The sequence below is a fragment of the Gamsiella multidivaricata genome (assembly GCF_025024155.1).
Source record: "Gamsiella multidivaricata strain RSA 2152 chromosome Unknown BC939scaffold_7, whole genome shotgun sequence".
NCBI lineage: Eukaryota > Fungi > Mortierellomycota > Mortierellomycetes > Mortierellales > Mortierellaceae > Gamsiella > Gamsiella multidivaricata.
Window position 1 is genome coordinate 189251 of NW_026251715.1, and position 493488 is coordinate 682738.

Below are 493488 nucleotides of genomic sequence, written 5' to 3' on the forward strand. Positions count from 1 at the left end.
TGGGACAAGCGCGTCCTCATCGCTGATCAGCAGCTTGGCACCAGTATCGGACGCGATAAACGCCTGTCGTTCGACTGGAGCCGTAGTGTCGATCGGCACGAATGCAGCTCCAACTTTGAGAATGGCAATCTGAGCAGCAACAAGGTCGATCGAGCGATTCAGCAGTATCAGAACATTATCGCCGGGTTTGACACCAGCCATAACGAGCTCATGAGCGATGCCATTGGCACGGGAATTCAACTCGCGGTAAGTCAATTCACGATCGTCTTGCACAATGGCAATGGCCTCTGGTGACAACTTCACCTGGTCCTCGAAAAGCTGGTGAATGCATCGGTCACTCGGGTAAAGAGCATCGGTCCTGTTCCACGAACGAAACAATTCGTGTTCGTCTGCGGGCAATATCTCAAGTGCCTGAACTGGAGTCTCTGGGGCGTACTCGAGCGCCTCGACAAGATTTTGCAGTGCCTGTTGCGTGTATCCACAGATCCTGGAAGGGTCGCAAGGTTGTACAACTTGCGCAGTCAAACCGAGAGAAGACCCGAAGTCTTCAACAGACATCATAAACGGATAGTTGGTACGTTCATGACACTCAATGACCTCAATGCCGGTGCCCGCTGTTGTCTCCTGGTCTGAAGCTGCATTGTGGCGGTAGTTCAATAGAGCGCTGAACAAGGGCATTCCTGAGGGCACACTACTACAGCGCTGGGCAAGAGCCAACGAAGCATGCTCGTGCTCCAACAACGCTGCCAGGTCGGCATGGACTCGACGGAGAGAATCAACGACATTGATTTCCTCCACATCAACTCGGAGGGGCAGGGTGTTGATGAACAGTCCCATGGCACGATCGGATCCTGATCCCGCTTGCATCCGTCCAAAGAGAACTGTACCAAACACAACTTGTGCTTGTCCACTGGTGCCTGCAATCACTCGTGCCCAGGCGAGATGACACAAGCTCGCAAGACTCACTCCAAGGCGCTTGGCATGACCACGCAGCTTGTTGTTTAGATCCTGTGGCAACAAACGATGGGATTTAGTGACAACGCCACTGTCGTTGTAGACATCCGACAGTCCATAAGGCAGAGAAGGAGTATCGATATCTTGAAGTGTCTTGCGGAAGAATGCCTCGTGCTCCTCCACACTGATCCCCAGACGAGCCTGTGCAATGAGATTGCGGAACGGTTGTGGAGCTGGGAGACTTTCGGCTCTACCATCAAGGATTGCTTCGATCTCTTCTTGCATGACGTCCATGGTTGAATGGTCGCCTATGATGTGGTGGCGCACCTGAATCAATATCCACCTACCGTCCGTATCCTGCGCGAACGCGAATCGAGTCAGTGGGGCTGAGGTCAACTCAATGCGGTACTTGCGAGGGTCGTAGCGCTGCATGAGCTGGTCGGTAATTGGTCCATCGGCTGGATCCAGCGAGTGCTCAGTGATGGACACCGCAGCCTGGCGCAAGACAACCTGGGCCGGTGTAGACAGATTCTCCCATACAATGGCCGTGCGAAGAATGTCGTGGCGATCAACAACCTTCTGGAAGGCTTGCAGGTAGCGGTCCAGCAACTCTCTGTCGCAGAAGGCAGTGCAGACCATGAGCAGGTAAGGGTCACCCTCGGCTGCCATCATGTGGTGGAACAAGATGCCGTCTTGTAATGGTGAGAGGGCATAGATATCCTGGATGTTGGTTACACCGCCAGGGACTTGGCGAACGACAAGGTCGATATCATCCTGAGTGAGGCTGATCAGCGGGAGCAAGTCCGGTGTCAATGTCGTAGCTGCAGCTGTAATGAGGTTTGGAGGAGTCTCTGGACCGGCCTGGTGCTGACGGAGCGATGCCGCCAGTGTATGGAGAACAGGGTTATCAAACAAGGCACGCACTGACAAGGCGTATCCAAGTCGTCGCAGTTGCTCGATCATTCTGACTGCCAACAGAGAATGGCCTCCCAGCATGAAGAAGTTATCGTGGCGACCAACCCTGTCGATCTTGAGCAGACTGGCCCAAACGTTAGCAAGCTCAGTCTCCACCTTGCCTTGAGGCTCCTCGTAGTCCCGGCCGACAAATGAGGATGCATCCGGTGTTGGAAGAGCGCGCTTATCAACCTTGCCGTTATTTGTCAATGGGAAGGCGTCCAGACGCACAAATGCCGAGGGGATCATGTATTCGGGCAACGCGGCTGCAAGATGCTCGCGCAGGGAATGGGCGAGGTTCTCGTGAGGAGGAGATGCCACATAGGCCACCAGTCGCTTCTCGCTGCTGCTCTCACCAGTGGCGAGCACAACAACTTCTCGTACCTCAGGGTGCTCAGCAAGGCGCTCTTCGATCTCGCCAAGCTCGATACGGAATCCACGAATCTTGACTTGATCGTCGTTGCGACCCATGAACACAAGGTTTCCATCGGGAAGGTAGCGGACCAAATCGCCAGACTTGTACATGCGAGCGCCAGGCACATTGCTGAATGGGTCGGGGAGGAACCGCTCGGCAGTGAGGTCTGGACGGTTGAGATATCCAATAGCAACGCCAGGACCGCCAATGTACAGCTCACCGACAACACCGATAGGGACTGGGTTGCGATGCTTGTCCAGCACATATGCCTGAGTATTGCCGATAGGTCGCCCAATGGGCAAACGATCCAACTGGCTAACGGTACTGGTAACCTCATAAGTTGTGGCGTTAACAGTTGCCTCCGTAGGACCGTACGCATTGAAAAGACGAGCAGGCCCGCCAAACCCAAGCACTTCAGAGAACGCTTCGATCAATCCTTGTTCACCTCCGCACACAATATACTTCAGCTTTGACAAGGTAGGTCCGATAATAAAGGCATACTGATGGAAGAGAGCCGTGGTCAAGTTGAGCAAAGTGATTTGATAGCGGTCTAGTACCGCCGCTAGGCGATGTGCATCCAAATAGATGTCGTTGTCAATGATGACAATGCGTGCGCCATGTAGCAATGGCCCCCAGACAGCCTTCACACTTGTGTCAAAGGCCGGATTTGCTACAAAGGCGACGCGATCATCCGGACAAATGTCTGCAAATCCGTGGTTGAATATCAACCGGGCAGTTCCCCGATGGGAAACCATGACGCCCTTGGGACGGCCAGTCGATCCGGACGTGTACATGACATAGGCTGCGTCAAGACTGGAGCATGAAGAGTGCAGAGAGCTTTCCAGCGGATCTGGAGTTGGCATACAGGTAAAAGTAGGATTAGAGATCATTCTGTATAATCATGCAAACCAAAGCAGTCCTTTACACCTGGTATTCGTGTCATCTGGTTATCACATACCTTGCAGGTCTTCGGTATTCTCTAGGTTCGCACTGAAACGAAGCAATGGTACTTGAATCTGGACTGGGACATCCGTGCTCTCATCGGTGATGAGCAGCTTGGCTCCGCTGTCAGACGCAATATAAGCTTGTCGGTCCACTGGCGCCTTGGCATCGATCGGCACATATGCAGCACCGACTTTGAGAATGGCGAGTTGAGCAACGACCAGCTCGAACGAGCGATTCAGCATGGTTGCAACGTTGTCACCGCGCTTGACTCCCAAATTAACAAGCTTTTGGGCGAAGCGGATAGCATTGCTGTTCAACGTACGATAGGTCATCGAACGATCATCATGCACAACAGCGACTGCCTCCGGCGCCTTGTCCACTTGGTCCTCGAACAGATGGTGAATGCATTGGTCGCTGGGATAAGGCGCATTGGTTCTGTTCCACGAGTGAACAACCAAGTTGTGCTCCTCTGCGGGCAAAATCTCAAGTGCCTGAACTGGAATCTTTGGAGCGCACTCGAGAGCCTCCACAAGACTCTGCAGTGCTTGTTGCATATATCCACAGATTCTGGAAGACTCGTAAGGTTGAATAACCTTAGCTGTCAGGCCGAGAGCAGATCCATAGTCTTCGACAGACAGCACTAGGGGATAGTTGGTACGTTCACGTCCCTCAATGACCTCAATGCCGGTGCCCGCTGTTGTCTCCTGGTCTGAAGCTGCATTGTGGCGGTAGTTCAATAGAGCGCTGAACAAGGGCATTCCTGAGGGCACACTACTACAGCGCTGGGCAAGAGCCAACGAAGCATGCTCGTGCTCCAACAACGCTGCCAGGTCGGCATGGACTCGACGGAGAGAATCAACGACATTGATTTCCTCCACATCAACTCGGAGGGGCAGGGTGTTGATGAACAGTCCCATGGCACGATCGGATCCTGATCCCGCTTGCATCCGTCCAAAGAGAACTGTACCAAACACAACTTGTGCTTGTCCACTGGTGCCTGCAATCACTCGTGCCCAGGCGAGATGACACAAGCTCGCAAGACTCACTCCAAGGCGCTTGGCATGACCACGCAGCTTGTTGTTTAGATCCTGTGGCAACAAACGATGGGATTTAGTGACAACGCCACTGTCGTTGTAGACATCCGACAGTCCATAAGGCAGAGAAGGAGTATCGATATCTTGAAGTGTCTTGCGGAAGAATGCCTCGTGCTCCTCCACACTGATCCCCAGACGAGCCTGTGCAATGAGATTGCGGAACGGTTGTGGAGCTGGAAGACTTTCGGCTCTACCATCAAGAATCGCCTCGATCTCTTCTTGCACGACTTCCAAGGTGGAATGGTCGCCAATGAGATGATGGAGTGACTGGATCATAATCCACCTACCATCCGTATCCCGCGCGAATGCAAATCGAGTCAGTGGGGCTGAGGTCAACTCAATGCGGTACTTGCGAGGGTCGTAGCGCTGCATGAGCTGGTCGGTAATTGGTCCATCGGCTGGATCCAGCGAGTGCTCAGTGATGGACACCGCAGCCTGGCGCAAGACAACCTGGGCCGGTGTAGACAGATTCTCCCATACAATGGCCGTGCGAAGAATGTCGTGGCGATCAACAACCTTCTGGAAGGCTTGCAGGTAGCGGTCCAGCAACTCTCTGTCGCAGAAGGCAGTGCAGACCATGAGCAGGTAAGGGTCACCCTCGGCTGCCATCATGTGGTGGAACAAGATGCCGTCTTGTAATGGTGAGAGGGCATAGATATCCTGGATGTTGGTTACACCGCCAGGGACTTGGCGAACGACAAGGTCGATATCATCCTGAGTGAGGCTGATCAGCGGGAGCAAGTCCGGTGTCAATGTCGTAGCTGCAGCTGTAATGAGGTTTGGAGGAGTCTCTGGACCGGCCTGGTGCTGACGGAGCGATGCCGCCAGTGTATGGAGAACAGGGTTATCAAACAAGGCACGCACTGACAAGGCGTATCCAAGTCGTCGCAGTTGCTCGATCATTCTGACTGCCAACAGAGAATGGCCTCCCAGCATGAAGAAGTTATCGTGGCGACCAACCCTGTCGATCTTGAGCAGACTGGCCCAAACGTTAGCAAGCTCAGTCTCCACCTTGCCTTGAGGCTCCTCGTAGTCCCGGCCGACAAATGAGGATGCATCCGGTGTTGGAAGAGCGCGCTTATCAACCTTGCCGTTATTTGTCAATGGGAAGGCGTCCAGACGCACAAATGCCGAGGGGATCATGTATTCGGGCAACGCGGCTGCAAGATGCTCGCGCAGGGAATGGGCGAGGTTCTCGTGAGGAGGAGATGCCACATAGGCCACCAGTCGCTTCTCGCTGCTGCTCTCACCAGTGGCGAGCACAACAACTTCTCGTACCTCAGGGTGCTCAGCAAGGCGCTCTTCGATCTCGCCAAGCTCGATACGGAATCCACGAATCTTGACTTGATCGTCGTTGCGACCCATGAACACAAGGTTTCCATCGGGAAGGTAGCGGACCAAATCGCCAGACTTGTACATGCGAGCGCCAGGCACATTGCTGAATGGGTCGGGGAGGAACCGCTCGGCAGTGAGGTCTGGACGGTTGAGATATCCAATAGCAACGCCAGGACCGCCAATGTACAGCTCACCGACAACACCGATAGGGACTGGGTTGCGATGCTTGTCCAGCACATATGCCTGAGTATTGCCGATAGGTCGCCCAATGGGCAAACGATCCAACTGGTTGATGGTACTGGTAGCCTCGTACGTTGTGACAATCACAGTTGCCTCCGTAGGACCGTACGCATTGATAAGACGAACAGGCCCGCCAAACCCAAGCACTTCAGAGAACGCCTCCATCAGTCCTTGTTCACCTCCGCACACAATGTACTTCAGCTTTGACAGGGTAGGTCCAATGATGAAGGCATACTGGTGGATAAGAGCAGTGGTCAAAAGGACTGAGGTGACTTGGTGGCGGTGGAGGGCTGCCGCGAAATGATGTGCATCCATGTAAGTATCATTGTCGATAATGATTATGCAGGCACCGTTCATTAGCGGTGTCCAGACATCGAATGTGCTTGCGTCGAATGCTGGATTAGCTACAAAGGCGACTCGGTCCTCGGGGCCGATGTCCATGTAGCCGCTGTTAATGACGAGGCGAGCGATGCCACAATGGGGTACCATGACACCTTTGGGACGACCAGTCGATCCAGATGTGTACATGACATAGGCCGTGTTAAGACTGGGTATTGATGGGTTTACGGAGCTCTCAAACAGACCTGGAGTAAACGAATGAAGAATGAATTAGCAGATATTCTGTATAATATATTCATCCTGACCATCACAGTTCTTCATCTCAGTGTCCCTCGCATTTAGATACCACATACCTTGGACATCTTTGGTGGTCTCTTGATGTATGCTAAGACGAAGTAGAGGCACCTGAATCTCGACAGGGACATCTGTGTTCTTGTCTGTGACCAGCAGTGTGGCACCACTGTCCGACGCGATATATGCCTGTCGATCTACTGGCGCCTTGACATCGATCGGCACATACGCAGCACCGACTTTGAGAATGGCAATCTGAGCAGCAACAAGGTCGATCGAGCGATTCAGCAGTATCAGAACATTATCGCCGGGTTTGACACCAGCCATAACGAGCTCATGAGCGATGCCATTGGCACGGGAATTCAACTCGCGGTAAGTCAATTCACGATCGTCTTGCACAATGGCAATGGCCTCTGGTGACAACTTCACCTGGTCCTCGAAAAGCTGGTGAATGCATCGGTCACTCGGGTAAAGAGCATCGGTCCTGTTCCACGAACGAAACAATTCGTGTTCGTCTGCGGGCAATATCTCAAGTGCCTGAACTGGAGTCTCTGGGGCGCACTCGAGTGCCTCGACAAGATTTTGCAGTGCTTGTTGCATATATCCACAGATTCTGGAAGACTCGTAAGGTTGAATAACCTTAGCTGTCAGGCCGAGAGCAGATCCATAGTCTTCGACAGACAGCACTAGGGGATAATTGGTACGTTCATGACCCTCAATGACCTCAATGCCGGTGCCCGCTGTTGTCTCCTGGTCTGAAGCTGCATTGTGGCGGTAGTTCAATAGAGCGCTGAACAAGGGCATTCCTGAGGGCACACTACTACAGCGCTGGGCAAGAGCTAACGAAGCATGCTCGTGCTCCAACAACGCTGCCAGGTCGGCATGGACTCGACGGAGAGAATCAACGACATTGATTTCCTCCACATCAACTCGGAGGGGCAGGGTGTTGATGAACAGTCCCATGGCACGATCGGATCCTGATCCCGCTTGCATCCGTCCAAAGAGAACTGTACCAAACACAACTTGTGCTTGTCCACTGGTGCCTGCAATCACTCGTGCCCAGGCGAGATGACACAAACTCGCAAGACTCACTCCAAGGCGCTTGGCATGACCACGCAGCTTGTTGTTTAGATCCTGTGGCAACATCCGGCGGGATTCAGTAATATCGACGCCTTCGTTGTAGACATCCGACAGTCCATAAGGCAGAGAAGGAGTATCGATATCTTGAAGTGTCTTGCGGAAGAATGCCTCGTGCTCCTCCACACTGATCCCCAGACGAGCCTGTGCAATGAGATTGCGGAACGGTTGTGGAGCTGGGAGACTTTCGGCTCTACCATCAAGGATTGCTTCGATCTCTTCTTGCATGACGTCCAAGGTGGAATGGTCGCCAATGAGATGATGGAGTGACTGGATCATAATCCACCTACCATCCGTATCCCGCGCGAATGCAAATCGAGTCAGTGGGGCTGAGGTCAACTCAATGCGGTACTTGCGAGGGTCGTAGCGCTGCATGAGCTGGTCGGTAATTGGTCCATCGGCTGGATCCAGCGAGTGCTCAGTGATGGACACCGCAGCCTGGCGCAAGACAACCTGGGCCGGTGTAGACAGATTCTCCCATACAATGGCCGTGCGAAGAATGTCGTGGCGATCAACAACCTTCTGGAAGGCTTGCAGGTAGCGGTCCAGCAACTCTCTGTCGCAGAAGGCAGTGCAGACCATGAGCAGGTAAGGGTCACCCTCGGCTGCCATCATGTGGTGGAACAAGATGCCGTCTTGTAATGGTGAGAGGGCATAGATATCCTGGATGTTGGTTACACCGCCAGGGACTTGGCGAACGACAAGGTCGATATCATCCTGAGTGAGGCTGATCAGCGGGAGCAAGTCCGGTGTCAATGTCGTAGCTGCAGCTGTAATGAGGTTTGGAGGAGTCTCTGGACCGGCCTGGTGCTGACGGAGCGATGCCGCCAGTGTATGGAGAACAGGGTTATCAAACAAGGCACGCACTGACAAGGCGTATCCAAGTCGTCGCAGTTGCTCGATCATTCTGACTGCCAACAGAGAATGGCCTCCCAGCATGAAGAAGTTATCGTGGCGACCAACCCTGTCGATCTTGAGCAGACTGGCCCAAACGTTAGCAAGCTCAGTCTCCACCTTGCCTTGAGGCTCCTCGTAGTCCCGGCCGACAAATGAGGATGCATCCGGTGTTGGAAGAGCGCGCTTATCAACCTTGCCGTTATTTGTCAATGGGAAGGCGTCCAGACGCACAAATGCCGAGGGGATCATGTATTCGGGCAACGCGGCTGCAAGATGCTCGCGCAGGGAATGGGCGAGGTTCTCGTGAGGAGGAGATGCCACATAGGCCACCAGTCGCTTCTCGCTGCTGCTCTCACCAGTGGCGAGCACAACAACTTCTCGTACCTCAGGGTGCTCAGCAAGGCGCTCTTCGATCTCGCCAAGCTCGATACGGAATCCACGAATCTTGACTTGATCGTCGTTGCGACCCATGAACACAAGGTTTCCATCGGGAAGGTAGCGGACCAAATCGCCAGACTTGTACATGCGAGCGCCAGGCACATTGCTGAATGGGTCGGGGAGGAACCGCTCGGCAGTGAGGTCTGGACGGTTGAGATATCCAATAGCAACGCCAGGACCGCCAATGTACAGCTCACCGACAACACCGATAGGGACTGGGTTGCGATGCTTGTCCAGCACATATTGCGGAGTGTTGGATATAGGCCGTCCGATGGGTAGGCGGTTCTGTCGACTGGTGCTGTTGGTGACTTCGTACGTTGTGGAAATCACAGTCGTCTCCGTGGGGCCGTACGTATTGATCACGCGAACAGGCCCTCCATGCTCAAGCACTTCAGCGAAAGCCTCGACTAACCCTTGTTCGCCAATGGCCATAAGGTACTTCAGCTTAGACAGGGCCGGTCCAATGACAAAGACATGCTGGTGGAAGAGGCCTGTGGTTAAGAGGAGCGAAGTGATTTGATGACGGTCAAGAGCCGCCGCTAGACGAGGTGCATCCAAGACAGTGTCGTGATCGATGATGACAATGCAAGCGCCGTGAACTAGCGGCATCCAGACATCAAATGTGCTGGCGTCGAACGAAGGATTGGCGGCAAAGGCAACGCGGTCATCGGAGTCAATGTCGGCAAATCCGTTATTTATGACTAGACGAGCGATGCCACAATGGGGTACCATGACACCCTTGGGACGACCAGTCGATCCAGATGTGTACATGACATAGGCCGTGTCAAGACTGGACGTTGACCAGTGCAGAGAGCTACCAGGCGTATCTGGAAGTTGTGAAGAACAAAGCGAAGGATTAGCAGGCACTCTGTAGGCATTCAAGCCAAGAAAGCTCATTATGTCTAGTATTCGTAACATGCGAATACCACATACCTTGCAGGTCTTCGGTATTCTCTAGGTTCGCACTGAAACGAAGCAATGGTACTTGAATCTGGACTGGGACATCCGTGCTCTCATCGGTGATGAGCAGCTTGGCTCCGCTGTCGGACGCAATATAAGCTTGTCGGTCCACTGGCGCCTTGGCATCGATCGGCACATATGCAGCACCGACTTTGAGAATGGCGAGTTGAGCAACGACCAGCTCGAACGAGCGATTCAGCATGGTTGCAACGTTGTCACCGCGCTTGACTCCCAAATTAACAAGCTTTTGGGCGAAGCGGATAGCATTGCTGTTCAACGTACGATAGGTCATCGAACGATCATCATGCACAACAGCGACTGCCTCCGGCGCCTTGTCCACTTGGTCCTCGAACAGATGGTGAATGCATTGGTCGCTGGGATAAGGCGCATTGGTTCTGTTCCACGAGTGAACAACCAAGTTGTGCTCCTCTGCGGGCAAAATCTCAAGTGCCTGAACTGGAATCTTTGGAGCGCACTCGAGAGCCTCCACAAGACTCTGCAGTGCTTGTTGCATATATCCACAGATTCTGGAAGACTCGTGAGGTTGTACAACTTGCGCAGTCAAACCGAGAGAAGACCCAAAGTCTTCGACTGACATCACGCAGGGATAGTTGGTGCGTTCATGTGCCTCGATGACCTCTATGCCGATGTCCGTTTTCGCGCCCTGGTCTGGAGCTCCATTGTGGCGGTAGTTCAATAGAGCGCTGAACAAGGGCATTCCTGAGGACACACTACTGCAACGCTGAGCAAGAGCCAACGAAGCATGCTCATGCTCCAACAACGCTGCCAGGTCGGCGTGGACTCGACGGACAGAGTCCACGACACCGATGTCTTCCACATGAACTCGAAGAGGCAAGGTGTTCATGTACAGTCCCATGGCGCGGTCAGATCCTGATCCCGCTTGCATCCGTCCAAAGAGAACTGTACCAAACACAACTTGTGTTTGTCCACTAGTGCCTGCAATCACATGTGCCCAGGCGAGATGACACAAGCTCGCAAGACTCACTCCAAGGCGCTTGGCATGACCACGCAGCTTGTTGTTTAGATCCTGTGGCAACATCCTATGGAACTCAGTGGCATTGCCACCCTCATTGTGGATATCGGACAGTCCATATGGCAGAGAAGGAGTATCGATATCTTGAAGTGTCTTGCGGAAGAATGCCTCGTGCTCCTCCACACTGATCCCCAGACGAGCCTGTGCAATGAGATTGCGGAACGGTTGTGGAGCTGGAAGACTTTCGGCTCTACCATCAAGAATCGCCTCGATCTCTTCTTGCATGAATTCCAGCGTAGAGTGATCGCCAATGATGTGATGGAACAATTGAATCAGGGTCCACCGGCCATCCTTATCCTGCGCGAACGCAAATCGAGTCAGTGGGGCTGAGGTCAACTCAATGCGGTACTTGCGAGGGTCGTAGCGCTGCATGAGCTGGTCGGTAATTGGTCCATCGGCTGGATCCAGCGAGTGCTCAGTGATGGACACCGCAGCCTGGCGCAAGACAACCTGGGCCGGTGTAGACAGATTCTCCCATACAATGGCCGTGCGAAGAATGTCGTGGCGATCAACAACCTTCTGGAAGGCTTGCAGGTAGCGGTCCAGCAACTCTCTGTCGCGGAAGGCAGTGCAGACCATGAGCAGGTAAGGGTCACCCTCGGCTGCCATCATGTGGTGGAACAAGATGCCGTCTTGTAATGGTGAGAGGGCATAGATATCCTGGATGTTGGTTACACCGCCAGGGACTTGGCGAACGACAAGGTCGATATCATCCTGAGTGAGGCTGATCAGCGGGAGCAAGTCCGGTGTCAATGTCGTAGCTGCAGCTGTAATGAGGTTTGGAGGAGTCTCTGGACCGGCCTGGTGCTGACGGAGCGATGCCGCCAGTGTATGGAGAACAGGGTTATCAAACAAGGCACGCACTGACAAGGCGTATCCAAGTCGTCGCAGTTGCTCGATCATTCTGACTGCCAACAGAGAATGGCCTCCCAGCATGAAGAAGTTATCGTGGCGACCAACCCTGTCGATCTTGAGCAGACTGGCCCAAACGTTAGCAAGCTCAGTCTCCACCTTGCCTTGAGGCTCCTCGTAGTCCCGGCCGACAAATGAGGATGCATCCGGTGTTGGAAGAGCGCGCTTATCAACCTTGCCGTTATTTGTCAATGGGAAGGCGTCCAGACGCACAAATGCCGAGGGGATCATGTATTCGGGCAACGCGGCTGCAAGATGCTCGCGCAGGGAATGGGCGAGGTTCTCGTGAGGAGGAGATGCCACATAGGCCACCAGTCGCTTCTCGCTGCTGCTCTCACCAGTGGCGAGCACAACAACTTCTCGTACCTCAGGGTGCTCAGCAAGGCGCTCTTCGATCTCGCCAAGCTCGATACGGAATCCACGAATCTTGACTTGATCGTCGTTGCGACCCATGAACACAAGGTTTCCATCGGGAAGGTAGCGGACCAAATCGCCAGACTTGTACATGCGAGCGCCAGGCACATTGCTGAATGGGTCGGGGAGGAACCGCTCGGCAGTGAGGTCTGGACGGTTGAGATATCCAATAGCAACGCCAGGACCGCCAATGTACAGCTCACCGACAACACCGATAGGGACTGGGTTGCGATGCTTGTCCAGCACATATGCCTGAGTATTGCCGATAGGTCGCCCAATGGGCAAACGATCCAACTGGTTGATGGTACTAGTAACCTCGTACGTTGTGGCGAACACAGTTGCCTCCGTAGGACCGTACGCATTGATAAGACGAACAGGCCCGCCAAACCCAAGCACTTCAGAGAACGCTTCTATCAATCCTTGTTCGCCTGCGCACATGACGTACTTCAGCTTTGACAAGGTAGGTCCGATAATAAAGGCATACTGATGGAAGAGAGCCGTGGCCAAGAGGAGCGAAGTGACTTGATGGCGTTCAAGAGCTGCCGCCAGACGATGTGCATCGATGTAGGTATTGTTGTCGATGATGACAATACGGGCACCGTTAATCAGAGGCGCCCAGACATCGAATGTGCTTAGATCAAAGGAAGGGTTGCTTGCAAATGCTACACAATCTTTAGGGCCAATGTCCGCAAATGAGTTGTTGATGACTAGACGAGCGATGCCACAATGGGGTACCATGACACCCTTGGGACGACCAGTCGATCCAGATGTGTACATGACATAGGCCGTGTCAAGACTGGACGTTGACCAGCGCAGAGAGCTACCAGGCGTATCTGGAAGTTGTGAAGAACAAAGCGAAGGATTAGCAGGCACTCTGTAGGCATTCAAGCCAAGAAAGCTCATTATGTCTAGTATTCGTAACATGCGAATACCACATACCTTGCAGGTCTTCGGTATTCTCTAGGTTCGCACTGAAACGAAGCAATGGTACCTGAATCTGGACTGGGACATCCGTGCTCTCATCGGTGATGAGCAGCTTGGCTCCGCTGTCGGACGCAATATAAGCTTGTCGGTCCACTGGCGCCTTGGCATCGATCGGCACATATGCAGCACCGACTTTGAGAATGGCGAGTTGAGCAACGACCAGCTCGAACGAGCGATTCAGCATGGTTGCAACGTTGTCACCGCGCTTGACTCCCAAATTAACAAGCTTTTGGGCGAAGCGGATAGCATTGCTGTTCAACGTACGATAGGTCATCGAACGATCATCATGCACAACAGCGACTGCCTCCGGCGCCTTGTCCACTTGGTCCTCGAACAGATGGTGAATGCATTGGTCGCTGGGATAAGGCGCATTGGTTCTGTTCCACGAGTGAACAACCAAGTTGTGCTCCTCTGCGGGCAAAATCTCAAGTGCCTGAACTGGAATCTTTGGAGCGCACTCGAGAGCCTCCACAAGACTCTGCAGTGCTTGTTGCATATATCCACAGATTCTGGAAGACTCGTAAGGTTGTACAACTTGCGCATTTAAAACAATGGAAGATCCAAAATCATCGATAGACATCACAAAGGGATAGTTGGTACGTTCATGTGCCTCGATGACCTCTATGCCGATGTCTGTCCTCGCGTTCTGGGCGGGAGCTGCATTGTGGCGGAAGTTCAAAAGAGCGCTGAACAATGGCATCCCGGAAGGCACACTGCTGCAACGCTGAGCAAGAGCCAACGAAGCATGCTCATGCTCCAACAACGCCGCTAGATCAGCCTGAACTCGGCGGACGGAATCTACGACGCTGATGCCTTCCACATCAACTCGGAGAGGCAAGGTGTTGACGAAGAGCCCCATGGCGCGGTCAGATCCTGATCCCGCTTGCATCCGTCCAAAGAGAACTGTACCAAACACAATCTGCGTCTGTCCACTGGTACCTGCAATCACATGTGCCCAGGCTAGATGGCACAGGGTAGCAAGGCTCACTCCAAGGCGCTTGGCATGACCACGCAGCTTGTTGATTAAATCTTGCGGTAACGTGCGGTAGGATTCAGTAGCATTGCCGCCGTCATGGTAGATATTGGTTTCCCGATATGGAAGTGAAGGAGCATCGATATCCTGAAGTGTCTTGCGGAAGAATGCCTCTTGTTCTTCAACGCTGACACCCAGACGTGCCTGCGCGACGATATTACGGTATGGCTGTGAGGCTGGGAGACTTTCGGTTTGGCCGTCGAGGATTGTTTCAATCTCCTCCTGCATGGCCTCCAAGGTGGAGTGATCGTCAATCAGGTGATGGAGCAAGTGAATTAGTATGCACCGACCATCCGTATCCTGCGCGAACGCAAATCGAGTCAGTGGGGCTGAGGTCAACTCAATGCGGTACTTGCGAGGGTCATAGCGCTGCTTGAGCTGGTCGATAATTGGTCCATCGGCTGGATCCAGCGAGTGCTCAGTGATGGACACCGCAGCCTGGCGCAAGACAACCTGGGCCGGTGTAGACAGATTCTCCCATACAATGGCCGTGCGAAGAATGTCGTGGCGATCAACAACCTTCTGGAAGGCTTGCAGGTAGCGGTCCAGCAACTCTCTGTCGCGGAAGGAAGTGCAGATCATGGTCAGATATGGATCACCCTCGGCTGCCATTATGTGGTGGAACAAGATGCCGTCTTGTAATGGTGAGAGGGCATAGATATCCTGGATGTTGGTTACACCGCCAGGGACTTGGCGAACGACAAGGTCGATATCATCCTGAGTGAGGCTGATCAGCGGGAGCAAGTCCGGTGTCAATGTCGTAGTTGCAGCTGTAATGAGGTTTGGAGGAGTCTCTGGACCGGTCTGTTGCTGACGGAGCAAAGTAGCCAACGTATGGAGAACAGGGTTGCCAAACAAGGCACGCACTGACAAGGCATATCCAAGTCGTCGCAGTTGCTCGATCATTCTGACTGCCAACAGAGAATGGCCTCCCAGCATGAAGAAGTTATCGTGGCGACCAACCCTGTCGATCTTGAGCAGACTGGCCCAAACGTTAGCAAGCTCAGTCTCCACCTTGCCTTGAGGCTCCTCGTAGTCCCGGCCGACAAATGAGGATGCATCCGGTGTTGGAAGAGCGCGCTTATCAACCTTGCCGTTATTTGTCAATGGGAAGGCGTCCAGACGCACAAATGCCGAGGGGATCATGTATTCAGGCAACGTGGCTGCAAGATGCTCGCGCAGGGAATGGGCGAGGTTCTCGTGAGGAGGAGATACCACATAGGCCACCAGTCGCTTCTCGCTGCTGCTCTCACCAGTGGCGAGCACAACAACTTCTCGTACCTCAGGGTGCTCAGCAAGGCGTACCTCGATCTCGCCAAGCTCGATACGGAATCCACGAATCTTGACTTGATCGTCATTGCGACCCAGGTACACAATGTTTCTGTCAGGAAGGTAGCGGACCAAATCGCCAGACTTGTACATGCGAGCACCAGGCACATTGCTGAATGGGTCGGGGAGGAACCGCTCGGCAGTGAGGTCTGGACGGTTGAGGTAGCCATTGGAAACTCCTGGGCCGCCAATATAGAGTTCGCCAATAACACCGATGGGAACAAGGTTTAGATGCTTGTCCAGTACGTACATCCGGGTGTTGGATATAGGCCGACCGATAGGCAAGCGGTCCAATTGGTCGATGATGTTGGTTGCCGTATATATCGTGACGTCCACGGTTGTTTCCGTGGTGCCATACGAATTGATAAGACAAACAGGTCCGCCGTGCTGTACCACAGCGGAATATCCTTTGATTGACCCCTGTTCACCTGCGCCGATGAGGTACCCCAGCTTTGACAAGGTGCGGCCAATGATACCGGCATACTGGTGGATGACGGCATTGGTCAAGCGGAGAAATGTGACCTGATAACGGATAAGTGCCTCCTCCAGACGGTGTGGATCCAAGAAGGTATCATGGTCGATGACGACAATTCGAGCGCCGTTCAGTAGCGGCGCCCAAACCTCATACGTGCTTTGATCGAAGGCAGGGTTGGATGCGAATGCCATACAATCACCAGGGCCAATGTCTGCTAATTCGTTATTAATGAACAAACGAACGATGCCGCGATGGTGTACCATGACACCCTTGGGAAGACCAGTCGAACCGGAGGTGTACATCACATAGGCCGTGTTGAGACTGGAGCCTGAAGAGTGCGCAGAGCTATCGAACGGATCTGGAGTTAACAAACAAAACGGTGGGGTCAGTCAGTAGTCTGTATAATCATACAACCAAGCCAGCTCTTGGTTCCTGATATTCATTGCATTGTCGATGCCGCATACCTTGCCATCCCCTTGTATTCTCTTGCTGCACGCCGAGACGAAGCAGTGGCACTTGAATCTGGACAGGGACTTTTGAATCCTCATTGGTGATAAGCAGTTTGGCATTAGTGTCGGATGCAATATAGGCTTGTCGATCCGCAGGAGCCTTGGTGTCGATCGGCACATACGCCGCCCCAACCTTGAGGATCGCAATCTGAGCGGCGACAAGGTCGATCGAGCGATCCAGCAGAATCAGGACAAAATCACCAGGTTTAACGCCAGCTGCAACAAGCCGACGGGCGAGCACATTGGCACGGGAATTCAGCTCGCTGTAAGTCAGCGTCTGGTCGTCATGCACAATGGCAATAGCCTCCGGCGACGACTTCACCTGGCTCTCGAAAAGATGATGGATGCAAGTGTTGTCTGGATAGGGCCGATCGGTTGCGTTCCATGTGTGCAGCAAAAACTCCTGCTCCGATGATCCAAGTATCGGCGCTTCACCTAAGGACCGTTCCACAGCGACGGTCATCCATCTCAGCATAGCCTCCAGGTATCCGACGTGCCGCTCAATGGTCTGGCGATCAAAGAGAGCCGTCGAATAATTGAGGCATCCATTGACCTCGCCATTTTCCTCATTCATTTGGAGATCCAGATCAAACTTGACGACATCGTAGTGCACGTTTTCAAACACAGCCTTCACATTCTGATGCTGCAGTGTGCCGACATCGTTGTTTTGCCATGCGAACAGCACTTGAAATAGCGGAGTCTGGTCCATCCGTCGAGGTGGCTGAGCAATCTCCACCACCTGCTCAAAAGGCAAGTCCTGATGTGCCTGGGCTGCGACTGTGGTCTTGCGGACCCGCTCCAATAGCTGTTCTGCACTTGGCTCTCCAGATAAGTCGATACGAAGCGCAAGAGTGTTGACAAAGAATCCGAGCAGCTGCTCAACTTGAGGATGGCTGCGGTTCGCGGTCGGAGTGCCGATGACAAGATCCTCCTGTCCGGACAGACGAGAGAGAACAGCACTCCATGCTGCCAGCACTGTCGTAAACATTGTGACACCATGCTTCTGGCACAGTGCCTTGAGAGCGCGGGTGAGCTGTGCATCCAAGCGGATAGGAACAGAGGCACCAGCGAAGGACTGTTGAGGAGGACGAAGTCTATCAGTAGGTAGCTCAATCGACACCGGAGCGCCAGCCAGGGTCTCGCGCCAGTATGTAGCCTGTTCCTCGAGTCTTCCCTCAGTGAGCCATTGTCGCTGCCAGGCAGCATAATCGGGATACTGAACAGAGAGTGGTGCCAGGGGGTTAGGCTGACCAGCGGAGTAAGCCGCATAGAGCTCGTTGAGTTCGCCGAACATCACACCCATGGACCAGCCGTCTGTGACGATGTGGTGCTGGTTCATGAGGAAGATGTGCTCATCTTCAGCGAGTTGGAAGAGTTGAGCCCGAACTAAAGGGCCATTCTCCAGGTCAAAACGCGTGGCGGCATCCAGAGCAGCCTGTTGCTTGACCACAGTCTCCTTGTTCTCCTCATTTCGTAGATCATGGACGACCATAGATAATCCGCTGTCGGCAGGCAAGAGCTTAACCTTGGGCTGGCCGTTGACTGTGACAAAGACCGTGCGAAGCGACTCGTGTCTGGCGAACAGGGTGTTTAATGACTTCTCCAGGGAGACATAGTTCAGAGCACCACGGAGACGAAGAGCCACAGGAACGTGATAGGTCTCGCTCACTCCTTCCATCTGAGCAAGGAACCACAGGCGCTGTTGGGCAAACGACAGCTCCAGCGGGCCGTCTCTTGAGACAGGGGTAATGAAGGACTGCGGCAGAACTTCCTGGGCGATCTTGCCGCTCACTACCTCTGCAAAGGCGGAGAGAGTAGGAGTGGCAAACAACGTGGACAGAGACAACTGCGCTCCAAGAGTCGAGACACGATTCACGAGGCGCACGGCGAGAATAGAGTGTCCCCCCAACATGAAGAAGTTGTCATGCCGACCAACTCTCTCGACCTTGAGCAGCTCAGCCCACATTTCAGCCAATGCGATCTCGATTTCGCCTTGAGGTACAACATAGTCCCGAGTGACAAAAGAAACGCTGTCGGGCTCAGGGAGGGCACGGCGATCAACCTTGCCGTTGTTGGTCATTGGGAATACGTCCAGACGCACAAATGCCGAGGGGATCATGTACTCGGGTAGGAGTTCGGCAAGATGCTTGCGCAGTGTATGAGCCAACTGCTCCTGGACTCCAGCGACGATGTAGGCTACGAGACGCTTCTCCTCTCCTTCACCAAGAATAACAACGACAGCCTCCTTGACCAGATCGTGCTCCACAAGACGAGCCTCAATCTCGCCGAGCTCGATTCGGAAACCACGAATCTTGACTTGATCGTCGTTGCGGCCCATGAAGACCAGGTTTCCATCGGGAAGATAGCGGACCAAATCCCCAGTCCTGTACATGCGAGCACCCTCGCTCTTGCTGAAGGGATCGGGGAGGAATCGCTCGGCCGTGAGGTCCGGTCGGTTCAGGTAGCCGCTGGCAACACCATCGCCGCCAATGTACAGCTCGCCCACCACACCAATTGGCACCAGCCTGCTTTGCTTGTTCAGTACATACACACGAGTGTTGCCGACAGGTCGTCCGATTGGCAGGCGCTCAGGCTGGTCGTCTGTTTCCAAGGCTTCGAATGTTGTAGCGAACGTGGTCGTCTCTGTTGGTCCGTAGCCGTTGATAAGATGCTGTGGTCCACCATGCTTCAGCAGGGCAGCGAACGTCTCCAGGTTGCCTTGCTCTCCACCGCAGAGAAGGTACTTCAGCTTGGCCAGGGCAGGACCCATGGTATAGACATAGTGATTGAAGAGAGCCATGGTGAGCCAAAGCGTGTTGATCTGATGCCTACTCAATGCTTCAGCGAGGAGCTGCGGGTTGGCAAATGTGTCGGAATCAATAACGACAAGACGACCACCGTTGAGCAATGGTGCCCATATCTCAAAGGTGCTTGCATCGAAGGCAGGATTGGCTGCAAAAGCAACGCGGTCATCGGAACCGATGTCTGCGTAACCGCTGTTCATGACAAGACGAGCAATAGCGCGGTGGGGAACCATTACACCTTTAGGAATACCAGTCGAACCGGATGTGTACATGATATAGGCAGTGTCCAAGCTGGATTCTGCTATGTTGACTTTGGACCCATCTGCCTCCGCGCTGAGCAACGCGAATGTGTCTGCAGTTGCGAAGAATGAAGGTCGTAGTTAGAATTCAGTTACATCAAAACGAGATTAACCATGGTGACCTCCTCACATCCCAACCCCATGCGACATACCAAAACGAAGTAATGGAAGCTTCAGCGCAAAAGGGCTCTCAGCTTTGGTATTGGTGACCAGCAGGACTGCAGCGCTATCCTTGGCGATAAACGCCTGCCGATCCACGGGGGCCTTGGAATCTATCGGCACGTAAGCTGCTCCGACCTTGAGCACCGCTAGCTGGGTAGCGACCAGTTCGATAGATCTCGGGAGTAGAATGGCGACAAAGTCCCCACGTTTGACTCCAGCATTGACAAGGTGACAGGCGAAACGATGGGCAATCGTATTCAGCTCAAGGTAGGTGAGTGCCTGCTCGTCATGGACAATAGCAATGGTCTCGGGTGACTTGTCCACCTGGTCCTCAAACAGGCGTTGAATGCAGCGGTCTGCAGGGTATTCTGCGGCTGACTCGTTCCACGTCTCAAGGAGCAGTTTTTTCTCAGTTGGAGATATGATGTCGAAAGAGGCAACTGGATGGCCGCTGTTGACAACCATGTTCATCAAGACCGCCTTGAGGTAGCCGGCATACCTCTCGATGGTGCCTTTATTGTAGAGATCGGTGGCATAGTGGATTCTTGCAGCGGCATCCTCCTTGTCTTGAAGCAGATGCAGCTCGAGCTCACACTGGACGGAAACATAGTCGGTCAGTGGTTGAGCAGACTGTTCAACGTGCGAGTAGAACGCAACCTGGAATGAGGGGAGGTCGTTCTCTTGCCTTGGAATGGTGACAAGTGCGTGCTTCACACGCTCGAGCAGTTGCAATGTGTTTGGCTCTCCCGAGAGATCAACAAGCATAGGCAGTGCGTTGATGGACAGGCCCTTCTCGTCGGCACCACCCGTGCCAATGACAAAGGAGTCTTCGCCAGAAAGTCGAGACAAAATAATGCTCCAGGCGGCCAGCACGACGGCGCTAAGGTCCGAGCCGTTATCGTGCCCGAGGCTTGTAAGCAGCTGCTTCAATGGCGCCTCGAGGTGGACGGAGCACTCTGCTCCAGCAAATGAAGGCTCGATAGGACTATGACGGTCCGTGGGAAGATCGAGCGCTCTAGAGACACCAGCGAGAGTCTTTTGCTGGTAACCTGGTTGGGCCTTGAGGTTTTCAATAGGAGTGATCTTGTCTTCCCATCCGCCCACCGTGAGAGTACTAAGCGAAGAGGCCTCCGATGGCTGTCGGGTCATAGGCGTGGCACAGTCGCTGTTTAACGTTTTAGAGATCGCAAGCGTCAGCATTGCCCTCGTGAACTTTTGACGATGTATGGACCATGAAGGGAGCATTTGGTACAAGTGTGGTATACCTTCTTACGCCTGCTGCCGTTTGCGTCGCCGACATACCCGAAATGTCTGGAAGCCTTTCATGGCTAGTCAGTCCTGAGATGAAACCAACAGTCTACTCCAAAGATGATAGCAGAGGGTCAGTGTCCTGCTTTTGTTTCTCCATTCTACACTGCAGTTTCCCTCTCCCTTCCCAAAACCCTTTTTTTTGCACACCGTGCATTGCCACTTACAGATAATGCCTCTGCCAGTTCCTGAGCGTTAGGCAGGCGATTCGCGATTGTACCTGGAACATAATTATTCGCTTGGCTGTTTGATTGGGACAGGGCGTATTGTCAACATCCTGTCGGATCTACATATTTCCCAATGCGGCTCGTGCAATGTCTTAATGTTTGTCTGGGGCTTACCTGTCCTTCGAAGAGCTTGGGGAGTTGGTCATTTTGTTTTCCATCAAGAGTACGGAAACTTCGGATAGCAACGAGAAGTAGAGGTGTCAAGAAGCCGACCTTTCGCTTTTTATTACAGCAGGCAGAGCATGCATTCCGATGGCATAGCCAATTGAATAGCATCGTGCTTGGCGTCTTCAAACTTCCAAACTTTCGCTTCGAAAACTTCTATGTTGTGAGCTGCAATGTGCTGTAGGTACAGTACACCCTAAAGAATACATGGCTCAATTGGGGGAAAATTGAGCAGGTGTCGACTTTTAGGTAGCAAATTGTAACTATCGTTCGGTGTCAATGCCGTAACAAGATTTGTTTTCGGTATGGATTCCGGCTGGCTTCAGCCGTTAGGAAATTGAATTCGGCAAAGTGGTACACGTTGATTCTCAGGGTGCAGTAGGCGAGGAGATGAGGTTGGTGATATCATGTGTGACTAGGATGGTGAGATTGGGATGCTGGAAGAAGAACACCTGTCACCATCTAGCCAAGAAAAAGAAAAGGTGAGAGAAAAGTATTGCCTCAGGATAGTTGTCCAACCTTGTCGCACGGGTGGCACAGGTACACATAGTGGTTTCTGCTCTGTCTGGACTCTTGACATCCGGGCATCTCAACACTTGAAGTTATGGTGCCTTAGGCTCGCTCGCAAGTTTCCGTAGGAAAGTCTATCCTGCTTGAATCACTACCAAAGTTGCGCGCGTGGTAAAGAATAGAGCCTTTCTAGAACCCGCGCCATTGAACATTGGTGCCACTCTTTGGATGGATGAGGGTGTATTGCCGTGAAGGCCCTCCCCTTTCTTCCGTCCTTCCCTGTCCTCTCGCCTGTTCCTTTCCCCCGCCTCATGCCCGTCCGCGTGCATTCCCACCTTCACCTCGCCACCTGTTGCGTGCCAACACTCTTTTCAACACAAATAAAGAAAAGAGGGAGAAAGGCTCTAAGAACCCACTGCCTGGCCCTTTTTATCTAGCTTCACTTGGTTGAAAAGGTGAATACGGTCCGCAAAGGAAGACATGATCTGGGCGAGGGTCCTTGGGTGCAAGGAAGCTTGCTCGAGATAGAGTATGCGAATGAATCTGGCGATACCTGCGATGCGGCAGCCGACGAGTTCCAGACGGGAGAGACAAAGACCCTTTTGCGGGGTCGGGGATTCCTTTGGAGCATCGAAGAGACAGAATCTCGAGCAGTTCCTGGTCTGACCATGTGTTGCACGTGGTGTAATGGGATAGGAAGGAGACCCACGCATGGCGCTTAGCGGGGCACAAAGCGATATAGTGCTGGAGGTCCTCCTCCGGTGCCTAGCACGCACATCTCTCTTCTACTGCCCATTGCACCCGTCGTCCCTCCGAGCAAAAGCGGCTCTTTAAAAGTTTTGGGAAGATATGACGGAGTCAAAATGGATTAAACAATATCACCAATGACAACTTGAGCAATATGTTACACAGGGCTGAATGTTACACAGGGCTAAATGTTACACAGGGCTGAATTTAAATGCCGCGAGAGTTTGCGCTAAGGATGCATGAGCAGGCGGAAAAGACGGAGCGCAAAGTTTTGCCGAAGTTCAAGCTGTGGACATCGTTCAAAGCGTTCTATCGAACAAAGGTGCGCCAAAAGATTGGGCTTGCTCCCGTGCTCATGAGAAGAATGCTGCTTGGGGCCAATCGGCGTTGACTGGTGCAAACCTTGGGCGAATTTCGGTATCACGCTCCGTCCGTATGGCATACTTTCTCCTTATTTGGTGCTCTTCTACGCTGCATGCCAAGCCCAGGTTCCCCCTCCCCTTCTCCCCGGCCTCCCTCCCCGTGTCCTTCCTTTTCTATTCCTTCCTTCCTTCCTCTCTCTCTCTTTCTCTCTGCCTATCCTTAAAACCATAGTTAATCTTCGTCCTCAACCCTGGTGCCAGAAATGCCGTTCTGTGACGCTGAGGAATGGGGCCCTCTTTCCAATAGACGGTCTTTGGATTTTACAACATGCTTTCAGGACAGGTACAGTCACGGAGAAGTAAATATGTCGCTTCCGTCGCCGTCATATCATATTACCGCTATTACTAACCAAGAACAGCATGGCTCTGCCAGCCTTCTCACTATCCTTCCGAGCGTCCTTTTGCTGGTTGGCACAACTCCTCGACTTTTCAAGCTCCTCTGTAAGGGCCGTCTGGAGGGAGTGAGGGCCAGTCCGTGGTTTCTCGTCAAGATCACCGGCGTCACTACGACTCTTGCCCTGCAGATCGCGCTCCTTGCCATTATTGCTCAGAGGGGCTACCCTTCGTCTGCTATCCTCAACTCTGTGCTGTACATTGTCTCGATTGTAAGTGCATTGATTGTTTGCGTTATATGTTTATGCGTCCCAAGAGGGAAGTTGTTGCTCATGTACGCTTCATATTGTATCGCACTGATAGCTAGCTGCACTCCTCCTGCACTACTTTGAGCACTTCAACATGCCTAACCCTTCGAGCACGCTGCTTGTCTACTGGCTGTTCACGGCTTTGATCTCAATCTTCCCAACCCGCTCGCGGATCGAGGAGTCGAGCAACGGTCTTGCAGACTCGCTGCCTTTGCTCAAGCTCCTCTTCACCATTGTAGCGTTCATTGTGTTTGGTCTTGAGAACATCCCCAAGGCCAACCGTCACTCACTGACCCGCCCCAATGTCGAGAAGATGGTACAAGCGAACCCTTCACCAGAACCTTACTCCAATCTTTTCTCCCGCTTCACTTTCTTCTGGGTTGCTCCTCTTCTGAATAAGGGCAAAAAAAAGACTCTCCGAATGGATGACATTTGGAACCTGCACCCCAAGATGCTGTCATACCCTGTTCTTCTGTCCACCCAGGCCCGTATGGATGCCGACGAGGCAATTGCTCGCCAAAAAGCTCAACAGCTGGCCGACAAGACTGGAGCCCCTGGAAAGGCGATAACCGTCCAGCCTCACAAGGCTCGATTGTTCTCAGTTCTTGTGTACACCGTTGGTTGGGCGTACATGAGTGCCGTGATCCCTTGTCTGATGTACACTGCTGCAACATACGTCCGCCCTGTCCTCTTTTCGAACTTGATCGCCTTCATGGCCAGCTACACCCAAGCGTCCAAGGAGAGGGGTCTCGAGCCTGAACCAGCGTGGAAGGGCTACGGGCTGATGCTTGGTGTACTGACGTCAAGTGTGCTTGGTGGCTTGTTCAATGCCCAATACCAAAACGTTTGCTTTCAGTGCTCGATTCGCGCTCGTGGCGTGTTCAACAGCCTCATCTACCGCAAAGCCCTGCGCTTGAGCTCGACAAATAAGCAAGAGGGCATGGGATCGATTGTCAACCACATGAGCAGCGATGTCGACAACGTCTTAAAGCTGTTTATGATCATACACTTGCTCTGGAGCAGCATTATTGGAGTCGCTATTGCCTTGGCTCTTCTCTATCAGCAAGTAAAGTATGCCATGTTTGCCAGCCTTGGAGTCACCGTTGGCATCGCGATTCTCAGCGGCTTCATCTCTTCCAAGACTGGCACGGCGTACAAACAAATGGCAGCCAAGAATGACCTGCGTATGAAACTCGTCAACGAGTTGGTCAATCACATCAAGTCGATCAAGCTGTATGCCTGGGAGCGTTATTTTGTCCACCAAGTCTCGGAGGCCCGTTTGAAGCAGCTCAACGCCCTGCGTTGGTTCAACATCATTATCACCATCGGGGTTGCCTTGTTCAACGTCACAGTGCCACTATCGTCGTTCGCCGCATTGACAGTCTACAGCACCGTTGCCACGCCTGACGCTCCCTTGGATATTCAGAGGATATTCACCTGCATTACTTTGCTCAACATGTTGGGGACTCCCGTGAATAATATTACAAGTTCTATCAACAGCATCATCAGTGGCCATGTGTCGTATGTTCGTTTACGCGACTTCTTTGATTCTGAGGAGATCAACGCTGCCAATGTCGAACGCCATCCCGATGCCAGCAAGTTCGAGATTGCATACGAGGTCACGAACGGCACGTTTGGTTGGTACAGCCCCGAAGCGATCAAGGCAATGGAAGCGAAGCGCGAGAAAGAAGCCAAGGAGGCGAAAAAGAACGCAAACCTGGCTACCAAAGTTGATCCTACACAGGATGAGAAGATGACTCTTGATGAGAAATCGGCTGGTGGTGGCCATGAGACTTCTACAATGGAGTCCACAGCATCCGATGAGAAGGTTGACGAGTCCAAGAAGGGCGACAAGGCTACTCGTGACACTCTCGGTCCCGTCCTGCGCAATATCTCTTTCATCATCAAACGCGGATCTCTGACTGCTGTTATTGGTCGCGTTGGCGAGGGCAAATCGTCGTTGGTTGGGGCTCTTCTTGGCGAGATGCACAAGTACAGCGGCTCGGTGCGTGCCTATGGCTCGCTTGCCTATGTTGCCCAGTCTGCTTGGATCCTCAATGACACGGTCCGCAACAACATTCTGTTTGGTCGCGAGTACAAAAAGGAGCGATACCTTCAAGTCGTCAAAGCCTGTGCCTTGGTCCCTGACCTCAAGATGCTCGTCAACGGCGACAAAACTCTGATTGGTGAAAAGGCAAGGAGATGCAAACAACTTTGGGCGACGACCACACACGACTCAAAGCTCGATATCTGACACTTTGTATGTGGTTGAAATTCTGTACATTAGGGCATCAATCTATCAGGTGGTCAGAAGCAGCGCATTTCGATTGCTCGTGCAGTCTATGCTAATGCCGATGTGTACATCTTTGACGATCCGCTCTCTGCTGTCGATGCCCATGTCGATCGCCACATCTTTGAGGAAGCTATTACCAAGATTCTCGCCCACAAGACGCGCATTCTCGTCACCAATGGAGCTATCCACCTGAAGCAGGTCAACCAGATTATCGTGGTCAAGCAGGGCAGGATTTCGCAGGATGGATCCTACGATGACTTGATCCAAGACACTGAAGGTGACCTGCACCGCATGATCGCTGAGAGCAAGATTGTCGTCTCCAAAGAGTACGACGATGAAGCTGAAGACGATCAGGCATCTGGCGCTGACGAAGAGGTTATTGCGGAGATCGTCGAAGGAGGACAAAAGCGACCTGTGGAGCTTACTAAACGAACAACATTCCGGAAACAAAAGTCAACCAAGATGGAGGAGGATCTCGACTTGGAGGAACATAACGAAGTGGACGCCGAGGTCAAGAGCGAGGGTCGGGTCGACTGGTCTGTGTACAAGTACTATTTCCACTCGATGGGCCTCCCTGTGTTCTTCTTGTTCGTGTTTGTCTGCCTCGCCTACTTGGGCACCAGCGTTGGCACCCAGATCTGGCTTCAGATCTGGGGTAACGAGAACTACAAGGTCACTCCCTCTCACAGCAACCAGTACTGGATCTTGGCCTACTTGGCATGGATCTTTGCAACCGCATTCGCCCTGGTATTGGCCATCGTCACCTTTTTTCTGGTTCTCGCCCGAAAGGCTTCCAAGTCTCTCCACGCCAGCATGGTCGCTCCTTTGATCCGTTCGCCCATGTCTTTCTTCGAAACCACATCGTCTGGCAAGATCATCAACCGCTTCGCTCACGATTTCGCGACCATCGATGTGACGATCCCGTTTTCCCTGCTCACCATCTTCCTCAATTTCATGGTGAACCTCATGCAGGTTGGTTTCTGCATTGCGGCAACCTCATACTTCTTGATACTCATGGTCCCTCTTTGCGCCTGCTACTATTACCTCGGAGCATACTACCTTGTCTCGTCCCGCGAGATCAAGCGTCTCGACTCGGCTGCTCGCTCGCCAATGTATGCCCACTTTGGTGAGACTCTCAACGGCCTGGTGACTATCCGCGGATATGGTGACGCGGATCGATTTGCTACGCGAGCAACCAAGCTGCTCGACCAGTCGCAGCAAGTGTACTATCTCACCAACACGACCCAGCGCTGGCTGCAGGTCATGCTTGAGATCCTCAATGACGTTGTGATGGCATTCATTGCTCTGATGGCTGTCGTCCTGCGCAACTCGGCCATTGCAGGTGTCTTTGCTATTGTCCTCAGTGAGATCAGTTATTTCACGACGAATGTCCAGGCAGTGATGACCAGCGTCTGCAACCTTGAGACCACCATAGTTTCTGTCGAGCGCGTCAAGGAATACAGTGAGCTTCCGTCTGAGGCCCTCGATGTGATCCCAGACTCCAAGACGGACAAGAACTGGCCACAGCAGGGCAAGCTCGAGTTCCAAAACTTCTCAACCCGCTACCGTGAGGGCCTAGATCTGGTGCTCAGTAACGTCGATTTGACTGTCCGCGCTGGCGAACGTGTTGGTGTTGTTGGCCGCACTGGCGCGGGCAAGTCATCTGTGACCATGGCCCTGTTCCGCATTATTGAAGCTGCCGAGGGCAAGATCCTGATCGATGGTGTTGACACGTCGACCGTGGGCTTGCATGAGCTGCGATCTCGGCTGACTATCATCCCGCAAGATCCTTTCCTGTTTGGCGGCACGATCCGCGTCAACCTCGATCCATTTGACCAACATCAAGATGCGGATCTTTGGGCTGCTCTCGAGGCAGCCTCACTCAAGCCCTATATCTCATCTTTGCCAGAGGGCCTCCACACGGTGATTGAGAATGGTGGCGAAAACATGTCGCTTGGCCAGCGACAGTTGATGAATCTGGCACGCGCCATGCTCAACAAGAACACCAAGGTGCTTTGTCTCGACGAAGCAACCGCTGCAATCGATATCGAGACCGACAACGCCATCCAGCGAGCGCTCCGCAGGTCGTTCCAAGGGTGCACGGTGCTGACGATTGCTCACCGCATTAATACAATCATGGACAGCGACCGCATCCTTGTCCTTGAGCGAGGAAAAGTTGCTGAATACGACAAGCCCGCCACCCTGCTAGCCAACCCCAATAGCATTTTCTATAGCCTTGTTAATAGCCACGACAAGCAGGAAAGGAAGTAGTTCTCAGTATTTGGACAATAATAATGAACTATTTCTGCGTGTCGTACGTACCGAGCCGCGCTAGATTGTTGGATCTTCAGCTTCCTTCCTTCCCACTTCATCCACCACGCTCCATCCAAGTGTCTGTAGTAGATGGGGCGGCGTATTTATAAAGGCGTGCTAATTTCAAAGTCTGGCCCGACACAGACCAAAGAGTACGACAACTCCAGTGTTTCCAGGGCTTCCTATTCTGACTCAGATGATACCAGGGAAGAGTTTAAATGAGTCAGCACGCACCATGACTAGTGGCCATCATCAACGCAAGAAGGTCAGGTGAGTGTTCCTTGCAGCTTTCATCGTCAGCATTCTTTAATGTTACAAAGGACTTGCTGCAAAAGGAGAGTACAGAATGCCAGAATGCAAAGGAGGGGCACAGAGGTCAGCGAGAGGTCGATCCATAGGCCCGTCTACGTGAAAGCCAGATGAATCGTCGTTCTTCTTCCCTGTCGCCCACACGGCCTCGCACACTGCTGACGCCGCCAATTGCACCTCCCAAATTACTATCACCACAACCTCCAGCTGTTGCACGGCCGTCCCCAGTAGTTGTTCTGGTAGTGTTCACTAAGCATGTTGCTCTTGGCGGAAGAGGTGCTCAAGCTTATCGTCTGAGGGCCGCATCACAAACAGGGTGTAAGTCAAATCGAGGATCAGCGCTGTCAATACGACCGACGCGATCATGATACTCAAGCTGACTTTTTTTTGTTCGTGAGTCTCACAGTCAATCTGTCTTCACAAGACTTTGAGAATCCAAAGTCCGGAGAGTCATGGCAGATTGAAGGATAATCCTTGGGGATGGCGCGGTCCAAGACGTCGTGGAATCCACAGCACTGGAACTGGAGTTGGATATCTCGCAATAGGTCGGGGCTATTGCCATAAGTTTCTGCCAGGCGTGATCCAGTATAGTGAAGATGTAGAGACCGAAGGGGCTTAGTCTGGTTGAAAGAGCCCAGATTCGGGACCAGAGTTTATTGTTGTTCCCGATCGCGTTTACGGCTCGATTTCGCAAAAGAGCGGCCCATACTATCAGCGATGCCTCCTTTGTTACGATGGTCGTCGGAGGGATCATTGTAGATCAGCGGCTGCCCATCGTTTCTACGACGGAGAGTGTTGGCAGGCCTGTATTGATTAATCTCTGGCCTATTTTTGCTGCATTCCAAGCAAACACGGACGCCTAAGCATGACGGGCAGGATTCAGAACTCTGGGGATTCATCATCATATCAACCCAGGTCATTCCATGCGAACGCTCAAGACATCGTCCACAGAACTTGTAATGGCAACGTTTGACGCCCTTTTTCGCTGGTCTCGACAGCCAGTTGATCGGGCGAAGATTACAGCACTTGAAAACCACTGTGTTCGGCCTCTTTGCACGGGATTGATTGCACTGATGGCAGGATGACTGGTGTGGAAATAATTAGCTGTAGCATCCGCGATGCAAATGCGACTTCAACTCATAGATAAATAAACCAGAGTTACCTTGCTTAGCGCCGTCCGTAATCGCAACTGCCTCACATATGCCAAGGACGTGAAGGAGTAGCTCCTTCCAGGAATGGGTGTCAGAGATTTGTATCTCTGTGATTGGACGATGGTCACATGTACGTGATCAGAGGGCTTCAGGCTCCTCTAGAAAAGCTTAGGAGTCCCGTTATCCTAGGTGGATACCTACCTACAGCCAGATCCATCCAGAACACTCTCTTTATTAGTAATACCCAGCTTAGTAATACTCAGCTGTAGACAACTGTAAAAGGACGCGCCTAGTCTAGCTGGTTGGTCAGCCTTGTCTAGTCCTAGTTCCTGTCATAAAGTTCCCGGTCTCCAGTATCCTCTTGTCTTTAGACTCACCTTGTCAAGCTCTTCCATACAAAGCTTTTACAATGGGTACGATTCTAAAGGTGGGAAGTGTATACTGATGAGTGTTTGGTTACTTTGGAACCTGAAGAAAGAGCGCCTAGCAACAAATACTTACCCATTAGACCACTCATCGACGATGGGACTGTACGCGTCGCAGTTGAGAAGATCACATGCTGCGTTCCATGACTCCACTGCTCGTGAATACATCTTCCACAAAGACGGCATGGAAACATGCTCCATGAAAGTCATTGAAGTTGCTCGGTGTGAGCAACCGCGACCCCTTGCAAAGCATACGGTCCAGATATTGTAACTGCTGCCTGTGTCGGTGCATTCCTCGCAGTGGAAATATCTGTTCCATACGTCGCATCGGCAGAAATCACAGCTGATTGAGGTGTTGTCATCCGCTCTTACTGGGGAAACTGAGGCAAAGGCGTCCTCCGACAGCAGCGTCCAATGTTCATTCTTTAAGGCGGTTGTATCGACCCAATCCTCGTGAACAATGTCCCGGAAGAGAATTAGAAGTTAATTGAAAGACCGACAGAATACCTCCTTCGAGAGAGGAAGGTTCTCTGATTGTCTCCAGGAGAGTGGTCCATTTTTCCAGATGTGCTCTGACGATCGTTTTGGTTTTGTAGGCCTCTGGATTAAACATCCTACGTTTCCAATAAAAACGAATGAGTGAAAGAATGGACGTAGGATAACACACATCTTTCAAAAGAAAATCGAATTTTGTTGCGCGGTTGATCACATTACCAGCTATCACTAAACAGGCCGTTACTGCTCTTGATGGCAATGTCCTCGTTTGGCTGTGTGCCATCCCCGCGTGGCCGTGTGTAACCGACATGACTCTCCGTACTGTCGATGCTGGGTATGGTCTCAAGGGGATATCGCTTCATGCTGAGGGAGCTGGAGTTGCCGGAGATGTTGGAGGACTTTGGCTCATTGATAAGATGATGGGATGTTTCTTCGCGTGCTGGATCTTGACCTCAACCGCAGTTGTCGCAACTGTTGGCGCAATCAACAGATGAAAAGGTTTCATTGAAATAGCTCAGTAGCTGGACGCGACGGCAGTCCTCATGGCTCTCACAGTATCTGACCATGTGTTGAAGGTTGTCGCGCTGTATCCGCATCTGACAGGCATCGCCTGCACCAATTCTGATCATATACTCAATCGGGGTTCTGTCCAGAGGCGAGTAAAACAGCAGGCAATGTGCACTGTTATCATCACGTCCAGCCCGGCCTGTCTCTTGATAGTAACCCTCAACTGACTGAGGAAGAGAGTAGTGGATGACGAACCGCACATTTGATTTCTCAATCCCCATTCCAAAGGCCGCTGTCTGTAGCAAGACGAGAGGGAGTGGAGAAATGAACTACTTTTAATAATATTTGCAGCGCACGGATATATATATTATATGACTATTGTTGCATTTCTCCCCGCTTCTTCCAAAAGTCTGCTACCAGCTCTGGGGCGTTTTTGCAATTCGTAATTGGTTCCCATGAGTTGTCCTCCATTGAGTATCTTTTCCACTTCATACTCGGGTTCCTCCTCAACTATGACAGGTGGGGGTCGTGGCGGATTTCTGTCGCCGAACTCAGCAGGGGACTGGATGACCAGCTTCAATAGAAAAATGTGAAAAACAGGATGTATACGCATTGTCTCTGGTAGTTGCAGTCGGAAGGCAGCCGGCGAGATTTGTTCCACAATTTTAAAAGAGCCGGTAAATTGGGGCTGTAGCTTCCTTGCTGGTCGCAGTCGTTGTTGCTCCAAAGAAATGTGTGCCAAATCAAGAAAAACCTCATCGCCAACATGGTAATCAACGTGTCGTCGATGTTTGTTCGCGTGCTTTTCCTGGTTTAACTGAGCATTGAGAAATGCGTCGTGGGCCATTGCCAACGCCTGGGACTGGTATTCCAGAAATGCATTGACCGACGGAAAGTCGATTTTAGGCGGTGTGAGAAGTGCCGAGAGCACCAGAGGTTCCGATCCGGTGTTGAGGAAAAATGGTGAAAATCCTGTGGAGGCATTCTTGGTGTTGTTGAATGCAAACTCGAGTGCCGGTAAGTACTGGTCCCAATCGTCCTGTCTGTATCCGACATAGGCTCTTAGTATTTCTTCCAGAGTGCGATTTGCTTGTTCGGTCTGGCCATCGGTTTGCGGATGGAAGGCTGTAGACATAGCGAGTCGTGTTCCCATGGCGTCGTGCAAGGATTTCAAAAAGCGGCTTGTAAATCGGGAGTCCCTGTCCGAGACTATGACGCGAGGCAGGCCATGTAACTTGAAGATGTTGTTGAAGAATAGCATGGCGACATCACTGGCTGAGTCCACGGTATGACTTGGGCAAAAGTAAGCCTGTTTGGTGAACTTATCCACGAAGACAGTGATAGCGTCGAAACCCGTATTTGTTTTTGACAGTTGTGTAATGAAGTCCATCGTGACCGTAGACCACCGCTCGGTAGGAATATCGAGGGGCTGCAGAAGTCCAGCTGGGCTTTAGTGGTCTTTTGTTGCGTTGACAATCCGGACAAGAATTGATGTACTGTCTGGTATCCTTTGATATTTGTAGCCAGTAGAATGTTTTGCGTAAACTGGCATACGTCTTATCGAAGCCGAGATGACCTACTATGGTTGAACCGTGATAGTCATGCAACAAAGTGGATATTATTCCGGCTGTCCGTGGCACTGTGGTAGCCTCTTTGTCCCCTTGGCGGATCCATAGAAAATCGTCGCGGATAAAATATCGTTGATCCTGGTCACCGTTGGTACAGCGATTGTAGGTTGGCTGCAGTCATTTGTCCGTCTGGTAGCCGTCGATAATGGATTTCCTGATTTCTGGGTCGACGTCAATTTGGAGGCTGTTGATGTGATAATCTGGCCGACGAGACAGGGCGTCTGGCACAATATTGTCCTTTTCAGGTCGGTAGCGGAACTCGAATTCGTATTCTTGTAGGAGTTCCATCCAATGGGCTTGGCGCCTAGTCAATTTAGGTTGAATTGGGAAGTGTTGGAGGGTAGCATGATCAGTGTAAACCACAAAACGAGTGCCGTCCAAGTAGCAGCGCCAATGCTGTAATGCGTTAACGACCGCGGGTAGCTCCTGCTCGTGCGTGGGGTAATTCCGCTCAGCTTCAGTCATCTGGTGTGAGGTAAAAGCAACAGGTCTGGTGACGCCGTCATGGTCCGTCTGTAGTAGAACTGCTTCAACCGCATACCCAGAAGCATCGGTTTCCACCGCCATCGGTAGTGTGGGATCGAAGATTTGTAGGACAGATGCAGAGCAGATGCGATCTTTAATTGTTTGGATCGCTTGTTGGTGACTTGGTGTCCATGTAAAAGGTGTATCTTTTCGTGTGAGGTTGAAGAGTGGTTGAGCTACGTTCGCAAAATGGTGGATAAATTGGTGGTAGTATTGAGAAAGTCCAAGGAATTGCTGAAGTTGTCGTAATGAGATCGGTGTTGGCCATTCGCGAATACTCCTGACGAGTGCCTCGTTGGTCTTGATAGTCATCTTGGACCCGGAACTACAAGCATCAAAACGGCGGTGCCAGGGCCCTCAAAATCATCGGAGCCCGTGGTCGTGTTTCTAGTGCATGGAACCACTTCATGACTACCCGCGGCTAGAGTGTGCGAGAGGCTTTGTTGTCCAACATATATCCACACCAGTATGCAACCCGCGAGCAAGGCAGGCAGTTCGCACTAAAAATTGCAGTTGCGATCACTCAAGGGAAGACGAATCAAGACCACACGATATATTCGTCTTGCGTTCGCAACAAGGACGTGGAAATATGTCCTGTGGGCTGTCTCGCGTTCTATTTGCTCGAGCTGTGGACAGTATGTGTCATGTGTATTATATATCATTTAATAAGTGGCATATACACCTTGACGCTTTTTAATAGCAACAGCTCATTTTACGCCCAATAGGATCCGCGCTGCGTACCAAACTTCTATGCAGAAGCATGGAAAGTCATGTATCTCATATTTGGTTCCTCAAAGACAAATCCGATGGCGGCCACTACGCTTTACAGGTAGTCAAAACTGGGTGATCATGAAGGAAGCACATCGTGATTCGTTATTAGTTTTTCCTAATCATCGGTTATGACACTATAGGTCGCAGAAGAACTTGATGGTTAAGGTCAATCACAAGTCGAACAAGGTCACACACGGAGGTCGGAAAGCTGGAGCACAGCATGCGCATGCCAATGGGGCCGATATTAAGGATATTGCCCATCATGGCAACTGGAATCATCGTCGTCTTGTTACACATTACTTGAGCTCAGTCCCAAAGGAGGCTCCGTATAGGATGGTGGGGTTTGCCCTTCCAAACGAAGAGTTTTGGCTGAAACGCAACACCATCATCCCTAAAGTCGGACTCCAGAGGATGATCTTTCCCTTCATTGAGAACCTGTTTCCAAGAAACAGCGATTGGGCTAGATGGATCGACAACATTATGCTGGATAATCCTGAAGAGTTCAACAGGCCAGAGTCTCACCGAATCGACCGTCTTACTGCGTATTTCCCCGCCATGCGATTCATGCTTATCTGGCTCACTTGCGCAAGGTTACTCTGCGGGATGCAGTTGCTCTGGTGTGTATTACAGACGATCGATCCATTATGTCTGTACGGTCAACACAATGTCTTCACCAATTTGCCGGTTTTCGCATCCACGTTGTTCCAGGAATTCAGCTTGCAGTTACAGGAGAGCATGCGAACGGCAAAATCACCTCTGTCTGACAGTCTAGCCGCTAATGCGCTAGCTATCCAGCAAGAGTTTCGCTCCATAAAAACCTCCCTGGCATCACTAGAGGTACATATTCGAATGGGACTCGACCAGTCAAACGCCAAATATAAAGACTCGGCCACCAGATTATATCCATAACACACGCGCTCCACGATATCGCAAAGAATGCCAGCCTGATATTTGGCAATACGACTACTCAGACGTCACTCGAACATTGACGACAGGAGCAGCAAATGCAGCGTTATCGGCGAGATCAGCAGCGACAGCAGCAGCAGGAGGAGCAGCAGCAGCAGGAGGAGCAGCAGCAGCAGGAGTAACAGCAGTGGCAGCAACAGCAACAGCAGCAGACGAATTGGCAGCAGCAGATATTCCTACAAATGCAGCAGCAGTCGTTGCATCTAGGGCAGCCGCAAATGAGTCGGCAGTCGTCACCCCTGCTGAAACCTCAAATGCTACAGACACCGTTTCCGTCGCAATCCCAAATACCAGTGCTACTGCCCCAAGGTCCGCCGATGCAACTCTTACCGCCCATGCCACTACCGTGATCAAAGTGCGCGCTCAACTTTGGCGCTCAAGGAAAGCGAGCCTACCACATGGACGCCTTATGAGCCAAAACATTAAGGACTAGCGTCATTTATTCATCAATAAAGTGATGTTTTACAAGCGTGAACAGATGTGAAGAAATGTGCAGACCCGTGTGAGGCATAAGAAAAAAAAGGAAAGAAAGAAAGAAAGAAAGAAAGAAAGAAAGAAAGAAAGAGAGAAAAAGTATAGCAGCTAGAACAGACAAAGCGGGGAGCAATGAAGGGATGAAAAGAAGCATTTACAGTCAATGGTACCTCAAAATGCCAACTAAAGTCGCCAGCTTTTTCATGCACGTGCAATACAACTACCAACTAGCCATAACTACTGCTCTTTATTTTGCCAGAATGTGTCTTCTTTACGGGTCACTGGGGCGTAGGCTGACGCGAGCATGATCCTCGTCTTGGTGAGGGGGAATGCGCTTGTCCGGAAGCCATTGACACCCCAATTTCTTCTCTCAGCTCGACAGAGGTCACAGACCTTGTACTCATTGACCAACTTTGTAAGGGCGTGAGTTCCGATATTATCGCACCATGTCTACTCAAAGTGCCCATAATCGCTTGATTCATGTTCAGCAGCATGGACACATTGTTGTCTATACGACTTAACATAGACATGAGCGACCGATACTCCTCTGCCGAACTGCTCTCTCGAGGCTCTTGATCTGAAACTGGAGTTCTCCTGCTTGGTGTACAAGAAGTCTCAGAGGATGCGATTTCAATGGTTTGATTTGAAGGGACGATGCGTGGCACATCCACCGACGATGAAATAGAGGATATGGTGAGGAACTGAGGAGAGAGGGGTGGAGATTAGCTTGGTATACTGCCACCTTGGTTTGTGGCCTATGGAGAAATACATCGTTAATTGCGCACATTACCTCGCCTATGATATCTTGAGTAGAGAAACGAGATAATCCTTACTTCGTTTTGAGGACTTGGGTCAGACATGGCAGTGTTATTGGCCATGAAATGAGACCCTGAAAACTCATAAGTTGCCTTGAGCTCCTTGTCGAGAAGCTCCTTGGCATTCGCACATAACGGCCTTGCTTTGTCCTTCGAGCCCTCGAAGTACCGCTTTAGAGCATACTTGTCCTTTAGCGACCTTCCACAGATACAATGATACCGGGATTGCGCGTCGATCATGAGGTGCACCTTGTAGGGTTCCAGAAAAAGCACGACAGAAGGAGTGTCCATGGTCTTGCAAAAGGTAGCTTGGGAAGTGCGAGAAAGAGAAAGTGTATAATGTTGAAAAATGATATTGGTTGTCATTTTTAAGTCTTTGCGAACGCTTTTTGTTAGGCTCTGGATATGGGCAAATCCTCCCAGCCAGACTCTGGCAAATTTGCCAAAGAACATAGACATCGACAATCATTTTTGCAGATGCCGGCAATTGTAATAATCTCTGTAATCTTGTTTGGTCCACTATCCACTAGGTACATGTATAACCGTTTGACTTACGGCACATTATCATTCGTTGTTGCCGTACCAGCTAAATTCAATACATTAAAAAAATCTGCATGTGCAATACTGCATGAAACCAGAGGGGGCCGGCAGGGATAGCTGGCTTGTGGCAGCCAAGCATCCATAGCAACGCTGCTTTTTGACCTTCCTATGTCCGCTCTTCCTCTCATACCGAAGCAGAATCCAACAGGCATTAGATTGTTCCACCCACTAATAGGGACCGCGAGCTGGGTTTAGACCGTCGTGGGATAGGTTGGCGTTTGGAATTGCATAAGCAGGCAATGGCCCGAAGTTGAATTGTGACTGAACACCTCCAAGTCAGGATCCATGCTAGAACGTGACGATTACCGCCTCTTCCGATTTTTAGTTGAATACAAATAGACCCTTGGGTCCTGTCGTCCTGTGGCGCGGAAAGGCTTCATGAGACGCCTGTTGATATTGATTTCAAAGAGTGGGAGAGACAAGCCCATTGCAGACGACCTTTATTGAGTAGCCTTGTTGCTCCGATCTGCTGAGATTAAGCCCGTTGCTCTACGTATTTGTTTGACTATAAACAATTTCTTTTACTTCACGTCCTGAAGAATTGATGACTCTCCTAAAAAAAAAAATGGAATTGCCGCAGTAGATGAAATTTAAAACGACCGCGGTTCTGCGGCATCCCACTGCAATCCCATAATTCCTCCCACTTCCCTTCCAACAATAATGCACCAAGACCACAACATCCCCTGGAAAACCCTCGCTACCCACTTCCTCATTGCTCCACGCTCCGATCCACGTTATACCAACAAACCCCTCAACTTCTATCCTCGCGAACGGCCGGACCAAGCGAGGATATTCACCCACTTTTCCCATGTCCTCATAAAGACCATCCACGAGTTCGCCACGACGGAGCGTCAGAAATATCCACCAACACTCCTAGTAGAAAAGACTGGAGACCTGTTCACAGATGAGGATATCCAAACATTCCAAAAGAAATATAATTCCCATAGTCAAAACGACTGCCTGAACAAGAACAATCAAAAAGTCGAGTACTGGATCGGCCGCGGAACAGACCTGGGCCTCGCGAGCGCGGTCTCAGCTTTGCTCATCGAGAATCAAATGTCGGTCGTCCTCACGCTTGCCTGTCACCCGTCCATACCCCTGGCGACCCTCTATCGTCCATATCCTCCAGAGCATTGTAGAAATCCTGGATGGAATGTACTACCCGAGTATGCCCTTCATGCCTACGTATTCATCAACATTCTCGCCGAATTCCCAGAGTACTGCCAAGGACGAAAATACAAGGGTCTGTCGTGTTACAGGGACATTATGAATAAGTTATCGCGCCATCGCTTTCACAGCGTAGAGGAAGCCTTCCACTGTCGGTTTTTGGACCCGCTTGGCGATGAAGGTCGTAGGGGGCTGGAGGGTTATTGGTATACACATGAAGACGAGGAGTTTGGGAACTTCTTTGAGGACATGGGGAGGCTTAAGGAGTACCTGAAGGCATGTTTCGCGGTGATGTATCGGAGTGAGGTGCTGGCAAGGGAATGCGGGATTACAATCCCATGGGAGATGCATGTCGCTACCATATTAAAGTGGTTAAACGTGAGACTTGACTGCCGTTGGGTACGCGGTGACCTGGAGGAGAAATGGGAACCCGGTAACAAGAAGGGGGGCGGGAAATGGGTGATCGAATATATATGACAGAGGCGGCGGTCATATCGCCGTAGGACTCTTAGATAGCAGTGGGAGGACGAGTGAGCGAGAAAGAGAGTTTGCCGCAGTGGCTAAGCGAGAAATACAACTGAGGATCTATCTACGCTAGCTATCGCTCTGTTATAGCTATGAATAAAGGCCATCAAAGTGTTCATGGCGGCGTTACTTATTTGAACCCTCGATGTCGGCTTCTTCTTTTCCTTGCAGGGGAGCCTAGTATTTAAGCGTTGAAGCTCACAGCAGATGCGGCGGAGATTTCCAAGTCTTAAGGAACGTGCACATCGTGTCATGGACAGCAAAATCGTACGTAACCTTGGACGCGTTGATTTCAATTTAATAGCACTATGACTAATAAACCCTGTTTATCTCTCACTCCATTGGCGCGCTTGTTCCTATCGCTAGACGCGTCTTTTTCTGTGCTTTTGTCAAGGATTATTATTGTTCTACTGCTACCTGTCATCTGTCGTCGTCTCCCTTCATAGCACATCCCTACTTTTCTTGCAAAGCCTTGGATTCGTCCTCTGTCTTACTGTTAGTTCTGATGTCAGAATGGTTGCAACCCTTCTGGCCGTAGTCAAGCTTGAGAGGGCCTATTCATGAGTCATTGATGACTTGAGGAACAATAGCTCTGGGTACAAGAGAGGTGCAAGGAGCCAAAGTAGACTTCGCACCCACAACAGACTCAGCATCCAAGGCAGGCGCAGTAACCACCCCGAGACAGGCACAAGATCCAAGACACATTCGTGTCTTTCAAGACTCTTTGACTACCGCAAGAACTGGGTCTAGAATACAGTCAGCTCATAGAGAGTTGAATAGATTTACAGAGGCGTGAAGTCGTTATTGGGTCCGACATATTCTCTAGTACAGGTGTTCGAGGTAGTTGTAGTGACGGTATTATAGGGGGCGATGACCACGAGGTACTTCAAGCTCAGGCTTGCCAAGGCAAACAGTAGATAAATGTCGTAGTGCAAAGCTCTGTTCGAATAAAAGCCCACGGCACAGATCAGCATTGGATTGGCTGCTTTGGCCCTGCATCGGGTGGGAACCGAAATAGGAGAGTAAGGGTGCGCTATGAAGGAGGGCGACGACAGATGACAGGTAGCAGTAGAACAATAATAATCCTTGACAAAAGCACAGAAAAAGACGCGTCTAGCGATAGGAACAAGCGCGCCAATGGAGTGAGAGATAAACAGGGTTTATTAGCCATGCTATAAGCAGTGCTGAAGGTTATCTGACATGTAAAGATCGGAGTTACGGCGCTACATGTGCTGCAGCCTTGTAGTGACATACCGATCGACAAGCACCGGCCGACAGATACCGAAGCGTGCCATATCATATAGAAAACGGCTCGTTCGACAAATAGTAACTTCATATAATTATTTACCGAGATGTATCTATTAACTATGGCCGCGCACTTGGCTCGCCTGGTATATTTGGTCTGGTTATGTCGTTACGCGATTGTGGTCATCGAGCCCTGCAGCTGCTTCACCATGCTCTCCAGCTGTTGATTCTCGCCCTTTAAAAGCTCGTTTTGTTTCTAAGGAAAAGAAGCCAAGAGACGCTTGTTAATACCAGGATTCATAACGACTTCCGAGTGCATCATTCAGCATGCTTTGTCTCTCATTACCTTGAGTTCCGCGAGTTTCTGCAAGGACACCATTGTTTCAGACCCACCAGCCTTGATGCTCAACGCCTCAATAGATTGCTGTAGAGCCTTGACACGACCCTGGTTCGTCTGTTCCTGGACTTTCAACACCGCCTGGTGCTGGTCGTTCATGGTCTGCAGTTTCTGGTGATGCGAGGTCAACAGATCCGCCAGCTTGCTTTCGTGTACGTCTGCATTGTCTGAGTGCGGCTTCATCAGCCTATCCGCGCGCGCGTGTGCTGCTTGTTGACGCTGCTCTACCCGTGAACTGTGGTCCCTGTTCAATCCTTCCAAGGCCGCTCCATACTCCTACGATATTTCATTGAGTGTGTTTTTTGTGTTAGTGGAGACGCCTTACTGGTGTTTAAAGCCATCGTGAACATCGATCAGCTCTCAGTAAATGACAAACCTCTTTTAGGCGGATTTCCATGGCCTTCATGGCGGACTGGGCCTTATCGCGCTCCGATTGGGTATCTTGAAGTCGCTCACGCATAATCTCGATTTCCCTAAGCAAAGGCTCGGTCTTGGTTCTCCACGCCGTTTCTTTCATGGTGAGTGCCTCGTTCAAGTTCATCTCATGCACCGATTTCTTGGCGCTGATGACCGTAGCATGTCCAGCCTCCAATGTCTATCCAAGGACCGTATAGTGAAGTTAGCAACGAATACGTCGATATCCTCTTCAGAATTCGAAAACATAAACAAGAACAGATAATTACCTCTGCTCTACCCTTATCGTCCTGCTGTTTAGAAATAACCAGTGCTTCGATCGAGATCTCAACAGCACTCAGCTGTGCCTCCAGGTCAGCTTTGACTTCACTCATCTCCATCTCATGCGTCTGTCTCGTCCGCTTAATCGTCGCAATCAACTCCTTGGCACGGTCCTCTGCCTTGGTGAGCTGATCCTCCAACTGTTCCAAGGTAACCTCATGTGCCGCCTTCAGCTCCGCAATCTTCTTTGCCTGCTCCTCTGCAAGACGCTCGCGATCAATCTCAAACTCCATTTCGACCCTCTCAAGCTCCTGCTGAACCTGCTCATTGGCCTCGTTCTCCAGTTCACGGACTCGGTTCTCATGCCCGACAATCAGCTCTGCGATCCGGGTCTCGTATCCATTCTCCAGACTCCTCATGGCGTTATCCTGAGTACCCTGGATATCTGCAACGAACGAAGCAAAGTTCTTTTGAACCGCATCTAATTCTGACTGCATATTGTCCTATATTATTTGCAGAGACATCGCGTTAGCCTTCTTGGTTCATCAAATGTACTAGAGAACTTGATTCCAACGATTATTAAACGAGATACGAACCTTGGTGGATAACTCCATTGCAACCAGCTCTGCTGCGTGCTTTTCAGCACACGCCTTGATTTCGTTCTCATGTTTGTTCTTGAGCTCCTCAACACTCGTGTCCGCTTTAGAACGGATGGACATCATGTCGGTATCGTACTTCTGCTGAAGCTTGGCGACCTTCTTCTCGAGTTCGGTGGTGCTTGCAGCATGCTTAACCTCCAATCGTGAGAGTTCACTCTGGTGCTTATTCTGGACCGCGCTCAGGTAATGCGCATGCTCCTTCGCGGTCTTGACCTTCAGATCCTCCCAGGCTCGGTCATGCCTTTCCTGCAAGACTTCAGACATGTTGGATTCGGTACCGAGGCGGTCGTTGAGAAGAGACGCTTGGGAGGCCTTGATTTGCTCTAACTCTGAATCGAGACGCTCTTTCACTTCCGTCTAGGTTGTGCGGAAATAATAATAGCAATGATTGTCAGTTGACGCGAACACTCCATAGCCATTTTTGAGAATATCACGAGTCCATACCTCGTATTCTTCCACCTCCTGCTTCTTTTGATTGTCGAAATCAGCATTGACTGCATCAATCTCTTGCTGGTGCTCTTTCAGCAACCTCGTCAGTTCCTGTTCGTGAGTCTCCATGATCTCCTCCAAATCTTGGACATGGCCACTCAAATTCGAGCCTCTGAGCCGTTGCTGCTTCGCCATTTGCAGTTCCGATTCCAAACTCTGCAACTTATCATCATGAATCCTGTTGAGCTCTTCAATAGTCGTAGCATGCAAGGCCTTGGTCTCTTCTAGCTTCTCACGGAGAACGATCACATCGTTATGTTTCTCAACAGCGGCGACGAGTTGCTGCTGAAGAGATGCGAGCTCGGCATCATTCGCCGCTTTGTTTTCAGCGCCCTTCTTGATCAATTCCTGGGCTTTCAGCTCGTGTTCAAAACGCATGCGCTGCAGGATTCATTATTATACAAGATGATAAAGGGCATAAGGTCAGTTTACTGCCAAAGATTTCAGGTTCTCTTTTTTGCGCATGAATAGCACAGACATGCATAAACCACTCACCTCAGTTCGACCCCTTAAAGTCCTGACCTGGTGTTTCTTTCTTGCCACCTCCTTTTCCTTGGCAGCAATGGCAGACACGACTACATCCTTATCCTAAGAATAAAATGAGTAGCAATAAAATGATACACATCTGAATTAATCAAAATGACATTTGTTGAATAAAATGAAAACAAGAGATGTGTATGCTCGTTGAAACTGAGACGATACCTGGGCTGCCAACTTTGACAGGTCAATTTCGGGTACGAGGGTCTCCCCACCATCGCTTGAAGCAGAATCTGCAAAAGTGTCGATTTCCAAAAGTCTTCGAAGCGATACCAATTCATCATCTTTGGCCTGAAGGCGCCCAGAGGTTTCCTCAAGCTAGACAAGCATAGAGAAAAGTGTGAGAATAGGGCATATTATGAAATCTAACGTGCATATCTGAGCAATTACTGCTCTCTTTTTACCTTCGCCTGTACACTGGCAATGGCCTTCTTCAATTCCATAAGACTTGAGGGTGCTACCGGAGCGGTTGTTGTTCTAATAGGCCTTGCACTTGAGCTTGTTGAAGACGCGCTCTGGGCAGTGCTAGCGTTGCTGCTCATGCTCGCTCTCTTGGCTAAAGGCGTGGTGGGGGCCACAGCTGAATTTCTGGTTCGCGTTGCTGTGGGAGTCGCAGTTCCTGGTCTAGAAGCAGAAGTCGATGCCGTCTTCTTCACTTGTGCAGCAGGCGTTGTCACAGTCGATGGTGTACGCGCCGGTGAGCGGATGGTGGTCGGAGTCATGTTGACGGGCGGACGTCCTCCCACTGCAGGCGGCTTCGTGGCCTGCCCTGCAGAGCCTGGTGGGACTCTGATGGAGGTGGTCGTCCGTGCAGTCGCTGTCGCTGGGACCCTGCGCGAGGCAGCGGCGTTAGCGGTAGTCGAGGCAGGAGTTTTGGAGGGAGCAGACGACGATGCCGCATTCGATGTCAACGGCTTCTTTGCTCCTGCTCCTACTGCCGGCTTAGCATTTGATGCGACAGTTGTGGTTCGACTCGGGGAAACGGGCTTTGCTGTGGTACCATTAGGCTTTGCTGTCGCACTGACCGAGGCGGTGGGTTTGGCGGCAGTCTTGGTGACCGTCGTCGACGTTGGGTTAGTGCTTTTGATCGGCGCTTTCGCTGTTGTTGCTGGGGTCGAGGGTGCTTTTGCCGCCGGCTTGGTCACTGGCGCTTTGGCTGTCAATGTTGCTGGCGTTGTAGGTTTAGCAGCAGTAGATTTCGCTGCTGGTGGTTTTGCAGTTGAGGCCGTGGCTGGTGTTGTGCGTATGGAGGTCGTTGTCCTGGCGGTCGCACTATTGGCGGCTGGTGCTTTGGGGGCGCCAGGAACAGGCTTGGATTTGTTCGGTGCACCGACCGCGGTGGTAGCAGGCTGTTTTGCAGCCGCTTTAGAGGGCGTTGAAGCTTCCCGGGTGGCAGCCATAGAGTTCCTTCTTGCTTCGTTTGTCCTCAGAAATGGGGATGAAGAGAACGAATGGGATCACGGACGGGGATGAAATGGGGAGGGGAATGGAGGAAGGTCTGAATCGGGATGCGGGGGGAGGAGGAAAGGATGAGCGGAGGAAGCATTTACACACACATCTTCTGTTCATGTCTCCATGGGACGGAAAGGTCCTTTTGGCTGATAACCATTCCTCTTGCCTGTTTGCTATCCATCTACAGACATCATTGCAACATTCACCAAAATAGCCAGCAGCATGCGTCTATTCCATCGCCAATACATATCCGTTTGTCAATGGATGGGAGGGTATGCACCATTGCTGCTGCATGCACCCACTATCGCTTTTATTTTATTTACACGAGTCAAGACCAGAGATTTTAATACATATGCGAATGTATTATTTTCTTCCTTTACGCATCCGGTGCGTTCACCTTAGCATCGGCGACCTCAAAGACGGATGCGAGCATGGCCTTGGTCGACGCACTCAATTGCCCAAAGTCATAGCCCTCCCTGTAGACCAGATCGCCCGAGTTGTGGTATTTAGGGTCCGCAATCGGTCCGTTTCTCTCAAAGAACGCCGTTGCCGGGAAGCCATTCTCCCAGAAAGACTACGCGTAGAGACCCACAAAAAAAAAAATCACAGTTCAGACATCTACATTGATGCATCGCTTGCATCCCAGGGACATTATTGTTTGGTAACACAGAAACGTAAAAAAAAACATAGTGGCCCTACCTGGTGGTCAGAGCAGCATGCGCCGGTTGTGCCAACCACTGCATCGGGCACATACAGCTCCGTCACGTTGCGCAACAGCGAGCTGAGCTCGGGAGTGTGGTAGCGGGCAGGGAATGCGACCTGGATAGGCTCACCCGGCTTTCTGTACGCCAACATGTCCTATTTTTTTTTTTTTAAACAATAAAGCATTCAGTTGATCTGCAAATGTGTAACCCATCTGTTGCAAACAGCCGACTGTTGCTTTCGAAAATAACAACGCCGGACTTACTCCCTGGATCATCATCGTGATCGTTGTTCTTGCCTCCTTCAGCTTCTTGGCCAAAGCAGCAGAGCCAAACAATCCTTGTTCTGCATAAACACCCAAAAGATTCCAGCGTTAACCATGTATGCATTGAAAAAGACAGAGTGGCGTATTTGCGGAAGTGATAAAAGGAGAGAGTCTACGACATGCACTAACCTTCTCCTGAGAATGCGGCAATAACAAAGGTACGGCCGAACGAGACGTTGTTGGCCTTGATAATGCGCGCCACCTGAAGCAGCATACTCGAACCCGAGCCATCGTCATCTGCTCCAGGAGCCCTGGGATTCAAGAAAGAGCCACGACTGTCGTGATGTGCTCCAATAATGACATGCTCGTCGGGGTGCTCAGTTCCCTTGAAGGTGCTACAGAGGGATAGCAACATGGATGATAAAAAAGGTTCATTACAATCCCTTCCTTTTCTGGCCCCCTGTTGCAGAACCAAAACAAATGCATCAAAGAAAAAGATGACAAGCAACAGGTCCACTTCACTTACCAGATAACATTGGGCCCAAAGCGAGATTGGTACAGCATCAGCTCAACGGTGTGGCAGCCATAGCTCTCGAATTGCGACTTGAGCCACGCAGCCACCTCATGGCTCTGCTTGGAGGTAGAGCTACGGGTGATAAAGGGACTACCGGGAGCCTCACCTGACAACCAGGTTACGTCCTTCTCAAGGGTCTTGACGTCGACCTGGTCAACAAGCGACTGAAGCGCCTTGCGATGTTTCAGATTCTTGGACTTGACCACAATGGGGTGATCCGCTGGAAGTCTCGCCAATGGCGCAACAAAGCCTTGGGTCCTGACAGGCAGAATCTCCGTGTTGGATGGTAGGATGTCCATGAGGTACGGGGTCTCATTTACGGCGCAATTGGAGCCCACCAGGACGCGGTACTTGGGATGACTCTCTGGGAGATCAATAATGGCGAAGCGGCAGAAGTTGCGACGACCACGAGGGATGGCGTAGGGGAGCTGGGCGCCAGAGTTTCCGTCTGCAAAGTCGGTGTAAGGATGCATGGCAAAATCGGCAACGGCGTCCTGGACAGCGTTGTTCCAGTCCTGGACATCCTGGGCAGTGTCACCCTCAAGCTCCTGTCGCTCGAGAACGATCAGTTGCGAGTAGATGTGCTCGGCAGGGAGCATACTGGAAGTGACTCTGCAGGATTCTGGAACGGCGTAGATAGACAGATCCTCGTAGATGCCGCGCAGTTCCTTCTCGCAGCCAACCTGGAACTCCAAAGTTCGGGGCTGATTTACATCGACAAACTCCCAATGGGTCGCGGAGGCGGTCGTTGCGCCAGCGGCAGCAGAGGCGGCGAGCAGCAAGGCGGCCGACACGGACAAGAGGGTTGAGCGAACCATAATTTGCGAGTACTTTCTTTTAGTGAACTGGAGAAGGGTAAACAAGGAACGAGCGAATAATAAGAAGCGATAAATAATAAATAAGAAACGAGAGCAAAATACGAGTGAGCTGATGAGGATGAGTGCTGAATGGAGAGGGGGGATGAAGGAAGGAAGGAGTTATGGAAGAGATGAGGGCGGTATTCCAAGGAGGCCGCGCCAGGCACGCTTCTCCTGCGGAAGACGCCAGTCTCATTCGCCCATAGACAAGTGCTCACAACGGGTCACACGCACACCGTGTATACGACTGTGTCTACTATAGACTAATGCAATCCTGGGAATGATGCCTTCTTTTATTTTCAGAACCAAAAGCTGACCGAGAAGCTTGTCGACAGCGACCGGATGTAGTGCCACCACTTGAACGGAATATAAAGCACCTCACCCGGTTCAAGAATCGTCTCCACATATCTCGCCTCTGCAAAGAGCGGATGTCGCTCCAGATCAGGATTCTCCACCTCCACCTGGCTTGTGTTGCCCAACATCGTAGTCTCCTGCTCCTGCTCCTGCTCCTGCTCCTGAGTGCCGTCTTCAGAATCTGATCCAAAGCAGTACAGCTTAGAAGTTTCCTTAGGCGCATATAACCGGATATATTTCCTGCCCACAACCTGAGCCAGCAAGTTATGGTACGGATCTGTGTGCATCGGCGAGACCGTACCCCGTGGACCGAACCATGCATTCAGCAGCACATCGTCTGGTGGATCGTAGCCCCCCTGATCCCTGGGTCCGATCAGGCAGTAATCTGGGATATCAATGTCCCTGCGAAGCCGAGGGATCTGATCAAACAGATCGTGCTGTGCCAGATATCCGATCGGCTTTTCCTTCTTATCGCAACCATCTTTCTTGTCTTGTCCATGATTCCCTGTCTCATCCTCCAATGGGTCCCGAACAATGTACTGCTCAATAAACTCACGTACAGTCACCAGCTTTTGAGTCCACTGCTCATCCGTGTACTGGCTGCCGATCTCAATTGGAACTAGCCGATCGGGTCCTGCTGTCTGACAAATGGTATCCAAATCTGTCCACCGTTCCCTCGCAGGCCAATGATCAATAGAGTCAGTGATGATGATGGGTGTTGCTCCAGATGGTCCGTTGACGTGCTGCTGAAACGCATCCATTGAAGGCAGATGCAATCGAGGAATCGGATATCGGATTTCAGGTACTGGTCCTTGATGTGCCTCCTCGCCCAGTTTGGCGGGCGCTCCTGTCCTTGCCCGCTTCTTTGGAGGCTGCGTAGTCTCCTCAAGACCCTCCACCATGCCTTCTAGTAAGTCGATTAACTCGTACACAAGTTGCTTCCTTTCATGACCGGCTGCTCCCGCCATAACGAGAACCTTATCGCAAGCCAGAATGGCCGGTTTAAGAGGTATTCTGTGCTTCGCTTCCATGATCGATACTGTGGATGAGGCGATAAACCCAAGAGCTAGCGCTTTGAGGATCCCTGAATCCGTGTAGAGTTCTCGCCAGCATACCGGCACTTCTCGATACGGGTATGCATGCAGCATCCCGTGCGCAAAGTCCATGAGTGCGTCGATCTGAAGAACGAGTTCTTCGGCAGCTGAGAGCGAGGCTCTTGATTGCCGGTTATCGGATTCATCCAAAAGTGCTGTCAATAGCGCCCTTGCATCCTGCAACTCTTTGAAAGGCGCGTATCCGCAGTTTTCCTCAGTGATCTCTGCGATTCCATAAACGAAGAGAGAATGTCAGAATGACGCGGATCGTTTTTATTCTTACCAGCTTACCAGTGTTTTGCGAATTAACACCTACCAGAGTCATGGCTAGACCAGAGTGAATGGAACTTGGCCGCGATTGAGTTGAGCATAGAAAACTAAACAAAAAGAGCAGAGCGTTTTGTTATACAGTACAAAGTTTTATTCAGGTAAAAATATGCTATGCCGAAGAGAAGAGGAGGTCGCGCTCCACTCCCTCGAGACCATTGCGCTCCCCTGAAGCCTCAACTACAAGCACCTGGCTGACGTGGTTCCGTGTCTGCTGCGTATCCTCGAGCTCCTTGTGTGCCATGTTCAGGACCAAGCCCGCCTGCTGCTCCACGTGTTGCTTGACCGCAGTCAGCTGTCCCAGCATCGTTTTGACCCCTCGCGTGTAGGTCTCTCGATTTTGGCCAGCCTGGCGCTCCAGAAAGATGTTCTCCTGTTCGATCCGCTCATCCTCGGCCTGGTTTTGAATTGTCTCCTGGATCATCGCCTGGATTTGCTCCTGCTGACTCTCTGCGAATACCTGGCGGTTCATAAGCTCCGCCCTTGCCGCCTATAGATAGAAAAGGATCACAAAAGACGCCGTCAGTCCCATGCTTCTCACAAGTTCAGTAACAAAGCGCGAATTGTCCCGCACGTATTGCCTTACCTCCTTATCGTCCTGATACTTTTTAGCCTGTAAATTAAGCTGGTATTCCTTACTGTTCAGCTCCTCGACAGATTCTTCGACCTGATCCTTTAGTCGGTCCAGTTCTTCCTTCAGAACAAAGAGCTCGTTACTTGTTTCGTTCGTAGAATTCACAAGTTGCGTCCTCAGGGCGCTGATGGTCCGCTCAGTCTTGCCCTTGATGTCGACAGAGTACAATTTTCCAGAAGTCACATTGTCCAAGTCCAGCCTGAGCTCATAATCCTGTCCGTTTGCATGCTTTGCGGACCGCGGAACAATTCCAATCTTCACCGCCAGTTCGTTGTACTCCTTAGCCAATCTCTCTGCCTCAATCTCGCCGTCCTGACGTCGCTTGTCGAGGGTCCGGAGTTCATTCTCGAGATCCTGCAGCTGCTGATTCAAACTGTCCTCTCTACGTCTCAGTCGGTTGCGCTCCTCCAACTTGTTGTCCAGGCCAGCCCGCGTTGTCGTTTGTGTCCTCACAATCTCCTGCAGTTCGGCTTTTGCGTTGGCAAGATCTCCAAGCTTTATTTGCCTGCTGGATATCGTTCTCCTCGTGTCTTCGTTTGCCCTTCGAATTTCCTCGATCCTCGGCTCTGCGTGGTCAATGGCCTTCTTGAACCGCTCAATGTCACTCAAAAGAACCTGCTGTTCCCTCTCCAGAGCAATCAGTGGTGACTAATAAGTATCAAAGAGGACGAAATTCTGTTAGGCTGGCGATGTATACCTTACGCAAATATATGTCCAAAGATAAAAGGCGTGGATTTACCACTTCGGCTTGTGCAACTTCGAGTTCCTGCCGGAGGGCATCATTGATTTCTGCTTGCCTCTTTGCTTCATCCTCCGCAAACTCTCCTCTTATCTGGAAACTCGCTGCCAACTGTGCCTCAAGGTCTAGATCCTGCAGATTGCCTGTCACCATCCAGACCCTGTATGTCTTTATGAGGTAGTAATAGAGTGCATCGTCCGCGCTGACCAAAGTCATGTCCAGTTTCGGGTCCAGGTCTCGGCCATGCCTGCTATTGTACTGCGGCATATCCATGATCTCTTTGTAGCTATCCAGTGCCTAGAGTATGATCATAAGGGAGGGTGCTGTTAGTACATTTGTTATACCACTTTAAGACAGCTCTCCGTGTCCATGAACGAATTATGGCACTTACGAGAATGGATTCCATCATCCATCCGAGCAATGCCAGCATATTCGGCCATGAATGGGGTGTTCCAACAGTGTATAATGATGTCTTGGAGATAGTGTCTGCGGCAGGGTATCTATCCAAAACCAAAATAGACTGTCAGGCGTCGTTCCATGATCCCTGGTAATTTTTCAGAGTCCAAGAGCGCATTCAATGTCCCTGGACAAGATCGTTCAATCCAGTGCGCCCTACCTCATTGACTTCAGGAGAACCGGTACCTCGTCCTCAAACTTTTTCTGAAAGTCGTAACCGGGCTCCATTTTGGAATACAAAAACTTGAATGTGTCCTGAAAGTCCTTGTTTGTTGGCTGCAACAGATTCTTTGTCGTGATCGGATGCGGGTATCCAGTTTCGGTCAAGAAGTTGACAAGGTTGTTGATCAAATTTCGCATGTACGTCTTGTCCTTGATCGGCCGTGGTTCCTTGAGGTTGACGTTAGTTGTTAACGTCGGGAACCCTCCACTGCCCGTTCCATTGAAAGACTGTCTGAATCCGAAGCTACTCTCTCGCCTGATGCAAAAACCAAAAAAGAAAAAAAGCGCGGTGATATATATTGATGAGCAACCCAAGTTGCACCATTGGCGCGTCAAGTATGATGTCCTACCCAGTTGGCACGTCTTACCGGTTGTCATTCATCTTTTCCAGTGTTGTCCCTGAAAGACGTTATGTGGATGCGGCGTTGCATATTGATGATCACACTTTTTTTTTTGTTGTCCGCGAGTTGTGCTTCGCCTGCCGTCACGTGGAAGACGCTCTGCCTTTAACCAATGCCAACATTGTTATTTTTGCACCCCTCTCCAACCTTTTTAACCCTTCCATTACTCACTCCACCATGCCAGACGAATATGCCGTCAAGAAGAAAAAACTCACCTTCAAGGGCGAAAGCACAAAGACGTAAATCGACTTTACTCCGAGTGTTGCAATGCACTCCGTGCTGAAGAAAATAGGCAAACTAACTCTGTCCTGTGCCTCCACAATATCTACAATGTCCTTCTAATAGCAAGAAGAAGAAAAGAAAGGCCGAGGATGACGCAAAGGACGATGACAGCAGTACTAACCTCGAAGGTGAGCAACAGGTCCTCAGCCAAGCAAGAAAAGACACTCAGCAATACCATCGTCACGAAGCTGACACTCAAAATATTTTATGCACTTACTAGGCTGGGTCCCCATCAAATCCTTGAGCGACCTCGGTGGCCCAATCTTCCTCACATTCTCGTCCGATCCACCCTCTTGTTTGGCAATCGACGACAAATCCAGAGTCGTCATGAGACCTCTGGAATCATCACTAGTTTCCGCAGATGATCAATCCACCAGTTCTGCACCCGTCTCCATTGAATCATCAGAACCCACAGCTGTCAACCAAGTCTTTGTCGCAACCATGATCCCCGACTCGGATCGCCTGGCGCTTAAGACCTTCAATGACCGGTACCTCAGCTCTGACAAGTTTGGTATTGTGTCAGCGGATTCAGAGGCGATTGGAATGCAGGAAGAATGGACAGCCATCATTAAACCAGAGGAAGAGGGTGGGATCTGTTTTCAGAACCATTACGGAAAGTTCCTGAGCATAGATGAGGTCGCCGCAATGGACAACAGAGGCGGAGCATCATTATCAGCAACAGCAGGATTCCAGATCCGGGCAGATTCAGACGTGATTGGGTTCTGTGAACTCTTTCAGGCAAAGATCCAGGCAAAATACCGAAAGAAGATCAAGAAGTCGGATGAGGTCAAGATTGTCACTGAAGACTATGAGGCCCAACAGAACCGCAAGTTTCAGACCTGGAATCACGGTCGTGTAATAGTCTCGAAAGATGATGTGGGTGAACTCAAAACAGCCAGGAAAGAAGGTCGCTTCTCAGAGGCACTTCTGGACCGCAGAGAAAAACTAAAGTCGGATCGTTACTGCAAGTGAAGACAATGCTACGCATTCGTTCGTATGAGAAATAAACAAAAGCGAAAACCCCTTGCCGACTTCATACTGGATATAGTTTATTGCGAAATCATTTTCCTTTTCTTGTGGGAACCAGGTGCTGAGGGGCTGGTATCTGATTCAAAGTTCGTCCTTAGCACCCTTGCCGTTGATCTTCAAAAGCTCAACCTCGAACACAAGAGCAGCGTTGGGAGGGATTGAAGCACCCGCACCACGTTCACCGTATCCCAAGTGTGCGGGGATGGACAACTTTCTCTTATCGCCAACGCACATGCCACGCAATCCCAGGTCCCAGCCTACATAGAAGAGGACGAGCGAAAGATAACGCTGAGAGTCAGACATCTAGGGAAAGAAGGCAGCGAGTTTATCTTTGCATTCGACAAGTTGAATTTACCTTTAATGACCATGCCCTCGCCAAGGGTGAAATCAAAGGGACCACGGCCGACGGAGCTATCAAACTGTGCGCCCGTGGCCCAGAGAGTACCAGTGTACTCCATGGACAATTTGTCACCGTCCTTGCTCTTGACGCAGTTGGGATCAGGGTTCCTTGCCTTGACACCTATCGAGATGCAACAATCAGAGAGTAAGCGACACAGCTAAATAATAATAGCAGTAATAATAGTAATAATATAGATATGAGCGGACCAAGCGACAAAGAAAAGGTTGCTTGTACCAATTTGAAGCGTCTTAGGCTCGGTCTTGCCGGCAGAGATGTGCGAGGCCAGAAGAAGTGCAGAGATGACAGCGAATGAGAAGCGCATTTTAGCAAATGGAATGAGAGGTAGGATGTGGATGGGAAGTGTGATGTGAAGAGATGCAAGGGCTCGCGCCGCAGGATATGTCCAAGCTAATGAATTTAGAACATTGATATGACTTGTGCGCTTTTGATTTGTGGAGCATCGAATGCTGCTGTCTCCGGTTTCTCAGGGGCATTGGGGCTGTAGACATTACAGGCTAACAAAGGGGGACAAAGAAAAGCTTTGATTTATTGACGCGTGGCCTTAAGGTATCCAGTTACTGCTTGACTTTGCTAAAGACGGTGGGTGAACGTGCTGCATCGATCGGATCCTTATCTTTGAACTTCTCTTTGATTGGGTCCATGATTTCCTTGATGCTCGACCGATCCAGATCATCCCTCCGTCCCAAAATATCTTCCACGAGAGTCAGCGGCAGATCGTGATAAATGCGCTTCATCGAATAAAAGTTGAGATAGGCCGCCATCTTGGTGCTACAAGTAAACTTGTGCAGCTTTTCGATCGCATCAAAGTCTTGCTCCAGATCGTTGATTGGCTTGTATTGCACAAAAAAGTTGAATACAGCAGCGCGGTCCTGCTGCAGACGATCCTCGCAGATCGGGAACTTGAGTTTTGCGCCCTTATTACGAAGTGCATCAATCTGGGCAATCATCAGTCGCTCCAGCATCCAGTCTACCAGCTTGTTAAACATGTAGTCGTTCAAATGTATCCTGAAATCGTCATTGTAGTCCTTGAGTGTCGCAATAATGAGTCCCATAGGATCATCGTCGTACCATGAGGACGTGTGCAGTTTGCTGAGGGGCTCCTTGACATCATTGAAGGCGAGGTCCAAGAGCGCGTTGGCGCCGTGTGTTGCCACGTCAAAGAAATCGTCCATGGTCTCGTTCAACAGATCTCTGGCCGCCTCAAAGTTCTTGCGGTTCTTAATCATGTTGTCCTTCTCTATCCTGATCAACAATGCGTCTGCAAACTCGGCGCATTTGATTTGGTCGTTGGTCGCAGCCATGATGTACTCTGCCAACCCAGCCGGAGCGGTCCCTGGCGAGTCCATCTGCTTTCTCATCTCTGCCGTAGTCAGTTCCTTCCATTTCTTTTGGTAGTCCTTGATGACCTGTATGCACTCCCGGACTACCTGTTCCATCACTGTGCTCTGCTGAGAATCTGCTGCCAACGTAACCTGTTGATTCACCATCTCGAAGAGCAGGTTGGCAGTCTGCATGTGGTATAGTTTGTCAGAGTCCTTTTCGGGTGCAGTCTGTCGCTCGACAAATTCGGCTGTTGCAGTAGCCATCATGTTGTTGGTCCACTTGATGAGATTGGTCCGGACAAGTTTGAGGTATTCATCCAGCAACCCCTGTTCGTTACCATCCAGCAGCTGAGGCTCCAACAACTCCTCGGTCACGCCCAATTGGTGGTTCATGCTGGCATAGTATTCTCGGACCCATCTCAGAAGATGAAGAATACGGCCGCCGTCTAGATCTGGTGAATTCACGATCTTGTTGACGAGCTCATATACATGGCGGTGATATTCAATAACGAGGAATGGGAAGATCTTGTAGTTGGAGGGTGACCGAGGAACCAGATCATCGTATACAAGCGCCAAGTCCGGGAAGACAAAATCGGTGGCTTCGAGACACTCCAACGGCTCGCTATCGACTCTCTCGAGCAAGATATTGAACTTGCGAGAGACCTCGTCGTGAAGGATATCAAGGAACTTGCTTCGCAGCGATTTGACCGTCCGTGGTGCTTTGTCCGTCTTTTTGCCCCCGAGTCCCTGGCGAGATCCACGGTGCTCGGATTTGGTGGTAAGGGTGACGGCTTTGGCGTCGGCACTCTCCTCACTCTCGATAATCTTGATGAGACGGACGATAACTGATCCTTGCTTGCTCTTGATGAGGTCAATCATATTGCGCGTCAATTCCCATAGATACTCCTCGAACTCCTGGATGACCTGGTCTAGTCGGCCAAAGTACTCCTTGAGTGTGACCTTGACGTCCAGTGGCTCGTCCCTAGCCATGTAAAGGGTTTTGTCGCGGAGCTGCTCCAGTTTGTACAATTGGTAATGAACCATGAGCAAGTTTGGCGCGGGTCCAAGGATGTTCCTCTTATCCTCTTTCATCATTGACTTGATCCTGTCTAGATCCTGATGCAGCTCCTGGAAGTTGTTGACCAATGACTGTGTTGCAACAAAGTTCTGGTGCGTTTGGGAAATCTAGCCGTATTCGAAATGCAATAAGCAAGCAAGCAAGCAATAGGCATCTGAGCGATTACGGAAAGTACGGTGATATGACCCTATTCTTCAAAAGAACCCCATGCACCGCCACTAACCTTGCGGATACGCGGATAGTCCTTGATCAAACCCTGGGCGTCCTTACAAAGCGAGTCGATATTTTTCATGTTGGCGCGAATTCCCAACACTTGTTCCTTTGTCGTCCCAAGAATATCCAGGGCTTCCTTAGTTTCCTCCATCTGGTTCTGGACACCAATTTTGAGCTGCTGGTCGACAATGGCCTTCTCGCGGATGAGCTTTTGGCGAATCGAGCTCAGGTTGGACAGGTCGTCAGGATGCTTAAGTAAGGCGGAGATGATGGCGACCTTGGCGTCGGGCGCAATCGAAATGATCGACTTTCCGTCCACCATGCTGGGCTGCTTTAAGGAGAGTGTTGCTGGATGTCTTCGTCCTGAGTGTTGATGAGAACGCGTGCAGAGAGGTAAGGCGGCGAACCAATGTGATAGGGTCAACTCTTTCTATAATGTGAAACCCAGTCATGTCCATTTATGAAGGTCGAATAAATTGCCTGTCTCAAAAATAGTAGCCAGACTACAGGAGCGTTGCTCTCAACGATGGGAACAGTATAACTGTTCATCCTCCACACCTCAAGCATACCAACAAAGCCGAAGCAATCATCATCTCCATCCACGGCTGATCGACATTCATCCACTCATACCTCTCGTACAATACCTACATTGAATTGCAGGGTCTCCGCTGCCGCTCCGTCTTCTGTCTCGGCTTATCATATTACATCTACCATGGTACAACCAAACCTCTAGTTGATGACATACAGGCAGGATCAGATGGGAACTCCAAGAGTCTTTCAGTTTTTTTTTTTCTCACCAAGTTGCTTTTATCGCATCCACTAGATTCGCTTTATTCTAGTTCAGAATCGCCAGGGCAAGACGCGATTGTCAAAGTGGTATTCGCCCTATGAGGACGACGAGAAGCTGAAGCTCAAGGGCGAAGTTCACCGTCTTGTGGCACCCAGGGACCAGAAATATCAATCCAACTTTGTCGAGGTAACATTGCATTTCCAGAAACAGAAACAGGGATATCGAACCCAGTAACTATTGACGGGATCTCAATGTTGCTAAGTATCCGTTATCTGTCCCTTGTTCCTAAATAGTTCCGTAACTTCAAGATTGTGTATCGCCGCTATGCCGGCCTTTTCTTTTGTCTGTGCGTCGATGCAAACGACAACGAGCTCGCATACTTGGAGGCAATTCATTTCTTTGTCGAGGTCCTCGACGCCTTCTTTGGCAACGTTTGCGAGCTAGATCTCGTCTTCAACTTTTACAAGGTAATAAAAAACAACATGGACGACGGCATTTTGGCATTGTTCTTGCTGGCTTTCAAAATGAACCCTGTTTATTGACTTTGATGCCGATTCGCTGGGATATTTAGGTCTACTCGATCCTTGATGAAGTCTTTCTCGCGGGCGAGATTGAAGAAACGAGCAAAAATGTGGTCCTGACACGGCTGGATCACCTCGACAAGCTGTGAAAGAGAAAACCTAAGGACAAGCAGATGTTGTTTTTTCCTCCTACACCAATATCATGAAGGATTAAGCGTAGATCTAACAATACGATACCATCAATAAAGTAAATCATTTTGCACTCGCACATGTCGATGAACTGGCGAAGCAATATAAAGTACATGCTTTGAGAACAGTTTTATTATACAAAAAGAAGGAGGTCAAGGTGATCATGAGTAAAAGTCGATGAGCCTCAACTTTTGGGAGTCACGAGAATGTCGCACAGCAATTCCTGCGTTGATGAGCTGCTCGATATGAGGCGGATAGTATTCGCCATGCACCAAGACTAGATAAGGATCGGCAGGTTGACTGACCGACAAATTCATAATGTCTTCCAATATGTCCTTCAACTGGAAAACATTCGGGTTATCGTCCTAAGATAGACAAAAGGAAAATAGTCATCTTCAGTATCTGTGTCTTGACATTGGAAGATCGTAGTCAAGTTGATCATGCGATGGCGCCTTACATCCGGTTGAATTGGAGGATAATGTTTGCTGAGAAACCTGGTCAACTCCCGCATCAATTCCTGTACTTGAACTCTGGTCTCCAACATCCTTTGCCGATCCTGGCTACTTTCCTGACTCATACCTGACTCGACCAAGTTTGCCAAGTCCTTCCGCCTCGCCTGCAAGGCTTGATTTATCTCCTTCAATTCCTTCAGCAGCTGTCGCTCGGACGCCAGCTCTGTCTTTGTCTCTTCGAGCTCCTTCCTCAGTTGCGAAATCATAATCCCGTAGTCGCGAATTGAGTCCCGCACCATCTGACGCACTTGAATCTTTGACAACTCCGGTATCACTTCAGGAAAAACGTTTTGATCTAGAAAAATGTGCATTTCAAGGATTAACAAGCTTATCGGTATCGATGCATAGTATCCAAAGCTCTCAATAGAAACTTACTGGCCTGTATCTTCTCGTACTCTGCCTGCAAACGTGCTTCCTCTAGCCGAAGGATAGCCAATGACTAAATGCAAACGGACCATAGATATATGGTCAGTACATGTGGCGGCCGAAGACGTCCCTTACTTAGCATCGTCAGCATATCCTGTTTCACTACCTTGTCCTGCATTAATTCGGCATCAATGAAAGGTCGAGGATTCCTTTGTGCATATTTCTGCTTCAGCTATTTGCGAGTGCACCGTCGAGCAACTATGAGTTATCGGATTAAACTTTCAGACACCAATTGAGCAACATGGCGGTGAATATAGGTACCTGCTGCAAACGCTCCATCTTTTTGACACATCGCTGATGCAGTATCTCTCCTGTGGTGCGCAAGGCATGCTCACGTTTGCGAACATATGCAGGGTCCAGTTCCATTGGTGCAGGTTGCACTGAGAGTTGTGCTGATGGTGAATTCGTTAAATCACCATCCTGTGCAGCCGAGAGAGCTATTTCATTCTGTCCGTGAATCTCGTTGGTTGTTGGTTGTCCGTTCACGAGATTCTCATCGTCCTGTAATCTCCTCTTGGGCGGGTCGATCGTGCTCATCGTTGACTCATCAGTCCTGTTCTTCTACCCTTCCTGTGTCTCCTCTGTCGGCTTGGTTAATTATATTTGATCTGCAAATACGTCATCGGTCGAAAAAAAAAAAAAGCAGAACGCGTTAAGACAGATCGTGTGCGCCTTTCATTCGCTCAGTTCTCCATCACACACCCTCACCTCATTCCACATACGATTATGATCGACCCCAACTCTCTCAAGGTCACGGAGCTCAAGGCAGAGTTGACCACCCGCGGTCTGTCGACCAAGGGTTTGAAGAAGGAGCTTGTAGCGCGTCTAGAGGAGGCATTGGCAGCAGAGAGAACCACCCCAGCGCCTGCAGAGTCGGTCACAGAGCCCGACGTCGCACCCAAGGAAGTGGAGACAAATCAAGGCGATAATTCGACAGATATGGATACAAATGCGCCATCCAAATCACCAACGACTACAGCATCAGAGGTGCAGGAGATAACACAGATCGTCAAGCCCGTGACAGAACCCAAAACCGATGCAGATGAAGCAGTTGTCAATACACCGCTACCACCAGTACCAGCCGTCGCAGAGGAGAAGGGAGAGCAACAGGATGAGCTAATGGAGGGATCAATGATCTTGGAGCCAGTGGTCGGCACACCAACGCTTACGCAGGAGGGCCTTGTGGATACGACCACAACCTCGGCCACCGGCAACACAATTGTCGCCGCCTCTACCGAATCGAAGAAGCGTTCTCTGGATACAGCGGACGCATCTAGTCAACAAGGACTAGCTACCGGGAATGCTTCACAGCCCAAGGAAATACCAGCAAAGAGGCTGAAGGCAATCGAAATCAAGCGGGATCAATTCGAGGCAATGGCAGCAGCCGCAAAGGATGCAGTCGAGGCCGCTGCACGCCGTCGTAGCATGGCACCCTCTCCATCGCCAGCACCGGGGCGTCCAATTCTAACAACAACGACAACAACATCCTCAACAGCCACTGTGGCCGAGGACAACTCTTCACAGTCATCAACACCTTCAGCACCAAGATCACCCACTGAGGATCGGAAGGGTGGACGGAGATTTGATGCAAGATCCATGATGGAGAAACAGATCAAACTGGCGGCGAAGGATCGTCAGCCCGAGGTGAGTTCAAAAAATTCAGGACCGTCGCAGTCAGCACCCTCACCACCCTCAGCATCCATTGAAGCCTTAAAAGAGATATCAGAAGGTATGATACTTTCGATTACCGATTAATCTCGTATTGTCATCGCTGTATATGCTGATTACAGAAAGCAAACAAAATTTGAAATGAAATAGAGCCGGGTGCGACACTCCCTTCAGAGACAACACGCGCTCTTGCGATCACAAACTTTCTCCGTCCTTTGACAGTGAACCAGGTCAAGAGGATGCTTTCAGAGTTTGGCGAGATCGAAGTTTTGTGGATGGACAGCATCAGGACACATTGCTATGTCATTGTAAGTCACTGAAAAATACAGCATCGGAACGCATTCTAGCATCGAACCAGGAAACAAAATGCTAACTTAAAAATACGCTTTGTTTCCCTACAAAAAAGTACAAGGAAGCGGCGTCAGCAGAGAAGGCATACAGTCAAGTGAAGGGACAAGTGTTCCCAAAAGAGACAGGCAAACCATTAGAACCTCACTTCATCGCACCTGAGGCAGCAGCAGCGAGCATAGACGCAGCAGAAAAGGCTCAAAAGAGCGGAAATCGACCTGTGATCTACACTGGTCAGGGTGAACCGGCTGCTGTATCAAAACCTGCAGTTGCACCGCACCTGGATGATGTTGAAGGTTTGTTGTCGCTTTTCATCAAACTGCTGACAGATACAACATAATGAACCTCCTCTAACCTCGCCCCCCTTTTTTTCCTTTTATCGCATTTCATAACCACAGTTGTTGTGTTCAAACGCGAGAAAGTGGAGCAGAAGCAGGAGACACAGGTTGTCCAGCCGACTGAGCTGTTCAAGATGACAAAGGCTCAGCCCGCATTGTATTACAAGCCCGTCAAGGAGCCCCCAACGGCCACCACAGACGCAAGTGAATCGCTATCTGAGGCAACTCTATTGTCAGTTCCCATGGCAGCAACGGGAGCCAACTAGTGAATGTCCTGCACTTCTTTTTTTACCTTCCATTCCTAATAGATATGTGCTTTCAAGACACCACTAGAAAACCACCAATCCTTCATCAAGGAAAATAATAAACGAGATGAAAAAAAAAAAAAAAAAAAAAAAAAAAACTGTCCATGTATTCACGTTCCAAGAACGACAAAAAACGGGACCTTGATGTGTGAAGAAAGAGACAGCACCATCTTTTCTTTTCCTTTTTTATTTCGCATCATTTCGCTTCTGTTGTGTTTCGTGCTCGGATAGGTCCAGATGAACATGAAAAAATATGAGAAAGTCCTGATTTTTGTCCAAAAGTCCCGAGTATCCGAGTAGCCCGACCTGAAACGACTTTTTTTTGTTGGTGAAAAATAAAAAAAGAGAGAATTTAAGCCTCGGTTCTGACGCGAGCGTTGGCGTTGGTGACCTTGATGTTGAGCTGCTGGGCACGCTCGACAATGGCGATGCGGTTGCGGGACGAGACGTTGTGGGCGATCTCGGCGGCGAAGGTGCGGTTGTGCATCAACAAGAGGTTCAACTCGGCAATGTTCGAGACAACAAACTTCTTGAAGCCCGAGGGCATCAAGTGACGGGTGAGCTTGTTGTTGCCGTAACCGATCTTGGGCATGACGATCTGGCCCTTGAAACGGCGACGGACGCGGTTATCAATACCCTTGGGCTTTCTCCATGACTCCTGCAGGTCGCAAATTTCATGAAAAAGGGAGTCGATAAGAGAGAGATGTTAAATTCCGTGGAATAGAGATACAATAATACTTCGATAGCCGTTCTTTGTGTTCTTTTCTTATGTCCGTGCTGCTATCCAAAAAAGGATAGGTTTGCCGCATAATATCAACGCTGAAAAGCTGCGCCCATCGTCTTTCTGTAATATTAATCGTCCTGAATTTTGGATCTCCTTTGAGTCTCCTTTACTGTCGCTAATATGTAATATGCTGTGCGATCTCGATTCAATGCCAATTGAGACAATATGCACTTGAGGCACAACAATGGCTGGTCAATATAAAAAGCCCATAGTCATGTTTGGTCGATAGCTCAAAGCAATTCCTGAGGTCAAATTGCCATCCCTCTTCACACATATTCCTGCCGATTTTCGCCTCCTGGTCCAGCGTGCGTATCAATTGAAGCCGGTCCCGTCATCGTACCTTAACGGTCTTGTAGCGGTCAGACTGGTGACGCTTGAAGGTAGCGGTGTGCTTCTTCACGATGGTGTGCTTCTTAAGAGGAGTGACCATTTTCTAATAGAAAAACGCAGCACATAAAATCCAGACAGTTTGAAATCAGTTTTAGTTGATTTGGTCCAAGGCTCCATGAAAACACAGTAGATTGTGTTTGGACCCGATCCATCATAGTTCCGGTCCTGTCAACTGAAGTATGTTGCGATCGCCAGCTGAGAAAGGCCTCTCTGAGCGATGTGCGATCAGGTGTCTGTGATAAGAAAGTTGTCGCACACTCCATCGTGAGTTAGGTTGTTCCACGTCGATAAGAGAACTTCTGTTGCTTTGTTGTGGATACTTCTAGTGCGTTGCAGCCTGCACTCAAATCGTGGCGGAGGTCATCCTTCATTCAATCATAGTTTCGCCATCGGTCCAGGTCAAAGGTTTAGGCTCGGACTATTGGTATCATGACACGCGAATTCGCCGTACTTCTGACTAGTTGAATGATAGATACGCCCTTCCTGCATGGTGTCATGTTGATCCCGCTGCCGTGTGGGATCGATTAATGGATCGATGGTATGATGGTGGCGACGGGTGGATCCATCCATGGATATGGATGATGCCTCTCGCAACAGTCACTGAATCACATACAGAAAAATAGATTTCAAAGAGGGAGAGCAATTCACTCTGCAGCAGCTCAGGACATAAACGGGCGATGCACCTCTGGCTAAGCCATGTGTGCGAGTCCTCTCAATTGCTCCGCCAAGACTACACCCACCTAGGTTCCACTCAACTCATGTATGAAATATCATCCTCCAACTGCTCCAGTCTATCGTTGTACCTCTATGTATTCGCAATTGCTTCACAGCTGCATTCTTTTTATTAGACGGTGTCTACTGATCTTATCAGAGACGTGAGGCACCATGTCTAGTAATACACAGAGCGCGTTCTATGCACTTTGACCGGTCTCTCCCCCAATGTCAGCTCCAGCTGTGCAGCTTTAGCAAAGTCCCAGATAAAGAAATCGATCAAAATGGCGTTCACTGTCATCATCTTTGGCGGTTCCGCCTCCAAGTCAGTCTTGGTAGCATGGGCCTGTCGCTCCACGAGTTCCTCACCGATCAAGTCTAGAATCCTGCGCCGAATCAGCTCGACTGCCCAAATAGAATTGCCTCGAATCTCTACTTCGAGCTGCGATCCGCTGGGGAGCATCTCGCCGCGGTTCAGGATCTCGAGCAGCTCAGATGAGTATTGAAGACAACGGAAGTGGTACAGCGTCTGTGGGACACGATAATCCGCAAACATGGTGATCTCGTCAATATCCTTGAACTCTCCATAGTCCTGGTTCTGGAAGCATGCCCTAGGGTCAGTAAGGATGTGAGGAAAGGTGGTGTAAACAGTGTGCAGCTATGCAATCAACATGGTACAGAACCTGGAACGTGGGATGATCGCTTACCAGAGATCAGCGACCAATATTTGAGCGCGCTTGAAGAATTGAACTATTCAGCATGGCATAAAGATTGTTAGATTTCAAACGAATAAATACCAACAATCGAGCATGCGATCTCTTTATACCTTTTCGTCCGTAGAACTCTGCCTCGTCGCGGAAGGATGAAAGGTTGGAGGTAACAATCTCGACCAGCTTCAAGGCTGATTTGTCTGCCTGTGCAATACAGTTTGTAAAGCTGCCATCGAATTTCTGTCATAAAGAGTTGTTAGAAGGGAGAGGTCAACTCTATGACAAACACTGCGAGGCAACAGCACTGCTAGCGCGTTTAGTACCTCAACAAGGACTTTTCCGGCTTCGCGCATGACGCGAATTCTATCCTGCAGCAATGGGATCTGCTCTTGTGTGTCGGATCGAAAGATTCTCTCGATGTCGCTGTCGGGTAACCGCTCCTCTGATGCAAAGAATTCGGGTGTAGTAATAGGGATCCCTTCCTCAAGCGCTAATAACGACATGCATAAGGAATATTAGGAAGGTGAACTTTCAATTAGCATAGAGAAGGGAGAGAAACAGCCGTTCTCTCCTATACCTCTGTTGATGGCAGCGACCATGGACCAGTAGCCGGTGTACCCAACGCCATGGAATGTTACGCGGTAGCGATCTGGGTGAGGTACACCCGTGTCATCTATGTCGATCTCGGACCAGAAGGAAAAATTAAGCAGATCGACTAGGAAGATCCTACAAGCAGTAAATTCAGAGGGTTAAAGAGAAGAAAGGATGTTGTTCGATGCAGGGGCTAAGCAGCTGATAGACAGTGTTCTGACCAATCTACAGTGCTGGCATTGCACTCCTTGGGATTCAGAGGATGCTCTTTCCACTATCATTGTATCATTGTTGCATTGAGAGAGACGAAGAGCTGATTAGCTGAATGCTGTATTGATAGGTTGTCAGACTGCTCTTTCAAGAGATCAATTGATGCATTTGTCAACCTTGCTTGTGTCGTAATGGGTCTTTTTCATCGCCTCAAAGATCTGTGATATTAACAAAACAAAAACACGGCATAAGTGCCGGACTTCAAGGCAGATGAACATTGCATAGTCTGTGCATGCAAATGTATCCTATGATTTAACTGAGCTACCATTGCTGCACCATGGTTGACACTATCCTTGGGTATCGACACATGCCTGCTATGCTGGTTTGTTGGTACCACCAACAATAACAAAAGGGCGCGAGATGTCAGTATATAATAGCGTATCACTAGACAGAATAGTACTGCATTGCCCTGCACAACACTGCGACTCCGAATATAATATAGGCATGGCAATATACATTGTGGATAAACTCTGCACTCTCGAGTACTGGGTTGATGATCATTGAGAAGTGATTGCAGGCGGATGTGTGTTTGTGATGGGAAGGGGAGGAATGAGATTCAGCGATGCGGGACAAGATAGAATAAAGTTCAGTTATCCAGTTGGACCTTAATCAAGGGTCTACCCAACGTGTGTAGTGTTCTGACCAAAACTAACACTGCCCTATACCCATCTGTCTATCTTCATCGTTCAAAAGGAAAGAAAGCGAGAGATAGATAGGATGAACAGGCGTTAGGAGGGATACGGCTACTGAGAGCATCGATGTGCTCGTTAGTTTTATCATGCTGACTATATCCGACCGCCTAGCAGGGCGAAGAAGAGCGAGTTTCTAAAGGCTCGACGGTTTAGCCGCTCTTCTTTTTTTCCTCCTCTATCATTCTCTCGTGATTCATTCCTCATTCTTCATCTCTCTCCTCCTGATCCATCCCATACTCATCATGGTAGTCAAACGAACCTCGTCGGTGATATGGTATACATGTGCATATGGCAACTCAAAACTCATTGTGCGTGTCTTCTTCATCCTCCTCTTCGGACATGCTTCCTACCTTCTAGGCTGACCAATTCACAGACTCAGAACTCGTTGACCTCAGGGAGAGCTTCGAAGCCTTTGATCGCAATAGCGACGGCACCATCTCCCGCCGCGAGCTCCACTCTCTCCTCCACACAGTCGGACACAAGGTCAATGCCCGCGGTCTCGAGGATCTCCTCACACAGTACGATGCTGACCAGTCAGGCGCCATCGATTTTAACGAATTCGTCAAGCTGACCGGTATCTTGATTAAGAACAAGCTGGACAAGAAATAAGCCAGGGAGCAATACATGGAGTTATGGACCATTCAATTGCGAACAGCCCTTTTATCCGCTCCACTTTATCCTATTATCTATTTCTACATACCATACGCGCTGTAATAAAGAATGTATGTACGCCGACTTTTTGCGCCCGTTTGATCCGAGATCGCTCTTTCTCTTTGTTCTCTATCTTCTTCTTTTCCAATGATGCCTCGGGGCTGTTGGACATCGCGCAAAAGGCGACAGACCATCAAGAAAATGGCAGTGCAAAAATTGGCCCATACCGGGTATACGCGCAGAAATAAACAAGAGAATATTGCTGATAGATATAATAGGAAGAGGGTGTTGGTTTGGATACTCGTGCGAGGCATTATTGCCCGGACCTGGGACCTCATTAGACAGACCACTCAACGGCCGCCTTAGTATTACTGAGACCCGCAACGGTGCGCAGGATGTTGGCTTGTTTTGTATTAGCAACTCTAAAAAGTTCGACTAATACGGAATGAAGGTGGGCCATTGGGGGTGGGCCATTAGGGGTGAGTGGGCCATTGGAGGTGAGCCCGAGGGGTTTGCTCAGCACGTTCCCTTCTTCCGTTTCCATTCATTCTTTTTTTCCTATCTCCCTCTCTCTCTTCCTCTTTCCTTCTTTTCTTGCTCATTCTCGCTCATCGATTCATTGCCCTCTTCCTCATCTTCCTCATCCATCTCTTTTTTCAGCCAAGTCACCATGGTATGTGTACCCAAGCGACCGTTCGTGTTCGGAGAAGCAACGAGGGGGAGGGGCTTATATTAAGCTAAAACTAACTTTGCCCTCGCCTTGTTTTTGATTACTGCAACCTGCAAGTCCTCCTCCACTACCTTCACAGCCGAGGAGATCGCCGGCTTCAAGGAGAGCTTCAATGTCTTTGACCGCGACGGAAATGGAGCCATCAATGCCTCAGAGCTGCGTTCCTTGTTAAAGCTCGTCGGCGAAAAGTTCCACACCACCTCGGTTGCACACACTCTCAAAGAGTTTGACACAAACAACGACCAGCACATTGATTTCGACGAGTTCTTGGTCATGGCCGACAAGTTGATCAAAAACAAATCGCCCTAGAAAAACCAAAAAAGGGTGTTGGTCGCCGCATTTCGCACATCCTTCACTGTACACACGGTACACATATGCACAGCAACGACGGCTAATTGACTCACGCCTTCAGGAACTGATCGCGGAGAACCACGGGGGAAGCAATTGCTGGCTCGTGTATATGTCTACCCAGTTTTTTTCTTAATTTACTTATGCAATAAAAAAGTGATATAGCATTCAAAATCAACATTCTACTGGTACCTGTCTCCTGAATGGACGATGATATCAAGTAACAGAATAGGATAGCAAGAATAAGGAGGCGGGTCCAGATGTATGATGGCCGTTGTTCGTTTTTCTCTCCTTGATAGATGTATGTGATAGGATCCGCGGAAACCTCAAGGCACATGAGCATTTTTAGCATAGGAGCCAAAAAATAAAAAAAAAGAACAAGGCGAGGGCTCTTGGTTTCTGGTGGCCATCTGGGAGCCAAGGTGGCGCGTATATCAGCGCATGCTATAAAAACGAGGATGTGGTCGCAACAAACCAAAAAAATAAGAGAAACCCCTCCATTATACTCCCCATGAAGTCCTCCATCATTACCCTTGCCTGTCTGTCGCTTCTTGTCGCTATCCAGGAGGCAACCGCAAAGCCTTCAACACCCATTGCAGGATGCCTCCGCAAGGAAGTCGTTCCAGGTAGGCAGTTACACTTCCTCAAACACCTTGGACGATATATACGAACAAGATAAAAACCACGTTCTGACGGTCCCTTTCTCTCAAACTTGATTAGCGGATGGCAGCGTTGAGTCATGTTACGACTTTGCGCTCAAGCACGGTACAACTTTTGAAAAGCTCCTGCTCTGGAACACGGGCCTTCACAAGAACTGCGACAACCTCGATACTGACAACGAAATCTGTGTCCTCGGTCCAGCTGTCGCCCCCAAGACTACCATCACTCCTACTAAAACTCCTGCTGCTGTTCCTGCTGCTCCAGCCGCTTCTATGGTCTCATCTGCTGCCACTCGTACAGCGAACTTACCTGTAAAGACGATTGTGCAACCAAAGACCAGTGCTCCCTCGAACGCGAATGTGTCCCAGACGGCTAAGGTTTCCAAGACCACAGCGGCTAAGGCTGCGAAACCCACCCTAGCAGTGCATACAACGACCACGACGGGTGCTCGCACATTGTATCCGAACCTTGCAAAAACCATTGCTCAAAAGACAGGGACAGTCCGGCCAACGACAGCGGATCCGACGGTTAGGACTTCTGCTGGTACTTTAAACGCTTCTCTTTGGGCTATGGCTTAATGCTCAGATCACTCAGACAAGAATACCTGGAAGACCTTTTTCTCTTTTCCTTTTTCCCTTTTTTGCCAGCAATGCCAGCTTTTTTCTTTATGTAAAGAGCAAATTAATAATGAAAGAGTCTTAGGGCAACCGAGTGAGAAAAAAAAGTAAAAGATGAATGTTCTATGTGTAGCTTCTGTTGTTGTACCCTTTCGTCCTTCGTCCTTTCTTGTAAAGAGGAAAAAAAGAAAAGAAAAAAAGACATGTATCCAGGACTACGCAAGAAGGACAACGCTGAACATGATAACAACCATCACCTTGGCTGCGAGGCCTGCAATCTGAAAGGTGCTACTGTCACGGATACCAGCGCTCGTCTGTTTGCCCTCGCTGCTGTTCTCATCCTTGCTATCGCTGCTGCCGGCCTTTCGAATCTCGTCTGATGGACCTGTAAGACTGCTATAAACCGACGTCGTCAGCTCGTGGTTGGCCATATCCGAGTCCATCGACCAGATACTCACGCCTCCAAAGCCGGCCTTCTTCAGGTAATCAATCTTAGCCGCAAAGGTCTCCGGCGTGTCATAACCGATCCACTGGTCTTCATTCACGACCATGTACATGCAAGAGCCAACCTCATCCCTCCTCGGCTCCTGCGTGACCTGACGTTGGAAGTGATCAATCGGCTTCTTCGTGTCAGCGACTTGTGCGAGGCTGGACAGTCTCATGACCTCAAAGTAAGACATGGCTCCTTTCTCCTGGCAGCCCTGTTTACCAGGACCGATGGCGGGTGAACCCGGTGCGGTCTTGGCTTTGTCCTTGAGTGTAAACGTGACACCGGAGAAGGAAAGGCCCAGGTTAAACTTTTTGGGATCCACGGACTTAGGAGCCATGGATTTAACTGCATCGTCGACAGAATAGCCGAAATACTTTGTGCTCTTGGCAGTGTCGTACAGAGGAGCCGCGCAAAAGGCCATATCCTCCCATTGACTAGAAGTTAATGTTAATTTTAAAAACGCGACGCGATATTAGCTAACTGTGTATTGCATTGCAAAGACGACATTAATCCTCAAAATGCGCGCTCTTAACATACTTACCCGTGAAGATTGTACGCCATGATGTTGAGCCAGTCAGCTGCCAGAAGTGCGAGAAGAAAAGGTGCAAAGTTAGCGTGCGATGCTTCATTGGTGGTGGGCTGCAAAACAAAAAAAAAAAAGGTGTATGAGCCTACCATACTGCGCAAGCTGAGGGATATGGAAGTACTGTCCGTGGAAGGGTCCTCCAGGCAAAGCAATGCTCAGAATCAAACGCTCACGACCTTCAGTAAGCACCTCCGCATCCGCTGCGTCGCGCATTTCCTTCATGAACAAGACAAAGTTTTTAGGGTCCTCTGGATGTCCCCCACGTAAGTCGTCTGAAGGACTATTTTGTTGCACACGTCCACGACCCCCCGATTAAGATGTTAGAGCGCTTAAAAGAGCACGAAGGAAATGCAATTGCAACCGTTTGGACAAGCATAATGAGAGAGAATGAGAGAGAGAATGAGAGAAAGAATGAGGACCACGTACTATTCCCAATCAAAGTCAATTCCATCAAAACCATGCTGGCGGACAAAAATCATGGCTGACTTGATAAACTTTTGACGTTTGGCTTGGGTGGAGACCATCGTGGAGTAGTATGCCATATCCATGTTCCATCCACCTATCACAGAAGCAAAGGAAGAAAAAAAAGCGTATCTCCCATAGACGCGTCAGATTATTCTCGAGTGTTTGTACTATCTTACATTTCAGACAATATATGACATCTAGTTTTGGCCGCCTTACCGATGGTGATTGCAGTCCTTAGGCTGGGTTTCTTCAGCTTGAGATCGTTAAAATGTTTATAGCCCTCTAAATCTTCAGCGTGTTGCGTTTGAATGACACCATCGTCATTGATCGACGCGAACGCGAAGTTGAGGTGCGTGTAGAGATTGTAGGGTAGATCCTCAGGCTCGAACGATGGGTAGTCCGGACACTGTCCTGCCGTCTGTAAGAAAAGAAAAAAAGAAAAAAAGGGGAGGGGGGGAGAGAGAGGTGTTAGTGGGCTGCAGTGGACCTTGAATAGATCATGATTCCACATTCCTTCTATGTTCTCCATCCTGTCCAGGGATAAAATTAACGGTACAGAATAGACGATACATATCGCACAGGAAGGATACATAAACATTGGTCCAGATCCCGCCAAGTCTTGGTGTGGTGAAAATGGTCGATTTCATTTTGTTTCCAGCAATGGCTAGTTAATAATGTAGATCGAAGAAGGAGAAGAACAGAGAGGCAGTACTTAAAGTCTTCATTACCTTTCCATAATACCCTACGATGCGTTGCGCCCGCACCATTGCGGCGAGAACAACGAGCGCTAGACCCGCAAGCACAGTCGTTAATCTCATACCAGGCTGTGATATTTTTTGGGTGCACGTGTATGAACGTCTGTAGCGTATGTTTGAGGCCGGTGCGAAGGTTAGGAGGGCTATCGATCTGATTTTATGCCTGAGCTCTCCTTTTCCGGCAAGGAATCGTGGATAAACGTCTAGGGAGGATAGAGCAATGTTCAGAGTTGCTAGGCGCGATAATGGAAGTCGATAAGAAGAAATGGAAGTCGACGAGAAGAAGAGGAAGTCGATGAGAAGAAGAAAAAGCAGACAAAGGGTGCGGGTGCGAACACATTTGTATGGATCTTCAACAACCACGCCCAATCCGAGTGAGCCAAAGGGACAGATTTTGGCTCTTCCACCTCTCTTCCGCGTGGTATTCGTGTATTCTTGTTCTCTCTCGCCAGGACGCGCGATCCTTAGCTGTAGTTGCCGATACCTATTTTCGGCTGAGGACTGAATCATCATTCATGCTGAATCCATACCCTCGGCATGAAGAAACAAAAGTATTCCAGCTTGAACGCGTCCGTTTTTAAACGTACAAAACTCAGATTTCTTCCTCTCATTTAGGGACAACAAGTGTTGCACATAATTAATCTGCGTAGTCGCGCATCAAACTGCTCTCTTCAGGGCCCATAGCTAAAAAATTCGTTTGTGGCAGTGCGCAACGCACTGCCACCCGATTCAATTGGACTTTGTCTCAGATACAGTGCCCCAGAGGACACCGATGACCCAGCATAGTGGGAACCCAGGGATCAGGAGCGTGTCCCAATGACCCAGCTCTTTCGTGTCCACGAAGATCCCTTTCCTATCCTTTCTAACCGTTTCCTTGCATACTGATTCTGACATTGAATAATCACGGAGTTGTCTCCTGACTGGTGCCCGTTTGCCCGTTTGTATCAAGCTAATAGCTACACTGATACCTTACTGTGGATGCAAGGACATATACCCTGCAGATACACAGATGCAGGCCATTGGTTCGTCTGGTATGAAACGACTCAGTCTACCAAGGGCTTTGGGAGGGTCGATAACGGGTGCACGTACACAGCATCGATGGACCCTTTTTCCGGAGGCCAGTAATGGACTACCCTGTGTACGTGTGTTTATGTGCCTGACGTATAACAAGATGTGCCCTGTTGCCGATTGAGTTTTCTGCGAGGCCACTAGACCCGCAAGACTGAGTGACACCATCGTCCCTGCAGTCTACCAACCGTCCCTGGACGAGCGTAAAAGTCTGACATCGACTTCATTTCCATCTTTTTCTTCATCACTCCATCACATCCTCATCCCTTCTGTCTCCCTACTCTCTTACCCTGACTCTTGTCTACCGTCTCAACGTTTTATTGTCGCTTGTTCATTCAAGGCCCCTTCCTCTTCTCGTTTAATTTCTGATCAGTCCACGCCGTATCGTACCTGTGCACCTGAGAGCACGCTGATCAGTCTCTACCCCATCCTACACCTCCAACGCTCGTTCCTCAAGCTATGCACCATTCCCAGGCCAACGTCAGGAAGAGACTTGACCACTACTATCGCTGTGTCAATGCCGTCATCCTCAACCGCCAGAACCCTACCACAGGCCTGATCCCAGCCTCAGTTGCAGTGACGACTCATGGCGACTATCGCGATGCCTGGGTTCGGTAGGGATCATTCTGTCATACAACCATTGCCTCCATCTTCAATTTCAAGCTGCATCGATCAATTGATGGACTTACTAAACCCGTTTACGTGCTTTGTTCTGCTTTAATTGTTCGATCTATCCCGTAGTGATAACGTGTATTCTATCATGGCAGTCTTCGGTCTTGCGCTCGCGTACCGCCGAGTCGATGATGACGAAGGCCGAGCCTGTAAGTTCCTTTTATCCTTTCATCTTTCTTGTTGTGTCCTTTATCTGGTAGTGAGTAGGATAGGCAGCCTGCTTTGGACATTCTTTCTTTCCGCTGGGGCGAAAAAAAAAAAAAAAAGGATCGAACTCTATGGGAGCCAGTGGCCAAAGTCGTGACATGTCCCGTCGTCGCCAGCTATTTCCCGCTTATCCCACAGTTCTGATTTCAACATTGGGCAGCTGAAGGAGTTCAAACCTTGCCTTGCAGATAAGGAAGCACAAACCAACGAGCGGCTGGTTGGCTATCGCCCTCCTTCAAAGTTTTTTTTTGTCTTGCTTTATTCGCCGTTTGAGTTGGTGTCCTTGATCCATACGGCCATCATTGCATCACTGCTCAACAAACATCAAACCAAGGTTGCTGGTAAACATCTGTGTGCGTGTGGATGTATGCGTGCGGGTATGTTTCTTTCCCGAGCAGCACGCGACTCCGGTGGGGTTGCATGGCGGTTGGGGCTATGGCACTCCCAAAAAGAAAAAAAAATTGTACCTGCATACGGATTGTCGTACCGCAAATTCGCGCAATAGACAATCCTCGCACGCAGAACACATACCGTGGGGAGGAATCCAAGTCACTGCTGCCCGACCCTTCTCTTCCCCCCGAATCTTCACATTGCCCTCCTTTGTATCAGGATCTGATGGGGGACCTGGAAGCTGAAGGCTGACTTGATCCATTTGCTGAAAATCGATAGATGAACTTGAGCATGCTGTCATCAAGCTGATGCGCGGTCTGTTGTTCAGTATGATGCGACAGTCGCACAAGGTTGAGGAGTTCAAGAAGACGCAGGCACTCAAGGATTGCCTTCACGCAAAGTACAACACTGCCACCGGAGACACGGTCGTCGGTGACTCGGAGTGGGGTCACTTGCAGATCGATGCCACCTCCATCTTCCTGCTGGCATTGGCGCAGATGACTGCCTCAGGAATACTGATCGTCTACACAGCAGACGAGGTCGACTTTGTGCAGAACTTGGTCTTTTACATTGAACGCGCATACCGCACCCCTGACTACGGTATCTGGGAAAGAGGCAACAAGATCAACCATGGAGAGCCCGAACTGAACTCGTCCTCGATTGGTATGGCCGTTGCAGCCCTGCAGGCGATCAACGGTATCAATCTCTTTGGATCTCGAGGCGGACCCAGCTCGGTAAGTCTTTGCCTGCATGCTGCAGTCATCCATGGGGGATTTACAAAGTAGATAATTACGCTAACGTGCCTCACTTCACGCTGCGAATGAGAATAGGTGATCCATGTCCTGCCCGATGAAATCACACGCAACTATACAACTCTTCACTCCGCACTGCCAAGAGAGTCCAATTCCAAGGAAATCGATGCTGCCCTGCTCTCTGTTATCGGATTCCCTGCCTTTGCCGTGGGCGATGCTAAGCTGGTAGAGCGCACCAGGAACGAGATTATTGAAAAGCTCGGTGGCAAATATGGATGCAAGCGCTTCTTACGTGATGGTCATCAGACTGTTCTTGAGAGTAAGTCGGATGGCAGTCTTTCTACTGGTTGCAGCTGTTTATGTAAAAGTATTTCAGTAGACTGACGCGACTCTTCATTTAGATACAACCCGTCTGCATTATGATGCCCATGAGCTCAAGATTTTCGAGGGTATCGAGTGCGAGTGGCCCCTGTTCTTCACCTACTTTATTCTGGATGGTCTCTTCAGCGAGAACGAAGAGCAAGTGGAGGAATACCGTGCCAAGCTGGAGCCATTGATTATCGATTCGGCAACGCTTGTTGACTTCGGCCAGTTTATCACAGACTCCATTTCGGATAGCGAGGACGGCCGAGGACTGAAAACACCTACCTCACCTGGAATTGCCACTCCTGGAAGCGACGGGAAGCTGCCTGAGCACATGCCACTTATTCCCGAGTTGTATTACGTTCCTAACCACCTCGTCGAGGCCGAAAAGAAGGACAACCATTCCCAGGCTCGTATCGCCAACGATAACCTCCCTCTTGTCTGGGCCAACTCACTCCATACACTCGGCAGCTTAATCTACGAGAACCTGCTAAGCGTAGCCGAAATCGATCCTCTCGGAAGACGTTTCAACGCCCGCAAGACTCACGCCAATGACACTGTGGTTCAAGTCGTGCTCCTTGCCGAGGACACCAATCTGCAGAGCATGCTAAACATGTATGGACTCGAGACCCAGACGATGGACCAGGTTCACCCCATCACGGTCAGTCATCCTCAGGGACTCAAGGAGGTTTATGGAGCACTCGGAAGGAACGCCAAGCTGGGTCTGTCTGGAAGACCTAAGCGTCCCATCGGATCTCTTGGAACATCTCGCCTGTATCGCGTCGAGGGTCACCTTTATGCATTCACACCCCACTTCATGGATAACGAGGAGTTCTACCTCACGAGCGACAATGACTACCTGATCTCGATCTTTGAGCAGGAATTGGCCTTTGTTCGCCAGTACTGGCATTATCCTGGACGCCCCACGATGACGATCTTGCTGACCCATGCTATGTTGGGCGGATTGTCGAAATCCCGCAGCTTCGCCTCGCAGACAGCAATTGATGCCCAGCGCTTGACCACCTGGAGAAAGGCTGGGCTGGGCTCGGCTCCACAAAAGGACAACAAACGCAACCTTCTCAACTTCTTCATGACCCTCCGCAGCGGCGTTTGCAACGGTGTCCGCGTTCGTCTAGGACGTTTGAGTGAAATGGTCAACACGTCGTGCATCGAATCCTTGGACTTCTTGGTTACTAAGAAAGATATTGACTGGATGGGTATTCTTCGGGGCGCCGCCAACCGTCGCAAGGGCCGCAATGCCAGGAAACTGGGACTTAACGAGAAGAAGACACAGGCAGCGACACCAGGAGGCAGCCGGACACCTAGCCATCGCTGGTCGATGCACCGACGATCGTCATCCTTCGGTCCTGGCTTCAATCCCGTATCTTTGACGACACCTGCGGTCAACACCGATTTGGACGGAGATAGCTACTTTGAATCACTTTCGCAGGCTCCGACGCCCTCTGAGTCCAACTTCCCCGGATCGCCCTTTGGCATGACCCCCGTGCCCACCGCAGCTCAAGAGCCGTACAGCTCCAAGAAGAGCAAGAAAGATGAAGCCAAGGTGTTCAAGCTAAAGGACCACGAGGAGCCTCGACCGAAGGCCAGGAACGGTGCCACAGGTTCCGGTATCCTGACGCCCGACCTGGCCAACCTCGAAATTTCTGAGGCACTCGCTAACGGGGCTGCCTTGGAGGAAGATGAGGAATCGGACGGGTCTGCCGACGCCATGGACAACTTGGGCCTCACTCTTGGAGACCCATCTCAAATGGATGCGGCTATGAATATGCTGGCCACCTCTGTCAACCTTTACGATCAAATTGGTATGCGCGACTGCCATCCCCTTGTTTATTGTGTTTGGTATTAGAGAATGTCAACTAACACACACTTTTCTCTGTTTACTTCTACATTCCAGATTTGCTCCAGTACCTTTTGTCATGCCAGGGAATGGAATTTTATGTCAGTAACTTGGATGCAACGGTGCAATCGATGCTGGAGGAGGTCTACTTCAAGTCCCTGCAGCTCAAACTCTGGTCCATTGTCCGTCAGGCTGCCGGATTGCTCCACAAGGTTGTCAACTCGCTCACCATCAACATCACCGACTTGGTTATTCGTCAGAAGCAGATCACCATCGGATCCGGACCCACTGAGCACAAGATTACGACGCCCTTGGGTCCTGACGTGCTCAGTCGCATGATCTACGACGGCAACTTTGACGACGTTCGAGAGGGTCCTGTTGTTCAGGAGGTCCTGATCTACCTGGGATCCCTCATCAGAGCCGACCCCACCATGTTCGAGGGTATCATGCGTCTTCGCACACACTTCCTGATTATTGCTCTACGCGAGGAGATTTCGCGTCTCAACAGTTGCGATGAGACGGATGCTGTCGAGCACTTGATGCAGATGTCGCCTTTCGAGCTCAAGTCGCTGTTAGGAACGGTGTTGTCTGGCCCCACTCTCAGTGCGAACGCCGCCAATACGCTTCTTCGCAACCAGTCTCCTGGTCGTCGTCAAGCCGGCAACGTCTCTTTGACGGGTGAGGCTACCAGCAGCAACGCGCCCCCGAGTATTGCTTCATCTGGTTCCTCATTGTCCATGGGCGCTGTTCCCATCCCTAATATGACCAAGGGCTCAACCACATTCACAATCAAGGTCCAGTCGGGTGGATACCACTCGGGCAATTTCTCAAAGATTCTTATCAACGACAGCACGATGTCTGTGTCGTCGCGTGGAATCAACATAGTGGTAATCGACCCTGCGCAGGGCGTGCTCATCGAGTCGGTCGCGTTTGACACCCATATCTCTGAGGACGAGAGCGACGACTTGGCACGTCTGGTGGACTGGCTTCATTCTGGCATGATTGTCGTGTGCGCGAGCAAGGACGACTGTTTTGAGCACCTGACCGCGGCTGCTCGACTTGCGCTGAAGCAACTCGGAAGCGGACATGTCAACGAGATCAAGTATCGTGATTCATGGTGCATGATTGGCGAGAAGGGTAAGTTGATTAAGCGTACCTGCGTTTTTATTTAGAACGCTGGTGGTACAGAGCACTGCCTAGTTCAAAATCAAAAAATCTGAAAAATCGCAAATGAAAAATCACGCAATAGGAATTGACGCTGGCACGGCATCTGAAGCCCACAAGTCATTTATGGATGGACCCACCGATGTTTTGGAAAAGACATTCGACCTGGCCCTCTACAAGGCCAAGGCAGCCGATAGTCAAGAAGCCTTTCCGTCACCATCGGCCATTGCAGCATTTGTGCCAAACTCCTCGGGTCGTTGGCTGCGGCGCCGCAAGAACGACGGTGCGCTAAACCGCGTCCCCAATAAATTTTACCCGCGTGTCTGGCGAATTCTCTCCCACGCTGCTGGCATTCGTATTGGGGCACACTTCATGCCACGCGATCCTATCGTTTCCGAAAAGACGCCTGAGGAGTTCAACTTTGCATTGGCAGTCGAGAACTTTTTGGGCGTGATCCTGGATCCGGCCGAGCGACAGATCGCCATAGAGACACTAATGGTGGTTGCCAAGATCGAGGACCGTAACCCGGGTATGGAGGTGCAGCCTGAAGTGATCGATCTGCCCGTGATCATGAAGGAGGCCATGGATAACTTCTGGTCAAAGTGGGTCGTGAATGGATCGGATGTTGCGGTGACTGGCCTTGGAGATGTCAGCTTTGAGCACCACGAGCATCTCGCCCGTAGGATGTTCTACGATCTGCCTCAGGAGGGCAAGGAGGGTACGTTCGCGTATCTAGCACGTGCCGTGTTGAAGCTTTTGCCTTATTCCATCGACTTTGAGTGAACTCGTTTGTTAGATTAGCAATAAAGTAGAAGAAAAAGAAGACAGGATGTACGATACCACAATACAGCTATAGCTATCGCTACAATGCAAATTTCTGCGGCTTATTTGCCACCAAAATGCCAATGACTCCATCCTTGTTTACCGCTGCAGCATCCTGCATCCTTACCAAGGTCGAGGATGCAAATGTCTTAGCCTTCGTTTTTTAGCCCATGCGGGAGCGAGCGCACTGCCGTAAATCTCACTGCGCCCTCGTTGCTTTTACTTCAAAATGGCCATCCTTTAATTTTAGAATTACGGAGGTTGTTCTACATGGGGCATCATCTTCTCGTCCCTCTCTATCTCTCCCGACTGCCACGTCGTTATCAACTGTGCAAGATCGCAAAGTCCTGCAGCGCGACTCCAATGACAGTGACAATGTGGCGAACGAAAATTGGAATTTTGGGAGACGTGGCAAATACAGTCGTCACTGCATAATACCCCTTGCCGCAAACGACGTGACAATGCTTCGCCATTTTTTTTTTCTTTTCTCCCTGCTGCCACATTGATCTTTATTCAAATAGATACAGCGACTCTCCGCGGAAGGTAGAAGAGCCGAAAGGGCAGGTCAACTGGTGTCGAATGGGCTGTCTACTGAGTAGTGGGGCAAAGGACGCTTCCCCGGCCCATTTGCCTTCCACATAGCCCTACCTTTGATGGAAGGAGAAACTAGCTATTTCTTAGACGAGTTATCCTTCTATATGGAATGTAGATGATGGACACTGCATGAGCAGGCTGAGAGCAGGCTGAGGACCGACTTTTTTTTTGTTTTATTTTTTATGTCGCTCAGGACAATGTCAGTGCATGAGTGCATGTTTACATTCTGCAGATCCGTTGCTCTTTACCGCGCGTTCAATCAAAAAGTTGTTCTTAAAGTACTGCGATGGTGGCGAATTCCTGCCATGGGATATCAAGGGAAAAAATCAAGCATCCTTTGGGGAAAATTTAGTTGAAGAATCCTCGCCTGACAGTTGCCGCCAGTTTTTTAGGTTGTCCTTTGATTAGACGACCTTTCGTGGACTAATGCAGCGAAGAAGAGCCTCGCATGTCTTGAGTGCATGTCGGATTGTGTTTTGCAGCACAGCAGCTTTTTTTTTTTACTGGCTCTCTATTTTCTGTAACGGCGTGTAGTCTTTTGTGGCCGGTAGGTTCCCACACGGGACCGGCACCCGCCTTTTATTTTATTTTAAGCATATCGCAAGTGGAACAACCGTGAGCCCGCATGAGTGCAATCGGACTTTGGCCGGACTAGTCGGTTGACGATCTGGTGCGGTCGAGAATTACCATAAAAGGAAATACGTCAAATACCCAAAGGGCTCCGCCCAGAGACCCGGGGAGAGATCGATTGACCAGCCATCCTCGTATAAAACGATCCAATTCCCCCCTCCTTTTGACCTGCATCAAACCAAAAAAAAAATTCCGAGGCACAAACAGCAGCGAATATAAAAACGCGTCTCTCGCTTCTTCTCCTTTCCTCACCTACCCCAACAACCCCGCACACTGCAAACTGCACCCTCAAAAAGAAACAAAAGCAAAAGAAAATGCACTCTACAAACGCATACCCTTCAGAAGGCCAGCAAGGCATCCAGTCGTCTCTGAAACGCGAAACCACCGACGACCTGAGCAAGATGTACACAACCCTCTACGATGCTGAGGATCAATTGCAGCAGCAGGAATACGCCCTTTACCAGCAGCAGCGCCAGGAGGTCCAGGCATCAGCCAATGCGCTCCCGGATGTGCTGCTGAACGCGCCCTCCTCGCCCTGGAACGAACACTACCAGCCAGCTTCGCCCACCTCGTCATGCTACTCAGGCTCCTCCTCTTCTTCGGACTCAGCCCATTCAAGCCCCGCAGTGGATCTCCTCAAGACAATAGATCAGGAAGAGGCTGACGAGTTGGCTGGCCTCTTCAACATCACGATCGAGGATCTTCTTTCAGGGAACCCACTCTCGTTCAACTACCTCGACGCAGATGTCTCTGATTCCATTTCGAACTTCTCATTGTTTGCGCCCCAGCAACCGCAGCCGATGACCGTGGCGGCGCTGCACTTTGACAGCATGGACCAACAGCAGCAGCAGATGCAGATGCAATATCAACAGCAATTGCTCCAGCACAATCAGCAGCAACAGCAACACTACCAAAACTTGCACAGCCAACAGCAGCAGCAACAACAACAGCACCATCACGCGGGACCTCACCGCTCAAGGTCCCTCTCGCCCGTTATCTCCAGCGCACCTTATCCTGCGACGCAGCAGTCTTCTCATTCTCCCTTCCTCCCTCACTCTCCCGAACAACGTTATTCAGAAATGACGCCCCCATCTCCCGCAGCCACGTATGCACCATCGCCATCGCCATGCCCACCCTCACCCGCAGCACCCTCGACACCTTGCATGTCCCCAATCTCACCGATTCCCACTACTGCGGCGATCACGACGCTCTCCAACGCCGAGGGCATGACGATGATCAAGAATGAGGATGGCTCCATTATGGTGTATAACCCCCAGACGGAATCGATGACCTTCCGATGCGAACTCTGCCCTAGCGAATCCTTTGGACGGATCCATGACCTGAAGCGGCATCAGACATCAAAACATCAGGCGATGACCTGGCCATGCGAGTTCTGCAACCGGCCGTTTGCAAGACGCGATGCGCTGTTGAGACACTATACTGTCAAGTCTGCAAGAGAGGATGGTGTCCATCCCGCGAGTCATGAGACCGAAAAGTTGTTGGCAGCTCGTTCGCGAGCAAAGCTGATCTGCTAGGGGCGTACAATAGGGTTCTTTTCTTTTCTTTTTTATCATTATTATTCGTTTTACTTTTCCTGCATTTCAGCTTTTTAACAACAGAAAAAAGAGAAAAAACCTTTCCCCACCCCCCTCCTCTTCCCTTCCACACTTTGTACATAGTCTCGTCGCATACATAGAGTTATTTCCATTTTCTTAGGTAGTCAGTCAGATGCTATATTGCACACATCAAAATCATTGACAAAACCAAGAAAGGACCCAGCGCGATTTATTAAACATCGTTATAACATATGACACATTCTTCGCAACTTGCTTTTGGGTGATTTGGCTCATTGTCGATCATTCCGGTTGAGGCGCAATACATTTCTGAGCCCGACGTGTGAGTATCGAGGTGAGGGGCTGAGGGCGGCAGTGCTTCATGACAAGGGATTGCAATTGACTTTCTGGAAATTCCCATTTTTGTCCGCTTCTGTTGTGCCCACACAACGACCCGATCGGAATGGTTATTTTGCCACCAAAGACTAGTGATTCGATCTGTGGAACATGAGCTTTCCCGAGGCGGCAAGGAGTCAAAATAGGGACAGCACAAGGCAATCGACTTGTTTGTGCAAGACAAACACATAAGTAAATAACACAAAGGGTGTTCATCATCGAATGACAACAAAAAAAAAAAAACAAGGCGAATGGGCGGATGCGTCCCTGGTAACCGTCATGGTACTTCTCTTGGGGCGTTCATTCCGCGCCGTGTCATTGCGGCGTCTGGTCTAGGCACGATTATGCCCAAAAGTTGATCTCCCGCCCTGCGCCTTCATCACGATCTATATCTGCCGTGCTTTTGCATCTTTCGTTGTGTTGAGTCCTCGTAGATGGAGACTATCAGACGCGTTACGTAACAAGTCCCTTCTCGAATTTCTCGAATAATGAATATTTGTCAATTCGAAAAAAAAAAAAAAAAAAAAAACGCGGATCGTTTGCAGACGCATTGATGTCTTGTCGGTCAATGTGCTTGGCCACAATTGCCTCTCAAATTATTTATGTCCTAGCACAGCATAGCCTCGAATTAATATCGTAAGCCCATCCTTTTATTAAATCCTCCTAGCAGAGGAATAAAGATGATGGCGATGTTGTACTATAACGGCAACAATCCAAGAAACCGAAGGAGTTTGGGGTCCCCTAGACCATATTAGATTCGTCGTCTTCCTGAAGGATGTTGTTGACATCAAGCTGGCTTTTGTTACCCTGCTCTCGTTGGAGGATCTTCTCGAACTTGGGCTCGGGCGCCGGATAGATGTTGTAGACAATGATACCAACAATGATCAGTACGTACGCGATGGGGTACAGGCGGTTGATCTGCATGAGAAGAAAAAAAAAAAGATACATGCGTTAACGAAGTTTTTGCAAACGATGCAGATCATATACAACAGATCGGCAAAGCGTTTGCTTCGTACCTTGGCACCAAAGAGGAAGAGTCCAAAGATCAGTCCATAAAAGTCGCTCGTCAGCAAACTCAAGTTAAAGAAGGTCGCAGACGAGAGCCGGAACAAGATCGGTGAGGCCGAGTACATGATGAACAGCGCAATATCGAATCCAATGATATATCCGACCACCTGCGGCGTCCACTCCACAGATCGGATCTCGTTCCTCTCCAGAACAGCCAATTGAATGCCATTCAGGATCGTGGCCCAAAATCCCATCTGACCCACGACCTCGTACATGGGTCTCTGTCGGACCAAGAACTCTTGGTAGACATTCGAGACCCCATAGAGGGTTGCGCCAAGGAGACAGAAGAGGTCGCCCTTGACATAATCCGATCCTGGAAAGTCCTTGCCAGCCTCCATGTCGGACCAGATCAAGAAACCCATCCCGGCCATGGCCAGAAAGACACCAAGGTAGTGGAACCGGATGAAACGCATCTTGAGGAAGAAGACCGAGAGCACGACGACACATGGGATGGTCCAGGCGTCGAGCAGCATGGCGGAAAGTAGTGATGTATAGTTGTAGGCCTTAACCACAAAGTAATTACCCTCTACATCAACTATCGCAAACAACATGTCTAACGAATTCGTCCCAGGAATACATTTTTAATTGAGTAGACAGAGGAGGCGAGGCTCTTTGACGTCCATGGATCAATTGAGAGCGGGATCAAAGAAAAAAGAAAAAGAAAATGAGCACTTACAATAAAAAGCCCTGCGGCGGATAATCTCAAGCCATCCTCGGAAGCCCTCCTTATAGATCGTAATGGATGTATAAACGATTCCAAGTACAAGGTAGTTCAGAAACGACTGTGTGGTCGGGATCGAGACCGGGTTGTCGCCCTGCGCCAGCTTGGTCGTGAAGATGGTCGTTGCAGTGATACAGAGCGAAAGCAATTGTCCCAACAACAGGATGGTCAAAAACTTCTTAGACATAAGATTAGCCATCCTCTCCTTCCAGGTCGGCCTCACAAGCGGCGTGAGGCTATCGACATTCGAGGATACGCTCAGGGATGGGTCTGAGGACTGTGCATCATCCTGGTAGTTTTGTCGTTGCTGAACAAAGTCCTGTTCCTGCTGCAACTTGGGCGGTAGGACCGAATCGTTGGCGATACTAGGCATGATTTTTCTTGTTCTGAGTCTGAAACTGATTCTTAGAATGAACGGAATCGAATGCTGGCACTTGAGGGTGATGCAACAGCGGGTTTCGTCTTTTAGGTATGGGAGGGGTGAAAAGACGATGAAAGCGGCCCACCGATCATCCCTGGCGGATCCCCCTCCCTCTTATACAGCTCTGCTCCCCTGCCTCCCTGAACTCAGCTCAGCGAAACATACTAGAAGAAAAACCTTTTATTTTACAAAGTCACACAGGAATGTCTGGCTAATGGTATCGGGGCCGATTGGTGTAGTTGTCTGGGTCGCGTCCTGCAAGTGCCTGGCTCCAGCGTGAGGATGTGTCTCCGCGTGAGAGCGACAGGATTGACCGGTATCCCGTTGTTGCCTGATATTCCTCCCTTGCATTCGATGTCCGTAGCGATGGCCGTGATGTGTTCCTATATTGTGAACTCCGTCGCTCATTTCCACCGTCGCTTGTGTTATAAAGCGAAGTCCTCCTTGACTGCGACGATAACCGGTACGTGTGCGATTGTGGCAATTGTTGTTCTTGTTGTTGGCCTTGGTACTCTTGATAAGACTCCTGCTGCTGTTGTTGTTGCTGGCCCTGACCATGTGCCTGATCCTGCAGGTGATACTGGTCTCGTTCCTGGTGGTATTCTACATTGTTGTTGATTTGCTCCTGCTCCTGCTCATACTCCTCCAATTGATCTTGCGCCTGTTCCTGCTCCTGATGCTGCACTGTTACAGTGTATACCGACGACTATTACAATCCAATTGGGCGTGTCAGTGAAAGGTCATTGGGCGTGTCAACGACCATAGGACAAGCACTCGAGGGAGCACACATACCTTGAAGAGCGTATAGACGAGACCCATTTTTCGCTCTACGATCCGAATCTTGTCGATCAGCTGTGCAATGTCAACCGCATTCATCTCCTGCAGCGTCTCGTTGATCTGTGGTAGTGAATCACCAAAGGCAGATAAAAGTCAGTTTCCTGATCGTTCGCCGCTTTCTGTCGCCAACTTCTTGCTCGCTGTGTTCCTGGCTCCCTTACATGCTCCAACTTCGTAGCGAGTTTTGCATACTCTCCAAGCAGTTCCTTTGACGACATGACTGGCAGTAGAGTAAAGACGCGACAGTTTGCATGGGCTGAGTCCTTGGTCGTGTTCCTGAGATATGGACAAGCCACTGCTGCCATGCGAGCTACATTGGACGCTCAACTCCACTTGGCTCCATTCCTTTTTCATCAAAAACATACACCCTCCTCATCACCCACGCGACTCCATAGAAACGAGGGATGCAGACCTCGTTGCTCATCATCAGTATCGCCCTCAAGGTGCTGCTGTTCCCTACATAGTGAGTCGCATCGACCCTGAACACCAAAAAAAAAAAAAAAGGAACAGCAGGACATCAGGAGCAACTCAAGGACGACGACTTCTGACATCCTTATCCCATCAATGCAACTAGCCACTCCACAGACTTTGAAGTCCACCGCAACTGGCTCGCCATCACCCACTCCTTGCCTATCTCGCAATGGTACCATGAGGTAACTCTCCTTGCACATGCCAATCGATAACACTACGCCATATCATGCAGGATCGTATTATTGTGGGAACCCTCTTATCCTGACCATATCTCTTTCAATCGCTTCTAAACCTGCTAGAAAACAAGCGAGTGGACACTGGACTACCCACCATTCTTCGCCTGGTTCGAAAAGTTCCTCTCCATTTTCGCTGCCCAGATCGATCCCAAGATTGTCCAGGTCGATAACCTCAACTACGACACCCTCACGACCATCTACTTTCAACGGACAACCGTGATCGTCAGCGAACTGGTGCTTTTCTGGGCACTGCAGCGGATGCTGACCGTCATGGGAAACCGCCCGCTCCAGAAAATCATCAATTGGTCGTTGATGCTCAACCCGGGCCTAATCATGGTCGATAACATGCACTTTCAATACAACGGGTTCTTGTACGGGATCATGATCCATTCCCTGGTCGACGCAAAGCAGGTATAGAAAAGTGCTACAGGTCGGAACAGTTGTTGTCTTGCAAATGGCATTGGATAGGTTGCACATGGTTACTAATGAAACTGATGTTCTGTGTATGATAGGGAAAATTGCTGCGATCTGGCATCCTGTTTGCAGCACTGTTGAACTTTAAGCACATTTATCTCTACATCGCACCGTCGTACTTCGCGTTTCTGCTTCGTGCGTACTGCTTCGAGAATTCTGGAAACAGCATCCGAGGTATTTCACTATACAACATTTTCATCGGCCGCGGTTGGACTTCAAATCGATCAGGAACATGGAACTTAGCGTCGTACAACTTCTCTTTGTACTTCATTAGCAAAATCATGGACTTCAGCCTTCAGACCCCTTCACTTCCTCGCATTGGGCTTTAGTGTCATTGCCGTATTCGCAGCTTCACTCGGCCCCTTTGCTGCCATGAACCAGCTGCCTCAATTGGCCTCACGCCTGTTCCCCTTTAAGCGAGGACTTTGTCACTCGTATTGGGCCGCCAACTTCTGGGCCTTGTACACCTTTGTCGACAGGGTTATGATCGTGCTCGTCTCCAAGACACCTCTCGGACAATATCTCAACCTCACCCTCGATCCCTCGGCTCTCGCTGCAACTACCCGCGGACTCGTCGGCGACACTGCGTTTGGCATCCTACCAACCGTGACAGCACAGCACACCCTCATCTTGACAGTCCTCTTGCAGATCCCTAGTCTAATTGCCGTCTTCCGAAAGCCGACATTCGATCGATTTATTGGATCAGTAGCCTTGTCCGCCTTTGCGTCATTCCTGGCTGGTTGGCATGTGCACGAGAAGGCCATCTTGCTGTGCACGATCACTATGAGTGTTGCGATCGCAAACTTGGTAGGAACGAGCCCCAACTCTGGAGCAGGAGCTGGCGCACTGGCGGATCAGAAGGGGGGAGCGCTGACACCCCGGGATGTTCGCTCATTTATGATCGTTAGCTTGGCTGGTTATATCGGACTCTGGCCTCTTTTCTTTTCTCGCGAAGGTACAAAATCCCCAACATTCGTACACCTTGTCTCTATCATGTCGCACACATTCATCTAATGCGCATCCTGCATGATCTCTCTCTCTCTCTCTCTTTTTTCTCTCTTTCTGCACGCATAGAAACGCCAATCAAGGTACTGATCACCGTTATCTGGTTCGTCGTGGTCGGCACAGGACTGGACCAATGTATACCCAAGCAACCCAAAGGGTCGTCGTCATCGATCGAGGCTGGACCTTCATCGACCATCAACCGTTCCATGCTTCGGTACTTCACCACTCTTGAGCGCCTTTACGTGTTTGGATGTGTACCCGTACAGCTCTACACCAACGTGATCCATGAGGCTGTCTTTGGCCAGAATAAGCTGGCGTTCCTGCCACTCATGATCACCTCGGTCTATGCTGCCGTGGGTGTCGTCTATGGCTGGCTGCTGTACTCGACCGCGTATTTCTCCTCAAGCAAGGCACTCGACAAAAAGAAGACACGATAGCAATAAAAATGTAATGAGATGCGTTTCTTTGTTATATTCAAAAATAAAGTTGCTGGTTCGCCCTAAGAATCTCTCCACCTGGTCTATCCCTGTCCTCAGTCCGCGATCTGTAAGCTATTGCCTTATCCAGCTCAGACCGCTTCTTCGTTCCAAAGCACCGCTTATTGCTCAGGCTGCATGTCTCCCTCACCCATCTCCTGCTGCTCAGGTGCAGGACCGCTCTGCTGAGCTCTCTGTCCAGACAATCCGGAAATAATATCGTCAACACGGAGCAACAAGCACGACGACTCGATCGCCGTCTTGACTGTCTGCACCTTCACTGCGTTGGGCTCCCAGATGCCGTACTCGTGCATGTCCACAATCTTGCCTGCATGTCCATCAACACCCCACGAATGGTTGCCGGTTGCGTGCTTGGCACGGAGAGACGTCAAGATCTTGATCGCATTGCCGCCGCAGTTCTGAATCAGAGTACGGGGGATCACTTCCATGGCCTCAGCAACAGCCTTGTAGGGCCACTGGACTGAACCCTCCAGCGTCTTGCTCTTTTCCATCAAGCCAACAGAAATGGCCATCTCGGTCGCTCCTCCTCCAGGTGAGAGTTTGGGATTGAAGTAGACATTGCGGGCAACGCACATGGCGTCCATCAGGTTGCGCTCAACCTCGTTCAAAATATCCTTGGAAGGTCCACGCAAGACAATTGTGCACGCCTTGGGGTTCTTGCATCCAGTGAGAAAGGTGAAGTATCTATTTGATTGGACAAAAAGAGTACCATCATGTCAGTTCCTGGTCTTTGATCCATGGTAGCGCTTAAAACGACAGTTTCGGTCGATATGGGCACATACTCGTCGCCAATCTTCTCGACAGAGAACAATCCACAGTCATTTCCGACGTCCGACTCCTTCAAGTCATCGACACGGTTGACGATCGTGGCACCAACAGCACGGGCAATACGGTTGTTGTCGGTCTTGCGGACGCGACGGATGGCAGTGATGTTGGCCTTGACAAAGTAGTGCTGCGCCAGATCAGAAACACCCTTCTCCGTGAAAACAATGTCGGGCTTCAACTCGATGATCTTGTCGCACATGGCTTTGATCTGCTCCTCCTCAATCTGCAGGATTCTTGCCCAGTCAGACTCCTTAGTGACCTCAATGTTGGTTTGAGACTCTCCCTTCTTGTACTCCAGAGGGCAATCCAGCAAGATGATGCGGGGGTTCTCAATGCGACGGCGCATCTTGGGGTGGGTGACGTCCTTGTTGACCATGACTCCGTCCAAAACTCTTGACTCTTCAATCTCTCCACCGGGAATCTGTGTAAGATGAAGGTGTAACAGAGATGATTTATAGATCAGTATCATTGTTACCGTACTTTGAATAAAGGAAACCGAACCGATGCTTAAACACATTTCGCATGAAAGCACTGCAACCATACCTTCTCAACTCTGGCATAGCGTTTGATGTCAACCTCCCGACGACCATCATTCTCAACAGCGACACAGCGAACGGCATCCAATGCCAACTTGCACATCATATCGCTCCAGCGGCTGACAAACTTTGTGCCGATCGAAGTCTTGACCAGATCCAGCATCTCCTTGGGATCGTTTATGTTAACGGGGATCGAAATCCTGTCAACAATCTCGATGGCGTCCTCCAGCGCCTGCTTGAGGGCTGCAATGATGACGATGGGGTGGATGTTGCGCTCAAGGTAAGGCAGAGTCTGAGCAAGGACCTCACCAGCTAGAACAAGGAAAAGCAATTTACCACCAATTGGCGTAATTGCGTTAGATCAAGGTCGAGATCGAGATAATGGCATACCCATATGGCGAGTCAACAACATTACGCGAGCAGATCAAGGATAATCATTACCGAGAATAATAACACTGGTGGTTCCATCGCCGACTTCCTCATCCTGTGTCCTGGCAAGCTCGATCATGCTCTTGGCGGCGGGGTGAGCAACCTCGACTTCTCTCAAGATTGCGTTTCCGTCGTTGGTCAGGACAACACCTCCCATAGGATCCAGCAACATTTTCAACATTGAGCGAGGTCCGAGACACGTCCTGATGATATCAGCAACAGTCTACATAAGAGCGAAAGGAAAAGAGATGGATTAGAAAGGGACTAGCACTGTATCTAAGTTGGTACCAAACACCTTGTTCGTATTCTCAGAGTTGACAATCACCTTGGCAGCCGTGATGTTGGAGGATTGAGCCTTGCGACCAGTCTCGCGCTCCATGTTGGTGTCTACAGAGAGGAAAAGTGTTTTTAGGTGATTAGCATCCTGCACAAGGAACTCGGGGGGTCAAGGCGCTAGCTTTGAATAGAGCTGCCTCCACGCGACTCCCGACACGATTAGAAAAGGTCGAGGTGATCGCGAATCTTGTATAGCTGTGTGGTTGTGTCCTGAATTAGACAGGTTGGCGATGGGTGGGTGATCACTTGTTTTCTGATTCGATCACGTACTCATAACAATGACTTGACTCATCTTGGCTGTGTGATTGTTATTCCTGACGGGATAAAAGGTGGAAGATGGGATGAAGGAGGAGGAGTTGATGGCAGATGAGATGTATGAAAGCCTCTCTTATTTGTGGGATGGAACGAGCGAGAAGGAAAAAAAGATCAACGCGCGGCTAGGGAAGGTGGGAGCGAGGACGTCGCTTACGGGGCCTAAGAAGGATCACCTCGTCTTTTTGTGTTAGTGCTGCGGTCGGACACAGCGCAATCAATCAATCGCATTTTGGATTCAGGAACGGTGAGAAGATCTAATCAGATCTCTCGCCTCTTCCACTCTCCTTCACCCAGACACACATCCGCACATTCACCTTCATTCATCCATGGCGGCCTTAACAAGACACATAGTGGTAAATTCTTTTTTATTTTATTTTTTACCAGGATATCAAAACATCGTAACCTAACCAACTTTATCCTTCCACAGGTCGTGGGACTCGGGAACTACGGCCTCCCAGGAACACGCCACAACGTCGGCATGATGGTCCTCGACAATTTCGCCCGGCGTTTTAATGCTCCCTGGTCCAAAAATGGCACCTGGCGAGCCGAGGTCGCCACCGTCACTACGACTATTGCCATCAAGAACCGCGAGCGGACCATAATGAGAGCACGCATGCCTCCTACTAGAACACCTTCTGCAGCCACCGTGAATACAGGTAAAAATGCGATCAATACTTCTACTCCTGCGGTGGATGAAAATGCAGCCGGTACAGTGGACACAGCCTCGACAGAGCCAGCACCCATTGCTAACAAGAAAGAGAAGCCAGAGATGGTCGCCGTGGAACTCAAATTGACCCTTCTCAAGCCCTTGCAACCAATGAACATCAGCGGAAGCGCTGTCTCTCGTGCAGGTATGGTACTCGTCCATGCAATGTTATTTATCATTGAGAGCCGTTGTGCCCTTCCTTTAAACTAATTGGTCTCTTTCTGATTTCCTCCGACTTGGAAAAAACACACAGTCGACGACTTGCGCATCCCCAAGACTGATGTCTTGGTGATCCACGACGACATGGAGCGGGACATCGGAAAGATCTCTTACAAGAGCGAAGGTTCCGCCAACGGCCATAACGGCATTAAATCCTGTATCAAGTACCTTCGAACCCAACACTTCAAACGTCTTCGTATCGGCGTCGGTCGCCCGGCATCCAAAGATCGCTCGCCTGACTTCATTGCGAATTATATCCTCGGAAAATTCAAGCCCTTGGAGATTGAAAAGTTGGAGGAGCTGGTTTATGACCAGGCGGGGGATGAAGTCATCAAAATCATGACCAGATATCCTGACTGGAAACCATGGAAAAAGTGATGGACAGATATCTTTGTGCACCATTGACTGCGGAGAGCATTGTCTAGCCAAGCTTTCGCCTACTCGCTCGTTGCTACTGCAATGCTTCGTGTCGTTTGTGCGATTGTGCTATACTGACTAAAGCTGTGGCACGACAATGACGGCGAAGCGTTGTTCATGACTAACTATCAGAACCATTGCAATGTATATATTTTCTATGCTGAATAAACTGTTCGGCGAAATTTATTCTTTCTAAAATAAATTCCATTATTTTGAAGAAATCTCTGCTTGTCAACTGTATGAGACTCTTTGTTGCAACAACGAATAGTCTGAGATGCGATATCTTTGCTCCGTGCAAGATACTGGCCGTAAAAGACAAAGAGCTGTGCCTAGAACAGCATGCCCTTCAAATGTCCCGCAAAGACCTTGGACTCATTCAACTTGATCGAGAAGATCTGTGGTCCGTTTGCCTGCTTCGACTCAGATCCAATGTGCTTCATGTTCTCCCTCCACAGCCGCAACATCTCGTTCGACTCGTAGGGCTTGATATGGTCACCAGCAGTACCGACTGTCACATGGAGGTTCGGCTGTACAGTATCATACATCTTTCCGTTCACAGCTCTCTTTGCGCTCGAGACCCGAAGCGCTATGATGTTTTCTGTCCAGATAATATAGTCCGTAACGACCGTGGCCTCCAGCTCCGGTTTCTCAAGTTGTCCGCCCGCGGACGAGATGGTGGTGGCAGCTAGAATGGGAACTGTCGGGTTGGAGGGAGGGGTAGCAGGAGTGGGAGCCATTGTGTTGGAAGAAGAGGCGGCCGCAGGCGGAACCTTGCCACGTCTACCTCTCTTCTCCACTCTCGTGAATCTATCTTCCCCCGGCGACGAGGACACAGACAGCGATTGCTCAAAGTTGGTTGAAAGTGCTGACATTGACGTGGTAGGGGGAGAAGTCGTTGGCGATGAGCTTTTTGGCTTTGTTGGCACCGCCACTACTCCTGCAGTCTCCTCCGTGTACAGTTTCCACAGCTCTTCAGCCCTCTGCGCCTTCTTGGGTGATGTATCCTTGCGCGCACTTGTATGGATAAGCGTAACATGTTGGTAGATCCCGACCCTATGATTTTCCTTCCACGCATTGAACTGATCCTTAAACTGCTTCCACAGTGCGTTGTTCTTGGTTCCGATGTTCGTCTGCCCAATCAGCTCCTCCAGGAAACACTGCACTGAACCGGATTCGAGAGCAATGGCAAAATACTTTGGTTCTTTTGCCCTCCTCTGCTTTCCAGAAAGAGCCATAGTGGCAGTATCGCCGGTTAAAGTGCTGGATGCACTTTGATCTGACTGTTCCGGTGATGCCTCGCTCGCCTGCTTCTCCTTATGGCGTCTCTCTGCCTCGCCCGATGCAACTCGCTCTGGTTTCCAGTCCTCTATGGCGTATCGAACCGCCTCCTTGATCTCCTTTGGTCCTGGGACTGGGCTGTTACCGATTCCTCCCGCACCTAACGTTGGGATCGCAAATTCTTTCACAATTCGCTCCACGAACGCCAACGAATCTTCCCCAGCTTTGGACTCAACAACGTTGCTGAAACTGGCATCGGGCTCGATCATAGGATTGAACGGCTCAAATGATCGCAAAAACTTTTGAATGACGAACTCATAGTCGGGACAGTACTCGGGGGTTAAGGACTGGTGGTTCGAACCTCGGTTCTTGACGCGCTCGATCGCCATCTCCCTGATACGCTCAATCGGTAGGTCATCATGCGACCAGTACAGTGCTACGAACCGAGTCTTGGGATATTCTCCTCGGACGGCTTCCATAATTCTCTGTCGGTGCATATACTCAAAGTTATTTCGATCCGCAATGACGACCATGTTCTCCTTAAGCTGGCTCACGACCTCCTTGATGAACTTTTGACCGGGATTCTTCCTGAAGTGGTTGAAGTCATCGCTGTTGACATGGGTCCAGCCGAATAGCTTTGAGAGGGCAACACTGACTGTAGTTTTGCCACATCCAATGGTCGCGATAGGAATCAAAACCGTCCGCTGAAAGTCCTCCTGTGTGACACCATTGTCGCTCGAGGGCATAGCAAGCGACGACTTCTGATCCTTCGGAGACTTGGACTCCCACTCTGACAAGAACATGTCTCGAATAGCGATAATGCCTTGATTTTTGTTGTATCCTGCAAAAATCTCGGGTTGCTTCTTGATGAGATCTTTGATGAACTCGATATATGCCTTTGTCAAAGGATACTTCATGCGCAACGGCGCCCCTGATATCGCTACATTGTCTGCACCTTTAGCCTTCTTTGCCTCGATGTTCAACAGTCGCTTTGTCAGCTCTCTCCATTCTCTGTACATAAGATAGGGCTCATCGTACTTGATCTTGAAAAAGTAGGCGCCTTCTTCCGTCTTGGTCCTGCAACGCACCACAAATCCCTCCACTGCTCGACTGTCGTATTCTCCTGCATTCCTGACCTTCTCCGTAAAGTCCATGACCTCCTTGAATGAATCAAAGGTTACATAACCCGTCTGCCTAAGTCCCCATTCCTTAGCTACCTCCTGGACCTTGCTGCTCGGCAGAGTCTGGAAAACGGCCGTGTTGCGGTTCAGCCCATGGAGATACAGTCCTGCTTTATCGGCCGGGTATCGGAGGACGTGTTCCTCAAAGCTGTCGTCGCACAACTAGAAGTTAATTACAACAAATTATATTACTATCATCAGCAATATCATCCTCACCCATTGACATGCTGCAATAAGATTCAAAGATACCCAAAAGAATTACCTCCGCAACAGCTGTCAGGTTCTGATTCCACAGCCAGAGTCCGAACTCTTGTAACGTCCTACCCTTAGCGGCTAAAGTCTTTTCGAGCCATTCTCGCCCCTTGGATGCATGGATGGCCTCGGCCTGTGCGTCCTTCTCGGACCCATCTCGTACCCCAATGGCATGCTTACTGCTAACAACACACCCTCCTTGCGGTCCGACGAGATGAGGGGGCAATCCAGCCATAAAGATGATGCATCCGTTTTCCTTGAGCGTCACCTCGTATGGTCCCTCTGTGTTTTCCGCGATCCATCCCAGTTGTGTCTTTTGGACCTCCCCCACGTTGAAAAATTTGTCGTATCCACGGATCAGAATCCGATGCATGCCATCGGTATCATCGAGGGTGTCGGCGTCGGTATTGGTGGTACCTTTGGTCGCAGAGGGAAGTCGATGCAGTGCTGGATCCTGATAGGTGAACAACCCGCGTGCTAACGAGGGCAAGGTCCCCTTGACATAATCGTACTCGTTCATCTTCCAAGAAGTGACCTTCAGAACCCTGGGCTCGTGCGCGCCGCTGGTCTTTGATTTAGCGAGAGAGGCGTGGGAGGATGACGAGTGTTGACCCTCCCGTTCCAGATCCAAGTCATAATTGGTGCCGTACACAAGCTTTCGACGACGCTTGGATGTTCCAAGGTCTTTATTTTCGGTACACGCGCGCAGGTCACGGATAAGGCTGTCGGCTCGAGTGGCATCATCCAGGACGCGGTTCTTGCCCGTTGGTTTTGTAGTGTAGTCCTGGATTCGGGTTTGTTGAAGCTGCTTGGCCAGTTGATCCATGGCGACGAAGGAATTAGCAGAGCAAGGATGATGAGTTGATGTTGATGAGCGCGCAAGCAAGGTTAAAGAGTGTGAGTGAAGATAACAGATGTTGGTGGTACCGAAAGAGCGCTTATATTGTCGTCAGACTGTTGAAGGGCGAGAATCGTGTTATTTATTGTTTGGACTATCGAAGGACTACGCCCACCGCGGCCCTCGACTGCGGCTGGAGTCTATTACGGCACCCTTTTTTTTTCTTTTTTTTTTTTGGTCATTCTGAAGTGATATGACTCTAGTCTCATTCTATCATGCGACTATGCGAGGGTTTCAATGGAGTATGTTCCGTTCTCTGCGGTCTCTTTTAGTGTTTTGGACTTTTGTACCTTCGTAATGGCGATAAGTTTATTTTCACGTTGCACCGCCTCAGTCGCTCGCCTCGCTTGTGTTCACGCTCCCCTGCTTCGTTTTATTTTGTCCTTGAACTTTTCTGTTTTACACGTCGTATCCTTCCACCACATCGCCGAGTCCAATCAACCGGGTACCGATGTTGATCTGGCCAATATATCCGCCACTTTCTCTCATCACGATGAAGATGAACAACACCAGTGTGTACCACACATTGAGTCGTTTCTAATAAAGAGATAAAAAAATAAAATATAAATAAAACTCCCCAGGCAGTTGATAATTAATGAATCACAATATCATTTGACACTTACAGGCACAACCTCCCACATCGATCCCTCCACCACGAGGCTGTACTCGGGTGGGGATTTGGATGTCTGCTTAATCTGCAGCCTTGTGGTGGGATCTGGCTTGCCCTCCATTGGAACATAGTGCTTGTACGAGAATGGGAACCGGTCGTTGGCCTGGGCTGGCTGTGATGGCATCGCCAAATCCATATAAACTGCAAACAAATGCATAATAATCTGGGCATCCGTAGGCAGATCTGGCGTCCATGTCTTCTTGCCGCCATCCCAGGTCACTCCATGCGAATCCCAGATAAAATGAGTGAGCAGTGGTCCCATAGCTATTCAAGAAGGGAGTACAGATGATTAGATCGACTACTAATCTTGAACGATGGCATATAAACAAGCGATGAGCGCGCGCACCTTGAAGTCGCTCAACTACATATTTGCGGTTGGCATAGCCTGGAATCGCCAGGTACATCTCAAGAACCAATCGCTGTTTGACAATAGGTGACTATGGAGCGTATAAGGTAGAGCATTACTCAGGCTTAATAAACAAACGAATAGGCAACCATGGAGCATAACAGCCAGAATTTAAAAGCAAGACCCTGCAATGGATAAATACCTGTCCATATCGTGCCTCGAGGTCAGGCAGCGATGTTGGCAACTGTGGTTGCTGGGGTTGAGGGGCTGCAAATGCGCTGGGTAATCTAGTATTGGCGATACTAGCAGCACCCCATGCAAGCGAGCTCGAGAGTGGTGCTGAGGCTGCTGGAGCTGCTGCAGTAGACGTCGCGGGCGCAGATCCGTTAGCGGTGTTTGGGGGGGGAACTGAGGTATAAAACATGGTTGCAGACTTGCAGTCCAGATAAGATAGGCCTTGACGTGCCAACTCTGCATCGACGACCACCATCTCGCTACACACATTCTTGACGATCGTATTCCACATCCACTAGCAAATATTAAAGTATCATAGATAGCGGTTTAGTAATCAACATGAATACACCTAGACAAAACAAGCTTGAAAAGCATGAGGTGTACCTGACGCATGTTGAATACCCATCGATCGAGCTGCTGCTCAGAAACTTTAAGGTTCTTGAGGACTTTGCCGTGGCCGACAACATAAAGGCCATCCTTTTGAAGATCTGTCTTTGATGCTTGGTCTTTGGAAAGGGTTGTTCGAATAGCAGGCTGGTAGCGAGTGATAGATCCGCGCGCGTTGAGACTGGCTTGGAGATCTGGACGCAATGCATTGTCGACGGACATATCCACGCCTGTCTGAAGACCAGCCTGAGAAGCAAAATTGCCATGCAGACCGAACGGTCTCTTGGAGGGATCAGTATCAACGCCCTTCCACTCTGCTTGGAGTTCATCTCTTGCCTCGACAATCTTCATCAACCGGTCTAGGTCAGCTCTATCCTGAATAGTTGGCTGGTTAAAGCTTCGGGCCATCGATTTGTTCAAAATAGTGGTAGCGTCTCTGTACTCGGAAGTGCTCAGACCCACGGCAGGTTTTTGGAACGGTGTTCTGGATGATACGAAGGGACCTTGTGATGGACTGACGTAGGTGCTCACAATAGGTTTCTCGGTCAGGCTATATGGCTTTTTGACGGCATAGAAGAATGGTGAGACAGACACATTTGGCTTCGATGAATCGAAAGATTATCACTACCATTACCAATTAATATGACTTACAACACTGATGGACTTTTTGAATACAGGGACAGCACCAGGCACCTTAGTTATAATAGGGTCCAATCCAAGAAGGGTCCGCTGAGAAGGCGTCAGGGGCAGATATTCGAAGTTGTTGCTGCTCCTCATATAGCTATTAAGCACCTCGAGGATGTTAAATAAGAGCAACAAGATAACGGCCCACTCTATATGAACATTCAAAAAGAAATGCGACGGCATCAGAACCCTTGATATTCGCTCTATGTATCACACGACCGGGATCAAAACCCCCTTACCTGTCCAGTAGAAAACCGAAGGGCTAACAAACGACGACAGGATTCTGACGACCGTTCTAAGGAGAGGATAACGGCATGTCGATTAATATAATATCCTTTCGCATTCTGATGGCATTCCTTCTCCCCAACTCGCTCAGCATCCTTACCTATAAAAGCGTCCCTTCATCACGACATGGGAAAGAATTAGTGCGCTAATGTTGATAAGCAACCGCCGGAATGCATTGGGTGCAAGGCTGTTCTTGCTCTTCCACTGATCTATTTTCTTGATGGAAGGCAATTCGTACTGGCCCTTCAGTGTCGAAGCTGTGGAGGGATCTGCGGGTAAAGTGACGACAGGCTTTGCTGTGGTGCTCGCAGGTTTAGATGGCGCATCAGGATAGTCTGAGAAAAGGGATTTTACTCCTGCAACCGCTGGAGGCACTGCGGATGCTTGCTTGCGGGCTGAGCTCATGATCGCAAGGTTGTGGTCGTTGCTGCTAACGGCTGCAGTGGCGACTGCGGTGGGAATGGTTGGAAGTCGGCGTTGAGATAGTTTGTTGGTCATTGGTTCGGACTTCCATGGTTCTGGGGGTGCGGCAGGGTAGATCTGAGCCCGCTGTTCGTTGTTCTCCTGGATGCCCTTCTTGGTTGTAAATAAGGGCTGTGAGCCCCTCTGTACCTGCTTTCCCTTCTCTGCAGTAGTAAATCTGGGTGATGAGGGTTCGGAACTCGCGTCCGAGGATGGCCACCACTCGCTCTTCAAGGGTGTTTGTATAAAAGGCCTAGAACCGATTCCCACTCCAGCGCCTTCATCGAATGTCAATCCATCGTCCGAACTGTACGGCGTTGTCCTTCCTGATCCATTAGCTGGAATGGATTTTTGCGGAGCAGGTTGTGCTGACTGCCTTTCCAGATTGTTGCTCGCGTTGGATTCATCGCCCGAGTCCGTGTCTTCATGATCAAGTAATGACTTTTTGAGGAGGGAACTAGCTGCTGCCGCTGCCATCCCGCCCAAAACATGCATCATGTCATCCGAATCGGAAGCCGTCTCTTCGTTTTTCTGCTTCAATTTTTGCTGAACTGCTGTGTCTGGCCTGTTGCCTTCTGCCTCCTTTGCCGAGGGTGTTGATATATGGTTGGTGAGGTTTGAGAGGTACTGAGCGAACGGTGAATTGAGGAAGGCCGATCCGTCATTACTTTCTTTCGCCTCATGATGGTCTATTGCTTCTGACTTGCTGGCGGGCTGGTTAGGTGCCTCGACATTATCTGAAGGTTCATATGGCTGTCCCGCGCCAGTCGAAACATAAGGGGCGAATGGCGAAATACATGAGGTGAGGTCGCTCTTGGCGTCGCCGAATCTGAGTGGGTGCGGATTCTGAGGCCGAGCTGGACCAAACGCCTCCTCGAGCTCGATGTCCGACTCCTCATCATCCACAAAATCCCAACGCCCCTTATTGATAGTCTCTGGTCGAGTGCCCCCGACGATTCCGGAGGCTACAATTGGTAGTCCTGTCTCGTCCAGAATTCTTCCGTATATTTTGTCGCTCAATGACTGGATCGGAATGGGCAGGTCGTCGTCGTCTGCAACCTCGCACTCCTTGTTAGTCTCCGATCGGTCCTCCTCGGTATTCGAAAAGGCTGCAAGAGGCAATCCAGCTTCGTCCGAGTCGCTGCGGAATGTTTGTTCGCTTAGCGACTTGACCGGGATAAGATCGTCCTCGATGGATGGTGTGGATTCGCCGTCTTTATGAATTATCTCAGTCGTTGGGGTCGTCTCCACACGCATGTCCTGTTGCCTTGCTGCCTCAGATTGATGGTCCTTTTGGGTTGGTAGGACTGCTAGAGTTGCGTTCGCCGGAACGGCCACGTCGTCAGTTAAGTGGGCCTCGTCGTCATACTCAGCACTTGTATCCTCTTCCGCAGAGTCGCCTTCTTTGTGGAGCTCTGTAATGTTTTGCGACCCAGACAATATATCCAGCTTCTTTGTTGCACCGTCCTCTGAAGACGCTCTCAAAACGCTGGCGTCTCCGGCTCCCTGTCCGAAGTTAGTGTCCTGCTGGCTTAGAGGAATAAAAGTCCTGGCTGGCGTCTTGAAGAAGTCCTCTGCGCGTGGAACTAGGGCTGGTTTCCGTTGCCAGGTCTGCTCCTCGGCTTTGCGGTCAGGCCGAGATTTGGCGAGACGCGAGGGTGCCTCCTCAATGGTCAGCTCACTGTCAGATTCCATTGTTCTTCACGCGTCTCGTTGCTTTGAATTCCTCGAGTGTTGTAGCTGGGTCGATCGTATGTTGACAGCGACTTTTGGAAAAGACGTTCCAGCTGGTGAAATCCTGCGCTGCGGAAGTCGGGGAAGAGCAAGCTGGAATGAAGAAGTGTGCTTTTAAGGTAGCGGCGGCAACAAAGTGATCGATGGTGTTTGAGGATGGCAGTGGCTTGAAGCGTGACGCGCATTCAGGAACGCGCTCAAAAAAAAAAGCTTGCGTTTGAAGATTCTCTACTGACTGAGATATTGCATGTACTTGTGTCCCAACATTCAAAACGTCTTCTATTTAATCTAAACTTCGCTTTAAGTATTAAAGGATCAACCCAAGATGAAAGATAGCCAATATACAGAACGTGTACACACGGGGACGCGCTCTGCATCACAAGAGAAGGGAACGCGACGCGACAGACGAAGAACCATTAGTTTTAGCAATGGCTATGCGCCCGGCCAAATACCATGCAGCCAATCACCCCCTACTCAATTGCTCAGGAGATACCGAAAGTTCCTGCACCAAAGCTACATTGGAACATGTCCCTTGAAATCGCCCTGAAGATCGCTTGGAGATTAATTACTCTGCTTCCTACGCCTCGGACGATCGTATAAGCAACATGACGGATGCCACTCTAGTTGACTTCGTGGACTAATGAGCTTGGAGAACATAAAATCCGCGGAGTGATTGATCAGACTTGTACCTACAGCACGCAAGGGATACCATTCAAAAATTTAGAGCAAGGCGTGTTCGGGTTCTGGGCCTGTGGACGGAAATTGACCCTAGCCCTCTCTGTTGTGCTCTGTTTGCGGTGTTTAATGCATTTTTCATTCCTGCGGTCGAGGAAAAGCAGAGCCCTACTTTTCATGTTATTGTGCGTGCGCATCTACAAGCCAGAATGAAACGGATTGGCTGGAACCAGGCAAGGAGGCGCAAATAACCATTGGCTAATCAATGGCTGCGAGGAAGGGAACCACTGCTTGTGAAAGAGCATGCCTAGCCTCACATAAACGTACAGATAAAGTGTTCCCTCATAACAAATGAATGAGAATTAGTCCAATCGCTGTCGGAGTGATGGGCGGCTGGGATAGGGGTAGGAAATGTTCGTGGTTGTTCTGCTGGGGGACGTTGTGTGGTCGAGCATCGGAAAAACGAGCCAAGCCCAACTGAACCCTAGTCTGCATACACTCTCCGCTGCACCTGGATCAACTTTTTTGTAATGAAAAGCACGGGGATCTCATTCCACCCCATGGTCCTCGACTCTCTCTCTCTCTCTCTCTCTCTCTCTCTCTCTCTCTCTTTTCCACTTCCCACTTCCTTCTCTTTTTTCTTTTTTTTTTACTTTTTTCTTTTTCTAACGACTACTTTCTTCCCCCACATCAATTGAATAAAAACATTTGCCACCAGGACATCCAAACATGCAAACAGAGGACTCGACGGGCTATGGCTCCGCATTCACACACAGCAGAGCTACGACTCTCGCTACCGACCCTAGCATGGATCCCAGCAATGTTCACACCTATCGGCCAAGAGACGACGAGCGGACGTGGTTACTTGGCCCACGGGTCTCAGGCGAGTCGGGCATATACACAGGCGCAGGAACTAGAACTGGATCAGGATCAGGAGCCGCAGGGTCCAACAGACGACGAAGCACGTGGTTCCTAAACTCGACCCCACAGTTCGGACATGCTCTTCTTCCAACCTCGACTGTCCACAGCACAGGATCCGCACCCGATCTGGGACGGCGGTCCAACGAGTTGCCAGGCCGAACTAGGTAAAACAATCGCCTATGGTGGACGACAAGCTGAGAGCACAATATCGTGGAACTGCAATTAACCTCTAATAACCTCATAAACCCAGCGATCCTAAGGATCCTCTGAATAGGAGCACCTCGATCGTGCGGAATGCAAGGGAACAACAGTAAGTCCACTCACGCTATACCTACGCTGTACCTACGGATGATTTATTCTCTGCTGCCCGTCCATCATCAACGACGCCATCCTCTTGTGCCAAAAAACCGTACTAACTATTGTTGATGGCCATTACTTAAAATGCAGGCTGAAAAGACACGAGTCTTACAGGAGCGTTGCAACGACGTCCTCAATTCCTAACACTTATACTGGCTCGATCAGTGCTCGTCGGAATCAACTCCATCGCCAAAACTCTTTCGGGGAGGCCCCGAACCGGTTCTTGTCGTTCTTTTACTGGTTGAAAGGAGCAGCCTTCTCCCCAGATACCACAGACGAAAAGATCACCTCCACAGTACTTGTAAGTCCATATTACACTGAGTAAAGAGCTTGTGTGAGCGATCAACTTTCTATCTTCTCGTTTCTTAACCAACGTCCGTATTTGTGTTCTGCAGAACGTCATCAATGTGTTTGTGGACTTTGCGTTCTGCCTGCTCTATCTCGTTGAAGCCAGCACTCTGTCGCGTCCAACGGGCCACGAATCTCACTGGCTTCACATCCAAAGAAGTCGATCGCTCTGGCATATTCTGGTCGGGATCGCTATCTACAACTTTGCTACCGTTTGCTCCAGTATCGTCTTTTCTGAATCGAAATCAACATCTCTCCGGAGTACAAGGCATATTGTCACGACATTAGTAGCACTTCCGTTCATTTTCTCAATCTTTATGGAGGATGGCCATGAACTCTACGTGCCCTACTTTTTGCAGAGCTTTGCCCTTATCTCTAGAGTTCAGCAGGCGCTCAACTTTTACATCGACATTGGCGTGTCAGGTATGGATTTGACATCAAGTGAGTTGCATCACGTTTCAAGTCTGGTAGACACCAGTTTTCTGACACATGTTCTTATCCATTTAGATCTGCCAATGGACCCACTGAAGTCCAAAACGATCATCTTCGCGATGTACATTGTCACCCTGATCTACTGCGCGATCTCGGCATTCCAGATAGCCGAGTATGATCAGTTACTGGCCTCTGGTGACCAAAACGACTTGTTGAAACTTTTGTAAGTCAAGAATATGAAGAACAGCGCTATCTTGGAGTGGCACTAGATCCCTATGACTCTGACAACGTCTTTGGTCGGAATGTAGGTACTTTGTTTTGATTACAATGAGCACGATTGGATATGGTGATCTGACCCCAAAGAACCAGCTGGGCTATGCCATTGTCATCTTGGTTATCACCGCCGTCCTTTCTGTATTTCCGTGGATGATTTCTGGAATTATGGATGCTCTTGCGCAAGCGAAAGGTATGTAGACATCGACATTGGTTTTAGCAGGGCTTATAGTAAGTGAAGTGATTGGATGTTAACGGCTTGGTGCGTTCAATAGCCGGAGAGGGCATATTCAAGTCTGGAGGACACAAGTTCATGATCATCTCCGGATCTCTGCATTCTGCACAAAAGTTGGCCAACGTTCTTAACGGATTCTGGTTTACCAACAAAGTACGTCCTGATCTGTAATGTCCAGGAAATATGTTTTTGCGCTGTTGATTTTAATCCGCATGGTGAATGTGCTTTGAACCGGTAGGAATACTCGAACTCAGCATTTAAGATCGTCATTCTGGGCCTGAGTGAGCCATCCAAGGACATCCAGGCGCTTTTGCAATCTGCTCGCTACAAAAACAGAGTCGTCTACTTGAAGGGGACTCCATTGGTAAGGGCAAGGCTGCTGCTCGCCTGACTACCTCACCTTTGTTAATACAAGATTAAATCTTACGTATATATCAATCGTTGGGTTGTCGCGACGTTCTAGGAGAGCAAAGACTTGGATAGAATTCAAGCCAGAAACGCAGAAGGAATTTTCATCATTGCAGACAGAAACTCGCCTTTTTCGCCACAGGAGGAGGATCGCCACAACACTTTGTCAACCTTGGCCTTCCGTAATGCCAGTGATGCCGCGATCTACACATACAACCTTCTCCCAGAGTCAGAGATGTATCAAAGGACAGCAGCCACACAAGTCGTATGCGCCGACGAACTGCGTCAAGTCCTTCTGGCATTCAACTGTTTACAACAAGCAACTGCGACCTTGATCTTGAACCTGCTTCATCAGCATCGACCATCTGAGAGATTTGACGAGATCTGGGAAGCAGAGTACGATGACAGTCTTGGAAACGAGTTCTATATCTCATATCTAAACCCAATCTTTGACGGAAAGCCCTTCGGATTCGTATCTTGGGTAAGTATATAGACTAAAATGATAAATGAACGGCGTCTTGGGGGTGGTCCTGACCGATCTTATATTCTATACCCGTAGTTCCTGTACCGAAGATTTCAGGTCATTCTGTTCGGAGTGCGTATCCGACTCCAGTCTGGCGAGTATCATACAGCTTTAAACCCAGGAAAGGACTACTGCTTCCAGCACAACGAACAGTGCATCTTCATTGCTCAGAATCCGACAGATCTGGACGACATCAACGAACTGACAGAGAAACATCTCGAGAATTTCCTGCAGCATCTGCATGACACGTATCAAGAAGATTGCGAGACAATCGGCTTTGATTACCATGCAAGGAACTTCTCAAAGGCGTTGATCACTTTGGAGCCTTCAACCAAACGCTATGGCAAGCACAGAAAAACAAGATCGACCCGGCATCCTGTGTATGGTGAGACTGGAGCATCCTACAGTCGAAACATTGGACGCTACAAACTCCACTCTGCCATGCCGACAATCACGAATGAGGACGATGAGATTGACGTGGAACCTGAGGTCAGCTTGATGTCTGGGCCAGAGGATAGCGGTGCTGAGCAAGGAGCCAACGAGCCCCTGTCTCCCCTGACTGCCGTGTCTCCATCGCCACCACCTCTGCCTGTGATAGAGACACCTCGACAAGCGCTTCGGCCTGAGAAGCGATCAGAAGCAAAGGCTCTGTTTGAGCAGACACAAAAGGGGCTGTTGATGGGCATGAAGTCAGCCGATGAGGAATCAGATAACCTGCGAATCGGCTATCCTACAGCGCCCTTTCCTGGCGCCAAGTTGCCTTTGTGTATCTTGATTGACTCAAGGAACGGAGGCGAACGAAAGGTTTCGGATATGGTCATCAAAAGTTGGGCAGATGTGCTGGAGAAAAGGACTGAGAATGCCGCGCAGGCTGAGCTGGACAGACTGAATATGGGTGCGGGAGTTGACACTGAAGGAGATGGTGCGACTTTAGCAACTGTGGATGCGATCAATCCTCAGCAGGGTAGATCAAACAGGACTAGAGCAATCTCGTCAGAGACTAGTCCGGAGCTTGGCCACATCCTTATCTGCTCACCCAACTATGATATATTCCGACTCATCTGCACTCTGCGATCGGCCCATCTGAAACAACTGCAGGATGTCGTTGTTCTGTGCTCCCGACAACCTGACGCTCAAGAATTCAAAGCGCTAAAATGCTTCCCTCGGCTTTATTTCCTGATTGTAAGTATAACAAATACGCTTGAGTTGTATTTCTTGGCTGACAATGTCTAACGATGTTTCACTCTTTTGGTTATGTAGGGTGATTGTCTCTCGCGGGATGACCTGGAGCGTGGTGCGATCACAAAGTCGAGCAAGTATCTTTTCATGAGGCACCCTGATAACGCCGGTGTTGACGGATCGTTTTTCGACAGTATCGCTGTGATCAACAGGATCCTCGTTCAGCAAGTCTTTTCCGATGCACAGATCTCAAGGATTGGTCGTCTTGGAAATATTAACGACAATCATCCAGCAGCACATTCATCGTCACATGCAAACACCTTTGTCGCTTGCGATCCCGCTAAAGATCGTACTGTGAGGCTGCCATCGACCAAGAGGGTATCGCTCGAATCGTTGAACGAAGGTCCTCAGTGCGTTTACGAACTGGTCGAGGAGCGATCAGTTGAGTTCTTGCAAATCCGCAAGTCAGAGATCGACATCGGACAGGATAGCGAGTGCACTTTAGAACCCAAAAGAGCTGTCTTGGAAGGCGCCGGTGGATCTCTGGAGCCCTTTGGTCCAGAATCCGACTCTGGCTACTACGGGCTCCCTCAGCAGAACAGCCAGCGGAGAAAGTCTACCATCAATACTGGTGCTGCTGATTTCTATCACAATCCGATTTATGCCTCCGGAGGTGTTCTTTTCGGGGGACATTTGGACCATGTTCTGTATCAGCTTTACTCGAACCCCAGTATTCTACAGCTGATCAAATTGCTCTGTGGTATCCGGACCAAAGCAGATGTGAAGCGCGACTTTCATCTCTTCAAGCAGTATGGCGCGGGTTGTCATCTCTCATGCATCCCTATGCCTGAGGGCTATGGAGTCCAGACCATGCGTCCCCGCAAGGGCTCGGCAGGACAGCCTGGCAATCAGTCATCCAATTCGTCCAATAACAACAGTGACGATGAAAGCAGGGCTGGCGATGATGATGATGATGACGATGACGAAGACGATGAAGACGACGACCAGGGAGGCAACGGAAAGAAGTCAAGAAAGAAGCGGAGCAAAAAGACTGCAGGCTCGTCCTTCTCCCGAACGGCGTCTGTGGGCAAACAAAGGCTCTCGGAGCTCTTCAGTCACTCAAGCCCACACTATCATCATCACCATCACAATCGCAGTGGCAACGACAGTGGTAGTAGCGATAGTATCGACTCGGATTACATGTATGATAACCGGCACAAGAACTTTTTGCATCTTTACGAGCACCTGGCATTGGATCAGGGTATTATCCCAATTGGCTTGCTGAGGCTGCAAGGAGATGATCCGAAGATGGTACATCTGGGAATCGGAGGAAGTTCGAGGTGTTATGCGATCACGAATCCGTTATTGGACACGATTATTCTCGACACGGACCAAGTCTTTGTGCTCACGCGGGAGAACATTTGAAGGCATGCTGAGCTACTCTAAAGCACCTCTTCCCTAATAAACTTTTAAGGCAGACTCCTCTAGCAATTATGACGATCAACTTCTCAATCTTTGTGGGTCCAAAATCCAAAATCCAAAAAAGTAAAAAAAAAAAAAAAAAAAAAAGAGCGCAGCAACATTCGGTCTGCCCCATGGGTGTCATGTTCAGCAGATCGTGCTACGTGTCATGTTTGTATCTAGCAATGCTACTTTTTGTTTAATGCCGCGTCAGCTTACAGATCTTGCATGTGTTTCGTGACAATTGGAGGAAAGTTCAAGAAAGCAGTTTGAATTTTTCATGGAGTAACCGTTCATTTCGAGTAGTGGTATGCGTCCGAAGGTTTATCCTTTGCAAATCCCCCCCAAATCCTTAAAGTCAAGTGAACTCTTAGTTTTTTCTACAACCCTAACAGTTTTTTTTTTTTTTTTTTCATTCCTTCATTCATTTTACGCGCACAAAGCCCTGAACTGGGAACTATGCACAGTAATCCATTTTGTTCGCTTGCTGACAACTTCGGACACAAATAGTAACCTGTTTCGCACGCAACTTGGGCCCTGTCTGTGTCACAACAAAAGCGGTTTTTTTTTTTTTTGTCCTACGAATTTGGTCGGGATATTCCTTAACCGCTTTTTTGGGCAATAATAAGAACGGGATCTTGTATATCCATGTCGACTAGACTACAGTAACTTATTGTTGTGGTTGTTGTGAGCGCTGAACAAAAAAAAAAAAAATCTGCGTTGTGCAGAGTCCAGCTGGCTGCATGCACACGCGAGATGGAAAGTAAGTTTCCCGGTCCGTCCACAGGGATTTTTTAAGCCGGTTTTATGGATCTTGCGCCTTTCCGAATTGGAAAGGGCTAGATACAATAGGGTCCCTTCAATTTATTTCTTGGACCCCATGGCCATATTCTCTATGAGTGATAGATGATGAACTGTATACAGTGTCTCTTTACACTGGCTAACAACAACCGCCTCTCCATGTCTCGCCTCTTCAACTCTTGCCACCGATGGAAAGAAAAAAAAACTGCACAAATGCCTGGGTGGATCGTATGGTTCGGGAGAGTAAAAGAATTTGTATAATAATGGGTCGTTGTCTGTGAAGCTGGCTTGTGCTTTTTTTTTCGAACCTACCGCCCAGTGTGCCGTCGCACCGTTTTCCGGAGAAAGAATTATCTGGATCCAAGGAAGCTGAGATTGGATGAAGGGAAGTAAGTTTGCAGGAAACGGGTCCACGACCCAGGGTTTTCAATGTCTGAGTGGTGATTGAGGTGTGTGATAAATGAACTCGGTGAATTATGATAAACGGACCCAACATCCCGGAGAAAGAGTGCTACCGATGACGACGGCGATGACGACCCAAAGGAGCGGGGCCACAATATGGCCAGTGAATAAAGATTGTAATATGGATAGTGAATATACATGACAATATGGAGTCTTTCAGCCATGCAACCATGTAGGTCATGATCTGCAGTATAGTCCGCCATCCTTGAGAGAAGGAATAACATCGCTCAAACATGCGCTACAGCGAACCGCTGATTGTAAACACGAAGGGCGCGGGAGAGGGGCCAGGCTCGATAATGAACACAGCGGTCCATCAAAAGAAAATGCTCCGCAGAAGACAAAAAGGGGAGGACGCGTGTTCGCTCGGAAGCGAAGTGCGTAGTCGCTTTATTCCGTATTGACAAAGCAATGGAGATCCTGGTCCGCAGTCTAAACAAGAAGGACAGCATATAAGCATATAAGCATATAAGCATATAACGAGTACACAATTCCTGATAGTCTCTTCCACCTCTTTCCCTGGTTCACTCGGCTACCTTAAACCTATTCCTTATCTCTCCTTCCTTTTCTTCGTTGTTGGTAAGTAATCCCTTAGTGTCGTTAATTAACGATGGCGGATTTTTTCGCCCAAAGATAAAAAAAAGACGAGGAAAGAAACAGACCCTACCGATATGATCATTTTGACACCCCGATGTCTCTGAGAAGTCTCTTGTATCTATCTCTGAATCTGAGGACTCTAGGCCCAAGATGACGGTACACGGTGGATCACCTCTCGGCGGTCCTACGAACCGAAGATGGGGTTAGAGCCACCATCACCATATAAAAGTAGTAAAAAAAACTAAGTTGTAACGCTGTAGCATCTCTTTTTCTTCCTTCTTTTTAAGAAAGCCTGTTGATGACACCACGGACGCCTCGCCAAATAGCAGCCTGATCACTTCACTCTACACGCCATCCTTCTGCGTCTACTTCATTACAATACAAGTCGCCGACTTCATTGGTAAGGCTCTATGTAATACGGTTGGATGTGAGACACCAGGGATGAGTGGCGCTTCCGCTACTGCTACTGCGCCTGTACAAGTGGGCTGAGTGGTGTCTACTTTGTTGTCAACTAATCAACTCTAAACAGTGGGACTGGGATCCTTGCCAGCAATTGTGCGGAACAACTTGTTGTACTTCTGTTAAAGTGGAGAGAGAGAAAGGGGTGTGCAGTGCGTAATTGTTGTTGTGAAGTATTAAGTGACATTCCTTTTTTTGACTGGAGAAAAAGGCTCTCTGAGCACTGTCCAAATGGCCTCTTGTCCGGCCATTCCTTTTGCCATATTCCATTGTCCCGAGGAGCATCTTCTGTTCACACCCCTATGATAGTAACTCCCCTCATATATCGCCTACATTACTTTCATTACTTACATTACTTTCGGCATGAACTCATTTGATGCATATTCTGCCAATTGCTTCGGTGCTTTCAAGAGTAATGTCGCGTATCCGAAGCAGAAGTGATGTTCTGAACTCCACAATACCTTGAGCTGTGTCAAATCTTCCCTTTTTCAGCACTTCAAGTTTTTTGTGTTCATGCAGAGCAGTGCGTCAAAGGATGCTTAAAGGGTCCTTTACAGGTTTATTGGCACTGCTTGGAGTCAACTATGAACAGTTTCTTTATTTACTTTCTTTGTCCGCTGCCTCGTTTTTTTTTTGGTTTCCACGAGCAGGGTGTATACACGTAGCCCTGCGTGTGCAGTGCTCACACTGAATTGGTATTATTATTATTTGTTGGTTAACTCGATCGGCATCGAGGTTCCGCCAACACCGAGAGGGTGAAGAGAGCAGTTGGTGGCACTAGTTTCCTTTTGCGGTTGGGAATGCAGAATGAATCGTATGCAATAGGAAGAAACACTCAAAAACTTTTTTTGTTTTTTGAAGTCGATGTATTTGTTCGTGGCGCTCCTCTTTTCTTCGGTTCACTCACTCTCACTCTCACTCTCACTCTGACCTTCACTCCCACTCCGACCTTCACTCCCATTCTTATCCCCCTCCTCCTCCTCCTCTCTCTCCTCTCTCACACTTCTCATACCATTGCACATCGCATCCAGCACAGTACTCTGTTCTGTCTATCACTCTCCCTTCTAGCGACTTTTCTTTTCAGCCCCTACCGCCCTAATCGATTCCCAATTAAACCCACCACACTTCGCCCATTTCATTTTTTTCCAGCAATAACGAAAGGTGAGAAATCATAGCAGCTTTCTCCCATTCTCTCCTCTGCAACCAGTCAATCTCTTTGCCTCGAGCAATTGCCTCTCTCCCTCGATACCTCACACTTCACGCCACCTGCAGTCTCTCTGTAGTGCCAGCACCTGCTTCGCCCTCCTTGCACGCCACGCCCTCGATTCATCCGATCAGACCAACTCCTTATATCGACCCCTCATCTTATCTTCTTTTCTCGCAGGCTATTTCACCCGTCCTTCCCACACTCGCACCGCCTTCATTCACATCCCGGGCAAGCAAAGCATCTCTCTTCTCGTTGCTATCTTTGTGCCTGCTGCTGCCACCCATTGTTTATTTGTTCTGCCTTGGTCCATTGCATGTGCTGATCCCTGGCCGCAACTATACACCCATCGGATACTTGCGATCTGGATCGGAAACCCTGACTAACTGCCGCCCTCCTCTATCTTTTTTCCTCTCTCATCCGTTTCTCTCCTGCTTCTCGTGTAATTCCTTGGTCTTGGCATCGCAAAAATCCCACCACAGTCCAACCAACGAACACCTGTCTAAATATCAATTTCTCGGCATCAACAACCTCCGACGGACTTGCTGCAACCGGCAACGATTTTGATTACCCTCTCGCGCATCCGCATACACTCGCACTCGTGTCATCACTGCACCCATAGTCTACTTTCCATCATTCCGTCCTCAACGTGCCAGTTCGCAATCAAGCAACCACCCAACATTCTCAGCCGTAGCCAGCTGGGTGTCTTGGCCACAGGATCCACAGGATCTACATCACTATGTCGGCTATTACAATCACGAAGGCCCTGATGGATGCAGAAAAGCAGCAACCTATCGGACAGCACTATCAACAACCTCGGTACCATCAGCAACCGCTTCTGAAAGAGCCGACTCAACCAGCTGAACTTGTATCGAAATCATCTCTATCCCTAGCGGCATCAACGCAGCACACGCAACAGGTGTCCACAAAGATCGCGCCAAAGCTAACCATCCCCCGGACAAAATCAATCCAGCCAACAGACTCGGCTACTTCCTCTACCGTATCGTCGCCGACCTCCTCTGCCTCCTCTTTTTCTGGCATGGATCAACACGATGCTGTCACCTTTAGCTTTAGCTCGCCTCTTTTCTACGACCAAAAACTCTATATTTACCACTCTCTTTTGAAGCTATATCAATTGCTGGCTCGGTGTACAGAGACGCATCCTGCCGTGCTCATGATCCTCCAGTATTCTATCGCGATCATCCATGGCCTCACAGTCTATATCCTCTCGGTCATCCTGTCGGTCGCACAGCTCATCATGATTGCATTTACGCTCGAAAACCTGGATTGGATCCAGTCTTATAAGCCATTGATGTGCGAGTGGGACAGACGTTTCCCAGGGTTCGTGTTCCCTGCCCTGGATATTGAATCAGAATCGGAGGGTGAAGATGCAGAGGATCCGTTGGTCCCCTTCCATGGCCACAAGGGTAAACTTTACTGGGCCTCCAAAACGATCTTGGCGACGGGCGGCGACCTGACTGATGGTGGATGCCAGTCAGAAGAAAACCAGAAGCGATTGGCAATCAAGCAGTCCATGAACTCGATCCTTCACAGACGACTCTCCAAGTACCAGCAATGGATCCCGATCATTTGGTCTGCAGAGGAGGGCAGCACTCCTGAGAAAGAAATAGAGATGGGCGATAATGGTGAATGTGTGTCCAGTCAGGATACGCAGGTCAGAACTATCTCCGAAGGTCCGAGGCCCTCCAAAAGCAAGCGCGTCACCTTTAATGAGCAGGTCCACGTCTTTGGTCGCGGGCGATCAAGCCAAGTTTCTCAGTCCGCTGTTTCTAGTCCCTCGCTATTAGCCCACAACGTCACTCAAGCTGCCACCAATCCTTCAACCGCAGGAGCTAAACAGGAGGATGGAACCAAGGTCGCCAAAGAATTAACCATAAATGAAGCATCTGCGGCGGGTCTGCCAACCATCAAGGAGAATCCATCCACGCCATCACTGCCGTCCGTGGGCGGAGACGCGCCGGATGCCATGACCCACGAAGAAACGGAGTACCAACAGAGCACGGCATCAGAAGATGTGAACGGCTCTGGCTCCTCATCTCCCTCGTTCCAGCCTGATTCTCGACAGACGGATATTTTACCTACTTCAAGTCCTGCCTCTCCACCGCGCTCGGGCGCATCTTTCCCCGCCAACTTGATTCCCGCCAGTCCTGTCAACCCTATTATTGTCAACGAACCGCAAGATCTCAAGCGATCGAGCTCCGTTCCACTCAAGATTCATTCGTTCCTGCATCGCCATCAAAACAGCAACACAAAACGTCGCTCGGCCACGTTCTCAGAACCAAGAACCGTTTCTCCGAACCCACGCGTGACCCCGTTGCAACTGACGGAGCCAACAGGATTATATGCCGCGTTACCTGCATCCTCTCCATCTCAGCTAGGACAGGAATCGGACACAGGTTTTCCAAAGAACCCATTGTCTTTTGGGACCCGAGCCAAGCGGTCGTTGTCTCTGGCGTTGCCCAGGCACGGCCACCACAGCAATGCAGCAGGAACAGAGACAAGCGATAGCGACAATGCAAGTATAGATCGCCATGGATCGATCGGCAGGAAGAACCTCAATTTTATGTACCGGATCGTGCACCCCCAGAGATACAAGCGTGAGCTGGAGGATCAGCTATCTGAGCATGAGCGCCAGCGACTCTTGGCTTTGGCCCAACTCCAGCGCCAGTGTATCCTCGAAGCGGACAATCTGCCTACATCGTCAGATCCCGTTTGGTCCGACTCTTTAGCGGCCAACAGGAACAGGGATACTCAACTGTACGGCAATGCTTACTACTATACCACGCAGGCCGAGTATATCGAGGGCCTGGGCGCACCCAATTCTATGATCTCGACATCGATTGGTACTTCGTTTCCGCATGAACTCCAGTCCAAGAAGAGCAAGAGTTTCTTGAAGCAGTCAAGGCCTGCATCGTACGATTTCGGAGACCAATCCAGGCCGTTCGCTGGCAATGGTTCTGAAAGCGAAATATTGAATCAGAGCCGCACCCCTCACCATTTATCGTTCTTCAAACGGGATAGCAAGAAGATCGGTGCTGGAACCCAGGCGCATTCTCACAATTGTCTGCAGCAGCTGTTTTCGCATCCCGGCCACAAGCAGACCCAGTCGACGTCGTCTCTAATCAGCCCTCCTGGTGCCGCCTCTGCCGCTGCTACCGCTGCAGCTGCTACGAACTCGAGTCCATCGCTTGAAGACGTTGGCAATGGTCACACCAGCCCGTCAATGCCCCCTTCCCCAGCCGCCGCTAGTGCACATCCTCTCCTCTCGCAAGGACGATCGAGCCCACGGAACTTTACAAGCTTTACGGCCTTGGCCATGCCAGCCAACCCACCAGCGCATGTCACACTGCCACTGGCCTTGACGTCTCCGGGGATGATCTGTCCTAGCTCTGCGGTGCTCACAAGTGATGATCCTGCATTGAAGCACACCACATTTGCAGCCTTTGGGTTCCCATCACCTAACCAGTCACCCGTCAATTCGGCGCCGGCATCACCTCGACATTCGACGAGCTCTATGCCCGTAGACATGCCAAGCAGTATCTGGGCCATGAATGATTTCCACAGGAATGTTATGCGCGGGGAGGAGACATTCAATATGGACCATATTTCTAGCGGGAAGATGGAGCGCATCCCACAGCAAGAATACCAGCATCAGCAGCAGGGGGAGGTTTCTTTGGAGGGTGATGCATTTAAGGATACTTCAATTTTGCAAGATACTGAATCGACAGAAGACAAAGCCGCTGCTGGGAATCACAACTTGGTGCAGGACACCCGTGACAGTACTGCTGCTGCTGCAAAATCATCAACCCCTCGAGGCTTGAACTTCATGCACAAACTGAGCTTGAAGAGGAAGCATAAGCAGCAGTAGCAGTAGCAGCAGCAGCGCCAGTAACAGTTGGTCCTCAAGAGCTGTTCTCATTGTACATATATACCCGTAACCCTCCTTTTCTCTTATTCTTTCCATTCGCATATTTGTATTTTTTGCTTGCATCCCCTAGACTAGACCACCATCTTTTCTTTTTTTGTTATACAAACAACAATACTTTTTGTGTGCATATGAGCTTAGCGTTGCATTGATGACTATGGTCCCCCCATATGATGATCGTCAGGACACCAATGGGATATGTAATTGGCAGATTCCACTGTCGAATGAGATGGAGTCCAGTTTTCCACGCGTTGCATGGCTTTTGTGCAACAAAGAATTAAGACTTGTAAACATGAGCACGGGGCACAAACATGGAAATACAGCTTCGCCCAGTATCCATGGGCCTAAGTTTGTGCTTCTTTTTTTTTTTTTTTTTTACATAAATCCCGTGGAATATGACCTTGCAGCCGAAGGCCTCTATCACCTCGCTCCTCAAGAGTCCCGCCTTCTTCATCATCTTCCGTGCCACGCACTCTATCTGCATCTATCTCGGCGCCCTCTTTGATATGTCGCCCTTCCCCCTCGGCGACGCTCCAGAGCCTTGGAAAGGCGGGATTTTAGATGGAACTGTGAGTCTCGTCGGCGCCGGTAATAATGGCGGAGGTACAGCGAAGGAGGCTAACGTGACTGATAAAACGAGTACTTAGCGTCGACGACGAGCTCCAAGGCTGCATCGGCGAAGACGGTGGCGGCGGCGGCAAAGGAGTCGAACAAAAGATTCTTTTGGTGGTCGACACATTTGTTTAAGGAGGCCGAGGATGGTCAAGAGGTGGTTAAGGTAGGTAGACAGGATCGCGCGAGTGAGGAGGAGGGAGGAAAGGAGGATGAACAGCATCGGTTTTGTGAGCAAGAATGAGTGTGTTCCGAGGAGCAGACATGTTCAGAGGAGACAGTAGCAGCAGCAGAAGTGCCAGGAAGGTATGAAGGACGATTTACGAAAGACAGGCCGTTGTTATTTTTTTTAGTGCACTATAGCTCTCTCACCAATGCTTTCTATATACTGTATTCCTCGAATGAACATAAGACTACTTTTTTTTTTTCGTCCAATATGTTTATAAAAGGCACATCTTCTTTCGCTTTATCTTTCCTGTTCACGAAATGGCTGCTCATGTCCTGAGTCTTCACTAGTGTCCAGTGCTCCAACGCTTGAGTCTCCATGATAATATTCCGTGTATAAAATCCCTTGACGCAGCAATAACCTCTGCAAAAAGAGGATATATGGCAGCTGTCGTGTCCAGATGAACCGCAAGTCAATTCCGACGGAATAGAGACTACTACTGCGAATGACAGTGTTCCATGTATATCTTCTCTTCAACGAGGTATTCTGTAGACTAGCTGTATCCTTTGGCATGTCCACACCCGCGGCTGAGCTGGATAACCCTACTGAAGGGTGTGCGTGTGAATAAGTGGATCAGGTTGCTGCACATGGTGGATGGTGATCCTTTTTTTTTTTCGAGGAAGAAGGACTGGGTTAGCATCAAACTCTGGAGAACTGCCCAGCTCTTCTGAAGGCTCTATACACGTGATATTGTGTATTTTGGCGAGATGTTGAATGGGTGTCTTTTCTGCTTGTCGGGATCGGTCAAGTTTCATACTCCTACTTCACATAGGCGATTCTCTGCTATTCGGTAGTCGCATAGTGTGTCATAGATAGAGCCAGACTTGGGCCAGAAAGTCTGGTCTTTTGGTAGCGCAGTGTACCTGAAGAAGAGAAGAAGAGCACTGTCTTGACCGGGAGATAGAAAGGTTATTTTGCAAAAGCTCCATCTTTTTGAAAGAGGAGTTCCAGCATGAATGGCTAATACCCCCACCCCAACTGCCTCACCCACATACGCTGTGACTTTAGATATCTGTTCCCATCCGCTTTCAATTCGAACTGAAACCTCAAAAGTAAGTCCCACAGCGGTCTGTTCGTTCACATGGCCCATTTGGACAAGTTTGATCAGTAGCGAATGAAGTCACTGTCCTCCTGAACAGTATAAAAAAGAGACCTCTTCCTCCTCTCTTTTTCTTTTTCCTCATTAACGGTCGACCGTCCGAATCGAGGATTAGTTCCTTGAGCCACTCTGTGGGTCGGGCGGGAGTTCCAATGTGATCTTCAAGCACCAAGGATGCAGTGAAAGACACTCCCATGCAAAGCAGGAATAGGGTTTCCCTTCGATCCCTTGCATAGGAGAAAAGGTCGAGTATTCCTTTTCCTCGTCTGCAAAGACGAGAGCCTTGGCTCTTGGAGTGATCAGCGGTCTCCTTAACCTGATCCCAGAGGAGATTAAAGTGGCCACTTCTGTGGCCTACATCCCCGGCTTCATTATAAAAAAATAATAAAAAAATAAAAAAAACTACTACTACTACTACTACTACTACTACTACTACTACTACTACTACTACTACTACTACTACTACTACTACTACTACTACTACTACTTAATAGTGCATGCAATGGTCATTCTAAATCGCCTTTATCGTGTTATTTGCCGATATGAATGAACAGAGTGCCAAGTGCCACCAATTTCATGTTCCTCAACCCTTCGCGACTGTGACTTCTCGATAACCTTAAATATAGGTTGTGCTGTGCTTGCACCAACAGCAGCGCACGTACCACTTTAGCAATGGATAGCTTCCGCTCAAATTGGTAAACCAAGCATGGACATGCTTGTGCAACGGTCGAGTATTCATTGCAGCGAACAAATCCTAAGGGCAGTCGAAATAATAATATCTCTATTTTTCATGAGGGATCATAAAGAACGCACTGTCTGCGGCTCCAAAGAGTCGATAACAGCCGAACGGACGAGTGGCGAATGTACGGTTATCTCTGCGAATTGAATGAATGGTTGGCTGGTAGGGATAGTAATACAATCCTCGTTCGACTTGACCACCAGCTTAACCAGTTGTATATCTATAGCGGCAGATGTCTGCTACCCCAACCTCGCAAACCCGAGAACCCATTCATGTCAATATATCAGGACAGCGCACTGCGGTTTTTTTTTTTTTTCTTTCTTTTTTTATTGCATCTTTATTGACCTAGGTCATCTACTCCTTCACCCTACGTAAAGTCGAAGCGCTCGACCAGATCCTGGACACACTTCCATCCCTCTAGATTGTACCACTTGCGCCGAACAATGATTTGCACATGTGCCTCATGTTCAATAAACACCCCAATCTTGGTCCAGTCCATATCTGTATGGTATCCTTCCGCCACAAGATGCGCCAAATCCAGCCTAGATTTCGATATAGCCGTCGCAGCTGCGGCTTTGGTACTAGAAGAACCCAGAATCGAAGGCAATGATGATGACGAAGAGCTGGGTGATTTCGTGGATCCGTCGACTGCTGGCCATTTCGGGTGCGATCGTCGCTTTTTATCCTTGCTGTGCTGACCGTGCTGACTGTCCTTACCATCCTCAATACCGGTATTCCCTCGACCCTCAGATGCCGGCGCTGGTTCTTCCGAGCCATCCTTGCCTGCTGTTTCGCCAACAGCCTCAACGTGACTGACTACCACAATTGGTGAGGGAGCATCTGCAATGCTCAGGAACTTGGCCTTTGTGGGGACATTCGGAAAGAGCAGCGCCATGGTGCTTGTCAGTGCAGACTGGTAAAAGGACTTCCTTGACGTTGGAGCGCCACCCTCTGGAGAGAAGAACTGGTTTATGTCGAAAGTGGGAATACCCATCATAGTTGAGGTCTCGAAACGCACGGCCATATCGTTCTCGATGTTCGCATACGAGGTCCGATCCTTGAACTGCTTCAGAACCCGATGCGAGACTGAACCTGGACGTGCCATCGCCAGCAGCAAGGGTCCCGGGCCATGGTCAAGGGCGCACTCTGGTGGGCTTGTCGTGCTCTTGTCTAAAGCTGCTGTACTAGACGCCGTGTGCGCAGCGGTGGCTATCTCGCTGGAGGTGCCGTCCTTGGTGTGCTTGGACGATGACGACGACGACGACGACGTGGAGGAGGCCGAGCGTTTGTGTTTAGACGACCGGTCCTCAAGGGCCAAATCCTTGCCCGTCTGGCCAAGTACTCCGCGAGCCAGTGCGAATCCGAGGACCCAAGGATGTTCGAACCCCACTCCTAGCATCGGCGTCGCCAGAGTGATGAAATGAACGGGTTGAAGGGTCTTGAAGAATTCGCCCTTGGTCACGTCTTCGATGTATCCGAGCGCATAAATGTTTATCAATCCGCCGAGGGAATGTCCGATGATGGAGATCCTAGAGAAGCCGCGAGGAAATTTTGATTTACCGTTCGATGATGTCGTCGCTGCAGGTGCCTCCGTTCCTGATCCTGCAGTGGGCTTGGATTTGGATAACGACTTGTTCTTGGCCACGGTCGACAACGACCGGTAGAGCTCCTGCCCGTGTTCTGTGTCGCAGTATCCTGTGAACTCCAGGATGTCCAGTGCTGCGCGCCGCCCTGCCATCTGGATGCCTTCCTCCGTGCCCGCATGGTTCGTGTCCGTCAGGAAAGTGACAGTCTTGCCGTGCTTGGCATTCTGGGCGTCAATCTGCTCCTTGATGTACAACATGTCCAGCCAGGCGCCGTGGACACCATGGGTTAAAATGACAAGGTGAAGTCCATCGTCATTATCCTGGGCCTCGTCTTTGTTGGCTCGATTGTCGGCTTTGGGAAAGGTTGGACCACAAATCGCTGCAGTGTCCTTATACTCGCACGAGAGAATATTCGGCAGCAGTAGATGAGGGCGCACCTCCTCGTCTGTCCCACTGGCCAAACTGTTGCTGCTGTTGCTGTCGGCTGCACTGTCGTTCAGATCAGGAGTACTCTCTCGAGGGACCACAAAGACCTCGACTTTGATATCGATCCAATTGGGCTGGAGCACCATTTCAGACAAGATCTCGAGTTCCCATTCGTTGTTGCCCTCGTCGTTGTTGGTCTCGTCATGGTTCACATAAGCGTCCAGTCGAGAGACCTGCGCACACCCGATCGACGGGACCAATTCTGGAACAACAGGTGTCTTATCTGGGTTTCTGACCAACGCGATGGAGATCTTCCAGGGTCCTGAGCCGGGGGTGATGTTGCGGTAAACAGGGGAACTGTTGTGGACACGGAATTGAAGGGTTTTGATATTGTGAACCTGGGTCGGATGGACCTTGATGCGGTAGCGGACAATGCCTCCGACTGAGAGGGCAACCTTGTGGTGGATAGCCAGCAAAGGCTTATGTGTCATGGTGGAGGGAATGAACTGCGATGTTGGGAATGAGATGAATGAATGAGAAGAGGTAAGCGAGAGTGTGCAAGAAAGAGGAACGCACCAAACGTTGTCCAACTGCCTGCATGCAATCTACATGACGTCCGATATTGATGCGGGCTGAAATGTTAAGCCTATTTAGAGCCATGAATGCCAAATGCAGAATCTCATGTCTACTTTCTGCATCCGATGTGGTATATACAGCTGGACGACAAGGTGGTGGATAATACTATTCTTAACTTTGAACTGTGTGGACTTCTCATGAAAAAAAAAAAGTGTATCTTTGTTCCCTAAGATGTTCTGCTAGCTTTGGAGAAACCCAAGTTCGTGTTGATGGTGATCTTGCCGCGGTGCCCCTTCTGCTTTATATCCCCATGTCCTGTCGCTGCATCATCCAGAGGTGGTGAGATCGAGTTGAATTGCTCCGTCGAATCCAACAGCCCGGGCGATCTCAGTCCTGAGGAGGGCGATGTCGGTGTTGTCGTTGATGTGGACGAAAACGAAGACACGGATCGGGGCGAGGTGGGAACAGATGAGGCGAAAGATGATGCTGTTGTTGGAGAGTGGAAACCTGTGTAGACCGATAAGGGGACAGGTGCCTGAATCAAGAAACCCTGCTCTTGCTGCTGCTGAAGTTGCTGTCGCATCATCAGCTGCCTTGGCGATAACGGCTCCTCAGCTGCAGCCATCTCATGGTCACTTTCGCCCGAGGCCATATTCCAGGAACCTGTGCTACCTGTGCTGGGGAACGACACACGGTTGGAAACACGACGCACCTCATCGTCTTCTTCCTCGTGGTGGAAATGGATTCGTCCTGTTATGGCCCCATGACGCCCCTCAGCAACGCCCAACATCTCGCGCAGGCCTCGGTTCTCGGCCTCGAGAGATTCAATCAACGACTCGGTCGTGTAGTACTCCTCGTGGATGGCCTTGCGAGCAACCGCACCCAAGTCGGAGATTCGCATGTGGAGCGCGGTATTTTCTTCCTGGAGCCTCATGGCAGCCTCGCCGCCTTGTTCAGCCATCTTGTAGGCCTCCTGCATCGATTCTTTCCTGCTTTGCGCCATCGCAAACTATCCAGGATCAATAGAATGCATCGGTTTGATGCCCCTGTTTAACATAACATGGCATGGCGTAGCATGATATGGTATACGCTTGATGTCTTGCACAATGGAGAGCTTACGTTCTGCAGACGAAACTTGCCCATGATATACTCCATCCAGCGTTCATATTCGCGCAATTGATCCTGTAGCTGCTGGTTTTCCTCTCTTAGACGCTCGTTCGCTATCCTCAGCCTGTAATCGGCCAGATCTAACGTGCAGAGATGGATGTTTCCAAGGATATCCCGCAATGTTAAGGACCATATCAAATGACCATGGACGTCTTGTACCATGTGGAGATCGACGTGCACTCACTATAGTCGCCATAGCCATAACCAGCAGCAACGATGGGTGCCTTGCCCGAGGTCTTCACTTGTAAATCGGCCAGCTGCTGCTTAAGCTCGAGGGTCACGTTCCTGTTGAAGATCAGCTGGGCTGTGAGCTCGTTGGTCAGCTTCCACAACTTTTGCATTTCGCTGTCGTCGACGGTCATTGCGTTGAAAGGGAATGAGGTGCAAGGGCAACTGAGTTGGCAAAAGGAGGGTGAGGTGGAAGGTGAGGGCTTCCTCTGATGACCGTAGCTCGAATAAAAAAAAAAAAAAAAGGTCGACTGGGCAGTGTCGAATGAAGAAAGCGAAGTGGAGAATGAAGTGTGAAATGAGAAATGTAATCCGCAAAGACCATGTCGCCAAGGAATCAACTTGCACTCTGCACTGTCGAACGGTATGCGGACCATTGGAGCACGAAAAAGGGGCATGCATGTGCATCCTCGTGCAACCTCTCTGCAGGGGTCAGCTATCATGACAGCGACATGCGCGTCGCGACGCGATCGCCCTGGATGTCCAGCTCCTTCCAAACCACTATTTCTCTCCTACTTGGATAACAAGGACACTCGAATGTATATTTTTAGATAGTTTTATTATGTGCAAGATTGTTACAAGCCCAGATAGGCTTCTTCTAGGGGTACCAGGGTATTTACTTGAAGGCCTTTCCGTCAGAGATGGGCTTGCCATCGATAGAACCCTCCCAGGCAAAGACCTGGTTGATCTTCTCCTTCTCGGCATCGTCAACGTTGACCTTGACCCAGGTGTAGGAGTCGTAGTCAGCGGCATCAGTGATCTCCTCGATCATCTCATCGGCATTGCCGCGGACGATGAAGTAACCGGTGATGATGTTGGCGTTGTCCTCACCAGCGACGACCAAGCATCCGAAGGCATACTTGCGGGCACGCTCGAGACGGTTCATCAAACCACCAGCCAAGTTGTTGGACATGTAAAGCTTGGTCAACTCGTCGTTGTACTTGTAGTCGACCTTCCAGATCGAGTAGTCGGCGGAGAGGTCGATGTTCTCCCACAACCACTTCATGGCGACGGGGGTATCGTTGTTAGAGTACTGGCGCTTCCACTCATCCAAGGGCATCTTGGCGGCGGGCAAGAGGTCCAACTTGGACTTGGGCTTGGGGGCATCCTCGAAGGTCTCCTCGGGCTCCTCCTCGGGCTCCTTAGCCTTGGGCTTCTTCTCCTCCTTGGGCTTCTCCTCCTTGGGCTTCTTCTCCTTGGTATCCTTCTTGGGAGGAGCAAACTTAGCGGCGGTCTCGCAGAGAGTAAACTCGCCGGCGATAGCCTTGAAGTTGGACTGGTTGACGATGGTGGTGAACCAACGGGTGACAGCGGGGATGGTCTTGCGGAAATCAGCATCGAAGAGGGCCTTGAAACCAGTATAGAGGGAGGCGGCGGCGGAGATATCGGCCAAGGTGACGCGCTCGCCAACCAAATAGGTCTTCTTGATCAAGTGGTGCTCAAGGGTCTGGAGAGAGGCCTTGACACGCTCAATGGACTGGGTCTCGACGACCTTGTTGTAGGGGACGAAGCCCCAGATGGGGTACAACCAGCTGCTGAGAAAGGGGACAACCTGGCAGTCAACAAACTGGACCCACTGCTGGATATGGGCCTCCTCGGAGTTGGAGCGGCCGACCAAGGTGGAGTCGCTCTTCAAGTGGGCGACTGTATATATTCAAGCAGACAAGTGAACGGCTAGAGGTTAGCAGATGCACAAGGACAATCATCGTTGTTGTGGAAACCGAATGCCCAAACCAATGCTGAGTTAGGAGGACGATCGAGGGCGAGCGGTTTTTTCAGAAATCAAATTCTCGACACAGTTGATTAAGTCAGGGATAACTGATTAAAAAACAAACTCATCATTCACTCGCTCTTAGCGCCCTCGGGTCCTCTATAACACCAGCAATGGGATAATGCAGTGGGTGATCAATTGAGCACTTCAATATGTATACGTACGGTAGTAGGCGATGGCACCGGATTCGATGATGATGGTGCCGTCAGCGCCCTCGAAGGCAGGGACCTGGGAGGCTCCAAACTTGGCGAGCCACTCAGGGGTCTTGTTGGTGGTGCCCATGGTGAACTTGTCATCAACAGTGACCTCGAGACCGTTGTACTTGGCGACAACGAGGGCCTTGAAGACACGAGGGTTCTGGGGATAGGAGTAGATGGTCTAAAATAGTCCACACACGCATGCAGATAGAAATGATCCGGTCAGCGGGATAGTTCATAGACGATTTTCGGCTTGTTTGCAAACACGACCAGAATTCTGGTGCAGATCACTTACACCGACAGACATGGTGGGAGGGATATGAGAGGAAAGGGTGAGGGATAGAAAGAGAAGAGAAGCAGAAAGAAGGACAGCGACGATGTTTATATTTCGGCGAGAAAAATCCTTCCCAGGAACCCACCAATAACAAACAATAGTCGAAAGCCACCAGTGACATCAATTGACGAATCAAACAAAACACAGCAAACAACGCGTACAAAATGACTCTTCCTCTACGCTTATCGTCTCCGCCCCCCCTGGCATACGTGCTGCGGTGTTTGTAACAAAGGCATGCTTCGCTCCAGCACCTCGCTGCTGACACGCGCTGCAATATCAGCCTTTTTGCTGGCCAAAGCATGGGATACAAGTAACAACGGAAAGCGCGCTACCATAGGCGATGAATTCACATAGTAATGATATTCAATATGCTTTACTTCAGTTTTGTTGATATGCGAACATCCTCCTCAATGCATGCAATTGTTTTTTTGATTTTTTGAGTCTAGTGAGTACTACTCAATCCTCTACAGGTTCTTGGGTACCTGTGTGAACAGATAACTGATACTCTCGCCGTTGTGGGTTCGACGAATGGCCTCTGCCAACGTAGGGCTGATGTCCAGAATATGCAGTTTGGAGCACAAGGCACGCTTCTCGGCTGGAAGGGGGTAGGTGTTGGTGATCACGATCTTATGAACATTGGTACATTCCTCGATCTGGCGCAGCGAGTTGCCGCTGAGGATTCCATGAGTCGCAATGATGTACACTTGCTTGGCACCATGACTAACCAAGTTATCGGCAGCCTCCAGGAATGAGTGGCATCCGTCGATCATATCATCCTAACAGGGATGAATAAGTACAAAAGGAAAAAAAAAAAAAAAAAAAAAAAAAAAAAGTATGTTTGTTAGCTTCACGTTACAAACGCTTCATGATATGTCCCTTCAGTCTCGTCATGCTTGGTCCCTTCTTCACAAAGTATATACACTTACGACAATAAAGCACACTTTGTCCTGGACATCACCCACAAGGGTCATCAACGATGTCTCGTCCGCGGCCTCAGCACGGGGGATCTCATGGCCAGTCTCAGCATCGACCATGCTATCATCATCGTCATCCTCTTCTTCAAGTCTGTTGTAAATATTCTCGGGTTTCGACAAAGAATGGTCAGGACCGTGAGCCTTTCTCGACCTGTCCATGTGAATCAACGCAAAGTCGATGTTGAGGCGATCTGCCAAAGATGTAACCCTGAAAGGTTTTAGAAAACATGTCAGAACAGCTTTTTCTCCAAACACTCTATGAGACAAGCATTGACGAACAAGATGCGAGCGGCTTACCTCTTGGCCCCTCCGGCGTTCTTACTGACGACGACGCCGTTCTCCCAATCCTCGACATTCTCCTGAATCCACTTGGCGACGGTCGGCTCGGCGTAGAGGTTATCGACTGGAATGTTGAAGAATCCCTGCATTTGAGAGGCATGGAGATCCATGGTGATAATATGGTCCACTCCTGAGATCGAGAGGATGTTAGCGACCACTATCAAGATACACAGAGCAAAAACCAAGTATTAGATGACTACTGAGACAGGTTTTCAAAAAATTGATTTTGTGTCGACTATTAGACCCACATACACTTGGCAGCAATGGCTCCACGGTGCTTCTTCTTCTTGCTCTGTTTGGAATAGGGGAAGTAGGGGATGACAGCTGTGATGCGCTGGGCTGACGATCCCTTGCAGGCATTGATCATGATCAAGAGCTCCATCAAAGAGTCGTTGATCTTCGGGGAACCGGACTGGATAATGTATACATCCTCGTTACGGACAGACACACCTATATTCCAATAAACGACGCCAATTGATTAGTATGTGTTGCTGAGCAAGCCTTGCGTTCGCACCCCATCCTTCAAGATCTGAATATCTGAGGCAGACGTCATGGTGGATGCGAAGAAGCAGAGGATGGACCCACCAATTTCGACCGAGGTCTCCCTGTTCTTGAACTGGGAGAGCTTGACGGGGCTAGGCTCGACGCCGAGACGGCTGGTGATCAAATTGGTGATCTCTGGGTGAGACGATCCTCCGAAAATCTTTGTTTTCCTCACTGGAGAACACAAGGACAGAGGGACGCAAAGAAGCAGACAGAAGAGATTAGACGAGCTGGTGTGAGCGCCAGTCCGACCCTGTGTCGGCCTTATTTCTTCTTCTGCCAGAGCATTCAGTGGCCATACTTGTTTCCTTTGATTCCGACACTTTGTGAGAAATTATCGCGAGCAAGAGCGGTCGGTAGAGGATATGAGTACAATCGGCCAGGGGCGCTGTAGAGGATGGTCGATGCTGAACAAAAGAAGGCAAACGAAAGAGGAAGAGTGGGGAGGGCGATAAAGGTGAGAGGGAGGAGGAGGGTGGGAAAGTGAGGAATGGGATAGGGGATGAAAAAATTCTTTTTTTTATTTTTTAGGTTTTGTTTGCCCGTGAAAGTGGCTGCGAATCATCCAGGCATCTAAATCCAGCAGCGCTCCACATGTTCAGGGACGACTGGCAAGGCCACACTATGCATGGCATATCATCATACTGGCATGCTGGCATACGCCATTGAACAGAACCGAGAACATATATTTGCTGTATGTGCTTTAATGCGATAAGCGTGTTCATAAAGTATGTGAAATGCGAATATGTGAACATGTTTATATTACGGATCAGTCTTCTGGTATACGGCTCAATTATCCTCCTTGGCTAATAGTGCTTGCCGCCGGGCTTGCTCCTCTGCTTCAACTTCTGCCACAACGGTCTCCCAATTTTGGTATCCATCCAGATCCTCGATCATCTTTTGCGTAATTGGGTCCGAAAAGCCGAAAAATAAGGGCCCGCTGATCCGTGTTCCCTTGGAGTAGCTGTCCAGACATACTTTGGTCCATGGAAGTGTTGGTGAGTTTCCCTCGTAGACTGTCCCACTCGCGGACTCCACAATAAAGATGGGCCCATCAGGTCCTTCTTTGATATGCATCGTGTACCGATCCCGAAAATGGTACTTTTCTGCCTTGAAACCAATCGGATATGGATGACGAAAAAGACTCTAACGGAATACACAACACGGAAAAGTCGATGTGCTGGTCAACACCCCGATCCATCCTTTTTAGAAAAACAAAGCGAGAGCAGACTAGCAGCCGTGTAGTACCCACTTACTCCTTTTCCGCTCCAGTACCGCAATCGGTTTTCTTTCCCTGTGTATAGCTTTCCGATGTCCCAAATTGTCGTCGCTATGCTTCCTACAAAAGACATTTATAAGGATAAAGTCATCAGTATACCACGGTTATGAGAAGTATCGCATTCTTTTTGCTCCTGAATTCAGCAGCGTACCCAGTGTCAATGGCGCGGCTGCGCATGGGATCTCTGCCTCGACTGTGTATCCTGTAGTTTGTTTGAAGCCTCTCCATCGGATCTTTTTCGAGTACGAACCCAGTTTCTCTGGTGGCACTGAACTCGACTGATCTTCTTCTTTCTCCTTCCCATTCAAATTCAGTACCAGCCCTTTCTCGAGTGCCTCTAGATCTACATTGTGTTGTATCGCAGCCTCGCCTCGTATCCTCTTGGATGACCTTGTCTGTACGGCATCTGTTCGAATGATCTGATAAGACTGCTTGGGAACCCTCATACGTTTCCGGGCCTGTCCTGGCTCCTCTGTGTATTCGTCATCGTCATCAAAATTCCCGTCCTTTGCAGGTTTGGTCTGAACGGTAGAGCTCTTTCGGAGTAATGCAGGACTAAGTCCGAGCTCCATCATGAGCTGCTGGTTCTTCAAGATGTTGCGCTGACGCTGCGTTTCGTAGTCGACCTCCTCTTCTTCTCCTCCCTCTTCATCATCCTCTGCTGCTGCTCCTGGACTGGACTGTTCTCCTCCTTCACTTTCGTCCTCTGAATTTCCGGTATTTTTTGCGTTGCCCTTATTATCCTGGCAGTTAGCGTTGTCCGCGTCGTCCTCGTCCGCGTGCGTTTTTGGCTGTGACTTCGGGTGTTCCTCATCCGCCTTCAGCGACAACGCAGCCGGTGGATCAGCATCGCACTTGTCTCCACTGATCTCGAGTGCAGTAATAGTCTGGTCAAGGGTCGTTGTCATTGCGTGAACTCGATTCCTGGTGATCCTGTGATGTTGCCGAAACAGGCTGAGGAATTGTGGTGTGCGCCGTCTGTTGAAGATCGCCAGTGGAGCACAGTTGCCCTGTCCAATTTGGTTTCCCCTCCAAAAAAAAAAAAAAAAACAACGCAGCGAACTCTATTCGCGATTTCAAAATACAAAGGACGCGTCGCGCGACGCAAATAGATGAGACGCCATATGACCACAAGGTAACGAAACCTAGTAGGAACTCAAAACGGTGCAATGCGAACGTTCACTCCCACCTTTTTTCCTTGCACTAATAAACCAATACTTTACTTCGCATCGCATGGCTCGATTGGAATACTACGTATGCCAAATAGGATAGAGGCGAGAAAATAGATGAATAGCAATTCCGCTTTATGACCCTACCACATATGCTGCTCCTCAGAAACAGGGACCTGTTGCTGTCTTAACCATGAAAAAGAGCATCATACCACGAAACCTGTCAAATCGCGCTGACGATACCAGGCTATAGAGTGCTCCAGTAACCGATGGTGGTGCTTCAGGATAAGTAGACTTCTCCCACAATCTAGACACGGATAGCACATCTAATAAAAGCGGTCGGTTTCGGACGAAATACCACTCTTAATCAAAAACATTTTATGCGAAACGATTGCACGTTGGACTCCTCAGGCTGTTTGTTGTGCTCGCAGGCAGTATCTTCTGGTATTATCACACTACTCGATCCTTCATATCGGCAACTGTGTTCCAAGGGAAATGTACTTTCAAGGGATTAGACAGACATGACGAGGCTGCCAGAGTAGACATTTACCCTAGATGAAAAGTGCTTTCTAATTCACCATAGTCTTTAGGTTGGCTTCAACGACATGAGATACCAACACCCTTATTCTGTTCATGGTTCAATAATCTGAAATCCATTCACTATATCTGACAGTGCTTTCTTTATAAATTTTTGTATACATGTATGTGTGTGGCACAACCTATACTTGACAGATCTCCTCAATCGGAAGCTTGTTTTACCAACTCATCTGCGTTCAAATAGCTACACCTCTCGATGGCACGCCATTGGCCGAAATGACCAAGGAAGCGCCAGGGCGCTGGGACTTGAATAAGCTCCAACCTGCCCCTTCTCTCAGATCAGACACAAGGTTGTGTGGATATTTATGGAACATTCGTCGAGGTCCCTGGGAGTTCCGCATTAATTGATCGTCAGTTTGGAGCACACAACAGGGGACACAAGAGGGAGACGTTGCTGTCTGAAGAATACATCGCCCAAGCTGAGACCTACAAGATTAAGAAGACCTTTCTTTCATTGACAACCTTGACAAGAACAACCTTTTCGACAGCCTGGAACCATCCACTGCAAGTGAGCATGAAAACGCGCTACGCAACGTGAATGGACCTTTCAAGCTCAAGCAATTGCTTTACAGAATTGGCAATGTGCGTGGTGCTGGCCTTGACAGAATCGTCGAATGGGTCGCGGATTTTCAGTTTACACCCATGGAAATATACCAAAACTGGCACTAGATAGACAGCATCTTTTCTGGACAATGACTCTTGCCGCACTCCCGTGGAGGAGCTTGAGGTGGAGTATATCCATTTAAGACACGATTTTCGTTATTTGCGGCCTGCCATATCGAAAACTACGTGGACCTAAAGCAAGAAACTGATGCTGTTCCTGCTCGTGCGCTCTCAATTGAAAGACAGTTTCATACGACGGGTTGGATTCCTATGATTTATTTAGCTCGTAAGAGTGCAGAGAGATACCGATCCATTGCAGCGGCATTCTTTCGCTACACGCCGGCAGTCTATGAGGCCGCCGAGTACCTAATCCAGTGACTAAAAGTCGTGACCTAAGCAAGGTTATCCATCAGCGATGAGGTACCCAGATTGAGCTGGTTCCTGCTATCGCTGTAAGTACGGCTAGCAGGAGTTTGACAACGCATGAATGGGGCCACTGGTCAAGGAGGCTATCGAGACTGTATTTCCACGCACGCAATCGCGTATATCAAACATCAGATGTTATATAGTAACAGACAGATAATCGCCTCAAGCCGTCGATTACTCCCACTCGCTCGGTGGAGTACTCTTTGAAGGTCTGATAGTCGCGTCTTCGATGACTGTGTCGGACCATTAAGGCAGTTAATATGCGCGCGGACGAAATAGCTTTATGGAGTCACGAGCAGCAGCTTCACGAGTGGGATCGCCAACATGCGGGTTGCAAAGATGAATAACTGTAATAAGGTAGAGGGGATTCTAAGTTTCACTATCCATCAAAACAGATGGTCCTCCTGTCACTATCGAGCAGAGAAACTGTAGTTTCCTATAAAGATAGCCAGCCTACATGTACGTTATGAAGCTCAAAAAAATAAAATAAAATAAAATAAAATAAGCATTGAACGCGAACCAACATCCATGGAGATGGAGCGCCGAGGAATTGGATGGAAGCATAGCGGGGAAATTGACCTTCAAAACGCTGGTGAAGATACCTGCCTGCATGATGGGTGTAGACGAGGACAAAGACGCGTCGAGTAAACACCAGAGTACGTGAAAATGAAATGAAGGCTAGTTAATATAAAAATAATTCATCGCAATGCAGACCTTTATCATGATACTGAGGATAACAAGTTGCAGCGATTATGATAGAAAAAGAAGGAGCGCGTTGCATCGTAATCACACAAAAAATGGCGGTGGTGTGGTTTTCATATGCCATTCATAGAAAGAGCGCGATTGGTTATACTTTTCTTTGTGGTAAAGAGTGCTTCAAATTGCGCATCTAAGGCAACTGCTATCTCGCCGTGAGATTTTATTCTTCTCGCACCCCCGTGAGAGCTCTAATCTTCCACCCTGTTATTATAGCGAAACAAAGATAATCTCACGGGCATCCTTCCTTCATATAAAAGACGCTTTATGATTAATACCTGGGTTTCTAAGTGCTTAAGCACCTGACACACCTGGACACACCTAGTATGACACCCCGTTATCGCCGCACTACTGGTAATCAGCAATTTAGTGCGTCGCCCAGGTGTGTCAAGAATGCAAACTTTAGCACCTCTTTCTCTATGCCAGCCCGCACTTTTTTCCTTCTGCCCCGACCACGCGCCACCGTACCCAGTACGTAATTGTTAATAGATTGCTCTTACTCCTATCACACATCTAGTCCCACCACCTCAATTCGTTTAAGGGTCCGGATCTTTTTAGCCATAGCTTTCTTGATATAAGCTGTAGTTCAGCTTCATTCTCTGATACCAGATGTGTTACATTCTTGACACACCTGGGCGACGCACTAAATTGCTGGTTACCAGTAGTGCGGTGACAACGGGGTGTCATACTAGGTCTACATGTAGATTTACATATCAGTTTCCTCGTCGTCCAATCCAATATGAAGCAGGATTGAGCCAGATTCCATTTCGAAGCTGAATGACGAGGTGCCATGGAAAAGAGAAAACAGACAGTCGTTTGTGATCATATTGGAGTAGTACTTTACGACTCAAAATCACTATCGTGGATCTTTGCAAAGGTTTAATGCTAGATTTAGTATGCTATGATGTCGTCAGTGCTTCGCCCAGTTTCTATAATATCCCAGTGCGCTGTTGACACCGATGCAACTAGTATATAAACCCTATCTACGCATAGAACTAGGTAGCAGCATTCGCCCAATAAAATACCCTTTTCATCCTAGATCCTTCGACACCCCAGATACTCCAATCGATTGCAAGCATACCGACGCGTAGGGAGTTACCTAGCTTTCACTGTCGTGGAAAATGATAAGCAAGGCGAGACCATGCGCTTTCCCGTCTCTACATCTGCCCAATTTTTATACCGATCTACACTTGCTCCACCAAACCGCCATTTTTATTTTACTTATTTTCAGTTGGAGACATACAACTAGGGGGCCTGAATGTTCCAAAGTGAGGGGCGTCAAAGCGCGTTCCCTTTCTACTTGTAAAAACCGGACTGGAAGGTTCGGTGTCAGAAGCAGAAGCAGAAGCAGCTTGCACAGCTTGCCCCTGCCCTTGACCTGCTGCAGTCTGGGCAATAGAGCTCAGGATCTGTTACTCCATGGCCGTGATCAGCGTGCGCTGTGCATGTTGCTGTTGTGTATTTGCAATGCCCATGCCCCGTACGAACTCTCGGATAGTTGTACCAGCCACTTTCCCTGAATCAAATGTCATTGAAGTAGCCGAAATATCGTTAGTGGAATATGAGTGCATTGCTGCCGCTAAACGTCTCATCGCCTTTGTCGCCCTCCTCATCAACCTCGGCATCAAATGTACCTGAGGCATTGACGGCCTCCAAACCATCAGGGAGGACTTGAGTGCTGTCAATAAGTTGAAGCCCTGGAACGTTGATCGGGATGTTGGAATGGACGCAGACCCGCTTGTATTGCTTGCTCAGGCTATCCCTTGTCAGGAATGGCCTTCTACAGACGCAGATGAAAGCTATGCTTCTATCCTCGCGCCTTTCAAATTGGATGGACACATTTAAAAGGACGCTTTTCACTTGAACTGGCACCGTTGGGTGCGACCGAAGCAAGTTTTTTCTGACTTGGTCAATGGCACAGGTCTGTCCTCGTTCCTGACCGGGAGACCCTGTTCAATGCGATGCTCCTGTGTCTGGATTGCCGCTTGCTTGTCCAGCAGTTCCCGGACACAGTTGTAGAATGTACATTCGTTTCTCGTGTATTGGAACGCTGGCGAGGAAGGTAATTTGCAACAGTGATGTTGGTTGTAGAGTGTTAGAGTGTTCACAGAGAAAAAAGTTGCGAGAAAGAGTGCATTTCACCATGTCCTCCACCTTGCATAGAATATATAACTCGCCTCATAGTCTACAAGCTCTCTTCTTGACCATATCCTCATGAACAGGCAATCTCCAGCAACGGCCATGTTGTGTCATTCTCTCTCTTCGTCCAACTGCTTTACGCCCATCTGCAGCTCGTCCTTTTGGAGCTCGTCCTCTTTTCTTTTTCGAAACATGCAAGGCTGTCTGTATGCAATGCTAGACTTTAAGTCAGGATGATTAGGGCTTGTCTTATGTAGAAAGAAAGAAGAGTTGCTAAATCACGATGGGTAATCAATGGTCATAGCCATCAGCAGCAGCAGCAGTACCACATGTTCACCAGAGTCCGTTATACAAGGCTATAGGCTACAGTCTATCCAACCCGGGTATCCGGAGAATGTCCTGAGATACGTCTTACTCATAGACTAAATACTCATAAACAATTGCTCTCGGTAAGCCCTTGATGCTCACTTTATGCACTGCCCAAAGCGCCTTTGTAATTAAGGAACATTTGGAGGTATCACCACCCATTCGCTTTTTCAACCTTCTTCCATGATGAACTGACGCTTCAAAACTAGAAACTAGGTAGATTCATTCAATTGGGCTGTAACCGTTGGATTATTTTTCGATACACAGGACAAGCGCGACGCGTATGGCGCTGCACGAAAGGTCGTTTGTAGCAACCGGCTTCTGAATAATACCTCTGATTGACTAGCAGCATCACTTCCTACCATGGCAAGAGGCAACGGGGTAATGCGGCGTAGGGGGTCTAATAGCGAGTTCTGTAACTTCTATCATTAGTTCTATTTACAATAGGAGACACCACGCGAATAGGACTTCGGCAAGGACGTGCTCCGGTCACTTACTGGTTCGCGGTGCAGGGTCCTCCTTTAGATTGGAATGTATGAACACAAAGGTAAACGAAAATGGAAGGAAATAAATATAGGATCTGTTTAGCTAAATGGTACGAGCTAGGACTATATTCCTTTGGGAATGACTGGGGTAGTTGCAAGGAGTTCGCATATGTGATATCCGATGAGGTGAGGAGTCATGACAATGAAGTCCACCCCTCTGGAGTCGTTGTATGCCAATATTCGCTGATCAGGCCTCGATTGTGCCTTTATAATGCCGTTTGACAAGGGTGGGCCGATGACGGATGCTCAATGAGACGATCGGTGATTGAGGAAGCGCTGCAGGGCAAGTACAATGTCTAAATAAGAGCGGTTGACGGTGCAAAGATGGCGAATGGTCAGGATTGGTATTCCCTGTAGACTGTATCTCGTTGCGTGGGTTGCTGACGGTGGTAGTCAGTACCTGTCGTTGGACGAATGCAACGTGTGATAAAAATGATTTTTAGGAAAGAAGACTCTGGTCCAGGAACCAGACCGTTTATTCTTTTATTCTGGAATTCTGGGGCAGTGCTCTTTCCCGTGATCCAATATCAACTTTGCGAGGCCAACCGAATGATTCTCATTTACTACACAACAGAATCCATTTGCATAGGTCGACCGGACTGGGAAAGCCCTCCGCGAGTCTTCTCTGGCATCACTACTCTCAAGACTGGACCCAGCCGAAATCATTGTGGTTTATTCCATCCACAACAAGATCCGTCGCAGTCAATAGGAGTTCGTTGTGGTTATGGTTGGCCATTCATATTTTTGCACCTGCTTCTTGCTGCAAAACACGGAGATTGTGTGCAGGCGCTTCTTTTGCGTGATGCAAGGGGACAGCAGGTGCAAGTATTTGATCAGCCTCGTTCTCAAGCACTGGTTCAAGGAGCAGTGGCAGGGTCTCGAAGGTTTCGAGACGAAAATTGGTTCAAAGCTTCTAGTCGCCTACCCGCATTACATCGCCTCCACCAGGACCGAGGATCACCCTGCCAGCGCTTGTACGAGGATTGCGCACACCTTGTTCTCTACAGAATCCTCGGCACTACAGCCAAGGAAGGAAGAGCGACTGAGGATAAAGCGACACGCAGATGTTACAGGGATCGTGAGAGAGCTGGCCATCATGGGGACAGCCGATCCAGCAATGCGATGCAAACGCTCAACAACCTCTCAATCTCGCTGAAACGGAGACGGGACTCATAGAGCTACAGGACGCGTCTGACAACGAAGCAGGTCTTGGTGTCACCAAAGACCCACTTGTAGTGAAGCCGAAGGGGCGTCCAAGAGCCAAACGTATCAAGAGCAGCAGTGAGATGTCGCGACCATCCAAAGAATTCCATCCTGCTGAAACAGACCTTGAACAATAAGCGAGTGATTTTTTTTTTTAAACGAGGCCCTACAGACTATCCCCGTGAGAATATGGCGCTCACCTCCCCGTGGAAAAAAAAAGCTCGAATTATTCTTACCGGGGTGTGAGAATAACCCGCTTACATCCCTGTGAGATGACAAAACGGGGGATAATCTCACGGGGGGGTGAGATTATATTCTTCCATTCTTCCCTAAGGCAACTGCTATGACAGACAATCATGTCCTTGTGGACCAAGATGAAAGAATACGACAAAAAACAAGACCCAAAAATATTCGCGTCAACAGCAGGATTTGAACCTGCGCGGGAGAACCCATGAGATTTCTAGTCTCACGCCTTAACCGCTCGGCCATGTTGACTAAAATTTTTTAGCCCTAGCAATTATTTATACTCTATGCACGTGCTTGAAGCAATTAGCAGTAATTCTAACGTACAAAAGTATCCAAAAATTACCAAAATCCACTTATTTGGTAGGATGGCCGAGTTGGTCTAAGGCGCCGCACTCAAGTTGCGGTCTCGAGAGAGGCGTGGGTTCAAATCCCACTTCTACCACGGATTTTGTGCTTGAAACGCGTCTTTTTTTTTTTTTTTTTTTTTTTTGAAGAATCTGCTCGGCAACCTGGAACCTTGATGCCAGTCTTGAATCTCGATAAAACCGCAGAGACGTATTATTTCATCTTCGCAAGTAATAGGAGTGCTTTTTTAAAAAAAATACACATGGGCGAAAGGACAGAAACTGCACATTTGAAGTTAAGAGAACTGAGTAATGGGCTTGGCGCGGCTGGATAACTTGGGGCCAATCCATTGTGGCCCCAAAGTAATATCCCTTCGTTTGCTTAGAACGTTGAACGTGTCTTGTGCGCTATATATGACGTTGACCATCCGTCTACCAGATTTCCTGCGGTTTTTTATGAGGCATCCGCGTAAATACTTCAGTCGTGTGTGTACTTTGTTAAACGTATCGCGCGCATGGCGCACCATTGTCCTGCAGATCGTCCTTTTGTGCACATGGTTGGAAAACAAAAAAAAATAGTTACCGTGCTGTTGCATCTCTCTCCTCCAAAAAAGGGCTCCATCTGCAGAAGAACAAAAATCCTCCGAAGATACCGTGTATCATCTATATCTTTTCAGCCTCTCTTCCGTAGACTTTTACTCCACTACGATACAGAAAATTTGCGTTCAAGGAATCAGTAAAATGCTGCACGCTCAGGAGCTCTTAAGCGTCTACGCCTACAGAAGAACGAATGGTACGGAGTAGATGTTCATTGAATAATCGTGGGCGCGACAACAAAAAAACAACAATCACAACCACAACAATAACAAACAAGCCTAAACAGCAGGCGGAAACAATATCTGTACTCGTTTTTGTTTGTATTGCTACTGTTATACATTATGTTCTATTGTAGCCATGTTCTGCTATAACCCTACTTCTTATGAGTGAGGGCGTGGGCAAGGATGCCGCTCTTGGTGTCGAAGAAGCTGGAGCATTCCTCCTCAAAACATGGATAGGGAGGCCGGGTCGTGAGCGCGTTGTGCATAAATATATGCCCATCCAACAGCTTTTCATCCGGAATAAGGATTGTACAATCGTCGAACGGACATGTCGTTGAGTGCGACGGCTTCTGTTGCGTCCCCTCTTCCTCCATTTCCTGCTGCTGTTGCTGCTGCCGTTCAAGCATCGTAAACTTCTAAAAAAAAAAAGGAAAGTGGTGAGAAACCAAGCACTGACTTTTACGTGGCCAAAGGCAAGAGAAACGAGACAGCTCAACAGACATACATCTGTCTGGATTACTTTGAGACACGGTAGATGCTTGTACGCAGATCGCTGGCAATCAAACATGTCCTCACATTTTTTGTATGGACAAGGAAACTTATGACCTGGCCCCAGGTCCTTGTGGATCCGCCCTTGGTGATCCGTCAACTGTTTGCTACCCGAGTACAGCTTCCCACATGTCTCAACAAGGCACCGCCATTCAAACCCGAGTGTCTGCTCCTCATGCAGTTGCTTGTGCCGTTGAAGCGTCAACGGGTTGGCCAGAACAGCCTGACAATCCTCAAAGTCGCACCGAAATTCGACTCCGATGAGTCCCTTCTCGTGATCAAGCACATGTCGGCGCACATAGTCCGTGCTGCCGAACGTGGCATTGCAACCTTCTACCGGACAAGGCAGTCGCTCGCCGGACTTGACCTGCCTGCACCTCAGCTCGTGAGCTCGAAGACACCGATGTGTGCCAAAGGATTTTTTGCACCCTTCGACAGGACAGTACAGCGTGATGCCCGCATTCCTCTCGGCATGGATCTGCAGGTGATCCTTGCGGCTCTTGGGCGTCGCCAGAACCTTACCGCACCCTGGCCAGGTGCATGGGTACTTGAGACCGACCAGACCGCGTTGATGCTTGATTCGATGGCGTAGCAGGTTATCGCTGGTTGTATAGGAGGAGTTGCAACCGGTTTCGGGGCAAGCGTGGACCCCCCCGGACGCCTTCTCTTTGCACAGTCGTAGATGAGCGTTCAAAGTTTGCTTCGAGCTCAGGACGACGCAGCAACCCGGCATGGAACATATATACCTCTCGGACGATCGATTGTGGTTGCGTACGTGCCTTTGGAGATCTTGTTGCGTGTAGTGGAGCTTGCGGCAGCGTTGGTCAGGGCAGGCTAGTTTGGGTATCGAGGTGTCTGAATCCTTTTTGAAGGTTTCTTCATCCGTGGCCAAGTAAAAAGACGAAGGCGAGGATGAGCGTGGTGCGCCTTCGTCTATTGACATTGAGCAGGAGGACGAGAGCGATCGAGATCTTATGGACGAGGACGGCCTCTCCAAAGGCCTTTCATCGAAATTAATTCCGTTTTCACCATTGTTTTTTGGTGCATCGACGTTCCGATTAGTAGGGTGCGTGGGGAAACTATGCGTGGACGTAAGCGACCTTGGAGGTGTCCTTGGCGATGGGACCGACGACGCCGAGAACGAAGGCGAGGAGGTCATGGATGGGGCGGCCGATGTTCTGCGCGATTGTTGGTGGTAATATTGTTCAGCTGCGGTCGCTAACATTTGTTGCTGGTTACGCTGTTGATGCAGGACCGCCTCGCTTGCCTGTTGCTGTTGCTGCTGGTACGGATACTGACGGCGATGATGCTGTGGCTGAACGCGCTGTGGGTAAGGGAACAACGACTGAGGGTAGGTGTTATCGCGTTCAGTAGGGTGGTAGCGGGAATTGACAGGCGGGCTGAAGGTGCGCTTGCTCGGATAGGTCGTAGGGGATGAAGGCAGGTGAGCAGGCGATGGAGGGGAGCGTGAATGAGAAGGCGGGGTGCGATGATGCGCTACTGGCATTGGTAAGGAGTACTCCTGTAGGTCCTCCGGCATAGGTTCTGATCTGTTCACGGAGGATGACGACGGCGAGGACGAAGGGTAAGGGATAGGACTGGGTTGATTAGTGCGCTGGGTGTGGCTGCTGTAATGGTAGGAGACGTGCGTCTGGAGCTTCTGCTTCTCCTGTTCGTGGCGAGGATGGCTCAAGTGGTACTGGTTCAAATGGGAAGCTCGAGATGCCGGGTGCGAATATGCGGTGGCCGCCATGGGATGTGTGTAAGAGGAAAAGGACGCGAAAAGAGTGTCTGGATTTGCTGTGCGTTTTTTTTTTTAAAAAAAAAATAAAAAATAGGTGCCCGAAGTGTGAAGAGCACAAGCCAGCAGGAAAGGAAGAAATGAAATTGAGTTGCCAACAAATTTAGGGTGATGCAAATGAGGTAGAATGAGCAGAATGAGACCCCGAAGGAGTAATGAGAATGCTGGAGTGAGGATGAAGAGTGAGTGAGAATGAAAGGATGGCTAAAAGCAAAAAGAAGAATGGAGTAAGGCTAGAGAAGAAGTGCTATCAAGTGAGTGTGAAATAGAAAAAAAAAAAAAGAAGCGACCAAAAAAATGGGGTACTAATAGGAGAAAAGGAAAAAAAAAAAAAAAAGAAGAGGCGGGAGAGCGAGTCAAGACATGATAGTCCATAGACGACAACAACACAATAGACACAGCAGGACGACTGAGGCGACGGTCGGATGATATCCTGACATGCGTGGGAGCAGCGCAAGTCGGGAGCAGGCCTAAAAGCACAGCACTCGTTTGTGGAACATACAATAATCTAATTATGCGAAGAGCCAGCAGCCAAGAGAAAAACCAAGGTGGACAGGAGAGGTGGGTCCAGGGGGCATAAGAGCACACCCAGGACCGGACATGCACAGGGAAAGGTAGATGGACTATGTATCCGATGTCAATGCACGAGCAAACACGGATGCAGCCTTTCTTTCGTACTCTTCCTTTCTCTTGGTCTCTACTCCTTGTCGCCTTTTGATCGCAATCTATTGGACCAGTCGGACGAGCGGTAAAAGAAAGTAAGTAGTACACGAACAAGACAGAGTTGCCGAACAATATAGTGCGAACAGAGTTCTTTCTGCTGGGTTGCACGCAGAAATGCAGGCGAACCCTCTGCAAAGGGGTTAGTTAATTGGTGAATATGCATCCTATTTAAATAAAGTAACAAACAATAAAAAAAAAAAAGAGGGTAAGGAAAAAAAAAAAAAGATGAGAACCCAACAGGATGACGCGGGAAGGGTAAAAAGTACTAGCCGAAGAATCGGACAGCAATGCAGCGCAAAACGACCTGATACCAGTAGGTCAATTGATCGACCTGACAATGACCTACCTAGGCGGACTTGGATAGAAAGACAGAGATCGATCCCCTTACTCTATTCTTCATCTTGCAGACAACGAAAGCAAAAAAAAGACAGACAGACTAATGGGTAAAGATGTCCATCGGGGAACGCGCTGTCAATTGCGAGCGATTGGGAGGGCAGCGAATAGACAATCGGACAGAGAGGTGGTTTACTGAATGTATGTACTATAAACGTGATGCGAATAGAAGATACAAAACGGGGGTGACATTCAACAAAGCACTCGAACGCCCAAATCAAAACAATCGAGGGCAAATATACAGTTTTCTTTTTCGCAGACAGAGGCACAAACACAAGAGCAAAAAAGAAAAACCAGACAAAGCATGCTGCCGAAAGGTATGGGCGCGCAGTAGATGGGACAGACGATGTCCCACAAACAAACAAGCAGACAAGCAAACAAACAAATACACGCACATTACAGAACCTTCAACCACCCATTCGTCCGAACGTGCATCGCCATGCAACCGCGCCCCTCTTTCCGGCTGCCTTGCCTCTCTCTATCGGACAACTTGGTTTCGGCGAATGGGCATTACCATGACATTCTCATGCATCTTTGCCAAGAAAAAAAGAAAAAAAAACGGGGGATGTAACCGTGTTTTCTTTAGCACGTCTTTCGAAAACAAAAGGAACGACCCCGAAACAGCGCAGATGCGCGTGTTCACGCACGAAATGAATTTTAAGGACGTTAGTCGCATTGGGAATGTACTCACTCTCTCCTGCGCACAGAGAACAACAGCGAACGAAGGACATATCCCTCGTCATCGGTATCCTCGAGTGAGTTGAGGGCAGAAGATGACAGTAGAAGAACATTTGCGACTTGGGTATCTAGCGCATGTAGTCCGCACAATTGCTCACTTTCAACCTCTAGTCTTGAGAGATGTTTACAGGATTTCACCGCGTAGGTTTGTAAAGTCGAAGCATCTCGGCCCTCAATTTTGCAGCAATAATGGGCTTTCATTAGAGCTCAAGGCATTTCTCATCGACCTCTCGATGCCATGGTACCTTCATCGCCTTGGTCTGTCGTCTATGAATAGCCGAGATAAAAAAATACAAAATTGGGGCGGGCAGCAATACCAAATACTTGTCCGGTGTAACTGAACAGAGATGCTTGAAGGATACCCAGAGCCTCGCTCTTGTTTTATTCTTCATCTTCCCATCTGTTCATCTCATCAGTTTTCATGCGAGAGAACAAAACAATTGCAATCAGTGGCCGTTAAGATACAATGCGAAAAGTTTGCTCACGCTCCCGCCCTCGGATAATGTATCTGTCAATATGTGGGCGCGCTGGATATTTTGTCCCGCTGAGACAACGCATATGCGCCCAACAGAGTTGACAACAACAAGCAGCATAGCAATGCCCAATAGGCCCCAAGAAAAACGAAAGGCGAAATAACTCCCCTCTCTGAAACCAACCCCCGTTAACGTGTGCAACCATGCAAAAAAAAAAAAACACCTTGATGCCATGTAATACATGTGTAAACAGGATGGAGCAAGTGAGATAGCGCATGGAGTGACTCCCGAATCTACTCTGTGAATAAAGGCTGTAGCCAACGGCCGGAGTAAAAAAATAGGTTCTCTGACCGTGACCGCAGCGGTTCTTCGCTCCATTCATCCCGTCAGAGATAGAAAAGCACACTATCTCCCGACATCCTATGGACGACCGTGCCCTGTCGCAGCATCCAGTGTAGAACATGTTCTAGAGAGTTCAGTAAATATAAGAATGAAAAATGTGCATTCTCCAGCCTAGTGACGGACCATGGCTAACCAAGCACCAGCAAAAGAAATCGTTTGTGCTCATTCTACTCTCAATCTACTGGACAATGGAGTTCTACAAGCGGAGCAATTTATTCGGCGATGTGAATTATTTGAAAGTTGGGTCTTGCTCCTTGCATTCTTGTACACGCTATATACACATAGTCTAACTATGATTTTCAGGGAGCGACGGCCTGATAATCAAATAATGGGATTAAAGCGAACGAACAGGGCGAGTGGGGGGTCTCACATGTCGCGATGCGTTCCTGCAGCATTGCTATCGGCTGTTTGTTATTTTGCTTGATAACCTTGTTTACGCGCGTGTTTTTTTTTTTCTCCTGAAGACATCCGATCTTTTGTTGATCTTCGGTGGACAATCGTATCGCCCCTCTCTGTTTTAAATCGCAGTCATATTCTTAGACGCGATATTCTTAGAGCACATCGGCCCCCTCTGGCGCTTCATAGCCGAATGAATCGATTCCATAGCCAATTGAGACGGTAGCTATAATGATTGTGATGACAGCTCACGTCTATAGTTGCCGACCCATGCAATACGCTAGCATGGCATATTTTTTATTTGGACCCTGCCTCTCTGTTATTTTTACGCCAAATAAAATTTGCATTGTTGCTGCACGATTATGCTTTTCAAGCGCGCGTATTTTATGGGAAGAACGCGTCCCAAGTCGGCTTTCATAACAATAGTAAATAATATTCTTCCCTTAGCAACTCCAGAGAATAGCGAAGACACCGCATGAATTTGGTACCCTATAATATATCGTGTGGATGTACATGCACGACACTATGACAACGCATGTGAATCTTCTATAAAAAAGAAAGAAAACTGAAGGCGTAAAATACACGTTGAGTCATAAAGCAGTTGAACCAGAATTTGAGGGACACACAGGATGTTTGGGTTACGACTTGACCTGTCCCATCGCGCTTTTTTTTTTCCATTGTGTTTTCTTTCTCTGCCAAGACTCCCTTCCCAAGCGATCCCGCCCACTGATGCAGGATACAAGGCAAATGAGATGGACGCTAGCACCAAATATGCAAGATGTTATGCATCTAGGGTATCCAGGGGGTTTGAGAAGGATGCTGACAAACGCTTATTTTGTCTCTCAAAAAGCAGAAAAGCGGGGCGGCGGAATCGGGATATGCATGATCGAACGGGAACAGCCTTTCCCCAACATCTAACTTCATGCGATCTTTACCAGTCCTCCTTTATACGTCGTCCTTTTTTTTTAAAAAAAAAAAAAAAAAAAAATAATAATAATAATAATATGTTGCCGCGTAGTGCAATCGGGGACATCTACGATCGACAGGATAAACGTCGCAATCGACAAAAAAAATAGGGATGTCCCTTATTTTTGTCGGCTGAGAAACGTAAAGGTAATTCCTTGGTCTATTCAGGGCAAGATGTCGGCATCTTAATTACCATGGTTGGGCTGCATGGCATGCATACATGACGCACAAGTACATGCTCATCATACATCTACCAAGAAAGTAATTTTCTATTATCCTCTACACATCTTCTCGCGCAGGAGCGCGCGCGCTTTCCTTTCTTTTCTGTTTTACGAACGAGCATGCTATCGAGAGCCAGGGCCGATGGTGATTAAATCGTATGGGAGGAGTAATCGTGTCCTGTCATCAAAAGCGTTAATTCCGCTCCTTCATGCTACTTTCTCCATCTTGTTTATCAGTCAAACTATAGTCAATATCTCCGTCGATGCCTACTGGTCCGACCACTGCTCCGTACGATGAAGAAGCAATATTATCCGAGTCTGCTCCAGCACCTGCCCAAGCTCCTGTCCCTACTCTTCCATCCCTTGCTCCTGCGGCTGTTGCATTTCCAGAAGTTGCCGGTCCAGATCCGCATGAAATTCAACCGCCCGATACAGCGCGTCCTGTCGATCTCGCATCTGACGCGCTGTGATCTGATCGAAGATCTCCTTCAAAAGCTTTTTGTCGAACCCGGTCCTTAGACTTATAAGGCTGCAAGATTTCGATCGCATAGTCCACCCACTCCTTGATCTCGGGACCTGCCTTTAGAATCGTATAGCCAGGAATCATGGTCGAAGATGATTGAGATACTCCCTCTTGCTGCTGCATTTCCTTGAAATCCAAGATCGTATTCGAACAGTCTCCAGCACAGCTCAAACATGCGCATGTGTGGCCTCTTCTTTTACGACTCGGAACTCGTCCTTGGCTTGCTTATCTACCTTGTCCTTCTTGGCCCTGATTACGGCTTGCTCCTGCTCTGCCACCCATTCGGATTCACGACACAGGGTCCAGTACCTCTTTTCAGCAGTCTGGGAAGTGAATTTGTATTATTTTTCTGCAGCCTTGATGACGGAGCGGAGCGGGGGACGGGCATCTTTTTTGGATCTGTTTGGTGATGTCGAGGGACGGATTGTGTCAAAGGACAGCGAGAAGGCCAGTATTGGCCATCCCCTAGGGGCATTCGAAGTAGGAGTTGAAGGATATGGCTGTAGTCCAGAGTCAATGAGAACAAGAGAGAGAGAGATCTTTAATTACAGCGTCCGAACGATTAATTATTGCTCGGCGGCTTAAGTTAATTTCTGGACCCAGTCTAGCTATCGCACACAGAGGCAGCGTGGAAAATAGGCAGTAGTCTATGCCACAAACTGTTCATGTTGTGTAGGTCCTGGGTCGTTGTACAAATCCATGCGCAAGTGCTTTGAACGGTGGGTGTCCTGCGACTCCAACAACCGCTTCCGGAGAATTGCAGCCTCCACTATTTCATGCTCCATTTTGTACGGAAACATGGTTCACGGATAGCGGAAACGCTGTTCGCTGACTCTCTCTGATATTACGTTCAATCGCCACGTTCTTGGCAATCTCTGATAAGCTTTTGACGTATGACTGGAACGCGCTCTTGCAGGAAACCCTGAAATTCGTGCTCAGGACATGATGGCAAAGCGCGTAGGTATCATGGACAGATGCTGGCCCCTGAAATGATGGACGCGAGGGGGACACAGGCGCAGGCTTCAAACATAAAAATTGTTATGAAACAGAATAACGGGAGCAAGTTAACGATTGGCTTTTGATCAACTTCGATCTATAAAAAATGCATCAAGAGCACCTTATAACGCTATATACCTGAACAGGAGTTGCGGGTAAAATTAAATAATTATCTCATGACAAAAAATGTTATCCAAGAGGGAGAGCCACATGCAACCTCTAACTGAAGTGATAATGTTAGCTATAAGTTTCAGCAACAACATTAATGCTAACAGTAGCAAGAAAAAAAACTCCCTTTTTGATATTGATGTCGCTGTAGTCGATGCTACGCTTCTTACTGTCCTTCTTTCCTCTGTTGAAATTTGGGATAAACGTTATTGACAAGAACCTTAGCAAGTTAACGGCTTCATTCGCGTTGGGAGAATCTTCAATTACCATAGGCAGCTTTTGCTTGCGGTGATATCGGAATGACTGACTCTTCTTCCCATGGGGAAGACTTCGACCGCTTTCTAAGGTTCGACACGCACTTGTAGGCAATAACATTAAAAGAAAAAATCAATAAACTCGTTAACACTTGAGCGAATTGAAGTGTTCAATCCATCTCAACAGTTTACCTTGTCTCTTTCAAGAGTGTCATCCACATAGCTCTGTAGCAGTACATGTTCTTTTCCACTTAAAAGCGTGCGGTTGACATTCTTGCGGGCATTGTTTTTCGCGACTTCAATGACCTCTTCTTGGAAGACGCCGTCATAGTAGTCTTCCAGCCTCTTCGCGAAAATCTGAATCTCAGATGGCAAACGTTTGATCCGTGCGATGTCCTTCAGACTCGACATAAACACTAACTCAGTGAGTCGCGTGGAGGCGAGGAACCCTTCCAAACTCCATTCTGATGCTTTGGTAGTCCTGAAATAGGTAAGGGTGATAATGTCCTCCGAAAGGACAGCAACCGGTCCGGTGTACGATGGAGGGGAAATCATCGCTGCAAACTCATTGGATGTCAATCAACCTTGGGCACACAAGGAACATTGATGTTAGAGTTCGGTACTCTTGTTTTCTTTCTCTCCTTTGCATCCCAGAGCCCATTACATGTTACACGAGGGCGAGGGAGTAATCTGACTTCATGGCTCCGTTTGCAACGATGAATGTGTGTCTTTGCACTCGTTTCCTCTCTTTTCGCACGTTCCCACTTTCCTTTCTTCCCAGATTCACCCTCCTTCAATCCATCAGGAACTGTCTCATTTTTTTCTAGCTCTTCTGTCTGTCTCTCGTACGTCTATGCTCGATCTCAATTAGCACAGTTCAGCGGCGACTCATTGGTAACAAAGACGCAGTTTATCTGCCAAAGCCAAATATGCCTGAACAACCACAGTCGAGTCAAGAGTGCTAATGTTAGAGTGACCGAGATCAGGAGAGCAGCCATTCATGTGCAATGGATAATAATTGCTTCTTTCATGATCACAGGAATCTCTGCTAGAAGTGACGAGGGAAGCGAATACCAGTCCACTCGACCGCCTTGTTCGTGTGAAGACCGTCCTAAACAAAGAATTGGAGTAGAGAACATTGTGCAGGGACGGACCATCTCCTCGGCTGGTGAAAGGACCCGAGAAACAGATTCCTGTTGAGGTGAGGCACTATTTCTTGTCAGTCGATGGCAGCCTATAGGCATGCTTTAAGGTTATTAATCCTTCATGCTTCACGATGGGCAGTTGGCATCGCTGTTAGGAGGCACGAGGAGGACAAATCTTCAGGACTCCAATCAAAGGAAACAAGAGTCGAATAGACACTTCCGAAGTGGGGCGCCATTATCCGGCCGAGCAGCCACATATGATCTAGTTCATGTAGCTGCAATGAATATTAATGTTTTTATTTACGATAGCTCATTCTGCTGCCACTACGTCTGCAGTATACCAGCCCACGGCGACTTATTGGTCCCCATTACATTACTGAAGTGTTTGTCAAGTATAAGTACGTATACTGGCTACTCGCACAGAAATATCAATCGACCATAAGGTCACTAATATTGCCGCCATCTACCCTATGATAACAGGAGAAATCCCCTCAGAGAAGCAACATGTTTGGCAGAAATTTTTCGTCACCGCGAAAGGCTCTCTCACCACAAAAGGAACTGGAGCTCACCAAAATCTACGTGGAGAATGCGCGCAAAACCAAGGATCGAGAAATTGCTTTATCCCGGATGAAAAGAGCTGCGAAAAAGACTCTTACAATTCCCCTGTCCGTCGAGGATCGAGCTCTGCGCGATGGATTCGCCGGCGCCTGCCTCGAGCACGCCAACCTATTGGAGAGCTTAGGATATAGTGAAATGGCACAGGTCAGCTACAAGAGGGCAGAAAAATGGGGGTAAGTGACAGGTACCTGTTCTCTATCTCTTCGCATTAGCCGGCTATATCGTACGTCGCACCTAATGCATCTCTCACTTTGTTGTCTGTCCTCTGACTTGGACAGCCATGTGCGTCCTACAAAGGATCCAGGTCCTGTAAGTTCATCTGCCACCGACAGCGCCTGCCGCGACATGGCACGGGTCCCTAAGGATATCTTTCCTGACGACATGCGTCAGCCAACCGTCAAGATCGCGTTACCAGAGGCAGATGAGCGGCTCAGCGGTACATCCCAGCTCGCCTACTGCCTTGGCCTTCTGCAAGTGACGCCGTCGCCCGAAGAGGTCTTTGAACCAGCCGCAGGAAACTGGGTGAAATCCACAGAGAAGAATGCAGAGGAGAAGGAGAGACTCAGGACGCTGGCGACAGATGTGGTCCGAGCATTCACTCGCGATGAGCTCAAGGATGCCAAGGCCATCGCAGAGGTCGTATACCTGGGCCCGGTTCTCGAGAAGGATGATTTTCAACATTTACTCATGCTCTTTGTCAATGGCATCGAACAGTCCAGCTTGCTGGATATCCATTCTATCAAGGGACTAGCGCAACTAATGCAAGGTGCTTCCCCCGGTTACCTCGACACTGATGACCTAGTTACGATCCTACGTATCCTCAACACCCGCCTACAAGACACTCACAATCAGTCTCCGGCACACATCTACCAGCTGACACTCGCAGTGTCCAATGTCCTGGATGCCATGGCCGATACCAAGGTCTCAGGCTTAAAGCGTGTAGAGCTGCACGAACCACTCTCTGCCTATTTGAATGAGCTGCAAGGTAGCAGCGACCCTTACTTGGTGTATCAGGCTGCCTATGCCTTCCAGGCGCTGCAGTGCGTCCCAGACAACGAATCACCCTGGTAAGCAACGATGCGGCGCACTGAAATTGTTTTGAAGGGGGTCTCGGGCTAGTCAGCGCCGTAAAAGGTCTGGACGTCAACGGCTTCATCACAGGACTCGGACATCTTCAAGAGGGACTGGGAAAGGTGATCCAGGTAGCGAAAATCGGTTATGAAAGTGTGAGTGCACTGGCCGAGAATGGACAGGGACTGTTGGAATCCCTTGAGGTCGGTCTCAGCTTCAACCGGAAACGTGCCTGGTACACAGCACTGCGCGGAACAGACACGCTGCTTCGGGACGGCCAACTCGCCAAGTTCAAGACCTTGGTCTGTGAAGCGCCTTGCCGGCGTGATCTAGCCTTTCAACTAGGAGTATGTCAGCGCCTGGAGGACCTTGCCGCCAATCCACTGTGGGACATCGAGTCTCGCCAAGGCGCTGTTGCGTTTCTGGGCGAGATGTACCGAAGCGATGCGGTGTGGGGCCAGCAGGCCCTCGTCAAGCAATGGATCCTTCACGTTCTTATGCAGTTGGCTTCGACATTTGGCTCAGCTATTCCAAGTATGTATGATGAACGGATACGTGGGAGGCTCTCGCCTTATTATGAAGTATGGAGTTCATCACCCAGCAGGCACTAATAGCTATACTATATTCTATTGCGGTCTATGCGATACATGGTGTAGGTGTCGAATCTTTGTTGCAAGAGCTGGAATCGAATGGCGATGAGACGAAAAGGATTCTTTATCAGGAATGCCTAAAGGAAACTCGAAGTTTACATCCGCTGCAGGTCGCCTTACCAACCGTCGCGCCTTCATCATTGCTTGATCTTGTCCAGAACAAGCCTGATGTTGAAGCCGACCTGAGACGACTGAGAAAGCAACGATTGAAGGAATGAGGCGAAGCCGTGTACATCACCCTTCAAGCCAAGGCCAACCTGCAAGCGTCCGATGACAATCTGTTCGACCTGACAAGAGAAGTTGAAGGCTTCCTGAGCAGTGACCGTAAGGTGATGCTCCTGTTGGGCGATTCGGGTGGAGGCAAGTCGACCTTTAACCGGCAGCTCGAGTGCGACTTGTGGGATGCCTATAAGAAAAAGGAAGACAGGATTCCGCTCTTTATTAGCTTACCCGCAATCGACAAGCCAGACCAGGGTCTGATCGCCAAACATCTACGGAAGGCAGACTTTGCCGACCCCCAGATCCGAGAACTGAAAGGCCACCGCAAATTCATCTTGATTTGTGACGGGTATGATGAGAGCCAGCAGACACACAACTTGTACACGAGCAACCGACTGAATCAAGTGGGAGGATGGAGTGCTCAGATGGTCATTAGCTGCCGCAGCGAGTACCTTGGCCTCGATTATCGTGATCGATTCCAGCCAGCAGATCGCAATCACCAGGCAGAGCCAGCATTTCAAGAGGCGGTCATTGCGCCATTTTCTATGGATCAAATTCAAGAATACATAAGGAAATATGTGTCCACGACGAGATCGCTTTGGCAGATGGCGGACTACTTGAATGCTCTCAAACTGATTCCCAATATGCAGGGCCTGGTCAAGAACCCCTTTATGTTGACCCTATCGATGGAGGTATTGCCGCGCATGGTGGATCCAGGACAAGACCTCTCGGCCGTTCAAGTCACTAGAGTCGCGTTGTATGACCAGTTCATGGAACAGTGGCTGGAGCGCGGCAAGAAGCGGCTTGGGAACAAAGACTTGAGCCCTCAAGCAAGGGCAGATTTTGAGAAGCTGAACGACGAAGACTTTACTCAAGACGGCATGGATTTTCTCAAGGATTTGGCCAGTGCAATCTACAAACATCAGGCAGGTAATCCAGTGGTGGCCTATTCTCGCAAACGGGACAAAGGGACGTGGAAGGAGCTGTTTTTCTCCCGAGAAGACGAGAACCAGCTCCTGCTGGAAGCGTGTCCTCTGACGCGTAGCGGCAATCAGTACCGGTTTATCCATAAATCACTGTTGGAATACTGCTTGGCCCGTGCGGTGTTTGAGCCGCGAGACGGAGAGAGCACGAGTCGCGCGACCATATCTCAAGCCCTGCCGCGCCGAGGGAGCGTCCATTTCGTCATGAGCTTTGAAAAACAAGCTGCTGTAGAGGAACCCGTGGGAGCCATTGAACAAGCCGTGCTCGATTCGCCCTTGGCACGGGAAAGCTTTGCGGGCGAGCCGTCGATTCTGCACTTTTTGGCAGAGCGTGTCCAACAAGAACCTCTCTTCAAGCAGCAGCTGCTCGCCACGATCGAATGCTCCAAAATCGACAAAGAGGCACGCAAGGCAGCAGCTAATGCGATCACGATATTGGTCAGAGCCGGGATGCCGTTTAACGGTGCAGATCTGAAAGGCATCCAGATTCCAGGAGCGGACTTGAGTGGCGGTCAATTCGATTCTGCTCAACTGCAAGGGGCAGATTTGAGAAAAGTCAGCCTTCGCAATATTTGGCTGCGCCAGGCCAATTTGAACAACGTACAGATGGCAGGTGTGCAGTTTGGCGAATGGCCGTACCTCTTAGAAGGTAGCGCGGTGAATTCATGCGCGTATTCGCCAGATGGGAAGTTCTGTGCGGTAGGTCTCGAGAACGGCACGATCAGCGTGTATGACACTTCGACTTGGGCAAAAGCCCACACCTTGCGTGGCCATACCTCCCGGGTTGCGAGCGTAGTGTATTCGCCCAACGGTCAGCAGATTACCTCGGGAAGTATAGACGAGACGGTGCGACTGTAGGATGCGCAAACCGGTGCACCTGGTCCAATCCTAAGCGGCCATACCGACCATGTTGAGAGCGTGGTATATTCGCCAAGCGGCCAGCAGATCGCCTCGGGAAGTCGGGACAAGACAGTGCGGCTGTGGGATGCGCAAACCGGTGCGCCTGGTCTCATCTTAAGCGGCCATACCAGGTCAGTTACAAGCGTGGTGTATTCGCCAAGCGGCCAGCAGATCGCCTCGGGAAGTATAGACAATACGGTGCGACTGTGGGATGCGCAAACTGGTGCACCCGAACTCATCTTAAGCGGCCATACCAGCTTAGTTATGAGCGTGGTGTATTCACCAAGCGGCCAGCAGATTGCCTCGGGCAGTGATGACAAGACGGTGCTACTGTGGGATGTGAATTCGGGTCAATGTTTGGCAGTTGTTGAAGATTTCCATGGATCAATCACAAGCATCGCCTGGAACGCTACTCAAAACGGCACCTATTTCGCAACCGGCTGCTCCAATAAGTGTATTCGCGTGTGGCAGGTCATAGAGGAGGAGGATCGCTATCAGATACGCCTGCATTGGAGTTCGATGCATGACAGACTTACCGTGTCAGATACCTCTATCCAAAACGTGCAAGGCTTAAGCAGGATAAACATGCGTCTATTAGAGCAACGCGGCGCTGTGGGCAAGCCGATTCCGCCTTTGAGCTTCCGCGCGGCAAGCAAAAGCTCATTAGCATGGCATCCGTGGCGCATAATCTCAAGGTACCGTCAAACTACAGTATGATGGATACCGTCGCCACGACCGGTTCCCTCGCTGTATAGTCAGCAAAGCCGGTCGACTCGGCGAATGTCTTTTCGCTTGCTGGAGACGCGGAGATGGAGCATATAGGGTATTAGCAACGGCGTCTTGTCTTTTACTTAGTGCAAGTCTTTTAGGACATGGATTGCGCTTTCTGAAGACAATATACAGAGCAGTCTTTGTCTATAACAACTTCATAAATTAAAAGCTGTGGTCAAGAGCACAAACTAAAGCACTCAATGGGTTCGAAGGACCAAAAGAGCGGGAGCAAAAGAGATGAACAATGAGGAGATCAAGCTAGAGCCTCGGGGTATTGTGCGCTCGTGAACGCTGGCCATGGCAGCCCGATGTCTTAAGTAATACGCGCAAGGGAAGCACACACTCCCGATTCTAAACAATCCCCTCGTGGAGAGTATCGTCCCAACTTCCTTCATCGGCCCTGGCCAACATCACCAGCACAGCCGCTGCGACCAACACCAGATCTACAGCCAACAACGCACTCGCCATACTGGAACAGAATTCAGTAAACGTTGGATTGTGCACCCACTTATAGGGAGCATGAGCTGTACCTAGACCGTTAAGAGACAGGTTAGTTTTACTCTACTGATGAAATGTTGTTGCAGTAGTAATCGAACTTAGTACGAGAGGGACCATTCATTCGGATAATTGGTATTTGGGCCTGCCTGAGCAGGCAATGGCCTGAAGCTATCATCCGTTGGATTATGGCTGAACCCCTCTAAGTCGGCTTGTCGAGACCTAGACGGAATTCGATAACAAAAGTGGATGAAGACACAGTAAAGTGTAATGACAAGGAAAGCGCAGAAATGGGATCATATTTATACATTCGCGGAAATAGGACGTATCTGTCCCGCATGGGTATATCATGGCACACTTCGGTCGACTCTTTGCGTCGTATCTGTGGACGGATTCGGTGGGAAAATTCGCCATACCGTGAGCCCGTCCACATTCCTGCACATCGCCACAGCACTGAAAGACCAAAAATTTGCTTCGCCACACCTAGTCCTTTTCCCTTCAGAATGATCAAGGCTACACACATACACACACAAATCTTCGTTGCCCTCACCACATGTCTATGCTTGCACAGTGTCATTCATATCAGGCATCAATGGTGCGGATAGATCGCTGTTGAATCTTTATTTTTATGGTAATAATAGTTGTGATGTTGCCGATAGAAATATGCTTGTGCAAAATGCTGTTCTAGACGTTCTTGGTCTCGCTCTCCTCCTTCTTATCCTCCTTCTTATCGTCTCCTTCCTCTTCGTCGTCCTCCTCATTGTCATCGTCCAATTGATCCGCATAGACCTCGGGGTGAGCTCTGAAGCAATCCTGCATCGCCTTGAACTTTTCCACACAGTCCACACCCTTAGGTTCAGCAGTCGAGTACACAAAGCACGAGAAGGCCTCCTTGAAGGCATCTCCACATGGAGGCTGGGCCATGCCACCCAGGCAAGGGCAATCCCAGTTGATCTCGCCCGTCTCGGGATTAAATGCAGCAGACTGATCCTTGGATTCTGATGATGAGGACGTCTTATCGGGAGTCGTCGCTTCGGAGGGCTCCATGAATATGATCACATCCTTGCCATCTTCTTCTTGGCTGGTGAATGACATCTTTATCGATATATATATATAAATATGTGCGTGTCTGTGTTCCTGTGTGTTGACTCGGAGGTGTGAGTTCAAAAGCGAAAAAGTCGGGCGATCCTTTGTTGAGTGCGATATGCGATGCAGCTGGATTTGATCGTTGTCTATTGGAATGAGAAACGTAATATCAATGAGCTATGAGAACATTGCTTTCCTTAATGCCGACCCTGTACACACCACAAGCCGTTGCACTGCTGTTGTATCTCCGAGGGAGTGTGAAACTGGTCGTAGTTTTTCTACAAGGTATAGGTCCAAGGAATGTACAACCGCCGTCTCGCGATGAGATCCTCCAGTTCCAGCAATACCTGACAAGAAAGTCGATTGACGATCGCGAGGGAGTTGTCGAGGAGAGTGATGGAAGAGAGTGAAGAAGATTGCTCGGATCAGTTGATCCTTTTGGTTTGTGCCCTGAACATAAACAGCAGTCCCCGCTCGTGAGATCTGACAAATCGAACGGCTCGCAAGGAACCGCAAGGAACCGCAAGGAACCGCAAGGAAAGGAACGCCCAGAAAGGGGTGCCGTTTTTTTTTTTTTTACTTTTTAGTTTGCTGTAGGCTGCGCAGGGTATACATTCATTCCTATGTCGCCACTATTTCCTGGGTGTGCTGCCCACTGCAAGGCCGACAGTGCTGTTAAGGACAGTCTTCTTCGCCGACTCTTTAGGAGCCATGCTGCCGTCGTCCCTGAACACGCCCATATCCAAGCCCTTGTCCAGACAAAGGTATCCAATCCGGGTCAACTTGAACCAGGCCTCCTCGCTGTCGATCCTTGCTCTCGCTTATTACTGCGCACTGTCCCAGCAGATCCCAAAGCTCTGGTTTCCATAGAAGCCTCAAATTTCGTCTTCAGGCTTTTCTTGTTCCACATCACTCAAATAGCTCTCTGGAACCTCAGCAGAGCTCAATGGGGTTTGAATGGTCAGACAGCCAATCAAGCGGACGCACCTCGTCTAAATGAATCGGCGAGCCGTGCCTGAGACCCTCGACCACCTGCTGGATGTATGTCTTGAACTGCTTGAAGTCAGGGGGCATCCTCGTAACGGTTGAAAGTTCGACCACTTTACCGGCGAATGGGCCCTTGACGATCCCACTCCACATAATCGAACAACATGCATTCAGCAGGCCAACGTCCTTGCAGAACCATCAATCCAGAGTTTTCGGCCACAGTATCTGCCTTGGTCACTCAAAGCGTGTGGATAAAGTTGCTGGTGGTCTTGGCAGGGACACCTCTCGGATGCATAGCCTGAAGCGTGTACATCCCAGATCGTTCAGGTCCATGACATGACCACGGCAGATCAGCTCTACGATCCTATGTTTCGACAGTACCATGCGCGCGACGTTCAGACGATCCGACTCCTACTGCACGGGCTTATGAAGACACTGAAAGCGCGTGGACGAGTACGTGGCCTCTGTTGGCGTGAATCCCAACTATTTGACCATGCCCATAATCAACTTCAAGGACGATTCCTTTTCTATCGTGGGGTTCGTATCATCAAAGCGAAGGTAGCAGACACCTCCATGCGCTTTAACAAACCCGAAACATAAGCGGCGGCGTATCGTTTGCTGCACTCTTTGTCTAACAGCGCCTGGTCAATATCGTCCTTTCCGTTGACGGATCGAATGGCGGCTGAGACCTGGTCGGTGATCTGATTGAGAGCGTTGTATTGGAGTACTGTACTTAAAAGAACGCAGAAAAGCCTTTCGAACCCCTGATAGCAACTGCCAAGTAGTTCAGGTGCATAAGGGCAGGTGCATGCATAGATTAACGTCCCGGTGCTCTTCTCGCTCGATGCATAATAATATTCTTCAGCATAGATGGCTCTTTCAAGAGTCAGAGCCAGGGTTTTATTTTTGGCCATTTCTTTCGCTTTCTGATGGTAAAATTCAATATTCTGGGAGAGGAGAATGATATTGCTTTTTTTTTTTTTTTTTATCTGCTGTTGCAAACATCGAATAAAAGTATGTTGGTCCATGCGTCCATTATCTGCGGTTTGAATATTGTGGTATTGTGGTGACGGAAGCTAAGAGTTGAGATGTAGCACTAGTTGGTAGTAGTCCCTTTCCTGACCACTAGTGCTATCCTTTATTATGATGGTGATGTTGTTTATGGTATAGCCTATGATGAAGAGCAAGCGTATTGTTGAGCTGTAGGTTGCAGTTTGCAGTTGTGAAACGCTTTACCGGATCACTTGCTGTTGAAATTGGTGGGCCGCCGTCTGTTGCTGGTACTGAATCGGCTGTTGTTGCGGCTGCTGCTGCTGCTGTGGATAGTAAATCTGTTGCTGTTGCTGTTGCTGCAATGGTTGTTGCAATGGCTGCTGCTTTCCACGCCAATTGATGAACTTCTTAACCGTGAACTGTCGGATGTTTGTGATCTGAGTCTCAAGCACGAGTTTCCGAAGCAGCGGCAACTCGCTCTCCGCATGCTTGAATGAGATCTGATCATCCGGGTCCTCTGACGCCGGCTTTGGTGGAACATTCGAGACCGCAAAGGGAGGACCTCCAGCCTGACCCTTCTCGGCCATGTTAATCAGACGGTCATAGTCGATCCTGAACGTGTAGATCGAGACACCTTGCTCCCTCAGAGTCTTTAGCACATGCACTTTGAGTTCCTGAACTTCCTGTTCTGACTGCGTATCGACCTTTGCAATGATGGGGACAACGTTCGCCTTTTCCGAGATGAGACGCATGTATTCGATATCAGTCGGTTTGAGTCGGTGCAAGATCAAGTAGAAACAAACATCGATGAAGCGATGCGCACCAACACCTATTCAAATAACACAGCAAATTACTACGTTAGCTCTGTAGCTTGATAGATATTGCAATTTAGATCCGAGACAAGAAAATAAAAAAAAGAGCCATACCTGTCACTAAGGACCGCATCAGCTCGTTGTTGCTGACTTCTGTGAATGGGGAGATCCTGCGGTTCTTTTCCTCGAAGGTCTGACCCACATAGTTCATAAAAAGATTGAAGTTGGCCTGAGCATCGACCACGCTACCATAACCCGGGGTATCTACAAGGAGAGACCATCAATTGAGCCGTTAAGTCAGAAAGAAATTGGGTAATGGCATCTCAAGGAAGTCGCGTGGGCGCTTTTTGCCGCTGTTGTCACTAACCGAGAAAGACGAGGTTGCGAGCAGGGACCTCATCGTCTGCGTCCATGTTGTCCCAAGGAATCTCCATCATCGTGCTCGCATACTTTTCCGTCAAGGCATCCGTGCGCGTGTAGTCATCATCGTCAGCGTCGTCGTCATTGTCGATGTCCTTTGTGGGCTTGAATGGCTCCCAGTCGTGCGATAGAACCTCGGGCAGCGTTTCCACAAACTGGCGTGCAAACGAGGTCTTTCCCACTCCGCTGTCGCCGACGACAGCGAGACGGAGATGGCCAATATTCTGGCCGGCAAAAGGATTGGCTAGAATGTAGTGAGGGGTGGTCATGGGCTTTGTGTTAATGCTTGTGTACTGATTGTTGCTATGTGGATGTGAAAGGTTGATGTGTGATGGGGAAGCTGAATAAACAGAGGGCGGCAAGAGAAACAAACAAAAAAAAAATAAAAAAAATAAAATAAAGGGGAGGGGAAGTGGAGTTCGCTAGTAAAGTAATGCAGTATGGCGGAAGGTGCACTACATGCGAAAGCAGAAAGTGTCAATGGGTCGATGAGCTGGACCTACTGAGGAGCGTCGAGGACGGGAGTGTAGCCGCCATATCAGAAATGCGTTTAGGAGCAGAGGCGAAGGATACGAAAAAAAACAAAACGAATGAAAGGGGGTCAGGTCGGTAGGTACCCACTGGACCAAAATTAAAATTAGCCCTGTTTGACATAGCTGCTAACTCCTGCTTAAGACACAAAAGAGCAGGAGTAGGGGGTTAACTCTAAGAGCACACTTTGCCAACAGGCGACAATCTTAACTAGCCCAGGCAGGGTTGCGAATCCAGGAGTCAGAAGCAGGTACGCAAAAGGCACACATGTTCTGATGGTAAAATAAAGAACACATCTCTGGGCGAAGTCGTTCTCAGTGAGATCCCCCGGTTTCTTATTATTGCAATTGCTTCTTAGTTTCGCGCTACTTTCCCTCGTTCTTGTCCTTGCCGGCATTGTCGTTCTGGTACTTGCTATGGGACAATCGGGACTGGTGTTCGATCTGATCCATCACAAACGCAAAACTAGGATTGCTCAGCATCATCAGCTTATCCACACGATACGTCTCCTTCCTTGGCTGAGCAATCTGTCGCGCGTTTGATCCGGTTCTTGGCGGTGATGCTGGAGCCGAGGGTTGAGAGGGAGGCGTCGTTGCGGTAGTCGTGGTCCAGACGACAGACTTTTCCGTCTCCGACTTTACAAACAGATTCGTCGACAACACCTGAGACTGAATTGGCATGCCTCGCCAAGACAGCTTTTCAAACGTCAGCTTCAGAGCATCCGTTGCCGAGACTTTGATCGCCTCAGGGATCTTTGTGGAGGCCGAGCCTTGCACGTGGATCTTTGTTACATCATTACGAAAGAGTGCGTGGAGGAGAACCGATGGCGATAGAGAAGCGACCCCAGCTAATTTTGCGATATGCTTATTAATATACAATATATAACCCTGACATAAAGGCGATGATAGCAATTGACAACGGCAGTAGGGAGAAAAGGATACTAGCAGCACAGGACAAAGTGGCCTTACAGCTCGCGTCCATTGTAATCTCCCAAAATTTCCTTGTTAAAGCTACTTACCCATGATTGCCAAGAAATGTTCCGTGTTGCCGAGAAAGAGGGTTGCAGGCACAGCCATGCATCCACAGGCCCCAAAGACAAACGCCACGCCCTTGGCTTGACGCATTGATGCAGCATAGGGTCCGATATATGCTAATACAGAGTTGGCAGGGGCCATAAACGGATTTTTGATCTGCTTGGTCGGTGCTGTTGTTATTGCTGAACTGTTCTTAGCCACGAGGGAGGCCTTTCCGCGAGCATATTTACAGGAGGACGAGGTGGAAATGCTTCGGACTCTGTGAGTGATCTCTGAACGTGTGTGGGAGAGGGAATTCCTGATGGGCGCAAAGAGGGATGTAGAGGATGCCATGGTCGAGGCGGTAGGTAATTCCAGCCGGGGAGGGCGCGATCCAGCACAAACCAACAACAACAGGCGCCGTAACTCTGTAGATTGAAAAGCGTCCTTTGTCCTTACACAGGTCCACAGCTGCTTTGCCCTGCTTCCCCTTCTTGCATAAAACGAGTTTTCTTTCTCTTTTTTTCCTCTCTCACCCTCCGTCCCCGAACTTTGTTCGCCCACCCAGCTTCGTTTCCCCTCCTCTCTTGTTCTCCATTACCATTGCGCATCTCATCCCCACTCCTTTTCGTCCTAGATCTAGTCTTACGCATCGACTGGCTGGATTGCAACTCTCCCTTTGTGTGACAGCAGCCGAAGTTCACCACCATATTTCGTCAGACTCGAGTACCGACCGACGGACCGTTGCACCGAACGTTCATTATTACCCCACAGTCCCGTTCCCGAGCTGTAGCCCCATAGAAGGCTTCGCTTCGCTCTTAGCACGTCCCCGGTCTTCATATCTACATCTATACAGCAATCAAAGTCAATCGGAAGCAATTGCCAATCCCTTATGACATCCTATCTGCCTTGGTACCTGTCCTACTCCCTCGCAGCAGCGGCCGTGGCGGTGCTCAGTGGCGGAGCACTGCTCTACCACTACCAATGCGAAATCATTTACCCCGCCAACTTTCCAGAGGGCTCAAGAACGCATGCATGTATCGTTTCACTACATCCTTCACCCCACGTCCCATTCCATCTCTTTTCTCGCTGGCTCTTTTCCTTCGTACTACATTCAAGAGCACCAGTCGACTCACACTAGATTTTTTTTTTTTTTTTTTTTTTTTTTTTTTTCCTTCTTTCGACAACAGGTCGCAAAACCATCGCAGTACGGTTTACCGTACGAAGAGCTAACGCTGATCACTCCAGACAGAGTCAAGATCAAGGCCTATCTGATCAAGCACCCTGACGACTCTGTGGCTCGCACGCGACCTACCATCCTTTATCTTCATGTACGTGTACTCAATCTTGTATAACACAGCTAAATCTCTGCAGGGCGTATATTTGATATTCCGGGCAAAAAAAAACCTGCAGACGCTGATTTGTTGATGGTAATTAAGTCTTATGAACTAACCTTCAACCTTCAAATTGTCTTTGATGTCGATATCTGCGAAATGATTCGATAGGCGAATGCTGGAAATATGGGCCATCGTCTGTCGATCGCAGATGTGTTCTACCGGGAGTTTGGATGCAATGTCTTCATGCTGTCCTACCGCGGGTAAGTTTACAGGGGCAATAAAAAAAAAAAAGGTGCAGCTGTCAATTTGTCGACCCGTTTCATGGTTCTAAATACAAAAAGATCTTGTCAACGAAATAAAAAATAAAAAAAAAACTATAGATACGGACTGAGCGAAGGAAGTCCGTCTGAGAAGGGACTGAGGATAGACGCTCAGGTAAGTGCATATGCTGCATAATGAACGTGGTCGAATTTGATGCATCGCAGAGTAACTGACACGACGCGCTTTGTGAAATGTTAGACCGCACTTGACTACATCAAGAAACACCCAGTGATCGCGGAGACGAAGCTGATTGCATATGGTCAATCCATTGGGGGCGCTGTTTCGATCGACATTGTCGCCAGGAACGAGGATCAATTCTCAGGATTGATCATTGAGAACACGTTCTTGAGCCTTGTAAAATAACTCACCTTGCAGTCTTTCCAAATACTCTGTAAACGTGTACGCTAAAAGTATCCTTTGCTGATGATAATCCTTTCCTCTCTCTCTCTCTTTTTTTTTTTTTTTTTTTTTTTTTTTCGAACGATCTTTATCCTCATAGCCAAAAGTGATTCCTCACGTCCTGCCGATGATCAGCCGAGTCGCATTCCTCTGCCACCAGATCTGGAACTCTGAGCAAATGATTCAGCGGATCAACCGGTCGCCGGTCTTGTTCCTCTCGGGCCGGAAGGACGAACTCATCCCACCCGCACATATGAAGGAGCTCCATCGGCTCTTGGACACGACCGGAGAATCCGTCTGGCGCGAATTCCCAGATGGTACTCATAATGATACCTGTTTGAAGCCCGGATACTTTGAGGCAATCAAGGCTTTTTTGGATGGTATCATGGGGCGCAAATGAGGCCAAGGGACGAAGTCGGAGGTGATCGTAAGGAGCGTGTGAAGCGATCCATTCATTGTTTGAAGTACCATGCGTAGCAAATTATCATAATAAAAAACGGTAACAACATAATATGTACATCTCAACAGCTCCTCTGTATATTTGTCGCGCGCTCGATGGGTATTTTTTATATATGTGGACCATTCATGCTATGAGATGACGCAGCAGCATGTCCGTGAACAGGTACGGTCTTTCACAACATATTCCTCCACATGTTTCGCTCGAGCTTTTGCCACCTCCAGCCGCTCTTCTCTCTGCTCCTCGTCCTCATCCTGGCCTTCTTCTTCTTCACTCTCTGATGACGATCTCGACGGTCGATGGATGGAACTGGTGCCATATGTGGCGTTGTGATATCGAGATTGTGCTTGCGAAGTTACTGCAGGTTTTGAGGAGGATGCTGTTGATTTGTTGTTCCAGAGTAGCCAGAGCCCTTCATCGGCCTCTTCTTGCCCTGCCTGAATTTCGTCCGCATCCAAGTCTAGTGCTCCCTGGGGTTGTTGCCCTGGGGCCTCTGTTAAGGAGGATAAGAAGATAGACGATAAGACGGTTTAGAGGCAGGTAGGCAGGTAGGTAGGTAGGTGGGTAGGTAGACAGCCAACAAAAACATTACATCTCATATATATAACTAATTATCTTTACCATGTTGATGCTGATGATGCCTTGAAGGCCTGTCATTTCTCTTCTTGATGCTGTCGAGCTTTGCCTCTGCGAACAATGATAAGATCGGATGAAATGGTCAGAATAGCGGGAAACAAAAAAAAAAAAAAAAAAAAAGACTAATGGAGGATGTTTTTTCTCATCGGCGTGAAGAGTCGAATTACCGAGTCGTTCTACATGTAATTCTGATTCCGAGCGCAATGACCATTCCGGTGCCTTGGTAGTGGCGGTCGATTCAAGTTCTGGCCAGGATGTTGAGGCCATGGGTGCGGTGTTCATCAGATGTGTGATTGCTTTTGCGGAGAAAAAGAGAAGGATATTTAAAGGTGTGTAGATTAACTTTATTTTTTATTATTTTGAGACAGTGGTATGTAGAGAATGTATGGTACATGAAAATAAAATAAAATAAAAAATCCAAATGACAGGGGAGGGGGGAACTCCCCCAGCTTTACTGCAGCCGCCAGATATCGTCCGAGAAGGGTGGTTTCTGTGCACAGATGACCTTCATGATCAGCTCCGCATTCTCCACAGCGCATTCCATCTTCATCAACGCAATTGTCTCCTCAAAGATCCCTTCCTCCAGTCGGTTCGTCTCGATGATCTCCTCTCTCAAAGACTCGACCATGTCCAGATACGATCGCATCGCAATATGACCCCTACGTCCTGCCCATTCGCCCAATGGGATCCCGTACTCGTAACACTCCACGTTAATCAATCCAGCACCCAGAATCGTCGGCATCAGAGCCTCGACCATCTGTACCGGGTTCAGTCCCGAGCTCAACGCGGCCTTCTCGACCCATCTGTTCACCTTGAGCGACTCGATGCCGGCTCGTACGATCATCCCGTTGCATTCCGCCAGTTGGATCCATCCGCCCGGTCGGGTCAGTCTGCCCAATTCTGCAAAGTGTGGTGTCCATTCCAGAATCGGGATCCTGAACGCACCTAGACGCTGGTGAACCAGATCAAATTCGCCTTCCTGGTCCTTGACATCCCGTAATTTGAATCGACAGTTCTCGGGTAGGCGCTGAGGTAACTGTGATGCGTCCAATGTGGGATCAAGAGCGTAGACGATGGTGCGCGGGTATTTGAGTGCAAGGTCCTGATGACAGCAGAAATAAATAAATAAAAACTAGTCAGAAATGTGATAAAAGGCACCAAAAAAATAGCATCATATCAGGGGGAGGGGGAGCTTTCGCGCGTACCATGGCCCATTCTCCTGAAGTGCAATTGATGTCGATCGCTCTCCGGAAAGGTTTTGCTACTGGAGCCATGAGATCCAGCTCGTATGTAATCCGATTCCAATAAAACGGACTAAGAAGGAGTCAAAATAGGAGTCGATACAGTTAGTGACGCGGTTGGATGACGAAAAAAAAAAAAAAAAAAAAAGAAAAAGAAAAAGAAAAAGAAAAAGAAAAGTGTCATTACCTGTCCGTCTGGTCGAGCTCATCAGGCACTACGGGTATAATCCATCCAGGAATGCTCGTGTCTGGGTTGAAAGTCAAGGCCTTGGCTACTGCACCCAGCCATCGATAAATGCGTTCCCGCTTCTCAGTCTCTTTTGGGTTTGTTGGGTATTGTTTGGCAAGGCGTGCAAACACCTGATCTGATCCCAAGGGCCGGTTCAATGACGATGCACTAGTCTCGATTAAAGGTCCTGCATTGGCGAAAATTTCTGACGCCCTGGGTATTGGTGCCGGTGTGTTCAGTTTGGTGCTGTTAATAATATTGCTGCCACTCGGGAAGTTGTAGTCGTTTATCACCCGTGTATCAGGGTTGGTCTGCCTATTTTGTGTGAGCCCTGGAAGGCCTGAGGAGGACAGCCGTGGACCGAAGGGTGGCTCAACATAGTCTTGCTGATGTGGATATCGTGTGACTCCGCTACTGAGCTGTCCAGAGTTCGTGCTCTCTTTCATGCCAATTGTCAAAGTTGCTAATGACGGTATCCTTTTGTCAACCATATTTGCTTCGTCGTCTCTGCGACCGCCCGTGGGAGCCGGCGAAGCGGCGGAGATGCGCGGATACTGAGGATATTGTTGGTGTGGTTGAAAGGTCGAGGGAGGCGCTACATACATTTGTTGCTGCTGCTGCTGCTGCTGCTGCTGCTGCTGGGCGACGAGTGGCTGAACATGGGAAGACATCCGTCCATGCGGATGGCGAGGCGAAGTAGGTCTTGAGTCGCCCTCAAGCTGCTGCTGATATGAATACATCATCTCCTGGTTCGCACCGTAGCCACCTTGATCGATCCCAGACGTGCCCACGTAATTATGTGATATCCCTGACGTCCTTAATGCTCCGCTGTTGCTCATGCCATTCGAGGTAGAAGTGCCATAGCCCATTATCCCACCGCCCGCGCCGCCTGGTGGCGCTCTCTTGACCCTGCTTCCATATTGCAGCTGTAGATTTGAATCAGACGGCATTTTTTGCTGATCCAGCCGCCCTGGGCTGGAGAGATTTGTGTGGTACGGACCGCCAGGAAACTCTGGCCGCACTAGATGGGGCATTTGTCCTTGAGCGTAGCAGTGTCCGCTGTCGTTGGCTATGACCACCGGGCCAGGGAAGGCGTCTGAGGACGAGACCCGGTTGTAGTTGCCGCTGCTCTGTCGTGAGTGGTGGGACTGATCCAGGGTACGGCTGCTGTGCTTGGCATGTTTCGCGGAGGTGCCGCCAGAGTGGCGGGATTTGCTGTTTCCCATTGGCTGCGTTCTCTTTGCCTGTGTTTGGATAGTTTGGGTACGGAGAGGATGGGTGCGGTTGGAGGGCGCGGGTGGAGGGTGCGGGTGCGATAATGCTCTGCCGCCCTTGTTTCCCTATGGCTCGGTCGTTCACAGGGTCCAGCAGAAGGAGGGAGCAGCAATTGGTCGCAGCAAAGGCAGGCTAGGACAGGGTATAAATAGGCCGAGGACTGCGAATGGGGGGAGGTGGTGTAAGCTGGACAGGACTTCAAATGAAACGCCTGGTTCTTCCGCGGGAGAGGTGGGGGGTGAGGGGTGGGGTTTGGGACTGGCTGGGGCAGCAGGACCGAGGGCCGAAACAAAGACAGGAAGTGGGTGCGGAGGAGCGTGGAGGAGTGTGAGAAAGTAAAGAGGTATGGAGGGGATCGGGTGTCGGCTGTGGAGATGGGGAATGAGAGACAGAAGAGAATGAGCGAATGGGGAGAGTAAGACAGAGGGAAGCGACTAAAGAGGGAGGGGCGTGCAACAGAAGACAGCAACGACGGACGGGGAGAGGAGGGAGAGCGTAAAACTTTAAATGGGTTCACAACGGCAGTTGGCGCTGAGGAAGGACTCGCTTGGTCAAAGTGGTGTGGAGCTGGAGACGGAGAGGGGCGGGCTTGAGGGGAGGACGGACCAGCAGACCAGGGAGGAGAGGAGAGAAAGGGGAAAGCAAGAATGGAGGGGGAGAGAGAGAGAGAAAGAGAGAAAGAGAGAAAGAAAGAGAGAGAGAGAAAGAAAGAGAGAGAGAGAAAGAAAGAGAGAGAGAGAGAGAGAGAGAGAGAGAGAGAGAGAGAGAGAGAGAGAGAGAGAGAGAGAGAGAGAGAGAGAGAGAAGGAAGACCGCCTCTGGTTCGTTTCGCTCGTGTGTGAAATAGGATTCAGGCACACATAGACGCAAGAGTACAGAGGACACAAGGGCCGCGACTGCAATTTATTGACTTAATGGAGATTGACAACCACAAAGGACACAAAGGACACTGCTGCAACACGTCTTCATTTGTACCCCGGCGTCGATGGGGGAACGATTAAAGACGCATGTAGCCCTGTTTTTGTACATCCATCCACAAGAACAAGCGCTAGAGTTTAACTCGGCCACGATAAGCGCAAAGTGCTCTCACTTGTTCCCCCACCCCCACTCATCTCTTCTTTTGTCCCATCTACATGGAGCTTTTTTTTTCTTTTTTTTCTTTTTGTTCATCTGGTGGGTTGTGCCTTCAAGAAGAGGGGAGAATCATGCCATGACATGCCATGGCCCTGCCGAGATGATAAGAAGGAGAAGTGCGTGAATCGCAAGGAGAGAGAGAGAGAGAGAGAGAGAGAGAGAGAGAGAGAGAGAGAGAGAGAGAAAAGGCAGACCATCTTTCATGAAGTGTAGACGGGACAGGGTCTCGGGCTTTTTAGCATTGATGCTTGCGGACCTGAAAAAAATAATAATTTATTAAGCTGAAACTGGGTGCATCGGACATATCGCAGCGAAAGTCCGCCGAGCCCCTGCAGGCTGCAGATGGCGACCAGCTGGTGAACAGACGGCAGAATACAAACGTGGAAGGCACACCGCCTGTGGTCGCACAAAGATAAGGCTCACAAAGACAGCACAACGTGCTGAGCCTTTGTCTCTGCGCTCGCGTGGCTTGCAGGGTGCGTGGGTCCACTCTTTCCATCCCAATCATCCCCAGCGCCTCTGGCCACACCACACGCATCCGACATTGCCCAAGTGGCTCTCAAAGGACGCCACGTTCCTGTACGAGGGATCCGTGCACGGACCAAGGGCGACCTGGGCTACACTCGACCAAGCAACAACGGGCATGTCGATCTCATATTCCTCAGGCTTCATACCCTACCTGTTGTCTTTAACGAAATATAGCAGAGATGTGGACAGCAGCATCCTCAAAGCACATCGCTTAGATACTCCGCCTACGCCTTCCAACTCTATGATCCAACATCCAACCTGTGAAACCCTTCCTTCTGACTGGGCTTGAAATCAGCGCAAACATCCCGTGAGTTGTAAATACACCCCGGCGAGTACTGGTAGATTGCGATATCATGCACTGCGCGTTGTTAACCAGCGTAGATCGCATGCTTTTTTTTTTTTTTTTTGTATACCTGTAGTCCCCGTAATCATGTATAAGCTATTGGTAATTTTCCCAACCCGTTGGTTTCGTTCTCGTCTCACTACGGTCCGCCTTATGGAACAGGGCGAGGTCGGGTCGGGTTGGACTCAATATCCCTGCAACGTCCTCCATGTTGACAGGAATAGAAAAAAGTGGCCAGAAACAACAGGACAGGTCAAAGAAAAATGTAATGTCAAAAGTGGAACTCAACAACTGGCTAAAATAAAACCAGCGCCATCAGAAACGCATAAAAGTACTGGCCTCAGTAAGATGCTCCGTTTCCCTCCAGACTGAGCAAAGTCTTATGCCCCTACCCTCTCGATATCATTATTGAGCAATATGCAAAATTATATCAGAGGAAGAGGCAGGAGCCCAACAGCCATAAAAAAGAGAAAAGTGGCAATACATGCCAGTTGGCCGAAACCCTTTAGATGACCATTGTGAATCGTATTCCGAATCATGCTGATATAATGAGCGACGAAGTTCATTTTCTGGTTCTTTGCCTGGTATCAAGTACCGGGGGACATTTTTGACCATGCGTCAACGACGCGGTTGTCAGGATCATATAGATCTCGAGCTCGATGTTGATTGTTGCGATGAGAGGAGGATGGTCCCAAGGGGAGAGACAGTGAGAATGATAACAAAGCTGGACAAACGGGTAGTGGTGAAATACCGCGAAGAATCGGCACAAGTTAACAATATAATTATCATTGCCTCGGTTGACATGCTTGTGGCTACCTGGAAGACGCGTATCCTTGGTGAAGCATCACCACAAACAACCACGCTGTGTGTGTGTAGATGTGCGCACGGTCGTTTGTTGAACTGTCGATTTTCGCATTGAGCAGGACCAACGGCATCAGCACAGCAAAGATTCACAACGTTTGCTAGTCTAACGGGTCCAGTGGCTTTGGCTCCAAGTCGGTGTCGGTGCCTATCAGAACCCGTCCTCGCGTCATCGCGCATAAACAGACAGGCTAAACACACTCACGCTCACACTTTTACATAAAGGCACACCCATATTCTGCTTCAGTCCAAGGGGAAAAGTATCGTATTACGACATGCATCCACTATTTATATCTGCACCCCACACCCCACCGCTCCCCAAGCACCAACAGTATACCGCGCCAACGACCCTTTTTTCATCTCAGTACGCGCATCTCCGACTGGAAGTTGACTTGCAGCCCCGCATTGAATATTTGTCAGGTACGTGTCCTCCCAGCCCTGCCTTGTCGCCTTCCCCCGCGCCCGCCTTCGCCCTCTCTTTCTCTAGTCTCCCATCTCCCGTCCTGGTCTTTCTCATTATCCCTGCAGTCATGTAGAACAAAAAGAACCCCTTCTGTGCCACCTTTTTCGCCCTCTTCCCCCTTCGTCCCTTGTATCCGCATTCCAGTAGTGCTATCTATCTTCGTATGCGCCATTCAGTTCCAGTAAATTCGACGCCTATCTACGGTAGTACAACAGTACGCACACAGCCCTACATGTGCACGCCGTTGGCGGAAAGACGGGCCGACAAATGGTGCAAATCCACACTAAGGAGAATAATGCAGTTGAGGGGATGAGCCGTGGTAGTCCGCATACCCCTTGTCAATTGCATAGGCTGAGAGGGAAAAATCATTCGGAACATTGTATGGTCGGGGGAAGGGGAGGCTGTCGCATGTGGGTGAACTGTCCCTTCCTCCTCTTGCGACACCGGGATGGATTCTTCTTATGCCAGTGTGCTCCATACAAAATCCATGTCTAGGCCATAAATTGTATCCATAGAATACTGAATATTGAGTTGATGATAAATTAGAGGGATGGATGGTTGGTTGGATGCATGCCTGATGCTGACCCAATAATGCATGCGGAAAAAAGATAAATGCCCGCTTGGCTTCAATGCATTGGGCCCCCTTCCTAACCACCAGCATCCCGACCCTTACAATATCTACTACGTTTTTACAGCACTACAGCCAGACAGACTGGGTCAGACCAGAAGAAGAGGGACAGAGGAAAAAATTTCTGGAGGAAATGTTTCAATGCAATTAATTTTCTCTTTGAATCGTTAAATCGCTGAACGCCAAAGAGGAGGATCTTCGTTTTCTTCCTCCAGTCTTTTCTCCGACTACCTGCAGCGGGGAGACCGTGTAAATGATATCGCCGACTCTGCCTGCGGACTAAATCCTTTCTTTCCTTTATCTACCTCCCTCTTTCCGTCTTCCTCCTCCTCTTCCTTCGTTGTCTTCCCTCCCCTCATCCTCCTCACCATCTTCTCGTGTTTGTTTGTTTGTCTGTCGTTGTTCCCTGTTGCTTCCTCTGGCGATCTTCGTTCAACCGCACGTTACACACAGCACACGTCCCTCAATCTCAAGAACACTCCAAGCCCTCCTCTTTGTCGAGCAATTGTCCACTCCATCCACTGTCTTTCTACATCTTCTTCAACCGCCATCAAAGGACGACCTTTTCGCGTCCTACAATTGCAAAAAATAATTCTCTTTCATTACAACAGTCGAAGGCTATTCCTTTCTCAAGACATCGAGTCAGTCTCCCTTTATTTTGCAATTTCCCCTTCTCGGACAATCTCACTCCCTCGACATCCCGCCATTTCACACAGCTGTAGGATGACACTCGACAGCAGGATACAATCGCCCCCTGTTGCTTCTCAAGATGCTATTTCCATCTCGATCGATCCACCAACGCCTGTCTCTGCCTTGACAAGGCCACACATCCACCAGCATCCGCAACAACACGACTTGCACCCGATCTGCACAGCAGACCTGCGCTTACACAACGATGTATCCGACAAGGACCACAGAAACGAAGATCTCGACTCTTTCAGCCCAGACAGTGCGATCACTCAAACCACACCGACCTACGAGAACACAAAAGAAACCGTTGACCCTTCATCCTCCTCCTTTACGTTCCCACCATCCCCGAACGAGTTCCACACCGAGGACGACGATCGCTTGCATCGACATCCGCTGAAAGTGCGAAGCTCACTCTATACCCGATTCTTTCGTCTGGACCAGCCAGAGACCCGCTCCAGTGCAATTGTGCGATCCAGCTGGCTTCCGACCGGGGCGCTGTTCCTGATTCGGTTTATATTGTTCGTGTACGCGTTTACGGTGCTGGCGACGGATATTCATATGACGGATCGGCCACGATACGAGTTCTGTTACCTGACTCAGCTCTCGTATCTGGGACTGACCTCTTATCTTGGAGTAAGTAAGAGTGAGCTCCCAAAGGATGTGTGCTGGGTGGATGGGTGGGGGGGACCTGCGCATTTTTTTTATTTTTTATTTTTTGGTCTGTAGTAGCATCCCATGGGCATTGGACAGGAAGATAATGGCTGTAATTAATAATAATGGGCCCCGCCGCACCATACGCACGCACATATTGCCGGATATTTTAGGTCCCGCGCCCATTGAAAATCTAAACCCTTTGTCAGCAGGAGGATGTCATCCATCTCTTTCAATCTGGCTCTTTTTCTTTTTTTTTCTTTTTTCCTCCGCGCTCTGTCGTGCTCATTCCACAGCCGCGCAACGCCTTCCGCGTGAGTGTGTACATTTGTGCGTATGAATGAGCGCTTTTTTTTTACTCCTCTGCTTGCCGCACGTCATCCTTCCTTTGTTTTTTTTTTCTTTTCCATGCAGAACTGCGCACGATACTCCTCATTTTTTTTCTTCTTGTTCTGAAATACATAAGGGAGTGGAAGATAAATAACGCCGAAACCTTATGCCAACCTGTTCACTGACTTTTTTTCTTTCTTTTGTTTGCTCATGTTCTCTTAGACGGTATCATGGCACACCTTCAGTGAATGGCGTCGTGAGCGAGCCTTGTGGCGCATACTCAAGAACAGGGACATTGCGCAGCTCGAGGCTGTGGTCGGTTCTGGTAATTGGACAGAAATGCCCATGCCAAAGACGACGATCGAGCGACAGTACTGGTGGTTGACGGATATGAACTTTTTCCTGTACCACACCATCTGCACCTTTCAGTAAGTGCCTCCCCCTCCTCCTCCTCCTCCTCCTTTTTTTTCCCTGCGAAGTGGGATTCTTTTATGGGTCGTTGCATTTGTTGACGCGACAATTGCGGCGTGTGCACCGGTTATTTGGCCGGTTGTTTGGCCGGTTGTTGGGTCGTTTGTTTATTTGTTTGTTCTCTGTACTCGCTAATTGCTCATAAACGACTGTGCGCGGCTAATCGTTCCCCCCACCCCTTCATTGGATCGCCCACTAAATCCATGCAATTCCCTCCTCTTTGTTTCTCTCTCGTCTTTCTTTCCATAGCATCATCGTCCCCCTCCTGTACTGGGGCTACCTCGGCTACGAAGGCGATGCCCACTCCATGGCCCTCGAGATGGCGCCCGACTCGCTCTGGCGGAACTACTCCTTCCACGGCGGAGACCTCATCATCGTCTTGCTCGAGTTCTTGATCAATGCCATGCCCTTTATACCATCACACGTCGTCATCGTCTTCGCCATCTGTTTGCTCTACCTCGCCGAGGCCCATATCGTCTACCACGTTGACGGATTCTGGATCTACCCGTTCCTCGACACCACGGGGGGACCCATATGGATGGCACTCTATGTTGGGGTCGGCATCGTGATCCTGTGCGCGTTCTCTTTCATGTATTTCTTACACCGTGGCAGGAATTGGATCCGTACCAAGTCACAGCAGGATCTTGCGATTGCCGTTTCTGGCCTGCAGGATCAGCAACAACAACAACAACAACAGGGAAGTGGTGGTCAGGAAGAGATGGAGGCAGTGGATGGCTCTAATGCGATGGCACAGCAGTCGACCAACAACAGCACGACCCCCTCACAGATCTACTATTTGTACCAGGCCCGCTTGATGGCTCATGTCCAGACACAGAGCCGGAAGAGGAGCTGCAGTAACAGCAGTGACGATAGTACGGCCTCGACGCTCGTAGGCTCTGACGAGGGCATGTCCAAGAAGTTGACGAGGAAATCGTCCGATGTCCGGGCCGCGGAAGAGGACTCATCAACGACCAACGATGGAGTAGAGCAACAGCAACAGCAACAGCAGCAACGGCAACAGCAACGGCAGCAGCAACTTGAAAAGGTTGAGGAAGCGAGTGAGAGTGACAACGACAACGACAACGACGCCAAGAACAAACACCATCACGAGGATCCCTCTCATCATCCACGCCCCTAAGCATCTCCGATCCAAGCATTCAATCCATTTTGCATCATAGATCCGCTCCATCCCTACTCCTCCACAACTCTTACAAGATGTAAATAGAATAAACAATTGCGATACCATCGTTCAGATGTGTTGCACTCTGCACAGTTTATTTTGTTTCTACATTCATCTACGACCACCTTTCCGCCGAGAATGATTCGTCGAAGGAGACAACGACGATGAAGGGACCACGCCAATGGTCCCGTTCACCAGCTCGTCCTTCATCGAGCTCGCCTCCACCTTCTGCTGAGTGTCTAGGTAAATCATCATATCCCTCACTTGCTCCTGCAGTTCCTGGATCTCAGCCTCCTTCTCCTGCAACCGCTCCTTGAAATTGTCCTGATTCGTCCTCAATCCAACGTTCATCTCCTTCTCTTCCTCATACTGTCGCTCCAACATCTGTAGCCGCTCCTGCATCTTCTCCAGCCGCTTCTCTGTGGCCTTTTTCTCCTTGATCAGCATCGGCACCTTCTCCTTCTCAAGCGCCTCGGCCAACAGAGCCAGTTCACGGTTCTTTTGGTTCAACATCGACGCTTCCTTCTCCCATTCCTTCGCCTCCTTGTTCAGCTGTGCGATCTGTGCTGCCATGGCCGCCACCTGCGCATCAAAATACAATCGCTGCGATTCCAGTTGCGACGTCAACAAATACGTGTACTCCAGTCCGATCGCGTCCAGTTTCTCCTGTCCGACCTGAACAGAATGCTGAGAAGGCAAGGTCCCATCCACAGCACTTGGCAATTCCACCAATTTCCCGTCCGCCTTATTCTGGATCAACCGATGGACATACCCATCTCCTGCATAATCCCACACACGCTGTGTCTCGAGCTCCAAAGCGTACAGATGGGAAGTCTCATAATAATGGTGGTAGGCGTGTTTCTCCTGATACCGTCCACAGCCGATATGTCCACAGATCAAACAGATCCACAGGTTTTCACTCGTCCCACAAAGCGCGCAAACATTCCGGTCCTCTGTAATTCCATCGGTGCTCGCAGTCAGACCATCGGGCTGAAGTGTGTTTTCGAGTCCTGACAAGGCTGTGTTGCCGCTGTGGTTACTCATCTTGATGCTTTTTTGACTGTACCGACAGACCGGACAGCTGCCCTCGCCCCATTTGCTTAGGCAATGACAATGGAACGTATGCTGGCATAGAATGGTGAGCAGGCCTGTGACTGACGAGTCCATGCGCTCTAGACAGACTGGACAGGTCGGAAGCTCTGCTAATCCTGCATGATCGGTAGATAACTGGTGTGTTAACGAATCGACTACAGAGCTGGTTTCTGTGATGGTAGAGGTCATTCCTGATGTGGGTTGTACTGATGCTGATGTTGCGGCACTGTTGTTTTGCAGGAAGGGATCGTCATTGAGGAACGGAAATGCGTATGGCGGCATACATCCTGCGCGAATCTCGATCGACTTTAGATACACTACATGACAAATTTCGGGCTACCAAGAACAAGACATGGAGGGATTGGATTAGTACTCAATCGTTCACTCCTTCTGTAAAAAAAAAAAAAAAAAAAAAAAAAAGAAAAAGAAAGAGAAAAAAAGAGAGTATAGGTAACTCATGTGCACAACTCACCTCAAGAGAACTGAAGGCCTTGCCATTGTACCGTCTGTAAAACTCTGCTGTCACCTCACTCGTCCTGAACTTCATCAGCACCATGAATCGATTCGGGACCGCATCTCGGATGATACGGAAATGCGACACATTCGACCGGACGGGCCCCACAAAGTTCAAAAAGTCGCCCGGCGACATGTAACTCGGCACGGCCAGCACGCACACTGTGGTCCCATGATCCGGATGAATAATCTGCGCACCCTCCCTCGCATCCACAGCGCGGTCGTTGGTGGTCGAAATCTCGCCTCCTTCCTGCTTCTCCGTGCTTGATTGAATGCGGATGTCTCCTGTCGTAATCTCATTCGTATCCTTGTACAAGCGTAGAATTCCCTGTGTAGACTCTGATTCCCGAAACCCTGCGGCCCCTGCCGCCGCCGCTGATACGGACGTTGATGTTGAAGTCATCGACATGGAAGATACTGCTTTCTTGTTCTTTGAACCCCGTTGCTTCAACGCCCCCGTCTTATCCTTGTCCTTTGAAGAAGAAGAAGTCCGAGACGATTCGTCCAAGCACGCTACTTGAATTGTTCCGAATCTGTAGTCCACTGGATGCTGCGGAGCAAACTTTGAAGCGTGTCCTTGGCTACTTGAAGCTACTGCCGTAACCGGTGTAAGGGTGTCTTGGCTCTTCGGCACTGCTTCTACGGGCGGTTCTTTGAGAGTGCCCTGTTGGGGCGTTTGCGGCTGAGGGAAGGGTTGGAAGACGGTTTGAAGGCGGGTTCTCTGGAGGGATATTGGTGCCTGAGAGGAGGAGTGAGTAGATTGCGGCTGCGAAGGCTGTGCTTGAGGGCGAGGCTGTGGGGGTGGCTGTGAGGGTACGTTCGTGGTGTTGTCGGCGTAGAGGTCCAGTTTAAGGTGGTAATAGTACATTTTGTGTCGACATGGCAAAAGAAACGAATGAATGGGAAATCGATGTGGAGCGCTTTCTTGATCTGGCAGGAGTAGCTTGTCACACGCCCAACATCACATGATGGGGGGGTTTAGACCAACTGTGCAGTACTAGCTCCGGTACGCCTGCACGTCTGGGGGGATCTCAAGAACTCGATGATAAAGATTGGCCCATGGCTGTTGTCGGTAGTGGTACATTTTATTAGAAACGAATGCTTAGGAGGCGATGGTGGATAGGGCTAGATAATGCTGCCGCTGTAGGTTGCGTCTAGTCCTTGGATGATGATGACGAAGCCGCCGCCACCGCTCCTTTGCTTTCTGCAGTTGATCCGGCGCCGCTTCCACTGGAGCATCCTCTGCATCCACAATGTATGCATTCGACAACCTTGCCGTCCTCGAGCTTGCCCCTAGGCACTCTGCACACACATGTTGTGCCGAAGTTCGTATCCTTGGGTTGAATGCACCTCAAACAGCAGACCTTCTCATATCCCGCCTAGAAAAACAGTATAGATTAATGTACAGCTGTGGTCAGTATAATGATGGACGGTTACTCTATTTTATAATGTGACATCCTTGGCGAACGTTCATTAGACAATGGACACTTCAATGACGGTGTGCCAGTCGACAAAGAGCGAAAGCATACCTTCTTCCACTTGGCAATTAGGTTTCCATCTGCGTATCCTTGCTTCAGCAGGTACTCGTACAGCTCCTTTGAAATCGCCCTGCGCTTGTAGAACAGCTCATACACATATCGGGATCGCTGATGATGAAGGCGGAAGATGGGCCACAGTGCTTCTATTTTTCTCTTGCCTTCGTGTGGATCGTTCTCAGCTATTAGTTGTGAACCAAAAGTGTTAATAATCACGGCCTCAATGACCCCAATGACCCCAATGGCCTCAATGACTCCAATGACTCTGGTCGACAGAAGACTTCAAGGGATAAGTTCCTAAAGTGGGATGGCAAAGTCGCTGCTCCTCGAGTGATTGCTTGGAGAACAGCAAAAAGAACGATCAGCCAAAGTAGGCGAACAAAAGATCACTTGCCATCTTTCATTTTCTGTTGAAATTCCCGAAGAGTTGGCTCAATCTCGTCGAAGCCCTCCGGAGCTTTCTTGGTCCTCGAAGATCTGATCTTTGGCATCGCAAATTATAGGGGGTGGAAGGTCTGTGGAAGAGTGGCAGAAGAAGGATTGGGAAAGAAAGACAGCGAGGACAAGGGTAAGAGCAAAGCTGCTGGGCACGATAGTTCCTCCCAGCACGTGATGATACCAATGTGGGCCAAACGGTTGCACTTCCGACCAGTGCCTGGAAACGAGCATCTCAATCCTCTTTCTCGAAGCCCATTCTTTTTCGCTACCGCCATGTCATCCAACGCCAACAACAAGGACAATACCTTCCCTAGCGAGGAGATCCTCAGCCGCAAGGTAAACGATGGCGACCTTTCTGTTTCAACTTTCTACAAGACAGCACATTCTTCAACTCGCTGCTCGATCACTCGGAGCTGAGAACAAAACCCAACCGGACAGGATCCACTAACAAGTACTTTTGGCAACATCTCTCCAAATCAACCCTGACAGTGGGATGAATGCATCTCGAACGTGATTGTCAAGTCCGGCATTGGTCTCAGCGTTGGTATCGTCGCCTCGGCCCTCCTCTTCAAGAGTACGTTTTTCTGAGGCGGTTTTTTTTTCTTCCAAGTATCGCGTCATATTGACCGCGTAGTGGCCCGCCTTATCCTTACTTATCTAACACGCCCTTCTTTCTATCTTTTGTTGCTTTAGAGCGCTCGTGGCCCATCTCAGTGTCGACCGGTCTGGGTTTGGGATATGCTCTTTCACAATGTGAGCGCAACTTCAACCCAACCTTGGTACCTGCCGTCAAGAACGCCCAGGAGAAGAAATAAAGGATCGTCGCACATACAGATAAACGGTCCGATCACATCAGCAACAATAACTAAAGCAGAAGCAGCGGACAGGCAGCACCTACAACAAAATAACAGCATACAGAGGCAACAATAAAGACAGCATTGCGCGGTTTTGAAAATGATGACAGCGCTACAGTGGTTGATCTCATTGCGCGTGAGCGATCCCCATATGACTATAATGTATGCTACTGGATACCCCTTGGAGCTCTTGCTGGGTAGTGAATCCTGGGTGGCGCATCAATTGCTCTTGTTTTGAGACCCTGCTGCTGGACATATCGTTCTCTGCAACTGGAAGAAGACAGCAATGTTTGCATCTCAATGAACCATAATTAGGCCTTGGGTCACTGGCTTATTGTGTCAATCACCAAAAGATGCGTTTGGCAGGCGTAAGCACTTGGTTAGGACGGTCGTGGGCTGCTACAGGAGATTGGATCGGTCTTAGTGAACCCCGCAGTATTGATGCTATTCCGTAATGAAATCCCTCGACGATAAACCCGAGTACCCTGAAGAAAAGTGCGCTCGCAGCTGGAGTGATCATTCAGGCAGCTGTTACTTTTCCAGTGTCCTGGACAAGGACCCTCAAAGATAGACAGATCTACGCGCCAAACGCGGCATCTAGGCTCCACTCGTCACCGATTGATCACGTGGAGCCTTTCCTTCTGTGGACTTCCACGGAGTGTGTAGCGCGTACTCTTTTTCACTCTCTCCCATCTACTCAACCCATCACAACACTCCCTTCATCTCCCAACAGCCTCACATAATGGTAAAAGACAGACACTGGGCATCCATCCTTCAGCGCTCTCTCGACCTGTGCTTGAATTTTGGACAGTTTGGATACATCGACATCGGCCGATCGTGACCGTGACTGAAGACATCTACACTGATCAGGATCTTGTCAGGGACCAAGGGCATGAACTCATGATGAGGCTGCTGACCTTGCCTTTCTGCTGTTTTGTTATCGCACTCGCTAGTCTTTGGCTCCAGTACAGATTTTCCAAGATAACGCGACCGAGGAGCGCGCCGAGAATGCTCGTTTGGTAGGAATGAACTGCTTTCTTTCATCAGACGTGATCTGTCCGCGGCAGTTTGCAGTGAACGACACATACACACGAGATATGTTTACCAGGCTAAAACAACCATACCAATGCTAATTCCATCACTCTAGTCGTCGTTCATCGGCGCCATTGCCGTCGGAGACTTGGTCAAGAGCACTCTTGGCCCCAAGGGAATGGTATGTTATTGCCTCACTGTCAAAGTCGTTTGGACTTGTATCATAATTATTCCACATTCTAACTATATAACCTTTATCGCTTCACGGCATTGGACACTTCGCGGTACAACAGGACAAGATCCTTCAATCTGCTTCCACAGGAGAGATCATGGTCACCAACGATGGCGCCACCATCTTGAAGTCAATCGCTCTCGACAACGCCGCAGCCAAAGTTCTTGTCAACATCTCCAAAGTTCAGGACGATGAGGTTGGCGATGGTACGACCTCGGTCTGTGTCCTTGCTGCCGAGCTCTTGAGAGAGGCCGAGAAGTTGGTCAGCCAAAAGATTCACCCTCAGACCATTATCGAGGGATACAGGATCGCCAGCGCGGCCGCCTACAAGGCCCTCGAGGACTCTGCTATCGATCACAGCAAGGATTCCGAGGTCTTCAGAAAGGATCTGATCAACATTGCAAGGACTACACTGAGCTCCAAGGTTCTGTCGCAGGATAAGGAGTATTTCTCAAAGCTCGCTGTCGATGCGGTTCTTAGATTGAAGGGCAGCACCAACTTGGAGAACATTCAGATCATCAAGAAGGTCGGCGGTCGTCTTGCGGACTCTTACCTGGACGAGGGCTTCATTCTGGACAAGAAGATTGGTGTCAACCAGCCTAAGAGGATCGAGAACGCCACCATCATGATTGCCAACACCCGTAAGTTCATAAGAAGTCTACTGCATGGGCTACGTTTCTCGCAAAGATACATTTCACTTGTGGCTAGCCCTCTAACTTTGCTGTTGCTTATTTTCATCAGCCATGGATACCGATAAGATCAAGATTTTCGGTGCCCGCATTCGTGTCGAGGGAACTGGCAAGTTGGAGGAGCTGGAGCGTGCAGAGCGCGAAAAGATGCGTGCCAAGGTTGAGAAGATCAAGGACCACGGCATCACCTGCTTCGTCAACAGACAGTTGATCTACAACTGGCCCGAGCAGTTGTTCGCCGACGCCGGCATCATGTCGATCGAGCACGCAGATTTCGATGGCGTTGAGCGCTTGGCCTTGGTCACTGGAGGAGAGATCACCTCGACCTTTGATCACCCCGAGCTGGTTCGTCTCGGCCACTGCGATGTCATTGAGGAAGTCATTATCGGAGAGGATAGGGTAAGCCTTGCATCCATGTTTATGGCTGAGACTCATAAAGCGTCCTAAGACTGAAGAACTAACTATCCTGTGCTGCTTTTGATTACTACCTTCCTTATTACAACATAGTTGATCAAATTCTCGGGCGTTGCTGCCGGCGAGGCCTGCACCATTGTTCTTCGTGGAGCGACCCACCAGCTTTTGGATGAATCTGAGCGTTCTCTTCATGATGCTCTCAGTGTTCTCTCACAGACAACTCAGGAGCCCAGGACAGTTCTTGGTGGTGGCTGCTCAGAGGTGTTGATGTCCAAGGCTGTGGATGAGGTTGCGGCCAAGACTGCTGGTAAGCAGCAGGCTGCCATTGAGGCCTTTTCGCGCGCTCTCCGTCAGATGCCTACGATTCTGGCTGACAACGGTGGATACGACAGTGCTGATTTGGTTGCCAAGTTGAGGGCTTCGCACTATGAGGGTAACAGCACCCACGGTCTCGATATGGACCAGGGCATCGTTGGTGACATGCGCGAGTTGGGCATCACAGAGTCGTTCAAGTTGAAGCGCCAGGTACTATTGAGTGCATCGGAGGCTGCGGAGATGATCCTGAGAGTCGACGATATTATCCGTTGCGCACCAAGGCAACGACAGGGTTAAATGGTACGCCAGGGTTAAATGGCGCGCCACACGACCACGACCATGGCAGCGGTGCTTTAAAGGACGCTATATATTTTTTTACAGGGACTGTTGCAGCATTTTACAAAATAAAGAAAGGTTTTATTATCGATGACTTGAACAATCTTGTGCCGACACCAGTGATCGTAATCCAGGGCAGGGAAGAATATGCATGGCAAGATAACAAGAAGAGATCAGCGGGTATCAATTGGCACTGTGAATGTATCACTAGGCAGATCTATCCGCGACAGGACGACCAGAATGGGAACCCACAGGCAGCGCAGATGATGAGGTAGATGAGGAACTATTGGATATCGAGATAGAGATAAAAGAAAAAAAGAAAAAAAAAAAGGGTGCGTTAAAGACAGTGAAAAAGGTAGATTGCAAAGAGTCGAGAATCCTGTACGGCATAGCACCGAAATGATATCACTTACGATAATTACGCCGGTCAGGAGGATCATCAGCTTTGTATTCTTCCACCACATGGCTCTCTGCAAATAATTAAAATAATAAATAAAGGAGAAAAAAGATCGGCGTTAGCCATGATCTCGCATACTCCTCCTGATGAACATCCTCCTATTATCTCCGTGTCATCCGTTGGTCCCGTTTGTGCTATACCTTGAGTGTAGTACTCCGCTTCTTGAATGCATAGGCCTGCTGGTTCAGGTTGTCAGTCTTGTCTACGAGAAGCTCAATGCGCTCACCGCGCTCCAGTACGCGCTCTATACGATATCCAAACGATCCGGAGTTCGAATAAAAAGAGAGGCGATAATATGGTTTTCAGTCAGTAGTCAGTCAGTCGGTCACTTGGTCGATGATCCGGTGATCGTGGTGTAGCGACTAAACATCATTTCCAAGCTGGGTTTGGTTGTTGATGTCCACGCGATGGGAGTCCGTACTCCCTTTTTTTTTTTTATACGACTGGGTGTTGTGTATGTGTGAATGTATTGCACTCACCAATATTGTGCACCATGACATCCTTGACCTGCTCAATCTCCCCTTGAACCTGTTTGATCCTATCAGCCTCCGGATTTGTCGAGAAATAATCCTAAAAAAAACCATATCATTCAACATTGACAAACGAGGGATCATGTTAGATAAGCCCAAACGGTTCAGATGGCGGGAAGAGGAAGATCCGAATGACTGCACACCTACCATCTGTTTGGCAATTGTCCTTGAGAACTCATTCATAGCATAGGGCACAAGAGCATTGAGGGCCCTTTCCCGCCCATACTGTGTCAAGAACCGCGTCTTGATATCCTGCAAGAACGCGAAGGGGATCCGACGTCCAAATGTGTCGTCTGCCATGCACATGTATGTCAGTCCATCCTCACAGATGTAATGAAACAGATATCTGTACAAAAAAAAAAAAAAAGAAGGATCGCAGGCGGGTAGAGGGAGAGTGGGGAAAGAGGGGGAGAGTTTGCGGTGTTAGTAACGTGGATAAGTGAATAGTGGACAGGTGGACAAGGGCCAAATGAAGGTTATTAAGACTTGCATCCAAACCTCTTGCACCTCCCCTCCTTTCATATTCATCTGTGGGCGGCAGATAGCTGCATTGTAGTAAAGGCAATCCGCTTACCTGTCGTAGACATATGTGAGTTTGGAGTTGTTGGGAGGGATCTTTTCGAGAATGGCCTCAGTGACTACATCCCAGGTGAATGCCAAGGCCAAGACCAAGTGAACGGTGCTCTGGTTAGAAACAGCAGCCAGAGTGCAAGCCGACCAAGCAAACAACTCCTCCGTTTTAACCCTGCAGCTTAGTTGTCGGCTGCTTGTTGTTGAGTGTGTATAAAAGTACCTGTGGTGAAGTTTCCTGTCGAGTTGGTGTATTCGGCAAGGATAACGGTTCTCCTTGCGACGAGTGCGTAGATGATGCTCATGGTGTTGGCTGCAATGGAGAAAAGAGAAAGTGAGGGTGTGTGAGTGAGGGTGCGAGTGAGTGTGTGATGAATGAGAGGAGCGAGTTGAAGAACAGAAGAGACAAAAAATGAGCGCATACCTCTTTTGGACTTGCGAAGCTAGCTTGGCATGTATGAGATTATGAGATGCAGCTCGGAAAAAAGGGTCCAATAACCTTAATGTAAAAGTGCGTCAAAGCACTGCTTGCGTCTGGATTAAGAAGTAAATAGCTCGAATAAAAATCAAATCGAGGCAGCATACATGACAAGCATAGCAAAACGAATAATTTATGGGTGTAATAAACTCGTCTATAGGGCATTTCTCTATATCCAATATGCGTCTAGTTGATAGCCTTGGCAACATCCGTGCCGACCCACCAGAGCCACAACCGCAGGAGCCCCTCGACTGCCCAAAGTCTCCACCGCATCCCAAAGCTGTCCCACAGATATCCGAGACTACGATACAGCGTCGGTGTGTCTCCAAACAGGTACCAACGATTCTTCGGTCCCAGTCCGAGCTGCCTGCCATGCGCCCGAGTCGCCTCTGAGCTGTTATCGTCCTTCTCGTCCTCAATTCCATACCACCACGATGCCAGCCAGCCCCATCGGCCATTCAGTCGGCTTAATCTCCGCTGTTCGCGCTTCGACCGTCGCTGTTGCTCCTCCTCCCGAGTCTCGGACCAGACGCCCTTAGTCGCATACATGGCATTGATGTGGAACCGCTCAACGTTTTCTCCGCCCAATTGCTGATGGATACCGCGCGTGAGATTGATGGTCCTGAAGATCAACAGCATGTCACGGGGCAAGACCTCGAGGAACTCAAATACCTCCGCCATGGTCACATTCTTCATCGACGACCTGAGTTCCTTCTTTTGTTCCGCCGTCATGCCCTCACCAATCTTCTGTCCCGAGTTCGCAGGTCGCTGGATAAAGATGAGGGGGATGAAGCCAATGTATTGCTCGGGGATGCCAATGGTCGTCGAAGCGCTATGAAGTAACTTGTGATCATTGAGGATCAAGGCCCGCCAAAGCAGACAATAATTGTACCGAAAATTGTCGTCCATAGTGCGATAGAGCCCATGATCCAGTAGAACAAAGCGACATTTTCCTGTGTTCTCGTCCTTTGAGATCAAGATATTACCAGCCTAATATTGACACAGATGGCACAAAATAATAATAAAATAATTAGTGATCCACGAGTAAAAAATGTAACAACACGATATGTTGACATGGACTGGAGGATTGACTCACATGAGGATCGCAGTGCAGGACACCATGCTGAAAAATCATCTCCGCAAATACTTCGAGCAAGGTCGTCCGAACCCATTTTGGAGAAATATCCATTTTCTGAAGTCCTTCGACATCATTGACCTTGATGCCCTTTATGAACTCCATGGTCAAGATCTTTTTGGATGAAAGGTCCCAGAAGATTTCAGGCACGTAAAAATCAGATCGCTTTTTGAACCGCTCCTTTGTTGCTTCGCCGTTCCTGTGCACGAAAACGTTACAATCATTTGGTCAGTAATCCTTGCCTCCCCGCACATCATAAAGTAGACTCAAAAACCCAGGCGCATGTTTGTTTATACCTCGCCTCGTTCGTAAAGTCAAATTCAGACGTGAGATTATCTCGGAACTCTTCGACGATCCAGCCAAGTTCAAACTCGGGGAACAAAAACCCCACCATATTTGAAAGCGTCTGCATAGTCCACATATCGGCTATTCATTCATAGGAAGAGAGACGCTTAGTATAACATTATCTAGGAGATGTCAAAGAACGTTACATTGTCGCATGGTTACTACGTACTTGTGAAAAGGCGAGACACGTTGATGTACTGCACTTTGACCGCCGCCAACCTCCCGTCCATTGTTACCGCTAAATAAAAGTAGAGTTGTAAAGATGGATGGTTCAGTCTCATCAAATTAGACCATCGAGCAGAGAGACATCGTGATCCATTCAGAGAACAAACCTCGGTGGACCTGGGCTAAACTGGCAGCTGCCAGAGGTACTGGATCAAACTCCCGAAACAAATCAAGCGGACGTTGGCCAAATTCCTCTAAAAAGACCTGCTCAACTTCCTTCATGCCTTTGAATGGTGCCCGATCCTGCAATACTGACAACGTATTAGTATATTCCGGCGGGACAATATAGGTCAAAGAGGCTAAGTAAAACGGAGCATAGAAAAAAGAGATCAGTAACATGTCTCCCTGAACATGCGATGCCCTGAAACTGAGGCTCACACAGATCGCAAGTGGTTCACAACATACCAACATGCTGTCCAGCCTTGCAGTAGATTCCGGTGTTGAGACGACACAAACGCAGCAACCTGTCAGCACAGCGCTGATGTACGACCTTGCGTTCTGCCTTGTAGGTATCAGAAGTGTAGCCGACTGAGGCATATCGCAAATGCAGAATCTTGTAATCCGCCATACATAAGCATCTACGACACGCAATGATAAAGTGCAACTGTCAGTACAACTAAACATCTCACACCAATCGTGAGCGACTGAACCTCAATCTGAGTTTCCTTTTCAGGGACGAATCGTTATAGTTCTGTACCCTGTGACAAAGGTCGCCAGCGATCGAAAGAGCGCTGCGCTGTAAAGGGTCGCCTGTTCGTGGTAAGAAGGGCTCCAGGCAATGCCCACAGCCGAGATCACAGTGCCAACACCGAGTCCGACCCAGAATCCTTGTCTGATTCGCTGTCTGAGTGATCCTGGAGTGTTAAATAGGCCTTGTGCCCGAGGAATGTCGTTCGCTGTCGCACTCTTGGATCGGATTTGAGTCCGCGTCCCGGTCCGATTGAAAAAAGTCGTTCCTCCTGCTCTGAATTCGCTGAGCGCAGTTGATCGAATTGGCTGTGTTGAGGCAGTTGAAGGTAGCACTTTATGGGAGATAGGGGATGTGTGCAACTGATTGTAGCCCAATGTCCGTGCCCTAGCCAAAAAGCCGAGCTGAAGTTGGTGGATGTTCTGGAGTGGTTGGTTTGAATGCATGCATGCCTGTCTTGCAAGATGCAAGACGACATTTCTCCCATGGAGGACCGACATGCACGGTCAGAGCTGATGTGGGCGAAGGGTTCTTGTGTGGTTGAGCGTCAAGTTGCGGGCGAGGGAAAGAGAGGAGAAGTAGAGGACGACTGAAACAGAAAAAGGTGTGCAGGGTCAAGTCCTTAATGAAAAAGGTATGAACAAAGAAAGAGGCTCTTTTATTAGATTTTTGGGTTGGGTTGGGGGGCCAATCTATAGAGACCTGCCAGCGATAGTTAGATTGTTCGTGGTAAAAAAACGCTCCCCAATACGAATGCTATCATCCGGCTATACAAGTTTTGTTATTTTTTCTTCATCGCCCCTGAATCTCGCTGCCGAATCAGCTTTTTGCGCATCGGAGCATGCCGTTGTCTTCTCAAGCCCCAGTTTGCTTACACTAGCCGCGAGCGTTTTTCTCAAAAACCATTTTTTATCCTCATCCAAAATTTCATCATCCCAAGAACTCAGCCCAGACACGACTTTCCGCAAAACAGAGCACGACATCGACTTTGCAGGCACTGATTTACTTATACCAGCCTTGATTGTTTCTTCATAGAGCGCGTTCTTAGAATCACCATTACTGGTCATCAATTTCAAATGACATTCAAACGTTACCAAGGTATGGCCAACCTCTGTATGTCATGAACCATAAGAAAAGTCAAGGCACTCGTTTATACTTTCGTTTTAGATCGCGACCGACGTCAGAAGAAGGAGCGACGCAAAGAGAGAATCGACCAACAAATTGCGAGCGAGTTGGTCATAGGTTGGGACGAAGCCTTGGGTGCTGGCTTCGACGACTATATAAAATGGGTCTTCAGAAAGTTTATAAATAACGACAGGTTTGTGTAACAATCAGACAATCACCCACTCGATCGTATTCCCTCGAAGGGCTAGCACAAAAACGAGGTACACGAAACACATTCCACAGGAGCAGCAGTTCCTTGCGCATACCTGTTTCGTGTATCGAATGCACTCTTCAGGGTCTAGCCGTTGAAAGACTGGGGAGTCTTCTTCACATCTCCTCCCGCAGGTAAGCAGGCACTTACGCAGGCACCTAGGCGGTTATGGGAACTGAGTCCAGTTGGAGATTGGTGGCAAACCAATTCGCACCCTCGGAATCCTTTTCGCACAGACATATTGGGCGGGATCGAGACCCATTATTGACACGTCAACAAGGCTCCGAGAAATGATTGGCTAGTTGGTCTCCAGTGTTCTTCCAGTGCATCCCCAGGATCTGTGCTGTCTCCCCACCTCCCCAAGTGCGATCCATGTTCCCGCACGTGACAGCACATGGAGTGATTGTGTGCCTGTCTAATTGTGCACGCGGGAACGGTGCTTCTTCTCAGATCCTGGGGGTTTGCGTGTATTCAGTTCAATTGAATCAACTTTTTTGGGGGAGGGAGGGAGGGCCTGTGTCTGTGAACGTGCTTCCTTCCGTTGGAATAAATATAACGATCGCACTCTCCTCTGCTTCTCTCCTCTTCCTTCCCTTCATCCCCCTTCCTGATCCTCGCTTCTGATTCCTAGAACCTGTTTTTTTTCGCCATGGACATTCTGCAGTGCTACAACGACTCGCGACTCAGCGTCGACTGGAACGACAAGCGCATGTGGTTCTCAGTCGCATCAATCATCTTCAACCCCACCTTTTGGAACATCGTCGCCAGAAAAGGTTCGCTTCTTTCTGATCCCCCTTCAACGGCTTGCAGCGTCTCGAAAGAAGCAAAGAAAAGTCGTCGTTAACATCAAGATTCTATCTATCATCTACAGAGTATCGCTCAAAGTTCATCACGCGCATATTTAACGGCAATGGACTCTACGGATGCTACGCCTTGGCCGCCACCATCTTCACCCTCGGTTTGATCCGCGATGCAATGTAAGCGCGTACACTATGAAGTACGTGTATACAAAGACTTTATTGTTCCGACAGACTAATTAACCTGAGACCATATCTGATCTGTCCTTTCTTAACAGCTTTAAGAATGCAATTGATCACCAGCCTCAGGCAAAGTGCATGGATCAGCTCCCTATCCAGGCCTTGGGCGTGCTTCTGTTCGCTGTCGGCAACATCTTTGTCCTCTCTTCCATGTGGGTCCTCGGAGTCACCGGCACTTATTTGGGTATGAACACCGTTTTCAGGACAATTGTTAGGAACCAGGACTGTGAGAGCAATTGAATGGTCTGCGGAGCCATAACATGATGCTAATACCATGATCTGTGCTCTTTGCTTGATATTCTATTAGGCGATTACTTTGGCATCTTGATGGACGAGCGCGTTACCTCGTTCCCTTTCAACGTCAACGAGAACCCTATGTACAACGGCACCGTGATGATCTTCCTCGGGACATCCATTTGGTTCGTAGAATAATCAGCAATTGCCTGTTTGACCATCGACGGACATGAACGTGTGATATGAATAGCTAACTAACACGACTGTTGTTGTCAATGCTTAGGTCCTTGAGCCCTGCCGGAATTTACTTGTCATGCATTGTCCACTTTGTCTACCGCATCGCCTTGAAATTTGAAGGGTAAATTTACTGATCAAATGCACACGGAGGTCAATAAGGATGCGTTTGTTCATCTCAATAGAGTATTGACAGGCGATTTATGCTGCTTCCTTTCAATTGCACATCAAATAGTCCTTTCACGACCAAAATCTACAGCAAGCGCGAGGAGGAGCGTGCAGCTGCCAAGACTGCTGCCCCTGCCAAGAGCAGCAAGAAGAACAGCAAGTCGTCGACGAAGAAGGATCTGTAAATCGACCTAGGAACTGCGAAAGAGCGATCTAAAGGAATTATCTAGTATAGAAATAAAAATGGAGACTGCCTTTTCAAATGATAACACAAGAGCGCGCGTTGACAGGACCACTGCCCATTCACATTTCCCGAACCGCAACTCCTCTACATATTTTACTCCTGTTATAACCGCGTATTCAAAACTAACACCACTATGCCCACCGATAAAACTGTTGTCGTCAAAGTCGAGAAAGTAGAGGCGGTTATTATGGAGAGCGTGGCCGTGAAGCAGGAACCAATAGAGAATGTGCTCCTTGTGAAGAAGGAGGAGGATGACAAAGAGAATGTGAAAGTGAAGAAGGAGGAGGATGACAAAGGGAATGTGAAAGTGAAGAAGGAAGAGGAGGAGGAGAAGGACAAGGACAAGGACAAGGACAAGGAGCTGGTTCTAGAAGGCTACCAAAAGATGGAGAAAATTGGAGAAGGAACATACGGAGTCGTCTACAAAGCAACGTGAGTTCGTATTCAATGAGAATGGAATGGCGCCCAATGGAATCGCGGAATGTGTGCGACGACACGAGCACCACTATGCACACCCCACCTTAACAACCCAGAATCTTTTGTTGCTACTGTTTTCTGTAGCCACAAAGTTTCAGGAAGGATCGTTGCTCTGAAAAAGATCCGCCTGGAGAACGAGGACGAAGGTACTAAGGTCCCTCCCTCACGGTTCACATCGATGCTGAGGTCGTTAATTTTAAACTAACTGGCGCTATGGTCTGATGTATAGGCGTACCCAGCACTGCCATCAGGGAGATTTCACTGCTGAAGGAACTCAAGCATGTTAATGTTGTGCAGTAAGTCATCAAGCCTGGATCGTATTTCCTCGTTCTGCGGGTACATGCGCATGAACAATGCGACTCTTTGTTTTGACCACATTTCCTCGAAATAGAAACAACAACAATAGACACCTTTCTAAGACTTCTTTGTACAAATGAAATATCTGCCAAAATAGGTTGCTCGATATCATTCACGACGAGACCAAGCTGTACCTAGTTTTCGAGTTCCTGGATCTGGACTTGAAAAAATACATGGATATTCTGCCTACGACAACAGGAGCAGGATTGCCAATGGACCAGGTCAAGGTATTCCTTCAATCGGATATAGACCATCAGTCATGAACTATTTTCAGGAACTAATGGTTGCTATCACTCGACTGCTCTGATTAATGCATTTCCTCGCCTTTTCGTGTCACGACAGGACTTTCTCTATCAACTGCTTCGTGGAGTGGAATTTTGCCATTCACGCCGTATCCTCCATCGCGATCTCAAGCCTCAGAATCTGCTAATCGACGAACATAGGACACTCAAGCTTGCGGATTTCGGACTGGCGCGTGCGTTTGGCATTCCCCTAAGGACATATACGCACGAGGTTGTGACGCTGTGGTACCGCGCGCCTGAGATTCTGATGGGCTCACGACATTACTCGACTGCTGTTGATATGTGGAGTGTCGGATGCATCTTTGTAGAAACCATCACCAAGAAACCGCTTTTTCCAGGCAAGTCGCCAGCTTATTGAACAAAACGCATTACGTTGTTTGAACTGGTCTGCTCGCTTGCTAGCTAATGCGCGCCGTGCCCCCCGTTGCTTTTATTCTCAATGCGCAAACTACTAGGCGACTCCGAGATTGATGAACTATTCAAGATTTTCAACTTGCGAGGAACACCGTCGGAATCAATTTGGCCAGGCGTTGAGGGTCTAAAGGACTGGAAATCGACTTTCCCGGATTGGAAGCCCAAACCACTCAGGCAAATAGTACCACAGTTGAGCAAGGATGGAATTAATCTGCTTTCTCAGATGCTTGAATACGATCCAGCAAAAAGAATCTCTGCCAAGCGAGGTAAGTTTGTGAGCTCAGTTGGGCGAAGCACATATAAAAAAATAATAATTTGTATGATGTCTCAGGTACCATCACTATCTCAAAATACATGTTCACATCGGATTTCGTCTTCTTCACTACCGATAGCTCTACTACACCCGTTCTTTGACGATATCAGAAGTACGGTACCGGCCTTTTCACATCAGCCCAGGGTGACGATGAGGCGCTGTTGATCACGCATAACCAATAGACCTCGTACATCGTCGCGCTATTTACATATTTAATCATTGTAGACTTCAGCCAAAAAAAGTCAAAAAAATCAATGCAAAACAAATGCCTGAAGAGGAAGATGTATTATATTATAATGCTGGATGTGTCTATAAATGATTTGTGTCAACTTTGAGCCAATGTCTATTTTTTCTGTCCCTCCTCGCCGTCGTCGTCTTCTTCGCTTTCTTCCTCACTTTCACTTTCGCTGTCCGTCTCCTCAATGATAACTCGGTTGTTGTTCACAAACAGATCGTCGTCGCTGTCGTCACTTCCGTCTTCATCATCAGAGTCGCCCAAACCATTGTTTGTACTGTTTGTGAGTTGATCCTCAAATGGCCAGATCCCCTGTTGCCTGTACTGCTTGATGTGGTCAGGGAAAAGGACTGCTACAATGTCTCCTTCGACTTTGGTCTTGTCCTCTTCTTCTGCTGGTTGGATAATGACGTAGCTTCCTGTTGGTATGGTAACGAACGCGAAAAGAGGCGTATGGATTTAGTTCGCTGTTGAAATATTGCTAGTCATGGTTCTCTCAAGGATTGTCCAAAGTAGACTCCGTATTCCCTAGCAGAGAGATGTTAAAGAAACTTATTGACTGACTGACCTCGCTTCACCCAGACAAGACTCCTGAACTTGGGAGGCAGGTTGACGAGGAGCTCCTGACCCTCTAGGAATTGGACCTCGTGGACGTTCTTGCCTCTACTACCGAGCACTCTTGCGAAACGCTGGCCCTCCTCGAGCTCTGGGACCTCAGTCAGAATGTCGCTAGGTGCTTGTTTCCTCCTTGACATGATGTGATAATGATATGTGATGGTATAAATGTCGAGTAGTAGAGGTGTATGTTTCTGTGTTCCTGTGAGTCCTTTTGGTCTTGAGCGATCGTTTTGGTGTCAAGCTGATTCTTCCTTTGCTTGTTGTTGAGTTGATCCTTTGAATAGGTTAAAAAAAAAAAAACAAGATCGCTTTACTCTGTGCACTAATTGACCCTTCTGTGACGATGCTTTCTTTGGCTCTGACCCTCCTTGGGGCAGCGTTCAAGTCACGGCAAGCCCTGAACTGAAAAAAGGAGAGTGTGCAATGTGCCTGCCTGACTGACACCTCGTCCCTTCATCCTTCTCTTGACAGCCAACTCCACCCCCATTCCCCCATAACAACAACAAACAATGGGTGGCCTCCTAATCTTTTTTGTTCTCGCCGTGGTCATCGCCTTGTCCGCCGCCTCGTACCTCTTTGCCCCTCGTGGACCCAACCAAACGTAACCATCCCCTGCCTGTCAACAAAACTCTGATGCCAGTGTTGAAGGACCCGGCTTCCTTCTCTGACCTCGCGAGTTGCGGCTTTACTAACGAATACGTTTACTCTTATAACCATATAGTGTCATTCGCACCGCGTTGATCATGACGTTGGTTTCCTGCTACCTCATGTAAGGACCTCACTCATCTCGCGCTTGCTGGACATACGCAGCGTTGGGGTTTCTAGGGGGCTATCTCTTGTGATCTTAATCACACGCGCGATGGCAAGTGGTACTCACAACTGACTACTTTTACTCTTTCTAGGTGGGCTATCACGTATCTGGCACAGCTGCACCCGCTGTTGCAACCAAGGCACAGCAAGATCAGACCCCACAACCCAGTGGATCACTCTCTTTAAAGGAACGGAAGCATAAAGGGAAAATGCTTCGGTCAACTCGGGACTTTTGGATCAGGACGATGAACGGAGAAAGATAAAGTGAGGCAGGATTTTTCAGGAAGACAAGAGCGCCTAGCTATTATTCTGGAAGTCTTCACCCTGAGCGATGGCTCCTGTTGCATTCGGCTTTGACCAATTACCCTCGATATATTGACCCCTCCCGGCTTCCATGGTGACCTCATACTCAACATTCTCCTCTTCCACGACTCGATTGTACAATAAAATACACGCCGATGTATCGCCTGAATTGCACTTTATTATTTTCTTTTCTTTTCTTTGCTTTCTGGAATTAACCAAGCATGCTACGCTTGCGGCCTCTCAGACGTACTATCGCAAGTTGAATGATGAACAAGGGATGGGTTATTAGAGTTGATATAGTTCATGCCAGGAAATACTGCGCAACATTTGACAGCAAAATCGAGAGGGGTGCATTTACCATCTTCTAGTTTCTTGAGGATTTGCTTGGATGCCTTACAGCTCTTACCGTAGGCCTCGATGATCTGGGCGAACTACAAAAAAAAAAAAAAAAAAAAAAAAAAGAAAGGGCGATTGAATATCAATTCTCCATGTCAACACCACGACCTCTGCCAGAAGCGCGACAAGGAAAAAAAAAAAGCTGTCAATTATCACGCTCCTTCCTTCCCACCAAGCACCTCTTACCATGACTTCTGTATTAGGATGGGTACTTATAAAGGCACGCTCGAGTACATAGAGGTCTACAGCCTTATCCTCAATCAACTGACTGACATAGCTCAATCCAAAATCGATCAAAACTACGGATCCGGACTCCTCTCGCATCAAGAGGTTCGAGGTTGTCAAGTCTCCGTGGACAACATCGATGTTGTGCATCAGCCCCAGGGCTCGACCGATCTCTCCTGCCAGAGCTGTTTGTCGTTCGGGAACCTGTCCTTCGGCTGTGACGAGGAACTCGCGGACGGAGCAGCCTTCGATATGTTCCATGTAGATCAGTGAGCGGTCAACGTCGACCAAGTAGACAGTCGGGGTATCGATCTGAGCCTTTTGACAACGGTTTAGGCATCGCGCTTCCTGTGTGTTGTTGATGTTAAGATCAGTTTTCACTGTCAGTTTAGTTTTCTTGAGCTGAATTTGGATGGCGAGTTAGATATTTAGTACTGGAGGACGGACCTGGATGACTCTACGAGAAGTCAGTTTCTTGTCTAGAGTTGGGTGCCGGTATGTTTTGGGGAATCTCTCCTTAATAATAGCCTTGCGCTGGAGGTACGGAGTCAAATAGACCTTCTATTCTCCAGTACAATACAGAAAAAAATAGCATCGAAAACCGAGATCGAGTCGTATCAATTAGGGGTTCTCCTGTGCGTTTTTTCCTGCTTTCCTGGTCGATAGGAGAAAACGTACTGCTTCAGCTCCTTGCTTGATCAGTTCGGCGTTGTCGATCATGGCAGTTGGGCGCTGTTGAATGGAGGGAGGAATGGGCAGCAACCAGCGAGTTTGTAGGCTGAACCCAAAAGGCTCTAGAACGCACGTGATACGTCCGCCTCGCCAAAAAAGAATTGGTGGCAAATATCAGTCGCATGGGTTCAATGCGGGCTACTTTGGAGGGTTTCAGGCCCCAGGTACTATAGTAAACAGGTATCCTGAAGCCAAATAAACATAGTCGTGCACAATCAAACAAATGATGCAATGTTGCTTGGTATGCTCAGTTCTGTGGATGGAACTAATCCATTCCTCGTACCCTAGTCGATCTTTCACTCAACGATCCCTGATGCTTGTTAACAGCGTGATATAAATATTGGTGGCAACAGAAGTGCCTGCTACTGAGGTTGTTCGACTGATTGTCATATTATCATCCCGTAGTCACCCTTCAACTATTACTCTCTTCAAATCTCTCTCTCTATTCCCTATCGAAACGAGCGACTCGTGTGTTGCCCGCAAGAAGTTGTATTTAAAATAAACCCGGGTACTCTTTATACAGCAGACCTGGCATTGAGCGATGGGGCGGACACAGCGTAGCAGCGAATATGTCCGCGTTTTATGGGCCGTGTTCTGGTCCATGCGTCAACCATAAATGTCGCTACCTCGCATTCGCTGGTCTCGAGGCGTGTTGCTCCTCCTCATCCTCGCCATTCTCCACAGTCCATAGCCAATGTTCCCACTCCCTCTATCTCTCTATCTCTCTATTGCCATTCTTCCCGCTTTCCACCACTCAAACCACAGTCGCTTTCATTGCCACCTCCAGTTCTGCCTTCAACTCCATCTTCAACTCCACTTCCAGGTCTACCTCCGCAAATAATTGCCATCTACCTTGCCGTTGATCTTACCTCCGACCCTGGCTATTCTTCTATAAATTATGGTGGAACTGCATAGTGAGGTTTAAAAGACATGATCCTGTGTCAATCACGCGCAGGCGCGTTATATTCTGCTGTCATAGCAAGCGTCATTCTCTCGTTCTCTGCCTTACCAATCTGTCACTTTTTTTTCTCCTGTGTTATCGCTCACATGTATGAAGTGCTGGAAAGAGAGACCAAGCATGCTCGTTCTGGTCATTTACAAGCCCGGAAGGACAGTTTGAATAAATCGGTCACGTAGACGCGTTTTGCCTAACACAAAAAAAAAAAAAATGTGCTGCGCTCGCCGTGAAAATATGCAGCTCTTACAATGGATGACCAGTTAACCGCAGAGTACGAATAGCACTCGACCGGATATTATGAATAATACTTGACTAGAGAGTACGAATAGGACGGTATTACGCAAAATTATGGATATCATATGTACTCGTTGATTGTGGGTAGTATATGCACTCTGGGAGTACGGATACTGCTCAGAGTCGCGGACTATGGCTATAATTCCTAGTCAGGGGCTACGGACAGGGGAAACTACTCCAGACTATGGATATTATATGTGGATGGAGACTATGTTTAGCTTTTCCCCACTTTCTCGACCTTTTCTCTTGCACTCCCTCACACCTCCTGCACTCTCCTGCACTATCGCACACACTCTCTTACTCTCTCTCGCATTCCTTTCGCACTTTCTCGCGCTCTCCTCCCATATTCCTTGTACTACATCCTTCGACATTCCTCTTTTTGTGAACTCAATTTGTGAAAGGTTTGCAAGGACTGGAACGATCTCTTTGCGTCAAATGAGTGGAGATATCGTCACTTAGCACACCCATTAAGTATTGCTTGCTACCATTTCCTTGAGCAACGAGAATGCTCAACGCCTCCAGGCATTGTCTATCAACCATGAAGTCCACGTATGCGTATAGTAATTAGCTAGATAAACGCTGCATACTTGCTCCATTAAAGAAGGCATCCCATTTCCCACCGATTCTCAGGGCCCCTACCTTGCACGGATAGATCAGAGCGCTTGCAATCAAAAAGGCAGGAACAAGTGTGACGGGATACAATGCGGCAAGGGAAAGACCTTCAACTCACTTTCATCTTTATTAACTATATACAGAGGACATGGCATTTACAGGTGCCGGGTGGGTCCTGGCCGCTGGAGACAACTGAAAACAGGCATGAAATAATCATGCAAGCATGTGTCTTCGTTTTGCTGACCTAACCTCCTCTAGAAAGCCTCGACTTGAGCATAGTTGATCACCAGATGCCATAAAGGGTCGGAGGTAGGTCGTTGTTGCGCCCATTCAGAAAAAATATATTGCTGGACCAACGTGGAGTCCTTCTTCCGAAACGCGAGGCTGATGTCATAGAAATCCAGAACATCTTGTGCCTCGAGATAAGGATGGAAGACAGGAGCAAAAAGAAATTACCCACAGTGCCCAAATGAGTGATTATTGTTGTTTTCGGCTCTAAGAAAAAGATGCGATTCATCGCGCTAGAAAGACAGTATGGATTTGTCAACTTGGACTTTTCATGAAACAAAGCATGATACATTACCTCACTTACACTTTGGCTGGACGATCCGGTATACGTTGCTCAATAAAGGTCTCTTCTGATCAATAAAGTTTCTACATGATAATTGTCTTAGTGTAATAAATTAAGCTCCAGATTCAGAGAACACTTGTAAAGAGACCCTTTGGCAGGAGGATAATAAAGACAGTAAATACTATTTACAAAAATGAGAAATACGACGACACACTCGGGTTAGGGATCAGCAAGGTCAAAGGGATTCTGTCTTGACTCCTGCGCCAAGACGACGACATCGAGGAGTACCGTTCTTGGTCCTCCGCTCTTGTTCGTTATGAAATCATGATTGTTACCTGGTCGAGGGACCTCCAGGCTACGCAGGCGGACTCGCAGGAACACTTGTTTGCACTAGGGGTGCAGCAGTTCAGACGCACAGGTCCCGTCTCTACTCTTGCTGAGCTACACGCTATGGTGGCCAGCGATGGCAGGGTGGATCGACTTAGGGTGTCGTGCAGGGCGAGTGTTGTGCAAAAGTATTGTGAGGAAAAAGACCAGGAACCATTCGGCCCTGTCTTTTTGTGTTATTTATTGACCAAGACAAGAAATTCCTATAAATGCAAACCTTATTGACCCTTCCATAACTGCGCGTCCTTCTAGCTAGTCAGGAGTGTCTCTGAACTCAAAAAAATAAACTACTGTACTGTGTAGATGCGCGCACCTGGAGAACATTACCGCTATACCTTAAATAGAACATGGAATCCCTCAGAACAAAAGGTTTTTTACTTGTAGAAGCGTCCCCGAGAGGCCCTGGTGCTTAGATTGTTTAACAATCCAGCAACTAACGCTTTTTCACTAGGATTCTCCTGTAAGGAAGAGAGAAAGAGCCGACATCGGAGGATCGAGAAGCAACGTTGCTATGAACGCTTGGCTGCCACAGACCATTTGACATACATAGACTATATAGGCTTGATCCTTTCGGCCTCCTTTCTGAGTCTCTTTACTCCAACTACTCTTGACCCTATCATTTCTGGATGCCCCAGGCGCTCCAAATGTCGTGTTCTACGACATCGACCATGATGTAAAGAAAGATGAAATTCATTGTTTCTGCACTAGAATCCTATTTAATGGCAAATTAAGCAATGTACAGACAGAGTCCTGGGGTAGAGTAGGATCGCGGGTTCGGACGATGGGCTTAAGACTTCCTCCGTCGTCTTCGCAATCAAGAACAGAATCCGAGATTACCCACATTTGCACAACATCCCCTATACCTATCCCTGTTATACGTGCCGGGCCCGACATCGCACTTGTAGCCATTAGGGAACGTAAAAAATGTGTCCTGCTCCATAACACTTCGACAACATGGCTGGCTGACAGAATAACCGTCCTGGCAACTGCACCAATAAGCCGCTGCTGGAATCGCGAAAATTGAAAGGCAAAGGGCAAAACCGATAAATCGCATGGCGTGTGATTTTTCTGAAAGAGAAAAAAAAACTTTGTCAATGAGATGCGAATTTCTCTTGTTAATGATAATCGCACATAATGGCCACATCGTACCTTTGTGTGAGAGAAGGTTGGACACCAGTTAGGAGATATGAGGATGGATCCTTGCGAAGGTTCGTGTTAAAACTCTAGCGGCAGCTTTGATGACTCTTGCAAACGTTTCTTCCAACTGGGCTGGCGATGATTCTCAAGATGGTGCTTGTGAGCGTTGCGGAACGGTTGAGTCTTGAAGGGGTGGTCGGGTTTTAGTGTCTGCGGTCTGAAGGTGCGAAGCTTTTATAGGCGAAATGATCATCCTTCACTTCCTCTGTAGTCTTCATCGCTGCATAAAGGTATCCCATGATACTGCGCTAAATGGAAGATCGGAAATTGGAGTCTCCAGGCAGTAATGATCCCCTCAGAGGGGCTGGAATGATCTCTAAGGGGCACCGAGGTAAATTTCATAGGGGGCATATGCGCATCCTGTCTGCTTCTTGATAAGGAATCAGAAGAGATGGACAGAGAGGAGCAAGATCGTAGCAATGTAGACCCTCCCAGAAGAACGATTACTTAAAATGGTCCGAGTCCCTGCAACAGCGGAACGTTCAACTTCTTGATCCTTGATGGAAGGGACAAGGAGATACTAAGTGTAGTTGACATGCAAGATGCCCCTGGCTACACAGTTCCTACGAGGTTGGTCTGATTTTTACCTCCTATCTGAATATTCAAGCAACCCAAGTACAAATGCTTAGCACTAGGATTATCTTGCAAGGAAGAAAGTCGCTATGAACGCTTGGCTGCTACAAGCCAGTTATCCCTATGGAAAACTTTCTGGCACCTCTAGCCTGAACTAAAGGATCGATAGGCCACACTTTCATGGTTTGTATTCACACTGAGAATCAAAGGGACTTTTACCTTTTTGTTCTACTCGAGATATCTGTTCTCGGTGAGTCCCCCTTAGGACGTCTGCTTTATCTTTTAACAGATGTGCCGCCTCAGTCAAACCCCCCATTTGATAATGTCTTTGACCTAGGTCGGCTGCATAAAGCAGCCTTTAAGCTAGAAAAAGAATCCGTTTCTACCACATTGAATAAGTAAAAAACGATACGAGTAGTGATATCTCACTGTCACCGAAGCTCCCAGTTATTCTGCACCCCATATGTCTTTTCACGATGTCAAAATAGAGTCGAGCTCAACAGGGTCTTCTTTCCCCGCTGATTTTACCAAGCCCGTTCTCTTGGCTGTGGTTTCGCTAGATAGTAGATAGGGACAGTGGGAATCTCGTTAATCCATTCATGCATTTGGCTACCTTTAGAGAGTCATAGCTGCTCCGTTTACCCGTGCTTGGTTGAATTTCTTCACTTTGACATTCAGAGCACCGGGCAGAAACCACATTGCGTCGACACCGCTTTCTGGCCATCACAGTGCTATGCTTTAATTAGACAGTCAGATTCCCCAGTTCTAAGTTGAATGTTAAGTGTGCACCGGTCGCCGAAGCAGCCCAAACACGTCCGTAATCGTCCTCGAACAGATCCGTCCGGTTGCCCAGATAGTTCCGTAAGAGATCAAAAACCCCAGCACAAGGGCCCAGTGCACCTATTCCTTAGAGACAATCCTTTTCCCGAAGTTACGGATCTATTTTGCCGACTTCCATTATCTACATTGTTTTATCAACTAGAGGCTGTTCACCTTGGCGACTTGCTACGGTTATGAGTACGACCAGGCGTGAAAATTATTCTTTCCCTCAGATTCTCAAGAGCTGTTGAGAGCGCACCAGACGGGACAGAGGTGTCCTGCTCTACCAAACATTGAATCGTATCTCCAGGTAATCTGATTTCACGGTGATAGTCTGTTAAAAAGAAAAGAAAACTCTTCCTAGGGCTTCCACTGGCGTCTCCGAGTTCATTTACGTTGCCATATAAAATCCACATCCTGGTGCAGGAATATTAACCTGCTTCCCTTTCGATAGGCGGCGCAAAGAATTGCGCACTTTAAAACGAAACCTACCTATCTCTCAGGATCGACTAACCCATGTCCAACTACCATTTACACGGAGCCTTTCTCAACTTCAGTCTTCAAAGTTCTCGTTTGAATATTTGCTGCAACCACCAAGATCTAGACCAGAGGCCATTTCACTGAGACTCACATCTACAGCTTCTTCACAACCTCCACGCCTGCCTACTCGTCAGGACTTCGCTTTTACCCTGACGGCGAATTATGGGCGACGCGCTTGAGCGTTATCCATTTTCAGGGCTAGTTCATTTGCCAGGTGAGTTGTTACACACTCCTTAGCGGATACCGACTTTCATGGCCACCGTCCTGCTGTCTAGATGAACTAACACCTTTTGTGTTGTCTGATGAGCGTATATTCCGGCGCCTTAAATTCGCGTTCGGTTCATCCCGCATCGCCAGTTCTGCTTACCAAAAATGGCCCACTAGAAGCAGCAACATATTCAAAGTTATTATCCTTCGGGCCAGGGACCACGCCACGCGATCCAAATATTTTTACAATAGAAAACCAATTCAAAAACTCACCAAGCCACGATTTTCCTGAAATTTTCGTGCACCGAAAAAGAAGCCACTTTAACTTTCTCAGGTTTTATAATAAAAACGTCAATTCAAAAAAAAAATCAATGTGCACCCGCACAATCTCCATGTAACGTCGGGACCTGTACAAATTCCATGCTACGCCTTTCAATGCTCATCTTGCATTTACTCAACGCTATCACCCTCATCCACGAATCCGTCGCCCTTCGGGCTCTATACTCTGACTTGGGTATATACCGCACAATGTCTGAATCCGTAGGCGCGTCAGCTCCTGCTGTGTCCCGAAGGCCTGATGCGTAAGTCTCTCCGCTCGCCAAGACTGTCACTCCATTCCTCAACCTGTCTCCAACCAAGAGCGCAACCTTGTTTTTCATGGACTCCCCCAGTCGTGATGCACCGACTTTTGGCGAGTCCTCCACTCGGCTCGTGTGGCGAGTCCAGATGGCTCCCCGCGTCGTTCTGCCCGCACTCCCACAACAACACCCACCAGGCGAAGCGGACGTGCAGCTATAGAATCATCCTCTCCATAAAGTCTTGTTACAAACAACAACAGCTCTGGCGTCTCTAACCCGTTTTTGGCCACCAATCCGGATACAACCCTCGATCTCAAGGAGTTCCGGCGTGACAATGATCCATAAATGGCAGATCGGCATTCGCCGCATAACAATCAAGGTAGTATGCTTCTTCAAATCCTCGAGACCTTGGCAGTGGGTCCTGGGACCTAAAGCAGCAAAAAGACTATCAGTATGCAGAATGTATACAGAAAGTGACCAAGACATGCTCTATGGAGCACGTTCACGTCCTACCTGACACCATATAGACTATAGCCCACGAGAGCACTTACAGTATAGTATCTTCAAGCATTGCCAACTCCGGTGGCAAATTTTTCATAGCAATCGTGATAATGCAACAAACGAGCGATCTTTTATCTGTCTAAACACATTCAAGGAGGGCGCGAGAGAACTGCCCCAAGTTTTTACACTGACAAGGCGTACCATATTCGATCAATATAGTTAGACCTCGCAAAGTTGGCAACAGAAGCAGCGGAAATGGCTGTCGGGGCTTTAGTTCGTTGCCCTGACTTGAGGAGACTAGGCAGGGTGTCTGCGATGTATGCACCAAAAGTGCTGTTGTTCATGTATGGCATCGACACCCTTTCATGTTTGCCACTGCTAAAACAAGCAGGCAGAAAGGTCAGCCTAGGAAATGGAACCGTAATCCCCCCAGAGACGATTTCCACCAATCAACTCCTTTCCTGTATCGGGAGAGAGGGGGGAAGGGGGCTCGACGCCAGACAGGCTCTTTTTTTCAGGCACCAGTTCCTGGACAATGATTAGCTCACGAACACACTCCTCCCTGTAGTCCTGGCCGCCATTCGGTACCAGCAAGAGTCATCGGCTATGTGCATGCCGTTCCCGGTCTGCTTGTTCAGACCCAGTTGCCCATGCTTTACGCTCAAATACCTTGTACATGTACCTTACCAGCCACGCGAGCAGTCGCTGGAGGCTGTGCCTGAACCCCTTTCTCGCACCCCACTGGCTGGTGATCTGAACACTCTGATCCAGCTCATCCTGCACTTTGCTCATTCCGCCCCACCTCCGTCCTCTGCAATGACCTCCGAGCTCATCCTATACCTCGAGCCCGCGCGCTTCTCGACCCTATGGACACAGCTGCAGTCGTTCTTCCTGGCCAGTCAGTCTCAGCCCTGGTCCGAAAACGAGGCCGCACGGTACCCAGCGCATGTCACCATGGTCAGATTCTTTGACGACCCCAGTCCTACCACTACCACGACCACGACAAAGGACCGACTAATCGAGTATCTGGGTCAGCATATCCACCAGATCAGCCTCGCCAGTGCACCATCGAGTCGCGTAAAGCTACGGGGATTGCTCCGCCCCCGTCCAGACCTCCTCCTCATCGCGATCGAGCCTCCCACAGAACTCCTGGACATGATGCAGGCATGGAAAGACGCCTTCCCAGAACTCGAACTGCGGCTTAAGAAGATCAACCATCTCTCATTGTGCTACTGGGACGAGCAGGAGACCCAGCGGAAAAGGATCACAGCCAAAGAGATGGATCAACGTGTAGAGTGGACAGATCGGGCGACAGGGATGGTTCAAGAGTGCATACCAATGTCACAAGCTGATACCCCAGGTGTCAATGAGTCCTGGGATATTGTACTTTACTCGATCCAAGGTCGGGACAAGAGTGATGGCCTGCCATATCCACTTGTGGAGCTCGCACGCTGGGCTCTTGCCTGACCATCTCTCAGTATACTATTTCATAAGCTACCATTTACCCACGCAATAGAAGATGGTCCTCATTTATTCAGCAAAACGCAACTCTTTAGCCAGCAAACAGTCCTCATGGAGGTTGCAGAAGAATTGACGAGCATGCAGGCGAGTACTTCCACAACGGCTGGTGGCTGAATGGGTCAACCCATCTTTCCCCAGGTCGTGGACTGCAGCTGTTCAAGTGACATTTTAAGTGCTTTGGGCAATATGATTCAGGAAGGAATGTTCATTAGTGGTGCATAAGATGAGAGAGACGTGGTGAATTGCATAGTTAGCTTTGTGGATTCTTCCGCTCACCCTGTTTCTCGTCCCGATCTGGTGCCTCCAGGGTCCGCTGACGACCCAACCCATTGGACCCGTTAAGGGGAACTTCCCTTAAACGACAACACTCCGACCCAGCCGAGAGGAGTGGGGATCTGCGTCCGCTTCAACCACTCAGTGCACACTCCTCACTTTCTAGGCGTTCAATTGAACCCTATCTCGAGAAGGCGATAAATAAATATATGGATAGAGTGTGCTAGTCTCCCCTTGTCATTCTTCACCATCATCCCTCCTCCGCCCATCAGCTCCTCCTCGTCATCCCTCCTCCGCCCTCCTCCTCCCCCCTCCTCTCCTCCTCCCCGCTGTTTTTATTTTTGGTTGCTATTTGTATTGTTTATCCCACCCTCGCGCTCTGTCTCACACATACCTTTTTTTTTTTCTTTTTTTGTTTGTTTACCTGCGTGTGCTTATCCTCCTGCAGTGAACAGGGTCAATCCCTTCTCCATCCGCCATCATCTCACCTACCACTCATTCGTCTCCATTCCTTTTACACTCCCTCTTTATCCAACACAGTGCTTTCTCCTACGCCCTTCCCTCCGCACTGCAACTGAGCCGCTACCCTGCCCCTCCACAGTTCTGATTCTCCACCAGACTCTACTGCTCTCTGACGACTCTTTCTTTCCTCACCCACTCCTCGTACCTGAAAGAGCGCTCTACAGCAGGACAGCAGCCAACACTAATTCAGGATGGTCTCTGAGACCATTGATATTCAGGTCCTGGTGAGGGCCATGTACGACTATGAGTCGGAGGATGCCACCAACCTGAGCTTCAAAAAGGACGATGTGATCCAGGTTCTGGCCCAGCTCGAGTCGGGCTGGTGGGCGGGCCATTGCCAGGGTCGTCAGGGCTGGTTCCCATCCAACTACGTCCAGGTCCTCGGCGAAGACGACCTTGACAGCCAGGACGAGGATTTAGACCAAGAAAGAGAAGATCTTGATGTAAGTAAGACAACTCCTCCGCTCACACCTCATCCCTTTCACTCTCTTCCATCTTTTCTGAAAACTATACTTTATTGTATTTATTGGTGACACCGCCGAAGTACGAGGGAAAACGCAGTGCGTCCTTCTTCCTGTCGTCTATGCATTATTTTCTTTGTCGTATCACCAATATCAGCCATCGAGAGTAGACTAGTGATTCTCCATCAGACAGGCATGGTCTATAGTGAATACTGGTACGGGGGGGGGGGGCGAGACCTCGATTTCAATCATCTATGTACTCTCGTGCGAGAAAGTGGGAGAGGAAGGGGGAGTTGCTCCGGTGATGCTGCTCAGCGGAGTACGTACGTTCAATGCGCGCGTTTTATATCTCTGCTTGCCTGTGGTTGTGAGCATTATTTGTTGGGCTGGAAAGAGAGATTGAGCACAATGGAGGAACGAGAATCCCTATTCGTGTTTTGCATCAGCAACAAGGCCTTATATTAAACGCAAGGAACACCCATCCTGGACACAAACATGTGCAGCAAAGCGGAGTCATGGTTGCTCCTGGTGAGCCACCTTGACCGGCAAACAAACAAACAGCGGACAATCGACCCTATGTGGCTAGTCTAGTTTTCTCGAGAGTGCATCTCGAGGAGCAAAATCAGGTTATTGGCAAACTGATACTTATTTTTCTATTCATTTAACTAATGGCGACGCCTTAAAATGAACTCTCTTACAGAGTGCAGATGATCTCTGGCTTCCACAGACAACGCCCGATGGCCAGGTCTTTTACTACAACCAACGTACACAAGAGTCCAGTTGGACCATACCCGAGCCAGAGGACCGGGCCAGCATCGTAAGCATGGGAACCACCGATACCGCCAGTCAGGATGTCGCAGGTAAGGCCCTTTTATTTTCCATGCCTTTGGCGGATATAACAGGGGTTCTATCGGATCTGTGTTCAAAAGAAATGCCCCCAGACGCAATCTTGTGCTGAGTTCGATTTCTTGACTGAATGTATACAAATAATTGTGTGTCCATGATGTGGTTCCTTACACATTTTTGCATCTTTGCAACTCTGACCTAGGCCAAGCCGGGTGGTCGGTGCGACAATCGACATCGAATGGCAACGGCTGGTATAATTCAGAGGCTGAGGACGAGGATCAGGATCAGGACCAGGAACAGGAGCAACATCAAGAACACGATGGCGAGAGCCATGATGGCCGCACACACGAGGGCGATTCGCAACTGTCTCGTACGTCCAGCACACGCTCCTCTACCAATAATAAGGTAATAGAGATCTCCGGAACCATCGGGATGACCGCCTCTCTAGGGTGGGGGTTTATTTCTATCAGCTCATGCATTCACCGCAAAAGCGCTCTCTCGCCATGGGGTAGTGCATCGCGTTCATTAAACTTTATATTGTCTTCGACAAGTTCCTCGTGGCCAATCACAGCCAACTTACCTTAATTCGGTTTACATTTTCTCCGTATCATTCTAGGCCACTGGCGGAGACGCTGGCAGTACCACCGGGTCCTCCACAGACCCCGCCCAGACATTGGCTACCGTACGCAAACCTTCCGGGCTGGCTCCCGGTATGCCCCAGGAGTCTATTGAGGGTCTGCCGCCTCTGCCACAGCTGCCCAATCCTTTTGATCCAGAACCCACTTGGCAGTCGCTCGCTGACCACACCGCCGCTGCAGTCGACAACCTGCTCGCCTCTGCCGAGAAGGGCTACAAGCCTTACTATCTCATCCAGTCTTCCATCGTTGTCGAGGCCATCCGCGTCATGCTCTATGCCTCTGGCACTGTCGATAAGGATGCCGCCATCATGCGGCAGCACCGCGGGCTCAAGATGCAGCATCGACAGATCATGGCTGCTCTCTCAAAGCTTGTGCTCTCTGCCAAGATGGCCTCGGGTGTTTGGCCAGCTGTAGATGCTATCGCAAAGCTGCAGGCTGATGCCAGGGAGGTCAAGACGGCAGCGCAGAGCTACGTTGCGACTGCCATGGCTACGGATATTTCTGTCCACCAAGTCGATGCACGCCTTGTGACCGATGTCAAGAGCCCACTTCGCGCCAAAGCTGCTGCTCGGTCTCTAGATAGGGCTCTTTCGAATACATCGCTGAGGGGCGATAATGGTCCTACGGCTGATCGCAAGGTCTTCGGAGCGCAGATGAGCCCTCAGAGTATTCTCAGCCAGCTGGACTATTACTCCAAGAGCGCTTCCAAGGCCATCAACGTGCTGGCTATGCAGATTGAAAAGTTGATCGATAACCCTGCGCCGGCGCTCCGCAACAGCGGCCACAACGGGATCGCTGCCTCGGCTCCCGTGATGAACTCTGCCCAGTCGGCTCAGTTGGTTACGCAGGCTCGACAGACCATCTCCCACTTGGGCTCGCTGTTGACGCTCATCACGGATTTTTATACTAGCGTTCAGCAGGACCAGTCCAATGTCCCAGAAAGGTACTTTGCAGATGTTAGAGCAGCGAAACAGGCACTTCATGGCAGCACAGCATCCTTGGTCATGGCCATTCAGTCTGCGACGGATCTGCTCGCCGTCGGTCATACCTTGGACCTGGCCCTCAACACCACTCTGACCACAGACAAGGCAGCCCAGAGCCTTGTCCACGCAGCCCGGACTCTGATTCAGGAGAAGGAGATGGCAGATGCCAATTCTGCTGCCGGCAGGGTAATTTACGACTCCCATGGACGCAAGGCCTCAGTTGCACCTGGAATGGAGCGCACGACCGAGGAGATCATGTATAACCACGATAATGATTCAGATATCGAACCCGATATGGGGCCGCGATCAACAGCCAGCTCCCAGAACACAACGCTTCCTCAGCCGTATCGCGGTCGATCGGACTCGCAGCCATCTGTTTTTTCGGCCCATTCCAACAACTCTGGTCCATATACTCCTGGAAATGAATATGGTGGACGCGGCGGATTTCCCTTCCCGACATCACCCTCGGAGTCAACTTTCACGGGCGTGGCTAACAGCAGTAACCCTGGACGGTACGATCTCCGTGGCGAGAAGCTGAAGAAGCTGCTGGGCGATGAGGCCCCCGGTCGTGCCTCGACCATGTACTGGTTCCTGAACTATGACTACCAACAAGGCGACTTGGTGTTGAATCCAGAGGGACAAGTGAAGGGAGGCACGCTGCCGGCTTTGATCGAGCGATTGACTTTGCACGATGGACTGGATTCGAATTTCATTGCGACGTTTTTGCTCACCTACCGCTCATTTACGACGACCAAGGAGCTGTTCAACAGCCTGTTCCACCGATTCACTATTCAGCCACCTATGGGTCTGGACACTGAGGAAATGGAGATCTGGACAGAGAAGAAACTGACGCCGATCCGACTGCGTGTGTTCAACATCATCAAATCCTGGCTGGAGACATATTATCTGGAGGACGAGTCAGACGACAGAGATGCACTGGGGATGATCAAGGACTTTTCGGGCTCGACGGCTATGAAGGATACGATGAGCTTTGCAGCCGTCCAGCTGATCAAGCTGGTGGAGAAGCGTGAGCAATCCGAGGGAGCGTTCCGGAAGATGGTGCTCAACCTGACGACGCAGGCGCCTCAGCCAATCGTCCCGCGTAACCTCAAAAAGATCAAGTTCCTGGAGCTGGATCCCTTGGAATTTGCTCGCCAGTTGACAATTATGGAGGCCACGGTGTTCAACAGGATCCGGCCGGTTGAGTGCTTGGCGAAGGCATGGACGAGTGATGATCAGGATGTGGCAGCCAGGGCTGTGAACATCAAGAAGATGATCGAGACCAGCAACTTGTACGCGAACTGGATCAGCGAGCTGATTTTGAGCGAGAAGGAACTGAAGAAACGTGTCCTCGTCATCCGGCATCTTGTCTTGATCGCAGAGGTAAAAGAAGAGTTTATGACCAAATGAGGAGGAAGTGGTGGAGACTATTCAAAAAGCTGACGACCCGATCTTTATTTTTCTTTAATTGCGCTTGGTAGAAACTGCGCGCGTTGAACAACTTCAGTATGCTGTCGACGACCATGGCGGCACTATCACTCTCACCTATCCATCGCCTCAAGAGGACGTGGGAGCAGGTTCCGACACGAACAATGACCTCGTTTATGGATCTCCAGCAGCTGATGGGCGTTGCCAAGAACTGGGCAGAGTACAGGGAAGAGTTGCACTCAGTCAACCCACCCTGTGTACCGTTTGTGGGCATGTACCTGACGGACCTAGTGATGATCCAGGACGGTAACGGTGACTTTTTGAAAAAGTCAAGCCATCTCATCAATTTTTACAAGCGCGTAAAGACGGCGGAGGTGATCCGGGAGATTCAGCAGTACCAGTCGGTGCCGTATTGTCTGACGGCCGTGCCCGAGATCCAGGCATTTATCCGCAGAGGTTTGGATGGCACAAAATCAGTCGTGGACTTGCATGAAATGAGTTTGGCATTAGAGCCTCGGTAAGTTTGCTTGGCCAAGCTTGAATTTTTTTTTTTTTATTAATGTCGTTCACAACCATTGTGTAGCTTCTTGGGAGGTAGGGCGCATTTTGTTCCCCCGTTTTTTCTATCTTTCCGCTCGATCGGTCGAGTTCTTTTCTTTTCTTTTTCTTTTTTATTCTTTCCACTTTTGCCTATTTCTCCTCCCCCTCCCGGGTTGAGAATTCTGCGCGGAGAGAGATCCACAGTCTGATCTGATTCGATGTTTATCCACAACTTGCAGTGAGCGCAGGGATGAAGAGATTGCTCGACTTTTGACCGAATCCGGCATGCTGTGAACAACACCGGGCCCCCATACCGCTATCTGTTTCTCTCTGACGACGATTATGGAACTGAAGGAACGCGATCAAGGAGCCGTGCGGCAAAATGTTCGAGCATGACGACTCGACTTTTTTTTTTTTTTTTTTTTTTTTTTCATATATATGTATATATGTATAATATGTGTATATCTCTTTCCATCCCCCGTATTATTTGCGTGTGTATATCCCCTTTCCATTCCTTTTCTTCTTTTTGCCCCGGAAAATATTTTCGTCCGCACCGGGAATTTGGTTCAAATTGGGCTGGTTGCCATGGCGCCATCCTCGATCGAAAGAAAAAAAAAAAAAAAAAAAACTGACCGGACATATCAAAAACCGCATCTTTTTCATTTTTCTTTTTCTTTCACTTTTCTTTCTTTCTCTTTTTCTTTCTTTTTTTTTCCTTTTGTAATTTCTAAAATAGCGACAAGATTACTTCCCCCAATACCGTCGAGCATATCAACCAAGTCTTCCATGCAACAGGATTGTAAAAAAGAGATGAAAGAAAAAAAAAAATGAAAAAGAAAAAAAAAAAAAACGAAAAACGAAAAACGAAAAAAAGACCTTTATTATTTGAATATATATACTGTTTGTGCCTACGATATCATCAGCAGCAGCATTAGATGCCAAAAACCACAGATATTTGTCTCTTACTTCATTTTATTCAATCCAAGGCTGTATGTAAATCATTTCCCAAGATCCCAAGATCCCACGTCCATCTCCCTCTCTACCTCCGTCCTTGCTGATCAAGCTCTCTCACACCCAACGTTGAACGACGATGGTCGAAAAAATAGAATAGATATCGTATTGTCTTTCCCTCTCTCTTTCTCCCCTCTCTTTTCCCTCTCTCTTTTCTCTCTCCCTCTCTCCCTCTCCCTCGATAACGTCCCTTAGACCATATCTTCATCCTCACGCTTCAAGACATGCGACACCTCCTCGGGATGGACCTCACGCAACTCCTCATGTCGCTTTCGCATCGAGTTAATCGCCTTAACAGCTCCGACAGCGTTGCGGAACTTTGTACGGGCCTTGATACGCGACATCATGGAAGGCAACAGATCGTGGGGCGCGACTCCCTCCATATCCTGGGGTCCCTGATCCTGGGGCTGCTGTTGCTGTTGCAGCAATTGCTCTGCCTCCTGTTGTCTCTGGACAGACTGTGCCAGCCATGGGTGCTCCAATGCCTCCGCAGCCGTCATTCGGAGGCTAGGATCGACCGTCAGCAATCCGTTAATAAATGACTTTGCTAAAAAGTCGTCAGAGGGCCACAATGAACAAGGCAAAAAGTGCGTCAATATCAGTACAGAGTGCCATTTTCTTCATTCATCACACGATCATTGACAAAATAAAGCAAAGCAAACGCAAAAGCATCAACGTACCTGACTCAGAAACACCCTGCCAGTACTCTACAGGCGCAAACTGATACTCGGCGTTCAAGATGGCATGCATCTCATCCATACTGTTCTGACGATCAAATGGGGTGTAGCCGCACAGCAGGAAATAGGTGATTACGCCCAAGGCCCACATATCCACAGGCTTGCCATGTCCCGATTTTTGAAAGATCTCGGGAGCCTACCAACCAAACAGAATAGAAAAAATAACCCCCCTCCCCGAGATTGTTAGTACCTCAAGTACTGATCAGATCGATGACCACAGCGTCCGTTTTTCGTGCGGTTGCGAAAGAGGGTATGGCATCCCCACACACAGGCTGACTAAGCGATCAATTGGTCGATTTCAATCCGTCGTGTTTCTCAGCGACGCCATGGAGCGGGAACAAGACAGGCTTCAACCGCGAGTGACAATATGATAGGGCCCATCAATTGGAAGTTTGGACATACCATGTATCCTGGCGTTCCGCAGGTCGTGGTCAGCAAATGGAACTTTTCTTGGTCAATGATCCTCGACAGACCAAAGTCGGCGATCAGCAACTCGCTGTCCTCGGCTGGGGTCTTGAACAACAGGTTCTCGGGCTGTGGCATTGAGAAAGGGCGGTGATTTCGTCATTAGAAGGGCGTAAGCGGACACGGAGACGCGCAAATAATGAGGCGCGGAGAGCGAGAGAGAGTGGATGGGAATGATGTTCAGAATATTTCAAGTTAGAAAAGCGATCGGACCTCCATTGCATTCTAAAGCGGGAAGCAATGAGCAAAAAACAGCAAAGCCCAAAAAGACCAGCGAATTGCGCCATTGTCCTCCGAGGAGGTTTTTCGATTTCATTTTACCGGATAAACAACATACCTTCAAGTCTAGAAACCATCCATGGATGTCATGAAGGAGAAACAGCCCGATCCAGCGAGAGAGACAAAAAAAGAAAAAGAAAAAGATAGATGCGAACAGAATTACGGTTATCAGTAGAGTGTTCTTCATCCCGTACCACATTCATTCTCCTGGGCTTTATCCGACGTATCCAGGCTCTCTTCTTATTTTCTCATCATGTCTCATCATAGCACTGCTTTCTTTTCTTCAGGAAAAAAGAAGCCGCGGCCGGTGTATTTCACTCCGCACAAAAAGGTCATGGTGAGGAGGAAAAAAAAAAAAGAAAAAAGAGAGAGAGAGAGAGAGAGAGAGAGAGAGAGAACGAGGGCAAGAAAAAAAGAAAAAGATCCTGCAGGATTATGCAATGCATACCTCGGTGAACAATGCCCTGCTCATGCAGATAGGCAACGGCACTGCAGATGGTGCGGACGAGATGGGCCGCGTCGTGTTCGTAGTAGTTGCCCTTTCTGCAGATTCGGTCGAACAACTCGCCACCCTCAGCCAACTCTGTCACCAGGTACACTATGCAAAAATATAAATAAAAAACGAACAAACTCATTTTTAGTCTGGCCTCCACTCGAAAGGTTTGTCTTGGACAAGATAAGCGCATTCATTCGCTCAGGGCAGAGCAGGCCTGGACTGGGCTGGGCTGGCGCGCGGGTGTGGCTCTCACGTACGGTTGTTCAGGGTCTCGAAGTAGTCGACGAGGGTGAGGATGTTGGCATGGCCAATGGAGATTCGGCGGAGGACAGCAATCTCATTGCGGATCATGTGTTCCTTGCCCTCCATCAGCTTCTTGTTGATCACCTTGACGGCATATCTCTTTCCGGTATCAATCTACATTGGTGATCCACACGCATAGTACGGTTTAGGGTGGGAGAGTGGGGTGGAGAGGGAAAACGGACATATCATTCCTTCCTTCGGATGGATGCTGTAGAAAAGAAACTTCTCTGTGTCGAGAAGGATATTTTCTTATCCAAGGCACCACATTCACATGGGTACTTACGTGAACCGCCTCTGTATGGACGCGACCATAAATAAGAAAGGAACAGGAATGGGTAAGTCAGAACTCTGCTAGGTCGAGGAAACGGCAAGAGCAAAACGTGTGATTTTTTTTATATTTTTATTATTATTATTAATTAGAAAGTGAGTACCTTTGACAACAGCATAGGTGCCCTGACCAAGTGTCCGGCCGGTCTTGTATTTGCAAGGAACGATCGCTGGTGTAGAGGGTGCGCCTGCAGACATGGTTGTTGAGAGGGTAAAAAAAAGAAGGAAGGAGAAGGGGGGAGGGAGTGGCTACAGTGCAGCGGGGGAGGTGTGCTATTAGGGTTGGCGAGGAATAGAAACGTGTCGAGGGTGACGACGGCAAGTGGGCGGCAAGCAGTGGAGGAGGAGCGGAGGGGAATGAAGACGAAGGAAGAAAAAAGACGAAGGGGGAGGAGGAGGAAGAAGAAGAAGAGGGAGGAGAGGGAGAAGAGGAGCAAGAGGCCAGACCAAGACCAGGCACACAGACACTGTGTTTCTTTTTTCTTTTTTTCTTTTCTTTTTTTCTCACTGGCGGACCGACTCGCCCTCCCTAATCGGATCTGCCCTGGGTGGAGTGAGCGGGGTGCACAGGGCGAGAGTGCTGCCCTCTCTTATTGCAACCACATGGGAGAGCATCGTGGGACTGCCCCTCCTTCCTCTGGGGGATCACTTTGTTTCCTTCGCCTCCTTCCATCAACCGGCAAGAATCCCCTCCTTCGCTCACACTCCATTCTCCTTTCTTCCCTTCTTCCACCGGCATCTTCCTCTCTCCCCTTCCTACTTTCTTTCTTTTCTCTCTCTCTCCTCGCCTTTCCCCACCACCCACTCCCCCCTTCTTTGCCCTCGATGCTCGACCAGTCGAGCACATTGGATGCAGAGCACCTCATGGCCCTGAGGCATGGCAAAAGGTGCGTCCCACCCCGCTCTCTCTCTCTCTCTCTCTCTCTCTCTCTCTTCCTCCTCAGCCACCCTCTGCTTCCACCCCTCCCCACGACTCTGGCTCACCTCTCCATCCACATCCAACTGCATCGGACACAGCTCCCGTCCTTGTCCAGCGCGGCTAACCTCGCCTCCTGTCTCTGTTCCTGATAGGTTGGCTCCCTTGCCAGAACCATTGGCGTCTGCCCCTACACCAAGTACGCTTCTAGTCATTGCAAAGCCTTTTCAATCAACTCATTGCAAATGCAACGTTCCTTTGTTCAACCGGCTCAAACCTCCTCACCACCTAATCCGTCCCTCATTTCCCCTGTAATTTTTTTTTTTTTTTTTTTAATATTAACTTTACCGCAGAGGCGCGCAAGGTCAGGGACGAGCTGTCGGACGAAGAAGAGATTGGCTTTGTGCCCCATAATCGCGGGAACAAACTCAAACATCGGGCGAACCCCATCACGGGCGGGACACGACTTATCGTCCCGGAATTCAACAACCCCACAGTCGACGACAACGAAGAAGAGATTCGATCGAATTTTCGGCGGTCCCTTGCTGCGACCACCGGCACAGCAGCCCCTGGATCCAAATCCTCAGTCGCAGCAGTATCTACAGCAGCGGCTTCGATCGGCAGGCGGGAAGTCATCCAGATTCGCCCCGTCGTTGCTGCAGGAAGCGATGATGTCACAGAGGAGATTTCGGACGACGAGAATCCCTATGCGGGGATCAATATCAGCGAGATCCTGTCCCCATTGGAGAGTTCGACCGAGATTTTGCAGCGGCCGCAGCTGAGGAAGCTGTTTGAGAGTCCACAGTTGCAGATCATGGCCGTCCATGCGATGGCGATGATTGAGCGCGAAAAGATGGTGAACAAGATGATGAGTCGGGTGGCGTTAATCCTTCAGGGCGACGATCCGTTATATCCGCAGCTGGGCTACGGAATGGGAGAAGGGTGCTCGACCGCGATGAGGGGGAAGCCCGATCAGGAGGAGTTGATTGAAGGCAATAAGACATGGCAGGAGCATGGCGAGGATCAGGAACAGGTTCAGAAGACCCTGGCCATGTTGATGGTATAGTTGTTTCCTTTTTCTTTTGCAACTTTTATTGATAGTATCCGGGGACCATGCTTGCTTAACATTGATACCTTTTTATTCGTTGGTCTTGCTTAGGAAAACATCAATTGCAGCAATCAGTATATCGACTTGTTGAACGAAAGCCGGGATTCGGTCAACCATGTGTTGAAGCAAAAGAGGCGGCTCTGGAAGAAGCTCAAGGAGAAACGCGAGCTTATAAGGGCTCGTGCCCAGCCCAAGAACGGCAGAGCTCGCTAAGAAAGTTAATTAAATAACAACGACGGGGCCCTGCGTAGCAACAAACACCTTCATCGAGTTTTCTTTTCCTTCATCTTCTTTATTCTCAAATGAACACTTGTACACATGCACCCAATGTCATTCCTTCAAGGAATAGAAGTATATATATATATAAAAGAACCCGTACTTGTTGAAGGAACGGAGACAACATTCGTGAAAGACACTTGCTAAAAAAATTCGTTTACTGCGGAGGAGGGGGGGAGTACTTTCGTATTAACTAAAAATGGGGGAAGCAATGGCCAAGATAGTTTAGCTGTGCACAACACAACACAGCACAACACAACACAACACAACACAACACAACACAACACAGCACAGCACAGCAAAGCATGGCTCATGCACAGCACAGCGCGCGCACATCCTCCAGAAGCCTCCCGGTTACATACATCCTTCTCAGACCAAAAGACCTTAATGGCCTCTCTCGTCTTTGACCACCCACTCCCCCGAGCCCTCGTCTTCGTCTCCTCCGTCTGCCCCACTCTCATCTCCATCAAACCTCTCATCTTCGCTTCCGTCCTCAATTCCGTCCCCATTACCTGATAAAGTCTCTTCCGCCTGGATAGGAACCAAAGGCAACACGTCCGGCACTTCTGGAGGCGGTCCCAGAAACGCGTAGACACTCGAAATCGGGGGCAAGGTCCGGTGTGGGCCATTCATTAAAGGGCCCTCGGAAACACGACCCACAGGAAGATGGCAATTCAAGGGTGCATCCAAGTTCTGCGAGCCTCCTCGAGCATCTTGGAAATGGTCCGAGGAGTGCATCAGCGGCCGGTTGTGCTGGGATTGGCATTGGTGCTGACACTCGCACTGGGGCTCATATCCCTGGCCCTGGCCCTGGCCCTGGCCCCAATCCTGATCCTGGAACTGGCACTGGGTCTGGGACTGGGCTGGGTTTGGAGGCTGCTGCTGTGAAGTAGTCTCATCCGGAAACTGGCGGCCTCGAAGGTCTTGCTGCGGCTGATACTGCTGCGGCTGAGGCTGAGGCTGCTGCTGCTGAGGCTGAGGCTGCTGCTGCTGAGGCTGAGGCTGCTGCTGCTGAGGCTGAGGCTGCTGCTGCTGCTGTTCGTAAGCGGCATAATGAGCGCCTGGAGGGGCACTGCCTCGGTACCCGTATCCAGCGGGTGTTTCATGGCCATGAGGCTGAGACTGGTAACGCTGGTCTCCGTGGTGCAAGATCGGAGGATAGCTGTAGGAGGTGATGTGCTGGAGTGGAGACAGAGTCCGGGGCTGACGTGGTCCATACTCGTATTCTTGATAATACTGGGACTGCTGGATATGGGGCTGCTGGGTATGGGGCTGCTGGGTATGGGGCTGCTGGGTATGGGGCTGCTGGGTATGAGGCTGCTGTGGATAGTAGGGCTGGGGCTCTAGACGAGGTGGAGACGAAGGTGGGTAATAGGGCTGCTGCTGCTGACGATGCGAAAGCATACCATTGTACGCACTCTCGCACTGATCCGTCGCCTCGACCTGCGCGTCGTTTCTTCCCCTGCTATAAGCATCCTCATAGTACGTCCTTAACTGCCCCGACAAAGGGCCCGGGCCCCGCTGCTGCTGTCGATCGTCAATTGAAGGGGCTCGACCGTGATCTTGTGGAGGCCGTGGAAGGATGCTTCGGGGGCCGCGAGGGCGTGGTGGAGATGGAAGGCGGGTACCACTACTCTGAGCTTGGAGACCGTTCGGTTGATTGTTGTATGCATAGGGGTGATAGGGATGATGGGCATTTGGGCGCGAGGCCTGGGGTTCAACGTAGTAGGGTTCAGGCCGTGAGGACGGTCGCTGCGATTGCGGATGTTGTGCCTGAGACTGAGGCGGATGGTACCCATTTACAGCAGGAACCTGCTGTCCATTCTGGTATTGGCGTTGCTGCTGTTGTTGTTGCTGTTGTTCAAGCCAACGCTGCCTCCTCATGGATACGAGTGTTGCTACCGCGTTGTTCGTAGTCGGGCTATAAATTTCCCTCTGTCTACCGGCCGCGCTCGGCCTGGAGTCGGTCTCGGTACCTTCACCTGCCCCGTCACTTGGCATTCCATTCTCGGCCACAAATCGAAGGCGCTGTGGAACTCCGCGCTCAGGTGCTTCGAGCGCACGTCCAGAATGCGACCCGCGCTCACGTTCACGCTGTGCATGCGTGACGAAGGCTTCTTCGTAAGTCCTAGGCCCACTCACCTTGGCATTGTTCAAAGTCGCAGGTGCAACTCTCTGTCTCCCGGCAACCGTCAAGCCCGAGCCCAAACGCGAGACCGGCTGCGAGACCGTACCTGAACCTGATACCGGCCTCTGCGCTGTCATGTTAACTTGGCCCGCCCGAAAATCAGTTCTTGCAGGAGCCACAGCCGATGTAGAAGTTGTAGCCTGCGCAGATGCAGGACCTCGCTGCTTCGATTTTCCCCCGCGCCCTCGCTTCGCTCCAGTTGCGGCTGGAGCATGAGGAGCAGTGCTCGCACCATAGCGGCAAGGAGCAACGCGCGGTCGAGAACTACGTCTTGGCACAAAATCTGAAGCCGGAGGCTCCTCGACCGAGACCGTGGTCCGGACAGGGACTGGGATCTCCCACTGACCCAGTAACCCATTCTCCTCCTCCACAATCGCCTGCTGCTGCTGCCGTTGCTGCTGCTGCGCGGGCTGTGCAGCCTGCAACGCGCTCTGGTTCGGCAAGGGATCCACGGAAGTGGTCATCTCAACCTCGATGTCACCTTCACCTTCACCTTCATTCCCATTTTTGTTTTCATCTGCGATGTTCTCAGGCTCCCCTGCTTCTTTTTCTTTCTCTTCCTCCTCTTCCTCAGACTCGGATTCGGATTCAGGCTCGGACTCAGACTTCTTCTTGTTGCCGCTGCTCGAAAAACCCAGACGCTGTCGCTTCGGCGCCGGTGTCTTCGCAGGTGGAGCTGTTTTAACCTTCGTGGCGGCCTTCGGGGCGGCCTTCGTCGCCTTGGTCCTCGCAAAAGCCGGTGCCGCTGTAACAGACGCCGCGGTGACCGCCTCGGTAGTCGAGATTGTGGCCATGACCGTGGTCGTGACAGTCGTCGATCGCGACCTCGGGTTCGCAGCTTTAGCTCTAGAACGTCTGCGTCCTCCACGAGTAGCTGCAGCGGTTGTCGGTGCAGTCACCGCTCCTGCTGTTGTTCCTGCTGTTGCTCCTGCCACTTCTCTTGCTGCTACCACTTCTCTTGCTACTACCACTTCTCTTGCTGCTACCACTTCTCTTGCTGCTACCACTTCCCTTGCTGCTGTTCCTACTGCTCGAGCATCCGCAGCCGGCGTAGAAGAATGGGGAGTCGTGACATCGGACGTCGGCGCACTGCTCGAATCGGGAGGGGTTACCATGGTGGGTCTCTCTTGCTGATCTTGGGCGGCAGCAGCTTCGGCGGCGCGAGCTGCCTCAGCAGCAAGTTTCGCCTTCGCCATCCGACGGGTTTCGCGAGGGATGGGGCCAGGCATGTTATCGGGGTCGTTGGGATCATTGGGATCGTTGGGGGTTTGGTTTGGATCGCCCGGGTTCTGAGAACCATTGGGAACGTTGGCTTTCGGGGTTGATGCCATGTTTGGGACGTGTTTGGGTTTGAGATTCTGAGTCTGGGATTGTAGAAAAAGATAATGCTTGATAAAAAGTTCACGAAACGTAGCTGTTTTTTATTTTCTGTAGGGAACAAGACAAAGTAACAAAAAAAAAAAAAAAAAAAAAAAAAAAAAAAGAGGTGGGTTCTCTTAGCCTTTTTGTACGAGAAATCCCTTACACCCTACCATGCCTTTGTCGGGCCTGCCGAACAAAGAAACAGCGCTCGTGGCTATCCTTGCCAGGCCTTCGCGTTCGCTTCATCGGACCCTTTGCACGCGTGCGGTGCCTCATTGTGTAGTCTGTATAATGAAAGAGAGCCGAGTGTGAATGCACACAAAGGACCGAGAGTGGTAGCAATTGGGGGTTTCCCTCCGAACGCATTTCTTTTTTTTATTCTGCGGCCTTCTTTTCTCTTTATGCTCGGACAAGGAACGGTAAGCGGCGAGTCCGCAATGAGGAAATAGTAATAATAATCTGGTAGTGGATATTCGCGACGGATCCACCGCGCTGTGGTTGTAGTCTAGTAACGTGGCCGTGGGGATGGTGGTGGACAATCAGTCAATTTCATGTACCACGGGGAGGGGTCATACGCGTCGCGAGCGCGTTGTGGATCAAAGACCTGTTTTTTTTGTTGCCACCAAAAAAACCCCTTCCCAGTGCGACCATAGAAATCAATCAAATAAAGATACATGCGGCAGTAGCGCAAACAGTTTCGCTTGAATCATTTTGATGATGTTGAAAACAATGGCTTTTCTTTTGTGTAACTATGCTACAGGGGGATAATAGCTGAATATTCTGTACATGAGCAATGAAGTAACAAATGCTAGATGGCGCCCAACTCTACTCGCCACGTTCCAAGCGGTACCGTGTCTCGTCGCCAGGGGCATAGATAATACCCGCAACCTTCGCCTTTGCCCTGGCCGAATCCAGAACCGCGCCATCTGTGGCCACAACGATCCCCCGACTCCTCAGCCAATCAATCTCTGCCTGTGCAAGTCCTCGCTCATCTATCGGCAGCCACACCGGCTTCTGGACATCATAAGTCGATGGGTGGCAATATGCCTGATCCTGTAGGTATTCCAGCTCCACGCCTGCTGGGCTGTGCTCTGACAACTGCTCTGGCTCTTCGTGTATTACACGCTCCGCCCTGAAAGTCGCTGGCCGGTCCACAAACGAGACAGGTCTGCTACCGTTGTTGAATGAAGGTGCTCGGTCCATGAATGACCTTGGTCGAGCAAGAATCGGGCTACTGTTATAACGAGGCGTGGTTCGGTCAGGCTTGCGTAGCTCCCCATACCGTGGACTCGGCCTAGGCACGAGGAATTTCGAATCATCAAAAGACAATGAGTTCTCAAGGTGGTATGGATGACGATGGCGAAAGGATTGTCTCGAATTTGAAAAAGTGTCGTCTTGCGAAGGTAAAACGTGGTCATGGTCGTGATCATGATCGTCGTTATGGTTGTCGTGGTAGTCGTCGCCGTCGTGGTACAGCTGCTTGTTCAGAACAAACCGAGACTGGTTGTCCTCTGGCATTGGGATCTGCTTCGAGGTGAGGTTCTTCTGCGAAAGGTTTTTCATGTGCATAATGCCTCCGTCCTCTGGCTCCACCTGCTCCTCGTCCGGCTGCTTCACACTCTCATGTGCTTCGTCTCCCTCCGTGACCACACCATGCCTGTCGACGTGGAGATCCTTAGAAAACAGGGCAACCGGCAGATAGGTCACCAGAGGATTAAATGCCTCGTTCATATTGCTCAGCGAGAGGGCAGTGGCGACGATCAAAATGACAAGCAGTACCAGCTGAGGCACCGCCGAGGAGCCCTGCTTCATCAGGAAAATACCGAAAAGGGTGATGAGCGAAATAAAGATCCCCGTATAGACTTGCTTGACCGCCTTTGGGAACGCAAGCCCACCTGTCTCGATCGGCTGGTGGTAGACGTACAGAAATTGGTGGCGGTACACAAAGTAGAACATCGTAAAGTAAAAGGCCACGAAGGGCAGGATCAGCGGCGCAATGGTCGAGTACAAGATCCCGATACAGAACATGAGCGTCTGGGGTGGAAAGAGGGTGCCATAGTTGACAGACTCGAGGCTGCCTTGGACACCCCAAATCTGGCGTGGACTCTTGGCGAGCAATTGGGTGAACATGAAATTGAGTAGTAGTGGCACGATCTGCAAGAGCTCCAGAGCTGGTCCTGTAAATCCACGAAGGAGCACGTACGTAATGAAGAACGTCGAAGCGTTGGGGAGCTTCTCTGAGAAACGAGAGATGAGCGATTTGAAATTGAATCCTTCTTTGTTGAGCTCATTGAGTGTCTTGAGGACCCCACCCGAAAGCGTTGAGATGAGCAGCACGTTGATGACGAGGAAGAAGAAGTACTTGGCCATGACCGAGAGGGAGATGCTGCTGTATTGGACATGGCCCTCGTACTTTGCCATTATAGTCAAGAGGAAGGGCAGCAGAGCCATGAGACCCGCAAGCAGAAGCGGGGGCAAGACACCTTGGACGACACCCAGTACCCCACTTGGGAGGTCCTCCAAAAAAGACAAGAATGAAAACACGTTGACAATATCGGACATTGTCGCAAGCGAAGAGATGACGATAGTGGGGATGGTCCACAGCAAGATCATAACCGTAGAAGAAACGAGGATCACCATGGATCGTCCCTTTCTGACTAGCGTGTTCAAGTCCATGTTGTCCCACACAACGTCCAGAGGCGAGATCTCCGCATACATGGGCGTCATCCTGAACGGTGTGGGGTGGACGACTGTCTGCACTGCACTATGGGCTGCAAATTGGCTGCGAAACTGGATGAAGGCCGAGTTGAGTGATTCGACTGATCCCGATTGTTGGGCCTGCTGAATTTGCTGGTTCAATTGGCAGAGTCGCTCGGCGTAAAATTCAACGAGATCGACTTTGTCTCCCAAGCAGGGAATGGTGGATGTCTTGCCGATAGGGCGCTGTGGTTCCTTGATCTCTGGATCCTTTTTGGACTTTTTGCCATAGGCAGATCGGATATAGTTGTACTCTGCCATCTCCAGATGCTTCACAACTTTGTCCCGCTCCTTGCACAGCTTCGTGAGGTTTTCTGGGTGCCTACAACAACAGTCAGAGCAACAAAGGCGGCATAGTTTAGTATAAGCCATTATGCCTGGTGTATAATCCTTTCTTTTACAGATTGTCGGGTGCGTATTAGGTCTGATCACTCCGTATACCTGTTCAACCAGATCTTGGAGACGCCCCCTGGAAACCGGTTGAAAATGTTGTAAAGTGCCTCCTCCGTGTTAAGACCCTTTGGGATTGCGGTGATGAGGATGGTGGTTGACTGGGGTGTCTTCGTGTGCTTCTCGCTCATCAAATAGGCATGGCGGCGGCGTGTGTATTCGCGCATCTCTCGCCACAGCAGTAAGATCGCCGCCACTGTTTTTAAATCACGATGAGATGGTCAGTCTTAGTTTTCGGCATACTTTTTTCCTTTTGCTGTTCCGTAGAAATCATCACTTACAAGTAAAGATATAGGTCAACGTGAGATGGAACCAGAGGCGCCAAGAGTCTTTGACGTTACCAATGTTCATGCTCGCCAGTCCTCCTTCTCCTGGCTTGATGATCCCATCCCCCATGTTCAATGGAATCAGAATAGGCATCGACAGCACACAGCAACCTCCGAAGAACATCCTAAAAGAATTTTCCGCGCAACAGTTGACTCCATCTGTTAGTCGATTGTTCTACGTTTGTTCTTATCGGGCGAGCAAAATTACATCATCTGCTTAGTTCCCCCTGTAATCACCCCTAAGCCCAAATATCTATTGTCGCACTGTAGAAGCTGGCCTTTTTCTTTTTTTTTTTATCATATTTCATCATCATGCATTGTGCCTATCAATGAAAAACACATACGCGCTCATCCGGAGGAATCTCAGAAACATGTATGCATCAAGGCCAACTTTTTCCAGTAGTTCTGTATCCTTGACTTTGAACGAGGCCGTGATCCAGCTGAAGATGCCCGGGGGTAGTTCCGGGGATCGAATGCTGCATGTACGACGAGGGAAAAAAATAAAACGAATTAGGACATACATCACAATTAAGGTTTTACCCACTAGCAACACTATTAGCTCTAATGGTGCATGCATATTGATCTGCTGCTTTATGGTCAAAGGTGTGGTTGCGTGGTCGAACGGATGGAGAGAAGGACAGATAGATAGATCGGTAGATAGATCGACCAAGGCGAATATGTGTATGTGAGTGGATGGACGAGAGAGAAAGAGAGAGAGAGAGGGAGCTGTGGGAGCTGTGTGAATGCGCATTTGTGCTTACTCTTTGGTGACAAGGTATGTCCTTGGCTGATAGATCTTCTTACTCCAATGCCGTACGATACAAAAGGCGACAAAGACCCCAATACCAATGGCGCCGTTGAATAACAGTGAGGAGGTGAACGCCTTGATGGAGATATTGGTGACGTTGTTGACACTGGTAGGAGTGCCGGTACTGTTGTTTCCGACGTTCATTGCGCGGGGAGTGAGTGTCGTTAAGATCGCAGTTGTGGTTGCTGTAAAGAGGGGGAGATGTGTGTGTGTGTCCTTGTTTGTGTTTGTTTTTGCTGGACCCGACGCAAAGGGGAGCAAAATGCCCTGATAGAATGAAAGCGTCTTTGTTTTTCTTAACGACGACGGATCAGAAAGTAGGACTGGAAGATGAAGGATGACAGATGAAAGATGAAAAGATATGCAGGGAGGGAAGAAGAGGAGAGAGAGGCGGTAAAGAAGGAAGGAAGAAGACAGGTGGAGAGTGGGTCTGCAATGAGAAGAGGAGGGTGGAGGAGTGGAATGGAGGAGTGGAATGAAGGAGCGGAATGAGAATGGAGGAGGAAGAGTTTCTATGCTTGCATGGACCCTTATTTGGTGGCGACTTTTTTTTTTTTTGGTTGTACTGAATACGTAGAACGACTCCATGACTGCATGCTTACCATCCTACACATGTTGTGTGTGTCACCAGAATACGATTGCTGTGCTGCAGCAATGCTAAACATCAGAGCCCGAGGAACCCATCCCATGCCGCCAGCTGCTGTACACACGATTGGAGACCACATCTCCGACACTTGCTCCTCCCCCCTGTTCAAGACACTAGCCATAGCTCAGGTCTCATACCCTCAGGGCGGGATTAGCTAGTTCCTCCAGACAAAACAATCCGTGTCATCCTTTCCTGGTTTCATACCAACATCTTCATCCTCTCAGCTCTTGACTCTACTGGGATCCCATCTTTACGCTCTTGCTTGCATCCTCGTCCTTGTCACACATACCTCACTTTGTCATCATTACAGATTTTTTTTTCTTTTTAATTGCACTCGTTTAATAAAGAAATATGCTGCTGGTCTATATACATTGCAAGAGAAAAAATAAATCGATCCATCCCGCCTCGTTTACTGCTGAACCTTGGAGAAGTAAGGGGTCATGAACTCAAAGAACGCAAACTGGCTGGGCTCCGTGCCGTACCTGTATACGAAGCGCGAGGCCAAGTACGCTCCAAAGATCGCGCGCACATAGTTCTCGGGAACACGCTTCATCAACGTCTCCAATCCAACCTGCTTCAACAACATGTTGGGGAAGGCCTCCTCCAAAACAACCTTGCGCAAAGCAATGTTGTCCCACAGCGAGGTGTGCTGCAAGTTCTCGTTCAGCTTCACAATCGCAAGCGACAACTCATCCGAAAGGATCGAGCGAGGAGTCCTGGTGCGCTGATGCTCCCTCCACAGGGCCTCAAACTCGAGATGGGCGTTACGCTCAATGATCGTCTGGACCTCCTTGACGTACTCCTGGTAGAACTCGGGGGTGTTCTCGGGAGTCACCTGCATGTGCTGAGCAAACTCCTCGTCCGTGAACGCCAAGGCAGCCAACACCTCCAGCGACGATGAGGTGACACCTCCCTTGTTGGCCGAAGCGTCCTTGAACACAACAGCACCAGCACGCTCCAGGCGGAGACGGGCCTCCTGGGTGAAGAACAGGTTGGCTCCCTCGACAATGTACTTGAAGCGGGGGTGGTTGTCAGCATCCAAGAGACGGCCAACGTTCTGGAGATCGACCGACTCGGGGCGACCACCGCAGGGAACAAAGACCTCGCAGTTGACCATGGGGTTCAGGTGGAAGTTGTTGCGGAATGAAAGACCGTCATCAATGACCTCACCCGAGGGCAGCTTGACGTTCACCTCATCGACCAACACGCGGAAACCCTTGGGCGACAGCTTCGAAGCATCAAAGTTCGAGATCATGAGACGGTTCGCGGCCAAGCGGGCCAACTCCTCACGGTCAATACCCTCAGCGTCATACAAAACTCCGGATCCGTCAACGATACCGCAGGTCTTGTCCTTCGAAATCTTGATCTCGTTCGATCCCAAGTCACCATCTGGACCTCCGGTCTGCAACTTGTGGCAGTTCTCCTCCTTGAGTCCCAACTTGCGGTAAATGCCAAGGACGTACTGGTGGACCGAGCGAGTAGTCATACCATAGGTGTCGTGGGGGATACCACCCAAGGACTGGGACTTGCCGGTCGTGAAGGCCTTCCAGAAGGAGGCACCACGCTCGCGGGCGTGAGCAGAAGCCCAGTCCATGTAGTCGGCAGTACCCTCATCGGGGCCAAAGAACAGGATCTCGGGCTTCTTGTGCAAGTCGACAATGCGCTCCTTGATGCCGGGGGTCTCGCCGACGATCAACAAGTCAAGGACAGCATCGACATACTTCTCAAAAGCGACAAGGGCCTTGTCCTGCTGATTGACATCCAACAAGATGGTACCCTTGGAACCGCCCTCGGGAATATCCTTGTTCTTGCGCTGCTGGGTGTTCGCAAGGGCATAGTTCTCATCAAAGAGTGAGCGCAAGTTGATCGAATACGCTTCTCTGTTGCGGGAGCGAATGATGCGGATTCCACCACGGGCGACATCACGGAAGCGCAGGTGGAAACCACGGAACTCGGATCCGATGACGAGGAACATGCCGAACAGCTTGGTGGGATACTCGATCTCGGGCAAGAACGAGGGGTCCATGCGGAAGGAAAGAGCGACCTTGGTAGGCTGGTAAAAGTTGGTCTTGAGCACGTGCTTGTTGAAGACCAAGAACGACTCAAAGACCATGAGCTCGTGCGAGTTCGAGGTCGTGCGGCGGATCTTCTCGTGGAGCTCCTCCTCACTCAAGACAGTGTCGGTACGGAGACGCTGGTACGAGAGTGTGGGCTGAAGCGAGTTGACGGCAGGGTTGACATAGTGGATCATGGCAAAGTTGATGTAAAGCAGCTTGACGAGCTCGGGGTAGGTCTTGATGATCTCGAGAATGTAATCACGAGTGAAGGTGTCAGTGCGGAGACGCTTCTTCATCTTGGTAAGGACATCCTGATGGGTAGAGTTGCTGGTATCGAGGATGTTGACGAGCGAAACGTATTCATTTCCGAGACGGTTCAAGAAGTGCTGGGCAAAGATCCAGCCAATGTAACCATAGATCGACTCCTGGACAGACAGCTTGTTGGTCTGGAAGAAGCTCTGGAGAGGGGTCGTGGGCAAGCAGTAGATCAACGAGGCCTCCTTGATGATCTGGTGGATCGAGTGCTCAATTGGGGGAGCAGTCGACTTGGGGATCTGGTTGAGGTAAAGGGAGACGATCGTGATGCCGTTCGAGAACTGCTCGACGTACTTGCGGGTCGAGTACAGATCGTAGTAATGGTACAAATCCGAGATGGCCGAGAAGAAGGACTGAGTGGTCTGCTGCTTGTAGGCGATGACGAGGCGGCGCTCGCGGGAGCCCTCGACCTCGAACATCTCGATGACGGGACCGGTTCTGGCGAGGGCCAGCTTCATGACGTTGGAGTAGATCTCAAGGGTGTTCCCAGTGGCCTTCTCGAGGAAGCTCTTGTCGGCGGTCTCGCGGATATCGTTCTCCTGCTCCTTGGTGGGCTTGGGGTTGACGAAGGAGCACTGGTGGACAAAGTAGGTGCGGAGCTGGGTCGAGGACGAGGAAGAGACGGTACCCTTGGAGCGGTAAGACTCCAGACGGAAGGCACGCTCAGTGTTGCTGACATCAAGGTACTTGGCGTCAATTCTGATGAGGAAGAGAATATAGTTTAAAAAAATTAGTCTTAAGGTGTTTAATGCGCCCAGAATCAGGGGGGGAGACAGAGGATGCTGCTTACCTCTTTTCGTGCTGGGGTCCATAGAGCTGCGAGACACCGGGATGGGAGGTGTGGATGTAAACGGCGCCCTCGTCAGTCTCGCGCTCGAGATTGATATCCAGGCCGTTGTCGTTCTTGGTGTAGGCAAAGATCTTGGCACCATAGAGAGCCATGATGTGGTTGGCAATGGACTCGACGGACTCGGAGGCAAAGTACATGTCGTCGATGCCGAGGTTTCTATTGGACCAGATGAAATGCACGCAGGAAACAGCAGAGTATCAGCGGAGATTGCTCCTTTTTCACTAGCCGAGGGAATAGAAAGGATGTATTACGATAGATTACTGCGCGGTTGCGACAGTTGCTTACCCGTAGAACCAAGAGACCTCGTTCTGAGCCAAGGCAGCGGGGATGAAGCCCTTCTCGCTCAGGTGCTGGGTGACCTCGACCATCTGGGCCTCCTTGCCGTGGAAAGCGTTCTCGATGTAGCCGGGCATGTCCTTGATGGTGTGAGGATGCGCACCATTGAGATGGGCGTCAGTAGCAGCAAGGGGAGATGCAATCATTGTATGTTTTTGTATGAGGTATTAGGGGGGTGGGGATCTATTTAGGAATGCAGATGCAGAGAGAAAGATGCAAAAAAAAAAGAAATGGGAGAATGCAAGGCGGAAGAATGGAGGCGGAGACGAGGATGCAGAGGATGGGAGAAGGATGGGTTGTGGAGGACAAAGGGAAAAAGGAACGCCTTTTATACGACGACCAGGAGGATGGAGGCCAAAAGACACCAAGAAATGCGGGGGGAGCGACCAAAGAATGTTTCTTTCAAAGTAAAAGTAAAAGTAAAAGTAAAAGTAAAAGTAAAAGTAAAAGTACTGTACGAGCAGGACTGAATTGGCTCGAGTACTCTAGTATTCTATTCTTGCTTTACATCTTGCTTTTTCCTGGGGATCGATTTCCTTTTTCAATTTCGTGGGAAGAACCACACCCACATACGCAACAGTCTCAGGAACAGAAGCACCATGCACACACACCAACAACGACCGCCCCTCGTCCTACACCTTCCTTCTCTCCCTGAGGCAGCAAGGTGGAAGCTGAGCTGTTGTTGTCGCTGTCTTGTCTTGTCGTGTCTTGTCTTGTTCTGAAAACGGAAAAAGGTGTGGCGGAAGAGTCAAGAGTCCGCTTGCCCGTTAGACTACATTCCCAAGGTACCTCCTTTCTGTCCTTCTTTAAACAGCGAGATGTGGGGTAGACAGAGACACACAACTGCAACACCAACAACAACGAGAACTCATGGGTGTGAGTGTATGGATATGAAGCCAAGTATACGTGAGTAATCCCAATAATACAGCCGATATAACACCATCGACATCGACATCGACATCGACTCTGAAAGGAGCAGTAGGGCCTCGTACGTTTTTTTTCTTTTTCTTTTACAGCACACACGGCACCGGTCGATGATTGGTCCGTTTTTGGATGTCGGTCTGAATGTGGGGAAGAAAACAAAAATTCGTTTTGCGGCTGCGTAGGGACACACATGCATCTCCACTTGGACTGCACACACACCCATACAGACCAAACTAGCCGCCATGGATTTCAATCGTATCCAGCCCTCCCAGCTATACGCTCGTTCTTAGATACTTCCTCCTTCTTGTTCCTCAGTCGTGTTTGAGAACATTGGAACTAACGCAGTGGTCGAGACAGAATTAGCCCCTTTGAACCCTGGTTTTTTTTTTTGTTTTTTTAGTGTCACCCAACAATAAAAATGACAGCAGCCTCCTTTATACTGGTCTAGATGGGAATAACAATGGCGCGGTTACATGTACACACACCCAACACTGCTCTGCTCGCTACACCCATCACCTTCTCCGCCATCATCCCTTTTTCTCGACTTTGTTGTTGATTGAGTGCTGGTTTAATATTTTACTTTGTTTATGTTATTTTTCTGGACTATTGTGGAGATTGAAAAAATATCTAAACCAAAAATTGAAAAATAGGTTGGTCGGTGTGGTCACTTTCCCCACACTTTTTAATAAACATCTTCTCACTTACCTAGAGTACCAGAGACTACGCACATATCCCACATAGTCCTTGCGCGCTGCAAGAGGGGGTCTTTGACACGCCCATCGGTTGACCCATCAGCCGTTATTCCTCTCCTTCTTATGCCCATCCCTCGAGCTTGAACAGTGAGCGATCCTCTCTTTTAACTCCCCCAAGCCCAGTCAGCCTGCTATTGTCCAGCCCTGGCCTGCGTCCGTGTCACACAGGCATAATTTAGTCTAGCCTATGAAGCAAACACAGGGTAGTCTAGCTGTTGGCCTGTGTGCGGTGTGTGTTGTTGTTGTTAGTGTCGGCGAATGTATTTTTTTTTTGACATCCAGCTAAACTCGACCTAGAGATCGACATGGGTACAACGAATAACATCGGTAATAGGCCCATCCTCCCTCCCTTCCCCCCTTCCATAGTGTTCTTCTCTGTGGTATAATAAAGATGCCTGTGTCTGTCTGGGGCGTGTGCGTGCGTATTTGTTGTGCGATGTCTCTCCTTCTCTGGTCGATGGGAATGAAAAATAAATAAGCGAGCTGGAGTTGAATATATGGCGCCCAAACGTCGTCGAGAACAACAAAAGAAAAACGACGAGATCAAAAACTGGATCCGTGCCATCATCATTATTCCCTCAACGACCAACGACCGACCTGGAATAATTCTCAGCCTGAGAAACCCTGTACCGAGTTACTCTCTAAAAAAAAGAAAAGAAAGAGTGTTCCTTTTGAGGCAATCCGCTTGAACCCCCGCAACATCACCTCACTTTCAACTGAATCGATTGAATCCTCTCCCCCCACGACTCGCTGTTTGTATGATGAATGGCGATTCAATAGAGCCATGATTGTAGTCGACAGTCAAGTAAAGTCGTCTTCTCGCTCATACTGGCCCGCTATAACGCAATCCCCCTCTGTACCATTTTTTTTTTTTTTTTTTTTTTTTTTTTGATCTCCAGCTGAGCTCCTAGAAAGAAAAACAAGGGAGAAGGCAAAGAACGAAGGGCCTATTCGTTGACTCACATCTTCAGAGCTCTCTCACCCTCTGCTCGAGTATTTTGCCCGCTATTATTACACACGCACCACCATTTATGAATGGATGATCCAATAGTCGAAGAAAGAATCTAGGCGGTTTCTCCACAACTGCAGGCGCATCCGCAAACGTGTACAGCTCCTGGCCGCTCGCTGCAACATATTTCCACAGCCCTGTCGATCGCGCTATGTTTCAATGTTCCAGTCGAGTACTTGCGGGATGTATTTGTGTGCATGCCCCCCCTTTCTTTACTGAGGAAGTGCTGGTATCCCCCGCAAAAAAAAAGAAAAAAAAAAAAAAGCGCGTGTGTCTGTGATGGAGTGTGCTGGGCGAGCATGGTGCTTGCATGTTTAGTGGCAACAAAAACGCGCTTTTGGTGGCGAAACAGAGTGTCTGTGCCCCGTCGATCCATCCACCGCCGAGACAAAACAAGTCCCCATGTAAAGGACCGCATCGCATTTACTCCCCTCCCTTCACACTCCCATCCAACTTGATCATCCCCACAAAAGACACGATCCCGATCCCAAATCAACCAACGGACAACATGGCATCTGAAAAGTAACTACACATCCCCCTCGTCTTATGCACCCACATACCCTCCTTGCGACTTGCTCGCTTACACGCCTTTTTATTACCTACTTAATCCCAGCCCCAAAAAGTCGCAGCTCTACACCCGAACCGGCGACCGAGGTATTCTATTTCGCAGCAGATCAAGCATGTTTTCCCCGCTACTCTCCTCGAGACCCCAGAACACTTATGATTGATCGCACTCTATGTGTCTGCTCTACTAGGCGAATCCTCGCTCTACAACGGCGAGCGCCGCCTTAAAACCGACCGGATCTTCGAAGCCCTGGGAGCGGTCGATGAACTCAACTCCAGTATCGGGTACTGTACCACCTATGCATCCCACTCATTCAGTTCCTTCCATGAATACTAATACTTATTAATATTTGTTATTGTTGTTGTCTTGATACAATTTCGTTAGAATCGCACACCATTACTGCAAAAAGTCCGCTAATGGATTGGAGGAGCAATTGATCGAGGTAAAAGAACAGGAAACGCGCGCGGATGAGGGCAAAGATGCACATCCATGCAAGCGAGGTACTAAACATCAACCCGTTTTGTATCTATGTATTTTTTTCAATCCACTCAGATTCAGTGCAATTTGCAGGACATTGGATCCAACATCGCGACACCCAGAAACGATGCTTCCGAAAGCCAGCTCCGTAAGAACCAGAACACGAAAGAGGAACTCAATGGGCTCCTTTTCTCCCAACCAATATTTTTTTTTCTGCTTCCGTCATTTATTGATGATGGCGACGTTTTTTTTTTCTTTTTTAGGCAACACGACCTTTGACGAGGGACACGTCGAAAAGTTAGAGAGCTGGATCGATCGCCTGGATTCTGTAAGGAGCCATTCAGTTTTTACTCGCAGCCCTTTCTTTTTTTATTATCTACAATCCTAAGGACTATTTAAAAAAAGAAAAAGAAAAAAGAAAAAAGAAAAAAGAGGAACGCAATCAAAAGCGACGGCATCTGGAGTTCCTAACACAAGCACATCCTCTTTTTTTTGGTGGAAAACACTGCATGCGATAGCAACTCCCACCGCTTCGTAACTTTATCCTGCCTTCCGGAGGAGAGTCCAGCATCTTTTTGCACCAAGCGCGCTCCGTAAGTGCCATTCATGTCGAGAGTTACGCTTGCGTTGGCGTGGACCTAGGAAAAAAATATAAAAAAAAAAGAACAGTGCTGACAGAGCTGACATTGTTCAATAACAAATCGTCCCATAGATCTGTCGACGCGCCGAACGTACGACCATCCCTGTCGTCGAAGCCAACGATGCGGACGAATCTGTTCTCAAGTATCTCAACCGGTACGCCTATTTTCTTTCCCTCAACACCTGTCGCAATGCGTTAACCCAGCCAGAACCTGCTTTTTTTTTTTTTTTTTTTTTTTTTTTATTTACTTTGGCCATAGACGAGTATACTAACATTCATTGCAATTGTCTCGTATTTTTTTTTTAAAGTCTAAGCGACTACTTATTTGCGGCAGCTAGATTCGCGGCCAAGCATGAAGGTCTGGAGGAGAACGTCTACAAGAAGGCCAAGAGCGGACGCGAGGCCACCGTGCTGACCCGCACACTTTAACCCAGAACCTTGCGAGATCAAATAAATCGGGCCCTTGCATTGCACGATAACTGGGGCCGATATGAAGACTGTGCACAAATCTGTCCATTCGCAGCCAAAGCGATCAAAGTTGAGAAAGGCACGACCATGATACGCAACGCATCTTCTTTTTCTTTTTCTTTGTTCAATACAGAGTAGGGAGAGGGGTGTTGTATAATGTTTATTTCTATTGTCTTTATAACCGTACAGTTCCTTCCTCCTTCCTCCTTATTCTCTCTCCTCCTCACATCATCTTCTTGCGTACAAAAAAAATAAAAGAGAAAGAAAAAGAAATAAAGGAATAAACGTTCGCCTTGATTTTGTCGTCTTCACATGGTGCGTCGTTTGTAAAAAAGAAAAAAACTTTATGGAACAACAACAAAAGTCTTTGGGGTGTAACGCTCAGAGTTATAAACGGAATCTCCAGTCTTCCAGCCCTTGACATCCTTCATGATCTCAGCCTCCCGCTCCTTCGCAGCGACCTCACGGCGGTGAGTGTCACGGTCGGCCTCAGCCTGCAACAACGGGACCAAGTGGATACGCGACCAAACCTTCTCGCGCTCAAGTTCTCTAATAGTTCCAGAAGAGGAAAGGAAGAGGAGACATAGTTGTTCGGAAATGTCGATGAGCACCACATGTCGGTTCGTTTTGCACAGATCATGGTCGTGATTGATCGTAGCGTTGGGGTGGAAATATCCGGGTCCGTGTTAAATTTGATGGCGATCCTGCTTTTCCATGGACACTCCTGCAGCACTCAAGTTCCCCTGGACGCTTCTGTAGCATTCAGGCCGCATGTGAAACGCAGATAACGATGGAACATGATCATGGTACCCCTGGAACGATCTTTGATGGACATGGACGCTTTAATCCTGCTGCTCGTGCCTGTGCCTGTGTCTGATCCTTTGCTCTTAGCGTATCAAGCCCTGCGCGCATCGTAAAGATCTGAATCCATGGAATGACGATATCATCTCACGCGATAGCTATTGTCCTAACGGACCGCCATCGGTGCTTTCTTGACTATTTGTAGAGACGTCGGCGCCGATTGCACAGATCTGCCTGCAATGGTGCTATCCTGCCCGCTCTCGGCTTATTGTCACGCACACAAAAAAAAAGAGAGGATCGAAAACGTCGAAACTGAAAAGTCCACGCGCCCTCCTGTCCCTGCCTCTTCCTAGATTCTGGTTCCTGCATCTTTGTCCTTGAGTCGGTTTTTTTTTTTGCGAATCGCACAGGACAGTGTTCTGATCTTGTATTACCTGCGCTCGAGGTTGCCCTGACCAGTTCTGTAGAGGCCGAGAGAGCACATGAGGGTGATACCGGAGAAGAGGACCAAGCCTGAGGGCCCAACCTTGGGGATATATCGCTTGTATCTGATTTCAGGGAAACCGCCGGGACGGGGCAGCTCTTGTTGAGGAACAGCCGACATGATGTGCACAAAGAATGTAAAAGAGAGTGGGGATGAGAAGTGCAGCGATTGGGTGCCAAAGGTTGCTTGATGATCAAAAGTGAAAAACGATCCGCACATCCGAGGACAACGGAAGCAGCTAAAAATTCTGTGACGTAATCATAATTTTTTGAAAAGTCCATTCACGTTCATCATGTCTTTCACTTGTTACACTCTTTTTCCCTCCTTCAATATAGTGAGGGACATCTTGTCGCAACTCTGCGTAGAAAACATTGAAGCTCAAGCCTCTATGAACTAGAGGTCATATTGACAAACGACGAACATTGGTTTGTAGAGGGAAGGGTAATACGCACTTTAATGATCCAAACTTCGATTCAGCGGTTATACTTGAAAATGAATAGGCGTTTCTAGTCAAAAGTCTTATGTCGCGACTAGAACTCTTCACACTTTCCATAGTCATTCCCCTCTCATACCCTCATTTTCCCTTCACTGCCATTCATCGAAATAAAGTACCATATTCCCCATTCGTGTAGACTACCATGGGCATTGAGGGCCTGTGGCCCTTTCAAAGAAAGAAAGGCATTCTTCGTTATCAGTCCCCCCACTTATCCAACCACCCTAGTTCCATTGATCACAATTCGGCGATTCAAGTCAATATCCTCCTCGCAACCTCTGGACGACGCTCACCGCATTGTTGAGCGAGAGATACTGTAGCTTGGAACCCGGACGAACTTGACCCTTTACCTGAACGGCCTTCCTTCAGAAGAAAAAGGACCCACTCAAGTGCGCCGAGAGATCCTTTCGTAAGAAGGCTGTTGAACGCGCTGACAAATGTCTGAGTGAGCTCGAGGTTCGCGTGGATAAAAAGCTTCGCGTGCGGAAACACTAGTTCATCGACACCAGAAAACACTTGAGCTCGGCCTTCTATTGATCCCTAGACGCTCGACGCGCCTTTGCCGTATACATGCGCAAGAAACAGTGGACGATCGTCGAGTGCTCGACTAGGGCAGATCTCACGATAGGGCTTGAATGCATAGCCTGCTGACATCGTTGTGTCAAGAGACAGCGACATGCTCATGTACAAGGACGTCGAGACCATTTGACGACGCATCTCAAAACGGAAAACTCCTTGTGTACGACATCCCCTCTCTCGGAAGTGCAACCAATTACAAAATCATCAAGGAGTTGGATGGAAGAAGGTAAACCGATCAATCAGATCATCGTGTATATCACTGATGCAGAAAACGTATTATCAATTCTAACGTCTCGACATTTTTTTTTTTCCCTTGGCTTGCAGACGCTGCGACGATGATGAAGCATTATTTGGCACACAATCAAGTTACGCGCAAGAATACTGTCCAGGAGACGTTTGTCTCTTTCGCAGAAGGTTTTTGTGGATCTTTTACAGACCCCTGTGCAGATTGGGCCCACTCCCCTTCGTCCTCAGCTCAAGCTGCCATGACCTATGCCAGTCTTCAGAAGCAGTTCGATTGTCTTTCTCAGCGGTACTCCCAAATGCAAAAGGAGATGCGAGAGACACACGAGGCGGAGAGAAGGTATACAAACGTCCAACACTCCCTTGCTTTGTAAGAACCCCCCACTTGCATGAAGACATGCATAAAATTAACTCTAACCTGTCGTGATCGCCAATCAACTTTGATAACTTTGACAGCGAGTCAATTGGTACTAAGACTCGGCAGCACAAGCCTTCGCAGACCTTCAACAGGTATCGCACGATCGACCACCTTGTCCCACACAGGGCAGAGGCTACAATTGAGGTGAACCCTACCCAGTCTCGTACCAAACCCCCGCAACACCGACCGCGATATTCTGCCAAACAGCGCACTCGACTCAAGGAGCATGAAACCGCCTGAAGCAATCAAGCAGTACACATGGAAGGCATGGAAGAAACCACCCGACACTTTCTTGGATTTCGACACTGGCTCTTTCAAGAAGCAGAAGGACGTAAAGAAGAAGAAGAAGAAGAAGAAGAAGAAGAAGAAGAAGAAGAAGAAGAAGAAGAAGAAGAAGAAAGAAGACTACGCCAAAGCCAGTAAGCGCCTCGATAGGAAAAGCTTGCCCTTGGTTCGAGCTATCAATTAGGATCATCCGATGGCGACCCTCGATGTTGGAACCGTTTCTGCCAATCTGAAGCGAGCCTTGGGAGAGTTGGAATTGGTACCTGAAATCAAGAGGTGTCTCCGGGATGCTATTCGGGTTACATCTGACACCAAGCGACAGGGGGTTGCGACTCATGGGGCGGGTTCATTGAGAGCTTCTTTGCCTCACGCGAGCCTGATACAATACACAGAAATATATTGCGCAATATCTGTCCAGATGTCTCGTCCAAGATCAAAGTCGAGAGAGAGGTCGGTGCGGGTGATCATGATGAATAGGAGGGGGAAGAGGAGGAAGAGGAGGGGAGGACGAGGAAGAGGAAGATAAGGATGGCGATGACCCGGAGCAAAATGTTGCGATGAAGAAAAAAACTCCAGGAGTTAGTACTGGTGGGACTATGAGAACAAGAACATCATTCCTTCTCAGCAAGACCCAATCGATTAACTTGGGCAGAAGGCCCCTGGATTCCTTATCACAGAGATGCTTTCGAACGTCAGCAGGCGTGGGCCACCCAAAGGGCCGAGATATTACAAAGATTCGACGCCCGTGATGGGAACCCAAGTAATATATGTTTTTAGTGACTTTGTCCTGATGTCCTTCAGGCCAGGCCCCTAGGCTAGGCTACATCGTAGTTGGAATGATTGAATACTCTATTTCAAAGAAATGCAGGCTATACTGCTCAACCTGCGGTACTTTCATGCATCGCGATATTATGGCAAGGCCCAACATTTGCAACGTCGTTCGCAGTCATGTACTCCATCAATAACGATCGTTCTATCTTCAGCCAGCAGATAACGGGCAGTACCCTTGGATGCAAGATGCAAGACCGCATACGGAAGCCGGGGGCAGTAGCAGCAGCAGCAGTAGCGCAATGGAGGCAAGGGCAAGGGCAAGGGCAAGGACGCGCTGGAGATGCAAGCTAGCAGCCTTATCCTTGGAAGGGATGGAAACCTCTGGTGCCAAGCGACAATAGACTATGTAAATATCTGTGTGTCAGCAAGCACACTCCATAGCTCAGATGCTGTACTTTCTTGCAAGGATGCGTTTTGTGGACGTGTTTGAGCCTGAATTGTTCTGTACTCTAATTTTATTGAGCTTAATCCCATTATCCAAAGGGCAAAAGACAAGCATACACAATGGAAACAAGGAAACATAGATACAACAAGCAAACAGCTCAACAAATAATTCATTTAACCCGTACAATGACTCCGTTTTGCAACGAGCCCCAGTGTTACTTGGTCTCTTCCGTCGAGGATGTCCTAGCTGATCCGGCTTCGTTGGCGGCAGTTCCAGGTCCAGAAGCGGAGGCGGCGGCGACTTCGCTAGGGGCAGAGGAAGATCCAGTCGCATCAGATGATCCGGCACCTTCGACAGCTGCTGTAGACGAAGAACCACCGGCCGATGAAGCATCAGCTGCCTGGTATCCATAATATTGACTGTAGTATTGCTGATAGGCCTCCTGGCTGTATCCTTGCTGAGCATAATATGCAGAATAATCAGGAACACTAGCGGCCGCAGTAGCACTGGCATCGCCGCCCGCTGTAGTTGCTACAGCACCGGGTGCTGAGGTGGCAGGAGCGGAGGTTGCTGGCGAACTCAAGGCACCAGGTGCTGCAGACGTGGCGGAAGCAGTGCCATACTGACCTGCAGCGTATCGAGAGTAGTCGTAAGCACCATAGGCTGAAGTGTCCGCACCTGGTGCCGCAGCAGCTGATGTCGTGCCTGTTCCAGGGGTAGCAGTCGTGGCTGCAGCTCCCGATGCGGCAGGGGTCGCAGTTCCATATGGATAAGCTGTAGAAAACAAAACAGCAAAAGGAGCAAAGGAGCAAAGGAGCAAAGGAGCAAAGGAGCAAAGGAGCAGAGACATGCGAATTAGAACACGAACAGGAAGTAGTTCCCAGATAAATAAATGGACATCCTTTTGCAGTAATCGACCCTTACCAGCGCCATATTGATATCCGTAGTATTGAGCATAGACAGCTTGCTGCTCAGGAGTGTATCCTGTCGTCGCTGCTGGAGCTGCTGGAGCCGTGTAGCTGTCATACTGTCCATATCCACTCGATGATTGCGCCTGTGCTGGTTGCTGGTATTGCTGTTGCTGGTAACCGCCATAACCACTTGTACTTCCATATCCTCTATTGTCGTCAAACAGCGATAGGTAGAAAAAAACAATCAATAATTTATATCGTTATTGCCACAAAGTTGTAGAGTGCAGTCTTGAATTGTCATGAAGCTTACCCTTGCTCTCGCTGTCCGCCATAACGCTCGTTGTCGCGCTAGTATTTCAATAACCAGGAATAGATGGCATTCACATAGCGGCAAGGCAAGATGATTGTCACCATAAACGCAAAAGGGCGACGGCAAGATGCATTTGAAGAAAAGAAAAAAATAGAGACGAAAGCAGGTATAACAAGCAGTCGTTCATTTTTTGCGTTTTTGTTTGAGGGAAGTTGATGCGATTTTGTCGATGCAGAAAGTAGATAATGTCAAGGCACAGGACATCATTCACAATACGCGGCCAAAGAGAGCAGAGAAGAATATAAAGAAGCAAAAAGATTATCAATTTATGAAGGCATTTTCTCCGAGGTCAACAGTGTCCACAATCCTTGTCCCAAAATTCCCGAGTCGTGAAGGATGCGCCCACATGACACATCCTGAATACACACGCAGCGGATGAACCACCACCACCACCACCACCACCACCACGCATACAAGAAGGCGCCAGTGAACATGAAAGAGCGTCCATACAACTTTAAACAAGAAATAAACAGCATCATCGTGACCTTTGTCTGATAGTGTCGTGGGTGTTTTTGGACAATGTCGGGGTATTAAGCATTCGTGAGAATACATGCGCATCACAGCATTGCACAAAAGCGTCCATGTGGCATATTGGCATACGCAACCTTATGTCCCATCCCGCAAAGGTACGAGATCAGTCGGGTGTGTCGTGGTGGATTTCCAGATCGTAGTCGCTAGTCCACTCTATCCAGTAATGGTAGACTTGATTGCAGTGAAAAAAGGCAATGGGAGACCGAATTTCAAGTCACCTAGTTGTCGAATAAATACATCATGCATAATAAATTCCACAGAGTCGGTTTCCTGCAATGCTGTGCGTGTTGATCCATGGGTGAAGGCTGCACTCCTGAAATGTCATATCGGTAAAGAAAACCCACATTCAAAAAAAAAAAAAAAACACAAAGCACAGTATGCAGTGATGACGGGAATCCGAGGGGAATGAGAATTAATTCGACTTACCGCTCCGGCGACCTTCTCCATGATGAGTTGCTTTGCATACTCGACGGCCTCGGGTGGTCCGAAAAGATTGATAGTACGGTCTGTTGGGGGTGCCATGCTAGGGTCGACCTGCTGAACCTGAATCTTGGCGCGTGATTGAATCTGAAGCTGCTTTACAGTTTCGCCTCCTCGTCCAATGACAAGCCCAATCGACTCCTGGGGAACAGTCATGGTGACTGGGGGAGTGCTTTGAAATCCACCGCCGCCTCCTCCTCCTCCACTGTAGCCTCCTCTGGGCGCCATGTCATTGACAATCTCCTCAATAAATGCCTTGGCGCGCTCAATCGCGCCGTCATCTCCAGTGATAGACACGGTTCTAGAGGGAGAGCTGTGGTCATGTGGGGAAGGCGTGACAGCAATACGGGCACCACTTCGGTCCTGTAAATCGCGGATCGTCTCGCCTCCACGTCCAATGACAAGGCCGACCTTAGTACTGGGGATTTGAATGGTAGCGGTCGTACCTCCACGACCATAACCTCCGCCTCCGCCTCCGCTTCCGCTTCCGCTTCCACCCATGCCATAGTTTCCACCACCACCATAACCACCACCGCTGTAACCGCCTGGACGTTCCCCGCTTTGTGAGCTCGTGACGATCTCCTGAATTTGGCGTTTGGCATCTGCAATTCCTGCTGGCTGTCCAATGATGTTGACGAAACGTTCGCGGTCGCCTGGGTTGCCATCTACAAAAGAAAAAGAAAAAAATAGCCACAGTAATGTTAGACAGATATGCCACATCACTGGATCCATAATTATGAAGGTCCAAATAGTTTAAAAGAAATGCCCTACCTTGTGAGAACTGGACGCGGCAGCCAGTCTCGCGTTCGATTCTTTTGAGGTTCTCGCCACCTCTTCCAATAATCAATCCGACGAGATTTCCGGGCACACCCATCTCCTCCTGAATCTGTTGCTCGTTGCGCATGGGTGGAGCATAGTGAGAGACTTGGGCTCCAAGGCCAGGACGATGCATAGGAGCAGAATCTTCAGCGGCACATAATAACAGTATAGCAATCGATTAGTTCCTCTGACAAAGGCAACCATAAAAATACAAGACTGCAAAGTTCACCATCCTTACCCCGACCAGAATCATAGGCCATTCTCTTGCCATAGTGGCTGTCATCATCGCGGCTATCATGGCCGTGACTATACGAGTCGTCTTCATAAGGGCGCTTCATGGGAGCCGGTGCGCTAGAGGCCGCAGCTGGAGGTGCTGCGTTGGAGGCTGAGTTGCCGAGTCTGGCAGCGAGGGCCTTGACCTTGGCCATAGCGGCGGTGAAATCAACCTTGGGTGCTGGTGCACCAGGGGCATCCTGAGCGGGCGTGTCGGACGGCATTATGGATGAGGATGAAAAGAGAGGATGACAAGGAAGAAGGTGGTGATGAAAGAAAGCAGCCAGCCGGTTGGCCATCGAACAAAGGGAAAAAAGAAAAAGAAAACACTTGGGCTCGTACACGTGAGACGCCATGGACTATGCCTTAAGGGTGTTGCCTCACCTCACGAACGAAGGCCTCAAGAAGGCCAGCGCGTCCGTTCATCTGATCATCACTTCCGCAAGACCGCACAACAGATAACATGGAGACCAACCCACGCGGTATTCCCAAAGCACCATTCGTCGAGAATGTGGAGGACCATGTCACCGAGCAGGAGCCTGTCGAGATTGTCCTCAGGAAGTTTCAGGAGGCTGTGGCGTAAGTCAATGCGAAGCTGCTCTCTGGATGGCACACATCAGCTCTTGCACTAGAATCGAACGTAGTTACTCTACCGATATGAGCTACCAGCGACTCGTGCAATACAGATAATGGTGCATACTTGGACATCATTAACTTTCAAAGCGGCTACCATAATGATGGACGCCGGTTTTGTTGTTGTTCGGGAACAAGAAAAACGGCCGCAGGCAGTATGGCTAATTGATGCCATGTCTTCATACACCATTATCACTCATAGCAAGTACAAGTTCATGGAGGTGAACATGCTGCAGCGCAAGCGTAATCTTGACGCCAAGATCCCCGAGATTCGCAAGACCCTGGAAATGGTTCAATTCCTGCAGTCGCAGGCTGAAGAAGACGAGGACAAGGAGATCGAAACGCTATACGAGTTGAACGACACATTATACGCCACTGCCAAGGTTATGCCTACAGGAAAGGTCTGCTTGTGGCTCGGGGTGAGTCGCTTGAGGATCGTGTTGTCCTTTGATTGTCTCTGAAATTGATCTGCTCTATTGACTAACTGACGCCTTTTGACCACTTGGACACCATAGGCAAATGTTATGCTGGAATACCCTGTTGGGGAGGCCGCAGAACTGTTGGCTTCGAAGCTGGAGGCCGCGTTGAAGACACTAAAGAATACGGAGGAGGATTTGGTTTACTTGCGAGACCAGATTACTACCATGGAAGTCAACACCGCCCGTGTCTACAACTGGGACGTGAAACAGCGGCGCCTAGCAAGAGTCAAGGCTGAAGCAGCAGGAGAAGAATAAAGACCATGCAGGCATACAGCTGCATCGTCAAAAATGACCGATTATGTGAACATGGTACCACCACAGTTTCCTACCTCAGTTTTGAGGGTCAAGAATGCCTTTTCAGTCAATGAGCGGCTAGAATTATACGTTTTCTTTATTTTTTTCAGCCTCGTCTTCTCTTCTAAAAGAGGCGTTTTTGATTTCTGTTGCTGTCATCCTTGCTTTTCATTGCAGGTTTCATGAGAGGTACATTGAGATAGGGGGGAGGGGGATAAAAAAAAACGAAATGATTATTTACTCGTGTAGTATGTAGGGAAGGGGGGGGAAAAGGAAGAGGGAGAGAGAGCGAGCGAGCGAGAAGGGACATGCGTCGTGCATCACGCAGAGAGTCCAGGTATTATTGCTGTTCCTCATTGGCCATGTCCAAGATGGGGTTCACATCGTCCACGACCGTCATATCCGCAAGAAACGGGATAAGATCCAGCAGCTCGGTATCATGCGGATCATTGAACCATGATGAAATGGGCACCGCATTAGTCTGGTGGAAGATGTAGCTGGCTGGAGAGTTGTCGATGATGATGGTATTCTTCAGGTCTCGGCCTATTACAGAGAGGTCCTAGTAGAAGCAATAATGGGTTCATTGATTAGATTTTGTTGGATCAAATGCCACAGATAGGAGCTCTCCTTAAAGAGTTACGCCACCAATCCTTACCTTGACATAGTTTCCTTTGTGGTTGAAACAAGACTCTCTGAACAGACGGTGTTTAATGACACGATGAATATCCAGCATGTCCAACACCGGATCGGCATACTAAAAGCGTGGTAAACAGGACGGGAACAATAAGAACACGGCTCCATCTAGCATTACACTGAAATAAGTTCTGCAACTCAACTGCGAACGTATTTACCTTGGATAAACTGGCCGTAAAGATCACAACTTCATAAAGCTCTCCCATCTTTTGCAGAAAAGTGTCCACACCAGGCCGTTTGATTACATAGACGTTATGCGACTGGTTATCAATCTCGACAGGAACGACATAGTCCGCTTGCGGGATTAGCTATTAGCATTTGAATGAAAAGTATAGCCAGAGTGTGGTGAGACACCGTGGGTCCGTCCGTACTAAAAATGCAATGGACAGTGCATCTTCGTCACGACTGTACCTTGAATGAACTGTGGACTAACGTCTCGTCCAAATCAAGCACCAGGCACTTTTTACCAATATGCTCCGGTGCGATCGGTCCAAGTAGTCCGGGCAGCTCAATATCTTGCGAGTGCAAGTGTTCCTATTGTAGCAAGAACAACATAGGAGCATATCATTAGCTCATTGCATGCAGATGATATAGTGAGCCCGTTCCTGAACAGTAATGTAGTGTAGGAGATAAATTAGTCAGGTCCCTTTCCTGTTGTATCCGTTCTGGCGAGCGAGCCATCTTTGCACATCCGTCAAGCTGAAGTCGCATACCGGCTGGTCTGCCGCTGTCAAAGAGCACATGCATGAACAAGATCAGAATGTCCATGCACAGCACTCCACATCTATTTTCCATTCACTGGTTTCCTGGTTTGCTGGTTTGCTGGTTTGCTGGTTTGCTGGTTTGCTGGTTTGCCACTTCCTCAATACGCTGCCGCAACGTCGTCCCGGTGAATAGCCGTAGTGTGCAGTGTGGTGCATGGTGAATGGCGTTTCAGGGGGGTACCAAATCGAATAGTCGAACTTACTCCCTCCGGTTCCTCAGGGCTTGGAGGTGCTGCCGCGTCGACCACGGTGGGTTGCGCCGGAAGTGACTTTTCGTCGGCCACATGCGCAGCCATGGGCTTCTTTCCAGCGGCCTTTCCAATGCTCACGGTCTGAGGGCGGTTAGGACTTCCGACTTGCAACGAGGCATCGCTGTCATTGACAAAATTGGCGCCACAGCAAAAGAGGAGTGACAGGAACGATGGTTTCTGTGCCTTGGACTCAATTGGGTTCTTGCGCGACTTGACAGAGGAAGGCGAAGTCGGGGTATGGGCGGAGTTGCTGCCGGTGTTGCTATTGCCACCGCTGGCGCTGCTGCTGTTGCCATTGTTGCCGCTGCTGGGGACGGCGTTGCTGTTGACGTTGGCCAGGACAGCAGAATTGGCTCCAGATGACAGGTCACTTAGGGGACTAGCGGAGGAAGCTACTGGCAGCAAACAGAGAAGGGGGATACACCATGTCAGTGACCAGGGAAGTAGGCATAGGCCATGCAAATGGGGTTGAGATATGGGAGAGGAGGCGGGGGGTATGAAAGAAGGAGTCGGTCAGGGTAACATGAGGCCAGTGAGGTGCTCGTTTCGTTTCGTTTCATTCGGTGTCCGCAGAAGGGGAGTGCTCGCATTTGCATTGGGGCATCGTATGCTCTGAGACAAGAGAGGACAGAACACATTGAGCGCATAGCGGCAACGAGCATCGCATATGCAAACAAAAAGGACCAAGGGGCGCTTAACGAGGAAGGGGCAGCAGTTGGCAGCAGGCTGATAGGCTGATAGGCTGAGGGAGGAAGGATACTATCGCTGAGGCACTCTCGCGTGTTACTGCGACCAAGCGATACGTAGATGGCAAGCGTGACAGGCACGCTCTGCTGAGCGAGAGGGGGAGAGGGGGTTTTCCTTTTTTTTTCTTTTTTCTTTTTTCTTTTTTCCTTACCTTCGTCCTTAGACGCGTTACTCTTGCCCGACATGGAAATTCAAGGCCACCGAGAGACTTGTCCCTGTACAAGTGAAAGTGAAGGTAGGGGTGAAGGATGGGAGGACGATACATGGATTAGTCGCAAAGATTCCATCGGCCAGGAACATCGTCAGGAATATCTTCCTGTGCCTGTTCGGGCTTTGTATGCATTTGTGTATGTGGGCATGAATGCATGTGTGTAGTCGATTCGGTGCTGGTGGAGACTCACACGAAAGAAATAAAAAGATAAAAAAAAAAGTAAGACTGCCGGTTCCTGGGTCAGCCCAGTCCTGTTGCTGCTCCGAGAGCGATAATTGGAGCAGGAGAATAGAATTGGGGGCGAATGAGTGAGAATCGGGGAATTGAGTGCCAGAGTGGACGGTTGAGTGAGAACGAGATATACGGGGTATAAGACAGAGGGAAGAAGGTATAGTCGAAACACGAGAGGAGCAATAGCTCGATGAAAATGAGAGGGAAAGGAAGAGAGGGAGGGGAATGAAGAAAAGGGAGGTAAAAAAAAACGTTTCTTCTACAACACTCGCTTCCGTGGGTGGACAGAGCGTCATATTGGTTGGATAGTGCACACACACACACATACACACACACATATACACACATCCACGCACGGAGACGAGAAGAATGAGTGGAAGACGAGCAAAAAGAGCCGATGAAAGCCAGACAGACTGTGCAGCGGACGAAAGAGCGACGGAGCGATGCGGTGCGGTGCAGCTCAGTCGATGACTCTGCAAAGAAACATTCGTGCACAACACAGACACACACACACACACAGACACACAGACACATACACACACATGGAGACTTCTCTTCCTCTGTAACAACATCACCATGTGTGTATCCTTTGCAACGGTATAAAAAAATAGAAAAAGTCTCTTAATCCAACAATGTAGCATATATCTCTGCAAACAGTGCTACGAGAGTCGGACAGTGTTACAACAGTGAGCCCTGAGAAGACAAAGAAAAAAAAATAATAAAATGGTAATAAATAAACATGCATTTGGGGCATAATTATTATGGGCCCAAAGGATAAGATGTAAATGGATGCGAGCGGGAATGGAAGTATGGAGAACGCATAGATGTGTGCATCTGGGGACAGGGTACATGCAGTGCATGTGTACGGGCGAGGAGAGGTGTAGATGTCATCAAAGATGGTTCGATAGTTCCCATTTGCTCCATTGCTCTGCCAATATCCATGTCCATATCTATATCCATATCTATATCCATATCCCATATCCATGTTGGCAGCAAAGACACCTCGTCATTTGCGGAGCAATGAAAAAAAAAAAGGGTCCTTCTCTTTCAATGAAATATAGGGCCATTACCATCAACTATATTCCGCAAACAGGAACGCCGATAGATGGCCGATGGATGGCCGATGGGTGAGGACCCATTGGGCAGATTGGAAGGCGCACACACATACGCAAACGTAGATACACATACATGCATTCACCCATGCAGACAAAGGCGAAGGCTAGAATGAAATGAAAGAGCACAATAACAAACAAACAACCAAAGAAGACAAAGAACAAGAAAAAAAAGGGCAAGGGGGGGTATGAGTGGTCGAGGAGGTACAGAAGCACACACATACCCACACACACCCACACCCACATAGCACACGCAGATATTAAACACACGCCAAACACACATTCGCACATACAAAGGCGTTTGTTGCTATTGTCAAGAATATCGGCCAATTGATTCAACGGTCGACAGAGTGACGAAGGGAGGGCTTGAAGGATAGGCATATTAGTCTATATATACCGAATAGCCAGTGTGATGACGGGATGGTGGGATGGTATGATGATGTGATGGCGTGATAGTATGATGTGTGTGTGATGTGCGTGATGGTTCGGAGAGGGAGGGTGGGGTACAGATGAGGGTTTGTTCTCGGCACTGTTGCTGGATTGGGGAGAATAGCAGATGACGCAGCGGCGGTGCTTGGAGTGTTGTTGGTCTTACGTTGTTGATGCAACTCTTTTTTTCTTTCTTCTCTGCGAGGGGGCAAGAGGATGAGAGTCTGACACAGAGAGAGGAAGGAGAAATCGCAAAAAAAAAAAAAAAAAAAGTGTCGGGGCGTCGTTGTGAATTTTCCTCGCGAGGGGGTGATGGAGATGGTGGTGGCGGTGGCGGTGGTGAAGGATGGGTGAGGGGGAGGGGGGAGAGATGGAGGGAGAAGGAAGCACCGACTGGCAGGGATGGTCAAGGGATGGACTCGGCAGCGAGAAGACGAGAAGAGAGAGAGCGAGAGAGAGAGAGGAAGGAGTTTTGACCTGCGGGTGGAGGCAGATGAATGAAAGGACTCGGATGGCGGGGCGGCAGGGCGGGCAGAAGGGGATTTGGTTGGTTGGTTGATTTTGACAGGACAAGACAAAAAAAAACGGTAAAGTCAAAAGTCAAAGTCAACAATGCTTCACTACGATCATAATCACACCCAAAATGCAGATGCTTGCTACTCCTGAAAATAATAGAGTAATAATGCTTCTGCTGCTTCCATTGCTGCTGTGCCTACTGTAATTCTGCTTCTTCTGTGGGCCTCCTTCAGAGTCAGAGGCGAATCTTGGTGCAATGGAGACCCAGACAATTACATTTGTAGACAGCAAAGTCGTCATTCAAGGCCAGCAGACTACCCCAGATCCAGTGCCGGTGGGAGAGTAGCGGGAAACGGGAGTAGTCATGCGTCCAGCGGGAGGAATAAAATCCACTTTATTTGTTCTGTGTATGCACAGCCTTGCTTGCTGTCTCGGAAAAAATGTTTATTCGCAATAAGCATTCCTGCACTGTCAAACACTGGACATGCCCCACGTTGTTCCTTAGGATGGCGGCAAACAGCAGCTTGAAAGATTACAGCACCAAACACTAAACCCAGAGTCATCGAGCTGGACTTCTGAACCAAAGTACAGGCGTCCCAGCTCATGGACAAAATCGCAGTCTTTGAACGGATCCAGGCCCAATTGGCGCATGTCCTGCCTGGATATCTCAACCGGTCGTCTCGACGCATCCTCCTCGGCGATAATCGAAACAGACTCAGCCTCCTCAAAAATGGCTGCTGTTTCCTTGAACGCTATCAGTTGACCCAGATCCATAAATAATATCGAAGTGAGATTATGGAAGAACCTAGACAATGCAAGGGGTCAGACACACAAGAGAGAAGATGGTCAGTGGTATGAGACAAGATCAAGCTGAACACATCCGCATCCTACCAAAAGAAACCAGGTTGTTACCTGATGGCTTCTGTGTCGGAAGAACCACTAGCTTGCGTATGTATAACCTGCAAGCGCGCACCACTCAGCGGTCCATTCTCATCCTGGGACTCATGCTCCTGCTCAGGAACTGTCGCTCGTGGGAGCAACGACTCTAATCCATCCTCTTCAGAATCCTCACCTCCATACCACCACCACCAGCCTCCAGTGAGCATCTTTCGAAGTGTGTCGGACATATTGAATCCACTCACAGGCATACCCGCCGTAGAATCGATGGTGGGCAGCTCTGGCTCATGTAGCTCTGATGCGTCCTCGGTCTCTCCAGGGTCTGTATACGACCCTGAGGATGCTGCCTCGGCGTATAGCCGCCTTTGCATCCATTCCTGACGCCTCCGGAATCGTCCCAGTTCTTGGAGCAGTATAAAATACCGACGGTTGTCGGCCGCATTAGGATGGCACTCTGTTTGTTCAAGTCCTTTGCCTGTTGACTTAACTATTTGTATCAGGGGATGGGCACTCGATGGAGTAGCATATATTGCCTTCGTAGTTGGTGCAGATAAATCGACGAGGACATCATACAATTGAGACTTGAATAGGAACAGTTTGTCCGTGGTACCTGAGAAATTAAAAGTTATCGCGGCGTCAGAGAGAAGTCAATGAAAGTCCGCGAATAAAGTGGAGCAGTGCTTTCTCGAGGGACTTACAGGCAACATATCCGCCTCGCAAGGCCTCCATATGGTCAATGTCATGGATGCCAACGCAAAACAGCGGCTGTATCTTCTCGTTTGATTTACTCTGTGATATAACGCTGGTTCCGAAAGGCACGGTCGCCATAAGACAAACATTGTACACTAAAACATGACAACAATTCAAAGTGCGTTAGTAAATAACATTGAACGCGCGTAGCAGTTGATTTAGGCGGATGAGGCCACACAACGTACCAAAGAGACAGGCAGACTCGATTGGAGGAGGGGTATATATGAGAATGCGCTTCCTCAGCAGGGCAGCCTTCCAAAGAATGTAAATGGACGGTCCCAATGCCTGTACAAGGCGAAGAAAATGGTGCGAGGGGTGTGATGCCTATGGAGCCGCGAATAAGATAGTCGGCAGGTCGAGGGGGTACACACCGGTAAAAGCGCATTAGCATCAAATGCTGCAGTTATCTTGTAGAAACAAACATGTAATAGCCAAACTTACAGGAATATCGTCTGTCTGCGTAACTTCATGGCGTCCGTTTTGGGATTGTGTGATTGCCGGAATAGGTTCTGAAAGCGTGAAAGAGCGACTGATTCGACGAATGTTGCGAGCGCGATAAGCGTCCCGTTTGCTGGAGGATGTCGAAGGTCCCGCTGCATGCAGTGGCGTTTTATGTCGAGCAAAATATGCAGCCAACTCTGTCGTATCCGAGTCATTGGTGGCGTGGTGCCTGCAGGCATAGATTACATTGAAAGCGGACTGTCAGTGAGGAGCCATGATCTGAAGAGGAGAATCAAGTCAAAGTTGGTATGGACGTCTGTTATATCACATACCTTGCCTGGCCTTTCAAGAACTGGACATGTCTCCAGACTTGTCCACATCGCCCAGTATCGGCACTTGGTTTGACAAGGATCCCGACAGAGGCCATCTGCGCTCCACGATGCTCCACATTACTTGACGGCACATTTGCATACACCGATACTCCAATACACCCTTCCAGCTGAAAATATCTACAGTAGCCGGGCAAGGAAACCAAAGTCGATTAGTATTAGTTCAAGCGCGAACTCAGTATAGCGGTAACTCCCCACGTTTGTCTTTGCACGAATGGTTGTAGCATACATCACGTCCTGCGAACTGTTGTGGAGACCGCTCGGGAGGGCAGAGAACTCAATGCCGTTAAGCTGGATTCCTAAGGCAGGCATTGATGGCAATGAGACACGGGAACAGGGTCAGATATACATTGCTGACACGTTCTCGCACACACTGTTGCAGTATCAGCATCCGGTGACGACTTTTCATGCCACGAATGGTGTATCCAGTTGAATGTGCTGAACAGGTGTGCATACCTGGCGTAGAATCACTCCATTCCAGTATATTGCCCCGGCGGGTGTCGAAGCGGACAAGAAAGACGGCGTCGATGGTGGGGATGTCAATGTCGCTTTCTGCCATGACTTGAGAGGGTGCAGCATCAACAGCGGCGAAATCAAGCATGTGGGGAAGATGCGAATGCAATGTGCAGTGCAAGGGATTCCTGCAATACAAGTCACCGTCCGCAAAAAAGGGTTGTGTTGGACAGGGGCTGCCTGCTCACATCACATGTAGGCCTGAACATCTATGCTGAAAAACAGACGAAATAGTTGGAAACAAGAGAAGGGCAGAGGGGCCGAGAATGTTTGGGAGGGAGCCAAGTGGAGTCCATTCCGGTAGCTCAATTGCAGAAGCAGGGGCCACTTAGAATGTGAAACGGATTGAGATTGATACGGAATGCTATTACAAGAACTCTGCACGCTCGTGCAGCCAGGCACGACAAGCACGACGCTTGTTTAATCACAGAGAATGACTCTTGCAGGTCCATGCGCGTTTGCGCTTCCTCCGTCTACTTCTTCTTATGCCATTTCTTCTTGTTCCCATGCTCGCGAATCATATTTTGACTACATACAATATTGTTATGTCAACTCTGCGATTGGAGACTGAATTCAATTGGCGTCTGCGCTGTTGCGCCTAGAGGATACGTACGCAGCACGTACACTCTCATCCACTTAAAAAATAACCTCTTTTTTTTTTTTTTTTTCCTTCCTTTTCCTTGCTCTTCGCTCTACTAACACCCCCATAGGTCTTACAACAACATCCCTACCACCGCACCATGACCTTCAAAATCGGTAAGTCCTTTCCCTGCCCCTCCTCGCCCTCTACACTACCCGCATCACATTCGCGATACATCTCATTTCCTCTGCATCCATCCCCACGTTGTTCTCTACAGTTCTATTGTGCTATCTGTGGCACTTCAATAAGAAGTAGGATCTTTCCATAACTTATGACCCCTTTCTGTGGGAATTCGAGCATTGTTTGTTGCTAGTCGGGCATTGTCCGTCGTCTCTCCTATCCACCATCAACTTCCGGAATGAACTAGTAACTGGCTTCTTTTCTCAGCCCACTAAATTGAGGCAATTGCTAACCATTCTTTCGCACAATTTGCGTGCCCATAGCTGATATCAGTCTCGCTGCCTTTGGCCGCAAAGAGATCGAGCTTGCCGAGAATGAGATGCCCGGTCTTATTGCTCTCCGTCAAAAATATGGGCCTCAGCAGGTGCTAAAGGGCGCCCGCATCGCCGGCTCGCTCCACATGACCATCCAGACTGCCGTTTTAATCGAGACCTTGACCGCTCTCGGCGCTGAGGTTACCTGGACTTCCTGCAACATCTTCTCGACCCAAGACCACGCTGCTGCCGCCATTGCCGAGTCTGGTGTCCCTGTACAATTTTCTTCTTTGTTTGTATCCTCAATTGCTTTAGCTACATTTCGAAAAAAGAGACTTAACAATTGAATCGCATTCATGTTGTCAAATATGATTAGGTCTTTGCTTGGAAGGGAGAGACGGATGAAGAGTACATGTGGTGCCTCGAGCAGCAGCTCCGCGCGTTCAAGGACGGCAAGGGTCCCAATATGATCTTGGACGACGGTGGTGACTTGACCACTCTCATTCACGAGAGTCACCCGGAACTTCTGGACGAGATCAAGGGCATCACTGAGGAGACCACCACTGGGGTCCATCACTTGTACAAGATGCTCAAGGAGAACAAGCTCAAAGTTCCCGCCATCAATGTCAACGACTCTGTCACAAAGTCCAAGTTTGACAATCTCTACGGATGTCGTGAGTCCTTGATTGACGGAATCAAGCGCGCCACCGATATCATGATTGCTGGAAAGGTTGCTGTCGTTGCCGGATACGGCGATGTCGGTAAGGGTTCTTCTGCTGCCCTCAAGGGCATGGGCGCCCGCGTCCTTATTACTGAAATCGATCCCATTAACGCTCTCCAAGCTGCCATGGAGGGCTACGAGGTCACTACGATGGAGGAAGCCGTCAAGGAGGGTAACATCTTTGTCACCACCACCGGCTGCCGTGACATTATTCGTGGCGAACACTTCTCGGCCATGAAGGACGATTCGATTGTCTGCAACATTGGCCACTTTGACATCGAGCTGGATGTCGCCTGGTTGAAGAAAAATGCTGTCGCTCACGTCAACATCAAGCCCCAGGTTGATCGCTTCCAGATGCCCTCCGGCAACCACATCATCCTCTTGGCCGAGGGCCGCCTGGTTAACTTGGGATGCGCTACGGGTCATCCTTCGTTTGTCATGTCCAACTCGTTCTCAAATCAGGTCTTGGCCCAAATTGCACTCTGGACCGATAATGGGTCCTACCCTCTGGGTGTCCATATGCTTCCCAAGAAGTTGGACGAGGAGGTCGCTGCTGCTCATTTGGACAAGATTGGAGTCAAGTTGACCAAGTTGACCACTGTTCAGACTGAGTACCTTGGCCTGAACGCTGAAGGCCCCTTCAAGCCTGAGCACTACCGCTACTAAGCAACTTTTCTCGCTGGACCGCAAGTATTTTTAGGGATAAGAACGCTAAGGGATCTGATGTCCTTTGTTCTCAATTGCAACACACATACACCACCCAATCTTCACCCGCCATTCCAGGCACAGCAAAATCAATTCAACTTGTACAATAGCATTACATTTCTCCCTCTCCTATATACTCCATCCCGCACTTGCACATAGTCAGCATTCATCCATAAACTAAAAACTTTGTTTCAACACAAGAAAGCTTCGCCTTCAGAGGACTGCTCTGGATACATAAAATATGCACAATGCCGGATATACTCACTTTGGCCATGACTCCGAAGTGCTTTGGACGAAGCGGACACTGCTCAGTCTCGGATATAGAGCAGAGCAATATATCAGCGTCGATGTTGCTCTGCCTAATTCAATTGCAGCCGGAACATTAGACATGACATCTACTTGGCCAGACTTCCACTCGTAGACTGCCTTATTAAGGGGTCTGAGGCATCCTCACAGCGAAAAGGTCCACTACCTCGGTACCCCAATCGATTCCTTTTTCACTTTCCTCAACACTTTGCCATCAAGAATAATGTCCCAAGGTAACAATGAGAAACGCGTTTTCACAGACCTCGTTTTGCTAATTCCTCTCCTCATCTACCCTCTGCCTGATTTGATGAACTTGCGTTGCTGAATTCTCGTTCAATATGTCTGTTCACCTCCATTATCGCCCTTGCATCCAATGCTGCCTTGCCTTGGGTTTAACCTCAATAGGCACAACTAAACGCGCACGCGAAGGTCATTTTGCGGCTCCAGGACTTAAAAAGACGAAATCGCACCAGACAACGCAGTCGGATCTGCTGCCAAAGCCTACTCGCGATACAACCCCTGGCCGTGTGTACGTCTTTGGAACTGGCGATTGCGCCCAGCTTGGACTAGGAGAGGACATTCTCTCCAGGAAAAAGCCAGCCAATCTCGCAGCGCTCAATGACGAGCAGATTGTCGACATTGCTGCGGGTGGTATGCACAACATGGCTCTCACAGCGGACGGGAAGGTCAGTGGTTGCCTTTTGCTGGTATTTTCCCAATGGCTTGATCTCATTGGCATCGAAACTAATATAGCTGCCTCCACGCAATCAGCTCTGGTCCTGGGGTGTGAACGATCAGCGAACGCTTGGTCGCTCTGGTGATGAGTACACTCCCCTTCCCGTAGAAGGATTAGACAACGTTAAAATCGTCAGGGTGGCCTGCTCTGACTCGTTGACGGTGGCACTGACCGATGAAGGCTATGTGTACACTTGGGGCACATTTCGGGTAAGGAAACTGAGCTTGCAAAGGTGTTAGTCATGGCAGACGTGCATCCGTGGTTAGCCATCATAATTACCTTTTGTTCATTTTCACTCTGCATGGTTAGAGCGCCGAAGGAATTCTAGGTCACTCCAAGGAGAAGGAGGTGCAAGAGCTACCAACCATTGTCCAAGGACTTCACGATATTGTCGATATCGCAACAGGAACAGATCATGTTTTGGCGCTCGATATCCACGGCATGGTTTACAGCTGGGGCAACGGACAGCAGATGCAGCTTGGCCGCAGGATCCTCGCTCGTCGAATGTTGAACGGTCTGACACCAGAGTCTGTCGGCGCAAAAGGGATCACAAAAGTCGGCGCAGGATCATATCACTCCTTTGCGATCGACAAAGAAGGAAAGGCGTACGCATGGGGTCTGAATACCTATGGCCAGTGTGGAAATGAGGATCCAAAGCTCGAAAACATACCCTCTGTTGCCTCGATCGAAGCCTTGGAACTGGAGACCATAATCGACATCCAAGGAGGTGAACATCACACCATTGCTCTGTCCAAGGATGGGAAACTGTATGGATTCGGCCGCTCAGACAGTCACCAACTCGGCCTTGGATACACTGAAGCTCCCGGATCTGAAGACCCAAGCAGCCACAAGAAAGCGATCCGCCACCCTACGTTGATCCCAGGACTTCCCTCAATCAAGGCTATCTCTGTTGGCGGAAATCACACTTTAGCATTGACACAGACAGGAGAAGTGTATGCATGGGGATTCGGAGAGATGCTGGCGTGCGGCAATGGCGAGGAGGAGGACGTGGAGAAGCCTCTGAAATTGACTGGGCAGCAAATTGAGAAATGCCGCGTGTTGAAGGTGGCGGCAGGAGGCCAGCACTCTGCCATCCTCGCTGTGCTGGAGAGATAGACAATAGATTAACGATAAAGGATTACTCAAATGTTCTCGCGCGGCATTCTTTCTCTCTCTCTTTCTCTTTTGCTGTGCAGGCTATCGCGTCCATTTTATTTTTGACCCAGATGCTGGGTGCTGTGGTCTTCACGTGAGGGAAAGAGTCCAGTCGCCTGGCCTGTGGTCATCCAATCCATCCAATACGCGGTTGCCCACTAAACCCAACTCAACCCCGCTTCAACCCCTTCCCTCTTTCCATCTTCCCCCCTCTCGTTGTCCGTCCCTGTCCTTTCTTTCCACTCTACATCCACCCATCGCGTCCCCGCCCTTTGTGCTATTGGATCGTTTGACCATCGTTCTTTTCTTCTCTATAATTTCTGAGCACAACCATACCTGCTGGCCATGCTCCATAAAGATCTCAAGGCACAGCGTTCTTAATCACATCACATATCATACAATCGCACATCACCTCGTCGCTGCCTGGATCACGCCCGCTTTTTTTTTTTTTTTTTTTTTTTTTTGCGCTACTTCATTCTCAAGGTAAGCCGAGGCAAGCGCGTGTTTCTTTTTGCCGTCGTTGTAATGAGGTTCTGCAGACGCAGAGACGTGATAGTTGCTGACCACAGATCACTACTGCTTCGCTCCTCAAGCCTGTCTTGACTTGAAACGAAACCGCGATCGGGCGTCAAGAAGGAATCGCTCGATCATCCCTGCCATCATCTAGTCATCGCTCCTACCGATGTCCAACGAGACACCCAACAACAACGGCCAATTCAATCCACAGCTGCAATTCTCTCCACCTGGACTTGTGGGGAGGATGAATGGTAAGCGCGGAGCTATCTGGCATACATTCCTTGACCCAACTTATGGCGTGAAGATAACACATATTGATCCCTTTTTACTTCCTATTGTATCTCATCGGGCAATCCTAGCCAACGGAGTCAACCCGGGGATGCAGATCAGGAACATGTACGGAACACCCACAATGTCCAATGCAATGCCCAACCTCAACCCAGGAATGATGGGACAGAACAACGCTCTATCCATGGCACAGAGGCAGGCCCTCGGCGTCGGTGGCGGTCCACCCTTCCAGATGAACGGTAATAACCCTGCATTTGCTGCTCTTACTCAACAGCAGCGACAGTTCCAGCACCAGCAAATGATGCAGCATCAACAATTACAACTGCTGCAGCAGCAACAACAACAGCAACAGCAACAGCAACAGCAACAACAACAACAACAACAACAACAACAACAACAACAGCAACAGCAACATCAGCATCAGCAACAACAGCAACAGCAACAACAGCAATTGCAACAACAGCAACACCAAACACCATTAATGAACAGCTTTCAACTGCAACAACCACCGCAGCAAACGACATCTGATGGTGTCTCTGGGTCTAATAATGATTCGACAAAAACCAATTCGGCAAGTGCCTCTCAGCAAGCTGGCGGCGATATGAGCGATGATCTTTTCGGCCTAGAGTCCTTTGTCGATTTTAACGAGGGTCCGAGTTCTGCGCCATCAAAGGCCGCCGATTCCAACGCTGCCAATTCTAATGATGGTACGCCCTCCGCTCAGCCAGGTACTCCAGGGAACGGTGGAAGCAGCACGGGCAACAACAACAATAACAGTAGCAACAATAATAGAGGCAACGGCAATGACGGGGACAGCAACAGCAACAACAATGCCAACCAAAACAGCAACAATACTAACCCTAACAGCTCTAATGGTCAACCTACAACACCATCCGCAGCCACATTCAGCCAACAGTCTCCGGCATCACAAGTCCAGTCTGCACTTCAGCCAAATGCTAACCCACAACAGCAGCAATCCCAGCCTCAGCAGCTACATCAGAATCAACCTGGGAACCTGAATCTGCCACGGCAGCAACTCCAGCTACAGATGCCTCCACATCAACAGCAGCAGCAGCAGCAGCAACTGAATCAGAATCGCAATGGCATGAGCCCCGTAGGAACCAACCCTCAGGCGATGATGATGCAGCCGCAACAGCAACCCGCTCAGGCCGGGAATGGCATGACGCCAGGAATGCCCTTCCTTCCCATGGAGGTGCGTCAGCAAATGAATCTGCTACAGCAGGCGAACCAACAGCGCTACTTGAACACCATGGAGGAGCTGCAGAGGAGACATCAGCAGGCATTGATTGGAGCGAACGGTGATGCGAACATGATCGCGACACTGAACGAGCAGTTTGAAAACATGAAGAAGCAAGCTGCTGCTCAACAGCGATACCAGGCACAGATGCAAATGCGGAACTTTCAACAACAAATGATGCAGCAAGCAGCGCAGGGAATGAATCAAAGCCCCAAGATGGCTCCTAATGCCATATCGAGTCCCATAATGCCCCAGACACCACAGCAGAAGCAGCAGCAACTATTGGCACAACAGAATATGATCCAGCAACAGGGCGTTTTCAATTCGCCATCCTATACCCCGCAGCAGCAGAATGCGCAGAAGCAACCGATGTCGATGCCGATGCATCTTCAGGGCCAACCACAATTGCAAGGTACTCCTCAAATGCAGCACCAAATGCTGCAGCGTCTACAGCTCGAGCAATTGCAGCAGCAACAACAGCAGCAACAACAGCAGCAGCAACAACAGCAGCAACAGCAGCAACAGCAGCAGCAACAGCAACAACAGCAGCAACAGCAGCAGCATATGCAAAACATGAATGGACTATCTGGAGCCCACATGCCTGGCAACAATGCCCTCGCTGGAAGCATGGCTGCAAGAGCGCGAAAGCCGCAAGGATCTCAGCCTACATCAGCCCAGTCATCGCCATCGCCAGCAAATGCCAGTCTTCCAGTCATCAACAATGTGGTGCCGAATTTGAATATCGACTACACCACAATCACCTGCGACGAATTCGAGGACCAACTGCGCGATTTCATGAAAAGTCGGAACACCCCGCTGCCAACAAAGATTCCAAGTATGGGCAGCAAAAAGATCAACCTACTGTTGCTGTTCCGGATTTCAATGGCTATGGGTGGAATGGAAAGTGTAAGTCTCGAAACCTCTATTTGTAACGCCTGATCCATTATATATAAGACTATGATTGACACTTTGTTGCTCCATGCCATTTCAATCATCTAGGTATCGAAGCAAAAGGCATGGAAGAGTATCTCTAGCCAGCTGGATATTCCCGATACCCTTGCGACAGCGGCTCAAACACTGCGCAAACACTATTCGCTTCTCCTTCATCCTTTCGAAGAAGCGATTATGAATGCTAAGAGCGCTGGTTTGGCGGTACATCCGTCACTAGGTGCTATTCCAGTGTTGCCCTTGCCAGAATCCATGGATACTCAAGGTACACAATTGCTCCTATTTCTCTTCGACTGTACTGATGCTGTGTTTACAGCTAACTCATCTCTCGTTCTCAATTGGTTGTATAGGGTCATCAGCCAACTCGCCGTTTGGTAAAGAAATGACACCAGGGCTCCCACCACAGCAGGCGCAGATGGGCATGCCTGGCGCGCATCCCATGCTTCATCAGCAGCAAGGGTTCCATCCTAATCAACTTCAGCTCCAGCAGCAACATCAAATGCAGCAGTTCCAGCACCAGCAAATGTTGCAGCATCAACAGCAGCAGCTACAGTTGCAGCAACAACAGCATCAACAACAGCAGCAACAACAGCAACAACAGCTACCACAACAGCAGATGCAACAGCAAATGCAGCAGCAACAATTGCTCCAGCAACAGGCGCAACAAGCGCAACAGCAGGCGATGCCTAACGCCCGCAACCCGGCCCCGGGTGGCATGACGAGCTCAGGACCTGTTCCCAATGCTTCTGCACGGTTCTCGCCTTACCCAACTGCAATGCTGTTGAAGCAAGCGCAAGCACAAGCACAAGCACAGGCACAAGCACAAGCACAGGCCCAGGCCCAGGCACAAGCTCAAGCACAAGCACAAGCGCAAGCACAGGCACAAGCTCAAGCCCATGTTCAGCCGCCATCGCAAGCGCAAGATCAGGGAATGGCACTGGTCGCAAACCAGGGCGCGGAGTCTCAACATGGTATGGTGTCTCAAGACAAGGAATCCAGTGTGGATCAGACAGGAGTGTCCGAATCTAAGGATGGGTCGGTGCAAACACAGGATGTTGGCGCTGTCTCCCAGTCAGAGGTCCCATTGCAGTCAACTACGGCAGCTAGCGCACAGTTGAAAGAGTCGTCTGTTGCTTTAGATCAACATGGACAAGATCCGCAAGGTGACGTTAGCAGTGCAGGAGTGTCGGCCTCTGTGTCAGCTCCCTCGAATCAAGTATCCGATGGTGGCCAGCCTAACTCAAGTGCATCCTCAAATGCTGCTGCAGTAAATGGTGGCGTTAAGGCCACTAGTTCGGCTTTGCAGGCTGCCCCTGCATCGGCCAATGCATCGGAGTCCACTCTTGGATTATTTGCACAGGCTATGATGGCTGTTCCGGTCCCTGTCATTACATTACCGTCAACACTGCCTCATCATGGGCCTCAGTCACAGGGATCCTCAGATTCCACGGTTAAGCCAACGAAGCCGTCGCCTGCAGCACTTGATCTGAAGCCTGGCGAGACCAAGGAGGACACCCCAGCACCTACTCCAGCTCAACCGATGGTGGTAGCCTATCATCCTATCACGAGGGCGGTCGACACTTATGGAGGTATCGATATCATGGCCATGGAGAAATTCTCTGTTCCTCATTATGTGCCGGGCCGTGATTACCTTGGTAAGTTGTGTGAGATACAGATCATTTTGTTGTATACCGTTTTTATAATGGCTGAATGCTAACCAAGTTGTTGTTTTGCTACTGTTGTTGCTCCTATAGGCACCGTCGACATACATGCGTTGATCATGTCTTTGAAGTCTGGAATGAGATTAGAGGTCACGAACGCCCTCAACACGTTATCAACACTGACTCGACAGGACATTGACAACCTTCACTTGGTCCACTGCCCTGAATTGCTCGATATTCTACTCGATCTCCTCGAGAACACATATCTGGGCTGGAGCCTTGGCGATAGCCCTCAGAGAACGATAATGGAGCGTGAACACAGGGAAGGCTCTGTAGAGCACCAAGAACCGCAGCAACAGCAACCTGTGGGGATTTTTAGCAAGCGGACGAATTTCGATACGTACCAGCAGCTGTTTGAGGCCAGCGTCGACGAAGCTTGCCATCTCATGGAGTGCCAGTCGTCGAAAGAAAGGGATTGCGAGGAGCTTTCAGAACTAAGCTCGGCATCATCACGATCTAGCCTTAGCTTTGAGCAATGGTCAGCCAACAAGGAACGGTTCTTGTCCCTGTCGAACATCCTCAGGAACCTGTCCTTCTTGCCAGCGAATTTTGAGTTCCTGGCTCGGTACCCGCGTTTCTTGCAGGTACTCAAGGGAACGTTGCTGGCGTTCCAAATGAAGGACTTGAAGCGGTCGTTCGGCTCCGTCGACAATGAGAATTCGTGGGCAACGAAGTTGGAGCCCCGCTCAACAGGCGAGGTGTGGTTGCCGTCTACTGGAGCGTTGACAATCCTGGAACACCGGAAGGACGTGCTGACCATTTTGGCAAATTTGTCTGGATATCTGATTTTGCCAGATTCTGACTCTGCGCAGTGGATCATGCTTTTAATTCTGGACTTTATGAACGCGCATGATACGTATTACGCCAGTCTTGCTCTGGAAGCCGTTGCGAAACTGGGCATCAGCCATGACAACCGGCTGCTGCTGTCAAGCGTTGACCGAGATCTACGCGTACAGACGATCAAGCAACGTCACGGAGGTCGCCTCCCACCTCGGCACTCAACACACAGAAGCACATCAACGCTGTCGACTGTGGACGATGCGGTCGAGAAATGGGAGGATGGAGGATTCCTGCTACCGATGTTCGAGGCGCTGTCGAGGATGCTGGCAAAGGTTTTGACGACAGTAACAGAACAGCAATCGGTTGCACTGGTAATGCCTCATTCTGCGCTGGCGCATCTGGAAACACTGATGTTGGCGACCTACAACCTTGCGGCGCTCTCGGAGGCGGACTTTAGGCGGTATATGGTAGTACAGCCCGGGTTTGTGAGAGGATTGCTAAGGTTGAGTGTGTTGCTGGCAGATGTACGGACACCGGCCTATACGTCAGCGAGCATGCGGACAGTGGAGACGTTGAGGGTAATATCGAAGGATAACGAGCATCTGCTGGTGCAGTACACGGAGGTGATCGCGAAGGCGGCGATGCAGCCGCATATTCATCCCAAGATTCTGGACGACTTGATGTGTGTCCTGTAGAGCTTTTGCCTGTAATGCCGTTGTTTTCTCAATTTTGTGTTTTTTTTTTGTGGTTGTTAAAGTTGTTCATTGGTCGTTATTTGTTATTCTTGTTTGTAGTCATTTTTTCTTTATTATTTCATCCCCTCTTCGTAGCCGCCCTTCAACTATTACTCTCTTCAAACTCTCTCTCTCTCTCTCTCTCTATTCCCTATCGAAACGAGCGACTCGTGTGTCGCCCGCAAGAAGTTGTATTTAAAATAAACCCGGGAGCTCTTTATACAGCAGACCTGGCATTGAGAACAAGCGCTGTGGAAAGGGACACAGCGTAGCAAGCATATCCGCGTTCTGTGGGCCGTGTTCTGGCCCGTGCGTCAACCCTAAATATCGCTACCCCGCATTCGCTGGTCTTGCTCCCCCTCATCCTCGCCATTCTCCACAATCCATAGCCATTGTTCCCGCTCTCTATCTCTCTACCGCTATTCTTTCCGCTCTCTACTGCTCAAACCGCAGCCCGCTTTCATTGCTACCCCCAGTTCTGCCTCCATTTCTATCTTCCTTGGTGTCTCTTTTCTAGAATTCATGACTAGCGCCGCTTCTTAGAATCCCCAGATACATACCTAAATTCTCTGTTAGTAAAACGAAACAAAAAAACGGAGTTTTGGCACTCGTTTGTCTCTGTTGCGAAAATAATTTTAATTCCAAGGATAGGTAGTCAAGAGACGCGTCGTTGCTTTTGCGGCCTCGTGCTCATGTGGATTTATGTTAATAAAAAATAAAAATAAAAAAAAAGCCAAGAGACGCGTCGTTACCACATCATTTCGGACAAGGCGCATCTTTATTTTTGTTATTGTCTAGCATGCCATACATAGAAAGATGCGAAAAAAGCCACCTCTACCAACTTCAATTAGTGAGCGTTGCTGGTTTGCAACATTCTAAGGTACTTCACTAAAAGCAAAATGCTGGATCGGGCGTCTTTATCCTCCTCTTTGGAGCCTATGCAGGATCTCTATGACGTGACGCAGTGCCTTTACCTCCATTGATCCTTCTCTCTTTCTCCTCAAGCAATCGCCCTGCACATCTGCCCAAAGCCATATTTCATTACAGTGCAAAAATGATATGGAGCAATCTCGGCCTGTCTGCATCGGTGTATCTCGCCATCGCTACGCGCTAACCATCCCTAAGATGGAGAGAATACGGTAGGAAGACAAAGTTTGGGTTCAAAGTGGCCACTACTGACTATACGGTCCGACCAGCGTTTCTAGAACGGCGTCCATTGGGAGTCTTTTGACCTCGCTAGCAGAATGGGCGCTGGCAGGGGTCTGACCACTGTCCGCTTCTAAAGCGCCGTCTAAAGGGTGTGCGGGGCCGGTGTTGCATTCCTCCTGCATCAGGAAGCTGGCAATACCCAGCAGGTACGTATTCCTCCACTACACACATCGGCCCTAATACCTCTATGAGGCGTCCACCAGCCGCGAAGGATATGCCATACCTCGCTCTTTGCTCGTCTCCTCTCCTTTTTTCTGTTCATTGAGGTATGGCTATCTGGCTGTGCTCGAAATGGGTTTACCGACCACTAGGCAGGGGACTGGCGTGGAGATGGGAGGCTGCTATTTCTTCCTTGCATTGAATGTTCGCTTGCGATTGCGGTTCATCTGTTCGTGATATTTTCTCGTGTGCTACTACTTGAATGTACTATCAGGTAGTGTATTGTTCTAATGCCTGATTCGTTAATCGCCTTGACTTACCATGCTCTCGTTTTTTGCTTAAAACCTGGATAATAGAGTCCTCGCCAAGAAGTCGCGACCCAAATATTTTTACAATAAAAACCCAATTCAAATATACCTCGACTTGGATATATACCACACAATGTCTGAATCCGTAGGCGCGTCAGCTCCTGCTGTGTCCCGAAGGCCTGATGCGCAAGTCTCTCCGCTCGCCAAGACTGTCACTACATTCCTCAACCTGTCTCCAACCAAGAGCGCAACCTTGTTTTTCACGGACTCCCCCAGTCGTGACGCGCCGATTTTTGGCGAGTCCCCCACTCGGCCCCCGTGGCGAACTCAGACGGCTCCCCGCATCGTTCTACCTGCGCTCCCACAACAACGCTCACCAGGCGAAGTGGACGTACAACTATAGAATCATCCTCTCCAAAAAGTCTTGTTACAAACAACAACAAATCCGGATACAACCCTCGATCTCAAGGGGTCCCGGTGTGGCAATGATTCATAAATGTCAGATTGGCTTTCATCGCATAACATTCAGGATAGTATGCTTCTTCAAATCCTCGAGACCTTGGCAGTGGGTCCTGGGACCTAAAGCAGCAAAAAGACTACCAGCAAGCTGAATGTATACAGAGTGTGACCAAGACATGGCTCTATGGAGCACGTCCACGTCCTACTTGGCACCATATAAACTATAGCCCGCGAGAGCACTTACAGTATAGTATCTTCAAGCATTGCCAACTCCGGTGGCAAATTTTTCATAGCAATCGTGATAATGCAACAAACGAGCGATCTTTTATCTGTCTAAACACATTCAAGGAGGGCGCGAGAGAACTGCCCCAAGTTCTTACACTGACAAGGCGTACCATATTCGATCAATATAGTTAGACCTCGCAAAGTTGGCAACAGAAGCAGCGGAAATGGCTGTCGGGGCTTTAGTTCGTTGCCCTGACTTGAGGAGACTAGGCAGGGTGTCTGCGATGTATGCACCAAAAGTGCTGTTGTTCATGTATGGCATCGACACCCTTTCATGTTTGCCACTGCTAAAACAAGCAGGCAGAAAGGTCAGCCTAGGAAATGGAACCGTAATCCCCCCAGAGACGATTTCCACCAATCAACTCCTTTCCTGTATCGGGAGAGAGGGGGGAAGGGGGCTCGACGCCAGACAGGCTCGACGCCAGACAGGCTCTTTTTTTCAGGCACCAGTTCCTGGACAATGATTAGCTCACGAACACACTCCTCCCTGTAGTCCTGGCCGCCATTCGGTACCAGCAAGAGTCATCGGCTATGTGCATGCCGTTCCCGGTCTGCTTGTTCAGACCCAGTTGCCCATGCTTTACGCTCAAATACCTTGTACATGTACCTTACCAGCCACGCGAGCAGTCGCTGGAGGCTGTGCCTGAACCCCTTTCTTGCACCCCACTGGCTGGTGATCTGAACACTCTGATCCAGCTCATCCTGCACTTTGCTCATTCCGCCCCACCTCCGTCCTCTGCAATGACCTCCGAGCTCATCCTATACCTCGAGCCCGCGCGCTTCTCGACCCTATGGACACAGCTGCAGTCGTTCTTCCTGGCCAGTCAGTCTCAGCCCTGGTCCGAAAACGAGGCCGCACGGTACCCAGCGCATGTCACCATGGTCGGATTCTTTGACGACCCCAGTCCTACCACTACCACGACCACGACAAAGGACCGACTAATCGAGTATCTGGGTCAGCATATCCACCAAATCAGCCTCGCCAGTGCACCATCGAGTCGCGTAAAGCTACGGGGATTGCTCCGCCCCCGTCCAGACCTCCTCCTCATCGCGATCGAGCCTCCCACAGAACTCCTGGACATGATGCAGGCGTGGAAAGACGCCTTCCCAGAACTCGAACTGCGGCTTAAGAAGATCAACCATCTCTCATTGTGCTACTGGGACGAGCAGGAGACCCAGCGGAAAAGGATCACAGCCAAAGAGATGGATCAACGTGTAGAGTGGACAGATTGGGCGACAGGGATGGTTCAAGAGTGCATACCAATGTCACAAGCTGATACCCCAGGTGTCAACGAGTCCTGGGATATTGTACTTTACTCGATCCAAGGTCGGGACAAGAGTGATGGCCTGCCATATCCACTTGTGGAGCTCGCACGCTGGGCTCTTGCCTGACCATTTCTCAGTATACTATTTCATAAGCTGCCATTTACCCACGCAATAGAAGATGGTCCTCATTTATTCAGCAAAAACACGTCCTCCTGCTTCCTTCGAATTCTTTTTTGAATCAGGGGTTCTTTTTCTTGAGCGCTCCACTAAGCATCAGTGCCCGAAATTCAGCATTGCTCTTCGGTGCCGATACTGGCACTGATGCCACCTCGCCGCCATCTTGCGTCGCTTCAGCTGTCGAAGCTATGTTTGTTGTCGTTGTTGTCGACGCTGGCTTGAAGGCTCTGGCTGGTGGCCTCGTATGAGAAGTCGGTTTAAGATTCCGTGGCTGCAGCGACCTTGGTGCCATAGATCTTGGCTGCATCGATGTCAATGTCGCCGTAGGTTTCCTATCCATCGTGGAATGGAAGAAGAATGTGAGCGAGATAAGATGCAAGGGTGCAAGGAATGAACAAAGTGCTCTCCGAAGACGAATAATAACATACTTTGATTCCTTTAAAGTCGAGGCGGCTGGTGAAGTGTCCTGGTCCATTGAGGAAGACTCTGCAGCAGACTGCTTCTGCTGCCTGCTCGTCGAAGGCGCTCCTTCTCCGTCCTTACTCTCTTCCTGATCAACGTCCTTTTCCGCCTGCTGTTTCTTTTCAGCCGCAAGTCTCCTCCTCTCCTTCCTCGACAGACCCTCTTCCCCACCAGCAGTCGCCTTCTGGAACACACGCCGCTTGACGCTTAACTCCTTGCCATGGAACATAGTTCCGTCCAACGCCAAGGCCTTGTCTGCGTCTTCCTCAGTCTCAAACTTGATGTTAGCCCATGGTTTTCCCTTGGACTGCGCAACCCGTTGAATAAATACGCTTGTGGGTTGCGCATACAGTGCAACCAGCTTTTCAAGCTCTTCTTCCTTCAACTCATTTGTGATTCCAGAGATATGGACCTCATGGCGGCTCACGCGTGGCAGCCTATAAGCACATAAAAGACAGAGAAAACAAAATTTTAGGGCACTGTAAACAAACCTGTGTAGATTCTTTTATCTTTGTCATAATCTCGGCAACATACGGTGGTTCGCCTTCTATTCCACGCGTCTTTTGATTAGTGTCCGAGATCCTGACGGACAGACCACGACGCTGACCAACGTCTCTTCCATCTAGTGCAAGGGCCGCGTGTGCTTCTTCCTATGATATTCAACGTTACATGATATGGTCAGCGAGGCCACTAGGTTGCCCTGTCTATAATACACGCAGCGAATACAGAGATAACATGGACGTACAGGACTCGAAAACTGGACATAAGCAAAACTCCGCTTCTTAATCTCCCCACTTCTTGGAGGAGGTATTGTGCATCGCAAAACTGTTCCGTACTATCCAAGGCAACATGTGGAAACAGTACAAACGGTTAACACTTTAATAGCTTCTCCGCAAATAATCGTTACCAAAAACGCGACGTTTGTTTACTTCTTGGAAAAGCTCTGTCAGCTTCTTCTCGCTCATGTCGAGCGGAAAGTTCACAACAAAGCATGTATCCTCGTGTCGTCCAGCACTGATGTTCAACGGCTTTGCATCCTTGGTCTTATGTTGGTCCGGTTCTGTTTTCAAGATCTTTGCGGCCGGCTCGTTATTCTGGGCTGACATCTTCCGCTTCTTGGAGCCTTCCTGGGCTCCTTCATTCTCGACTTGCCCCTGCGTAGCCATGACAGGCTCACTAGGCTGTACAACTGCATAAGCAGTTTGGTCCGCATATGCATTCGATATCTCCTGGGTACTCTGGGCACGAAATGCTTCCACACCCTTCATGGCAGCGCGCGAGCGAAGTAACGCGTCCTTGTACGTCACAAGGTCCCCACTCTCCCTCTCAAACATGAGCCATGCCTCAAAGACTTTCTCGGGCCAGTCCAGAGATGTAGCAATCTGGCATGAGCGGGCGTAAACCTGACGAGCGCCCTTGTCGTTTTTCAGTTTCCTAAGAAAGTGGAGCAAGCCTTTCCTTAATAACTACGATATATCTGCGGCCATGCTGCCTTCATTTGCTGTTCAGGAACATACTTTTCCATCTCTGCTTGTGCGATCCAGAAATCCGAGAGGGTCTTTTGTTTGCTCTCGATCGATTTCCAGAGTTCGCGCGCCTTTTCATGGTTTCCAAGTGCGCTTGATTCCAATTCGATCCACAACCGCTCCAACTTGCAGTACGGATCGCCGCCCGCTAATAATTTCCATGAGAAAAAGCGAGTGTGAGATAAGTGCTGACACATTAACCCGCCTTTGATTCACAAAACGGCCAGCTTACCTGCTTCAAGAACGGTAAGAGCGTACTCGAATGCCTTTCGTACTGTGTTATACCCATCTATAAGAGAAAAGTAGTGTAAGTTCGTGGAAACTATTGTTCTTGCAGGTCTCACATGAATTGCATTCCTTCACTCATTACCCTCGTCTTTGCTTGCGTGTCTGAGGGTGTACGAACACTGTGCCAAAAGCACTTTGGAGAGCTCCAGCGGGTTGGACAGTAATGTCATATCATTTAAGGCGCTAGAAAACACAGCTAAGGATCGGTGTTAAATCGCGCAATTTTTTTGTAACAGTGATCATAACATCATGTATCAGAATGCTCACCACTGATCTCATCCTCTGGCTTCAGATAGGTCTCCAGCAAAAGGGTACGGTTCTCCCAGATATCTCCACTCCATGGACAGTTTTGGGTCGCTCTTCTTGCAACGTCCAAAACTTCTGCTGGTGTAAGGTCATGCTCCTTCTTTTGATGACTCTAGAGGATGCGGACGAAAACTGTTAGTGGGATGCCCCGAGGTTTGAAAAAGCAGGTGCTACCGGTAATGGGCCTATCTGCTTACCGTGGACATCAAGAAGCTGACATAGTCGATCCACAGTGCTGGCACTAAACAATGCACAGCTACTGCCCGCTCGTACAAGGTCCTGATCCGAGTAAACTGTTCTTTATTTTTGCGTAACTCGTGCGTTAGATAACTCATGAATGCCTCCAGACCATTATTCGTAGAAACCTATTACACAGAGAAATATATACTGTTAAGAACCCATTCCATCCGTATTGCACTGCGAATGAGACTCTTTTCGACGACTTGATTAATTACCAGCTGCTGCTCATAGCCCTCAATCTCAGACAAAGCATTTCGAGTGACGCTTGCGATTTTGTTGCAATGAACCATGGTATTCTCGTAGTTCTCGCCGTCGTATTGCGTAATGAACGATGACAGACTGGAGAAAGTGTCCTCCAGTTCCGAGTGTGGAATAGCAACTCTGTCAATGAACATTGCCTTGACTCTGCTGACATCCTTTGGTTGTGGTGGGTCCTCTGCGGCCAGCTGTTCGAGCTCAAAGTCCTTCCATACATTCCATACGAGATGACTTTGTGGGATGTGATACCCTGTGAGCTTATCAGCTTTTTTGAACAGGTTTGTCAAGTACTCTTTGCTGACGACGCTTTCATTGTCTGGGTGCTCCATGGATTCGCGGAACTCCTGAACTGCATACTCCAGATAGGACTTCCAGATGCGTACCGCTAGAGAGTGGAAGTTAGGGTATTATAGCGATTAACATGTTTGATACAAAGGGTCGCCCATGACCTCAACGACAATTATCATAATGAATGCCGTGAATGTACAAAGATACTCTGCCGTCGCCTTCTCATATAGATCCAAAACATGCTGCTTTTCTTCTTCCTGGGTCGCCATATTTTGTTCATCTCCTATCCAGTCCACCCAGAGCTCTAACAAAACGTGGGACGCAGAGTTAGATCAACATCCATTTACAAAGCAATACCTGGCAAATCAAAAGCGCCTGGCAACATACCTTCAGAAAGGGGATACAGAGCATTCATGGCCCGGCGTGCTTTTCGGAGCTCCTCCAGCAGAGATGCACTTTTAAGTAGCGCTATCAGCTGTGTATGGAGCTCGTACTGGCTCGGGTTCGACTCCAGCGACGTCGTGAGGGTGGCGATCGCCTCGATCGTCTCTTGGCTCACTTCCTCTGTCATTTCAACTCCGTCCATGTCGAATTCGACATCTGAAAGAGAGTCTGCGTTACTCATATAGGTGTGTCGGCGTCGATAGTGTCGAGAGGGACGCGTCTAGTCGATGCTGGATCCTGTCACGAATGAGCTGACGACAGGCACCACAACTGGAAACGCCTTGTCTCCAAGCTGCACGTGACGTCTGCAGGATAGGAGTACTCCGCAGGATAGTTGCTGAGCGCACTTGCCAAGTCTATGGCGCGATCAGACCAATCAGGGCTCCACAATGGCGAAATTGGCACAGGCCCTAGGAGGGCGCGGGCCGGGTCCTTGCGCGCTCTGGTCTCTGTTTCAGATCAAACAAAATCCAAGTCCCTGGACTATAATAGTAGCCTGGGGCCTAGTCCTAAGGAATGAGATTCATGGTAGTTTACCTGTCACTTCTGGAAATAGACCAGTGGCTGTCAGGGAAGCGAGCTAACGACAGATCGTGATAAACCATCGGTCGGGTACGTCCATTGAAGATCAAAGTGGCTGGTCAATGCGTTTTGTCCGAAGACTAGGAGATAACGTAGGACGAGCACTGGGCGCTGCTGATGCCAAGTGAGCGGATGGAGCAGTAATTCTGACGAGGAGTCCTCATGGGTACTCCGGTCTAGGGGGCGCAGGACAGGGGGGAGGAAAAAAGAAAGCCGCTGGTGGAACGTAGTTGTCGCACACAACAACAGTGACACAGCCAGAGCTGCAGGTGGAGATGACATGTGTATAGAAATGAAAAGAAGATCCATTATGCGGGGGACAAAGTTCCTTCTATTTTTCCTTTTAGGCTCCTGCCGGTAAAAAATGTTGCAAATCAACAGAAGGTGAATCAAGAAACAGGAGGAGCACTAAAGAGATCTGCGGGTGAATGAACTCTGTCTGATTAGGAAACGACCGTTTGTCTTTACAAATGACGAGTACATTTCTCCAGGATGCCGACCAGTGGGAAGAAATGCAAAGGGACGAAACAAAATGCCAAAAAGGACGAACGGGTCCGGCTTCCTGACAATCATGATGGACACATACTAATCCAATACGTGCTGTTGAGTGTTCTCCGTGGTTTGTTGGGTGCATTGGGATTGGATGGGACAAAGACACCGACATTGGCAGGGTAAGTTTGCATACGATGCATATCGATGCAGACACAGACTTGCCTAGGCAGATAACGCGCCGTCGCATGCACAAACACACAAACAAGCACGCACAGCGTACACCGTAGGTAGGCACAGGCAAGTACGATAGCGAACAGGGCAAGCACGATAGTAAGCAAACAAAAAACAGGGCAATGGATGAAATGTATCTATGTGGACCGCAGCTCCTCCCTCCCAGTCTGTGCCTGTGCCAGCTACAACTGACAACCCACAACCACACCTAGATTACACAACACGCGCACACAAGGGGAAAAAATTCCCCTCCTTTACTCCCCTCCTCCACACACACAACGCACAACCCACAGATACATGTAAAGTAAAAAAAATCAACAAATAATCCCATGTCCATTGAGGTGCAAAGAGCAGGTCGAGAACGAAGCAATCGAAGAAAGTAGAAAGGAGGAGCCCTACGAATTCATGGACATTAAAGAAAAGAGAGGCGATAAAATTCTGCTGTTGGCTTTGTGGTTGTGTAGGTGTGTGTGTGTGGGAGTTTGTTCTTTTGTTCTGGCTCTTTTTGTCTGAACCCACTCTTACTTGATGATTGAATGAAGTCGCGTTCTCCATAAGCTATTTTATTGTTGCGGGGTTGTAATTTCTGAATGGGCTACTTCGTGAGGTTGTGCTTCGAGAGAGGGTCTGGTCTGGTTGGTTTGGGTTTGGATACCTTGGTGGATGGTTTTGATTTGAAAATGAGTAAGCAATCAATGCGGGATCCAAGGAAGAGCAAACATAGAAGAGATAGAAGACGGGGTCGTGATCTCACTCTTGCTTCTTGCTTGAGCGAGAGTGAGGGGGAAGACGAGGGTGCAATAACGAGCACTGCCAATGCCATTACCATTTCCTTTGCCATTGCCATTACCAATGGTCCCCCCTACTTTTACTGTGTCCTGTACACGTCTATTTCCATTTCCCTGCAGCCCTCTTTACAGCGGATGATGCCCATTCAAATCAGAGTATTCAGTCCCAGTTCATTCACTCACTAACACTTCTTCGTCGTCGTCTTCTCCTTCTTCCCTTCTTCTCATTCCGCCATTCGTTTCTTCATTCCATCGCAACCGCTCATTTCCACACTCTGCTTCTTTCTTTCTTGTTCTTCCTCCCCCCCCCTTTGCAGCTACCGCAGATAAATTTCGTCTTCGCATACCTCCACATATCGAATTTCAGCCGACACTCCTATCCCCTCCTGCATCCCACACATTTCGTACAAAAAGCACGCCTTTTGTCTCCTACTCCTCTTCTTCTTCCTGCTCTGTTCATCAACTGCTGTTCACATCCTCTCCCTCTCCCCACACACTCCCAATTCCAGGAGCATCTTCACCAGCAACCGGCTCCTTCCTGTTCATATCCTTTCTTTTCAAACGCGTTCGATCCCCTAGTAGACTATTGAAATATATACGAAATGACGAGCCAGCCATTGGTAGCGTCTGTGTGCGTGGACTATCTCTCCCATCCGCTCTCTGCAGAACACCTTCTGGTCTGTTACCAGCAGATCACCCGTCAGATCGCCCATGCCCCACAGAGTGCGAAGGATGCGGCCATATCGTACCAACACCAATCCCAGACACTGCTCGAACTGCTGGGTCAACACCAGAACCTTGCGATCCCTTCAACCAAGGAACGACCCGCACCCGTTGGGTGTAAATCGCAGCTGAAGCGTATGCAGAATGCCCTCTGGCGCCGGTCTGCCCAATCGAGTCTGGCTAAAGATGTGGCGCTTGTGCATCCGGAATCATTAAACTGGTAAGTTAATATTTTTTTTGTATTACCTGCATAGGAAGTGGACTGAAGAGGAAGGGTGGATGATACTGGGGGTAGATGTTATCAAAGGATGGGATGTCCAAAAAAAGCATTCGAATCCAATCCTTCTTGTCTTGGACTCTGCACTCCACATTATTCCACTCTCCACTTTTTTTAATGTTCGATTCGTCTATCCAACCGACCCACAGACCAAAGCGATCTTTTCTACCCATATCCTCTTCTTTTTTCCCTTTATTTCTGGAGTGTCAATGGATGAATATGCGTATGTGCGCTGTTGTTCGTTCCTTTTCTCTCTGTGTCCTTTTCTCATTGGTCTTTCCTATTGACCCATTTGTCGTACTTTTATTTTTTTACTCCTCTTTTTTCTTTCTTGTGTCCCTGAGTGTGTGTGTCTGTGTAGGGACTCGAGATAGGTGTGTATACAGCAATATGGAATGGGTGTGTATACAACAATGTGGAATGGGTGTGTGTGTGCCGGTATTGGTGTGTCTGTGGCCAATGTGCATTCCTATCGATCGATCCAGATGCACACCTATTTCCCCCCCACCTCCTCTGCTGCAGTCGGCTCCTCTCTTCCTCCCTCTCCCCTTTCTTCAAAGGAAAGAGCATGCTGCGTACATTTCGTGCTGTATGTGCTGCCGAACGAAGGATCGTCGTTCCCTTATCCTGACTATGTCTGTTTCCGCATACACATGTCCTCCATTGTTGGCAGGGGTGCTTGTGCGTCTGCATGCCCTGTCTACCGCACCCCATCTCTCTTCCCACAGACACGACACACAGACGTATCAGCAGGGGCCATAGTCTGCAGCTCTCTGTTCCCCCTGCGCTTCAACACTATGCTGCACTTCAACCAGAAAGGGCGAGTTCAGGTGCATGTGGGTGTGTGGGTGTGTGGATGGGCTGGTTGTTTGTCAAATCGATAATAGGGTCGAGACTTGACTGGCCCTAGAAAAACAGACTAGAGCCAACATTCACCTCCCGCACATGCCATCGCCGTCTGCTCCACTTGCTGCAGCTCTCGATCAGACATGACCATGTAGTCTACTCTTGTTTGTTGGTTGAGCTTTGGCCACTTTCTAAACAGCGGATTTTTGTGTCCGCTTGCTGCAGCCCTCGGAAGAGTGGGCGGAGGGAAAAAAAAAACGCACTTTCCTTTCCTTGTGCACTTGGATACTTGGCTCTAGCTTTCTTTTTCTCCACTTGCGACTAGGCTCTCTTTATCTCGCTTGTTTGTTCTTATTTCTTTTGCATATGCACGTACAAACATGCGAATGAAAATGAATGCACAAACCAAAATGGCGAGCATTCCATTGCTCTTTGTATCATCGTCATCCCACTCTCTCTTGCGCTATTATACTACTATACTACTACACTATACTATTATCTCTGTATCGTATTGCTACATGTATCGCATGTATTATGCATTGACCATGCAGCTAACTAGCTCCCCTGCTTCTTTCTTCTTTTTCTTTTGTTTATGCGTTGCAAATTTGTCGTCTGGACGTGGCACGTCTGCAGGCAAAAGGAGTGCGACGTCCTTTGGCTGTACGGGCCACTGTACGAGGTCAGCATCCTGCACAAACACGACGAACACAAGCACAACAGGTCATCCACGGCGTACAGCAACCACAAAACCTACAAGAACGAAAGTGACCTGCGCGGTCCACCGCTCGAACGCGTCTGTTTCCCCACTCCATCCCCAGACTGCGTTCATTCTCCGCCCCAATCTCCGCCATCCGATCTCTCCGACACCGAAGCCCTTATCTCCACGCTTCCCGCAGACGAAGCAGCAGCAGCAGCAACTCCCGACACTGTAGTAGAAGCTTCAGAAGCAACGGAATCACCAGAAGCAACTGCGGATGCAACACCTACAGAATCGGCTGTCGACTCCCTGTCTACGGCATCGCAGCCAGCTGAGACTCTAGCCACTTCCGCTGCTTCTACTGCGGCCCCAAAGACATCCTCGTCAGAGGAATGTTCGTCTGTCTTCCGCCCTCCCAAGCCAGCACTGAAGCGCCAACGCACGCGCACCCAAGTCTTTGAGGACTTGCGGGCTTTCACACACAGCCCGCAGTACCTCGCCCTCTCTAACACCCTAGCCGCAATCACTTTTGACGTCGAGGCCGACACCGCCTCTGCCATGACATTGTCCTACGCAGAGGGCGCACGGTCCGAGCCCATCTCACCGGTTTCGTCGAACACGTCGCCGGCATTCCTGCTCCCCATCTTCTCGGCGCCGACGAAATACCACTTCCGAAGCCAAGACCGTCGTCGCGCCTCGTTCCCCAAATCCGCGAGCCATCCTAGTAGACTTAACCTCAATGTGAACCTGAACCTGGGTATTAATATCCAGGCGAATGGTACCGAGGGAGAGACGATGATGTTGTCGCCAGCGAGTGCGAGGGCAGCGGCCAAGCAACTGAGGTTCAGCCTTGAGGTCCAAGAACTGATCTTCTTGCCAAGCTCGCCTCCATTCCGGATCTCGAGGGCCAAGCCGACAAGGGCACATTCGGACCCGGCGATCCAGTCGACAACGTGCTCATCGTTTATTGCGCCGTCCCATGTGTCTATCCCAGCTTCCATTCGTCCTGGTCAGGGTCAGCAAAACGGTAATCTGATCTCGACGGCCGCAGCGTCAGCCACGTCGAACGATAATACGACGACGACGACGACGACGTTCATCAAGGTCAAGGCCCAGGACTCTTTCCGGTTGGGAAAGGCGTCGTCGTCATCTCCGAGACTGTATCTCCAGCAGGATGATGATGATGAAGAAGATCTGCCCGAGTGCAACTTCAACGATGATTTCCATGACGGATATTATTTCGATGATTGTCATGAAGGATATGATGAGGATGATGACGATCTGGGAGATGAAGAGGACGATGAGTTCAATGGAGTGACTAGGGGAAGGACGCATCGATTGCGACTTTCCAAGGATGCGATTGTGGCCAGGCGCGCGGAGCAGCATCATCGTAAACACCAGCCGGGCATGCTCTGGCAGGTCTATACGGCTGTCACGGGCGTGAAGGAGCTGATTGCCTGGTACGGTTCGATGGTCTACCACAGCTCGTCGCTGTAGAGGTGGACTTCAGCGATCCGGAATACCAGCATCCCAACCCTGTTTTTTTTTTCTTCTTCATCTTGCATATACCCCACCTTTCCTTTCACGTTTTTTGTCGCCATCCCCGAAACCTCTCGTTCCCATTAAATAGCATTGTTTTTTTTTTGTTTGTTTCGATACTATACCAAAGCATCACTTTCTGAAGACGCATTTTTGTTTTCTTTTTCATTGTATATTTCTTCACCATCTTGTACAGTTTCTTGCGCTCCTTCGCAAACATGCGCACACGTCGATTTTGCAAAAGAACAAATAAAATGACAATGATATCTGATTACACTTGCGATTTTTATTCTTGCCGGATGTGAAAAAAGGATGAGTGGATAGAATCATCCAAAGAGATCCTCTATCCGCTTGATCATCGCTCGACGAACCACTTGGACGCGCACGGGATCTGGCCCCCGAACATCGACGCATGCCCGGACGATCGACTCTTCGCTCTTCTCCTTTTCCATTTGCGTTTGGCTTCTGTGCTTATGCTTGTGCTTGTCTTGGATCTCCAGGGTTATCCACACAAATCCCGAATCGCTCTGCTGCAACACCGGCCTGGTATTCTCGTTCGCCAGGAAGGCCTTTTCTCTTGATCTGGGCAGACATTGCTCAGGAATATAGAGCGTCGCACGGAAGGCGGTTTGCAAGAAGGCCGTCGCTTGATCTGAAGAGATACTGTCGCCCAGGAGCGCGGGTAGACACTGTGGGATTTCGAGGTCGGCCGTTGAGAATTTGAATTCGGGTAGCTTAGTTTGGGTTTGAAGGCGTTCGCCCTTGCATCTTTCGCACTCATCATCGTCGGTACTGTTCTCGGGAGGGGATTCGTCCGCTGGACGATAGATTCGATTTCGCGAATCTTGTGTAATGTCCTTGCTTTCGTGAAGTACGTCCTTGGAATAGGCGGCTATCGTCGACGAGAAGGCGCTGCTATGGAGCAAGAAGGCAGGGTTGTGTTTTGCATGATCGCGTGCAGGTTCTGAAAAATGGATCGCGTCCAATTTTAGGGCCTCTACTAAAAAATACGCAGTATGTTGATTTTGATTTTGGCGAGGAAGACTGAACTGGAGTCCAAGGGTGACGGTGAGGGGTAGACGTAAAGGCGATCCGGACTCGAAATCGAGCTCGAGGTCTTGAACCCACGGTGTCTGAGGCGAGAGACCTGCCAGGCTTGAGAGGGTTTCGGAGAAGTATCCAGATTTGGAGGGGGCGGTGGCGTTGTGGGCACAGTAGCCGCTTGGATCTGAGGTCAGGGTTGTTACCACTATGCGGAGCAAAACATTGCAAGAAAAACAAGTCGTTCAAAGCCATTTCTTGATTTTAACACACTGGCGTCAAGGAAGATCGGTAGAAAACGAATTTAAAGATATACCTGACCAGCCACTGCTCCAATCGGTATGCAGCTTCGATTTGATATTCAAGCGGACGTAGTATCGTCTCGATCCCAAAGACGAAGAGGCGAGTATTTGTGTGAAAGCCGTGAGTGTAGTCTCAACAGGAGGAGTAAAGTCCGCATACGCGTCCGCGGAGGTCTTTGGATCGGGTTGTGCCAGGATACTTTGTTGTAGCTCAAAGACTAGTCGATTATACGTCGCGAGCCTCTGGTTCTCGAGCTATCGTATTCATAGCAAGCAGAAAGTGAGCGTCCGAATGTTAGACATGATTTCGTCCAAAGTCATCAAGAACTTCTGACGATAAACTGTTTGTTGAACTCGCCTGACACTCGGCTTCGAGGCGCCGGGCATGTTGGGATAGCCGCTCGAGTTCCGCAAGTGCCTCTGTGATATTCTCGCGTGCATCAGATACCGCTTTCGGTTTCGCGCATCTACAGCACAAATTAGACCGAATTTAGGAGTGTTTCTTTCCTGAGCTAGGTTCGCAAGGCAGCAGAGACGGTGGGCGCGGAGTATCACATACCTTATTAAATCTGCAGAGAAGCGAAGGACTTGTCCTGTTTTATTGATTCCATAGAACCCAAGAAGCTCTGCACTGCCCAGAATAGGCACAAAAGCGCGCAGAGATGGGAGGTCTAAACACTCCATAGTAAAGTCTCTATCAGTCCCTATCGAAGCCATGAGTATACGAACAACGCGGCCCTTGGAGGTCAAAATATAGATGTATCCCTAAAATTATATGAAAAAAAAACCATCGAGCCGAATTAACCCTTCAGTCATCTGCGTATTGAGTGGCTATTGGCGGATGCTTCCTTACGTCTGCTGCAAAGGCGTTCAGAGCGGAGGTATTGATGAATTGTTTAGCTGTAACTATCGGAGAAGCTGTGGTCTCTGTTGTCTTGACATCGATTACACAAAGACGGCCGACTGTCCTACATAATTAATCAGCAACGCTGTGTCAACCATAATGGCACCACCTTTTTCTCCTCTTTTTACCTGGTAACGACTTACCCTGTGGCGATCAACCTAGCTATGTTTTGCTGAGGAGCCAGGATTATGGATGCCACTTGTTCCTATTGAACGGAAGACGTTGGTTAGTGCTTGTCGCCAATGCATCTGTGATGGTTAAAATAGTGTCCAGTCTCGGCGGACCAAACTATCTTACCTGCATGGTGTACAATTTCCGAGTTGTGATTCTCTCTGGACCTGTGGTGCAATGCATCTGATAAATTGTACCAAATTGGGTCCCGAAAAAGACTTGGTTACCGTCCGCACTGCTCACTGCGCGACTGATATTATCTTGCAGCTGTAAGTTGAGTGGCATAATCTGTCTCTCGATAGGATATCCGGGACGGAACTGGTACCGAGATATCCATAGGACGGGATCCTTGAGTCGATAAAAGATCAATAATCCATCGAATGCGCAGATGATCTTGATCGCATCGTCCTATGTCAAAGATGCAGTAGGTAGGCTGGTAAGTAAAAAAAACGTTATGGATTTCATATATTTCTATTCCATGTTGTTTGATGTGCGCACAGTACCTCAGACCCGACATAATGCTTTGTGCGATCGATTTTGATACAGGAGGATGTCGCCGTGCCGCTTGTCATTGACAAACTCCTTGAAGGAAGAGGCGATGATGTGCGCTGTCTCTTCTTAGCAGGAGAGACGGATGACTCTAGAGTTTCGAAACTCTCGAGCAATCCGTCCTCGTCGTTCCAGAGTTCAACATCCTCGACCTCTTCGTCGTCGCTGTCTTCGATCTTGATGGTGATTCTGGATAGATTGTCATCAATAATGGTGGCACTGCTATTTTTGTATGTAGCCTTGGACGTGGTTCCTGACTCAATGTTGTTGGAGGCTAGGGCGAGGTTGTAGATGTGTCCATCCTTGGTGAGGACGAAGATGCTTGAGTGGCCCTTGTAAAGATCGTTCCAGCAGAATGACACGATATCGTGAGGAAATGACCAACTGTGCTGTTTGTTTACACACGATTGCATCCATTACAAATAAGACAAAGTCCACTGATTAGATACACACTTGCTCGGATACAGACATACGGACATCACGGCAGCTCCCCTTTGATCTCAACACCCACTCACCAGCAGAGTGTCGTTGACGAGTTCGTACAACAGACGCGATTGTGAATGAATGATAAGAATGAATTCCTGCTTCCCTCCAGAACACCTTTTGGATAGAAGACTCGGTTGAGAAAAGCATTGGTCCAAGTGGATCTGATTGAGCACATGCCATGGCAAGGTCTCCTTCTCCATGGCGATTGCGTTGGTGAAGTTCTTTTGCCACGCGCAAAGTGGTATCACAGAGAAAGGGTTTTCCCTTTTTCTTTTTGGTCATCGCAACAGTCACCCCTCAAACCCAATTGATTTTTGAAGTGTTCAATGCCCCGCAGCTCTCATCCCCCTCCTTCACTTCCCTGCTTACACACACACACACAAGCGACTTTTCCCTTCCCTTCTTGCACTTCTCACTCCTTCCTGTCCATTCCTATCAGCCCTTTCGGCCTGCACAGCTCATACTTCTCCCCTATTTTTTACCTCTCCTGGTTACTTTCTCGCTCACCTTCTCGCCCCTCACCCTCAGTTGCACACTCAGCAAAGAGCTGTCAAGGTTGTTGCTGGTGCCAAGAACTACATCGCCACAAGCACAGAGCGCCAATTCCGACTACTCAACAACACTCTGCTGCAGCACTACAGCCCCACCTTACCTTCCTCTCTCTAGGAACCGACTTTTGTCTCTTGAAGCCCAGTTGTTTGAAGACACCCTCCAGTCTGTACCACTGAGGGCCAATAAAGAAACTACAGAGAGAAATGATTATTCCGTCCTCACACCAAGGAGCATCCACGGTGCAGGACTCCGCTGTCCTCTCCATCGCCATCAATGCAGAGTCCTCAATACACCCATGTAAGTAAGGAACATGGGGTGCAAAAATGAATAGGAGCGGGTATCGCGGGCAGAGGCGGGTCAAGCAAGTGGTTAGGAGCAGCTGATCCTCAGTCTGAATTTTGTGTATAAAGCGACTCATCGTAGCCCTTTTTTTATGTCCCCCAAACAAACAAACAAAAACAGCTTCTCGACGCGCAGAATCAATATCGTTGTTCCTACCGGTGCTCATCATCGCCATGTTCCTCCTCATCCTCGGCTTGACCGGTATCCTCGCGCGCTGTCTCTACCGCCGCTTCAAGGCCCTCCGCCATACCTCTCCCTCTCCCTCTGCTACCTCTTCCTCCTGGAAATCCTACTACGCCCAGAATCACAACAACAATCCTGATTTGAACCTCGACAATGATGCGGATGACGACGAACAAGGGGAACAGGAACGACTTCTCGCGCGACGCAGGAGCACGTCTTACTATGATGCCAATCGATCACGCGCACCCGTTGCGGTCGTGATCCAACATGATGCAAAGGGAAGACCAATCTCAACCTGGTCAACGGCAAGTTCTGTGGCCGCACAGCGAGGAGAGGAGCTGTCGAGATGGAGCAGACGCAGGGACGATCTGATCAAGATATACGGAAGGAGTAGCAACCTTAATTCGGGGTCGTATATTGGCGAAGGCAACGGTAATGATTCTATCAGTGCAGCAGGTCTCGAGGAGGATCCGGAGCAGGAACTGGAGCAGGAGCGGGAGTATGAACACGAGCAAGAACTTGAACATGAGCAGCAGGAACACGCGCAGGGACATGAGCATTCTCAGGTAGGACTGGCGAATGGACACCGGGAGGATGCGACAGGGGCGAAGAGTAACGGCCAGTTGTATGGAGCAGCGTAGCGTAGTATGTTCTATCTTCTTTTTTGTACATAGTCGATACCATCTTTATATTCATCGTTATCACAACCAGTCTTATCGTCCTCATTGAAAGGGTGTTTGTCCACCCAAAATGTCCCGATGGTATGAGAATGCAGCATCGTTCGTGTGTATGTGAGTGCGGGAGAGGGTGCGATATACCGTCAATGGCAAAGAGCCAAGAACTCAAAAATCCATGCGCGGGTCGGTGCACTGCCCTCAACCCAAAGAAGACATTTGACGCGCCAAAAAGAAAAAAAAGAAAAAGGTCAACAAGACTCTACGCGCTGCCGCGGTTCTTTTCCCTTCTTCGCTTTCTTCTTCAACTACTTCATCCACCTCTCCATTCCCACTCTCCATCTTTCGTTTCATTCTTTACATCTTCATCACTCTCAGTTCTCATCACAACACCCTCCTGTCACACATGCGCATCGACTACCTGTCCAAGGTGGGTGCAGCGGTTTCGGCCCTGTTCTCACCACGGACCTTCCACCTCTCCAGTGGAGAGGCTATCCACACAGAGCTCGCACCCATCAGGTCCGTCGCCATCATCGGTAATGCCTCTTTTTTTTTTTTTTCTTTTTTTTTTTCCTTTCCCTTCTAGAAAGTCTGTTATCGAAATACGCGTTTAGTTGTACTTTTTTGTGTGTGTTGTCACACGTCGGCCAGCTTAGTTCACACTACAGGACAACGCGACGAGTTATTTAACGACGGCGAGATACTGGAAGGAAGAGGAGGACGTCCGGGCACGACATATCTGTAGATAATACACTCGAAGACCAACTGAACGTGCCAACTACATGTCTCTTTTTCTAACGCATTTATTTTCTCACACTCCAAAACAGGTGCTGGCGCAGGAGGGTCTTCGGCTGCCTATTACCTCCACGATCTAATGTCGCCTCCACAACTCTCCCGCAAGCATGACTTTGCAATCACGATCTTTGAGCAATCCGACAAGATCGGCGGTCGGTGTTCAGCCTTCCGGGCCCGAAACCCGGGCCAAAAGGATGAGTTTATCGAAGTCGGGGCCAGTATCTTTGTGAAGGTCAATTACAACCTGGTTAAGGCCGCGAAGGAGTTTGGGTTGGAAACCAAGCCCTTGGATGATGAGTTGCTCGCGATCTGGGATGGGAAGGACTTTATCTTTGAGGAGAGTCAGTGGAAGTTCTGGAGTATTTTTAAAGGGCTCCGGAGATGGGGTCTTTCGCCGATTAGGGTACGTTGGGAAAAGATCAAGTAAGCAAGCGGACGAATGGGGGATGGTGTATATAAGACAGGCCAATTAACCCTGGCTTTTTGGTTCGTTTCGCCGCATAGCTGAAACGCCTGCTAACGAAGACCGTGAGGGACCTCCTGGAGAGCTACAAATCCACGGCTGCCTTTACTTCCATCTCCGATTTCGCGACCCACTTCAACCTGGACAAGGTCTCTTCTCAATTCTCAGACTCCTTCCTAAAGGGGAACGGAATTAATCAGCAATACAGCCAGGAGGTCGTTGAGGTCGCGACCAGAGTCAACTATGGCTCGAACCTGAACGAGATCCATGCCTTGGGAGCATTGGTGTCCATGGCAGCTGACAATGCGCTTCAGGTCCAGGACGGTAACTTTCAGATCTTTGAGGGCATGGTCGGGAGGAGCAAGGCCGATGTGAAGATGAACACGAAGGTTGCGAGGGTTCGGAAGGTTGAGCCTGCGTATGAGGGTGGCGAGGACAGGTTTGAGGTCACCACCGTGTCAGGACAGAAGGAGCTCTTTGACGCCATTGTCATCGCTGCACCCATCGTATGCTTTCCCTCTTGTTTCGGTTGTCTTTTCATGCCCTATATCTATCATTCTCTTCGGATGGTGTTTATCTGTGCTTGTTTTGACCCATGCCAACTGAAACCCTGTCTTATTACTCTATGGAAACTAGGCATCGAGCAATATCGACTTTGATTTAAACCTGCCTCCACAACCAAAGGTCGCCTACCGTACTATCTACGCAACCTTTGTGCGTGGACACGTCAACCCAGGATATTTCCACGCGACCTCATCCGCCAAATTCCCTGCCCACATCCTCACCACGAACTCCAATGCCGAGTTTACATCTCTCAGTGTCCAACGCAAGCTCAGCACGGGCGAGACCATCACCAAGATCTTTTCGCCAGAACCCATTCAAGAAGATCTCCTCGATAGGTTGTATCTGAACCGCACCTGGGTCAAGAGCAAAGCTTGGAAGGCCTACCCGCGTCTCCAGCCCTTGCCCTTGCGCAGTGATGACGACTTTGCGGGATTGGAGAAGGAGCAAAAAGCACAGGTCGTGTTCCAGAAGGATCAGTTGGATAAACAACAGACAGAACAGCAACAGCAGCAGCAGCAGCAGCAGCAGCAGCAGCAGTTGGATTGGGGACGCGTTGAAATCGTCCCTGGTGTCTTTTACATCAACGCATTCGAGTCCTTGGTCTCAGTAAGGAAACCAGGCAATTTGTGGTCGTTTATCTTGTGGAGTCGTGCTTCATTTCTATGCCGAATCTCACGCCTTGTTCTGTACTGTGTACACATAGACCATGGAAACCGAGACTGTCGCAGGAAAGAACGTCGCAAGACTTGTGCGCGATCGCTTCCTTGGGTATTGCCCTGTCGAGAAGATTAAGGCCTGAAGATAAAGGCCCATCTTTTCCTACGCTACAAGCATATTCAGGCCACTTTAACCATTCATTCTGTTCAATATTCAGTCATTTCCTTCGTTGTCTCCAAGTAAATAAGAAGTTTTTTTTTGAAAAGAAAAGAAATCGTGGACAAAAATATGTATTATGAATTGATACTTGGGTATACTAAAGAATCCAGGACATCTCAGGCCCTAGGCACCATGGTAGAATTTAAGTTCACTGCATTCATCTCAAGCTTTTAAAGCCTTGGAAACCCGTTCTTCGAGCTGGAATTGGTTTGCTACGACAGGCCCACACAAATAATTCTGGTCCAAAAACCCTTTTGGGCCAACTAAACTGATCCTGGAAGAGGATGATGATGGACAGAGCGAGCTCATCCACGGAGTGGTGCACACCAAACGACGGAAAATTTGTAAAAGTGCTGCTTTAGGCACCAGAGCACTAGTTTCATATAGTGCCCAAAGCCTGGAAGATCGCCCGCTACCTGCACTAGAACCGCATCCTCGACTACTGCCCAGTCGAGAAGATCGAGACCCGAAGATAAAAGGTCATCTTACACTTGTCCATGGCACCATAGCCAGTCATTTTGTGCTTGTTGCTTCCAAGAATTTATTGGGAAAAAAGGCGTGTGTATAAATATGATTGCAATGCAAGGGTTTGCAATCTATCCATACAATGAGAGTAATGAGATTGTAAAAACAGATTACTTCCACAAAGAACTCCTCCCTACCAGAGTGTGATTGCGAGTTGCGAGTTGAGCCCTTCCTTCCTTTTTCATATTCTACCACAGGTTGTATTTTGATTCCAAGTCGCCTTCAGCAGGTGCATCCAGATCTACGTATGACTTGACCTTGCGGGGATCCGAAATCCTACTGCAAGTGATGTATATACATAAACATGGGTCTGCATCAGTAACAACATCACAGTAATGTCATTGTAACAGGCCCTCGTAGACAAATCATTATTACCTTCTGGGATCCAGCATCATCGATGGTGGACGGGTTGGAATCAGGTCGGGTCCCTTGCTCGACTTTGACTTGTCTACGCCTTCATCCTTCGATCCGGATCCACGACGCTTGCCAAGATCAAATCCAATCCGAGGGATCTGATCCATAGGCGTTCCACTGAGAGCTCCTGTGGCTGGGAATGAGGGTGGCATGAACCCAGGCGGGAACGCTGGCATGAATGGTATGCCCATGGGATGTCCTGGCATAAAGCTCATCGGCATGGGTGGTCCCCCAAACATGGGGGCCGGCATGCCATATGCGAATCCTGTCGGCTGAGGCTGCTGTTGTTGCTGCGCTGAGGGATTGATATGATTGGGGTCCAGAATGTAGCTATTAAAAAGAAGAATCTACACGGAAATAAAAGTCAAGTGTACTGTAAGTGATTGAGCCTTGTGTTCAGAGTCGTTTCAACGTGTTTGCCAAAGGCACATACATTATCCTCGATCGTCTTAATCTCATCCGGATGCTTAGTTCGGATATGTTTGTGGACAAACTCCTCTCCTCGGAATGGCTTCGTGCAAACCTTGCAGCGCCACTTTGTAGGCTCATCCTGCTGCGTCTTGCCCTGTAAGAACTTGAGAACGCTTCTAGTAAAACCAATTGTACAAAAAGTTAGTATCTTACACTGCCATCTATATCAAGCAAGCACTCGTAGATTTTCTGTAGCGCTATAGTACATACTTTTCGAGCGATTTTCCGCCAAGCTTGACAATCTCATCGTCCGTCGGGGGCTTCAGCTTCAAGTTGATCTTTTGCTCCAAGTTCTTCACCCAAATGGCACCTATGAGCAGGAGATGCACTATTATCAATAAGACCTGTCCAAGCAAAATGATTACATACGGTTCCATTGAACACAAAGTCATACCCTTTGAGTTGATAGGAGACTTGGTATCTGGATTACGGTAATGCTTGCTGCATTTCCGAGAAAATTCCTCAGCATTATCACTGTCGCCTCCACAGTAGTAGCAGAACAAATGGACTTGACGTAGGTACTCAATGAACAGATCCAGTGAGCGACGCTACGTGACAAAAAGGATAAAGATAATAACAAGGTCAGTACTATTTTCTGGTTGTACTATTTCTGTAGGTCGTCCAAAGCGGAAATAATGAAGAAAAAAAACGCACCTCGTTCGCGCGCCTAGTAGCTGCTTGAGCAACGTCTTCCTGTTCATCCTCCCAGTCCATCGCAACGTCTTTTGAGTCCAGGATCACATCCTTGAGTCGCGCCTGAAGTAGTGACACACCATCAATGACGACAGCATCTGATTCCACTTCTGTCGAGCCTATCAAGATCGTGTCACAAAGCTTGGCGAGCTCAACCGCCAGTTCGTAGTCCGCATGAATCCTGGCCTCGGTATTGGCGATTTCATGCGTGTATCTGGCGCGAGTCGGGCGGTGTGGAGTCGTTACCACCTGAAAATCCTCTGTTACCGGTTCGCTTAGGCTGTTCATGGCCTCCTGGGTGTCTGTTCCTGACTTGAGTTTGATCCAGCCGATTCTCTGAAGCTCCTTCAGGGGATGGGGTTCTGATAATGAAAGCATTAAAAACCCTTCAATCTTTTGGCAGCGCTGTTGCAACAAAGAATAGGAAAGTTTAAGTCATATCGTTTTCGCAAATAGATGTCCTTCATGCCTGCCACACACCAATGGTCGCATGTTCGTACCTCCAAGATTGAGCTCCGGGTAACGTTCGGAAGTACGTTTCTCAGATACAGCCATGATTCCGAGTCGCTCTCGTCTGCCACTTTGACATCGCCATCCTTATCTGCTTGATCAGACGACGCCCCATCCGCATCTGACTTGTCGCTCTTGGTCTCTGCTGCTGATGCACTAGCTTTCTTTGCCTCAGCTTCATCGCATGTCGCATTATCGTATTTCCCTGCTGCCAAATCCTCAATGAACTTGCCGTAACGTGCCTTCCGCAGAGTGCGCGCCTCCTCTGTGCGGGACTTTGAGTAGTCTGGATGGTACTTTTCCTGGAACCACGCTTCAGTCTTGTGAGCGTCAAAAAACGACGCATACTGCTTCGTTGTAAATTCCTCCTTATATGTCCCGTATCTCACCTGCAATTCCTCGTCTGTGTACCGCTTATAACGATGTGACGCCCTGTCGAGGTTCCTGAGGTGTTCGCAGTACTGTTTGAATGAAATCAAGTGGTCCAGCTTCATTGGGTCGTCAATCCTGTCAGCATTGCCCCAGCCTGGCATCTCACCATAAGGCATAGGATCTTGTCCATCCATATCGCCATAACCATCATCGCGGCGCCTATAATATTCCCAGATCAAGTAAAAAAAGTTAATAAGGTTGGCCAAACGTTTATGAATGCGCGGCTGAGATTGCTCTGTATCGATTCCAATTGAGATGGTCTTCATTTCTTTACCTTGGCCCACGATAGTCGCCATATGCTCCAGGACTGTCGTAGCGATTATTGTAGTGGTCTGGCCGACTGTACCGCGGAGCCGGGTTGTAACCGTCTCTATCATAATTTGGGATGTATCGGTCGCCTGGCTCGTCATCGCCATCTTTGGAGGAGGAACGGTTCCTTCTTGATCGCCTCTCTGCATTTTGCCATGAGGTTTATGACAAAAAGAATAAACGAGATCAATAATGAAATTACATCTTAAGGACCCTTGCTTTTTCATTGAAACAACACAAGGCTGCTCAGGGGTGATAATTAAAAAAAATACTAGTTTACATGGTTTTGACCCACATACCTCTATCTTCAGGTGAAGCCGACGTTTTTCTACGTCTCTTGTCTCGACCAAAGTCGTCCTTTTCCGGGCTTCGCTCACGCCGAAACTTGTCGCGGCCTCGGGAGCTGGACTCGTCGTCCGAATAGTCTCCACGACCGTAGTAATCCTTCGGCATCACGATCAAGTGGTTTTCTTATTGGTGAGATGGCACGTCCTAGAGCGAACAAGGGCGCGATGTAACAATAGGATGTGTCAGGTTGAGGGTGTGTGCTGTGAAGAGGATGGGCAAGGGCGATCGTGAAGTAAAACAAAAAGGGGGAGAGAAGAGAAGAAAGAGCGCGCAAAGAAAAAAAAAGAAACAGGGTCGACAGTTCCACTCTCAGCACTATTGATGTTGCTGTTGTTTCCGGGCTGAGAATTCAGGCTGCAGTAGATGGATGTGGTCTACAGTGGCAAAGGGGCGATCTCATCGCAGCTGTTGTTTCCGTACTCGGCTCAGGTCCATGCTGATCGCGCGAAAAAGGAGGCGTTTGTTGCTGATGAAAAGATATGTCGAACTTGTATGGCTGTTGTGAAATTAGTCAAAGGATGGGGAAACAGGAGTGAAGATTGGTAATGTGAATAGAGAGAAAGACAGTCTTACCCAAGGGACAAGAGGAGAGAATGGGGATTAGAGAAAGAGAAGGAGCAAATAAAGTGATGGAAAGGGAACCCATCCCCTTCGATCGCTTCACCCCTTCGCTCTCAGATCGCTGCGAGTCCCCTCGTTTCGACAGCACATGCCACTGAGAAATACAACTACGTCACCCGCGGCCAAATAAAGTTTTGTTCTTCGCGTGTCCTCACTTCCATTACAGTTGCCTCCTAGCCATTGCCTCCAAGGTGCGTTTAATAATACTCTTATTCCCATGCAGAAACACCCTGTCATTAGTGGTCTGCTTCTTTAGCTCTAGCAGATTTAATGAGCTTCTTTGGTTTTATGGTTTGCCGGGCGGGAAGTATCTGCGACAGTGGTGGCCGTCTTAGGGGTTCTTCATGGCATATGCTCTCATGGGCGCCATGTGGCTCCTCCGTTCGATATTTATGTATCAATTGAACTTTTGGTACACACATATTTGTTTTCGATTCTGTTTTAACGTCTCACTTTGCCTAGAGTTCATATAGTATAGCAAGCATGCCACAAGCGTTTGTGGAGTGGGCCGTCAACCGGAAAAGCAAGGAGCATGTCTACATCTTGAATTTCGTTAGCCACTTTAATCTCAGTAACCGAGAATCCGCAACCAAGGCCTTCCAAGAACTCCTACAGTCTTCACAAATCCTGCAAAAGCGCCGAGAGAAGCTGCAAGCGGCATTCAAACATTTCCAGGAGCACTATGAGGAGCAGTTTTGGGCCAATCGTGCCCTGAGACATAATACGGAGATAACCGCGAAGAAGGCTGCTCTTGCGGTGCAGAATGCAGGTCTCCAGGATGCAGAAGCTGCCTACGGTAATCGAAGATGCTTGTCGATACAAACGATGCCAGTAATGCCTGTGTTAAGGTTTATTATTATTAACATTTATCCCATAATCCTACAGACGAGAGAAAAACAACAAAATCGGCAATAGCAGCAGCATCGGCCGCAACAACGTCGACACTGAAAGGTTTGATTTGTAGGTTAATTTTCTTATAGTCATACGGAACTGCCGAATGATATCCGAGACGATATTCCAGGCGATATTCCAGACGATAAGAATCTCTCGGTGGATGATCGTATGTGTTTATTCATGTGTTGAATATCGGCTATGTGTTCTTCGACCTTTGACACTGATGCTTTCCGTCTTAATGCGTTTGCAACGCCTAATCTCGCCGGTGACACCACTGGAAGATCCCACGACGGCGTACTCAGAGTCATTAACCTGTACATATCTCTTGATATATCTTTCTGTTGGCTTGCTCGTTAGGTAATTTCATTATTGACACAATAATAATATCGTTATCGCATTAGCCAAAAGGAAACAGCTGTTCGAAGATCCACCAATGTGTCGTGCGGAAGATAATCTCGGTAAGATGAAGAAAAATATCGATACACAGGTAAAGACAAGATTGGACTTGTGATTCTGTACAAAAATATCTTGCTTGGGTCGCTGAATGCACTATATTTTCGATCTGTGATGCATAGTTTTTCGATAGCGCACGAAAATCGTTGCAACGGCGGCACTGCTCCCTTGGTCCGAAATGGACATTGGAGTCGGGTACTGTCGTGGAAGATGTGCTTTTCAAGGCTGGGGAGGAGCTCACAGTTCGCCAGTAAGGGGTCCACTTCGATGTTCCTACCTTTGCTGGCATATTCTTTTTTGTTAATTTTCTGTTTCTCTTTTATATGTTGATCTAGTCCAATTCACTCCTTTATGCTGGACATACAAGATCCCTACACTCAAGGGTTGTTCAGTAAGAAGAACTGGGCAGAAATCAAGAAGGATCTTCCTAGTGCTATGCCTTATGCCAGAACAACTTCGACGTACTTGGATACTTTCGATACGGTGAAGACCATCGAGGACCTCAGATCACGGCTGAACCATCGTCCCGAGGATGTGGAACTCGAGCTGGTTCACATGTGCTTAGTCAATTGGTAATTGCAGAAGCACCTTGCGTTAGTCGTCATGCTTCGATTTAAGGTCTGTCTTCTAATCCGTATATTTCCAGGCTAAATTTGTATGAGATGACAAGTCCATCTCCTTTTGCGATTGAAAGCAGCCTCTCGGAATCATGGTGGCTGTCGCAGGCATGGGGCGTCTGCAGCTAACTGATTAAGGGAGTTCACGGATGCTTCATGCTGAGAGGGGACATGACTGGTGTGGACTCTATGACACGTCGCAACAATAAGGATCGTCATACCAATACCACGCCACATACAGCAAGAGAGAAGGTGGGGGTTCGAACAGATCTCATATGGCGTACGATGCTCGCGCCAGAGAAGGACTGGGGGATCGGTGAGGTCGCAAGGACTTGGAACGACTTCGGACAGAAATACATCCACGAAAGCACATTCGAGCTTTCTCGGCAACTGCACGATGTAATGATGGCGAGATCAATGGAAGCAGGAGGGTCAGATAGGATGCGAGATGTTCTAGTGTCAGATTTGGTCATTGGAGGTATGATTAGGACGCATTGTCATTGTTTTTTCTCGTCATATGGATTTTCGCATTGAATGCCACTCTATCTTTCGTCATGTAGGGTCATGCATACAGCGTATCGCGTTGTGTTGGGTACAAAAGGAAGTAATGTAACAAGGCTGTTGAAATGGAAGGCAGCACGACTCGATCCATCCGTGAAGAACATGTCCACGTCTCTCTTGGCGCTTCACCATCTACTTTTATTTCGAGTAAGCTTAGGCATCAAAGTCGAGTTTACTAGAGCCAATATTCCCTTTCTAACAGTTTTGATGCTATTTTCTCTCCTTAGTCATCCACCATGCATCTTATGCATACGTACGATCGCGCCATCGAAGAGTGCAACGAAGAGAGACGTCAGCATCGGTATCAGGAACTTAATCCGGAAGAGGCATGGACCAGCGGAGGCGAACATTGGCTTGACTTGTTGCACTCTTCGCCATAACAGCCTTGATCGTACTGAAAGCGAGGCAGAATTAGTACGCCTAATGAAGTGCGGGGCAATGTGCATGGATAACGGACTTACCAGACACATCGGAGTCAAAAGGCGGAGAAGCGAGACGAGATTCTTGCAAGAGATGGCCTGGAACGTTGACAGGAGCAGCTAGGTAGCAGGAAGGCGCATGAAAAGGAGGAAGTGGTGGGCAAGGTTTGGTACAGTGTAACGCAAAAAACAAGCCTTCTGAACGAGTCCAAGTGCCAGCGGTTAATGCATTACCTGGTGGTGGCCGCTGAACAATGGTGTGGATTGTTTTCTTGGCTGCACCCTCAGGGAGCACATCTGAGATGTCGTCCAGCGGACGAAGTTCTTCCTTTGAATCCAGGACATTTAGCATGAGAACGTCGCGTTCATAGGCTTCAGCGAGGGGATCAAGACGCGCCTGAGCGTGAGTTTGTCCGCATCGATATTTGTGGAAATCATTGGCCTTCCTGGCCTTGATTAACTGCTTGAGATTGTCAACTGTGTCCGAGGAGGGAATGTCCCTGATCGAGAAAGCGTTTGATGTGGGCTCTCCATCGACGAGACAAAAGAGGCTATGGCCTGTGTCAAAAGAGTGAAAGGGACGACTTTTGGGTGCGCGAGATGCTCCTTCGTCGAATAAGAAGACTCGGACATGGCACGTTAGATGCGTGGCGTGTGCACAGACCATTGTTTTCTTTGGTGTGCGCGCCTTTTACTATTGTTCTCAGGCTGAAATGCCTCTTCAATTCCTGCTTCTCCCGCTCCTCACTGTGCTTCCTGCCGTTCAGCTCTCATAGCATGTAGTTGTAGATGGAGTTGCGATGAAAGCAAGTTTTCAATACCGATCGGTTCTTGTGGCTCTTGAGGAAGTACAGGCTCCTTTCCGCAGTTGGTCTCCATGCCTCTGTAGATCCTTGGTACCAGACTATGTGCTTGCAGGGCGACTTGTGCTAGACATAATCAGGACACGTACAAGAAAGAGGGGCCTTGTCCATGTTCACAATGATGGAGCACTTTACATTAGGTCGAGTGAAAGACTTGACTAAGAACTGTGGAGGATAATTATGTGTTGGATTCTATGACAGAACAATCCACTTAGTTAGGGTGCCACTATCGTTAAAAAAAATAAAGTCGCCAGGTACAGTCCGTGTTTGCATCCTCTGAAATTTTTCAGACAATGCGGGCCTCATATGTAATCCTGCATTTTTATTGGTCGAGGCATATCCCAGGCAGAAAGCGCGGTCAATCTGTCCCCTTGTGATTTTACGGATGTTGAGGAATGAATAGGGAAAAAGAGCAGAAAACAGAATTGACCAATAAAAATTCAGAGCCCCATTCAGAGACGAAATATGAGGACAGGAAAGTTCCTACCGGGGACATTTTTTGATTGGCTGGGATAATAGTAAAAATTCCTGAAATATTCCCCTTCGACCATGTTCGAGCCGCTTCTGCTGAGAAAGAGTAATAAGTTTTGTGTCCTTTTTTTTGTTCTTTTCTTCGCATTTTCTCACACACCACCTCACCTCTTGTATGATGCCAAGATACACCACCAAGCGACGACTTATTAGCAAGTATGAGAGAGAACTTACCGACGCTGCCCTTGCCGTCGTGAGGACCCCAAAGGAAAGAAGGCTTGCTCGGTTACTATTGCTGGAGGCAAATGTCGAGATTTTGAAGCTCCTTTATTCAAATAGGTGAGATAGTCAACCCGCGCTCCAATTGCAGCGCGTATCGTGATAATGGCACGCAAATTTACATTATGAAAGATACCTATACCCTAGATCCCGATTACCATCCTCCACAGACGTAAGGGATCGCGTCTTCAATGCATATGATGAAGACAAGTTCAAGGGCATCATGCGTCTCACCAAAGACCAGCTCCAGAGGATCGCATTATTGCTTGGCAGAAGCGAGCATTTTAGACGTGGAGACGAACATCTGCCGCTGGAGGACATCATCATTCAATTGAAGGTCACACTCTTCCGCCTTGGTACAAAAGGAATCTCTGTTTTGAAGGTGTCATGGACTTTGGGCGTTAGTATTGGATCGGTTGTAAAGTACACATGGAGATGCATCAACGCTTTGGACGAGCTGTTCCAACAATATGTTTTTTGGCCAGACCACGCATGCAAGACTATAATCAAGGACTGGTTCAAGCGATAGCACGGCTTTGCTGATTGCATTGGCGCTGTCGATGGTGTACCCTTTCCCCTCAACATGGCGCCAACCTGGGAGACTAATGCGTGGATAACAAGAAAATGCAACTACGCCATAGGAGCCACCGCTGTATGCGATCATTTGGGACGATTTACGTACTTTGCAACCGGCTACGTCGGATCCACTCATGACGCGTTGGCTTACAAGAGGACACCCCTGTATACCCATAAAAACGAATACTTCAGTGATCAGGAGTATATACTTGCCGATGCAGCGTACGCCTTGACAGCCACTATTATACCGAGATTCAGGAATGCTGACGCGGATCAAGCACGCTTTAATACCCTTCATGGCGCGGCCCGGGTCAAAATTGAGCATGCTTTTGGTATGCTCAAGATGAAGTTTGCGTCTCTTCAAAACCTGCCAGTCGTGATTAAGTGCGTTCAAGATATCGAAAGGGCATCCAGGTGGATTTGTGCATGTGTTGTCTTGCACAATTTCGTTCGTGAAGATGCAACAGAGGTGATTCTGGACGACGAGGTGCTTCAAGACGTCGATAACCCCGCTGCTGAAGATGGTGATAATGATGATTTGGTGGAGAATGAGGTGCGGCAGGTTGAAGCAGAGCAGGAGGACAGAAATGAGGCTAGGAGAAAGAGGGAGGGACTGAAGGCATATGTGTTGAGAAATAAGAACCGTACTAACAGACATCGACGCAGGAACTAAAAGGTTTAATAAATCGATCGGATATTTATTAGTATCTGCTTGGACTCTTTCATTAGATGCGCAACCCTCAGTTTGAGCTCCTTCTTTGTAGCCGCCAGCTCGCACATAACAGTCTGGTGTTGTATTGTACTCATACGCACAAGCTATTCTTTTTCGTTGGCAAATTTGTTCCGCATCTCTTCTTTTTCTTGGGCAAATTTGTTCCGCACCTCTTCCTTCTCGTTGCAATGATCCAGCTGCAGCTTAATCGCCGCCCTTTCGCTCGCGCTTAGTTGATCCTTGAGGACTCGCATCTCGCGCCTAAGTTCCTGCTTTTCTTGTTCAAGTTCCTGGATGCGTCGCAGCATAAATGATTCCATATAACCTGGCAACGACGAGGCATTCCCTCTGTTATCAAGGCTCTGACAAATTTCCTTCACCTCTTGAAGTGTATCAGAAAGTGTCTGGAGAGTATTTGCTTCTGGAGTTTTCGACCTCGCTTTTGTGGATCTCGTAGATGCCGTGGTTATTACGCTACCATCCCTTGTGCTCCGCCTACTCGCTCGTGAATCTACTTCATACAACACGCCCATTAGTCATTACAGGGCTATAATCCTGGGGCTAATCCGATGACTACACAAATAAAGAACCACTACTCAATTACCATCTTCAGATGCGTCGCCAGAATCGTCGTCATTGTCGAGCTCAGAGGCAAAGAAGTTATCACCGGAAGCAGCAGGAACAGGAATAGGACCAGGCTCAGATTGCTTAAGAGGAGGAGGATTCTTGATAACGCTGGATACATACACTTGATGTAATCGGTCATAGAGCGGGCAGATATCATACATTCGTTCCTGTAATGTTTTGGTGCCGTTGTAACCTTCGCCCGTCGACGTTATCAAGGCGTGGGCATCTTTGTACTTCTTTTCAATGCCTCTGATATTGCTCCTGACATCCTCAGACTTCCACTCTGTCCCACATTGCTGGTTGACAAGTACAGCTATCTCCCGGTGAATATCGCAGACTTTGGTGCCAGAGACCCTTCCTGTATTCCTTAGTCAGGCATCGTTTTCCGGGTCCGTCACCCAATCCAGTAAAACATCCATTCCAGCCTTTTTCCAAAAGTCGTTTCTGCGCGTATTGGAGATATTTGGCCTTGTCTTTTTTTGAACGTTGGTTAAATTGTCGTCAGGTATTGTGATAGTGGCATTTTAATGTGGAGCAACATGATTGGAGGGTTGATCCTGAGAGATTTCATCGATTCTTCGTTTCATCAAGACAGTCGTTGCCACTGAGTATTGGCGAGCTGGGACAGAAGTTTGGTGAGGCCCAAGATGGTGGTGCGCTATTATTTGCTGGTACTGTGCGTGCTGTTGGAAGTTGGTTGATTATTGACTGTTGTGGCTGCCCTTGGTATATGGGTCTGAGACCACGACTGACCGCTCGCGTTTGGTTTGCCTGCAAAGACACGCTCTGAGAGAAAGGTACAATAACAGGTCGAGGTGCCTCGTCGAATGTCAAAATTTCGGATATAAACCTTATCTTTTCACGCGCTCCTTCACTCTCATTTTCCTCCTCTTCCGCAACACAGTTCGCTGCACATCCTTTAGTATCTGCTTAGTCCCATCTTGGCCACCTTCTTTACTCATCTCATAAGCGTTAGTGATGTGTATTATGAGCCTATGACCCTCATTCCGAAAGCTTGGATACGAGGCCGTTCTCTATTCTCAGTGTCCTCAAGTCGCCCCAGCCCCCCATCCCCATTAACCACGTTTCACCGCCCACACTTCGTGTCGACGTTCTATCTTCATTTTATCCTTCTATTCGCTACACTTACACAACTCATCCCTCGCCTAGCGCCCACACAGTCCTTGAACAAGTGGTATCGGAGCCTGGGATCCCAAAGAGCTCAGTTCTGTATCTGGATGGTCCTTCGCCAGATGAGAAACGACGGACCTGTGAGAATTAGGAAAGACGTTGCGCCGGTGCATTACAGCGCACCCAGAAATGTATCAGCGACATGGAAGAACGCGTGAGGGACGTGCGTAGAGTGCGGAAACGTCATTTCATCAACTTGAGCAAGCAAATCAACGCAGCCTTCTACTGGTTCGTGGACTTCCGCAGAGGCTTTGCTCAATACATGCGCAACATGGGATGGAACGTCATAGAATGCCCTACCGAGGCCGGTATTGCGATTGCTCACGCCTGCCAACTCAACGATATCATCCTATCGTCCGACAGCGATATGCTCGCTTACGACACAATTACGACCATCTGGAGGCCCATGTCGAGAAGGAAGTTCCTGGTGTACGACGTTCCGAGTGTGTTGTAGAGTCTTCGTATCTCCAGGGTGCACCTTGCTGTGCTCTGTGCAGCTTCTAAAAACGATTACAGTTGCATCACTTGGGATCATTACCCAACCACAAGATTATCAAATCGCTAGAAGTATCAGGTACTTGAAGAACTGTATGCCTAATGTTGTGTTTGACGACGCCTGCGATGCGTTCTGATAATGGCTTTTTTTTTTTTTTTTTTTTTTTTTTTTTGACAGCTTACAATTAAGTATTTAGCAAGAATGTAACCAGCGAGCACTTCCGTACCTCTTTAAGAGTTTTCGTGCATCGACAATAGAACGGTTTGCAGGTCTCTACACTTCTTCACACCTCCACACAAGCACTCGCGACCGTTGAGGATGTAATGCAAAGACTGCTCCTTCTCTGTGAGCCGGCTGTGGATCAAGTATCACAGTCTACGTTGACAAGCTCAAGGATGTGGAGGCACACCTCGATTCCTTCTACAACTGCAGAATGGTCCCCAAAAACTACAAGTGGGACGCAAGAAGGGTGTGGGGCGAGGAGTATAAGCAGACTGCCAATCGTCTTCTCAAGCTGGTCAGCGAATCAATTGGCGCCAAGAGAGAAGACAGTAACAAGGTTGTGATCGGCGTGGGTCTAGGGAAGTTTTCTACAAAGACCAAACTGTCCTTTTTGCACGAGTCGTTCCAATCGTACTTTGTCCAGAAAGCAAGTGGCCGAATGATGTCCCTTAGCGACCCTGCAATTGCTCTCTCTTGCGGGACATCACGACTACTCTCGCCTCTCCCTCCAATTTGTTTCTAGGCCAGATCGCTTGGCTGCATTGTTGTAGGTGTAAATGAGTATTACACCTCGGAAAAGAGTCCGAGCTGTGAGGGTTTCCTTGGTTATATCAGCATCCACCGGCCTTATTGTTCAAGGCGCATGACGCTCATGCATCGCGATATCATGGTCGGCTACAACATCAGGAATGCAGTCCGTAGCTATCTGATTAGCCAGCAGCGGCTCCTGTACCTCCAGTCCAAAGATATCGATGGGAACTACTCATGGATGCAAACTGAGAGGCCTTGCTCAGTGAGCAGCAGTAACAGAGATTGCCAGCGTCGTGTTGGATATGGTGGGGTCAAGCGACAAACACCGTCTGGGTTGATGGACTCTCCAAGGCACAAGATAATTCAGGACGAGTAGTTGTAGACATTCTGTGTATTAGCAAGCACATAGTCTTAGGAGGGGCGTGCGGTTCGTCACTTCGGTGACTAGAATCGTGTGGTTGAGGAGCTTTTTTTTATTGCCTTCTTGCTTTCGAGTTCAGCTTTGCTATTTACTTGACCAACTTGAACGAGGGAGAATCAACGAAACCACTGCGGGCGCCAAGGTCAAAGGAGGCGCGGACACGGAAGGGGACATTGGACTGCTCCTTGATCAGGTACTTGGCTTTGACCTTGAACTCGAAGCCGTCCTTGTGCAGAGTCCTAGCACGGACAGAGCCGAGGTGGACGTTCAAGAGAGGCAAATGGATGTTCTTCTGGAGGTACAGCTCCACTTTGGGGTTTTTCTTGTAGAATTCGCTCTTGGTGCCGTTGACGATCGAGATCTTGACAGGCACCTTATGGCCCACCTTGTAGACGGAGTTGAACTTGGGCGAGGTCACTGACAGGATGTCCGTCGAGGGGTGGGGTTGAGGGGCGGCCATGACGCTGGTCAAAGCGCAGAAGGCGAGCAGCAAAAACGTGAGGAGAGAGCGCGCGTACATAGTAGCGAGGTGGTAGTTGAAGAATTGGTCGATGGAAAGCGTTTTGGTGGGTTTGATAAGTAAAAAGAGTTAACGTGGACGAGGGTCCCTCCGTATTTATAAGGATTCTTCTTGTAGAAACGGTGTCAACCTCGACGGCTCTCCATGTTCGTCAGGATACCAAGCATACCGAATTCGGCGCGCCGCAACATTTCTCGGGTCCAAGCCATAGTCTATTCCTACATGGCTGTGGACGACACTTTTTATTCTTTAATGTCTCGTTTATTTGGACCGGTTTGGGCCCGCTATTTTTGGCGGCCTAAGACCTCAAGACGTGTGAGTGGTGCAGCAAGCTGTCTGCGCCCAATTCTGTCATCCTCTCCAACAGCCTTTTTTGTTCAATAACGCCTTCAAAAGGCTTGAAGGGTCAGAAGGCGACCAAAGCGAAGGAGTTGGGGATGACGGATGCGGATAAAAATAAAAATCATTTTTGGTCCTGTTTCGTGCGCGGCAAACACACGATGCGCATGTACAATCCGATTCGATGCAATTACAGAAGAATATGAGCTCATTACATTCTCTGCGCCGAGATGCAGTATGGCGGAAAGAAGGCGCTACAGTACGCAAAGGAGATATACAGAGAAAAAGCATTTGTTGTCCTGTACAGGGTCTATTCCAAAAATAGTCGCTATTTCTGCCCAACGAGCTGGTGCCAATTTGGGCACGCGCCTTGAGACAGAGTTTTACGGAAGCAAAAAAGCAATCGTCAGGGTACTGGAAGCACTGAGTAAAGTGACTAGAGCAAGAGCGAGTCAAAAGAATTAAGAATTGAAGGGCCCAGAAGGAGAAAAGGCTAATCAGAGTATGCTTGCAGTGCATCTGTCATTTCGACGCGTTTATATAGACTGCGAGTAGCGGATATGTGTAAACAATGTTGACAGTAAAATACGGGCCTACTCTTCAGCATTGGCCCTCAGCTCACGCACCCATCTATTGGCGGCGTTGTTGTTCGTGTGCAATGCGCTCCCTCTCCTTCCACGCCGCCTTTATGCTATCCTGAGCTCGCAGTAACTATGTTTAGTTTGAAGCAACAAACGATAGTGCCAGTCAGAAATAGATCGAAGGGGTGGATACGTTTTGCAGAAAGAGACAACGATGTTAAATGTTTGCTTACCTCGTCAGCTTCTACGCCATCCTGAATACTTTGAACGACCTTTCTGACGACCGAAGTATGGTTGCCGTGTTCCTTGTCATCCCTGAACCTGAAGAACCGCCAGCTTTGATCATTGGGAGAATAATTCGCCTCCACAATCCTATTCTGCAGTGGTATCTGCGTTGATTTCCATCTTTTTTTTTTTTTTTTTTTTTTTTTTTTACATTTGTGGATTAATCAACAAAGGATCTCTCAGTAAGAGTACAATAAGAGAACACGCTCCTACATCATGTAAACTTGTTACTTACTGTTCCCACAACGCATCATCCACAACCATTTGCCCAAAGTAAGTGTACTGCTGGCCTCCTTGCCACTCGTGAAGCTGGAACTGCGGTTTCTGACCAAAATCCTGAACACCGCCCTGGATCGGGAACTGGAGTGTCAATTTAAAATCCACCGTGTTTTCGCTTGGCGGTTTCCACTTCAGCCTGCAAATCAGTACCAAGGCGCGAACATGGGGTGAGAGCGTTAGTGACTGGTCATGACCGTTATTCCGCTGGATCCTTGATTTGTGTTAATACTACATTCTGCGAACATACATTTTGACGTTCGTGGATGGTACATAGGGCGCAACAGACGAGGTGAAGATCAGCCCGTCACTACCATGCTTCAGGTTCGGGATGACCTCTCTGAACATCTTCTCGATTCCATATGACAAGTTCATCTCCTTCAAACTGACCCTACATCATTCAATAAGTAGGAGAGCCTTGAGTGACCTTATGTCCTATCATTCAACGCCAAATTATTACAAATAGTGATCTCCTGCGCCAATTCCCTGAAAACTCACTTACTTGAATGGCTGTGAATGAACGAACTGTGGATTTGCAGTTCGAAGCATTTCCCTGTAGGGTGTGACAAATTCACATTGTAACCTCTAAAAGAAAGATCCAAAAGAGATGTAAGTTGACATTAGTTATGGTTTGATATTGGCAGGCAAGCTCGGACTAATAATCACTCCAGATGCAAAAAAGAACAATAGGTCATGGTCAACTCACTGCCAAACGGCTGGTCAAGGGTTTCGCAATAATGCTCTGGCCGCTGTATGCCAGTAGGTCGAACGCGAGATACCGAACCACGAACTGCCCATTGGGCTCCCGATCTGTTACAAGCTCGCCGTCAACAATGGTATCGTTGTGGAAGACATTATGTTCCTTTGCCACTGGGAACCTCAATTGTGGCACATAGTAGAACTTGTTTTTGCGGTCGACCTAACAGCGTTAACAAGATATGGAAGTTTTGAGTTAGATATGGCCGTTGGATGACTACACCGCGTAAATATCCTGTTCTTGTGATATTCTGGCCGATTGACAAAGTGCTGAAGGACATCTGTACCAAAAAGACTTGCTGCTGACCATTCTCATGAAGCACACAGAAGAGAAGCACACGAACACCATCCGATTTCTCTGAGACAAAGTAGCTAAGGGAAAGAGAGTGGGATTGAAGAGTGGTCAGTGCACACTCCTTATCCTTGCATCGAAGTGTATGCTGTAGGCGCTGGATCATAGAATTGCCTACTTTTCTGATTGAAGTTCTACGAGAGTGTCGCGAGTAAAGCTGACAGGCTGCGCTCCTGGATGTCGAGGGAACAAAAGTGGTGAAAGCAACGGTCAGTGCCACCATGTATCCCCCTATTGACTAAGATACTGACTATAGCTTCTCAGTCAGCAATGTTGCGGATTCATTACCGATAAACCTAGCAATAAAAACGGATGTTACACATCAGCAAGCTGACTAAATGGACACCGTCCCTGAAATTGTAGGGTATTCAGCGCTTGACCGCTACCTGTTGCCTTGGATTCCAATAATACGGCAAATTCGTTCGCGGAGCATACTCTCCATCCTGGGGTCGACTGGCACCCCTGGAATGTCAGGAATAACTGAGTCTGCTGGCATCCTGCTCCTGTTGTAATCGACGTTTGGGTGAATTGAGGACAATGAGGAAAAGATGTGAGCAAACTTGTTCAGCTTAAAATTCGACTGGACTCGCACTCAGCCACCACTACCGACCCCCTTTGGAGCAAAATCAAGTGCAACCCCTCTCAAACTCAAGTCCAAAGGCCACCAAACACTGACAACCCTTGCTCACTACAGCGGCTCAGGACCAATGTAGCCCTTTAATGATGCTTTTCAATGGTTTATTTAATTATCGCGCGATGTATGGTACAAAAAAATACGGGACAGATGCAGATGCAATTGATATCGATTCTTCTTTCGATCCTGGCATGAAGAAGTCTCCTCTATGGCTCTCTCTTTGGTTCCTTAAGCTGTGAACGGATCCAGTAACAAGAGAAGAGATATTAATGTGAGTTAATGAACCGTCTTCAACATACTGGGCAACAAGAAACGCAGCGTTGTCCTAGCTTCCATGTCATGCATACCAGAGGGAGCACCCAATGTCGTTCCAGGGCCAGATGGGACAGCCTTCTTGACAAGGACTTTTTCCTTTTCCATGGGAGCCTCTATTTAAATCGGGGAATATCGATTGATATGAAAATGAAATGTGTATTAGTGCCAGACGTCGTAGGTGCTGTCGTGATCATAAGAAATCCTACTGAAATCGTCGCTACAGCTTGAATTTATCCAATTACCCTTCATGGTGGCCTCCCTGACGCCTCCGGACTTGATGAGAGCCGCTTCCATGATATACTTCATTTGCTTTCCCTTCTGCTGTGCCTTCTTGTTGGAGATGCGTCGGACGTGCTGGATGTTTGTTGAGACAACGGACTTGTATGATGTCGCATTGCTCTTCAGGGCCTGCTTCCTGACCCGACCCAGCTTCTGAAGGTTGAACTTGGGTCTTTGGATATTGTTGCGGGTAACCATGGAGAATATGCTGGAGGAGAGAGTCGAAAGGAGTGAAGAGTTGTCGATGCGAAGGTCGCTTGCTTTGCTGGTTTGTTGTTTGGCAACTTTTTTTTTTTTTTTTTTTTGTCTTCAGTTGTGGGATAGAGAATGACGGTCACAAAGTACCTGAAACGCATGTTAGTAGCCGACTATGATGCACGAGCTGCGTCGCGATTACTGCACAGCGAGACCACAGTATAAAACCCCACTCATCGAACACCGAAGATTCTTGCGCATTCAGTATCGGGGGTAAGTGAAAAATACTACAGCTCGCGCTATTGTCTGCTAGGTCTGATTCACCAAATACGAGAAGTTCATTAGTCGCGTAACGGTAGCCTATCGATATCAGCTTGCAGCACCTGGCTGATCATTAAGATCGTGCTCGCAATGAAAAGCGATCCTGGTGCATGTTCAACATATCGGATGAGGTGCGCGAAGAGAGCGGATAGTGTGTGATAGGCTATGTATGACGGTGTTTAGGTACTGCTTAGGATGCCGAGATCTGGAGCCCTGCGTGTCTTTGGTTGTGATCTCCGCGATTCTTATATTTAATCCTGGGAAGAGCCACTAATCAGTCGTTCAATGAGATGCCTAGGTTCCCGGTATTTAGCATAGTATTGCACAGCACTGCTCTTCTTTCCATTTTAACGGGTCGATGTTACATCTATTTTTATGGTCCCACTTTCATTGTCTCTTCATTGATCACACATCTTCAAGCAATTTCTGACGCACTTGACATTCATTGACAAGGTCTGCATGTTGCATATCGAAATATAAAAAATAAAAAAAAGAGAGGACGGATGATCTGTATGGACATGCTCAACTAAGATATCTGTTTACTTGGCCGCCGCATGATAGATATCTCCGTCAGAAGTGTATTGAGATGAATTCTCGAACTGATGAAATAGATCAGTAGTAAACTGCGCATGGACTTGAAGAAGATGATCGGAAGTTAATCCATGATGCCTACGGTATCTGTGGTGTCCCAGGATCAGCATTGGACACAAAAAAGTTTGGCGGGTTGATGTATCTGAAATGAAAGTTTGCGGATCAGCAACAGAGCGGGGCACGTTGTGTGATTGAGAACTGCGACTGGATAGATTTTTTCCTCATAGTCTGATAAGTGATAGTCTATTCACCCGCAGACAGCCAACGGTCTACACACAGACACAGACGCAGGAGCGCTTCTCCAAAGGCCAGATGTCTTCGACAGCACATGTCGGAGTGGAGGGAGGAGATGGGTCCGCTGGACCACCAATGCCGTGTAGGGAGTCGCTATCGTGATTAGCGATCCGTCTCTCTCTGAGCTGCGTTGGTCTTGGTGCGACCTGGATGTCAATGTGAAGACACATTAGCCGCGCCAAATTGACAGACCATAGTAAAGGGAAACGCGGGTATTACCTTCCACAGTGGCATCTCCTATTGTCGAGCGAGATCATGATGTAAGGCACAAGGGCGCTATAGCCATGACAACAGGAATGAAGAAGGCTGTGGATGGTGAATAGGGATGGATTTGGCGGGCAGATGCTAACAGTCGGTCTTTGATCGTTTTTTTTTATATCGATGGGAACAGGACACAGTCTTTTTTTTTTCTTCGGAGCGACAGTACACACACACACTCTCTCTCTCTTCTCTTCTTATTCCTTTCTTCCTGTTGCTCATTCCATTCCCATACCTCCCTCTCTTCTAGCCCTTCCTTCGCACTATCATCCTTTTTCCTTCACTCTTCTTTGCTCTCGTCGTTGACCAATCTCCTTCCGAACCCCTAACGCCGTTGTCTTCCATTCCGTCATGAAGTTTGGTAACAACCTTCAGAATTCCATCTACCCTCCATGGGAGAACAACTATGTCCAGTACAACGTCTTGAAGAAGCAGCTGGAGGCCGGTCTGTCAAAGCCAGCAGGATGGACTGAGCGCGACGAGGGCACGTTTGGCGAGACCATCGACAGCGACCTCACCAAGGTACAGCACACCGGTCTATTTGTCCTTGCTCCTTGTTTCGTTCCATACGAAAAACTGATCTCATTCACTTCATACTGACCATGCCAACATTTTTCATTCGATTCAGGTGTTCAACTTTGTGAATGCAAAGTTCGAGGAGCTACAGGAGAGGACAACCCAAGCAGAAGTCAAGGTCGCGACATTCCAGGAGGCCTACAACCAAAAGGCGATTGAGACCTTGACCTCCAGTATCTCTGAGATCACAGACGAGGTCAACCAGCTCTCCAAGTACTGCAGAATCAACTATGCCGGGTTTCTCAAGATCGTCAAGAAGCACGACGTACGTGTTCTATCTGTTTCAAATACCACCAATGACATCGAACTGTGTGAACCCGCTGCTTTCCTCTAATAACCACTATCCATTCTCCTTCGCGCGTACAGAAAAATGTGCCATACAAGTTGAGACCCGTCTTCATGGTCCAGCTCAAGTCGCGCGCCTTTTACAATGTCAACTTTGATTCACTGGTAGTGCGCCTTTCCAAGCTTTACCACTCTCTTGGAGCACAGTCCTTGCCCTTTGGCACGCCGTCCTTGCCCTTTGGCACGCCATCCTTACCCTTTGGCACGCCGTCCCTGCCCTTTGGCACGCCCATCACCCCCTCGATACTCACAGCAATGGCCGGCAAGGAGGGACTCGACCGCAAATCCTTTAAATTCTGGGTTCACCCAGATAATGTCATGGAGGTCAAGACCACTGTCCTCAAGCATCTGCCGGTCATCCTTTATACCCCACGTGGACCCAACACTGCAGAGTCGCTAGATCCATCGCTCTCCTCCGTCTACCTCGATAACACTGCATTTGATCTGTATAGCAGCAAGCTGGAGCGTCAGGAGGGTGCTCAGGCCATTCGCCTGCGCTGGTATGGAAGTCCCTCCAACAATGAAATCTATGTCGAACGCAAGATTCACCATGAAATCAACAAATTTGGAGAGTATCACGATCGCTTTACCATCAAGGAGAAATACGTTGACGCCTTCTTGAAGGGAGAATATACAATGGATCGCCAGATTGCCAAACTGCGAGAACAAGGAGTTAAGTCCCCCGCTGAAGTTGAACGGTTTGAGGAAATGGTCAAGGACGTGCAAAGATGTATCGTGGACATGAAGCTCAAGCCAGGTAAGCGGAATACACAATGCTGATTTTCGGCCATTGTTATTCTAATGATTAGTACCTAACATCACTGTTTGTTCATACTGATGAATTGAACCATGTTAGTCTTGAGAACTGTATATAACAGAACGGCATTCCAGATCCCAGGCGACAAGCGCGTCCGTCTCTCACTGGACACGGACCTTTGCATGATCCGCGAGGACAACCTGGACAACACAACTCGATCCGGCAACCACTGGCGTCGCATGGACATTGATTATCCTATGGGAACTAAGACAGCATACGAACAGGATATGACGCGCTTCAACTATGCAATCCTGGAGGTCAAACTGGAGCTGCCTGCTGGCAAGTCTACGCCTGGATGGGTCGAGGAACTCATGAACAGCCATTTGGTGGAGTCCGCAGAGACATTCTCCAAGTATGTCCATGGTGTCGCCGTCCTGCTGGAAAGCCACGTGGCCCTTTTGCCCTTCTGGCTTGCTCAACTCGAGAAGGACTCTGTCCGCAACACTGATTCTATGCGGGGTCAGTTGGCCGTCAACACACCATCGATCAGCAGGGCCAACTCAACGGCAGACATACACAGCATCAATAGCCGTCGCACCTCAATTGCGTCCGGATCCGAATCCGACAACGGAGCCAGTACGCGATCGCTGTCGAAGGGAAAGCAGAAGTCGATGGATATTATCGTTGACAATCAATACGGCCAGCAGAACGGCCAGTACAGTTCTCATTCAAAACCTGCATCTAAAGCCAGCAGTATTGGCAAAAAGCCCTTTGGCTTTAAGGGACTTGGTGGCGTCTTCAGGAAATCAAAGGGCAAGGATTCGCGCGAGAGCAGCCCACTGCTCGGCCCCAGCGACCGTTACGACTCTGTTCCTCAGATCAGAATTATTCCACCAAAGCCTAAGAAGGTCGTTGGACCACTGAAGGTCGAGGCCAAGGTCTTTTTCGCTAACGAGCGCACGTTCCTTAAATGGATGAACTTTGCTGTTCTATTGGGAGCCCTCGGCGTGGGCCTCTTCAACGCAGGCGACAACATTGGACGCTTTGCAGGGATTATCTTGGCAGTTACGGCTCTAATTACCCTTGTTTACTCGATCTGGCTATATGAGAAGCGACTGACTATGCTTCGCAACAAGGATCCAGGTCCATATGGTAAGTTAATCGAGATGCGTGATTAAGCGTAGTCTGTAGTGCTAGCTGCTAACGCTTTTTGTCACGTCTTCGTGTTGATAGACGAGCCTGTGATGCCGACGTTGATGTGTGTCTGTATGCTTACTGCCATCTCCTTGAACTTCTATCTTAAGTCGACCGTCAAGTCGAAGCCTTAAAAACTACAACTTGCATTCTTTCTTCATCGTCCTCCGACGTTGCCACCAATTTTTTTAATAAAAGAAATCTGAATCACATGATATTTGAAGATCGCGGCGCCCAGGTTGTAACGGCGAGCCGGCACCGAGAGACCTACTGTGTGCTCACAGTGGTCAGATCGCCGCTTTTCATTGGACCGCTCAAATCATTGATGTTTATTGGTGTCCTCATATCATGTGGATCCCCTCCCGACCGGATCTTTTTTTTCGTTCAACAACTACAACGCTAAAAGACTTTATGGCAAGCAATGGATTGATGGCGACGCGGTTCATAATGCGCGTTCTTTCCTGTGCATTTGGCAGATGGTCCGAGCCCCTTTTTGAGAAAAGAGGAAATAATGGTCGGATGATGCCAGATGTGATGCTTGGGGAGGAGGGGAGCTGCTTGATGAGGACCATAGCAATGTGCATACCCGGGGACAGTAACGTATGCTTACACTGATCGGACAATGTATGTGAGATATAAAGCGAGAGAGAGGTGGGAGGCATGTTTGTTCCTGGCATGTTGCTACGCTCTTCAGGCTGGTATGGTTCTGAGGTCGTGCCTGTGCCTGTGCCTGTGCCTGTGCCTGTCGTGTGTTACATACAAGTTCAAGTTTGGTTATCTTGCTCTGATGCAGAGCAGGAGATTATGAGGACGAGGCTGGTCCGAAGAGAAGAACCGCCCCTCTTGCGTAATGCCAAATTTTATGGGATCCCGTCCGTCCTCTCCCAAGTGCCCTGTTGCTCACAACATCCCCCCTCCTCCCCACCATCTCTCCCTCTTTCTCTCTTTTTGCCTCGTCTCTTGTCTTTCGTCCCTTCTTCCCCTTTTTATTTCCAGACTCGAAACATCCCCTTCCCTCTGTCCCCTCTCTCCTTCACTTACTTACACAGCACCATCGCAGCACACAGCGGATCCCCGCCCTCGCACTCTCCTACTCATCCATCCCCATTCCACTCCGCCCTCGCCACTACTCAACACCAACACATCGCCTCTTCTGCAGTGGTGCCCGTCCTACCCTTCCTTCCATCATTCTGGATGTCTTTCTGACTCTCTGAAAGTCGTCATAACCAACATCTCATTCACTCGACACTTTTGCCACCACTTTGTCCGATCGACCAGATCTACCTTCGCACCATTGCACCATCGCACCATCGCACAAGGGAACAGTATCCACACTAGACAGACAGCAGGTAAGCAAAAAAAAAAAAAAAAAAAAAATGAAAAAAAAGACGCGACCCACTCTCTCTTCACAGCTTCTGTTCCACCAAAAGCATCTTTCCGCAGTGAAAAATATCATGCAAAGCATGTGTCTATCTCGACTTCACATTCATGGACACCCTCCCCTTCCTCCTTCCTCCCCCCCCTCCCTGCCTTTGCCCCCTGGCTGCCTGTCGTCGCGCCTTTTTTATTTTTATTTTTATTTTTTCCACTGAGAAGTGCTGTCCCCATGACCTACTCTATTCATCGTCCATATCCTTTCTTTCTGGCTCGTTCCTGTATGCGAATTCACGTCTTTGCTTTGTTGATCGTCGTTTTGCCACCAACCTTTTATATAGTATGTGCGTGCCTGGGTTTTTTCATTGTTACTGTCCAACTATCAACTATCGCGTTTCATATCAGTTGGACTGGGATACGAAATAGGAGCTTCTTCTCTAACCATGGTGGTAATGCAACGCAATACATCTTTTCATTGGTCTATGGTGTGTACCGCACGAGTGTCTGGGCATCCAGGGCTGTGTTCCAGGTCTGACTCCTCCCCGTCGTCGTCGTCGTCCTCCCTTACTTCTTCACATCGTGACCTGCTTTCAGGGTCCCCTTTCCCTTTCCCTCTGACCCATGTGTGGAATTTGCTGCACCCTATTGCTGGAACAAAGGCTGAGGGGGAAATGGTCCCTCGCTGAGACTGGACTGGGCTGATACTGATACCCAGCGCTGGTACCGGCATTAACACTGACGCTGGGGGTAACACTCTCCACCAGATCGAAAGGACCGGCGATCATGGTCTTTTTTGCTTCCATGGGCCCCAGTTGGATCTCTCTGAGGAAGATAACGCCACCATGGCTACCCAGAAGCGCAGGAGAAGAGGAGAAGGGAGAGAGCAGTCTGCAAAATGGACGGTGCAGCGCCCCTTCAACTGAATGCCTGCAATACGCGCATAGAGCCATGCCCCGTCGTTTTTCGTATTTTCTTGCTCTTCCTTTGGTTGGACTGATCCCTACTTTGCTATTCCCTTCATCCTCTCCATCCTTGACCTCACCAGCGATTACCTCCCCCGAAAGATCGCAATCACACCTCACTCCCAACCTTAAACCGAAACTTCGAAGCGCGTCTCTGTCTTTTCTCTTTTTGTTCTACATACATTGCACCGTGCGTCGCGGGGTTCCTGTTAGGTCTCCTAATGCACGTACACACATACAAAAACACGCGCAAATACCTTTCATATCTCCCGCGCGCCTCAGTCCTCAAACTCACGTTAGAATGTTGAAACTAACCTTGAGTGCCTGTTCCTCATCGGCCTACACGAACCAACATAGACTGCACAAACACCTCGCCTCCACGGACGCCATCCGCACTAGGCGTTTTTTACTCTTCAAACCGAGCCCCTCCTTTTCATATATACCACTTAAGAGCCTTGCTTGTCTATTATGGATGTCGATTCTCAGGAACACAATCTACCATTGCAACAGAGCGATCAGGTCGACGCCACGGAGGCGAATCTCAACGACCAATCATCGCCATCAAGGGGAGAGGTGCTAAAGATTCTGGATCAGACCATCCACGACGGCGGCGCTGTAAAGTACACGGTCTTATGGGCGAGCGGGGACACCTCAGAGGTAAGACGGATTTATTTCATTACTCGGTATTGTATATCTTGGACAACTGAACTTCACGGTTTCGGTCTCAGCCTGGGTGAATATCATTTCGACACGCCACTATACAGCGTTTGCAGAGGAAGAACAAAATCAGCTCCAGCAGAACAACGATGGATCTACACCTACGCATTTCAGTGATCTTCCCCACGATCAGATATATCCAACGGGTGGACCGTGTACGCTATGTATGCTGAGCATTATGCAGCCACCGCGCAAGAGCAAAAATAGGAAAAGGGGATCGGCTTAACTGAATAATCATAAAAAAAGGAGTGGAAAGCAAGGGATTAATAAGAAAGGGCAACGAAGAAGAGTGCAGTTGGGAATGGACGGAGAGCTCCGCGCGATAGAGAGGAGGCCAGTCTGATGACGCAAGAGCACATCAAGGGGTGAGCGAGGAAGGGTCCTAAGAAAGGGACGAAATGCTTGGGGCTCCTCGCATCGTTGGTGTAAAGTACTGCTAATGCCCGCGCGATCCTACCTCGATTATGGGCCCCATCTTGGCGACATCTGGACATACTGGACGCTGCTATCCGCCAGATACCACTATCCCAGTAGTCTCACTCGCCTTGTAGGGGCACTCGGCTAAGGGATCTCGTCAATTTTTCTTCTTGCAAGGAGAGAAAATCAGGGGCTAATGGCTTCGCTTGGATGTAATCTGGACCTCACCGCACCGCACCGAGCTCACGCTCCATTTGACGTCCGAACATTAACCATGAGCTATGCTATCTTATTAGGAATCTGTCGAAGCGCTCGGCAAATGGGACGATCTCGTTCAGGAATACGAGCACAGCCAATTTTCTAAATCGGAGGTCAAGTCGCATACGCCGTCACCGCCGCCAACACGAAAATCTGCTGCCAAGGGCGACAGCGACGCATCTAAACGGAGGTCCTCAGTAACAGCTCGACCCACAAGGACAAAAGCCAGAGCAAATGTGCAATACTACGAGGGTGAGGACTCTGATGACGGTGGTGAATACTCTGGATCGCGAAATACCAAGAAAGTGGCTAGCAAAGCAAAGAAAGCGACATCCAGCGGCGATGATGCCCAAGATCAGGATCAGGATACGCCTCCCACAACAAATCTCTCTGCACGCGGCTATCCCAGAAGAGCCCAGGTAACTGTCAAGCCTCAGCCTTCTCTGGAGTCCTCAGACGATTCCTCAGAGGAAATAACACCCTTAAAAGCCAAGGGAGAGCGGAAGGCACCTTCAGCACCAAAGCCCAAAAAGACAATTGTCGCTACATCGACCGAGTCCGGCTTTGTTCAAGCACACCACCCTTTTTGTACGCGATGCGGCCAGCGCGGCGAGGTAACGAAGAGGAAAACAAAAAAGAAGAGTGACGATGAGGAGGACGACGAGCCTTTGGGGTCACTTTTGCTCTGTGAATGCTGCTCAGCAGGCTATCATCGGGCGTGCCTGAGAAAGACGTATACGGACAGTCTCATCGGAACTGGTTTTCGATGCGAGGCCTGCATCAAGAGCAAGGGCGCCGAATGTTTAGAGTGTCACGAGTGGGTTGGACGAACACCTTTGGCTACTGCAGCCAAGACACCCGATGCGGCCAAGATACCAGAGGCAGCTAAGCCAGCACCAATTCCAGCCACGGATGTCTCCTCAACCGGCGATACACCGCTGCCGGATACCGCCAGTTCTCCCAAACAAGAGTCTGATCGAATGTCTGAAGGGACCAGTTGTGAAAAACCGAGCGACATGGAGATTGACAAGGGCACTGCATCAGAAGAATCACAGCCAGATGCGGCCAAGCCTGCAGAACCGACATTAGATGCCGACTCGATCCTGTTTCGATGCTTTCGATGCACATATACTGCTCACGACAGGTGTCTTAAGCCATTGTCAACCATGGACAAGGGGGTTGATAAAGCGCAGATCGTCAAGCATTATAGGAAGGACTGGAAGTGTCACCAGTGTCTAGAGTGGGACCGAGAACTGGAGCACATTCTTGCTTTCAGGGATGTCCCGTTTCGTAAAGCAGATTCGGATTCACAGGACGGCGATACAGAGATGACTCCAGTCGACTCAGCCAAGTCGGAAGGAGGCACTGCTGCTGAAACAGGCACAAAAGATGGCAGCACGTTCCCACAACCACCGAACACTACACGGGAGCTTCTTGTAAAGTGGAAGGCTATGTCGTATCGGAGGGTGACATGGGTGCCGTACTACTGGGTCTGTCAGGTTGTGTCGCCGGTCAAGGTCAAGTCATTTTGGAGGAAGACTCAGGGCCCAGCAGAGATCTCGGACGTAATACCGCAAGAGTGGACGCAGGTCGACAAAGTCTTGGATGTCGTCTTTGATGTTGATTACGATGGAACGGAGGACGACATGGATGCTCTTGATCACATCCAAACTGTTTTTGTGAAATGGAAGTCATTAGATTATGATCAATGTAAGTTTCCATATTACAGGCACAGGACCTGCGCTGAAATATACTGTGCGTGGATATTAATCCAAGTCTTTTTTTAATTAGGCACCTGGGATGATCCTGATGAGCCTGACAGTCCAGACTACCCTTCATTCAAACAAGCATTCAAGGACTGGTTAGCGGCACAAAAGATTCAGATCCCTGCACGAGCCAAGAAGGGGCGCTCAGGACCTCAGCCGAGACCATCGAATCAGGCTTCATTCGAAGAGTTGAAGGAACAGCCTACCTTCGTGAGCGGCGGTACCTTGAAGGACTACCAGATGGATGGACTCAAGTAAGGACTTTTGTTCTTGCTTTGTTTGTGCATCGCCTATGAATTTGTACGAAGAACGCTCTCGGTCTGACGAAGTCTTTTGTTTGCGTATGCTTAGCTGGCTACGATATAACCACTGGAAGAATGTCAACAGCATTCTGGCTGATGAGATGGGTCTGGGCAAGACCATTCAAATGGTTGCGTTTGTGTCAACTCTCTTTCACCAGCTGCGCGCCTTTCCTTGCTTGATCGTCGTTCCCAATTCGACGTTGACAAATTGGGTTCGCGAGTTTGCGAAGTGGGCCCCTGATCTGCGAGTGGTTGCGTACTATGGTCCCCAGAACTCTCGCTCGGTTGTTCGCGATTACGAGCTCTTCCACCGAGGAACACAGGACCTCAAGTGTCATGTAGTCGTAACAACATACGAGATGATTGTCAACCCTGTAGACAGTGCCATGTTCCGGAGAAATTCGTGGGAGTGCCTTGTGGTGGACGAGGGTCAGCGTCTGAAGAACGAAAACAGTATGCTATTTGTCAAGCTAAACGAGCTGGTCATCGAAAATAGGGTCCTACTGACGGGAACGCCATTGCAGAACAACATCCGCGAACTGTTCAGCCTGATGAACTTTTTGGATCCAGTAAAGTTCTCTGATGTGACGGAACTGGAGAAGAAGTACGAGAACCTGGACAAAGCCGCAGTGGAAGAGCTGCATGGAGTAAGTCGTTTGAAGTACTACTCGGGATCGCGATCGGATCGTATGACTCATCAGCAGATGAACCTAACGAGTGCTGCTTTGTTTAATCTGGGATTATAGCTGCTGAAGCCATTCTTTTTGCGCCGTACAAAAGATGAAGTGCTCAAAGATCTACCCCCCAAGGTATATTAATATAAAACCATATAATGTAGCCTATTGGTCTCCATCTTACATCGCACCGACACTGACACTATGCTTTGGGATAATGTTACATTAGAGCGAGGTTATCGTGCCCGTAGGCATGTCTGCTCTACAAAAGGAGATCTACAAGGGTATCCTGGCGCGTAATCACAAGCTACTTCAGTCGATCACCAACCGAGGCGGGACTGCCAGCACCCGAAAGGCGTCGCTGCACAACATCTTAATGGAACTTCGCAAATGTTTGAACCATCCGTATTTGATTGAGGGCGTAGAACCAAGGTACCTCGACACGGCGGAGCTGGTCCACAAGAGTCTGATCGAGGCAGGAGGCAAGTTGGAGCTGCTCCACAACATGCTCCCAAAGTTGAAGCAGAATGGCCATCGTGTGCTTATCTTTTCGACAATGACCCGGTTATTGGATATCTTGGAAGACTATCTCAATGGGGAGCGGTACAACTTTGTCCGGTTAGACGGAGGCACAAGCAGTAGTGATCGTCAAGCGAGGATCGACAAGTTCAACGCTCCAGGATCGGACGTCTTTGTGTTCCTGCTGTCGACGCGCGCTGGAGGCGTCGGTGTGAATCTCGCTACCGCAGATACCATTATCATTTATGACGTCGATTTTAACCCTAAGGCCGATATGCAAGCCCTCAGTCGCGCTCATCGTATCGGTCAAAAGAACAAGGTCTTGGTCCTCAAATTCATGACACGAAACTCGGCGGAGGAGCGAATCGTGCAGATCGGCAAGAAGAAGATGATCTTGGACCATCTGATCGTGGAGCGAATGGAGGACGATAATTTGGACCCTGTGGATGTAGAGAGTATTCTCAAGTTTGGTGCCAAAGCTCTTTTCGAGGAGGACTCTACTTCTAACGAAGACCTGAAGTACGACGACGCCGCTCTTGAGGCACTACTTGATCGTAGCAAGATTGAGCACACCTGGGACGAGAATGACAATGGTGAGACTAAGGTGAGCGGATTTGGCTTCGCAAAGGTCTGGACCGACACCAAGGGTCTAGTGGATGAGGACATCCCGATCGACGCTCCACCCGAGACCGAGGAGGAGGGATTCTGGTCGACCTTGCTGCGCGATCGACTGGCCATGGCGTATGCTCAAGAGGAGGAACTTTTGGGTCGTGGAGCCCGTAGGAAGACGGTCCTGTCCTACGCAGAGAACGGCAATAACAACGAGAGTCCGCCCAACAAGAAACGCAAGGCTGGAAAGGATGTGCCCTCAAAGGAAGAGGAGGACTATATTGACCAGGAGATGGCAGGGTCCGACGTCGAGTCGGCTGAGTCGGACGAAGATGTTGATCCGAACAGCATCATGAGTGAGTTGGATCTGAGCAGGCGATTGAAGAAGAACAAGATGGCAGCACAAGACCCGAACCAGTCTCCTATGCAGCCTGGCGACATGGAACTTATGGACGAAGACGGTAGGCGGGGATCAGTGATCTTTGGGCCCGATGGCACTGTTCTTGGTCATGGAGGAAAAATCAAGAAGGGGCGCTTAAATCCTGGTTCGCCTTATCCAATGCAGCCAATTCCCGGTAATATGCCGGGCGGAAGAAGTGTGTCAGCAATGGATGCAGCGAATAGGAAGGCAGGACGAAAACCCCAGCCGTGTCTCGTCTGTCACCGGAGCCACCGAGACCGTTGTCCAGAGAGCCAAGATATACCCCTAGTACTGGAGCGGAGACAGCAAATTGCCACCAGCAACTATCCAGACAACTACAAGGCATTGGCATTGGCAACGCTGGACCGATTCTTGCTCGACAAGCAGATCACGCCTGCAGAACTACCAAAGGGAAGGGTGGCCAAGAGTCTCTCAGCCGCGGCCGCGCGACTCGGTGGGGCAGCCTATCAAGACAGTCTCCGGGCCATGTCGATCGGCAAGGCCTTTGTACCGACCATCACACCTGGTGCATGCATCGTGTGCAACCAAGTCCCATACCACATGCCCTTCAAGTGCCCAGAGATGCGGAATGTCCAGTTTATGCAGGAGCGGTGTCGATCGATCACATTGGACCCCACAATCTCGGATTCCAAGAAGCAGGAGTATGTCTCGACCATCAAGGCCCTTATCTCCCGAGAGGCACCGCCATCTCGAAGCAACCCACCGCCCTCGAGCACCGTACCAAATTCACGACGCCATGGATCTTGGGTTGGCGGCAACGCAGGTCCAGGCCCTTCGTCTTCTCCGTCCACAAATACTTTGTCGCGAGGCGTTCCCCCGTCATCAACTAGTTCTGTGGCCGTGTCAGGGGCCCAGGCTAGCGGCGGACCGTCTGGACATGCATCCAAGCACTCTGGTGTGAGCTCGCGTTCGGGTGGTCACCATAGCCATACTCAGCACCAAGCATACACATCCCAGGTCCCGCAGCAGTTTATGAGTTCACGATCTAAGGACCAACACCATTCCTCCATGCCCCCGTCAGTTTCGGGGCCTGGAGGCGCACGGTCTGAAAGTCACCGGCAACGTGAGTATGGCGCGTCAGGGTACCAGCCACGAAGTGTACAGCAGCAACACTCTTCAGCAACGCACTTGACGAGCGGCGCTCGTGAAAGCAGCAACTACCAGCCTCGCAAACCGGTTTACAGAAACGAGGATGGGTCTGCCTTGGTACCTTCCGGACGTGGCGGCGGATATGGATCGTCTTCTATGCACTCTGGATCTGGTGCACCACGTAGCGGACAGGAATACGGCCATGAATCGTCTCAAGGAATAGAGGCAGGATATGGTTCTGAGCGAGAGCGCATAAGCTATGGACACGTAGACGGCACGAGGCATGATGTGCACGCAGATCGTGAGAGGATGCATCATCATCACGAAGGACGTGGGGAAGAGATGGCGCGCAGGCAGCATGAATATTCACAGACTGACAATGTAAGATATTGGATGGTAAGCATGGCACGCATTTCTTCAATGGTGCAATGTACTGATGTCTGTTCTATTTTTATATTTCAAACATTTAGGGCTCGTATGGTTCAGTTATGTCAGACAGGATAGGTCCTGATCGGGTCTCTCAGCACCACTCGGGTATGAACCACCACGGCAATGCCTCTCAATCTCACTCTTCACATCCTTATCAGGAGCACTCGAGCCACTCTTCTCAACATTACCGCCACAGCAACAGCCATCATCATCATCAGCAACCATCAGCACAGCAACATGGACATGGGTCCTCTCGACCACGGACGGTTTCGATGTCCCCGCGTGATGACCATCGCGTAATTGGACAACAGCCAGTATCATCTTCACAATATAATATGGAGCGACTTGGGCCTCATTCACAGCAAGAGGGAGTGATTGATCTCGTCATGTCCTCTCCGACTTTAGAGGATCCACACCAGCCAGCGCAGCATCAACGACAAGGCCAGTCAGTCAACGGCGAGAGTGATCATGGACATGGATATGGGCATGGGCATGAGCATGGCATGTTGAGCTCCCCAGAAAAAAGTCCGCGGATGGAGAGGAGCAAGGTGCATGATAGACCATCAGCAAAGGCAGATGTGCCCGAGGATATGGAGACGTACGGACAAGGCGGGTTGGTGATGGCAGCAGTTGAGACAGGGACGAGGACAGAGGGCTACCGCACGGAGACCGGGGTTGTTGGGTTGAAGGAGAAGTATCACGCGCTGCGGACTGGAGAGGCAGGCGAAATCGATTTGACGGTAGAGCGCTCTGCGGAGGAGACGATGGGGCCTGAGGCACAGACGGCGGAGCTACGGATCAATGAACCGCATCACAGCTATATCGATAACTAATATCCGTTGCTTCCTAGAAAAATAGGAAGAAGAATGGGAAGAAATGGCAATAAAATGAACAAACAATGCAAGTTGATGCCGGTGCCATACAATGCCATGCCACTCGACACCCATATCGTTTTGGACTAGCTCTGCTGAACAATTGAGGATTAGCAGCGTGGCAGCACAGCACACGGACCATCGAATCAGGTTCAGCGAAACAATACCCTTTGTAAACAAAAGGACTGCTTTCAAATATGGATGTTCGGATTTTTTTCCTTTCTTTGAGCCTGCTTCACTTCACTTCCTAGCATGTTTACGACCCTTCTTCATTCACTTCGTCCATCTACCTTACGCTCTTATCTCGCTCCTTCTCGACATTACCCTTTCATCATGACCAAAGTAAGGAATCAGAAGAGGCGAACATGCAGAACAACTGCAGGAGGACACGCTACAGTGAATATTTTTTGCAGGACAACTCTTTAAAAAATAAACGACTACGGCTTGTTTTAGATTATTGGCACCCATAACGGACACTTTCACTGCGATGAGGCCCTTGCAGTCCATATGCTCCGCCAGACCAAGGAGTTTAAAGACGCAGGTATGTCTGTCTGTCTGTCTGTCTGTCTATCTATCTGTTAGACAGCGCATGCCTTTTTTTTTTGTTGTTTTGGAACAATACCTCTAACGATTTCGTCTGAAATAGACCTTGTGCGCACGCGCGACTCGACCAAGTTGGCAACATGCGACATTGTGGTGGATGTAGGGGGTGTGTACGATCCTGCGACCCATCGTTATGATCATCACCAGCGTGGCTTCACCGAGGTCTTTGGCGGAAAGTTTGATACCAAGCTCAGCAGTGCCGGTCTTGTCTACAAGTAACGTTAATCAATCTTCCCCCTCCCTCTTTTTTTTTTTTTTTTGCGATTTTCGAGGCTAGGCACCGAAAAAAAAAAATAGGGGGCTATTTATTTTTTTCTCTCTTGTCTATCGCTAACCCAATCCCATGCTATTTATTTTTATTCCTTTTTTCTGCTAGGCATTTTGGAAAGGAGATTATTGCTTCGATCCTTAACCTTGAAGAATCCGACAGCAAGGTTGAATTGCTGTACAACAAAGTCTACGAAAACTTTGTCGAAGCCCTCGACGGCGGCGATAACGGGATCTCGCAGTACCCCGCAGACATCAAACCCAAGTACCGTGTCGGCACTGCTCTCCCTCAACGCGTTGCGGGTCTCAACCCCTGGTGGAACCAAAAGGATGTCGATATTGACGCTCAGTTCCTGAAGGCCGTCAGCATGACCGGCCAGGATTTCATAGACGCAGTTCGTTATTTGGGCCTGTCCTGGTTACCCGCACGCGATCTGGTCGTCAAGGCGTTGGATCAGCGGATGGATATTCACCCTTCAGGAAAGATTCTGGTGTTCGAGCAGTCTTGCCCCTGGAAGGAACATTTGTTTAACCTGGAGAAGGAACTGTGTGTGGCAGAAAAGGCGATCTATGTGTTGTACCCGGACGACAATGGACAGTGGCGGGTTCAGTGTGTGCCACCCTCGCCAGAGAGTTTCGAGTGCCGAAAGGCGTTGCCGCAGGAGTGGAGAGGGTACAGAGATGAGGAATTGAGTCAACGAAGTGGGATTCCAAATTCGGTCTTTGTCCATATGGGTGGGTTCATTGGTGGAAACAAGACTAAAGAGGGGGCCTTGGACATGGCCGTCAAGGCCTTGGAGTTGTAATTTGTTTTGTTTGTTCTTTGTTGTTTGTTTTTAAACTAAAATACAAACTACTAGTTTAATTTGGCGAAAGAGATGATATGAAGTATGACAGTGAATAATTCGATGGATGCTTCCTTCTACTTGTATGAATGTGTGAAAGAAGAATCACACATACACACATACATGTACACATATTCTGATGTACGTTCACCAGGCGATCTTCTTCTTCGAGTGGTTAAAGCTACCGACCATGGCTCCACGGTACAACTCCCGGATGACTTCACTCTTCTCGATCGTCCTCTCAACAATGGCCTCGGCATGACAAGGTTCCACACGACCGTACCAGACGGCCATGCCCTCGCTCTTGTGAACAATGACGTTGCCCGCAAACTTGTGTCCTCCAATATGAGAGACCAACCAGATCTCAACATCGCCCTCTCCATCGCCAAAGATATCCTTGGACCGCAAGATCCGCTTGAACTCCTTGTTGAGGATCGGAGCGGTGACACCACAGCGCTTGTCGCGCTTTCGGTGGGAGCAGATCATGATGGCGGCCTTGGGTTGCCACCGGTGCGCGATAAATGTGGTCTTGCCGGCAGTAACCTCGCGGGATTGATCTGTGTGGGAGTGATGAAAGTCGTGACTACCGGACGACGACGATGAAGAGGAGGTGATTGTTGCTGTGGTAGTGGTGGTGGTGGTGGTGGTAGTGGTCTTGGTTCCGGAGGTCGAGGTCGAGGTTGAGGTGGATCGGTTCATGCGAGCTGAACCCTCGTTCTGAGGGTCGACCCCTTGATCCGAATCCTTTTCGACAGACAGGTCCTGGGGGTGCTGTTGTCCGTGTCCTTCATGATGTCCCTCGTCCACGGTTCCGACGGCGGGTTTGAGAAAGGCCTCGAAGAAATCGTCACATTGGTCCTCGGTAACGTTATTGACGACAATATGATCCGGCAAGATAATGACCTGCCAACCGGGCCCCTCCCAGGATTCACTCCTTCTCGAAGAATTCGTCAACACGATCCTTGGTAAATCCTTTCCTCCGTTCTCGGCCTTTAGACGCTCCTGACCTTCGTCGATAGCCTTTTGCAGATACGGCGCCAGAGATTCCTTGTCCTCGTCGATGCTGGAGGTCCAGTCATCTTTGCCAGTGGAGATGAGGACGTGACGGGTGTAGGGACGCATGGAGTGGAGGAGTGGGGTTTCGTGATCGATCTTGAGGTAGGAGGGGTAGTGTGGGTGGTCCTGTTCGGGACAGGGAGTCGGACAAGCGTGGCAATCAGAGACGGAAATGTAGGGAATGTTGGATTCGTCTTCGTCTTCTTGAGGTGGGGATGATTTGTCCTTCTTGTCCTTCTTGTCCTTCTTGTCTTTCTTGTCCTTCTTGTCCTTTTTATCTCTCTTGTCTTCCTTGTCCTGGCTGTCCTGGTTGTCTTGGTTACCCTGGTTGTCTTTCTGAGCATCTTGGTTCTTTTGGAGGCTAGGAGCGGTGGGAGCGGGGGTTGCGGCGATGACGGGGGGTGAGTCGAGGAAGAGGCCCTTGACGAGGTTGAGGGCGATGGCGACGGTGATGATCATGGCTAACTTGTATTGAATGAGTTGAATGAGAAGAGGAGGAGGGAGAGGAAGTGGTTGGTTAGAGGGGACGATGGGGCGGTTGTGTCACCATGAATAAAAAAAAAAAAAAAGAATAAAAAAAAAAAGAATAAAGAATAAAAATAAATACCTTTTAGGGGGTGAATGAGAATACCGAGGGCGGCAAAGGAGAGAGGGAGAGAAAAGAGTGGGGAGGAGTAGTGGAGGAGTAAAGGAAGGAGCCGAGAGTGGAGGAGAGGAAGAAGAAGAAGGCGAGAGAGAGAGAGAGGCCAGGTTGGCCATTTATGGACAAAACGATGTCATTCCTTCTCTGCTCTGCTCTCTTCCATTTTGAGGCGTCTGATTTTCCCACAGTAGCAGCGGGGGGATTGACTGGATGCGCCGACAGGTAGCAGCAGCAGCAGCAGCAGCATGTGGATGCCCCCTCCATAGTTTTTCCCTTGTGCAGCTGCAGGTGGACACATGCGGCGGAGGTGTGTGGACATTTTGCTGCAGACGGGCGCTGTGTGATGCCAAGGATGTGCATCAGATAAGGTCCGAAATCTGATAACGACGAAGGAACACTCGTATCGCACATGTACATGTACGCCGTACCCACACACTCACTCACTCACTCACTCACTCACAAATTATAATGTAAACATATAAAAATACGCGTTCGTCCACACACCCACACCGTCCTTCGGCGAAATGGATTCCCCAAAAGGCAACCATCACCCCCAAATCCTCACTAGCCCAGGCCACTTCTTCCATTCCTCTTTCTTGCTCTCTTGCTCTCTTGCTTTCTTGCTTTCTTGCTTTCTTCCTTGCATTCTTGCTTTCTTACTTCTTGCATTCCTTCTTGGCAAACCCTATTGACCTTGGCACGCATAAACTTCGGATTAGAGGGCTACTGCTGAACTTCCGTCCTTCCTGTCTGCATCTCGAGGGTACACTAGAACCGGAGCCAGGGTAGCTCCAGACCATGTGACTGACTCTCCCTCGAGTACTCCGAGCCCCCTCCTCAGATCTGGACTGTCGATCAATCGGCCTCGATGCCACGATCCGTGGTAGTCTATCGCGGTTTATATGACAGGACAGGGCATATGTGCCATATCGTCATAGTACAGTAGGACTTGTTTATCTCCCCCCCCCCCCAAAAAAAATAAAGACGCGCTTTAGCTTCGCGCACCATTCCAAATGCGAACAGGGTGCGCGAAACAACGAAGCCCTGGCCAATCGTGGCCCGCGGTCTGGCACAGCACTCTCTCGCCCACACACCCACACACCCACACACGCAGCTCATCACTGTGCACCTTGCACTCGGCACCGCCCCCTTTCATCATCCTCGCAGAAAGAGGGATGCATTCCATCCCACACCCATCCCCTGTTCTCCTCATCCTCATCCCCATCCTTCCCCATCCCATCCCACCTGCGCTGGGAGGCCCCTCCCCCTTCTCCTCCGTTTGTTTACCTCTTTCATATCTGCTGCATCGTTGGACACGATGTTTATATGCTGGGAAACCCTCTGTCCGTCCCTTCCTCCTCCTCCCCTCCCTCCCCCATTGGGAGGAGGGGCCGAAGGTTTTTTTTTTGTATTTGCCCGAGGGGCTATTCGTTCATTTTCGCTCACTGGCACATATTCGGTCATTTTCTTTCTATTCGGTCATTAGTCATTAGTCATGGGTCATTGGTCATTGGTCATTGGTCATTGATTAGTGGCCTGGTTTGATCTGGATGAGATGTGCTGAGGGAATCCTGATCATGATGGGGGTTCAATGTATGCGACCCCACGAGGCTGCTACTCCTGCCCTGCCCTGCCCTGCCCCTGCCTCATCCTACCCCTTCTGTACACACATCGCAAGGTATGTATGTACCTTGTACCTTTTTTTCTTTTTCTCTTTTTGTTTTTCTTCTGGCTCATTCTATCCTATCCTATCCTATCCTTCTCCTTCTTCCCGTTCGGACACAGCAGCACCAACCCTGCTTTCTTCATAGACTACCATCTATCCCAGGCCATGCAACGTCCCTCGTTACGCCTGTTGTCCTTTTTCTCCCTCAGAGTACCAGCAGAGAGCGCAACTGGAAAAAAATAATAATTCGCGCTTCTCTCTCGCACACTCCCCCTTCCTACGCCCACTGCCGCCTGGCTCTTTTAGCGTATTTCTCTCCCCCCAGGACCCTGTACCAAACCCTCTATCTCACCCTGGCCACTTCGTCCCTTGTCTCAGCATCACTCTCGATTCGCACCCAGCAAAGTCCATGGAGCATGTCGCCAGGATGGACTCTACAGGCATCACAACGAACCATCTCTCCTGCTCCGCTCTTGGATCAGCTCCAGCGCCAGGAATAGACACCGCTACTGCTCCTCCCGCCGCCCCTCCTCCTCTGCAGGGAGACAAGGCTTCGACACCGTCTCCAGGTAAGCAGAACCGCAAGCAGCACACAGGTACACTTCACCGCCCATCTGCCTGTTCAGAATGGTGTCCAATGCCTTTGTTCAAATGCCTGTTCCCCCATATGAACACATCGATGTCTACGCTACCCGCATCTCTCTATCTCCGGCATCTCATCTTCTTCCCTCGTCCTTCTTCTTCCCCTCTATTTTAAAACATTAAAACACCTGCGCAGACCCTCAAATGTCGACCCCTGGCCATTCACGCGCGACAAGCACCGCCGCCTCCAGCGATAATACCCCCGGAGCAAAACCCAACCTGACCTTGTCCTCCATCCCTCCGCTGTGGCCTGGCGCCCATACTGCCGCCTCGCCCTTCTCCTCCTCCTCCTCTCAACCCACCACCGATACACTAGAAGCAGCATCAGACGCTGCAACCGCAACGCTACAAGATGTCCAGGTCGAGCAATACAAGGACGATCTTCTGCTCCACACTCAGATGCAACTGCAGGGCTACCTCGAAGACCTCGAGGATGCTGAGAGGGAGGAGGCACATGTCGAGGCTGCGCTCGCGGCCTCGCTTCATTCTCACCACCACCACGCACACGCATCCGACCCGCTGTACAACGATCACGCCTCTTCGCCTTTCTACACAGACATGCCCTCGACCTCAGGAACAACAGCGAATTCGTCCCACACGCTCACCCCAGAGGTCACGGCCGAATCCTTTCAACTACAGATGCTCTCCCTCGAATCGACTGCCGTCGCAGCAGCAGCAGCTGGCGGCAGTACTGTTATTTCCCAATCTTTATCTCTGGGATTGAACCTGAATTCGGCACAGGGTGCGCTCGGACGCAATCTGCAAGACCTGCAAGACCTGCTGCAGGAGGAAGGGATACTGGGGGACGTCAATGATGATGGGGACGACGAGGAGTGTTTGCCCCCGAGTGAGACCAAGTATATCCTCTATGACGACCATGTCTCGCCTGTGAGCATCGTCGAGGCCCTCACGATTTTGAACGGGAGTCTTTACGAGGATCTCGTTGGTGTGGACCAACAGGCGACAAAAATTCACAACCATTGTCGATGCAGCTCTGTGTCGCATCTCGACCATGATGCGAACTGTCTTATTTATAACGGTGCTTTATCTTCGACAACAACGACTGCGTCTGCGTCTGCGTCTGCGTCTGCGTCTGCGTCTGCGTTGATCATGGTTGCGAACAGTAGGGCTCATGCGATGATGGAAAAAAAAGAGCAAGATGATATAGTGGATGCTGACATCGCATTGCATCTGCAGTATGGACACGAACACGAACACGAGCACAAGAATGGGGAGGATGACGAGGAGACCACCTCACAAGATATGATTAACGGACATTCGAGCTCATTGGGGTTACTCTCGCCACCTCCTGGATCTAAACACGAATTCTTGGAGAGCGCAGACATGGAGGAGGAGAACTTACAAGGACGACTGAGCCATCATAGCGGGCCGGACATCTCTCTGAACCTGGCTGGGAACGTCGTATCGCCCATCGTAATCCACGACTTGTTCTTCAGTCGGTACTATTCGCGCCTAATCTATCTCAACCTATGGGACACTAACCTTGGCACATGGGGAGCACAGGCGGTAGGAGGATTGATGGCGGACAGGGCCTGTAGGATCCAGTACCTCAACTTGGGAAGCAACCGGTTAGGCTTTGAAGGAATCGTTCAGCTCTCGGGATTGTATAAGAACACATCATTGGTCGAGCTGGATCTGAGTGAAAATCATCTGGGACCCAAAGCCGTGCATTCTTTGCAGCAGGTATGTAGTAGCTTCAATGTGCAAAGTTATATCCGAGATCATCTTTACAGTGATTAACCCTTGGATTGGTCTTGTCCCGAACTAGATTCTGGTGAGACTGCAGAAGGACAAGGCGTGCAATATCAGACGACTGAACCTTTCCAATAACGACGTCAACGATGTCGGTTGCATCTCCATTGCCAAGATCATCACCGGCACCTGTGTAACCCATCTGGATCTGTCCTTCAACAAAATCTCAGACTGGGGCGCCTCCACGATCCTGGCCGCCTTTGAGTCGAACGAACGAACGCTCAAGGACATCAACATGGAGGCGAACCCGCTCTCGTTTGCCGGAGGCGTCGATATCTGCAAGATCCTCGTCCTTCCACAATCGAGGGTCACTCATCTAGATCTTCGAGGCGCCAAGGTTACGGATGTGGGAATCCCTTACTTGGCAGAGGCGCTCAAATCGCATCACTGCCCGATCGTATCCCTGAACCTATATGATTGCCAGCTCACGGATGCGGGGATATTGAAGCTGGCGATCAAGCTGAGCGTGAACAAGTCGCTCCGTGTTCTCGGATTGGGATGTAATTGTATTGGGGATATGGGGATTTTGGCGCTGAGCCAGGGATTATGTTTGAACAGCTATCTGGAGGAACTGGATTTGAGCGAGAATGATATACCGTTTAGTCGGGCCGGGTTGGAGGCGCTCATTTCGGCGATGCGGACGAATACGTCATTGCTGGATCTGAGGTTGGATATGGATGGGCATCCGCATGTGGTCTCTAGAGATTCAAATAGTGGAGGGCTGTTTCCAGATTTTGCGAGCGAGGCCGAATACCAGTACCAGCAACATCAATTGCGGCTTCAGCAACAACAACAACAACAGTTGCTGCTGCAGCAACAGCAACTGCTACAGCAGCAGCAGCAGCAGCAGCAACAACAACAGTCGATGATGCTTGAGAACACGACGGAGGTGCTCGCAACTATTAATCCGGTCGAGTTCTTGGTGCCGACCGAGAGTCATGTAGGCGAAGTCCTGGCGCCGACGCATGCCGCGATCGCTCAGCCGCTCCAGGTGGCAACACCGCAATCGCTCCATACACAACTTCATCACCCACCACATCCACAGCCGCCCCAAACACCGGGACTCTTTATGCAGGACGCAGCCGCCGCAGCAGCAGCCATGCCGATGAACGAGGAGGATATAGAGCAAGAACGCAAGCAGCTCAATTTGGCGCTGGCAACCCTCAAGACCTATGTCCGACACAATCTTAAGCGGTCCACGCGGCTCCATAAGCTGTGCTTTGAGATTCTGGTCACGGCCAGGGTGATTATGTTTGCGAAGGACGAAACCGTGTTTGGGCTGATGCCATCACTGTCTTTGTCGTTTTCGTCATCGCCGTGCTCTCCGTTGACAGTCTCTTCGCCTTTAGTTTCTCCGGGCGACGATGACTCCGCGGTCAGTCAGAAGGACATGAACGGATTGGAACAGACGACCAAGAACTTGAATCTTGGAACGAATCTAGATTCCTCACCTGCACCCACCGTGATCCCCGCCCAGTCGGGACTGCCGACACCTCCACTCGGTCAGGACTCGGACCTCGAACTGAAGAAGGCCCTGGCAGCCTCAAACAGCTGCCAAGAAACGGATATCTCATCCATGGTCGGCGGTGTGAGCAGCCCACGCCCACGCGGGACTCTTGCAGGCATACCATGGGAGATCAAGGAGATGATTCTTCGAGCACTGGATCGGGAGGGCCTGTTGAGCGAGCGACAGTTCCAAGCGATCATGACCTATAGTGCCACGCAGTGGGAAACAGTCCGACAGCCTTGGGACCGTTGGGGAGAGATCCGGGAGACGATTCTCGAGAAGACCCGGTGTTACTACTATGAGCCTTGAGCCTTGAGTTGATGGCACATATGTTTTTTCTTTGGCAACAAACATACAGGTTTGAAAATGAGCGTCCATCAGATGCTCAATTATACCATCTTTTCTATCGTTTTTCTTTTATACAGACAATACACGGCATTAAAGAATACACTACGAATGATAACCTACTAGATGTCGAACAAGCAGCGACAACTCTCTTTATTTAACTCGAAGACTACAAGGTGCCAAAACATTTCATTGTAGCAAATTACTTGGCACGAAGAGCAGCCGTTGTTGGGACAGGCTTTGGCTTCTCCAAATGGAGAAGCGGGTAGATCTGGTCGCGAAGAGGTGTCAACATCGCCACTGATTGATTCCTATAAGCACATAAAAAGAAAAAAAGAAAAGAAAGAGACCCCCCGGAAGGACGTGTTAGTCTTTCATGACGCTTCAATAGAACGAGGGAAAAAATAATAATAAAAAACTGAAATCTTCCACCAGTTGTGCAGCTCACCAGTCAGAATTAACCAAGATCTCGCCAACTTTCTCAGTCTCGGGCGTAGGCTCGTCGACGTTCAGCATCAAGTACATCGAGTCCGCCGTTGTCCTCCTAATCTTTGGGAACGGATGTACCAAAAGCCGGAGCAACTCCAACAGGATTGCATTCTTGATCTTCCCACCCAACGCGCAGAGTCCACAAAACGTTCGAATACTCGCTGACAGCTTCCGGGTGTCCTTGCATTTGATCGTCTGGCGACGGACAAACCGAACCATCGGCGCAAAATCATACTCGCCCTCCATCATCAGCATACATCCAGACTCAAACAGCATATCCAGAACCTCGAGCAGCGGAACGATCACACGGTCCTGGCCCTCGTATCTCTCCACAACCTTCATGATTTCGTTCCCAAACTCGACCAGCGTCAGGTACGGTGCTGAATCACCATCGTTGTCTGTCTCCATATCATTCCTGGTGATAGGCAAATTTGACACAAACTCTGTCAAGCACGCACTCGAGTGCCGAACCTATGCCAGAAAAGTAAAACACATACATCCATACATATTAGCAACTAATCATTCCATAGTCGTGGTTGCTATAAAACGCACCACAGAATTTACTCCGCACTTACCAAAGACTCTGTAAGGCCTCCTGCGCTGACAATAAAGCCCACCAGCAGATCAGACCGATACTCCGGCAGATTCAGCAGCTGTACCACTCGTGGGTACACCTCTGAGGCCTGCAGCCAGTTCATGTCATCGTTCTTCGGCAGCACCTGCATAACCTGTTCACGATGCGCCGCCCGCAACACATACTCCGAAGAAAGCTCCTGTTGCTCCACCTCCTGCTCCGCTGGAGTCGACGAAGGACCAGCAGAGGTCGTATAGAGGATCGTCGTCATGACCATCGCAGCACACGCTCGGATCCTGTCAATCTTCTCAACACTCTGCTGCAGCAATTTACTCAATGCCAGCGTATGATCCTCGTCAGACAGATAGCGTACGGCAGACGAGGATGAGGACTCGGCTTCGGCATCCAAACGGGCTACGAGCGGGACCATGACCTCGAGACCCAACATGCTCGCCTCCCGGCTCCACGAACCCACATCACCGCGATGATCAATGCTGTAGTCCTCCAGACCCTTGAAATAAATCTCCAGGATCTTTTTGGAAAGCTCAGGCGAGATTACTATTGATATGCATTCAAACTGCGGTTAGCATGTAATTCAACGTTCATAGCTAAACCATAAATCATGCATTAGCAAGCCCTACAGGCAAACCATACCTTGCTGATACTTCCGGTCAAGGACTCTGATAATGTTCGTCACTGCATTCACCGAGTTTCTTCTCGCCTCCGCGTCCGCAAACACCGCCGAAGTATGGTCTGCAGTGACCGCCAAGGCCTCGACGACCCTACTGACCCACCCTACATTCTTCGCCTCTCGATAATCAATCTCGCCCAATGCCAACGCGAACCCGCGCTGTCCCAGACGATCCACGAACGTATTAGGCGGGGGCGAGGCCTTATTGAGACAGTACTCGAATTCCGAATCCGAGAGACCATACTGTACAACGAACGCCCTGAATGTATCCGATGCCAGTTTCTGCAAAGGCTCCTCCACGCGTTCCAGGGTTGTATACACAATGTTCTTCCAGGATTCAATCGCGGATGCGTTGATGGGCCACGCGGCCTCTGAAAGGGAAGTGATGTGGACGCAGAGCGCCTGTCGGATATGCTCGCTTCCAAATCCTGACAGCGCAAACTCTGGCACAGACGGCACAACATTCGCAATGCTCTGTAGATCAGAAAAAAAAACCCCCCCAAGTTGGTATGATATGAGTAAGGTGATTTTTAACAGTCGGAATAGGATTGCCCCGCCATCGATAGAAACATGAGTGATGACTCTTACCTCCAGGGCTTCGGCTGAAAAGCATTGATCTAGCGGCTGCGACAAGTGCGCCTTAACGGCCTTGCAGGTTTTTCCAAGCGTAATCAAGGCGCCATGACGAATCGCTGAATCCAAGCTGGATGCCATCCTTATCTGTAAAATCCCGAGAGAAAGAAAAAAAATTAATCATCTGTCAGAATACCGCACGGACATGCCTGGTCCATAGTGAGCATTACAAAACAACAGCTTCACTTACGAGCGAGGGTATGATGTCGCTGCAGGCATAGTCCAGGTCAAGGACCGCGATCCTTGCCATGGACTCTGCAGCAACTTCTCGCACAGCAATGTCCCAGTGAGGGATCACGAACTCTAGCAAGTGTTCTGAGAGGTAGCGTCGGTACTCCGGGAACCTAAGACCAGAGAAGGACACCAGAAGATTGGCCATTAATATCGCGATTTCGATCACGAAAGCTCCAAGACAAAGTAATCTCAGGAGAAAAAAAAGGGTCCATTACCCTGCAATAAAGGGTGCAACGGTCAAAAAGGAATTGCTGATATTGCCCACTGAAAAGTAGTCGGCCACGGTGACGATCTCGATACCATGGGGAAAAATGCCCATACGTCCAACATTCTCCTGGAAGGCTGCACTACTGGCCCTGCGGATGTTGATGTCCCTGTCAAAGACCGAAACTGCGATCAGCGTGTTGGAGAGCTTGCGCACATGGGCGTCAAGGACATCCGGGGTATAGGCACGAGCGAACGACCAACAGACATAGCACGCCGAGTCGCGCACGTTGCTTCCGACAGAGTGCGCCCCGCGCTTGATATCAAATCTGAGAGCAAGGATGATCCATGGGATGAGCTCCGCCAGACGGTGCGGCAGGAGCAAGCCTCGGCGCGATAATTCCGCAACGGCCAGACAGGCGCCGTGCCACGTGTGTTCCGACACCGAAGAGACGTCTGGCTCGCCGTTCGGAAGCTCGAACACGTCCTCCGAGAACAACTCAAAAATGCTGCCGACAACGTCGTCCGCCATATCCTTTGGCAGGCGGTTGCTAATCCTTCCCATCCCTTTAGCTGCTGACCAACGCACGATCGTGTCCTGATGAGAATCGGATGTGAAGGATATATGGTTAGTCAGTGCAAAAAAAACACCATGCACAAACATTCTGGTGTGTTCATAAGCAACGATATGCTTACCCTGTCGCGAAGACCGTTCATCAGTCGCTCGATGACATCTTCGATCGCCTCCGGAACATCAAAGTTCTCGTCGTCCTCTGTGTCTTCCGCTATGGCTGTCGAGATCTTATCCAGCTTACCCGCCTCCAAGGCGAGGTCCATTCCAAGGTTGCTCGCCAGAGATCGATTGCCTCGCTGGTATCTCCATGCAGCTACACGGGGCTTCAGCAGGCAAAGACCCACACGCTGCGACAGCTTAACAATCAGCTTCTTCATGGTTGAGTTGGACATGAATAGCTCCCTGGACTCGATAAAGACCAAGAAATCCTCGAGCGATTCCGCGATAGGCAAGAGCACCTCACGCTGACCAATTTTGAAGATCCAGCAGAGTGTCCCCAAGAGGCCGATGGCCAAGAAGATGATTGGGCTGGATGATAGGGCGGATTTAGCCCAGTCGACAAACTCGGGGAGATAAAGGTCGCATGTGTCTTTCCTATGGGGTTTATGAGCATTACTGTTAGATCGGCAGGCACGTTGATCGGATGGCAGTTGAGTATGGATTAGATTATCAGGAACAGCAGCTGTACCGCTTTACCTTGTTAGCAAGCGGGCCAAGAAAAGCGAGGCGGCATCCCTATCTTTACCGGCGCGGTCGAGATACGTCTTTGCGGTCTCGATCATTTGGTCCACGAGAGGAATCTATAAGATGGTGACGAGCTACATTAGTTCGCGAAATAGACCATTTTAGCGATAGCTGAGGCATCTCATGATCCTGGCTACGTACTCTGTCGCTCGCCTTGGATGCCTGGCTGTCGATGCTCTTAAGATCAAAGGGGATCATGCACATGAGTGATAACCAGATAAGGAGCACGTAGCGGGTCTCCCAGGGAGTCTTACGCAGATTCAGCATCCTCAGGAACTCGAACGTGGGCTCCACATCGGCGACCTCGTGCGGGAGGAATTTCACTATGCGGATGTAGAAACGGCAACGAGTTCAGCCATCAATAACCGGCTTTGCTGCTCTTCCTGAGAATAGCATCAAGGCATTCCGGCTTACCAACGGTCTTGTATCCACGCGTTTTGCTGATGAAGTACAACATATAAAACACCAGGTGGCCGTGTTCGTTCATAGGCTGGCCTTTGAAGTCTCCGATGGTAACGTCGTGGACGACCTTGCGGATCGGGGCAATCAGGATTGTCACCATCTCCTCCAGGGACGGGTCAAGAAGGTATGAATCGTACTGATATTCACTGAGCTGTGTACAAAAAAATGCGTGTTTAGTTGTCAGAGCAAGATTGGGCAAAGCAACAGCTCGACTTTGGTTCCCCATTAATCCAATCACAATAGAATACAGAGAGCGTGTGATGTCCCTACCACTTTGACAATACTCATCTGGAGGGCCCATCGCTGACGGAGATCGAGCTCGCAGGGTCCGATCGTGGGAAAGGACGCGATGGTTTTCAGCTCGGAGAGAACCTGCTTGGCATGGATAAAATGCGAGGATGTCTTTTGCGTTGTGTGGTTGTACCCTTCCTCACCAATGTCGTCAAGGAGGGCCTCGACGTCAAAGACTTGCTCTTCCTCTGCCATGGTCGTGCTGACGGACTGAGCAAAGTACGAATGAAAGGAAAGAGAGAGAGAGACTGGTTAAGTAGCCAAAGGGTGTCGAGTCAAGTGAAGTGAGAAGTATAGAGAAGTATAAGCGCGAGTATGAGGTGTGAAATGAAGCGCAGTGCAGTGCAGTCCAGTGAAAAGGGGAGGGCTGCAGAGGGCGATGAGGATGTGGATGAGAAGGAAGGCAGATGCAATGCCCTTTTATATACGCGCACCAAGGACACGAATCCCACACGGAATGCAGTTGTTTGAAAGCGGGGAGGGTGCAGGAGGGTGCAGTTGAGAGCCAGGTCCAGGCACGCGAAACAAAGAATTGTCGCAGCAGTTTTGAGTGGAGAAGCTCACTCTTCCTGGAAACACATTCCTCAATTGCATGGGTGCACAAAGCACAGTCCTGTAAGTGCAAATAACCCAAGCACCTAAAAAAAAAAATGCGAAGCCCAATAGGTTGGACTTCAATCCTGATCGCCGACACGCCCAAACAGCATCCAGGAATCCGTCTACAGTCGAGGGGAAAGCACAAAGGACAAGGGAGAGGCTCTCATCAACAACAATAGCACATTCACATCTATACCACACCATGTTTTACGATCTCAACCTGCCAGTCTCTGCCACCACGGGATCAGCCCAAGCGGCTCAAGAGCAACTCGAGACCAGGAAACGGGTCGAACTGCTTATCCACTGTACGTTCCTGACAAAGCGAAATTCGCCGCCGTCTCGGTAGCAAAATCTATTCATGGGCTACATTAAGACGTGGCATCAGCGACCTTCGATACGACCAGGTTAATTAACCACCGGCCCTGTGCACTCACCAACAATTGTTCGTCCTTATTATCTCTTTGATTGACAGTAGGATATCAAGCTATCGCCTACAACTATGAGATCACTGGAAAGATGCCAAACAACCATGTATAGTCCCAGGACTCGCTCGTTCGCTGCATAGGCCAATCAGAAGACGTCGATCTCGCTGTATTAACCAGTGTCAACAACTATGGACACCCACAACATAGGTCAACCCCGTCACGAAACTCAACCTTCCAGGAGTTAACCTGAAGCAGTACTCTAGATTAACATTGGTCGTGGATGATATCAGCCAGAACTATGGACTAGTAAGGACGCGCGCACACATCGATGCTCAATCTCTGCGTATAGATATCAAGGCGCCAGGCTTTAAAGTAGCAAGAACTAAACCATATACCCGCTATTATCCTGCTCTCCTCATAGAACACAGGCAATCCAGGGGTCTCTACATATGATATCATTGCTGTCCAACCCACGAACGAAAAGCTGTTTCAGGCTGCATGTGGAACATTCGAGGTCGACATCATCTCGCTAGATATGTCCGCAAGGCTACCATTCTATCTCAAGCATTCAACCGTTGGACTGGCAGTAGAACGGGGCATCTACTTCGAGCTTTGCTATAGTGCTGCCATTCGAGGTAAAACATCGAACAGGTTATGACATGATTGAGATTAATCAGGAATCGATCCTGACGGTAACCTTTTGTTGTCCTCCTCATAGACACGAATGCGAGGAGGAATCTAATCAGCAACGCACAGAGTTTGATCCGTGTAACGAGGGGGAAGAACATAATTCTGAGCTCACAGGCCATGAAGGCCATGGAGCTGCGGGGGCCCTACGACATTGTGAATTTGTACAGTATATCAATCGCAGCTCCTTTCATCTCTCTGATCTTACATCTGATATTGTCAATACATCCTAACGCAAGCGCTCCTATCGGTATATTTGGTATAGTGGGACACTACTTGGCCTTAATCAAGCGGTTGCAAAGGACTGCTTGAGTTCACACTGTCGCGCGGTTGTGATGCATGCAGGTACGCTTTTTCAGTTTTGTCTTTATACATGCTTTATCCTGTGCCATTCTGTTGTACCGCAATGCCAATATTCTTTGCCACTCTTTTTTTTTTTTTTTTTTTGTCTTTGAAAACGCAGAAACACGCCGAAACACGACACGCGCTGTCATTTCTGTCGATCCGGTATCGTCCCTGACAGAGACTGAACAGTGGAAATTGGGGAATAATAAGCGCAAGCAATTGGACTCTAAAGAGGCTAGGCAAAAGAAGAAGAAAGCAAAGGAGCCGTCTTCTTGAGAGCGAAAAATAAACTTTTCCTTGCGGAAAATAAGCATTTTTGGCTCTGATGGAAACATCCCTGCCCCGTTCTTTTTGATTTTCTCGGATCGTTTCTGACCATGGTTTATGTGCCTTGTCCACATGCATGCAAATGTTCCACAAAGACGACTGGTATACGATGAGCACAGATGTATGGATAGCTGCTGAATGGACTTTATGATGTACAATGTGGATCCAGTGTAAACGAATAAGACTATGAACGCAAGAACAAGAAAACGCAAAAAAAAAGAGAGGGATAAAGAAAACAAAAATAAAAACTACTAATGACTGTCGATAAGTAACTGATTGCATACAAAAGAGGGTATCCGCCAAGGGGCTAGAGGTTGCTGGCGTCGTGTCGAGCACGGCGGGATCTTTTTGTCAGGGATCATAGCCGATCGCGTCCACATGATCCCCCTTTCCGAGTTCTCCTGCTCCTGGAACACATTAGAGATAGAAAAAAAAAAAAAAAAAGAACCTGCCGAAAACAATTGCAACAAAAAACAACGAAAAGAGCCCCGGTCAACGAATCTGGTGTCAATCGCTGCCTTTACTCGTTCTTCTTGAGGTCCTCCTTCTCAATGACCTGTCGCTTGTCGCGTCCAATGGCATAGGTCCAGCTGTAGAGACCCTTAGCCAGGGCCAGGGCACCAGCAGCCAACAATCCTTGCTCCATCATCACGGCCAAAGGCATCAGTTCAGCAACCTTGGCAGCGGCCAGATCGTTGACCTCGGGGAAAGCTTGAATACAGCCGAGCATCAGGATATCCTTGGTGGTTATGATCAAGGAAAAGACCAAGAATGCGTACGAGAATGGCTCGAAGACATCATCAATGAAGGCGAATGAGAAAGCAGCGGACTCGAGGACAGCGAGGGCCATGACTCGGATGATGTCGACAACAAGGTGGACAGCGTAGAGGGTCAAGGCCGACTGGGGCACGCTCTTGAAGGTCTGGATATAGGACGAAGGATGGGCCTCGACCGCGACGAGATTGGCCTCGGGGAACCAGCGGTTGAAGGCGACAGTAGCTGCGTAGACGGCAAGGACGGTGAGGACAAAGTCCTGGTTGACGAAGGTCGAGCGAGGCATGGCAGACAGATCTGGTTTTCCGGAATGAGACGACGGGCGGTGAAGGTGGAGATGATGAGAAAAGGGATGGAGATGGGAACGAGGACAGAAGGCCCTTTAACCTTTGTGCGCTGGACCAGTCAGAGGCGGCAGTCTTGTTTTTTGATCGCACGTTGATCTTATCTGGGGCAGCACAAAAAAAAAATAAAAAATTCCAATCGCGTGGGCTACGACTCTGCCCTGCCCCTGATCCCTTGATCGCATGGCACTTTCTTTGCCACCAAAACGAGATCAAACCCAAAACGACCATTACTTTCCTCTTTGTCTGCGCCGTTGCGCATGGTTCACCTACACAGAGCGAGAGTCCTTATTTTAAGCCTTCTATGGCGAGGCCAGCCAGCAGGATCCCCTCGTTATCTGGTGCCTTCTTCTTTACGTAGTGCGGGCTGGTCTAAGCAGAGCAGTTGCAGTGCCTAAATGGCGCCTGGCAAGCTTTAATGAGGAGGAAAAAGTGTATCGAGGAACGAATCGAACAAGGGCAGGTCATTGAACCCTCCTACAAAATCGCCTGTTCCGTGTTGTGTAGCATATGGAAACGATCCAGAAAGCAGCTGTTCTACGGACATATGTTCTCTCCCCGACATAGGATCCTGCGGCCAAGACTGGAATGGAAAACTGAGCGGAGCCTGCCCATGACCTGGGAATGGCATCTCTGTTGTAAGTGGCTGTATGTTTGTCCACGGTCCAGCAGCATTGGCGAAGACAACCCCTCCATGTGACCCGTTCGTGATATTGCCACGTCCACGTTGAGCTGCACTCATTCCGTCCACATTCATTGCGAATGAGCCCTGTGCTGTCCTGTCCCGCACACAGTCGCTTGCCAGTCCATGCGTAAGTGTCGGCTGCGCAACACTGGGAGCCGCGACGACAGGTGCCGTAGGACTTGCTCTCTGCGTACTATCTTCCTCTCCGTCACTCATTGTCTCCTTTGTTTGCCTCCGCCATTCGTTGCGAAGTTTTCTCTCCGGGACAAACGCAGGGACGGAACTGGGCCTTCGATAGACTGAGCTGGCCAGTTTCCACCTCTGCATTGCCTCTACTATTTCCTGTGTGTACTTTGCGGCCACTCGACATATACTCAGTGGTTGACCGCCTTCATCGTCCTGCTCCTCATGGCTGACATCACGGCTGTTCCGAGACTTCGGATTCGACCGTGCCGGCGAGAGATATATATTCCCATCAAATTCGTCCAGCCTTTGAGCAGCCTGGACCATGAGCGACAATCTTATATCGCCTTTATAGTCAATAATAAAATAGGTTATTAGCACAAACGCTGCACCCTCAAGAAACAACCTGCAGGCGTCCACAACCAGTGCACTTGTCAAAAGAAGAGGGGCTCCGGTTACTTCCATCAGTCCTTTCGGGTTTCTATTTGAGGTCGTAGTCATGGCTGCTGCCGCACCAAGAGTCAGACGACGGTTGAAAAACACGAACGAGGAGAGCAGACCCTCAGAGAGTTCCATACGTTTCGAGCCCACGGCCGAGATCCGCCTCCTCAGATCTTCATCGCTCCGTAATGCGTTCACAAATCCCTTGATGGAAAAGGCGCCGTCAAACTGTCCGGTATAGAGAGTCGCCGTTCCAAAGGTGCAGAGTATCGAGAAAAGTGCACTGGATTCGAGTCTGGACCATTCTTCCACCAAGCTCGCCGAGGGATGCCAGGCATAGGGGGCCATATCCACTTGTTTGATCTGCTCGATATAAAATTGCATATCCAGGGCGCCCAGGATGATTTCAACAATCTTGTCTTTGGCGCGCGAAGCAGCCTGTTCATGCTCCTGATCTCCTGTTGCTGTTATCATTTCTTGCACCTCGGCCAACGACTCTTGATATACTGCCATGGATTGCATCCTGTAAGCAAGTATGGTACGACCTAGTTACGGCATGTAATATAACAAAAGAATGAAAAAAATGCCAAGAGTACGGTAATATTATAAGCTTATTGCTCTCTTCATTTACCTGCTGAACGAATCATCTTTTCTGTGTCCTGTGCAGGAGACTCGATTGTGCCAGCAACGAATCCTTCCAAATTGGCAGGCGTGCCCTCGACCTTGTCCCCATTCTCATCGATTGCTATCATACACTTGGCAATCTTTGCCAGCTCATCAAAATGGCGTATCGGTCGGATAGCGGCCTTCATATGGATATAATGTCCCTCCCAGAGTCGCAGGCTAATCCACAGCGAAGCAGCGTTGAACAAGTTCGAAAGCTGGCCGTCTGCAATCTTTTCCTTAGGACCGGCAAGAAGGTCGTGCAGAGCTTGGAGAGACTTGTCGAGTCCAATATCCCGTGAGATGGCTAGGGCTGTTGTCAGCAGGCTCTCTCCCGCAAGACCGTTGCCTCTGCTAGCTTGTGCATCCTTGCCACCGCTTACAGACGTCCCGATCAAGCTTGGCTCGTGTGCTAGGAGGAGTTCGAACGCCTGGATCGTGAGAATATCGCATGTCGCTGAGATCAGCATTTGAGTTCCTAAGCGATCGACCACCGACGAGAGTGCCCGCATAAGAGCTGAAGACAAGGGATGTCGATGTCGAGCCGCTACGAGGAGCATAGACGCAAGAAGAAAATGGGTCGATTTTGTTGGTTGGCGAGCGTGCAGGTCGTAGATTGTCTTGAGGAGGGGCAGGTGAGGATGCCATGCAAAGTAAGGACTCATGCTATAATGCAGGGAGGAAGCTACTGTGGTTACAACTCTGCGCCCATACTCTTGAGTTAGAGATCATGCCGCTGAAGTACTTACTAGTCATTCAGCTTGAGGCACTCTTCTCTGTCAATCAAGTCTAGCACATCAACGGCTTCAATGCCGCGAGTCGGGGAAGCAACTCTCTGTACAAGATAAGAGGTATATTGGGGTTGCCGGACTGCGTATTCAAGGATCACTGAAATCGGCCGCCAGACAGACCTCCAAGTTCGGTCATTAGACCTTAGAACCGCCGCTACCTCTTTGCCGGACCCCGATTGACATCGAACCATGGACGGCGATACAGGCCCTTGCTGTTTGCTGGGTCGACCTGAAGTTGATCCCTCTCCGGACAATTCTGTTTCATCTCCTTTGCTGTGCGTGGGATCTCGGGTCAGAATTTTGACGGGGTTTGCGTCTGCGTCGTATTTCGAAGGCGTTTGACGTGTTGAGGGAGAATCAGCAAAGATGTCTGGCGAAGGCTGAAAAATAGTATCTGGTGTTCCAGGAGAGGTGGCAGTTGACGTTTCAGATGAGTATCCCATCAAGGACGATATAGATGAAATAGGGCTAGTAGCCCGAGAGGGCCTTGTTGCTGCAGCAGAGAAAGGCCTCAGGCGTAGAGATATGGACTGGGACGACTGCGAAGCTGAGGCAGCCTCTTGAGCGACCACTTCGGCTGCACTGGCGAGATAAGATAGCGAACTCCAGGATGCATTGGCGGCAATGTTCCTTTGGGGACCGTCGTGGCCAAGATCCTCGGCAGGGTTGCGTTGTGGCAGCTTTATTTTCCGCTTTCTGTCTCCGTCCCAGACGATGCAATCGATGTCGAGGACACTGCAGCGATGGCACCTCTTGGATTCGATAACAGGTTCCTGAGAAGAGGGAACAAAGATATCAGGCAGCTCACATCGTGCCTTCTTTTCACGGCAATTGAAGCAGCTGCGCTTGGCGAGTGGTCGTTTGCGTCGCTTTGTGGGTGTATTACTGGGCTTGAGTGGCGGTAGAGGTGATGATGCGATAACTTTATCTGACTGGGCAGCAGAGGCGGTGGAGGAGGCGGAGGTGGGGTTGGACTTTGGCGGCATTCGGGCGAGGCTGAGTGCAGGTGTGAGAGGGGGGGGGGGGGTTGTGCAATCGGAAAGAAGGTGGGGGGGAGGGGAAGGATAAAGGAGCAAAAGTTTTCTTTCTCCGGGCCAGCTCCGTTGGAGTTGTGATTCGCCAAGGTGGGCTGTATAGCGTATTTGCTCATAAGGTTTTATTACAGAGCAAGTACCCGCAGACATGCAGCGGATATGGACGAGTAAAAAAAGGATCCTGGCCGCTGGCCCATGGGCTTAATAGCAATTAGGTCTAGCATCACCATCAGCCTACAGCTACAGGTGGAAAAGCCCCTTTAGCTACAGATGGAAGTGCTATAAAAGATACCGCCATGCCCACATTAACCCTATCCACAGCTCCTGCGAATCTCAAACAAATCTCTTTGTATTTCTTATCCATCTTCCTTCTCAAACGACTCCTCCTTCTTCTCAAACGACTCTTCCTTCTTAAACGACTCTTCCTTCTCAAACGACTCTTCTTTCTCAAACGACTCTTCCTTCTCAAACGACTCTTCCTTCTCAAACGACTCCTCCTTCCAAGGAACACGACCATGGCTGAACGCAGAAGCATTCTCGCATATGAACCTAGCCAAGTGGGCAATCTTGTCACTGGTATCCTCTACGCCATCGAGGGCATCGTATTCCTATACTACACCATTCGGCACAGGAACAAATGGGCCATATGCCTTCCCATCGGCGCCATTTGCTCCTCGATCGGATTCTTCATGAGGTTGACCCTCGACCCTGACAATTTCAAGTTGGTCCCCTATATCGCCCAGCAGGCCTTTGTCGTCATCTCCCCCTGCGCTTTCCTCGCCTTTAACTACATGCTCTACGGCAGGCTTATCGTTGCGGTCGATCCACAGTTCGGTCTCGATAAGTCCGGATCCAAGATGGAAAAGTCACGTTTCTCCATCATTCCTCCCCGAATCGTTGGTCGCACCTTTGTCTGGTCGGATGCCATCACGTTCTTTATTCAGCTTTCTGCAGGAGGCATGCAGGCTGCCGGAGGAAACTCGAATCCTTCACTCGCCAACATGGGCAACAAGTTGTTCCTTGTGGCTGTCTCTGTCCAGGGCGCCTCATACTGCCTCTTCACCGTATTGCTCTCTGTGACCTTGCTACGCCTGATTGCTTACAGAAGGCGCACCCAATCCATTCAGGATAGGGGGGGCTGCATGGGGATCGACCGAAGCACAGCCACCATTGTGGCAGGACTCTACTTCTCCAGCCTGTTCATCATTGTAAGTGCTTCTTTATGGTCTCATGCTCGTCGTCTGCATGGTATCTTACTCAATGCTGACCGATTTATTGAAATAACACAGGTTCGATCCATCTACCGTATCGTCGAGTTTAATGAAGGATACCAAGGATATCTGATCACTCATGAATGTAAGATACACCCTGGTGCCTGCTGCCTTGCCCTTTGATTATTTTTTTTCCCTGCTTACTCAACCACCATGTTTTTTCTGCACCATATTAGTGTACTTGTTCATCCTCGATGCCATTCCTCTTGTCATTGCCATTGGTATCTGGGCTATCGTTTGGCCAACCGTTCTGCTCGATAGAATTGCATCCAACGTTCGGCTGGATTCGCAAGGGTACGCGATGGGAGGCAGCCACAATCGCGTGCAAAGCACGGAAAGCATTGATCGGTCGCGGCTTGTATAAGTCGGGCATAGAAGGACGAATGTATACCAGTAGATCATAAATAGATAGTTATCTCGAGCCATGCGAATACAGGGCAAATACCATTTACTTTTCTTTATTCAAGCAACCTGCTATTGGCCCCTTGTTTTCTATTTATTCGATGGTGCCTGATGGATGTCCTTTATTGCACTGCTTTGTCGCGCCTTCACGGGTTGAGTCGAGCGGATAAACGGCTATACTTTGCGCCGTTTAAGGCTCTAAAGTGGTGTGTGCCAGAATCGCTATCTGTCCAGGCGGGTCGAGCCCCATCGCCTTATTCGGATAAACCAGTAGATATCATTGCTGCTCCTTTTCCTTTAATAGCGTTCTCTTCTTTTCTCCCTTTCTCTTTTTCTAATTTGCCTTCAACCTATCCCTTCATCTGTAACCACCCAACTAACATGGGCGCCGTCGTCAAAGTTGTGCCAGACCAGGACGAGTACCTCGAAATCCGACCGGGTCTATTCAGAAGTACCATCATCCTCACCGCAGGTCCCTTAGGATTGCCGATTGCCACCTTCTTGATCAAGGGCAACCCTGTTCCAGATCAACCCGAGGCCCACGAGTGGCTCATGGTCGATGCGGGGGCACCCCCGCATGCAGACATGATCGTTCAACACGTCAAGGCGGTTCTAAAGCACCCCAAGGATTCCCTGAAGTACATTTGCATCACCCATGCCCACCTCGACCACATAGGCGCCAGCATCGCTCTCTTGGACGCATACCCTGGATGCATGGTCGTCAGTCATCCTGAAGAGAAGCCCTTTTTGTGCGATGGCATGAGTTTTAAGTGCTGTGCTGGCGATACGTAAGATATCTTCATATTTTATTAGAACAGAATGAAAAGCGATTGTAGTTTCCAATAACACTTTTTTTTTATCTTGTTTTTTATTGGGACTTATATTTACATGTAGCTGGATCTTCAATATCATGAAGCACTTTATGAAAGGTTCAAAGATACGCGTGCCCGAACACAGGACGTTGCTTCTGCGAGAAGGGGACGAGTGGGAGTACTCGGGCCTCGTCAAAGTGGTTGAGACTCATGGACATACTCCAGGTACATAGGATGATATTCCATTAGGCCGCGACATATTAAAAAGTCTAACGCTCTGCTTTCATGCTTTTAGGGTCCATCTCGTTTCTACACGTCCCCACACGGTCCATCATGATCGGCGACGCCTCCAAGAACCACATGTTCCTCTACAAGGAGCCTCACCTATCCTATCCATTACCCATTGGCACATGTCATATGGGCAACGCCATCAAGTCCATGGACAAGATCATTTCACTCAATGACCATGTCGACACTATCTTTCCTGCTCATGACTACAGTCCTGAGGGCATCAGTGTGGCCCAGTTGCAAGGGTTACGCGCCTCGGATCCCCGCTAAGGGCGATAGTACATATAAACAAAATTACGTCGTGACTCACTATCCCAGGTGCCTATTGTAGATTAGTAGACTAGACGCACGTAGTATTTGCAAAGTACGCAAACTACATTCCTCAGAAAAAGATCTGCGTCATTATACATGAAAGGCAGTTTGAACTTTTATACAAATGTTTTTATTCGTGAATAAGAAAGAAGAATACAGACGCGTAGCGCGATTCAAAGAACAGCAAGTTGGACGAGCAGTTTTTCTTTACATCCGAAAACGCTTTACCGGCGACTTAAAAGAAAACTGTGGTTCTCGGTCTTTCTCGCATGCCCCTGGCCGTCGCTCCAAACGCCTTAATTCGTCCCTTTCCACTCAAAGATATTAAGCTGTAGTTGTTTTTGGGGTTGTAGAAATAGGAGAGATGAATGCATCTATGCGATAGTTTGAAGAGCGGATGCAGGAACGTCATCCTTTTCTTTCAGATCCCATTTAAAGAGCCATCATCATCATGGCGATGAGACCAGAGAGAGCAACGGATCCGACGAGCTTGGCAGCGCTGTTGGGCTTGGAGCTGGCAGTGGGGGAAGACGTGCTTGTGCCAGCGCCGGCACCAGCAGAGGAGGTAGTGGTAGGGACGGTGTATCCATCGACAACCAAGTTCGCGCAGCCAATGCGGGTGCCGTTGTTGTGGATGACGATCGAGCGACCGACCATGGCACCGTCACCAGTGAAGTTGAGCTGGCTGTCGATGTAGTTGATGGTGGGGATCTCTCCGGTCGCGTTGTTGACAGGGACGAGGGGGCCGTGCTTGCCGGCCAAGTCACCAGTCTGGCAGGTGTTGAGATCTGTGGGATCGCAAGGCTTGGCAACACCGACCTTGGCGGGGTCCAAGTGAGCACCGGTGGCAGTGCAGTTGTTGTTAGGGCCGACGGGGAAGTCGTGGATGTGGTACTCAAAGCCTGTCTGGGGAGGGGTGGTCTGAATCAAAAGACCGGTGGTGAGACCCTTGGCGACGCTGACAGTGATGTTCATACCCTCGGCAACCTTGTCGAAGGTGAAGGTGGCATCGATACCGTCTATTCGATTGCAAGTTGAGGAAATGCTAGGTTAGAAAACGTGTTCCTGTGGTGTAGGCTGGATGGATGAGAATGCGGTGTGTATCTGTCGATGGCAGACGACAAATAGATGATTGAAATGAGAGCTGCTCTCTCTGCTTTGGAAAGCGGTCTAGTGCGCTACCACGGATGACGGTCGCACAGAGACAAACAGGGAGGTAAATTAAACTGCCAATGATAAAATTAGCATCAGCGCTGTCATATCGCCAGCGACGAGATGCACCCAAAAGGCTGAGAACCACGCTAGTTGAAGGTGAAGGGAAAAAAAAGGAAAAAAGAGAAGAAAAAAAGGCTTCCATGGATCCACCCCTTGGTAGCATGAAAGACTGCATGCTGGAGGATGTGGTATTGCAGGTATTGCAAGAGATGCGGTGAAACCAAGCAGGAATGTAGCGAACACCCCTCACACTCAAGAGAGTGGTGTCACTTGGCCGAAAACGGCTGTATTCACAAATATAAGGGGGAAAGACACGACGAGTATGGCTGCACCCTCTTCCTTGCTTTGCTGTGCTGGATCGTGAAATGTTGGGGAATGTGTCACTCCAGTTGGTGAAGGTCCTTTAAAGGGTTGTTGGACATACTCATATCGACGTGGGCCTGGCCGTGCTTGAGCTCGGTGGTGTTGGTCTGGGCAGCAGCGAGGCCGGCGACGGCGAGGACGGTGGCAATGGACTTGAGGTGCATGATGATTACGCGTGTATTATGTTACAGGAAGGTGGAGTAGAGAGGCAGCGGTTGCGAAATGCGGTTGCGTAGGGAGGGTCGTGGAAATGATGAAGTGAAGAGTGAAGGAGAAGAAGAAGAAGAAGAAAAAAATGCGAGGTGAACAGGGAGGAAGGGGTCCTTTTTGTACCATTTTGGATGCTCACACCAGCAAACCTACCAAGCAGGACTATGATGAGCACTGAATAGCCTAATAGTCTATGGAGTAATCAGAGGCAATGAATAGGCAAGGGTAGTTTAGGCGCTAAACTGCTCAAATAGCTGAGACGTACTTTTCTTTTACAGACGACTACGCTGCACGGCTACAGACGGCGATGCTGCGACTCGATTCGTTCTCGTAATAGTGCGCCACAGAAGACAGAGGTACCACCTGCGGGAAGACAGAAAAGAGGAGGCCCACCGTTATCAGATGTTACTCTGCTGCATATTCATTTATTTTGTATTGGATTGTTTATTGGCGCCTAAAAAAAAAAAAAAGTCTCCCCATTGCTCCATTAGGTTGTCTGCTGTTGAAAAAATAGAACATTCCTTTCACTCGCTAGACCTTCCTTCACCCGCTACATTCCGGATATGTCGGTGGCTGGCCAGGCTATGTACAGGGGTCCAGCCTTCGACCCCGTTTGGGGATAGAGGAGAGACCCTCAAAGCAGGCACCACGCACAACCTCGACGCGCGCGGAAGGGTTTGTGTGCTCACTTCATAATACTTTTTCTGCTCAGAATGCCCAAGATATCACTCCTGCTCTCATCAAAATTGCTCTTCCGGGGTTTCTGGATACTTTTTTCCTGCTGCGTGTCCGTGCCATTGGAGGAACCAGCAAGTTGAGGATACACTCTCTGGTTATACGCAAAGAACTCCTGGTCATGGGCGCAGACTTGGGCGAAAATATATTTTTCTAGAAAAAAAAACAAAAACAAAAAACAAAGGCGGTATGATCTCTGAGGCTGTGGTGCTTCTTCCCAACAAAGAACGTAGCCTTGGCCGTGGAGATCAGCGTGGAGTATCAACCTCTACCCCTCCTCTACCCTTCTTTCTTTCACAGCCATCTTTGTGCGTGCCTTTATTCTGTCCGCATCATTCTCATATCATTAGTAACCATAGCTATAGCGGTATAAAGATACCTTCCTCTTTTTACAATTACGCAGCAACAACAATCGGGAAACAGCTCGAAACCACACGGAACGGAAATATATACCCGAAGATCCTGAGTGTATCTGCCACCCTCTCTGGAACCCGAAACAACCAGCAATGATGCGAGGTTGCCGTATTTTTTCCATAACGATGACTCTTAAAACACATTCTGGCATCCGTGCAGATGGCCGTGCAGATGGCCGTGCAGTGGGTCACTCGCCTCCCACTCGTTACTCCATGTCAGGGGCAGAAGCTTAGACAAGGGGACATATACCATTGCTTCAATAGTAAAAACATCTGTCGTTGCACAAGTCGTGTGCAACCGTCATTTAAAGTGCAGCAAGGTCAAAAAAGATCGAACGGCAAGAAGGTCTATTGGATGAAGAAAAATAAGCGAAAAAGGTGCCTGGATGGTATCGGCAAGCAAACATCAAGCAACTACTGACGACCAGGGTATAGAGTCGCGGCGCCTCAATTCTCCAAGGTCGATCAATGACACCGCTTAACATTAGCAAGAGACAAAAACAGGATGCCGCACCGGTCGCCAGACGGCCTTTGTCGGGCCCGATAATGCAGCCCCATCTACCGTACCAACACCTTTTCCCTCGTGCATAAATCGATAGTATAGATCGCGCGACCATGGAAACCAAAGGAGAGGCTTAATGGGAAATTGGCGGCTCTCAATGCATTTATCTGATGGCAACACAAAGGCAACGTTCCTCAACGTCCTTTATTTTTCTTCCAAACGGTCATGATGCGCCCAATGCCTGTCCTGCGTCTACGACCATCTGGCCTGCTGGCTTGTCTTTGCGGCTAATCGTGTCTGTCAGTTTAGTCCTTTTGTGTAGCGCTAGTTCCTGGAAGAAATGCTGTGACCACCGCAAGGAGACATTAGCGTAGAATTGCTCGATCGTCTAGGGCGTGTACCTTCCCATTCCTGGTGCTAACTCCATCTTTTTAAAGAACCGACCGATATATGGCTGCCGTCTTTGACAGATACAGATTTGTCAGGGCCTGCATGTGTTCCTTGTTGCGCATTTCCTCGTCGATATTAAACCGCGTATAAAAACACTTTTTCGACGTTGGGATGCATAAGAAGACATACGCCTGGTGCTACAAATTTTAAATAGTGAGGCAGAGCATGCATCCACATTCACACCACCGCATGCATATACCATTCGTAAAGCACAAACAATCCATAGTTCACACAAACACACACGAGAGTCGTTAAGGATTGGGTGACAAAGCATAAACGAAAAACAGAGAACACAGTTTTGTAAAGCATCATGGTAGCTAGTTTAGTAAGTCTAAGAGTGCTCTCAGAAGCCCCTCATTTTAATCGCTCATCACCCATTAAATTCATCCCACCAAACATCATGTTTGGTTTTCAATCACTTGTCTGTTTTTTCCTTTTTGGACCTATCCTCTATGTGGGGCAACCATGGTAGAACATCTTTATTAAAAGCAGGGGAAGGGGGGCCTTCACCAAGGCCGACCTCGCGGACAGTGCAAGCAATACATGGAGTTTAAGCGGCTAAACATATGTCTAGGTACGCCTCCTCCAAGACCCTTGTCGCTCTATGAGGATTTTTGCGAGCACCGCCACTCCTATCCTCATGGTCATCTAGCTGCCTGGCGCTGTAGGCTATGCGGGGTCGTCGTCCTACACCGCCTCACGCATTTCTCTTACATCACGTTGGATGCGACATCGAGGCGCGTCGATGTGCATATATCTCTTTCTCGTTGTCGCGGGAGGAAACTTGATCCTGTGGCCACGGCGCTATGACAAGATTAGCATGGCCCTTGTGGTCTAGATGGACTAGATCTCGAAATAGAAATGAGGCAGAGCAGACTGGCGTCCTCTTGGTACTGCATTGAGTTATATTGCCACCTATCCACACCCACACCCCAGGGCATAGGGTTTCAGACCCCTTCCCCTGGCTTTGCTTTGTTCCTGCCCACGCACACGTCTCAAACCCACCCTATTACAGCACTGAAAGGTATCCCCATCAATCGTAGGATTTCAGGCAGAAACCACTTGAAACAAGAAACCTAAACCGATTTTTTTTTTTATTTTTTTATTTGTATGGTGTGTGGGCAATAGCTTAAAGGTTTAGTAGTTATTTTTAGTAGCCCTTTTGCTATTAATCGCCGCATGCACCGTTGGAGAACGGGCTCTTGGTGTCAAAATACCGACGGGTTTAACACCTATTTTGTACACATGTAGCCTATTATGTTTTATGAGTGCAGTTCATGGCCAAAGCAGTGCTTGGATATGTTTTGTGATAGTCCACATCCCATACGACAAGGAGCAGAAGATAGCAGCAAGGAACAGAGAGCGGAAGAAAGGACATGTTTTCCATAAATTTCAGGCAACATCTCAAGCCGGTGTAAAGTTGTTGCGAGAACATCTATACCAGTGCTCGAGATGCATGAACGAATGAGGAATGGTCCCTGAAAATGGCATTTGGGTTTAAAAGTCATCATTGCTGTACTTGTAGGACCCTGGCAAGGGTTAGAAGAGCATAAAATCAGGTAGAGTAAAGATGACACGGGCCCCATTTGGGACTACGTTACAGAGGCAAACGCATCAAGTATGAGCGAGGACTGCATATGCTTTATTCAAGGCATGATAATACTACACGTAGACCGGCAGCGATGTCAACATCTTTAGTGGTCCAGAATATGAAGGTTTCCAGAGACAACCTTGTTCTCAAGGATACTGCCCGAAGGAATGTCGATATGGGATCCAGCATTCGCGACAATGATCACTGTACCCTTGAGAACAACATCCGATCCGAAGGACACATCTCCAGTAACAGTCAAGTGATCCAGCTCGAGAATATGCGGCGGGTTGTTGAAGCGTGCCAAAAAGTTGTTGACCTTCTTAAAGTGATCTCCCAACTTGACCAAGGGCACCGTATTGAACATGCGCTTGGGGTTGATCGAGAGCTCACCATGGTTGAGCGAGTACAGGTCTGATGTCACTAAGAACAGATCCGAGGTCGACTTAACGGGCAAGAAACGGCTACGGGGTACGTTGACACCATGGGCGTTGTGGAAGTGCTTGATACCGGCACCGACGGCCGTCTCGAGCTGGATAACCTTCTCTCCCGAGTCCGTTGTCTTGTTGTTGACAATGACTTCGAGACTCAGCTCTTTGTCCTCGACCACGCGCTTGATCGCCTTCAGGTTGACCCACAGGTTGTTGGTGTTAAAGATCTTGAACTTCTTGATACTCTTGAAGTCCTCGACGTGCTCCGATGGCACCTGGGCAATTTCGAGCAGACGGATCTGGCCCTCGTAGTCGATGAGCGTACCACCCTTGATATCGGCCCTAGTCTTATCGGTGACCTCCATCAGGAATTCTGCGCCAGACTCGACCATGTGGTTCAAAATGCCCTCGTCGACCGTGGCACCCAAGTTATCGACGTTCGAGACAAAGACGTACTCTTTGCCTTCTTCAATCAGTTTATCCAAAAGTCCCGAGTTGTTGAGGGAGTCGAACAAGTCTCCGTGGCCAGGGGGGTACCAGTCCGCAATGTCGCTGTCAGGGCGGCGGGGAGTGGGCAACAAAGAGTCCTTGTTGACGCGAGGGTATCTGGACTGGTTGAAGGTCAAAATGTCGATGTTGTGGGTAGTGTATTTTTGCACGATACGCTTGGTCTCCTCATCCGTGTTGAACGAGTTCATGAGGATAAAGGGCACGTTGACATTCTTGGCCTTGTTCAGATACTAGAGACAGACCAGAAAAAAAAATCGCCCTTGCTTAGCAAATGTTTGCCTTGTCATTCACGTTGCAGTTGCGTCGATAACCGAACGTCCTCTGAGACCGGCTTATATACCTCGATTTGACGGACACTGAGGTCCAAAAAGGTCATGCCATCGCGGACTTCGATAGCGCTCTTGGGACCGACGCAGCCCATGGTGGTTCCAAGACCTCCGTTCAGCTTCAGGACGGCAAGCTTGTTGAGGTATGGGCTGGACTCAACCTTGGGGATGCTGTCGTAGGGCACGACCTGGTCCTCGGGAGGCGAATTAACCTTGTCCCAGTTGATCTTTGTGCCCTTGCTTCGCTCGCCCAGCCAGCGGTTGAAGAGCAGGAAGAAGTTGCCCATTTCAGTCGCGAATTGCTATATTTTACATAGTTTGGAAGATAAGATGTAAGAGACGTACGGATTTTCAATGTCATTGTGCTTGTTATTCTGCTATCTCGCGCACTCAGAATTTTGCTGATTGACCCCATCCACACAAGATAAGGATAAAATCACCCGCAGGGTTCATTTGTGTGCTTTCGACGACGTCATTAACATCGACAATCAAGAATTAAAATTTCCGCGATCGAGGGGGATCAAAAATAAACGAAAAAGATCCCTGGTAATGAATGATGGATGGTTTTCATCAAGCCAGGCCTCTTATCGTATCCGCGGGCTCATTGCTATGGAACATATCGTCGGGATCTGCCGGCACCATGCCCATCCATGGGAACAATTGCTGTGGGACTGAAAACGACTCAGTTGTTCAAACGTTTTGGGCCTATTCTTTGACCCTTCTTCGATCTTCTTCGCAAAAAAAAAAAAGAAAAAAAAAGCTCATTTACCTGTCTTTCGCCCTCATCCTTGACCCGGGAAATCAATAGGTTTAGTTCTGTGCGCATAGCATTTGCTGCTGCCGCGCTACTCGCCCCTTGAAAGTCCTATAACGTTGAGTTATTAAGCGATCAGAAGACCGGGAATCGTGATCGATAACCAGAATGAAACGTCGATGATGCGATTTCTAATCAAGATAATGAACGGATGCTGCTGAAAAACTAAAGGACGGTGTTGCCGACTTGATCCACTCAGTTCTTCTAGGACAAGAACATTCAGCGTTGATCACTTCTCGCACCACTCCTGACCGTTTCTAAACAGTCCGTTCTTGCTGGGCATTCGACAGCAGCCATTGATAGACAATTTACAACCGCGATGAATCCTGCATGTGGCCAATAGGTCCTGATGCCTGATACGATTGATAGGTATATCTTTCGATGGCCACTTACCAAGGTTGAGAGGGTGTGCGGATGGTGGGGCTGTTGACTGGAGGTGTGGGCGTGGGCAGGAGTAAGGGTTGCCATGGCTGATGTGAATGAATGGGATGAAAAAGTGGAGATGTTTTGCTGATGAGAAAGGGTGTGGGATGAACTAAAGAGCAGAGGTGGGACGGAGCAGGAAGGGAGACCTTTTATACGGGCTCGGCTTTCAACAGGATAGGTTCGACGCGTGATATTCACCCAACAGAAACAAAAGACACCCTTTAATGCCCTCCTTCGATCCCTACTTACACCTACACCATTCTTTCTTTCAAAGCACCGCCTCTTTTGCTGAAATAGCCTTTCCAGGCGGAAGACACCACGCACTGACGCGTCTTTCTCACGATTTGAGTGCGACTGGACCGTGTGTTTAGGACCAAGGATGAAGGGCAGGATACGAAGACGCCTTTCCTAACATATTTTTACACCTCATGTATATATAGAGCAGCGGCCAAGGCTAGAGCCAAACAGAACCCAGCGGCTCTGAAAGGACGCGAAGCGGATTTCGTGCTCTGCCTCTTTGCTCTGATTGGAGTCTTCCTCGGCGCCATCCCTAACCCACGCGGAAAAAGACGCGGCTTGATCATCTATTCTACACAGTAGACTGCACGATAGACTGGCAGGGGGAGCCCTTTGGTCAACTTGAACGCGTTTTTTTTGTTGGTATAGATCAATTGCTGCACGTGATATTGGCACTTACCTTGACCGCTGCCATCAACCTCCACTCCACCATTCATCCATTTCCCGCTACCACAGCTATTCGACCCGAGGATGGTAAAGCACCGATTGCACATGGAAAGCCGGATAACAGGACGATATCCAGCAAAGAGGCAGGGTCAGCAGGAAGCGTAGCACCTTGCACTGGCAATAACACACTTTCGCATGTCTTCATTCCATCCATAGTCTGCCCTGTTCAATTTCCAAAGTCTTCTTCTGGTGATCCTCCTGGTCATCTGCACATGCACCTACGTCCAATCCCAGACACGCCTACTTGATCGCAACAGAACTGGGTACGTCTCCAATACTTTCTGCAGCAAAAACAACAGCTTTCGCATGGTTCAGCGTCTACAGAAACCAGGAATCACGCTTTGCAGCTTTGCAGCTTTGCAGAAATTGATAGACTGCACTACCTTTTTTATTTGTAGGGTTCTCGGCATCTTTTGGAAAGCAGCAAGGATAGGTAAGGACCTCTTCCATTATCAAATAGGAGGCATCGAGGTTGTTATCGGCGACGAGAGTGGTGACGACAATACTAACCAGATCCACACCAATTCTTCGATTATCTGCCCGTAATTCTAGGCGAGCGTCTCAGCCCATATGTGTCCATGGCATGTCTGTTCATGGGCTTCAGTTTGTTGCTCCCCGAGAGTAAAAACTAACAACCAGATGTACCAATAATAAAAAATGTCCCAGCTTCGGCCTCTATTCCCCTGCCAGATCCCAGGATATCCAAATTATATATGAGGACGATGAACTGGGCTTCTTCTTGCGCTCCATCTCAAGATGCAATGTCCGCCAGTTCCTTGTCGCTTTGGGTCTCTGTTCAATTGGCATCGTGCTGTCAATCTGGCTATGGTGTACAGTGCCCGTTTCTCCGGCCACGTTTCAACTGTTCGCGTTAGGTGTCACGTGCGTCCATCAGACCTTTTCCTCTGCAGCATGCTCTGATGCTAAATCCCACACCACTTCCAGAATGCCTTTTGCAACCCCTGAAGTGTCAACCAGTAACCCACAGAGCTCCGATGGTAGCATTGCCGCTGCCGCCGAGAGCAATGTCGAGGCGGAGGCTGATGCTGAAATGACCAATCAGGAGGAGAAAAAGTCCAAGCCTGTGTTTGCTGTGCCTTCCTTACCCGTCAAGAAGGTAGCAGCTATGCCTCCTCCTCTTCCTCCTCCTCCATTGTTCCCAAAGGAACAAGAAGGACAGCCAACCACGGACAGTGACGCAGGTAATTGCTCCAGCAAGTTTTGTCCGCATCCTCAATTGGCCTATATATTGCTATAAAGATCGATCGATTTTCACACAGCTTCCACATCGATTTAAGCAGAGAAGGGAGCACCACCTGCCAAGGACTCGAAATCCTCAGCTTCTAATGTGCCGCCATTAAAGTACCAAAAACCAGCCTGGAGTGGATATCCGAATCAGCAGTTCTACTTTGAGGTCATCAAGAATGGAATCATTGTCGACAAAATCCAGGCGCCGGAGAAGGAGTATCTTACGATTGGTCGTTTACCTATGTGTGATCTGGAGATGGAGCATCCTGTAAGGCTATTTTTTTTCTTTGTTTTGTCTTGATCATGTCAGGCTGGCTCATCTTCTAACAGGCGATTATATGTCTATCATCGTGTTTCGTCATCCATTGCAGTCGCTTTCAAGGTATCATGCTGTGATCCAGTTCAAGAGTAACGGAGAGAGCTTCATCTATGACCTCAACAGCAGCCATGGCACGAAACTTAACAAGACTAAAATTCCGCCTGGTATGCATGTCTCGCTTAAACCGGGCGATCAGCTACGATTCGGAGAAAGTACCAGGATATATCTCTTTCAGACAGAAGAAGAGGTGGACCAAGAGGAGGAGGATCGGAAACTGGTCACTGCTATGATTGAAAAACAAAACAGATCTAGGGCTCAGCAAGTGGACATGGGCAACGATAACAGGGAGTTTAATTGGTAAGGAAGCGAAGTATGCAGCATGATCTCTCTCCATATTACTCTCCTAAATATGTTGGCTAACACGTATTTCGCCTTATTCCAGGGGGATGCAGGAGGACGCTGTAGACGAAGAAGAGATTGACGAAGCTACCATGGATGGGACTGTGCGGAGAGCCGTCGATCCGGACGCATCTTACAGGGCGGACCCCAAAAAGGCGCTCCGAAACTACCTTGAGAATAAGGGATACAGCTGCGAATACGACGTCGAGGAAAGTGGTCCTCAACACGCGAAGGAGTACACGGCCAGGATTCGACTGCCGATCGAAACTTCGATGGGTCCGGTCTATGGACAGGCCACTGCTGGAAAGAGGCGCGATGCAGAGAGGGAGGCTGCTCTGGATGCCTGTATACAATTGGACAGTAGAGGCATGTTTGGTCAAAAATCCTCTGGTGAAGGTATGTACCTGTTCTTCTCCTTTATGCTATCCGCCAGGAGAGGATTTTTTTTTTTATATTTAGCATGGGATCCCTGGTTTTCTACTGACAATTAGGTGCAACTCAATCAAAAAACAAATACGAGTCATCTGATGATGATGACGACTTTTATGACAGAACTGGTAAGGCATATCAACGGGCACCATAATCTATTCGTCTCCGTTAACACAACGTGAACCGAACCAGCTCTAACGTATCCACTGGACCCTGTCGACCTTACCCTCTATAGTGAAAAAGAAGCCTTTGGCCAAAAAAACGGAACAAAAGGCTGAAACACATGAGTCGCTCTTGGAGAAACAGCTGGCGTTGCAGGCAGAAATGGCTTCTCTAGAGGCCAAGATCCAAGAATATGATGCAACAGCGGCAGCAAGAAAGCAGTTGGAGGAATCCGGCGATCTGGATGTCTATATGACTTCACTAGAAAAGTCAGGCGGTGATTCCAAGGCAAAGATGCAGCAAAATCTGGTGGCCATGAAAAAAGCAAGTAGACAACCCGCGATTCCTTGCATTCGGTCTACTGGGGATATTCTGTTAACAAACTACACCGTATTATTCTAGGAGGAGAAGCGGCTGCAGACACTCATCGCGTATACAAAGCCAATGGACATCATGGCCAAAATCGGAGCCGGCGCTGGCGCTGGTGCAACCTCCAAGAGTAGCAACAACAACAACACAGACTCCCGATCATCGCTGTTATCATCATTTTCTGGGAACGGCAAGCGTCAGAATGAGTGCGATACTCCAACAGAAGCTGAGGCGAAGAAGACAAGGATCTTAGGGCCATCTTTACCCCCATCATGATGATTCGTAGCATCTGACCGTGAAGTAAAGTATCACACTTTTTTCATTTCTCGCTTTATTCGACAATGAATGACCTGTACCATCCCCGCATCTATGGGAATAATAAAAAAGACATAGCGAACTGGGCGCAAAGGAGACGAGCGAGTTCTTGTTTTTTGTTCTTTGATATACACATGCCGTTCTCCCATTTGACCTGAGGAGTCCGCCGCACCGTCTATGCCTTTGTTTCTTCCACGTAATCCGGATTCTTCTTCAGCAACACGAAGCCTTCCAAGACAGGAGCCTGTGCTAAGTATTCTTCTGTTGAGAGTTCTGCGCGCTCTGAGTAAGCCAGCAAGACAGGTGTCGAATGTGTCTGGAATCCGGTGATGGTCTTGGGCCGACCAGCCTGTCCAACAACGTCCACAGCCTGACCCACACGAACAGCAACAGCCTCGGACTCCAACTCCTCGTTCAACGTAATCAGGAACCTTGGGTACATCGCCGTTACAAGCGAGTACAGCAGATAGTGGTGGCGACCCAAGATAAGTGTCTTGACGTCCGTGAATGCGAACAGGGTTGTCAAAAGACCTGACAGAGCAACGGGTGACATAATCTGGCGGTCGGTGTTGAGAGGATTGATTGTCAGAGTACCCTTGCCCATGTGCAACAGTCCCTAGTAGTACGAATACAAAGTTCGTTAGCCAATGTCAAGATGCTGTGTGTTCACCGTTGACGCTCTGCTTCGTAGCAAAATATATTCATTTACCTGTGCAAGGCGGACGACAAACAGACAGCTAGCATCCTTGTGGTAGTAAGAAGCGAGATGACGGAGCATCTGAGCGACACGTGCATTGTTGGTTCCTGCTCCGACCATACCCATAGCAAAAATCGAGTTCAAGGCAACCTCGATGTCAGTGTCGTGGGAGTATTTGCCGAGGGTGTCCAGAACAGACAAGACGGGGTTGGATGCGCAAAGGAGACCAATGGCCAGTGGAACAGCCTTGCGGATCACTGGTTCACCATAATGCATTAAATGTGTAAAGGACCTCAAGGCCATCTCTGCTCCGATATCCTCTCCGAGAGCAATCAGGGCGATACCGATGACAGCGAATGCCTGGAACTCGTCGTCGGTATTACTCTCGGCGTCAAAGTGGTCGTTGCAGTAATGAAGCATGCGCTGGATGTGGAGCACATCGCCAGTGCCAGCGTATGCGCAAATCTCAACAATCACACTTGTCCTCTGACCAATAGGATGCTCAATCGCCTTCAAAGTCTCCAAGGTCACATCGCTCTGACCACGAGTACCTAGTGTCGTAGAAAAAGCTGAGCGTCAGATAACATGTCCATAATCCAAACAACGACTCATAAATAGCTACGTTAGTGCCAAGAGATCAAGGAACATACCGAGGTGAAGTAAGCCAAGACCGAGACTCATGAAGCGACTGAACGTCTCGCCGAGCTGACCGTCTGCACGCTCAAGCATCGTCTGCAAGATGGTGCTAGTAATCTCTCCGTCGCATGTACCGACAAAGATCTGACCCAAGGCGAGGGCGGCAAATGAGGACAGCTCCATGGCAATATCAGAGTTGCTGACAATGGGCAGAAGTAGTTCAGAAAGCTCCTCGCGAGCAGAGCCAGCATATGCAAGACCCAGACCCTGAATGGCAGCGACGCGGTTCGTGGTTGACTTGGTGTCCTCCAAATGTTCCGAGAGAACAGCCAATGCGGGATCGGCCATGTTGCGGACGCCAGAGTTGACAATACCCACAGCGAGCAAGGCTCCTGCTCTGATATTCTCATCGTCCGAATAGATGTACTTGTCAATTTGGTTTAGACCCATGTCAACGTCCCATAGGAGAATCATGCCCAGGGAGGCAGAAGCACTAAGCATGCCGTGATCCTTGTTCTTGAAGATCCAGCCACCGTCGTCCTCCTCGCTCAACATCAATTTGTCAACCCCAAAGCCAGCATTTACAAATGCATTTACAAAGGTTGACGCCAAGTTCTGGCGGGCAGAATCCACCTGTGCAACACCAGTGGCGCCTATTACATGACGAAAATAAAAATAAAACATGGATTAGCTCGCTGAAGATCCGCGTAGCGCGCAGCAAGGAGCAAGTTCTTTTGAATAATACTTACGCTTGTGTTCAAGGTGAGATTTATAAATGTCCTCGGGCGTTTTGGGCTCCATCAAATCGAGTTCACGAGCGAGGCTGATGAAGTGGGTGGTCAGGTGGGTGTTGTTGATGCAGTTTTGGAGGTCCTCGTCCTCAGTCTCAACCGAGAGCTGTTGTCTTGCAAGCATGAAAGCAAGCTGCTTCTTCAAGAGACTAAGGAAGAAAAATGTTAACAGATTGATGATAATGAGGTAACGAATACTGCCAGTCTTGATGTGGTATACTTACGGGTCCTGGCAGTTGTCAAAGATACTCTGGATGAGCGCCTTGTCCGACATGCGGATGGCGATCAACAGGGCCTCGGCATACTTGCTGTGCTTCAAATAGATGTCATGAGCGGTACGTAGGCAGATAGCATCATCTGGCGACTCCAAGTAGTTCACACAGCTAATTAAGAGCGACATAACGATATATAGATTTTCATTTGTTAGACGCCAAAGGGCCATTTCTCTATGCAATTCCAGGCATCATCCAGATCAATAGGCACAAACCTTGAGATATAAAGGCAGACACGCTTATAGGAATTCTTGTCCACGAAGTCTACCAACTTTGGCATGATATCCAGCTGCATCAGCAGATCGACTGCGTCTGCTTCGGCATTGTGAGCCAGGAAAAATGGCGCAACTTCCAACGCAAGGGCAATAAGATCCGATGTGTCAGCCTCACTCTCCTGTCGCCTCTCGTATTCTAATCCAATTTCTGTCGACAGGTGCCTATGAGACGTCGAGGTTCATGTGAGTCAACGCGTGTCCGAAGTATGTATTATGTAGTACCTGTCGCAGCACAATAGAGGCTTTCATTACCTGACATATTCGTGTCCCCATGATCCAATGGCGTTTTGAGAACCCAACTTGCGGTACTTGAGGGTGTCCAACTTGTCGTCGTCATAAGTCATGGCCAAGATCGAGAGAATGTCGGCCAAGAATTTCTATAGAAGTTAAAGATGCGAAAAGAATTCGCGAGTCAGCATACTACGCTGGAGATCAAAGGCCTTTTGAAAAAAAAAAAAAAAAAAAAAAAAAAAAAAATATAAGGAGATAAATTCAAGTACTCCAGACAACGAACCTTGTCTGCGCTCTCTGGCCAGGATTCGTGAATCGTCACCATATCAGGGTACATGGGGCGCAGGTACTTCAGCGGCTTGGGGACAGAAGTCATAGAGCTCGTCGAAGTCAAGATGAGAGTACGAAGGGTTTCAAGCGTTGCGTTGTAAAGCTTCGTATCGGGTTCCTATGAACATGGGAGACGATCAAGCGTGCCACACGCGTTAGCTGATGGTACAAGGGTTGATCCTCAGGTGCGTTGATCACACACGCAGGGCTTACCTTCAGCCTGTCGATTAACATCTCGAGCTGGTTCTTGAGCTCCTGATCCTCCTCAGACTATATCGAGAGATAAAAGAGAGTCCGTCGTTAGGTGATCAGGTGCTTGTGCCGAAAATGAATGCAGACCTGATTAAGACCTGTCCTATGCTTACCAGCTCCTCTTTGATAGGCGCATCCTTGAGCTCTTTTGGCGACTTCTTCAAAGGCTTGTCTTCCTCCATGGGGGAATTGTCTGCGGCGGGGACGGTGATAGCGACTTCCTTGTTCTCGACCATGATGTCCTTCTGATTGGTCCTGCTCCTTTTGTTTGGTGGGTTTGTTGGTTATTGACTTTCGTAGCGATTGGCAGAGGCGTCTTGCGACTCGAGTACTGCTGGTTAAAAGAGGGCGGGAAGTAGACGAGGAAAGAAGAATTGTGTGAATGAGGGTGTTGCGTGTGCGTGTCTTCAAAAAGTGGCAGAAATGAAATGGAGCAAAAACGTACTCTCAAGGGTCAAATTTGCTGAGGAGTCGCGTCCTCGCACCAAGTGACGTCACCCGTATCTTTTTTTTTTTTATCTACAGGCATCATCGGCACCGATTTCCACATAACGCAAAGAGCAATGACATCGTCAACTACAGCAGGATTAGCGGGTGCAACAGGGAAGATCTATAACGCTGCTATTGCCAGGATGTTTCCGGCACTTAGACACCCTCCGTCTGCAGCATCTCATTTGACTAGAATCCCCTTTCGATTACCACCGGCTAAGGCTTCCTCGACCAGCCAGTCAACCGCTTCCTCGGCTCAGGACTCTATATCCGGCCTCAGGTTTTGTCTTCATATGGTCGTCTTCGCGGCGCCAGGGATCATCCTATCTAAAAAGCTGTGCGATGGCGAGCGACTCGAAGATATTATTCAGAATGCCCAGGACACTGTCTCAGCCTTGATCAACAAGCCGGTTTGAGCAACACGGTGGACCCAGGGTGCAGTTGGTTTGCTGAACACATCGATAGTAGATTAGGAGGATCAAGTATACCCCGGCTCTTTCAGGACGCTGCATCTCGGATCTCTCCCGCATATTCTGCTAGCACGAGACCGTCGTTCGAGGATGCCATATTAACGACAGCAGATCTGGAGCTTAAACCCATGCTTTTCGAGCGCACGGAGCCGGTTGTTTTATTAATACTGAAAAAATATATATAAAGCATACCATTACTTTGCTGTAAAGGCATATGTGGTTTTGGACTGGTACTTGAAGCCATGACGAAGGATGACCTGGTCCCTCCACGCAGGATGATTAATCGCGTCTGGAAATTTGGATGCCTCCAGACAGAAAGCAGAGTGGGGCCTGTATCCACCGCGTGCCTTTCCAACGCGTCGAAAGTGGTCTGTCGTATCCTTGCTGTTGTCAGGGTTCATATCGACTTGATCTGGATCCAGCTGGACGAAATTGGCCGTGTATAGCTGGAACCCAGGTTCAGTGGTTGCCATAGTCATGTGAATACCCGATTCAGGGGAGTGGACCTTGATTAGGGCTATTGGCGCCACTCGATGGATATCCTGGGTGAGATGGTAGTCCTGGGGTGAGTTGATGGCAGCTTGAACAGGGTAAAAGTGGTCGTAGCCATGTCCGCCACCAGGGGTCTGAGTGATGTGGTCCCCGAACGTCTTCGGCACCCTGAAATCCATCACAGAGGCCACGTCGAGCGGCAGGATAGTGCCCGTGGGGACAGACGTAGAATCCGTTTCCAGGTAGCTGTCGACATTGAACATTTCCACAACGTGATTTGTGACAAGGGACGTCGAGATCTCGTTGACTGCCTCCGGTGTAGGGACACCGTTGAGATTGAAATACGCATGGTTTGTCAAGGAGGCGATCGTCATTTGTTGATTGTCGTCGTTGGCATTCCCTGCAAGCTGTGCCTCGTAAACGATCTCTAATGAAGAGTTGACAAGGCGGTACGTGCATTGGACATGGATTTTACCAGGAAACCCTTGATCCATGTGGTCGGAAGTCAGGCTGAGGCGCAGAGTGGTTCCTCTGTGCTCTCCTTTATCCGATTCAGCTGGTAGGTCAACATCCCAGTTCCGAAACGAGAAGCCGTCGATGCCACCGTGAAGCGAATTAGGACCGTTGTTCTGATCTAGCTTGTAGATGACATTCGGATTATGAGGTAGAGAGAATTGGCCTTGAGCAATTCTAGTGGAAAATTTGTAGGTGTTAATTAGCATAGACGGAGAAGAATGCACATAGGTTCTGCAGGATATCCATGCGATGGTGTACCTGTTGGCCGTTCTTCCTACACTTGCGCCGAAATATGGATCGTACTTGGTCCGATAGGCTGTCAGGTCATCGAAACCGAGGACCACGTCCCTGGTTCCATTCTTGCTGTCAGGAACCCAAAGATGGGTGAGAGTCGCACCAAGACTGATTATCTGGCATGCCATGCCAGGCGAGGATTCGTCTGTTAATACGAAGGAACGGATCGGTGTTCCAACAGGTGGACCTTGGTCTTGCGCGCTGAGAACTGGTGTCTGTTCGATAATAGTCATGGTGAGAAGGAATGAGAGACAAAATTGAACTAAAGGATAGAGACTGGGGGGTGTTTAAATGGCGTGGGATGTTGGGAGGACTTGCGTAGACAGATAAGCGATTGGACGTAAACAAAGATAGTGAAACGACCGCGTAAATTTGGCCGCGCCGAATTTAGTTTTGCCACCAATTTTATCGCCACGCGATCCAGAAAGGTCGAATTTCTTTAGCAGAACGACTGTTTCGCACCAAGGTGCAGGTTTGCTATGGAACGTAGTGTAGTAACTGTTTCAACAATGCGTCAAGTCGATCACTTGAAGCAGAGACCTTTGATCTGCGCATCCAGCAAAGGTGGCCACACTATACTCCTGGCAACTGTAGGGTAGTGTATTCATGTATAGCTTTGACAGCCTCTTAGCATGAAGCACTAATCTTCGATTGTTGATGAACTTGGGGCATCGAGGATACATACTGGATACGAATACTCATCTGCGATGGGCGGTACTCAGTCTATGATATTTCACCCATATGAAGCCAGTATGATCGCCTTTTTTATTGAGCGAGAACAGGCTCACTGTTAACTATCGTGTGTACATGTATGGCATCCATAGTGTCGTATGAGCAGAAGCATATGGATCAGTCTCTAACATCATACCTTTCGAAAAAGGAAAATCTTCCCGGTAGGAGCTGTATGGAGACGCCAGCTTAACGCTTCCCTGACGTGAATCATGATCCTCGCCTGGAGTCCTGGCGAAACCTGTTGCATTATGGGTACGTGCTGACGGTGCAGCATGGAGAGCGTGTACCAAACGGGTTTGCTTTGTTCTGTCCATGTATAGGGACAATTGAAGGTCAATGGTTAATGTCTCCTGCTGCTGCCAAGTTTCTATCAACCCGATTGAGCTTCGCACAGTTTTCTGAGATGAGCTTAACAGAAGGATGGTCAATAGAGCTAATGTTCAGGATCACTCGAGAACAAGGAAGCGATTAAGGGTGAGGTAATGGAACGTACCGCTCTCTTTCTACATGACCCAGGTGTTTGACCTGCATACCAAACACACGATAATTCTTGGTCCTGGCTGGGATGCATCGCTGGTGTCTGTAGACGTGCTCCGTCTAGCCGTCAGGACACGGAGAACGCCTGTTTTTGAGGAATAGCGACAGGCGATCCACGGATAGCGCATGCTATTCACCTTTTTGCTCAGACACGACGAAAAAGTACAAAAGTCAATTAGCTGTATGGTTCACGGTTAAGGACGGAAGAGGAAAGAAGAGTAACTGGAGGATAGCGTCGACAACCCTGTTCCTCCACTTCCTGCTCAGGACAGTTTGGTAGGCCATCGAGATCTGGAGCGGCATCATACTCGGGATACGAACAAGGTTTTTCAGGTGCGTTTAGGACGCGTCGCACTCTCGAGCACTCTGCGCTCCCTGTCTTTCAAGTTTCAAGCGTGTGCAGACCATTTCACCGGTCTTCTTCGGAAGCAGGCAAAAAAAAAAAAAAGCTTATTCCTGCGTCAGAGTTGTTGTTGCTACTGTTGCTACTGTTGCTACTGTTGCTGCTGTTGCTCCTGGGTCTGCATCCAGCCAACCAGAAGCGGGCATTTTATCCTCCTGCTGCAGCTGAGTCTGTCCAGCTGCCGGAGGGGATCAACGGAAAAGCGGATCCCTCCAGCGGATGTTGATCCCATCCCAGTTGACTTCGCTCTCGCCGATAAACAAGGAGCAATCCCTCGACCTCCCTCCATTGCCCTCGACACTCTCTTCCACTCGCCATTGACGCTTTCCGTTTTCCACTTTCCACTTTTCACCTTCCACTTTCCACTTTCCACCCCAAACTGTCTGTCTGGCCGATTCCCTTTCGCGCCATGTTCATTGTCCGCCCGGGGACACGCGCTGCTCTCCTTGGCCACCTTCCCGCTCCCTCAACCCCATCCATCGCATCCAGATCAGGATCACTCGCTCACCACTCCTCTCTACCACGCGGCAGCAGAAACAGCACGTGTGTCGCCCACTCGCACCCGCACTCGCCCTCGCACTTGCCCTTACACACTTTTTCTTCTTCCACCGCTTCTTCTTCTTCTTCTTCTTCTTCTTCTTTCTTCCCCCTCCCTCATCCCTCGCGACCCTCCTCTTGCCAGGCTGCAGCTACACTCCAGCATCGCTCACCTGCACAGCCGCGACTGCATCGACTGGGAAGACCCATCGGATCCACCCTCTCCACTACACGCCTCTTCTCTTCCCACTCGATCCCAAAGGGGCCCTCATCAACACCACCTTCAGATCACCTTGTCCACCTGGACGAACGTATAAAGATATTTCCCAGCCCAATGCCTCGCTCATACGCTGTATGACAATTCTCCACTTTGATCTACAGATTCATTCTCTCCTGTGTCTACAGCTCGCGCTAACCCTGGAGGAGGTGTGTGTGTGATATTTTTAACGTCTAGGATGCCGTTGACAAGCTCAATGGCCTTCAAACTAACTTTGCCGTTCTGGAGGCGGTTCGCAAGTCAGGAGGCAGCGCCAACAAGAATTCGTTATCAGAAGTGGTCGAGTTTGTCCAGCGAAGCGGATACAATGTATGGAACTCAACAGGAATCGCAGCGCTCAATTGAATTGTCTCCTGAATCCCACAAGGATGCTGTGAACCGTTTCCATAACGCTCTCCCCTCTCTCGCTCCCTCCCTTCTTTTATCTTTACTAATCTTAAAGCCCGAAGACTTTGACGAATTGAACTTGATTCATGTAACTGGCACAAAGGGTAAGGGCTCCACCTGCGCCTTGACAGAGTCCATCCTCCGCAATTACAATTGCAAGAAGCAGATCAAGACTGGTAATGCCCAATGGACGGATTATAAGATAATGTTGCTGCTCTATAAATGATGCGCTGTACTAACGCTTACATTCTCTTGTATCTCGTAGGGTTGTATACCTCGCCGCATCTTATGGAAGTCAGAGAGAGAATCAGGATCAACGGGACGCCTATCAGCCAGGATCTCTTTGCAAAATATTTTTTTGAAGTCTGGGATCGTCTCGATTCAACTGGGGTAAGTGTGCAGTGTCATTTGAGCTTGTCTGTAAACACGAATGCCAAAATGACGCGATATCTGACTCTTTTTTTTTATTTTTATTTTTTATTTTTTGCCACTGTTCTGTGCAGGATAAATCCAAGCCAGGCTACTTCCGTTTCTTGACTGTGCTGGCCTTCCATGTCTTCAAGCAGGAAAAGGTTGACGTGGCCATCCTTGAAGTTGGAGTCGGTGGCGCGTATGACTCTACGAACATTATTCACAAGCCCATTGTTTGCGCTGTCGCAGCACTTGGCATCGACCATGTCTCTGTCTTAGGATCGACTTTGGGAGAGATTGCATGGAACAAGGGAGGCATATTCAAGCAGGATGTCCCGGCGGTTTCCTCAGAACAGGTTGAGGAGGGCCTCACTGTCCTTCAAAGTAGAGCACAGGAACTTGGGGTAAATTGCAGCTGGTTGGCTGTATGAGTTCGCAGTTTCTTCATTGAGTACCATGCAAAGCACTCAGTGATTGATTGATTTTTTGTAACCGTAGGCAACCCTTCAAGTGGTTCCTGCCTTTACAAACGAGGGACTGGGCGACGTGACCATCGGGCTGGCAGGAAAGCATCAGGTAGCAAATGCTGCACTAGCATCTGCTATTTGTCGTATATGGATCGAAAAGGTGTTTGGCGAAAAGATTACAGCAGCGAATGGCGTTGTTCCAAAGGAGTTTGTCAAGGGTCTTGCAAGTGCCCGCTGGCCGGGCCGTGGTCAGATCATGATCAGGAATGACAAGCCCAAGATCACCTGGTTCTTTGACGGTGCCCACACTGCAGAGAGTATTTGCGTCTGTGCAGATTGGTTCAAGGACGCTAGTCACAAGGATATCCAAGGGTAAGTAGTCCTTCAGCAACCATATGTAAAAATTGCTTTGACATCCTCGGCAACGTGCTAACTTTCACCACGATTGGCTTATCTGGCATTTAGAGCCGTCAAGAAGGTGCTTATGTTCAACTGCACCGGCCCCCGCGATGGTGATACCCTTCTGGGACCCCTAGCCAAGATTCAGACAAATGTTCACTTTGATCAGGCGGTATTCACTCCAGCAATCACATTTGCCTCGAACACATACAAGGGGGACTTGGTCAACAACAATGCTCCAATGGACCTGGAACTGAAGACGCAAAAGACATTGGCGGCCTGCTGGGTCAAGCAAGTTGGGCTAGCCTCTGGCTCAGAATCGGAAGGACAGGAGGATGTCAGGACGACTGTGTTGCCATCGATCGAGCACTCTGTCAACTGGATCGACGACTACGTCAAGAATGAGATTGAGCACGGTGCAGACCACGTCCAGGTTCTGGTGACGGGAAGTCTGCACCTTGTTGGAGGCGTACAGAGCGTCCTCGGTTGCGAGATCGCCTAGGTTTAGAATGTTCGTAGACAATATATCGCATTATTGTTCATCCATGCATGCACAATAACTTTCGCCCTTGAATCGGGCCCTGTGACTTGTGGACTGATCACGGGATCCGTCTAGGCATTCGCGTTTCCTGCGCCTTTTCATATTTTCTTTTCTTCCTGCAGCTATCATAGGCGACTACAGACGAAAATACGGCCTACGCTCAAGGCATCTCATCATCCTCGCTTCCTTGATCGCTTGTTTTCATCACTCATCAAAACATCTCATTTCCTCATTCTCATCCGCGTTTTCATCAGCATTTCTCGACAGCCGTTGTAACTCGAATTACGTACCCTCCAGAAAACAGGACTATACCACTTGCTATCGGGCTCCGTCTTTCTCTTCGCGCTTCCTAGGGTAAGTCTCGGGTGAACTTACAGGAAAGAGAATGGCCACGAAGAAGCCCACCCACCCAATGCTGCGTTAAATAAGGAGTATGGGAACCATGGAGCGAGTGAGGAATGGACTGACGTACTGACGCTGTGTATTGTTGTACGTTTTTATGCCATAAAGGACCCGCCAGAAGAATCAAGGATCAAGCACACGATAAAGGAGATGCAAGTGTCCTCAGGGCCAGTCTGACCCTTGGATATCGACTCACACGTGGCAGGTCCGTCGCTATATTCAGCTTTTAACATTCAGCTCCTTGCTTTCTCTCTCCATTAGAAACCCCTGCCTGGACTGTCAGCGCGGGGACAGTGTATCCCCCCGGAGATAATGTCTGAGTCCATCACCCAGGACCTCTGCTTGGTCGAGCGGATTCTTCAAAAGAGGACTGATGCAGAGACAGGAGCCGTCGAATATTTAATCAGATGGCAGGGGTCGGATGCACAAGGAAAACAATTTGAGGACTCTTGGGAGCCTGAGCAGAACGTCTTGGGAGAGGAGCTCATCGAGGAATTCGAGCGCAGGCAGGCCGCAAGGCGTGCACAGCGTCGAACATCTCCCAGCAGGACAAAAGGACCTGGGCCATGGGACGGTGCAACAGATTCGAGGCACAGTATTCGCTCCTTGCAGCCAAATTCAATAATGCAGATGAGCACGTCACTACATCCTGAGGGGGCCTCGATGAATCATCCGGATATGCCACATGGTGCTGTCCTGGAGCCTTACCCTCCGCTCCCGCCACCAGGGTTCTATGCTGGTCACCCATATCAATACCCGCCGATGTACAGCCATCCCAGTTACCCCATACCGTACCCGCCACTGCCTCCTCCATCACATCGAGGCCTTACAGTGCGTGGACAGCCCAAACGGGACAGACCGTCACAGGACAATACAAGGTACTCCAAACGTAGGCTGTCCTCTGGAGTCGCCGGCGACCTGGGATTACTAGTAGCAGGCTCAAGAACACTGGAAGATATATCACCAGAGGAGTCTGATGCATTAGAAGGTGTCAAGCAACAAAAGGTACAAGTGTTTACATCTTTTATGGCGAGGACAAGGACATGTGCGATTTACTATATTACTGACAATTCAATACGATGATTAGAATGGACAGTCGGTGCGCAGTCATCTGGATCGACCTGGCGAATACGCTATGAGAAGACGGGCTTTGAGCAGTAACGAGAACGCCCCCTCCACTATCCGACTGCTGAAGCTGGACTTTGACCACGAAAAGGCGTTCTTCCGGTCTGTCATCGAGAAATCAGCTCTGGTTAAGGATGCAAACATGCGCGCAGAGATGATTCGATTTCTAAAGGATCCCAATAACCCAGGTACGTCTAAGGCATATGTTGTTTTATTTTAATAAGCGAATGGGCAGTTGAACTCATTCGGACTGTATCGATTTATCGTATAAACAATTAGGATTACCACAGGGTGCTTTGCTACTGGAGTCACAGACGTGGCTCATCGAAGTCAAGGAGCGTCCAGAGACATCCAGCAGTCTGTTTCTAGCACTAGATGTCCCCAAAGGCATTGTGAAAGCGTTGTCAATCCCAGAGAGGCTGTTGGAGCACAAAAGGCTCCCTGGAGAGGGTATCGTAATGAAGGAACGTGCAGTAGTATCTGCAATCATGGAGGGTGATTTGCAAGGTATGTTTACCGGCACAATACTGACCTTATCTGTACATGGTCACTGTCTTATCTCTGTATAACGTTTCACCAACTCTGCTCACATCAATATTATAGGATCCGGACTGTACCAATCAATATCGGACGATCCATCACAGCTTTTATCCAACGCACCTCCGTCAACAGCAACGGGGTCTGCAGAGACATCAGATCAAGACTCTCAATCGACGCCCGCAATATCATCGGGTCCAGCAGCAATCACACCATCAGACCCAAAACTGCAGCATCCGCGAGCCAATGGTGATATCGCCATGGGATTGGAAGATTTGGATAGGAGCCGTACCGACATAGGCATTAACTCGCTGATGAGCTGCAGATGGACGGATTGTCAGCAGACATTCGCCACAATGAGGGACCTATCAATGCACGTTCAGCAGGCACATTTACAGGGACTGTTACCGGAATCAGAGCGTAATGTATCAGATGCATCCACCATGTCACCCACTGCCGCTGACGTGGATATGGATGGGCCATGGGTGGAACCCACCTTGGAGAATTCCAATAGGCTTGCTCAGGATGCATACCAATTGCTCCGAGACCAGATTGCGAGCACGAAGGAGTTGACGTTGAAGATGGACCGACAGATCCGGGACTCGCGTGCGCTCTACATGTCCGCGATTTCTGGAACAAAGGAGAACATCAGGCGGTTGGAGGCCCATCTGGAGTGGGAGATGATGAAATGGGACAAGTATCGAGACCAAAAGGGCCGGATGCTGGCTCGGGACAATGACTTCAATCCGCTGCAGGAAGAAGCAGAGTCGAATGGGAATCAGGCGCAGCCAAATGGCTCACGAGCTCATGAAGGTTCTGACCTTGATCTTGAGGCTCGGAGGATGGACAAACCTATTGAGGCGCAATCGATGAACTCTATTCGCGACATTCAGAGGATGCTGGTGGACGCCAAGGATAACTTGTCACGACTCGAGGAGGACAATATGGCACTTTTTGAAAAGAGGCGTACACTGGATGCGGAGCTGCGATCACTGGAGCAGAGTTACAATCAAGCTACAGCACAGCGTGCTGTTCTCAAGAACAGTCAGGATGCCGCGCTGGAGGAACTCAAAGTTCGGACCAGGAACATTGAAGACTGCAAGGCAGCAATGAAACAGGACCAGATGGGGTCTCAGAGGGTCGTCGGTGAGCTGCAGACCATGATTGGCGCATTAATGCACCCACAGCCCTCACAGCAGCGTGAACCGCAGCCAATATATCCTTCTCATGAGGCACATGAAGTACCCAACGGCCAGACGGCGACTCTGTCACCATTAACTGTGGAAGTAGCGGCTACAGCAGCACCGGAGACCTTTGCTGATCCAGCGCTACTGTCTACAGGACCTTCAGTACTGCCAGCCAACGCGCCTGTAATCAAGTTTGCTGGATCACCACCAGCATTATCTTTTTGCGCTTCAGCTACTGAATCATCGGCCGGTAGTGCGACAATGCCAATGTCTTCCGAGTCAACTGCTTTTCAACCACTGGACTCTGTTTCGGTACATCATGAAGCGCAGACCCAAGGGACATCTACTACCTCCAATGTGCCCACTAATTTCATCGAGCTCCTCACCAAAAATATCAATGGATAGATAGCCTGACGAAACAGAGACCCTGCATTTTTCTCCCTTCCCCTTCTTGTTTCCATTTCATTCGTCTCTTTCAGCCTCTCCAAGTAGACGTGTAATACCATAGACTGTTTTTCTTTTCACCAAAAAGCATATTTATTCATTATTAGTCTCACGAAGCGTCTTGAAATAGAGCCGAGCCTCTCCACTTTGATTCTTTCTTGTCTGTCAACTTGTCAAGCTGATCACAGAATTTATAATAGTCTAATAGTCAAGCGGAGATGGCTAGACTATCTCCGCCCCGATCGAGGTCAATCCGGGTCGCGGATACAGGCGTCTGGGGGGTGTGGTTCACGTGAGTCAGCCTTTGCTGGGACGCGTCCGAATTTTTTTTAATCACATACACACTGAACAACATCACATTCATTCGACTGTACACATCCATCGCTTTTGCAACACTCGCCTATTCCTTTTCCCCGAGTCTTTGCTGCGATTTCCGGGATTATCCATCGTCACTCGCCACTCGCCACTACCTTCCATTCATCATGGAGCTGATGAAAGAAAATCAGCCCGCACCTTTGGATGGTAAGATGCACACACTTTTTTTCATTCTTCATCCTGGGATAGGAACAGGAGCAGGAACAGAAACAGAACACCCTTTCTCTTGAGCATCCATACTGAAGCAATTTCTACCCTCTTATGCAATATCCAGTTGCATGGAATAATGGCAGCTTGGATGGGCTTGACTTGTTGCTCAAAGCCGCGACAAAGACTGCCCAGGCAAAGGAGCCGGGCATGAAGAAGCCCAAGGCGCCATCGATGGCTCTAAATGGTTCTTACGATGCACCTGTGATTGTGGGCAGAGGCTCCCAGGCAACACTAAACCTCGGCAGGATCAACAAGCAGGTGTCGAGACGCCATGCTATCGTTCAATGGTCCAAGGAAGCATCGGCTTTTCAGATTACGGTCCTCGGCCAGAACGGTGTCCGCATCAATGGCATAGGATACCCCTCGGGACAGCAGACAACACTTCGGGAAGGCGATATCGTCGACTTGGTCGGCGTCAAAATGCGCTTTTTTTTACCTGCAGGGCCAGCTCCTGCGCAGGCACATCTGAACTTCGAGGATCAGCTTGTTCAAGCAGACGAAAGCGATCCCTTCTTAGTCCCTGCAGGCCTGTCGACTCCCAAGCGAACGAACACTATCATGCCAGCTCATCAATTGGCGACTCCGACCTACTCCTCGCCCATTCGTGACCCTTTGAGCTCGCCCTCTCAATTGACGCCCACAGCACGCATGCGACACAAGATACTGAAATACGATTACTCGCCCATAACCAGGAATCCCTTTGACTCACCATCATCCGATACAGGGAACGAATTCGGATCATCTCCGGTCAAGTCGAAACCCATCTTTGCATTGGATACCTCGCCCGTTCGTCGACCTGCTGGCCTGGAGAGTCCCATATCAGAAGGCAACATTTTCTTTGACGACGAACCTCCCAAAAGCCCATCAAAGTATTCCGCCCAGCGTGCACCTTTGGCGCCACTGTCGTTGATTGAGAACGGACAGTCGACCATTTCTAGGCCCCAGACAGCCATCAACCGTTCAGCCACTGGACTCCCGTCACAGACGGCTTCTGCGCTCATCAAGGCGAAGCCCAGCAACGTGCTAAAGATGTCTGCGTCGTTGAAATCAGGGAATACAGAGACCAATAGTGCGAAGCTTGAGAAGACGATGGCACTGCAGAGCATCACCCAATCCATGGATGCGAAAGAGAACGTTCGTCCAGGAAAATCAGCAGACAATGTCTCTAACAAATCTCGACCATCGTCCTCGCCTACCAAGGCGCAACACGTCAAGCTCGTCTCAAAGGATTCAACAAGCCCGGTCAAAAAGGCCTCGGAAAAGAGCTCGACTGAGGCGACCAAGAAGGCATCAGCAAAGATTTCGACCGATACAATCAAACGGCAGCAAAAGGAGAAGAAAGAGGTGAAGGGGGAGGAGGAGAAGGCACAAGAGAATGATGAGAACGTATCTTTATCATCGCCAGAGACCCCGGCAAATAAGTCGCCCATGGACTATACGGAGATGATCATCGACACCCTCGTCTTTGCGCGCAAGAAGAAATCGATGACCTTGAGCGAGCTCTTTGATGAGATGGTTGCGAGCCAGCCTTCGTTGATGGCGACACACGAGCCCGAGGAGATTAAGGAGCAGATGATGCAGTGCCTGACGGCCGCCCGCTGTGTCGGCAAGATCACACGCAAAGGTAAAGATGCTTACAACAAACCGCTGGAGAACCAATGGTATTATATTCCAGAGTGCGACCACAATGTCATGCGCAAACTCACTCGACAGGAGGTCATGCCAAGCGCTCGCAAGTGCACACTGAAGGTAATATTAGTCCGTTCTTTATCCTTTTACTTTTATGACAGCAATGGAATTATGACGCAATGCTAACGACTCGATCTATTCATCCTGCAGGACAAGCAATACTTCTTCAAGATGCCACCCAAGCTGCCGTACCACCGCAAGTCGACATCACCCTACGCTGTCAAGCCCTCGGCCCGTCGTACCAAGGAGTCAAGCAAACTGTCCGCAGGAGCAGACGACAATGATGTCTCTTCCTCTTCTTCTGAACCCGAAGACGAAGCAGATGAGCCCGTCCAGGCGACAAGGAAGCGCAAGATGGCCAACTCTGAACATGTGGACAAGAAGCGCAAGGACACACAAAAGGATTACGAGAAGGAGCAAGAGGAGGGGGATGGTGACGATGATGATGAGGAGATCGACGCGCACAATGACTCGCTGGACGATCTTTCCGAACTCTCTGGATTGTCCGACTGAAAGCAGACGCGAACGAAGAGGAGGAGGCAGTCCTCATACCTTCAACGACACCCCTGCTCCTTGTTCTTGATTTTCGTCGTCTTTTCTTTTCCTTTCTCTTTCTCTTCACATCAGAGCTGTAACAACTTTTTATTTTTAGTCTTAGTCTCCAAATATACTTTCCTGAGACAAATAAACGTTCTTGAAAATCATTATTAAAAAAATAATAATGTTCCTTTACTAAAATACATTACACCGACTACAATAACCGAGGATGGATAGTATTGTGACACATCCTTACAAACGCTTTCAGGATCCCATGAGGTTTCTATACGGCAAAGGGCCCCCTGAGCCAGCGGGCGGTGGCCGCTGATACGTCTTCTTAATAAACGGACTCGGAATATCATCATCCCATTCCATCCTTAGATCCTCGTCCTCGAGTCGCTGGCTCCGTTCTGGCGTAGAGTGCCGTTGAAACCGTTCGTCGCCGAAATTCGTCGCGCTCTGGGACTTTGACGGTGTAGTCGATGTATCCTGAGCAACTGCATTGCCATTTGTCGCACTCGCCGCCGCTAAAGACTGGGTGTCATTGCTGTTCAAGGATGGTATCGAGGCGGATGCGGTGCTTAGGGTGCTGTGGCTGTTTGACCCAGCCGAGGAAGAGGCCAAGGCAGAATTGAATCGACTATGACCGATTGAGGGGATTAGATGAGGTCGAATTGATGAAAGACGACTAGTGGTCACGGATGATGAAGAGAAGGGCGGGTACAGGCTTCGACTGGATGAACTATTAGGCGTGGATGTTGGTCGTAGGGAATTGCCAGTGTTCACTGAAACACTTGATGGCTGGGAAGAAGAGTCCGTTGTATCTGACATCTGCATATCGAGATTGGTGGTTGGGGATGTCGTGAGAAGGGTCGTAGACGCTGTGAAGGTGAGACCTGGTATTGAATTATGGTTGGACGAGACGCCAGTCAGGCCTCCTGCAGATGTGGTCGCCGCGCTTGGTTTCATGAACTCAGGCACCACAAATGGGTTGATACTGGAGGAAGGAGCTGGAGTTTTGCTCGATAGTGATGTCGACGACATGGATGCCACTAGCGCAGATGCTGATTTTGACTTCCCTCTCAGTCTCTGAGAGTCTGCAGTAGACAAAGATGTCGCGGCAGAGCCCCCAGAACTTAAGCTAGGCAATTGTCCAAGTCTTCCTGAAAGTCTCGTTTCCTTGCCATTAGCGCCTTGATACGTGTAAGATTGTCCCTGCAGAAGTTTTGAGGCAGTGGATGGATTCTCGGTAGAAGCGGTTTTCGGAGCATTGCCCGAGTTGCTTGCCAATTGGCCGGACGCATAGGTGCCGCCCAAATCCAATGCTTCTGAGGAAGAGGTTTGCTGCGCGGAGAATACGTTGGTAATTGATCCGTTTGATCCTGAAGTGCGATACACGCTAGCTGCCTGCAGTGAATGTCGTCCTGCGGACAAGCCGGTTTTACGCCGAGGAAACGTCCGCGTGTTCTGCCCTTGATCTGCTGCCAATGCCGCAAAAAATCGTTCCATCGTATTGCTGACATTTGCCTGAGAGGTTGATGCTGTAGATGCAGTGGTAGAGTGCATGGCATGAGAGGCTGTGGTATTAGTCGAGAGACTATTAGTTTTACTGGCGGTGGCAGTAGTGGTAACAGTAGTGGTGTCGTGGAGACTCCCACTGTCTATTGCCATGGGTTCACTAAGCTTAGAGGACATGACCTTCCGAGCCATGGATTGTCGTTTCTCCTGTTCCAGTAAGAGCTCGCGTCGCCTTTCATCTAGCTGTTGTCGCTCCCAGGTCAACTTCATCTCGCGCTCAGTCAGACTTGATTCCCGATTACGTAAAATCTCCTCCCGAGAATTGAGCACCGTCTCCTTCTCTCTCAGCATTTGGTCCGCTGTCTGGAAGTTCTTTTCAGCATTCATCAAATACACCTCCTTCTCCTTGATCTTCTCTTCCCTTTCAATTAGTGAGCGCATAATATGATCGAGCTCAGCAGATCTAAAAATCAAGAGAAGGTAGACAATAAGAATTTAATCCATTCCTGATAGTCCCTGAGCGACTTGGTCCATGTCGTCCATTGTTTAACGTACTTTCGCTTTAGTTCGAGCTGAACGCTGATGTTTTTGATCCTCGGATTTGCGAGTAAATCCGTTGTGGTCGGCCGCCTCTTTGGCTAATGGTAAAAGTACAGATATTCATTTTATCAATTCCGTATCTGTATCGCCAACCCTGCAAGGCACATTATTCGATATATAGATCGACGTACATTGACTTGTAACATGGCTCTAACAACCATATTCAACTCCTGAGAATATTGAGCTGGCAACATCTGGATCCTACCCATCTTAATCTTTAAAGAAAGCGCGGCCTGCGTATCGGCGAGGAAAGGCGGCCTATAGAGGACATATTGGCGATCAATAAATCTTAATACTGGCACACAACACAATCGTGAATGAGATATATGACCCTTGAACACCTTACTCTAGTGCACACATCTCGAATACGACGCAGCCCAAAGACCAAATATCCGACTTCACATCATATACGGACTCGCTGATGAGCTCCTATAATTACATATTCCAATAGCAGTTAGTACTAACAAGATTTGTCGTCGTCCGCCTCCGGGTGAAACCCAGCGTGGTCGACTTACAGGAGACATGTAGAAGGGTGTCTATGTTGAAGATAAATAGAAAAAAGACGTTAGCCGATATCAAGAGCGTACACGTTTAGTGCAGCGGCACAATAAACGGCGATTTATCAAACAGCACGAACCCCAACATATGTTTGCGCAAAGGCCATTTGCGGATTCGTAAGCGATCGAGATAGTCCAAAGTCTCCCAATTTGACGTTCTTCTTAGCGTCCAAGAATACTAGAGTGAGAGGTTCATGAAGTTAGATCTGCGCACAAATGAAACCTTGCTCCATGTTCCTGTGTTGAATATCCATATACCATTGTCAGGCTTCAAGTCCCGATGAAGAATGGGTCGCGGTGTCAACTCGTTGGAATCCCCGTTCTTTGCTATGCCACAGTGACACTCGTGCAATGCCAAAACCAATTGCGTCATGATGCCCCAAACGAACTCTTCCGGTATAGGAATCCTAGGTAACATTAATTAAGTTGACGAAATGGAACAATCAGGTCGTCAGTTTCGTCAGTTTTGTCAGCTGCTGTCCTAGTATCCGCTCGATTCCTTCGCTTATTGCCTGGTACCTACGATCTTTCCTTATGCCGCTTGATCACTGCTGCAAGGTCCCCACCTTCGCAGTATTCCATGAGAATGTAGATGAAGCTGTGCTCCCGGTCGATGACGCGTTCTAGAAACTCGACAATATTTGGGTGCTTGAGGTCCTTCAAGATGTTGACTTCCGCTACAAGTTGTTCCTTCTCCTTTGTGCTCATTTTACGATAGTCGATCTCCTTTCTCGCCAAGATCTGTGGGTTGCCCATAAGTTTATGATTAAATTGAGAGGGAAAGGGAACTGCATCAGTGCATACTCAGGATTCGGTGCCCTTCATAGTGCAGTGTCCCTGCATAAGAAATAACGAGTGAACGCAAGGTTGTCCCGGTAGCGCCTTACCTTGCCGTCGGCTTTTCTCCTGACTTTGCGAATCAAGCCAAAGGATCCGGAACCGATGGATTCCAGGGCCTCGTAGCCGTCCATCTGCAGGACGTCATGTTGCATGCTGAGTGCGGGGCGAATCAACTAGCGGGCAATACGATGTCAAGAAGAGCTATAACGATGGACAATGCGATGCTGCAGGAGGCGGGGAGGAAATAAGGAGAGACGGTGTAGAATCGCGCGCTCTGGTTTGACAAATACGCCACTGCTGCACCTTCAAACCCAAAAGCCCGTGACCGCACCGGCCGTTGAAAGAGCGGGAAGTGTTTAGACTACACCCATGGTAAGGTGTAAGATATCCGTGCTACCATCTCTCCCCGCAGCCGTGTCCAGAAAATACTCTGACCATGTATCACAGCCTTGCTTGCCTAAACATTTGGTTGTGTCGAACAAGCAGATCGCCTTGATCTGACCCTCGTTCCGGAGTGGTGATTTTTGCTTGTTCCTCAGTCCACAGGAGATAGACAAGGGAGGCAACATGTTGTAGCCTACATTGAAGGTAGAGTTTCATAATCCAGATGACATTGTAAAATCCTGGCGCAAAAGAAGTGTAAGAAGCCCAACCCTTCTGAATCACATGGTGTGGTTCGTTTCAACAAATGAGTAGATCAGGAATCTCGACTTGGTTAACCCAGCTTACAAAAAATGGTATAGACTTACCAACTTGCGAAAATTGGTGGCGCAAAAAGTATTTTAGTGCCCTGGATCTTTTGAAGCTCTAGACGACATATAAAACCAGCACCCTGGCGCCAAAGATTCCACTCTGCACGACCAAATAAACGACGCGGCGTCATTTGGTGTGCTCAGCTTGGTGAGCAAGATGATCACCTATTCACGCTCACGTCAATGATGGTGCTTATACACGCACGATTCTACAAGACGATGCCAGTTTATTAAAAGACGATGAATGCTATGATGATTTTGAAAAAAACGACGAAGAACGGAAATGGGATTCCATAAAAACTGCTCTAAGGTTGTGTCTTCAGTGTGACCTTGATACCCATGCTCATCAGCTCTGTGGCAAGGTACCTGAACACATATGGAAGTGCAATCATGTCAATGCCCGCCGACGTTTGACAGACCCTGCACTCGATTTCGCGCACGTTCGACAACGAGCTAGACGAGTGCGTCGAGATCGGCGAGGTGATGCTACCACACTTCGTACACACGTTGCACAGTGAGTAATCTGAGCAATTCATCAGACGATCCTGCAATAGGTATGATACTCCGTGAGCCAACAGCGAGTCGCGCTCCATCTCTCCGAAACGGATACCTCCAGCGCGCTTACGTCCCTTAACAGGCTGCATCGTCAAGTTGTGCACAGGTCCTGTCGTGCGCACCTGATACTTGTCAGACACCATGTGACGCAGACGCTGGTAGTATACGACCTATATTTGAACAAATAATATCAAGTCAGAACACCATTAGAAATCAGGTTAATAGAAACAGAAAAACAGGTGCATGATAGTATGCTAGCGCACTTACTCCGAGGTAAATATCGACCTTGAATTCCTCTCCAGTGATTCCGCTGTACATAGGCTCGTTTCCGTGGTAGTTGTAGCCGGCTGACTTGAGCTGCTCTCCAAAGTAGTCAGCCGCCGTGAACGTCTCGTTATATGTAAAAGGTGTTGCATCCTGAGCAATACCATGAAGTGCTCCGCTCTTTCCAGCCAAGCTCTCCACGAACATTCCGATTGTCATACGTGAGGGGAAAGCGTGGGGATTGATAATGACATCGGGCTGAATGCCAGACTCTGAGAACGGCATGTCAATGGACGGCCACTTTTGTGAGCACACACCCTTCTGACCGTGGCGAGACGAGAACTTGTCTCCAATAATGGGAGAGCGTGTGATACGGAGCTTGATATGTATCTTCTGGAGCTCTGTGTCACCGAGATCCGAGCCAAGGAGACGGACCTCATCTACGATACCCTCCTCCATGCCCTTGTACTTCTTGATCGAGGTCTTGCCTGTGGTGTCGTCAATGTAGGCACAGATTGGGTCGCCCTCCTTCAGGGTCACACCGATGCATGGCAGACCATCCTTATCCAGCTTCTCTCTCCATGAGCGAGGAGCATCCAATCCAAGACCAAAGTGATGAAGGACAGGCTCGCCACGGATCCTGAAATCGCTCAAATCTACAATCTCAGACTTGTAGATGGTACCGTAACCGAATCCACGTTCGTGCGACGACTTGTTCAAGATCATAGCATCCTCCATATCGTAACCGGTGTAAGAGATGACGGCAACCACAGCGTTCATGCCGTTAGGGAATCCATCAATGCCATAGGTGTCATGGAGAGCAGGACGGACAATGGGTGTTTGTCCGGTTTGGAGGCGGTACATTTTGTTATCGGTACGGTACTTAATAGCGGTGGCAGGGGTTCCCATAGCCTGTTTACCCATCTGACACTGGTACATGTTACGGGGAGACTGGTTAAAGTCAGAGAAAGGCGTCAAGTTGGCGAGAATGCTAAGCATGCTAGTTGGCGCGAGTTCCTGATGGGTGCTCTCGCCGGGGCGAATCTCGTCATCCATACAGGCAATTTCCATGTAAACCTGCTCGAACGATCCAACCATATCCGTCTTGCCGTTGGGGAGGTAACGGACAGGGCGCATCATGCGCGCTGGTGTCGAAAAAATGTACAGACCAGGGTATTGGCCTCCTTGGGAGATGGGGACATAGCCCAATTCCAGATCAAGGGGGACGGCGCCGCTGTATGCTCCCGAGACTTTGTAATGGCGAAGAGCGTCCGCAACCTTCTTGGCCTCCTCCGATGAACAATATCCGACAATGCGACCATCCAACTGGACGACGACCGTCTTTTGACCGCGGGCGGGGACCAGGGTCTGAGTCACGCCCAAAGATGCCAAGATCGCGGGTAGGCGAGAAACATCAGCGGGCTGGGTGATGACCTTGCAAGTATGCGACAAGTGGTTCAAAAGACCACATGGCGAACCATCTGGGGTGTGGACAGGACAGAGAAATCCCCAGGCCTCTGGAAGCAATTTGCGTACAGTTGTCGTCTTCAGTTCAGCGAAGAAGGAGCCACGATGGATACAGCGGAAATGGGCGATGAAACGGTAAAAGTTCAGCTTTTCCGCGACGATGGTATAACCGGTAGCCTGCTGTAAATCCAAACCAGTATTTGAGACCAGGTTTCCTGTTGCCAAGAAGTAGGACATTTTTTGGCCAATGTCCTGAAGTCCTGACGTCTTCTGAAGTGTCTTTGTGAAATAGCGGTCTACAAGTTGAATCATAAAAAGTTGGGCTATTAACTTCAAAAGCAACGCTGGTACTGAGTTGCATACACTCTTCCGAGAAGACGCATAGATGACTCACTGTCTAAAAAGTCAACTCCAGCGGTCTTGCGACGCACATCCTGGTTGATCTGAGCTCTAATACCGTTCAGCCAGTCCTCGATCTTCTCCTTGATGATGGAACCGTACAAGTGCCCACCCAAAAGCACTTCCTGGTGCTGAGGGGAATCTGGGTTGTCGGGGGAGCACTCGCCAGCAACCAGGGCATATACTTTGCGGATCATGAAACTGTTTTGAGACAGCAAAGAACCAATGGTTAGCAAAAAGTACCCTTAGACATTGACGTCCAAATACATTCAAGTGTATGATTGATCCATGCCGACTTACATCAGGAGGTTAAACTTGTCGCGGTTGCTCTTCAAGTGGACCAGGACGATCTTGCGCAAGAGTCCCTCACCGACCTCCACATCCGTATAATCCTCAGGAAAGTTCATGACTACCCTAAACTTGTCTCCCAAGTAAGCCAAGCACTGTTCGCGTGTGTGAAGAGCATACGCCTTGAAGCTGCGGAGCATGAGCTCGACGCGATCGGTCAAGAAGGTGTTCTCCAGATCGCCCAACATGATGCTGTCAAAAATTTCCTTATCCGAAGTATCGATAAGCGCCTATGAGTAGCAGTGAAAAGTTAGATACCGATTGCAATTGAATCATATTGCCATGCTGCAAATGTGATCATTCAGCAATACAATTCTCACATCATACCTTCAAGACCAACATCGTGGGGACCAAGTACTCCTGCTTCCTCCAAGCAAACCGCAGCATGCTGCCTCCGTCGGTCAAGTAGTGGACAGTGTTGGTTTGAGACGTCTGATCGGGTCTTGTACAGCGAATGGCTGTACCATAGCTGGAATATGTGGGACCACGGTTCGTGAAACTTGAACGGATCAGGGCGATAACATGGTTGCGCCGAGGGACAATGAGCAAACGGACCAACTTTTCAATGCCGTTTACTAGGAAATACCCACCGAATTCCTCTGACTCCTCGTGATGTCTGATGAGCTCTTTTGGATATGCACCCTCCAAGTTACAGCGGTTGGAACGGATCATAATGGGGACCAATCCCAGATCACGGGCCTCCACAACGACAGGACCGTCATTGACGCGCCATGCAAGCTTTGCCTGCAGCTTTCCGCGATATGTGTTGAGTCTCTCTCTGGCCTATGAACCAGAATAATTGAACAGAATCAATGATCAAGATCTACAGCGACTTGTCGATACCCCCATCGCTCTCATGATTTAATACCTCTGTGGGATAGATCTGGCGGGTGGTCGAATTGCGCTCCTTGTCCGGCAAAGTGGGCTTGTTCAAGGAGATCTCATCCACCCAGACTGTAGAGTAGCGATAATAGCAATAATCGAAATGAGTTTGCATTTTTAAGGTGACAGAAGGACCAGATTTGGCTGAATGCTCTGAGTGATATCATGGATCGTGTACATACAGGTCAGCTTGTTGCCCAGTCCACCACCGTGTGTGTCAAAGACAGCTTTCTGTCCGATATCCTGAATAGCAAGATCAAGCAATCCTGTCTTGGAGCCGTAGCCAAACTCTGTGAGGGCATTGAAGGCCTCGATATGGGGCGCGACCATCTCCTGCAAGGCAGGTGTCTGGAAGGACTTGTCCGAGGGGTTCTTAAAAATCCGCTCCCGCTCCAGCGTATTGAACTTTGCGTTTGGTGGCATGGTAAATGAACGTGAGTGAGGAGAAAAGATGGGTGGACCCCGAACGCATTCAAGTGCCGATGGGCGATGGAGAGGAAGAAGGGTGCGAAGGGTAAAGGCCCGGTGTAGCAACAGTCCAAAGGTTAAAAAAAAAAAAAAAAAAAATACGCAGAGGTTGGATGAATAAACAAAAGCCACGCCACTGGCCGTTGTACGTGATCCTTCGTTTGAGTGTGGACGTGTGGATCGAAATTTATTTTTTTCACGCGTAACGGTTCTTGTACTATGGCAGTGTGGACTCGCATGGGCGGTGCGGACGGTACTATGAATGATGCCAGGATAGTTTAACAGTCAATTGCCTCTTCATACACTCCTGGTTGGGGCACAAACAACTATTGCTCTGCTAGCTTGTTGCAATGATGCAAAATAAAATGAATAAATGAATTGAATTAATACCATCCCCATCTCATTTTGCCCTCGCCCTCGTTCGGGAACAAGAACGAGGACAAGGACAACAGCCTGCCTGCACTAGGTTCTGGTATGAAGAACCTTCCAAGTGAGCAAATCCCTGGTATGCCATTCACAGCACGTGTACAAATACCCTTCTTTCTTTCTTCCCCCTTCCTTTCTCCTTCTCCTCCCTTTCCTTCATTCTCTTTCAGCTCGGTGCCTGTATCGACTTATTGCCAACAGTCTTATTTGCACCAACAATAATACCATGGCGCCAACCAGATCTATTCTCGCCTCCAGAGCTGTCACCACAGGACTCACTGTCATCGCCTGCTTTGGACTCTTACTCACCTTCAACGTTATCTATGAAAGAGAGCCCTTCCGCAACAGACTCCAGGAGATTGAGAATATAGTCGATATTAAACGAAACAGCCAGGGCGTTGACAGAGATCAAGTCTTTAAGGATCGAGCTCTTAGGAACACCCATTCGATTCTTCAGCAGTCAGAGTCAGCGCACCCTAGAGCAGCGTGCATAGTGGCTCAAGGAGAACAATTATGGCTCGTCGTACGTCTCTCTCATTTTTTTTTTTAAATCGCTCTGTGCATCGACTCGACATGGGCGTAGGGAAATATGCTCAATCTAACCGTCCAACGTTATCTATTCTTATTTTTGGCCAATAGAAAGTTTAATCCATGGGACAAAATGTTTTGGTGGTAGTATTTTCCCACAAGGTAAAGTGGATTAAGAATTGTCGACGATCAGGCCTCGTGTTTGTCCTTCTCAGGCAACTAGCTGCTCAGTTGGTCAACGACTCTAAACCTCTCTTTCTCTTTCGAAATCGAACTAGTTTCAATTGTCCATTTGACATCCAGCGCGTGGGTCCCTTGAGCGATGGTGGTAAGTACACCTGTCGCCAGTCTAATGTCTTTAATATTTTGGCTCGAACCATGATTTTTACCTCTCCATCCTTGCTGTGCTTTCAACTTACTGCCTGCGTTCATCTTTAGGCAAGTGGGTCTGCGGCATGAGCTTGTATGAAGAAAAGCCTCGGTCCAAGTGTGTTATCTATTCTTTCGGTGTTAATTACGAGACGCGGTTCGAAGGCGAAATGCTTGATCGAACCGAGTGCGAGATTTGGGCATACGATGCCTCGGTTCAGCAGATGGGTCCAGGTATGTTTGCTGCCGAATTGATAAATACCAAGCAAAGTTAGAGAGCTGCTTCTTGACCGTCTTCTTTTTCTTTCTATTTTCAAGAAACCCATGGTCGCCCAGGGGCGTACTTCAGACCATACTTTGTCGGCGATAAGGACTATGTGGATCGAAAGAGCATTCCATGGCGAACACTGCGCTCACTCATGAAGGAGAATGGTCACGACTGGATCGATATTCTCAAGATTGACATCGAGGGATCCGAATACCCGACTTTTAACGCCATGATGGACGACTTTGATGTCTTGCCGTTCTCGCAGCTGCAGATCGAGCTCCATGTGGATCGGAAGCATGTTGCCTTTAGCGACTTTTTGCATTGGTGGCAAAAACTCGAGTCCAAGGGTCTGCGGCCTTTCTGGACAGAGGTCAACCTGCACACGGCCCTGAACTTTGCCACACCTTGGGCATCCGAGTACTGTTTCATCAACACACGCGGACCCCCTTCAAAGAATCTACTTCTTCGCGATTATGAGAATTAGACTAATAGCTAGACGGACAAGTAACAAGTCCCGACCAAACCTTAATACAGTGTCCAACTTTGAAGCATTATAACTCGGCTCCTCAGCGGCGTGAGAGACATGGGATCTTCGACCCCTTGTCGACAATTGACTAAAGAATGTTTATTTTGTTTATCTATTGGAGCATGGAAAGTTAACAATTTTAAATTTGGTCGGGACTGAGGCGTCCCACACTGTACGTTCCAAAAAGGCGAAAAGGCGGGGAGACAATGTGATTGATTCCGTTTGCCTAAATACTGAAGCTCTGAACCCATCCCCCTTTGTTCAATTTTTCACTGCAGAGGGGCTGGGACAAAATCTTTCACTTTCTTATGGGGTCACCCTTTAGTCCATTTTGCCCAAAAAAGGAAAGTGCTCGGTGGTTTTTTGTTCACGTGATCGTACGCGGGCTGCCCAAGCTTATTTCTTGCATCCTCTTCCTTCATGTCTCCTGTTACAGTGACAATCCACCTGATGAAGAGACCCGGCGCACGCCTCGCAAGTGCCTTCCCAAAACTCCCAACACTCCTGGAACCCTCCGCAGGACTTACAAAGCAAGGACACATTTTGTTACAGGAGTTGGGAGTTTGTAGCTGTTGGGGTTGTCACCCTTCCTGACGTCCTGACCCTCAATACTGTATAGCGCAATGACATACCCACAGGTCTGATCTCCTTCAGCGCCAATATTCCCGTCGCGTCGTCCTTAGGAGGGAGTAATCCAGTGAGTACATACCGATGATTGGCATGACAACAGTCACTCATTTCCAAGCACAATCCTAACGAACTTCTTGTCCTTTTATGTTTTTCTCTCTATAGGATACTCCGCAAGGAGCTACTGAAGCCCCGCCCGTCCTGACTGGAGCGTGTTCCACTCCAGCGGCATCAATCTCCTTGCAGCTCGCCATGGCGTTCACCGCTGCAGAAGAATCGTTCGCAGTCAACATGGCCAAATCACCCTTGGACCAAGGCATAAGTATTCGCGCGTTCAAAGAAATTGTGCCTGCAGCTTTAGCTTCGCCATCTGCCAAACGTGTAGGTTGTCAAGCGTTACTTGTGGACAAAGATCAGACCTATTAATGCAATATGCGTTTTGCTAAATGTATTGCTCAAAACAGTTGGCCAATATTAGGGCAACCGAGATGGAGCGACAGCGACTTGCCTTGGAGGTATGAGACATACTGTTTTAAATGTTTATGCTCTCTGGCGAGAACCTGATATGGTCAAGAACTCATCATTCATTATACATCCTATTGTTTACTTAGATGGTCAGCTCTTCTTCGACGGAGAGCCAAGGATCTGACCCAACGAGCCAAGGATCTGACTCAACGAGCCAAGGATCTGACCCAACTGTGCTGATCTCAGCTTCCAGTGGCAAAACACGTGTAAGCAGCCAACTTGAATTTTAAAATGCATTGACTTTGATGAAAATGAAACGAGCTACAGTATTCAGTGCCTTAGCTTCTAACAGATGGATGTATAATTTTCAGTCCTCCATGTCAGACAAACTTTGTACGGTTCTAGAATGTATTAAAGCAGTGGATTTGTCCCTGCCTAGATTCCTTGTTGAGTTGTTCAAGTCTGACGACAAGACAGCTACTGACTACACCAATCCGTTCTACGAGGCACATGGTCCACGGCGACTTATACAGATCTGGGACGAGCAGCTCCGACACGACAAAAGGCATGAGCGGTGGGACGAATCGTTTGTCAACAGTGCCGTCGATGTCGTCGTCGACCGCACTCTCAGGCATCTGGGTGACAATGATGTCAAAAAAGAATGGCGGCTTCCACATACCGATGTCACAGAGGAGAAGATCGCCGGCTACTTGCTTGACGACTTTGGTTTCCTCAATCGCTACGCTGCTGGCACGGCAGATGACAAGAATGATGGAATGGTGGAGGACAAGGCACATATGGATGGAGGTCCCAACACCAGTGGCAAAGGCGGTGGCGCAAAGTACCTGACGCGTTTCTTGAAGGGCGTGCTCAAAGAGGATGTACCTGTCCAAAATCTCACAAAAAGAGCACTGAGGCGTCACCGTGCTCGGAAGCCATCATCAGTCCGCGGCTGCATTTCAGCAATGCTGCTCTTTATGTCGTCACAAAAAGCCAGTGCTTTCCAGACAATCCTTGGCATTTTTCTGCACTGCACTGGGTGTCCGAGGAGAGTTCTTGAGGTCCTTTCTGGCCTTGGGCTTTCGATCTCGTACAATCAAGTTCGCAATTGCCTCAAGTCGCTGACCAGGGATGCGTGCAGGCGTGTAATACAGGCAGTCAAGGAGAACGACTTTTATGTCGTTTACGATAATATCAATATCGCCGCTAAGCACCATCATCAGCGCGTCAACAAACGGGATATTTTCGACAATGGCACTGCTGCCACCATCATCCTTTTACCCTCAGAAAAGAGCAAGCCCGCACCTACTCTTTTTCGTCCAGTGGAGGAGAGGCCGGAGGCAGATGCCAACCTTTTTTTCCCCAACAACGGCGACCTTGAGGTTTTTGTAAATGCTTGCCAATCGCATGTTTCGGACTCCATTGTGCGCTCGTTACCGGAAGGATCAACAACATCCGTCATTCTTGTTGTTCCTGTCGAGCAACTTGACCTCACCAAGAGTACTGTTTTCCCACTTCCAGTCATGAAGCTAGACGAGTCTACCATTGCAGGAAACCTGTCAGTGTTGCAGAGGATTACGGAGGTCGGTCTCAATTTACCAAAAGCCTGGTTTGCCGATCCCAAGAACACAATTTTCGCTGGGGATCAAATGACAGTGTCAAGGCTGCTGACGCTCAAGGTCCACCGGTGCTTCGATCCTGATCCCTACCATAGCCTGTCGTGGGTACGTGAAAGTCAAAGTTAATAAAGAGTGATGTGAGGCGGAAAGAAGGTGCTTGATTGTTACACAGGAGCATAGCCCTGTATATACATTCCTTGACAACTAAAAGTATCCCTCAAACTTGACAGGTACATCCTGTTCTCCAACTTTTTCATTTGGAGATGAATTTGTGTGGTACCATTTGGAGGACTCACCTTGGCTCCAAAGAGTTTCCTGGGACCCTGGCATCGATTGCATGTCTGCTGAACCGTAAGGGCCTAAGCAGGGACAAGATCATCTTTCACGCCACCGATGAGCTCTTGCGGGTAGTCTTTGATGCGAAGGTGCAGTTGCTCTATCAGTCTTTGCGGGATCGTGGTGTATCAAAGGAGCTTTCTGTTCAGAGCATTACAGAAAGCATCACCAAGTCATATTGCTCTCAGCCTTCGCCTTTGCTCCTTGGCCTTCCCTGTACTACCGCCAATACCAACGCTCTTCTTTTCCTGCGCGATGTAGCCGTCTACATTGAGCTTGGCGCGGCCATCAAAGCTGGCGATATTGGCCGCATCAAGCATTTGCTGCCATTCATCGTTATAATGATGCATGGGGGTGGCAACACCAATTATGCCCTAGAGCTTTTACGCCTCCTCTATGGCATTCGCTATCTTTGGACAGATGAATGGGCGAGAAGGGTCCTGTCAAGTATGCTTGTGAACCCGAAAGGCGTCGCTGGTGGATGGATGGCAACGGACATGATGCAGGAAAACCACAACTATCTCATCAAAGCCATTTTTTCAGCCAAAGGCTCGAACATGAGCTGGGAATACCTCCAGGACGCCATTTCCACCAACATCAAAACCTTTCAGGTCATTTCACGGATGTTCGAACGAGAGGTCGGCATTCGTTCCAACAGCACTAGACACAAAAAGCCGTCGACTGCATTGGATATTTCGAGGATCCAGGAGAACTTCCAAGGCTGTGGCATTTTATGGACTTCCGGCGAGTGCGAACAAGGACCACCGGTGGTTGATCTTCAGCGTGTTGGCGAAGAGAAGATGGTCGGAGGCGCGATAGGAAGATTTTTGATAATCATACATCACTGTGGGGTAATGCTGTGGACATTGAAGAAGCCGAGGATCTCGAAAATGTTATCGATCAGAATTAAAATATAATACTATTTTGAACATGACTTTGTTATTGTTGCCGTTATACTGCTCTGAATACGCAGATGAAAGTATTAAAAAAAGCATGACTAACTAAACAAAGGATAGAAGAAGAAAGTAAGGAATAGCGGATGTAAAAATAAAGGGAGGAGGAAAGAGGAGTTGGAAGTGGAGGGAATAGAGTGGGCAACTGGTTGCGGTACGCGGACAAAATTATCTATCCTCCCCGTCATCACTTCCATCGTCATTGCCGTCAGAGCCGTCGTTTGGTAGGTCTGGAGCCAACGCCACTATCAGCTGGCTACTTGGTATGAGACCATCATCAATATTCTTGTTGATCTTAGCCAGCAGCTGTGCGATCTCGACGAACCAATTCTGAGGGTTTCCACGAGGAAACCAGAGGGAAGAAGATGCGAAGGTTGCGACTGCCTCAGCAGTTCTGATCCCTGAGAATTGCTGCGAGAGCTTCTTGGCAGTCATGTCCGGCAGGATCCCGGTTTCTGCACCATTGGCGTAACGTTGTGTTGCTTGCCACCTCTTGAAGGCATCCTTCCTCCATGATATCAGTTCCCGTAATGCCAGAGCCTTCTCCTCTTTCGAGCGTTTCGGCCATCTTCCTCTGATGACAGATTTGGCGACAATGCGACTAGGGAGTAGAGGGGGACAATTAACAGTATGACATGCTGAACAGTTGTTGTTGCAAACACGAATCTCGTTGCCAAACAAGTCATCGATAAACCTCCAAAGACATTTTTTGCTGTGGTGATCCAGGAGGAACTGGCGGACTTGTGCATCTGAAACAGTCTTGTGAGAGACTGGCGGAGCATAGAGAATCGCACGGCCGTTGATATCCTTGCGTCGCGCTGCACGGCCAAACCGTTGCACCAAGCTTGTCATGTCCCTTGGAAAACTAAATGATTCACAAGTGCATATCGAAATATTTTAGAGATAATAACTTGTGTTATGTTTTGGGCTCACAAGATATAGAGATCAGAACCGGCCCCTTCCAGCTCAGTCTTGAAAGGCTGAGCTGAAGTGACTCGGTATTGCTCTGGTCTACTTGTTTTATTAAGAAGTGTCGTTCTAGCGGACTGACGACCCAAATATACGACAACTTGTTTCGTTCTGATTGCTCAATTTCCATGCTATTAACATATGAACTTACCCGTACTGAATCACTTGAACAACATCCTGTATGTCGACACCCATTCCTGCAGCCTCGGTAGCCAGCAGGATCAGGATGTCCCCATCTACAAATTTTTTCATGGTCGTCCTCTTGTACTGTTCATCTAGGGTTGAAAAGTACAACCCAAGTTTTCCTTGCAGGTCGGGCCTTATCCACTGCAGACATTTGAAAACACGGATGAGAACAGCGATTGAATCAAAGTAGACGATGGTCTTCTCTTTGTGCAAAAGTCTATGGAGGCCTTTCATGGCATCCTTGGGCTGAGTGTGCACCTCGAGGCGCAAGTTCGTGCGAACCTCGTTCACACGTATCGTCGTTGCCTTGGACAAAAAAAGCTTGGCCTTAGTTTTTAGGATAGCGTCCGCTGTGAGAGTCGCTGTTAGCCCTACAAATGGTACTCCAGGTGCCCAGACACGCAGATCACCTAGGCGTGTATAGTCCTCGCGAAACTTGACCCATTTCTCGACGCAGTGCACTTCATCGATCACTATTGCGGCCAACAATGATCGCCATTGCTCGTTCCGCCAAAGATCTTGAAGCAAATTTGCCTTGCTGCCGCTGAAAATGATCTCGGGGGTGAAGTAGACAGCCCTGTACTCGCCATTTAGTGCGCGTTGGATCGTACCCTTGTTAATAGCATCCGAGTTGGCGCCAGTTAGAACGAAGTACGATATGCCGGCCGCGGCCAGCTTCTATCGATTTGTAGGGCAGGATCCAAAGACGGGGTCAGTCGTGTAACATAGACACATTTATTGAAGGCATATGCAATCGTACAGTTACAAGAGTACTTGAAAGCTACCTGCTGTTGATCCTCCATCAAAGATATCAGCGGTGAGATGACGACGGTTACTGAGCGAGGCCAGAGCACCATAGGCAGGAAAAACGCTAAAGTCTTGCCCCAGCCACAAGGAGCAATTAAGACACAGTCGTGCTTTGCTTCAATGTTATACAGAACTTCCAGTTGCTCTTCCTTTGGTGCACAGCGGAAAACTTGTTTGCAAGTGCTGATGGCTTGTGACCTCAAAGTAAGTGGGGAGGTCTGAAAAAAAAGAATACAGCGTGTGTAAAACAACATGCAAAGGATGATTAAAATGTTACAATACAAATGACTGTGTCATTAGTTGAAATAACTTACAGAGTAATCGCTAATGTCGTCTTCGTGCTCTTGAACTAATGGTATATGTATCTGGTGTACAATATGCGATGGCGAAGATAGAAACTGCAGGGGCGACAGCTCCGGCTGCATGGACGTGGAGGGAGACGATGTTGGCGTCGAGATATATGGCGGTGGGGTGCAATCAGCCTCCCTCCATGTTGACATTCGCTTGATGGGCGTGGAGAAAGTTTTTTTAGGCGTGGAATCATAATCATCTGAAGACGCGTCCGAATCTGAAGAATCAATTTGAATTGGCGACGACACAGTCCGCCGAAGTGGCGAAGAAAGGCGCACAGATGATACCACTGTTCGTGCAAGCGACGACGGCACAGTTCCATATGTAAATGGTGTTGTGAGCCCACGAGAATGTCCAGGCGAATCGATATCTTGTAGTCGCCGGAGGCGGAAATACAGTGAAGAATGTGCTTCTTGTCCAGACTGACGTTCTTCCTCAGGCAACCAGAAAGGGTTTGGCAAGGACTCTTCTGCAGCGGTGAACGCCATGGCGAGCTGCAAGGAGATTGATGCCGCTGGAGTGGAACACGCTCCAGTCAGGACGGGCGGGGCTTCAGTAGCTCCTTGCGGAGTATCCTATAGAGAGAAAAACATAAAAGGACAAGAAGTTCGTTAGGATTGTGCTTGGAAATGAGTGACTGTTGTCATGCCAATCATCGGTATGTACTCACTGGATTACTCCCTCCTAAGGACGACGCGACGGGAATATTGGCGCTGAAGGAGATCAGACCTGTGGGTATGTCATTGCGCTATACAGTATTGAGGGTCAGGACGTCAGGAAGGGTGACAACCCCAACAGCTACAAACTCCCAACTCCTGTAACAAAATGTGTCCTTGCTTTGTAAGTCCTGCGGAGGGTTCCAGGAGTGTTGGGAGTTTTGGGAAGGCACTTGCGAGGCGTGCGCCGGGTCTCTTCATCAGGTGGATTGTCACTGTAACAGGAGACATGAAGGAAGAGGATGCAAGAAATAAGCTTGGGCAGCCCGCGTACGATCACGTGAACAAAAAACCACCGAGCACTTTCCTTTTTTGGGCAAAATGGACTAAAGGGTGACCCCATAAGAAAGTGAAAGATTTTGTCCCAGCCCCTCTGCAGTGAAAAATTGAACAAAGGGGGATGGGTTCAGAGCTTCCTAAATACTAGGACGATTTTGGTGGCAACAACACTTTCAATTCAATTCTACATGCACGTTTATGCTCTGCACAGATACACGGTGAATGCTTGATTGTATTATTGATTAGACAAACAACTTTTCAGTTTTTATTTTACTTTAAAAACAGGCAAGAATCTTAACGGGACAGGGAGGCAAAGGCCTTGGTGACGGAGCGCTTGAGCTTGCGCTGGGCAAGGACAAAGGTGTCCTTCTCGGCGAGCTCCTCGATCTGGAGGGCAGCCATGGCCTCCTCGAGGGCCTCCTCGACAGCCTTCTTGTCGCCACGCTTGAGCTTCATGGAGACGTTGGGCTCGTTGAGGGTACCCTGAATCTGGTAGACATACGACTCGAGCTCCTGCTTGGACTGAACAATCTCCTCGTTCTTGCGATCCTCATCCTTGAACTTCTCGGCCTCAGAGACCATGCGCTCGATATCGGCAGCAGAGAGACGACCAGCTCCGTTGGAGATGGTGATGTTGGCCTTGCGACCGGTGGCCTTGTCCATGGCAGTGACCTTGAGGATACCGTTAGCATCCAACTCGAATGTGCACTCGAGCTCGGGGGTACCGCGGGGCATGGGGGCAATGCCAGAGAGCTCGAACTTGCCGAGCAAGTTGTTGTCGCGGGTCATGGGACGCTCACCCTCATAGACGGGGAACTGGACAGTGGTCTGGCCATCCTCGGTGGTGGTGAAAGTCTTCTTCTTGATGGTAGGGATGGCAGTGTTGCGGGGAACGACAACAGCCATGACACCACCCTGCATCTCAACACCGAGAGACAGAGGGACGACATCCAAAAGCAAGAGATCCTGGGTCTTGGCGTTACCGGCCTGGTTGGTCAAGACAGCGGCCTGGACGGCAGCACCGTAGGCAACGGCCTCATCGGGGTTGATCGACTTGTTCAGCTCCTTTCCGTCAAAGAACTCCTGGAGGAGAGACTGGATCTTGGGGATACGGGTGGAACCACCGACAAGGACGATCTCATCAACCTCCTTCTTGGTGTACTTGGCATCCTTGAGGACCTTCTTGACGGGCTCGATGGTGTTGTTGAAGTGGGTCGAGTTGATCTCCTCGAAACGGGCACGGGTAATGTTGGCCTGGAAGTCAATACCCTCGAAGAGAGAGTCGACCTCGATGGCGGTCTGAGCCAAGGAGGACAAGGTGCGCTTAGCACGCTCGCAAGCAGTACGGAGACGGCGGGTGGCACGGGCATCGCCAGTGATATCCTTCTTGTGCTTGCGCTTGAACTCCTCCTTGAAGTGCTCCAAGAGGGTGTTGTCGAAATCCTCACCTCCCAAGTGGGTGTCACCAGCAGTGGCCTTGACGGCGAAGACACCTCCGGTGATCGTCAAGAGAGAGACATCGAACGTTCCACCGCCCAAATCGAAAATGAGGACGTGCTTCTCCTTGGTCTCCTTGGAGTCCAAACCGTAGGCAATAGCAGCGGCAGTGGGCTCGTTGATGATACGGAGAACATCGAGACCAGCGATGGCACCGGCATCCTTGGTGGCATGACGCTGAGCATCGTTGAAGTAGGCGGGGACGGTGATGACGGCCTTGGTGACGGTCTTGCCGAGCTTGGCCTCAGCAATCTCCTTCATCTTGATCAAGACCATAGCAGAGATCTCCTGGGGGGAGAACTCCTTCTTCTCGCCCTGGTACTCGACCTGGATGAAGGGGGCAGTGTCCTTCTCGATAACGGTGAAGGGCCAGTGCTTCATGTCCGACTTGACCTCGGGATCATCGAAACGGCGACCGATAAGACGCTTGGCATCGAAAACGGTGTTGGTGGGGTTCATGGCGGCCTGGTTCTTGGCAGCATCACCGATGAGACGCTCCTGCTCGGAGAAGGCAACGTACGAAGGAGTGGTACGGTTACCCTGCTCGTTAGCGATGATCTCAACACGCTCGCCCTCCCAGACGGCAACGCAGGAGTAGGTGGTACTATTGAGGAGCAAGGAAACAGAGGTTTTGAGTCAATAACTGGTCCTTTACAGAGTAATTTGCATTTATCTGGTGCTGCTTTGTGGCTGCCTATCCTATGGCGGTGTGCTTTGTCGCAATTGGCCTCCTCCCCCAGATACCGAATCCGATGGTTTCTTCAAAAATGTTCTTCCGCTACGTCCTGATTGATGAGTTGACAGTGTTGCTTTGAGAGGCCGACGGAATTTGTGAGTCATAGTTTCTTGTGGATCTGGATCTGAAAGAGTGCAGGACTGGGATCCTGTCGTGTGATTATGAGCTGAATTACTGGGAAGTGATTCTTTAGATGGTGATGTTGAATGAATATCAGGCGAGATCACAGAGGCCGATCCCGGATTCAGAATTCGTTGATGATTTGTTGTTCAGATGCATGCAGCCATGCAGCTCCCCTGAGCGGATCAGCTGTATCGCCTCCAATAATTTGTCTGGTGTCCTGATAGTGATTTCCGATGCAATTGACGATGATATAGCTGAAAACGTAGCAAGTTTGAACAAGACTGATGATGCTCCTGATGTAGAGAGAGTGTGTCGAGGAAGAGTTGTCGCCCCCCCCCCCCAAACATACCCGAGATCGATTCCGATGGCAAGGTCAGTGACTTCAGACATGTCGAGAGATTCGTTGAAGAGAGAAAGGGTGGAACAAACAACTACCCGGGCGAGGTCTCCTTTTGAGTGTGTTCCTCTAGCGAAAATTTTTTTTGTATGCGCGTCATGGGAGTAATATATTACTGCAATTGCTGCGACTAAAGATCGATGCTCATTCTCCTGTACGCTGTACGTACAGAGAAAGCTGCCAGACTTGAGAGTTGCTTTGCCGAAATGATCTGATCAGCTTGAGACTCATTCCGCACATACACCATGACAAAAGACATCAGGGCACTAGAGTTTTTTAGCGGAATCGGTGGACTGGTCCGTATTACCCCATGTTTTCATCATATCTGCGGACGTCATAATCTATCAAGATCAGATTGGTCCTAATTATCTGTTTTACATATCCATGTAGCACTTTGGTTTCAACGCGAGTGGAGCCAAGGGTAAAGTCCTCGAAAGCTTCGACATGAACCAACAAGCTAATGATACATACAGGTTGAGCTTCGGAAAGACTGCAGTCTCGGTATGTCGACATATAACTGCATGATTCTATACTCAACGGATAAATCGTTGCGGATCGCTGACATTTATCTTGCAACAACTTCTTCAATTGTAGAGAGGCATTGATAGGCTCACAGTCAAGGACATTGAAAAGTATATCTCCATGTCTACGGCACGTATGTCTGCCTCCCAACCGTGCGATCTTTTTAGCAATGCTAATCTAGATGGTCAATCGACTGATGTAGATATAATGCGAACTGTTGGCTCATGAGTCCGCCTTGTCAGGTACGCACTGACGCCCAAGGCCTTATATCCTGTTTCTACTAAATGATTTCCATTGACTGACAAAGTTGTCTGTTTTGTTATCATAGCCTTATACCCGTGGTGGGAAGCTGTTGGATGATCAGGATAATCGAGCAAAGCCGTTGCTGCATCTATTGGACCAGCTCGAAAAAATGGCAACACCCCCCACATATATCTTCCTGGAAAACGTCAAAAATTTTGAGGTAATGCCAGGGACGTTACAGCGGTAATTTTATAAAGTCACGGCATGGGTCATCGTGCTGACAAGAGCCACATACCATCCTTGACTGTACAAGTAGACATCTCGCTCGCGCGAGAGAATGGTCAGGTTACTCCACAAGATGGGATACGTCTTTCGTGAGTGTCTGCTTGCCCCACACAACTTTGGTGTACCCAACGATCGCCTGCGCTACTTTTTAATCGCCAGATCAAGGTCAAGTTTCAAGGAAGCGACACCAAGATCATCAACACCAGCAGTCGACAGCGCGGCGCAAACGTTTGATCCGGAGAAAGAGATTATCTATACCACATGGCCACTGCCTGCGTTTGTCGAGGACCCCAATATATCTATCAGACAGTATCCGTTCAATATTCCAGTGCTGCGGTACTTTCTGGATCAGGAAGAGAACGAAACAAAGGACTATCTGCTTTCACGGCAATTGATTCTGGAGCGACCAAACTTTCGTTTCGGTGAGTATATATGCGCGGATGAAATGCTTGAATGCACGATCCGGACGAGAAACATCTTCACCAACAATATTGCTTATTGTTAGATATCTTGCGCCCTTCGTCCAACAGATCATCATGCTTCACAAAGGCATACGGCAGCCACCACGTCGCCAGCGGGGGAGGGCTACTACAGACGCTCAAGATGGATCAAACTGAATATGATTTTGGAAACTCTGAATCGATTGCAGAGCTGGGTCTTCGATTCTTCACCCCCACAGAAGTCGCTCGCCTACATGCCTTTCCTTTGAAAGAAGAGCGTGGGTCAGAGTGTGCATTGGAGACTGACGATACCAACGAGCAAGGTTCCAACGTGGACCCTAGAACGTTGACAACTATAAGAGTATACAGCCCAAAGTTGGCACAGGAATCTAATGGACCATACTTGCAGTTCCCTGCCAAACTGAAGGCGCTGCAGCGGTACAAGCTGCTCGGCAATAGCTTGAACGTCTGGGTGGTCGCTGAGTTGCTACGGGGCGTCTTGTTTGCAGATCATCCTGGGAACCCTTTACCTATTTATCGTGCTGAAGACATGACCGCATCGGCCTTGGAACAGGCGAGCTCTACTGAGAGCATTGATACTGTAAAGCACGGCATTGAGGAACAAGGAGAATCAGCTCCTGATGGAGACGCAGAAGTCCGTCCAACGAGAGATAAGAAAAGACTGAAAGCCGAGTAACACGTTTCAAAAATAAAAAGTAATAATTGCTTGAGCGGATTGAGATATAATTACATGCAGTTTTATTTAAAAGAATGAGTTTTCTTAGGGCCGTTTACTCGTCGGTGACGCATCCTTCACTAGCATTCTTGACATTCTTGATGTACTTGTAAAGAGTACCGCGAGTAGCTTTGAAAGGAGGAGCAACCCAGCTGGCACGGCGGGCCTTCAACTCCTCGTCAGAGACCTTGATATCGATGGTCTTCTTGTCGGCATCAATGCTGACAATATCTCCGTTCTTGATCAAACCAATGGGTCCACCCTCCTGAGCCTCAGGAGTGATATGCCCGATAATGAACCCGTGGCTGCCTCCGGAGAAGCGACCATCCGTCAACAGTGCAACATCGTTTCCGAGACCGGCTCCCATGATGGCAGAGGTGGGCGTCAACATCTCGGGCATACCTGGGCCACCCTTGGGTCCAGAGTAACGGATGATAATGACCTGACCCTTCTTGATCTCGCCCTTCTCCAAGCCGTGCAACATGTCGGTCTCATGATCGTAAACGTTGGCAGGACCCTCGAAAAACAATCCCTCCTTTCCAGTGATTTTGGCGACAGAGCCGAGAGGAGCAAGGTTACCCTTGAGGATGCACAGGTGTCCAGTGGCCTTGATGGGCTTCTCCAAAGGATGGATGACATCCTGACCATCCTTCAAGTCAGGGACGTTCTTCAAGTTCTCAGCAAGGGTCTTTCCAGTAACCGTCAAGCAGTCTCCATGGATCAATCCATTTTCGTGGAGGTATTTCAAGATCGCGGGGGTGCCTCCAATGAGGTGAACGTCTTCCATGACGTACTTGCCAGAGGGCTTCAGATCGGCCAAGAGAGGGATACGCGAGCTGACTTCCTGGAAGTCATCAATGGTCAGGTTGACATTGACGGATCGGGCAATGGCGATCAAATGGAGGACGGCGTTGGTAGAGCCTCCGAGAATCATGGTCAAGACCATGGCGTTCTCAAAGGCCTTGCGGGTCATGATGTCGCGGGGCTTGATGTCGAGCTCGAGCAGATTGCGGATGGCCTTTCCGGCATCCAAACACTCCTGCAGCTTTTCGGGATACTCGGCGGGCGTTGACGAACTGTACGGCAGACTCATACCCATGGCTTCGATCGCAGATGCCACTATTAGAAAGGACAGGGGAGGGGGGGAGGTTTGTTCAGTTAGTCAACTGTGAGTAGAGGTAATATGTCCAACTATCATTTTTCTTTGTCGAGACATACTGGTATTGGCGGTGTACATCCCGCCGCAGGCACCTGCACCGGGGCAGGCGTTATGGACAATGTCCTGGCGCTGGGTCTCGTCAATCTTTCCGGCGAGGTAGGAGCCATAGGACTGGAAGGCAGAGACAATGTCCAGGGTGCCTTGGCCGCAAGAGGACGAACCGGGCTTAATGGTGCCTCCATAGACCATCAAGGAAGGACGGTTGATGCGGCCCATGGCCATCAAGCAACCGGGCATGTTCTTGTCGCACCCAGGCAGCGAGATGTTGGCGTCGTACCACTGTCCGCTCATGACCTATACAAGCGGGGGTGGGGGTGTTCGACATTGATTGATTAGTCAGTTTAAGCGGGCTATTAGAGTTGGACGTCACGCCGAGATCGAGGACGGTAGAACGGATCCCCGTGGAGTGGAGTGGAGGGGGCGGGGGAGGAGGAGGAGGGAGCTTTGCTGAAGTGGGGACCGACACATTTGATAGAGACGAAAAAAATGTCATACCGTTTCGATAGAATCTGCGATGATATCTCTGCTCTGGAGCGAGAAGCTCATGCCTGAAGTGCCCATGGAGATGCCGTCACTAACACCGATGGTGTTGAAGCGATAGCCAACGAGGCCAGCCTTCTGGACGCCCTCCTTGACCTTGGCCGCGAGGTCGTTCAGGTGCATATTGCATGGGTTGCCCTCATACCAACTAAAAAAGATTCGTCCAAGAACCAAGAAACAGTCAATTGACTCATCTCGGTCACAACCTGCGATCGGCTCTACTCACAATCCATAACCCATAACCCAATATTCGGCATCCGATATCCGAGGAACGACAGGACTTACACGCTCGAGATACCGACTTGGGCCTTGCTCATGTCGCTATCCTTCAATCCCGTGGCGTACACTGTCGGACCAAGATTACCGTTGCCATGACCAGCATTATCATTCAGAAGGGTTCGTTGAGAAAGGAGTATGGTGAGCAAATAAACCCTTTGTAAAGCACTCTTTTTCGATCGAGCACTGCAAGCGGCTTACACATGGCTTGGGATGCACCCTGCGACTTTGGCTGTGTGATCGTGGCACTGTATTTGTTGAGATCGGATTTTGAGGAGCTGTTTCCAGAAGATCCTGTGGAGTAACGGTGGCACTGCACCATGGCGGCTCTTGCTGAGGCCCTGCCATGACTATGAGGAAGAAGATGGAGCGTGTCAGTGGCAATGAATATGGCAATTGGGCTGATCGACGAGGGAGATTCTCGAGGTGTACTTGCATTTTGACCTGGCCAGCAACCTGTGATGCAGCTGCTGAGAGGAACGAAGACATTACTTAGGACGAGTGTTGGAGCGAAAGAAGGAAGGAAGGTTGGATGAGCAAATGGGGGAGGAGTGGGGCGGCAGTCGAAGAGGCGGAGGAATATGTGAAGAGCGTGAAGGAAGAGAAAGAAGAGGAAGGAGGAGAAAGAAAGCTCCTGCTTTTATCGGCTTCCCCCCCCTCCTCCTCCTCTCGAACGGCGACCTCGGAGGAAAAGGGTGCGCGCGAGATGCGTGTAATTAGATTTGTCGATTTGTGTTCGATTTGTCCGAGGTATAGAGGGAAAAGAGATCAAAGTTTGGTTGTTATCTGCTCTGTTTTGCATATGCATATGACCCGGATGGGTCATTCTGCACGCCCACGCCCACTCCCACAACTCCACTCCCACAACTACATCCTCTGCATCCGCCGTAGTCTATTTGTGCGTGCTTAGCTGCCATGGCTCTGTCTGCCGGATGAGCCACAGTAAAGAGTCCCTGCTGTTATCTGCTCTGTTTGCATATGCATATGACATGGATGGGTTATTCCGCGCGCCCACGAACACAACTTCACATCTAGTAAATACAAAAGATCATTTCTGAACTGTGCACACCCACAGCGGGTGCAGAAGAGGTCGATGAGTCTGTATTTGTGCGTGCCTATCTAGCATGGCTCTGTCTGCCGGATGAACTAAGGAATCTCTGCTGTCCCAAAAGACAAAGGAGCCCCTCTGTCCCCCCAGCTCGCACACACGACGCGTCTCTAAATCAACATTAGCCAACGCAAGTCCATTATCTAACAAATCTGGCTGCAACTCATCGACGAGTATTGTGGGAGAGAGTGGGAGAGAGTGGGGGAGAGTGGGAGTGCTCCTCCTGTTCGATCGACCTCCTCTCGGATCAGATAGTCCTCGAAAGGATCCTGTGAGTAGAATATAACCTTCCTCCTTATCGAACAACGCGCGCGTTCAGCTAGACAATGGCGCGTTCTAAGCCTAACTCGGCCTCTTGGAAAAGGAAAGAAAGAAGAGGAGGCCCAGCACTGGCCACTGCTCATGGGAACACAGGCTGTCGGTGGGGAAGAAGAAGAAACACCCACCACAAAGTAAGAAAATCAATCAGGCACTTGAGTGCGGTTCTCTTTCCAAAAATAAACTGCGAAGTCTTAAGGGCATGGGACACCAAACATCGCTGAGCAGTCCTTTTTATATAATCCTTTTGCCCACACCTCTTCATCCAGTTCATCCACCACACCATGACAACGACCCTGGACACAGCCATGCGCCAGCTGCCTTCCTTCCAGTACGTGCAGCAGCAGCAGCACCACAACCACAGCCATAGCCATAGCCATAGCCACAACCACAACCACAACATCCACAACACCCACAACACCCACAACAAGGCCACCGCTGCCCTCATTGATGAATGCTGCTCCCTAACCCATGACATCAACGATTTTTGTTGCTCCACTGTCGAGCCCAGCTCATGCTGCGGGCCCCAGCCCCATCTCTCGCTCGACTCGATGGAGTGCTGCAGCAACCCTCACACGCCTTCCTCAATTAATGGGTATACTGTTCAGGAGATTGAGTGCTGTATTATGGAGTCGGCCTCAAAGGAGGGCATGGACTCGGAGTGCTGCCAGGACCTTCTCCAGCCAGGAGCTGTCCTTCCCCGCCAGACTGCGCCCACTTGCTGCTCAGAACACCCGGAGGTCCTGAACGATTGCTGTCTGACCTGCTGTCCCGACACTCTCTCCTCTCCCTCGGGATCGTCCTCGGTCTCTGCAACCACACCCAACTCCTCTGCAATCCCACCATCGCATTACTTCCCAATTCAGTCTTTGCAATGCTCGACTGTGAACGACCCGTAAGTTGCCCGCTCTTTGTTTTGTTTGCATGCATGGTACCTCGATGGTCTCTCTTGCTTGAGCCAACTGACTATATTGTCCTAATATCCTCCCTTTCCCATGCGATTGAGTCTAGATGGAGCACGGGGGGTACCTGCAACCATATCGAACAGCCGCTACGAAATATCATCAACGGCAATAACACCAACAGCATTGGCAACTCCCACTCAGCATTCCACTTTTTGACCAACACCAGCAACAACCAAGAGACATCTCCAGATGTATCTCAAATGAGTTCGTCGTCCGCAACACCAACGTCCTCCATGTCGCTCTCTACAGGCATGATGGACGACGCTCAGATTGACCATATGATTCGTTGCCTCTGGACAGGATGCACGGCCGAATTCTTTTCGCAGGATGATCTTCTGCCGCATGTATCGCAGTTGCACATGCCCATGATTGACAACGATCATGCACTCTGTCTTTGGGAATCGTGTGCGACAGAGCAACAGGATCCAGATAAGCTGCTGCAGCATCTGAGAGCAGACCACCACATCGTGCCAGCATCGACAGCCATCTCGGAAGCAGAGATCTTGCGTCCAGAACCAAGAGCAAGGGCAATTACAACCGCAGATCAGAGGCTCAACTCATCACATGAGGAACAGCACCGCTGCAGATGGAAGGGATGCACTAGGATCTTTACCAACTTTGATTCGCTTACCAGTCATCTGAGCGAGGATCATATCGGCATGGGCAAGAGCGAGTACGTATGCGAATGGGAAGGCTGCGAACGTAACGGCAGAGGTTTCGGACAGAGACAAAAGGCAATGCGACACATCCAGACCCATACGGGAGACAAACCCTATCAATGTCAACTCTGCAGGAAGAGGTTTTCGGAGGCCAACATCATGGCTCAGCATATGCGCACACATACAGGAGAGAAGCCCTTCAAGTGCCCAGAGCCTGGATGTGGTCGCGAATTCTCGATCTCAGGAGCATTAACAATTCACCGACGTGTCCATACGGGCGAGAAGCCGTTCAAGTGCAAATTTGAGGGTTGCGATAAATGGTTTGCAGAGTCGTCGAATCTGACAAAACATCTGCGCGTCCATACGGGTGAGCGGCCCTTCCAATGCCCGTTCCCCGGATGTGAGAAGCGGTTCTCCAGACCTGACCAGGTGACGCGGCACAAGCGTACGCATAAGACTGCAGCAGAGAAGGCGGCCGAAAAGATGGCAGCGGAGACGTTGGCGAAGGGTTCTTCAGTAAAATCTCAGAAGCGAACAGCATCTTCAATCCAAAGCGCTTCTTCTGACGAACTGGTTCAGGAACAGGATATGGATAATGGCCACCACTCTTCAACAGTGGACGACTATGAAGTGTGGTCGTCGTCTGCATCGCCTTCGTCGTCAATGGACGATCTTGACTCTACACCTCCAGGGCGCGCATGGCAGCCGAACGGTAGCACTCGCAAGCGTGTAAGGACCTGAGAAATTTGCTTTTGGGCGTTTTCTATCGTTTGTGAACATGTATTTTTTTATACTTCTGTATCATACCTTTATAGCATATAGTATTATCTTTCGTCGTAATAATAAAGCGCTTCTTGTCCGCATCCAAGGCGGGTGAAGGACAGGAGTCGAATGCGCTGGTAAATCGCGAAATATATTTTTGAATCGAATGAATACTGTCCCAAACAAGGATCATGCACTTTGGGAGTTGCGCTATGGAAGGCCAGTGCAACTGGCTTGAGAGCTAATGAACCTAGATGATAAACCACGTATAGACCCAACAACGACTGTGCAGTAGCAAATGGGAATCGTGTGGTTGGAGCCATTATTTTGCTATTTCTTATATTTCTTAGGGAGAGGATACCCATGCCAGTATAAAATATCAACGGTCTGGTACCTGAACCAGAGTCTTCCTTTTTTTCGATGAAGAAGAAGATAAGTGCGAGCATGAAGTGGTAAAGCTGGGGCGCGGGAGCAGAAGGAGAGGCAGGCAGGTCTGTGGACGGGAGCTATTGTAAGGGCACAGTTGGTAAGCGAGTGCATTGTGACGGATACTCGCACGTTTCCCTGACGCAACTTTTCTGTAGCCATGCAACCAGCTACACGTCCAGGCCCAGCATTAAAGACTTTGGATGGCTATACTCTTTACAAAATCAACAGAGCTTACACTTAAACCACAAGGCAGAACTGGAACTGACAGAAAGAGAAGTTTTATTAAGCAAGCACAGATAGAAGAGAGCTATTCAGGATATGGCACTACGTTGTCTTGGGGGGGGGAAAGCATCCATCATGGGTCCTCGAGAAAAAAGAACACCGGCCTATTCAAAGATCGACGCGGCACGTAATAGCGTCGATCTGCTACTGGCACGTAAGAGGATCGCGTGTCTCTTTGGTCGGAGCAACGATTGTTGTTCTATGAGAACCATTGTCGGGCTCATCCAGGTCCACCTCGAACTCCTCCAACGCTCCATTGCGCACGTCTTCGGTACGTAGTGCGTCTCTTCGACGTCTCTTCAGTAGAGAACTCGCCCTCTGGTGCTCCCTCAAGAGCCGATAGAGGATACCTTCGCTATTTTGATCGAGTCAAAATTGGACGGTGCCCAAAGCTGGACCTCCTCCTGCAACTGTCGCCACTCTTCTTTCTCAAATGCGCCCTTTCTTTTGTTGTTGGAGGTCGTGTCGTACAACCCAACTATAGGCTGCAGGACTATAGTGACCGCATCTGGAGGCGGTATAAAATAGATAAAACAGCTTATTTGCAAAATAGAATCCCACAATTGAAGATCTCAAAGAACTCGTCTCGTTCCAGCTAGTCATTCAGATGGAGCACTCGACAGAGGCATCTTCCTCTAGCAGATCAGTTCCCCCACGACAACCTCCCCGCGATCACATCGGGACTCCCGATAATGAGAAGCACAAGTCAAAGATCGGACCCTCGATCATCAGCGCAGAGCCACAGAGCGATCGCTTCTCGGTCTTACCCTTCACCATCAACTTTCACCGTCTGGTACAGGAGCAGGAGGACAACGACCCCTATTACGAATACTTTGATGATCCCGACCAGGAGAAGGAGGTGCAAGAACGATGCGACGTCTGGGACGACGTGCAGGAAGCTAACAAGCCGTACGAGGACCCGACCGTCTATGGTTTACTTAAGGAATGGCACGAGAATCGATTGGCGAAATACAGGGAAGTCGAGGACAAAAATCTGCGGCCGAGATGGGCAACGGTTTTCGGTCAGGCGGCCGACGTTACGGAGTTTGGCGACCCTTCTAACTTACACATTCGCGAGAACCGTCGGACACGATCTGCGATTGCAGACGACGAAAGGCTACGACGACTATTGAGCGCACCCTCACGGGGAGGGAAGAAGGGACCCTTTGTTGAGGGCAGGCGATTACTGGCGGTCAGCGCTGATAAGAACAAGAAATCTTCGCGTGGAAGAGACAAGCGACGGACATCAATAGTCGATCAAATGGACAACGCAGAGGATCCGAAACGACCGCGTCTGGACTCACTGGATTCGCTACCGGCCTCCTCATTAAATACTGCAACAGATTTGAACAGCAACTCGGCAACAGATTCGACGCCGATATCAAGCGTGGCTCCGAATATGACTTCTCAGCCAATGAATCCAACAACATCGATGCCAGACGCAATAACGATCGACCTGACAACAACCACACATCAGTCAGAAGTGACTGATCTGATACAGAGTGTGACATTGAACGCGACATTGAACGCGACATCGATCGCGACTTTGGACGCAACATCGAACGCAACATTGAATGCAACATCGGACCCAACATCGAACCCCATATCGAACCCAATATCGGACGCAACTGCAGTGACATCGTCAACACAGACTCCGGACTCTATTACAGTTCCAGTCTCAGCTAATGACTTGAGCTCCACAGCTTATTCTGGCTTAACAGCACAAGCGCAGACGAAAGATGTCACAGGGAACGCGCAAACTGTCCGACACGAGGCTGAGGAAGACGTGGAGATGGAGGAGGACGAGGAGGACGAGGAGACAGAGGTGACACACACAACGCTGGAGAAAAAATTCCATGAGCTTTCTATGCAGATTGAGCAGTCCCGCTTGAAGACCCTGGAGGACGGGTCGCGGTTCGAGGTGCCGGTGTCCCATCGTCCGCCAATCAACTATCTCGGACCACAGCCCTCGCGATATAGCCGCCCGTACAAGCCCATTTTGGAAGGGGAGACAATAGTTTCGGTTGCACTCCATAGCGCCCTTCGACCAACGCAACGGATCCAGGAGTTTCTGTTTCTGGGCAGTCAACGATTGACGGCGATGAGGGATGCGTTCTACTGCTTGATGGATTTCACGACCCAAGCTGTGGACGACCCAGCTGAGAGTGCGCTGGTCAAGGACACCCTGGACAGGAAGACCAGCAACTCGTTCTTGTTTATCGAGGGTGTTTTTTACAGCGATTCACCTCTCTTGCGAGCAAAGATCGATAAGCGAAACGCTCTTTGGGAGCAGGAGCAAAAAAGGCGCAATGGCTTGACAGAGCGTCAACGGCAGCGTAAAGAGGAGCGCGAACGACGGAAGAGAATAAGGCTTGGGAAGAAGGTCCTACGTGATACGGAAGATCCAAGTACAGCAGCATCAAGGTCTACTAGTACTAACAGCAAGGATAACAGCGACAACAACGACAACAGCGACAACAGCGACAACAGCGACAACAGTGACAACAGCGATGACGAAGACAATATGCTTGACGAGCTACTGGACGATTACCACATAGGTCAAGAAGATGGTGATAGGATACAGGAGGCCATGTTCAAGAACGTTCCTATAGAGGATATCAAGGTGGAAAACGAAGAGGAGCTGGCAAAGGTTTCTTCGGACTACAGTCAGTAAGGGACCAAAGCTGAATTACTGACACTGACAACAACTTTTCCACTTGGTGCTGTATGTTTGTTTAACGTGATGTCTTCTACTGCTGCTTTGCTTTGCTGCTCTTAGGGTCATTTTAGACTGGGTCAGTGCGGATCCTAAGCGGAAGAACACAAAGGGATTCGATAGCCTGCAGAAGAAATACATGCACGACACTCTGATTCAAGATCTGAAGATTCGAGTCAACCATCCTTACTTGCTTGTGCACCAGGGCAACTGCGAACACATCCTTATGTTTCGTGATCTAAGGTATAAGGAGTGTGCGCTATTGTGGACTGGCCCAAAGTTTTGGTGTATCTCGCGCTCATAGCTCGTTTGCTCTCTCTCTTTATTTCTCTTTTTTCCTTTTTTGTGTGTGTTTTCTTCCGTGTAGATTGTTTAGTCATAGATTCGACGACTTGAATAGGAACAGCTACCCGGTGCCAATCTACAAATCCAAGTCGATTAGCCACAACTGCAGGATGTGCAATGTCAACCCTGCGTTCTATGTCACGGTTGACGACCGACTCGCGGGCGAGTCGCCATGCTATTTCTGTGAGCAGTGCTACGACGCGTTCCATTACGATGCGGAGGGTAACATTCTTTACGACGACTTTCGTGTTTTCAAATACGCCAAGAACCAGACGCTGTAGTGCACACAATAAAATCTGCCCCACACAAATGACATGCGACGATCTTTTTTTTTTTTTATTGATTGCTGCGTTTCGGATTATGTTAGTTTGAAAGAAATAACAGACCCCACGGCCGCATGCATCTCGAGTACAAGGTTTGACAATCTTTTTCTTATTCAAACCGTTCTTCGGGAGCCTTGTCGTCGGCCAAGAGGCAAGATCCCGGAATTCTCCTTAAGAAGACCAAGGTTGAAAACCCCTCCATTCCCAAGGGCAACGTTCTTCCGAAGCTGTCCCTGCTCATACCTCATACATATTAGAACGGACAGTGACCGTGCGGTATTGACACAGTCTTTTTGTGTACATACTTGCCCTATCTTGTGGTCCAAAGTCTTTTGGACTATGTATGTAATGTCGAACTCCGCGCGTTCCATTTTGACGGATGCACATCGACAAATAGTCTGGTCATCGCTTGTTTCTCTCCATCGAGAGTATGAAGAGCAGTGTTTGGCAAAACTGAGATCTTCATTCGTTTGTTCCAATACCATATCCGCCTGAAAAGAGCGGTTCTGGGTGTTATTGGCATTGAAGTAGCTGCTTCCTTGACACACACACACACACACACGCACAGATACAAAAAAAAAAGATAGAAAAAGGAAGCGTACAAACTGCTTCTTTATAGGATGGAAGGGATGTGTCAGATTTCGGAAAGCAATGAATAAAGAACGCACAAGCATGCAGTCGGGTTTCCTGGGAATACAGACGATGGAGGTGTAGAGCATGAACGAGTGTCCAGAGGAGAGGATAGCACACGACATGGCGAAGTGTCCTTTGCTACTGCTATTTCCTATGACGGAACCCCATTTTGAGGGCTTGAAGGAGGAGTGGGGAGAAGCGCTCGGAGGAGGGGAATCCGTGAGTCTTCGTTGGAGCTGCTGGGCCTGCGGGCGTGTTTGTCCGAAGGGCAGAGTGGGCGAGTGGGCGAGTGGGGGGGGCGGAGGGTGGGGAGGGTGGAGGGAGATGGGGGAGGTGGGCAAAGCGAGTGGGTCGTCTGCACAGAGCGTGCTATCATATGGGAGAGATAAGTGCAGGACCGATCTCCGTCAGATAATGCCAGGCCAGGCACCCGACTTCTCGCGGCATGTGCTGCCCTGACTCGCTTTTTTCCTTTTTCCCCTCGGTGTCTTTGCCACTAAAGCAGTAAGACGGTAGGACGATCAAACGATCAAGCGATCAAGCGGTAAAACGAGGGGAGCATGCAGACGATAAGCACTGCCGGGCTGCCTCCGCTGCGAGCGGGCGGAGGAGCGGGTCGACTGGCAGGCGACTGCAAAAAAAAGGCGGGGCACCGGACTATAAAAGGGATCCCCCCTCCCTCCCTCCCTTTCCTCTCTTTCCTCTCTTTCCTTTCCTTTCCTTTCCTCCATTCCCCACTACAACTCCACCGCCCCCCCCCCTTCCCATCTTCCCTTCCCTCCCCCTACGTCCTCGTGTGCACTCGACCCAGCAGGACTCTCTCTGTCTCTTCCTCTCACCTCCACATTGCCGTTTCCCCCTCCTAACTAACACCCACATACAAACATGTCTCTGAACAGCGCCCGTGTCAATTCCCTGAGGGACATCATCGATCGCCCCACAAGAAAGATCGCCTACCCAAAGAAGCCCGATGGCAAGCCCGTCTACACCTCCGAGTTCTTTGGCGAAAACGTCTTCCATCTCCAGCAGATCGCCAAGGCCCTGCCCAAGCCCGCCTATGCCTCCTTCCTCAAGCAGATGCGTGGTCGTCAGGCCCTGGATCGCTCCACCGCTGATGCCATTGCCCACGCTGTCCGCATCTGGGCCATGGACCGCGGTGCGACCCATTTCACCCACTGGTTCCAGCCCCAGACCGGCACCACTGCCGAGAAGCACGATGCCTTCCTCACGCTCAAGTCCACGTTTACAGCCGCTGGCGAGGAGGTAAGCAGCAACAAGGGACACTCAACACCACCAATTCAAAGCTCAGGACCCGATCCAAGATCCAACAGCAACAGCAACAGCAAAAACATCGACCGGGCTGAAAGACAGGACGAATCAAATGAAGATGGACAACAGGGATCTCAGGGAGGAGTCACCGCACAACAAAAGAAAAAAGGGAAAATGAATCGAAATGATTCATTGGGTTTTTTATTATTTCTTATCTCCCTTGGCTTGGTCTTATCGACATCAATTCCATCCTGTCGTATCCATCCAAAACGGCTGCGAGGGAAGGAAGAGGGAAGGTCTGCAGCAGCAGCAGCAGCAGCGGCAGATCGGCAGGATGCATGGGAATCAACATGCTTTCCTCCACACGGGCAACAAAAATTCGTAGACCAAACATGTGTTTGGCACTCGTTCGCATTAAACTGACCGCATCCTTCCTATTTCTTGCATTGTAGGTCACTGCAATTGATGCCTTCTCCGGATCCCAGTTGCTCCAGGCCGAGCCTGATGCCTCGTCCTTCCCCTCCGGAGGCATGCGCACCACCTTCGAGGCCCGTGGCTACACCGTCTGGGACACCACCTCACCCATGTTCATCCAGGAGGGCCCCCATGGCACCTCGGTTCTCTACATCCCCTCCATCTTCATCTCCTACAACGGCGATGCCCTCGATGAAAAGACCGTCCTCCTCCGCTCGACCGAGCAGATCTCAAAGTCTGCCAGCGAGCTCCTCAACCTCATCGACCCCGTCCCCGTCGGCGCCCAGCCAAAGATCAGCCACGTCCTCACCACCCTCGGAACCGAGCAGGAGTACTTCTTGATCGATCGCTCCCTCTACGCCCTCCGTCCCGATCTCAAGACTACCGGACGCACCCTCATCGGAAACCTGCCCCCCAAGCACCAGCAGATGGACGACCACTACTTTGGACGTGTCCCCTCCAAGGTCATGGCCACCATGTCCGAGGCCGAACTCGAGCTCTTCCGTCTTGGTGTTCCTGTCAAGACCCGCCATAACGAGGTCGCCCCTCAGCAGTTCGAACTTGCCCCCATCTTCGAGGAGGCCTCGCTCGCGGTTGACCACAACCTTTTGACCATGGACGTCCTCTCCAAGGTCGCACACAAGAACAAGATGAAGGTTCTTTACCACGAGAAGCCCTTCAAGGGCGTCAACGGATCCGGAAAGCACTGCAACTGGTCCATGTCAACGGACAAGGGTGAGAACTTGCTCGACCCCACTGTCAAGCCCGAGACCAACTACCGCTTCTTGCTCATCCTCGTCTCGGTCCTCCACGCTGTTCAGCAACACGGTGCTCTCTTGCGCACGTCCATCTCCTCAGCCTCGAACGAGCACCGTCTCGGCGCCTGTGAGGCTCCCCCATCGATCCTTTCTATCTTCCTGGGTCAGCACCTGACCGAGGTCCTGAACTCGATCGAGGAGAGCCGTCCCATCAAGAACTTCTCCATGCCCGAGATCCATACAATCAAGCTCGGAGGTACCGTCCTGGACGTCAAGGTTGCGTCCTTGCCCAGCATCGCCCGTGATTTGACCGACCGCAACCGCACCTCGCCCTTCGCCTTCACCGGTAACAAGTTCGAGTTCCGTGCAGTGGGCTCGAAGCAATCCCCTGCTTTCCCCGTCACGATCCTCAACGCCGCCGTCGCTTCGGCCCTCGGGGACGTCACTGCGGCCCTTCGCGAGCAGATGGGCGACAAGCCCTTCCCCTCGGACGCCGACAAGTTGGCGGTTATCAAGAAGTTCATTGCCTCGACCAAGAGCATCTGCTTCGAGGGCGATGGTTACTCCGATGCCTGGATTGCCGAGGCCGAGAAGCGTGGATTGCCCAACATCCGCACCTGCCCCGAAGCCTTTGAGCAGCTCCTCAACCCTGCTCACGCTTCCATGTTGACCAAGCTGGGCATCTTCTCCCAGACCGAATTGTCCTCACGCTACCTTATCATGAACGAACGCTATGCCAAGGACTTGCTGGTGGAGGCCAACACCATGCGCACACTCCTGGCCCAGCAGATCTTGCCCGCCGTGTTCGAATACCGCGGTAGCTTGGCCCAGTCCGTCCAGTTGTTGAGCGGTATCGAGGGTGAGGCCCAGTCTCCAGAATTGGAGGCCCTCAAGGCCTTGACTCCCGCCGTCAAGGAACTCCAGGCCGGAATTGTTGCCTTGGACGAGGCGATTGCCAAGTTGCACGCCATCCACGATGATCCCGTTACGGAGGCCAAGGCTGCCAGCGATTACATCATCCCTGCCATGCAGGCTGCTCGTGTTGCCGCTGATAAGTTGGAGGTCTTGACCGCTGACAAGTTCTACCCCATCCCCCGCTACTCTGAGTTGCTCTGGTTCTAGACGACCGCTTTTATTACCACACATATTCCACTCACATCCACACCCGCACACCCACACACCCACACATCACCTGAATAGATTGTAGCATAGTACAGCACTGAAATGAAGCACTTCGTTTGTAATAAATAAGCAATCCGTCTCGTTTTGTTTTATTTCTATTACTTTTTTTTTTTTTTTTTTTTTTTTTTTTTGCTCTTGTCTCTCGTTTAACACAATGGATATGGCAAAGTAAGGTGAAAGTAAAGTACAGGCAATGAAGAGTAAGGGGAAAGGCGGGGGGTTCTCTCTTTTTAACAAACTATGTGTGTTCGAGTAGGCAGTGCCTCATGAAAAGTAATCTCTTACGAATATAGAACGGCCTCTTCCATTGGCACATCAGGTAGCGGGCTACTCTGCTTTGGCTTTTCCTGATGCTGATCCTGATCCTGTGCCTCAGGCTCATCCTCGTCCATGCCAGTCGGCGACTCGAACCGTCGATCGTGCTCGGCCCCCAGAGTCTCCGCCTCCGTCTCCATTTCAGGCACCGTCGGCATACGTAGACCCTTCTGCGCCTCGTCTAGGTCCTCGTCCTCATCCTCGTCCTCGTCTATCATATGATCCTCCTGCTGTCTCTCCAAAACAGAGACCTTACTTGCCGCCGCGTGTGAACCGCTCCAATCCCCTGATCCTACTCCAGAAGATGAAGAATGCGCAGTATAGCCTGTAGATGGGGCCACGCTACTGACGCTGCTCAAGCTGGTGCTACTTCTCATACTGCTCCCGCTGCTACTGCGACTCGACGGCCCCACGCTTGCAATTCCATTGCTGGTATCGCCGATCGCCTTCAGGCTGTTGGTGTTAGGGTTCTGCTCCTTGTTCGCCGCTGCACCCGTACCAGCACCAGAAACGGTTGCAGATGCAGTCGCAGCCTTCTTCTGCGCCTCATTCGCAATCACAAATGCAACCGCCTTCTGTCCACACCCCTGTCCACCACCCCGTCCCAAATGCCTGCGGAGCGCATCCGGTCGAATAAACTGATGGTGACAGAACTGGCATTCAAAAGGCTTGATCCCTGTATGAAGCTTTGCGTGTCGATTCCGATCGTGCAATCTTGAGAACGCCAACGCACACACGTCGCACTTGTAAGGCCGCTCTGCCGTGTGCACTCGCATATGTGCCCGCAGATTGAACGGACGCGTGAAGCTCTTGTTGCAGTTCGGGTGTGAACAAGTATGGCTCGCTTGCCCCGCTCGACGTGTAGGCTTGCCGTTGTCCTCAGCTGCGTTGTTTCCGCTATCCTTGCCATTGTCATGGTGTTCTCCACCCTCCTTCTCCAAGTGCCCAGCGGCGTCTATGGCAGAAGATCCCAAATTCGACGATGAGCGAGGCTGCTTATCAGCAGGCAGGGCCGGCCCCTGTGTATCATGGTCATTTTTCGGTCGAATCGCACCCGCGCCTTCATATGTCCTCGCCGTCTTGCTCGCCGGTCCATCATGTGAAGACGTGTGGTAAGACCCTGATCGCTTCTGTCCCGCCCCAACCTGCTGCTGTTGTTGTTGCTGTTGCTGTTGCTGCTGTTGAACACCTCCATGTCTCGCTACCGCCTCATTCCCCTCCGCTCCCGACCCCGCAGGACTACGGCTCGGATCCTCCTGATACGTATACGGCACTGGCAGATTCAATCCGAACGAAGGCAGCATTCGATCGGATCGACGTTCCTCCTGCATATGCTCATAATGCTGCGGTGATTTCGTCGGGTGATCATACGGCGAAGGCGAAGACGGGTACCTGCTGTGCTGAGGGTGATGCATCGGCGATGTCGTTCGTGGTCCATTGACATTCGCACGAGGCGAGGACGAAGGCGAACGCTGCGCATGGTGATGCTGGTAGCTGTGATAAGACGAAGGGCTATGCTGGAGCGATGACCCCTCCCGATGATCTGGTTCCAATCGAATTGATGGCAATGATCCCGTCCGTGTTGGCTGAACATCAACCGGATGAAGATACCGTCTCGGTCCTGCAGAACCACTGCCACTCATACTCGACGACGAATGTGAGTAAGGATTTGGGTAAGACTCACGTAGCGGTGAGGGTGACCGTGTCTGGGCCCCATGGTGCGCTTGTGAATGTGCATGCATCGATTGTGATGTTGGCCTTGGACGGATATGCTGTTGCAATGGGCTGTGATGCGACGGAGGAGGTGAGGAGACCATGTGGCGTGGACCTGTGAGCGTAGGCTCATGGCTACCATGTCCATGACCGCTGCTGGGATCACTATGCTGCATATTATCATCGGATGTGGACTTGACATACATATTCCCGCTGGAGCCCCTTCCCTTCCTGGCCCGACTGTATGCGTCACGGATTCCATCCTTGAGGTTCTCATGGTATGGGGGCGCGAGAACAGGACGGCTCTCCGGGAGCCCTTCCTTGGGATGATACATCGCCGCAAACCCGTGGGGTGTACATGCAGCTTCGGCAAACATATGTCGAGGCAGTGCGTTGTGCGCATTATGAATGTCGACGGATGCCTCATGGTTTTCCAGCGTCTCATACATGGACATATTGCCCTTCCATGCCGCATAGTGCAGAGCTACAATTATATCCGCAAAAAAAAGGGAGGAATTAGAACAAAGTTATCCAAGGAACTCTTTTTTTTTTTTTAGCAAGAATGTTGAACTACAGCCCGCAACAGCCTCTTGGTTCCTTTTTTCGTACCTGTAAACCCGTTGCAATCTGCAGCGTTGACCTCGATGCGCTCCTTCAGCAAATAATCGACCAACTGATCCATCTCCAACACCACCGCCAGATGCAACATCGTATGGCGCTGTTGGTTTGGCTGCGAGATATGGGGCAGATCGCCCGCGTCCCTCAAAATGCTCATGATATCCGACTCCAGTTGCTTGCATGTCTGCGCACTCGGCGTAAAGGACTGCATCAAGCCCTTCGCCATCATCTCCGCCACCATCCGCTCCAGTTCCTCATCATCTTCGGGACTCATGTCATGAGACATCGGACTATGGCTCGATCGTCGGCGTGGGCTTTCTGCCATGGGGTTCAGTCGAGACCCACCCAACCCAGAACGCTGAGATCCCGAGACGTCGGATGAATCCCGGCGCGTGCTTCCACGGCGAACAATTCTCGTGGCTTTCGACCGCAAATCTCCCAGTCCACCCAGTCGCTGCTCGGTCGTATTATCCGTCGATGAATACGCAGATCCTGATCCAGATCGGTGAGGCTGTGGCTCATCGTCATAACTCTCGTGTCCCATGTAGACAATATCGGCAACGAGCTCCGCCAACACCAGCGCAGTTTTGTCTACATACGAGAATTGGACATCCGATGACATTTTCGTGAATGAAGAACTGGGAGAAAGTTTGGTGTGCATTCCAACAAAGACAACTGCAGGGTTGATCCTTGGTGGGACATGGCACGTCAAAACATCCGAGTGAAGGATCGTAACGTTCGTCGCTGGTAAGGCATCAAAGTACGGAATCCATCCAGCTGTAGAACAAGAAAAAAAAATGGTGAGTTTCTACCGTATAAGAAATAGAAAAGAGTCGTTCATGCATGCCTATCGATTCGTACTTCGGAACCCAGAGCCAAAAACAGTAATCTCAGTGCCTCCTAACATATCGCCAGCATCCGGAATAATCCTGCTGATCTTGGGTGCCATGAAGCTGTCGTTCCACGACTTTGCTTTTACAGGTGCGTATCCAGTATGCGGACCCAGTCTAGGTTCCGCCATAGATGCGGCATGTCCCTGACTAGGTCCCTTGTATGTCGGTCCAGGTCCGTGGCCCATCAACGGAGACCGACTTTCCTGGCTACTGTAGGGCTCCTTGTCCAATGTATGATGTCTCTGACGAACAGCCTCAACGCCCGTGGACGGTGGTTCATAAATCCTTGGGAGATGGTCTGCGGTATAATGCCGTGGGCTATTACTGTGGGATGAGTAGGACGGATGCTGAGACGCGTGCTGTGGGCGAGTCCCTGCGTTGTAGGGTTGCGCATGGCCATATTTGTCGAGTGGTTCGTCGGGTATAGAGTCTGGCTCCTCTGAATAGAACGATTGTCCCATGACCATGGCTGGAGGCGCACTGACTCCTAATTCTTCTTCAGCACGATTGGTTCGAGGCTTGGCTTCGGCCTTGTCCTCGCTGAAGGATGCCATGCTCTTGTTTTTGTGGTTTCCAGTGAACAGAATATCTTTGGTTCTACATGATCCAACGTGGATCTTTTGGCCGTTCAAATACTGCATCAGACTGAACTTGAAACTAAGATACCATAGTTGAAGAAAGAACCGAAAGACCGAATACATTAGTCTTCCTTCTCCTTTGAGTTCTAACTTCACTGGCTCATCGTCCTGCTACTGTAAACTTACAAGTAACGGTCGTTGTTTCCTCTCTTGTCGTGATGTGTTGAAGAGCATAGGACCTTAGCCATGACAGTCGATGTTCCATGCGTAAAGTCGACGACGTGATCAGCCACGCAGAATTGAAGGATCTGACCCGGATCCACATTGTCATTAGCCCCAGCCTTCAACGGCGCGCCTGGTCCGTTGGACGGCTTGCGTACTTTACCCTCGACCTAAGATAAAAAATCAAATGGAATATTCTCGCGTAAGTCCTCTAATGATCGAGAAATGTTGACAGTCTTGCTTCGACTGTTGGCAACGCATGAACACGTTTTCTGCCTCACCTTGTGGCAGCATTCTGGACACGCCTGTACAATGGCTTCTGAGCTTGCGAGATGGACAGTGACCTCGAGATAAAAATGACTCTCTGGGTCGCCTGTCAAGGGAGAGCGTACATCCTGCGACTGGTTCGATTGAAGATCCTGGTTCAGGGATGCTCCTGTGGAAGCCGAGTCTGTAGTTGTATTGGCTGCTGAGGCTACTGCTGCTGTTGTAGAGTCGGCCTGCCTTGCCTTTTGGTGGCCCTGGATCATTTTTCGAGGTAGAATGAGGGACATTGGGGTTTTGAAGGGCTCATTAGAGACCGATTTCAGATCTAGCTTGATCAAGAACTGCTGTCCTGTCCTGAAGGAGTTTGTGTCCTGATTCCGCTTATGAAATGTTGCGACTGTGAGTTGGTACTGTCCCGATGAGAGCGTAGCAACCGATGACTGCAGCGGGCCCCTATGAAAAAGAAAAGAAAGAGGGATAAGCAGAGGGCAACAGATCGGTTGCTTTGGCGTCAGTCCTAATGGCCCATTTGCCCAGAAGTGATACCAAAAAGAAAGAGCCAACTCTGGTCTTCCCGAACACAAACGAAGACAGCATCAACATCGACATGAGCGACAACAGCAACAGCAACAGCAACAATAACAACAACAACAATAACAAATATTTGCCGTTTGATACTGTCTGCTTCATGTTGCTGATCCCTACTAGGGGCGTTGTGGATGACACAATGGGCTGGGTAGCGGCGAGGGCTGTATGCATTTTTAAATTTGGTCCAATGCGCAGGATGGTCCATGAAAAAAGACAAACTCAAATAAATTCATCCCACACTAGCATCGTTGCGCATGCTAAGCCAGAAAGACCAAAGGATACTGCTGCTGTTCCTCCTCTTCCTTGCCAAGGCCTTCCATCAAAGTACAAAAGAAGCTCAAAGTAAAAAAAAAAAAATACCGCCATGTTGTTGAAATGCATGTATACGGAAGATTATTCACCGAACAGAATTTACGAACCTGAAGCTGAGGCTACTGCTGCTGCTTGTCTTGCTCGGATGACCATTGCTGTGGCTGTTTGTGTAGTGCCCACTGCTGTATTGGTTGTGGCTATACTCGATGCTGTCCATAGATTCGGACTTGCCTGTTGCTGATGCTCCTGAGTGTGCTGGGGCTGATGTTGTGGATGATGAGGATACATGCTGTTGTTGGTCGTCTGCGAGGGAGGCCTCGCTCATCAGCGGACTCGTGACAAGAACCTGGTGCGGGAGAATGAATTCGTGGTTCGGTGCCTCAAGCTAAGAAAAAAGAGGGTGAGAGAGACAGAGAGCAACCACACATATATACATAGTTTAGTATATCAAATAGTCAAATAGTCAATGGGATGGATAAAAAAGAGGGCGTTATCTTCTTTGGGATCAAATCATATCAATGGCCTCGATGCTAACAGCAGCGCCCTTGCATGAACATGAATATCGACATCAACAACAGCATTTTCAGGTGAGCTTTTCGCTGGGGGATGGAGTAGCAAATGGGCGTTGGAATCCGGAAGGATAAGTTCCTGGCTGACGTAAAGACACAAAAAAGCAAAAAAAAATCCTTTGACTTTCGCCCTTCGCCCTTTCGTTTCTTTGGTCTTCGCCATGGGTGTTCGGTGTGTTTTGGCCGCTTTGGTTTACATTGGACCGTGGTTCCGGTCAGCCTCCCTCGCTTCCATGCTCAAGATCAAGAATAAATTAAAATAAGATGGTGCGGTGTAATGAACTCCCTTCTTCCCTCAGTCCCTCCTTGTTGACAACAGCCAACAGCGGCGTATCTGTTATTGTTGAGCATTTGCGGAGGGGGATAAGAAGCGAGCCAGGGCCGACTGAGAGGGGAAAAAAAAGAAAGCGCAGCTGGATGGGTGAATGCATGACAATCTTGTTTTCCAGCAGGGCCGACAGCTTTTTTTCTTCCCGACTACTCGACTTTGCTTGCTTAGCCCCATGTCCCATTCTGCAGCTTCACTGTTCAATCCAATCCAATCCAGTCCAATCCAGTCCAGTCCACTCCAGTCCACTCCACTCCACAAAGAAAAAAAACAAAAAAAAAAACGGCCAAAAAGAGAAAAAGAGAGGAAAGGGAAAGCCGATTACATACGTTGTTCGCGGTAGCTGTGTTGGTGCCCGTGCCTGTGCTTGTGCTTGTGCTTTGGATAGGCCGCTTCGTGTGAGCAGTTGTAGTTGTAGCTGTAGCATCGGTGTTCCTTGGGTCTGTCCCTTGCGACGACGACGGGTGGTGGCGGTGGTGGTGATGGTGGTCACCGCCCTCTGGATGTGTGTCTGAGGCCATGTTAAAGCCAAGGGTAAAAATTGGAAAGAAAGAAAGAAAGAGAGAGAGAGAGAGAGAGAGAAGGGGAAGAGATGATACAGAGGAACAGAAACACAGCACAACGCAGGTAATAAAAATAAAAAATGAAAGATAAAAAATAAAATAAACGGGAAGAATAAAGACCCTCTTCTCTTTTTCAGCAGAATAGAACGAGCAATAGTAATGGCAACGGTAATAGTAATAGTAATAATAATGGTAATAATAATGAAAATAATAATAATAAAGGAAGGAAAAGGTATAACCCAGGCGATTGAGGCCACAGGGAAGGACGTCGATCGACACGTCGGACGAGGGATACGAAGAGCAGGACAGAGGAAAGAGGGCGGTGGAGTGGCGGGTCAGGTCCGTGTGGAGCGCGGGGGGTGAGGCGGGGAGATGGGCGTGGGGTGTGCAGGGCGGGATGGGCGATGGGGGAGTGCGATGAGGGATTGGAGAATGAGGGATTAGAGAAGGAGAGATCAGACAGAAGAGATGATGGCGAAGCGAGAGAAGAGAAATAAAGAGGAAGAGAAGGAGGGGGAGGGGAGGGGGAGGGAAGAAAAGGGAGGAGGGGGGGCTGAAGGGTGCTGCAATGGGAACGGGAAAACCAACCTCGCCTGAGGCAAAGGCGGCTGTGGCTGTGACCCACATCAACCGGACTCCCCCCTCCCCCTCCCCATACGCATCCACATATCGAATTCATTATTCCATCCAACCATGCGAGGGAACGCCAGCGCAAGAAAGTCGTGTGAACGAACGCCAACTGAGCCGATTCCTCGTTCCCCATCCTCGTTCGCATTTGTCTCCTCCCCCTTGTGGACCGTTGCAGCTTGCGAGGGAGGGCCAAAAGGAGCGAGCACAGTCCTTTGTCTCTCGATCGACCTCCATCGATATCCAACTTGTGCTCATGTCCCCAGGTAACCGGCCTGCCTCAACTGTCTCGCATGGCTCCCTTCACGACTATACAGGCAGAACGCATGGCTGTATATCGTATGTCGAATGTCGTATGTCGTATGTGGAGAGTAGATGACCAGCGTACTACATACCGACCAACGCTCACCGACCCCGCCCTCTTCTTCTCGTTCTACCCCAGGGATGTAACCTGTTCTTATTTCTTGTTTGTGTACCGTTTCGTCAGTACGAATTAGATTGCGTGTGTTATTTGTGTCATGCTGCTGCGGCGGAGACTAGACGAGTGGCGTGGCGGCACTGAGGGAAACACAGGAAAACACAGGAAAACAGGAGACACGGCAAGGAATAGCAGCAAGGCAGTAAGGCAGGGTGGGGCAAGATATTTTAAGGCATAGGGTGTGTATGTCTCTACTTTGTCGTAAAAATAACCAGGTTTCGTTTCAGTCAGACGCAGGGGGGGGGGAAACACGTACAGGCGTCTACAGCGCTGTACGGGGTCCAGCAGAATCGTGTTGAGGCATCTGCGGGCGATCGGGCCGGCTCGACCTGGCGCTGCAGACAGCCCCCTTTGCCGCCAAAGGATAACGCGCCTGAACGGAGGTGCGCCTCTTTCACCTCTTTCATCTGTAGAAACAAACGCCCGGTTGGCTACAGAAGCCCACCTTTGTTATTTTATGCAGCTGAATACTGGTAGCAGCCCCCATATCAGTATAGCCTCCTCCCTTGGCTGCCCCTTCTTTGATAAGAAGTGGCGTTACTCCCTGCTCCCGCCAATGTCGCATCCTGCCACTAAATGTCTCAGGAACAGCACACCGTTTGTCAGTGATCTTCTGGATACAGATCCTTCCTGCTGACACCAGCACAAGATGTCGATCCCTAATACCGCTTGTGTCCCTGGAGATCGACCCAATTTTCAGACCCGTCCAGCTTTTGTCTCCGACGGATATATAATTTTCTCGATGGCGCCATCAAAGTCCTCAGGACCTCAGGGAACTATGGCATCTTCACTGTCATCCCGGTTGTCAAATGAGATGAACCCTGAGCCACAGCAATCGAACCGAGTCTTCATTCGGTCAAAGACTCTCCTCTTTCGGCTCCTCGTGCAGATGTCGTTGTTGTACACATACATCCTGTATACAGGTATCACAGTAATGACCCTTAGCAGTAAGGACAAGCGCCAAAAAAGAATAATGAACGAGCTAACCTTGCATTATTTACAAGTGGGCTCCCACTGGGTTCGACACGTCGCAGGGACGGGCAGGCACGCCTGTGGATTGGACTCAATGCCGGCTCACAAGTAACCCCATCGGACAAATGGACAGATCGTCGAGCCCTTCCAAATGTGCTTTTGCCCTTTGCTGCTGGGAGTAAAAAGTAACCTGGAGCGCAATTTTAGTCCGTAATTGTTCGTCTAAAAATACATACCATGCAGCATGTAACATGCACCTGGAACCCGACCAGATCCACATTCCCTAGCCTTCCCTTGGCCTTCCCTGTCGTTTCATCAGCCTTGAGAGCAAGGGTTTCGTGTCGTTTATATAAAAAGCAACATCAACAACATCAACTGTGCTGTACATGTGCCCGTGCTTCGTGAATGAGGCCGAATGCATTGCTTGATTATCAATCCATTGGGTTCCTGTGGGACCAATCTCGACCAGTTACACATTTTATCCCCCTCCCACTACAAACCCTGCTTTGCTTCGGGATTCGCGATGCATGAAGAAGCAAGCCAGGCAGGAGCTGTGTTCTCCACTATAAGGAGGCAATCGATAGAGGATTGGTCACCTCAACTTTTCTCCCCCCTTTTCTGTTCATTCAGGACAACGAATGCAGTGCGGTGCTGTGCAACAACAGTTATGCATTCATTTCGTACTTCAAAGAGGTCATCGAGTTGCGTGGGAGTGTGTTACCAAAAAAAGTAGAGACTAAGGGAAGAATAATAAAAACCGCCGAGCGTAGACTACATGGTGTGGCCCTGCACGATTGATGCGGCTCAGTTCTTTGCTGCATTGTGCCACTGCAGCAGTGCTTCGTGAGAACCATTGCTGAGCATTTGGTAATGCGTGCAATGTTGCTGTGCCCATCGGGATCCATGGAGTTTGTTAACTGAAGAACAAAAAAAAGAAAAAAAAAAAGAGAGAAAAAGAGAGAAAAAGAGAAAAAAGAGAGAAAGAGAAAGGAGGAGAGGGCAGATGGTTATAATTGGCATGTCTGCTGCAGTGCTATGGAGGGAGGGAGGCAATGGGCGCAGGGCAGGGCAGGGGTGGCTGCAGCAGTGCTTGGGATATAGCGAAGAAGCAGGCGCGTGCAGCATTGGCGGAGGGGGGTCTGGGTGCGGATGTTGAAGACGACCTTGGCCCCGGCGGATGCGGTGCCTGGGTGCGCCGTGTGGAGTGCGTATCAGGGACGCGCGTGGGGTGCCTGTAGTCACTGCGTGAGCAGAAAGGACATTGTTGTTTGTTTACCAGTCTGCGTTCTTTTGTCCTCCTTTTCCTTCGTTCCCTTCCTGCTCCCCCTTTTCCTTTTCCCTCTCCCATTCCATCCATTCATCCATCCATCCATCCATCCATCCATCCATCCATCCATCCATCCCATCCGTCCCATCCGTCCCATCCCATCCATTCCATCGGCCTCTTCGCATCAACCCATCAACCCATCCACATCCCCCATCTCGATCCCCACTCACACCCACCTATACCCTCCCGTCCTCTTCTTCTCTCCTTCTCTCCTTCCCTCCTTCCCTCCTTCCCTCCCTCCGCCCCTCTTCCTGCAAGAGACCCTCTGTCCCTGCAGCCGCTTAAAGACACCTCCGCATGCCACTCTACGCGTCATTACCCTCTCCCTCCTGAGCAACCACTGTTACCGCCGCTATTGTCCCTACCACTCCTACCACACTCCCATCAACCAAAACACACACGGACTGGCTGTGGATCTGGTTCATGACCAAACAAAGGTACCGCCCCATTCTCTCTCGTCTTCACTCCTTCTCTTCCCCGACCTCCGTCGCTCACCTCTCTCACCCCTCTCGTCCGCTCCACAGATAGAACCACCATGCCAGCCACCCCTCCCGTACAGCCGCGTCGCAACAGCATGCGGACGCGCATCGCCTCCGCCGCCGCCGCCGCCGCCGCCATCAGCTCACAGTCCAACCCCGACTCTGCCAGGTCAGGCACAAGAGCCCAGCAACAACAGACTCAACAGGCGACGTCCCCACAACCAAGCTCCCCAACAGCTGCACGGAAAACATCACAGCCAATAATCCAACACTCTCGACCAGGACGCCCACGCAAGGAACCCGTGCCAGCTCCATTGGAGGATCCAGACAAGCCGAGAAAGGGCCGCGGGAGACCTCCAAAGACCAGAGAAGCATCTACAGAGCCTACAACGCCTCCAGCATCTGGATCATCGTCTGCGGAGCATGATGCGCAATCGCCGCCACCGTCATCACCATCCGCCAAGAACAAGGACAAGGATAAAGATATGCTAATAGACATTGACAAGGAAGACTTGTCTTCGACTTCACAGCCTGTCACGAGAGCATCTAGCGCTCAGCGACAGACTAGGCAACAATCGGCTAGTGCACCCAAGGAGACCGACTACTTTTCAAGGCACAGCAACGATAACAGCAGTAGAAACGGCAGCAGCGAAGCACTCGAGCAGTCGAGAGATCGTGCAGAGTCCAATCATTCTAACGGAGACCGCGAGATCGAGGAAGTCTCCAGCGAGTCAGAGAACGGGGATGGTGACGCAGAATCGGACGACGATCACCAGGAAAGGGAATCCACGAAAGAAAAGCAGCCAAAGACCACCTCGGCGCCCTTCAGGAGACGATTGAGGTCCAGTAGACTGATGCCGAGTGTTGCGGCCCATTTGGCCGTAGACAGTACCGGGCTAGGCGTAGATCACATCATGGACGAATATACCGAGGAGCAGCAGCTACTACAAGCCAATACCAATGCAGCAGAGGCGCTCACGCGGCTTTTTCGTCGAGGCATTGTGGAATCAGAGGGTTTGCACCCAGACATGGTGGATGCGCAGGATTACGAGCTAATCAGACATACGTTTGGAGGTAAGAGTCTGTCCATGTGCTCGATTTTCCTTACTTTTGTCACCAATTGACATGTCTTGCTAACGATCACCCTTTCTCTACTCTTCCTTTGGCAATCTGGACGCTGATCAGATATCGAGGAACTAAATTTCAATGAGGCAGAGACATTATCAGCACCCGATGAAAGCAGCACCGAGGATGACGAGCTCACAAGGGAACTAAAGAGAAAGCACCGGAGAGGAAAGCGGGAACTGATGGACACCTCTGCAGAATACAAGGCGGTCAAACAAAGGTCAGTAGACTTGCAAACGAACACCTGTCTCCTCACTCTTGAGAATTCTATACCTGACCAAGTAATAACCCCTTTGATCGACTATTTCGATTTTCCTCGGTCTACAGTATGGCGATCAAGTTGAGTGCCCAACTGGACGCAGAAGAGGCCCAGATCAATGCTGGAACCCATCCCGACCTTTTGGCAGAGCTTAAGGCGATCGAGAACAGACGAGAGGCACGAGCCAGGGTTATGAAGGCTCAAAAGGACTACGTCCAGCGAATGTGGGATATCAACTTTCAGGCTGTGTGCAAAGCAGCGCACGATCAATACCGCGTATGTTTATGAACAGGGTCCAGCCATTGCATTATACACATGATAATTACTGCACCAACCTGACTCATCTTTCCCTCATGTCATTGCAGGTCGACAAGGATGCAGCACGAAGAAACATCATAGAGCTGGTGCAGAAGCGGATGAACCGAATCAGGCAGGAATTGGCACAGAGCAGGATAGCAGAAGGAAAACCACCTATGCGACGCTTGACCTATGTTCGGACCGTAGATGCCGCCGAATACGATTCTTGCGGCGAAAGCTGCTCCAGCTACGACTCGTACACCAGCTCAGGATCAGATTGCAGTGATTGTGAGATCTGCAGGCCGACTCCGCAGCTGCAGATTCCTCAACTAAAAAAACCAAAAGGACTTAGCCGCAAGGAAATCGCCGTCGATCTTGGATTCTTGTATCCAGAATTGGGTCCCAGTAATTCTCGTCGCAACCCGCCCGATGATACTACTCCATCTCGTGATCGGCCAGGATTGTCTCGGCAGTACAGCTCTGACGGCGAAGAATATTCTCATCGACAGAAAAATGGCCGTAACCAGCAGTACATGATCGATCGCCTAAATGACGAGAGGCGCAGGAAACGGCGGGTGTTAGACCGGGAGATGCAGAACAAGGTTATCTACACCAACCACACAGGCGAAGGGGGTTTAGCCAGAGACATGGATCTAGACCAGTACCAATACCAGAACCCCGATAATACCGAGCGCGAGCCATCTTCCACCCGACCCGCCACTGAACCCGTCTCTCGCCCTCATTCCCCAAACCAAACCCGAGGCGTAGCACGACCCTCACCACACAATAATGACAAGGTTCACCAACCACGCTTTCTGCCAGGGTTCAGCCCAAGCGGCATGCAGCGTGCAAAGAGACCTAAGGACCCAATACCGGGTACCGGAGTGATGCAAAGGTTCCGATTCCGTCCTCAGAATCGTTGGGAGCAACCTGCCAATCGCTGGGATCCACAGGATTTTAGTCGCTATGGGTCCCCGACATCATTGCCTGCCAATCAAGAGGACCGGCGCCTGTTCTCGCTCGTGGATAGAGAGGCTGTGAACGCGCACGGAGGTGGAGGTCGCTCAGGAATGCAAGATCCGTTTTACCTCGATCTGAACAGCAGTCATCCAGGAGCAAATCAGGGTCCTCGGCCACACTTTGTTCGGCATATTCCCAACACTGGCGAGCCGCATGAGGCCCCTATACGAATGGTGAACTTCGGTTCGGATCCGCGTAGCCCAGTACCACCACACGGTTCACCCCACCACTTCGCTGCGCGGCACGCCCCGGATGATGTGTATCCGTATGATGGAGACCGGAAATCTCGATTCAGACATGCGTTTGCGCCCCGGAAGGGCCCACCCAATCCTCCCTACCCGGCATGAGTGTGTGGCGACAAGTCTTGAGAAAAAAGCCTCTGGGAGTAAAATCTCTGATGGACAAAACTGAGTTGCCATCAATATCGGGGACCCAATAAAAAGACATGAGGGTCGCGCCTCTCTTTTTTTTGTTCGAGCGCCAAAAGAAAGAAAGAAAAAAAAAAGAAAAAGAAGCTTACGCTATAAGCTTGCTATGCCTGTACATGTGTCGTTTTATTTGAATATTCGAACGTGAGAGATTGGGTTGTTTTCTACAGCGTTCTATCGCATTGTCGATTTTGGGATTGCCTTTGTATTCAAGAGTCCAAGAACCCAAATTGATCTTGGACCATATGCTCAGGACTCAAGGGAGAGACCAGTAGACTGAGCCAGAGATGCATACTCAACATCTGCTGACTGGTGCCTAAGCGGTTGGCCAAGGTTGCACTGGTAGGCCTTGAGCATGTCTTGGCCAGCTGGTTGCTACAAACGCTGTTAAAGCCTTGATGAAGCGCAACAGGTACAGATAAGGGGGCAAACGGAGGTGATAGTGGTGCCACTGGTGGTGATGGTGATGGTAATGGTGACGATGCTGCTGCTGCTGCCGGAGCGCTTCCAGCTCTAGGTTTAGTTCCTTTGGGGTTGCTCGCCGAATGGACGCCCTCGGAGAAGGCTGTACAGGTGCTCAAAAGCGGAGGGTGAGGAGATGGGGGGACAAGAAGGTTTTTCATTGATGCTGAACGAGGACTGGAAGCGCCGCGAGGACTGGAAGCGCCGCGATGGCTGAAATGCTGCAGTTGCGGAGAGGTCGCGAATGCGTTGGCCAATGCTGTCGAGATAGGAGACAGCGTAGGACGCCGATGAGCTGAGCCCGAAGAAGTCAGACGATGATAGCTGTATCCGGGAATAACCTGGACCCGTTGACGGTCAACCCATTCTTGAGCCTTACGATCTTCCAGGAGAAGTTCTTCCGCAAAGCAAGACCGAGCAGCCGCGGCCCATTGACGCACAGCCCTCGGGACCTTGTTCTCGAGCGAGAGAAGCTGTTGCATCATGCGTTTGTCCTGTCGAACGGATTTGGAGGTCGAGGTCGAGGGATCTACAGACGAGGGGGTGGCACTTTCGGGGGCGGTCGTGGTTTTGTTTGGGGTTGTAGTGGTGGTAGTGGTAGTGGTTGTTGTGGAAGTAGATGGCGATTGATTGTTGTTGGTCTTAGCAGGCATATCCGTCCCATTGCTGTGTTCATCTTCGTCTTCGTTCTCTTCAGGAATCGACATAGACGACGGACCGCGACGGATGGATGCGCTCTCCGATATACTGCCACCGCTGCCGCTGCTGCCATTGATTTGAGCCGTAGTAGCTTTGTTGTGCTTCTGTGCTCGGGCCAACCGAGCAACGCGCATCTGGTAAGCATACACGTCCGGTCGGAACTCCAACCCTCCGGTCGGCTGCCCACCCAGGTTCATCTTCAGCTGCCTGCGCTGACGACGGGGAGTGGTCGCACGAGTACTAAGAAAATCCATGGTCCAAGCAATGTGCATCGCCCGCAACACCGGTGGCAGTGGTAGACTGGCTGCGCCTAGAAAGCACAGCTCCTGAGGCAGAGGCAAGTCCTTAGCGCGGTGTAGGCGTTGCTGGACAAGGCCTGAAAGTGTGGATTCGTCGGAGATCAGCAAAGAGTCAGTCGTGGTCGTGGTGGTATCTGCGGACACTGCTGCCGCTGGTGGAGAAGTGGATTCAGCTGGGGTTGCGGAGGGGTTTCCATCGCTCTCGAAGGGGAAGATAGAGGACATAGGAGTACCGCATGCTGAATCGTCGTACTGGAACTTTGATGGTCGAATCGATTTTTGTCGCAGCGCCTTGAACACCAATGTCGGAAACAAATTTGCTAGCATAGCTGGGTAGATCCTTGGAGCAGCGCTGCTGCATTGATTTTCGGACACTGTAGACACTTCAGGCACTAAACAAGGACCAGCCTTGTTCTGTCCCTCACGCTTTTGCTTTCGCTGGGATTTGGGTTCGCGTTGTCGGCCCGTAACAGCAAGTGTTCCGAAATGGACGAGTTCGTAGATCGAGAATCGACCCTGAACGAGCTGTCCATCGCAGGTGACCCTGTACCGTCCAATTTCTCGAATGTTATTCCCGAGAATCGCGCCTAATAAGGCCAGATCCAGTACACCCTGTGGGCCATAGGTCGAGAGGGCTTGTTTTCGAAGCTGGGACTCGTGCCGGATCATCGGTACCTGAGTCTGAGTCTGAGTCTGAGTGTGGGGATAGGCGACGATGCTGGTAGATCGTGCCATATTTTAGGAACTGCGTGTCGATGGAATAGGCAAGGCAGTAAAAGGAAATGAGAGGAGGAAAATAAACGTTAGATGGAGTATGAAAGAGAGAGAGAGAGAGAGAGAGAGAGAGAGAGAGAGAGAGAGAGAGAGAGAGAGAGAGAGAGAGAGAGAGAGAGAGAGAGAGAGAGAGAGAGAGAGAGAGAGAGAGAGAGAGAGAGAGAGAGAGAGAGAGAGAGAGAGAGAGAGAGAGAGAGAGAGAGAGAGAGAGAGAGATAGAGAGAGAAAAGCAATGAGAAATGTCGAAGGGAGGCAATGTTGGCGCGGAACAGAATGAGAAGGGTAATAAACAAAGAAACAAAAAAGTTTTCAAACAAACAAAGAGAAGAAAGGACCAAAGAAAGAAAGAATGAAGGAAAGAAAAAACCAGGAAACCAGGAAAACAGGCAGCCAAGATGTAGCCCGAAAACGCGGAAAAGGGTCGTTATCTCCAAAGCAACAAGAAAAAGAGTGAGAGAGAGCCAGAAGACGGACGAAAAAGGATAGGCGGAATGAATGGACAAGGACGTGCAGGAAAGTACTTCAAATTATATGCAAAAAAAGTGTCGAAATGAAAGAAAAAAAAACCAGCTTGTGTTCAAGAAGGAGCAGAATTTATGTGAAAGCCAAAAAAGGTACATTGCTGGGGTAAAGGATCTTCGCGGACAAACTATTTTTGGGCACATTGGCTGACTGGAAGAAGCTAATCAGATCCTCGTTTCTATTATTCGCCAAAAAAAGAAGAGGGAAAATAGACATATTCCTCGATTGGTCGTGTGCTTTTTGTTTAACAAAGAGGAATGGGATTGTCTACCGACGAAGCGGATGCCAAACAGACAAGCAATTGGATCAGATTGGTTACCCTTGCAATAGAAAATAGATGAGCAGTGTGCTAACCTATAGTTTCTTATTCTCACATTTTCTCTTTCTCACTTCTTCCTCAACATTAGTACATTGTAACGGTGCGTGTAAGGTCCAAAGAGAGAGAGGGACGAAAAAAAAAAGGATGCATTGTGCTCGTCAATCCCTTGAGTGTCTGAGGCTCTCCAAAGGAGCTTCTCGTTACCTTGTATCGAGTGTGATCGAGTCTCCAAAGGATAGAATTACGCAAGGGTTCAAAATGTTGCTGGTAATAGGACGACAGAAAGGGGAAAACGACGATGATGGCAATAACAAGGAGGAGGAGATCGATGAGAGGGACAGAGGGGAAGGAAGGAGAAGACGACAATTGATGTTCCGGAACAACGGATACTGCCAAAGACACGACAGGATAAGCAAAGAAGCGGAGGAAAATAGTTCAGCAGAAGAATGAGCGAGAAAAAAGTGGTGGAGTATGACCTTGATTATATATGAAGATGAGGATGAAGAAAATGAGTGCACACCGCGTTTCTGTTTGAGCTTGCACTAGATAGAGTGGCCAAGTCGCCTTTCGTCCCTTTGCTGCGCGGGAGAACGGTCGATTACAGCAGCGAAAGTGTAATGGACTAATCTACATCTAAGCTGTCTGTAACGGAGTGGCAGCCCGATCGTAACACAATTTCATTTCTGATTGAATAAATTGCAATTTCGCGCCAAAACGGTGCAGCGGTCGCTTTCGACCCGCGGTCCCTGAGCGAATTTAGCCTTTTATTTCTAATAGCCTTCGTGAATCAGGACCCTTGTATTCCCTTGACGAATGAACACAAGGAACACAAAAATATGCTTTATTAAAGAACTCAGCCGCGGGGCGGCTCCGTGTCCAGTCCGCCTCTCCCCTCGCCCGTCTTTGATGATTGCAGGGGATAAGAACCTGAGAATCGCGTTAGTTTTCATACACATATGAGTAAATAAAGAGTGATTGGAGTCTGTTGGACTCCTTTCATTAATCTAGAATTGAAAATTTGCCATTTGTTCTTGTCGGAAACAGAAGGGGTTGGATGCAAAATGCAAAGGAAAAGACTAAAAGAGAGAAAAGGAGACGTCTGCCTGTTTCATTCAAGTCTCCAGGTGCTATTTACTTAATTTTTGGATGTGATAGAGAGAAGCCAAGAAGACAGTTCAAAATAGCATTCAATAATCGGCACCGAAAACTGGTAAGCCAACACGATGGAGACTTCGTTGTCGTAGTACTTAAGTAGAACGGGTAGATAGGCAGGATAGACATAATAGACTCCAATTGAGAGCGTCCATTAGACCACAATTGTCAAGAGATTATTCACTTATTACTTTTCAGAGGTAAGATCTCTTTTTGTTGCTGCCAGTCCCACACTGCGACTTGTAGAAAAAAAATTACTCTCGACCCTGTACTTGCAATATAAGAATATCAGCATGGATGGAGTCAACGCTGGAAAATTGAGATCGGCATTTGGATAAGAGTCGAATCAGGATATCCTCGTTGATACGGGCCAAGGGCTGGATATGAGAAACAAGAAGCAAAAGGGGTGAGCTAGGGCAGGTCTTCCTCTCCCCACATCTCTTTATTTTTTTATCAGGTACCATTTTCTGGACGTGGCTGTCTCTCGAACACTCCCCTTCCTGCGATCCTGGGTGCCATGCAGCGTTAACAAGCGTCATTCACTTTGCAAAAGACGATTCCTCTGCCGTCCTTCCGACACATCATCATTAAACTCAAGCTGTGCCTCGAACCAGCGCGCTCATCAATGCGATGGATACAGACGCAGGCGTTCCTCTTGGGCAGCCAGTTCTAGCGCCTGTTTCAAAAACGATTTTCTACGGTGTCCCGTGAATATCACCATGATCAGATTCTTTGACAACCCCAGTTCTGCGATCACTATCACCGCAGCAACAATGATGCGAGGATAACTAGTAGAGTAGAGTATTTAGTTTAGCACATTCAATAGTTCAGCTTTACCTCGGTAATGCCGGGCTATGCAAAGGCACAAAGCTTGATCCGTCCACCTCAGGATCCGATACAACCGTTGCATGCGATTTAAGCATGAAAGCACGCGTTTTTCAGGGTCTGGCTTGAAGCTTAAGAAATTTTACGCGTTTCTCACTGGGGACACAGGGGAACAGGACTACATAGCAGAAGCTGGATCGACGAATAAAGTGGATAGATTGCGAGACGAAGTTGGCTTAGGAGCGCATTCCCATAGTGCTCTTAGTAGTGCTTTTTTTTTTTTTTTTTTTTTTTTTTTTTTTTTTTCTTTCTGAAGAAAATATCATCTTGAGAACACAGTGGTTCAGGGCAATTGAGAGGAGAGAGCGCGAGGGAGGGAAAGAGGGAGGGAGAGAGAGAGTCCTGGCTAGCTTTCTGACCAGGAAATGCCATGGCGGGTGTACGGTCATATGTGGTGCTGTTCCTGTGCTGTCCCTGGATCGGAAAGATGACGCGCGTGTGCAGCGCGACGGGGGCGAGGGAGTTGACCCGCGCACGTCACCGCGACCTCATTTGAGAGAGACACTGCCGATTAGCGCTCGAGGACTGCAGTGCCTATTTTGCACCAACCATATGCGACCAACCCCAGAGCATCCTCCGTCCTTTATCTCGCCTCTTCCTCTTCTCCCACCCCACCCAAACACCGAACCCTACTTCCTCTTCCTCTTCCTCTCCCTCTCCCTCGGAGCTCATTCGCCGCGACAAGAAACCGAATCAGCCCTCGTGCCATCTCTCTTCCACCCTCATGAGCAAAGCAGCCCCCATAGCGGTCTATCACGTCCAGCTTGACGACGACGGTTCGCCAGCAGAGCACTGCTCGGTAATCGATCAAGAAACTCATTTGCACTCCCCAGAAATGGACATTTGGAAGCAGCTCAAGACACTAACAGGATCTTGCTCAATTGATATGTGATATGTAATGGGATGTGTGATCCCCTTAGTACTATCGCCTTCCTCCACCAGACACGCCCTACATCTTGCGCTTCAAGGTCATTGCGGGATCATTGGCATCAAACCAGGGCATCCTCTGGACAAACTATCCTCCAAAGGGGTGAGTTTACAACTGCGTTCGCAATTGCTGTCGCTACCCCTTTCCTCAAAGCAAAATGCTGTCATTCACATTCCCGCAACTTACATAAATCGTCTCACCCCTGACCTTTGCTCTATCTCGCGTCTAAATCGCTGTATTAGGAAACCATTCAAGCGCAATGAGTTCTACGAGCATCGGTAAGATAAAAATGGCCATTATACGAGAAAGTGAAAAAAAAAAAAAAGCTTTGGGGATGTCAATCATTTTTGGGTTTCTCTGATCTGCGGAACGATGACTAGGACGTCAACTGGACTGAAAACCTCGGACTGATCTGCAATGCCCTGGATAACCTTCATTTTATCTATAGTTTCGCTGGGACAGAGCCCGAATGCGATGTGATGATCACTGGAGCAGGCGTTTACGAGTATTATGTCGAGCACTCACCCTACACCCAGGACGAATCTGTTGTTTGGACCCGCTCCAAAACGGGTTTCTTCGTCGTTGATCCGCAGCTGAAGTTGAGGAGTCGAGATGGCTCGACCGGGGCCCTGTCGCTCCCGCTGGAAGGCCTAGTCATCGAGTCCGTGGTGCCAAAATGGATGGGCAAGCTGTCTGAATGGAAGCCCCATTTGGAGACCATCTCAAAATCTGGATACAACATGATCCACTTTGTGCCGTTGCAGTACAGAGGTATCTCTAACTCGCCCTACTCCATTTTCGACCAGCTGAGGTTTGACCCAAATCTATTTGAGGAAAAGGATCAGGACAAGAGTGAGGAGGACCAGCGCGCCATCGTCGCGGATGCCATTAGCGAGATCGAGATAAAGTATGGCGCCCTTTCGCTGACAGATATTGTTTGGAACCATACCGCCTGCAACTCGGTATGGCTCTGGGACCATCCTGAATCAGGTATGTTGACTTGCAGTTGCTTCCCCTCTTTTAAAATCGGATTCTTCTCGACCTCCATGCCTTCATGGTTAACCTTGTTTTTTTCGTGTGTGTCTAACGTTCAGTGCTTGCATCCGGTTCATGCTCTAGGCTACAACTTGCACAATTCACCGCATCTGATCCCTGCCTTCGAGCTCGACACCGCACTCCTCAAATTTTCTGCAAAGATTGCCGACCCCTCGACCCCCTTCGTCTCTGACATCAAAACGGAGCAGGAGCTCGCCGTTATCATGACAGAGTTACGCAAAACTGTCTTCAATGATATCAAACTGTGGGAGTTCTACGTCGTGAACGTCTTATTCTCTGTGGAGGAATTCAAGGAAGCGATCAAGGCAAACGCTGCGTATGCCCGAGATCTGTTTGACCAGAGTGCCCTGCAAAGGATGTCCCTGAAGGATCGGGCTGCTACACTGGCCGAGGCTGCGCTGACTGGCGTCGGAACTCATGGCCACCGCCACCACAAGAAAATCACGACGTCCGTGGCGCTGTCGTTCATGTCTGCGTTGCTCAATGTCGATTTCACAAATTCCAAGGGATTCTCGCTAGAGAGTGCTTGTGAAGAATATGAGACGGTCCTAAACGAGGTCAACATAAACTTTTACAAAGCGTATGACAAGGACGTAGACACCATCGTCACCAACATTGAGAGCCGTGTTAAGTACATCCGCCTTGACGAGCATGGACCCAAGCTTGGCCCTGTTACAGAAGAGTAAGGAACTTTGGGGTTAAAAAAGCACAACAACAACAACAACAACATACCATCATGGCATGGCGGACTGATAGAGACATCTAATATCCCACTTTATATTGTCACATTCACGTAGAAACCCCTTGGTGGAGACTTACTTCACTAGGTTGCCCTTGAACGAGCGAACCAGGGAGCACCCTCCCGGTTCGTTAGCGGTGGTGAACAACGGCTGGATCTGGAACGCAGACCCCCTGCAGGACTTTGCAGGCCCAGGCAGCCACGCTTATCTTCGAAGAGAAGTCATCATTTGGGGTGACTGCGTCAAACTTCGCTACGGAAAAGGGCCTGTATGTTTTCTATTAAACTCCTTTCACCGGCTTCTGTGGCCATGAACGCAGGCTGGCACTAATGATACGGACCTTCTGGACACATTCTCAGCACTCTAACATCGACGTTTTGTTCTTCACGCTTGCCCTTCCATAGGAGGATGTACCATGGCTGTGGGAGCGCATGAAAGAGTACACAATTCAATCCGCACGTCTGTTCCACGGCTTCAGAATCGACAACTGCCACTCAACACCTATCCACTTGGCTCAATACCTACTGGATGCTGCGCGAGAGGTGCGCCCGAACCTGTACGTAGTTGCCGAACTGTTCACAGGTTCTGAGGAAATGGACATTCGTTTTGTCAGCCGCCTTGGTATCAACTCGCTCATTCGAGAGGCCATGCAGGCGTGGGATCCGCGCGAGCTCAGCCGTCTTATACATCGTCATGGCGTTAAACCTGTCGGTATGAATCATTTCTACGACTAATATTGGCGCTTGTTCTACAAATCCTTTGTTTTGCAATTACTAATCGTGTCACTGCACCATCCTCTCACAACATCGCACTATTATTGCTTGTAAAGGCTGCATGGATCGGGCCAGTCTTTGCGAAGATGTGCCATGGACTGGACCAGATGGCAAGACTGTTCCTAGCAGAGTCATGCCCTTGGTTGGGTCCCATCCACATGCGCTCTTTATGGACTGTACCCACGACAACGAAACTCCCAACCAAAAGAGACGTGCAGAGGTAGGAATGCAGCTCCGATGGCAAGATAAGAAATATCGTATCATAAGTAGATGTATTCTAAACTTCATTTATGCCTTTATTTCTATCTAGGATACTCTATCAAATGCTGGGTTGGTCTGCATGGCCTCCTGTGCTATCGGGTCCGTGAAGGGATACGACGAGCTGTACCCCACTTTGCTGAATCTGGTAACAGAAAAGCGCCACTATGTCACATACAAGGATCCTATGAATGTCGGCATCTGCAGTGTCAAGGCCAAACTCAACAAATTGCACACAGAAATGGCGCTCCAAGGCTTTGAGGAGGCTCATGTACACCATGAGAACGAGGTAGGAGATTGCGATAGACATCGACCTGGATGACGAAAGGACCTTACATGCACGTGTTTGTCTAACCTTTACTGTGGTTATCGACAATGTCGTAGTACATCATTGTTCACCGGCAGCAACCAACGACTCTTAAGGGCTACATTTTGATCGCTCATACATCATTCTATGACAACCCAAAGAAAGGCGATATCATACCAATCAAGTTACGTGATACCGGGGCAAAGGTAGTGATGTCCGTTGGCTTAGAGGTCACCTCACGCACAGTGGAAAAGAGCGAAAAATTCTTGCAGGGCCTTCCTTGCAAACTTGTGCAACTGGAACAGCCCATGATCTCGAGACATAGGGATGCTCAAGGAGCCTATACTCAAGTAGATATTCCAGACCGGTTCCCTGGAGGAAGCATCATCTTGTTGGAGACCACTGTAGACAGCAAAATCCCCGCCAACATTGAAGAACTTGTCAAGACCATTCCAGACTCAGTGCTCAGCAGCCTGCAGTGGGTCGAGCTCAATATTGTCCTTTATCGTTGCGACGGTGAAGAGCAGGATTTGACACGTAAGTTTATTGGCAAGGACATACGAAAGGGGACAAGTCTGATGGATATTTGACTTATCGTACGTTGATGTTAATGACGAACCATAGCTGGCAATGGTGTGTACAACATTCCGAACCATGGGTCTCTTGTCTATTGTGGACTGGAGGGTTATGTCTCTGTACTGAAGTCGATCATCGAGACAAACGACCTTGGACATCCTTTCTGTGCACATCTGCGCGATGGCCATTGGGCTTTGGACTATGTTTGCGACCGTATCAAGAGGTAATTGCTCCCCTCCTCGATGGCGATGAGCTCTGTTGGTATTTGGATAAATTGGCCACTAAATATCTGTTACTGACATTAACAATTTTACTGTAGACACCTTGACCTCTTCCCTGCGCTGTCTGGACTGCACGAATGGTACAGGGATCGCATGGATGCCATCAAGTTGCTCCCCAACTATCTTGTGCCAAGATACTTTGCCCTTGCTATCATGACTGCATATGAGGCCGCACGGAAACGCGCGTATGCTCTGATGACGCCCCTGATCCAGAACGGAGACTACTTCACACGATCACTCAGCTTAACTGCATTGCAGGTTTACAGCTTTGTGGACTCTGCGAGCTTGCATCCAACCAAGAAAATGCCATGCCTTGCTGCTGGGCTACCGCATTTCACCTACCGCCACATGCGCACCTGGGGACGCGATGTGTTCATCAGTTTGCGGGGCATTCTCCTGGTCACCGGACAGTACCAGGCTGCGAAAGAGCATATTCTCGCCTTTGCCAGCAGTCTTAAACACGGGATGATCCCTAACCTCCTTGACAGTCTGAGGTTCCCTCGATATAACTCCAGGGATTCTGTCTGGTGGTTCTTTCAGTCCGTCCAGGACTACTGTACCCTTGTCCCGAACGGAGAGGACATTCTCAAGGAGTCGTTTGCTCGTCGTTTCCCTGATGGTCAGACCTTTGTCGACTATACAAGCGAGGAGGCGTATTCAAAATCTGTGACATTGGAGGATATTCTCACTGAGATCCTCGTAGCCCATGCCAACGGCATCCACTATCGCGAATGGAATGCTGGTACACGTCTGGATGAACAGATGTCCGACAAGGGCTTCCAAGTGGACGTGGACCTAGATTTTAATAACGGTTTTATCACAGGAGGCAGTGTGTACAATTGTGGAACCTGGATGGACAAGATGGGGGAGAGCGTAAAGGCTGGCACGAAGGGGGTCCCAGCTACACCTCGTGACGGCGCCGACGTCGAGATCATTGGCTTGCTAAAGTCATCGCTTCGCTGGGTGATTGATCTTCACAAGAGGAACAAATTCAGTCTTTCGGAGATCCAGATCAAAGAGACACGCTTCAAGGGTGTCCTACGGTCCGCACGGACTCTCACAATTGTGGAATGGAACGACCTCATCCAGCAAAACTTTGAAAAGTACTTTTACGTTCCGGAAGACCCAGTTCAAGACCCTGAGTATGTGATCCGCTCGGAGCTCGTCAACCGCCGCGGCATGTACAAAGACACGTACGGCTCAATCACGCCCTTCGCGGACTATCAGCTTCGACCTAACTTCCCCGTGGCTATGTGCGTCGCGCCTGAGTTATTCAACAAAACACATGCCCTCAAGGCCCTGGAATTGGCAAAGGACGCCCTCTTGGGACCTCTTGGTACGATCCTACCTCATTGATTGTGAGCTGCTTTTATCTGGCGCTGCGAAGTTAGCTTCTAACACCTTTCTTTGTCCCTACTACAATTAGGTATGCGAACATTAGATCCTAACGATTGGGCATACCGACCAAACTATGACAACCAGAACGACTCAGATGACAGGATGATCGCTAAGGGTTGGAACTATCATCAGGGACCAGTAAGAGAAGATGCAGTTTATGACAGTTGTTGTCATCATGAACGATAATGTGTTGGGCGCATAGTCATATCTAACCCCTTACTGTACTTGTGAATCCCTGATACTAGGAATGGCTTTGGTGCACTGGATACTTCTTCAGAGCATACCTCATCTTTAAAGTACAGTGCGAACCAGAGAAGGTAGGCGCACAGTGCTGATTGATTACACTGGTTGTCTGAAGATCATTACGTTTTTTGCTTGAACAAACCATAACGGTCTATTTAATGAACCATCAACTGCATAGGCCAAGGATACAGTGTTTCAGCTTCACCGTTTGATGCTGCCGCACAAGGCCCAACTCGAGACGAGCCCCTGGGCTGGATTGGCAGAGTTGACCAACTTGAATGGGGCAATCTGCATGGATGCATGCCAGTCGCAAGCATGGTCTTCCTCGACACTCTTGGATCTGCTTTACGATATCGAGAAGCTGCGTCAGGATGGGCACTTGAAGCATTAAGCGCCCATCTGGAGCGTCTCCAATAGCACTATCAGTTTAGAAGCGTAGTCTGCAGTGTTTCTTCGTAGTATACAGACATGTAGCTTGGTGGATTAAAGTAAAAAAAAAACTGAGTGCGTTTTTTCTTTCTGGTATGTCTGTGCGCAGTTGAGCAGATGGACGTTTTGTGCCTGGAAATTGTGGGAAAAAGCCACAGTCCCTCTCTCGCAGAGTACTTCTCAATGGTGAGCGTCTTTATCATTCAAGACGATCAGCAAGGGCGCACACAGAGACACAAACATCCAGGATCGGACACTGAGGACGACAGACCAGAGCACAGGAAGCGGATCAGCAACTGGACACGCATAACTATCACGGTTGGGACACATTTTCCCCTTACCCTTGTACCTCTCAGACTTTACACCGTCATCGCACGCATACGATGCTTCGGATGCCCAGATTCGACATCACTTTTCGGCAGCTAATCTTTGCCAGTATCGCACTGCATGTTGTTCTGCTTGTCTACGGCCACTGGCAAGATACGCATCTCGTCGTAAAGTACACAGACATCGACTATGTTGTCTTTACAGACGCTTCGCGCTACCTCACCCAAGGACAGTCTCCGTACAAGCGCGCCACCTATCGATACACGCCCCTACTCGCCCAGCTGTTGACGCCCAATATCTATCTTCACGAATCCTTTGGTAAATGGGTCTTTACTGGAGCGGATCTGCTGATCGGCGTGCTGATTCAAAAGATCCTGCGTCTCAGAGGCATGTCCGAATTGAGAGCCGTCAAGTACAACGCCATCTGGCTGCTCAATCCTATGGTTGCCAACATTTCAACCCGAGGCAACGCTGAGAGTGTCATTGGCGCCATGGTCTTGGGCTCCTTTTACCTGATCATGAAAAAGCGGATAGGCTGGGGTGCCTTCCTGTACGGACTCAGCGTTCATTTCAAAACCTATCCCATCATCTACTCCATTGCGCTGCTGGTGATGATGGATGACGGATATGGAGAGTCGCAGGGCGAGGTCGCACATGATAGACGGGATGAAAAGGAGCAGGAAACCGTACGGCAACTCAACGGTGAACAGAGCGGGTCCAGAAATTCCAGCAACAACATCGTTCTCAAGACCGTCAAGGGCCTTGTTGACTTTGTCACTTGGCGCCGTGTTCGATTCGGACTCTTGAGTGGAGGTTGGTTTTTCCTCATAACGGGACTCATGTACTACATGTACGTGCTGCTATCATCTTGGCGTGTTGCAATTACCTCCTCTGTCAGCTGTGAGCATTAACAGACGGGTAGATAATGTATGTCTAATCGCTTTGTTTGTTTCCTTCATGATAGGTACGGCTACGAGTTCCTCTTTGAAACGTACCTGTACCATGTTACACGCAAGGACCATCGGCATAACTTTTCTTTCTGGTTCTACAACATTTATCTGACGTTTACCTCACCAACGGGTACGCTGGTTGGCGTGTTGACGTTTGTGCCCCAATTGGCTCTGGTCTTGGCCATCGGATGCTGCTTTGGCAAGGACATTTTCTTTTGCGCCTTCCTGCAGACATTCGCGTTCGTGGCCTGGAACAAGGTCTGCACTGCTCAGGTATGTCGAATGTTGCAAACTGGGCTGGACACGATGTGTCCATTCCTCGCTTTGTCGATTATTGCTGTGTTACGATGCAAAAGCTACCCTGAGTTCGAGCACGTTCAATTTGACAGACAGTGATTTGACCCCTTCATCTCTGTCCCTTTGTTCTTTCTTTGTTTTCATCCTGTTCTCCCTCCAGTACTTTATGTGGTACATTGTGTTCTTGCCACTTTTGATCCCATGTCTAGCGTCTAATCCTCGAATGGGTCTGCGGTCGCAAGGACGGAACATGTTGGTTGGATGGGTGATCGCGCAGGGTCTCTGGCTGTCCCAGGCATACAATCTCGAATTCCTGGGGTTGAACACATTCTGGAACTTGTTCCTGGCGTCGGGCCTGATGTACGCTACCAACGTCTGGATCCTGGTCGAGCTGATTACGGGGGCAGAGTATGAGCCGATCTTTAACGACCGAGGAATGATTCGGCGGGTGTGGTCTTCTCGCCGCTAGTGGGTGGGCATATGAACGTAGCGGATCATTATCGATAATAAAAAAATGCATTCTCAGTTGAATGTTCTGATGTTCTGCTTTCGTCTCGCATATCTCTCCCTTCATGGTCGATGGCCACGCTTATACTTTTGTCTGGGGTTAAGATCAGGTCCACTTTGCTACTTTACACTTTACTGTTCACTTGTGTAGACTATCTAAGTGTGTGAGACCAGGAAACCTGGTCAATGTTCTTCGCAGCCAATCCCGACACCTCATGAAAGTAACCAGAAACAGATTTGTCTTCCCCACTCTTGGACCTTCCAGATGTGTCCCTGTGCCTTGTCTGCGATGAAAATCCATCCGCGCGCAGTGACAGGCATGGACGGGTGCACGGTATGCATGCTTATACATGTAGGCAAGTGTTATGCGTTCTGTGTGTGTGTGTATGTGTGTGTATGTGTGTGCATGCGTATGTATGTGCTCACAAGAAATGCTTTTTCTTGTGGACCTCAGCTCACTTTTTCTTTTACTCCAGGATCTGATCAGGATAAGGAGTAGGGGAATAGTTCGCCCCGGAGCCAGGCTTCTCTTTCTTCGTCGTCATCTTCCTCCCGCCCACTGCTTTCTGCCCCTGCTCCTCCCTCCCTTCCGCCCCTTCCCTTTATCTCCCCTCCTTCGTTTCTTATTTCCTCTTCCCCTTCCTTATTTCCGCAACTGCCATCCCATCCTCCTTCACGCTCTTCCTTTTCTTCACTGTCGCCGTCTTGTTCCCCCTCTGGTGCACCGCATTGTACCACTTTTGCTCCGACTCTCTCTCCTCTCCAGAGTGATAGACTGAAGATGGTTCTTGCAGATGCTGGACAGCCTATTCTGTCGGTGTCTTCACCGATCGTCAACATCTCGCTTCTTCACAAAGAAACCTCTTCGGCCCATTCTGACAGCGTTGTTTCCTCAGACGTAGTTGCACAAAAGATCAATCCTTCCAAATTCGTCACAGAGACGTCTCCTCCAGAACTAAAACTATCAAAGGGGACTACTGTATCAAAAAAGTCAACATCCTTTGCTGGTGAAAAGAGGCGCACAATCCACGAGAATGCCAAAAGGAAACAGCGCAACGTCATTGAAGGGACCGGCGGCAAGAGCGCCCTTTCATTCATGTACAAACATCAATTAGGTAAGCAGATTCACTGGAGACCGAACTGCAAAGTTCCAGGCATGATGCACCCCTGACTCTTGCTCTCCAACTTTTCGCATCTGCTCTGTCTGATCATCTAATATTTCAACTTTGATAGATGTTCCCGCAATGTTCATTACCGCTGTACTGGTATGCCACTTCGGACTCAGGATACCGATGGCGGCGACATTTCTCTTTCTTCAAAACAAGGACCCGATCACTGGACTTTATTCGAAAGCATGGACGGATCTGAACTTTGTCTTCTTTTGGATCGTGATGTTCACGTTCGTGAGGGCGTTTGTCATGACCATGATACTGAAGCCCATTGCGATCCAATGCGGCGTCAAGAGGGAGCACCAACGAAATCGTTTCCAGGAAGAAGGCTGGGTCTGTCTTTATTACTCTGCGAGCTGGACCCTGGGCATGGTAAGCTGGTTTTTGTTGTTTTTTTGTTTTCGTTCTTTTTCCATCCCGAAGGGTCAACAGAAGGGGGAGCACCAGCATTCCATGACATGGATGTTTTGACTTGGCCTATGGATAAAGGTGGAGATCAAAAAAAGAAAGGACAGCGGTTGCACAAACGGAAGATGATATCATCAGGCGCGCACGGAAGACGATTTTATTTTACCGGGGACGTGGGGGCAGCAAAGAGACAGGACGATGTTGGTGCTCAACAAGGAGCGATGGATATTCTTAATTCCTTTTGCTCCACCGCTGAGGAACTAGACGAGACATGCTTGGAGGGCAAGTCCAAACAGGAATGGACAAATGGACAGCCAACTACCCATATACATCCAGAAACGCATACAATGCATACCTTCACTGATGCATGCAGCTCCATCTATCTTTGACGGTTCAAGTCGGGGATAAAATCCCTCGGCAGAGGAAGCCGGCTCCTGCACATGTCATTTTCTATCAATATTTATAATTTCCTCGAACTATATCCGGAGATTTGATTATCCTGTCGTTGTCAATTGCTTTTCAGGCACCGTCAATGCACCTCATACTCACACTCTATTGTTTTTACTTCGCCATGCTACCGTAGTATGTCCTGCGGAGCTCGCCCGTCTGGAACAACTGGTTCTTCTGGTTCAAGACCGAGGCATTTTTTGAGGGCTACCCTCACACTCAATTACCCCATGTCATGCTCTGGTACTACTACGTCCAGCTAGCATTCTGGCTCCAGCAGATCTTTGTCCTCCACATCGAGGTCCCGCGAAAGGACTTTTGGGCATTAATGGCTCACCACACGGTCACTCTACTTCTGATCAGCGGCAGTGCGTTATCCAACTTCTGGAGGGCTGGTAACGCGGTCTTTGTAGTCATGGACCTTGCGGATATCATCCTTGCTGTAAGTGAAAAAAAAAAAAAAAAAAAAAAAAAAAAAAAAAAAGAGCAAAGACCAATCAGCACTCGAATGTTGTCCAGTTCAGGATGCAATGCCTTAAACAAAACCGCCCATCTCAATGTAACTCCACTAGTTCTCAAAGTCCATCAAGTATCTGGGAGTGTCCAGCAGGATCTGCGACGGCTTCTTTGCATGCTTCATGATCTCGTGGCTGTATACCCGACATTACCTCTATGGATATATTTTACACTCATTCATTTTCACGGCGTATGAGATGATTCCATTCGAGCTTGATATTGCGCAGGGAAAGTGGTACTGCAGGGAGTTGGCCTGGCTGCCGGTCCTTGGCCTGAGTCTACTACAGATCCTCATGGTGTACTGGTTCGCGTTGATCCTACGGATATTGTTCAGGATTCTCAAGGGCCACAATGCTGAGGACGACCGCAGCGACGAGGAGCCGTATGTGCACCGATTGTCTCAAGTGTGCACACATGTTTCAGAAAATAAGGGCCCCTGCTAATCATGGTCTCTTCTTTCCCTGTCTATTTTTTTCTATATAGCGAGTCTAAGGACGAAAAGTAGATGTACTTATATAGCAGCAAACTAATTATGTTTTTATCAGCCTTTTTAATATAAAGCACATAATCTTCTTTCAGGTTGTCTATGTATTGTACGGGGGGCTGCCAACATGGAATCATTTACTGGGCTATGCCTTGAATGGGTACCTTTCATTGTGCGGCAATATAAATACTGTGACGCATCTCCGCTGCACATCAACCATCGAACACGCTTTCCAGGATCGTGGTCAGCATCAAAGTCAACCGCAGCAACAGAGATCATCATGGACAGCTCATCCTCATCTCCTATGCGCCCAGTCCAGGCAGACACGACTGCCGCCTTTCCATCACAATCACATTCACAATCCTCATCGGCTGCAACACCAGGACCCAAAAAGCGCAAGAATGCTGCCGTTGTCCCCTCATTGCCCAAACCCAAGAAACAGAAGCTGCCTCGCAATCTAGACAGCATCCCAGCACGGAATCAGCTACCCAACGTGCCCAGTACTGGCGGAATTAATAAAGCTGGGCAACGCATGGTCAAAGGGCCCTACAAGAAGCGAGAGAAAAAGGACAAGGACGGTAAAAAGGTTCCTGGGACCCCCACGGCCACCTCTGCGCCCGGGACACCCGGAGCAGGACCAAGCGCAACTTCAACTGTGGGAGGAAGAAAAGGGAAGGCAGGAAAATCAAATAATGGCAGTACGTCCTCCAATCTCATTCCTGGCAGTGATCCCTCCAGCGCTCGCGCAGACGCAATTGTACCATCTGGATCGACTCTGGCGCATGGCGTCAAGGATGAGGACGGAGAAGACAATGAGCGGAGGCCAGTAACCCAGACGGGCGAAGTAGGGGATGCAAACGGTGGGGCAGAAGGGGGGGAAACTGGTGCGGATGGCAAGGATGAGGACGATGACGAGCACGAGGAAGAGCCAGAGTACACAGAGTATGAGTGGAACCAGGAAGCAACATCGAGAGGCAGAAGCAAAGAGGAACTCAAGTAGGTTCAGGATCTGGGTTCTTGGATGAAATATCTAACGTTATTTGACATGGGCATGTCGACACCCATCAACTGGCATTCACCATATACTTTCGTACCCGCGCTCCCTCCCCCTTTCTCTCTTTTCCTCTATATTCTCTGCTACTAGGGCGCTGCTGGATCGTTTTTCCGACGAGCAGCTGCAGCGGTACGAAGTATACCGCAGATCTGTTCTCAGCCGATCGACTGTCAAGAAGGCAAGTCAAATCGCACTATCAGAAGCTCAATGGGTTGATGGCCATGCTTTTTATTTTTTTTATCTTTGCGCTGACATCTAGCACGAACCCTTTTTATGGATGATAGCTTGTTGGCACAATTCTCAATCAGCAAGTGACACAAACGATGGCGTTTGTCGTAGCAGGGTTCTGCAAAGTATTTGTGGGTCAAATGGTCGAGAAGGGTATGTGGAACCGCGCTTTTTTTTTTTTTTTTTTTTATGATGACCTCAGACTTGTATGTTGTCACCATCGATACTAAGCTTGCCTACTGTCTACCCATTGTCCGTTGATTGCCGCTGTTGCCTCCCATGTTCGATAATGATTTAGCGCGAGAGGTCATGGAGGATTGGGGCGAGACTGGGCCCATCCGTCCGGAGCACCTGCGTGAGGCCCAGCGACGGTACAAGAAGGAGGAACTGCAGCGTGGCCAGGGTGTGCAGACACCATATGGATACAAGCGGCGTTTGTTCTGCCGATAAGAGATTTCGTCGATGTAGACCGCAGGTTGCAGTCGTGCCAATAAAGCTCCTTTTTCCAATGATCCAGTCCAATCCAGTCATGGCGTGCAGAAAGCGGTCACGCTCGCCCTAGATTCCGTAGATTTTTTTTTGGCGGGAAAGGACGGTGCAAAAAAAAAAAAAAATGGGCTCGAAATCGAATTGAGATCTGCAGGCAGCAACAGCACCATCGCACAGCAACACGCTGCTGCCCTTCCTTTTTGATGCACCCCTCGGCTGCAACTCAGTCTGGGCTGATATACACACAACAACATATAAATAGCGTCCAGACTCGACAGTACATGGGCAAACGATTGCTCATAGTCAGATGCTGTGGTGTGTTTGCACATATTTGGCAATAAAGGATCGCTGGTTTCCCACGCGTGAGCAAGAAACAAGGATTGCTTCCCTTTTTTGTACATTTCTTTCCACGCGTCTTCGAAGCTCCTTCCGCGCGCTCTCTCTCCTCTTCCTTCCCGCGCATTCTTATTCTTAATGCATCCAATCAGAGGCGATCAACGTACTCTATCTCTCTTTTGATCCCTGGTTATTTTCTCACGGCGCATTAGAGGGCAAGCATTTGACTGAATACATATTTTATTTCAATTCAAAGTTGCCAAACAAACAAACCAAATTATGAACAGATATATAGAGCGAAAAAAAAAGAAACACACGCCCGCGGAAGCTCCAACAGGTGGCTAAAAGTATCAAGGTATAAAGGCACAGGAGGTTTGACAGCATGATCCTTGAGCGGGTGCGAAAACGTGAAACGAAAAGGTATTGTACAAAAGCAATTTGCAAATAAAATAAACAGGAGTGGTATAAAAAAAAACGAGCGGAATACAAGGGAGAGGCAGAAGAAAAAAAAGAGCGATGATAAAATGCGAGACTGTACAGAGATGGCCCTTTTTCTGGAGCCATGCGGAAGAGGCGGTGACCGTGAACGTAAGAAACCATGCCCTTACTCGCTCATGTACTCGTTTTCGCTCTCCTCTTCTGCCTCCATGGCGGCGCTGTAGATACTGACGATGTCCTGGTGAGGCAGACTCGAGATGATCGAGTGCTTGCCGATCACGGTCTTGTGCAGAGGCCTGGAGGGCTCCTCTTCATCGTCCGATGACGAATAATCAGAGGATTCCTCGCTATAGTCATCTGAGGAGGATGAGTAATCCGAGTCGTCCGTGCAGGAATCATCGTCCTGAGACGAATAATCGTCCAGGGACGAGTAGTCAGTCGAGCCCTCAGTCGAGGAATCTGAAGACAGGAAGGGTGAGCCGGGGCAGCGGGGAGGAACCACGAACGAGCTCAATTTGACATCGCCCGCCTGGGTCTTATGCTCCAGATTCATGACAAATGGCTTTGAGAGCTGTAAAGAATCAACATGTGCCAAACGGAAACACGCAGTTAGTCATCTGTGGCAGTTCGCGTCCCGCGAGGTAGTTTAGCCCCTTTCAGCGCGGTACACCGCGGTTACACAGACGGCAATCGCAGACCAGACCAGCAAAGTGCTTTTGCGCCGGTGAGCCGCCAAAAGAGAGCAGAAGAGCAGAAGAGCAGAAGAGCAGACTTACATCTGAGGAACCATCGTCGACCTGCATGTATGTCTCATAAGGCGTGTTAACCGCAAGGACAAGCGAGTCTTGTAGTGAATCGACCTTCTTGATATCATCCATAGTGACATATGCAAATCTACGCAAGGCAAACGAAAAGGAATGCTCCTGTCAATAAGGTGCACACGTACATACAAAAAATGATGTAGACACATCTGGACCACCAAAAGGCAACGGACAAACAAAAGAAAAGAAAAGAAAATGCGTGCGGGACAGTGACACATACCTGGCTGTGTTTTCGTTCGTGAGCGTGTCCTTGATGGCGCCGTCGACCTGGGCCCTCATCTGCAAAAGACGCGCGTGCTCTTGCTCCAGACGGGCCCTCTCCTGCAACAGCTCCTCCTTACGCTGTCGATTGAGGCTGGGTGCGGCTGATTTGTTGATGTGGCTGCTCGTGGCCGAGACGCCCCTAACAATCGTACAATAAAATTAAAATTGCGGGAAAGAGTAAGCAAACAGCAAAATGAAGTCAAGATGAGCAAAGGACCCAAAAGAAAAAAAGAAAGGCGCATTCCTCCCTGCTGACTCGAATAGGAGTCGGCAGCGGGACTCTGAGGCAACTAAACACACAAACAAACACACCCACACACTCGCATATACACCAACACCACCATCAGTACAAAAAGCGCCCGGGCAAATGCAAATGCAGATGCAGATGCAAAAAAAAGGTACATAACTCGTCCTTTTTTTCGACCCATATGCTAACATCTTCAGGCACGCTTGACAGCCCTGCGCCTTCTTAGTGCTGTCTGATGCACCCCCCCTGATTGTTCCGCTGTGCTTGTTGTCTGATAAACCTTCTCTTGATTTTTTTTCTTGCCCCCTTTCTGTTGTGCATGAGGATGCTGAAATCATCCAAAATGTCCAACTCAAAGATGCTCCTAGCGCTGTGTTCCATTGCGCGCCTCTTGGCATGTCCCATGACCTGAATGGCGGTAAAAAGAAAGAAAAAAATTCCCGCGCTGTCGATTGCAATCGGGTTTCAACTTACTTCCAGCGAACGTTGTTCTTCTTGAACTTCTCAATGAGATCAATTCCTTCAAGCACATTGGTGATGTCGTAGATCCTGCGCTTCTGGACATGGAGTTTGTCTGCAGTCTTGTTGAGATCCAGTGTTCCACTTTCGTCCTTGAGAAGTTGAATAAACAGTTTGGTCAGCATTCCAAGAGAGCGCTCAGAGCGACTGGTGTCTCCTGGGCCATGCGACGTGAGACAAACATGGGATGCCGAGGAGGGAAGGACAGACAAACAGAGGAAGGAAGAAAGAATAAAAGGTTAGGATAGGAATAAACAATCAAGGAGAGAGTGGTTCAGAGAGCAATTTCGCTAATGTTTTTTTTCCACTCTTCATCAAAACGGGACGGGAAATTTTGGACCGCGCAAACAAAAAGCTGATGCTGTATGTTGACGAATTGTGGTTGTCGGGTTGAAGTTTTGCGCCGTTGTGGGTGCAAAAGGATGCTACTGTATGAACTAGATCGTACACGGGTCCGCATGTCCGCATGCCTGTGTGTCCGTATGTCCGTATGTCCGCGTGCCTGATGCACTGCACCCTTGTTCCGACAAAGACTTGATGTGCTTAATGTTGGATCTTGAAAGCGCTGTGCCGGACTCCTGATCTGCGAGTCCATGTCGAAACCCTAATGCGTTTCCGTTGTTCACTGTCGATTGTCCATGGTCCATGCGTATGCAGTGATAGGGGCGATCCGATATACGGAGGGCGTTCTTACCCTTGGGTGCTGTGGGGCTCTTAGGCTTGTTGTTGCCTCCGGGGTTGCCTCCCTTGCGACCGCGCTTTCCAGGCTTGACCAACTGAGGGAGAGGATCATGGTTGGGGACAGAGTTGACTCGGTTCTGTTCGAGGAAAGGAAAGGAATGGAAAAGAGGAGAGAAAGAGTAAAAGAAAGAGGCGAGGTAGTAGGTAGTAGGAGAGGAGGAATGTGAAAGTGAAGGTGGGATTGGAGTGAGAAGGAATGAAGGAGGTTAGAATCTGTTGTAAAGGCCAGCATTCGGACGACGACCAAAAAATAGGGCACAGTCGATCGATCGCCGCAATCCAAACGAAACCCAGCCCATGTCCCCGCGCGCTCCCCCTTCGCTCTGCGCATCAAACAGCCAATCGACAGATCGATATAAAGTAAGGCAGTGGGAAGTAGAGTAGAATAAAGCACGGAGGAATGAATTGGAGAATAAGATGATGCGCGTTTTTGAATAGGAGGGGAGAACAATAGAATGACGATGATGAAAATAAAATAAAATAAGAATCATAATCATAATAATAGTAATAATAATAATAATAATTATAAAAAAAGTTGCATGCTGCCGGGCAAAAGAAGGCGGGAAAAATTTAGAAAACGAAATTCCTTATCAATTGGACTCAATAGGGAGGGAAAAGGAGAACAAGCGACTTCAGCAGAAACACCAGCACCAACACCAGCAACAGTAATATCAAAAAGAGTCCGCACAAACAACTCGGACTCGAGCAAGCTCGAACAGAAAAAAAAACCCCTCCGCCAAGCTCGAACTCGCCATCCGGAAAAGAACAAGCGCACGCTCACACATATACCCCACGAGGAGAGGAGGGAGGAGGATCTCAAATGAAGCCCAGACAGCTCCCGCCAACCAGACGAATCGAAACCGTAAGAAACAGAGACCGCTCATATTTCGCTGCATTTGACCGACTGTAACATCCCAGATGAAGGAAAAGTGAGCGAACAAAAAAAAAAGGGTGAAAGCACAGCGTGTGTCGTGTCCAGAAGGGATTTAGCAAACGAGCCAAGGCTCCCAGTGCGAACCAGAGGGCGCGTAGAGCTGGTGGTCGAATGAATGAAGGGCGAAGGAATGAGCCAGCCCGCGTGTGCTAGTGTGTCAGTCTGTCCTCCTGCTGTGTGTCGGGTTGTTGTTGTTGTCTTCCTGCTCTCGTTTTGTGCTTCCACGCGCAGAGGGATCTCAACTGACCCGCCTCTGATGATGAGAGAAGGTCGAATGCAGCGGAAACAGATGCGGCGCCATCAGACCCGTTTGCTCATCCCGAAAGGGTGGCGCGATCCCGAACAGAGCGTTGTACTGTTGTTGGTCCTGGCCGCCGTTGTCCTGGGTTGGCGGGCAAAGGCTGTTTCCTGCAAGTCGGTGGCAAGCAATGCGTCGTCGTCCGAGTGGCGGGATCCCCAAAGGAATCCCATTCCTGTGATCACCCAGCCAGGGTTCGTTGAAGCAATGACATGACCTGCCGGCGAAGGAGAGGGAGGGAAAGAACACAGACACAAGACACACGCACACACACACACACACACACACAATAACAACAATAACAACTCCACAGCCAAAACGCAGCTCGCCAAACGTACACTCACACACACACCACACGAACAGACAAAACAGACATAAGAAACAGCTGAAGAGGATAATGACAAAGAGTTCCTTACCTCTCGTTCGACCCAGGTGTGGTCAGAGAAGGAGGGCATAGCGGGCATGGAAGCCATGACATGTGCGGTAGAGGACATGGTTGCTGGAGAATGAAAAAGGGGATCTCAAGGGCAGTGGCGGTTTGGTAGGGGCGGTGTTGGATCGGTGGTTTGCTGAGGATTGAGCAGGGGTTCGGTTGGTTGGTTGGTTGCTTGGCCCGTGGGTAGGGGGAGTCGACAATTGATGGCTGTTGTGTGCTGGGTTGGGTCCTTTGCTGGTCGATGGATAGATTTTCGACAGACGGAGTTCGCTTCAGGGAAAGAACGACTTCGATTCGATCTTGCTTGTGGAGGAAGATGAGCTCAGTGACGAGGCGGTCGGAGCAGCAGTGGTTCCGTACTTGTGTTCGCTTGTTCGGCTTGAAGAGGGGCTTTGAGAAGCTTGTGCTTGTTCTTGCTCTTGTTCTTGTTCTCGGGACGATGGGGCGCAGGGCAGGAGGAGTGCGCTTTTTTTTTTGGAGAGGGGTGTGGTGCTTTTTTGAGTAGAAGTGGAAGTGGAAGTGGAGGTGGAGGAGTGTGAGTTGGAGGAGAGGAGGAAGGAAGGAAAGAGAGAAGAAGAGGGTTGGGACAAGACGAGGGTCTTTTATACCCGCGAGAGAGGAGGAGGAGGAGGGCCATTGGTGAGGACGGGTAAGGAGCGAAGGAGGAGCGTCAACGGATTGTTGGCGATGGTGTGTCTTGTCTTTTTCTTCCTTCCTTCTTTCCTTCCTTCTTTTTCGCTTCAAAGACTCGAATTTTTTATTTTTTATTTTTTGTCTTTGTCCAGTTCTCCTTTTGGGTGGCCGCCAATTTTATTTTTTATTTTTTTTTGGTCTCTCTCCCACTTACCCTCTTGCAGACCAAATAATAAAGAGTTACAGGTGCATGCAATGTAGAATGTAGACACTAGACTACCTGGACTTGACGAGTGGCCATACTCATCTGGATGAAGAAGAACATGTACGCACACGCACAGCGATGCAAAGATACCCACGTCCATGTGTACCTTGACTTCAAATCCCTTCGACTCTACAGCTGCAGTCGCCAAAAGGGAAGGGCGTGAAGAGAGCGGAAGCAAATCCGCGGATATAAACGGACTATTCTCAGTATCAATAATCCCACAAGGAGGAGGAGGAAGATACGCCTTGGTGGATGAAGCATAGCAAAAGTGATAATGCTGTCCAATCGAGTGTCGGCAGTGGGGTAAGTTGACGACGACGACGACTCTGCTGTGTAGTTAAGGCTAAGCCAGACCCTTCAATGGACAGGAGCGGAGAAAGTGCAGGCTACAGTTTGGACCAGGAGACTAGGGAACTGAAATCGAGATGTACACTCTAAAACAAATAAAAAAATAAAAAAAAAGAGTCTGTCAGAGCCGGAGTCAATAAGAGTGGCAACTGGATTTCGGTGCAACAGGTAGAGAAACAGTTAATGATGATAGTTATGATGATAGTGGTGATGATGGTGATGATGATGATGATGATGATGATACGGATGAGGATGAAATGAAGAAGAAGAAGAGGATGATGATGATGTATCTAGCTCCCTCCATCTCCCTGCTCCATCCCTCTGTCCCCTCGGACTAGGACCAGGTACGGAACACAAGGTCAGAGTCAGGGTCAGGTTCAGGAACCGAAGGGACAGGGCAGGGCAAAGGGCTTTAAATGGATAGACAATCCATTTATTGTTTTTTCGCTGTTAATGTGTCTTTGTCCTACCAGACACATTTTGTCAACGTGCGCGCACGCGTACTTTTTTATTTTTTATGGATGCGTGAGTGCCTGGGCCAGAAAGTCAGACAGCCAGATAGACAGATAGACAGATAGACAGATGGACACGATCGTTTGGTGAACATGCCAAAGTACCAGATACCATACCATGCTATGCCATGCGACGTGCGTTTAGCGTCAAAGCACAACACAAGCTACCCAGCACATACCGGGCATATTTATTGCGACTATATACAAGCAACCAATTGTATGTGGTCTACTCTCTTAGCAAATACCTCTTGCGCTTCTTCCCGCTGTCCGGTCCAAACAGGCTAATCTTCTAAAATATTTGTTGTAGACTTTTTCCCTGCTCCAATTGCTGTTGATATTGCTGTTACTTACTAATGCTGGTGCTGCTATTGCGATTGCCCGTGTTGTTTGTTGCTGACGATATCCGTGCTGTCGCTAGTCGGACTTTGAGGCTAGGGTCATGATGATGGCGATGGCGATGGCGATGGCGATGGTGTCGTGCCCTGTCATATACCCATGACTGGGTCCTGTCCCTTCGGCATTATAGATAGACTACCCTTTCGCTTCCCGCCCTTTTTTGTTTCCCATTTCCTATTTCTTATTTCTTATTTCTTATTTCTTATTTCTTTCTCTCTTTCTTTCTGCTGCTGCAAAACGAGAGGAATGTTGCACCCCCTGTTGGCTGCACCCCGTTAAATTCGAAATGCACCCATGAAGGTATGGGGGTGACTGAAACCTTTGCTCTTGAACGACGCCATATGCTGTGTAGAGTTTTCTTTGAGAGATCCCACCGCTGGTTATCAGTCGTTCGTTGTAAAATATGTACCGGTCCATTTTCCCGCGGGAGGGACAAGGAGGTCATCATTTGGTGACTGTCGTGAGCTGAGCAAGTCCACGTTTGAACACCGTTCGAGCCATCGGCTCCTGTGGGACCCCCCACGCAAACCCGATCTCATCTGCCCTCAATTTTGCTTGTCTTCAGTTCGACAGTCCCCTTTCACGTTCACATCTGGGAACCCCTTCCTGTATGCTCTGCCTTTGACGGGCACGCACCCCCACCAGTTCCACCCCTGACCCGGATTGGCACCCTCGCGCATCGCCACACATTGCCGTCCATGTGCATACGTATAACAGCACACATTGACACGCTTGCTTTTTTTTCTTTTTTTTTTTTCTCTTTTTTTCGCGTTATCCTCTTTCAATGAGCGATTGGTCGACTTCTTTCCCGCACGCGTCTTGTCCACGCGGATGTAACACACGGCTTTGAGGGTGGAGACGCGCCCTTTTCGGTCGAAGGTGTCTTCTTTAAGGTTCATACCCGCAGCCTTTCCCACATGCAGCAGTACTCGGTTCACGACTCTCGGGTACGCTCTCTTCATCTCTTCATCTCTTCATCACAAAGGAATCATCCACTGCTCTTGTCTCATCTCCATCATCCCTCATTCGCTCCACCTCCACACAGTCGCTGTTTGCTGAGACAAGCTCGAACACGTGTACGAAACCAATCACTGCAATGTGCCAGGGATCTGTTCCAGAGTACTTTGTTTTCAAACAAAGCCCACCCGAGCTGCCTCCAGGGCGGCTGTGTTCCCGCTTCCTGACCCAGTCGGCCGAGCAGGGCCCCAAGACAGGCGACAAAGAGTACACGGTGTCTGAAACAGCACCTTGCCCCATCATCGATGCCCATGTTCATGGTACGACACAGCCCTATAAGGTGCAATGTCTCAGCAGCAGGTTCTGACGCAAATCCTGTATATTCTCCGACACATATACTTGTACTCATCACATAGTATTCCCTCAGAAGCTGATGGATGCAGTGTGGACTTTCTTCGACAACTTTTACTGGCCCGTCCGCTACAAGGAGACTTACCTGGCCAATCGAGCCGATTTCCTGATCGAGCAAGGTATCCGTCACGTCATTCTCTTGGTGTAAGTCCTTCTGTAGCCAGTTTTTTCTTTTTTTTTTAATGCTTTGCAGCCCTCATACGTTCAAACATCGCCAAATTGAACTTCTAGTGCTTATAAACCATTAGATATGCGCACAAGAATGGAATCGCACGCGATCTCAATAGATTTCTGGCTCACACCGTGGATGACATGAACAAACGCTACGTTCAACCACAGTCCAACGGCTTCAAGGCAAGACGGCGAGTGGCCTCTGGACTCGGCACGGTCATGCCAGGCGAGCCAGGCGCAACAGAGATCCTGACCGAGGCCTTTACGACTTTGAATCTGTCAGGCATCAAGATGCATTCGCATGTTCAATGTGTGCCAGCCAACCATCCGACCATGGACGAGGTCTATGAGACCTGTATTCGCTTCAACAAGCCCGTTTTAATCCATGCGGGTAAAGACCCCAATAGCTCTGCGTACAAGGTCGATGCGGGCAAAATTTGCGACGTGAGTATTGTTGAGGATGTGCTCATCAGGTATCCCAACCTTCGCATGTGTGTTCCCCATCTTGGTAAGTGCATGTTGTCCATACTTGCGCGTGAATTGCTCTGAAATTACATGAGAAGATGCAACACTGCGTGAGTTCAACGTCAACTGATAAGCTTGCTGCTGATCTTTGTTTCTTGATATACCATGGGTCTGGCTCCAGGAATGAACCAGTACCAAGAGTTCTTTGACCTACTTGACCGATTCCCAAACCTTTATCTGGATACAACCATGACATTCGGGTCATTTTTTCAATCAATGGACGTGAACAAGCCCTTGACTCAAATGATGCGGACAATGCTCCTCAAACACAGCGACCGCATCCTATACGGAACGGACTGGCCAAACATTCCATATGACTGGTGTCGTGAGCTGGCCAACCTGGTCAGTCTTGTAGACGGGGATGGCGAAGCGACGAGTGTCAGAATCGAACCGATGGTAACGGCGGAGAGGGGCAAGCATCGCACGGTCGATGGAGATGCTGCGCTCGAGAGGGTTCTTTGGAAGAATGCGGCCAAGTTCTATGGAATCTCAGATGCAGATCTGGGGCTTTCGATCGGCCATGGGTCACTATCTCCCAGCTTGTAGCGCGTACGTCTTTACTTCAGTAGACAAGCGAGTGCCCTAGTAGTAAATATAGAGGCCTGCTGTTTCAGAATGAATTAGTCCAGTACATTGCACTTTGGACAGGAAACATAGGCGTACGAATCAATTGATGCGCTCAGTTTTGTTGTGGAACGACCCGATCTGCGAATCATAACCCGGAATGGTGAGAGTGGTATGCAGTCAAGGGCATGCTTCTACACTATGGTATTAAACAGCGCCGATATGCGTCCCCAATGTTCTCAGTAGATTGACCCTGTAAACACGTTTGTTTTATACAACATTTTAGTGGTAACATCTGAAACCAGTAAGCTATTGGGTGGCACAGCCAATCTTTTGTGCCCTTTTCTAATGGCCTATTCTCTTTCGTATTCGACCCGCCCTTTCCTTATCTTTTTTAAAGGCTAGCAATGGAAAATAGGAGAAGTAAAAGATTGAGGTAACTCAGCTCTGTGTAAGGAAGGCTGTTTTGTACAATCCAGTCTATCCAATGTATTCTTACCTCTTTGCTCAAGCGGCGGCGTCGTATTTCCAAAACTCCTTCCCCCCCTCCCCCTTGATAGCCACCTTGCAAGGCTATTTTTGCAGCGAGAATGTAACGCCTCGCCGATGTTGCGACTGTGCCACATGGAGGTTTTGGACTATCTATTTCTGACGGATCAACAAAGTCCCATTCTGCACAGCCCATAGACCATCGCTGAGCAAAAGAAAAAGGCAAGGTGGACAGCCAAGAAGAACTGCTTGGCTGCACTGACGCCATGGCGCATGACAGGCACATCAGGACGTAAGTCCGCATCCCAGAAATACGCATCCACCACAGCGGTGCAGGCTTGGTTGGTGGAAAGAAGAAATAGGATTAGCCATTTTTGAAATGTCCTCTCCCTTTCCCTGCGGGAGAGGGCTGTCTCGAGCTCCTGTTGCGCCCCTTTTTCTCCCGCCGTCTTTCCTCTCGCTTTTTCGTTCTTTCTCCCTCCCCACATACAAAACAAACCTCTCTGCATCCTTCTCTCGCATCTCTTTCGAATCCCTCACTTCCTCCCTTCACACCATGCACCGACGAGAGCGCTGCTGTGGGTGCATCCCTTTCAGACTCGCAACCTTTCTCGGCGCCCTCTTGCTGGGCGTAAGTCGCATCAGTCCTCCTATCTCTTTGCGCTAAACAGTGCCAATTGTCCTAACTGACCCTCCCTCATTTACATGCTTATTCACCCTCTCAGGCCTTTGGCGCTGCAGGAACCTATCTGTACTTCACTAACAGTGATCTGCGTAAGTGAACCCACCCTGCGTCTCCTTTTCCTCTGTAACGTAATCCTGCTTTTTAGGATGCCTAACCCCTCTTATCCCTATCTTCTGCCTGGTGCCACTTCCAGCCAAACGTGCGATCTCTGTAGGGGGTATGTTCCATCCATTTCCAGATCTCAACGTATACTTTGGCTGCTGTCGAACTAATTAGCTGAAGAAACAGCTTCTTAATAACCCTTCTTGTTCTGCCAATCACAGGCATTTCAGTCTCGCCGCTGGCATCTGGTCAGGCTTTGTGGTACTATGTGGCGGCTGTGAGTGTGCTGGCTGCGGCGGTGGGTCTCTTTGGCATGGTCTCAGCGCTCGCTGCCAGTCGAAGATTCGTCAAGGCATTCGAGGCGTTCTATGTCCTCTCGTTGATGACACAGTTTGCACTCATTATCTGGGCCTTGATCTGGTGCAAGCAGAACCAGACCCAATTCGACACAGTTTGTACAGCCTCCAAGGACGGCAACGTTGATATTCCTCTTCCAGGATTCGTCTCTGACTGGTCATGCCAAAAGATTTTTACCGCCGGAATTCTTACCATCGGTGTTGGTGGAATAATTTGGATCGCCTTCAACGTGAGCTCATTTTTCAGTTGCAAACGCATTAAGGAGAAAGAAGGGATGCATGGCCAACACCATGGGTCGATGACACTGACTTTTTCTTCTTTTCCTTGTCTTCCTGTGTAGTTCTACATGACCAACCGTGTGATCCACTATGCGCGCGAGCTATTTGCCGAAAAGGCCAACCGCTACAAAGTCTTGGGCGAGGCTGCAACTAAAGAACTTGACCGTGAGCAGCAGATTCCTCTCAACTACACCAACGTTGGCTCATCCATGAACGATCGCGAAGGCTACCAGAGCAATCATCCTCAGCAGCCTTCATACAGGGATGAAATTGAGTACAAGGACCCTCGAGGTGCTGATGCCTTCCAGCAGTCTCGCGCTGCAGCCGCCGCCGGATTTGGCGCCTATGGACATGATTTGGGCCAGCACCAGCACCAGCAGCCTGTCGCTCGCGGATTCAGCCATCGTGATTCGGCACAGGGTCTTGACCTTGTGAACCCATATTATGGGGAGCATGATACCATCCCTGGACCCACAAATGTCGATCCCACACCCATTCAGCCTTCCGTCGCTCCCGCAGCTCCCTTTGTTGCGCAGGGACCGGGACAGTCTTTCGTTCATGCCTCCACAAACAAGATTCCTTCTCCTTTTGACGAAGATGAGCCCGTCGCGCCAGCAGCCCCACCAATTATGGATGGCATCAAGGTGCCTTTGCCTGCGTCACCGCGAGATGGAGACATAGTATCGCCCACAGGGGGCTCGGCACCAACTAATGTTCTGTCTCCCTCCCCGTCCACACATCAAATTCCTGCAGGAAGCCATAGTGGCGTTGGCCAAAGCAGCGGCGAGCCTTATCAGTTCTAACTGGCTTTGCGCATTTCAGCACATTACATAACTTGCACATATCCACTGTACATCTCTCTGCCATATATTCATACATTCATTCGGAATAAAATAAGTACCAATATTGCCATCTGACTAATTAATAGCAATTTGACATTGATGTGTGGACCATAGGGCAAAGGACAGTAACCTAAACACGTCTCTGGACAGATGTCCTCAGATACTGCATCCGTAGCGAGCGCAGGACGGACGATGATGTGCTCTTGCTCAGGTACACACCCCTGGCGATAGACTAGCGCGCCGCAAAGAAGAGGACCTCTTTGAATAACCTTAGAGAGAATGAGGAATGGGAGTGGCAGGTGCTGGTGACGGCGGCGGCAATCGCGACGAGCTTTACGCTCCAATCTTTGATTCTAATGGGCCTCGAAAAGTCTCTGGCAGGGGGCTCCGCAGTCTGTGATATAAGGGCTGGGGCCATATCTGGCGGCGTCGCAGATATCGCACGTCCCGCAATCTTCCTGTAGATTGCGTTCGACGTTCTTCCTGGCTTTCTTGGGTTAATGATGAACCTCCTTCTTGAACTCCCTGGCCTGATGCTTGATTTCACGATTGCACTCCTTGGCCTGGTGCCTCACTTCACGCTTGAGTTCCTTGGCTTGACGCTTTGCTTCACGCTTGAACTCCTTAGCTTGATGCTTCGCCTCCTTGGCTAGCGCATGGGTTTCGCGTTTGGTGATCTTGGCCTGCGCTTTGAGGCTTTGCTTCTCAGCCCTGTACTTCGCACGAGAACAATGAGAAGCCAACGATGCGGAATAGGATGAATGAATGCGGGCATCGGGGTCCATGAAGGATGGGCAAAAGGACGTCGGAGTCGTCAGAGGAGCGTTACTGGTAGGAGTCGAGCAAATCGGTGTAGGACCTTGTGGGCTATATGGGGTTGCAGACGGAGGACAAGCGGCTATCTTTATTTTCTCCTGTTGCTTGCACTTGTGGTCCATTTGGGAGAGCGGGTGGGTCGCGTCGTGTGCTGATGATATTGGACTATGTGGTATCGATTAAAGAGCAGACATGGATGCGGGTGCGATGCGGTTTTTATATCGGTCCTGTTCTCTTGAAATGCCGTGGACAACCTGTGTCGGCAGAAATGGGCTAGGTCCAAGACTACAGCAAGAGCATGTTTATTTGCTTGATTGATTGCCAAGAACGCGTGCGTCCTTGAAAGGAAATACGCCCACTCACATCCCACTTCGCGCAGCTGAATCGGCGGTGAGGGGGCCGAGTATGTAGTTTAGAATTGAAACTGCTGAGGTATTACGCTCTAAAGAGAGCGCCGGCCATTTTGTCTCTTTTACTTGGCTTCGGCTGATTATCCTAGGGATACATTTTTGTTTTATTTTTACATAGTAGTGTGTTCTATCAAAAATGCGTATGAAAAGGTGAGGCAGACGAGAAGGAAGACCTCTTCCTGCTCGTGGTATAGACAAGGGGCCATGGCTGTCGGACAAAAGTTGCAGGCGTGCTTCATTCCCGCCGACCAATGGCTGGGCCCCGCCGAGTGATGAAGGCAAGATAGATCAGGACCGCTACTCCCAAGGAACTGGAGCACGTTCCGAGGACAAAGGACGTGCGAAAACACTCAGGTCCGAAGCACTGCAGCGTGTGCTCATGTTGAGCTTGGCGATCATACAGAGAACCAAAAATAAGATTGAAGATCTGTCCTCCGATGGCGTTTCCAACAGAGATCCAGCCCCTAAGGTACAGAGGAAAAAAAACCGTTAGCTGGGAGTTTTCGCGATTGCTCCAAATCTGTACGAACAATGAGGCACCATTACCAGTTACTGCCAAAACTGTTGACGCCAAACCACTCGCTGACAATAGTAGGGGCAACACCTAAATCAAACATCCATTGATGAAAAAAGGTGTTCAAAGTGTAAGAGGAGAGCGGAAACGAAAGGCGCAAGGTCAACAATGCGGCTAGACAACGAGGTACAACTACCTACCAAAAACACTGCCGTATCCCAGCCCTACAAGGACTGAGACTTTTGTCAAGTCGCCAATATCACTGACATTGGCACCGAAAGTCTGGCCCAGCCATACGCATATCCCTGCATAGAGCAGGAACCCGATGCGGCTAATGCCCCACCATCGGCCGCTCCCTCGTTTGCCCAGATCAGACATCAATCCCACCGAGATGCGGCCCAGACAAGAGCACAAACTGATAAGGGAGACGTGGTAATTCTGCAGCTGCTGAAGGCGAATCAATTCCTCCTCCGTGGGCGGGGTCGAGGGATCTACCATATGGTCGAGGTATATGGATCGGATAACGTTGCCTGCATTGGTCACATACATGAGGCCAGGTCCAGACAGGAGCATTATACTCAAAAACAGCAGTTGTGCCACGAGAATTGTAGTGAACAGCTTGAATCCTGAGACCGGTCGGCAAATGGCTGCTGAAGACGTGACTAAAAGTCGCTCTTGCTCCTGGGTGCGCCTGCGTCTTTCCTCTGCCACTTCGTCATTAAGCTCCTCTGAGTGCTCAATGCTTAAAGATCTGGCTGCTGTGACAGCCAGTTCAGGATCTTCTTTACCATCCTGACCGTCCACCGGGACGACATTAAGAAACAAGATCGAAATCAGAATGGTGCCTGCGATGGCCCTGGCAACGAGGTATAGGAATGCCTGGGTGTCATCTTTGTAGAAATGATTGTTAATCTGCGCAAACAAGAGGGCGGACAGGCCAAAGCAGGCGATAGGGACACCCATGGCCAGACCTCTAGCAGACTGAAAGTTGTGGGCATTGGTACTGACCGAGGTCATGTAGCCAGCCTGACTTCCCATGCCTACCAGGATCAGGAAGACAAAGGCCAGGAAGAAGCCAAAGGAGTAGAAGAGTCCGGAGTAAGTCAATGCCAGGCCAGTATAACCTGTCATGAGCAGCCCTGCCGCATATAGACCAACACTTTCGGAGAGAGAAAAAAAAGCAGTACGAATTAGTTTCGGATTGAGAAGGAATATGGTGATTGGAAATTCGATCTGCACTATGCGAACAAGTGCTTAGTGAGTGCAGTGCATCACCCGCATAATGTAGATTGAAACTGCACATTTGACCAGATATGACGCCCATCTAACGGACTTCGAGGCAAACTGCTTATAGGTGATGGTGTGATTGGGAAGCAGGTTTCTCCCTTGGACATTCTGCAACATTGCACTCAGCACAGACACATGCATATCTCGATAGTCCATTCAGCACTTACACTTTTGGTCCACGGCTGTCGACTAGCCGGCCAAAGAGGGGACCTATCAGCGCAAAGAGATAAATCTGGACCAGTCAGTCTCCTCATAATCTCCATAATTTCGATCTGGCATCTGGAGTCTGACAGGACGTCGTACCTGAGAGGAACAGGCCATAGTGAACACCAGCAGCCACGGCCTATTTCGTACAGCGGATCAAGGGGAAAAGAGGGAAAAGGAGGGAACGAATGATCGTTGTCAGTTTGGGTGCTTATGGTAGCCAATAGCCACAGATCGGATCGGGTAAGAAACTACGCCAGCGAGGACACCATCGCAATTGATGCAATTACGAAACTGAGGCAAATGAAGAAATTGGAAGCAGTTGTGTGAGAATCGAACAGAATAAAGCGAGCAAGTCGAGGCACGAGAGGAGACAAGAGCTCGAGAGCCCGTGGACATGTGGGAAAGGGTCCAAACAAAATTAGCACAAAGAGGATATGGGTGGTTTACATTGGACTGCAGGGCTGTCAGATCCAACTTCGTCGTGAGTTGATTTGCATAGGTCGAGTAAAGATAAGGCGTGCCCGAGACTAGAGCAACCGCACAGGCGGCCAGGAACGATGCAGCCCTTGCGGCAGATGAGATCTCTCGAGTGAACGTCATGTGGTATCCTCCGAGGCGAGGGGAAGTGGGAAGGGGAAGAAGAAGGCGATGGAAACCGCAAGAGGGCTAAATGGATGTGATATCAATGCCAGCAATAGGACTGGGGCTGGGCAATGGACTAATTTATGAGGGAGAGCGACAGAAAAAAGAATGAAAGAGAGAAAGAAAGAAAGAAAGAAAGAAAGAACGAATGGAATGGCAGATGTGTGAGATGATGCGAGATGACAGCAATGACAGCAGAGGGCGGGCAAAGTCCATTTCTAATGTCCGAGACCTCTGTACCTGGAAATGACGCACCGGCCAGGTCGCAGTGTTTTGAGGTTGTATTTGTGGAGGGTACACACACGCACAGACAATGATATGGTAGGGTTGGGACCTTTTAAGCTGTACAATGACGGTATCTGTGAGGTATTGTTCCATTACTATAGCCATACATTCTCTGGCCTTGCTCACCACGGTCTTTCTCTCTTTTACCTCCTTTCCTCCTTTGATCTTTTTATTCCCTCGCGTTGTACAACCTTCGGTTGATGTGGTCTGTGTCGTCAGAGGGCAAGTTGGGGATGTAGATACGCACCGGGGCAGGACAGACGCGTCGATTTCGAAACTCCGTAAAGGGATCACCACCGCAATATTCGCACTCGCGTCAGCCCTTTCTTGTAAAGATGTCCCTGCACGCATGTGTTGAGTTTTGCCACAATGTGGTCCTGGAGAAGAACAGAGGGAGAAAGAGGTGATTTATCTTGGCTCAGGGGCGACAACATGACCATTCGTCAATATGTCAGAATTCAGACTTGACCAGTCAAGGCAGAAGTCCGCATGCGAGCGCGCCTCAGCCAGCTCCATCGAAATGGACACATAGACACGTCTCGTGAGGCTCTACACTATGAAGCTGACACTAATTGTTCTCTCTAAAAGGCCACGATGAATAGCAATAAGGATGTATAGATCCTCTCCCCTTGAGGCAGAGGCGCGACCCTATTCCCATTTATCATCCCCACTTTTACTGCACAGAGCGCCTCTGCCATCCATCGCGTCTTCGGATACACTCGCCTGGCTTCCCCCATTGCGAATAATATTCAGAGATACGAATCGACGCATGAATGGTGTCTGTTACCATTTTACTCAGTATCTGCTCGATCTTGCTGCCAGTATTCGTCATCAACGCTAAAGTAGCTTCTGCGACTAACTTTGAGTAGAATTATTGGAGGTGAAGTGGGTTCTGGATCAAAACCAAAGTTGCTTCGAAACTTCAGGATTGTTAATAGGACATCATATCCTGAACCCACAAGCGTACAAGTACTAGTTCATGCAATTGTTATCAGTGCAGTATATTGCTTTAATGCTGGTTTAAGTGGCTGAGGGGCACTTCATTGTTGATATGGCAATGCTTACTTTCTTCTCCTCCTCTACGGACACCTGTATGAAAAGGTGGCAGACAAAGTCAGTCGCACATGGGTTGCGCTTCTTCGCTACGGTGGATGTTCTTTGGCGACCAAGCCTGCTAACTCCAAGACTCTAATCCTCAGGCCATCTTCGTCTACAACTAGGCATCCTATGTCTTCCCTACAGTTTTTGTTCCAGTCACGACCGTCGACGCATCAACGCCAACAGCTGCGGGAGCATTACCATTCACGCAGGAGTATATCGCTTCAGTGCTAACAGAGTGTCCAGTACAAGACCTTGGCAGTGAGATTGGGAGGAAGGGCCGAAAAAAACCACACCAAAGATGATAGGAACGGTGGCTTTAGACGCCGTAAAAGCGATGAAGGCAACGATATTGGTGGCGAGGCAATGCAGCAGCAGATAATGTATGTCCAAGCCAAGGTGGATAAGCTACCTCACCTAGTTCGACGAAGGCAGCAGCTTCGACACCTGAATATAGGGCCGAGGATACTGCAGTCCGGCCTTGCAGAGTCGTATATTGATTTTAGGACCACGGTTGCTCTAGTTGAGCGAGACGTTATCAGTTATCTGTTCCAGCTTCTCATCGGATCAGCTTCCCATGTACAGCTTCCCACTGCCCTGCGGCTGCCTGAACGATTACACGCTATCATGCGCCCTCAGCTACCGTCGAAAATAGCCACAGCGGTAGTGCGATCGTCGAATTGATGGTCGGTATCTCGCCCTTGTATGCAGACCGGACCCCATCTGATCCACTGTTCTTTTCCATGTCTAGGCTTGTCTTTATAGCGGTTATTAGCTTCCTCTGATCTACCAGGATACCATCAGACATATCTTCAGCGGCTGCTACACATACGTTGTAGCCAAACGGGTATCCTCCATCGAGGCCAGCATGGATTCGATCTACTGAGAGACAGAGGCCTTTACTATGAGCTCATCTTCATCGCATCGCTGAACAGATACCGACGGCGTGAAGCCCCGCAGGCTCTATTCTCGGATGACTTTGCGCCTAGTCTACACCTCAGAACGTCGTCTACCGCCTCACGCTCAAGAGCAGTGGGTCAAGGTGTGCCAGTGAAGAATCTGTAACGCTGGCAGAAAGGATCAACGGTATTAGTAGAAAGAGACACGCGTTTATTGAGATGTATTTGACGCCTAATTTTATTACTTCTGTTGTGCCTTATGGCTGAGTACTTGATGTCCCTGAAGGAGCCGAGTCTTGATCCTTTTTGGCTCTCATGCCTGCAACAAACTTGCGAATGTTGACGTTGATCTTGGTACTGGCTGCAAAAGACCCACCTAGTTGCCCATGCCCACTCTGACTGGCACCATTGGCTGCTCCTGTACCTGATGCGGTATTTGAATCCTTATCCTGTCCCAACCCAAACAATCCACCGCCACTGGTGACCAACTCACCACCAAGAGCGTTCGCGCCACTATTGCCAGGTGAGTTGAGATGCTGAGCAGCAAGAGCAGCAAAGGGACTATGACTTAAAATGCTGGATGTGACAATGTTTCCAAGCTGATAGGGATTGTTGTCTCGGGCGCCTCCTGTTCCTGGACCACTGGGCGTCATCAATCCAGCAGGGCCTGAGGACCCCCCAAGGACCATGCCAGACATGTTTCCAGCGAGTCCAGCTGTGGGTCCCACAACACCTTGACTGGAGACGTGTGCTGGCATTCCTTGTAGCAAGGACATGACTGGCGAGTTTTCCTGTAGGTTCTCCATACCAGCCTGCTTCTTTTGAAAGTGGTCAACCATCTGTTGCTGCTCCGCTCTCTTTAGTCCCTTGAGCTCAATAATTCGTTGGAAATTTGATAGATTCCGATCGCCAATTAGCAAAAAGTAATGGTCGATAAACATGTCGAGTGGTTCATGCGGGCTCATAGCTGTCTTGAGAATTGTCTCGATCTTGCCCAAGCCTCGGCTGACAAATTTGACAAAGCTATTATGGGTTAAATAGGGCGGGATCGTGTGTGAGCCACACGATGAATTAACATAAAATCGTGCACTGGCCATGATCGATAGGGCTTACGAGGTAGGGATTGGCACGGAGGACTCTAATCCCAGATTAGGAACCTCCAGTAAGGACGATTTGACAGCCTGAGTGTCTAGAAGCATTTGCTCCGCTCCAATTTCAGATATGGGTTTGCATCTCGTGAGGTTGATTGCGAACCTAGAGACAAACGATCTATGGTAAAAGCGCACGGGAAATGATCTGCATTAGACTGGCCAACATACAGCCGATAACCCTATGGTTGGAGTAACGATTACAACGAGTAACTGAAGCACTACAAGTTATCGAACGTACTCAATGAGCTTGTCACAAAATGTTCTGAAGTATCTCTTATTGGTAATGAGGTCCTGAGTAGCTCCAACGCATGTCACAAGTGTTCCCTGTATCATGGAAACATATTCCGATTGGTCCCCGACATTCTCTACTGTGGCCCAAGGCAGCTTCGACATAGAATGCAACGCGGGTTCGTAGTGGTTCTCTACTGCCCGAACCAGAGCCTTCGTGCAGGCAGAAATGATGCTGTCAAAGACAAAGTTGCTCCGGTTAGCATGTTATAGTTTTGATGTCAAATGATAACAGATGTTAGCAACAACCCTGGCCAACAATCGATGCTTACTGTAGAAATGCCTGACGCTCCGATTCCATGCTGACTTGGTCCACAAACTCGGGGTCGATATTTGCCCATAGCCTCTCTTCTAACTAAAGTTGATAAGTTAATGACGACGAGAACAACTCAGCAAATATACAGGGCTTCTAACTATGGACGGTAGGATGCCAAGGAAGTGTCATGGCTCCAAGGCGTACCTGGCTGGTGGTGGTAAGGGAATAATCAGCAGTGTTGAGGATGATGCAGATAGATCGTAGGAAATCCCTATTAATGGGACGCTTGTCTCCTCTAGTTGAGTCCATCATATGCATACCATGTGTGGGGAATGAATTAGCACAGCACCATGACCACAACCTAGAGGGCCTTGTACACAATGATTTATGAATACCAAATAGAGTCCTCGCTAGAAAGTCGCAACCCTCATCTACCCAAGAGTGGATCACCAAAATGGGGCAGTATGTGCGTATTTAAAATTTGATGATGTGACTTTCAGACGAGGACTTATCAACTTACTGCTTGGGGAGCTTTCCCATGAGGACGTCGTTGGCATACACTCGAAGCCATTTTCCAAAGACTGTGCAGAGATCCAGAAAAGGCTTCTTGCGTGACATCTTAGCGCAATTGGTCAAGGCTGACTTGTAGAATAGGAAAATATCTGTACTGGAAGCCAGGACAGTAATCGAGAGATCGTCTTCCGGTACTGGTTCCTGAAGTTTAAACCCGGCGATTTTTTCTTCCAATGCCCTAAAGGCCATAATTTAAGAAAACAAAATGGAAATCGTACCAAGTTCAGTTTCGTGAATCTCGTAGACATCTGCAGGAATACATGTGCGCAACGTACTTATCTTCCGCTTCGATGTAAAGGCTGAGGTATGGTTCGAAACAAGGCGATATACTCTCTGCGAAGCCTGCACCGTCAGTCTCCTCATTTAATGCGTAATCGACATCCTACAATTCAGACATTGTGCCATTAGAGGAGTATGTACGTGTAGAAAGCAGAGAGAAGCGGTATCCTTGTGTTTACTTTCGCGCTGCTTACCCTGCACAAGAAACGGTTCTCAAGCTGGGTCTCGAACTCTAGCGTGAGTTGCAGAACTTGCAATAGTAAAGGAACCTCCACAGTTGATGCAGTTTTTGCCAGGATATCGGCAAGATCGGCTCTATTTTTTTTTTTGAGTCAGTGCTCAGAGAATAATATACAAGTTTGTATGATCAACGGCGGATAACACATCGTTTTGTGCTGGTAATGTACCTGGTGATTCCACAAAATTGCATGCACAAGACACGGGAGACATCCCAGGCTGGGGGGAAAATATGCGCATGCTCCTCATCGTGGATCTTGAGAAGCCGCTTCAACCATGCATAGCGTCTAGAAGTATTGTCCAGCGCTGATACCTCCTCGTTTGGTTTGAATACCGATCGATAGGCTCGTAACTGTAATTTGCAGTACCACTCAACAAGGCTACGTCTAGGGTGCATACATGAAGCAAGAAATAAGGCCAGACTTCCGTCAGAAACAGGTTTGTAACGAAACGTCCTGAACCAATGAGTCAGATACGCACCTGACGTCTTCGCCCAGAATGTCAATGACAAGACATGCGCTGGCGAGCTGACCGGCGTTGCCCACAAGTATTCCGTCCTGAGTAAAACCATGCTCAAAGTCCTTGACAATATCGTGCTCGAGCTCTACCTGCAGCTTGGCCACAGATTCTGTGAGTTCGGCGATCTGCCGTACGTTTTGAAAAGTTCGGAAGTACTGGATCAGCTGAAGGACCGCCTATGTAACATGAAGCAGGCATACGACATCCGCGCAGAATTAATGTGAGTCTTTAGTAAGAATATTGGCCGCGGACATTAAGACATAGGCATCCCTTAAGCATAACTGCCTACCTCAAGCAATTGAGCAGTTTCCCTGTATTGCTTGCGCTGAGCCATGGCCTTTAACTGATCCACAGCGGTAACTATCGAAACACGACTGGCTGCTTAATGAATACGTTCACTTGCCAGAGACCATTATCCACCATACGATGATATGCCTACCTACCCAGCATCTGCAGACGTTTGAGTGTTGTAATGGATGTAGTGAGGTGGCGCTTGGCATAATCGAGACTCTTGATGTCCTGGGTGATTTCCTGAACCATTTGTTCCGACTGGGTTGCCTTTTCTTTGATCTCCTTGATCTTGAAGAACAACATCTAGATACACGGGAAGGACGCCAGGCGATAACGCGCACGCGGCTCGGCTTAATAAAATGAATCGACTATGTAGGTTGCGTAGTGCGCGATTACCTCTGTCAGCCTGAATGCTGAATCCTTATACCTCGATGCCTTTTTTTGCCGCTTCGACTTCTTCCTGACCTTTCTGGCCGCCATCTGTTTGCGCTCGAGTCAGTTCACGCAGCTCCTCCTGGACCTGCGTGGCCTTTGCTTGTAGTCTCGCAAGCACCTGGTCCACCGCTGCCAGAGAGTGTTCTAAATGAATAAAGATAAATATGGATTGAGAAGGTATTCGATCGTTTGCATGCGCAGCGCCCGGCCATAAGGCTGGTCCCTAAAGTATTCACTCTTGGGTTCAACATGGAACCATTGTATCAAGTTTGTTTCGCGCCCTTCGTACCATTGGGAAATATTTTGTTGATGTATTCGACAGAGCTGAACTCCTGGGCATCAAGTGGATCCTTTGAGCGAAGGATGTGGGTAATCGAGAAGTTGAGTTCAGGTGCTAGCTGTATGGCATCTGTTGTAGCGACATATACGGACTCTTGTGTCGCTGCAGGCCCTGCGCTGTTAGGCATTGGACTCTTTAGATTAGGAATCGTGGCTGCTGCCATGGTGTGGGGGGATGTGTGATGTGTGATGTGTGATGTGTGATGGCCAGTTTTGACACTGTGCTCGCCTGTTTCGGATCCTGGGCGCTGGTGTCGGCTCTAGTGCTGCTAGTGCCGATGCTGGTGCTGGTATTGGTACTGCCCTCATAGTACATGTCCTTGGACTGGCTCTGCACGCGCTTGTGGTAGCAATGATATTTTGAATAAGGGAAGTTCATTTTACAGATGTAATGTTTTTTGCCATGTTGACATGGCCTATTTCTAGAGTAAACCCAGCCAGAAAAAGCCTGCGGGGATGACCATGAGCTTTTTGGATCGATCAGCTCAAGAGAACAATGTCACTGTTGAGCGGTACAAGTGGTTCAGAATTGCACCCCCTCGTTCCATGTGCATCCACGGTCGATGGCTAGTGGTCTATCCGAAATAAAGCGTTCTATACAATCGAAATGAATCCGTGCAAGTGGGTCCGCAGGTCGAGGCATGTAGTGTAACGGATGCGGCTCGAGCGATGGTTCTGTGCGACACTACAAAGCATTTCTCGGGTTTCTCATGCCACTGAGACATGCTCTTCATCCGCATAGTCCACTCCTCTTTCAATCTATCTACTTTAATCATCACCAACCACACCACATATTTGAATTGAGTTTGTATTGTTCCCAGACCACATTGACATGTCATAAATGGTCCTCTGGGGGGTGAAGGAGCCCATCCAGGAGGCTGCATTAGGTATTCCCGGAGGATGGATGGAGACTGGCGAGTCCTATGGAGGGGTGGAGGCGCGCATTCCAGCCCTTATCTTTATCGCAGAGGGGGCAGCAAGAGAGCGGGTAAAGGGGACGGAGGACAATTCAAGAATGGATCGCTCCTCCTCTCCTCGCGTCTCTTCATTTTAGCGCTGCCACTGCCACTGCCTTGCTATAGCTACCGCTACAGCTACAGTTGCCGCCTCTGTTCTTTCCTTCTACCATTCCCGAAGCAAGTCGTCGCTATCAATTCTCCTCCCACATGTGCCACTGAGCCAAGTATCACAGATCCTATTCGTTTGATCCGGGTCGCCAATCTGTCTCGGCTCTTCTCTCCTTCCAAGCAGTTGCCTTGAGACTGCCTCTCTTTCAATCCCACCACCAGTCCTCTCTCTCGCGCCTCGTCATACACCATTTACGCACCGCACCCTTGCAGCTCCTTTATGTCACTGGCATTGGAAAAGCTGGAGACCTTTTCATATTGCCACGCTATCAATCGAAGAATACGCTCTTCATGGATCCCATATCCTCATCCTTTTTTTCGTCTGTCAAATAGGAACAGATATTTCCATGGAAGCGACATCTATTGATAGACTCACGTATAGACGGAGAAGTATATAAGCGACCATCTGTATCGTACGCTAGACAGTTCACTACAGAGATGACCTCTGCGTTGATAGGTCATTACACACCACTAAACTTCAACGCTACTCGCTTGCTACCGATCTCCGAGGATAGACCACCATTATCTCCCTCGAGCGCCCCGGCGGTCTCTTTACACGCCATTTCAGCTTACGGCCACCAGACTTTGCTGCAGCAGCAAAAGGTTCATCGCAATCTACAGCAAGACAACTAACACAATCAGATGTGTAAGGAACATATGCGTGTCTCTTCAGGTATCGATCCTATTCTGGAGGATCCACTTCATATGGTCATGGACGAATATCATGACTATCACAATCATAACCACTACCACCGCTGGTCCTCGCCTTCGCACCTCGATCACCCACAGCAACAACAGCACCCATCTGGCGCGCAACTGTCGCTGCAGCATTTATATAAACAAGGCAACAGCATCAACTACGAGCTCTCTAGCGCTGCTGGAACTATACAACGACCGAAATCTATCACTAAACAAAGGAGAGCAAAGGACAAGCCGGCCAAAAGTGACCGGGAGGAGGTAAATTGGCGATTGAACAGAGGCGAATTAGTGTAAAGGCAGTATGGAGACCATACCACTAAAATGTATATTGTAGACTTAAAAAAAAAAAAAAAAAGATTCGTGAGCAACCATGAAGAAGTTGCCTCAACAAAGAGACCTGACATGTTAATTATCTTGCTTTGTTAAATGTATCTACAAAAGGTGTGGCCACCGGATATTGCGAGTGCATCTATGTAAGGTAAGGTCACATAGGAATCCTACTGCTGTACCTTGACTCGATAGGTCCTACCCAGACAATTCCAGTCATACTCGCCTTTTGATAAACAGCGTTGGAGGTCTTCCCAAAGCTCAGTAGGCGCAAGGTTCTAGTCAATAGCAAGTCCTGCGGGCGAAATGAGCCGATTGCCGACTTTACTCACCAGCAGACGCAGAAGGTTCGCAACCGCAAGCAGGTCTCGTTTCACATACAAGTCCTCAAGATACTCATAAACATGAATCCGCATGTATGACGCATGCTCTATATGTTTGCAAGATCGAATCATTAGGAAGCACAAAATAATTCTTGACATTGTAGTTTTCCTTATTGCTTCATACATACACTAGTTCTGCGATTGCTAGTAGATAGTGGCGATGGCGAAGAAGACACACTGCCAGATACGAAATATTCTGAATACGGCACTGTAACTCATTGCCCCATACCCTTCTCTCACCTTCGACAGGGCAGCGTTGAGCAGCCACTCATCGATGAACGCGTGCAGCAGATATCAGACAGGACCACTGCCTTTTTTATTGACGCCAGATCCCCCCAGGCGTGCAGGCGTGCCACAGGCTGCATTGTCCTCAGACAGGACCACTGCCGCACTTGCTTTGGCATCTTTTTTGGAGCAACACGTGACGCTATCTGGACAACCTAAATTCCAACAGCACCACGTACGTCGGTGCCGCAACCGAGAAAGATCATGGGCATTGACCGAATGGCGGTCAGATCGACCGAAATGAGAGCTCCTCGATAAAATGGTATTCAGTCTATTTATAAACAATCCATCACAACGCCTGAGTATGCGGCCTCTTTGACACCAGATAGTAGACAAATGGGCCTCAAAGTCAGCAACTACCTCAGGTAGGCAATGCCGCAGCTTGGCATAACGCCTTTCCCCCACCATTCGGTCCTAGAGGGTCCTCCAGGGCAAGTGCAGCCATCCGACCCGTACGAACTTCGTGCCCTCTCTGGCCGTCATCCTTTGGATTCTTCATTCAATACTTCAAAGAAGAAGCACAATTGGATACAGTAGACGACCCACATGACAACGGATATAACGGTGCCAGTGGTACTTCCAGTGATTCTGTCAACACATATTTGGCTGAGGGTTCCATCGAGATATGTCCATGAGCTGGTTCGAGCACATAATCTAATTATTACGCGTTTGGCAGCATCAACATCCATTAACTAGAAAAGTTCACCAGTCTGTATAGCCTGTACGAAAAGACTTCATGTGCGTTCATGTTCATCAAAACTGATATGAAACTAGGCTTAAACTTGGAGGGCAGCTTTGAAAACATTTGCCTCTTCACTTCGGACGAGCACCGAGCGCTGAGATGTTCAACACTCATCTACTCCTTTGAGGCCAAGGTTTTGGAGTCGACTGGGGTGAAGCAGACAGCACTCATCAATGGAGAATTTGTACACAGTTTCGGATTTGCCAACCAGTTCTTCGACTCATTCCTCAGCCGTGTCTAAAATCTGGGAACAGCGGGTGAGGTAGAGATTACATTGTGCAATTTGCCCATTATCCAATTTGCCCATTATCCAGATTTATGAGGACCTGGACTCGAAGACTGATGGAGGGTCAGCCTTGCTGATGATGGCTTTTGGTTTTGAGAGAGGAAGTGGCAGTATGGTTCCCTAAAACATTATGGATGGCTCAGATATGCTGGAAACCTTAGGTTGCTGGCAAGTAGTACGCTCCATTTCTAGAAAGGAATTTTCCTGGCTTTGAACACTAAAAAAGGAGCGCGCATTTTCATTGTTGCACAAGAACGCGTCGCGTAGCAGTTGCAGCTCTCCAATTCGGCAGTGGCTTGTTCTTCAGTCTTCACAACACGATTGTGAAAATTTTTTCATGATATGAGGACCCGTCTCCTCCTCTTCACTCTCTTCTTTCTTTCACTCCTTTCTTGCATCTTCCTCTTCCTCCTCTTCACATCCTAACGCATCACACAACTAATTTATCCGCACAAGGTAACCATTGATACCACTCCTTACACTATCTTTCATCGTGCTTTCATGTGTGTGTGTACTTTCAATCTGATGATCCAAACGACAATTTGCACGTCAGTCATACTGCCTTCGGCAATGATGAGCAATTATCTATACCCAAATTTCTGACCTTTGTAACCATCGCCACATATCATTGATCCCTACCTTTGATATCGTCCATTGGTTCATGAATTGAATAGCAGCAACTGACCCTCGTCTTTGTTGTTTATATTTAGGTGAAATCGATCGCTCGTTTTCGTATGGAGTTTATGCTATTACTATCAATAAAAGAGTTTTTGATCACTATCTATATGTGCAAATTCTGTCGGCTTGTAGCTCCAGACATTGGAAGGATATGATGTCGATGAGACCGCGTGATCCATGTTTTTATTATGCTCCGTGAACTCGTTGTCCACTGTCTATCTAGACGAGGCCAGTTGAGTGAGGTATCCATCGATCTGTCCCTGAATCACAGTGTTCGGACACTTGTCCCTGATCTCACTATAGTAGTCAAAAGTAATGGGTTTCATTGTCAGCACATATTGAAGTAGTGTAGGCATCAATTGTGTCAGCAATAGGCTTACCGCAGTGTGTCCAGATCCTTTTGCAGGAACGCTTGCTCTCCGGCTTCTTGAAATGCCTCGATTTTTAAAAACAGGCCTGCACGAAGGTGAGCATCGCACTTGAGAATGTATTTGGCGGCCTCTTTGAATTGCATTGCCTTCACACACTCTTCAACAAACGGTTCGTAGCCAATCGGCGACTTCTTGGACTTCGCCAGTGTCGCAACCCCGTCCCAGTCGCGGATCTCGACCAGCGCTCGCAATTTGATCCACCAAAATCGCTTGTCTGGCATCTTGAAGTCGCCTCGAACCTTAGAGGCGCGAGAGCTTTGGTTAATTGTGATGAGTTTATAGACCGTACTGCTGATGGAGAGACCAGTGAATGCTTGTGCGCAATCCTTTTCCAATTGCGCTTGTATCTGAAGGAGCCGGATGCTCTCTTCGATTGCCTAAATTTACAAGGGTCGGATTATAGCGCATGAGTTTACTTGTAAAATGAAGTAGCGAGCCTTGACTGGTCTCAGCCAAATCTGCAGACGGAATAAGGCCACACCTTTGCTTCAAATGTATGCTCCTTGTCATCTTGGTAGAGGCGAAGGGCCGCCTTAATCTTGTTGATTCGTTCTGTAATGTCTTTCAGCTGGAAACTCTCCATCAATGTCAAATTGGCGCTGTCCACACGGCGATCGTCTTGGAAATAAAAGTCCTTTAAAAGTTCTGGGTCCTGCTGCCTGCAATATGATTCCAAAAGATTACAAGCCAAAGGCTTCTTATCGATGATCTTGAAAAACTCCCCGAGTGGCAGCTTGCGTTTCAAATGCAGCAGCACATGGTAGACTGTAAATATCGAGGTAAAAAGGATATCCAGGGTTAGCAAGAAGAAACACCACCGTATATTCAGCTATACTGGAATGACAGGCGTATTGCTACGTACCAAGATCCGTGTCCCCGCTCTCAATGGCCTTTATAAGTGCCAACTCATCCTGTTGCATGCTCATCAGCAGGGGCACCTGATCGCCAGCCCGCGGCTCATAATCCAAAAGCTAAAGTGGCCAGAGGAAGTTGCAAGACACACAGACTGTTAGAGCACTCGTCGCTATGGCTGGTACCCACATGTATTAATTAACAACAAATAGCTGTACCATCGTTGCCAGTTTGGATTGGCCAGCCCTGTGTGCTGTCATGGCAATCTCCGAGTAAGAAAGCCCCGGTTTATTGGCAAGTTTCTCCACAACCATGCGACAGATGGTATCTTCGTCATCGCTGGACTTCTTGATTTTGGAGCAGGCCCAATGAATAAGGATTCTATCCGTCCTCATTTTGAGGTATTCACAAATCCGGATTGCAAGCAAGTACTGATGACGACTTATTAATCGATCAATCAATGCTTCTGGCGAAAGTCTTTGATATCTACGTAAATATATATATAAAAATATAAACAGCAATTAGAAAAAAGTAAAAGCAGAAAAAAACAAAGTCAAGATAGTCCAGGCTACATACTGAGCATAAGTGAGGGGTATCCCGATTTCATAGTAACGAACGGCGTTCAGCACACGAAGTACCATGCACATTTCGACAAATGAGTCAGCATTATGAACCTCCAAGAAGCATTTTCCGAATGAGGCTGCCTATACATTAAGAAGAGTAGAGCAGAGAACTTAGTATGGGCACAGCGGATAAATCGCACCATTTCACAGCAAATAAGGTACCTTGAGAAGAGAACGCTGGTACTGGTGAGAAATCTCGTGCCCTGCTGCTTCAATGCACGCCTCCACCGCATCTGATAGTTCCAATCGAATGCTCCGAATATTTTCGTCCGCCTTTGGGCTCTTTTTCTATAGATGGAGAAATAGTATTGGACATGTTAGGGTAACAAGTACTCCCCTGGAAAACGCACATTTGAATCATCGGACTGTGTCCTCGTCACCTCGAAATGGTCCAAAGCGTCGTAAAGCATAGCTGCAGGCGCCGTTGATCCAATTTTAAAAATATTCTCCGTTACATCTAATTCGAAAAAGGCACCAAAGCAAGATATACAACAAAGTAGTGGATTAGTAGATGCTGGTTGCTCGTGAGGCGGCAAACAGTATGACGCTGTCTACTTACCTGGCACCTTCTGCAGGAACTCGCACTTTTCACTGCTGATGACCCTGATTCCGTCGATTTCGGGAATCAAGAAAATCGCATCGTCATACGAATATCTAAAGAACGTTATCGTAACATTAGCGTCGGTGTAAAGTGCACCTCAATTAGGATCTTGCGCTTCGTTACATGCCCATACTTGATCCAGTCGCCATAGGGCCCGACCATCAGTACAATCTTGTCCCAATACAAAACGACCGAATCTGTCCCGCACCTACAAGTGATGATGTTGTGAGAATTGATTCTTATATAGGCAGCAGATGATGCGTCTCAAACTGACAACGTTATCCGACAACATACCAGACGAGTTGTTGTGGAGGGACTTGAGATCGCGTTGCAAACTCTGAGAGATTCTTTTGAAAGTCGGTGGAGACGACCCAAAGCTTTCCATCGGAGGTAAATAATGCCAAATACTTTCCATCGGGTGACACTGACATCTTTGTAAATGGTCCTTGTTGTAAACGCTATGCGATGATGGAAAAAATTGGGGCAGTCAATTGAATATGATAACTCGAGTCGGCGTAAACGCGGTGCATGGATAGCAAAGAATCATGGCATAGTAAACGTTCGACGCACCTCATCCCTAGCCTCCGTGGCGTCCACTACAAGAATTGTTGAATTCACTGCCAAGAGAACCTCTACATGTCGGCTCAGGGTGAACTTTGGAGGGATCACCGTCCAACTATGAGGAGGCTCGTTGATTTTAGGGTCTTCCAGGGGCAATGGCTGGGGTTCGTCAAAGTTCGTAAGTGCAATGAGCTGGAAATTTCCTGTGAGGGCAACCAGCCCCGTACCCCATATTTGCACATCGATGACCCGACTCTCTTTAGCCTCCTGTTAGGAGGATACAAGAGCAAGAATAGTGGGTCAATACGTGAGATGAGAGCCAGACATCATTTCTTCACGATTATTTAAAAGAGAGACGACGACCCAACCTTGCCAAGTGAAAACTGGGTATATTCTCCGAGAATGTTATACATGCGGACGGTTCCTTCTTCCAAGACGCAAAGTAATTGCTCATTGTCGGTCCATCCCATTCCCACGATACGTCCCTTATCCCACTAAAACATAGAAGCTCAAGCGCCAATATTAGCAAACGCTCAATTCAACTGTAAAGGCTTCCGAGACGCTTTGACACTTACCTGGATGGTTTCCATGAGCTTTCCAGATGACGTGTAAAGATAAATGCTGGGCTTCACAGGCTGTTGCTTTTGTAGCAGGAGCACCTTGCGGTCGTCGCGGACAAGAGCTGGTTGAGTCGATGGAGACGCAAGGAAAAATGGGGCGTTGTCTATCAGATCTTTTATTCTAAAAAGCGAACATTGAGAACACATCGCGCGATGTGGAGAGTCATCATCTTACCCAAAGGTCCGCCAAAGGGCGCAGCCGCAATCATGTACTTTGACAAATCCACTTGCTTCCAGAGCATGGTATAGATCTCTTGCTTTCTGCGTATGACCGATACAACAAAGTCGTTAAGAGTCGAAGGCGGCTGTCGCATGTCATGCTATCTATCACGCGAAGAGCGCGTTCTATTCGGAAGCTACAGTCCTCCGAGGTGAGTCCATACCTATAGAAGCGGTCATGGAGCTGGATCCAGTCCGCGGTTGGTGGGGACATGTTGGCTTCTGGTGGTCTGATATGATTTATTATTTGAGGTGGTGCTGTGATGCACGTTGCTGTCGAATTCTTTCCTGGTGCTCTGCCTTGTATTCTGTGCTTATCTCGGTGCGCTGCGGTGAATGAGTCTATGCCCTGTCAATGGATGGCAATCTATGCCGCGAGGGATTGATTCCAAACTCCTTCCCCTTCGGTTCTTCCTCGCCACGTGAGGCCGTGACGTCAGAGTTCCGGTTTCGATACCTTATCCTGGAAACAGGCAGAGATCAAAAGCACACCAAAGATCAGCTGGAAGCAGAATCGGCCTCAGAACAAGCGCTTACAGCCAGGATCCCATATCGACGTGCTCAGGAACGCGCACCGCCCTTCTTCCTTCAGTTCAGAATCAACGTGGCTAGGCGCCTCTGTGGTTCCAATCCTGCAGTATACACAACATGGCGCAACGTCCCATCGATGCGGAGGCTACCGAGGCCTTGCTGAAACTCGCATCTAAAACGGTCGACGATCAGCTAGGCAGGGAACAAAAGTATCCAGAGTTGAGTGATTTTTTCAACACGGACTTCTCTGCAATCTATGTTGCGCCCGATTCGCGTCAACAGATTCTTCGCCGCAAACGCGCCATCAGCTTGCCCGATACGCTTTTTGAACAGTACAATCGTAAGGCTCTTCCAATGTCTCTTCCGCGACTCTGACTGATATTGATCTGCACAAAAAAGTTATCAAAAGGAACTGGCGCTTCGTTATACTGATGCCCATTTCTCCTACTAGTGCTCGAATGTAGGTGCTTCATGGGCCTGTTCCCTGAAATTGGTCGCGTCTGGATCACAATCGACCATCGCCTGTTTCTTTGGAACTATGCCGACGGGTAAGGCTTGTCGAACACATATGTCTCATGCTCTTATCATAATAAAGCGCTGGCGTTTTAACTTTCTTGTTACTATTCATATCAATTTTAGCAGCAATTATGAGTCGTACGAGGAACTGGATCAGATTATTGTAAATGTTGCCCTTGTAAAACCAAAGCCAGGTAACTTCAGGATGAAGGCATTATTCGTATGTACAGATGAATTGGGAGCTTTGGGGTTTGCATTGAACTAAATATTCCTCGCGTTTCGTCCTCATCCTGTAGATACATTTGATGACAAAGTGGAGTACTTGCTTGTAATTGCGACGCCAATCGAGGTTCATTTATTGGGGATGGCTGTCGGAGCAGGAGCTAGTCCACACACGCTCTATATTACCAATATGAGCGTCCCCACCGATAACGTGGCCATACGGAGCATCGTAGGCACTGCAGACGGCCGGATCTATATGAATGGAAACGACGGGAGACTGTGGGAAATCGATTACCAGGCAGAGGAAGGCTGGTTCAGCAAGAAATGCTCCAAGCGTGAGGTGATCGGCAGTGCGCTGTCATATTTCATTCCCACATTCCTGAGCAAGATCAGAGTCGATCCCATTACCAAGATTGTTTCTGATGAATCGCGGCAGGTCATGTATGGTCTCACAGAGAATTCCAACATCGAGGTATTATATCGCGTCAAGGGATGATGGTGCATCGAAAATATATGTTATATACTGCTTCGTCTTTTAACCCTGACCTGGAATTCGTATCATAGGTGATTGATCTCGCTGGAGCTGCGCATGCAAGATCAACCATCAAAGCCAGCTATATTCTTCAGGAAGGGAAGCGGAAGAGTAACCACAATAGAACCATGGACGAGAATTTATTCAAAATTGTCGATATCCATATCATACCCTCGGCAGAATCCAAGGATATCAACCTTCTAGCTCTCACTGCGACGGGCTGCCGCCTTTACTTCGGGCATAGAGCAGCGCTCGACTACAATAACCAGCGGCATATCGATCAATCCAACTCTGGACTATATCTCTTACATGTGCGCATCCCACCAACATTTGAGAGTGCACCCGAGGCAGTTATGGGCGCTCAGGGCCAATATCGTATTCATCAGGCGCTCTATAACAATGGCATGTTCCTTGCCGCACATTCACTCAATGACGCCGCCGACGTACTCATTGCCACAGCACCAGATTCAGGGCCTATCAACCAAGCCTCGACAGCCAGCAAGGTAGACATAATTAACATTTCTGCGTCAGTCATATTCCTACCTGGCAGTCCTAAGCGCCTTTGGCAAGAATTTGCTTACTCAATGCTCTCTTACCACCTTAGACTATTGGAAACAGCTATATCCCAAAGCTGACCGAGTTAGCAATGATTGCAGGAATGGATGGCAAGATTTGGGGCATGTCTGAGGTTCCGGGAGTCAACCATGCTGGTGCAATCGACCCCTCCATCTCCAGAAATGAGCTTGCTGTGCAGCTTTCAAGATCTGCCCGGGAATATCTTGTGCTGACCAACTCGGGTGTCCAAGTTTTTGTGAAGCGCAGGCCCATTGACACATTGCAGCAATTGTTGCTCGACGGTCGTGGTGCAGAGAGCGATCTGGTCTCTTTTTTCACACAGTATGTGCAGCCAAGACCTTCAGTCGAATGTACCCTGTATGCCTATCAGAGATAAAACTACCAGAATACTGACATTATTTTGCGATCGCTATTGTTGGCGTGCTAGATATGGACGCGTGGAGTCATGTGCCATGTGCATAGCCATCCTTTGTGGACACCCTAGCCTTTCATCAGCTGCAACAGGATCTCAATGTAAGTGGAATGCCCGCATGTCTACATATGATTATCGAAAGAGGATGGTCCTGCTGCAGCCATTGTCCATGGCTATTTATGTTAATACAACCTGTCACGCTGTTCTCGTTTTAGATATGTCGTCTCAGTCTACCGCTGGGCCGAGCTCCGCGACTGCAGAAAGACTGTTGCTGGAATGGGGCGGGAGGCGCAGCCCATCGGAGAGGCTGACCAACGAACGCGTTGCTACAACCAACCTCGCAGGATCAGAACTAGGTCGACCAGTCTCTCAAAGCTGCTCGGGACAATACACCTATCGACACACTGCACTGAGTCTTTATTTGGCACGCACATTGCGACCTATCTGGAAACGTAAAGTTATCAAGACTGCCAATACTGCTCGGGGTCTCGTTGATTCCGAGATATCCGATCTTGTTCTGACGGCCGTGCAGAAGGATTTGTTTTCTCTTCGGAGTGTTCTGAACGCCAACATCGAGCTCTTCACACCCAGCGCAGTTGTGATCTCCAACCCTCCTGGTGAGAATGACCAGATCGAAATCGAGAACGCCAACGCGGAATCAAAATCACTGAAGGCGCAATTGCTTCTGATAACCCAGAGTATTGAAGGAATCGCTTTTGTGCTCTTCCTAATCGACTCTAAAATGTCAGAGACTGTATCGAAGTAAGTATTCGAGGGTTGCTACGTGATATATCTTTCTTTCTGGTTGCATCTTGCTCATATACTGGTAATATGTACACCGTATAGTATCCCACTGGAATCTCAACAGGTGCTTTTGAGTATCACGTATGAAACCCTACTGACCACCTCCAAGGGTCACGATTTGTGCCGCGAACTGGTCACTGCCGTCATTAACAAGCAAATGGGACATCATATGAGTGTAAGTTGGATTGGATCTTCTGCGTAGAGTGTGTGGATTGTACGACTTTATCGGATGGACTTGTTCACAAGTTGGTTGACTCTGTGAATTACTAATTTTTGTTGACCTTATAGGTGGATGCGGTGAGTGATACACTGCAGCGTATTTGTGGGTCCTTCTGCAGCCCTGGTGATGTGATTTTTTACAAGGCTACAGAACATCTGCGCCAGTCATTGTCGTCTAAGGACCCAGCTGATATTGAGGATCACGCAAGAGAATCATTAAGACTCTTCAAGAAGGTCCCGTTCTTGCTAGTCGATGAGACTCACGGACGTAATAAGCTTCAAAGCATCTGCAAGGATTACATGGATCTCAAGTTCTTCCCTGGTATGTATGTCAGAAAACAAGATCGATAATGGTTTCCTAACAAAACGAGATGGTATTAAATGTTGTATTGATTTTATTTAACATCATTCCCTTTTAGGTGCCGTTGAGCTAGCCCTTTCCTGTGCCCAAGACGTCGATCCTAGTAATAAGGCTGCAGGATATGTCAAGGATGGCATGAACTCTAAAGTAAGGTGACCATTGCAGACGGTAGCAACGGAGCCTGCTTTCTTTGTGTCAATGGTGATTTGGCAGTCCTTAATGAACTTTGACTAACGACGGATTTATTATGACTTCAGGATAATCGAGCGGAGCAATATGCGCAACGAGTGATTTGCTATGAGAATGCGGTGGCTGTCTTGAAGGAACTTGGTCTCGATTCGGCGCTGGGCCCACTTTCCAGTTTTGCATTCCACACACTGGAAACGGCTCTTCAATTTGACGACTCGTTGTTCCACACCTACCTCTACGACTGGCTATTGTCGCATGGCCGTGCCGACTATCTACTTGAGATTTCGTCGCCCTACATCGAAGAGTATCTTAAGCAGTGCACCATGCTTGAGTCGACGCGAGACCTGCTCTGGCGATACTACATCAAGAGCAACGACTTTGGCCGAGCAGCACAGGAACTCGGAAGAATAGCAGACTCTGCGCGGTACCAGTTGACGTTTGAGATGAGACTGGAATACCTCTCTCTTGCGGTAAGTAATGCCAAGAGTTACCCTGCTGGATCCGACCCTAAGACGGATAGCGGCCGTCTCTTGATCGAGCTTGAGGAGAAGTTGGAAGTCGGTAACATCCAGCTAGACATCATTCTGAGCTTGAAATCAATGCTCGAGGAGCAAAATCGCACGACCGAAAATCCAGCGCTCGATAATATGACAAGACTCGAGGCCCGTCATCGAGCCCAGGACCTCGAGACTCTGTTTCAGAATTGCAAAGCGCAATTGCTTGATATTAACATCGTAAGTTGCATTCGACATATTTTGTTTAAACTGACGATGGAACTATGTGGATGAGCTTGTTTGTTATAATATTTCATCTAACTCGGCATTTTATACCCAAGTTGTACCACACATACGTGGAGCCCCTTCATATGTATGAATCAATGCTGGCTATTTACCATGCCTCAGACGTTGACGACGAGTACCATGTCCGAGCCGCATGGGAGGGATTTATTGCGAAAGGTAAGACGGATGTCGAAAATGAGGCGCCCTCAAATCTGAGCCGGAGACAATATGACTGACCACAGTAACTGTTTTTATTTTATACTCGGTCGTGCTAGTGTTCTTGGAGGCCGTCGAGAATGGACGATCGCCTCTGACAGATGTCGAAGTTCGTGTCAAGGATCTTGGCCGGCGATTCTACCCATCGGCTAAAGTAACGCCCATCGCAACCATGGTACAGGTTCTGGAGCGCTACCCTTATCTGCGACCAACAGCTGGATACCGAGCCTCGCCAGGATGGGCAGTGCGTATTTTGCGTGAGATCGGGTTCCCATACGAGGCGCTCTTTGAAAGCTTCCATGCGCTGATTGAGACCAAGAAGAGCGAGTGGATTGGGCCGCGGGCTTCGTTGATGTTGATTCAGGACATTGAATTCTTACTCCGAGCATGGCTTGCTGAAAGCCATGGTAGTGGCATCCTTAGTGAACTGAACGATGCTCTTGGAATCAGCGAGGATGAATGGCTGATGTATGGAGGGGGACGGAGCGGAGTATCGGGTGCAGCTGCTGCAACTCTCGGACTGACGGGCACGGGGTCACTGGATCGGTTCAGGGCCAGAAAAATCGAGGACGCCATTCAAATGTACATCCGGATCCTAGAATCGGCATCATGGACGCCGGCACCGGTCTCAGGCGCGTTTGATGATAACCTTGGGGGCTCTGCACAGGAATTGGCGGTCAAGGCTGGGAAGCTTGTTCAGCGTCTACAGGTAATCCGGGAGCGGCTTCAACGCCTTTATTAGCCATAAAGAAGGACCGCTTACCGGCCAAGAAAAATCCATTTACGAAGGAAGGAAAATAAAGGCACCCCCATACATATCCAGAAGAAAAAAAGAACTACACTGGAACAAATGGCGACGTCTTTTCAATTATATACATGTGTCCCGACTATATAGACCAGGAAATAGTCGCTGGCTGGTACTAGGTCAATCTCTGGAGTCCTATAGTCTACTCACCTTTCACGCGTGGGAATTAACCAGGCGGCGATCAGCACACACGAATCCAGGGCAGGCATTTTATTGGCCAGCCCTTATTCTCACACAACTCTTCATCCCTCCATATAAGCAAGCACACACATAAAAAATTATCATACAACACGGCACCAGCGTGTCGAGAGCGTCTTGACGATTGACATGAAGCTTGCTAGATAGTAAATTCATGAGCAAGCACCAAACGGGGATCGTGTGAGGTGGCGCAAGGACAAGTCCTTGGGAAGCAAGAGCTTATCAACGGTTGTTTCACTTTCATTAACGACTTCATTTTTAACCCCGCAAGCTCGGGCAAACAAAGACCACCTTTGTCATCAATAGACATAGAACACTTCTTTCCTCTTCTTCATGCACCCCCTCTCCTGCCTCTCTTCCTTCATCCTGTCATCTTCTGCCTCTCTTCCTTCATCCTGTCATCTTCTGCCTCTCTTCCTCATTCTCGTCATTCTCGTCATTCTCGTCAGTGCTACCTACATCAATTGCCATAGCATCAATTGCTATCATGCCATCAGCTCCATCCACAACCTGCGGCCGTACAAAACAACAACTCTCTCTACCTGTTCTTCTCCTCCTCCTGACCACCACCACTACTCTTCTCACCACAGCAGCGTCGGCACCTTCCCCTGCACTGCCATCCGCATTACCATCAATTCGCCATGACCCATTCCATACTCTCCTTGGGCTCCAAACTGACCAAGAGCTCCCGACTGCTGCTGCTGCTGACGCCGCTCCACGAAAGGGTCGTACAGTTGACGTACCGCACTTTGTCAGGCACCTGATCCCTAGACAGCAACAGCAGCAGCACCGGCGGCAGTACGCTGCTGACTCTATCCATCATTCGAGCCATGCGTCCTCACATATTTCGTCCTCTGCATTCCATCAACCCATGCCACAGCCGAGTTTTGGTCGTAAGGAGCATGATCACACCCTGCACAAGCAAGGACACTGTCGGGTAAAGAAAAATACCGCCCGTCCGTTGCGGAGCTGCTATTCACGCTACCAAGAACCTTTATTAACAGAGATCACCCGAGTTAACATCGCTCCTTTTTTTTTATCTGCCTCCACCTTCTGTAGCAGTCAGTGCAGATCGAAAACTCACTCTGCGACTACGATGCAGTGGAAATCATCAACCGGGAGATGCGGGAGCAGCTGCAGGCCCTGGTCCAACAAAAGTACTTCAGGTTTTACAAGGTATCGTAGAAATTTATGTGTTTAAAGCTGCAGACGTGTCCTTGACATTGCCCTCTCAACATCCTCTCTTGCTCGGCATTGCACATAGCTCAATCTATACGGCACATGTCCCTTCTGGACCGAGAATCATCTGTGCACGAACAAGGATTGCGGCGTCGCTGTTATCGATGAGGTACCAATACATTAATCTATCGAACATCACATGTCGAGATGAAAAGGCGCATCGATGTTACACCGATAAAAGTTTAGCTCATTGTGGCCTGCATTTTTCTCCAATAGCGTAGCGTCCCAGAGAAATGGACAGGCGCAGCTCTAGGAGCCATCTCCTCGCCGACAAATGGAATGGTAAAGCTATATAAAAGCGCGGGCTTAAAACTCCATCGAATGGGCAACAATCACTAATGTTTGGTTCTTCTCGACTTTAGCTGTTCCAACCTTTCAAAAGCTGTCAGCTCAAGGACCAGGATTTTTGTCAAGTCGATGATGAGGCCGTCTCGCAGGGCGTCTATGTGGATCTGATGGAGAATCCTGAGCGCTTTACAGGTTACTCTGGCCCCTCTGCCGCCAAGGTCTGGGATGCAATCTACAACGAGAACTGCTTCAATATTGCACAGCGGATGCAGCAGGAGTCCGATTGTGAACAATGCTCATTGGATCACCAAGCAAACAAGGAGACGATCGCAGGTGAACTTAGGACTACCGCTGCAACGGGAGTTTCTCTGGCCAAGAACTCACTTGCAGCGCCAGAATCTGGATGGAGCCACCCAGGGGACCGACTAGAACGAATGAGGGAATCTTCAGACGCGGGGAGCGATAGCCATGGAGTGCCCCCTTCAAGCACCTCTGCAGCATCTGAATCTATGAATGCTTTGACAGCAGGCGCTTCTCAAGACGAGGAGGCGTGTCTGGAAAAGCGGGTCTTTTACCGGATGATCTCTGGCCTCCATGCATCTATCTCAATTCATATATGCGACGAGCACTTTAACCGAACGTCCGGTGTCTGGGTAAGCGATTCTACTTGCTACACTGTTCACTCCGTGTTGCCGTAAATTGGGAGGCTAAGTTATAGAGGCTAATGCGCTCTTGTCTACCACAGGGCCCTAACCTGGAGTGCTTTGTCTCCAGAGTCGGTGCACATCCTGATCGCCTCGAGAACATTTACTTCGATTATGCCATTTTGGTACGCGCCGTTACCAAGTTGTCTGGATATTTAAAGGATTACCAGTTTTGCACTGGTAACCCCGAGGAAGATACCAAAGTCAAGGTTGGTCTCCAAGTGATCCTACGACTGCTTTATTGTTGTGCTGACAATGCAGAATACTAATTTCATCGACCCGTTCGCATGCTAGGCTATGGTCGATAGTCTGATTAATACTTCATCCAAATCGCCAGCTGTATTCGATGAAAAAGCCATGTTTGTTGGACCCGGCGCGCAGGCGCTTAAGCTAGAGTTTCGGGATCATTTCAGGAACGTCTCAAAGATCATGGACTGCGTTGGATGTGAAAAGTGTCGCCTCTGGGGTAAGGTTCAGACGTCAGGACTCGGGACAGCCCTGAAAGTGCTCTTTTCATATAATGATGAGTTTCTCAAGTAAGGACTTTGTTGGACACGGACACTATCATAATACCACAAGTCTTGAGCTCTTTAGTTCTGCTAGGACATTGACAGGAGGAACTTCTTGCACTTTGTCTTCATTCATAGTCCGACCAAGAACCCAAATCTGTTACAGAGAACAGAAATTGTCGCTCTCTTCAACACCTTCAACCGACTGTCGGAGAGCGTAGAGTCGATTGTCAGGTTCAGGGAGATGTTCATGGAAGATTACCAGTCCCAACGGAAAGCCTCGACAGCTCCCGCTCCAACGTCGGAACGCCAACAACATCCATTAGAATCAGGGTCGATGCCTACAGGAATGGAGGAACAAATCCAGCCTATGCCATTGGAAATCTGGCCATTCATTACTTCGGTATTGGAGAGGCACCTCGACTCGATCGTAGCCCGAGGTTCCAGTTCAAGTCCGCGACACCCTACACACTCTCCACATTCTACTAGAGCGCACTCTTCTAGCGCCGAGGCTGCTCTTCGACATGTCCAGGAGTGGATGTGGACCAAGAGTTCTGACCTAACCGACCTAGTACTCAAGATCTATCGGAACCCTATGCCATTGTTTTACGGCGAAAGGATACGAACAAAGAGCCACCCGTCAGGATAGCAGTAGTAATAACAGGAGCTCGACTCTATTTGGGCCGTTATCCCAAACCAAGGTCTCGACAGTCGCAGCATCGTCCCACAAAGACGACTGACATAAATAAGTTCGGCGGTACAGACAATTTCTAGTTTATTATGAAGAATGGATAAATGAATGGACGAGAATGCAAATTCTAGATGTCGTGAAACTCGTCGATGTGGTGCCTGGCGCGCATGTGCTGCGCATTGACCAGGAGCCATTCTGTGAGGTTATTTTTGACATTGATCCAAGGCCTTTGATTCGCAGTAGTGTCATAGGCTGTGGCCATCGATGGCAATGAAACAGACGCTGAATTTTCACGCTGAGGTTCTTCTGTTGGTTCCTGCGTCCTGAACTTTGTATCGTATAAGTATGGTACCAGCATAGGTGCCTCTGTGCTACTTGCGAAAAGTAATACCTAGGCCATTGCAGAGAAAAGAAGGAAAGAGTAGCCGTCAATGTTTATCCATGTTGGCTACTCATGCTCTTTTACAAAGGCAGCGCTGTCTTGGGGTTTCTTGCTTTTTCGGGCACTTACGTTGACGTATTCAAAGTTCTCCTTGTGCGGATAAGGAACTCCTGGCGAGACCATGATCTGCTCCACCTTTTTAAAATCAGAACTCGTGTCAATTTCAATGCGGTTGATGGCTATGGCCTTCTTGCGAGAGAGATCGACAACAATTCCAAAGTTTTTGACCGCCAATGGCTCAACGGTTGCTCCAGTAGCCCTTATTCTATCCTTTCAGACCGCAAAGTGAAATAGTGAGATAAGTAGAGAGCGAATAAGATGTAAGTGAAATAGCAATTGACACGCAGATATGAAGCGTTCTTTATAGTGCGTATCACAGACGATGTATCAACTTACCACTTCCTGCTGAACATGCTCCTGGATCCACGCTTTGGCAGAGGCTGTTTCCTGATCAACCTCCATGCTTACGCTCCTGTCTAATTCCGTCTCTGGCTCAAGAACATGAGGTGTCTTCTCAATGGCGTTAGATCTCTTTGTGGTCCCTGCTCCAGGAGGTAGCTTCTTTCCTCTTGTACGGGTTCTTGGAGGTGGTGCCATATGTGGGGAGAGTGTGTTTTTTACTTTTACTTTTGGTTTTTTTTACGAGGAGGGCGTGCAAAGAACATACCTCAAATACAGACAAGTATTTTCAACAACGACATGTGGCTTGTCCTGAAATAACAAAATGCTGCTTTTTTTGGTGGACAATGTGGGGTATGAAGCAACGCTATCCATAGCAAATGCGAGCTGATCATAATAACCATTTCTCCTCCTCCCTCAAAGTGCTCATTGCTTTCTCTGTTTATTGCCACAAATTTTGTAAGATTTAGAGAGCTACTGAGATGCGGCTTGAAGTAAGAGTGCAAGTTACAGCCATGGATATGGTGCCGCCATCGACATTCTGGGTTCCGCAGGTGTCTCCTTTTTAAGACACCCAAAAAGCACGTCGCAATGTAGACCAAGTCGCTGAACTCCCTGGACTTCAGCAAAGTCGAATAGAAATTCGCAAAACCTCCTTATCCTTTTCTATTGCACTTAATTCACTCGCCTGGCCAACTTTGATTAAAGATTGTCATGAGCATACTATCCCGCAATGGAATTTTTTTATAACAATTTGTCTCTCGAGTCGATTGACCCTGCGAATCTATCAGACCTAGCTAGCAATGATCTACCACAGTCGTCCTTTCCACCAAAGTAGAGCCGATCCACAATCGCCAATGGACAGGTCACATTCCCCGGGCCTGCCCCTAGGGCCTGTGCAATAATTGCCACACCTCATCAGTGTGTTAAAAAGCTGAAAACTCCTTGTTACAAAAAGGGTATCTTCCTCATCCCCTCCATAGTTGTCAACCGCCTCCTCCCTTGTAGGCAGTCCAGCAGCGTCTGATCCGCTGCGTCTGGGTCGAGCACGGGGCCAGGGCAGCTCCCGTTTGCATGATCGGCGAGCAACGCACCGCAAGGACAGTGGTCAGCGTCGCAAATGTATCCATTGCCCTCACTCCAGTCTCCTCGAGGGCCCTTGTATGATGCGCGCTTCATCTTAGCTGTGATTCTCCACTCTCTTTCCCGTACTATCCCGCAATGGAGAAACGGGCAAATGATGCTGTTCCTCTTCCAAAGGCGCAAAACGACGGCGGGTTACAACTACATGGAGCGCAAAAAGTTTTGCAGCCAATGTTTTATTCAAAATGCTCGTTACGACAACTCCTTCAAAGCTGTAGGTCTAGATAAATACAACTGATAGTAAAAACATCAAAAAGGATATTGCAAAAAGATATGGGGAATAATTTCGAAGCGGTAGCTATTTTGTTAATAGGATATGCGAGGAAATCTGAACCCCATCGCAAATACACAGTGCAGAAATAAGGGTCACTCACACCTCTACACCGCATCCCGCACCAGGATACCCCTTGTATGGTGCCATATCTCCTTCATTTGGGTATATTTACACCATTCCTTCATGGGATGCGGGGGTGTTTTTTTTATTTTTTTATTGCCACCCAGAGTAAGGGGTCGATCCACAGGCTCCATGAATTCCGTTATTCTTCTTTCGGTGTTGTGGTCCATGTCTGCCTGTCTGTCTGCCACCTGCCATGCAACGGGTGGATGCACGCTCGAGTATATAACTAATATGAAAATTACATTCCATATAAAATTAGCATGTAAAAAGGCATTTGGTGCGGAGATGATAATGCTATGCAGCCGCCGCAAGGGGACAATGGCGGAGATAGGCGATGAACTCGCAGGAGCCAAGCCAGGTTAGGGAACAATAACCTTGTAAATAAACAAGGAGGCGGCAATCTGGCCTTGACCTCCTTTAGATAATTCGCGGCGAAATCGGCTCTCAAAGATCGTTTGGACACCATTGCCATCCGGCATTGCATCCATTTGCAGTCAGTCTCTTGCTCTGCCGTCTTCTCCTAGATCCAAGTGGATGACTATGCATACCGCGAGTGTTCGTACCTTCTCTATTTCCACTCTATTACCCAACCTCCGCTCTATAGATCTTGTTTGCTTCCGTTGCTCCTGTCTCCTACTCAACTTAGCTCTTAATCTCCCCCTGGCCCCTTCCTTGGCTCTGCACGGCAACTGAATTTGCTTCTACAAGGTAACCTGCCTTTTCTGTTGCTTTTGCATACATCTACCCCTTGGAATACTGTCAATTGCAATGGCATCTAGCCTCCTTGCCAGCAGTTGTATTACGGCTGGTCAACAGCACGACATTGTTCGCTGTACTAGCTCTGAGTCTTGGCTCTACTGGAACTCGTTGGACAAGTAGCACTCGTCCTCTGTAACGAAATAAGAAAATAAAATAGATATCAGTTTCCAATAAAACACGGATCAAGGAGCATCTTCATAAAGTCACAAAGTCTCCGCTCATTTTTACTTCCAGGGACAAAGACGTTGCCATCCCTTTGAATGCTCCGCCGCGTTGACTATTGAGCAGCTAGCCCTACGGTCTATAAAAATGCCCGGTGGCGCCCTCAACGCACTTGTCTTGCTGTTATGTCTTTTGCCATTCAACGACTTTGATCCTCAACCTCATCGTATTCCGCTGCCCTTCTGCACCCCACGAGCGTAACTACCGCCCTTGGCTTCTTTGCCTTATTGCACTGCACTCCATCGCACTCCTCCACACCCCACTTTCGACCCGCATCTGATCCACATTATCCCCACCTCCTCTTCTGACGAACCCCCACCTGCCAGCTCCTATTATTTCCCGCGTACACTTTTATCCATAATGGCTGAAGGTCCAGAAGCACCACGTACGTTGTTCAGCATTCGTTGCATATACATAATGTTCCAACGGTCGTGTTCTTCTTGTAGATACCATCACTGACACCCTTTTCCGGTCTTGACTTTAAACAACAGGTATCATTTCCCTGCTGGTGTCATTGCTGGCCATTTCGCTGATGTCAGTCCTCTTTGGACGCAAGACTTCGGGCACGCACATGGCCAATATCAACTACGCACGCGGCCTTGTCATCTCTCTATACGTCGTTTCTTGGGCATTTACCACGATTGCAGCCATCCTCACGTCCACCAATACCGGAAACATCGTGTCTTGCACTTTCTCCATTTTTGTCTGCCTATCGCTGTATGCTGCCTCAAAGATCATTATCTACCTGTTCCTGATTGAGAAGGTCTACGTCGTTAGTTCTGTCACTACTACGCGCAAGGACACAAGGGTAGGTTATCCTTATTATTATTCTCAAGTATGGTTTGTATGCTATCTGCGAATGTGCTCCTCCTTACCCCTTCATCCTATCCATGTTGCTCAAACGATAGCTGTATCGCCTTAATATCCTGCTTCTGACGCCGTACACGGTCATTCTAGTGCTTATGATCCTCAATCGCGTTGCGGTCCTCAACGAGGATGGGGAATGCTTCATTGGTCTGAAGCCGACGGCGTCCATTACGCTCATCTTGTACGATATCTTCATCTCATGCTGGTTGACAGTTCTCTTTATTCGCCCACTCATGAGCACTACCTCGGTCCTTCAGGGGCCAAGCAAGGGCAAGCTCCGTCATGTTGCTCGTCGCACATTCATCGGCTCCCTCGTGGCACTTATTTTAAGCTCTGGCAATGTCTTTACACTGGTCTACTACCGTGGCCACGAGTACTCTGTGCTGTGCTTGCTCTCGTGTACGCTCGACGTAACCCTGAATGCGTGTACGGTCCACTGGGTGACTTCGCGTGCACGTACCCCCCAACCAGCAGAGAAGGCCAGCCGTGGCGTCGCCAACCAGAACACTAACAACAATGTTACAAGCACAGAGAAGCAGATTGCGCCTACGGACACTCATATCTCTGTCACAGTGGAGTCTTACACAGACAAGTATTAATACTGCGCATGATGTCCCGCCGATGGCTACATAGATGATTTAGACAGCCATTAGTGTCGTTTAGCGTGCAAGCATAAAGAATTTCGTCAAGAGGGTCGTGTGCACCGTTTATCCGTGGCGTTTTCGGACGCAATGTCAGCTTGCTTCCATTTCCTTTCATTTTTTTTTATTCAACCCTATATGTACATGAACCGCGAGAGGAGGAATCGCAACAGTGCTAGAAGATGCCCTCTTTTCCTTCGACAGAAATCAACAAACCGGTTGCACCAATCGCGCTTTGGTCTCTTTTCTCCAAATGTACACCCTTTGACGTCTCGTGGACAACCGCGGCTGGACCAGGTGTTGCTGGGGATGGTGCAGCAATCGATGCAGGTGTAGCTGAAACAGAGTCGGCTGAAAGACTGGGCGTAGACTCCGTTTCTGACGAGTCGTGTACTGCCGCAGCAGATAGTGATGCCTCCTGAGCAAGATCTTTCCTGATCGTTTCGAGAGATACATAAGTCCTGGGAAGACCAGACAATCTCGCGTCGGTGGTGATCTTTGAAAAGGTAGTCAAGATGCGTCAAACAAGCGGTCAGTCACAACGTAACTGTATGCTTTCAGTCGTATCTGTTAAGTCGCTTCTGGGGCGGCCTACCTGAAATTCCAGCGAGATCGTCTCTTTGGCCAAATCAAGGATTTTTACCAACCGCTTTCTATAAGTGAGCGTGTAAGTGTACGATATTAGAGGGATAGCCAAAGGAAATGGTGAGCACAGGAATTGTAGAGCTGATCATGACGTAGAATGTACCCTATGCCATTAATGACTTCCACATTCTCCTTGTCTCTAACCCATACGGCCAATCGATCCGCCCTTGTCCTGCGAGACAAAACTAAAGCATGAATAAAGGGTCAGTGGCGAATAGGTGGCAGATGCATTACAGTGAGTTGCCTACCGTTCCACATACCTGCACCACAGATATCGTCGCCAGCATCAAGCTGCTCCCCAACCAGCGCATATGCCAATTCCATCCAGCAGCGATCCAACAACTCTGAATTCTTGTCCAAAAGCGTCACAATCCATCGACCGCCCTAGGAGACATAAGGAAAGAGAAGCAAGTCGACTGGCGTATTACTTTCAGAATTCTAAGTGGTGCATGACCACGCGAAGGCTCTTAGTGCAAAGTCCACAATGGATGCTGCTCTTTTCAGAATCATACGTTGGCATTTGCTGGGTCCTCCCACATAGGTTTGATACCATCCTTGAAGAGATGATAGTTTGAATTGTTCTCCATCTTGTGTGGCTTCTCAATCCAGTTGAAATAACGAGCGAACAATTCGACCTAGATAATTCAGTGCGTAGATAAAAGTGTCAGATGGCTGTGCCGCCTTCTTCAACAGGCCTGAGATGAACGACGGCTTTGTTTAGAGCAAACAAGTCAAGTTCACTCGCCGTTGTAAAAGTGCCGAGGTCTCGGAGTCCGTTTTCATAGTTGTGAAGAGATGAACTTTGCCGATTGTATCCTGCTGAAGTGTCATAGTAGAGAGTCCTACATCGGGAATGATTAAATGCATAAAGGATTAGTACAAGAGAACACTTGCACTGATATCGATAGCTGACCTGTACTTGTAATGCCCCGGAGCACATGTATCAACTCATGTGTGAACTTGCCAAGCATGTTGCAAAGGATGGCTTGTATGTGATGTATGCATCGGTGAAACATGATCCTGTTGGTTTAATGAGTTTTGATCTGGAGGATTAAGCGAGGGTCGACGAGGCGGACGCGTCATCTGGCTTAGTGAGAATGGCGCCAGTTGAGAAGAGCTGCCAAGGGTTCCTCCTAGACCACCATGATGTCCCGACGTGCCGTTGCTGTAGCTACTACCACCACTTCCAGCGACGCCGTTCTGATCATGCCCGTCCCTTTCCCTGTTTGACCCCAAAGGCATCCCTAGCCCCGAGGAGAAGGCATTGTTATGACTTGCAGTACGCCTCATATCGGTTGTCTGCGTGAAATGTCCTGGCTGGAGTCTGCTGCTGGAACCTACAATGGATTGTAGTTCAAGAAAGACGTGGAACATGGACATGTGAATATGTGGATATGTTAGTTTTTAGGGAAAGAACAGACTTATGAACGAGCAAATAAAAGTCGACATGCCTTTGGATAACAAGGACGAGTGAGAGCTGTGGTTCAAGCTTGCAGTTCGTTGGACTTTGATATGAGCGATATGTGACGAGGAGGGTGACGGGGCGACGAATGAGCCCATGGGGGTCCTCCTCTCCTTGTCCGCGAGGCTGGTCGGGGCCAGGGCTGGCGACAGCTGCAGCTTTGCGAACTTTTCTTTGTTCTCCTTGGGGTCTGCAAACTTTGCGGCCAGGGCTTCCAGATTCAGGGGCTGTTTCTGAGCACTAGCCATCGATGAGGGTGTGCCCGCTCCCGAGCCTGCTCCGGGCCCCGTGCTTGGACTTATTCCTGCGACAATTGACGGTACTGTTGGCCCTGTGGATGTGGAGGAAGAGGATAAGGCCGGAGTTGAGGCAAAAGAGGACCTTGCGAAGGAGCTGAAGGAGCCGAGAACGGGCGATGCTGAGGTGTGGTGATGCTCACCACCGTTGTTTCGTTCCGCACCCAAGGAAGAGTTTGAAGGGGGCGCGTAGTTTGAATTTGCGACGACAGTGCGCTTGGTGGGGCTCTGCCAAGCGCTGCCACCAGGACTGGAGGAGAGCGAGCTGGTGGATGCAGAGGAGGAGACGAGCTGTGGCCTGTGTCGGTCCGATGAGGGGGTCCCGGAGCTGTGTGAGCGAAGAGGGGCCATTCCCGAGTGGTGGTCTCCGTGGTCCTTGAAAGTCGAGGCGTGAGTGAGTGCAGGAGAGTTCCGGCCAGCAAGGGAGGCCGGGCGCCAGGGGCCCGAGGCGGAGGCGGCACGTAACCCTGAGGTAGCAGACGGAGAAAGAGAGCCGCGAGAGGTCTCTGTTTCGCTAGGCATTGTTTGCTCCGAGAACAAAGCGAGGAAGCAAGCAAGGGAGCACGAGAGAGAGAAGGAGAGAAAGAGAAAGAAAGGAGAGAGAGAGAAAGAGAGAAAGAAAGAAAGAAAAAAGAAAAAAGAAAAAAGAAGAGAAAAGAAAAAGAATAAACGCGAAAGGATGAGGAGGACGAAGAAGGAACTGATGAACTGATGATGAAATGGATGGGGCGATGAAGGGCGTGGATGTGTGCGATGATGGAAACGGGGTTTCGTCTGCTATGCGGTGTGGGAAACACTGCACCGCCTGGGCCCGTTCTGCCTGCCTGGACTACACAGGGCTGAGATATGGTGTGACTGACGGTAAGGGGCAGTCGACGTGTATTCATGCTGAGGAAAACGCTTTGGTCCATATCCTCTGGGAATGTGTATTTGAACTAGACCGCTACGTCCGTATCCCTCTCCATCGCTCTTCACATACCCGTCCCTTTTGGCTTGCTGCCGACCACTCGTAATGCCAGTGCTATAGCCAATGTTATCGCCAGCAATGCCAGTGATAGTGTGCCTGCTCAAAGGGGAAGGGGGGACGACTTACGCGCTTCGGGCTGCTTTACCATCCGTTCCCTCCCCCCCCCTTTTTTTTTTTTTACATAGTAGAAAAGTAGAAGCGCTCCCCACTCGCCACACACACCAAGGGCTCATCATTCCAGGAACAGCACAACAACAATAAATGGGTCCATTGTCCTTAGGCCGACACTTTTTTCCCCGGTTCCTTTCTCCCTTAAAAACCGAGACCCTTCGTCCTAAAGTTCGTCCTGAAGTTCCTCCTAATCAACACCGTACCCTTCTTCCTCTTCTATTCCTCTTTCTGTTTCTTCCTCGCCTCATTTCTTACCTCTACCTTCCAACGAGAACAACTTTCAACAAAGCACATCCGCCTGAATTTTATAAGAATCAATACAGCGAATTATGCCTCGTTTGCTCCTTGGTGTATGCGCCAATCTGGCACTGCATCTTGTAGGGCTGTTCCATGTCTCAGCCCGCACATTTAATCCCCAGGCAGACAACAACCTGGTCAACTACTGGGGTCAAAAGTAAAGCAGTTTTGCATTACCAGCTATCCTTCGCAGAGTGTAAAGCTCGTATTCTAACTATGCTCGGTTCATCTCGTTATTATTTTCTACCCCGGATGACCACTCATAGCTCCTACGGTGCCACTGGAGGAGACGTACAATTATGGCAAGTTGAACACAATCACATCTTAAAACACACACAGCCACAATGCCTGTGTACCCTGTACCCACGCACCTAACCTCCGTCCATCCTTTTGCATACATTGTAGGCAAAAGCCCATAGGAGAATACTGCCAATCTCAAGAGGCCGAAGATGTAATTGTTGTCGCCTTCTTGCACGTATTCAACATCGTGTCCAAAAAACCCCCCCGCATGGATTTCGCAAACCAGTGCGCGCCGACCTCTATATAGTAAGTACACACACGCAAAGAAAAAAAGAAAAGAAAAGAAAAAAAGAAAAGAAGAAGAAAAAGAAACAGCTAATGGAGCGAGAAGAAGAGAGGGAAGAGAAATGAAGAGTACAATGAAAAGGCCCGCCACTAATGTACGCCGCACGTTTTCAATTTACTCCCTCGAAGCCCCGGTACCTCCCTGATGCACTGCCCAAGAACTGGCGCTGGCATAAAATTGTGCCAGTCAGAAGGCAAGGTCATTCTTCTGTCTCTCGGAGGGGCAGCAGGTGCTTATGGATTCGCAAATGATGCTGAGGCTAGAGAGTTTGCGCACACGATCTGGAACCTCTTTTTGGGTGGGTCTGCACCGAACAGACCGCTGGATGATGCCATTCTCGACGGCGTAGACCTAGAGTATGTAGAATGTTATGAATGATGTTCCCCTTGGCCAAAATTCCACGGCATCGTCTCACTGAGAACCCTTATTCGACTCCTTTAGCATCGAGGGAGGTTCACCCGTTGGCTATCCAGCTTTCATTGCAGAGATACGCTCCTTGTTCGCAACTGACTTACGAAAGCAATATTACATCTCGGCTGCCCCACAATGCCCCTTTCCAGGTAAGAAAACAGGACAATATCGCCATGAGCTGTTTCCGTCTGATTACCGCCACTAGTGATTCTCTGACTTTCCTATTTATATTGCGGAGAAAATAAAGACGCGTACCTGGGTGCAACTCTACAAAGCGCATGGATAGACATGGTCTTTGTCCAGTTTTACAACAACGTTTGTGGAGCTCAAGAGTTTGGCACCTCCAGCTTCAACTATGAACAGTGGGATAACTGGGCAAAGACGACGTCCGTCAACAAGAATGTCCGAATTTACTTCGGTGTTCCTGCAAGTCAGGGCGCAGCCAACGCTGGCTATGTCACGCATGAGCGGCTTTCCGAGATTGTTGATTCTCTTCGCTGCAAATACAGCTCTTTCGGAGGCGTCATGCTGTGGGATGTTTCTCAAGCATATGGAAACTTCAATGCCGCTGGCATTCATTACAGTCTCACCGCTGCGCAGGGTCTTAAGCGCCCAAGAAAACTTGTCTGTGGCGAACAGTCATCCTCCACACATGTGCCCACACATGCAGAACACACGCATGGTTCTCGCAAGGCAGGCCATACCCTTACACAAAGCGACCAAACCGGTGCACACCCGCCTCTAGGTATAATTGGAGTGCCAACGCCACAGTCATCCCTACGTCCGGAACCACCATTAAACGCGTCACGGACAAATCCTCCACGAGACCCGCTCATGGAAGCGCAGCCGTCGCCACCACCACCAGAGTGCATTCAGCTGGTACCTGATGCTCGGACGCACCGCGAGGAAAGCATCTGTCCATTCGAGGGAGGGGAATGTCGACCATCTACCATCGACAAAGTCTTTGTATGCGATGGCCTCAAATTCGCAGTATGCGTTGATGGTAAGCTTATCGTTCACAGTCGTCGCCGATCTTGGCAAGATCAAGACTCTGTAACTTATGGCCCGCTTGCTTTACTTTTTTTATTTGTTTATGGAAAAGGGTATTGGATACTACGAGATTGTGCGCCAGAGACGTATTGCACGCCTCACGGATGCGAATTAATCAATGGACCCGTCAAGTCTTGTCGTGAGATGGAGCAAAAGATGGAAGACGCCAGAACAATGAGGCAGCGAATGAGGGATGTTATCGACCGTATGTGGTCCACATTTGGAGCGTCGATGGACTCTACTTGGGCAAACTATCTCGGCCTGGATCATGATGCGCTTCAGCAGCATCAATCGGGAGCGCAGGACAAGCCCGGATCACTGCAAGCGGACATCCAACATGTGTTTGATCGCCCAGGAGCGATGGATAATATCAAGAACAACACTGAATCGGAACTTGTCGCCAAAGCAGGATCCTATTTGATAGACTTCGTCAAGCTGAACCCTAGTCCAGAGTTTGTCAACTTTACTCTCGATCACAATTTGTCCGATACAACCATCTTCAGGACCCAAGTCCGCATTCGCACAAATGGCGCCGCCATTTCGCCCCTCTGGAGAGCGTCTTTTTACCTCAAATCAGGCCAGATTGTCCGTAGATCCTCCAGAGGTACGATGCGACAGAATGAAACACAGGTATTAGTCACAAGCGATCCAAATCAAGAGACAGAGCAAAGCATGGTGATCCGTTTTGTCATCGAGGGTATCAAGGACATGAATATTAGTAAATGCTCTGATGGCGGAGAGTGCGATACTCAATATGTCTATGAAGCATCCAGTTTGCCCGACCCTGCATCAGCAAGATTTGATACGATACCATTCAGTATTGAATAGAATCCATTTTATTCGTAAAATACCTTTTATCGAATGCGCTTCTAATCCGCATTGTTGATCAAGGATGTCACATGGTAGACCGGCAACAAGGGCCCGCGTCAACTGACTGTTGACTAGAAGCTCATCCAATCCAGTCTCGCCGCCATGAGATTAAACTGAAACCATCGAACACTCGGGCCATGGCCGCATCCTTACCTAAAGTGGAGTTATTCTCACGCCTCTACTTTTTTCATCTGTCCCAATGCAAACGATGAGATCGTTGGGACTGGATCGTTGGGTTGAATGCAGGGCTAATGTACAGTCACCTAACAAAACTAATTAGCGAATCACCCATGCTTTTGCGCATTTTTTTTCAAATTACCTATATACAACACACCTAAAGAGTTATGCAGTCGCCATGAAATTCTTCATGTCTATCGAAGAGCTCTGGGGGAACATCTTTGGTGAATATCAGGGTGGTTTATGCTGAAGGAGAGGGTTATGGCTCGCTCAATATCTGCCATTACCACCTCTGTGCTTTTTCATGAATCCCAGTCTCTGGGGCATCGTGTCGACTAGCCTTGCCAGCTGTTCTTGTGGTAAAGCATTCCACTCCTCCACTAGAGCTCTCACCAGGGTTGCAATGTCCCGAGGTTGACTTCGTCGTCGATTGAGGGCAGTATCAAGGAGGGACCAAACATGCTCGATGGGGTTCAAATTTGGGGAATTGGCTGGCCAGTCCTCTATCTTGCGAAAGCCGTGCACTTGGCGCCAACTCTTTGACAGCGCGTAGCTGTGCACTGGGGCATCATCTTCCATGAGGATTCCATCCTGTACCTCCGTCATAAACCTGAGCAATTCACCCTCATACACATCCTCCACGAAGCACTGTCCGTTGCGACGTTCTCGCTCAAAAACAACCAGCCTGGACTTCTTAGTAGCTGTAAATGCGCCCCAGACCATGAGTGAGGTCCTACCGCTCTTGAATGTGGGTGCGAGGCAATTGCCATCGTACTTCTCCTCCGCTGTTCGCCAAACTCGAATCTGGCGAAAATTCTCTCCAACCTCGAATGTTGACTCATCAGTCCATACTACCCTCGACCATTGCTCCGTTGTCCATCTGCTGTACCTCCGCATAAATGTGAGTCGCTTGTCCTTGTGAATGTCGCTGAGATAGGGTCTCTTTGCGGCTACCCGGCTGAAAATGCCAGCTGAATGGAGCGCTCTCCGAACGGTGCCTTCGCTCGCTTCATGGGGTACCATGTTGGTGATATCCTGTTGAGTGACACGTCTTTCACGCTTTGTATTGCCTATCATACTCCTAATGTCTCTCTCACTGAGCGCTCTTGGCCGTCCAGGAACTGGGGCGTGTGCAGTGGTGCCTCTTTGATGGTAGATGTGAATAATATTGGTCACCGTGGGCCTGGATGTGTTGCGCTTCGCTGCAATTTCCGTATGGCTCATCCCCGCTAGACTCATTCCAATGATAATACCTTTTTCTTCCATGGATAACTGTTTCGCCATGGTAGTTACTCAAGCTGCTGTCGACTGTGCTTGGAGAAGAAAAGTCGTGTTGAAGAAAAGATGTATTTAATTGCTCATGGCTTGAAAATTATGATTCGCTAATTAGTTTTGTTAGGTGACTGTACATGTAGATGAGTTCGTCGGCTCGCAGGTTGCGCTTTCCCGGCGGAAAGTTTTGCTTGAGGTTTCGATGCCATTACTCCACAAGGTTATTTGTGTTAATATGTTGATGGTTCTGTTTCAAATGAATAAAGTACTTCAACGTTAACAAAGTGACTAGAACAAGACCAGTTTCATATTACACCGGCCCATTTCATGAGATAGTGCATGCTAATGACTTTGACCCGCACGGACACAGTGTAACAATAGTCACCATAGCATATGTATTTGTGCATAGCAATTATTATTAAAGTTAGTTCTCTTCCTCACTTCCTTCGTCTTGTTACACACAGCTAGATATTTAAGAGCACCGTTGCCAAATGATAGAACCTCAGTCTTCGTCTAATAAATATCTACTCAATCACACACCCAGACCCAAACCTATTGCACTAGGCGATCAGAAAACTGAGATCTCTCTGCACTATATTGGTCTATGTAGTACGTACGAGCAGTGACAAGTACCCTTAACGTGGTGCAGACGGGTAGTATTTTATAAGGGGCCCGTCTGCCCAGGAAATAAAGATCCCTCTCTTGTCTCGTTGACTTCCTCTTCCCAGAGCTCCCTAAATGCAAGGTCGAACAAATGACTGACTCGCCTAGCTTTCCTCAGTTGCACGACTCCGAACGAATGGCCAATACAGTCAAACCTGGCTTAAGTCAGCAGGGGTAAAGGAGGAGGAGGAGGAGGAGTAGTGGGTAGCGAGGAGGAATGGCGAGAACAAGCAGATGTAAGTTAGTGCAGCCTGCGGTGGACAAGTGTGCAGTGGGCAACAGCAGCGGTCAATTAGAGGGGGGTTGTCAAATAGATTACGAACTTAAATTTGAAACTTTTTGACACACGTCTTTTTCCCATGTCTTCCCATTTCTTCCTCCCATTCCTGGTTCGTATACTGCACATATCGGTCTAATTTATTATTCTTTCACGCTCCGGAAATGAAAGATTGGAGACAATTGGGTTCCATTGTCCTTGCGTTTTTGCCAAAAATAGCCTTGCCCCTGAGAACCCCCGCGGTTGTGGTGCTGTTCCTGAGTTCCTGAGTTCCTGAAAGATGAGATCACATCGCTCTGCCCACCAATTCACCACTTCACCGCCCGCCACCCATATTCCATCTGACCCATGGCTCCATTCTCCTTCATTCCCTGTTGACACTTTGACGCTAATCTCTCAAAACTCCTCAATCTCAGTCTCCTCAGTCTCTGGCGTATGTTTTTACCTCATACCATCGTTAAAAGTCGCCGTATTTGCAATCGAAGAACAATAAAGATGCTGAAAAAATATAGTGTTCTTCATATTCGTGGTACTATCTCACTATCTCTTAAGAAGTTCTTCTCGGATTGAATTGATAGTTTTGTTCTTGTACTGGGCCGTCATAGCATCCAGAAAGTTCTGGACTCTCGACTGAATGACCTTCCTCCTTCTCCTTCTCCTCCTCTATCCTCGCTTTAACCAACCCAATGAATTGCTGCCGGCGTTGTAACGCCTTTCTACGCGCTGGAGTAAAGGGCTAGGCCGAATCTTGCTGTCTTGCTGCCGCGATGGGACCATGGTATTCATCCCATGCTTGGCGGACGGTCAATTGTCCGTTGTCCGGCAGCATCACGTACCCTCTGAGCCTATCGTCGAGCCGTGTCGATGATGACTGGTGGACTTGTTGTGGCAGTTCCTGTTGGTGCTGTTGTTGTTGTTGTTGTTGCTGAAGCTGTTGTTGCTGTTGTTGCAAAAATAGCTGCGGTTGCAAAAACTGTTGTTGCCAAAGCTGTTGTTGCCAAAGCTGTTGTTGCCAATGCTGTTGTTGCAGTAGCTGCATTTGCTGCTGAGTAGACACGAAATCGTTCACAGGCATAGACAATGGAGCATGCGGATAATACTGTGGCTTCTGTGCTTGAAGGAGTCACATATGCACTTGATCACAATGCTGTTATTGGGCCTCAATGCCTGTCTGTATCGCACTCACCTCCGATTGCATCGTACTCATCTCTGATCGCATATCCGCTTGCAACTCTTGTATCTGTTTACCAACGGTATTGAAAGCACCAACCATGGTCTGATTGTCGAACTTGCACGCTGGAGCTGACGATATCCGTGCGTTGGCGACGTCTACTCATTTCGTCCAGGAGCTGGGCCTTGAAGTCCAAAGACATCTTGCTTTTAAATATCTCCGGTAATGAAATGATAAGTCTGTTGGTCAACGTCTGGTCACCTCGGCTGGTCTCCATATAAAGGACTGCGTCCTGAAGTATCACGCGGCGCATTCGAACAAGCAGCTTGAGGAAACCGATCCTGTTGAGTTGAGTACTGCTGTTACATTGTTTGGATTCACACCTTCTATCTCCTTGTTGCATTCCTTCTCCCAGTCCTTCTTCTTTTCAGGCTGATTCTTGTAGTCCTTGTCGAAAGCGTGCTCAATCCAGGGAAGATGAGGCGTTGCAGCGCGAGAGGGGTGTGACAAGGTCGCGCTCTATAAAGTAAGGTTCATCGCGTTTGTTGAAAAGGGCCATATAAAAGGCTCCAATGATTGGGTTCTTGGGTGCATAGAGGTTCTCCACCTGGCCCATCACCCGTCGGCTAAGATGGCGGATATTATCCAGACTCAGACCCAAATGGTATGCTTCCGAAGTGCCAGCATGGCGCCCAGAATGCGTCACCTTAGTTGGGTACACCTCGTAGGCACGCATGACAGCAGCGGTGGTTTCAATTTGAGTCCTGCTGGTAATGGACTTTGTCCGGTGCCAATCCTTATAAAAAAAATACAAAATAAAAAAGGTGTCTTCTTTAGGGGCTGACGTATTTTATTCAGCCGATTAGAGTACATCCCGTACAGACACTCATATAAGCTTTCGCACGTGCTTGCTACTCATCCATTTGTTGCTGCTTATGCCTCTGTCTCTTTTTCTTAGGGGTGAAGATCACTGGCGGTCCCTCTTTCCTAACACTCGCCTTCCCGGTCATCTTCTCCATGATCTCCTGACTCAACGCTTTTCGGTATTCTTTCTTGAGGAGGCAAGCAAACTTGGAGTTGTACCGCTGGTTGTTGGAGCGTACAGAAGATGCAGGCTGATAAGCATAAGAGAACAATAAAAAAGTACATAGATGCAGAGCAATGAAGAGTTAATAACTTACCCCTATTCGTAGCAAAGCAGACATGCTTCCTCCATCGAGGAACTCGGCTATCTCGCTAGTATTCTTGGGCAGCTCAATCATCTTTTCCCCAACGGCGCCCACACCAAAGATTCCAGGTTCAATCTTTCGCACCGTGTACACCAACGCTCGAGAGCCGACGATGTCCAACACCATCGGCGAAGGCCTTGGAAAGTCCCGTTCCATGTACCGCGACAACTTGTTCATGATCGAGGCGTTTATCCGAATATTTTTGCGCAGCTGGATCTGGAGAGCCTCTCCTGAAACTGCTTCCGACTTGGCCTCCCAGGCGATTATTTCAATTGGCTTGCTTCTGCCCTGCAAGCACAGCTGGTGCATGATGTCGATCTTGCGGCCTCGCACACTTGTGTCAGTCCCGCCGAACTCGTTCTCGACCAACGTCCTATCCTCCCTAGTTGCAGACGACCCGAGCTCTCCTACTCGAACTACCAGATCATATTCATACAAGATCCTAGCCAGACCTCTCCATACGAAGACATCTTCCTGTTCGGAGGTCTTTGAGATACGTTGCATTGAAATGATCTCATCGCAGCTAACATCAAGATAAAATAAAAATACAAAAACATTAGACGAATCAAAACAAAAGGCAAAAAAAGGACAATCTGGTAGTTGGGCATAAGAACATACAGGACACCTATCATCTGCATTATCTTGAACTCCTCTCCCCTAGCGTCTTCTTCGCCCGTTGGCCAACCATCATTGTCGTAATCCTCTTCCAAGTCGTCTCGCCGGCGGGAGCAATAGCGTCGCAGTGCTCGAAGTTCCTTCATAGTCCCGTGGCCCAGCTTCTGTACCAAATCCTTATAGATAGCTTCCTGCACCCCTGACACAGTAAAAAGATCCTTGTCCAGGCACTGGTCGACCACGTCAGAAAAAGCCGCACAGTGTAGTTGTATTTCTGGGTCCAAGGTATTGACGATACCGCTCAGAGCAACGCTATCATGAAGGATAAAATGGAGGATTAGCTATTGGCTCCATGATGAATAGCTGATACAATTGACAAATATTTTGACAACTTACAGACAATTCTTTTGTTCGATCTTGCTACAGGCATGCCAATTGTCCACAACATTTTTAGCAAAGTTATAGAGATCATTCGTGGTATGTGTCGGGAAAAGCACGGGACTATCGATTCGAGCGAGAGTGTGGCCATGCTTAAGGATAAAATGCAGGGATAGGGCGAGAGTATCAGATTATTAGAGGTTGGCGCCACAGGAGACAGGAGGTTAGCGGCTGGGCGGGCCTAGCGAAAGAGAAGAATATAGACGATGCCACGTATCTTTTCGTAAAGCATCGTGACTAGGTGAGCGAAAGGGGTGCAGCTCGCCACCAAGGCGAGTTCTGCTGGTAAATCTCCCTCGTTCTCATGACCTTGGTCGCCCATTGTAGGTTGGCCCCACGATCCCTCGAATCTCATGGACCTCTCCGTTGGTATTGATGTCTAAGAGAGATGGTAGTACGTAAATCGTGGAAGTCATATAAGTACTGTATCACTGACTGGTCGATAGAAGTACAACCTAATTGCTATCTTGTCTCATATAGTATGCAGTAACTGTAACTGATTCATTTGTCGTACAAAAGAGCGCTTGACATCTATTACCTCTTCTGGTTCACCATCAAGCAGCACGTCTTGTGTCGGTGAGGAGTTAGTGGCTGTTGCGCTTGATGACGATGAAGTTAAGGGCGACGTCGTGGCTAGTTGATCGTGTTTCACCCTTGATCCAGCATCTAGCGCATCTAGCGCATCTAGCGTGGATATCTGTATGTTAATGTAACACTGAGCATTCGTTTGAGATGCATTAACTGACGAATGTTTCCATACCAGGTTGAGAGGCGTCTTCATCACCAGCCTGCTTCCTCCTCTACATATATTAATGAAAGATCGAAAGGTTAAAGCAAGCCTTCCATAATGCTGATAAAGAATAGCTGGTTCGTCAGTCTTAAAACTCCTTTAGAGCTCTTACCAAAACATTTATAAGACTAGCCTGAAGGTCATTCTGAACGACACGATGCTCGAAACCTTTTAGAGCTCGTCGGTTGAGTAATTCCTCAGCATGGTTCGTGGCAACAACGATGTTTTGTTCTACAGAATAAAACATCGCAAGCGCTCTAGCGAACGCCCGTACCTCTCTGCTGGCAGCTTTGAAATCAACAAGCCCTTCAAGTCCTTTAGGAAAGACATCCTTCTTCTGACCCGAGAGGAGAAAATCCGCTAGATCCCAATCCGCAACCGCCGTCTCGAGAAAGTAACTTCTGGTGTCCACGGTTGATGGGAGATATTTCGAGTTTCCAAGATACTTAGGACGACTCATTATACTATTGAGCTAATGACAAGTAGCAAGTACAACCATTTTTTATGTCAGTAATCCGAAATCCGATCGGATAAGAAACACTAATTGCAAGTAGAGGAAGGTGCAGAGAGAACGGTCTAAAATGGCGTATTAGAAGTGCATAGCCTGTGTTACTGACCTAAGGGTACTCTCCTCATTTTATGACTTTGGAGTGTACCAAAGGACATTCAAGACAGAAGGCGACTGGGGAGAGGAGGCGCGGGCAATGGCGATGAAGAAAGGCGAACGATGGTAGCAAAGGCGGTGCGTAGGGGCAAATAGCAGTCACATATGTTTGGACGGGAATAAAGCGACTATAGCACTATGAAATCTATAATTACGTCACCTAAATCGTAAAAATCGTTGCTATTATCGGCATTTGGGTGTGTGTGACCTGACACACAAAAATTAAAGTTCTTTAGCCATCTTGGTAGGGCGTTTCCTTGATGTTGGGGTTGCGGGAGACGATCGTTTCTTGCGAGCACTCGTGCTTCCAGTGGACTTGCTGGTTCCATCAACTGCCCCTTGATCGGATGTCGATGGTTCGATCCAGGGATACCTTCCATCTGCTGTTTTGGGCTGCAAGTAGAGAGGTCTTTTCTGCTCCAAAAGGTGCCCTTGGACGATATTGGACATGTTTTGCGCCGCCATAACATCTCTGTGATAATACTTGCCACAGTGGGGGCGGAAGAGCTGGCGTATGG

The 493488-nt window shown here is 49.4% G+C and overlaps 153 protein-coding genes and 2 non-coding genes across 155 annotated transcripts; 72 read left to right on the forward strand and 83 right to left on the reverse strand.

The window, feature by feature from the left end:
• The first annotated feature begins 23906 nt into the window (after window positions 1–23906).
• Window positions 23907–28789, forward strand: BC939DRAFT_280896 (P-loop containing nucleoside triphosphate hydrolase protein). Its single transcript, XM_051551207.1, has 3 exons — window positions 23907–23958; window positions 24054–26188; window positions 26282–28789. Exons 2-3 carry the CDS (start codon window positions 24089–24091, stop codon window positions 28556–28558), a joined length of 4377 nt encoding a protein of 1458 aa, XP_051416184.1. The 5' UTR covers window positions 23907–23958; window positions 24054–24088; the 3' UTR covers window positions 28559–28789.
• A 311-nt stretch (window positions 28790–29100) lies between these two features.
• On the reverse strand, window positions 29101–29867 carry BC939DRAFT_525602 (uncharacterized protein; the record flags this gene model as incomplete). The annotated part of the gene is made up of 3 exons (XM_051561324.1): window positions 29619–29867; window positions 29314–29529; window positions 29101–29202 (listed from the first exon to the last, which is right to left on the reverse strand). Exons 1-3 carry the CDS (start codon window positions 29661–29663, stop codon window positions 29101–29103), a joined length of 363 nt encoding a protein of 120 aa, XP_051416185.1. The 5' UTR covers window positions 29664–29867.
• A 6529-nt stretch (window positions 29868–36396) lies between these two features.
• BC939DRAFT_525604 (uncharacterized protein) lies at window positions 36397–36957 on the reverse strand (the record flags this gene model as incomplete). The annotated part of the gene is made up of 2 exons (XM_051561325.1): window positions 36685–36957; window positions 36397–36606 (listed from the first exon to the last, which is right to left on the reverse strand). Coding segments are annotated over exons 1-2 (315 nt in total), but the record flags the coding sequence as incomplete, so codon positions are not given.
• A 782-nt stretch (window positions 36958–37739) lies between these two features.
• BC939DRAFT_439228 (uncharacterized protein) lies at window positions 37740–39080 on the forward strand. The gene has a single exon (XM_051553937.1). The coding sequence runs from the start codon at window positions 37927–37929 to the stop codon at window positions 38908–38910; it is 984 nt and encodes a 327-aa protein (XP_051416187.1). The 5' UTR covers window positions 37740–37926; the 3' UTR covers window positions 38911–39080.
• Window positions 39081–40288: 1208 nt separating this feature from the next.
• BC939DRAFT_281231 (uncharacterized protein) lies at window positions 40289–42992 on the reverse strand. The gene is made up of 6 exons (XM_051551212.1): window positions 42379–42992; window positions 41872–42291; window positions 41284–41778; window positions 40977–41195; window positions 40550–40876; window positions 40289–40459 (listed from the first exon to the last, which is right to left on the reverse strand). Exons 1-6 carry the CDS (start codon window positions 42799–42801, stop codon window positions 40373–40375), a joined length of 1971 nt encoding a protein of 656 aa, XP_051416188.1. The 5' UTR covers window positions 42802–42992; the 3' UTR covers window positions 40289–40372.
• On the reverse strand, window positions 42993–44559 carry BC939DRAFT_281230 (uncharacterized protein; the record flags this gene model as incomplete). The annotated part of the gene is made up of 3 exons (XM_051551211.1): window positions 43365–44559; window positions 43126–43278; window positions 42993–43011 (listed from the first exon to the last, which is right to left on the reverse strand). Coding segments are annotated over exons 1-3 (1168 nt in total), but the record flags the coding sequence as incomplete, so codon positions are not given.
• A 229-nt stretch (window positions 44560–44788) lies between these two features.
• Window positions 44789–46771, reverse strand: BC939DRAFT_499533 (uncharacterized protein; the record flags this gene model as incomplete). The annotated part of the gene is made up of 5 exons (XM_051559950.1): window positions 44789–44986; window positions 45112–45270; window positions 45380–45459; window positions 45569–45774; window positions 45906–46771. 5 exons carry the CDS (start codon window positions 46769–46771, stop codon window positions 44789–44791), a joined length of 1509 nt encoding a protein of 502 aa, XP_051416190.1.
• A 226-nt stretch (window positions 46772–46997) lies between these two features.
• Window positions 46998–48583, reverse strand: BC939DRAFT_521604 (uncharacterized protein; the record flags this gene model as incomplete). The annotated part of the gene is made up of 2 exons (XM_051561218.1): window positions 46998–48482; window positions 48550–48583. 2 exons carry the CDS (start codon window positions 48581–48583, stop codon window positions 47110–47112), a joined length of 1407 nt encoding a protein of 468 aa, XP_051416191.1. The 3' UTR covers window positions 46998–47109.
• Window positions 48584–48697: 114 nt separating this feature from the next.
• On the reverse strand, window positions 48698–51018 carry BC939DRAFT_473626 (HEC/Ndc80p family-domain-containing protein; the record flags this gene model as incomplete). The annotated part of the gene is made up of 6 exons (XM_051558364.1): window positions 48698–49075; window positions 49172–49867; window positions 49959–50255; window positions 50350–50458; window positions 50575–50892; window positions 51005–51018. The coding sequence occupies 6 exons, from the start codon at window positions 51016–51018 to the stop codon at window positions 48698–48700; spliced, it is 1812 nt and encodes a 603-aa protein (XP_051416192.1).
• Window positions 51019–51060: 42 nt separating this feature from the next.
• Window positions 51061–52360, forward strand: BC939DRAFT_280936 (FRG1-like family-domain-containing protein). Its single transcript, XM_051551208.1, has 3 exons — window positions 51061–51276; window positions 51383–51447; window positions 51540–52360. The coding sequence occupies exons 1-3, from the start codon at window positions 51215–51217 to the stop codon at window positions 52289–52291; spliced, it is 879 nt and encodes a 292-aa protein (XP_051416193.1). The 5' UTR covers window positions 51061–51214; the 3' UTR covers window positions 52292–52360.
• A 69-nt stretch (window positions 52361–52429) lies between these two features.
• BC939DRAFT_473628 (FKBP-type peptidylprolyl cis-trans isomerase) lies at window positions 52430–53070 on the reverse strand (the record flags this gene model as incomplete). The annotated part of the gene is made up of 3 exons (XM_051558365.1): window positions 52430–52605; window positions 52704–52868; window positions 52983–53070. The coding sequence occupies 3 exons, from the start codon at window positions 53068–53070 to the stop codon at window positions 52430–52432; spliced, it is 429 nt and encodes a 142-aa protein (XP_051416194.1).
• A 253-nt stretch (window positions 53071–53323) lies between these two features.
• On the reverse strand, window positions 53324–55704 carry BC939DRAFT_392791 (exocyst complex component Sec6-domain-containing protein; the record flags this gene model as incomplete). Its single annotated transcript, XM_051552046.1, has 2 exons — window positions 53324–55276; window positions 55393–55704. The coding sequence occupies 2 exons, from the start codon at window positions 55702–55704 to the stop codon at window positions 53324–53326; spliced, it is 2265 nt and encodes a 754-aa protein (XP_051416195.1).
• A 195-nt stretch (window positions 55705–55899) lies between these two features.
• On the forward strand, window positions 55900–56963 carry BC939DRAFT_439238 (AP-2 complex subunit sigma). The gene is made up of 4 exons (XM_051553938.1): window positions 55900–56097; window positions 56206–56358; window positions 56466–56639; window positions 56744–56963. Exons 1-4 carry the CDS (start codon window positions 56095–56097, stop codon window positions 56840–56842), a joined length of 429 nt encoding a protein of 142 aa, XP_051416196.1. The 5' UTR covers window positions 55900–56094; the 3' UTR covers window positions 56843–56963.
• BC939DRAFT_439240 (centromere-associated protein K-domain-containing protein) lies at window positions 56964–58436 on the reverse strand. Its single transcript, XM_051553939.1, has 5 exons — window positions 58082–58436; window positions 57927–57992; window positions 57770–57833; window positions 57340–57689; window positions 56964–57247 (listed from the first exon to the last, which is right to left on the reverse strand). The coding sequence occupies exons 1-5, from the start codon at window positions 58355–58357 to the stop codon at window positions 57044–57046; spliced, it is 960 nt and encodes a 319-aa protein (XP_051416197.1). The 5' UTR covers window positions 58358–58436; the 3' UTR covers window positions 56964–57043.
• A 64-nt stretch (window positions 58437–58500) lies between these two features.
• BC939DRAFT_281024 (uncharacterized protein) lies at window positions 58501–60557 on the forward strand. Its single transcript, XM_051551210.1, has 4 exons — window positions 58501–59549; window positions 59639–59796; window positions 59895–60132; window positions 60235–60557. The coding sequence occupies exons 1-4, from the start codon at window positions 58547–58549 to the stop codon at window positions 60438–60440; spliced, it is 1605 nt and encodes a 534-aa protein (XP_051416198.1). The 5' UTR covers window positions 58501–58546; the 3' UTR covers window positions 60441–60557.
• A 274-nt stretch (window positions 60558–60831) lies between these two features.
• Window positions 60832–64436, reverse strand: BC939DRAFT_499541 (uncharacterized protein; the record flags this gene model as incomplete). Its single annotated transcript, XM_051559951.1, has 10 exons — window positions 60832–61137; window positions 61604–61696; window positions 62573–62975; window positions 63072–63114; window positions 63191–63314; window positions 63398–63564; window positions 63652–63800; window positions 63887–63939; window positions 64052–64093; window positions 64392–64436. 10 exons carry the CDS (start codon window positions 64434–64436, stop codon window positions 60832–60834), a joined length of 1425 nt encoding a protein of 474 aa, XP_051416199.1.
• Window positions 64437–64984: 548 nt separating this feature from the next.
• BC939DRAFT_392751 (uncharacterized protein) lies at window positions 64985–66317 on the forward strand (the record flags this gene model as incomplete). The annotated part of the gene is made up of 2 exons (XM_051552044.1): window positions 64985–65201; window positions 66088–66317. Coding segments are annotated over 2 exons (447 nt in total), but the record flags the coding sequence as incomplete, so codon positions are not given.
• Window positions 66318–66834: 517 nt separating this feature from the next.
• BC939DRAFT_439252 (uncharacterized protein) lies at window positions 66835–67761 on the forward strand. Its single transcript, XM_051553940.1, has 2 exons — window positions 66835–66982; window positions 67077–67761. Exons 1-2 carry the CDS (start codon window positions 66868–66870, stop codon window positions 67592–67594), a joined length of 633 nt encoding a protein of 210 aa, XP_051416201.1. The 5' UTR covers window positions 66835–66867; the 3' UTR covers window positions 67595–67761.
• Window positions 67762–67848: 87 nt separating this feature from the next.
• BC939DRAFT_499545 (glycoside hydrolase) lies at window positions 67849–69941 on the reverse strand (the record flags this gene model as incomplete). Its single annotated transcript, XM_051559952.1, has 6 exons — window positions 67849–68557; window positions 68665–68701; window positions 68799–68989; window positions 69136–69268; window positions 69391–69592; window positions 69903–69941. 6 exons carry the CDS (start codon window positions 69939–69941, stop codon window positions 67849–67851), a joined length of 1311 nt encoding a protein of 436 aa, XP_051416202.1.
• A 1205-nt stretch (window positions 69942–71146) lies between these two features.
• Window positions 71147–77229, forward strand: BC939DRAFT_419790 (glycosyl hydrolases family 15-domain-containing protein). Its single transcript, XM_051553067.1, has 7 exons — window positions 71147–71611; window positions 71739–71818; window positions 72546–73000; window positions 73097–73337; window positions 73420–75204; window positions 75297–76376; window positions 76489–77229. Exons 1-7 carry the CDS (start codon window positions 71457–71459, stop codon window positions 77184–77186), a joined length of 4494 nt encoding a protein of 1497 aa, XP_051416203.1. The 5' UTR covers window positions 71147–71456; the 3' UTR covers window positions 77187–77229.
• Window positions 77230–81139: 3910 nt separating this feature from the next.
• Window positions 81140–82386, reverse strand: BC939DRAFT_392834 (solute carrier family 35 member SLC35F1/F2/F6; the record flags this gene model as incomplete). Its single annotated transcript, XM_051552052.1, has 3 exons — window positions 81140–81316; window positions 81415–82019; window positions 82143–82386. The coding sequence occupies 3 exons, from the start codon at window positions 82384–82386 to the stop codon at window positions 81140–81142; spliced, it is 1026 nt and encodes a 341-aa protein (XP_051416204.1).
• A 300-nt stretch (window positions 82387–82686) lies between these two features.
• Window positions 82687–83688, reverse strand: BC939DRAFT_439260 (DASH complex subunit Dad3-domain-containing protein). Its single transcript, XM_051553941.1, has 3 exons — window positions 83607–83688; window positions 83401–83505; window positions 82687–83314 (listed from the first exon to the last, which is right to left on the reverse strand). Exons 1-3 carry the CDS (start codon window positions 83661–83663, stop codon window positions 82820–82822), a joined length of 657 nt encoding a protein of 218 aa, XP_051416205.1. The 5' UTR covers window positions 83664–83688; the 3' UTR covers window positions 82687–82819.
• BC939DRAFT_439262 (family 57 glycosyltransferase) lies at window positions 83689–86087 on the forward strand. Its single transcript, XM_051553942.1, has 6 exons — window positions 83689–83908; window positions 84020–84098; window positions 84216–84563; window positions 84665–84800; window positions 84901–85581; window positions 85701–86087. Exons 1-6 carry the CDS (start codon window positions 83850–83852, stop codon window positions 86066–86068), a joined length of 1671 nt encoding a protein of 556 aa, XP_051416206.1. The 5' UTR covers window positions 83689–83849; the 3' UTR covers window positions 86069–86087.
• On the reverse strand, window positions 86088–88661 carry BC939DRAFT_439263 (chaperonin Cpn60/TCP-1 family). Its single transcript, XM_051553943.1, has 6 exons — window positions 88525–88661; window positions 88244–88305; window positions 87931–88141; window positions 87497–87801; window positions 86911–87374; window positions 86088–86812 (listed from the first exon to the last, which is right to left on the reverse strand). Exons 1-6 carry the CDS (start codon window positions 88544–88546, stop codon window positions 86230–86232), a joined length of 1647 nt encoding a protein of 548 aa, XP_051416207.1. The 5' UTR covers window positions 88547–88661; the 3' UTR covers window positions 86088–86229.
• Window positions 88662–88788: 127 nt separating this feature from the next.
• On the forward strand, window positions 88789–90085 carry BC939DRAFT_439269 (peptidyl-tRNA hydrolase-domain-containing protein). The gene is made up of 3 exons (XM_051553944.1): window positions 88789–88922; window positions 88997–89420; window positions 89529–90085. Exons 1-3 carry the CDS (start codon window positions 88896–88898, stop codon window positions 89870–89872), a joined length of 795 nt encoding a protein of 264 aa, XP_051416208.1. The 5' UTR covers window positions 88789–88895; the 3' UTR covers window positions 89873–90085.
• Window positions 90086–90240: 155 nt separating this feature from the next.
• Window positions 90241–93448, reverse strand: BC939DRAFT_473644 (RNA ligase-domain-containing protein; the record flags this gene model as incomplete). Its single annotated transcript, XM_051558366.1, has 2 exons — window positions 90241–92532; window positions 92633–93448. The coding sequence occupies 2 exons, from the start codon at window positions 93446–93448 to the stop codon at window positions 90241–90243; spliced, it is 3108 nt and encodes a 1035-aa protein (XP_051416209.1).
• Window positions 93449–93578: 130 nt separating this feature from the next.
• BC939DRAFT_281527 (cytochrome B561, N terminal-domain-containing protein) lies at window positions 93579–94520 on the reverse strand. The gene is made up of 2 exons (XM_051551213.1): window positions 94144–94520; window positions 93579–94057 (listed from the first exon to the last, which is right to left on the reverse strand). Exons 1-2 carry the CDS (start codon window positions 94450–94452, stop codon window positions 93920–93922), a joined length of 447 nt encoding a protein of 148 aa, XP_051416210.1. The 5' UTR covers window positions 94453–94520; the 3' UTR covers window positions 93579–93919.
• Window positions 94521–99567: 5047 nt separating this feature from the next.
• On the forward strand, window positions 99568–102080 carry BC939DRAFT_281539 (uncharacterized protein). Its single transcript, XM_051551214.1, has 8 exons — window positions 99568–100082; window positions 100169–100228; window positions 100366–100576; window positions 100671–101046; window positions 101131–101278; window positions 101364–101521; window positions 101604–101716; window positions 101802–102080. Exons 1-8 carry the CDS (start codon window positions 99727–99729, stop codon window positions 101952–101954), a joined length of 1575 nt encoding a protein of 524 aa, XP_051416211.1. The 5' UTR covers window positions 99568–99726; the 3' UTR covers window positions 101955–102080.
• A 93-nt stretch (window positions 102081–102173) lies between these two features.
• BC939DRAFT_377195 (calcium-activated BK potassium channel alpha subunit-domain-containing protein) lies at window positions 102174–102614 on the forward strand (the record flags this gene model as incomplete). Its single annotated transcript, XM_051551700.1, has 2 exons — window positions 102174–102452; window positions 102531–102614. Coding segments are annotated over 2 exons (363 nt in total), but the record flags the coding sequence as incomplete, so codon positions are not given.
• A 6591-nt stretch (window positions 102615–109205) lies between these two features.
• Window positions 109206–112621, forward strand: BC939DRAFT_439279 (uncharacterized protein). Its single transcript, XM_051553945.1, has one exon. It carries the CDS (start codon window positions 109394–109396, stop codon window positions 112541–112543), a length of 3150 nt encoding a protein of 1049 aa, XP_051416213.1. The 5' UTR covers window positions 109206–109393; the 3' UTR covers window positions 112544–112621.
• A 2985-nt stretch (window positions 112622–115606) lies between these two features.
• On the reverse strand, window positions 115607–118015 carry BC939DRAFT_281683 (putative serine esterase-domain-containing protein). The gene is made up of 2 exons (XM_051551215.1): window positions 116837–118015; window positions 115607–116740 (listed from the first exon to the last, which is right to left on the reverse strand). Exons 1-2 carry the CDS (start codon window positions 117777–117779, stop codon window positions 115644–115646), a joined length of 2040 nt encoding a protein of 679 aa, XP_051416214.1. The 5' UTR covers window positions 117780–118015; the 3' UTR covers window positions 115607–115643.
• A 75-nt stretch (window positions 118016–118090) lies between these two features.
• BC939DRAFT_473650 (uncharacterized protein) lies at window positions 118091–119393 on the reverse strand (the record flags this gene model as incomplete). The annotated part of the gene is made up of 3 exons (XM_051558367.1): window positions 118091–118873; window positions 118984–119111; window positions 119216–119393. The coding sequence occupies 3 exons, from the start codon at window positions 119391–119393 to the stop codon at window positions 118091–118093; spliced, it is 1089 nt and encodes a 362-aa protein (XP_051416215.1).
• A 408-nt stretch (window positions 119394–119801) lies between these two features.
• Window positions 119802–121591, reverse strand: BC939DRAFT_439283 (uncharacterized protein). Its single transcript, XM_051553946.1, has 3 exons — window positions 121523–121591; window positions 121195–121408; window positions 119802–120903 (listed from the first exon to the last, which is right to left on the reverse strand). Exons 1-3 carry the CDS (start codon window positions 121532–121534, stop codon window positions 119876–119878), a joined length of 1254 nt encoding a protein of 417 aa, XP_051416216.1. The 5' UTR covers window positions 121535–121591; the 3' UTR covers window positions 119802–119875.
• Window positions 121592–121931: 340 nt separating this feature from the next.
• Window positions 121932–123914, reverse strand: BC939DRAFT_489807 (ribose-phosphate pyrophosphokinase 1-like protein). The gene is made up of 6 exons (XM_051559428.1): window positions 123719–123914; window positions 123460–123591; window positions 123127–123324; window positions 122833–123031; window positions 122488–122743; window positions 121932–122337 (listed from the first exon to the last, which is right to left on the reverse strand). Coding segments are annotated over exons 1-6 (1098 nt in total). The 5' UTR covers window positions 123720–123914; the 3' UTR covers window positions 121932–122025.
• A 194-nt stretch (window positions 123915–124108) lies between these two features.
• BC939DRAFT_406884 (uncharacterized protein) lies at window positions 124109–125705 on the reverse strand. The gene is made up of 3 exons (XM_051552860.1): window positions 124848–125705; window positions 124674–124756; window positions 124109–124563 (listed from the first exon to the last, which is right to left on the reverse strand). Exons 1-3 carry the CDS (start codon window positions 125602–125604, stop codon window positions 124207–124209), a joined length of 1197 nt encoding a protein of 398 aa, XP_051416218.1. The 5' UTR covers window positions 125605–125705; the 3' UTR covers window positions 124109–124206.
• Window positions 125706–129659: 3954 nt separating this feature from the next.
• BC939DRAFT_499562 (uncharacterized protein) lies at window positions 129660–130408 on the reverse strand (the record flags this gene model as incomplete). The annotated part of the gene is made up of 4 exons (XM_051559953.1): window positions 129660–129763; window positions 129882–130027; window positions 130153–130297; window positions 130402–130408. 4 exons carry the CDS (start codon window positions 130406–130408, stop codon window positions 129660–129662), a joined length of 402 nt encoding a protein of 133 aa, XP_051416219.1.
• A 1312-nt stretch (window positions 130409–131720) lies between these two features.
• On the forward strand, window positions 131721–132643 carry BC939DRAFT_439293 (uncharacterized protein; the record flags this gene model as incomplete). The annotated part of the gene is made up of 2 exons (XM_051553947.1): window positions 131721–132363; window positions 132417–132643. A coding segment is annotated over exon 1 (517 nt), but the record flags the coding sequence as incomplete, so codon positions are not given.
• Window positions 132644–132914: 271 nt separating this feature from the next.
• On the reverse strand, window positions 132915–132995 carry BC939DRAFT_t32. Its single transcript has one exon. It is a non-coding gene; the product is annotated as a tRNA-Ser (tRNA).
• A 110-nt stretch (window positions 132996–133105) lies between these two features.
• Window positions 133106–133188, forward strand: BC939DRAFT_t31. Its single transcript has one exon. It is a non-coding gene; the product is annotated as a tRNA-Leu (tRNA).
• An 819-nt stretch (window positions 133189–134007) lies between these two features.
• Window positions 134008–134448, reverse strand: BC939DRAFT_439296 (uncharacterized protein). The gene is made up of 2 exons (XM_051553948.1): window positions 134414–134448; window positions 134008–134324 (listed from the first exon to the last, which is right to left on the reverse strand). Exon 2 carries the CDS (start codon window positions 134313–134315, stop codon window positions 134061–134063), a length of 255 nt encoding a protein of 84 aa, XP_051416221.1. The 5' UTR covers window positions 134316–134324; window positions 134414–134448; the 3' UTR covers window positions 134008–134060.
• A 6175-nt stretch (window positions 134449–140623) lies between these two features.
• BC939DRAFT_489810 (uncharacterized protein) lies at window positions 140624–143066 on the reverse strand (the record flags this gene model as incomplete). Its single annotated transcript, XM_051559429.1, has 3 exons — window positions 140624–141219; window positions 141327–141416; window positions 142704–143066. The coding sequence occupies 3 exons, from the start codon at window positions 143064–143066 to the stop codon at window positions 140989–140991; spliced, it is 684 nt and encodes a 227-aa protein (XP_051416222.1). The 3' UTR covers window positions 140624–140988.
• Window positions 143067–149960: 6894 nt separating this feature from the next.
• BC939DRAFT_439341 (uncharacterized protein) lies at window positions 149961–150933 on the reverse strand. The gene has a single exon (XM_051553949.1). The coding sequence runs from the start codon at window positions 150456–150458 to the stop codon at window positions 150048–150050; it is 411 nt and encodes a 136-aa protein (XP_051416223.1). The 5' UTR covers window positions 150459–150933; the 3' UTR covers window positions 149961–150047.
• A 782-nt stretch (window positions 150934–151715) lies between these two features.
• On the reverse strand, window positions 151716–152566 carry BC939DRAFT_281807 (uncharacterized protein). Its single transcript, XM_051551218.1, has one exon. The coding sequence runs from the start codon at window positions 152462–152464 to the stop codon at window positions 151964–151966; it is 501 nt and encodes a 166-aa protein (XP_051416224.1). The 5' UTR covers window positions 152465–152566; the 3' UTR covers window positions 151716–151963.
• BC939DRAFT_281813 (uncharacterized protein) lies at window positions 152567–153773 on the reverse strand. The gene is made up of 2 exons (XM_051551219.1): window positions 153356–153773; window positions 152567–153258 (listed from the first exon to the last, which is right to left on the reverse strand). The coding sequence occupies exons 1-2, from the start codon at window positions 153450–153452 to the stop codon at window positions 152669–152671; spliced, it is 687 nt and encodes a 228-aa protein (XP_051416225.1). The 5' UTR covers window positions 153453–153773; the 3' UTR covers window positions 152567–152668.
• Window positions 153774–155057: 1284 nt separating this feature from the next.
• On the reverse strand, window positions 155058–155719 carry BC939DRAFT_281801 (uncharacterized protein). Its single transcript, XM_051551217.1, has one exon. It carries the CDS (start codon window positions 155557–155559, stop codon window positions 155203–155205), a length of 357 nt encoding a protein of 118 aa, XP_051416226.1. The 5' UTR covers window positions 155560–155719; the 3' UTR covers window positions 155058–155202.
• Window positions 155720–155748: 29 nt separating this feature from the next.
• BC939DRAFT_439349 (Alpha/Beta hydrolase protein) lies at window positions 155749–157769 on the forward strand. The gene is made up of 6 exons (XM_051553950.1): window positions 155749–156238; window positions 156396–156536; window positions 156711–156802; window positions 156923–156977; window positions 157062–157217; window positions 157363–157769. The coding sequence occupies exons 1-6, from the start codon at window positions 156098–156100 to the stop codon at window positions 157660–157662; spliced, it is 885 nt and encodes a 294-aa protein (XP_051416227.1). The 5' UTR covers window positions 155749–156097; the 3' UTR covers window positions 157663–157769.
• A 9-nt stretch (window positions 157770–157778) lies between these two features.
• Window positions 157779–158662, reverse strand: BC939DRAFT_439350 (uncharacterized protein). The gene is made up of 3 exons (XM_051553951.1): window positions 158523–158662; window positions 158341–158406; window positions 157779–158212 (listed from the first exon to the last, which is right to left on the reverse strand). Exons 1-3 carry the CDS (start codon window positions 158635–158637, stop codon window positions 157851–157853), a joined length of 543 nt encoding a protein of 180 aa, XP_051416228.1. The 5' UTR covers window positions 158638–158662; the 3' UTR covers window positions 157779–157850.
• Window positions 158663–158806: 144 nt separating this feature from the next.
• BC939DRAFT_473660 (uncharacterized protein) lies at window positions 158807–161051 on the reverse strand (the record flags this gene model as incomplete). Its single annotated transcript, XM_051558368.1, has 3 exons — window positions 158807–159457; window positions 159561–159669; window positions 159784–161051. The coding sequence occupies 3 exons, from the start codon at window positions 161049–161051 to the stop codon at window positions 158807–158809; spliced, it is 2028 nt and encodes a 675-aa protein (XP_051416229.1).
• A 4383-nt stretch (window positions 161052–165434) lies between these two features.
• BC939DRAFT_281961 (uncharacterized protein) lies at window positions 165435–166739 on the forward strand. Its single transcript, XM_051551220.1, has one exon. The coding sequence runs from the start codon at window positions 165780–165782 to the stop codon at window positions 166470–166472; it is 693 nt and encodes a 230-aa protein (XP_051416230.1). The 5' UTR covers window positions 165435–165779; the 3' UTR covers window positions 166473–166739.
• A 434-nt stretch (window positions 166740–167173) lies between these two features.
• Window positions 167174–168474, forward strand: BC939DRAFT_439360 (uncharacterized protein). Its single transcript, XM_051553952.1, has one exon. It carries the CDS (start codon window positions 167506–167508, stop codon window positions 168334–168336), a length of 831 nt encoding a protein of 276 aa, XP_051416231.1. The 5' UTR covers window positions 167174–167505; the 3' UTR covers window positions 168337–168474.
• Window positions 168475–168489: 15 nt separating this feature from the next.
• BC939DRAFT_392719 (BRCA1-associated protein 2-domain-containing protein) lies at window positions 168490–170386 on the reverse strand (the record flags this gene model as incomplete). The annotated part of the gene is made up of 3 exons (XM_051552042.1): window positions 168490–169348; window positions 169394–169806; window positions 169943–170386. 3 exons carry the CDS (start codon window positions 170384–170386, stop codon window positions 168490–168492), a joined length of 1716 nt encoding a protein of 571 aa, XP_051416232.1.
• Window positions 170387–171085: 699 nt separating this feature from the next.
• Window positions 171086–172009, reverse strand: BC939DRAFT_483097 (the record flags this gene model as incomplete). Its single annotated transcript, XM_051559164.1, has 4 exons — window positions 171086–171108; window positions 171215–171362; window positions 171513–171700; window positions 171913–172009. 4 exons carry the CDS (start codon window positions 172007–172009, stop codon window positions 171086–171088), a joined length of 456 nt encoding a protein of 151 aa, XP_051416233.1.
• A 220-nt stretch (window positions 172010–172229) lies between these two features.
• Window positions 172230–172771, forward strand: BC939DRAFT_392830 (uncharacterized protein; the record flags this gene model as incomplete). The annotated part of the gene is made up of 3 exons (XM_051552051.1): window positions 172230–172292; window positions 172446–172530; window positions 172650–172771. 3 exons carry the CDS (start codon window positions 172230–172232, stop codon window positions 172769–172771), a joined length of 270 nt encoding a protein of 89 aa, XP_051416234.1.
• Window positions 172772–173417: 646 nt separating this feature from the next.
• BC939DRAFT_439371 (T-complex protein 1 subunit beta) lies at window positions 173418–175908 on the forward strand. The gene is made up of 6 exons (XM_051553953.1): window positions 173418–173555; window positions 173764–173829; window positions 173958–174023; window positions 174136–174715; window positions 174816–175162; window positions 175271–175908. Exons 1-6 carry the CDS (start codon window positions 173553–173555, stop codon window positions 175787–175789), a joined length of 1581 nt encoding a protein of 526 aa, XP_051416235.1. The 5' UTR covers window positions 173418–173552; the 3' UTR covers window positions 175790–175908.
• On the reverse strand, window positions 175909–177776 carry BC939DRAFT_439374 (R-SNARE, VAMP71-family). The gene is made up of 7 exons (XM_051553954.1): window positions 177609–177776; window positions 177390–177453; window positions 176963–177161; window positions 176765–176855; window positions 176426–176529; window positions 176242–176298; window positions 175909–176111 (listed from the first exon to the last, which is right to left on the reverse strand). The coding sequence occupies exons 1-7, from the start codon at window positions 177688–177690 to the stop codon at window positions 176046–176048; spliced, it is 663 nt and encodes a 220-aa protein (XP_051416236.1). The 5' UTR covers window positions 177691–177776; the 3' UTR covers window positions 175909–176045.
• A 202-nt stretch (window positions 177777–177978) lies between these two features.
• BC939DRAFT_439378 (ABC1 family-domain-containing protein) lies at window positions 177979–180959 on the reverse strand. The gene is made up of 7 exons (XM_051553955.1): window positions 180266–180959; window positions 179974–180146; window positions 179676–179867; window positions 179513–179581; window positions 179295–179424; window positions 178960–179197; window positions 177979–178853 (listed from the first exon to the last, which is right to left on the reverse strand). Exons 1-7 carry the CDS (start codon window positions 180754–180756, stop codon window positions 178050–178052), a joined length of 2097 nt encoding a protein of 698 aa, XP_051416237.1. The 5' UTR covers window positions 180757–180959; the 3' UTR covers window positions 177979–178049.
• A 1360-nt stretch (window positions 180960–182319) lies between these two features.
• BC939DRAFT_383469 (phospholipid methyltransferase-domain-containing protein) lies at window positions 182320–183426 on the forward strand (the record flags this gene model as incomplete). Its single annotated transcript, XM_051551778.1, has 6 exons — window positions 182320–182404; window positions 182503–182608; window positions 182707–182852; window positions 182976–183087; window positions 183186–183260; window positions 183372–183426. Coding segments are annotated over 6 exons (579 nt in total), but the record flags the coding sequence as incomplete, so codon positions are not given.
• Window positions 183427–183884: 458 nt separating this feature from the next.
• Window positions 183885–185683, forward strand: BC939DRAFT_439384 (kinase-like domain-containing protein). The gene is made up of 7 exons (XM_051553956.1): window positions 183885–183980; window positions 184110–184171; window positions 184255–184321; window positions 184480–184609; window positions 184725–185022; window positions 185140–185364; window positions 185491–185683. Exons 1-7 carry the CDS (start codon window positions 183934–183936, stop codon window positions 185574–185576), a joined length of 915 nt encoding a protein of 304 aa, XP_051416239.1. The 5' UTR covers window positions 183885–183933; the 3' UTR covers window positions 185577–185683.
• A 2-nt stretch (window positions 185684–185685) lies between these two features.
• Window positions 185686–186660, reverse strand: BC939DRAFT_439387 (uncharacterized protein). The gene is made up of 2 exons (XM_051553957.1): window positions 186215–186660; window positions 185686–186065 (listed from the first exon to the last, which is right to left on the reverse strand). Exons 1-2 carry the CDS (start codon window positions 186399–186401, stop codon window positions 185755–185757), a joined length of 498 nt encoding a protein of 165 aa, XP_051416240.1. The 5' UTR covers window positions 186402–186660; the 3' UTR covers window positions 185686–185754.
• On the forward strand, window positions 186661–187545 carry BC939DRAFT_439388 (ATP synthase subunit H-domain-containing protein). The gene is made up of 3 exons (XM_051553958.1): window positions 186661–186865; window positions 186986–187033; window positions 187167–187545. The coding sequence occupies exons 1-3, from the start codon at window positions 186774–186776 to the stop codon at window positions 187258–187260; spliced, it is 234 nt and encodes a 77-aa protein (XP_051416241.1). The 5' UTR covers window positions 186661–186773; the 3' UTR covers window positions 187261–187545.
• On the reverse strand, window positions 187528–188839 carry BC939DRAFT_439390 (tp53rk protein-like protein). Its single transcript, XM_051553959.1, has 5 exons — window positions 188677–188839; window positions 188446–188559; window positions 187960–188346; window positions 187736–187808; window positions 187528–187626 (listed from the first exon to the last, which is right to left on the reverse strand). The coding sequence occupies exons 1-5, from the start codon at window positions 188716–188718 to the stop codon at window positions 187589–187591; spliced, it is 654 nt and encodes a 217-aa protein (XP_051416242.1). The 5' UTR covers window positions 188719–188839; the 3' UTR covers window positions 187528–187588.
• A 6577-nt stretch (window positions 188840–195416) lies between these two features.
• On the forward strand, window positions 195417–197434 carry BC939DRAFT_525652 (uncharacterized protein; the record flags this gene model as incomplete). The annotated part of the gene is made up of 3 exons (XM_051561326.1): window positions 195417–195469; window positions 195727–195794; window positions 196536–197434. The coding sequence occupies 3 exons, from the start codon at window positions 195417–195419 to the stop codon at window positions 197432–197434; spliced, it is 1020 nt and encodes a 339-aa protein (XP_051416243.1).
• A 628-nt stretch (window positions 197435–198062) lies between these two features.
• On the forward strand, window positions 198063–200846 carry BC939DRAFT_419835 (uncharacterized protein; the record flags this gene model as incomplete). Its single annotated transcript, XM_051553068.1, has 4 exons — window positions 198063–198726; window positions 199445–199604; window positions 199793–199995; window positions 200207–200846. Coding segments are annotated over exons 1-4 (1254 nt in total), but the record flags the coding sequence as incomplete, so codon positions are not given.
• Window positions 200847–201505: 659 nt separating this feature from the next.
• On the forward strand, window positions 201506–203473 carry BC939DRAFT_392835 (ras guanine nucleotide exchange factor domain-containing protein; the record flags this gene model as incomplete). Its single annotated transcript, XM_051552053.1, has 3 exons — window positions 201506–202594; window positions 202693–203156; window positions 203419–203473. The coding sequence occupies 3 exons, from the start codon at window positions 201506–201508 to the stop codon at window positions 203471–203473; spliced, it is 1608 nt and encodes a 535-aa protein (XP_051416245.1).
• Window positions 203474–204024: 551 nt separating this feature from the next.
• BC939DRAFT_439402 (kinase-like domain-containing protein) lies at window positions 204025–207237 on the reverse strand. The gene is made up of 8 exons (XM_051553960.1): window positions 206902–207237; window positions 206754–206764; window positions 206425–206584; window positions 206120–206269; window positions 205730–205737; window positions 205330–205461; window positions 204871–205063; window positions 204025–204737 (listed from the first exon to the last, which is right to left on the reverse strand). Exons 1-8 carry the CDS (start codon window positions 206993–206995, stop codon window positions 204382–204384), a joined length of 1104 nt encoding a protein of 367 aa, XP_051416246.1. The 5' UTR covers window positions 206996–207237; the 3' UTR covers window positions 204025–204381.
• A 222-nt stretch (window positions 207238–207459) lies between these two features.
• BC939DRAFT_439404 (uncharacterized protein) lies at window positions 207460–209228 on the forward strand. The gene is made up of 4 exons (XM_051553961.1): window positions 207460–207684; window positions 207869–207912; window positions 208067–208773; window positions 208873–209228. The coding sequence occupies exons 1-4, from the start codon at window positions 207623–207625 to the stop codon at window positions 209032–209034; spliced, it is 975 nt and encodes a 324-aa protein (XP_051416247.1). The 5' UTR covers window positions 207460–207622; the 3' UTR covers window positions 209035–209228.
• Window positions 209229–210876: 1648 nt separating this feature from the next.
• BC939DRAFT_439408 (uncharacterized protein) lies at window positions 210877–211556 on the forward strand. The gene has a single exon (XM_051553962.1). The coding sequence runs from the start codon at window positions 210886–210888 to the stop codon at window positions 211333–211335; it is 450 nt and encodes a 149-aa protein (XP_051416248.1). The 5' UTR covers window positions 210877–210885; the 3' UTR covers window positions 211336–211556.
• Window positions 211557–212271: 715 nt separating this feature from the next.
• On the forward strand, window positions 212272–212699 carry BC939DRAFT_439409 (uncharacterized protein). The gene has a single exon (XM_051553963.1). It carries the CDS (start codon window positions 212344–212346, stop codon window positions 212608–212610), a length of 267 nt encoding a protein of 88 aa, XP_051416249.1. The 5' UTR covers window positions 212272–212343; the 3' UTR covers window positions 212611–212699.
• A 657-nt stretch (window positions 212700–213356) lies between these two features.
• On the reverse strand, window positions 213357–217540 carry BC939DRAFT_439410 (uncharacterized protein). Its single transcript, XM_051553964.1, has 5 exons — window positions 216942–217540; window positions 216525–216656; window positions 216136–216305; window positions 215846–216050; window positions 213357–215726 (listed from the first exon to the last, which is right to left on the reverse strand). The coding sequence occupies exons 1-5, from the start codon at window positions 217130–217132 to the stop codon at window positions 213473–213475; spliced, it is 2952 nt and encodes a 983-aa protein (XP_051416250.1). The 5' UTR covers window positions 217133–217540; the 3' UTR covers window positions 213357–213472.
• A 503-nt stretch (window positions 217541–218043) lies between these two features.
• On the reverse strand, window positions 218044–221338 carry BC939DRAFT_392851 (Glutamate/Leucine/Phenylalanine/Valine dehydrogenase-domain-containing protein; the record flags this gene model as incomplete). The annotated part of the gene is made up of 3 exons (XM_051552054.1): window positions 218044–220705; window positions 220797–221012; window positions 221142–221338. The coding sequence occupies 3 exons, from the start codon at window positions 221336–221338 to the stop codon at window positions 218044–218046; spliced, it is 3075 nt and encodes a 1024-aa protein (XP_051416251.1).
• Window positions 221339–224385: 3047 nt separating this feature from the next.
• On the forward strand, window positions 224386–225988 carry BC939DRAFT_499590 (Adenosylcobalamin biosynthesis, ATP:cob(I)alamin adenosyltransferase-like protein; the record flags this gene model as incomplete). The annotated part of the gene is made up of 9 exons (XM_051559954.1): window positions 224386–224399; window positions 224491–224531; window positions 224633–224726; window positions 224827–224884; window positions 224995–225067; window positions 225183–225247; window positions 225438–225512; window positions 225632–225714; window positions 225868–225988. 9 exons carry the CDS (start codon window positions 224386–224388, stop codon window positions 225986–225988), a joined length of 624 nt encoding a protein of 207 aa, XP_051416252.1.
• A 383-nt stretch (window positions 225989–226371) lies between these two features.
• Window positions 226372–227432, reverse strand: BC939DRAFT_392906 (GRIM-19; the record flags this gene model as incomplete). The annotated part of the gene is made up of 2 exons (XM_051552057.1): window positions 226372–226576; window positions 227263–227432. The coding sequence occupies 2 exons, from the start codon at window positions 227430–227432 to the stop codon at window positions 226372–226374; spliced, it is 375 nt and encodes a 124-aa protein (XP_051416253.1).
• A 1437-nt stretch (window positions 227433–228869) lies between these two features.
• Window positions 228870–229514, forward strand: BC939DRAFT_499592 (uncharacterized protein; the record flags this gene model as incomplete). The annotated part of the gene is made up of 3 exons (XM_051559955.1): window positions 228870–228967; window positions 229084–229137; window positions 229253–229514. The coding sequence occupies 3 exons, from the start codon at window positions 228870–228872 to the stop codon at window positions 229512–229514; spliced, it is 414 nt and encodes a 137-aa protein (XP_051416254.1).
• Window positions 229480–229961, forward strand: BC939DRAFT_282725 (uncharacterized protein). Its single transcript, XM_051551221.1, has one exon. It carries the CDS (start codon window positions 229524–229526, stop codon window positions 229854–229856), a length of 333 nt encoding a protein of 110 aa, XP_051416255.1. The 5' UTR covers window positions 229480–229523; the 3' UTR covers window positions 229857–229961.
• Window positions 229962–230722: 761 nt separating this feature from the next.
• Window positions 230723–231938, reverse strand: BC939DRAFT_282754 (uncharacterized protein). Its single transcript, XM_051551222.1, has 3 exons — window positions 231768–231938; window positions 231471–231662; window positions 230723–231320 (listed from the first exon to the last, which is right to left on the reverse strand). Exons 1-3 carry the CDS (start codon window positions 231787–231789, stop codon window positions 230761–230763), a joined length of 774 nt encoding a protein of 257 aa, XP_051416256.1. The 5' UTR covers window positions 231790–231938; the 3' UTR covers window positions 230723–230760.
• A 259-nt stretch (window positions 231939–232197) lies between these two features.
• Window positions 232198–234213, reverse strand: BC939DRAFT_439423 (uncharacterized protein). The gene is made up of 3 exons (XM_051553965.1): window positions 233896–234213; window positions 233610–233801; window positions 232198–233503 (listed from the first exon to the last, which is right to left on the reverse strand). Exons 1-3 carry the CDS (start codon window positions 234152–234154, stop codon window positions 232680–232682), a joined length of 1275 nt encoding a protein of 424 aa, XP_051416257.1. The 5' UTR covers window positions 234155–234213; the 3' UTR covers window positions 232198–232679.
• A 137-nt stretch (window positions 234214–234350) lies between these two features.
• BC939DRAFT_439424 (prefoldin subunit 3) lies at window positions 234351–235425 on the forward strand. The gene is made up of 3 exons (XM_051553966.1): window positions 234351–234509; window positions 234766–234982; window positions 235079–235425. Exons 1-3 carry the CDS (start codon window positions 234394–234396, stop codon window positions 235295–235297), a joined length of 552 nt encoding a protein of 183 aa, XP_051416258.1. The 5' UTR covers window positions 234351–234393; the 3' UTR covers window positions 235298–235425.
• Window positions 235404–236740, reverse strand: BC939DRAFT_521706 (HAD-like domain-containing protein; the record flags this gene model as incomplete). The annotated part of the gene is made up of 5 exons (XM_051561219.1): window positions 235404–235895; window positions 235992–236090; window positions 236188–236337; window positions 236441–236544; window positions 236719–236740. The coding sequence occupies 5 exons, from the start codon at window positions 236738–236740 to the stop codon at window positions 235677–235679; spliced, it is 594 nt and encodes a 197-aa protein (XP_051416259.1). The 3' UTR covers window positions 235404–235676.
• Window positions 236741–238546: 1806 nt separating this feature from the next.
• Window positions 238547–238811, reverse strand: BC939DRAFT_439438 (uncharacterized protein; the record flags this gene model as incomplete). Its single annotated transcript, XM_051553967.1, has 1 exon — window positions 238547–238811. A coding segment is annotated over one exon (265 nt), but the record flags the coding sequence as incomplete, so codon positions are not given.
• Window positions 238812–240791: 1980 nt separating this feature from the next.
• On the reverse strand, window positions 240792–243368 carry BC939DRAFT_499596 (uncharacterized protein; the record flags this gene model as incomplete). Its single annotated transcript, XM_051559956.1, has 8 exons — window positions 240792–241095; window positions 241203–241797; window positions 241886–242032; window positions 242123–242261; window positions 242379–242607; window positions 242711–242887; window positions 242997–243066; window positions 243224–243368. 8 exons carry the CDS (start codon window positions 243366–243368, stop codon window positions 240792–240794), a joined length of 1806 nt encoding a protein of 601 aa, XP_051416261.1.
• Window positions 243369–243958: 590 nt separating this feature from the next.
• Window positions 243959–245742, forward strand: BC939DRAFT_439443 (Adenosylhomocysteinase; the record flags this gene model as incomplete). Its single annotated transcript, XM_051553968.1, has 3 exons — window positions 243959–244036; window positions 244364–244629; window positions 244731–245742. Exons 1-3 carry the CDS (start codon window positions 244021–244023, stop codon window positions 245739–245741), a joined length of 1293 nt encoding a protein of 430 aa, XP_051416262.1. The 5' UTR covers window positions 243959–244020.
• A 294-nt stretch (window positions 245743–246036) lies between these two features.
• BC939DRAFT_439448 (regulator of chromosome condensation 1/beta-lactamase-inhibitor protein II) lies at window positions 246037–248066 on the forward strand. Its single transcript, XM_051553969.1, has 4 exons — window positions 246037–246319; window positions 246492–246772; window positions 246858–247031; window positions 247132–248066. Exons 1-4 carry the CDS (start codon window positions 246310–246312, stop codon window positions 247936–247938), a joined length of 1272 nt encoding a protein of 423 aa, XP_051416263.1. The 5' UTR covers window positions 246037–246309; the 3' UTR covers window positions 247939–248066.
• A 593-nt stretch (window positions 248067–248659) lies between these two features.
• On the forward strand, window positions 248660–254183 carry BC939DRAFT_499599 (uncharacterized protein; the record flags this gene model as incomplete). The annotated part of the gene is made up of 5 exons (XM_051559957.1): window positions 248660–248744; window positions 248853–250945; window positions 251039–251252; window positions 251338–252642; window positions 252742–254183. 5 exons carry the CDS (start codon window positions 248660–248662, stop codon window positions 254181–254183), a joined length of 5139 nt encoding a protein of 1712 aa, XP_051416264.1.
• A 1848-nt stretch (window positions 254184–256031) lies between these two features.
• On the forward strand, window positions 256032–258034 carry BC939DRAFT_499600 (uncharacterized protein; the record flags this gene model as incomplete). The annotated part of the gene is made up of 2 exons (XM_051559958.1): window positions 256032–256289; window positions 257258–258034. 2 exons carry the CDS (start codon window positions 256032–256034, stop codon window positions 258032–258034), a joined length of 1035 nt encoding a protein of 344 aa, XP_051416265.1.
• Window positions 258035–258146: 112 nt separating this feature from the next.
• On the reverse strand, window positions 258147–262078 carry BC939DRAFT_499601 (uncharacterized protein; the record flags this gene model as incomplete). The annotated part of the gene is made up of 13 exons (XM_051559959.1): window positions 258147–258417; window positions 258514–258984; window positions 259082–259197; window positions 259293–259382; window positions 259477–259981; window positions 260065–260221; window positions 260306–260362; window positions 260444–260557; window positions 260629–260779; window positions 260865–261032; window positions 261123–261550; window positions 261653–261757; window positions 261841–262078. 13 exons carry the CDS (start codon window positions 262076–262078, stop codon window positions 258147–258149), a joined length of 2871 nt encoding a protein of 956 aa, XP_051416266.1.
• A 2833-nt stretch (window positions 262079–264911) lies between these two features.
• On the forward strand, window positions 264912–268143 carry BC939DRAFT_439458 (uncharacterized protein). The gene is made up of 3 exons (XM_051553970.1): window positions 264912–265287; window positions 265664–265665; window positions 266470–268143. The coding sequence occupies exons 1-3, from the start codon at window positions 265210–265212 to the stop codon at window positions 268028–268030; spliced, it is 1641 nt and encodes a 546-aa protein (XP_051416267.1). The 5' UTR covers window positions 264912–265209; the 3' UTR covers window positions 268031–268143.
• A 195-nt stretch (window positions 268144–268338) lies between these two features.
• BC939DRAFT_439461 (uncharacterized protein) lies at window positions 268339–271866 on the reverse strand. The gene is made up of 9 exons (XM_051553971.1): window positions 271555–271866; window positions 270994–271428; window positions 270617–270898; window positions 270463–270524; window positions 270269–270383; window positions 269975–270180; window positions 269774–269882; window positions 269430–269670; window positions 268339–269321 (listed from the first exon to the last, which is right to left on the reverse strand). The coding sequence occupies exons 1-9, from the start codon at window positions 271723–271725 to the stop codon at window positions 268399–268401; spliced, it is 2544 nt and encodes an 847-aa protein (XP_051416268.1). The 5' UTR covers window positions 271726–271866; the 3' UTR covers window positions 268339–268398.
• Window positions 271867–273361, forward strand: BC939DRAFT_439464 (uncharacterized protein). Its single transcript, XM_051553972.1, has 2 exons — window positions 271867–272374; window positions 272540–273361. The coding sequence occupies exons 1-2, from the start codon at window positions 272281–272283 to the stop codon at window positions 273241–273243; spliced, it is 798 nt and encodes a 265-aa protein (XP_051416269.1). The 5' UTR covers window positions 271867–272280; the 3' UTR covers window positions 273244–273361.
• Window positions 273362–276038, forward strand: BC939DRAFT_439465 (Prenylcysteine lyase-domain-containing protein). Its single transcript, XM_051553973.1, has 5 exons — window positions 273362–273812; window positions 274104–274474; window positions 274576–275040; window positions 275171–275704; window positions 275802–276038. The coding sequence occupies exons 1-5, from the start codon at window positions 273683–273685 to the stop codon at window positions 275895–275897; spliced, it is 1596 nt and encodes a 531-aa protein (XP_051416270.1). The 5' UTR covers window positions 273362–273682; the 3' UTR covers window positions 275898–276038.
• Window positions 276039–276301: 263 nt separating this feature from the next.
• On the reverse strand, window positions 276302–279617 carry BC939DRAFT_283434 (uncharacterized protein). Its single transcript, XM_051551224.1, has 9 exons — window positions 279294–279617; window positions 278578–279178; window positions 278039–278482; window positions 277779–277932; window positions 277595–277694; window positions 277347–277500; window positions 276875–277260; window positions 276637–276778; window positions 276302–276497 (listed from the first exon to the last, which is right to left on the reverse strand). The coding sequence occupies exons 2-8, from the start codon at window positions 279151–279153 to the stop codon at window positions 276688–276690; spliced, it is 1905 nt and encodes a 634-aa protein (XP_051416271.1). The 5' UTR covers window positions 279154–279178; window positions 279294–279617; the 3' UTR covers window positions 276302–276497; window positions 276637–276687.
• Window positions 279618–281451: 1834 nt separating this feature from the next.
• Window positions 281452–282433, forward strand: BC939DRAFT_283879 (uncharacterized protein). Its single transcript, XM_051551225.1, has 4 exons — window positions 281452–281678; window positions 281767–281894; window positions 281980–282216; window positions 282291–282433. Exons 1-4 carry the CDS (start codon window positions 281625–281627, stop codon window positions 282388–282390), a joined length of 519 nt encoding a protein of 172 aa, XP_051416272.1. The 5' UTR covers window positions 281452–281624; the 3' UTR covers window positions 282391–282433.
• Window positions 282405–284120, reverse strand: BC939DRAFT_499608 (uncharacterized protein; the record flags this gene model as incomplete). The annotated part of the gene is made up of 4 exons (XM_051559960.1): window positions 282405–282448; window positions 283284–283361; window positions 283476–283799; window positions 284063–284120. The coding sequence occupies 4 exons, from the start codon at window positions 284118–284120 to the stop codon at window positions 282405–282407; spliced, it is 504 nt and encodes a 167-aa protein (XP_051416273.1).
• Window positions 284121–285749: 1629 nt separating this feature from the next.
• BC939DRAFT_283889 (uncharacterized protein) lies at window positions 285750–287214 on the reverse strand. The gene is made up of 3 exons (XM_051551226.1): window positions 286747–287214; window positions 286313–286656; window positions 285750–286099 (listed from the first exon to the last, which is right to left on the reverse strand). The coding sequence occupies exons 1-3, from the start codon at window positions 286928–286930 to the stop codon at window positions 285923–285925; spliced, it is 705 nt and encodes a 234-aa protein (XP_051416274.1). The 5' UTR covers window positions 286931–287214; the 3' UTR covers window positions 285750–285922.
• Window positions 287215–287837: 623 nt separating this feature from the next.
• On the forward strand, window positions 287838–289650 carry BC939DRAFT_489849 (uncharacterized protein). The gene is made up of 2 exons (XM_051559430.1): window positions 287838–288403; window positions 288831–289650. The coding sequence occupies exons 1-2, from the start codon at window positions 288103–288105 to the stop codon at window positions 289199–289201; spliced, it is 672 nt and encodes a 223-aa protein (XP_051416275.1). The 5' UTR covers window positions 287838–288102; the 3' UTR covers window positions 289202–289650.
• BC939DRAFT_439512 (uncharacterized protein) lies at window positions 289651–290375 on the reverse strand. The gene has a single exon (XM_051553974.1). It carries the CDS (start codon window positions 290148–290150, stop codon window positions 289719–289721), a length of 432 nt encoding a protein of 143 aa, XP_051416276.1. The 5' UTR covers window positions 290151–290375; the 3' UTR covers window positions 289651–289718.
• A 4-nt stretch (window positions 290376–290379) lies between these two features.
• On the reverse strand, window positions 290380–291215 carry BC939DRAFT_283923 (uncharacterized protein). Its single transcript, XM_051551227.1, has one exon. The coding sequence runs from the start codon at window positions 291006–291008 to the stop codon at window positions 290502–290504; it is 507 nt and encodes a 168-aa protein (XP_051416277.1). The 5' UTR covers window positions 291009–291215; the 3' UTR covers window positions 290380–290501.
• On the reverse strand, window positions 290786–293268 carry BC939DRAFT_439514 (putative mRNA guanylyltransferase). The gene is made up of 11 exons (XM_051553975.1): window positions 293126–293268; window positions 293028–293035; window positions 292858–292912; window positions 292675–292759; window positions 292338–292550; window positions 292134–292216; window positions 291882–292022; window positions 291591–291770; window positions 291304–291475; window positions 291116–291200; window positions 290786–290925 (listed from the first exon to the last, which is right to left on the reverse strand). Exons 1-10 carry the CDS (start codon window positions 293233–293235, stop codon window positions 291120–291122), a joined length of 1128 nt encoding a protein of 375 aa, XP_051416278.1. The 5' UTR covers window positions 293236–293268; the 3' UTR covers window positions 290786–290925; window positions 291116–291119.
• Window positions 293269–295789: 2521 nt separating this feature from the next.
• On the forward strand, window positions 295790–298715 carry BC939DRAFT_486070 (VTC domain-containing protein). Its single transcript, XM_051559323.1, has 5 exons — window positions 295790–296148; window positions 296255–296467; window positions 296569–297304; window positions 297404–298456; window positions 298538–298715. The coding sequence occupies exons 1-5, from the start codon at window positions 295978–295980 to the stop codon at window positions 298630–298632; spliced, it is 2268 nt and encodes a 755-aa protein (XP_051416279.1). The 5' UTR covers window positions 295790–295977; the 3' UTR covers window positions 298633–298715.
• Window positions 298716–301134: 2419 nt separating this feature from the next.
• BC939DRAFT_284053 (uncharacterized protein) lies at window positions 301135–309035 on the forward strand. Its single transcript, XM_051551229.1, has 7 exons — window positions 301135–301491; window positions 302265–303936; window positions 304018–304246; window positions 304344–304941; window positions 305041–305103; window positions 305198–308008; window positions 308098–309035. Exons 1-7 carry the CDS (start codon window positions 301303–301305, stop codon window positions 308887–308889), a joined length of 6354 nt encoding a protein of 2117 aa, XP_051416280.1. The 5' UTR covers window positions 301135–301302; the 3' UTR covers window positions 308890–309035.
• Window positions 309036–309261: 226 nt separating this feature from the next.
• Window positions 309262–310604, forward strand: BC939DRAFT_499615 (metal-dependent protein hydrolase; the record flags this gene model as incomplete). Its single annotated transcript, XM_051559961.1, has 4 exons — window positions 309262–309270; window positions 309382–309469; window positions 309575–309746; window positions 309908–310604. 4 exons carry the CDS (start codon window positions 309262–309264, stop codon window positions 310602–310604), a joined length of 966 nt encoding a protein of 321 aa, XP_051416281.1.
• Window positions 310605–310697: 93 nt separating this feature from the next.
• On the reverse strand, window positions 310698–312588 carry BC939DRAFT_284039 (Sucrase/ferredoxin-like-domain-containing protein). The gene is made up of 2 exons (XM_051551228.1): window positions 312307–312588; window positions 310698–312160 (listed from the first exon to the last, which is right to left on the reverse strand). Exon 2 carries the CDS (start codon window positions 312156–312158, stop codon window positions 310791–310793), a length of 1368 nt encoding a protein of 455 aa, XP_051416282.1. The 5' UTR covers window positions 312159–312160; window positions 312307–312588; the 3' UTR covers window positions 310698–310790.
• Window positions 312589–313737: 1149 nt separating this feature from the next.
• Window positions 313738–317643, forward strand: BC939DRAFT_284138 (uncharacterized protein). Its single transcript, XM_051551231.1, has 6 exons — window positions 313738–314020; window positions 314315–314577; window positions 314967–316084; window positions 316175–316354; window positions 316440–317224; window positions 317286–317643. The coding sequence occupies exons 1-6, from the start codon at window positions 313893–313895 to the stop codon at window positions 317290–317292; spliced, it is 2481 nt and encodes an 826-aa protein (XP_051416283.1). The 5' UTR covers window positions 313738–313892; the 3' UTR covers window positions 317293–317643.
• A 715-nt stretch (window positions 317644–318358) lies between these two features.
• Window positions 318359–323313, reverse strand: BC939DRAFT_284079 (tubulin folding cofactor D C terminal-domain-containing protein). The gene is made up of 11 exons (XM_051551230.1): window positions 322833–323313; window positions 322560–322741; window positions 322371–322474; window positions 321797–322268; window positions 321112–321698; window positions 320853–321006; window positions 320618–320749; window positions 319993–320503; window positions 319340–319896; window positions 318724–319235; window positions 318359–318586 (listed from the first exon to the last, which is right to left on the reverse strand). Exons 1-11 carry the CDS (start codon window positions 323179–323181, stop codon window positions 318478–318480), a joined length of 3669 nt encoding a protein of 1222 aa, XP_051416284.1. The 5' UTR covers window positions 323182–323313; the 3' UTR covers window positions 318359–318477.
• Window positions 323314–323843: 530 nt separating this feature from the next.
• Window positions 323844–325565, forward strand: BC939DRAFT_439541 (RNase P subunit p30-domain-containing protein). Its single transcript, XM_051553976.1, has 7 exons — window positions 323844–324073; window positions 324241–324299; window positions 324401–324499; window positions 324615–324828; window positions 324912–325044; window positions 325146–325225; window positions 325344–325565. Exons 1-7 carry the CDS (start codon window positions 323971–323973, stop codon window positions 325499–325501), a joined length of 846 nt encoding a protein of 281 aa, XP_051416285.1. The 5' UTR covers window positions 323844–323970; the 3' UTR covers window positions 325502–325565.
• Window positions 325566–325676: 111 nt separating this feature from the next.
• BC939DRAFT_439542 (uncharacterized protein) lies at window positions 325677–326735 on the reverse strand. Its single transcript, XM_051553977.1, has one exon. It carries the CDS (start codon window positions 326610–326612, stop codon window positions 326073–326075), a length of 540 nt encoding a protein of 179 aa, XP_051416286.1. The 5' UTR covers window positions 326613–326735; the 3' UTR covers window positions 325677–326072.
• A 313-nt stretch (window positions 326736–327048) lies between these two features.
• Window positions 327049–330446, reverse strand: BC939DRAFT_525688 (uncharacterized protein). Its single transcript, XM_051561327.1, has 3 exons — window positions 329392–330446; window positions 328611–329308; window positions 327049–328524 (listed from the first exon to the last, which is right to left on the reverse strand). Exons 1-3 carry the CDS (start codon window positions 330417–330419, stop codon window positions 327086–327088), a joined length of 3165 nt encoding a protein of 1054 aa, XP_051416287.1. The 5' UTR covers window positions 330420–330446; the 3' UTR covers window positions 327049–327085.
• Window positions 330447–330944: 498 nt separating this feature from the next.
• On the forward strand, window positions 330945–332186 carry BC939DRAFT_439545 (RTA1 like protein-domain-containing protein). Its single transcript, XM_051553978.1, has 3 exons — window positions 330945–331675; window positions 331757–331823; window positions 331915–332186. Exons 1-3 carry the CDS (start codon window positions 330983–330985, stop codon window positions 332100–332102), a joined length of 948 nt encoding a protein of 315 aa, XP_051416288.1. The 5' UTR covers window positions 330945–330982; the 3' UTR covers window positions 332103–332186.
• Window positions 332187–332474: 288 nt separating this feature from the next.
• Window positions 332475–333593, forward strand: BC939DRAFT_284178 (beta-lactamase-like protein). Its single transcript, XM_051551232.1, has 3 exons — window positions 332475–332928; window positions 333035–333177; window positions 333248–333593. The coding sequence occupies exons 1-3, from the start codon at window positions 332522–332524 to the stop codon at window positions 333508–333510; spliced, it is 813 nt and encodes a 270-aa protein (XP_051416289.1). The 5' UTR covers window positions 332475–332521; the 3' UTR covers window positions 333511–333593.
• A 73-nt stretch (window positions 333594–333666) lies between these two features.
• Window positions 333667–335500, reverse strand: BC939DRAFT_439549 (uncharacterized protein). Its single transcript, XM_051553979.1, has 2 exons — window positions 335192–335500; window positions 333667–334571 (listed from the first exon to the last, which is right to left on the reverse strand). The coding sequence occupies exons 1-2, from the start codon at window positions 335292–335294 to the stop codon at window positions 333985–333987; spliced, it is 690 nt and encodes a 229-aa protein (XP_051416290.1). The 5' UTR covers window positions 335295–335500; the 3' UTR covers window positions 333667–333984.
• Window positions 335501–339134: 3634 nt separating this feature from the next.
• BC939DRAFT_392795 (UTP--glucose-1-phosphate uridylyltransferase family) lies at window positions 339135–341577 on the reverse strand (the record flags this gene model as incomplete). The annotated part of the gene is made up of 4 exons (XM_051552047.1): window positions 339135–340199; window positions 340310–340597; window positions 341065–341160; window positions 341503–341577. 4 exons carry the CDS (start codon window positions 341575–341577, stop codon window positions 339135–339137), a joined length of 1524 nt encoding a protein of 507 aa, XP_051416291.1.
• Window positions 341578–343221: 1644 nt separating this feature from the next.
• BC939DRAFT_439558 (uncharacterized protein) lies at window positions 343222–345517 on the forward strand. The gene is made up of 6 exons (XM_051553980.1): window positions 343222–343481; window positions 343581–343795; window positions 343899–344203; window positions 344289–344641; window positions 344737–344802; window positions 344910–345517. The coding sequence occupies exons 1-6, from the start codon at window positions 343226–343228 to the stop codon at window positions 345236–345238; spliced, it is 1524 nt and encodes a 507-aa protein (XP_051416292.1). The 5' UTR covers window positions 343222–343225; the 3' UTR covers window positions 345239–345517.
• BC939DRAFT_439563 (armadillo-type protein) lies at window positions 345518–349421 on the reverse strand. The gene is made up of 10 exons (XM_051553981.1): window positions 349118–349421; window positions 348966–349022; window positions 348706–348870; window positions 348444–348568; window positions 348132–348353; window positions 347869–348027; window positions 347603–347793; window positions 346868–347506; window positions 346230–346768; window positions 345518–346136 (listed from the first exon to the last, which is right to left on the reverse strand). Exons 1-10 carry the CDS (start codon window positions 349238–349240, stop codon window positions 345696–345698), a joined length of 2661 nt encoding a protein of 886 aa, XP_051416293.1. The 5' UTR covers window positions 349241–349421; the 3' UTR covers window positions 345518–345695.
• Window positions 349422–350157: 736 nt separating this feature from the next.
• BC939DRAFT_392737 (galactose mutarotase-like domain-containing protein) lies at window positions 350158–351393 on the reverse strand (the record flags this gene model as incomplete). Its single annotated transcript, XM_051552043.1, has 2 exons — window positions 350158–351145; window positions 351230–351393. The coding sequence occupies 2 exons, from the start codon at window positions 351391–351393 to the stop codon at window positions 350158–350160; spliced, it is 1152 nt and encodes a 383-aa protein (XP_051416294.1).
• Window positions 351394–353808: 2415 nt separating this feature from the next.
• BC939DRAFT_499630 (Mur ligase) lies at window positions 353809–355917 on the forward strand (the record flags this gene model as incomplete). The annotated part of the gene is made up of 7 exons (XM_051559962.1): window positions 353809–353826; window positions 353929–354060; window positions 354194–354314; window positions 354404–354528; window positions 354642–354953; window positions 355048–355388; window positions 355482–355917. The coding sequence occupies 7 exons, from the start codon at window positions 353809–353811 to the stop codon at window positions 355915–355917; spliced, it is 1485 nt and encodes a 494-aa protein (XP_051416295.1).
• Window positions 355918–356670: 753 nt separating this feature from the next.
• Window positions 356671–359612, forward strand: BC939DRAFT_473718 (uncharacterized protein; the record flags this gene model as incomplete). The annotated part of the gene is made up of 4 exons (XM_051558369.1): window positions 356671–357363; window positions 357446–357671; window positions 357763–357990; window positions 358087–359612. 4 exons carry the CDS (start codon window positions 356671–356673, stop codon window positions 359610–359612), a joined length of 2673 nt encoding a protein of 890 aa, XP_051416296.1.
• Window positions 359613–360006: 394 nt separating this feature from the next.
• On the forward strand, window positions 360007–362646 carry BC939DRAFT_439569 (uncharacterized protein). Its single transcript, XM_051553982.1, has 3 exons — window positions 360007–360173; window positions 360301–361985; window positions 362076–362646. The coding sequence occupies exons 1-3, from the start codon at window positions 360134–360136 to the stop codon at window positions 362436–362438; spliced, it is 2088 nt and encodes a 695-aa protein (XP_051416297.1). The 5' UTR covers window positions 360007–360133; the 3' UTR covers window positions 362439–362646.
• On the reverse strand, window positions 362646–364620 carry BC939DRAFT_284443 (uncharacterized protein). Its single transcript, XM_051551233.1, has one exon. The coding sequence runs from the start codon at window positions 364419–364421 to the stop codon at window positions 362727–362729; it is 1695 nt and encodes a 564-aa protein (XP_051416298.1). The 5' UTR covers window positions 364422–364620; the 3' UTR covers window positions 362646–362726.
• Window positions 364451–366108, reverse strand: BC939DRAFT_392778 (kinase-like domain-containing protein; the record flags this gene model as incomplete). The annotated part of the gene is made up of 8 exons (XM_051552045.1): window positions 364451–364618; window positions 364712–364838; window positions 364927–365009; window positions 365096–365116; window positions 365218–365315; window positions 365396–365544; window positions 365661–365878; window positions 366025–366108. 8 exons carry the CDS (start codon window positions 366106–366108, stop codon window positions 364451–364453), a joined length of 948 nt encoding a protein of 315 aa, XP_051416299.1.
• Window positions 366109–367034: 926 nt separating this feature from the next.
• Window positions 367035–371067, reverse strand: BC939DRAFT_499634 (uncharacterized protein; the record flags this gene model as incomplete). Its single annotated transcript, XM_051559963.1, has 7 exons — window positions 367035–367454; window positions 367552–369311; window positions 369410–369615; window positions 369715–369992; window positions 370090–370545; window positions 370631–370716; window positions 370827–371067. The coding sequence occupies 7 exons, from the start codon at window positions 371065–371067 to the stop codon at window positions 367035–367037; spliced, it is 3447 nt and encodes a 1148-aa protein (XP_051416300.1).
• Window positions 371068–372467: 1400 nt separating this feature from the next.
• BC939DRAFT_284505 (methyltransferase domain-containing protein) lies at window positions 372468–373286 on the forward strand. Its single transcript, XM_051551234.1, has 2 exons — window positions 372468–372669; window positions 372754–373286. Exons 1-2 carry the CDS (start codon window positions 372522–372524, stop codon window positions 373185–373187), a joined length of 582 nt encoding a protein of 193 aa, XP_051416301.1. The 5' UTR covers window positions 372468–372521; the 3' UTR covers window positions 373188–373286.
• A 7465-nt stretch (window positions 373287–380751) lies between these two features.
• On the reverse strand, window positions 380752–383312 carry BC939DRAFT_419895 (hsp70-like protein). Its single transcript, XM_051553069.1, has 2 exons — window positions 383243–383312; window positions 380752–382638 (listed from the first exon to the last, which is right to left on the reverse strand). Exons 1-2 carry the CDS (start codon window positions 383281–383283, stop codon window positions 380832–380834), a joined length of 1848 nt encoding a protein of 615 aa, XP_051416302.1. The 5' UTR covers window positions 383284–383312; the 3' UTR covers window positions 380752–380831.
• Window positions 383313–383450: 138 nt separating this feature from the next.
• Window positions 383451–385514, forward strand: BC939DRAFT_439598 (S-adenosyl-L-methionine-dependent methyltransferase). The gene is made up of 7 exons (XM_051553983.1): window positions 383451–383586; window positions 383681–383791; window positions 383885–383922; window positions 384015–384054; window positions 384141–384275; window positions 384372–384762; window positions 384846–385514. Exons 1-7 carry the CDS (start codon window positions 383536–383538, stop codon window positions 385475–385477), a joined length of 1398 nt encoding a protein of 465 aa, XP_051416303.1. The 5' UTR covers window positions 383451–383535; the 3' UTR covers window positions 385478–385514.
• A 57-nt stretch (window positions 385515–385571) lies between these two features.
• BC939DRAFT_473725 (dihydroxy-acid dehydratase) lies at window positions 385572–387873 on the reverse strand (the record flags this gene model as incomplete). The annotated part of the gene is made up of 5 exons (XM_051558370.1): window positions 385572–386635; window positions 386735–387029; window positions 387231–387423; window positions 387561–387621; window positions 387753–387873. The coding sequence occupies 5 exons, from the start codon at window positions 387871–387873 to the stop codon at window positions 385572–385574; spliced, it is 1734 nt and encodes a 577-aa protein (XP_051416304.1).
• A 1780-nt stretch (window positions 387874–389653) lies between these two features.
• Window positions 389654–391384, forward strand: BC939DRAFT_284831 (uncharacterized protein). The gene is made up of 2 exons (XM_051551235.1): window positions 389654–389872; window positions 389984–391384. The coding sequence occupies exons 1-2, from the start codon at window positions 389852–389854 to the stop codon at window positions 391340–391342; spliced, it is 1380 nt and encodes a 459-aa protein (XP_051416305.1). The 5' UTR covers window positions 389654–389851; the 3' UTR covers window positions 391343–391384.
• A 4036-nt stretch (window positions 391385–395420) lies between these two features.
• On the reverse strand, window positions 395421–396392 carry BC939DRAFT_284842 (uncharacterized protein). The gene has a single exon (XM_051551236.1). The coding sequence runs from the start codon at window positions 396211–396213 to the stop codon at window positions 395572–395574; it is 642 nt and encodes a 213-aa protein (XP_051416306.1). The 5' UTR covers window positions 396214–396392; the 3' UTR covers window positions 395421–395571.
• Window positions 396393–396796: 404 nt separating this feature from the next.
• BC939DRAFT_486078 (glutamine synthetase type III N terminal-domain-containing protein) lies at window positions 396797–399870 on the forward strand. Its single transcript, XM_051559324.1, has 2 exons — window positions 396797–397354; window positions 397813–399870. The coding sequence occupies exons 1-2, from the start codon at window positions 396977–396979 to the stop codon at window positions 399712–399714; spliced, it is 2280 nt and encodes a 759-aa protein (XP_051416307.1). The 5' UTR covers window positions 396797–396976; the 3' UTR covers window positions 399715–399870.
• Window positions 399871–400697: 827 nt separating this feature from the next.
• Window positions 400698–400907, reverse strand: BC939DRAFT_379651 (uncharacterized protein; the record flags this gene model as incomplete). Its single annotated transcript, XM_051551728.1, has 1 exon — window positions 400698–400907. A coding segment is annotated over one exon (210 nt), but the record flags the coding sequence as incomplete, so codon positions are not given.
• A 2251-nt stretch (window positions 400908–403158) lies between these two features.
• BC939DRAFT_284895 (uncharacterized protein) lies at window positions 403159–406066 on the reverse strand. Its single transcript, XM_051551237.1, has 5 exons — window positions 405816–406066; window positions 405388–405665; window positions 404395–404833; window positions 404078–404283; window positions 403159–403970 (listed from the first exon to the last, which is right to left on the reverse strand). The coding sequence occupies exons 2-5, from the start codon at window positions 405603–405605 to the stop codon at window positions 403268–403270; spliced, it is 1566 nt and encodes a 521-aa protein (XP_051416309.1). The 5' UTR covers window positions 405606–405665; window positions 405816–406066; the 3' UTR covers window positions 403159–403267.
• Window positions 405953–407719, reverse strand: BC939DRAFT_284927 (uncharacterized protein). Its single transcript, XM_051551238.1, has 2 exons — window positions 406507–407719; window positions 405953–406234 (listed from the first exon to the last, which is right to left on the reverse strand). The coding sequence occupies exons 1-2, from the start codon at window positions 407365–407367 to the stop codon at window positions 406187–406189; spliced, it is 909 nt and encodes a 302-aa protein (XP_051416310.1). The 5' UTR covers window positions 407368–407719; the 3' UTR covers window positions 405953–406186.
• Window positions 407720–410196: 2477 nt separating this feature from the next.
• On the forward strand, window positions 410197–413837 carry BC939DRAFT_439624 (uncharacterized protein). Its single transcript, XM_051553984.1, has 5 exons — window positions 410197–410581; window positions 410669–411697; window positions 411809–411968; window positions 412076–412283; window positions 412373–413837. The coding sequence occupies exons 2-5, from the start codon at window positions 410680–410682 to the stop codon at window positions 413669–413671; spliced, it is 2685 nt and encodes an 894-aa protein (XP_051416311.1). The 5' UTR covers window positions 410197–410581; window positions 410669–410679; the 3' UTR covers window positions 413672–413837.
• On the reverse strand, window positions 413820–416054 carry BC939DRAFT_439626 (uncharacterized protein). The gene has a single exon (XM_051553985.1). The coding sequence runs from the start codon at window positions 415945–415947 to the stop codon at window positions 413962–413964; it is 1986 nt and encodes a 661-aa protein (XP_051416312.1). The 5' UTR covers window positions 415948–416054; the 3' UTR covers window positions 413820–413961.
• Window positions 416055–416159: 105 nt separating this feature from the next.
• BC939DRAFT_439628 (uncharacterized protein) lies at window positions 416160–416609 on the forward strand. The gene has a single exon (XM_051553986.1). It carries the CDS (start codon window positions 416242–416244, stop codon window positions 416470–416472), a length of 231 nt encoding a protein of 76 aa, XP_051416313.1. The 5' UTR covers window positions 416160–416241; the 3' UTR covers window positions 416473–416609.
• A 1-nt stretch (window position 416610) lies between these two features.
• Window positions 416611–417345, forward strand: BC939DRAFT_439629 (uncharacterized protein). The gene is made up of 2 exons (XM_051553987.1): window positions 416611–416686; window positions 416828–417345. The coding sequence occupies exon 2, from the start codon at window positions 416846–416848 to the stop codon at window positions 417275–417277; it is 432 nt and encodes a 143-aa protein (XP_051416314.1). The 5' UTR covers window positions 416611–416686; window positions 416828–416845; the 3' UTR covers window positions 417278–417345.
• Window positions 417346–419411: 2066 nt separating this feature from the next.
• Window positions 419412–425943, forward strand: BC939DRAFT_439635 (glycoside hydrolase family 13 protein). Its single transcript, XM_051553988.1, has 15 exons — window positions 419412–419663; window positions 419785–419894; window positions 420035–420070; window positions 420241–420782; window positions 420912–421530; window positions 421646–421856; window positions 421993–422299; window positions 422418–422581; window positions 422672–422908; window positions 423004–423463; window positions 423551–423725; window positions 423822–425119; window positions 425210–425319; window positions 425427–425498; window positions 425603–425943. Exons 1-15 carry the CDS (start codon window positions 419589–419591, stop codon window positions 425813–425815), a joined length of 4629 nt encoding a protein of 1542 aa, XP_051416315.1. The 5' UTR covers window positions 419412–419588; the 3' UTR covers window positions 425816–425943.
• A 302-nt stretch (window positions 425944–426245) lies between these two features.
• BC939DRAFT_392892 (PIG-M-domain-containing protein) lies at window positions 426246–427896 on the forward strand (the record flags this gene model as incomplete). The annotated part of the gene is made up of 3 exons (XM_051552056.1): window positions 426246–427030; window positions 427145–427403; window positions 427588–427896. 3 exons carry the CDS (start codon window positions 426246–426248, stop codon window positions 427894–427896), a joined length of 1353 nt encoding a protein of 450 aa, XP_051416316.1.
• A 1184-nt stretch (window positions 427897–429080) lies between these two features.
• Window positions 429081–430088, forward strand: BC939DRAFT_285204 (uncharacterized protein). Its single transcript, XM_051551239.1, has one exon. The coding sequence runs from the start codon at window positions 429202–429204 to the stop codon at window positions 429898–429900; it is 699 nt and encodes a 232-aa protein (XP_051416317.1). The 5' UTR covers window positions 429081–429201; the 3' UTR covers window positions 429901–430088.
• Window positions 430089–430136: 48 nt separating this feature from the next.
• BC939DRAFT_392822 (TRAM/LAG1/CLN8 homology domain-containing protein) lies at window positions 430137–430917 on the forward strand (the record flags this gene model as incomplete). The annotated part of the gene is made up of 2 exons (XM_051552050.1): window positions 430137–430400; window positions 430531–430917. Coding segments are annotated over 2 exons (651 nt in total), but the record flags the coding sequence as incomplete, so codon positions are not given.
• Window positions 430918–431001: 84 nt separating this feature from the next.
• Window positions 431002–432752, forward strand: BC939DRAFT_285209 (hTAFII28-like protein conserved region-domain-containing protein). The gene is made up of 4 exons (XM_051551240.1): window positions 431002–431954; window positions 432103–432190; window positions 432297–432393; window positions 432539–432752. Exons 1-4 carry the CDS (start codon window positions 431086–431088, stop codon window positions 432688–432690), a joined length of 1206 nt encoding a protein of 401 aa, XP_051416319.1. The 5' UTR covers window positions 431002–431085; the 3' UTR covers window positions 432691–432752.
• A 535-nt stretch (window positions 432753–433287) lies between these two features.
• On the reverse strand, window positions 433288–435727 carry BC939DRAFT_285234 (E2F/DP family winged-helix DNA-binding domain-containing protein). Its single transcript, XM_051551241.1, has 4 exons — window positions 435310–435727; window positions 434545–434727; window positions 434280–434397; window positions 433288–434074 (listed from the first exon to the last, which is right to left on the reverse strand). The coding sequence occupies exons 1-4, from the start codon at window positions 435477–435479 to the stop codon at window positions 433670–433672; spliced, it is 876 nt and encodes a 291-aa protein (XP_051416320.1). The 5' UTR covers window positions 435480–435727; the 3' UTR covers window positions 433288–433669.
• On the reverse strand, window positions 435353–437945 carry BC939DRAFT_285268 (uncharacterized protein). The gene is made up of 3 exons (XM_051551242.1): window positions 437744–437945; window positions 436049–436418; window positions 435353–435511 (listed from the first exon to the last, which is right to left on the reverse strand). Exons 1-3 carry the CDS (start codon window positions 437803–437805, stop codon window positions 435473–435475), a joined length of 471 nt encoding a protein of 156 aa, XP_051416321.1. The 5' UTR covers window positions 437806–437945; the 3' UTR covers window positions 435353–435472.
• Window positions 437946–441029: 3084 nt separating this feature from the next.
• BC939DRAFT_285415 (uncharacterized protein) lies at window positions 441030–442737 on the forward strand. Its single transcript, XM_051551243.1, has 4 exons — window positions 441030–441194; window positions 441302–441429; window positions 441534–441964; window positions 442103–442737. The coding sequence occupies exons 1-4, from the start codon at window positions 441180–441182 to the stop codon at window positions 442525–442527; spliced, it is 999 nt and encodes a 332-aa protein (XP_051416322.1). The 5' UTR covers window positions 441030–441179; the 3' UTR covers window positions 442528–442737.
• A 642-nt stretch (window positions 442738–443379) lies between these two features.
• Window positions 443380–445375, forward strand: BC939DRAFT_439664 (uncharacterized protein). Its single transcript, XM_051553989.1, has 5 exons — window positions 443380–443665; window positions 443760–443808; window positions 443913–443936; window positions 444043–444407; window positions 444519–445375. Exons 1-5 carry the CDS (start codon window positions 443414–443416, stop codon window positions 445257–445259), a joined length of 1431 nt encoding a protein of 476 aa, XP_051416323.1. The 5' UTR covers window positions 443380–443413; the 3' UTR covers window positions 445260–445375.
• On the reverse strand, window positions 445376–446403 carry BC939DRAFT_439667 (uncharacterized protein). Its single transcript, XM_051553990.1, has one exon. The coding sequence runs from the start codon at window positions 446234–446236 to the stop codon at window positions 445796–445798; it is 441 nt and encodes a 146-aa protein (XP_051416324.1). The 5' UTR covers window positions 446237–446403; the 3' UTR covers window positions 445376–445795.
• A 205-nt stretch (window positions 446404–446608) lies between these two features.
• BC939DRAFT_439677 (major facilitator superfamily domain-containing protein) lies at window positions 446609–449353 on the reverse strand. The gene is made up of 6 exons (XM_051553991.1): window positions 448980–449353; window positions 448629–448668; window positions 448493–448535; window positions 447239–448197; window positions 447071–447128; window positions 446609–446988 (listed from the first exon to the last, which is right to left on the reverse strand). The coding sequence occupies exons 1-6, from the start codon at window positions 449130–449132 to the stop codon at window positions 446760–446762; spliced, it is 1482 nt and encodes a 493-aa protein (XP_051416325.1). The 5' UTR covers window positions 449133–449353; the 3' UTR covers window positions 446609–446759.
• A 2307-nt stretch (window positions 449354–451660) lies between these two features.
• On the reverse strand, window positions 451661–456468 carry BC939DRAFT_439691 (Vps53-like protein). Its single transcript, XM_051553992.1, has 14 exons — window positions 455775–456468; window positions 455478–455629; window positions 455203–455353; window positions 455049–455119; window positions 454721–454935; window positions 454411–454626; window positions 454198–454318; window positions 454000–454106; window positions 453672–453902; window positions 453356–453446; window positions 453168–453250; window positions 452846–453070; window positions 452570–452725; window positions 451661–452479 (listed from the first exon to the last, which is right to left on the reverse strand). Exons 1-14 carry the CDS (start codon window positions 455986–455988, stop codon window positions 451714–451716), a joined length of 2799 nt encoding a protein of 932 aa, XP_051416326.1. The 5' UTR covers window positions 455989–456468; the 3' UTR covers window positions 451661–451713.
• A 1140-nt stretch (window positions 456469–457608) lies between these two features.
• On the forward strand, window positions 457609–459628 carry BC939DRAFT_499656 (uncharacterized protein; the record flags this gene model as incomplete). Its single annotated transcript, XM_051559964.1, has 4 exons — window positions 457609–457908; window positions 458092–458123; window positions 459064–459218; window positions 459342–459628. The coding sequence occupies 4 exons, from the start codon at window positions 457609–457611 to the stop codon at window positions 459626–459628; spliced, it is 774 nt and encodes a 257-aa protein (XP_051416327.1).
• A 938-nt stretch (window positions 459629–460566) lies between these two features.
• On the reverse strand, window positions 460567–464472 carry BC939DRAFT_499657 (Vps16, N-terminal region-domain-containing protein; the record flags this gene model as incomplete). Its single annotated transcript, XM_051559965.1, has 16 exons — window positions 460567–460648; window positions 460732–461159; window positions 461264–461547; window positions 461645–461753; window positions 461853–462120; window positions 462211–462338; window positions 462420–462545; window positions 462638–462714; window positions 462817–462911; window positions 462992–463066; window positions 463153–463316; window positions 463429–463686; window positions 463788–463913; window positions 463995–464101; window positions 464215–464300; window positions 464423–464472. 16 exons carry the CDS (start codon window positions 464470–464472, stop codon window positions 460567–460569), a joined length of 2463 nt encoding a protein of 820 aa, XP_051416328.1.
• Window positions 464473–464752: 280 nt separating this feature from the next.
• Window positions 464753–470456, forward strand: BC939DRAFT_285694 (Non-repetitive/WGA-negative nucleoporin C-terminal-domain-containing protein). Its single transcript, XM_051551244.1, has 14 exons — window positions 464753–465129; window positions 465241–465337; window positions 465432–465499; window positions 465602–465999; window positions 466092–466562; window positions 466664–466956; window positions 467063–467148; window positions 467263–467809; window positions 467894–468026; window positions 468140–468392; window positions 468490–468578; window positions 468689–469354; window positions 469456–469576; window positions 469675–470456. Exons 1-14 carry the CDS (start codon window positions 464907–464909, stop codon window positions 470355–470357), a joined length of 4128 nt encoding a protein of 1375 aa, XP_051416329.1. The 5' UTR covers window positions 464753–464906; the 3' UTR covers window positions 470358–470456.
• Window positions 470457–470903: 447 nt separating this feature from the next.
• On the forward strand, window positions 470904–474171 carry BC939DRAFT_439708 (endoplasmic reticulum Oxidoreductin 1-domain-containing protein). The gene is made up of 8 exons (XM_051553993.1): window positions 470904–471555; window positions 471678–471794; window positions 471883–471966; window positions 472074–472139; window positions 472220–472798; window positions 472891–473058; window positions 473144–473385; window positions 473497–474171. Exons 1-8 carry the CDS (start codon window positions 471106–471108, stop codon window positions 474005–474007), a joined length of 2217 nt encoding a protein of 738 aa, XP_051416330.1. The 5' UTR covers window positions 470904–471105; the 3' UTR covers window positions 474008–474171.
• A 2-nt stretch (window positions 474172–474173) lies between these two features.
• On the reverse strand, window positions 474174–475141 carry BC939DRAFT_489897 (uncharacterized protein; the record flags this gene model as incomplete). The annotated part of the gene is made up of 3 exons (XM_051559431.1): window positions 474888–475141; window positions 474561–474761; window positions 474174–474440 (listed from the first exon to the last, which is right to left on the reverse strand). The coding sequence occupies exons 1-3, from the start codon at window positions 475086–475088 to the stop codon at window positions 474177–474179; spliced, it is 666 nt and encodes a 221-aa protein (XP_051416331.1). The 5' UTR covers window positions 475089–475141.
• A 2252-nt stretch (window positions 475142–477393) lies between these two features.
• On the forward strand, window positions 477394–478998 carry BC939DRAFT_286042 (uncharacterized protein). The gene is made up of 4 exons (XM_051551245.1): window positions 477394–477608; window positions 477738–477796; window positions 477903–478219; window positions 478320–478998. The coding sequence occupies exons 1-4, from the start codon at window positions 477499–477501 to the stop codon at window positions 478875–478877; spliced, it is 1044 nt and encodes a 347-aa protein (XP_051416332.1). The 5' UTR covers window positions 477394–477498; the 3' UTR covers window positions 478878–478998.
• Window positions 478999–479520: 522 nt separating this feature from the next.
• BC939DRAFT_286105 (uncharacterized protein) lies at window positions 479521–481942 on the reverse strand. Its single transcript, XM_051551246.1, has 6 exons — window positions 481016–481942; window positions 480529–480901; window positions 480310–480406; window positions 480077–480199; window positions 479825–479948; window positions 479521–479749 (listed from the first exon to the last, which is right to left on the reverse strand). The coding sequence occupies exons 1-6, from the start codon at window positions 481842–481844 to the stop codon at window positions 479601–479603; spliced, it is 1695 nt and encodes a 564-aa protein (XP_051416333.1). The 5' UTR covers window positions 481845–481942; the 3' UTR covers window positions 479521–479600.
• A 505-nt stretch (window positions 481943–482447) lies between these two features.
• BC939DRAFT_439726 (glycoside hydrolase superfamily) lies at window positions 482448–486090 on the forward strand. The gene is made up of 7 exons (XM_051553994.1): window positions 482448–482914; window positions 483024–483059; window positions 483163–483303; window positions 483472–483699; window positions 483785–483903; window positions 484002–484757; window positions 484857–486090. The coding sequence occupies exons 1-7, from the start codon at window positions 482790–482792 to the stop codon at window positions 485630–485632; spliced, it is 2181 nt and encodes a 726-aa protein (XP_051416334.1). The 5' UTR covers window positions 482448–482789; the 3' UTR covers window positions 485633–486090.
• A 3967-nt stretch (window positions 486091–490057) lies between these two features.
• On the reverse strand, window positions 490058–491502 carry BC939DRAFT_286133 (uncharacterized protein). Its single transcript, XM_051551247.1, has 4 exons — window positions 491475–491502; window positions 491082–491390; window positions 490416–490986; window positions 490058–490319 (listed from the first exon to the last, which is right to left on the reverse strand). The coding sequence occupies exons 2-4, from the start codon at window positions 491222–491224 to the stop codon at window positions 490146–490148; spliced, it is 888 nt and encodes a 295-aa protein (XP_051416335.1). The 5' UTR covers window positions 491225–491390; window positions 491475–491502; the 3' UTR covers window positions 490058–490145.
• On the reverse strand, window positions 491343–493014 carry BC939DRAFT_286143 (uncharacterized protein). The gene is made up of 6 exons (XM_051551249.1): window positions 492963–493014; window positions 492419–492882; window positions 492277–492316; window positions 492055–492191; window positions 491475–491895; window positions 491343–491390 (listed from the first exon to the last, which is right to left on the reverse strand). Exons 2-5 carry the CDS (start codon window positions 492764–492766, stop codon window positions 491698–491700), a joined length of 723 nt encoding a protein of 240 aa, XP_051416336.1. The 5' UTR covers window positions 492767–492882; window positions 492963–493014; the 3' UTR covers window positions 491343–491390; window positions 491475–491697.
• Window positions 493015–493488: the final 474 nt, after the last annotated feature.

Excerpts from the sequence above, each read along its gene's own strand:
- BC939DRAFT_282725 (XM_051551221.1), top strand. The coding sequence starts at position 229,524 with ATGGCGACCCTCGATGTTGGAACCGTTTCTGCCAATCTGAAGCGAGCC.
- BC939DRAFT_439465 (XM_051553973.1), top strand. The coding sequence starts at position 273,683 with ATGCGCATCGACTACCTGTCCAAGGTGGGTGCAGCGGTTTCGGCCCTG. Across the intron at positions 274,475-274,575 it reads GGGGTCTTTCGCCGATTAGG|CTGAAACGCCTGCTAACGAA; the intron begins GTACGTTGGGAA and ends TTCGCCGCATAG. Across the intron at positions 275,041-275,170 it reads TTGTCATCGCTGCACCCATC|GCATCGAGCAATATCGACTT; the intron begins GTATGCTTTCCC and ends TATGGAAACTAG.
- BC939DRAFT_439350 (XM_051553951.1), bottom strand. The coding sequence starts at position 158,637 with ATGAACACCGCACCCATGGCCTCAACATCCTGGCCAGAACTTGAATCG. Across the intron at positions 158,407-158,522 it reads ATTACATGTAGAACGACTCG|AGGCAAAGCTCGACAGCATC; the intron begins GTAATTCGACTC and ends CATTGTTCGCAG. Across the intron at positions 158,213-158,340 it reads GCATCATCAGCATCAACATG|AGGCCCCAGGGCAACAACCC; the intron begins GTAAAGATAATT and ends CCTCCTTAACAG.
- BC939DRAFT_439387 (XM_051553957.1), bottom strand. The coding sequence starts at position 186,401 with ATGTCAAGGAGGAAACAAGCACCTAGCGACATTCTGACTGAGGTCCCA. Across the intron at positions 186,066-186,214 it reads TCTTGTCTGGGTGAAGCGAG|GAAGCTACGTCATTATCCAA; the intron begins GTCAGTCAGTCA and ends CCATACCAACAG.
- BC939DRAFT_489807 (XM_051559428.1), bottom strand. Across the intron at positions 123,032-123,126 it reads TGGAGCCATTGCTGCCAAGT|TGGTCGCTAACATCCTCTCG; the intron begins GTATGTGGGTCT and ends GTATCTTGATAG. Across the intron at positions 122,338-122,487 it reads ACAAAGTGTGCTTTATTGTC|GATGATATGATCGACGGATG; the intron begins GTAAGTGTATAT and ends CATCCCTGTTAG.
- BC939DRAFT_439341 (XM_051553949.1), bottom strand. The coding sequence starts at position 150,458 with ATGTCATTCACCAGCCAAGAAGAAGATGGCAAGGATGTGATCATATTC.
- BC939DRAFT_281807 (XM_051551218.1), bottom strand. The coding sequence starts at position 152,464 with ATGGACCAACATACTTTTATTCGATGTTTGCAACAGCAGATAAAAAAA.
- BC939DRAFT_281539 (XM_051551214.1), top strand. The coding sequence starts at position 99,727 with ATGCAAACAGAGGACTCGACGGGCTATGGCTCCGCATTCACACACAGC. Across the intron at positions 100,083-100,168 it reads GAGTTGCCAGGCCGAACTAG|CGATCCTAAGGATCCTCTGA; the intron begins GTAAAACAATCG and ends TCATAAACCCAG. Across the intron at positions 101,522-101,603 it reads TGCTCTTGCGCAAGCGAAAG|CCGGAGAGGGCATATTCAAG; the intron begins GTATGTAGACAT and ends TGCGTTCAATAG.
- BC939DRAFT_286042 (XM_051551245.1), top strand. The coding sequence starts at position 477,499 with ATGCCCGGTGGCGCCCTCAACGCACTTGTCTTGCTGTTATGTCTTTTG. Across the intron at positions 477,609-477,737 it reads CCCTTCTGCACCCCACGAGC|CTCCTATTATTTCCCGCGTA; the intron begins GTAACTACCGCC and ends CCCACCTGCCAG. Across the intron at positions 478,220-478,319 it reads CTACGCGCAAGGACACAAGG|CTGTATCGCCTTAATATCCT; the intron begins GTAGGTTATCCT and ends CTCAAACGATAG.
- BC939DRAFT_439512 (XM_051553974.1), bottom strand. The coding sequence starts at position 290,150 with ATGTACGCGCGCTCTCTCCTCACGTTTTTGCTGCTCGCCTTCTGCGCT.
- BC939DRAFT_439598 (XM_051553983.1), top strand. The coding sequence starts at position 383,536 with ATGACAAAAGACATCAGGGCACTAGAGTTTTTTAGCGGAATCGGTGGA. Across the intron at positions 384,055-384,140 it reads TCATGAGTCCGCCTTGTCAG|CCTTATACCCGTGGTGGGAA; the intron begins GTACGCACTGAC and ends TTGTTATCATAG. Across the intron at positions 384,763-384,845 it reads GCGACCAAACTTTCGTTTCG|ATATCTTGCGCCCTTCGTCC; the intron begins GTGAGTATATAT and ends GCTTATTGTTAG.
- BC939DRAFT_283923 (XM_051551227.1), bottom strand. The coding sequence starts at position 291,008 with ATGCACTGCAAGCATACTCTGATTAGCCTTTTCTCCTTCTGGGCCCTT.
- BC939DRAFT_439708 (XM_051553993.1), top strand. The coding sequence starts at position 471,106 with ATGCCATCAGCTCCATCCACAACCTGCGGCCGTACAAAACAACAACTC. Across the intron at positions 471,967-472,073 it reads GCGTCGCTGTTATCGATGAG|CGTAGCGTCCCAGAGAAATG; the intron begins GTACCAATACAT and ends TTTCTCCAATAG. Across the intron at positions 473,059-473,143 it reads AGGAAGATACCAAAGTCAAG|GCTATGGTCGATAGTCTGAT; the intron begins GTTGGTCTCCAA and ends TTCGCATGCTAG.
- BC939DRAFT_285234 (XM_051551241.1), bottom strand. The coding sequence starts at position 435,479 with ATGCTGACCAAACTGTTTATTCAACTTCTCAAGGACGAAAGTGGAACA. Across the intron at positions 434,398-434,544 it reads ACGAACGAAAACACAGCCAG|ATTTGCATATGTCACTATGG; the intron begins GTATGTGTCACT and ends TGCCTTGCGTAG. Across the intron at positions 434,075-434,279 it reads TCGACGATGGTTCCTCAGAT|CTCTCAAAGCCATTTGTCAT; the intron begins GTAAGTCTGCTC and ends GATTCTTTACAG.
- BC939DRAFT_486070 (XM_051559323.1), top strand. The coding sequence starts at position 295,978 with ATGAAGTTTGGTAACAACCTTCAGAATTCCATCTACCCTCCATGGGAG. Across the intron at positions 296,149-296,254 it reads TCGACAGCGACCTCACCAAG|GTGTTCAACTTTGTGAATGC; the intron begins GTACAGCACACC and ends CATTCGATTCAG. Across the intron at positions 297,305-297,403 it reads GGACATGAAGCTCAAGCCAG|TCTTGAGAACTGTATATAAC; the intron begins GTAAGCGGAATA and ends GAACCATGTTAG.
- BC939DRAFT_284178 (XM_051551232.1), top strand. The coding sequence starts at position 332,522 with ATGGGCGCCGTCGTCAAAGTTGTGCCAGACCAGGACGAGTACCTCGAA. Across the intron at positions 332,929-333,034 it reads AAGTGCTGTGCTGGCGATAC|CTGGATCTTCAATATCATGA; the intron begins GTAAGATATCTT and ends ATTTACATGTAG. Across the intron at positions 333,178-333,247 it reads GACTCATGGACATACTCCAG|GGTCCATCTCGTTTCTACAC; the intron begins GTACATAGGATG and ends TCATGCTTTTAG.
- BC939DRAFT_439691 (XM_051553992.1), bottom strand. The coding sequence starts at position 455,988 with ATGGCAGCAGCCACGATTCCTAATCTAAAGAGTCCAATGCCTAACAGC. Across the intron at positions 455,354-455,477 it reads CGGCAAAAAAAGGCATCGAG|ATGTTGTTCTTCAAGATCAA; the intron begins GTATAAGGATTC and ends CCGTGTATCTAG. Across the intron at positions 452,480-452,569 it reads TCCGTGCCAATCCCTACCTC|CTTTGTCAAATTTGTCAGCC; the intron begins GTAAGCCCTATC and ends AACCCATAATAG.
- BC939DRAFT_439262 (XM_051553942.1), top strand. The coding sequence starts at position 83,850 with ATGCAGACCTCGTTGCTCATCATCAGTATCGCCCTCAAGGTGCTGCTG. Across the intron at positions 83,909-84,019 it reads GTGCTGCTGTTCCCTACATA|CCACTCCACAGACTTTGAAG; the intron begins GTGAGTCGCATC and ends CAATGCAACTAG. Across the intron at positions 85,582-85,700 it reads TCTTTTCTTTTCTCGCGAAG|AAACGCCAATCAAGGTACTG; the intron begins GTACAAAATCCC and ends CTGCACGCATAG.
- BC939DRAFT_439464 (XM_051553972.1), top strand. The coding sequence starts at position 272,281 with ATGATTATTCCGTCCTCACACCAAGGAGCATCCACGGTGCAGGACTCC. Across the intron at positions 272,375-272,539 it reads AGAGTCCTCAATACACCCAT|CTTCTCGACGCGCAGAATCA; the intron begins GTAAGTAAGGAA and ends AAACAAAAACAG.
- BC939DRAFT_439677 (XM_051553991.1), bottom strand. The coding sequence starts at position 449,132 with ATGACGTTCACTCGAGAGATCTCATCTGCCGCAAGGGCTGCATCGTTC. Across the intron at positions 448,536-448,628 it reads CTATGGCCTGTTCCTCTCAG|GTCCCCTCTTTGGCCGGCTA; the intron begins GTACGACGTCCT and ends TTGCGCTGATAG. Across the intron at positions 446,989-447,070 it reads AACAGTTTTGGCAGTAACTG|GGGCTGGATCTCTGTTGGAA; the intron begins GTAATGGTGCCT and ends TCTGTACCTTAG.
- BC939DRAFT_439404 (XM_051553961.1), top strand. The coding sequence starts at position 207,623 with ATGCTCGACCAGTCGAGCACATTGGATGCAGAGCACCTCATGGCCCTG. Across the intron at positions 207,685-207,868 it reads GCCCTGAGGCATGGCAAAAG|GTTGGCTCCCTTGCCAGAAC; the intron begins GTGCGTCCCACC and ends TGTTCCTGATAG. Across the intron at positions 208,774-208,872 it reads AGACCCTGGCCATGTTGATG|GAAAACATCAATTGCAGCAA; the intron begins GTATAGTTGTTT and ends GGTCTTGCTTAG.
- BC939DRAFT_439541 (XM_051553976.1), top strand. The coding sequence starts at position 323,971 with ATGTTTTACGATCTCAACCTGCCAGTCTCTGCCACCACGGGATCAGCC. Across the intron at positions 324,500-324,614 it reads TCAGCCAGAACTATGGACTA|AACACAGGCAATCCAGGGGT; the intron begins GTAAGGACGCGC and ends CTCTCCTCATAG. Across the intron at positions 324,829-324,911 it reads CTATAGTGCTGCCATTCGAG|ACACGAATGCGAGGAGGAAT; the intron begins GTAAAACATCGA and ends TCCTCCTCATAG.
- BC939DRAFT_439279 (XM_051553945.1), top strand. The coding sequence starts at position 109,394 with ATGTCGGCTATTACAATCACGAAGGCCCTGATGGATGCAGAAAAGCAG.
- BC939DRAFT_439424 (XM_051553966.1), top strand. The coding sequence starts at position 234,394 with ATGGAGACCAACCCACGCGGTATTCCCAAAGCACCATTCGTCGAGAAT. Across the intron at positions 234,510-234,765 it reads AAGTTTCAGGAGGCTGTGGC|CAAGTACAAGTTCATGGAGG; the intron begins GTAAGTCAATGC and ends TATCACTCATAG. Across the intron at positions 234,983-235,078 it reads AGGTCTGCTTGTGGCTCGGG|GCAAATGTTATGCTGGAATA; the intron begins GTGAGTCGCTTG and ends TGGACACCATAG.
- BC939DRAFT_280936 (XM_051551208.1), top strand. The coding sequence starts at position 51,215 with ATGCCAGACGAATATGCCGTCAAGAAGAAAAAACTCACCTTCAAGGGC. Across the intron at positions 51,277-51,382 it reads AAGGGCGAAAGCACAAAGAC|CAAGAAGAAGAAAAGAAAGG; the intron begins GTAAATCGACTT and ends TCCTTCTAATAG. Across the intron at positions 51,448-51,539 it reads CAGCAGTACTAACCTCGAAG|GCTGGGTCCCCATCAAATCC; the intron begins GTGAGCAACAGG and ends TGCACTTACTAG.
- BC939DRAFT_286133 (XM_051551247.1), bottom strand. The coding sequence starts at position 491,224 with ATGAAGGAACTTCGAGCACTGCGACGCTATTGCTCCCGCCGGCGAGAC. Across the intron at positions 490,987-491,081 it reads ATGCAGATGATAGGTGTCCT|CTGCGATGAGATCATTTCAA; the intron begins GTATGTTCTTAT and ends TCTTGATGTTAG. Across the intron at positions 490,320-490,415 it reads CTGCTTTGCTACGAATAGGG|CGGTACAACTCCAAGTTTGC; the intron begins GTAAGTTATTAA and ends TCCAACAACCAG.
- BC939DRAFT_439635 (XM_051553988.1), top strand. The coding sequence starts at position 419,589 with ATGAGCAAAGCAGCCCCCATAGCGGTCTATCACGTCCAGCTTGACGAC. Across the intron at positions 419,895-420,034 it reads ACAAACTATCCTCCAAAGGG|GAAACCATTCAAGCGCAATG; the intron begins GTGAGTTTACAA and ends TCGCTGTATTAG. Across the intron at positions 420,783-420,911 it reads CTGGGACCATCCTGAATCAG|GCTACAACTTGCACAATTCA; the intron begins GTATGTTGACTT and ends TTCATGCTCTAG.
- BC939DRAFT_439545 (XM_051553978.1), top strand. The coding sequence starts at position 330,983 with ATGGCTGAACGCAGAAGCATTCTCGCATATGAACCTAGCCAAGTGGGC. Across the intron at positions 331,676-331,756 it reads TCTCCAGCCTGTTCATCATT|GTTCGATCCATCTACCGTAT; the intron begins GTAAGTGCTTCT and ends GAAATAACACAG. Across the intron at positions 331,824-331,914 it reads ATATCTGATCACTCATGAAT|TGTACTTGTTCATCCTCGAT; the intron begins GTAAGATACACC and ends GCACCATATTAG.
- BC939DRAFT_439384 (XM_051553956.1), top strand. The coding sequence starts at position 183,934 with ATGGAGAAAATTGGAGAAGGAACATACGGAGTCGTCTACAAAGCAAC. Across the intron at positions 184,172-184,254 it reads CCTGGAGAACGAGGACGAAG|GCGTACCCAGCACTGCCATC; the intron begins GTACTAAGGTCC and ends TCTGATGTATAG. Across the intron at positions 185,023-185,139 it reads CAAGAAACCGCTTTTTCCAG|GCGACTCCGAGATTGATGAA; the intron begins GCAAGTCGCCAG and ends GCAAACTACTAG.
- BC939DRAFT_284443 (XM_051551233.1), bottom strand. The coding sequence starts at position 364,421 with ATGCGCTCACTAATTGAAAGGGAAGAGAAGATCAAGGAGAAGGAGGTG.
- BC939DRAFT_284842 (XM_051551236.1), bottom strand. The coding sequence starts at position 396,213 with ATGTCGTGTGCTATCCTCTCCTCTGGACACTCGTTCATGCTCTACACC.
- BC939DRAFT_284079 (XM_051551230.1), bottom strand. The coding sequence starts at position 323,181 with ATGGGCCCTCCAGATGAGTATTGTCAAAGTGGTAGGGACATCACACGC. Across the intron at positions 321,699-321,796 it reads TGAACGGTCTTCGCGACAGG|GACACGATCGTGCGTTGGTC; the intron begins GTAAGCATATCG and ends GATTCTCATCAG. Across the intron at positions 318,587-318,723 it reads ATCTTGGTTAATTCTGACTG|GAATCAATCAGTGGCGATGT; the intron begins GTGAGCTGCACA and ends ATGTGCTTATAG.
- BC939DRAFT_439423 (XM_051553965.1), bottom strand. The coding sequence starts at position 234,154 with ATGCCGTCCGACACGCCCGCTCAGGATGCCCCTGGTGCACCAGCACCC. Across the intron at positions 233,802-233,895 it reads GGCCTATGATTCTGGTCGGG|ATTCTGCTCCTATGCATCGT; the intron begins GTAAGGATGGTG and ends GTGCCGCTGAAG. Across the intron at positions 233,504-233,609 it reads CCGCGTCCAGTTCTCACAAG|ATGGCAACCCAGGCGACCGC; the intron begins GTAGGGCATTTC and ends TTTCTTTTGTAG.
- BC939DRAFT_439629 (XM_051553987.1), top strand. The coding sequence starts at position 416,846 with ATGAGCAGTGTGCTAACCTATAGTTTCTTATTCTCACATTTTCTCTTT.
- BC939DRAFT_439260 (XM_051553941.1), bottom strand. The coding sequence starts at position 83,663 with ATGTCGTCAAAGGAACTGCTTGGAGAGTATGCAAAACTCGCTACGAAG. Across the intron at positions 83,506-83,606 it reads TCGCTACGAAGTTGGAGCAT|ATCAACGAGACGCTGCAGGA; the intron begins GTAAGGGAGCCA and ends TCACTACCACAG. Across the intron at positions 83,315-83,400 it reads TCGTCTATACGCTCTTCAAG|TCGTCGGTATACACTGTAAC; the intron begins GTATGTGTGCTC and ends GGATTGTAATAG.
- BC939DRAFT_439626 (XM_051553985.1), bottom strand. The coding sequence starts at position 415,947 with ATGGCACGATCTACCAGCATCGTCGCCTATCCCCACACTCAGACTCAG.
- BC939DRAFT_285694 (XM_051551244.1), top strand. The coding sequence starts at position 464,907 with ATGGCGCAACGTCCCATCGATGCGGAGGCTACCGAGGCCTTGCTGAAA. Across the intron at positions 465,130-465,240 it reads GCTTTTTGAACAGTACAATC|TGCTCGAATGTAGGTGCTTC; the intron begins GTAAGGCTCTTC and ends TTCTCCTACTAG. Across the intron at positions 465,338-465,431 it reads CTTTGGAACTATGCCGACGG|CAATTATGAGTCGTACGAGG; the intron begins GTAAGGCTTGTC and ends CAATTTTAGCAG.
- BC939DRAFT_284138 (XM_051551231.1), top strand. The coding sequence starts at position 313,893 with ATGAGATGTGCTGAGGGAATCCTGATCATGATGGGGGTTCAATGTATG. Across the intron at positions 314,021-314,314 it reads TTCTGTACACACATCGCAAG|CGTATTTCTCTCCCCCCAGG; the intron begins GTATGTATGTAC and ends TGGCTCTTTTAG. Across the intron at positions 314,578-314,966 it reads GGCTTCGACACCGTCTCCAG|AAGCAGCATCAGACGCTGCA; the intron begins GTAAGCAGAACC and ends CCGATACACTAG.
- BC939DRAFT_439664 (XM_051553989.1), top strand. The coding sequence starts at position 443,414 with ATGTCCTCTCCCTTTCCCTGCGGGAGAGGGCTGTCTCGAGCTCCTGTT. Across the intron at positions 443,809-443,912 it reads CTTCACTAACAGTGATCTGC|CCAAACGTGCGATCTCTGTA; the intron begins GTAAGTGAACCC and ends TGCCACTTCCAG. Across the intron at positions 444,408-444,518 it reads TAATTTGGATCGCCTTCAAC|TTCTACATGACCAACCGTGT; the intron begins GTGAGCTCATTT and ends CTTCCTGTGTAG.
- BC939DRAFT_439549 (XM_051553979.1), bottom strand. The coding sequence starts at position 335,294 with ATGCACCTCAAGTCCATTGCCACCGTCCTCGCCGTCGCCGGCCTCGCT. Across the intron at positions 334,572-335,191 it reads CCAGGCCCACGTCGATATGA|ACGGTATCGATGCCACCTTC; the intron begins GTATGTCCAACA and ends GCAATCGAATAG.
- BC939DRAFT_439360 (XM_051553952.1), top strand. The coding sequence starts at position 167,506 with ATGGCCCTCGAGATGGCGCCCGACTCGCTCTGGCGGAACTACTCCTTC.
- BC939DRAFT_283879 (XM_051551225.1), top strand. The coding sequence starts at position 281,625 with ATGTGTCGTGCGGAAGATAATCTCGGTAAGATGAAGAAAAATATCGAT. Across the intron at positions 281,679-281,766 it reads AGAAAAATATCGATACACAG|TTTTTCGATAGCGCACGAAA; the intron begins GTAAAGACAAGA and ends TGTGATGCATAG. Across the intron at positions 282,217-282,290 it reads CACATGTGCTTAGTCAATTG|GCTAAATTTGTATGAGATGA; the intron begins GTAATTGCAGAA and ends GTATATTTCCAG.
- BC939DRAFT_285209 (XM_051551240.1), top strand. The coding sequence starts at position 431,086 with ATGGAATCATTTACTGGGCTATGCCTTGAATGGGTACCTTTCATTGTG. Across the intron at positions 432,191-432,296 it reads GCCGATCGACTGTCAAGAAG|CTTGTTGGCACAATTCTCAA; the intron begins GCAAGTCAAATC and ends TATGGATGATAG. Across the intron at positions 432,394-432,538 it reads GGGTCAAATGGTCGAGAAGG|CGCGAGAGGTCATGGAGGAT; the intron begins GTATGTGGAACC and ends ATAATGATTTAG.
- BC939DRAFT_489849 (XM_051559430.1), top strand. The coding sequence starts at position 288,103 with ATGGAAGAACGCGTGAGGGACGTGCGTAGAGTGCGGAAACGTCATTTC. Across the intron at positions 288,404-288,830 it reads CCTGGTGTACGACGTTCCGA|TCTACGTTGACAAGCTCAAG; the intron begins GTGTGTTGTAGA and ends CAAGTATCACAG.
- BC939DRAFT_281801 (XM_051551217.1), bottom strand. The coding sequence starts at position 155,559 with ATGGCATCCTCTACATCCCTCTTTGCGCCCATCAGGAATTCCCTCTCC.
- BC939DRAFT_419790 (XM_051553067.1), top strand. The coding sequence starts at position 71,457 with ATGCACCATTCCCAGGCCAACGTCAGGAAGAGACTTGACCACTACTAT. Across the intron at positions 71,612-71,738 it reads TATCGCGATGCCTGGGTTCG|TGATAACGTGTATTCTATCA; the intron begins GTAGGGATCATT and ends TCTATCCCGTAG. Across the intron at positions 75,205-75,296 it reads CAACCTTTACGATCAAATTG|ATTTGCTCCAGTACCTTTTG; the intron begins GTATGCGCGACT and ends TCTACATTCCAG.
- BC939DRAFT_439238 (XM_051553938.1), top strand. Across the intron at positions 56,359-56,465 it reads ATCAATCCAACTTTGTCGAG|TTCCGTAACTTCAAGATTGT; the intron begins GTAACATTGCAT and ends GTTCCTAAATAG. Across the intron at positions 56,640-56,743 it reads TCGTCTTCAACTTTTACAAG|GTCTACTCGATCCTTGATGA; the intron begins GTAATAAAAAAC and ends TGGGATATTTAG.
- BC939DRAFT_439283 (XM_051553946.1), bottom strand. Across the intron at positions 120,904-121,194 it reads CGGTGCCATCGCCTACTACC|TCGCCCACTTGAAGAGCGAC; the intron begins GTACGTATACAT and ends GAATATATACAG.
- BC939DRAFT_285268 (XM_051551242.1), bottom strand. The coding sequence starts at position 437,805 with ATGTCATGGCTTCCATGCCCGCTATGCCCTCCTTCTCTGACCACACCT. Across the intron at positions 436,419-437,743 it reads ACACCTGGGTCGAACGAGAG|AGCGAAGGGGGAGCGCGCGG; the intron begins GTAAGGAACTCT and ends TTTGATGCGCAG. Across the intron at positions 435,512-436,048 it reads GAGCCCCACAGCACCCAAGG|GAGACACCAGTCGCTCTGAG; the intron begins GTAAGAACGCCC and ends CGCATGGCCCAG.
- BC939DRAFT_439408 (XM_051553962.1), top strand. The coding sequence starts at position 210,886 with ATGGTACCCATTTACAGCAGGAACCTGCTGTCCATTCTGGTATTGGCG.
- BC939DRAFT_439448 (XM_051553969.1), top strand. Across the intron at positions 246,773-246,857 it reads CTCTCACAGCGGACGGGAAG|CTCTGGTCCTGGGGTGTGAA; the intron begins GTCAGTGGTTGC and ends CCACGCAATCAG. Across the intron at positions 247,032-247,131 it reads ACACTTGGGGCACATTTCGG|AGCGCCGAAGGAATTCTAGG; the intron begins GTAAGGAAACTG and ends CTGCATGGTTAG.
- BC939DRAFT_283434 (XM_051551224.1), bottom strand. The coding sequence starts at position 279,153 with ATGGATGGACAAGATCCTATGCCTTATGGTGAGATGCCAGGCTGGGGC. Across the intron at positions 277,933-278,038 it reads CTACTAGGCGCGCGAACGAG|CGTCGCTCACTGGATCTGTT; the intron begins GTGCGTTTTTTT and ends TTTGTCACGTAG. Across the intron at positions 276,779-276,874 it reads ATGATGCTGGATCCCAGAAG|TAGGATTTCGGATCCCCGCA; the intron begins GTAATAATGATT and ends CATCACTTGCAG.
- BC939DRAFT_286143 (XM_051551249.1), bottom strand. The coding sequence starts at position 492,766 with ATGAGTCGTCCTAAGTATCTTGGAAACTCGAAATATCTCCCATCAACC. Across the intron at positions 492,317-492,418 it reads CTAGTCTTATAAATGTTTTG|AGGAGGAAGCAGGCTGGTGA; the intron begins GTAAGAGCTCTA and ends TAATATATGTAG. Across the intron at positions 491,896-492,054 it reads TTGATGGTGAACCAGAAGAG|ACATCAATACCAACGGAGAG; the intron begins GTAATAGATGTC and ends CATCTCTCTTAG.
- BC939DRAFT_486078 (XM_051559324.1), top strand. The coding sequence starts at position 396,977 with ATGTCTCTGAACAGCGCCCGTGTCAATTCCCTGAGGGACATCATCGAT. Across the intron at positions 397,355-397,812 it reads TTACAGCCGCTGGCGAGGAG|GTCACTGCAATTGATGCCTT; the intron begins GTAAGCAGCAAC and ends CTTGCATTGTAG.
- BC939DRAFT_439628 (XM_051553986.1), top strand. The coding sequence starts at position 416,242 with ATGTTGGCGCGGAACAGAATGAGAAGGGTAATAAACAAAGAAACAAAA.
- BC939DRAFT_439726 (XM_051553994.1), top strand. The coding sequence starts at position 482,790 with ATGCCTCGTTTGCTCCTTGGTGTATGCGCCAATCTGGCACTGCATCTT. Across the intron at positions 482,915-483,023 it reads GTCAACTACTGGGGTCAAAA|CTCCTACGGTGCCACTGGAG; the intron begins GTAAAGCAGTTT and ends GACCACTCATAG. Across the intron at positions 483,304-483,471 it reads TGCGCGCCGACCTCTATATA|CCCCGGTACCTCCCTGATGC; the intron begins GTAAGTACACAC and ends ACTCCCTCGAAG.
- BC939DRAFT_282754 (XM_051551222.1), bottom strand. The coding sequence starts at position 231,789 with ATGGCGGACAGCGAGAGCAAGG. Across the intron at positions 231,663-231,767 it reads GGCGGACAGCGAGAGCAAGG|GATATGGAAGTACAAGTGGT; the intron begins GTAAGCTTCATG and ends ACGACAATAGAG. Across the intron at positions 231,321-231,470 it reads CGGATATCAATATGGCGCTG|CTTATCCATATGGAACTGCG; the intron begins GTAAGGGTCGAT and ends TGTTTTCTACAG.
- BC939DRAFT_284053 (XM_051551229.1), top strand. The coding sequence starts at position 301,303 with ATGGATGTCGATTCTCAGGAACACAATCTACCATTGCAACAGAGCGAT. Across the intron at positions 303,937-304,017 it reads GTCATTAGATTATGATCAAT|GCACCTGGGATGATCCTGAT; the intron begins GTAAGTTTCCAT and ends TTTTTTAATTAG. Across the intron at positions 304,942-305,040 it reads CAGTGGAAGAGCTGCATGGA|CTGCTGAAGCCATTCTTTTT; the intron begins GTAAGTCGTTTG and ends CTGGGATTATAG.
- BC939DRAFT_439514 (XM_051553975.1), bottom strand. The coding sequence starts at position 293,235 with ATGCCAGCAGACTCAGTTATTCCTGACATTCCAGGGGTGCCAGTCGAC. Across the intron at positions 292,551-292,674 it reads GTCAGCAGCAAGTCTTTTTG|GTCGACCGCAAAAACAAGTT; the intron begins GTACAGATGTCC and ends TAACGCTGTTAG. Across the intron at positions 292,023-292,133 it reads GTTCATTCACAGCCATTCAA|GGTCAGTTTGAAGGAGATGA; the intron begins GTAAGTGAGTTT and ends TGAATGATGTAG.
- BC939DRAFT_439410 (XM_051553964.1), bottom strand. The coding sequence starts at position 217,132 with ATGAACGTCGGAAACAACAGTACCGGCACTCCTACCAGTGTCAACAAC. Across the intron at positions 216,657-216,941 it reads ACATACCTTGTCACCAAAGA|CATTCGATCCCCGGAACTAC; the intron begins GTAAGCACAAAT and ends TCGTACATGCAG. Across the intron at positions 216,051-216,135 it reads GTTGACCTATATCTTTACTT|TGGCGGCGATCTTACTGCTG; the intron begins GTAAGTGATGAT and ends ATTTAAAAACAG.
- BC939DRAFT_439374 (XM_051553954.1), bottom strand. The coding sequence starts at position 177,690 with ATGAGCATCATCTACGCACTCGTCGCAAGGAGAACCGTTATCCTTGCC. Across the intron at positions 177,162-177,389 it reads CTCACATATGTCTACGACAG|ATATCTGTTTCATTACATCT; the intron begins GTAAGCGGATTG and ends TTTTTTGTACAG. Across the intron at positions 176,112-176,241 it reads TCCTGACCGGCGTAATTATC|TTCCTCATCTACCTCATCAT; the intron begins GTAAGTGATATC and ends GATATCCAATAG.
- BC939DRAFT_439409 (XM_051553963.1), top strand. The coding sequence starts at position 212,344 with ATGGGGAGTCGTGACATCGGACGTCGGCGCACTGCTCGAATCGGGAGG.
- BC939DRAFT_284927 (XM_051551238.1), bottom strand. The coding sequence starts at position 407,367 with ATGTGGGTCACAGCCACAGCCGCCTTTGCCTCAGGCGAGGTTGGTTTT. Across the intron at positions 406,235-406,506 it reads ACACAGCTACCGCGAACAAC|TCGGCCCTGGCTCGCTTCTT; the intron begins GTATGTAATCGG and ends TTCCCCTCTCAG.
- BC939DRAFT_439461 (XM_051553971.1), bottom strand. The coding sequence starts at position 271,725 with ATGGAGAAGGAGACCTTGCCATGGCATGTGCTCAATCAGATCCACTTG. Across the intron at positions 270,525-270,616 it reads GGAAATTGTACACCATGCAG|GAACAAGTGGCATCCATAAT; the intron begins GTAAGATAGTTT and ends TCCGTTCAATAG. Across the intron at positions 270,384-270,462 it reads GCTAGGTTGATCGCCACAGG|GACAGTCGGCCGTCTTTGTG; the intron begins GTAAGTCGTTAC and ends TTAATTATGTAG.
- BC939DRAFT_439371 (XM_051553953.1), top strand. Across the intron at positions 174,716-174,815 it reads CATCATGATTGCCAACACCC|CCATGGATACCGATAAGATC; the intron begins GTAAGTTCATAA and ends TATTTTCATCAG. Across the intron at positions 175,163-175,270 it reads TCATTATCGGAGAGGATAGG|TTGATCAAATTCTCGGGCGT; the intron begins GTAAGCCTTGCA and ends ATTACAACATAG.
- BC939DRAFT_439569 (XM_051553982.1), top strand. The coding sequence starts at position 360,134 with ATGGAGCTGATGAAAGAAAATCAGCCCGCACCTTTGGATG. Across the intron at positions 360,174-360,300 it reads TCAGCCCGCACCTTTGGATG|TTGCATGGAATAATGGCAGC; the intron begins GTAAGATGCACA and ends TGCAATATCCAG. Across the intron at positions 361,986-362,075 it reads CTCGCAAGTGCACACTGAAG|GACAAGCAATACTTCTTCAA; the intron begins GTAATATTAGTC and ends TTCATCCTGCAG.
- BC939DRAFT_281683 (XM_051551215.1), bottom strand. The coding sequence starts at position 117,779 with ATGACACATAAGCCTTTGCTGGCTATCCACCACAAGGTTGCCCTCTCA. Across the intron at positions 116,741-116,836 it reads AGCGACGACATCATCGAACG|ACGTGACCAAGGGCGAATTC; the intron begins GTAAATCAAAAT and ends GATACATCGAAG.
- BC939DRAFT_439240 (XM_051553939.1), bottom strand. The coding sequence starts at position 58,357 with ATGAGCACGATCGACCCGCCCAAGAGGAGATTACAGGACGATGAGAAT. Across the intron at positions 57,993-58,081 it reads AGATGGAGCGTTTGCAGCAG|CTGAAGCAGAAATATGCACA; the intron begins GTACCTATATTC and ends ACTCGCAAATAG. Across the intron at positions 57,248-57,339 it reads ATCCTCCAATTCAACCGGAT|GACGATAACCCGAATGTTTT; the intron begins GTAAGGCGCCAT and ends TGTCTATCTTAG.
- BC939DRAFT_439542 (XM_051553977.1), bottom strand. The coding sequence starts at position 326,612 with ATGCCTCGCTCGACCTTCGTCAACCAGGACTTTGTCCTCACCGTCCTT.
- BC939DRAFT_439667 (XM_051553990.1), bottom strand. The coding sequence starts at position 446,236 with ATGGACCACAAGTGCAAGCAACAGGAGAAAATAAAGATAGCCGCTTGT.
- BC939DRAFT_439349 (XM_051553950.1), top strand. The coding sequence starts at position 156,098 with ATGACATCCTATCTGCCTTGGTACCTGTCCTACTCCCTCGCAGCAGCG. Across the intron at positions 156,537-156,710 it reads CTACCATCCTTTATCTTCAT|GCGAATGCTGGAAATATGGG; the intron begins GTACGTGTACTC and ends ATGATTCGATAG. Across the intron at positions 156,803-156,922 it reads TTCATGCTGTCCTACCGCGG|ATACGGACTGAGCGAAGGAA; the intron begins GTAAGTTTACAG and ends AAAAAACTATAG.
- BC939DRAFT_286105 (XM_051551246.1), bottom strand. The coding sequence starts at position 481,844 with ATGCCTAGCGAAACAGAGACCTCTCGCGGCTCTCTTTCTCCGTCTGCT. Across the intron at positions 480,200-480,309 it reads ACCTCGGCACTTTTACAACG|GTCGAATTGTTCGCTCGTTA; the intron begins GCGAGTGAACTT and ends TGAATTATCTAG. Across the intron at positions 479,750-479,824 it reads CGACGATATCTGTGGTGCAG|TTTTGTCTCGCAGGACAAGG; the intron begins GTATGTGGAACG and ends TTCATGCTTTAG.
- BC939DRAFT_439402 (XM_051553960.1), bottom strand. The coding sequence starts at position 206,995 with ATGTCTGCAGGCGCACCCTCTACACCAGCGATCGTTCCTTGCAAATAC. Across the intron at positions 205,064-205,329 it reads GCGGAACGCCAGGATACATG|GCTCCCGAGATCTTTCAAAA; the intron begins GTATGTCCAAAC and ends TTTGGTTGGTAG. Across the intron at positions 204,738-204,870 it reads GCAGGGTGTTTCTGAGTCAG|CAAAGTCATTTATTAACGGA; the intron begins GTACGTTGATGC and ends ACGACTTTTTAG.
- BC939DRAFT_525688 (XM_051561327.1), bottom strand. The coding sequence starts at position 330,419 with ATGCCGCCAAAGTCCAACCCCACCTCCGCCTCCTCCACCGCCTCTGCT. Across the intron at positions 329,309-329,391 it reads TGCCTCAAGCTGAATGACTA|CATGAGTCCTTACTTTGCAT; the intron begins GTAAGTACTTCA and ends CCTGCATTATAG. Across the intron at positions 328,525-328,610 it reads AAAGATGATTCGTTCAGCAG|GTCGTACCATACTTGCTTAC; the intron begins GTAAATGAAGAG and ends TGCCGTAACTAG.
- BC939DRAFT_419895 (XM_051553069.1), bottom strand. The coding sequence starts at position 383,283 with ATGTCTGAAGTCACTGACCTTGCCATCGGAATCGATCTCGG. Across the intron at positions 382,639-383,242 it reads GCCATCGGAATCGATCTCGG|TACCACCTACTCCTGCGTTG; the intron begins GTATGTTTGGGG and ends GCTCCTCAATAG.
- BC939DRAFT_281231 (XM_051551212.1), bottom strand. The coding sequence starts at position 42,801 with ATGCGTTTTGAACACGAGCTGAAAGCCCAGGAATTGATCAAGAAGGGC. Across the intron at positions 42,292-42,378 it reads AGGAGGTGGAAGAATACGAG|ACGGAAGTGAAAGAGCGTCT; the intron begins GTATGGACTCGT and ends CGCACAACCTAG. Across the intron at positions 41,196-41,283 it reads ACGATAAGGGTAGAGCAGAG|ACATTGGAGGCTGGACATGC; the intron begins GTAATTATCTGT and ends GTCCTTGGATAG.
- BC939DRAFT_439263 (XM_051553943.1), bottom strand. The coding sequence starts at position 88,546 with ATGAGTCAAGTCATTGTTATGA. Across the intron at positions 88,142-88,243 it reads CCAACATCACGGCTGCCAAG|ACTGTTGCTGATATCATCAG; the intron begins GTGATTGTCAAC and ends GCTCTTATGTAG. Across the intron at positions 86,813-86,910 it reads GTCGAGAAGATTGGCGACGA|ATACTTCACCTTTCTCACTG; the intron begins GTATGTGCCCAT and ends CCAATCAAATAG.
- BC939DRAFT_439252 (XM_051553940.1), top strand. The coding sequence starts at position 66,868 with ATGAAGTCCTCCATCATTACCCTTGCCTGTCTGTCGCTTCTTGTCGCT. Across the intron at positions 66,983-67,076 it reads CCGCAAGGAAGTCGTTCCAG|CGGATGGCAGCGTTGAGTCA; the intron begins GTAGGCAGTTAC and ends AAACTTGATTAG.
- BC939DRAFT_406884 (XM_051552860.1), bottom strand. The coding sequence starts at position 125,604 with ATGACAACGACCCTTGACCAGACTATTACTGCACTCGAGATCAGTGGA. Across the intron at positions 124,757-124,847 it reads AGCCGCGCCATTGACACTGG|GAAGCATAGCGACGACAATT; the intron begins GTACGCTGCTGA and ends TGTCTTTTGTAG. Across the intron at positions 124,564-124,673 it reads GGTACTGGAGCGGAAAAGGA|AGTCTTTTTCGTCATCCATA; the intron begins GTAAGTGGGTAC and ends GTATTCCGTTAG.
- BC939DRAFT_439458 (XM_051553970.1), top strand. The coding sequence starts at position 265,210 with ATGCGTATGTGCGCTGTTGTTCGTTCCTTTTCTCTCTGTGTCCTTTTC.
- BC939DRAFT_439378 (XM_051553955.1), bottom strand. The coding sequence starts at position 180,756 with ATGTCGGTCCTCCATGGGAGAAATGTCGTCTTGCATCTTGCAAGACAG. Across the intron at positions 179,425-179,512 it reads CGTGTCTCGCCTTTTCACAA|CCGATATGTGGACTATGCAG; the intron begins GTACGTAGTAAC and ends ATGAATGAATAG. Across the intron at positions 178,854-178,959 it reads TCCTGCACTGCGATCCTCAT|GCTGGTAATATCTTGATCTC; the intron begins GTGAGTCAATCC and ends TGTCAATATTAG.
- BC939DRAFT_285415 (XM_051551243.1), top strand. Across the intron at positions 441,430-441,533 it reads CGTCACGTCATTCTCTTGGT|ATATGCGCACAAGAATGGAA; the intron begins GTAAGTCCTTCT and ends ATAAACCATTAG. Across the intron at positions 441,965-442,102 it reads CATGTGTGTTCCCCATCTTG|GAATGAACCAGTACCAAGAG; the intron begins GTAAGTGCATGT and ends GTCTGGCTCCAG.
- BC939DRAFT_283889 (XM_051551226.1), bottom strand. The coding sequence starts at position 286,930 with ATGTATGATATCTGCCCGCTCTATGACCGATTACATCAAGTGTATGTA. Across the intron at positions 286,657-286,746 it reads TGGCGACGCATCTGAAGATG|TAGATTCACGAGCGAGTAGG; the intron begins GTAATTGAGTAG and ends TGTTGTATGAAG. Across the intron at positions 286,100-286,312 it reads ATTGCAACGAGAAGGAAGAG|TTCCTGCGTCGATGTCTGTT; the intron begins GTGCGGAACAAA and ends TAAACCTTTTAG.
- BC939DRAFT_284831 (XM_051551235.1), top strand. The coding sequence starts at position 389,852 with ATGCTCGACTGTGAACGACCC. Across the intron at positions 389,873-389,983 it reads TGCTCGACTGTGAACGACCC|TCTAGATGGAGCACGGGGGG; the intron begins GTAAGTTGCCCG and ends CATGCGATTGAG.
- BC939DRAFT_439228 (XM_051553937.1), top strand. The coding sequence starts at position 37,927 with ATGCACCAAGACCACAACATCCCCTGGAAAACCCTCGCTACCCACTTC.
- BC939DRAFT_280896 (XM_051551207.1), top strand. The coding sequence starts at position 24,089 with ATGCCTAACCCTTCGAGCACGCTGCTTGTCTACTGGCTGTTCACGGCT. Across the intron at positions 26,189-26,281 it reads AAACTCTGATTGGTGAAAAG|GGCATCAATCTATCAGGTGG; the intron begins GCAAGGAGATGC and ends TCTGTACATTAG.
- BC939DRAFT_439390 (XM_051553959.1), bottom strand. The coding sequence starts at position 188,718 with ATGATCGACAACGCCGAACTGATCAAGCAAGGAGCTGAAGCA. Across the intron at positions 188,560-188,676 it reads TCAAGCAAGGAGCTGAAGCA|AAGGTCTATTTGACTCCGTA; the intron begins GTACGTTTTCTC and ends ACTGGAGAATAG. Across the intron at positions 187,627-187,735 it reads CCTCAAGAAACTAGAAGATG|TACGTCTGAGAGGCCGCAAG; the intron begins GTAAATGCACCC and ends AACTTGCGATAG.
- BC939DRAFT_439269 (XM_051553944.1), top strand. The coding sequence starts at position 88,896 with ATGGCGGCCTTAACAAGACACATAGTG. Across the intron at positions 88,923-88,996 it reads CCTTAACAAGACACATAGTG|GTCGTGGGACTCGGGAACTA; the intron begins GTAAATTCTTTT and ends ATCCTTCCACAG. Across the intron at positions 89,421-89,528 it reads AAGCGCTGTCTCTCGTGCAG|TCGACGACTTGCGCATCCCC; the intron begins GTATGGTACTCG and ends AAAAACACACAG.
- BC939DRAFT_439563 (XM_051553981.1), bottom strand. The coding sequence starts at position 349,240 with ATGGTCGAGAACAAGGAAGTCGCTATCACCGTCCCCGCCGCAGACAAT. Across the intron at positions 347,794-347,868 it reads TTTGACAACTGCCAGGACCC|TCTCTTGAAGAAGCAGCTTG; the intron begins GTAAGTATACCA and ends TTTCTTCCTTAG. Across the intron at positions 346,769-346,867 it reads TCTTGGCTTACTTCACCTCG|GTACTCGTGGTCAGAGCGAT; the intron begins GTATGTTCCTTG and ends CTACGACACTAG.
- BC939DRAFT_439388 (XM_051553958.1), top strand. The coding sequence starts at position 186,774 with ATGGGTGGCCTCCTAATCTTTTTTGTTCTCGCCGTGGTCATCGCCTTG. Across the intron at positions 186,866-186,985 it reads CCTCGTGGACCCAACCAAAC|TGTCATTCGCACCGCGTTGA; the intron begins GTAACCATCCCC and ends ATAACCATATAG. Across the intron at positions 187,034-187,166 it reads TTGGTTTCCTGCTACCTCAT|GTGGGCTATCACGTATCTGG; the intron begins GTAAGGACCTCA and ends TACTCTTTCTAG.
- BC939DRAFT_439558 (XM_051553980.1), top strand. The coding sequence starts at position 343,226 with ATGCCTTTTGCAACCCCTGAAGTGTCAACCAGTAACCCACAGAGCTCC. Across the intron at positions 343,796-343,898 it reads ATCTGGAGATGGAGCATCCT|TCGCTTTCAAGGTATCATGC; the intron begins GTAAGGCTATTT and ends CATCCATTGCAG. Across the intron at positions 344,204-344,288 it reads GATAACAGGGAGTTTAATTG|GGGGATGCAGGAGGACGCTG; the intron begins GTAAGGAAGCGA and ends GCCTTATTCCAG.
- BC939DRAFT_281813 (XM_051551219.1), bottom strand. The coding sequence starts at position 153,452 with ATGAACTATGTGGGTCAGACCTTCGAGGAAAAGAACCGCAGGATCTCC. Across the intron at positions 153,259-153,355 it reads GATGCGGTCCTTAGTGACAG|GTGTTGGTGCGCATCGCTTC; the intron begins GTATGGCTCTTT and ends TTATTTGAATAG.
- BC939DRAFT_284505 (XM_051551234.1), top strand. The coding sequence starts at position 372,522 with ATGAGCTTGTATGAAGAAAAGCCTCGGTCCAAGTGTGTTATCTATTCT. Across the intron at positions 372,670-372,753 it reads GGTTCAGCAGATGGGTCCAG|AAACCCATGGTCGCCCAGGG; the intron begins GTATGTTTGCTG and ends TCTATTTTCAAG.
- BC939DRAFT_285204 (XM_051551239.1), top strand. The coding sequence starts at position 429,202 with ATGCCACTTCGGACTCAGGATACCGATGGCGGCGACATTTCTCTTTCT.
- BC939DRAFT_281527 (XM_051551213.1), bottom strand. The coding sequence starts at position 94,452 with ATGGGACCACTGCTCACTCATTTTATCTGGGATTCGCATGGAGTGACC. Across the intron at positions 94,058-94,143 it reads CGATGTGGGAGGTTGTGCCT|AAACGACTCAATGTGTGGTA; the intron begins GTAAGTGTCAAA and ends TCTCTTTATTAG.
- BC939DRAFT_439624 (XM_051553984.1), top strand. The coding sequence starts at position 410,680 with ATGCCAGCCACCCCTCCCGTACAGCCGCGTCGCAACAGCATGCGGACG. Across the intron at positions 411,698-411,808 it reads AATCAGACATACGTTTGGAG|ATATCGAGGAACTAAATTTC; the intron begins GTAAGAGTCTGT and ends GACGCTGATCAG. Across the intron at positions 411,969-412,075 it reads TACAAGGCGGTCAAACAAAG|TATGGCGATCAAGTTGAGTG; the intron begins GTCAGTAGACTT and ends CTCGGTCTACAG.
- BC939DRAFT_281024 (XM_051551210.1), top strand. The coding sequence starts at position 58,547 with ATGATCGACCCCAACTCTCTCAAGGTCACGGAGCTCAAGGCAGAGTTG. Across the intron at positions 59,550-59,638 it reads CTTAAAAGAGATATCAGAAG|AGCCGGGTGCGACACTCCCT; the intron begins GTATGATACTTT and ends GAAATGAAATAG. Across the intron at positions 60,133-60,234 it reads GCACCTGGATGATGTTGAAG|TTGTTGTGTTCAAACGCGAG; the intron begins GTTTGTTGTCGC and ends TCATAACCACAG.
- BC939DRAFT_281961 (XM_051551220.1), top strand. The coding sequence starts at position 165,780 with ATGACACTCGACAGCAGGATACAATCGCCCCCTGTTGCTTCTCAAGAT.
- BC939DRAFT_284895 (XM_051551237.1), bottom strand. The coding sequence starts at position 405,605 with ATGAGCGAGGCCTCCCTCGCAGACGACCAACAACAGCATGTATCCTCA. Across the intron at positions 404,284-404,394 it reads GTCCAGAATGCTGCCACAAG|GTCGAGGGTAAAGTACGCAA; the intron begins GTGAGGCAGAAA and ends TTTTTATCTTAG. Across the intron at positions 403,971-404,077 it reads GGAAACAACGACCGTTACTT|TTTCAAGTTCAGTCTGATGC; the intron begins GTAAGTTTACAG and ends ATGGTATCTTAG.
- BC939DRAFT_284039 (XM_051551228.1), bottom strand. The coding sequence starts at position 312,158 with ATGATCATCACCGTCGCCATCGCCCTCAACCTCGTCAAGGGCCTCTTC.
- BC939DRAFT_439296 (XM_051553948.1), bottom strand. The coding sequence starts at position 134,315 with ATGCTTGAACGGCAGCAGCAACAGCAGCAGGAAATGGAGGAAGAGGGG.